Here is a 520,889-nt window from a genome sequence, read left to right as displayed (position 1 = left end):
TTTGAAATCTCTGTGAGCTTCAAGACCAGGGAGGTGGGCGAAGTTCTCATTGCTCCTAAATTGTAGCTGTAACTTCGAGTTGCTGGATAGACCAGTCACAAAACTCTTGACAGCACAATCTGGTCTATCAAGATTTATTTGGCAGAAAGTCCCATTAAGCTCAATAAAGCCTACTTCCGTGTAAATGGGTATAGGATTGCAGCTTCCAAGCTGAAGCCTCCAGAAGGGCACCATTGAGGTTCCCAGCCTGTGTGTGTATGGGTGCACAAATGTGAATAATAATAATAATTTATTTATACCCTGCTCATCTGGCTGGGTTTCCCAGCCACTCTGCACTCTGGGCAGCTCCCAACAGAAGATTAAGAACAAGATAAAACATCAGACATTAAAAACTTCCCTAAACTGGGTTGCCTTCAGATCTCTTCTAAAAGTTGAGTAGTTGTTTATTTCTTTTGAAAAGTTGAGTTGTTGTTTATTTTTTTCACCTGGGTCTTTGCCCCAGGTGAAAAAAAGGCTAGTTTCACTCCTGGGTTGGAGTAGGGGGCCCTTGAGGTCACTCCCAACGCTGCGAATTCTATGATTCTAATTTCAGTTGACCTTTTCCCTTCAAACATAGGCAACTCCTAGGGAAACTGGCCCCCTACCAGGGCTGGATTCAGGTTTGATGAGGCCCTAAGCTACTGAAGGTAATGGGGCCCTTTCTATGTCCAGCCGCCCTTCGTCAACAACAAATTGCTGCTTTTTTGTGTTGAATATATGCTATATGGTAATTTATGGACCTAATAGGTGTCTAGTATATGTGCTGCTGAAGCGAGCACAACCTAATAGGTATCTAAAGCCATTTGCACGCAACAAAATATGTATTTTATCAAAGTAGTTGTTGAACTGAAATACAATTAATAGGTTTATTTTCATTTAAATTTTTTTGGGGGCCCCAAGAGAATGGGGCCCTAAGCTATAGCTTGTTTAGGGAAAAATGTAAAGGCGGATCTAGACGAATCCTCGTGAATTCATATGATTTTTTCATTCAAATTAAATAAAACCACCATGATACTGTAGACCATGTCCTACTCTGTAGACAGCATCAAAAAAATCATGCATCCACTATTTCGTGGGGCCGCAGGGGCACAAAAACATGGTTAAAAAACACGGATCCTCATGATTTTTGCACAAGACCAGGCCAAAGTCACCATCAGATCAAACATCATGGCCAGTGGCACAGCATCCACCACAAAAATCACAGATCCACGGCTTCCTGGCCATACCGTGGCCCAAAAACGTGGTTCCGAAGCATGGATCCTCATGCTTTTTGCATTGGGCCAAACCAAACTCACTGTCAAATCACATATCATAGCCAGGGGCACAGACTACATCACAAAAAACTCGGATCCACGCCTGCCTGGCCATACCGTGGCCCAAAAACGTGGTTCCGAAGCACGGATCGTCATGGCTCCTCTTGATTTTTGCACAAGACCAGCCCAAAGCACCATCAGATCAAACATCATGTCCAGGGGCACAGCCTGCACCACAAAAATCACGGTAAATCCGGCACTGTCCCCTACCCCAATAAAATATTTGAGGGGGTCGCCCCCCCAAAAATTGAACGGTGCGAGTGCGCCGCGTCTTGCGATTGATGGACAAGGGGCTTTATGTGCCCCCCCCCATATTTTATTCAAGTTGTCTCCTTTGCCTCCAAATATGTGCGTGCCGGAGGGAAGCTTATGCAGGTCGTAGAAAAGCTTCCCCTAATGAAACACAGAGCTAAAAAGCGCCACTTCTTCGCGCTCTGCATCTCCCGCCCGCTTGACAAGCCGTGGCTGCACCGGCGCCCTCCTCTCCCGGCAGTGGAGGAGCGTTCTCCCGCGCATGCGTGTGCGATCTCCAGCGCATGCTCAGTGTCGACCAGGACCAAATTCGCCTCGGTTTCCAGCGCTGGGCGTCGGGTCAAGTTTTTTGGGCGAATCCCCCCTCCGCCGCTCCTCCCCCCCTCCGCTGGTTTCCGGTGGGGCCGCGGCGGGGCTCGGCTTGGAGATTGGCAGGTCTCCTAAGATGGCGGACGCAGGCGACGGAGCCGGAGGGATGGCTGGAGCGGGAGGCGCTGCCCCCGCGGCGAAACCCTCGGAGTTGGCCAGGGTGAGATGCCGCCGCCGCCGCCGCGTGGGCTTGGCAGCCCTGTGGGCTGGGCGCTCGGAGCCTCCCCGCCGGCTTGTGCCGTAGGAAGGGGGGGAGTCTGTTCCTCGCGGGTAACAACGCCCCACGTCGCCCGCATTCACGGGGCTGCTTCCTTGAATGCCTGGAAGGGGCTCTTCTCCAGAAGTGCTCGGGGTCTGGCTCCCAATTGCCCGCTGCTCTGCAAACGGTTAATCTCTGCCCCTCTGTCAGGTGTTGGGAGTGGGCACCTGCACGGTGTGCCACACAGCATGCATGCTCCCGTTTAAATGACCGGCAAGAATTAGGACCTTTGCTTCGCGCTCCTTATGGTGTCTAAAACAGGCGACTTGCTATGAGCCGCAGCTGTTGTCTTAAATGTGAGCGTCCCCTCCTCTCTCCCGGTCTTGAGAAGATCTTCTCTTGAGCCGCGAAAAGGCAGGGCACTACCAGTTAAAATGAGGATTTTAATCTAGGGCAGTGGATCAGGCAGAAGATTTTGTTATTGTAAAGTTGGGAGAGAGGAAAGGAAGAGGGCTGAGTCCAAAGATCTTACCTTCTTCCTCCTAATTCTGGTTGGGCTTAGTGGATTGTTTTGGTTTTTTTTCTTTTTAGGCCGCAATAACACGAAGAAAAGATTAAGCCACATCAAACTCACAGGGTCTGATATGACATAGTTCTTTTAAATGTTTATGATAGTGTGTGTTTATTTACAAATGGCTCCTGTGCGGTGACCAGCAATGCCATTCCCCCCCTCCACCAGTTCTCTAGTTAACGTTTTAGTAAAGCACCTAACCCTTTCTAAATATATTAATTTAATCTCATAAACACTTTCAAGGTGTAATAAACAAATGCAATGCTCAGACTGTTCTTTTTATATATATAGTTAATTTTGGTTTTATTCTGTCTACTGTCATTCTAAAAGTGCATCAGTTTAATACATGTTGACATGTAAACAGGCAAAATACATAGACAACCCAAGGACTTGCAGCTTAACAGTATGAAACAACAGTTCAAGGAAATAGTGGGTTTTCAGGAAGTGCATATGCTGTTCTGAGTAAAAGGAACAGCGTAGCCAGAATTTATATGTCGTGTTCCTAGGCAAGACATTCTTGGAAATAGTGTGAAACAAATTTGGCAGGATTTTTCATTAAATGATTTCTTCATGGAAAGGAGTTAATGTGTAAAAGCCAGAAATAGAAAAAGAAAGTGGACTGATAATAACCACATGTGCAGAATGATAGGCAGACCTAAATGTGCAGAAAGAGAAGTGAAATGATAGGACTGGAAGTCAGAAGTGATAAGGAATAGAGAAATGAGCAGAAGGTACCTAAAATGGATCATTATTATTTGAGTTAGTGCATATACTACTTGTTTAGCATTGACTTTTCATATTCAAAATTGGTTTCAGTTTCTATTTAAACAAAATAAACTGCATTCCAGTTCCAGCCATTTCTTTCTCTTTTGAGCTGTCTGAACTTCCAGAGGAACTAAACTTAGTGAATACTATGTTAAAATGTTTTCATCTTTGTCAACAGGAAAGGTGGCAGTATCATAACCTAATTTATTGGCATAAAGGGAGATGGGTTGCAGGCAGCCAGGGACATGTGTTGTCCAACTTACCATGTCAAATAAGAAGGGCACACACACATATATTCTGTTTATTTCTTTAAAGTGCATGTGAGCGGGAGATGATTGGACATGGATTTATGTATTTTTGAAGGGCACTGTATATCAACTATCATATGTATCAGATATGGGAAAGGAAAACATCAATAGAAAGGCACTCAAAGTGGTCTGGGGTGATATTAATTATTTGAATCTATTCCAGTCTGGGTTGAGGCCTGTGTTTAGAATAGAAACGGCCTTGGTTGCCTTGGCAGATGTCTTATGCTGGAGAATGGATATGGGAAGTGCACGTTGATTGGTTCTCTTGTTGCGTTGAGCTCAGGCAGCTCTGAGTTAGAGTAGCTCTGCTCCTTCTGGAGGACTCATCCTGGCAGATGATGCTGTAGACTTCTATACCTATGGCTCAGAAGGTACCTCAAAGTTTTCTCTTGTACCCTGTATTATTTACATACATACAAAATTTTGTTTGTATGCCACCTTTCCATAGTTCAAACCATGCTCAAGGCATGAGATTGCGAAAAGAATACTGGTTGGGCTGCAGTGTCATCAGTACACAGAAGGCATGCATGTCTAATCCACGCTTCCCTCTATCCTGATGAGGCTATGGACTTACTGAACTGGTATTTGAAGAAAGTTTTAGGGTGCATGAGAAGAACAAGCTGAAGCTTAATTCAGATAAGATGTGGGCTGCTCTGGATAAGGAAATGGATTGATCCAGATGGGGGTATGCAACCAGCTCTGAACTATCCCTGAAGGACAAAATTCACAACTAGGGACTTACTTATTATTAAAATAATTCTAAATAATTATAATTCACAACAGCTGGCCATAAATAAACATTCCCTAGGGGGCTTACAACAAAGTATCAAAAACAGAATATACAATAATAATTAAAACCCAACAATGTATAATTATTGTTCCATTTAGAGACAGCATAAAGCAGTTTATAGTCCAGATTTAAAACAGTTTTAAAACCTGGGTGAATTAAAAGGTCTTCATCTGGTCTGAAAAAACCACAAAGAAGTTTCCAGATAAGCTTGTCTAGAGAGGGTTTTTCTGGACTTGGTATTGTAGATGGAACCACATGTTGCAGTGATGGTGACAGTGGCTAGGAGTTCAGATTGCCAGTTTAGGCATATGTGCAACTATATCTAGAGAGAATGGACACAGTCCTGGCTTCTCATGTGGTAGTGATGGTCAATACTGTAATTCACTCCGGGGGGGGGGGTGCCACCTCTAAAATCCAGAAACCTTTGTAGTATTATTGGTCTGAATTTGATGCTTAAGTGAATTTGATGCTAAAGTATTTTAGCTGGTTTTGATAGTTTTCTGCTTCTCTGATATTTCTATTTCTATTCCTACAGTTATTTTATTGTTGTTGGATTTTATCATTTTGCCTATGTGTATTGTGGTTTTGGTTTTTATGGAAACTACTTTGTGAGAGGACTTAAAAAAAAGAAAGAAATCTGTTTTATTGGTTTTCCATAGTGGAACAGTAAACAGAAATAAAACAAAACTTGGGAGTACAGTTTGCCAATATTTCAGTTTCAGTTGGTAAAATTAAGGTACATATGATGATATTTTAAGGTTAGATTAAGCTTCTCCATAACAATACACGTGCCACAGGTGGTTGTAGTAGCAGTCCTGCCTTGTTAATGTAATCTGTAAACAATGACCACGTACTGAAGAACTTATCCTTCTTACATTGTCCATTTATCACTCTGCCACGCTGAGGCAAGCATTCAGAAAGTGCTGTTTTCTACACATGAGTAAACCAGGAATGTAAAGTAAGACTTCCCCATGTTTCCCACCTGACTGGTTTCCTTTCCGATACCTGCTGTCAGAATGGAAAAGCTAAGTCCAAGAAGTAATCTCAGAATTGATATCACCCTCTGATATCAGTTTATGATAATTATAATAGAAATGTTAGAAAAGACATTTTTCCAAAATTATTGTGCTGGGGTGCAGTCCTACCACATACAGATCTGGGATCCCAAAGCATCACACACCCTTCAACATTTTGGGGATTGATTATGGGTGATTTGAAAAAGTTTGGGTGGGGTCCAATTCCAATTAAGTATAGTTTTCATGTGAGAGGACCTTTGTCCTAAAAGATGGCCAACTTCCTCTAACTTTAATTAAATAATTAATCCCATGTGAAGAACAATTTTGTAATACACAGTGGCAAGAGAGATGTTGGAACCACTAATGACCCTTACAGAGCATCTTAACCGTGTCAACTTAATTAAATGGGATTTACTCCCAGGTAAGTAGGTTTAGGATTGCAGCCTTACTAATAATCTTGAAACATGGGTCTGAAGAACAGCAGATTCTGCAATTTATAGCAGCTTTATTTTTTATGTGCACAATACTAGGAATCTAGTGTTGGAAATAATAAGTTAAATATGAAATAAAAATGAAATATCTTAATAAAATGTTGCCTGTATTGATAGGATATTGAAATAAGAAGTACTAATGCCTTAAATTGCTTTAGTTTTTCAAAGAAAGGCTAGTATGGGGACAGTGGTAAGAGATCAGTTCAAACTTTATTGTCTGTACATCCTATTTGGTAAGGAGGATTTTCAGTGCATCTGCAAATAAGTAGTAGAATGTGTAGTACAATGATAAGGGCACATAGTTTACAATATGGCATAACAGATTAAGAAGGATCGTGTAGACTTGCACAATATTTAAATAAAGTGCTAGCCTGTTCATTGACTTTGTTTTGTATTTCCTCATGGGATTTAGCATGTTAAAATTGATTCTGCTGAAGGCACATTTTAAGAGTATAGTTATTTTTAAAATAAGCAAGATACTTATTGTCTTTACTGATGCAAACCTTGAGTAAAATTGAAGGGGTTCAGAGAAACTACATTGAAATTAGACTTTTTCAATGTTTCTACTTTGCATTTCCACATAATTCAATATCAGAAGCTTTTATAAGAAGCAGAGAACATGTATCTAAATGAAGAGGAGAGGACTTTGCCCTGTCTTTGCTAGTGAGCTTTTCAGTGAGCTTTTAAAATGAAAAATATTACAAGGTGAAACTCGTGTAATTTATTTTCTTGCTGATTTTAGAATTGTGTCCTCTTCCCTTTTTCAAGTACTGATTGTACTGTGCAGTGTGCCAGATAATTCAGTGAAGATGGCAGGGTGTTAATCAGAGATGGCTTTATGAGCTAGGATTGATTATAGGCTATTATTTAGCTATTAGGAAAAGGTGCTGTCTTTTCATTTTGGCCTTTGATGTTCCACACATGACTAATATGCCTGCAGGTGGCCTAGCAACTTTTGTTGACTAATTTTCAAGACTATTTTAAACCCTAAAAAACCAAGGGCAGACTATTTAACAGAATGTGTTTGTCCAATGATGAGCCCTTTTTTTGAAATCTGATGAAATCTCCCAAGTGTTCAGTATGTTAGCCTGGAATCATTATGAGATGTAAGGTAGAATTGTGCAGTGGACCTAGACTGGGAAGAGCCAGGTTTAAATCTTTGCTCAGCCACAAAGCCAACTGGGTAACTTTGGGATGGTCAGTCTCCCTCTCAACCCAACCTTACAATGTGGGTAAAATGGGAATAGGACCGCCATATGTACAGGATAAAAAATTATCAGCAAGCTGTACTTAAAATTGTAATTTGTTGGCTGTCTTAAATGATGTAATTATTATTGTTTTACTGCTGTAACATAGTACTTCAGATGTTACAGCTTTCCAATTATGTTAACCTCTTTATGAAAGAAAAGTTGTATAAAATATATAAAAACAAATACAAACACACTGGATTTCCACATTTGATCTCTGGGCTTGATGGAAGTTCCGTGGAACAGGAAACATATAGCACCTCTCCCTTGGTAGCAGGTCATGAGAACGTAAGCGTCCTCCTGGATCACATTGGGAGTTTATTTACTCTAGCCTACTCTCAGATGCCTCAGATATACTTAACAACCAAGCATGAACAAAGTATTATTTCCTTATTGTTTGCCTTCAGCACTTGGTATTCAGCGTGGCTGAGTGGGGAATTGAACCCTTGTCTCCCCTGACCCAGTCTGGCACTCTTTACCATCCTTGCTATGGTGATGTATAAACCATTACTTTATCTGTTATTCTCATCTTTTAACAACTGATATATTGGGATCAGCCGTATTCTTTTGACTGTGTTGTAACCAGCTCTGGCACCTTATGGTGAAGTGTAGGTGAGAAATGCATCATCATCGTTATTTTCATCATCATAAGCAGAAACTATTCCTTGGTGCCTTTGGGGGAAATGTTGGTTGAATGGCATATGGGAGTATGTTTGTAAATCATGTATACATGCTGGCATCTAATTTTATGACTTGTTGTAGCCACAAACCTGGCTTAAGCTAACATTTCTGCAATGGTAGAGCATGAGACTCTTAATCTCAGGGTTGTGGGTTTTGTTGGGAAACGGGGTTGGACTAGATGACCCTCATGGTCTCTTCCAACTCTGCAATTCTATGATTTACAAGTGGAGCATTTTCCCACTTGTTATATTGCATGCCAGTTGTAATCCTGTTATGAACAGTTATAGCCCGCTATTAGGAAAGTGTGGTTATGCTGATGAAGTTGATTGTAATGGGAGAAATGCTTCTAGAGTATTGTATCATGTGAGTCATCCCTCTTGTAGCTTCTCCTGATACTTCATAGCTATAAAGATCTGAGGGTGGGGGAAGAAAAGGAGGAGCTGAGGACAGCTAACTCATGCCTGTAGCTCCTGAAGGCTTTTGGAAATGGCAGCTTCAGAGCTTTTGTCCAGGACTGAAAGATGGAAGCATATATCGCCAGTTCTTAAGCATCTTCATTGATTACCGGCCTCTTTCCAAGTACAATTCAAAACAGTTATTTTTCTCTTTAAAGTCCTGTACAGCTTAGCTTGAGATCATGATACATGAAAGAATGCCTGTTCATGTGCTCCGGTTATCCAGACCCCCTCAACATGTCTAAGTATACTTTTGTGTTTCTTGCAGTGGTGGGACGAGAAGCTTGACTTTCATACTGCCTTTCTTCAGCATCTGGCAAAAGTTGTTCCGGACATTTATTTTGATGAAATGGATCCCTTGCCAGAGAAGGAGGAAGAAATAGCTCAGATGACCATATTGTACCCTCTGGAGTGGTATCTGTTCGGTGAAGATCCAGATATCTGTCTAGAGAAGCTACGGCAGAGTGGCACTCCTCAGCTCTGTGGAAAGGTGTTCAAAGGTGGAGAGACAACATATTCATGCAGGTGAATAATTACACTCTTGCTCTGCAATATTTCCTTCTGTTATGTGACACAGCAACATGCAGATTGCAAAATAGATTTGGTGCATCATGTATTTCTAATACGTTTGCACTTTCTGAGGATACTAGTATAAGGTAATAGTCATATAAGGGCAAGCGATAACAGGGATAGGAGAAGAGGGGAGTCTTGCAACTTAAAATAAAAGGGAAAACAATGGTAAAAGCAGATAAACTTCCATTTAAAAGACATGGGCACAGCAGCTGGGCCTGGGACATGGGGAGTTGAGAAAACCCCTGTTACTTACATCTAGTCCCCCAGCTCCCAATATTGCTTCTGTGTGAGGTGTAGTGCTGCAGCTGTCTGTTGCTGTTGTAATACATTTGTAGGTGGGGCTGCCCTGGAAGACAACCTGGAAACTTAAGTTACAGATAGGTAGCCGTGTTGGTCTGTCATAGTCAAAACAAAACAAAAATTCCTTCCAGTAGCACCTTAAAGACCAACTAAGTTAGTTCTTGGTATGAGCTTTCGTGTGCATGCACACTTCTTCAGATACACTGAAACAGAAGTCACCAGACCCTTCTATATAGTGAGAAGGTGGGGAGGGGTATTACTCAGAAGGGTGGTGGGAATGGGTGATTGGCAGATAGCTGTGATGAGCCTGTTGACAACTCTTAACGACTGCAATAGGTCTTACAGGAAAAAGCAAGGGGTGAGTTACCAAACTTAAAACCATGGAGAGACGTGGTCTGAACAAAGACATTGGATTCTTATCTCATTATACATGACAAAGCCATTTTTCACCTTCTCACCCCTTGCTTTTTCCTGTAAGACCTATTGCAGTCGTTAAGAGTCGTCAACAGGCTCATCACAGCTATCTGCCAATCACCCATTCCCACCACCCTTCTGAGTAATACCCCTCCCCACCTTCTCACTATATAGAAGGGTCTGGAAACTTCTGTTTCAGTGTATCTGAAGAAGTGTGCATGCACACGAAAGCTCATACCAAGAACTAACTTAGTTGGCCTTTAAGGTGCTACTGGAAGGAATTTTTTTTGTTCTGGAAACTTAAGTTAGCACAGAATGTGGCTGCCATACTTTTAACTAGTGTAACTAGGCTGAATCACATTATATTTATTTTGCAAAAAGTGCATTGATTACCTTCTTGCTTCTAAGCCCTATTCAGGATACTGGTATTTAACTTTAAGGCCGAAGGTTCAAATACCTGAAGGAGTGCCTCTCTTTATATCAACCTACTGGAGTCTTAAGATCTTCAGTTAAGGCTTTTCTTTGTGTACACTTGCTAGGGGAAGTACATTATATAGCAAAAAGGGAGAGAGTCTACTCTGTGCTGCCCTGAGTTTGAAGTACTCTCCCTATAGAGGCATGGCTAGCACTGACTTCACGATTTTTAGGCACTAGGTCAAACCTTTATGCATTTTAAGTTGCAGTTTATGTAGTTCATGTTGGTTAGTCTGCTATGTTGTTTTAACTGCTTCTAAATAGTTTTTATACCACCTGGTATCTGTGAGGATGAAGGGTCTAAATATCTTTTTCAATAATAAATATTTTTATAATAACTGTTGACCGCTATTATAACATGGTGACTCCGTTTTGATAGAGAACTGAACTGTAGTTCAGGTGCATGGAGACAAGTCTTGGTGAGTCTTAGGGTTGCACATTTCCTCTTCTTCATGAACAAGAGAGTGAAAGCTTCTGCCTTTACTTCTGAACAAACTTCAGTTCTATGTTATATAGTTGCACCTAATATTGAAGCCAAATATTAATTTGAATATTGAATTTGTAATGTTCATACTTTGACTGAAAATGAACAGAATGTCTAAAACTTTGCTACCAGCGTTGCTGGAATATGGGCGATTTGTGGTGTTTTGGAGTGGGTGGTTATACAGTGGTTTCTTACTTTCGTTGCAGAGACTGTGCAATTGATCCAACTTGTGTACTCTGCATGGATTGCTTCCAGAACAGCATTCACAAAAACCACCGTTACAAGGTAATATAATGTATGCTTCACAATAATTTGCTAGAGCATTTTCTTTTCTTTTTTAAACTTTCTTTTATTATTTTATTAATTATGTAATAAGCAAGACTAAGAGAGTATTTCAAGAATTCAACAAAACGTAAAGAGACAAAAAAAACCAACGTATTTTCCGCTTTATAAGACGCACCAGACAATAAGACGCACCTAGTTTTTGGAGGAGGAAAACAAGAAAAAATATATTCTGAATCTCAGAAGCCAGAACAGCAAGAGGGATTGCTGCGCAGCGAAAGCAGCGATCCCTCTTCCTGTTCTGGCTTCTGGGATAGCTGCGCAGCCTGCATTTGCTCCAAAGGACACACACACATTTCCCCTTACTTTTTAGGAGGGAAAAAGTGCGTCTTATAGAGCAAAAAATACGGTATTTTAAAAAAACGTGTACAAAAGAAGCAGTGTGACAGTATTCCAAGATAAGATGTAAACAGCGAATCAAAAACTCATCTAATCAAAAACAGCACCAGATGAAATCAAACCTAGATGGAATTTCTCATTTGAGTGACTGTGTTGTTAAACAAGCTAAAAAACCACCAGACAGCTGCGAAGTCCAATGAGTCCACTTCCCCTCTGAGAACCTGGAGTTGGTGGGTCAACTTCTCTGTTGTGGCTATAAGTAAAGCTTTTTATAACCGGTTTGTAATAGAGTACATAGAAGGGTCTTTCCAGCCTTGAGTCGCGACTAAAGGGGCAGCTGTTAGCAAATGAGTTATCAGTATCTTGCTATGTAAATTGGAATTATCTCCTACAAATATGGAAAATAAGCACAACCTGGACAGACCTATAGATCTTTGGCCTGGTGGTGGTGCTGAGATCAAAAACCACTGAGCCTTTCACATTGCAACTCCACCAACAAAATGGGAAGCACCCTTTTAGCATGTGGCTTACTGGGGTTAAAAACCATTTCTGTATTTAATGAATTTTCCCTACCAGAGCTGAAACTGAAATGAAAGGTTTAGAGGACCACATTCTAGACTACTGTGAGGGATCGATTTCTAAAACTACATCAGCCTCCACATGCTAATCAAAGGTTTTCAAAGGGAGAAAATTGAAAGTCTAGAAGCCAGAGCATAAAGTGTTGAAACAAGTCCTTTCTGAGAACCTTTGGATACCCTGAGGTTCAAATCTCTTCAAAGTTCTGCCTCCAGTCTGTAATTCCTCATCTTTAATAAAATGAGAGATATGGTTGATGCTCAACGAATCTATTTTTTGCTCTCGCAACTTGTTGCACAAGGCTAGTTTGTCTACTTCCTTATAATGATGAAGAAAAGGCGAGGGAGTCAGTGGAGATGGAGAGGAAACCAACTTCCTTCTCCATCTATACCGGATACTCAGCATACAACTAGTTTCCCAAGTTTTGCCATAACAGCCATAATCCTGGTTGGCAAGGTAGAGCAGCCAGCCAGGAAGTTGACTCCGGGCTCTCGATGGCAATCCAGCATTTAAAGTCATCAGTGGTTAACTGTGGAATCATCTGGCATAACTGCAGCACATCAAAATAAGTTTGTAGGCTGGGGAAGCCCCATCCTCCTGCTCTTGACTTGGCAAATGAGAGACATAGCAAGTTTTGCTTTACGGGCCTGCAAGATGAACATGTTGAGAGCTGATTGCCAGCCTTTAATAGTTTTACTTGGAATTAAAATAAGGAGCACTTGGAAAATGAACAGGAGCCTGGGCACAGCAGCCATTTTAACTTTGGCTGCCCTGCCCTGAGTCAAGAGGTTTAAATTCCTCCAGGCTCCAAGGTATTGTTTAATCTGTTTAAGCATTGGTAAAAAATAAATTTAAGAAAATCATCCAAATAATCCCTTGTGCTTTCTAATAAGGGTTATACATAGTGAAATAAGGTTATGCAAAGACGACTCGAATTCATATATTTGCTTTCAGGCTCTGTATATGTTTTTAGTTACTAGTTTATGACTTGGGGAGGACTAGTTTAATTGCTTTCCTAAATTCCAGACTTCTAATAAACTTTGACTAGGTGTCTTAGCAGTTGAATTCTTAACATATAGACTGAGCTCTAAAGAACACTGCAACTTTTTCCACTATTGAGAAGGGGTTGGGGGCTTGTTTTTCTTGAACAGCAGGTTCCATGTCACATACCCAAACCGTTTTTGTAATTAAAGACTTACCAAATCAATTTGTGAGATGGCGTGGGGATTTGTTGAAACAAAAAAGTAAAGTGATATACCCAAGCCCTTGTACACACCTGCAGTAGCGTTGTAGATCACAGCGGTTGGTGTGGAGATTGCTCAAACTGCATTGAAGGTTTGCCTAGCTGGTGACATCTCGGCCTATGTCTACCACTGCCTCTCAATTCACCTAACCTCTGAACAAAAGGAATTTTGAGACTTTGATGCAACTTTCAACTCCTATCTCCCCAGTTACTGCTGAACGAGTTCATCCTGTTTTCTTTTGGTCAAAGCATTTAGTTAGCATAAATGTGTGGTGCATCATAAAAGTATACAGTCAAACCCAAGAAGCTTTATTGCAATTAAGGAAGGAAATAGAAGGGATAGGAAAGAATACAAAAGGGAGGGGGGAATCCTTTGTATTCCTTAGATCTGCATCATCCTTGATGTTTAGTAGATGATAGTTTTTTCATAGAGAGCAATCCCCATTTTTAATGCTGTAGGATTAGGGAGTGGGTTGATGGGAGCAGGGGAATTGTTCAGTCAGGTATGGTCATACGGACTTGAATAAAATTCTAATGCAAGGGTATGGAATCTGCAGCCTCCACCTAACTTCACACTGGTGGGGAAAGCTAAAATGGAGGGAATGATGGAAGGAGCCATATGGGGCAAAGTTTCGGTGCTTGGAACATGGCATGTCCAACACATAGTCGGAAGAGCACCTGGGAAGATGGGATGCTGAGTTATGATTTTTTGCTTCTCTCAAATAAACCATAGTTTAAACTAAGCAGAGTTTCCTCGTGTTTCTAAAACAAAAGTGAAAACTTAGGGTCTCTTTGTGGCCCTGCCAGAGGAGGAGAGAGAGCACCCAAGCCTGAGACTCGTTATTGCTCACACACATAATGCTAATACATAGTTGAGCATAGTGTTCTAAAAGGGCTTTGGGTGCAAATTTTTATTTATTTATTTAATATTTATTTGTTTAATAAAATTTGTTTGTGTAACAAAACCAACACCCAAAACCTCAAAGAGGTTTACGAAAAGGATAAAACAATACAGTCATTAGTAAAAACAGCTATTTAAAACATTCAGATAATAAATAAAATCAGTGATAAGCGAAAGACTGATGAAAATACATGGAAACATTCTACGTATCTGAGTAGACTTGCCTGTTTTTAGGAGGTTTGAAATGAGTACAATGAAGAGGCCTGCCTTGCATCAGTAGGCAGGGAATTCCAAATTGTGGGAATGCCACAGAGATTCATTTCTTACAAATGTGGCACCTGGAGTATTATGTGGCACCTGTAACAGTGCCAGTTCCACAGAATGAAGTGGTTGAGTGGGAATGTATGGGGGAAGGCGACCCCTCAGGTAAACTGATTCCAAAACATGTAGGGCTTTTTGTACTAATAGTACAAAATTGTATCTGATGGCCTTAATTGTTTCAGATGCACACTTCTACTGGAGGAGGTTTTTGTGATTGTGGAGATACAGAAGCATGGAAGACTGGACCGCTGTGTACAAATCATGAGCCTGGAGCAGCAGGAAGCACGGAAGAGGTAACACACCTACTTGTAATATATTGGAAAACGGATATTGTAAGACCTCACACTTCATGATGTACTTGTTGCTGTTATGGGAGTTTATGTTAAGATGAGAGGCAGTATAAAAATATTTTTTAATAAATAAATAACCGCTCACTTATTTTCAGAGTGCTGCATTTACTATATATTTTTAAGCTTTTTATTAAATTCCCATTATTCAGATTATTGTAACAACAGTTGGAGGAAGAGTGTTCCTTATGTTCAACAGATTAATTAATATTGCACAACATTTCTTAATTCATATTAGCATTTCTCCCCCTGTAGAACGTGGAATGCCAGTTGAATGAAGAGCTAATAGCTCAAGCAAGAAAAATGTTCCCTTCAGTGATAAAATATATTGTAGATATGACTGTTTGGGAGGAAGAGAAGGAGCTGCCTCCAGAACTCATAACTAGGTAAGTGATGTGCTGGAGTTGGTGGCAAGTGTTTTACTTGCCTATAAGTGGTAAAACCTTAGAAAATAAAGCGGAGTCATTCAGTTACTTAGTAAGGAAAGCCAAAAGGACTAGTCAGATTAGTGAGAAGCATGACTGCATTTGAAAACAACAACAATGATAAGGGACAGGAAGGTAGGAAAGTGACGGTCCGCTGGCATTATCTCTGATTATCTGCTGAATTATCTCTGATACTACCAAGGACTTTCTTGAACCATAATTCAATAATGTTAACTCTACATAGGGAGGTGAGCTCACATCGTGGATGGAGATTAAACGAAGAACTATTAAACAATATAGAAATAAGAGAGAAAGGTAAAAAAATAATTAAAGAATATTTTGAAGTCAGCCTCAACTAAGGGGTAGATGAGAAAGTGGTCTGGGACGCAAGTAAGACATTCCTTACTTCAGGATCAGTAGCTATTCTAATGTAAATAAGAACATTATTTATGTAAATCAGAGCTTAAGCAATTCCTCCAATTTGATTGCTTGTCTCTTTTTTACTTAATGGCTTACATTTGTTTTGTTGCCCAATATGTATGTTGGAGTTTATTTTAGTATTCTCTTGTTAGAATGACATTTTGGTTTCCTCCCAGTAGAGACAAGCTGGACAAATACTACTGTGTCCTTTTCAATGATGAACATCATTCTTATGACCATGTTATCTATAGCCTACAAAGAACTCTTGGCTGTGAGCTTGGAGAAGCCCAGATATATACTGCTGCTATAGATAAAGAGGTTGGTAGTATGCACCATTCCTGTTACAACTGTACCATATTGTAGCCCAGTTGAGAGAAAGCCAATTGTACTGTTGTGGTCCATAATTTGCTTCCATTACATAGCAAGAAAAGCCAAAATGCTTCATAAGTGGTAGGTGAGAAAACAGTAAGAGTTGTCAGCTAATACAGTCAAACCTTGGTTTTTGAATGTAATATATTCTTGAAGACCATTCGACTTCTGAAACATTTGACAACCGAGGCGCGGCTTCCAATTGGTTGCAAGAGCTTCTTTCATTCAAGTGGAAGCTACGTTGGACGTTTGAGTTCCGAGGAACGTTCGAAAACCGGAGCATTTACTTCCGGGTTTTCACCGTTCGGGAACCGAAACGTTTGAAAACGGAGCCGTTCAACAACCAAGGTTTGATTGTACCCTGTGGTTGTGGGTTTGCCACATTCCTGCCACCGTGTTCTGTAACAATTGTGTTTTGGAGATAAGGGATTATTTCCACGGAAGAGAAGAGAGAGGAACAGAACGTCACCATTTCCCAACAGTATTGGCATTGCACTGCCTCTTGGTGGAGCATGACAGCATTTTCCTCTCTCCGAAGCAATATCACTTGGTGTGCGATATTGCTTGTGGCACTCCATATTGTGACCCTACTTTTCCAGGCAGTTATATGAAAAATATATTGAAAGGAGTTTTTTTTATCAAGGGAAATATCAGCAGGAATATGTATATGTATAGCTGTGTCATCTACCATATTTTTTGCCCCATAGGAAGCACCGCCCTATAGGACGCACCTAGGTTTTTTTTTTGGGGGGGGATAAAGAAAAAAAATTAATTTCCCACCCCCACCCCAGCCCCCAGAACAGCCTGCTATCCGCAAGCCTAGGGAGCCGCGCCGGTCTTCAGCGCGCCCGAGGCTTCGGAATGCAGGCAGCTCTGCGCAACCTTTGGGAGCTGCGCGGAGCCCGGGAGTGCAGGAAGCTCTGCGCAACCTTTTGCTTTGCGCCAGTATATCTATCTATATGTAGATTTGGGCAATGAATCATGAGGGAAGAACCCTTCCCTCATGATTCATTGGGATGAATTGGGCCATGCAGTAACACTCTTCAAGGTTAGGGCCTGTCTTGAGAGACACGAAGCTGCCTTACACTAAGCTAAGGCATCCCATTGGTCCAAGTATTGTCTGCACTGTTTGGGGACAGCTCTCCTGGGTTTAAGACAGGCGTCTTTTTCAACCCTACCTGGAAATTCCAGGAATTGAATCTGGGACCTTTGGCAAATGCTCTGACACTGAGTCCTTACTCATCCATGGAAATCAAGCTACACACCACAACATTACAACTGAGTCAGTACAAACAAAATTCTAAATGCGCCCACATCATAGGGTGCATCAGTCTAGTGAAATCTCCAAAGATAAAGAGTTGAAACCATGCAATATTATTAGCTACTTATGAAACAGTTGAACATCCTTAGTTCAGTCTTACCTTTGTTTACATAATGTTATAAGATCAAGTTCTGCCATTACCTGACCTAAATATGTCACTTCTTCTAATTATTCAGGGCCGGAAGGCTGTCAAGGCAGGATCATATGCTGTTTGCCAGGAAGCAAAAGAAGAGATTAAGGTAACTTCCTGAAATGTGTCAAATATACCCAGTTAATACTGAATAATTGTTCTGTTCCTTTACAGATGCAAAGACTTCAAATCATTCTTGACCTTTTTAGATTTTTCTTATCCTACATTTTTTGTAACATTTAATCAATTAAGCTTCAGACACTGTGCTCCAACTGTTCCAGCTGTCTTCTCTTTTCCTTAGTTGGAAGTACAAATGGCATGAAAGAGAAGATGAAAGGAAAAAAGTAGACAAGATCAAAGAATCAGTTAATATCCTCTAATTCTAATGTCTTTTTTTTTAATCTTCTAGAAACATTCAAACAACGTTTCCCAAGGCCCCCTAAATGTTAAGGTTCTTCATGCTGATATTATGGCTCACCAGAAATTTGCTCTGCGTCTTGGTTCCTGGTTAAACAAACTTATGAGCTACTCAAGTAAGCGCCTTAAATTGCTCTGTATCATAATCAAATGCCGAAACATTGACAAGAGAATTCTTTCCTTAATTGCAAGACCAGTCTTTCTCAAATGGTCAAAGCTATTATTGATACTAAAATCATTTTTCATGTGCAAGCATTTTATACTAAGGATTTGCATCTTACAAAATGTCCAGATATAAAACCCACAGTTGTGTTTGGGAAATATTCCCATTCACTTGAATTCAAGCCTCAATTTCCTTGTGTTTTTCTGAGGTAGCGAAAGTAATGCTATTCTGGTCTTCTTGTCCCTGGCTTACCCAGAAATAAATATTCCATTATATGGTGATGGCCAGCTGGGGTATGTTCTTGTAGGCCATGTTCCTAATTATCAATTCATGTGCTCCTCATGGCTGCTTTTAATTCAGAATAAAAGTGGCTAGCATAAATACCATGAGTTTGCTTAAACTTACTTTAATATATTTTAAAATTGTTGTAAACTGCCCTGGGACCTTACGATGGAGGCAGGGTTGGAAATTGAATAAGTAGTCATACGTTATTGGTATTGTTTGTTCAAAGCTGGTCCAGAATAACATCTCAAATATGCAAGGCAATAGTAGTTCTAGAAACTTTACACTCTTGTTTCAAAAGAAATAATATTGATTGAAAGATAAACATGGCAGTACAGGGTCAGTGATGAGGTGGGGTCCTTGTAAATGTAAGGAATTGATTTCAGAATAGAGATACTATTCTGTTACATCTGAAGATTTATTGGCAAAAGTTTTTTTTTAATCAAAAGAATACAACATTTAAGCAGGCCACAATCATTCCAATAACCCATCAAGATTATTTTACTCTATCTTAGGTGACTTTCGACAGATCTTTTGTCAAATATGTCTAAAAGAAGAAATTGATTCAGAGAAACCTTGTCTTATAAGCACATTGATGCTTTGGGATGCAAAACTTTACAAAGGTAAGTTGAATTGATGTTAATTGAGCTTCTTTACACGCTGTGATATATTAAACCTTCAGTGTCTGCCACTCAATTTAAGATGAGTGAAACTTTGATATTTGGAAATAGTCTGACAGCTACTTTTTAAATTTTGAAAAAAGATTGATGTCCAGGCTTTCAAACAAATATGGTTTCCCAACTGGACTATGCTTGGCAATTGTATATTTGGCAATTGTGTATATTTCAAAATGTAAGCACTTACTGTTATTACTTACTCCGCTATTGAGATAAACATTGCATTTTGTAAAATGGAACAAAATATTCTTATAATTAGATATTCATTCTCTTTTTCTTATGGGAGTAAACATGAACTGTTGAATTTTTCAGGAGCTAGGAAGATCTTGCATGAACTAATCTTCAGCAGTTTTTTCATGGAAATGGAGTACAAAAAAAGGTTTGCCATGGAATTTGTTAAGGTAATTTATCTCTCCGGTTACTTTTCACCTTTATAATAGCATGGTATGTTTTGCAAAGCCTTTAAAAAAAATTATTGACTGCAGCTTGCCCAGTGGGGCAGAGCCATAGCAATATGGCAGCAGCATCACTGCCACTCACTAGGAGGCAGAGGTGAGAGAGGGTGGGGCAAAATGGTAGACAGGCAAAAGCCTCAAACTGACTGTGCTGATACACGATGCAGACCCAGCTTTGCCACTACTTTGACCTCTGGCTATCTTGGCTGGGGTTGATGGGAGTTGGGCATCCAACTCTGTATCCAGTTCTGTAAACTGCCCTGTGATCTTCGGATGAAGGACAATATATAAATTTAATAAATGATGATAATGCTCTTAAACCACTTGTTTACTAATTATTTAAGCATTTGTAAGTTTTTTTGGCACATGTTCAAAACTGGTAACAGAATAATAAACATACAGAAGAGATTAAATTCTTCATTAAATGAGTTCATTAAAGGTCCTCCCCAAAGAGAAAATTCAGTGAGATTCAGCAATCATTGACACCACTCAAAGTTGAATTTTGGGGTGGGGGTGGGGAGACTTTTACAACAAACTTCATCAAAGTCCTGAGGTAGAAACAGTGTTCATCTAAATGGCTGCCTTTAATTACTCTGCTCAAAGCATCTACAGAGAAGATTTCCCCATTCTTTGGCCGATAAGATCACTCTGTTACCTTGTGCCAAAGATGACTTGCCTGTGCTGTACGTTGAAAGTTTGGGAGTGTCCAGCCGCCTACTGCAGTCATGGAAGACACGAGCAGAACCATGCTGCCCAGTGGTCCAAACAGAGTCCTTCTTTGTCTTAAATTTTAAAAAGGAAAGAACATTGGTCCTTCACAGTTGGGTTGTCTGGTGAAATTGTGTGTGTTCCTGCTGGAAGGCAGGGATTTCACTTACCGTATGCTCGCCTCATGATGCCTCTGGCCTTAAGTTCCTGCCAGGCAATCACCGTTTTTGCATATTCTTCTCTTCACAGCATTACAAAAAACTACAGAGTGAATACATCAGTGATGATCATGAAAGGCAAATTTCTGTGACAGCACTTTCGGTTCAGATGTTCACCGTTCCTACATTGGTACGTACAGCCAATCATCCGAGTATATAAAGAACATTTTGTATTGTGTTAGTCGCAATACTTGTAGGTAACTTGGACACTGCAAGAAATTTTCCAAAGAAAGACTTGGTTGAATTCTGCTTAAGATACAGTGGTACCTCGGGTTACATACGCTCCAGGTTACATACTCTTCAGGTGACAGACTCCGCTAACCCAGAAATAGTGCTTCAGGTTAAGAACTTTGCTTCAGGATAAGAACAGAAATCGTACTCTGGCGGCGCGGCTGCAGCAGGGAGGCCCCATTAGCTAAAGTGGTGCTTCAGGTTAAGAACAGTTTCAGGTTAAGAACGGACCTCCAGAACAAATTAAGTACTTAACCTGAGGTACCACTGTACATTGCTTATTTGTATTCCTATCTGACTTGGTCTGGCATCATACAGTGGAAACAATAAACAATATGTGAGAAGAAATCTTGCAAATAACCTTTATAGTAGTTTATGCATTCATTTTTTAAATAAGCAAACCTTTTTAATTTTTGCTTCAGTCACTATAACCAAAGGGGCAACCATATCTCTATAGTCTACTATTTTCCTTTTGTCAAGAGCCTACAACCAGCCTTCAGGACAGCATTATTATAGTTTGGATCCCATGAACCACAAGCAGTCTCCTACTTACAAAACAAGGCCTTATTGCCCTCTCTTCTGTGCTGAAAGCCACCCCCAAAGCCAAATTTTTGGTGGTGTGCTGACACTGTGTAATTCTTTATTTATATGCTGCTTGATGGTAGAAAACAAAGAAACTCAAAGCAGTTTAATTATTTAAGCCTTGCTGGCAAATTTGATTTGCAGACAGATGACAGTGATATGATAAAATATGCTCTGTAACCCATCATCCCTGTCCAAGCTGGCTGGGACTGGTGAGAGGTAGAGTCCAACAAATCCAGAGGGCCAGTGGTTCCCTGCGCCCACACTGTACTTCTGTAGTACAGTGGTACCTCAGGTTACATACGCTTCAGGTTACAGACTCCACTAACCCAGAAATAGTGCTTCAGGTTAAGAACTTTGCTTCAGGATGAGAACATAAATCATGTTCTGGCAGTGCAGCAGCAGCAGGAAGCCCAACTAGCTTAAATGGTGCTTCAGGTTAAGAACAGTTTCAGGTTAAGTACGGACCTCCAGAACAAATTAAGTACTTAACCTGAGGTACCACTGTACTGCCTACATAAAGCAGCAATACATCTGAAGGTTTTACTTTTTTTGAATAAAATAGAAAATGAAATACAAACAACAATTGTTACTGCTTCCCTCGCAGGCCCGCCATCTCATTGAAGAGCAAAATGTAATCTCTGTCATAACAGAGACACTGCTTGAAGAGCTCCCCAAATATCTGGATAAAAATGGCAAATTCAACTTCCAGGATTACAGCCAAGAGAAAATGGGTCGAGTATATGCAGTCATATACGACCTCAAGTAAGTGTTCTTGTTTGTGGAGATGAGTACGTGCTTCATTTGGCAATAATATTTGTTTTATCCTACCTAGCTCTTTACATGTTGCAAAAAAGTGTTTGTGTCTGGGATAAGCATTGCAAAACATGCCACATTAGAACTGAATCATATTGTGGATATGCAACTACAACCTTAGGCAAATGAATCAAAATGAAACATTGCCTGGTCAGATGTTGCCTACTATTCAGTGTCTCAACCGAAATTTAGAATCATGGTCAGAAATTAGATTGGCCATTTTGTCATTCTGGAACCAATTACTGGCGCAATTCACTGGCAGTGGAGAATAATAATTTATGTGTCTGTCATTACCACCATCAGGGCATATTTCCTTACTATATGTTGCAAACTGATCAATATCTATTAAAAAAAACAATCTATCTCTTGTGTTGTGTTTTATGTCACCCTTTTCTGGGTAGACCTAGTGCAGACACAGTTGTGCAAGAGGATATCAGTGATCAAGGTCAGCTTGTTCTTCCACATTTCAGCCAGGCTGTCACTATTTCCAAGAGAGAGAAATCATAGAATCATAGGCTTCTAGAGTTGGAAGGGATTCTGAGGGTCATCTAGTCCAACCCCCTGCAATGCAGGAATCTCAGCGCACAGTCCCCCATCCAGTTCGAATCCATCCTGGACCCTGCTTAGTTTTGCAAACGTGTTAGCCATTTTATTGCTGCACCAGTGGGTATTTCCTCAAAGGAGTTTCAAAATCTTTCCCAGCCACATAAGATTCCAGCCCCATACATCAATTTAAAGCCTGCTTTGTCTGGAAAAGACTTCTGAAATACAACTTTTTTTGCAACAGGTATATTTTAATCAGTAAGCCTACAGTGTGGACAGACAAACTGCGAGAGCAGTTTTTGGAAGGGTTCCGTTCTTTCCTGAAGATTCTTATTTGCATGCAGGTACAATATATAATATATACATCTCTAATTTGCTATTTGCTATATATATATGGCTACTGTATTATGAACCTGCCCATATGCCCAATACATTATTAACGTTCTGTCCTAATATGATTCATAAGCGTTCTTCTCATATGTTTTAAAGAAAATCAGTTTCTTTCAGGAGAGTATGAATTAACTTTATTCAGCAGAGCTCTGGATTTTACAAACACAATTACGTATGTATATAATTTGGGATGCTATTAAAACACACACCATAATTGCTTAGAGTTTACCTGTTGATTAATCAGTAAATAAACCTTATTAATTAATTATCCACACTGTAGAAATATAAATGGCCTTGTTTTAGTTGGCGCTTACTTCTGTTTGCTTAGAATCATGGTTTGAACATCTGTCTGATACAAGACTCGGTTTAGTCACATACTGTTTGGGGCGGGGATTTCATTCCAGGGCATGGAGGAAATAAAAAGGCAGGTTGGTCAGCACATTGAGGTGGATCCAGATTGGGAAGCAGCCATTGTCATCCAGATGCAACTGAAGATTATTCTCCTGATGTTTCAGGAGTGGTGTGCCTGCGACGTAAGCCTGTTTCAATAAAATTGCAGCATTATCTGTAGAAACAAATACTTGTTTATGGAGCAGACTCAAATCTTTGGAGGTGCCTTGTGAGCATACCACTCCCCATGACCTTGACAAGCCTGGTGCTTCAACTTTAACCCATGAATATTTTTTTACCTTGAACTCTTAAAAGTTTACATATCAAAATTTTGCTATGATAATTTCAATTGATACTTACTCGGCAGGATCTGTGGAAGTATTTGTATTTAGCAAAAAATAAAATAAAATGAAAGAAGATTTCCCTCCTAATTGAAGCTGGATGTGATACAGTTGGCCCATCCCATACACAAGGGTTTGGTTCTGGGGGGTCTGCAAAATCGCACAGAGTCAGGAACCCCTGGAACTGCCCTCCTGCAAGGTGGAGGGTTGTTTACCAGGCTCTGGAAAGGTCATAGAAGGTCCGGTATGTGAGGCGGACTTTCCATACCAGCCTCTGGGATGCTTCCAGAGCCCTCACATCTCATTTCCAGGGGCTGGCAAGGAAGGCGTCACCTGGCTTGCCGGACATTGGGAAGGTGGATCTGGGAGCATCCCAGAGGCTGGTAAGCATGGAAAACCCACTGGGTGTGCAGGGGAGGGAATAATAAATGGGGGGCAGGAAATGGCGGGTTTCCCCTGATCATTTATTTATTTACCTACCAACCACCAACCCCACCCCTTGGTGTAAGGTTGCAATTGTGGATGTAAAGTGAGCATAAGTTCTGGGCCTGCTGTATATGATAAACAACACTGAATAATGAGATGATACAGATTCTGGATTTGGCTGATGATCTGAATCTTTGCTAAGCTTGTTTTGAAATCTGTTTTGAAAGTTTCCTACTTATTTTCACAATCCTCTATATAGAAAGCTGAAAAGTGGCTTCTGGAGATGCAGATCATTCATAAAGCTATGGAGTTGAAAACATATAGTTAAGCAGCAAAGTATCTGAAAGTCATCTGGAAAAGACAGTTCTGTTTTTATATTTACTAGAATTGTGACAGAAAAAATGACTAGAAAGTTGTTCCTGAGAGATGCAACTGAACAATCCACATTCTCATGATTAGTAACCAATTTTCTTAGGAATTAGGTTTATTTTAAACATAAAGCAATGCACAATTCCATTGCCGCTGATCAAAAATAAAATGCTTGACCCGTATTAAAACATAGAAATGAGACAGTAGGATTTTTTTTTAGCACAGTTAAATTGAAGTAGAAAAAATAAGGCTGTATATTTAAATATAATTATAAAAATATTGTCCATTCTAGGAAGCACTGTTGGTGACTGCTTACAAGGAATGCCATGCAACAGTATTAAGATGTAGTGCAAGTAATTACTCATGGGACAAGACAGTGATTCATTTATGTGGCCATACTTTGGAAAGCAAGCGCTTCAGGGTGTCTGCAGATCCTGTCAGCATACATCTACCATTGTCCAGGATGCTTGCTGGTAAGTGTCCTGTGCTTGCAGCTTATGAGAATTGCAGTCAGTTCCTGCTCACATTTTGAGAAGCATTCTGAACCTGGAGGTTGTTTTTAACTATCATGGATAACAATAGCTACTGTAAGATCTCTCCTGCGTGAATTTTTCAAATCATCTTTACAATCTAAGCTCATAACACCATTTTGAATTCCTGTTCTTGTAAAGGGAAAAAAATTATTTTGCTGTTCTGAATCTACTTGCCAATCAGTTTGATTGGGTGACTGGCTTCTAATACAGCAGAGAGCAGAAAGTATCTCTTCACAGCATGTATAAATTTATTAGGGCTTGGTGCATATGGCATAGTAAGCCAAACTATGGCTTACCTGGACTGTGAAAATGTGTAGGCTCCCAGAGAGGATCTTGCAGCTGCTTAGTTCCTCCTGAGTCCATTTTCTCCCACACTTCACTGAGCTAAGCCAAAGTTGGACTTCGTATGCTCTCTGAAACTTGGCTTGTGATTAAGCTCTCTGGCCAATGTTGGTTCTTGGCTACAGATCGTAGCTAGTGAGGGGAGAGCTTAATTATAAGCCTGTATTTAGACAACAAGCATACAAATGCATCTTGTAATTTACAAATTGATACAAACATTACTGTTAATGTATTTCCTAGGTCTGCACATACAGTTGAGCAAAACAAATGTAATCTCCAGACTCCAAGAATTCATAACATCTGTAAGTATCTCCACTGGATACTCAATAGTATTTGAAAGTTCAGCCGGTAATGAGAGAAATTGTGGTGTAGTGGTTAACTTGTTGGGTCTCCCTGATCCAGTTCCAGGCTCAGTTCCCTTTCCTGTGATGAAGATCACTAAGTGAGCTTCAGCCAGCCCAGCCATTCCCTCTAAACCCAACTTTCCTCAAAAAGTTATTCTGAGGATAAAATGGGAAGGGGAAGAACCAGGTATGGCATCTTGAGTTCCATAGAAAGAAGGTGGGATATAAATGTAGCAGAGAACTAATAAAGGATGCAAATAAGCTCTTAATGGCAGGAGATCTTAAACTGCAGTACCCTGCTGTGGGTAGTTATTGGCTGCTAAATATAAATAAATATTCTGCAAAAAAGATTGATGCTGTTTACCATCAATAATTGACAACTCAGAATCATTAGTCATTTTCCTTAGGGAAGGATATAGGTCTGTAGTGGCTGAACACTGAATGAATACTGACTTGACCTGGCTGAAACTACACAGTACAGTGTTAGAGCCTAGCATAATAAAGTGCAATTTAATTCTGCCTCTAACCTTTTGTTGTATTTTTCTTTTAACGATAGCAAAGAAAACCCCGCCCCGCTTTTTTACTAACTTATCTGTAGTAATTGATTTCCTTGTGCAAATGCCGGTTGTTTTAACACAATCAATTTTTTAATAAACCTTTAGGAAGAATTCCAGGTGCAGATGTTGGTGGAATATCCTTTGCGTTGTCTAGTATTGGTTGCTCAGGTTGCTGCCGAAATGTGGAGAAGGAACGGGCTGTCTCTGATAAGCCAGGTACCAAACCAAATTTCACTACAAATATATTCTCGCATGTAGTGCTATATATCCCACAGAGGCTAAGTTGCCAGTATACCGTATTTTTCGCTCTATTGGACGCACTGGACCACAGGACGCACCTAGTTTTTAGAGGTGGAAATCAAGGAAAAAAATATTATTCCCCCCCCAACCCCAAAGAGCAACGGACAGGCTGCACGCTTCCTCTTTAGCCTTGAGCAGCATCTTTAGCCTTGCACAATGGGATGGATCGTGCCCACTGTCCACCGGTGCTGGACTAGATGACTCCTGGGGTTCCCTTCCAACCCTGCAATTCTGTGACCTCGGGTAGGAAGGTGTAGTGTTTTGTTGAATTGAATGCCTATGCCAAAGAGGACGGCTTTGTATATGAAGCTTTATATACGTTTTATTTTCTTTCAGATGTTTTATTATCAAGATGTTAAATGTCGAGAAGAAATGTATGATAAGGATATAATTTTCCTTCAGGTGAGTATGTTTGCAATTTCTCTGGTCTAATAGTAACAGTGTGTTGTTTGTTGCCTAAATTCTCTGTTCTCTAATGCTATTGAATGTGTATATTTCTGATAGATTGGGGCATCACTTATGGATCCAAACAGTTTCCTCTTGCTTGTACTCCAGCGATATGAACTGCTTGATGCCTTTAAGAGAATTGTGCCAACCAAAGACCAGGTACAGAGCTATATGCTGTTAATTTTTACCCTTGAAATCATAAGCATGTGGAAACCCACTGTTTCTATCTCCTTCAATGAAATTGCAATATTTTGCTAAAAACAGTGATTTCCACTGAAGAGACTTTCTTAAATCACATAGACTTTCTGTACCATAAATTATTGCAGCTTTACAACTTAAAAATGGAATTTATCCCTTCCCTTCTCTTTGATTCTCTTCTTTAGATTATTTCCATCCAGCGTGTAGGCTTAATTTTCTGACATGAGTGCTGGTGGGGGAACTTTTAAATACTGGGTGGAATTCAGTTGCTGCCCTTGTGGTCATGGAAGGACCTTTGACCCAACTGATGCATTCACACTAACAGGAGGGGGATTCTTGGCAGTTTGCCCTTTCTACTGCTTCCCTGCTCTGTAGGTTTCCCTAACACTCTGGAGCTGATTTTTGGGTGGCAGTTGGGGCTGCAGGGGGAAGCAGGAATTGGCAAAAATTGCCTCTCCACTTGTCCTGTTTGCAGAAACATGTGGCGCATCAAAAGCCCTTCTGTGAATTCACGGGCACCAACTAGTTTCCACCCTCTATTTTTCCAGTTATTTTTCTGTTCATAAAGCTTTGGGTCAGCTTAATATGTTTTCAAGTGCTTCAGAAAACCTCAGGCTTCAGTATTTCACATAATTATATTTTCCAAGAACTTCATTTGTGCTTTCTTGAAATATTACAGGATTTGAATAAGCAGTGTAACACATTAATAGAAGAGATGCTTCAAGTTCTTATCTACGTGGTGGGTAAGGAAAATTGCTTTTTTAGAAAAGATGGAGGTTGTTTAGAATATGTAATAGGTTCTCCAATAATGGAAACTTTAATATCTGAAACCATCACGCTTAACACAAGTGTGTTAGGTGGCATATTAATTACATATCTAATCTGGGTTAATTATGAGCCACCTTTTAATATTGTCCCTTTTCCCCCCTTCTTCCACCATCAGCTGGTTCTTTAGGCCCTTAAAAAGGTTCATTTCCTTTGCAAACATATGTAGATTTACCTTCAGCTATTGATTATGTATCTCCAAGGAATAGCCTAGCCCTAGCTGTGATGTGTGCACAGGCAGTTCATTGAATAGTCTGCACATGCCATTGTGAAAAGTGGCTGATGGAAGACAATGGCAGACAGAGCATTTGTATAGTGAATGAAAAGTATTTTCTTTCAATAAAACCTGAAAATCATGTGTACAGATACGATTGTGGTTAGGTGGGGTGCACTGTACTAAATGCCTCTTTGGGTAATACATTTTTTATAATGATCCAGTGCTGGGGTTTCAAAACTAGCTTGGACAGAAGGCAGTTATCCATCTGTAATTAGAGCAAAATCAAGAAGGAATGGAAGGAAAATTAACCGTGGGACTATTAAAAGCAACAGGAAATAGAGAGAAGACTGAAAAAATGCAAAACAAACAAAGAAACAAAAACCCAAACCAAAATAAAAGGCTCATTATCAATCTAAATGATAGGCTGTGCTTTGGAAGGGGCTTTTGAAGACTCCATATGTGAAAAAGGTGATTTGGCCCATGAGGGTTCATGGAGAAAACTATCTGTCCTACTGACTTAGATCCAGTTCCCCACCCATGGGATAGGACATAGAACAAGGGTGGGGAACCTCCAGCCCATGGACCAAATGCTTCCAGGCATCTTTGTCTTATCCTCAGGCTTCTCTCCATGCCATGATCATTGGCTCTGCTCCCAAGTGCTTTTCCTGGCTGAAATGTGTTCTTGCTGTGATGATATATTTTGCTTGCTTGGATGGAGAGAGGGTTGGTGTGTGTGCATATGTGCGTGTATGTATGTATGTGTAGGAGCCCTCAGATATTGTATGACTGTAACCTCACTTTAGTATTCTCGGCCTTCTTATCTAACCTACAATATATTCAGCCCTGCCCATGCATCCCCTTGCAGCGCTCCATGCCACTTTCAAGGAATTTTTAGTCTAGGAACCATCATCATTACAGTATGATCTCTTGCATGCATGAAAATGTATCCCACTGTATATATGTGAGATTACTTTCTTCTTCTTTTTGCTTCCAGGGGAAAGATATGTGCCAGGTGTCAGTAATGTGACAAAAGATGACGTTACTATGCGGGAAATTATTCATCTGCTTTGCATTGAACCAATGGCTCACAGTGCTATCGCAAAATCTTTGCCCAAGGATGTGAGTGATTTCTTCCTTTGATTCCTATTAATCTAGGAAGGTTCACAGATTGCTTTACCACAGAACTCTTTAGGGGTGTATATGATAAAATTATCAATGAAACACAGCTCAAGTTCCTCCTGTACTTGATGTTTCCTTTATCTTGTGTTCCTCTTTCAGCAGAAATGTTTAACATCCTTTTCTTAGACAATCCAGACTCCTTGTAGCACAAGAACACCCACACACCCCATTCTATACACAGAACTTCTTTAATATTACTGTGATTGCAAAAAAAAAACATGCACATCAGGAGCTCCATGTGTCCATGTCATTTTGGATAAATCAGCTTAAAAGTACATGATTATATTTTAACTATTTGCTAAGACACAGTGGCCTTCCTAATAACATTTCGATTTTGAAAATTTTGATTGTTTTTAATAACAATCTGCTTCACATCTCCCCATGCCCTTGCTCTCGTTTGAATTGTCGCTGCATTAATAGCATGGTGATAAATGCCTACATTCAGTCTTATCTGGGTATCTGTAGATGTTTATCGGCTACTGATTCTTAGGTAGCTTGATTTGCTTTTAATTTACTGTTTTTCACCACATATATTTTGTTCTTACTACTTTACCATATCAAATGTTTTTAACAGGAAAACAATGAGACTGGTTTGGAGAAGGTCATCCACAAAGTGGCCATATTCAAGTAAGCTCTTGTTTCTTTTAAATCAGTAGTTAAAGCATAGTGATAGCATATTAATAATTAATTAATTAAAATTGTATACCGCCGTTCATCCGAAGATCACAGGACAGTTCACAACAGAAAAATACAAAATGAGAACACAAACTGCATACAGTGGTACCTTGGTTCCCGAAAGGCTTAGTTGACGAACAAATCGGCTTCCAAACGCCGCAAACCTGGAAGTAAGTGTTCTGGTTTGCGAACATTTTTCGGAAGCCGAACATGTGTTTCGGCTGTCAGCATTGTTTCTGGGGCCATTCAGCCAATCAGAAGCCATGCCTTGGTTTGTGAACTTTTTGGAAGTCGAAAAGACTTCCAGAATGGATTGAGTTCAAGAACCAAGGTACCACTGTACTAAAACAAAAACAAACCCAATAGTCCTCTTCCCACAAACACATTTGAAAGGCATAGAATGTTAATCAGCCAAATGCCTGGCTGAAGAGGAACATTCTCATGTGTTTGCCACACATAAAGAAGCCAGACATTTGAAATATATATGCTTTCAGAGTTTTACAGAAATAATTAAAAACTGTGTTGAAGCAGTGATCCATTTACTCAGATTTCAAAAGCATTCGCTATGTTTCAGTAGTGGTTTTACATGTTTGTTTACCTTGAGAGGGAAGGGTTTTACAAATCAGCTTGTCGAAGAACTGTGTGTCTGTGGAAGGAACTTGCATGTTGCAGAGGATTCTGTGGCCTGTTCAAAGGAACACCCTAAATTAAACTGGCTAGATGCCACTGTGCTGTTCTGTGCACACTCAGTTTGTCCTTCAAAATTCCTAACATGTCCTGTGGCTTTGAATTGTGAGGATATTCAGGATAGAGGCAGCATGCCTCTGAGTAATGGTTGCAACTGCCCTCATTTCTTGCTTACTCATTTCTCTTAGGCATCTAGTTAGTCACTGTGGGAAGCAGGATGGTGGACGAGATGTAATAATAATAATAATAATAATAAATAAAAAAAATTTATACCCCACCCATCTGGCTGGGTTTCCCCAGCCACTCTGGATGGCTTCCAACAGAATATTAAAATACAATAGTCTATTAAACATTAAAAGCTTCCCTAAGCAGGGCTGCCTTCAGATGTCCTCTAAAAGTCTGGTAGTTGTTTTTCTCTTTGACATCTGGTGGGAGGGCGTTCCACAGGGCAGGTGCCACTACCAAGAAGGCCCTCTGCCTGGTTCCCTGTAACCTGGCTTCTCGTAGCGAGGGAACCGGCAGAAGGCCCTCGGCGCTGGACCTCAGTGGGCAGAACGATGGGGCTGGAACTGCTCCTTTAGGTATACTGGACCGAGGCCGTTTAGGGCTTTAAAGGTCAGCACCAACACTTTGAATAGGCCCTTGGTTGGAGTCAGCAGGATTCTTTGTATGTTGTGTGTATGAAATGACTGTGTGTTCTCCTTAATGCTTTGCTGAAAATAATTGCATTGTTTGTATGCTTTTCAAATAAAGGAAACCAGGTGTATCAGGCCATGGAGTCTATGAACTGAAGGAAGAATGCCGCAGAGAGTACAATATATTCTTTTACCATTACACCAAAACACAGCGCAGCAAGGTAAGAAAATCATGATGTGACACCAGCAACCTTCCCACCAAGTGGGGAAGTTACCATGTTGCTTGCATGCCTCTCGCAAACCTAGCTGTCTATGTCCCTTATGATCAAATCGCCTAGTACTCAGAGGCCCCTGCCCCTTGGAGTATTATCCATAGTGCTGAACCCCTAGAGGACAGGAAGACATACAAACCACTTTCCAAAATACATAGTAGATTGCAAGCCACTGTGGATAGCAGCCAATTATTAATGTGATTATATATTTTGAAGAAACAATATTAACCTAGTAACCAGGAGTTTGCATACGGGGTCTCAGACCCAGGTTTCCTGTCCTTTCCCCCTTTTTAAAAATTGTGTTTTTACTTTGGTTGTAGGGCATCTGGGTACATTACAAAGCCCTGTGCTGGTGAGATCCCAGCCACCTACCATGTCAATTTGCATAGAGGCACTTGTTTTAGTTTTAATGTACATATGCGGCATTTCTTGCTAGTAGATTGTGGATGGAGCAGAGGGCTCAAGCCACATATAGTGTACTGTGCCTAGAAAATCCTGTTGGCATCCCATAGCTTAGAGATCCCTGATACCCAGAATTTGTTTTTCCCTCTCTGAATGCCAGACTAAATTTGCAACTATACATTTTAATGCATATTTATGTCATGGGCCTGTACCCTGAGTCTTTTAAGATGAGGGTATAAGTTCTGGAGGTAAGAAAAACCCTGCTTGACTCACGGGTCTCTTTTACTCATTTTTGTTTATTTCCCCCCTATATCATTCTTGTTCAAGGAATAACTAATTGCATATATATTTCATTGCTTTAGATTAATTCATATTTATTGAGTCTAGATTGACTTTGATGTGCCACACGGATTCTCAGATTTCATGTTTTTCATATGTATTCTTTATCTAGAGTGCAGATGTCCTAATGTGTTGATTCATTACATAGTAGCATAAGGTATTTTTCCAAGTGAAAATTATACATTTACAGAACTTCCAAGTGAAAATTATACATTTACAGAACTTTGAAACAATGCTGCTAAAAACCCTTTTCTTTCTTTCTAGATAAGGGTCAGATTAAATTTAGTAAAGCATCTTTTTGGAATCCTATTGGCATCCTGTAGCTTAGCATAAAGGCTGACACTCAGAATTTCCTCACCCTTGCACTATTTCACTAATTTTGTTAGTCTAATGTGTGAGTGAGCATCTGCCTGCCTGTACTGAAAAGAAAAAGATTTAGTTTATGCTCATAGATGGATACAAAAAGGAAAGGGGAGCAATTTCTTTACTCCCAGTAGCTCTTTAACAAGTGTGTGCTTTCAGGGATGTGTGTGTGTGTGTGTGTGTGTGTGTGTGTCTTCTCTAGGTTCTCTTTTTTGTGCCTTCAGAGAATTCCTAGTTCTTGGTCGTTAATTGCTTTTGATGGAATCTAATCTAAGCTCTTTGTCTATACATTCAGTCAAAAACCTCATTGGTATCTTGAAACTAAACAAGTTGACTCTTCTTACAGGCTGAGCATATGGAAAAGAAAAGAAGAGTGCAAGAAAACAGAGATGAAGGTAAAAAGTTGGAACAGTGAATGAAATAAGTGCAAGGAAGTGATGGTGGAGTGTGTGTTTTTTTAAATAAAAACAACTTTGATCCAGAAATGATTCATCCTCATTCCTCGTAAAGATCAGAGAATGTAAACATATTACTGATTGCCAAGTCATTTATTTATTTGCAAACGTACAATATATGATGACTTCCATTGAGAGAACTCATTGCACTTTGTGCCACTTTTGTGTGCTACTATTTTGATGAAGAAACTAATTACATCTGCTTTTAGAGGTTGGGATCACCTATCCACTTTCGTCACAGTTAGGACTACCTCTTAAGATTGGCTTGGCTGTTGCTATAGATGCTGCGGTATTCGCAGTGCGCCCTAGGCTGTGAGATTGCATATAGATATTCTCCATCAGTACTAATGTCCCACTCCATCATGGGGGAGGTGGAGACCCTGCCTGCACTCTTGTCCACTGCTACAAATGTGGGTCAGAGCCAATTCTGTTTACCTTGTTTCACTTATTCATGCTTCAGCTCTTAAGCTATTGCTTGGTCCTTGTAGTTTTTCTTTACAAATATTGTAATTTGCATAGAGGAGTTGATGTGTAGTGCTACGTTAAACAATAACATACAAGTTTCCAGGAATGCCAATCAGTTACTCTAAGGTTATACTGAAATGCCCTGTGAATTACAGTAGTACAAAACATTTTAAATCCAAAAAGGGTGTTATGCAATTGTTAAACAGTATCAGTGTGCTTAGGAAAATGCTGTTACTTTCTAGTTGGCATGTTCAGATGTAAACGTTTCCAACTGAGCAATTACATTTGGAGAGCCCATTGCTCAGTGCTAGAACACATGCTCTGCATCCATTAGGTCCCAGATTCAGTCCCCAAGCATTGCCACTTAGAGTTCTCTGAGTAGTTAAGTAGGGAAATTCTGCCTCAAACATTGGAGTGAGGGGCAATACTAAACCCAAAGTATAAGTTCATATATCTGCTGCAGTTAGTTGAGAGTTCTACCAGAGCACTTTATAGGAGGACGTATATATGGCAGGACTTTATTTCATACAAGTATGATACATTAAAGTAGCATCCACTGCTTATAGCCAAATATGAACGTCTATGCTCCTTGCTTTCATAAGACTGCCGGGAAGTTAGTAATGCATGAGTATTTGTTTACTTTTTTTATAGCACTGCCACCGCCGCCTCCGCCTGAATTCAGCGCTGCTTTCAGAAATGTGGTGAACGTTCTGAATTCTGATGTCATGATGCATATTCTCAGAACTGTGTTGCAAAGAGCACTAGAGCTAGAAAGCCACTTGTGGACAGAAGCCATGATCCAGATGGTATGCTTGTCGACTGTATCTTCTGAGATTTCTGCTTTGGGGTGTAGGTTGCTTTTGGAATGCTCTTCCCTAGAGCGATGTGTTTCCCCCATGTATTTAAGGTACCTTTACCCTGTTCATCATGCCATTCCCAGGACATCTATTAGTGTCATAAAATAGTGAATATTGCAGGCTGCAGTTGCTTGGATTGAGCTGTGGGCGAATAGTCTAGCAAGTGAGTGAGGTGTAGAGTGAGAGGTTTTTTGGGTCAAGTGTGTGGGAAAGGTGGTTGGGAAAGGAGAGCAAAGAAGGGCAGCAGCCCCTAGTAAATAAATAAAAATTAGTCTCTGCAGGACAGCTCAACAGCACCTCGATGATCGACAGTTCATTTGTCTGTTGCTGCAGCACACTGCCCTTAGGTTTACTATCATGTGCTAGACATCTAGGTATCCAGATCATGGCCAGGTTACCTTGGGTACCTTGCTAAACCAGGGATGGGGAGCCTCAGGGCCAAATGTTTGCTGTCCTAGTCTCTGTGCGGACCTCAGGACCCCACAGGCAACACCCCTCTCCACCCTTTTTCACACCCTCCTTTTGGGGTTTTGCCTGCTTAGAATGTGTCTTCAAGCTCATCATGCTGCTTGCCTGCCTGGATGGAGAGAGAGATATGTGAATAAATTAACATTTGTTGTTCCACCCAATTTTGCTTCTGGCCCTGCCCACTGCTGGCAAGTGGCCCCTGGAAAGGTTGCCTAGAAGGGAATGTGGCCATTTGGGCTGAAAAATGGTCCCCAGCCCTATGCTAACCAGAGGGTGTTTCATTCTAAGCAGCCTAGGTTTAGTACTTGTTTACATTTCTCTAGGTTCTTCACCTTCTTGCTTTGGGCCTACTTGAAGAAAAGCAGCAGTTAGAGAAGGTTCCAGAGGAAGAAGTGGCCTTTGACTTCTACCACAAAGCATCAAGTAAGTATGCCATCTTGTAAAACAAGAATCTTAATTTTAAAGTTATTTCTGAAGTGCAATGTGAACTCACCAACAGGCATTTGAAGCAGAATTGCTACCTTTGATCTTATATATGAAAAGCCACCAAGAGTTTATTTCCAGCGGAAAAGTGCTTACTTAGAGAAATATTTTGAAATAAACACCATTTTAAAACAAGGAAGGAGAAAATTATTCAGCCTTAATTTGTCTACAGATACTACATTAATGCGGAGGAAATATATCTTACCAGGTTTAATCTGTAGCCACCACTTGAGATACCAGCTTGTGCTGGTTTCATTTCATTTCATTTCATTTCATTTGATGGTGAAAACTTGTTCAAAAGAACTACAATGTAAACTAATTGCTTGCAGTTATTACCTGCATGCTATAATGGAAATTATTATTTATTAAATTTATATACTGCCCTTCATCTGAAGATCCATAGTCAAACATTTGGATTATGTTACATTTGGTGAGAAACAATGAAACATAGAACCAAACACAATGCATTGATGCTGCTTTGTAGCTTGTTACCACCATCATTTTGTAAAGTAGTGAAAAGTGATAATTGACAAAGACGTCATGCATCACCTGTGATATAAGGAGGTGTTGTAACAATAAAATGTCCCATGTCTAGTCTTTTAAGTCATTGTAATGATTAGTAAAAGGGAGAAATGATTATCTTTTACGAGAGAACATGTGTGGTTGTTGTTTTTTAAAAAAATCTTCCATCTGTTTGCAAAGGAATGGGAAGCTCTGCTTTGAATGCAATGAACATACTAATGATTTTGGAAAAACTAAAAGGAATTCAACCTCTGGAATCGCAAAAAGACATGATCAACTGGGTATTACAGGTAAAAAAACACACCCCCAAATGTCCCGTGTTAAATTAAAAAAAAAAAAAAGAACTTGACACATTTACTCCACAGTGTTGCTGGTGCACAAAGTAATCTCTTTAAAAGATAGCATATACAGATAATGTTGTTACTATCATTGTTTGGGGCAGAAAACTCATAATGAATTAATGCTTGTTTATTCATGTGATAGAACTGGCTGGTGGGAGGGGGATTTTAACAAAAACTAGCTTAGTGGAATAAGACAGTATCTCTGTTCTGGTTCAAATGAGATATGCAACAGTTGCTACTGAAATGTTGCTCTTTATTGGCTTTTCCAAAGGCTATATGAAACGAACGATCTGTTCCTCGTGTAAAGGATTGTGTGACAAAACATGATCCCCTGTAAATACAGCAGATTTGAAATGACCGGGTTCCTGCTTTGCCACAACCATGGACTACTATGAATGTTTCGTTGCTGATATTTAAAGTCCTTAATGACTTATAACCAAGATACTCAGTAGACCACCTCTCCCAATCTTTAGGATCTTCCGAGAAGACTCTACTGGTTGTTCCACAACCAGCAATTGCCACTTGGTAGGAATGCAGAAATGGGCCTTCTTGGTGATAGCACACAGCCTCCAGAATGTGCTCCCTATGAGGCAGTGTTTGTAATAACTTTTAAGTGTCTCATAAGCTTACATATTTGTAAGCAGGTGACGCTGTGGTCTAAATCACTGAGCCTCTTGGGCTTGCCGATCAGTGGTTCGAATCCCCGTGACAGGGTGAGCTCCCGTTGCTCTGTCCCAGCTCCTGCCAACCTAGCAGTTTGAAAGCATACCAGTGCAAGTAGATAAATAGGTACCACTGTGGAGGGAAGGTAAATGATGTTTCCGTGCACTCTGGCTTCTGTCACGGTGTCCTGTTGTGCCAGAAGCAGTTCAGTCATGCTGGCCACATAACCTGGAAAGCTGTCTGTGGACTAACGCATGCTCCCTTGGCCTGAAGTGAGATGAGCACCGCCACCCCATAGTCGCCTTTGACTGGACTTAACCATCCAGGGGTCCTTTACCATTATCTTTACCTACATATTTACCAAAGCTTTCCTGGACTGTGACTCTTATTTTTTAAACTTTTTTTGTTTTGTGTACTGCTTAGTTTTATTTGTGACATACTGTTTTGTTTTGTTTTCAGGAAATTTTAATGCACATTGCATTTTTATTGTTTTTATGTAAATGCTTTAGTTTTTTTATTATATAATCAGTATACATTAATAATAAATACCACAGGCCATAAATACCACAGACATTTTTGAATAGCCTATACAAAAAAGTACATAATTGTTAAAGCCATTTTATAACTATGTATACTTTTTTGTACACTGAGCAGCACCATTTGTACACACCATTATCACCTGTAGTCGTTGTACAGACTGAATAGAGAAAAGTGAATAAAGGTATTTTTTTCTAAACGTAAAGATGGCAACAAATGGTATTGATTGTGTGCTGCTGCTAATGGGGTATATCTTGTCCAGCATGCTTTCTTTCATGGGGCAAACCATAATGTGGCTTGGAAATATAGAAATATCACAGTCTATTAGCATTGTAACTATTAAATCTCTGTTCCCAGATGTTTGACACAATAAAACGGCTGAGAGAGAAGTCATCTTTTCCCACAGCAGCTATTGCATCTGGGCCAGAATCTGCAAAAGCCAACGAGGTAACTATAAAATAGGAAAGAAATAATGTATTCACAAGAAGATTTGGCTGTTTCTACATTTGGAATTCTAGCCCCTGGGCTCACAGCTTCATGCATTTAAATGCAAGGTTAAATACTCCATTCTGATTAACAAAATTATATATTTTACAAGTGGGAACTGATTTGGAATGGCAGACTTCCTGGCTCCTTGATTTTTTTTCTTCCCCCGAAATTCATTGCTGGCAGACCCCTCTGTAACCAATACTCTCTGGAGGCTATTCTCTCTGGGAAGCTGTTCCTAGCGGTCCCAGCCACAACTCTGTTGTACGTGAAGTTGTAATCTCTCTTGCCCTGAGAACAATCTGTAGACACTGGAACTCTAGGTTTAAGATGAAGGGCAGCATTATGGTGCCTGTGTCTAAAACCTATTATTAGCCCTGTACAGCATTGCACTGATAAGAAATTCTCATTACCTTTTGGGGGACAGAGTCTGTTCACAGGTTAGCTGTGAGAGGCTTGGGATATGGAGGTGGAGTAGTGTCACATTATTTTTTGTTAAGCAGAGTTTCACAAGTGCTAAGCAAACGCCATTGTTATATTATTGAAAAGTGATTCTATTTTAAAGATTTATTCCAGTTCTTTTTTGTTAATGAATAGCTTGCCTGGGTGTTTTTGTTTGTTTGTTTGGTTGCTTTGCCGCTAAATAAGATGCAAAGAACTCAGGACAAGGAAAAGGCTGAGAGGAAGAGAAAGGCCGAAGCAGCCAGACTTCATCGCCAGAAGATCATGGCCCAGATGTCTGCTTTGCAGAAGAACTTCATTGAAACTCACAAGCTCTTATATGAAAATACTCAAGAAACACAGGGAAGGGATGTTATGGAAGAGGAGAGGTAGGAAAATAACAATTAGTAATAGATTTTGGAGTAGCTTTTGATAATATAAAATAATACAAAATTAGAAGTCATTGGACAGTTTTATTGGCGCTCGTGGTGTTGGGATATAATCAACATCTATTCAGCATGCGGCTAAATATTGGTTGCAGTTCTGTTTTTCTTTGGAGAGTGAGGTAAAACTACAGTATTAATGCATAAATTTTAAATCATATGTGATTTTACTTAAATGTAAATCGTAAATAATTGTTTGCTGACAGGAATATGTTAGTTTGACTTTTGTTGTGTCTTTATAACAGCCCACCAATTATAGATTATACCAGAATTGCCTTGGGACCCAAGCAAGGGCCATCTGTCGCAGAAAAGGAAGTGCTGACATGTATTCTGTGTCAGGAAGAGCAGGAAGTGAGGTTAGAGTGTGCTGCCATGGTTTTATCTGCCTGTGTCCAGAGATCCACTGCCTTAACCCAACATAGAGGGAAAATGCTTGAACTTTCTGGGGGTATGTATCCTGTCTTCAAGTCACCTGCTTGCATAAGCAGTAATATTGCTTCAGGTTTTGTTTTGTTAGCTCAAGTTACAGAACTGAAAGTCATGTTACAAAACATTGATGTGAATTGTTTTAGGAGCCATCTCAAAAGCAGTTGAGAAATCAACTGTTTTATCCCTTCTAATTGAAAGAAAAATCCCCCAAACCTGAACTATATTGAATGTATGAGCAAAGCTCAAAATCTCATTTGATGGTCCGTTTCTTACTTGGTGTTAATAAAGAAGATCAATAATTATTTCTTCAGTGAGTACTGTATAAGATGTACAAGATGCTCCTCTGGCAGAATTTTTGCTTGAATAGTCTTTGCAAAATCTTTCATTTGACACTAAATGATGTAATCATCCTTCATATCATTTTTTCTTCAATAGATAAAATAGATCCTCTTTTCATGGATCCTGACTTGTCATGTGGAACTCATACAGGAAGTTGTGGTCATGTGATGCATGCTGCCTGCTGGCAGAAGTAAGTAGATACATTTAGTAAACTTTATTATTATTATTATTATTATTATTATTATTATTTTGCTTTAGTTTTAGTCAATTTTGAAACTATCTCTTCCAGCATATCTCAAGACATATTTAATGTCCAACAGATTCAAGTATCTCAGCGAAATAAATGAAACCAGGCTAGCATAAGTGTAATCAAAAGACAAATATGGACAAAATATTCGCTGTTTTGCCTGGGGCTGATGAGAGTTGTGTTCCAAAATATCTGGAGGGCACCAGGCTGGGGATATCACATTAACCTGGAGCTCTTGAAATTCTGCTTCCAGAACTGCCTATTGGGGCTTGATCCTGAGTTCTCTCTCTGCACTCTACTTCTTGTTATCTCCCACAATATCCCATAGTTAATTTACACGGTACAAAGTTTTGTATGATGGGTAGAAAGTTTTGATCATTGTCCCTCTTTTTCGCTTATGCTCAACAACAAAGTTATAACAGTAAGCCAAGTGCGTAACAACAAAGGGTATCAAAACTCTGCTTTTCCTTGTTAACACTCAACACTAAAGACTTTCTTTTGGTTGTCTGTTTCAATATTGCAGGTACTTTGAAGCCATTCAGTTAAACTCTCGGCAGCGACATCATGTCGAACAAGTTTTTGACTTGGAGAATGGAGAGTACCTCTGCCCACTTTGCAAATCTCTGTGCAACACTGTGATACCCATTCTTCCTTTGCAAATGCACAAGATAAACAGGTAAGTTTAAACATTTAAATAGCCCATTAATTAATTTTGTATACCGCTCTATACCTGCAGATCTCAGGGCATTTCACAGGATAAAATCACAATATGAAAACACAAAATACATAATCAAAATAAAAACAAAAGGAACCTAATCACACCCACACACCCAACACATTTTTAAAGGCACTGGATGTCAATTTTAGTCTGATAGCAGTTTTCTTGTTGCATGTATGGGGAAATACATACTGATGATGAAGGTGATGACGAATTACATTTCTATACCACCCTTCAACTGAGGATCACAAAGAAGTTTACAATATAAAAACAAAAAAATGCATAGCGTAGTAACAAACAAAAACAGTACCCTTCCTTGCAGTTTAAAAGGCCATAAATTGTTTGAATAGCCAAAGGCCTGTGAGAAGAGGAATATTTTTGCCTGGCATTGTAATGAAGGCACCAGGGGAGCCTCCCTGGCAGAGCATTCCACAAGTGAGGAGCCACCACAGAAAAGGCCCATTCTGTTATTTTACTTACCCATCAATTTTGAGTGTCTAGAAGAAGTTTTATAAAATGAAGTTATTCACATATGAACCAGACAACTAAATAGCTGTTTAAATTCTCTTGTATAAGACACGAGCATCTCAGACTGGGCTCCAGGGGTTATATTTTTTGCTATACTTGTGAAAACTACAACTACCTTTTTGTATTATCAGTGAGGATGCCGAGGTGGTGGTTCAGCTTCTATCTTTGAAAAAATGGATAGAGATTGTTATGGCCAGGATATCTGGTTACAACAAGAAAAACACTGAAGGTCTGTATATGTTACACTTAACATTTTAAAAATATTTTTAGGAGGTTGCCAAATCTTTATAAAACACTTTATTTTGCTACTGGTTACAGGTACCATTTTGAGGATCATTGCAATCCTATTGTCTGCCCTAAAAAAATAAGTAATTGAAATATCTTCTAAAGTTGTGCATCTCTAACAGAGTGTGGAAAGTTATGAATGCAAATTGAAGGGCTTATAATTCCATTGTTTTGTGTTGCTGGATAGCGTTGAAGTCTGGTGCAGACTTTTATTGAATTTTTATTTAGGTATATACTAATCATGAAGTCATTTAAGATATAGGCTCCATTTTTCTTATATTAGGTTGGTTCCCCCAGCCCCACCTTAAAATGTTGTGTTCTGTTAGCTTTTTGACTGTTCTGCAAATGAAGCTCACAGACTTAGACTGAAAATTGATATTCAAAGATTAATCCATTTGCATATTAATAGAGTCAGCTGCACATAGCACTTAATGCCATCTAATAGGTTGTTATGTAAGAATTATTATGTCTTAATCCATGGGTAGGCAGACTACGGCCCGGGGGCCGGATCCGGCCCAACCACCTTCTAAATCCGGCCCGTGGATGGTCCAGGAATCAGCGTGTTTTTACATGAGTAGAATGTGTCCTTTTATTTAAAGTGCATCTCTGGGTTATTTGTGGGGCATAAGAATTTGTTCATTCCCCCCCAAAAAATAAAGTCCGGCCCCCCACAAGGTCTGAGGGATAGTGGACCAACCCCCTGCTGAAAATGTTTGCTGACCCCAATCTATCATTCATGATCTAAGAATTTTTACCATAGTAAGGACTGCTGCCCTTGCTTGCTCTGCCTGCCAACCCCTTTCCAAACCTCTCCTCCCTTTATATCTGACCAACTCCCCCTCTCTTTATATCTCACACATCTCCTTGCCCACCCCTGTGTAGCTCACCCCATTCCTTCTCCTCACAGCTCATCCCAAGCTCCACTCACTCCAGGCTTGCCCCTGGCCCCTCCCTCTCTCCTCATGGCTTGTCCCAACATCCTGCCCCTTTTAAACGAGGGGGGAGGCACTTCAGAGAGCACTTTGCCAAACCGCACTGTGAAGCATCGCCTCCCCTCTGTTAAACAGCTTGCCTCTGCTGCCTGCCGCCCTGTCAGCACACGGTAGCTACATGAACTGCACCGTGACAACAACCTTATGTTTTTAAGTATATAGGAGAAAATAAATAATTTTATTTTGTTTAGTTGAACTGCAGTCTGACATGAATTTATTTCTCTTTTTAAAAGAAGGAAAACAGATTGCTCCATCTTTACGTGACATAGAAATGGAAGAGACTTCATCTGATTTCCATTCCATTCTTAGCTTTGGAGTAGATCCTTTGTAAGTGTTAAGAATCACATTTCCACTTTAGACTATTTTTAAAAAATAAATAAATCTGGAATCTATACAGTGGGCATTATTTTCTGCTTAGGGGAAAATAATATTTTCTTTAAAGTATCTACATTCTACAACATTTATATGGGCCATTATGATTATTATCTCTGATCAAGCAAACCTCTGCCAGAGTTTTATCTAATTATTGGTCACCGTTATCTGAGAATATAACTTGAAAACTTGTTTTTTTTACCTAAGAGAAGTCTATAATAACGAGCAAAAGCTGAAAGATGATTTCCTGTTACCAGGAACTGCTGATTTAAATGCAACTGTGCAAATATTCTCATAATCAGTTCTTTGAACTTTGTCTAGCCTCACTTATTCACAATCTGACATTCTCCTGGCTTCCTCCACAGAGTTAAGTATTCTAATAGTATCAAGGAGATGGTGGTTCTATTTGCCACTGCAATTTACAGAATTGGATTAAAAGTTGCACCCAATGAAACTGATCCACGCATTCCTATGATGACTTGGAGCACATGTGCGTTTACTATCCAGTGTTTAGGTAAATCAAAAATAGAATTCCTTTCACAACTGGATTTCAGCTTTTATTATATTAGACATGAAAATAGCCAGGGTTTTAAACTTGAAAATATAAGAAAGCTACTACAAAGCAGTTTCTAAAATACTGTTATAGGGCAAATCCTATATAACATGTACAAATACTGTACAAAAATCAGACTTTTACAGTCCCCGTTATCAAGCTATCCCATTTAAAATTGACAGCAAAATGCTGGGGTCCCCAAAATGGCAAAAGGTTGGAATGCTTTGTTTGAATTTGAGGAAGTGTTTTCAAGATCTGTTTCTTGTACTTATTTGACTAGTGCTATGGACATTTGACTACTTAACAAGTCACTTCAAAATCTATTTTAGTTGGGAATGCTCAATTTCCACAGACTGCAAAATGGCACAGTAGCAAATATTTTATTTGCTCTAGAATTGATATGAACACTGTGTTCAGACTTGGAAGCAAGCATACAGATGTGTGTGTGTTCCCTGAAATAGTAAAAATTAGACACTTTCATTCAAAGACCTTGCTCCATTTTGTTACCTCTTTCCATAGATCAAAAGTTAATTAAAATGAACAGTAAGCTAAAAAGAGTTTGAAAGCCAAAACAAGCAGGTTCCTTAACTTATTGGAAAACTGAAATGCAAAACATTTTGATTGCTTGTAGAGTACATGACTCACTACCAGCTTTGTTTCTTTTTCAGAGAATCTTCTGGAAGATGAGGGCAAGCCTTTATTTGGTTCTCTGCAAAACCGTCAGGTAGGAACAATAAAGGATGTAATTGTCGTGACCGACTCTGGGGTTGCGGTGCTCATCTCGCTTTATTGGCCAAGGGAGCCGGCGTACAGCCTCCGGGTCATGTGGCCAGCATGACTAAGCTGCTTCTAGCGAACCAGAGCAGCGCACGGAAACGCCGTTTACCTTCCCGCCGGAGCGGTACCTATTTATCTACTTGCGCTTTGATGTGCTTTAGAACTGCTAGGTTGGCAGGAGCAGGGACCGAGGCAACGGGAGCTCACCCCATCACGGGGATTCGAACCACCAACCTTCTGATTGGCAAGTCCTAGGCTCTGTGGTTTAACTCACAGTGCCACCCGCGTCCCACATCAGTTATTTATTTAATGGATTTATTTATTGAATTTATTTATTGAATTTATATTCTGCCCCATACCCAGAGGTCTCAGTGTGGTTCACAGAAAAGATCACAATATATAAAATCAGAGCAATAACAATAACCCAATAACACCTCCCCCCCAAAAAAGAGCCACATTTTAAAAGGGTATAGGATGTCCATTAGGTCAACCAAAGGCTGGTTAAAAAGGAACGTTTCTGCGTGGTGCCTAAAGATGTACAATGCAGGTGCCAGGCGAACATCCCTGGGGAGAGCATTCCACAGACACAGAGCCACTGCAGAGAAGGCCCTGTTCTCGTGTTGCCTTGAGGTAAGGTCCTAATGTGCTGCTCTAGGTAGACTATTGAGCACAGCAACTACATTTATTACACTTCCTTCATAAACTAGTTATTCACATAACACTCTTCCAAATGTAGGGATGGTGCAGGGTGGACTCTTGTGTTTAATGAGTGTGTTTTATAGAAATATAGAAATACTTTATTATCACTGTACCACAAGTAGAAAGTTCAGCCAAAAAATTAAGAAATATTTTGGTTCCAGTGCTGGGGAACCTATGAGGGACATCCAGTGGTATCCTGCTGGCACAGTGGACTTTGGCTTGTACAGTAGGATTTCCCATTCCTCTCAAATGCTGCCTTAACCACATGGAGCAGTTTTTTTGGGGGGGTGCTCAGGGGGTTCAGGAAAGGGGGACTCCCTCACATTTGCTGGCTTGACATTGGATATTGCCTGATGTATTGTCTTATTCATGTGCTCACCAAGGCTTTGAACTTTGATTATCTCAAGTCAACAGTTGGCCTAGCAACCCAATTAAACAAAACAAGTAAGTTTGAAAACTCTGGGCTAAGGATTCTGTTCTAGGGGATTGGCGAGGGTGGGGTGTGGGGGGGGGGGAGATCAGGTATATGTAACCACTGGACCATTCCTTAAGTAGTTGCTCAGGCTATGTCATATATAATTTTCCAACTGATGTTTGTTTTGGCATTTGTTAATTGCTATGCAGGAGTTTGCAATCCAAATGCCATCTTCTTTACTTACCTTTTTCCTTCCTTTCTGCCTGTGAGGAGCCCAGGTCCTGGCTGCTATCTCCAGCCACTAGAACACAAATATTTTTAGAGAATAGGGATGGGGAAGCACAGCCCTCTTCTAACCAAACCTTTCTCCTTTATCTCCTCACCCTCTAGCACAGTGGTCTTAAAGCATTGCTGCAGTTTGCAGTTGCTCAGAGGATTACATTGCCACAAAGCCTGATCCAGCAACATCTTGTACGTCTTCTAGGAGGTAACATGGTGTTTTTTCCCCCCATTATAAGTTTTGGAAATAAGTAAAGTCTTCTTGGAAAGATTCGTCTCTGAAACAGTAACATAATTCAGATAAGAGACATAAGCTTTTATGGGTTTTTATTTTTTGTCTAGTAAGCTTGAAGAAACAAGAATTGACAGTGCGGGGGGGCAGGGAATCTTACATCATTGCAAACCCTTTCTTTGCAATCTGTTTTATTGAAAGCAGAAAGTCAGAATTTCCATTTAATATATATTTTGCTCTTGTAGTTCTTCTGCCCAGTTTAAAAGCGGAAGACACACCATCCCTTCTAGACGTGGATCTGTTTCATGTTTTGGTAAGTGTGTGTAGGATTCTCTTGGCGATGATGCTCTTAAAGTTTGAGATTGAGTGCAGATATTAGTTCTATGGCTTATACAGTCTGTGTGCAGATATTAGTTCTATGGCTTATACAGTCTGGAGTCATGTCTGTAACAGTTCCTGGGGGGTGGGCAGTCCTTTGTGGGAATTACCTTGAGAGTGCCATTGATTCTTTTTGGATTTGGATTTGACTTGTGTTTGTTTCCTAAGCCTTGAGTCTGTCATGTAAAAAATGCCCCTGCAAATGGGCAGTTTAATTTGTAATGAGTGCCAGGCCTATCAGTGTCTTATTTCCTTTTTAGGTTGGTGCTGTGTTATCATTTCCATCTTTGTATTGGGAGGACACTGTGGACTTACAACCTTCATCGATCAGCTCTGCCTGTAACAATCTCTACCTCTTCCACTTGGTCACTATGGCACACATAACCCAAATTATTCTCACTACAACTACAGGTGATGGTATCTTTTGTGTTTAGGTTTTTCTAGATAACATCATAAAGTACTTTTAGATGTTTCGGCAGGAGGCTTTTATGCCTTCCAGTTCTCAAAAATAGTTCCATATATTTGTACGGTAGAGTGTTCACCTGCTGACATTCTAGGACCTAAGTGGCAAGGAAAAAGATCTGCTGACAGTAGAGATTTCCTTCATGGGTCTTAAAATTATCCCTTGCCTTCATCCAGCTACGAAATCCAAGCATGGTTGCACACACCTAACCCTTTCCTACGTCTAACAACTTTGTGGGGCATATAGGTGCTATCCCTGAACTGATGATTTGTGTCTTTGCAAACAAATCAGGCCCATAAGCCAAAAACAAACCTTGGTTATAGCTCTTCTCTTGTTTGGAGAGACACAAACCATGAGCCTGGATTTTAATATAATGCTAAGCTAAACCTAGCAGCATGGCAGGAGTGATGGAGGCGCAAACCAGCCACAAGTTTTGCTCCATGCTGTAGCATGCTGAATGTTTATCTTGAAACCACAGTTTACCTTAACCATGTTATAAAGGGATGTGTGAACCAGACCATTGGCCTCTGGTTTACAACATATCTGGTTAGAGCAGTTACTGTGTTTATTGGCTAGGACAGCTGTGTAAGGGTGTCAACAACTTGCTGGAAACTCCCATACTGGTGAACTTCATGCTGAACTACAGCTTTTGATTTCCCACCTGTCATTGCACATGCTTATATTAGTGCTTTTAAAGTTCCTGTCTTTTTATACGGAACTTTTCCTCTTGTTCATTGTCTTGAGTTTAACCATTGTGATTTAGAAGACTGGGTCTTATATCTCCAAAACTCCACTTGCTTGGTTCCATAATTTTTACTGGGTATCTCTGGTAAAGTAGTGATCAAATAAAGGGCCTGAAAAGAGACATTATGAAAGCTACTCCAGCTACCTACTTTTGTGTGTTAATTGTCTGCAAGCTGAATGTGTAGTTGGTAAGCGTGTTGTTCCAACCAAATCAGCCCATGTCTACACCACTGTTTCACTCTAGTCAACAGCATCAGGACATCTGCCCCAACAATATTATCAAGGTGGTGACTACAAGTTCCAGCTTGCCTTTTGATTTGCATGGATGTCTTCTGGACTTTAAGGTTAATTTTCCCCCTGGCCTGGCATTGTGGAGTTGAGTCAAATTATAGTCCACTTCTGTGCTTGTCCTGGATTTAGAAGAGACTTGGGACATACTGTTTCTCCCATGTACATGGATGGCATTACATAAATAAGTGAACAATAATATAAAAAGAGTGGATTGTTATAAAAGAGAAAAAGTACACGAAAAATTGTAAATACTATTAAGGGAAAAGACCAAATATTTTTAAAATTATTTTTTGCACAGAGTGCCTGTCTGCACAAGTACAGCATGACAGTGAGGAAGCACGAGCAGCTGATTCTTTCTGTAAAGAAATTTGCAGGTACACAAGTGGGTAAGTAGCTTCTCTGCAATGTTTTGATGGATCAGGAGTGCATTGTGTTGAATCCCGCTCCTTTATTAGGACAAACAAAATGTCACAAAATAGTGTGCTAGCTTTAAGGTTCTCGAGAACTCTTCCCTAGGGTAGATGGTAAAGAAAGCTGAGGAAGGGAGTTTAAAATATGGCTGGTTGTGAAACAATGGAGTCTGTGTCTGGTCAGTGTCTTAAGATAGAATATGGGAGGGAAGTATCAAGTATTCCAGAGAGGTTGTGAGAGGTGCTGTGCAGGTTTGAAGTTGCACCCAAGGCTTCTGAAAGACAGAATACATTCACTACCAGCCAAGTATCCCACTCCCAAACCTTGCTTTGTTTATAATCTAGACCAGCTTTTCTCAACTTCAGGTGCCTAGATGTTGTTGGACTACAACTCCCATCAGTGCTAGCCAGCATAGCCAGTGGTCATGAGTTGTAGTTGTAGTTCTAGCCTGATGAAGTGTCATGGAGAATTCAAAAGCTTGCACACATTTTGTAACGTTTTTCATTGGCTTAATAAAAGTATTGCCCTAATACGATTTGGGTTTTCTTTCTTATGGACTAGCATTGCTACCTTACTGTACTGATGTTTCACATTCCCCAGGAAAGAAGGGAGAGAGGTTGATTATCAAATCAGGATCTGACATAGTTGTAATACTATGTGCAAAGTTCCTGTAACAGTTTTTTACTTCTACATTTTAAAAAAACTGCCTTCAAGCTCTTGGGCAGGGGTAGAAAAAGATTTCTGGCAAGAGGACCTGATCCTTACCTTCCCCACCCCTGATGAGCCAAAGTTGACAGGCAGGCTGGGCCACTCACCTGTCAATTACCTGATTTTCAAACAGCGCATTGTAAACATCATTGAGCAGGGATATTTACAAATGGCTTTCAGACTACAATCCCATTTCTTCTTCAAACCACAGAGGTGTGCTGTCACCTGCCCATCAGCTGAGATATTTTTGTAATCACTTCTCTGCAAAGCATCCATGTGTGTGTATATACATTTGTGTGTGAGGGAGATATTGGTATTTTATTAAAAAGCAGCTTAAAAAGTATCTCTCTTTCAGTGAGTGAGCTTTTTAATCTTCACCATTAAACCATTTGTATTTAATCAGTCAGGAATTTATATCATGTTTTAAAACCTGACCCATGGCAGGACCTCCTTGGTGGTGGCTCTCCATTCGTGGAATTTGTAGTTCTCCCACCCTGGTAAGGTGTGTCTGTCTCCTTCGTTAGTAACATTCAGAGGGGATTTTAAAATATTCCAGGCAATTGATAGCTGAAAGATGCTTGCCTGGCAACCTTGAAAACATTAGTTAGGAAGAATATGTGACTCTTTTTCTATGTTTTTAGATGTACTTAATGTTTTCAACTTGGTTTTTAATTGTATTGTTTTTCTGCTTAGTTGCCACCCTGCACTCCTTTGGGAGGAAGTGCGGGATAGAATTTTAATGAATAAATTAAATATTGTTGACAACCTAAAATACTAAATACACATATTCAAATCTTTATTGCAGTTGTTATAGCCAAACAGTTCCAGGCTGGTATTTGTGGGATTGCATTAAGAAGGGCATCATGCCCTACCTCCGTTGTGCTGCTTTGTTTTTCCACTATTTGCTGGGAGTGCCTCCACCAGAAGAACTTTCATCGGGTAAGTAGCAGAGCATAGGTAATCTCAGCATGCCAAGGTAACACCAGATTAAAAATGTGCTGAACAGTATTGACCACTATAAAATGGTTTTCAAAAAGTTCTTTTGATATATATTGAAAAATCCTTCTCCATAAATAATCTCTAGTTTAACATTGCTCACCAGGGCAAGACTGTTTGAGCATACAACACCAATTCTGACTGCCAGTTAGTTTCCAGGCCCAATTCAAAGTGTTGATGTTGACCTATAAAGCCTTAAATGCTCTGGACTGCAATACCTTTAACCTCAGTGGCACAAGATTGCCCTGGCCACACTCCCACTGCCTCTCGCATACGAAGTGCTTTCTTCCCAGACCTTCAGTCTAAATCTGCTCTTCCATAACGGGCACACCAGCACTAAGAAATTCACACCCGACAAAGAGTAGGGGGTACACCCAAAATAATTTGCTCCCACATCTTCCCACACAGAGGCAGCTGTAGTCTTCCTTAACATGGGGAGGTTGCAATTTGTGCATTCACAACAACAGTTCACATTGACTTACGGAGAAAAATAACTGACAGCTTTCAATGTGACTACGGACATTCCCTCCACAGCAGTAAGAGTCTTATCCGAAGTAGTTCCTGGCTGTCATTCCAAACTGGCTATTGTCTTCATCTGATACATTTTTACTTTCTAAATCTGCACTGAGTATTCACTTTTAACAGAAAAAAGGTTTTTTTATGTTAGTTGCTGCACTTGAAGGTACATCTAACATCTTTTTCCTTTTTTCAGTTTCAGAAGAAGGCCAATTCAAGGCTCTTTGTGGATACTTGTCTCTACCCACCAATCTGTTCTTGCTTTTCCAAGAATATTGGGATACTATAGAGCCCTTGCTCCAGAGGTATGACTGCTGTTGGGAGAAAAATATGCGTGTTTTTTCAGGTTCTCACATAGAGCATATGATTGTCCCAACATCCAGAAACTGTTGGCTGGGTGAGAAAGAGTGGGCTGGGAACCATAGAGTGCAGTGGAATTGAGACTGTCTAGTCTAGCCTTTGTCAACTTGGTGCCCTCTGGATGTTTTGGACTAAAATTCCCACCAGTCTTGGCCCTCACAGTTGGCTAGGGGTGGTGGGAGTTATAGTTCAGGATGTCCAGTGGGGAACCAAGTTGGCAAAGGCTGATCTAATCTAACCCCCTGCCTCAAAGTGGGATCATTTAGCCACCATCATTGCACAACTTAGGCCACTGTGTGTTGTGATCAGGTAAGCCATATGAAGGTGTCTGTTGATCCAAAAGACTTGGAACAAGTTTGCAAAGTTGCACTGGGGTAAAAGGACAGACCCAGAAATGTGATGGGGATGGGCTGTGAGGATACAGTGTGTGTTGATGTGTCTTTCAGGGTAGAACAGGCATAACCTGAATACAGGCAGCCTAACATATTTCAGTTTACTTAACTGTGTTGAATATGAGTTATTATATTATATTATATTATATTATATTATATTATCAAAACTTAGTTTTCTAAAAATTAAGTGTCTGGTTCTCATTTGCTTTCTGAGCACCTTTGTATCAAGGGAGATGGTTCTGCCTTTGTTTATGGCCTTAGGAAAAGCAAACACCTTTTGGGGGTTGCTGGCCAGTCATACCGACCCAAAATCTTTGTGGGCATCCAGTGTGTCAAACTGAAAATCAAAGCTGGAATATATAAGAAAATAAAAAAATTGTCCAGTAGCACCTTAGAGACCAACTAAGTTTGTTTTTGGTATAAGCTTTTGTGTGCATGCACACTTCTAATCTGTGACAGGATTTATTCACCACTTCAGGGCAGGAGAGGGAATGGTTCCAGTTATGAGTAAGAGTAGCAAAACACTAATTAAACTGGTAGTTTTGGGGACCAAGCTAGTGATGGACAGTACTACAATATATTATTGTCCTGATGGAGAATTTCACATGCAGGTGGTGTGCGGATCCAGCTGTACTCAGCTTTCTGAAGGGGAAAAGTATTGGAATAAGGTCAGTTTTACTTCTTTTTTCCTGAAACAGCAGTCTTGGTTGTATTTTAATATTTAGCAGTGTGTTTTCATCAGTGCCCCTTGCCCCTTTGCTTTTAGATATATTGCTCCCCCAAACATCTGCTCTTGGGTAAATACAGAAATGTCAGGAGAAATGTCAGGATAACCAAACTCCCACAATATTTCTGTTCTGATAAGAACAGTAATGCACATGGTGCCAGCTGCATTGTGTGGAGAAGGTGGGTGCTCAGGATAGCCTTTCACACCACCTTCCTTGCCCAGCTGCTGCACAACATCCCTGCAATGCTGCCAGTTGGTTCTTGTTATCTGGTAGTTGTTATCTTGTTATCTGCCATCACCCCGTTTTCAGTTATGTACAGCCCTAGAAACAAGGGGAAAACGCGGAACACCCAGTGAACTTAAAGCTTTCACCAGTATGCCTCGTGCCTCCAGCCAATTTCTTGCACTTACGCAGAGCGTAACACCTGCTTTCTAGCGTTCTGTTTCTCCTTGGGAATATGGCAAATTCCTGGCTTTACCATTCTGGCCCTAGACTTCTAATACCGTGTGACCCCAAGTGATCTCGGCACGTGGCAGTCACACACTGATCCGATCAGCCCAATTGTGAAACTTTATTAGAAATAATGGGGAAAGCAAGGAACAGGGTCAAACAGAACACACAATGAACCAGAGTGCTAATCCTGGCCTGTCCTCTGCAATATAATTTCCCTAGACTGCTTACACATAGGCTGAATTCCCTACAGCAAGGTTCTAATGTATAACTATCACTTGCAAGCTCCTACTGCAGAGATCATAGCTGTCTTTGTGTCATCAGCCTTTGCAAATTTTGGATGAAATGTGAACATTTTAAAGTTCAGCAGAAGAATATTTGGTAGCTGTTTCTTTGATGTGCTTTTGTATCCTGGAGTATTGTAATTCTTCTTACTTGAATTAACTAGGTACCCAAGAAAAAGAAATAAATTGGTAGAGCTTCCAGAAGACTACAGTTGCCTTCTCAATAAAGGCTCTCAGTTTAGGTGAGAATTAGAAGTTTCTTTTGTGACTTTTTAGGGATTTGTTCTTCATAAAACTCTGTTCTGTCTAAGCGATCAAGATATGTTGCATAATTGTGCCAAGAGAATAATTTTAAGGTAGACACGGTGCTTTTTTCTGGGTGGATGCAGGGATACGTATACCCCTAAACATTTTGTGAATCTAAGTTTGGCCTCATTGAGGGGCAGTATTTCAATATGAGTAGGAAAATGACAGTATCCCTAAACATTTTTTTAGAAAACAAGCACTGGGTAGACATATATAGCCTTTTTTAAAAAAAATTGAAAAAGCAGCACAATTTGATTGTGTAAATGGTATTGCAAAAAAAATTAAAAGTGGTAAATGGACTTGGTTCAAGTATCTGGTTCCCCACTTGCAGTTTAAGTTTATAAAAACCAATGGTTTGGAAGCACTGATTCCTTTTAGCTGTAGATCATACAATTTTCATTTTAGGATAAGGAGATATTATTACCACTGGAGTAGTAACAGGTCATACTGATTAATAAAATGGTTAAACTTGAGCAATATTGTTATTTTATCATGTTCATAATTTGCAAAGTGCATTGGAAATCTCACTTGCCATCACAACATTTCTGAAGTGAATTATTTATTTTATTTAAAATAATTTAGAAGCCCCTTAATATTTTAAAAATCTCTAGGTGGTGTACAGTGTAAAAACAATAAACAATATGATTACAACTTTCATTCCCATTGGGCTCAGACATTAGAACGATACATGGTTTTGCATTCCATCTGAACCTAAACCACACCTTCTCAGTCTGCATTCAGAACCCTGGAAATAACTTTGAAGCATAAAATTCTATTTTAATTTGAATGGCATGCTAGTTTCAGAATCATTCTGGCTAGTTTTTCTGTACATCAGCTGGTGTACACCTGGAGGCATCCCATTAGAAAAAAGGATATTTTATCATCAGGTTTCTAAAGAAGGCCTGATAAAATGAAAGTTAGCAATGCAACAGGTTTTTGTTCACAAGCCGTCTTGGCAAATAATGTCCTTCTCATATTTTTGTTTTCTAATCTCCCTCTTGGTTCCAAATGTCATTCTCCAGTTAACTTTACCTTTCCAGATGCCCTCGATCCTCTGATGATGAAACCAAGCACCCCGTGTTGTGCTTGTTCTGTGGGGCTATGCTATGCTCTGAAAATACCTGCTGTCAGGAGCTGGTGAATGGGGAGGAGCTGGGAGCCTGCACTTCACATGCTGTCTACTGTGGTGCTGGAGTGTGCATTTTTCTCAAGTAGGTAACAGAGTAGAGTGAAAAGCCCATTGGAATGAATCGGAAGGAAGGGGTGTTGATGTGCCAAATGCCATGCTGATTTTTCTTTTAGACTATTACAAGAACATTACAGTCGTACCTTGGTTGTCGAACTTAATCTGTTCGGGGGAACCGTTCCAAAACCAAGGCGCAGCTTCTGATTGGCTGCAGGAGCTTCCTGCACTCAATCGGAAGTTGTGGAAACTGTGTCATTGGCTTCCAAAGAACGTTCAAAAACACTTATGTCAAGGATTTTCAGCATTCGGGAGCCAAAACGTACAAGTACCAAGGCGTTCGACAACCAAGGTAGATTGTGCTTAGATAGGAAGAGATGAACATTGGTTTTAGCTTGTTCATTTCCCATACTACAATTTAAAATACTACAGCTTGTGATACTTGGGAATTTCTTTATCTTTAGGATCAGATCATCTTAACCTAAATCATAAAATGGGGCTGATGACAGAAGTCTCTTGTTTCTTTTTTATTCCTTACACTATAGCCCAGAGCTGTTCATTAAGGGCAGAAATGTTTTTTTTTTGTGTGTGTGTGCTATAATTACCCATACACTACCCTGATCTGGTCATAGTAACTCAGCATTCTATAGTTCACACATATGAATTCAGGGAGTTGAGTAGCTTGTTCATTTTCTCACCTTCCCAGAAAGTCTGCATACAAAAGGATATTGGAAATTGTTGTTGGCGTCTGTCTGTCTCAGGATACAGTAGAGGATACAGTGAAGGAGTGCGCCTTTGGGGGTGAAGTCAAACTTTTGGAAGGTTGCAGTGCCTGTTGTGTCTGTAGAGACCGATGCAGGAGAGACATGTTTTGTTACAGCTGGGGCAAATGAAAGTGTCTGTGCTGCTGCAGATGTACCATGGCATTTCTTCTCTTTGCTCATACCAGTGGTCATTCCTCCTCTGGTCACTGCCAAGGATCCTGCTATGTTGGAAATATTAGGCTTTAAATAGGCAACACTGTTTACTGTGTTTACATATTCTTCAAAGTAAATGGTGTACTGAGACCACAGCCATCTTGGGGTCTTTCTCGCTAACATAACTGTTTCTGCTTTAGAATCAGGGACTGCAAAGTTATCTTAATAGGAGGGAAAACCAGAGGCTCTTTCTATCCTGCACCATATCTAGATGAATATGGAGAAACAGACCCAAATCTGGCGTAAGTAGATGCTTTGCTCTGTTGCCTAGGAAATTTCACTTTGCTGCTTTTTATGTTATCATCTTATGCTTTTTTTACTACAATTATCTGATGCCAAAAATCTGGCAAATAACCTTCTCTTGGTATTTTAAAGTAACTGTTTGGATGCCTTTGACTGTTCTTACCCTTTTCAACATAAACATGCATTTACAATGCCAGTAACTTCTTGTTTGACTGCTTAACAACAGAGGCTTTTGTTGCTAGCAAAAGTTCTTTGGTGAGACTGGTGGCTAGCCATAAATGCATTTCTTTGTGAGTTAGGAGGGGAGTTAGGAGACTGTGATTATTCACTGTTAGTAGCTAGCATGTTGTACATACACCAACCTAAATATTTCAGAATAAAGCAAAGTTAAAAGTACTTGCCACTTACAGTTTTCTCAAACCCTAATGCGTATATTCTTCTTGTTTCTCTTCCAAAGGCGAGGCAATCCTCTGCATTTGTGTCATGAAAGGTACAGGAAACTCCACTTGCTCTGGCAGCAACACTGCATCATAGAAGAGATTGCTCGAAGCCAGGAAACTAATCAGATCTTCTTTGGATTCAACTGGCACCTGCTCTGAGTGTCAGACTCTTCTAGTTTACTATGACTGAGTCTCTTTAAAATTTACACATGAAATAATAAGACGCTCATTTTAAGGAGAAATCCCTAGCCCACTAAACTAAACAGTTTTTGGTGGGTCAACTTTGCTTAGAGAAATATGCATGCACACAACCTCTCAGTGTGATTATTGATTAATCAGAACCAGAAATTGCTGGGTTCTGTAGAAGCGGGTTGGTCAGTGGATGTCTTTGGGGATGTCTTTTCCGCCAGAGTCTGCTTTTCATAGGACTAATTTAGGTGCTTCAATTTTCCGCCTGTCATCTTTCGATGAAAGGATCAGATAATCTTTCCCTTCATGTATATCAGCAGCAGTTCAGAACAGAACTGCTATTACTTAAACGGCTCCAGTGCATCTGAATATGAGAACAATGTACTTAAACCTATTTAATCCTTCCTCCCACAACTCTGCACCTGGCTTTCTCCTCCAGTTTAGCAACACTCAGAGTAGCCACACCCTGTGACTGGCGTGGTCTATGACTTATTCTTAGGGGAAGTAGTGTTACCAGGTATCTAGTAATCCATAGGAACAGTGTGAGGATGGAGCACAGAGGGGAATTTTAGAAGTTACTGAAAATGCTTTGAGGCTTATGAGGACCCATTCACTCATTAAGTCACCACAAAAGCTTCCAGTTAGCTTTAATGCATCAGAAAGTCAATGTTTTGCTTTTGGCATAGCCAGATGAGCACCTTGTAACTGTAGTTGTTGTGCTCTCCAGCATTGCAGCCCAGGAGTTTGGCTACCTGCTGCCATGGGTAGCCAGATGTTCCCCATAGCAATCTTTCTTACTGTGGACCATCATAGGCCCCAGACTGCAGCAAAAGAAGCCATTTAAATGAGCACCTGCTCTCAAGCAGCTACTAACACCATCTTAGAGGTTAATAGGAACAATAAAATAAAAATGGAAATTAGTTCAGTGTATGTACAAAGGGCTTTTCATTCAGTTTTATGTTTTTGGTTCTGTGGGAGACTTCAGTGACTGCATGTTGTCTGGTTTCATCATGCTGATTCCACAAACAAGTTGTTTTCAATAGCTCTCGAGGGTGCCCCATTTATAGAAGTTGATATTGAAATGTTGTAGTCACATCTTCCTTGTATATTGATTATAGCCATAACTATGTCAGAGGGACATAGTGATGAGAGAGGAAAAACTTTCCCAATAAGCCTTTTGTAACTATCCCCTTCAAGGAATCACCCCCTTTTTTGTCTTAAAAGTTAAATTATCCTGATGGTGCATTTTATCTGTGTACTCTAGCCTTCCTACTTTGTTTTTGGAGTCTTTTGTGTATATTTAAGATTTTAAGAGTGAGGATAAGAAAATGTGTGGGTTTGTGTGCGAGAAAATAAATGTTCTGAGTATTTGGGGAAAACCCCGTCTCCATTTGGCAAAGAAAGAAGACATGACAGACAGTGAAATCCAAAGATAGGATTTCACGTTTCATATTGTATAAATCCCAATTAGTGCACTGATGAGTTATCACTGTTCATAGGATAGTGGGTGGTGGAGCCAAGGCAGCCACACTTACCTGATATCCTGGCAGTGGAGTCTCTGCTGCCTCCCCAGGAGTGGGAGGGGCAAGGCAACATGGAGGTCAGCGCTGTGCAAATGCACTGGCAGAGCCACTATGACATTTACGCAGCACTGGTTTTCCTGTTGCCTTGCCCTTCCCAATTTCCCTCCTGGTCAGCAGCAGAGACTTCACTGCCGAGTGGTAAAGTAAGCACCACTGCTCCACCCCACTGTCTGCTTCTGAACTACAGTGAGTTATACTTTTTAATTATGTTTTGGTACCTAGATAATTTCTTCAAAATCTTTGTTTGCTTATCCACTTAAGTTTCCTTGTGCATTTCAAATAGCGTTTAGAATATTGCCACGAAGATTTTGTTGTTTTCTTGGATAGTTTTCTGGGTATGAAAAACTCTGCACATAAACATCATTTTGGAAAATTCCAAACAGAGGTTTACGCTGGTTATAGAGGGGGGAAACAGTCGTTGCAAAAACATGTGTGCTGAGATTACTGCAAAATGTCCCAGAAGCACTGCATGGTAAGAAGAGATTAGATAGTGTTCATGGTGTCTTGGTCATGTTCACTCTACTTGATATGTTTTGATTATATATCCATTTGCTCATATTATTATACTTTGGATTTAAAAGGGGAACTATGCTTGGATTTGTCTTGCCACTGTAGATTTAGCATGTCCTCAGTGGTAGCTCAGTGTTAGTGCAGGTGGATCTCACCCTGATTTGGACATCCTGCTCTATTTTTCTGGGGTGAGTGGTTCTCACACATGGAAGAATCACTTCTCTTCTCCCAATCAAAAATAGTGATGTAAGAAGATTCCTCATTCAGCATGGTAACTGCAAAGAGAGACTTGTAAACAGATGCCTAATGAGGAGAATGTGAGAGCTAACTTCACTGCGATGTTCTCAAACAATGGATTGATTCTAAACAATGAGCATGATTCAGGCAGCACCTGAGTTCCATTGGTTCAGTTAGAAAGTTAGGTGCATTCTTGATTTTGAAATAGGAAATCACACTTCAAAATGCTTAACATTGGCTGGATTGTACTCAGCAAGATTAATTTTTAATTCAGTTGCATGTGAACACTGCTTTTTGCTGAATTCAACAGTGTACAACCACAGCAGCTAGAGGTTAACATCCCTAGTCCCTTAAAGGAAGCTAAACGTTCACCCATAAGCAGAGGGGAGAGGAACATAAGAGATCCAAAATGTGTGACTCGTTTTCTTGCTGATTAACCAAGTAACTAGGATTCTCGCTTTCTTGAATGGGTGGGTCCTGTGTAGTCAAGCTCTGCTGTCTGATCAGATTGAGGAATAATGCAGGCAGTTGATGTTTGTGTGCAGTTTCCTACCCAGCTAAGGATACACATATAGGAATATAGCTGAACAGTGTTTACTTCAGTGATCAGGTTTTTTGTTCAGTTTACTCTGATTTTTTTTAATAACCTGACTTGAGAAAAATCAGAGGCAAAATGAACAAACTAACTTCTGTTCTTATGTGTTTTTACTTTTCTAGCAAATGAGCTCATGCACAGATGAGAGTGAATGGTCATTTTTAGTTTCATTAATTACTATGCAGTTTATCTCACTGTGAGGATTATTTGTATTTAGTGAACACACAGTGCTAATGCCACTGACAGGAATCATAAGGAAGATGAATGGAATTTTATTTACATACATGCATATATTGTTATCCTTTAATTGCAAAAATGTAAATTTGAGCCTTGTATAATGTTCTTGTCCTTTTAAAATATCTTGTATCTGTATATTTAAAAAGGAAATAAAGTAACTTCTCATACCTTGTGGACTTCCATTTCAAAATGTTACGTTTCTAGACAACTGTAATGGATAATATCTGGTAAGGAAAATGAAGAGACAAGAGCTAAGAAATTATCAGCCAATATTTTAATGCCACTTTTGCCACAATACTGAAATATATCAACCAGGTAGAGAGATATGGCCAACATTTAAACCAGAAATTACGCCTATGTGTCTTCCTTAAAAAACAAACAAACCCTAATCTGTTATATAAACAGCTATGTCAGTAATACCTGTGACTGGTACATACTGGTTGCCTGTTATAAAAAGAATTATAAGCACTAACTCAGTGTTTCCCAAATAGCTGATATGTGAACTCCCCCCCAAAAAAGAAAAATATTGATGTAACATTTTCATTGCTTAGTGCCACAAGAAATTATGAAACTCTGTATGTGAAACTGCCATAACGTAACATAACAAAAACTACAGAGAGGCATTAGCTAATCACAGGTCACAATATTTTAAGAGGAGGCAGTGGTTCACATTTCAGCTATATATCATCAAGGGTGGGGGTATACAGTGGTACCTCGGGTTAAGAACTTAATTCGTTCTGGAGGTCCGTTCTTAACCTGAAACTATTCTTAACCTGAGGTACCACTTTAGCTAATGGGGCCTCCCGCTGCCACCACCGCACAATTTCTGTTCTCATCCTGAAGCAAAGTTCTTAACCCGAGGTAATATTTCTGGGTTAGCGGAGTCTGTAACCTGAAGCGTCTGTAACCTGAAGCATCTGTAACCCGAGGTACCACTGTACTAGAGTAAGTATATGTGATGCATATATACCTGTCAAGTGAGTGGATATTGCATTGGTTCTTATATAGGTGCCTTAAGACCAGTGTCTTAAACTGTCTGAATGCAGTGGATTTATTTCCATGTATGACAAGGTGTGTGTTTTTTTTTTTAAAAAAACCACGTTGCTCTCCTATTTCTGATTGGCTTACACATTGATGATAAATGGGAGCAGAAGTCTACAACAAATCGTATTTATTTCTGTATCTGAGCAGATGCTGCAGCTTAGAGACTTGCCTTGCTAATGCCATCTGTGTCTCCTCTAATGAGAATTCGAATAAGGACTGTGCTGCTATTTGAGCTAGTTTTCCTTGGTTGGAACACAAATATTTCTAAACTCTGGAAAATGTTGGAAGTATCATTGTACTGGTGCACTAGGAAAGGTTGGCTTGCTCATTTTACATTTTAAAAAAGAAAACGAGAGATTACTTAACAGTTAAAGCTTAATTAATCTGCGTTAAGTGATCCTGGCTATATACTCTTACTTAAGTGATATGCCTTGCTGGGTCAACCTTATTTGTGAGAATTCCAGCAAGCTCTAGGGTAATAGACCAACAGAAAACTGGCTGTGGGCTGCGCTCGTGTCTACCCTGGGGCTAGATGCTTACTTACATCCATTGTTTCCAACCTGTCATGATAATCTTGGTGGTACATGAGCACTTAGGAGATACTAAACAAAAGTGTATGAGAAAGAAGAAAGAGAAATCACCCTTAGAAGTGTCATCCTACAAGCAATGCTGAGACTATTCTGGGTTAGAATCTTTTCTGCCAAAGATTCTAAGGAATATGCCTGCCATATCTCTCCAAGTTACTAGACCGCTCAATTTTAAACAAGTGTTGCTGCTTGAGTGTCCACTTTTTCTAAACACGAAACCTTTTTGAAAGCCTTGCCACATCTCTGCCTGTCTAGTTTCATTTCTGGGTAACTATTGCTTACTTCACGTTTATAACAAGAACTGGCTGGTTGTCCTTCTTTTAAGAGCTTGAGAACATGTGAGGCTTGCATGACTTTCTATGCATGACTTGACTGGAAATGCAGAGGAATATTGACTAAGCTGGCTGGGGATGATTTGTGTTGTAGTCTAACAACATTTGGGGACCCAAGATGGAAGAGATCCTTTTGAATCGGTGTTTTGTCCCGGTTTTGGCACAGAAACTGCTTTGGTTGCCCTGTATGATTACCTCTGTTGGGAGAGAGACCGGGGAAATGTAGGTATCCCTGTTCATTCTCCTCAACCTCTCAGCAGCTTTTGTTTCCATTGGCTCTGGTCTCCTTCTGGAGCAGCTGTCAGAGTTGGGGGTGGTACCGCTTTGCCTTGGTTCCAGTCATACTTGGATGGACGTTTCCAGAGAGTGTTGCTTGGAGAGTGTTCTTCAGCCCAGTGGAACTTTCAATGTGGGGTTCCTCAGGGTTCGATTTTATCCCCTATGTTGTTTTAACATCTACATGAAACCGCTGAGTGGAGTTATCCAGAGGTTTGGAATATGTGGTCAGCAATATGTTGATGACACCCAGCTCTTCTTGAACTTTACCTCTGCAGGAGAGGTAGTGGACCGCCTCTCCCTCTGTGAACCAACCCAGACCCTCTGAGGCCCTTCTTCATGTTCCCACTCCGTGAGAGGTCCAGAGGGCAGCAACATGAGAACGGACCTTTTCTGCAGTGGCTCCCTGCTCGTGGAATGCTCACCCCAAGGAGGTTTATCTGGTGTCTTTATTACATATCTTTAGGCGCCTGGTGAAAACGTTTTTCTATAACCAGGGCTTTGTCTGATTAAACTCTGTGTGACCTTTTAAATGTGTTGTGGGAGGGGAGTTGGTGCTTTGTTTTTGCTTTATGTATTTTATGTTCTCATTGTTATGTTGTGAACTGCCCTATGCTCTTCAGATGAAGGCAGTATACAAAATAGATGGATGGATGGATGGATGGATGGATGGATGGATGGATGGATGATAAAGAGAATGGTCCTAAAGAAGGATGCTGGCCCACAAAATCTCTGTCTAGGTAACTTAACCAACCCACCCATCCACCAGAGAAAGAATAGGAAGAGGACTTGGCTGTTTCCAAATGAGTGATGCGGTCAAAGCTACAAAAAGGGTCTCTGCAAGTCTGCAACGGGGCTCATGAAAGAAAATCTGACATTCATGCTGATGACTTTGAAGGGTTGGTGCCAACCTAGCAGTTCAAAAGCATGCCAGTGCAAGTAGATAAATAGGTACCACTGTGGTGCAGAGGCAGAGCATGGGGGCTGTGGCCCCAGGCACAATTTTGAAAGGGCACAAACTGGCACCCCCACAGCAGGCTCCTTCATCAGAGCCTGGCTCCATGCCAGAAGGAGCTGCGCTTAATCACTTGATTTGTGTAATCATGTATGCAGCATTAAGCACAATTAAGTTACCATAAAAAGATTGGTTCACCATCAACTGAAATGGTGATTTCTGAGGTGACTACTAGTAATCCAAAGATGTCCAGAGAAACTGCTCTTGCCCCCAACTCTCCTCCCTAGAGCTTGTGATTTGCAAAAGGGGTTGAGCCGCAGCTGCCATTCTTCAACAAATTACAGGTAGGTCACATGTCTAGTAAGGAATAATTTTCTCCTTACTGCACAATCTGCTACTGAGAAAATTGGGAGAAAATCATAATGGCCCCTTATGCAGGAGGAAGCGGGGTGGAATTTCTCCTAGTATCCTTATAGAAGAATGAATGGATACACACACGCACACTTTCATGTAATTTAAATGGATTGATTTTATTTGGACATTTTCACCCTTTGCAAGTGCAAACCAAACATTATATTTACAAAAACTATACTAATATAGTTTTTGATAATATAGAGAGCATAATCTCTTTCTTTTTCAGTCTGTAAATTCACTTAGTCACCATTGCTAATAAATATCTATAAAGACTTGAAAGTGTTATTATTTGATACCTAGTTCTGAATTACATACTGCAAAGTTGCTATCTGCTAGTTGTTACTCACAACATGCACATATTTTAGCGTATGCTAAATTCTATATTGTAAGGTCCACTGTGGTTTCATTTCTGTTCCTAGAACCTTCTTTCTCTCTCTCTCTCTAACTTCATTATTCGTTTGGGATTTGAGGCCAACCTTTATTCACTTTAGCACCTTTATGAAGGAGCCCTATTTCAGAATGCAAATCTATAACTGCCCTGAATGATTTGCTTTCAAATTACAAGTTAATAATAAAAAAAATTATTTATACCCCGCCCTCCCCAGCCAGATAAAAAATTATTTATATCCCGCCCTCAGGGCAGCTAACAGCAGTAAAATTACAATAAAAACATAAGGGGGGGGAGCAATTTAAAATACAGGTTAAAATGCAATTTTAAATGGAGCCTCATTTTAAAAGTAGCCCATGGATCAAAACCATAAGGGGAGGGAAACATAAGGGTCAGACAGAGTCCAAACCAAAGGCCAGGCGGAAGAGCTCTGTCTTGCAGGCCCTGTGGAAAGATGTCAAGTCCCGCAGAGCCCTAGTCTCTTGTGACAGAGCGTTCCACCAAGTCGGGGCCAGAACTGAAAGGATCCTGGCCTTAGTTGAGACCAATCTAACCACCTTGCGGCTTGGGACCTCCAAAGTGTTGTCATTTGTGGACCTTAAGGTCCTTCATGGGGCATACCAGGAGAGACGGGCCCGTAGGTATGTGGGTCCTAGGCCGAGTAGGGCTTTAAAGGTCAAAACCAGCACCTTAAACTTGAACCTGTACTCCACTGGGAGCCAGTGCAGTTGGTAAAGCACTGGATGAATGTGATCCCGTGGCAAGGACCCCATAAGGAGCCTCGCCGTGGCATTCTGCACCCGCTGGAGTTTCTGGGTCAGCTTCAAAGGCAGCCCCGCGTAGAGCGAGTTACAATAATCAAGCCTGGAGGTGACCATCACATGGATCACTGTGGCCAGATCAGGGCGAGAAAGGTAAGGGACCAACTGCTTAATACGGCGGAGATGGAAAAACCTGTTAAAGAAACAGGTTTGAAGCGTTTAAGTTCTAAACTTACAGTGACAATAAATTGCATTCAGTTAAGGCAGCCTTACAGCAGTTAAGTGAATAAAGATACTTCTGTCACATTAAGATAAAATATATTCAGATGATATAACAAGCTTTTTTGTGACGAGAGTGCAGAAAGTGGACTTGGGAATTTTAGAAAGCTGTGCTTTAGGCAGGTACAGTCACTGCAAAATATAGGAACAACTTGACCTACAAAAAGACTGAGTGATAAATGATTTAAAAACCCACCACTCCTAAAACTATATGGTGTTCAGTCTGTTCCATACAGCAATGCAATTATCTTCCTGGTGTTCACATTTCATAAACACTGGGCATAACCTATTTAGAGTAAAAGAAGGGGGGAAACATTGCAAATTCCAAACCAGCATTCTATGTGCATTGTAAAAGAGAGAGAGAAGGGCTGTGTAGAACTAGGTAACACTGTAAATTCAGAAACTGGGTAAGTACATTGAAGTTCTACCCTCTGCCAGAAGTCCTCATGTTTTGTCCTGTTACCAGGATATGATTAACTGATTCCATTCTTTGAATTCTGGTTTTATTCTCACCTGTGGGGAAAAACGCACAGCAAAAATGCACAATAGTGACTGTGATGCCAAACCATATTAGAAGTCTTGAGTGCTGCATCCAGTTAAGCTGTGGGGATTGATTTTGTCGGAACATTCTCTGGACCGTGGTTTGCAGTTTTAACGTCCATGTTAGGGTCATTCCCTGAAACCGTTGATATCTGATTAGCCTTGCCAAGATTCTTAATGATGTTGATGTTGTTTTTGGCAGTTTCTACAAAGCTGTTCTCAAGCAACCAACCATCTGAGTCACACTGCGGATCACCCAGGAGGAGAACATTCCTCATTGCTGTTTGAAGGTAACGAACTCCAGTAAGCACAGACAGCTAGAGAGAGAAAAAGAACCAAATTAACATTACAAACCATTAACCAATAAAAAAAAAGAAAGAAACACTTATTAAGAATACTGTTATGACCACTGGGAACTGGAATTGCTTGGTGTTGCAATTCTGTTCTTTGTATTTAAATTATTTACTATTAATGTTTTAATGTTAGGCTTAATGGAATATTTTAGCAATGAATTTCTTGGCTTTCTCAAATTTTATTATACACTAAAAGATGAGGATTTCCAAGTGAAGCATGCTACCAGCGCAGCTAGGTGGTGTCATGCTTTATCTTACATAAAGGGTGGGATATGGCTCACTGAGGTACGCGGGTGGCACTGTGGTCTAAACCACAGAGCCTAGGCCTTGCTAACCAGAAGGTTGGCGGTTCAAATCCCAGCGACGGGGTGAGCTCCTGTTGTTCGGTCCCAGCTCCTGCCCACCTGGCAGTTCAAAAGCATGTCAAGTACAAGTAGATAAATAGGTACCACTCCGACGGGAAGGTGCTGCTCTGTTTCGCAAGAAGCAGCTTAGTCATGCTGGCCACATGACCTGGAAGCTGTCTGCGGACAAACGCAGAGCGAGGTGAGCACCGCAACCTCAGAGTCCTCCGCGGCTGGACCTAATGGTCAGGGGTACCTTTACCTTTATGGCTCATTGACAGAGCATCTACTTTGCATGCAGAAGATACCAGGTTCAATCCCCAACATGTCCAGATAGAGCCAGAAAGGAACACTTTGAAATCCTAGAGATCCACAACCAAGTCAGTGTAGACAATGCTGAGCTAGATGAAGCATATGGTATGAAGCAGCTTCTTATATTCCATTCTCTCCCAGGACCTCCACAATGGCCCTCCTATATTCCTCCTCTCTCTCTCTCTCTCTCTCTCTCTCTCTCTCTCCTTCTCCTCCCTCCCTCCCTCTCAAAAGACAAACTAGCCAATTGAGAATTAGCAAAACAAAACACAGCACTGATTTTGAGTATTTTCTGCCTCAATCCCTTTTGTACATTTTCGGCCCTTCATACCTGAAGGAGTGTCTCCACCCTCATTGCTCAGCCCAGACACAGGTCCAGCTCCATGAGCCTTCTGGTTCTGCAAGAAGTCAGGTTACAGGGAACCAGGCAGAGGGCCTTCTTGGTAGTGGCGCCTGCCCTGTGGAACACCCTCCCATCAAATGTCAAGGAAATAAACAACTATCTGACTTTTAGAAGACATCAAGCATAAAAAAAACTTCCCTATACAGGGCTGCCTTCAGATGTTTGATGTCTTACTATGTTTTAATTTGTTGGAAGGTGCCCAGAGTGGCTGGGGCAACCCAGTCAGATGGGTGATATATAAATAATAATAATTGTTGTTGTTGTTGTTGTTGTTGTTTAGTCGTTTAGTCGTGTCCGACTCTTCGTGACCCCATGGACCAGAGAACGCCAGGCACCTCTGTCCTCCACTGCCTCCCCCAGTTTGGTCAAACTCATGCTGGTAACCTCGAAAACACTATCCAACCATCTCGTCCTCTGCCGTCCCCTTCTCCTTGTGCCCTCCATCTTTCCCAACATCAGGGTCTTCTCCAGGGAGTCTTCTCTTCTCATGAGGTGGCCAAAGTACTGGAGCCTCAGCTTCACAATCTGTCCTTCTAGTGAGCACTCAGGGTTGATTTCCTTCAGTATGGAGAGGTTTGATCTTCTTGCAGTCCATGGGACTCTCAAGAGTCTCCTCCAGCACCATAATTCAAAAGCATCAATTCTTCGGCGATCAGCCTTCTTTATGGTCCAGCTCTCACTTCCATACATCACTACTGGGAAAACCATAGCTTTAACTATACGAACCTTTGTTGTCAAGGTGATGTCTCTACTTCTCAAGATGCTGTCTAGGCCTGTCATTGCCCTTCTCCCAAGAAGCAGGCGTCTTTTTATTTCGTGGCTGCTGTCACCATCTGCAGTGATCATTGAGCCCAAGAAAGTAAAATCTCTCACTACCTCCTTTTCTTCCCCTTCTATTTGCCAGGAGGTGATGGGACCAGTGGCCATGATCTTCGTTTTTTTGATGTTGAGCTTCAGACCATATTTTGCGCTCTCCTCTTTCACCCTCATTAAAAGGTTCTTTAATTCCTCCTCACTTTCTGCCATCAAGGTTGTGTCATCTGCATATCTGAGGTTGTTGATATTTCTTCCGGCAATCTTAATTCCGGCTAGTGATTCATCCAGCCCAGCCTTTCGCATGATGAATTCTGCATATAAGTTAAATAAGCAGGGAGACAAAATACAGCCTTGTCGTACTCCTTTCCCAATTTTGAATCAATCAGTTGTTCCATATCCAGTTCTAACTGTAGCTTCTTGTCCCACATAGAGATTTCTCAGGAGACAGATGAGGTGATCTGGCACTCCCAGTCAAAGGCTTTTGCATAGTCAATGAAGCAGAAGTAGATGTCTTTCTGGAACTCTCTAGCTTTCTCCATAATCCAGCGCATGTTTGCAATTTGGTCTCTGGTTCCTCTGCCTCTTCTAAATCCAGCTTGCACTTCTGGGAGTTCTCGGTCCACATACTGCTTGAGCCTTCCTTGTAGAATTTTAAGCATAACCTTGCTAGCGTGTGAAATGAGTGCAATTGTGTGGTAGTTGGAGCATTCTTTGGCACTGCCCTTCTTTGGGATTGGGATGTAGACTGATCTTCTCCAATCTTCTGGCCACTGCTGAGTTTTCCAAACTTGCTGGCATATTGAGTGTAGCACCTTAACAGCATCATCTTTTAAAATTTTAAATAGTTCAGCTGGAATACCATCACTTCCACTGGCCTTGTTATTTGCAGTGCTTTCTAAGGCCCATTTGACTTAACTTTCCAGGATGTCTGGCTCAAGGTCAGCAACCACACTACCTGGGGTATACGAGACATCCATTTCTTTCTGGTATAATTCCTCTGTGTATTCTTGCCACCTCTTCTTGATGTCTTCTGCTTCTGTTAGGTCCTTTCCACTTTTGTCCTTTATTATGGAAATCTTTGTACGAAATGTTCCTTTCATATCTCCAATTTTCTTGAACAGATCTCTGGTTCTTCCCATTCTATTGCTTTCCTCTATTTCTTTGCATTGCTCGTTTAAGAAGGTCTTCTTGTCTCTCCTTGCTATTCTTTGGAAATCTGCATTCACTTTCCTGTATCTTTCACCATCTCCCTCGCATTTTGCTTGCCTTCTCTCCCCCGCTATTTGTAAGGCCTCATTGGACAGCCACTTTGCTTTCTTGCATTTCCTTTTCATTGGGATGGTTTTCGTTGCTGCCTCCTGTATAATGTTACGAGCCTCCATCCATAGTTCTTCAGGCATTCTGTCCACCAGATCTAAATCCTTAAACCTGTTCCTCACTTCCACTGTGTATTCATAAGGGATTTGACTTAGATTGTATCTTACTGGCCCAGTGGTTTTTCCTACTTTCTTCAGTTTAAGCTTGAATTTTGCTATAAGAAGCTGATGATCTGAGCCACAGTCAGCTCCAGGTCTTGTTTTTGCTGACTGTATAGAGCTTCTCCATCTTTGGCTGCAGAGAATATAATCATCCACATCTGGTGATGTCCATGTGTAGAGTTGTCTCTTGTGTTGTTGGAAAAGCGTGTTTGTGATGACCAGCTTGTTCTCTTGACAGAACTCTATTAGCCTTTGCCCTGCTTCGTTTTGATCTCCAAGGCCAAACTTGCCAGTTGTTCCTTTTATCTCTTGACTCCCTACTTTAGCATTCCAATCCCCTATAATGAGAAGAACATCCTTCTTTGGTGTCACTTCTATAAGGTCTTGTAAGTCTTCATAGAATTGGTCAATTTCAGTTTCTTCAGCACAAGTAGTTGGTGCATAAACTTGGATTACTGTGATGTTAAAAGGTCTGCCTTGGAGTCGTATCGAGATCATTCTATCATTTTTGAGATTGCATCCCAGTACAGCTTTCGCCACTCTTTTGTTGACTATGAGGGCCACTCCATTTCTTTTACGGGTTTCTTGCCCACAGTAGTAGATATGATGGTCATCCGAACTGAATTCACCCATTCCCGTCCATTTTAGTTCACTGATGCCCAGGATGTCAATATTTATTCTTGCCATCTCATTTTTGACCACCTCCAACTTACCCAGGTTCATGGTTCTTACATTCCAGGTTCCTATGCAATATTTTTCTTTACAGCATTGGACTTTCCTTTCGCTTCCAGGCATATCCGCAACTGAGCGTCCCTTCGGCTTTGGCCCAGCCGCTTCATCAGCTCTGGATCTACTTGTACTTGCCCTCCGCTCTTCCCCAGTAGCATGTTGGACGCCTTCCGACCTGAGGGGCTCATCTTCCAGCGTTATATCTTTTATATGCCTGTTGTCTTTGTCCATGGAGTTTTCTTGGCAGGGATACTGGAGTGGCTTGCCGGTTCCTCCTCCAGGTGGATCACGTTTGGTCAAAACTCTCCACTATGACCTGTTCATCTTGGGTGCCCTGCTCGGCTTAGTTCATAGCTTCTCTGAGTTCTTCAAGCCCCTTCGCCACGGCAAGGCAGTGATCCATGAAGGGGAATAATAATAATAATAATAATAATAATAATAATAATTTATTATATCTCCTTTTGGTTCACCTTTCCGTGCATTATCTGAATGTATGAACCCCAGGTACATACATTTGAGACCCTTAATTGTTTTCAGAATGGTAAGTCTGAGGTAATTTAGACGTTGTCCCAATGCCAACTGAATTTTTTAGGAATTATCTAGTAGCCAGGGTACTGTTATTGTACTTTTAGTCTTCAGCTAGAACCTTTTCTGCCTTGATGTAGCTTTGCAACAAGCATAGTAAGGGATAAAATTGCTGGTATTTTTGGATGCCCCAGACTCAAAAGGTCACTGTTACTTGTAAGCATCATCAGACATAAGAAGCTTTTATTTGTCACAGTCTTGTTATTTGCCCTACATTAAAGGAGACCGTGAAAAGGAGAGGTGTGCTGTTGGAATGTCCTGTTCCCTCCTCCCCAAAAAGAACAAGCTGATGAATTTTAAGGAATCTTATTCTTATCTACTTTAAAGGCTGATGAATATTTTATACTGCATATTATTTCCTCCATAAACAGTGATTTTTATATATATATTTAAAAAGCCAACAATTGTATGTGTGTGTGTATATATATATATATATCCATATTAAAAACAACAACAATTCAATTTTTATATATATATTTTAAAAAACCAACAATTCAAATCTATTCATATTGATTTAGTGAAGGCAACGTAGATTGAGCAAGGATATTGTTGTGTATTTACCAAAATTCTGGATAATGCAGACATCCTCAACTATTTGTTCTCTGCAGTGCTTTTTTTCTTAAAAAAATGTTTAGGGGTACTCTCATTTTGACTCAAGAAAATCACCATTTTATAGTTCATATCAGGGAAAATAAATACAGTAAATGGACAAAAGTACAAAGATTCACAAACTGTTTAGGGGTATATGTACCCCTGCATCCCCCCCCCCCAGAATAAAGCACTTGTTCTCTGTATTGGGGATTAAACAATTATGACCTTTTGGGGGTTGTTCAACTCCCATCAGCTTCTGGAAGCACAGTCAGAGGTCAAAGATGATGAGAGTTGTAGTCCAGATTTGAGTGGGGGCACAGGTTCCTGATTCCTGCACTGTACAGTATAACACTATATAATGTATAACATGGATGGGGCACCTTTCTTCAGCCTGAGGACTACATTCCCTCAAGGGCAGTCTTCTGGGGTTGCATGAAAATGGTGGATGTAGCCAGACAGAGCAAAAAATGTATATGACTCCTATCTTGGAGGCTATATTCAAGATATGTGTGAATACCAGAGGTTTCTACACACACACACACACACACACACACACACACACACACACACACCTCTGTCCAGCCAAACAAGAGGCACCACAGCTCAAGGGCACATTCCAGTCAGCCCAAAGCATTTATGGTGCTTAAACACATCAGGTCCAGTGAGGGTCATTGCCTATGGAGAGCCTCAAGGGTCAGACAGAAAGGCCTGGAGGACTGTGCTGTAATATTTTACCTCAAACAACCAGATGAGGAGCACAGTGATACCGATGGATCTCATGATGTCAGTGTAATAATCCAGTAGGGCTTCCCGGCATCCTCTCATCCAAATATTCAGTTCTTCTGTCATAAAATCATAGTTGTAGTGAGCTGTATTGTTTGTTAGCTGATACTGGATGCAGGGCCGGGGTGAGATTGGGTTGCAACAACTGAAGGGGACTCCATCCACCAAGAACTTTCCATCGACGTTACTTTTTAGGCGGCTGCAACAAAGATGTGGAAAACAGACATTGTGAGAGTAGTAAATAGGTCAGCTTGCTAGTGTGGACACACTCCATCCTTAAAACACATTCAGGGCACATTTCCTTCCCTCAGAGAATTCTGGGCACTTTCGTTTACCCTTACAGTGCCCAGCAATCCTTAACAAACTACAGTGCCCAGAATACTTTGAGGGGGGACAATGTGTTTAAAATGCACTTAAAGGTGTCACCTTTGACTAGATTTAACCGTCCAGATGCATTCAGTCTTCTCCTGTGTTACAGGTACAGATTTCATGCATCTGGTGAAGTGGACTGTAGTCCACAAAAACCAATGCCATAATACATTTGTTAGTCTTTAACAAGTACTTGGTTGATGTTGTTGTTATTGCTATAACAAACTAGCTTAGCTATTCCTCTGGAAACTGGAAAGTTCACTTGGTGCAAAATAGAGTGGCAAGATCCATCACTAGACAACTAGTAGAACAGATCATAAGCACATCACTTTTGGAAACAGCTGAATTGGCTGCTGGTTTGTTTCCAAGCAGTTTATTTCCTTTCAATTTGCAAGCAGTGCAGACCTGGGTTTCTGAAGAACCCTCTTATTCTGCATGAAACAAACCAGCTGTTAAGCTCTTCCTCATATATCTTTCACTGAATTCCCCCACCTTCTTCTACATCCATTGCAGCAGCCTGCATGTAGAATAGTCCCCCCCAGTGAGGCTATCCTGGCGCTGACCATAATGTCTCTTTGACACAACTGAAGTCCTTTTCATTTGCCCAGGCCTTTGAGTTATCTTTTAGGTCTTTTACTCTTGAGCTGAATGTGGTTTTTCCTTGTTTGTGATGCTGCTTCTGAATATTTATTGCGTGTGTTTTGATTTATTTTTAGCACTGTTTTAAAACCGAAAGCAGCCATGTAAGTCTTTGGACTAATAGAGTGGGATAATTAAATAGTTTACAATGGTTTTGTTTATTTCTATATGTCAACAGACTAGGCACTTCTCTTTAAAATTATATTTGTCCTATTTAAATACATTTTCTTTATTAGTTTAACAGCATCACTGTGTGCCATGAGTAATTATGCCTCTACTTCACTCCTGCCTGGTTACCGTCTTGGATGCCTCCCCTCAAAAATGATATTATAGAGCTGGAAAAGGACAACCAAAATGATCAAGGGCTGGGGCACCTCCCCTATGAGGAAAGCTTATAACATTTGGGGCTTTTTTAGTTGAGAGAAAAGGTGACTAAGGAGGGCATGGCAGAGTGTTTAACAGTATGCATGGCATAGAGAGGGAGAAGTCATTATCTCTCTTATAGTACTAGATCTCAGAGCCATCCAATGTAGCTGAATGGTAGAAGATTCAGGACATACAAAAAAAAAAGAGCTTCTTCACAGGGCATATATTTAAACTATGGAATTTGCTTCCAGAAGATGGATTGATGAACACAAATTTGGATGGTTTTTTAAAGAAGATTAAGCAAAACAATGACAGAAAGGCTAGCCACTGTCAGCATGCCTCTGAATATCAGTCGCTGAGAACCATAAGTAGGAGGACTGCTGTTCCACTCAGGTCTTACTTGTGAGATTCCCATAAGCATCTGGTTGGCCACTTGAAGAACAGGATGCTGAACTAGATGAGCCTTTGGCCTGATTCAGTTGGGTTGCTCTTAAATTCATTGCTTTCTCTAGGCTACCATGGCATTCCCTAGTGTTTCCCGGTTATAGACTCAGATTCATTTGCTCAACCAAAACTGATTTTATGAGACAACATCAAAAAATATTATACATTTAATACTTACTCTTGAACATCCTTTGAAGCCATATCTAGATAGCGAACTGAGACCCACTGAATTTCGAACCAATCCCTGAAACCGTTGTTTCCACAGCATTGGAATCTGATTTGTAATATGTCAATGGTTTTCTTTAAAAAGCACCTTCCAGGAATGTCTGTGTCCTTGTAGAACTTAATAGCGTCCCTCAGCCCCAGATACAGAGATTCCTCCAGTTCATTTCTCATGGTATAACACATGACAGCACCTACCAAAATGCAGAAGGTGAAGCAGAACGTGCAAACAATATAAGGGAGCATAAACAACTTCCATCGGTTGAATTTGTTGGAGTCTGTGCAGTCATAGCAGATTTTACCTCCAAGAAAGTTGATGATGCATGCTACAACCCCTACAGATATTAGCATGTTGGGGACAGAGTTAATATCCCCTTTGCCCATCAACTCACTTCGCTTTCTGAGTTCAATCTTCAGGAAAAGTCCCAGGCTGAACAGAATTACACCAGACACCACAGAAATCCAGTTGAGGATCCACAGGATTTGAGCCAATTTGTCTCTCTTGGTTTTGGTGAATTTTACTCTCAGGACAGCCATGGTCACAGTGTTAGGAAAAGAAGTGTTGCTCAACAAAATCTCCTAATCAGATTATCACGATGCACAGGCAAAGGCCTATAGCAGACGCCTGTGAAACAGAAAGAGAGAGAGAGATTATTGCCTTTCTCTTGTGTATTAATATAACGTGCATTCTAGCATCCTGTATAGCCTCTTAAGATGTTATCCAAGACTTGCAAGAACTTGCAAGTTCTCACGCCAGTCTGACAGTGGGGCTATGTCTTTTGAGATATATATGCATTATTTCCATGGAGAATACTGGTTAGTTCAGGGATGGGGAACCAGTGGCCTTTCAGATGTTGTCACACTCCACTTCTCATCAGCCCTGTTAGCATGGCCAATGGCCGGCGTGGTTGCTGTTGTAGACTCCAATAGCACTGGGGGGGGGGGGTTGATTTGCGGCCGACCCAGTAGGGTAGAAACATATTCCTTTGGGCTCATATGGGCTTCCCAAATGAGATAAGGGGGTTAAAACCAGAAACATAAATCCCATTGGTTTTAACTCCTCACATAAATATTGAAATTACTTAGCTTTCAATGTGATTTGGGAAGTTTCTTCTGAATTGTGCTGAGTCCATGGTTTTGAAACTGATTGAAAGGTGGCAATGTTCTTTTATTTTTCTCCTCTATTCAATGTTTTGAAAAAGCACATAATCCAGGGGTAGGCAACCTAAGGCCCGTGGGCCGGATGCAGCCCAATCGCCTTCTCAATCCAGCCCACGGATGGTCCAGGAATCAGTGTGTTTTTACATGAGTAGAATGTGTGCTTTTATTTAAAATGCATCTCTGGGTTATTTATGGGGCATAGGAATTCGTTCTTTTCCCCCCTCCAAAATATAGTCCGGCCCACCACATGGTCTGAGGGACAATGGACCAGCCCATGGCTGAAAAAGGTTGCTGACCCCTGACATAATCTCTACAAAAATCCATGGAGCTCTCAGACAAGGAATGTACAGATTAAGGAATTAACACTTTATTGTCAAAAGTACACTTACAAGTTAGGGAAAGGTATGTCCAACAGTCCTACGTCCTTCAGCTACTTCTAAGTGTGCACCCAATTAGGCAGTTACAGCCACAGGGAGGCTCCGTCCCTGACCTCAGTTTACAGTATGTATCTTCCCCCACCTGAGCCTGCGCACAAGCAGGCAAAGACTCCGCCTCCAATAACCTGCTTCTGTTCCTTGTGCTTCAATCCTCTTCTCGACCTGGGAGACAGTGAGACAGGAGAGAATGGGGCAGGAGGAGGAGGAGGCATGGAAGCCTTGACTCTATACCAGCTTGACCTATCTCTCCCACCTGCACCTGTTCTTCCCTCTCCAATCCTGCAGCTTCTCCTGCCTCTAACTCTCACCTCCCAGTTGTAACAGGCTCCCCCAGATTACTGATCCCTTCTTCCAAGTCAGTCTTCAACTTCCCTTCTCCTGGTGCCCACTCATCAGTATCCAGCCACCCCTCCTCAGTGTCCAGCCAATCTCTGACACAAAACTAGAATTTCAGAACATGCACCAGATGGAAAAAGGGACGCAGCTGCAGGAGCCCAATTCTCTCATATTGACCTCCCTCAACTATTTCATATTGCTGAAGACTCTTCTTCAGGCATAGGATACTCTGTTTACTTTTCAGCAAGGCTTTGCCTTGACTGTATTTTAAAGGTAAATTAAGTCATATTTTTTGTGGAAGATGTAATAGAAAACATAATTGCTAACTGTTAAAACATGTATCAGCAGCCAGTTGTACTTTAAAATGAAAAGCTGTATACCGGTATATAGGCTATGAGGCCCTATAAGAAATATGCTATTTCAAATTGCTTAATTCCATATCTCTAACAACTCGCAATGGATTGCAATATGAGACATGATTTTGTTTCCCATGACATTAATGTACTGCCTTTGAAAACAAGTTAACCTGCTTCAACTTTTTAATGTTATTTTTTGTAAATATCCACTGCAATGTTACGAATATAAGAAGAGGCTGGATCACACCAAAGGCCTATCTAGTCCACATGCTGTTTTCACAGTGACTGACCAGATGCCTAAGGGAAGCCTGAAAGCATGACCTGAGCACAATAGCACTTTCCCCACTGGTTTACCCAGCTGCTAGGACACAGGCTACTCTCAATTTGTGTATGTACCATGCATGCACGACCGTGGGCCATGTTCGCCACTGGAAGAGGGTGGAATGGGTTTATGCATGCTCTGCGTGATGATCTGGAATGTAATCCCTACGTAAATAGGATGTTGCCTGTACTGCCTTTGTTAGTGGAGGCAGAACATAGACACCATGGCTAGTAGCAATTGATAGACCATTAATTTGTCTAATTCTCCTTTAAAACAATCCCAATTGGTGGTCCTCACTACTACATCCAGTGGAAGCAAGTTCCATAGTTTAACTCTGTACTGCGTGAAGAAGTTCTTCCTTTTGTTTGTTCTGAATCTTCCAACACTCAGCCCATAGTGTTATGAGAGAAGAGGAAAACCTATCCCACTTCACTTTCTTTACAGCATACAAAACCTTATATACCTCTATCATATTCCCTGCTAGTAGCCTTTTTACTAAACCACTTGATAATTTGGGTTGCCCTTTTCCCGCCCTCTTCCAGTATCCTTTTTAAAATAAGGCAACTAAAACTATACACAGATTCCGAGTGTTTTCACACCATTGATTTTTTGTAATGGCATTATCTTGGTGGCGTTATCTTCAGTTCCTTTCCTAATGGCCCCTCACATGGAATTCTGATTAAAGCTCTGCTTGATTTAAGCAACGTATTGGTTTCTTACTCAAGACACTGTAAAATAAGAAAAAGTAAGTCTGACAATGGCAGTTTTATTTTGAACCCTTTCCCCAATGATCCCAAACGTGGAATTTGCTTTCTTCGCAGTTGCTGCACACTGTTGTAATTAACAATAGTTCACCCTGGGTAGGAACTGTATGAGCAGGCTAATCAAGGGTAGGGTGCAATAACATGCAGCACAACAACATCCCACCAAGCAGAGCAAGATAGATTTCATAGGCATAAAATTGAAAGGGCTGATGTGTGAACAAAGGCACAAAAATGTGCACGCAGAGGAAACAGTGAGCTGCATATGCGCAAACAATGGCAAAAGCTTATATGGCAAAAGATGTGATGGGAAGAGTGCTTTTTTAGGGGCTCATACAAAACTGACAACAAAATAGATTGCTGTTATCCTTCGAGGAGTAGGGCGTGGGAGATAAGAATTCACGAGCACAAGATAATAATTTACCTTATACAGAGAAATGTGCAGGTTTTGTTGCTGTTGTTGATCGCAGAATTAAATATTTTGCAGTTGCTATAAAAAATTATATGAACTCCAAGGTTGTATTTTATCTTTCATATACAGTACTTCTGATTTATATTTCACCATCTTTTTTAAAAATAGCAAACAATTTATTAACTGTGTGTACATATATTTATATATATATGCGTCATTTAAAAACGAGTGCTCTTTATAGGCACACTAGGAATGGCATTTTTTGAGCAATCAAGCTGCAATTGTGTAACAATGCTCTCTAGTTGAAGAAATTGATTCATGTCATTTGGAATAACTATTCACAGCATTGGGTGCTTATGGAAACTCATGGCCTCCAGCGTTTGTCCTTGAGAGCTCTTCCCTGTCTTCCGTCTGCTTTATGTAATTTAGTTATCATTATTAATCCATTTGCAAAAGCTATTTTCGAAGTATGGGTGAACTGGGCACAAAAGCTAGCCCCTCTAATTTCCCCTTTAATCCCAGCTTCAAAATCATTTGTTTTTCTTTGACAAGGAAAAATGTCATCAATTTGCAACATGGGAAAATAGAGGTCTACATGCAATTATGGACTTATTAGATAAAGGTCAGCTTCTCTCAGGGGAGCAACATTTTTCTAAATGTAATAATGCACATATAAAATGGTTCTACCAGATATTTCAGGTGCACCACCTAACTACTAATTCTATCATACAAGCTACTCACATTCTTACACAATTGGATTATCTTATTTATTCCAATTTAGACTGAACAGGAGCCTTTGTCCCAGGCCAAAAAGTATGGAGTACAATTATTCTAGGCAAGGTAAGTGCAATTGTACACTATGATCCACTGGGAAAGTATGATATGTCTACCTTTATCAGTAACCAGGAACATTTTACTTTTTATTGCAACATCAGATGTAAACCAAGTAACACCGATACCCAATTGCCAAATTTATGGTAAATTAATTTATGCATTGTAAAATACTTTATCCATGTTTGTATTAATTGTGAATTAATTATATCCACTGGAAATGATTATTTATAAAATTGTTCTTAAGGAAAATACTACGATTTGTTGAGTTCATTTTGATTTGTTGCCTTGTCAGTTGAAAATCGCTTCAGAATTGCATATATAACATAAGGTACTTTTTGATTTTCCTATTTTTATTTTCTGTTATTATTTGTGTGCTGTTATATGTAATCAAAGAAAAATTAGGTATGGGCTCAAGTATTGATTCTTTGGGTCTTTCAGGAAGACCAATGAGGTATAAATATAATAAACAAACTAAAAATATATTTATTAAATGGTCTTTGAGAGAAACAGAGGGTGTATGTACAACTTGGTAGATCGTGAGACTCTTCATCTCAGAGTCATGGGTTCCAACCCCACTTTGGGCACGGCAGGGGGTTGGACTAGATGATCTAGTCCAACTACTAGACTTTTAGAAGACATCTGAAGGCAGCCCTGTTTAGAGAAGCTTTTAATGTTTGGTGCATTACTGTATTTTAATATTTTGTTGGAAGCCGCCCAGAGTGGCTGGGGAAGCCCAGCCAGATGGGCGTGGTATAAATAAATTATTATTATTATTATTATTATTATTATTATTATTATTATTATTAATGATCCTTGTGATTTCTTCCAACTCTGCACGTCTATGTCTCTGACTTGGGAGGCAGACATCTGATCAGTAGCTTGCTTCTGTTCCAAAAGCCCATTCAACAGGCCCATATTAAGGGGAGTAAAAATGGGGTAGTGCCCCAGGCGGCAGGATAGGAGGGCAGCTTGGTTTGTTCTCTGCTAGGAGAAGGGAAGGAGGGAAGCAGATAGGTAAGGAATGCATAGGAGGAGGGGTGAAGCTGGCCAGGGGCGGCAGCAGCAGAAAGAACAGCCAGCAAAGTAACACCGAGCAGAGGAACTAGTTGGAAAATCCTGCACTCTTAACCATGTCTTCTTAGAAGCACTGGCGGAGAAAGGGGGGTGCAGGGGTGTGACTCGCCCCGGGTGTCATCCCTGGGGTGGGGGTGATATTGCCGCCCCACCTCCCTGGGACACAGCTAGCTTCGCATCTGCTTAAAAGCATGCCTTATTAAATTAAGTGGGGCTTACTCCCAGGTAAATGGAGTTAGGCACACTGCCTCCTCTATTCAGTGGCGTAGCGTGGGGGGTGCAGGGGGGGCCGGCCGCACCGGGCGCAACATCTGGGGGTTAGGGTTAGGGGGCGCAAATCCACGGGTTAGGGGGCGCAAATTACTTGCCTTGCCCCGGGTGCTGACAACCCACGCTACGCCACTGCCTCTATTTGTGCTAGGGAAAGGAGTTGTAATACAATGCATTGTCCTGCCCATGTGCAGTGTGTTTAACTTTGATGCAAGGTATTATATGTCGAAGTATGCTGTTTACCCGCTTGCGTGCATGCACATATTTGACTGTTTCTCAACCAGGTACATGCCTGTAGGAGACATATTTTGCTGCTAGCCTGGTGACTTGAGAGATTTCCAGGAGTCCTAAATATTTAGAAACAGTCAGGTGTATTCCAGTGCTGGTGCTCACTTTATATACAGCTCATCTTTATATACAGACTGAAATCTACAAGGGACTTGTTTACAAAGATTCAAAATGTTATTTCACAGAATTAAAAATTGTGCCCCCCCCCCACTACATTGTAATCAATCACAGACACTATTGGATATGTTTCTTTTTTCTTTTTTAGAGATAAGTCAGTTGTAAAAGTATTGCATTTAGTATCCCTCAAAACTGAACTTCAAATGTGAAAGGATCAGATTCTTAAGTTTTATCTCTAAAACCAGGGACAAATGAGGCTGGAGATCTTATGTGGACTTTAAAAAGAAGTTAATATCACTTGAAGGAGACCTGAATCAGATCAAGACTGGAGACCTATGGGTGGAGGAGAAGATCCTTTGTCATTTTCCTATTAAAGCCACCTCATTATCTGATAAACCACAGATAATTAATGATAACCAAGCAGGTGAGGAGGGGGGGAGTTAGCCCTTTACTTCTCTGCTGCCACCCTGGAGGTGTGGTTGCACTGGGAATTTATCATTGGTGCCAATTGTGGGATTTCTTCCCAAACTCAATGCAAGTTTCAGAAGGGGTAAGCACCCTAGCTCAGTGGGAGAACAACTGGTTTGTATCTCCAAGTTCTCCTCCCAGTTTGTATTGGCAATACTGAGCTAAATGACAATGTGTTAATTATTTGCCAAACTTTATCCAGCTTTTCTTCAAAGAAAGCTTGGGTTAGGCTTCCCTGGAAGTCTCCCATCTAAGTATTAGATGCAGATTTGCTTAACTTGATTAAAAGAGTGAGAGGAAATCCACCCTGAGCATTACTGTACTTAAAAACCTGTTACGGTGCAACCAAGCCATAAACATTGTAAAAGGCTTCCTGCAGGAATATTTCAGGACCTGTGGCTTCCTACAGGAGTTCTCAGTTAGGGAGAGGTGGAGAGCAGTGCAGACTTTTGCCCCAGAGGGCAAAATCTGTAGATCCGGCACTGCCATTCAAACTGTTTTGGCCAAACTGTAAACAGGCACTGCTGAAATGCTTCCATTGCTGGGGTTTTTCCACAGACTTGTCATATACATAAATTAATATCAGCACAGTAATAGAGGGGCTGTGATGTCATAGGTACCTGTAATGGTTGCATAGTTTCTTTACATTTCCTTTTTAAAAAATGGATTTTAACGAATATTATCTATCAGTCTGGAACGATGATTGTGTTTGTCAAGTAGAGATTGCAGAGGAAAGCCTTGCTGTTCATTGTAAAGGCCTTTGGCTATACATAGGTAAAGTGATTGACGAAGATGAAGATTAAATACTTTTTATTTTGACAACTGGAGTTATCCAAATAATGGACACTTTCTATTTATTCTACAATTGCCATTGGGTACTGTCCATCACAATCCTAACCATATCTACTCAGAAGTAAGTCCTATTGAGTATTCCTCACATCATTGCCTCCTACCCATGAGAGTGAAGCTCCTCTCACTGTAGAAAATGGACTAAATAATGAGGAGCTGCAGAAGGACACCTTAAGTGTTTGAAAGCAGAAACAAGCAACGGGCTGCTAAAGATGTGGCTGTCTTGATGTAAAACAAATAGGTACTCAAGACAGCAGCAATGATTTTGTGTAAGTGGGCAAACATTTCACTTATGTTTTGACTAATGGCAGATACTGTATTATGTAATCGTTCGGATGGGAATCATTTAAGGGGACAGTTTTGTACAGCAAGAAAAACATTTATTGGTGCTAGAGTTATTGATGGTTCATCATTCCAGAGAAAGAGAAATACCTTTGTAAATAGCTGACCATTCATCACCTTGCCAGTTCATAAGGTTTTGCAGCTAGCTTGTACATCTATTTTATCTTCCAGGAAGAGCTGTGGGCTAAATAGAGAACTCTTGGTTGCAGCAACAAGGCTTCACAGGGAGATTTCAATCATGACGCCTTTACCAGTGCTTGTATATATGTAAGCAAAACAAAGACTACAAAGCCACTGTAAGCTCTCAACGTAAGTTCATTCAAAGAAATTAAACACTGTAGTGCTCTTCCTAGACTTCTTGCCACTCAGGGAAGTGGCAGGTTCATAACAATTTGGTGAAGTGGCATGGTAACATGGTAATTTGGCGGGAGTTATGGACCACCTGCTTGTAATTCTGAACTTTGCTTTGTAATTTCTGGTGCATAGAGGCTGTGTCTGTACATCAAACCAAACCATCATTTAGAGTAGTGTGCATGAACTAAAATGAACCTGAGTGAGCTGCGACCCACAATCCACACATCCTCCTGCACAAGTGGGAGGATGCCTCAGTAGTGTTTACTGTCATTTCCTCCGAATTTTGGCATGCCATGACAAAGGGACAAGGGATTGAAGTACAGTGGTACCTCTGGTTACGTACTTAATTTGTTCTGGAGGTCCGTTCTTAACCTGAAACTGTTCTTAACCTGAAGCACCACTTTAGCTAATGGGGCCTCCTGCTGCCGCCGCGCCGCCAGAGCAGGATTTCTGTTCTTATCCTGAAGCAAAGTTCTTAACCCAAGGTACTATTTCTGGGTTAGCGGAGTCTGTAACCTGAAGCGTATGTAACCTGAAGCGTATGTAACCCGAGGTACCACTGTATATTTAAAAAATCCTGGTTAGTTTCAGCCGGCCTATTGAATTGAAGTTGGGTTCTTTGGAAACTGACTAGAGTTAGTTATAACCCATTTTCCCTGGTGTGATCAACACAACAAGCCAAAATTTGGGGGAGATGAAAACAAATGCTGCTGAGGTCCTCCTCCCTGCAGGAAGAGGAGAGGGGAGAGCTTGTGCATGTCATGCCTAAACCACCAATAGGGCCATGGGTGTAGCCAGGATTTTTGTTAGGGGGCGGGCCTTTTGTTAGCGGGGCAAAACCTCAGTTAGCTATGTATTTTTATTGATTTGGGAGGGGGTAGCTGCCCCTCCCAGCCCCCTGGCTACTCCCATGAACAGGGCCCTAAAGAAGATGAATTATTTTACCCATAAGGTGTCCTAAGTGTAATGTTCCCATTGGATCTGCAGGTCTTTCAGTCATGTTGACATGTAATATATATTTGAAATATGAAGAGACCACAATAGTTTCTTAAAGATAATTGAGATTATACTTTTGGAAACCACTAAAATTGCCTTATGCCTGAGATATTGCTTAGAAACAATCGACCTACATGGAAGTATTGCCATAAATTAATCTTAAAGTTTGGGATTGTAAATCTGATACGTAAAATTGGGCTTGTAAATCTGATAATAAACAACCGGATCCCACAAATTCAGTATTCAAGGATGGCTCTCTGCAGTGCTATGATTCTGATTCCCCAGGAGGAGCAAAGGTACTCTAAATGGTTTGCAAATTTGTGCTGTATGAGAGTACATAGTTAGATAACATTAAGTTTTGCAAATCCACTTTTGTGAATAGGTCTTCAAATAAATGTATTTCTATTACTAGCCTTTTTATCATTCCAGATAAACTTTATAGATTACAAGTGCATCACAATTAAAGGCTTTTTGAAGACAATCAAAGCACAAACATTAGATTGCCTTTGCAGTCTATTGTTTGTGCTTTGCAGTAAAAACTAAACAAAAACAACATTGCAGTGTCCTATATTGTCAGCATATAATGCTATCCTTTAAGTCTGTAATCCTATACACACCTGGGAAGTTCCCTTGAATAAATGTGGCTTACTTCCAAGTAGACATGCAAAGGATTATGCTGCACGTATTAGGTTCTACCTGGAAAATAGAAATAATTGAGCTTTTATTTCTATTGACCTTTGGAGGCAGCACTTGTCTGTTTAAATTGCTAGGGAGTATTAGCAACCACATATTTTTTATTACCCCTATGTTCAATAATCACAAATCCCTTTCCTTTCTCTCTCTCTCTGGAATAGCTATATTCTGTTAATGAAGAAAAACTGAGAAATACATTTTTTCTTTTTTAAAAAAGCAAAGCTGGCGTACAACCAATATGGACCTTCTACTTTTTTTCATTGTTTATACTTTTCCTCATCCAGACTGCAATTCTATATGCACTTATCATGGAAGGAGCTTCATTGAAATGCATAGGAACTGTCCTGTTGTTAAACATGCACTTCGAAAACAGTATCTAATGCAACATGTTGCAGCATTATCGTACTTCTCCTGTTCCTATATTAAATCACACTCCAGGCAGTTTCTTTTAGACAAGAGCTACATCGGACACAAATTTACCAGCAAAACGGAAAGTAAAAAGGCTGCTTCAAAATACAGTATAGCAATGAGGCACAGATTAGATTTAGTAAGGGTAGAGAGAAAAGGCTTTTTTCACATATATGTGCTTCTTTAAAACGAACAGTTGATGGGAATAAAGCCACTAACCTGTTTTAGTGCTCTGAGCATCTTCTCAGAGTGGGCTCTTGGTGCAGTGTGGCCAGTTTTGGAGGGGAGGCTGAATCCCCCAGCCTCAGGACGCTTTGGCTCCTGTCACGTCAGTGCTGCACTTGAGAGGACAAACAGAGAAAATGGTTTCTCTGTGCCAGCCCTTGCTAATCCCCGCTGCATCCCTAATCATGCCTAAGAGATTTATTGTAGGAGACTTATGTCTTCATGTTAAACCCTGCAAAACATGCCACTTAACCAAATGTAATTTGAAACCCCTGTGACTGCTCTCAGGGCACCCACTTTCACCCGTTTCCCCACCACCACCACCACCAGTCTTCACAGATTCATTGGCTGCCCTTAGATTTCTGTATTAAAGCCCTCATAAGAAAAAATTGTTTTAGGTTAGGTTGTGTTCACTCTCCCATTTACTGTACATTCACTGTGCTGCATTCAGTGCTGCGTTTTTCATCCATGTTACATGACATTATCCAAAAAATTGTATGTTTCCTGTGCTTTGTTATAAGATACTGCCTTTGATATGAAGTGAACACCTTTGCATAGGGTAAGGAGAAATGCCTGCCCTGTCCTCTCACTTGATCTTTTCCCCCCCAAAGGGAATAATTTTTGGGCAAAACTATCACATGTGTACTGTATTAGGGAGCCAGTCCAGTTTTTACGGCTTGTGCTCTTGGTAGCCTTTGCTTGCCTCCAATAAAATAACAAAACCTGGGCATAAATAAGGATAGTGAAGTAGAGAGACTGGAGACAAAGCTGGGGCTCAAAACAACACAAAGTGTTTTCTTTCAGAAGCATGAATTTGCTGTATTTGTAGACTGGCAGGGGGGTATCAGCTTGCTTCTCCATTTGGGTTGCCTAATCTAATGGCGGACGTTTTGCAGGAAACTGCTGTAATAGAAGTGGAGCCTGCAAGTTACACCAAAAGGAATCTAGACAGATTGCTGTTCAGAATGGGACAATTCCTTCTTTTGGAAAACCATTCAGAAACCTTAACTCAGTATTTCCCCCCCCCCTATTTTTTTTTGTCCTAAAAAAGAAAAAAGAAAAAAATATATATGAAAAAAGGGAATGTGTACCAAAGGTATAAATATGGATGATTGTCAGAGACGCTGAAGGAAGTCCAAAAGAGTCATAATTTGTTGTATTCGGGATAAAATGTATAACTGGATGAAAATTAATAAAATTTATTATATAAAAAAAAGAAACCTTAACTCAGTATAGCACTTAAAACATGTGTCTACCAAAATACCCAGCTCAGGAATCAGGGCTAGGAAGGGCTTCAAATGCCTTAAGGCAAATAATGAATAATGCATGTGCTCCTGTTTTGTTGACCCCTGTCCTTGTTAGCAGTGAAAGACACAAAACAATAGATGGCAGTATTGGCATGAATATCCACTTGTGTGTTTTAATTTAAAAATTCTTCTCCAGCCAGTGTCCAAATTATCTCTGCTGGTAGCCCTGCCATTTGTCTCTACAATGGTACCTTGGGTTAAGAACTTTGCTTCAGGATGAGAACAGAAATCGTGCAGTGGCGGCGTGACGGCAGCAGGAGGCCCCATTAGCTAAAGTGGTGCTTCAGGTTAAGAACAGTTTCAGGTTAAGAACAGACCTCCAGAACGAATCGCCGTATTTTTCGCTCCATAAGACGCACTTTTTTCTTCCTAAAAAGTGAGGGGAAATGTCTGTGCGTCTTATGGAGCGAATGTGTGGTCCCTGGAGCCGAATTGCCCAGGGGCAAAAAGCAGATCATGCTTTTTTAAAAAAGAAGAAGAGGGAAGTGGGTGTGGAAACAAAGCCGCTAATCAGCAAGCGATCGGGGAGGGAGATAAGGGATGCTAGCAATAAAGGTGGCTGCCTGGGAGGGGAGAGGTAAAGACAGCAAACTTGCAAAGGGGGGAAACAGGAAGACTAAAACAATGAGGAGAGAAATTAGAAGAAAAGGAGGAGCAAAAAACTGCTCCAGCTAAGGAAAAGACACTAAGGCAAACAAGAGGGAAGGGAGTGTTGAAAGGAAGCAGCTGATCGGTGGCATCGGGAGAGTTAAGGGATGCTAGCGGAGGCTGCCTGGGAGGGGGGAGGTAAAAGCCCATGGATCCTCAGGATTTTTACATTGGGCCACCCCAAATTCACCATCAGATCACTTAGCATGTCCATGGCTACAGCCTGCACCCCAAAAATCATACATCCACTGTTTCATTCAGAATACTTTTTCTTGTTTTCCTCCTCTAAAAACTAGGTGTGTCTAATGGTCAGGTGTGTCTTATAGAGCGAAAAGTACGGTAAGTTCTTAACCCGAGGTACCACTGTACGCTCCTCCATTCTCCTTCTTCATCCTCTTTTTGGCTATGTACAAGAATGAATTTAAACGCAGGAAGGTTGTCCCCCAACACAGCGGCATTTCAAGTAACATTTGCATTTGCTGTACACACCAGAAAGGGTAGGGGAGTCTTTGCCCAATGAACATTACTGATGGGTCAGGGCAAAGGTCCATATCTAGTCCCACATCCTGTTCTCATAGTGGCAACCAGAGGATCTAACGGGGAGCCTGCAAGCAGGACCCAAATGTAACTGTACTCTGTCCACTTGGGATTCCCAGCACCTGGTATACAGAAGTGTATTGCCTCAAACATAGCCTTTATGGCTAGTAGCAACTGAAAGCTTTATTTCTTTAATAAAAGACAGCAATTTTTAATAATATTAATAAAAAATTAATAAAACAGCAAATTAATATATAAATTGTACAAATATGAGCCAAATTCTGACAGGTTCTTAAAAGACTACAGTTGTGTGTGTGTGGAGCTTACTCCCAAGTAAATGGGATAAGGATTTCAGCCTAAACTAGGAAAATAAATAATGTGCAATGCAAGGCTTGCAATGCAAATATTATCGTAAAGCAGGGTTTCCCAAACTTGGGTTTCCAGCTGTTTTGGGACTGAAATTTCATCCCTTCCCCCATTCTTTCACGGGGCAAGTTGGAGAGATTCTGCAGTCAGATAAATTGATGCTGGCTATGACAACCAGAACTTGCTGCTTTCTTGTAGGACGAGCGACTGCAATTTGATACTCTTAACTGGGAGAACATTTAGTCCTTGCTGTGATTCCTGCATCGAAGGAGTTGGGCTGGATGATGCTTGGGGTCCCTTAAAACTCTACAATGTTATGATTCTAAGTAACATCTGAATAGGCTCTGGGCACCTGCATGGATTTTTCTTTGTCTATGGTGGTTTATCCTTATAAACAACAACACATACCTGCATTTATGCATTTTTATAACTGTTGTACATACATTATATACTGTCCATCACACAATGCTTTTCTTCTAAAAAAATGTTTAGGGGTGCTCTCATTTTCCTACTCATCTTGAAATACTGCGTCTCAATGAGGCCAAACTTAGATTCACAAAATGTTTAGGGGTATGCGTACCCCCGTGTCCCCCCAGAAAAAAAGCACTGCCATCACATATCCATTTCCTAAGAACTTCCCAGTCCACCTCTCCATTTCATTCTATCAGCTGCATATCCTGATCTTCTACCCATTTTTATCTCAAATCTTCCTTTGTTTTATATTATTTCCTGCTCACATGTTTACTTCCACTTGCAGGTTGAATTGAAAATTATACTCTCTAAGATATTCTCCAAAACACTTCCACTCTTCTCTTAACTTTGTCTCATCTTATCCAGTAAGCCTTTTACTTCCGTTTGCTCCAATTTGGTGGTAAAACACAAGTTTTCCCAGGACAAAAAATACCATTACTTGGACACAGAGCTTTAAAGCCCAGACCTGCGCCTAGAAATATGGCACAAAAGGAAGTCTGGATGAGCCCTAGGACACACACATGAGAATAAATATGGTAAAATAAATGTCCTAAATTATTTACAGTATAAACTGAACTGAAAGCTATATTGTCCTTCTCTTCCACTATATTCTATTTCTTACTGCATTTTAAAAATGTATTTGTTCATATCTTCCAGGCAATCTTTCAAACGAACAATTTTGTCATTTAATGGAAGAGACTTGAAGGCTTAGCATAATTAATGGGCCACTTTCTTTGTTCCTCCCTGTGCTGTTCCCATCTGCAGCACTTATTTTCCTTCCTCTTTCAGTCTGGAGACACATGAGTCCTGTAGCACAGCATTAATACTCGACAAGGTCTGTTTTATTGGTTTACATGCCCTCTTTGGCCGCTTGAGACATTTATTAGTCTTTAGCTAATGTATATGGGACTTTCTGTCTTTTGAACATTAATTAAGAAAGCATTCCCAACTGGACATTGATGTTATTATGAAGCAGGCTATGCTATGCTGTGTTTAAGAATATGTTGCACAACTGCATGGTTAGAGTCCCTTAAGACAGACAAAAGCTTTTTAACATTTATAAAGCATTTGACTCTGTGGCTTTCTGACTTTTTGTAAAGCAAACACTACTCTGAGTAGGTATACTGATATTTTGAATGCTTGTTCCATCTTACAAATAGTCAGCTGATGATCTCATGGCCAAGCCAAGTTAGATTCAATTATGCTAAGAATTTAGCACACTTATAAAGTTGTTATCTATGTTGTCCTAGGGTTCTGTCTTAAATTTGAACCAAGCTGAGAGAATTTGTTTCCTCACTTCAATTTTTTTTAAAAAACAATTTATTACTGTATTGCTGCAGATTCTGATATTAGTGACATAAATGTACACTACAGCCAAACTTTTCCAGATGACACAAGAAAGGGGTTTGTCCTTTTACCTTGCCATGCTGAATAACGCCTGCAATAAGCTATGCTTTGATGTAATGGGTTAGGTGTCTCATATCTGTAGAATTCCACTCTTGTTTCAGTAGGTCTTATTAAAGGCTAAAGCCTATGATTAGTAAGGAGATTTATCCTACACTATATTGTGACATAAGGCAAGACACCTTTTCCCTTTCACTTGCTCTACACTTCTGCGGTTACTGTTCCCCTTCCCACAACCACTTTCTCAACTCCCATAGTCCATCAAGAAAAATCCCTTTGGAATCTCCTTGATACCTCTGTTCACATGTATCTGTACCTTTCTTACAGAGGTGGCACTCATGACCATTTATCTTATTTCTTAATATAGCCTTCTACAACTTGGTGTCCTCCAGATGTTGCTAAACTACAACTCTCCTCATCCCTGCCCATTGGCAACATGGGCTAGTGTTGATGGAATTTGGAGTCCAATGACATGGGGGTGGGCAGGCACCAAGCTGTGGGGTCAGACTGCCTTAATATACAGTTCCCATGCTCATATAGGCCCAACTCTAAGTGAGATGTTAACTTTTTGACACTTAATATGGTGTAAACCACCCTGAAGGGCAGTATAGAAATTTAATAAATAATAATGCCCACCCCTCCCTAATCACAACAGAATGAAGGCATTCAGGGGGCAGGGGAGAAGGCAGCGTACAGTTCAATCAATATTTTGTTTCAGCTTATTTATTTAAACTATTTCTTAATCATCCTTCATCAAAAGATTCCAGGGTATTGTACATAATCCACACAACATATAAAATATAATTTAAAACCAACACATAACCATAACAAAATAAATGAAAAACAAAGCTAAAAACATTAATAATAATAATAATAATAATAATAATAATAATAATAATAATAATTTATTTATACCCCTCCCAACTGGCTGGGTTTCCCCATTCACCCTGGGCGGCTTCCAACAAAATATTAAAAATACATTAAAATATCAGTCATTGAAAACTTCCCTAAACAGAGCTGGCACAACTGGTACCTTAAGTGGTTTACCATGCATGATATAAGAATATCTAGTGATCTTGTCAAGTACTTATCAATCAAGGCACTAAATCCAGGGGTCAGTGTATAATGAGAATAGTGCTATCCTGGACTATAAGAGTCTCTCCTACCCCCTCAAAAATTATTAAGGGCAGAGGTCTATACTCTTGATCAGTCTTCACCCACCTAGTGCCGTCCAGATGTTTGGGACTACAGCTCCCATCACCATGGCCCTGTTGGCTCGAAGTTGTGGTCAAACTCTGGAGGGTACCAGGTTGGTAAACATTCATCTAGATCTTTTGACGAGGGGCTATAGGATGAGGGGCTATAGTAGAAACTCTGCTACACCAGCAGAACATAAGCTACACATAAAGCCTCAGATAACACCAGCAGAACATGCTGCTGGCAGAGCTGTTCCATTATTTATTTTAAGTATTTATATACCACTGTTAATCAGGAAAGACCACAAAGTGTTTTATGTCATATACAGCTGCTCTTGGGGGGGGGGTGTATGTGAAATAACCAACACAGCTGGCTAGATTTTAGGACTCTTATTGGATGTAGTTCAAGATTTACTGCCACACTACTGGATTGCATCTCCTTTTTTCACCTTCCCTGACCTTTCCTTAAATATGGTAAAAAAAAACCTATGGTTCTAATATCTTATGACACCAGAAATTTGTGGCATCCATCACTGCACATGTGGCAGGAGGAATCAAGTACACTATATACTGTGTATATACGGACAATGACAATAAATTTATCTAATCTAATCTAATCTAGCATTTTTTTGAATCATGGGATCAAAATTCTTATTGATGCGTTAAATTGTAAAGTTCTGGAATAATTTTGTTGGCTACCAGTTTAAATATGGAAATAAACAAGAGTAACAACAAATTACATTTTGAAATTGTGTTCTGTGTAATGATAATCTATGACTTAAGGCAATCAGTCCTAAGTCTGCTTTCTGACCTCTAGAATTACTAGCAAAGCTATTTGACCTAAATACAATCTTCCAAAGCAGAGTATGCAAGATATTGTTTTACAGGAAGCGGTAAGCAATGACAAAGAATTTCCCCAAGGCTTTATTTTATTCCGAAATGAATTTGGGTATAATGCATTACAATTCTGTCTGGGAAAATGCTTAGCTCCACAGTTACATAGAGTATGCATTTACGTATGGTATCAAATGGTAAAATGATAGGGAGAAATATGATGCCTCTCTGTTATTTTATGTTGCACCCTAGTACTTTTAAACAATGGAGGCCTCCTGCATTATCATCTTGAATGAGGTATCATCCCATTTTGGGCAGATTGCAGAACAGTTTCCTACCACCCTAAAGTTCTGTAATATGAATGAACTAATTATAAAATTATAAATATAGATTCTCCCCCCCCCCATTTTAAAAATATTTCAATGTTGGTATATTGTAATGTGCTGGAATATAACTTTTAAAAAAGTATGCCAAATTAGCAAAATGTGGTGTAGGCTTCAGGTATGGCAGAGATGCTCTTCTGCTGCCAGTTCATAAGGTCACATAGAAACCCTGGTCTCCCAGGCAGCCTGGTACACCTGCTCCAGGCCTTGGAGGTCTAAGATGACTGGGGGACCCCCAGAGACCAGCTCCTTTTCCATTTCAGTTTATAACTGAACTCCCTTCCTGGAATCTCAGAAAATCTCTGCACAGGCCTGCTCCCAGGTATGGCACTCTAACCACTACACAACCCAGGGATTTGATTCATGTTCCCTTTCTACTTTAAAAAGCCCTCTATGCACATTTATGTATAAATGTGTTGTGCATATTGGCATTTTAGAAGTCACATTATTTTTGAAACATAGCTTTTCTGTTCAGAAGCCCCCTTTGCTCCCCAAATTTGTATCTCGAAACAGAGGGCTGGTGGACCATGTTGTTGTTTAGTTGTGTCTGACTCTTTGTGACACCATGGACCAGAGCACACCAGGCACTCCTGTCTTCCACTGCCTCCCGTAGTTTGGTCAAACTCAAGCTGGTAGCTTCGAGAACACTGTCCAGCCATCTCATCCTCTGTCGTCCCCTTCTCCTTGTGCCCTCCATCTTTCCCAACATCAGGGTCTTTTCCAGGGAGTCTTCTCATGAGGTGGCCAAAGTATTGGAGCCTCAGCTTCAGGATCTGTCCTTCCAGTGAGCACTCATGGTGGACCATGTTAGGACACAGAAATATCCTTCCACAAAAATTATGGAAGAATGTGGGGCAGTTATCTTTTCAGCGCCTTTCTGTGTGTGTGTCTACTGCCATCGGACACTGATGCTTGTTTTTTTTAATGAGATTGAGCCCAAGGTTTCCCCCCCGCTTACTTTGGATATACCGCATAAACAATTACATATTGCACTTTTTACTAAAGACCTCACCAAAAACATTTTATTTTTCAGTATATTTCCCAGCTTAGTGGCTTCTGCAGCCTTAATCCTGAGTGGCTCATAGCAATAAACGTTTTCTCCCTTTTTGTTACGGGAAAACAAATGGCTTTTACCAGCGCATTTCGTACTTTAATATTCCAAAAAAGAGGAAACCCCAGCGTGTAAGAGAACATCGACAGCCATCTGTCAAGCCCCCATGACGCAGCCACCAACCACCAGCTCTCTGCAAGCTACCATTAGGGAAATCCTTAAAAGACCCTTTCCGACAAAGGCCGGGCTAAACTACAATTCCCAGAATTCTCTTCAGACCAGCGCAGTACGAACAAACTCGCTGGATTCGCCTCATAAGCAAACGTGAGCACAGCGGCGTTTCTAAGAGACGGCCGCCCGCCGGGACGACTGATGGGTCCGCTGTCCAATCTGCTCCACGGGCTCCTCGCGAACGACCCAATAGCGTTTCAAGGCGTCGGAAGGGTGGGCGGGCACCCTTGAGGGAATAGCTGGCTCACTGGCCCTTGGATGGAGGGCGAGGGAAAAGGAGGGGGCTTGTTGCGAAGGTAGAGCGAGCGAGGAGCGAGGGGGACGGGCCAGTCGCGTCCTGCGGGGACTGCAGCTGAGGCGGCGGAGAGTTGGCGACGAAGCGGTTAACCCTGCAGCGACAGAGACAACGGCCGTTCGGCGACTGCCGCTGAGCCGCTGACTGGATTGCCTGCGCCTCCGTTAGCTGCCCCGCCCGCCGGTCCCTGCGCCTCGCGGCTCTCTCCCTGCGCCTAGTCCGGCCCGGCCCCGCAGTCACCATAGAGACAGCGGCGGCGGAGGCGACGACGGCGCCGCTTGCTCGCAAGCCATGGGCAGGAGCCTGCTGCTGGGCTGCGCCGGGCTGAACCGGAGGGCGCCGTGGGACAACCGGTAATATCGCCTCTCCCCCCGCCCCCCCGCCCCCACCACCTCAGCCGCGTTTCCTTCTCTCCTCGGAGGCCCTCGAGAGGAAGAGTGAACCCCGCGCCGGCCTCGCTCTGAGGGGGAAGGAGCGCCGGCCGCCGCGTTCCAGGTAGGCGCTTCCCCTCAGGGGCTGGCATGGGGTGGGGGAGCGCGGTCGTCACCCGGCCTTTGGCCTCCCCCAGCCAGCGAAAGGCCGCTTCGGCGGGGTGTGCGCAAGTGCCGCCGGCCCGCCTGGTCGGGGAGGGGGGGCGGCGGGAGGGATGCTGCTTCGGAGGCGCCGGGGGGGGGGGGGTTGGCGGGGCCTCGCGGGATGCGCCTCTGGTAGAGCTTAATAGCGGAGGGAGCAGCGCCGGGTTTTGGGGATCGGAGGAGGAGGCTAGACGGAGGGTAACCTTCAGAGCATCAGTAAATCACCCGTAATTTCGTCCCGCCGGTTATCTATCCCGGTTTTCCGTGCAGGGGCAGGAGGGGGGCGGGGATGCTGCATTATTAGGGGGGGCGGAATCATCTCCCAGCCTCGGATGGGAGAAGATCTGGCAGCGCTTGGCCACTTCTGATGTGTCTTCTCCTAAGGCCCCCTCTGTTCGCTTTGCAGGGTTGGGGAGCGGAATAGCTGCTCGTTGTGGGTGTTTGGTAACTGGGCAGCAGCGGTGAGGCGCATCGCAGAAGTTTCCTGCCTGGTACCGATGAAATGGCAAGTGATGCTCTCGCGGTTTGAGAGCGGTTCTGCTGCAAAAAGGCTCTGCGGGGTGGTGGGGAAAGAACTCTTTTGCTTATTTCGGCTAAGGTCTGGCTTTCCCTGCCTTTCTTTCATTTATTGGTGAGGAGAATGCTCCCCGAGGGGAAAACTAGGCGCTTGACTTGTAAATCTGCTAATGTTGATGCTTCTGTGTTTCCTTTAGTCATACAAATATGCTCTGGCATACAGGCAGATGGAGGCTGAGGCTAAACATTGCCGCTGCTATCAGCAGTTGCATGAAGATATGAATACAGATACATAGGCTTTCTTTTAAAAGAGAGAGGTATGGTCCTCTGCCAGAGATCTTTAAAGAGACCAACTGCCAGCAATGGGTGTAGGGGAAATCTGCTAGAGAGGGTTGGCAATGTTGTGTCTTTCTGCCATGAAACAGCAAGAGGGATGGTTAAATGATACTTAACCTTAAGTATAGCACCAAGTATTGGTGGGTTTCAAAATGTTGCTAAAATATAGATGCTTTGAGATTAGCATTTTCTGTTAGTAACAGTAATATATATCACAAATATATCCTACCATACAAGTTATTTAAGACTAATATATGTAGATGACTTCAGATTTTAAAAAATAATCAAGCAGTTTATAAATTTCCTGAAATAAATAAACTTGCTCTGATGTTGGTTAGTCGGGAAATAGCTATTTTAGGCTATAGCAGGTAATGTTTTAAATTTGCTTCTATGATTGCCAGCAATTGTTATTCTTATAAAGATTATATACATTTCACATTTTTTGCTTAGTGTGGTCTTGACCTTTTGTGTTTATTGCTGTTTTTGTTCAGAAATAAGCCCCACTGAGATAAACTGGATATACTCCCAGGTAACTGTGCATAGGGTTGCAGCCCAAGGTGTGTAAAATGAGATAAAGTAATTTTTTTCTGATGTATTTCAACCAGTCATTGAAAATGCATTTGCAGAGAAGTATCAAATGAACCACAACAAGGAAGGTGAATATTTTAAAGGACCCGTAACTTTCAAAAACCTTTGCAGTATATTTTATATATTGTGTCATCTAGAATACTTTTTTTTGCCTGACCACAATGTTGAAAACTTTCATGGTGAAAGCAGTGAAGTAAAGAATATGACAGAATAGCACTTACCCAGAGAAAGAGAGTCTGATATTAGTGCAGAATATCACGCACTATATCAAACGTTCTTGGCACTGATAATCAATATTTAAATTATAAGTGAGACGTGCCAAGGCTTGAGTTTACATAAATTTCTGTGAGTAGCTGTTTCAAAATATTTTCAGTGGGATTCTTTCTTTAAATGTTTGGAACTGATCCCTGGTCTCTGATCAAGTCTTGTGAATAGTAATCTTGCCTTCCTTTGGTTGTGTGCTCATATGGGAAGTAGAAGAAACTTATGCAGATTTGTCCCAAGACAAAAGAGAAAAATTATCATAATAATGAAAGACATTATTTGGCATCACTTGTTCTCTTGGGGTTCAAAAAAGCAAGGGAGCTTTGAAGTCCTTTAGACTGAAGAAAGCATTTGGAAAACAAGGGATGGGATACTTTACTTGTCTGGGCTTTGAGGTTTTGTGGGTGGCCAGGTAGTGGAAGGGATTATTGCAGAATCTGAATGGGTGTGATGTACTGTGTGTGTCTTCTAACACGTCCATTAAAGAAAAAATGATGCACAAAATGGGGTTGGTGTGAAGGTTAAAGGTAAAGGGACCCCTGACCATTAGGTCCAGTCGCGGACAACTCTGAGGTTGCGGCACCCCTCTCGCTTTATTGGCCAAGGGAGCCGGCGTACAACTTCTGGGTCATGTGGCCAGCATGACTAAGCCAGCAGTGCACGGAAACGGCGCCTACCTTCCCGCCGGAATGGTACCTATTTATCTACTTGCACTGGTGTGCTTTCAAACTGCTACGTTGGCAGGAGCTGGGACTGAACAGCGGGAGCTCACCCCGTCGCGGGGATTTGAACTGCTGAGCTTCTGATGAGCAAGCCCTAGGCTCTGTGGTTTAACCCACTGCCCCACCTGCTGTGAAGGTTAGGATGCAGCTTATACCTCCTTGACACTGTCTTCTTAGGGAAAACATCTCCATACTTTTAAGAACTGAGTTTGGAGTAAACAAATTGCACATTGCATCCTAATTTAGTAAGAAAAGCGTAAAACACTTCCTAGGCTGGTAAAATACAAGGAATATATTTTTGGAACTTAATAGACTTTTTTATCAGATAGAAGCTTGGTTAAATACAAACAGATTATAACTTGTTCAGAATGACTACCGTATTTCAGTTCACCAGTTTGTCTGTGACTGTATCTCTCAGCTGACGAAAATTTTAATCTGACTGATGTGATCTCTTCTAAGTGTAAGGTTCACATGACCTTACTAAAAACACAGCCCTAGAGTTTTATTTTAGGAGTGGTGGCTGTGGCAGCAGAATACAATTATTACAAGTTGCGAAACAGAAAGCTGGTGTGTTATAATGGCTTGACATAAACTATGCAGTACATTGATTTATTCCTTGTTTTTTTGTTGGATAAGCTGTGTCTAGCATCTCTTAAAGAGACAGAACATTGGGTTTTTTTAAACAGCTTTGGAAGAATTTCAGTGTTCATATATTGCTGGTTTTTAATTAGAATGAATGATTACTGTATTTGAGTAGTCTTTGATACTTGGGCCATAAAAACATGTTGCCCCCCCCCCCCGCCAGTAACATTTGAAAAATGTTACATTGCTTTAAGTTTATTGGAGACATATATTGTAAAATGATGTGCTAGTGTGTTGGGTTTCTTTTTTGGATAGTACACAGGATGGAATATGTCGATACTTTTCAGTAAAAAGATTCCTTCTGCCCCAATTCTGGTTTGAATCCTGAGATCTTATGAACAGAACTTAATTCTTAAGACACCTGCTGGTAGAACTGGAGGAGGCCTTTCTTGCTGTGGAGGAAAGGTTAAGTTGACTTCCTCCTTCTGCAAGTGGAAATCTCAGCTGGAGCGAAGGCCTTTCCATAAGCAGAAGGAGCCCTTTCTTCTATTCATAGAAGGGCAACTGCAGACCCAAGCATATTTTCCTAAATTTAAGATTAATTGTACTTCATATAGCCTTAATGATTCACCTTTGCATCTTGGTATGTAGCATTAGTTTCTTGTGGTGTGGAAGGAGTTGCATTGTGGTGAGGATTTTAGTGGCCTGATGTGGCTCTGATTTCATTGACTCATTGGGCAATGAAATGTCATTCAACATGGATGTGCTTGTTGGCAAAAGTGAGTGGGGTCTAGGCATGTCTGCACTTATTCTGTATGAATTGTGATGTAATATGGAAGGCACTACAGCTCACTGAGGAGAACCTATTTTGCTTACAAAACTAGAAATCTCTCTTCCTTCTCAAGAGTGGTGTGGGTTTTTAAAATAACATCTTCATGGAAAATTCAGTGTGGAGATAGCAATATTACTGATGCTGCAATACTGGAATTAAAAGAGCTGTTAACTGGTTCCTCATGTCCAAGGAAGCTTTTGGCTTGGATTTTCAAAAGCCATTTGTGATATAGTGTAGGAATCTTGTGTTCAAAGGGAGTGATATCAGAACTTTCATTGGGAATGAGCTAGCTCTTGGATACATCTTTGGATGATGGCTACATTCTTTAGTATTGATTACTTGAAAAATAGTGTCTGCATTAGCTGGCATATAACAAAAACAATAGGCTGGATGAAAGTCAGTAAACTAAAATGGAATTGCTATAATAAAGAGGTGTTGTGGGTAGGTAGTTCTTATATCCAGGAACTGGCTGCACACCCTGCTTTAGAGGGGCTTGCCTTCTCCTTGAGGGGTCAGGTATGTAGACTGGTGGTACTTCAAGATCCAGCTTCATAACTGGATGGCCTCAGTTGCACCACGTGTCCTTTTCCAGCTTCAATTGGTTCATTGGCTATGGCCATTCCTTCACAAGAGATGGCTTTGCCATAGTGATGCATGCCCTGGTAAGCTCCTATTTTGGTTACTATAATGTGTTTTGTGTTGGGGTGCCCAAGAAGTTGAGATGGAAGCAGCAGTTCATGCAGAACATGCTGTAAGATTGTTGACTAGTTCATCCAAATGAAATCTCATCATATTGATTCTGAGGGAGTTACACTGCCTGCCTATATGCTTCTGGGCTATATTCAAAATGCTGGTGCTGTTTATCATAAAGTGATAAACAGCTTGGGGTCCAAAGATCTCCATAGCTTATCTCCATACCATCCTGTCCATGCCCTAAGATATTCCAAGGAGCTCTTCTCTGTGTACAATGGTTGGGGGATATCTAGTGACTTTTTCCCGGGCACATCCAGAATTTTAGTATATTATTTTTTGGTGATAGGATTGCCTGTTCTATTGTTTTAGCTGCTCAAACTGTTCGCATTGGTTTTATGGTTGCCTTTTATTCTATGTGATTTTATAAATTTATATTTTGTACCCTGTTCTGGGATCTATCAAGTTGAAGGGCAGGCTATAAATATTCTTAAGCAAAATAACACAATGCTCAATAGGGGATTCTGCTGTTTTGTAAAGGTGACTGCAGTGTTTCCTTTCCTAATAGGTTAAAAGGGATTGATCCTTTTCTTAATAGCTTCCCAGATTCTTGTTTTTGGGCTTCTTGTTCTTCTATCTCTACATTTGTAAGACTGTTTATTTTTATTCACCACCTGTCATTAAATATTCAGAATGCTAAAACAATGGTCACAACATTTCTGGTAGTTGATTAGATGGTTAGTTTAAATAGTTGTCCATAAATGCAGTAGGTGCTACAGATATGTGAAATCATGGTTATAAATAGTATCTGTAGTTCTTTCACACTCCTCTATATGGAGGTCAAGCAAAGTCAGTTAAATCTGAGAGGAAAAAATTATTGTGATTCTTGCATTGGTAGTCTGCCTGTGGTTTCAATAAATATAAATCATGGATTTCTTTTGTTTCTTGTTTATGGGTGAGCAAGAATCATTAAGAATTGTCTGCTCCAAAGCAGTACGTATGGAAATATTATCTTGAACTTGTATTAGTTATTGTACAACAAGTCTCCAAAGTGCAGCAATATGTTATGGGAGAAACAAACCTATGGTGCCTTAATATTGGTGGAATGTTAGCTTAGTGAAGTCAGGATTCTACATGTGCTTAGGAGAAAAGGCAAAATGATATTGCTTTTAAAACTACAGAAAATGTAGTAACACACTGTGTACATATGCACACAGCATCTGTGGCAACATTGCTGACACATACTAATTGTAGCTTGGTGCATCATCACCGTTTCATCAATCATGCATAGAAGCAACCAATCAGTGCATGGTGATGGTAGAATGTCCCCAATCAATGCATAGTGATGGCAGAATGTCTCCAAGGCATCATTCCACTACTTAGGTGGTCACAAATCCACCAAACTGCATTCAGCAGTGTAAATCATCATGACACATCCCAGCATGACCCTGGCAACAGTCACTTTTCAGGCATATTTGCCGACAGGGTTTGAAATCCTCCTATATCTCTTCCATGCAATAAAGCACATTTTTTTGGGACAGGAACACAAACAATAGCTTGAACAAGCCACAGTTCCTCATATTCATATGAAATGGGAACTGACAGTTTGTTGCGAACAGCAAGTAGAAGCTTTTGATCTCCTCCCTTTGTGCATGGAGGAGGAGTCCATAAGCCCGATACAAGTGCCCATTCACATTCATAACAATATATATATATTTATTAACAAAATTTAAATACCACTTGATTTTAGTAAAGCCTCTAAGTTGTTCACAAGAAATAGTAAAACTATCAATAAAAACAGTTAAAACATTTATAAATAATTAAAATTAACAGCAAAAAAGAATGCATTTCAACATCAACTCATTTGGTTAGAGTGTGATGCTGATAATGCATAATTTAATTCTTATACCCCACACATCTGACTGGGTTACCGCAGCCACTCTGGGCAGCTTCCAACAAAATATAAAAGAACAAAATGTCACACATTAAAAGCTTCCCAAAACAGGGCTGTCTACGAAAAGTCATATAATTGTTTAGTTCTTTGACATCTGACAGGAAGGCGTTCCACAGGGTGGATGCAATAACTGAGAAGGCCCTCTGCCTGTTTCCCTGTAACTTCACTTCTCTCAATGAGGGAACTGCCAGAAGGCTCTTGGAGATAGCGACCTCAGTGTCCAAGCTGAACAATGGGGGTAGAGACACTCCTTCAGGTATACAGAGCTGAAGCTGTTTAGGACTTTAAAGGTCAACACCAAGACTTTGAATTGTGCTTGGATATGAAAATTATGCAGTCTATTGTTATAACTTCTTTGAAACATCCTTCACCCAATGAAACATCCTTCAGCTTCGTTGCAGTTTGTGGAGCTGCAGGCAGTTGTCAAAACAGTTGAGTCAACAGTTGGAGCTCAAGTGTTGAAAAAATTGTGATGAATATGAGAAACCATTATAGGGGTTGTTCTGTGGCTCATCATCTTTGGCCTCTTTTGGTATAATATAGGTGCAAAGCTTGTTTCACTTGCCTTGCCGTCATCAATAGCTAGGCACATTTTGCCTCAGTCTTTAAAGTGTGCCTTATAGTAGTTCAGCCTGGATACTGCTAGTGCATGGGCAACTGAGACAGGCTCCATGCTCTCCAGATAGTCTCAGTTGGTATATCAGCTTAAGCTGGTAAAAAACACTTCTGGCCGTTGTTGCTACTTGAGTTTTCCCAATTTTTCCAGCTGCATATTGCATCCTTCTATGGGAGTGCACTCCTGTGCAAACTTACCCACTCACAATATCTCTGTCAATAGCAATTGGGCTAGTGAGCTACTAAAGCTGTGGAAGATCTCTTTGTTTATCTATAAGCACCTGACCCTACTGGTGAATTGCCTCCAAGATTAAAAGTTGCTGCACATGAGCTGTAGATTTGCTATCAATGGGTATCTGACACCTACAATAATTTTTGCGTCAATAATAGTGTGAGTATTTTTCTCCATTGAATTGTATAGTGGTTTCTCCTGTAGCTGTCAACGATCCATTATTGATAGAAGGTATATTTTGTCCTATTATATAAGTTGTAATACAGCTTTCTTAAAGGAGAAAATAATCTATTTCAATGGACTTCATAGTGAGTGTGGTCTGGCGGAGGATAAGAAACTCTTACCAATCTCTGATGAAATAATTTGGTGTTGAAGGTCAGAGAGGAGTTAGAATAAAGGAAAGCTGATATGGTAAGGGTTTATGTAGAGAACACAACCTTGGCCATGACCTCATTTTTTTAGCCTTATACAAGTCAATGGTTCTCAGCTTAACCCTCCTGCATATAGTATGGGGTGTTAAAAGGATAATGGATTATCCACAGGGGTGTTACAAGAATTAGTTTGATGTGTATGAAATAATTGAGAAGAATTAATGTAATGTTCTAATGTTGCTCATTTGAGGCAGGGATAACACTCTTCAACTGGCATAAAGCTTTACAACTTTTTAAAAGGTATCTGTTGCAGATACTTTTATTTCTAAAGGAATGTACTTACACACACAGCAGAAAGCTGACTTCACTACGTAAAATATTTTAAAATATTTTTGTTTCGTTTGAAATTTTATTTCAGTTCTGAATTGTAAAATTGAAAAATAACTTTCTTACAATAGAGTTAGGAAGGTATTCATTTTGCCATTTTTTAATTATCAAGTTCTCATGAACTTGATAAGTATTGCTGTTTATCTTTATAGCCTCTGCTTAAATGGAAGCCACCTTTGGGAGCTGGATGGTCTCTGTTGACGTAGGCTTTGCATAGCAGCTGCACCACCCCAGGAGATTGCAATGAGTGGAGGAGGGGAACAGCCAGATATCCTGAGTGTAGGAGTATTGGTCAAAGAAAGATGGAAAGTGGTAAGTATATTAAATCCTTCTTATTTCCTCCCCAGGTAAAAGGAAGACATAGTCACAAACTGCATCCTGTTGGCAATATATGAAAGCATAGTAATATAGAATTGGAAAAATTTCCCCCTCTTGGGCACCTTTTTTGCAAATAAATACACAAGTTAGCAGTCTCCTTGCCTGGACTTTGGTGTGCTGGTCTTTTCTGGCACATTGATAGTGTCAAATAAAGAAACTCTTTCCTGAGAGTTTATTTGTTTGTGACATTGAACATAGTGGCTGTAGGTAAGTGATGTGGTTTTCCTCAGCTTGAAAAGCACTTTTAAAAGTGCTGCTGGCTGTTGTTCATCTTTACCTTAATGTGGCCCTGTGGAACAAAAACCTCACATAAGATGCCTGTTACCTGTATTTATTAAAATATTTATATACCGCTGTATTGTAAATATATATCATAGTGGTTTGCAACAATATAGAATAGAAATGTTTTCAGCAGGCATTTAACAGTTTGCACAAGTAGGCAGCCACTGAATCTATATTGGCAGGGTGTTCCACAGGACTGGGCAAATGACACTAAAGCAGTGGTTCTCAAACTGGTGTGGCAGTCACACTGGTGTGACAGAAGAGGATGGCAACTGTCAGCTCTGTTAAATATGAAATATCTTTGTCTTGATGAGGAAATGAGAGTTTATTTGTCTCAAATTAGGCCTAAAATAAATGAGATCACTTGGCAAAGGCAAGCTTACACTTCTTATTGAGTTTATATACATACGTAAGGTACATATGATAGAGACTTGTTTATAATTATATTTTGGGAATGATTTATGTTCTTATGTAGCTGTATTGTTTTATACTTTCTGGATGTCCTATGATCATATTATAAAGGAGTTGTGTTCCATGTTATAAATCAAGCAATGCTAGGAGTTGTTTCTTTTTGTTTTCCAATGTATTTCTTATCCGTAAAAAAATGGTGTTGTGTGAGCAATTTTTTATTCTGAAAGTGTGGGCCAGAGAAAAAAGTTTGAGAACAACTGTGCTAAAGGCTTGATTTCTTGTTACATTAACAGTAGTTAATAAATTAAGAAATAAAATTTAAAATGAGTCTTACATTAAGTAGGGAAAGAGGTAACCTAATACAGTAACAGATTTAGTGGCTAGATAATATTCATAGTCTAGGCTTGTTAATTCAAAAGTTCTGTATTTTTTAAACAATGCAGAACTAATATTTTTATTCATTACAGTTCAAAAAGATAGGAGGTGGAGGGTTTGGAGAAATTTACGATGCAATGGACTTGCTTACCCGAGACAATGTTGCATTGAAAGTCGAGTCAGCTCAGCAACCAAAGCAGGTTCTGAAAATGGAAGTAGCTGTGTTGAAAAAACTGCAAGGTAAGGAGGATAAAAGATCCTTGTTCTGAATGTATGTCTGATTCTTGGAAATCTGATAGGCTCAGTGTATCAAAGTATACTATATTGGTCAGTATAGATTCCAAATATAATAAGGAAGTATTAAGATTAAGTGTGCAATCCTGTGCATGTCTATCGAGAAAGAAGCAAGTCCCACTGATATCACTGGGGCTCACTACCAGGTAAGTGGGTATAGAATTGCAGCATTGTATTGAGGACAAGAATAGGAAAGTTTTACTGATTTTTAAAATAATAATGATTCAAGTTGATGATGTGCCTTAAATCTGAGGTAGGTGAAAAGATGGCAAGTACTGTTCTGAGAGAATGTGCGAAGCAGATTGAGATGTGAACCTATGACTGCTGTCCTTGAAAAACGTTGTGAAATATTTTGATCACCACAAAATCCCTGAGCAACTTCTGAAATTACAGGATGACCTAGCTTACTCTCCCTGGCAGTGTTCCTAAATTTAAATAGTTCTGTAGTAGAGGGAATTCCAACAGGTGTCGTTTGTTCACCTGGTCACCCCAAGAAAGCTTAAGCTGTATGAACATTTTTGATACTCAGCATGTATCACTTTTGATACTCAATATGTATCTGTTCAGGTTTTTGGTTTCACTTTAATAGAGGCATAAATTGTGGCAGAGGCATAAATTGTGGCAGAACCAAAACAAACCAGAATAAAAATAAATGTTTTTCAGACCATTAATTTTGTAAGTGTGTCAATAGTTTTGGTGATAGCTGTCAATTTACCTCATGGGATATTGGGGCCAATGGTGTGAGTTGATCCTCATCACGTGGTCACAGACCGGAGAGAATAATTGTGGGAGGCAGGCACGCTCCCCTCTGTTTTTTCCTCCTGCCTGTCGCAGCAGTACGTTTCTCCTCATTCTCCTGCTTCACCTCAGATAAAAAGCTTGTTTCTAATTTATCAACAAAAAGCATTTTTGTTGCATCTTAGTGGCCGTGTTTGCAAATCACAAATTGGGCTTATGCTCAAATACAGGCAGTGGCAAGCCCTGCTTATGTTCACCTTCATGCAACATTGTCATGGGGTGAGGTGTTTAAGAGTAACTAAAAAATGTTAGCACTGAAATATGTTTACTTCCATGAATGCTAACAACTTTTGGATAATGAGGCACTGTTTAATTATGAATTGGCGCAGAGAATTAGAGACAAAGTGGTTTTTATTTTTGACAAGTTTCTTCTACATGTCTGAGTTGTTCCTTAAGTTCTGTTTCCTTTTTTTGCCACCCAGAAATGTAAGTAATGAATTTAGGGATTTAGGGAAGCCCTTGGGGAGAGTGGGGTTAGTGAAGAGTAATCTTTCTACCACCTCCTTCCCCAGCAGCTTCCTGAAAAGTCTCTCTTAAGGACTGGGGACCCTCCTGAGTGGGGTGTGCTGGGGTGGAGGGAATTGCTGAAAATAGGGTGGAGGCATGTCCGGTGAGAGGGAGTCTCTGCCCAGTTTTTGGCTTATCTCCCCTTTCAGCCCCCGGAGCCACAGTGCGCCCCATTCAGGAAGGTCCCTTGACTTTTAGGGCAGGCTTCTCTAGAGGAGGTGTTGCCTTCCTCCAACCTCATTTCTGTAGGTGACTCTCCGGATCCAAGCTTGTGAGAAGAAAAATATGGAAACATAAAAAGTGTATATTTTATTTCTGCAGGAAAAGATCATGTCTGCAAATTCATTGGCTGTGGAAGGAATGACAGATTCAACTATGTGGTCATGCAGTTGCAGGTAAGTTTGTTACATTTATTCCTTCTCTAAAACAGGGGTAGTCTACCTTTTTATACCTACTGCCCACTAATGCACCTTTTTTGATGGTTAAAATTTCCTTCCTGCCCACCAGTGCTCGATGGAAGGATTCAGCTTGTGCTGTGGAACCCCCTACTGCCCACGTAGAATCCTGAAACGCCCACTAGTGGGCGGTAGGGACCAGGTTGACAACCCCTGCTCTAAAAGGATGTTCACAGATATAAATTAAATCTCCACAACCCCCCTAGGAAAGAATGTCCAGCTAATGTAACATTGCTTATTTGATAGGAGAAGGGTAAATAGAAACCACAGGCCGTTCTCCATGTGCCTTATCTGAAGCAATTGCAGAGGGTGGCTAAACAAGAATGGGATTTTTTAGTGGTACCTCCATGTCTTTGGAACTCTATCTCCCAGGAAAATGTACATGGCACCATCCTTGTAATTTTTTCAGCACCAGGCTAGTACAGGTTTATTTACCCAGGCTGTTGAAGATTAAGTTGACCGCTACTCTGCTGCTCGTGTTTTACAGGTGTGGAATAGATTTTTTCTTTTTGTATTGTTAGATGTGTAATTTATAAATTTTGTATTGCACATTGCTTTTAATTTGGGTTTTATTTGATTTTACTTATCTTGCTGTTACATTGCTTTGAGACTTCTTTGTGTTTAGCAACTACCAAACTCAATAATAACAACTGCTACTGCTGCTACAGCTTATCATGCCTTGTGATCTGGGCCACCTCTTGGAAAAAATTTTTGATAGCTTAATTGATACCCTATTCTCTTCTTGATCAGTTCAATGTAAAAAATAAATCTAATGTTGATTTATTTTGCCCATTATAAAATGGTTATGAAAGCTAAATGAAAAAAATAAATATGATTGAAAATGTCTGTCTTCCTCATTCTGGATGGGCAGAGGGAAATTTTCACTGAACGTACTTTATTTTCTTGCTTTTTCAGGGTCGGAACTTGGCCGATCTGCGTCGAAGTCAAACTAGAGGGACCTTCACAATCAGTACTACCTTGCGGCTTGGCAAGCAAATTCTAGAGTCTATTGAGAGTATTCATTCTGTTGGTTTTTTACACAGAGATATTAAGCCAGTGAGTTTATCCACAAATTTTGTCAGAGCCAAGAATTTAAGTTGCAACTGTTGTCACTTATTAGGGGGTGATCGTGCAGTTAGAACAATCAGAAAATTGGAGATAAAACTATTAAGATGACAGTGCATAGTTAAAAAGCTAATCCATGATTGTTTCTTTTATATATTGATTTTCAGTAACATTAGAACTCTTTAACTGTAATGGTCTTATCTAGCAAATAATAATTGCTTTTGGTTTTAAAAGTAAGTTCTTAATTTAGGAAAGCCTTAGATGATTGCATCCACTGAGAATATATTACTGTGTACTTTATTTCAAAGTATTAAGATGTTCTGTTTAACATGACTGAATAGCACAGTCCTATGCATGTCTACCCAAAAGTTTAAATAACTGTATCCAGTGGTAGTCCTATGCAGAGTAGTTTAAGTAATTGATTGCAGCCTTAATGTTGTATTCAGTGTTTGTCTTGTGTGGAGATTGGTGTTGAAGAACATGTATAGTACTATCAATCAATATGTCATCTTTTTCCTCCCCAGTCCAACTTTGCTATGGGACGTTTCCCTAGCACTTGGAGGAAGTGTTACATGCTGGATTTTGGCTTGGCGCGTCAGTTTACAAATTCATGTGGGGATGTCAGACCGGTAAGAAATTCTAATAAAACTTTTTATTAATAATTTTAAATTTGATATATTGGACTGCTTTTAAAATAACTGTCAGGCTGAACTGTTTTATCCATGCTTGATGCATTACGCCAGAGGTCTGAGACCCAAGTTCTAATCTGGCCAAACCTCCAAGGGCTAAGTGAGTGGGACCAAACTATGGTTTATACAATCTATGGTTTAATGTTAATGGGCAGCTGCTAGTATGTGCTGTTACAAAGTTTTCAGGGTAATCCTCCATCATTCTGCTGCTGCTATGCTCTGAGCAAAATAGGCAAAGTGTGGCTTGTCATGTCATACAAATAGGAACATGTGGTTTCTTTCACCCAAAACCCCCACGAGTGGTAACCAAGGTTTCTTTTTCACTTATTACTTGTTTGTTTGAGCAAAGGAAACCACAAGGCCAGGCTTGGATAACATGACAAGCCACACTCTGACTTATTTTGTCTGGCACAGTAGGAGCAGAGGGAGGGGGAGCACCATGTTAACTTTTTGTTTAAAACCATGGTTTACTATCACATGAAAGTGAGGTAATTGTGTCAGTGAGTAGGTTCATTGTCCCCTGGTGTTGTTGCTGTACATTTTTAATAACGTGTAAGGAGTGATTGGTGTTAGTGGTTTGGTGATTTAGTGCGAGATATAGGAAGGATTGGGAGGTTAGTTCGCTTGTGTGAGGTGTGGGAATAGAATGGGATGTGTGATACAGCATGAGTAGTGAATTTTGTACAATTTGTGTAATTGAAAAATAGGAGTTGGGTGAATGTTACATACTGTGAGTTAGGATATGACTTGGCAAGTTAGAGGCTGAGGAGGGAAGGGGGCCCTGACTCAATATGTTTCCAAAATTTGCTTCTGGATTTTGTTTGGTTTTTTAATTATTTGATTAATTTGTACTGCATCACTGTTTTTCAGTTTCATATACTATAGAAAAATTAGTATTTTGTTTTTGTAAAGCCCTTTGTGTTAGTATTAAGCAGTATTAAGGTAAAGGACTCATGGACAGTTAAGTCCAGTTAAAGGTGACTATGGGGTGGCGGCGCTCATATCACTTCAGGCCGAGGGAGCTAGCGTTTGTCCACCGACAGCTTTCCTGGTCATGTGGCCAGCATGACTTAATTGCTTCTGGCACAATGGGACACCGTGACAGAAACCAGAGCACACAGAAATGCCATTTACCTTCCCGCCTCAGCGGTACCTATTATCTACTTGCACTGGTGTGCTTTCGAACTGCTAGGTTGGCAGAAGTTGGGACAGAGCAATGGGAGCTCGGATTCAAACTGCTGACCTTCTGATCAGCAATCTGAAGAGGCTCAGTGGTTTGGTTTAGACCACAGCACCACCCACTCCCTATTAAGCAGTATATAAATATGTAAATAGAATAATAAATAAATAAAAAGGTGCTGGCTACTACTGACTTGTGGAACTTTTGTCTTATTCCCTGATAAGGAATAAAAAGGTGTCTGACTGGAGCTTATTGCACTTTCAATTAGCAACGAGCATTAGTACTTTGCATAAAGCAACTAGGAGTATGTTTGCAAAGAGCTGAAAAAGTGCTTTGTATGAAGGGGACAGGGTTTTTTGTTTGTCTGGGCACTTAGTATCCTAGTCGTGGAGTGAATAGGAAACTAGCAATTAAAGTAAAATGCACTGGAATTTGGGTGCTGAGAAAAAAGGGAAATAACAAAATGGCTTCTTTAAGGTTGAATAAAATGGAACTATTTGAATAAGAACAGAAGAGCCCTGCTGGACCCATCCAGTCTAGTAAACTCTTCTCGCAGTGGATAACCAGATGCCTATTGTAAAGCCTGCAAGCAGGTTCTGAGTGCAAAAGCACTTTCACCACTTTTGATCCCCAGCAGCTTATAGTTAATAAATCTGGTTAAATAGAAAAATGTTTCTGAACTACTTAAAATGTGTTCAAAATGTGTTTACTTATTTACCATACCCATGTAATTTTATTTATTATACAAACATGTTGCCCCAATAACATAGATCAAACAGACCTGTGCATTCTTAGCGGGGGAAGACTCCAGAGTAGAAGGCCTACATTATTCTTTGTAGTGTGGCTTTTATGTACTGTATATCTTTAACTAACACAGCGTAACAGAATTTCTCCCCCTCTGTTGTATTGATAGCCCAGAGCTGTTGCTGGTTTTAGAGGGACTGTGCGGTATGCGTCAGTCAATGCTCACAGGAACAGAGTGAGTATTAGTACTTGCAATAGCCTGAATGTTTAGTTACTGAAACAATTACAAATGGTGTGATTATCTTAACTTTCTGTTTCACCTGTCTTTTTCCTATAGGTGATTTATAATTGTAAGTAATACTGCCTGAAATATTTAAATTGTTGGCAAAAGAAAATGTCTGCTTATGCACCTTTAATCATATTGGATGTTCTTAGAATGGAAATACCGTATTTTTTGCACCATAGGGCGCACCTAGTTTTTAGATGGAGAAATCAATAAAAAAATCTCCCCCCCCCCAGCCCCAAAGAGTAGTGTACAGGCTGCGCACAACCTCTCCCTTGCCGGAGAGGTTGTGCACGGCTATGGCACAAGCCAAGGCAGCGAGCGGGATGGATCGCGCTGGCTGTTTTGGCTTCCTCTTCAGCCCCGCGCAATCCTTCCCTGCCAGGAGAGGCTGCGTGGAGCTAAAGAAGCCATAGCCCCGTGCAGCCTCTCCCTGCCAGAGGGGTTGCGCGTGGCTATGGAACAAGCCAAGGCAGCGAACGGGATGGATCCCGCTGGCTGCCTTGGCTTCCTCTTTAGCCCCGCGCAATTTCTTCCTGCCGAGAGAGGCTGCGCAGGGCTAAAGAAGCCATAGCCCCGTGCAGCCTCTCCCTGCTGGAGGGGTTGCGCGCGACTATGGCACAAGCCTGCATTCGCTCCATAGGACGCACACACATTTCCCCTCAGTTTTTGGAGGGGAAAAACTGCGTCCAATGGAGTGAAAAGTACGGTAATACTGTGACTGAAATTTGCTAAATAAATTGATTACCATTTTAATTACATGACATATTAAAAGAGTGCTAATTAATTTTTAGTAGGTATGGATGAAAGGGACACACATTCTCCCCTCCCCGTGAGAGGTTGATATAGACTAGGGTGGGGTTTGGCTTTGCTGGGGAAATGTTTTTCTGGTGGGATGTGAGAACTGACGGAAAGGATCACAGTCTTTTGGGCACTTTTGACCTTTTTTTTATCAAGGTGTTGCACAGCAGATGGTAACTGCTAGCTCTAGATGGTGGGTACAAAAGCACCAACAATAAAATTCTCCTTGTGATTACAGAAGACAGGTGGGATCTGTCTCCAGTTTTAAAACTTGAAGGTTAGCAGGAAGCCTGTTTCTGCTGTTGAATTAAAAGGTGATTTTCAGTGAAATACTAGATAATTATGTAGTTCAGGAGGAGTCAACTCTTCTTGCATATACTTTGAGATGCAAGCAGCTGTTCATGGGTGTTCAGTGGTCCACTAACTGAGCCAATACCTGGACCTTGTACAATCTGTAAACAGCTTTCTTTGTTGCTCTGCTGGAACTTGGTATATCATCAGCAGGGTGGATTAAGGTTCATAGGGGCAGGCCCAGAAAGACTTACAAATACACAAATCACTGCCTATCCAATAATTCAGCAAAGTACTTGAAGCCACATAAAATAATTTAAGGAAGGAGGTATACTTCTGTGAGTATATTTATAGAGTTTCTTCCCCCATCTGTATTGAATCTATAGAGAACACTTCAACTCTTTAAGCATTGTTTTCTTACAAGTGAGTCTTGCCACAAAATGTTGCAGTGTAGAGTGCTTCTTCTAGGGTTCCAACCAGCCATGTCGTTTCTCAGGCTATGCCTCATTCCATGTCTCCTCCCCTCTGGCAGTCTATTTCCATGCCCCAATCAGGCCACTGAATGTGCTGTCTGCTCTTGGGCTGTATTGTTCCCCTCACACACCAAGGTACATGTGTAAGCCCAAGAGTCTACTAATCTCCTTCCCTGTGCATGGATGGTGCTGATTTATTACGATGGACAATAAAGTGTTCTTATTGGGTTGTTCGTCTTGCACAAGACTCAGGCAGGAGCAAAGAATTATGGGAGGTAGACCGTTTCCCCTCAATTTTTTCCTCCTTGGCTCTCACTGTTTTGTTGATTGTTAGTTAGCAGAGTTCTCTTTAACTACTTTCTTTGTTATTCTTAGTTACTTAGTAATTGGCTACTTTTCCTGTTTATTGGTCCTTTTATGTGTCCTCCACGGAGGTGTAAAAAAACAAACAACCTTGTCTCCCTGCTAAACATCTTTCCCTGTTCTGCGTTCAGTGTTTTACTTCTATTTTCCATTAATTTCTTAATTTTTATCTTTATTTCTTGTTGCTGGCCATTGCCGTTTTGGCAGATGGGCTGCCTTTTTTTCCAACTTTTTTTGCGGCACAGGCTGCCTCGTGCAGTGACTGTGCGCTGCTTTCCTAACAGCTGCTCTGCGCCTTACCCTCATCGTCCTTTTGGACCCTTTATTCAGCGCACTGGCTTTCCTTCAAGAATTGCTGCTTCTACAAAGAAAGAAAGGGACAAAGAAAATAAGCTTCAACTCCTTGTTCTCCTGTCTGCTTCAGCAGCGCAAAGGGCTGTTTCAACACGTTTCGCCTGCAGTAATATTTGAATCAGCAGTCTGGTTCAGCGGCTCAATTTACTCCCAATAAATTTCAATGGCGTCCTTAGAGTCTCTGCAAGGTTTGGGTGCCTCTCCGCATAAAAAAGTGAAATAAAGGTAGAGTGTGGTCCTCTGCTTCCTGCAGTCGCTCAAATCACTCCTCCCATGCTAAGGGCCATTGGTTTCCAGTGTTGTCAGTAAAGTAAGGTCTACCCATGTAAATAAATCTCCTTCAGAGCAATCCATGGCTCAGCCACAGAGTGCTGCTCAGTTATCTAGTGAGATTTTACTGCCATCTGCTGGCAATACTAATAATGACATAGCCATATCCTCTGATCCTGAGCCTGAATTTCAGGGTTTTGCTGATGACCAATTAGGATCTACTGTAATGAGCAAAGTTCAGTGCCACCAATGGGTCAAGGTTTATCAGAGGTTTTGAATGTGAACTTGTCTGCTTCTTTAACTGATCAGTTGAAGGATGCCCTTCTTGCCTCCTTATCATCAGACATTAAGCATGACTTATGTCCCAATGCTGTCTTTCCTGTGCGTACTAAATCAAAACTTCTTGTACGCGTATGCCACATTCTGCAGGGAATTCCTCCCCTAACCCTTTTCAACTTATGCCTGAGGAATTACAGGAGGTTGATTTTACTATGCTATTATCTAATGCATCACTGGATGTGGAAGAAGAGGATGCATGGGAAGAGCCACAGTCTTCCAGGCTGTTTCAAGGTTTTCAGGCAGCAACTTTGCTGTGTAAGATTATGAGCACTTTGTTCTCTAAGCAAGCAAAGGAGACTGAGGCAGTTTCTGGAAGTTTTGTGTCTTTTCTAACAGATACGAGTCCATCAAACAACTTCATGTGGGTTCCATCTCTTCTAAAATTGATAGTAAAGGCAGAGCTAGATGCTCCTCTGCATTTGAAAAGGACTAATGGATTGGTGAATAAATTATATTCTTTAGAGCTAGAATTTATGGCTTTAAAGAAGTCACCTTCTGTTGGTCCTCCTCTGGTGCATCTTTCCTCACGTCATTTGGCCCCAAAGGATGAGGATGCTCAATTGCATGATATTACAGATAGGAGAATCGAGTTTGCCCTTCGCGAAGTACATGAGGCTGCTTCATTCTCATTGAGAGCTTCTTGTATAGCTTCCTCCTACGCACATGCCTGTGTGGTATGGTTGGAGGATTTGCTCCATAATCCTCCTCAGGATGTGGTGCCACACCATCAAATCCTTTCAAAACTCATAAAAGCACAAGCCTGCATGGCGGATGCAACTGTGGATGCTATGCAGTTTCCGCCAAGAGCCATATCTGCACAGATAACAGTGGCTTAAGAATTGGCAGGCTAACTTGTCTGTGATACATTTTGTGGGAGGCCAGCTACCTGTACTTGGAGAGTCAGCTTTGAAAGATATTTTGGTGGAATCAAAGGATAAGCGTAAGGTTTCTTTAAGTCAGAAGGCTGATAGAAAGTATGCTAGGCATTTTGTTCCATACCCCACTCAGTTTCATTCCTTTCACTATTCAGGTTCCAGAATAGGTATCGAGATTCAAGTCTCAACCCTTTAAGCAGCGTTACCAAGGTAGACAGCCATTCCAATGCTTTTCTGCCGCCCTAGCCACCAAGGGTGGTAAGCAACATACTCAATGACCCTGTGTCACAACAGGTAGGGGGGTGCCTAAAATGGCTTCTTCCTACTTGGCAGCAGACCATATGATTTATTATACGCTTGAGTTTTATTATGGAGGGTTCGTTTTCTTGACATGCAGGTTTTTTCATGTTGCTGCACACTACTTTCCTTACTCTTGTTCCTGTTCACGTGTTAGCCAGGAGGAGGTAGGTCTTGTGTTTAATTTAGTTTTAGATTTTTTGTCATGGTGCTCCTGATTGGCGAGTCCAAAAAACTGAGGAGAAACGGTCTACCACAATTCTTTGCTCCTGCCTGATTCTCATGCAAGAGGAACAGCCCAATCCAAATACTTCATCGTCCACCTAATAAATCTACTATTCAGGTAAGACTAATCATCATTTTTAGCTGTATCTTGTCTGTCTACTTACATGTTGAGATCAATCTTTTTTTGCTACATACTTCACTATTGTGGCATTAGAATTTTAGCATGTGATACATTGTGTTTGGTAGCACAAGAAAATGGGGAATTGACTATATAATAACATACTGTCTCTTTTTCTTTAGGAAATGGGACGTCATGATGACCTCTGGTCTTTGTTTTACATGTTGGTTGAATTTGTGGTTGGACAGCTGCCCTGGAGGAAAATTAAGGACAAGGTCTGTTGAGAAATGTACCATTGGATATAAACTGCGGAGGATGTAATTGAATATGTTCATGAGATTCCTTTCAATATATTAAAGTTCTTTAAAAACAATGTTTGTTTATTTCAATGCATTTGTTTTTTAATTAACATAGCCGGCATGAGTACAGAATTTCATTAATCTTAGTTAAAAATAATAAAACCCATCTTCTACACAAGGGGTTGGGAACGGGATCTGGTGATCAACCTTCCATGGTTCATTTTTGATAAGATGCACAGGGCCATCCTCCTGTCAGTTATCAGTCATACGATGTCAGATTATTAAACTTCAAAGGAATAATTGGGAACACACTCTAAAAGTACTCCTGATTCTTATTTGCAGAATCTTTGCCGAGTATGTTGGCTGTTTGCCATAATAATAAACATTGATATTGAGAATCTTTGCAGCCACAGCTTGAATTCAACCTGCAGCTGCAAAGATTCCTGTCGAATGGAAGTCCCACCTTCTGTGGGAATCCAGTCTACTTAGGAGCTCTGAGCTGAACCCAGTGTGTTTTCATTTGGTGCCAAATTAAAAAGACACCTAATTCAAACCCTGCCTGCAGAGGAACCATTGGGAGCACGTTCTAGGGGTCCTGAATGTTTCTTCTCAGCCATAACTTTACTGATCTCACATCTGACATCATACGATGGCTTGTAGGCATGGCTGGAAGAAAATTGATATTGTTGGACAGATTATGCTCTCTGGTGTGCCTAATGTGGCCTGCAGGCTGGAAGTGCTCAATGTTTGTGCTACACAATCAAGCCAGTGTCTTTTAGACATAATTTAATATATCTCTTCACTATATCTGACCAGCTGTTAGTTCCCCACTTGCTGTTTGGAGAAGAGCAACTTGGATCTTGGCAGAAATTCAGTTTAATTTCAAATGGCTCTTTATGTGTTTTTAGGCTTAAGTTAACAGGGAGGTATATCCAAGAGCATTTGTTTTATTTTAAAGATGGTTCATGTTAAAGCTTATTACAGACCTTTACCTTTAAAACCAGAGCTATTAATTTTGATCTGAATAAAGATTAGAAACTCAGATTTGATATGGTTACTGAGGACCCTAATGCGTTGAGAAAAACTCATTCATATCCTCAGAACCTATCAAATCTATGCTTCAGGTAAGACCATTTGTCCTATCTGAGGTCCTACTATGCAGATAAGAAGTTAAAATAATACAAAATATACTCTAATGGAAGAAAGAAGAAAGGAAGGAAGGAAGGTGAGGGAGACAATTTGGCACCTGCTCCAGTTGAGCTGTATTCTCACCTGGCCAGCTGTATTTTCATTTATTTGTTTAGCATTTTAAAATTCTTTACTGCTTTCAGTTCCTTGGCAGAGGGGTGGCATATAAATAAATAATGTCTATAAGGAACTGAAGGAAAGTATGGTAAATATTTCATTTCCCTACTTGTAGGAGCAAGTGGGCTCCATAAAAGAGAGGTATGACCACCGGCTGATGCTGAAACATCTCCCTCAAGAATTTAACACCTTTCTAGATCACATTTCTACTTTAGATTATTTTACTAAACCTGATTACCAGGTATGATTTTTTAATATCTTAATTTTATGTCTTATTGGAAACCCATGCCTTGTTAAACACTTCAACATGCATTCACACATCTGTTCCAATGAGTAGCAATAGCTAATTAGGTACACTATCATTATACCTTACTTTTGCCTCTTGTGTTTTGTCATATCGTACCTAGACAAATCCATACTAACTTTATTACAGAACTTCTAAAGTAAAAAAATGACAAGCAGCTGAAGAGAATGGTTTCCTTTTTACTCATTTTAAGCTGCTTGTGCATTTTTTATTGTGTCTTTATTCTGGTGTCTAAGACATATTTCGATACATTGAATATATTGATTTCCAAACACAATTCAGATGGCCCTGCATGTTTTATGCAGTGTGTATATGAAACCATTTTTCTGCAGGAATTGTACCCCTGTATCAGTTAGAGAAATTAGCTGATGAGGCAGAATTCTACAATGTTCATATTTGGGTAGTTTTGCAAAGATTTGCAGAAGAAATTGGAAAGTATTTTTTAAAATAGAATATATCAAAGTGTCTAGATCCTTATTTCTTCCATGGTATTCTTTGTGCTTGCTCATACAGTGTTCTTTTTATTGCCCACTTCCTGTTAATCCTCATGCCACAATATACACTGTACTTAACCTGTAATAGAAAACAGGTGTAAGAAAATGTTTTGCGATGACAGCCGTGTAAATATAACGGCTTCAACTTATTAATGAAACCTGTCCATCATTTGAATGCTGTGTTGCCTTTTTTAACAGATATCAATATAATGTCTGCCTTTCATAGGATATGAAACATTCCTCTTCTCCAAGGCCTTTGGCAAATTAAACAATCTATGGTCTTTTAAACTGTTGAGTGTCATTGTTTGTTATTATGTTGTGTAGTTTTGTGTTTTTATAATGTAAACTGCCCTGTGATCCTTGGCTGAAGTGTATAGAAATTCAATAAATAAATAATAGATTTTTTTTATAAAAAAAATTCATGAATGGCGTGAAAGAACAACTTTCGTGAGTTTTCTAAATGTAACCTGGGAGCATACCAACTCTTCTCTTTTGTTTATATAGCTTCTCATGTCCGTCTTTGACAACAGCATGAAGACTTCTGGGGTGACTGAGAGTGACCTATTTGACTGGGAAAAGAGTGGAGCTGATGGCTCTTTAACAACAACCACCACTTCAACTACTCCTCAACTGCACACTCGTCAGACCCCAGCTGCCATAGGGTATGTTGGAGCATTCCTTTTGATGTCATCCAGTTAATGAAGTGACATGTGACATTCTGGATAATAGGCATTCTTTCTCTGTCCTAAGACCTTGACCTAAAGGCATCTAGACTTCTGTTCCTTACGTGATAGCATTGTAATGGTGAGGGAACCAGATGTGCTTCTTCCATAACCAGGTGTTGACAGACAAACTCTGGAGAGCTTGCTTGGAAGAACCTTTCATACTTCTCTGAAAAGTCAGTGCTTCTGTTTTGAATAGTTTTAGGAATCTGTGATGGGATTATATGTGATTCTCATTCTAAATTGTGTTGCAGCATTAAGAAAAACAGATTGCTCAGTTTCCATTTGGGAGAGTACCTGGAGAGTGTACTACTACCCAGATAACTTTGTGAACAGCCTAGAGGTCTTTGTTGAATAGGTGACAAAATTTAAAACTTTGTATTAATTATGTTGGTTATAGGTGACAAACCCATTAATGTAGTTTACATATCTCCTCACCCCCCCCCCCACTTCATAGCATTGTGGCAAAATAACACAATACAGTCATACCTTGGTTCTAGAACGCCTTGGTATGCATATGTTTTGACTCCCGAATGCTGAAAACCTGGAAGTAAGTGTTCCAGCTTTCGAATGTTCTTTGGAAGCTTCCATGACTTGAGTGCAGGAAGCTCTTGCAACCAATTGAAAGCCACGCCTTGGTTTTTCAACGGTTCCAGGAGTTGAACGGACTCCCGGAACGGATTAGGTTCAACAACCAAGATACCACTGTACCAGCATTCTAATCTTGCTCCTGCATGCTGCACTATGACTAGGGAAGATGCAGAAGCATAGAGCTGCCCTTCAGTCTCGGAACTGATGGCAATGTTCTGAGTTCAGATTCCCTAAGGTTTGAGCTGAAAGGAGGTAGAGTATACAGCCAGTAGAGAGTAAAGCTCTGTTTAGAATCTCAGTGTGTGATACCAGGTCTGACCAATCCAGGTGCTTCTTACTTGCTGCCAGATGCAAAGGCTGAACCCTGAAGAGTTGTGAGGATGGCGCACACACTGTTTTACAATAGCTTATTAGATGAGGCCTGAGACCTGAAGGATCATGGTTTAAACACTTAGAGTATAGATGGGAACCTGTGGCCCTCCTGATGTTGCTGGATTGCAGCTCTCATCATCACTGACCAGTGGCTATGCTGTCTTATAGTCTTAACAACATCCAGAGGAAGAAGGGAGGGTGTAACCTGTGCTGCATCCTTGAGTCAAACTTTCATATTACAATGCTGTTTCTTTGTTGTTATTTTTCTTCTTCTTCATAGAATTGCCAATGCTACACCAATACCAGGAGATATGTTGAGAGAGAATACAGATGATGTGTTTCCAGATGAACATCTTAGTGATGGTGAGAATGGTATCCCTATGGGAATCTCTCCAGAAAAGCTACCAGAGTCTCCTGGACATCATCTTCAGGAAAAAGATGTGTGGGAGGAAATGGATGCAAACAGGAATAAGATAAAAGCAGGTGTCCATAAAGTAAGTACTATAATTGAGCAGACAATAACAGTCAATTCTTTTTTGGTTCTATATCTTAAGATTTGCTTCAATGGATCAAATAAAATCACTATATTATCAGCAAGTCAGATGTCCCGGGAAATGAAGAAGCTGAGTATGTTGGGGACAACTATGTCATTTGTCCCAGCATTTGATATATTTCTTTTAACATTAAGGTTTTGTTTTCTGCTATTTGATAAAGAGTTGTTCATTCCTGAAAGCCATACGAGACCGTGAACTATATAAGATAGTGGACATCTCTGTATTCTGTTTCAGTGGTTTTCTTAAGTTAATTATGCTTTCTTCTGTTTGTCCTGAGCCTACTGACAGCTTTCCATTTGATGACTCAAGAGTTCTAATGTGTTGAGAGAATTGTTTATTTGTTTATAATTTTATAAACCTACATTTGTTCTTCCTTATTGTGGTAGTTCTTTTCCCCATCACAGAACTCTCCATTTTTAAGCAAGTATTCGTGAGGAAGATACTGTTTCTTCCTGATAATTTGTTGTTATTTTCTATATCTACTCCAGCTCTATGCTAACTTTTGAGCATAGCCATAACTGCATTGTATTCTTTATATTACTGCACCTTAGGTTATATAGTAGTATTGTGAAAATATATTCTCTTTATAAATTCTTTCCTACTTTTTGTTAAATTGCTAAGGACGCCTAGCTTGCATTACAGTGAGCAATTTTACTGTGGCCCCAAGCACAGCATTTGGGACATATATCAGAGTATATAGTTGAAGTAGGCTATTTGTAACCCCATTTTTCATTACTTTATGTTTTCACCTTTTGACCACTGATCACAGGAATAAGCTGAAGGTTCAGCTTTGTCTTCTGTGGCTGCTTGTTTCTGTAGCATATTACAATCTGTCTCCCTGATGCTTTTTTGGTCACAGCTAAGGTGGTATTGTTGGGACGCAGGTGGCGCTGTGGGTTAAAGCCTCAGCGCCTAGGACTTGCCGATCGAAAGGTCGTCGGTTCGAATCCCTGCGCGGGGTGCGCTCCCGCTTCTCGGTCCCAGCGCCTGCCAACCTAGCAGTTCGAAAGCACCTCCGGGTGCAAGTAGATAAATAGGGACCGCTTACCAGCGGGAAGGTAAACGGCATTTCCGTGTGCGGCTCTGGCTCGCCAGATGCAGCTTTGTCACGCTGGCCACGTGACCCGGAAGTGTCTCCGGACAGCGCTGGCCCCTGGCCTCTTAAGTGAGATGGGCGCACAACCCCAGAGTCTGTCAAGACTGGCCCGTACAGGCAGGGGTACCTTTACCTTTACCTTTTTAAGGTGGTATTGCTATTTTAGACAAAACAGCCCTTTCTTAGAGCAGTCATGGGACATGTAGTTCCTTCTGTGTGGTGGTAGGGATGCTGGGTAGAGTTCAGGTGTTGTTCCACAGATGGAAGATATTTCAGTTTGGTGAGCACCTCTGCTAATGGAAGGAGCGGTACATCTCCCGGCCTCAGCTGCTCTGCTTCACAAATAATCTGCTCTGAAGAGTTTTGGGAACGGGGGACTGCAGGCGGGAGGTAGAATTAGTTAAAAACCTCATTGATTCTGTTAGCAGAGGCTTCTGCTAAATGAATTGTATAAGAGCACCTATAGAATCACAGAACTGTAGAGTTGGAAGGTAACCAAGGGTCACCTTGTCCACTTCCCTGCAATGCATGAATCTCAGCTAGAGCATCCATGACAGATGGCCATCCAACCTCTGCTTAAAAACCTCCAAGGGAAGGAGAATCCACAACCTCCTGAGGGAGACCGCTCCTCTGTCAGGAGAAAACAAGGTTGCTCCATCTTCCCTGTGATAGCTCTTTAGATATTTGTGTTTGCTAGTGGGATCAGCCGTGTGTGAGTGAAATCAGAAAACATTAAAACTTAATTTTTGAAAAGGGTTATCTGCTCAGTGATAGAGTATATTGTTTGCAACTTAGGGGCCTCTGTTTCAATCCTGGTCTTTCCATATAGGGCTAGGAAGACTCCTGCTTCTGTAGATTGCTGCTATTGAGCTTGGTCTAATTTGAAATAAGGCAGTTTTCTATGTTCATTAGTATCTAAACCCTGGATGTTAGGTAGTATATAGGGCTGCTTTTAGATATGGATACTGATTTGGAGTTTAAGTCCACAAGCAAACAATTTCAAAAGCACATTTACAGAAGACTGCATATTAGCCACATGCAAAATTGAAAGTTCATGTGGAAATTAGTTAAGTTCTGGTGGTAAATGAAGTTGAGCAGCGATCTTTTTGCTGCAGTTCTGACTACATTTAGCATTGCAAGCCTAACAAATAGAAGAACTGAAAGTGTTTTGACAGAATGAAAAGCCGGGATGCCAACAACTAAATGTTACATTTTGTGTCTTTTACCTGGTATTTTATAGTTCTCTTATGGTGTTTTTAATCACAGCATGCTACAGAAGAGGAAAACAGCCATGGACCAATTAATGGCATGCTTAATGCACCAAGCCTTGGTTCTCCAATTAGAGTCCGCTCAGAGACCACACAGCTAGATCGGGATGTTCCTCTGGTGCGCAAGCTACGATCAATTCACAGTTTTGAACTGGAGAAACGTCTGACCTTGGAGTCCAAGCCAGATACGGATAAATTTCTGGAAGTCTGGTATGCAATGGCTTTTGTTTTGCTAAGCTTTCTTAGCAGTTGCTTTGCTTATAGTGAGTCATCTTTAATTGATTAGTTATTTGGCACAGATTTCACTGTTACTCATGCCATATGCTTGACCCTACAAATGCAGGGAAAGTAAAGTCAGGTTTTGGGAATGGGGAGCCAGTAATTCATAATATAATTTAGAAATCCAGTTCTAAAAGATTAGTTAGAACAGGGGTAGCCAACATGGTGCCCTCCAGATGTTCTTGCACTATAGCTCTCATAATTCCTGGCCATTTGACATGCTGAGTGTTGATGAGAGTTGTAGTCCTAGAACATCTGGAGGATGCCACAGGAGCTACCCCAGAACATCTACTAGAAATAGAAATGTAATGATATTGATAACAAATGGCCTAATTTGTCTACATTAGATAGTATCCTCTTATTTTTCACTTAACATGGTTTACTCAATCCTAATTTGCTTTATCATGTTTCATTAATTTCTCTCAACATTCTCAAGCATGGAGAAGAAGAAAAGAGAGTTGAATCCTGGCAAAGAATCTGCTGTTGCAGCTTTTCAAAAACCACCCATGCCTCCAGTTGCTTCCAGTCAAGAGCATGTTTGGCACTATGATGAAGAATACCTACCTGAAGCTTCCAAGCCCATTTCTGGCAGCTCTCCAGAACAGGGTGATGGTGTTGTCAGCAATGGATATGTGGCAGTCAATTTGAGTTCCTGCCAGCAGGAGGTTGACTCCAAGGAATGGGTCATGGTGGATAAAGACAGAGACTTGCAGGATTTCAGGACTAATGGAGTTTTAGGGCATAAAACAACTGGAAGCCCCTCCGATGAGGAGCCTGAGGTGCTTCAAGTCCTTGAAGAGCCCCCACAAGAAGATAAGCTTAGAGCTCATACCAAGAATACAGCTATGGGACCAGCATTGGATCTAGATATTGAGTGTCATGGTACAGCCGCTTCTGAACAGTTTACAGATCAACTAGAACTCCCAGTTGGAACTGCTGGTCATCTTCTTGCAGTCACACCCACAAGCCTAATGGAGGCCCAAGCAGAAGGGGCTCTTACTCCAGTAAGTGAACTGTTAATAGCTGTAGCTCATCTCTGTTGTATTCAGACACTGTGAGAAATCTTTAACTGAAAGCATGAGATCTGAAGCTTAATCAAAATACTGCATAGAGATAATATCCTGCTTGCAGTCAATTTAAGAAGAGTATGATAGTTAATTGCACTTTGCAGAAGCATTTTTTCAGGGTTTAGCATGTATTTCAATAACGTCCAAAACTCTCAATTTTGATTTAATTAAGATACATGCTAAGAAAGCACAAGAGTGATGGTATGTTTGAGAATTATTGAAAATACAGTGGTACCTCTAGTTACGAACTTAATTCGTTCCGGAGGTCCGTTCTTAACCTGAAACTGTTCTTAACTAGAGGCGTGCGTTCGCTAATGGGGCCTCTTGCTGCTGCGCTGCCGGCACACAATTTCCATTCTCATCCTGGGGCAAAGTTCTCAACTCGAGGTAACTCTTCCAGGTTAGCGGAGTTTGTAACCTGAGGCATTTGTAACCTGAGGCGTTTGTAACTTGAGATACCACTGTACTAAGGTTTTGCAATGACGTAATATAAATAATGTTGTTCCTTTATTGCAGAAAAAAGTGGCTTGTTCATTTCCAAAAAACACTTTTGAAATATAAAAAAATGAGGAATGCACCTAGTTTGAATAATTACCTGATATAATTTAACTTTTCTTGAATTCTGTTTTTATTACCAATGGTCAGTAACTGTTGATTGTAGATACTGAAGAATTTTGAAAAATACTAACCCACCCACCCAGGTGTAAACTTGTTTTCAGTTCTCTGGTTCTTCACAGCCCACTGTCTATTCAGTTCTTCGTCACTTTTGCTTACTTTGAAACTCTTAACCTTTCTCAACAGTATAGCCTTGTCTCTGTCTGTTCTAATCAGCATCATGTGGCTGCCAGTATTTACTCTTTCTAATATTGGCTACTGGAGGAAACAAAGTTCAAAGCTACAGAGAGCAGACCGAAATAAAGTAATCTTTATATATTTGAAGCATTTTCTTTTTTCCTTGCCATGTTGTTCTCACAGCTCAACTCACTTCACATGCTGCATTTCTCCATCCCAAGAATTTCAAGTCCCATCCTCCGTACCCTGAGCCCTATAACCCACCTCACCACCCACCCGGACCCTGTGAAAGAGGCTGGCTTTCCAAGGAGTCAATCAGGAGACAGCCACTCTTCCTCTTCCTGGTCAGCTGCCCGTAGGCAACTTCCTGTCATTCCCAGTGGAAACAAGTTTCCCCCTGTCATTCGCATCTCAAAAGCACAACTTCAGCAGGTGAATGCATCTTCATCTAAGCAACTACACTGTGTCAGTCATTTGCCATGTTTTATGGGTTCCCAGCTACTTTGCATTGCTCAAATGTAGACTTATGTATAAATACTTACCTTTTGAAAACACTGGTCTTGAGAAATAAAAATAATAACTTAAGAGATGTAAATTTCAGACAAAAGCACTACTTAGAGCCAGTATGGTGTAGTGGTTAAGAGCGGTAGTCTCGTAATCTGGGGAACCGGGTTCGTGTCTCCGCTCCTCCACATGCAGCTGCTGGGTGACCTTGGGCCAGTCACACTTCTCTGAAGTCTCTCAGCCTCACTCACCTCACAGAGTGTTTGTTGTGGGGGAGGAAGGGAAAGGAGAATGTTAGCCGCTTTCAGACTCCTTTGGGTAATGATAAAGCAGGATATCAAATCCAAACTCTTCTTCTTCCAAACTCTTCTTAATATGCAGAGGCTAGAGCAGGAAAATTCCATTAAGCTGATTTACTATGCAGAAAATGAAATTTCTTAATTTTAAGAAACGATGAATGAGAACCTCTGTAGTTTTAACCTTAGGTTAAAGCACTGTCAGTAGATAACAGCCAGGAAGCATAGGTGACTTGTACGTTTTTTTAAATGAATATACTAAAGTGTGTGTGTGTGTGTGTGTGTGTGAGAGAGAGAGAGAGAGAGAGAGAGAGAGAGAGAGAAGGCATAGGGAACTTGTAGCCTGTGGTCAAATTAGGCCCAACAAGGATCCTAATTTGGTTCACAAGGCCGTTTCCTGCAAACCACACCTACCTATCCCACACCTGACAACATATATGACAATTAGGGGTAAATTAGGTAAAAATGAGGCCAAAAAGAAATAATTGGATGCTTAAAGTGCACTCTTGATTGTCCCTTGGAAAGTGGGGCTCACTATCTCTACTGACAGCGAGCCCTTTTGAAGTTTCCCATATGTCACTGTGGTTTGGGTTCTGCTTGTGTCTGCAAACAAATTATTTTCCTCTGTAGACCAGCTTTGCATAGAGCTTTGCTAGTCTGCAGAGGAAAACTGACCATTTGCAGGCATGGTTCGAATCCAAACCATGTTTCAAACAAGACAATGCAGGACTTGCTGTCAAAGTGCATTGTGGGATGTGTGGGAGGTCAGGATCTAGCCTACCGGCTGGAAAAAAGTATTGACTCTTGTGTTTGAGTCTTATTTCCCAATTGATAGGACTAACAAAATTGTTAGGTATTTCCACAACGAATAGGAAGCTAAAGTGTATTGTCCAGGGCACTAAAATGAATGGTAGGAGTATTTAGCATAGGGGAAAGTAATATAGAAAACGCTGAGAACCTAATATCCAAGCTATTTTTCTTTCCAGGCAAAAATACTAGTATTCAAAATAATAATAGCACTTAGAATTGTTAATAGCAGCTGAGGAACTTATACATGAAATGACTATTAAACAGTGTGGTTTTAACCTCTCATTTTAATCCATCCCACCAAAATACTGCCGTGCGTATAGGACATTCCAGCAGAGCTCTTCATTTTGCTTTATATACAAAATAACATTTGTTTCAATTGTCATGCTCTGTCACTGGATTAAATCATCACTGCATTCTGTGCTGCAGCATGTAGATTTACTTGTATATATTGAACTTGGATACTTTTAGTTTGTTGCTTGGTTTCTGAATTTTTAAATACTGAAACTTCAGTAGGGTTTAATATTTGCTACTGGGAAGACTATAATCAAAATCATGATCCTATCATTGTCTTAATACACATGTTGCTGCAGTCTTTCTAAAGCTGAGCAAGTCTTAGTCTGGTTAATTCCTGTATAAGAGATAGCCTTGAATTTAATGGAAGAAAGAATGGATATATATGATCTGCTTTTAGAAAGATAATGTATTTTAGAAGCTCAACTAGAATAGTACTGTGTATCATATTTTGTGTCCTGAGGCTAGAATGCAGTTTTACTTTTCTAATACAGTATATGTCTAACGAATGGCAAACATTGTATCAGATAAATTTCTGGCAAGATAAAAATAGGAAAGAACATTTAGTTTTTCACTAAATGAAAAGCTAAGGAATACACTAGACCAGTTGTTCCCAAGGGGGGGGGATGAATAATGCCACCTTATTGCCCCCAAACTTCATAGGGGAGCCTTCATTGGTTTCCAGTTTCCTCCATGAACAGCAGTCCTTCTGTTTATGTAGAGGCAATAAATTACAGTTTCCAAAAGGCTAAGGCGCTGTACACTACCAGTGATGAATATTCCCTTTTGGGCAAGGTGCTCAAAAAGGTGGTGGTGGTCCCGCATCAGACGAGTTTGGAGAAAACTGGTTGCTTGGATCCATTCCTGGCTGGCTTCAGGCCTGGTCATGGTACTGAAGCTGCCTTTGGTAGCCCTGGTAGATGACATGTCGTGGGAGAGCGATGGGGGGGGGGGGGAGTGTGACTCTGTTTGTTGTCTTTGATCTCTCAGGGGCTTTCAGAACTGTTGACTGTGGTATTCTGGAATGTCTCAGGGAAGTGTGGGGGGCACTCTGTTTCAGAGGTTTTGCTCATACTCCTAAGGTTGTTTCCCAAATGTAGCTATGAGAGGCTACTCTTCAGCACCATGGGAGTTGTTCTGTGGTGTCTCACATGGTTCCATCTTGTCCCCCTTGGTATTAAACATATATATGAAGCCTCTGGGCGCTGTCACCAGGGGATTCGGAGTGAAGTGCTATCAATACGCAAATGACACCCAGCTCTGTCTTTCTGTACCATCTAAATCAGGAGAGGCAGTTGAAGTGTTAAACCAGTGCTGGGAGGTGGTGATGGGCTAAATGTTGACCCAATAAACTGAATCTGATCTTGAAAAGGCAGAGATGTTATGTATTCTGAGTTACCACATCTGGGTTTGGGGGAGACCACCTGTCCTGGATAGGGTTACACTTCCCTAGAAGGAGCAGGTCTGCAGCTTGAGGTGCTCCTGGGTTAAGCACTGTCAGTGGAGGCTCAAATGGCTTTGGTGACAAGGAATTTTGCCTTTTCCCAGCTCTGGTTGGTTCACGAGCTACAGCCCATTTTGGACATAAATGACTTGGTCATGTTGTGGTATCTTCCAGATTAGATTATTGCAATGTGCACTATGTGCACATGACTTGGGTACTTCAATTAGTTCAAAATAGGGTAACCAGATTACTGACTAGCTTCTCATAGAGATGCATCTGGCATCTTCATTACACGGCTTTTGGTGAATGCTGAAGACACACCTCTCTACCTAGCTTTTGATATCTGGGGTGTATATTTTAATGACCCACCTTATTTCAGGGGTTGTAAATTATTTTCAACTGTTTTCAATATTGCATTTTTAATAATAATAATAATAATAATAATAATAATAATAATAATAATAATATAATATACAGCATAAAACAAAACTGACAATGAGTAAACTCCACCTGCAGGCTTACAATATAAACAGACATGTGAAAAATGGAAGGAATTAGGGAAAGAAAGCACCAAGGAAGAAGACAAAATATAAATTAAATATAAAAGATTTTAGCTGTGGAGGTGTAACTTCCATAACCTTGAAAATGATTGTACTGTAAGAATACATTTAACTCTACAACTTTCATACTTCAAATAAAAAGAAGTATGGTTGTATTTTTTTTCCTTGATGCTATTTTTTTTATCTTTTTGTAAGCCTTTTTGAGGCTTTTTACAATCAAACAGTGTATAAATTTTATGAAATAAATAAGTTCAGTACTACAATATTGGGCATTAACTTCATAGGCATTTCATTATTGCGGGGGGAGGGGCGGCACATATGCTGCCCTTCAAACTTCTTTTGAATTTGATTTGTTCCGCCTCAAAACCCAAGACCCCTTCAGTAGGTGATAATGGAATTAGGGGGATGGAAAAGAAAAGCTTTTGACTCTCTGTTACAGCAAGAAGGACCTTTGTTCTGTTACCTTGCTTAACCTGAGCATGAACAAATGGCTCCTTGAAATTGGTTGCTTAGTGCAAAGTTTTCCAGTTGCTGGAGTAGGGAGGAAGGCCCACTGATTTCTTATACTATAGCAAGGCTAACCAGCAGTTCTGGTTGCTCTAAGCTGTTTTATTACCATAATGCCCTTTAAAAAGAATCTCTAACAGTAATGAGAAGGCCTCTTTTAAGTATTGACTAGGTATCATAGTTTTGACCTAATTTTTATTCTTATGAAAAAAACCATTGTTTCAAATCATTGCTATCTTTCCTACTTTAAATAATATCACTTAGTCTTTGCCCACCAGAGAGAGACAGTGAGCTGTTTTTTCAATTAGCGTTTCTTCAGTCATGTGAGCCACTGCATGATTAAAAGTAGAAATGTCAATTTCTAAAAAATCTCTTTTCATAACAAGCCTATAACTTAAATGGGAGATGGTAAAAAGCCAGAAAATAAATTTTTGATTGTTATCATTTTCATAGTGTCAGCTAATACCCATATGATGATGGCTTCCAAATCTGTTCTCTATCACCTCTTTCTGTTTGATCCTATATCTCTGTGTTGCTGATTTCTTTTCCTGAATGCCTTGTCATTTTCAAAGACAGAAGACTTAATATTTCTACCTAACCCCCAGCCCTACCATGTGAGAAGTGTAGCTACATTTTGTTTAGCTTCATTTCCTAACTCATAAGCATGCAACCTTAGTCACCTTCAGCAGTTACAAATGTAAATATTTATTTTTGCTGTGTAGTTTAGGAAATAGCCTGATTTTCCGATTAAGAACCTATGTGATAGCAAGGAAAGAATTAAAAACCATGAGTACTGTTTAAATAAGACTTATTCAGAGTATACCCAGTGAAATTAATGAATATGTCTTAAGTTAGGTTTATTAATTTCAGTGGGTCTACTCTGAATAAAACTTAGCTGAATATCATTCTAATACTCCCCACCCACCCTGGTCAACAATGTGGATGATAATCTTAATTACTATAGAGTAATGATGAATAGGTCAGTCATTGAGATACTGAAATTTAGATGATGGTGAGACCTTTAGGTAAATATCAGAGAGGCAAGTGGAAATGCAGGATTAGCTGAGGCAAATGTTCTGGAGTAGAAAGGTATCATTGAGTACCATCGTTCTCTACATGGTAATGAGAGATACAGATTTTGATGAAGTTACTCAGAAAAAAAAACGTTCAGAGAGAGAATAGCAAGGAACCAAGAATGGAACCCTGAAGAACTCCACAAAACAGTGGGAAGGCAGAAGAGAACCATATTTCTGTGGAAATGCTGAAAGAGTGATCCAGCCAGGATAAGGACAACCATCTATGAACAGAGTCATAGGGGGCCAGCCGTATCAAACACCACATAAAGATTGAGTTAGATGAGGACAGAGCAGAGACCTATAGAGCTGGCAGTGAGGAGATTAGTGATTTTGATGAGGACTGTTAATGTTACCACACACAAACATACATTGAATTGCCATGTTAACCCTAATTTACAACCCAGCTTAAAATTTTCCTGTTGTCCTCCAGTTTTTCCCCAGTAGAGATTGTACCAGTTGGCCCAGCACAGAGATACAAAAATATAGGGCTGAGTAGTTGTGCAAGAGCAAGTTATCTATTACTTGTCTTTTTGAACTTGAAAATATGATATGGCAATATGTAATTTCAAAGCCAATAAAAATCTTTTCTGTAATATCATTTCTTTCTTCCTGTTTTCTGTATAGGTTACAATACCCAGACCATCAATGGCATCCACACAGTCTGCTTCGGAGAGTTTTCATTTTGGCCAGCAACTAGAGAAGAAGGACCGGGATCCTCGGCTTTTGGAACATACTGTTGAACTTTCCTCTCCTAAGGAGAACTTGGTTGGCTTGGCAGTGGCAAACGATGCACTAACTCTTAGTGCCAGTAGAACAGATGTAGTACACAAGTTAGACCACAACCTAGAGGCAATTGGAAAGGATGAGTGTATTGAAGAATGTGTTGGAATCCAAGATCATAGCCAAACAGACTTACTTGAACAATACACGAAGAGACAAGGAGAAAATCTCTTTGAAAAAGTGGAAGAGAATCAGCTTCCTGTGGCTTATGAAAATGATATTGAACTACAGATTGAAGGACCATGTTCAACTGCTCAAGGAAACACTGAATCTGTATTGGATGGTCCTCTGGCTGTTACAGAACCTGAAGAACTGAGGCCAATTCCTTCCTCCTCCTTGCCAAATCAGGATGCAAAACAGGAGTTACAGAAGCAGTCAGCAGCCGAAACATCAGATGTTTCTTTATCAAGAAGTACTGACCCGTTTGCTCAAAAACAGGAAAACCAAGTAGTACCAGTGCAAGAAAATGGTTTCCATGATGATGGGGATATTGATCATGCTGAAGAATTGCAATGCCAACCGGTGAACCTTGCCACCTTTTTGCACCAAGAGGGGAAAGAAGAGCAAAATGTCCAGAGAAATGGAGAATTGTTGCACTCCAGTTCAGAGAATGAGAGTTCTAATCCATCCAAGAAGGAGTTAGTTAGATCTGCATTCGTGGCTAGACAGAGTCGCATTCCAGTTTTAGCACAAGAGGTAGACTCCTCATCAGAATCATCTCCTGTTTCAGCAAAGGAGAAGCTGCTTCTAAAAAAGGCTCATCAGACAGACTTGGTTAGATTACTTGTAGAAAAGAGACAGCTCAAATCTTTCCTTGGTGACCTCTCAAGTGCCTCTGACAAGTCACTGAAAGAAAAAGTAGTTGCTGGTCCATTACCGCTTCCTGAAGATGTGTTGTCCTCCTTTTCAAAACTGACACTGGACACTCATTTGCACAGCCAAGTAGAGGAGAGTTTTTTGTCACCAAGCAATCCTCAGTCCAGAAAGAGCAAAATCCCAAGACCCGTATCTTGGACTCCCACAGATCACGTTAGCAGTTCAAATTCAGCTCAGTTTTTTCCTCGTCCACCACCAGGAAGACCACCAACAAGGCCTGGAGTAGAAGCCAGGTAAGTAAAAACAGCTACACCTTTGAAGCAGATTTGAGCAGCTTTGGGAAGGCTTTGTATGATACCATGCATATTGCACTAAGTACTCTCTGCCCCCCCCCCACAAATACCTGCAGTCAAGCTTATGTGCATACACACATACAGAATATTTTTCTCTTTCAAAATTCAGGAAAAAAAATTACCTGAATAAGAACATTAACAACATTTGTATACAATATTAATTTAAAACACTAGGTTTCTAAAACATTTTGCTTCTAGATTTAAGTGAACCTGGATTGCCTATAGAGACCTAAGAGTACACACCAAGTGAGCTGGATATGATAGTAAGAAAATCAAGCTATGACTCTTAATATAAACCACTCCTTATCATATATCTTTGGGTAATGCCATTAAGAAAACACCTTTTCTGTTACCATTCCTTGTCTGATTTACCCAAAAACCAACCAAGAACTGATCATATGCTTTTTCTTAAAGCTGGACCTTTAACTATTAAGTATTTAAAGGACACAATAGCAGAATGTAAGCAGAAACAAAATATTTTGTTATTTGTAGCTTTTCTTTCAAGCAAAAACTTTTCCTGGGTGGTGTTTACAAGGTAATGCAGACTATGGCTGAGAATCATGGCTTTTCAGAGACTTTGAAGACGGTATGAGACAGCTCTTGCTTTTTGCGCTACACTCTCTCTCTTTTTCCTCTTGTCCTGCTATGGATTCTCATTAAACAGGGTTTTGTACTGCAGGAAATTGTAACATGCTGCCTTCAAGTCACAAAAAAAAATTACCAGCGAGGAACAATAGCCAAGACCACCTGATGGTCCTGTGCAGCACTTGTACAGATTCTGAATACAGATTGCATTCTTATAGGCTTTGTAGCCACACATACTGAAGTTTAAAAGTTGCTTTTAGGATGCTAAATTGGGTGTCAAATACCAGATTTTGCATTTTACAGTGAATGCATGCAGTATACTTATACCTATGTATTATTTATTCAATTTATTTATTTACTGCTATGTCATTTAAAAAAATCAAATCAGTTTACAGCAATAAAACTTAAAAACCATGCAATAAAAACCATAAAAAGTTAAAAACTAAAAGCATACATCAGTTAACCATTGTGGAAGGATGTATTCTTAATTGCCCACATAGGCCTTGTGGAGTAGTTTCAGGAGACATTTAAAAGTTGGCGCAGAAGCTTCAGTTTCTTGTGCTTGTCAAATGAGTTCTTGCCTGGATGCAAGAAGAGAGGGAGTCTGCTGGATCACATGAGGGAAGCCTTTCCTCTTTGGTGTTATCACTAAAAAAGCTATATTCCTTATATCTACCCATCCTATCTCAATGATGGAACAGAGAGCGGGACCTCAGGTTGATTTCAGGACTTGGACAGCTTCCTGTGGGATAAGGCAGTTCTTGATTTGCCTTGGTCCTTTTACAGTAGCACATTAGGCCAGGCCTGGAAATAAGTAGTAAAGATGCCACATTGTAGTAGTGGTTATTGTAGAGTTAATGCATTCAATTCTTTCCACAAAAGTACCTCAAAGTGACCTATAAGAATAAAAAATCCATACCAATACAACATTTAAAACAGCAACAGTACATTAAAAGTGACCATCTACTAATTATAATTAATCAGATTACTCCATCCCATACACAACATAAGCACGATCACCAAGAAATACATAGCTAAAATTTCCACAGGAACCACAGTGATATTAATGCTCAAATACGTGGGAAGAGAGGATTTCACCTGGCAGCAGAAGGTTGTTAATGCCAGTCCCAGCTGAGCTTCCCTGCAAAGAACATTCTACAGATGGGGAGCTGCCACTGAAAAGAACTCCACCCCTTGGACTTTTGCTAGAGGGGCACACAGAGAAGCGCCTCTGTTCTTAGATCAAAGAGTATGAGCCTACCCAGACCTTCTCATGGCACTGGAGAAGGAGGTAATGGTACTAATCAACTTCTCTTTCTCTTGAAGGTTGCGCAGGTACAAAGTACTAGGAAGTAGCAGCTCTGATTCAGACCTGATCTCTCGCCTGGCTCAAATTCTTCAGAATGGATCTCAGAAACCACGAAGCTCTTCTCAGTGTAAGAGTCCAGGGTCTCCACATAGCCCCAAAACACCACCCAAAAGCCCAGTCGTCCCCAGACGCAGTCCCAGTGCCTCCCCTAGGAGCTCTTCTTTGCCTCGTACTACCAGCTCCTCACCATCCCGGGGTGGGCGTCCTCACCATGAGCAGAGGAGCTCATCCCCACATCTTGGAAGGAGTAAATCGCCTCCCAGTCTTTCAGGCTCTTCATCTTCCAGGAGATCCTGCCAACAAGAGCACTGCTACAACAAGTCTAACAAGAATGGGTTGAAAGGATCTAGTGGCTCCTGCCACCACTCCTCTAACGTTAAGTCTCCCACAGGGAAGAGCAAATCAGCCAGTAAACTTAGCAGATAGGAACTGAGTCTGTGTCTGGTGTCAAAGCCCCTTAATCCGATGCATGTTGTGTTTGTGTACTGTGTATTTAAACAAAAGTCTTCAAAAATCAGTGTTCATCCTGACTTTCAAAGGAAACAAAAATTAAGATGAAATATTTATAAGGTCCACTTTGCATATGAGTGGCCAGGCATTTCCTAAGAACATGCAGCAAGCAGATCAGGGAGGCTAGAGGGCAGGGATGGAGCATCTGGAAAGTCCAAGATGTGTGAAACAGAACAGTGTCTTGGAGGTGAGTGTTTTTAATAAGATTTTAGTTTACTTTTTATTTAATATAAAAGCATGACCTGTTTTAGGCTCTTTCACAGTTATCAAACCTGAAACCTGAAATTAATTTCACCTTGGCACTATTACATCTGAGGTACTACTCAGCTGTGTGTGTCAGTAGAGTTTTTAAAAAGCACATTATTTGAAACAGCAATACTCCTGTAAGTTTCTATCAGTGTTGGGCTTCACACATCTGTTTTCAAGTTGCTCACTGCCCATGTTCCTTGTTGGTTTCTACTTCCCTCCTTTTAAAGCAAAAACAGAAAAACTCAGCATCTTGTACCACTGTATATTTAATGTGGGCTACATTCTTATATGCAGTAAATGTGTACAAACCCACTGAAGCCAATGTAATTTAACATTTATGTAAATTTACCTATATTTTCAGATTGGTAACATTCTATTAACTGCTGTTCAGATCCTGATTCTTGGACAACTTGATCATTTATCTGTGTGTGAATTTCTGGAGTTATGGCAGGTTTACATCATATCATATATGAAGGATCTGGAGATGATGCTCACAGTCTGAGTTAAGAAGGAAAACCAGAAGAGTTTGGACCCTGGAGCATTCCTATAATTAAAACATTTGTTCGTGCAATAGTCTCTCAGGCTACAAAGGAGAGCCACTGTTAAAGCTGATCAGAATTTACCCATTGGGGTGAGATGTTTAGTCCATTTACCTACCTTATTTACAGTGTTCCTCTCAGTGTAACTGTACTGAGGAAGAGCAAAAATGTTTACACACTTCTTACTTGAGAATGTAATCTAAATCTGGAAGATAAATGAAGCTTTCACCACCTACTAAAAGGACACTGCAGAGCCTTCATACGTAGTAGGTTAGAAAGAAGCAGCAATTCCTTTGTTTTCTTAAGAATCTGAAAAATAATACTTGATAGTAAAAGCTACAACGCTATTTCTCACATGTCAACATCCCTAAACCTATATTGTATGTCAAGAGCACGTCTGTCCAATTTGCAGATGTTGCTACCAAAATCTGAACCAGGTAATCATACATGTTTATTGGGGGTTTGGGTGGAAGCCTGCACCTCTGTAGCTTCCTGCAATACAAATATACATAGTTCCTTACTCAGACATATTCTTGTGTTTAGGGACATTATAATTTGGAAAACAACATACTGAAAACTCATGTTTAAGGATTGTCTTCCATTCCCTCTGAATAAGATCAGTGGCTTTTAGTTTTCCCAAACTTTATATGGGTATCATTTTATGACTATTAGAGAAATGACTTGTTTTGCTAGATTTAGAAATCAATGGTGGATCACATAGGGATGTTTTAAAAGGGATACAACTAGCTCTCCAAAAAGGTACCTGTTGTAGGGGATACTGGATGTGTGGGTAAATTTGGAAATTACTGATCTGCTTGCTATAGTCATATGCCTGTAGCCAGCATAAATTATTTTTAATTTAACTTTGTTTTATTTAACTTCGTTTGCTGCCAAAATAGTATCTTTGGATGGAAAAGGGAATATTTTCTCTCTGAGCTAACACATTTCTAATGCTGCATTGAAGCTGCACTGAATTTCTCTGGTTCTGTCAGAATGTGTTGGAATTTTTTTACTCTTAAATGTGTATATTGTTTCCCATAAGTAATGTAGCACAGTGTGAAACCTTAGCCTCATTCAGGTTTCAAACACTACAGAGGAATGCAGTAGGGAGAGCATACCTGCTGTTTCTTGAGAAACTATATGATTTATAAGACCTATTATGTTGTATTATATTGTATGATAGGTGCTATACCAATAATTGCATGTTCTCATGGTAAATTATATATTATAAATATTTATAAATATAAATATAAATATATATATATATACATATGCTTCTATATCCTTAACTCCCTCATTTGCATTTGTAACATTATGGACCACAGACAATGCAGTACTCCTTCAGTTGCGTGCCTGAATTAAATACCCTTGGCCTTGCTGCTCCCATTTCCTGGCATGCACAAAGCTGAATATTCTTCATGCCTCAGTTCAGGACTGAAGGGTTGGTGGTTGCTCAGCAGCTCAGTGTTCAATATCAGCTTTGTCGCTTCACTTTTAAATTTCAGAATGAAATGGAATGAATCAGGGGAGCTATGATACATGGCCAAGTGAGATGTGTATTCATGATTTTGACTTTTCATCTTTCCCCCATATCTTTCCATCAGCAGGCTTTCGTGTTGAAATTGTTCCTTGTGACACTGGGCAGTGAGTGATGATAATAGATCAATATGATACAAGCAAAGAAAATTAATTTTCTCTTTGCCCTTGCCTTGTCAGCTCTTTTCTCTTGCCCTCTCCCATGTCTATGAAAAGCTGCTGGGACTCTCAACGCTTCCCTGAGGCTGCAATCCAAGTGTCTGTGTTCTGGTCTTCACATGTTACCAAATTTTATAGAGTTGCTTTCAGCTAACAAATTATCCTCATAGATTGTAGTTGAAACATTCTACATCAGTCTTCCCCAACCTGGTGTCCATTAGATTTCTGGACTATGGCTCCCTTCATCCATGATGGCGAGTTATGCTGCCTGGGACTGTTGGAAATTGTCCCAAACTTCTGGAGGACACCAGTTTGGGAAAACTGGGTTACATGACATGCCCCCTTTTGAGATGGTACATAAGTGCTTCCAGGGAATAATTTATCGTGAAGGTAAATAATTCTTGTTGATGCAGAGGTACATCACTTTGTGATAACTGCCTTGAAACAACAAAGTTATGAATTCTTCATGCTCATTCTTACATTTTTGTGAGGCATTTAATGTCATATAACCATTTGATTTCTAAAGTTCAGCTTAAAAAGGCATTCCTTTATTTATGACTTGTTTAAACTGCTTGCAATATTCAGTTTTTATATTTTGTGCTAAATCCACGGTCATGATGCTTCTAGAAGAGCCCTGGAGGAAAACCTTTATAAACATGCCCAGAGCATCAGTATTAGAAAAACAGTTCCCCTTGCATGTAGGGAGAGGCATATCCCAAAGATGTATTTTCATGCTTTGCTGTCAGGGACAAAATAATTCCTATCCTATGCATTAACTTAAAAAGAATGTTGTCAAAATGCTGTTATACATTCCTCTTACTTAGGGCATATGTATGCTAATGTTCAAACTATTTTGTGTTGAAATGCATTTGTATTTCTTTCCATGTTGTACAAATGCAGTCAAGATATAGAAGGTAATTGTGGAAAGCACAGGAGGTTGCCTATGTGTTTTTTTAGTGCAGTGACTGAAAAAACTATTTTCTGGAGTTGTCACTTTGCCAAACATCTGATCCAATAGTGATTAGAAATCCTTTAGTTTACTAATGAAGCTTTAAATTAGCATGTTGGCTTACTATTAACCATCTCATTTTCTTTGTCTTAATCTGTGGTTTAGTTTCTCCATGTCATGTCTTACACAGAGATCTGCATAACCGTTACCACTTCTGGAAGTGAACCAAATAGATATTGTGAATGAATTTTGATTACAACAACTCTAGCCACACAGTAATGAAGTGATTGCTGTCATGGGGTTAATTTGAATTGCTTAATCTAGTTTGTGTTGGATAATAAATTTCAAATTTGAATATGTAAATCAAGGGCAGCAAAGAATTAATAAGCATGGCTGGGATTGAATCAGAACAAATAAAACTAGTTTCCTCATTGGCTTGAGCCAGAGTAAGGAATAGTTGCACAATTTTCTGAACAGGCTGCAGACATTTACCCACAAACAGCATCATTTTGCCAGTGAAACTCCATTGGTTGTATCCAGCAGTGTCAATCAGCTGATGATAAGGAGGGTTTCCCAACTCTCTGGAGCAGGTTTAGGAAGGGCAAAGGGACTGCAGCAGCAGATTGGGGGAATCACCACAAATTGCTTCCTTTCCTGTTTAAGACAAAATACTGTCAGCTGAGCAGCACTGCTCAACTTAAGTTGAGAATACTACCCCAAAGCCGTGACAGGTATAATAGATACAGTACCTACTCTACAGATTCTCTAAACTGTTGCCACTTTGTGCTGAATACACTTTATTTCACTGCTTCCGGGAACATCACAGCATCTTTTGCACAGTTTTTTGTATTATCATTTTTAGGCTGCTATATTATGGTATGTAGATCACACTTCTAAATGGTATTGATGGGAAACATCTCAGAATTAGAGGTTTATTGCTGGCAAACTCCATTTTTACCTTGTTCAACAAACTCTTCTATAATAGTTGGAGGGACACTTGTTACATCCCTGACACATGTTGTGGCTACAATATAGCCTTGCTAGATGGGAAGGGAATGCAGTTTGAAACTTATGCGTAGCACCTTTGTAGGGTAACAATAAGCATAGCATTCCTGTATACTCATGTACTGCCTGTGGTAAGGGTCATTTAGAGGTTTTAATACCTGCCTTTGAGATTATCTATCCCTAATGCTATTCTTTAATAGTAACAAGAAAATAAGAGTTGTCCTTTTTGATTCAGGTTTCCTTTTATTTTAATTCTACAGTACAACATGTGTATTTGTGGGAAATGTTTTGGGTATAGTCTCTTGCTCTTGATAACGTTCTATCTGCTACACCTTGCTGAACATCATCTCCATCAAGTCTAATTAAAAGAAATTACCAATATTCAAAACCCTGCTCTACTTTTACCTATGGCTGCTTATTTTTATAATTTACAAATTTAATGTTCTCTAATGCCACCAAATGCAATTCCTCCCTGAAGTAAACATAAGTAATACACTGATTTGTCTACAGTAGTAAATCTATGAAATGCTTTGTATCACCTCCCGTTTCCAGAAAACGTAGGACAATAATTCTAATAACATAAGGAAGACAATGAATATATGCCAATAATGTACTTAAATTCCTTGAGTATGAAAGCGTAACTGTGCCTGCATTTTAAAATCTATTCCTTCAATTTATCTAAAATATTATTTGCACATTTTCTTTCATTTCCTCAAAACCAACCAATTAAAAATGGTAAAAATGTAATAGGCCAACTGGTTTATTGGCATAGCCGAGAGAAAACATAACCTTGCTGCTTTTATAGGCTCAATGCTACAAGATGCAGGACAGTGTTATTTTCCCAGTTAGTGCTAATAGGAAATTAAGATAGTGCGTATCTTGTTGCATTGAGCCCCCAAGTTATATGCTGTGATTCCCAAATCACTATGCTGCTATACTGTCTCCTGTAGTCTTGGTCTTCCTGCATTTTGAGTTCAGGACAGCCCAACCCGCCAGGATAGCGGACACAGATCTCCTTTGCCCAGCCTTGCACAGAGGAAGGATCCTCTGACGGCTTCCTTTTGTCCTAAGATCAGGTTTGTTATTGTAGTGACTCCTCATAAGTAACATTTATTTAAGAGGGGAAAGTGGTCAGAGAATCCACTACAATGCTTGCTCCTCTCTGTATTAGGATAAAACATACATGGTTGCGTAGAGGAAATTTCTGCAGAGCACTGATTCCTCCTATGCACCTGAAGATTCTGGGAGCTGTGACAACATATGGGGGCTCACTGAATGAATGAAGACCCCCCCCCATCCCACAGTATGTTGTCCCTGCTGCCTTTGAGGATTGGGCTGTAATGGCTGTAATAGCTGACTTACCCAACTGATCCCTATTCTGACATTTTAGGGTAGTGCCTAACCCCTTCCTTTGTCTCAAAACAAAAAGCAGGGAAATAAGAAAGGCAACTTTTTTGCTTTTGTTCTTGTGTAGTCTGCTTTTCCACCAACTAAATCTGTTAGTAAAACAGATTAGTGGAATGAGTGGGCACAGGCCTTAAACCAGATATGTAGTATGCTTATTGTTGTGCATGTCTTTTAGTGATAAACTGATTGATACCTGTACTTATGAACAGGAATTTGTATATAACATAGCTTTCTCCAAATTTTGGCCTTCCATTTCAGAGGAACTTTTTTTCTCCTCACAACCCTGCAAGAATAGTTTTCTGAAAACAAACAAATTGAGTAAGATGGAATATTAACAATTCTAGTCATAGTATCTTAGGCGAGTGTGTTGCCTATATCATCTACATTTATGTAATTATTATCACAGCAGGCTGTGTGCGTATATGTATATATATATATATATATAGAAGCGTATTGTATGTTGGTCTTGTTTTTTAACTTGGTGATAGCTCCATAATTTTATTACTTTTAAATGGCTTTGGTCTCTAGTAACAGTGTCTATTAACAGTTAATAATGGCCAAAAACCCCTAGTGCTAGAAAATCTTTAAATTGAACTTCTGCAGCTTTAGACTAGCAACTTGCTTTTATGAGCTCAACTCAGCTTGCTTGTAGGTAACTTAAAGGAATACAACTTATTTTCTTCTGCAATAAGTGGTCACAAGGACATCACACAGAGAGGGACTTCGGAGCAGTGGTGCACCCCATTATATCTAAAACTTTCATATAGTTCTATAGGCTTAGGAATTTGGGTTAAAGTTCAGAGTTCATCTGTCATTCGTACTAGAGAGCGCAGTGCAACATCTAAGTAGGCTTGAGTGTTCATTCAACGAAAGAGATTTTCTGACATCTGAGTGTCTGTAGATTTAGAAATTTAATTCCTTTGGTCTTTCACAAGATCTTTGCTTTGGTAAGCGTTGACTTTTGCTGTTCTGCATTTGGATCTTGCTATCTTAGTTTTCTGCTGGACATACTATGTTGTACTTTTGTCCATTTTTATGCAGGCATAATTCCCCATGGCATTAGCCAAATTATTGCCTTTAAAGGAACTAAAAGAATGAGCCGCAGAGGATAATTGTGTTTGCCATGATTTCCCCCGTTAGATATACAAAATATACATTTTGTGCAAAAGTGTATAGATTGTGGATTGCACCAGGAAATGTTTCAGCTGCTCTGGCTCACATATAGCAGAGTCAAATTAATACAAGGTTCTATCCAATGTTAGTCAGACCTGGAGGAGACTCAAAGAAATTGATGGTCATGAGTAACAGGTCTGTAGGTCTGTTAATTTCACTGCGTCTGAGTATGAATAATGTTAGATACAACTCACTGATACATTAAAGGCTGCCTTTTAAAAAGGCTTTTTACACAAGTCTTCAGATCCTTCAGAAGGGCAGTATAATGCATCTAGGTGGTCCTCCAACCTCTCTTGCATACTGTTCCTTGGTGGCCAGAAAGTACGTTTCTGTAACTCTCTCCCTAAACATCTGCTTTCTTACTGAACTATCCATGCCTGATCATGTTTTATATTTGGGTTTTCCCCCCTAACTACTTTACAACAGAATCCAAAATGAAGGAAATGAAGGCTTTGAAACCAGGAGTGACCTCTGAAGCACTGAACTTCTAACTAATCTGAAACTGCTTAACAATATTTTAAAAATTGATTATTATTTCAAAATTAGAAAAAAAATGCACTTGTTATTTACTAGAAAACATTTAGCATCTCAAGAATAACAGTTATGATGATGAATTTAGGTAGAAAGTTGTTCTGGAGAGGTAACTTAGTATCGTCAAGTATTCTAGTCTTTCCCCACTTCTTGTTTCCAAAATTCAAATTGGATGTCTTTTTATTTATAATTTTTGCTCAGTTGTTTAAGAACATAAGGTACTGACATAGTGTCTTTGTAATGGTCATTTGTACATAAAGGTGTAGTTATTTATTTCCCTTCCCCCATTTGTATCATATCAAGGCTTTGTAAATGTTTTAAGTTCTGTTTTTCAAATTATTTTGTATTTTATTTTTATAAACTGGTTCTAAATAAAAAAAAAATCATTCAGCATGCAAACAATTATTTTGCCTACATTTGTTCAATTTATTCTATATGGAACCTGACCAAAAATAGTTCTGGAAATGCCTTCCTTTGAAAAGCAATGAAGTTTATTTCCTATGAAATGGAAGTGTGGTGCTGATCTGTGAATTACCAGTTTTGCAATGTTGATGACATATTAAACATCTTTCCCCCCTACAGTAGTGAAATGAAAACGGACGTTTTTCTCGTTGCTTGATTTCTCACCATTGAATTCCATGAATCACTGCCAGGTGCAAATTGCAATTGGGAAATATACACCAAGTTCCTTTCAATGGGAGTAAATATGATAGTGTTTAAACATCGGTGAATGTTGAGTTTTGTCCAGAAAACAATAAATACAAAACAGGCAGGGATGTTATAGGGATAGCTTATTTACATAAAGGAGCGTGCAAAGATTAAGATCTATAGTGAAGTCTCCATCAAACAAAGTGAATTGTAAATCATAAGTATTCAAAACGAAGCATAATCACAAACACCTACAATTAGGTATTCATAGAACTGTAGAGTTGGAAGGGACCACAAGAGTTGTCTAGTCCAACCCCCTGTAATGCAATAATTTTTTGCCCAGGGTGCCCAATCTTTTGCCACAACCCTGAGATTAAGAGTTTTATAGTCTACTGACTGAGCTGTGCCAGACACATTGGCTTGTTGAGAATTACAGACTGCTTTAACAACCCATAGGAAGTTAACTGTTACATCTCTGGAACAACTTGGAAACTTCCTTTTGGTCAGCTATATTTCAAGTACTAAGTGGGTTAAAGCTGTGAACTGTTGGGAATGACCCAGTACTGTTTCATATACTGACACACAAACTCTTGGTTGGAGAGATCCCACATTAAATTAGGATTTATTTGATACACTTCTCTCCATCATGTGAAGAGTGAGTGCGAAAGGCATTTTGGTAGAATCCATGACAAAGTGTTGGTTGAATAAGCTCTATGATGTTTGGGTCTTTTAAAAAAACACAATCCCACATTTTTAAAAAACTATCAAGCAATATATAATTTTTATTAATAAAATAAATACAGTAACATTGGTTGTCTCTTCAGCTTTCTGCTTATTCCCTGTCCCTCACATCGATTGTTCAAGCAGGTAGATGTGTTTTCTAGAACCAGCTTAGACTGTGGAGTAACCAAAGAAAATGTCCACAGCTGCCTTTGTTCGACGTTAGGAACCTCTATTACCTGGGGTGAACAGTAAGGGGTGCTGGCAACCCAGCAAAGAGGGACTTCATGAAATCTGAAACTGCTTGGAGAGGAGCTGGAAGCTGGGAACTTGCGGCTCGGAACCTCGAGCGATGGGAAAGCTGTCCGTGAATCCCCACTCCTCCAAATTTAGGGAAATCTTTTTACTTCAATGACTGGATTAAGAAAAGGTAATTTCTGGATGCTGTTATAGTAAATTTGGTACCAGGTTTCATTCTGGTTCAACCTTTTTGGTGACTTTTGCGCTTCAAGCAACAACTAAGCCCAGTTCCTTTACAGGACATTAGTGCGATGGGAGGTTTGCTGCTAGTGTTCAGTTTCCACCCCACCTTTATGTGACTTGATGTAGTTCTCAACAAAACACTTCTTACAATAATACAATTCAACAAGACAGTAAGAGTAGTAAATTTATATTGGGATTAGCTGCAACTAATCTGTGTGGATTGGCTGTATAGAATCTGTGTGGATCTGTGTAGGTTGGCTCTATAGAATACAGGGCTGTGAAAAAAGAAGCTCAATTCACGGCTCTGAAAAGGATCCAGTGGTCATCTGGTTTATTATCTTGCTCAAAGACAAACGTGGGAAATTTCGGACCCCATAGATGTTGTGCATTAAACTCCTATACAATGGTACCTCGGGTTAAGTACTTAATTTGTTCTGGAGGTCTGTACTTAACCTGAAACTGTTCTTAACCTGAAGCACCACTTTAGCTAATGGGGCCTCCTGCTACTGCTGCGCCGCTGGAGCATGATTTCTGTTCTCATCCTGAAGCAAAGTTCTTAACCTGAAGCACTATTTCTGGGTTAGTGGAGTCTAACCTGAAGCGTATGTAACCCGAGGTACCACTGTATTCAATTCTATCACCCATACCCCAATAGTAGTACAGTGGTACCTCAGGTTAAGTACTTAATTCATTCTGGAGGTCCATTCTTAACCTGAAACTGTTCTTAACCTGAAGCACCACTTTAGCTAATGGGGCCTCCTGCTGCTGCTGCGCCGCCGGAGCCCGATTTCTGTTCTTACCCTGAAGCAAATTTCTTAACCTGAAGCACTATTTCTGGGTTAGCGGAGTGTGTAACCTGAAGCGTATGTAACCCGAGGTACCACTGTACTCTTAGATGGTAGGAGAAGAATGTATCTTAAAGTCATTGCAGGGGGAAAGTGATCCAAACTGCGGGAGGCAGCAAAAGGCAGGAGTGCCTGGTGCCCTCTGGTCTATGGGGTCACAAAGAGTTGGACACGACTAAACGACAACAATAGAAGTTAAGAAGTGAGTGTACTTCCAACTTGAAAGATTTGTAGTGTGCCCAAAGTGTGCAAATTCTGCAAAGCATGGAACACCCTCCAGCTATGTTATTTATGTGGTTCAATATCTTTGGGAGGCAGAAGAGAATAAAGAGTGCTGCACCGCTGTGGAAGTTGCAGTAGACCCTTTATCCATGACACAACCATGTATTTAGAATACTGTCTTTGTCTATACCAGGGCTGACCAAACACATTTTGACACCTCCTAGGGAAGAAGTGACTGAGTGCAGCGGGATCTGCTGTCCCTGTGAATCTGGTCACCTCATCTTGCCTTATGGGTTGGCTAGCCCTGGTCTGTACTACCAGTAACTCTAAAGCAAGCTGCTTAAGTTCTGTAACACAGATTTGCTTCCCGTTAGTTTAAATGTACAATTACTCATAAAGTTACAGTGGTACCTCAGGTTAAGTACTTAATTCGTTCCGGAGGTCCGTACTTAACCTGAAACTGTTCTTAACCTGAAGCACTATTTCTGGGTTAGCGGAGTGTGTAACTCGAAGCATATGTAACCTGAGGTACCACTGTATCTCTGTAGTTGTGTTAATTCAGTGTTTGGCTTTTCTCCCCTCTTCCATTCTTTTTCCAGGGGTGTTCCCAGAGTCTTGAAAGCTTTCCCCTCTGAATTCACTGCAAATTGTATGCGGAATCCTTTCTTTCCCAGCTCTATCTCTGCCAACTCAGGCAACCCTGTCAGATGGGAGGGGTACAAATAATAAAATTATTATATTAATCTCTCCATACATGGTTTTATTCCACTCCTCCAGCGTCATAGCTCCAGAATCTGCCATTCCAATGTCTCCAGCTTCACCATTCCACTTTCCTGTTCTGGCAGTCCTCCATAAATATTACTTTCTGAAGGCTCTGTCTTCTTTAGCTTCAGCTTTGTCTAGTTCACTTTTATTCACCATTTTATAAATATGAGCTTTGAGCTCTTTCAGTTGCTCATCCAGTAGTTGCTGCACAATGCCATCAGTCAGTGGGGTGTCCAACAGTATTTTTGCCATGCTGAGTGCTTTTAATATATTAGTCTTTACTTATCAACAGTATATTCCTTGCGTTCCCTTTTCACAGTGTTGTAATGTAGCTTCACTTCACAATTAGCACATTCATCAGTGAGGTGGATACAGTAATTTAAAATAAAATTTACTGGTTCCTTGGCATAGAAAGCATGCCTTTCAGAGTACTGGAAGTTAAACCCTGTTATCCCTGTTCCCCTGTATCCCCTGTTCCCCCATAGATAATGTGATAACCAAGATTTATGGCCAGGACATGTCTAGTGTGCCATGATTCCTCCCTGGAAGCCTGCAGTCTGGCATCTTTTAAGAAAATGTAAACCACTGTTGTCTTGAACTGCTGATTGCCACTATTAGGCAAATATAAATTAAACAGCTACAGAAGGTTCTAAGGATGAGTTATGGCAAAATTCAAACACCAAAAACAAGGGCAAGCAGAACCAAATAATGTCTGCACTCAACACTCTGTATTGCTATGTGTGATAGTAAAAGGAATTAACTTTTCCCCCTATTTAATTTCTTAATGCTATAATCATGTCTTTTTAAAGCCCCATTGAACTCAATGAGACTTCTTTTTGAGTACCTACTGGTATTTATGTATAGGATTGTGTTGTGAGTCTCATGAGTGGCATTACATCATGCAGAAGAGCATTTCCAGACTCATGCCTTCTGTACTTATGCCCCCTATATATCACTTTTAACATCCTGAGGTCACCTATCTTTCTCATCCATCCACTTTCGGCACCAGCAATGATGACGTGTTCCCTAACTGAACAGAATGCCATATAAATCAAAGAGAATATTGGCTCCTTCACAGCTTACTGAAATTGAAACTTACAGAAATGCTCTTGTCAGAAAGTTCTTCCTTATGTTTAGTTGGAACCTTCTTGCTTTTAATTTGAATAAATTGGCTCAAGCCCTACCCTCTGCAGCAGCAAAAAACCCCAAACAAGCTTGCTCCATCACTCGTGACAGCCCTTCCCTTATTTAAAGATGACTGTTGTATAACCTCTCCAGGCCAAACATACCCAACTCCCTCAAGCATTCCTCGTAAGGCTTGGTTTCCAGACCCTTTGTCAATATCCTTCTCAAAATGTGGTGTCCAAGTGTGGCCACAGTGCTCCAGTTGGGGCCTGATTAAGGCAGAATAGAGAGGTACTATTTGAACTAAAAAGCTTCGAAGAAAGAACCTACAGATGGAGAATGAAAGATTATCTCCTAGACGACCAGAAAATAGTGGAAAAAGCGCAAAAGGAATTATCAGAATACTTTATAGACAATTGCAACAAAGGTACAAAGAATAAAGTTGTCTGGGATGCCAGTAAGGCAGTAATGAGAGGCTTTTTTATTCAACAAAATTCAATCAAAAATAAAAATAGAGAGAAGGGGAAAAAAGAAATCTTGAAGCAAATTATGGATAATGAACAAAAATTAATTAAGAAATCAAACAACGTGGAGATAAAAGAGAAGATCAAAATTTTACAAGCACAGTTTGCCACTATTATTAATAGAGAAGTGGAGTGGAATATAAAGAAGCTGAGACAAAGAAATTTCGAATATGCAAATAAATCAGGAAAATGGCTAGCATGGCAACTAAAAAAAAGGAAAGAACAGAACATAATAAATAAGATCATAATAGATGGAGAAGAGGTTACTAATCCGAAGGCGATTAGAAAGGGATTCTTGGAGTATTACCAAAGATTATATAAAAATTCAGAAAGAAACAACTCGAGGAAAGTGGAGAGATACCTGAAGGAGAAAAAGATACAAATGATACCGAATGGGAAAAGAGAGCAGCTGAATACCCCAATTGAGGCAGCAGAGATAAAAGAGGTGATTAAAGAGCTAAAGAGGGGGAAAGCCCCAGGGCCGGATGGATTCACTGCCTGTTATTATAAGGAAATGGAACCAATTTTGATAACACCATTGAAGGAGGTGATGAATAATATTCTGAAAGAAGGAGAGATCCCGGAAACATGGAAGGAGGCGTACATTACATTTATTCCAAAACAGGACTCAGATTTAACCCAAGTCAAAAATTACAGGCCGATCTCACTTCTAAACTTAGACTACAAGATATTCGCTGCAATCCTTGCAAAGAGGTTGAAAAAGATCCTGGTAGAAATCATACATAAAGACCAGACCGGCTTTATACCCAACAGACAGATGAAAGACAATATAAGAAATATAGTTAATATGATGGAATATCTGTCTGACAGGATTGATAAAAGAGCTGTAATGATGTTCGTCGATGCCGAGAAGGCATTCGACAATATAAGATGGGACTTTATGCTGAAGAATTTGGAGCATATGGAGTTAGGCAAGGATTTTCTTAATGGAGTAAGAGCTATCTATACAGAACAGAAAGCCAAACTGATTATAAATAACACGGCCACGGAAGAAATAAGGATACAAAAGGGAACGAGACAGGGATGCCCTCTCTCGCCGTTACTTTTTATAACGGCCTTAGAGGTTCTTTTGAACTCGATTAGACAAAACAAGATTATAAAGGGAGTGACAATCGGCCAGAACGAATATAAGATCAAAGCATTCGCAGATGACTTGGTTATAATGATTGAGGAACCAATAAGTACGATAAAAGCAGTTTTGGAGGAAATGGAACAGTTTGGAAATTTGGCAGGCTTCAAACTTAATAAGAATAAAACAAAAATGATGGTTAAGAATATGGATCAAGAACAAATAGAAGCATTACAACTACAAACCCAAATAGAAGTGGTTAAGAAGGTAAAATACCTGGGTATTTGGATAACCCCCAAAAACATAGACCTATATAAAAACAATTATGAACCAGCCTGGAAGGGAATCAAAAAGGACTTAGAGATGTGGGGAAAACTGAAGTTGTCATTTTGGGGAAGAATCTCTACTATCAAAATGAATGTGCTCCCCAAGATATTATTCTTATTTCAGACTATCCCTATTATTAAGGGAAGTAAGATCTTTAGGGAGTGGAGAAGAGTGATCTCGAAATACATATGGCAGGGCAAAAAGCCGAGAATCAAATTTAAGTTGCTAACAGACTTAAAAGAAAGAGGCGGCTTTGCCCTGCCGGATCTAAAGCTATATTACGAGGCCTCTTGTCTTTGCTGGACGAAAGAGTGGATTAAATTGGAGAATAACGAGTTGCTGGATCTAGAGGGATTCAACAATAGATTTGGGTGGCACGCCTACCTATGGCACGAAAAAAAGAGAGCCCACAAGGGCTTTGAAAACCACATCTTTCGAGGCCCCTTAATTGAAGTATGGGACAGATATAAAAATCTGCTAGAACCTAGAACACCACGCTGGCTATCACCCCTAGAAGTAAAGAGCATAAAGAGACCAAATAGGGGAAATAGGTGGATAACATATGATCAACTGTTATATAAAGAAGGGGGAAAGTGGAAAATAAAATCGTATGAGCAGGTGAAAGAATATGTAGATGATTGGATGCTCTATTTCCAAATGAATGAGGTGTTTAAAAAAGACGGTAAAGAGCGAGGTTTTATGGAGAAGGAATCGATATTTCAGAAAGAGGTTATAAATAATGATATGAAAAATCTATCTAAAGTGTACAAAATGCTGCTAGACTGGAATCTGGCAGACGAAGAGGTTAAGTCGGTAATGATCAGTTGGGCAAAGGATGTGGGCCATAATATAGAATTCGAAGAATGGGAAAAACTATGGAAAGAGGGTTTAAAATTCACTGCATGTATGACGTTAAAAGAGAACACGATGAAAATGTTCTATAGATGGTATATGACACCGGTGAAATTGGCGAAGATGTATAAGACATGCAATAGGTGCTGGAAGTGTAAGGATAAGGAGGGCACGTTTTATCACATGTGGTGGGGCTGCGGGAAGGTGAAAGACTTCTGGGAAAAAATATATAATGAGTTAAAGAAGATTTTAAAATATACGTTTAGGAAGGAGCCAGAGGTCTTTTTGTTAGGAATGGTGGGAAAGGAGATTAAAAGAGAGGACTGTAAATTTTTTAGATACGCAATCACGGCTGCAAGAATGGTATTGGCCCAGAGATGGAGACAACAGGATATACCGACGGTAGAAGACTGGAGAACAAAATTGCTAGAGTATGTAGAGCTAGATAAAATGACAGGGAAGATCAGATACTTAAGAGACCAAAAGTTCATCGGGGACTGGGAGAAATTTGTAGAGTATCTGGATAGTATAAGTAAAGGACAGATGACGCTTAAGGGATTCAAAGAAGCACTGTAAAAAAGCAGCAAGTATTGTCTAAAGGGAATAGGAGGAAAAGAGATAAATAATGTCAATACAAGTTTGAGGAATGCGTAAAGAATGTGATGAACACGGATGATTTACGGGACAGCTGAGGGAAGTTCAAAAGAGAAAGAAGTTAGGAAAACAATAAGAAATTATTATATATTTTTTGTTGTTGCTGTTGTTGTTTTGTTCTGTGTTATGTTCGATGTACTATGTTTAATAATAAAAATTCATTTGAAAAAAAAAAAAAAAAGGCAGAATAGAGAGGTACTATTACTATCCTTGATCTGGGCACAATACTATGGATGCAGCCTAGAATTGTGTTAGCTATTTTCACTGCTGCATCACACTGTTGACTCATGCTAAGCTTGTGATCTACAAAGCCCTGCAAATCCTAAGTGCTTGCAGACCAACTGCTTCATTATGTGTTCTGGGACCCTTATTGGTACTGACATCCAACTGACTGGTCGGTGGTTGCCTGATCCTCCTTTTGAAGATGGGACATTTGGCTCCCTCCAGTCCACAGGGTCATTTCACTATCACACGAGAGTTAAGCTGTCTTGTCCTAAAATTCTTACTCAATCTGTAATTGCAAGAGAGGCTAAATATCCATGCTGATTTCGTTCCATCACCAGCATCTGTCTCAGAATATTTGTGTTTCATAGCAATAAGGCTGGGGACAGGTAAAAGCCACCTGAAGTCTTAAGGCAGTGTTTCTCAACCTGTCGGTCCCCAGATGTTGTTGGACTACAACTCCCATCATTCCTAGCCAGCATGACCAGTGGTCAGGGATGATGGGAGTTGTACTCCAACAGCATATGGGGACCCACAGGTTGAGAACCGCTGGCTTAAGGCTTTGGTTTAAGGAATCGTTGGTGGATCTTGGGGTCTCAAATTTGAGTGACACCCTGTGCGATGCCAAAATTCAGCACCCCTCTGCCTCTCAAGTTCTGTTGTGCCCAATCTGGTCACGCTCCTCTAAATCTGCCTCTGAAGGAATGTGTAGCCTGCTGCAATGTATAGCCCCCCTGCTGCAAATAATTGTTCCCATACAACATTGTAAGGATGTGGCTGCACAAACATTGCTTCTCCCACTCAGCTCTAAACTGACTTGTTCTTCTTTGGGGAGGGGTGTTTGCATATTTCCCAATATGTAACTTAATTATGATTTGAGACAAAGGGTGTTACATTTTTAAAAAATGAGATTAGCATATGCTATCAGAAGCCTAATTACACCAAAAACATTTATTAATATTGATACTGAGAAACAAACTGTGGTTGAATCTCTAGAGCCAGCCCAGAAGTAAAAGGAGGAAATGATTGTGTGTAATGTGTTTGAAACACTTTGGGACCACACTATTACCATTGGCAATGCACAGATGTTCTGTTCTAACAATATTTCTTCAACCAAAATTCATAAAGTATCCCTCTTAAAGTGGCTTACCCTCTGCCTCATTTTCTCCATAAATTAAGTTATGCCATATTTATTTTTATTTGTATGTTAAATTTGAAATATACATTATTTTCTAAATCTGGTGTTGATAAAGTTGCTCCTGTCTCCTTCAGTCTTCCATGGAGCAATGGCTTCAGAATGCAATACCTTTTCCTTTCCAATCAGCACCCAATTGGTAGGCTGTCCGCTATTCACCTGGGGCAAGTTATGTCTTTGATAACTAGTGACATAGCTATACATCCAAGGAAAACAGTCCCATATGTCTACAGCCCTGTTTAGGGAAGTTTTTAATATCTGAAGGACTATTGTATTTTAATATTTTGTTGGAAGCCGCCCAGAGTGGCTGGGGAAACCCAGCCAGATGGGTGGGGTATAAATAATAAATTATTATTACTACAATGGCAGATAAAATGTATTATTACAAATATTATTATTATTATTACAATAGCAGATAAATGCAGCAGCTCTGTGCATTCATGGACCTCTGCTCCTCCCAGCAACCACTATTCCAGTATCTTAAGGGAAATATTGTAAAACAAATGCACACAGGAAGCTATCTTATATTGTGTCAGATGATTGGTCCATCAAGCTTGCTGAGTGGCAGCAGCTCTCACCAAGGTTTCAGGTAGGAATCTTTCCCAGCCTACATGGAAATACCATGTACAAGCTCTTCCCCTAGCTGCCAACTTTCAGATTTGAAAATAAGGGATCAGCAGCCGCAAAAATAAGGGATCAGCAGCCTCACCTGTCCTGGGGACAGTCTACAGGATATCTAACAATCCAGGATAGCAGCAGGAAGCAACGGGAAACGGCACTGGAATAAGGGAATTTCCCGCAAAAAAAGGGAAGGTTGACAGCTGTGGTTCTTCCTCCACTTACAATTTCAAATATATCCAAAGTAAAACAGAATAAGCTGTGGGCCACAGCTCAGCACTACCTCTGGCACAGCCTGGAGGGGAAGTACAGTGATACCTCTGGTTAAGTACGTAATTCATTCCGAAGGTCCGTTCTTAACCTGAAACTGTTCTTAACCTGAAGCACCACTTTAGCTAATGGGGCCTCCCGCTGCCACTGCGCCGCCACCACACGATTTCTGTTCTCATCCTGAAGCAAAGTTCTTAACCTGAAGCACTATTTCTGGGTTAGCGGAGTCTGTTACCTGAAGCGTATGTAAACCGAGGTACCACTGTATCTGAACAGGGAGTGCTAATGTTTTCTTTACAGGCTCAAACCATGCTTTATGATCCCACGCATACATTAAACTAACCAGTAATCCCAGATCAGAACTAATAAAATAATCCAGTGGAGGGTGTGAGATGGAGGCTTGCTGCTGATCAATCAGGTACTTCTAAATCATTATTTCAAACTACATCCAAAACAGGGGTCCAATAATGTGTTTTGCAGCATCTAAGTAGCAAACATAACCTTACAGGGAGCAGTTTCACTCTACTGATGCACATTCAGCACTCGGATTCTTTCTTTCTTTTTTGGAAAATTTTCTTTAATTATGCAACATAAGGCACCCTCCCCACGACTGCATGTTGTCAGCAGGGAAGATGCATTTTGAGGAGCTGGACATGAGCAACGAAGAATGACGAGCAAGGAAAATTTAAAGCACTTTGCTTGTGGCTCAGCACCCACATTCATTCCCAATCCTACAACAGATAAACTCCATGTGCTCCTTACAGTAGTAGTAGTATTAGGCAGCTTTTCTTTGTTTTTTAACAAAGTACAATCAAGTACTAAATTCTCACTAATCTGCAGTTAGGTTGGCTAAAAAATAAAAACAGAATGTATGATCAATTCTGTCCCAGATACTAAATTTGCTGCTCCCTTTTCATACTGCTTTGTTTTTAAAGGTGAAATTAATACCAGGAAGATCTAGATGAGTCAAGATTTCCTCTTCCTCCACTGGCAAAGAAAGCAGGGGAGATGCAATGTAAGACGTATCAACCAGCTGCAGAACCTACTGGATAACTACTAATGTTGCAATCCTACGCACTGGGCACTAGTCCTGAGTAGGCCTAGATAGGACTGGGCTCTAAGAGCTGTAGTTATTTTTAAAAAATTATACCCCACCCTTCCAATGCACTCACATTGCCCAGAGTTGCCGACAACAATTAAAATACAAGCCCATAATAAATCAATGTAAAAACAGTTAGCATTATGCCTCCTACAATGTAAGGTTTCCCCAAGTGGTGGCGGTGGAGCTCTTACAGATTTAGCAGTGTAGACGGCGGCAAGGCAAGCCCGCTCTGTGATGACGACGCACTCTTGAGTGGGGTACAAAACAGCCCCTTCTCAAGTAACATCGTATTCAAGTCTTACACGTCTGCAAAACAGAAATAGTAACAGCCATTGGGATGCTCCTTCTTAATGGTTCTGTGGGGGGGCCTGGGGAATTCTGACGGGCCTGGCTCTTGCGACATGGAGCTGGAGCTGCAACTGCTGCTTCTGCTACTGCTTCCAGCCATTGGTGCTCTGACTCTGTCCTCCACCAGTGGGGACCCAGGGCTCAAGTACCCCGAGGTGGTCTGAGTAGCAACCGTAGCAAAGGTGGTTGGGCCAGCATTGTTTTTCACGTAGACATTTTTAATAGCCACTAAAGTATGTGCTGCCATGCTGAGGCTGTTGTTGAGATCTTGCATGCCTTGCTGCAGCAGCCGGAGATTATGGTTGATTGTATCAAAGCCAGACTGGATGATGTGGAGCTGGTTCTGCTGGATCTGCAGGAGATCCTCTTCTGTAATTTCACTGGGGTCTAGCTGGGGCTGAGTTTTTGTTTTGGCTTTTACTTTTCCACAGGGGCCTCCATTTGGCAACCCCAAAAAAGGGAGTGGCTCCTGGCTAGGAGGAACTACAGACATGTCCTCTGAACTTTCTTCTGGCTCCACGACTTTGACTACTATTTCTTCTTTTAGATTCATCTTCTCCACACATGGCTGGTGGGATGGGCCTGGATCATCTGTAAAACCTAAAAAGGTAATAGAGGAGGGGGAGAAAAAAGGTTAGACTTCACTCTCTTTGGGAATTCAGCTTCTGGCTACCAGCCTATCATAACCACATAAAATGTTGCCTGTAGTCTCTCTAGACTACAGAGTTTTTATTGAGTTTTTAGCTTCAACTGGTGATTAAGATATACATGAAACGTGTCTGCTAATTAGGTGACACCTGCCATTGCGATAGCTCTTGTCCATTGCACCCCCATCTGTGCTGGAGCCCCCTCCCCAATTTTCAACAGCAGTGAGGAAGAAAAGTTGCACAAGACATCCGTTCTGCTCAAGGACTTAAAAACCACTTCTAATAATTCTTTAAGAGAGAGTGATATTCAACAGTACCACCAGCTATGTTTTCCCATGTGGCACTTGATCCCATAGCCAATCCCTGCAGAAAGCAGCTTTGCCAGCTTTGTGTTTGGTACTTGCTTCTCAAGTGCTAACATAGGGCTGGCTAAGCTGTTTGTGGTGCAGTTCCCAAGAACCAGGCTGCTGGGCACTCTTGCACAAGGGATTTTTGCAGGTGGGTGGGACAACCCACCTGTCAAAGGTGGCCCACAGGGTCAAAAAGGTTCCTCATCCCTGAGCTAAATTATATATCATGCCTTGGTCAGTGATTAAGATTGCGCCCAGTTATTATTAGACAGTTTCCCACCCTTTGAAAAGAAATATATGCACAATTGTGTCAGAGAAGCAAAACTCTCAATGGGATGAAGAAGCTTTTTGAGCAGAATGCCTTGCTAGCATCGTGTAGGAAACAAAGAGTAGGACAACAATTGGTGAAATCATTTGAAATCTGACCACCCTATGTGTGCTATCCCGAGCAGTTGGGAGGAGAGGGGGGCTACAAATGTCGGTGGCGGGGATGGACAGACAAAAGATGCTCAGCACCTATCCAATACTCCTTGCTGGTCATCACATTGATTAAGTATAAATGACTGACAATCTATAATGGGGAAGGTGGCGAAAAACGCTGCGTTTTGTATACTGCTGCAGGCATTTCAAATTCTGAACTGAAGCTGCAAACTAGACATATTGCATGTAGACATGCCCATAGATTGAAGTTCTTAGTACCTAATAGCAAATAACATTTGCAAAAAAAGTGAAGAGTATTAGAAGACTGTGCTTGGAATGAAAAGTTGGAAAAACAAATAGGCAAGCACCTTAATAGGCCGAAGGTCTATTTTTCATAAGTAATATGCAGAATGCTTTTTTACTTTCCTAGCCTTTGAAACAATGCAATGTTTATTTCAGCTACAGTGGAGACTGAATTAAAATGGACTTGCTTCCACCTTCTCCTCCAGATTAACATTAAAACATAAGAAGGGTGACTGCAGAGCACATGGTATGCATGCAAAAGGTTAAAAGGGCAATATATAATATATGCCAAAAAATAGATAAGGTTCAGTCCCCAGCATCTCTGGAGTAGTACTACAATAGACTCCAGTGTGAAACTTCGGAGACAGAGCACCCCTGCCTGTAAGTGTAGAGGAGACTGAGTTTGATAACTTGTGTTCACAAGTGACTCACTAACTTTAGCATATAATTCGCTCGTCCCGTTGTGAAAGCATCCTTCACAACAGAAAGGCCCACTTGTCGTGTCGACTCTTGGACTCCAAAACCTATCCTTGGGGCAAGCTTTCTGATACTTTTTATGGCGCAATCCCAGTCAATGGGGAAAGCGGGGATGGGATATGGCGAGCGATCCTGAGCATCTGCAACTGTTCCAAAAGCTGTGAGGACAGAGAAAAGGCACAGCAGGGAAAGCTCTGTAGCGGGGAGAGGGCGGGAGCGGTCCCTCGCCCCGTTTTGAGGCTTTGTGGGGTGAGAAGGGCAGCCCATACACGAGGCACCAGCTGTGAGAGAAGGAACCCCCGATCTGCGCAGGCGGGAAAGGCAGGCGCCGGCCAAGGTGGAAGCCCCAGGATCGCAACAGAGAAAGGGGCTCCCTGCTGCCCGCCTCCCTCTTTTCCCTACTCACCGATCTCCGCCACCGAAGCGGCGGCGGCGGCAGCTCCGGGCAAGTCGAGCGTGTCGATGCCGCCGACGATGGGCAGCGCCTCGCTGGCGGCGGCGGCCATCCCCGGGGCGTAGGATCGGAGGTGGTCGGGGGGCGAGATGTCCTCGGCGGCCATGAGGAGGCCGAGCGAGGCCGGGTGCGGGACGGGCCCCTGGGTGACGCGGCAGAGCTTGCTCCGGTCGCGGCGCTTGAGGTCCCGCCAGCGCTTCTTCAGGTCCTCCACCTCGCGCGGGCAGGCGGCCACCGGGTTCACCTTGTGCCGGATCAGCTCCCACACTTTGCGCTTCTGCCCCGGGGAGGCCCGGCCGGGCCCCGCCGCGAACAGCACCTGCTCGTGCTTCAGCACCTGCTCGATCAGCACCTCTGTCTCCGCCTCGTTGAAGTTGGCCTTGCGCCGCTTCGGGGAGTCGTCCGCCATCCTGAGCCAGCGGACCGACCGATCGCTCGCCCGCCCGGAGCCGCTGCGGCCGGAGAGCTGCGCCCGATCGCGCTGCGCCCTCTGCCCGCCGCCGGCTCTAGGCCAAACCCCGGGCCCGACTCGGGAAGCAAATACCGCGCATGAGAGGAAAAGACGCGCAAACCCCCGGCGCAGGCGCCCCGCTTGTTGACACTGGAGGGGAGGGGGGGAGAGGAAACGCTGCTGGTGCCGCTGCTCCTCGGCAGCGGCTCCTCCTCTTAGCCCGCCCTGCTTACATTTGCGCCAATCCCCGCCCACTAAAGCCTTCGCGCCTCCCAATGGGAAGCCTTGCCGGGCGGCGGCCTCTGCTGCCTGAGAGTTCTAAAGCCACGCCCACTTTCCCAGAGACTGGCGGTTCTGAGGGATCCAGGGCAGGGCCGGCGTGCGCGCGCGCTTCTTGCTGCCCGGGCGCTTGCTCTAATCCCGCCTTTCCTGGGAGGGAGGGACGGCGGTGGCCGCGAGCGTCCGGGGTGGGGCGCGCGCTGGCTCTCCCTGGCGGCCCCCGCGCCTGGCGTTCTATCAGCGCGCCCGCCCGCCTCCTCTCTCTTTCCCCACCCATCCTCCACGTGCTGCGCTCTAACCCGGAGTTAGAAGGGAATTAGAACACGCCCCCCGTGTGGGGTTGGTTTTTTTTGTTGCTTCTTTTTTTTTAGGGCTTTTCGGCGGCTTTTGGGACGGCGGCGAGGGGTGGCGCCCACGCTCCTTGCGCGCCCGCCGCCCCGGAGGCTCGCCCGCGCGGTAGTGCTAGAGGAGGAGGAGGAGAGAGGTGGGCATGGCGGCTGTTTTGGAGCTGTTGCTGCAGGACGAGGTGGCAGCCAGCGCTGTCGTGCGGTGGCTGAAGGCGAGCCAGAGCCCCTGCGCCGTGGAGGTAAAACGCGCAGCGCCGCCCTTTCTTCACCCCGCCCTCGGTTCGAGCGGGAAATTTCCGGGAAAACGGAGTTGATGCCGGCCTTCAAAACTCTGCGCTCCGAAAGGGAGGCGGGAGGGGAAAACATAGGTCGACAACTTGAGGTTTCCTCCTCTGGCGGGATGCTAAGTGGGAAGCTGCAGCCTTCAGGCCTGCGCTTTGTGAGCTCCTGAAGGGCTCTTTTGGTAGCTCTTCGGGAGCCCAGGTATATGTGCCCCCCTGAGGGAGCCCTTCCCTGAACCTGCGAGCCCTGCTGTGGAGTTGGTGGGACTGAGTTGCTGTGCGCCCTTACGAGCCCTTCCCATATGCAGCTTTAATGATTCAGAAACAAGACCTACAGAATTCGTTGGAAGTTGCAAATAACCGTGCACAGGAATTCAGCCGTAGTCGAAATCACATTGACGCCTCTCTTCTGCACATGTGTGAACGATTATCATTTTCAAAGCGGTGTGGATGCACAAAAGATCGTGGAGGAGGGACTCGTACATAGGAGAGCAGCTTATACTTCATCGAAAAGTTTCAGTCCTTGGTCTGTCTGAAGCACGGTGTTGGATAGCCATCTGGGAAAGGAGCGATCAGGGTTCAGAGTGCGCACGAAGCTGTCTAAAGCAGAAGATTACACATACTATATCCTCCCTCCCTCTAGTATCTTGTATAGGGCTAGGGATTCCTAGGTGATGATTAGCAGCCCTGTTCTGTGTAGATCTATTCAGAAATAAGTTCCTTTTAGTTCATTGGGGCTTCTATCTAAGCATGCATAGGATTGAAGTCTAAATCACTTAATTTTATGTCTAATGAATGCCACAGCCTGTTAGTGTGAAATGGGTCAGTAGTGTTTGAATATATTTTTGTATTTGTTTTCATATGCTAACTTGTGCATACCTGATTCCAAAGTGGTTATTTTCTGTTTTCTGTGCTCTGCATTCATAACGATGAATTTCACATTAAAACTTTTTGTGTTACTTGTGAAAATGTTCTCACTTACAACCTTTGGTGTATGGCTGGAAGATGGAAACTAGCCACTATTTCTGACTTGGTTCAATTAAATGAAAAATACACACACACCCCCGCCAAAGCGAAGATGCTAACCAGTAGTTGATGGGGAAGATCTAGTTATTGCACCTAATGGTCACATTGTATGATCAAGATAAAAAAAATAAGCCTTGCATGAAAATTGCTAGAATCATGGTTCAGTGGTTGAGTTCAGAGGTAATGCTAAATGTTAAGGCATAATGTTAGAAAAATGAGCTACAGTGAGTATTGGTTTCATGTGTTCTCACCCCACTTCCTGTTCCATTGTGAGGAGACTGGAAGCTTATGTTTCTATTGTAGTGCTGTTGTCGTTTATTACATACAAACAAAAACAATACTCCCCAGTATAAAAGGCCGTAGGTTGCTTAATTAGCCAAAGGCCTGGGAAAAGTGAAACGTTTTTGTCTGGTGCCTATGGAATGAATGAATGAATGTATGTAATGAAGGTGCTGGGCAAGTCCTCTTGGGGAGAGCATTCCACAAGTGGATAGCCACCACAGAAAAGGCCAGTTCTCATGCTGCCACCCTCCAGACCTTTCTTAGAGAAGTCACACGATAATGAGCACAGGGTCTGGGTCAGTTCATACAGGGAGAGTGTTGTTCAAACCCTATACTGTTGCAAATCTTTACTATGGTTTGTTGAAACAAATCAGCTTTATAAATTATGCTTTGAAGTTGGCATTTTTTAAACAAACAGTAGTTGAGATGAACAACTGTTTGTTTAGATTTGCTTGATGTGACAAGATGCAGTTAGTCTAAAACAGAAATAAATGTTTCCAAGCTTATTTTTTCAGTCATGCTGGAATGGTAGGTGGATAAGTTACATGTAATGATAAATCATGATTCAACATTATGTCTAAATGAGGCCCGTATATCTTCTATCACCAGTTCAGCATGGAAGAAATATTGCTAAGGAACACTAGAGGGCAATGTACCTCCTGCTTAGTGATATTTCTCACTTTGTGCAATGTACTACAACTGTTACTCTAAAACTATTTGATGTGGACTACCAATTTCCCCCCAGTGTGCCAGGGCCCAGTACCATATTTGGTCCCTGAAGTGTAGCACCCAACATGGGCTGTGGTGGAGTCACTGGACTGGCAGCCAATATTTTGTGGATCAACATCCACTTTGAGTAGTATGGTACTGCATTAAAGTTGCATTCCTAATCCCACAGCCTAGGGAGTAATCCCATTTAATTCATTATTAGGTATTTTGGGTAAATGTGCTTAGGATCATACTAAAATTTCCAAACTTCAGGGACGAATGTCTATCTTTATATAGCTAAATGACTATATAAAGTCTCTGGCTGCAACAATGGTGAAACTTAGTAAGTACAGTAGTAAATCATGTGTGAGAAAAAAGAAGTTCCCTGCTTTAATCAATTGCGAAGAATGTTTGCTTCCTAGTTTTATATCCTTTGAATGGGGTTAGTGTTTTCAGATTGGTTCACTTTGCTTTATATGTTCATAACCACCTTATTCTTATGAAAATGGTAAAATATCAGTTACTTTATATCCGCTGTCCCTCTATTTCTTTTTAAATCAAGTTTATATTAACTTTGTTTTGTTTTGTTTGTGTGTGTAGGAGAATCAAGTCCACCCCAAGCTATCCCTCCTGAACTTGCTTCAGAAAGACTTTGTGCCTTTTTTGCTGAATTATTTAAGGGAACAGACTAGTCGGATACTGACCAATGGGCCGCCTACTCCTGCTAAAGCACCAAACTCCAAGCTCCTGGGAAGTTCTTCTAGTTACAGGAATCAAAGGCTGGGGTCCGAAAGGAGGTCTCGTAGCATCGCAGGGTCTGGCAGTAGTCGAGGGCAGCTTTTCTTTGATTCAACTCCCATCACCGGCAATTCTGCCTTGGAATCGCATGGATCTTCTGTCATTACGGGATCAAGCTTATTGGGTTCTTTCAGCGAATGCCTAAATACGGATTCTGGCACCAGCACGAGTTTTGGTTCAAGCCCCATTTTTTCTCGCAACGAGAGGCGCTCTGCTCAGAAAATAAGTTTAGGGAGTTTCCTTGTTGCTACCCCAGCGAGGAGGGGCAGAAGGAAAGGCAGCGGCTCTGCAAGTGCCTCTGGCCGGCCAGTGGCACAAGACGCGGGCAGAGGCTTGAACGAAGAAGTAAAAGGTGACAGTCCATCACTGGGTTCATTGAGGCAGAGCAAACAAGATGAAGTGAGCCCAGTCTCTACAAGTTCCCCACCCGACCAGCTTAACCTAAATGACTTGGAGGAATTTCCGCTCATGTGTGCCGCTGGAATGGCAAAGTAAGTCTCAATGCAAAGGTTTCTCAATTCCCACTGGTATCTATTGAGATAGTAGTTTTACAGCTTACTATTCTGTCAGAGATGGGACGCAGGTGGCGCTGTGAGTTAAACCACAGAGCCTAGGACTTGCCAATCAGAAGGTCGGCGGTTCAAATCCCTGCGACGGGGTGAGCTCCCGTTGATCAGTCCCTGCTCCTGCCCACCTAGCAGTTTGAAAGCATGAAGTCAAGTAGATAAATAGGTACCACTCCAGCAGGAAGGTAAACGGCGTTTCCGTGTGCTGCTCTGGTTCGCCAGAAGTGGCTTAGTCATTCTGGCCACATGACCCGGAAGCTGTACACCGGCTCCCTAGGCCAATAAAGCGAGATGAGCGCCGCAACCCCAGATTCGGCCACAACTGGACCTAATGGTCAGGGGTCCCTTTACCTTTGCTTATTCTGTATCAGTAAATGGGAGGAAGGTACTACTTCTAAAAATGCCCCCCCCCCCCAGAGCAGGAGCAGCTTGCCAGGTGGGCAGAGGGCAGAGCCACAGCAGTAAGCCTCCTGGCAGCAACATTGCTGCTGTTTGCTCTGGGGGAGGAGGTGGCAATGAGTTCAGGGCTGTGCTGGCATACTAATGGAGCCAATTCTGAGCATCCACTGGTACACAGGGATGCACAGCCCTGACCTTGCCATGGCCTCTCTCTTCCCAGTAAGCAGCCGTGACACCCTAGCTGGGAGGCTTTTGATGCTGTTCCACCCCACTAGGTGGGCAGCTCCTGTCTCAGTGGTTTGCTCTGGAGGGGAGCACTAGCCCAGTGGCCACTTGATTAGTTGGGCAAGCTCCTCCCTCCCAGTGCTGGGGCCTGGAATGCCCCTTTTCACTCCTTGGCTTCTGTTTGCCAGCCACCTTCCAAATGCCATTGTTTTAAGTCCCGTTCTCCTCCCTTGCCTTGAGATGCTCCAAATAATGCTTAAAGTTGATATATGCTTGTTTGATTACTTTTAAGCCTGAACTCTGACCAAGGTATTCTGTGATATTTTAATACCTCAGACAATATCTAGAGATATTGTGGCTGAAATATAGCAGCTTGTGGTAGCAGCTTCTCTCTTTTTAACCTGCTGTTGGACAAGGAGCAGAACTATTTCTTAGTAAAACTACATGTTTTATACTTTGATTTCTCACTTCAGACCTCCATTTGTGCTACTATCTCCAGGCACAGATCTATGCTTTAAAGCTCTGTGCCTTGAGTGCTGTTTGTTTTTTTGTCTAGGTGGTTTCCCTGCGAAAACCTGCATTTTAGAAGAAGAGGAGTTTGGATTTTATATCCCGCCTTTCACTCCCTTTAAGGAGTCTCAAAGTGGCTAACATTCTCCTTTCCCTTCCTCCCCCACAACAAACACTCTGTGAGGTGAGTGGGGCTGAGAGACTTCAAAGAAGTGTGACTGGCCCAAGGTCACCCAGCAGCTGCATGTGGAGGAGCGGAGAAGCGAACCCGGTTCCCCAATTTACGAGACTACCGCTCTTAACCACTACACCACACTGGCTCTTTTTTACCGTTGAATAGGAGCAAACGACAATCTCTGGAAAGCTCCACTGTTGTTTGCTTTGATCCAGCATTAAAATCTGGGTTTTCCTGAGGAAAGCGCTGGAACAAATAAACAAAAAACACTGCTTGGGCATGGATCTTTAAAGCCTAGACCTATGCCTGGAAGTGCAGCACAAAAGGAAGTCTGGATGAGCCCTTGGTTAGTGAATCTAGGACCATAGTAGTATGTGTCATCAGCTGGCTTCCGCACAGGTGATTGGAGCAGAAGGATAATACACTGTTGTGTTTTCATCCTCTTGATCCAGTTTTACTTCCCGTTTCAGCAAAGCCAAACCGTCGAGAAGAATCAACCCTACTCCAGTGAGTGCTGAGCGAACCTTCTCCAAGCCCAAGATGTGCTTCACTTCCACTCCTGTTGGCCACTCTCAAACGTTTCAGTCTCAGTCCGGAACAAGTCCCGAAGCCCTTGTTATCTCTCAAGAAGTGACCCTGTCTTCCTGTTCGGGTAGCCTTCAGGAGGAGAGAGAGATGCTGAAGAAGGAACGGTACGTTATGAAATCTGTGATGGGGTGCTTAGTGAAGGGAAGCATCTGTGATGTGAGAAAGGTTGATTTACATTGCCTTAGAGAAGTAGAGCTGAATGGCCCATATTGTCTTTTTGTAAACATGCCCCATTTTATTATGCTTTCTGTATTGATTTGCTTTTGCACACTGCATAGCTATGTGGTATAAAGAATGAATGAACGAACAAGTAATATTTCTAGGGGCTGTAATTTGAATACAGTGGTACCTCAGGTTAAGAACTTAATTCGTTCTGGAGGTCCGTTCTTAACCTGAAACTGTTCATAACCTGAAGCACCACTTTAGCTAATGGGGCCTCCCGCTGCCACCGTGCTGCCACCACATGATTTCTGTTCTCATCCTGAAGCAAAGTTCTTAACCCAAGGTAATATTTCTGGGTTAGCGGAGTCTGTAACCTGAAGCATCTGTAACCCGAAGTACCACTGTATTAAAAATGGTTGCTTTCTCTGTCACATTCTGCAGCAACATGGTTCACTAGCTCACAAATCCTACGCTAAAGCCAAACAATGTTCCTAGAATCACATGTCAATATGATTTAATTCTTGATATCCTTCAATCTTACAAGTGCTGTGTTAAGATTAGAATCTGATCCATAATGCTGAAGGATCTTTAACTGTTTTAACATGCCGCAAATTGCATTTGTGAAACATTTTATGTTTCAATGAAGAAATTGCTTTCTTAATGAATTGGTGAGCGTTTGAAAGAATCCCACTGGATACTACAACAGAGTAGGAGTTTTTCAGTCTTCTTTTACTGCTCTTATTTCATACCTTTGAATTGCAGGTCCAAGTTGCTGCATCCCACATCTTCACCAACAGGATTATCTCTGGATTCTGGCATACCAACGAAACCTAATGTCGGTCAGAATGCAAGCCTTCCCTCTGAAAACCAGTTGGTAACCTCTGCTGACATCAACAAGGTTTCCTGCAGGAAACAGCTGGAACAGCTGGCTCAACTTTATTCATTTTGCATAGCAGGTGAAGAAATGGCAGTGGATGCTTTTCAGTCCATATTGATTTGGGAGGATGCTAAGAATGGCGACCCACAGAAATGTCCTCAAATTAATTTTTTTAGTAGTAATGAAATTTTAAATGAGCATTGACTTCGCAAATATATCATGGCTTGGATTTTCCTATTGTATGACAAATGGCAATTTTGGACCTTTCATAGAATTTCTGACAAAATTTCCAACACTGATAAATAATTTTAATGGTTTGGAAGTTGTACAAAGGAAAGCAATGAATTCTATATCCTTTTTAAAAAAAATCCTATGTATTTAAGTACTTTTTTGCTTACATCCAGATCATGTTTTTTTAGTTGTAGATATTTTTATCTTCCTTTAAAAATGCATCTTATATAGTTCAGGTTTTAAAATTAATGTGATTAATCATATCATTCAGGGTACAAGTACAAATCAAAGGTCCTTTTGCTTGTTTTCCTCTGTTCCTTTACTTTCTTTGCAGAAAACCTTGTGCCAAATATCTTCTTGGAGATCTTTTTTGTGTTCCAGTTGCTAACATCCAGGGGAACTTCCTCTTTAGAAGATGGAGAGAATGACCTGAGTTTCAATGGAGAGTATAAAGGTTGGGACTTAGATTGGATAAAGATTCTTGGCTATTAACAGAATACAGATTGTACCACCTGCTAAACAGAATTAGAGGAGGGTATACATTAAATATATTCATTCATTTAATGAATTTTAAATGTAAAATGAATTTTAAAAATGTAATAGAAATTCCACAGAGTACCAGCGGCTCAAAATTAAGGATATAATAATTCAGTCCATCACACATGGATACAGTACTTTATGTGTATATAAATCAAATACAATTGTGAGGTTTCCATTTATATCCATTTTTTAAAAATATGATAAGGTCACATCTTATGCAGGGATTTGGTTCCAAGGGTTTCCTGTATACGCAGAAACCCGTATACTCAAATCTTTGAAACTGGCCCTTTTCGAGCATCTGGAACCAATGTTTGGAGAGGGCCTTGTCCCACTCCAGCAAAGCAGTGAGCTCTTTTTGCACTGGGTTTCCCCAGTGCTCTGCCTTGCTCCCCAGCAAGGCTGTCTCCTTGTGCCGCCTTCAGAAGTCCCAGGGTGCTTTTTCCAAGTTCCTGCGAGATCTCACAGGAGCATTCCAAACCTAATGCACAGAGAGCATAAAAACTGTTTTGGTGCTGGGTTTTCCTGGTGCAAAAAGAGCTTCAAATATCTCTGCCATGCTTGGGAAGCAAGGACCTCTCTGTGTACTGGCTCTACATTTCACTTGTGGGATTTCAACTACCATATTTACTGGAATCTAATGCTCACCTTTTTTGGCCAAATTATGTTGCGAAAATTAAGGTGTGTATTAGATTCAGTGGCACATTTACATTTGCCAGCAAATATTTTTCTTTTGGTTTCAAGGTTCTGAAAATTTAGGTGCGCATTAGATTCGAGTATATATGTATGGTTAAAATCATGCAAGCTACATGCACATAAGACATTATCATACTGTAATGTCTAGGACTACTTTACCCTTATATTTTGGTATTTATTCTTATGCTTACAGTACTGAACAAATTTGCCCCATTGTTCTAAAGTATACAGTTTTGTAACCCTCTTCCCATATCACCTTAAAATACATAGACATTTATATACAATGCTATATGGTACTCTTCCACTCATGTAATGTTCACATTTCCCTCCCCTCCCATCTTTTCAGCTGTTAACATTCACACTGCAACTAACATATAAACAATCATGATTGTGCACTTAAGTGGTACTACCCGCCCCCCCAGGTTACTCTGTAAAGCTGCAGGGTCTGTGGATAATTTACATCCAGAAATGTAGTAAAACTACAGTATTTAATCCTGCTGCCAGGAATTCTTGATGTCAATGTTTCAAAAAGGAAAGAAAGAAGCTGCTCCTCCCTTGAGATATGTGCATAGACAGTGGAAATCTATATGTGTATTCATGAAAATGTGGATTACGCATGCATACATACACCACCGGCAAAAAAACCCTCCCAAGTTAAGCTTGAACTTTGAATAAAGAATAATGTACTTTTGACACATTTTATTGTTTGGGGCAGTCTTTAATTTTATGATACTGCCTCCGAAAACAGGCTGATAAATTGACACAACCTATTTGATGTTTGACGTTCTTCTGGTATTTGAGATGAATGAGAAGTAATAAAGGTAGGGATTTTGTGATCTGTTGGTGACCAGTGGCTGATCTGCCTGTGGTTTTTTTTTTTTTTTTGGGTGGGGGGAGTTATTGCAGAGAACCAGTTCTTCCACCACAGGGATTACTTTCAGCTTTCTGTCTGATGATTTAAATTTTTGTTTTGTTTTGTTTTGTTTACAGATGCAGTAGAGAGGCAACACTTTCGAAGTGTACACAACTGTGTTTATTTTGCTGTGAAAGTCTTGGATTATCAGTTTCAGTAAGTTGAATGGCTTAGGTTGTTCTCATCAGTGTACATACACTTGCACTTTGAAGTGCTTGGTTTATTGCTATCATAAGTTGGAATATCTTGCATCACATTGCACACTGTTAGCATATCCTTAAGTTTGAAAATTTGGGTTCTGTCATCTATTAATTGACAAGATAGTTCCAGTTGAACAGCTGCCCTACTTCTGTAGAAGGGTATTTTCTGTTGTGTTTGGAGATGCTGTTTTTGCTTCTAGTGCCATCAAAACTAAAAGAAATCCGGGAACTTCCTTCTCTAATGACTTTAGTATATATGTTGGCTTTTATCAATGGATATTAGAGATTAGGAATCCAGTGGAATAGGCTTTAACTGAAAGATCAAATCTAAACAATATAGTGGAGTGTTCCTTTTCTTTTTGTTGTTTTTCTTGGCAGAATTATATCACATTTAGAGAAAGGAACACTGAAGCTCTTGGCTGAGAATGACAGGATCACATCCTTTTCCCCTGACTTGCATGAGAGGCTTATGGCAGTCTATGAAAACAGCACAGCAAAGGTAAAAACTAAGCATGTTCTAGAAGAACAGTGTGAAATCAAGGTCCTCCCAACAGTTATTGAAACTGTTTTTACTCAGTGTCCTCCCCACTATTATGGTATCTGCAGTATTCCATCCTCTTCTAGAAACAGATTAGTTCTTTTGGTATACACTATGTAGAAGCTTCCTATGCAGCTGTAACTAAATGAGGAGTGAAAATACTATATCTAGCACTGTGACCAAAACAAAAAACAGAGTGAGATAATGAGACTGACTTGCATTTGGTGGGTTAGAAAATGTTGATCTATTGCAAACCGGCAAGTTAGTACATGTTACACCATTAAGATCATGGGACTTTTAAGCTGTAGCAACGGATGGAAAGAACAAGTTGTAATTCCAACCTCCTTGTTTGTGTTTATGGTGAAAAGTATGTTAAATTAGGAGGAATGTATTACAGTTACACATTATTTTGTATATTGAACAGGTCTCCCTGCTGCTGCCTTCAAGCATACAGTCAGTTTCCTTTCAGCCAGAAACTGACAACCGGTCTAACTTTTCCAGTGATAAGGCATTTCATGTGTTTAAGAAACAAAGGTATCCTCTGTTTTTTATCATGGGATTTTGTCAAAATGTACAATTTGTCAGTTGTCTTAGTTTATTGAACATGCATCAGAAAATAGAGTAGCTGTCAAGACTCTCTATCAGTTATCCAAACCCACAGGCCTGGTTTGGACATTTCCTCCCAAGCTTCATAAATTATGTTTTATGAAACCAGGAACAAGTGTCTGGATGTTAATGTCAGCCTTTTGAATAAGCCCACAAAGCACATTCATCAGCAGAATTTCTTCCTAGCCTGCTAAGAAGCTAGTAGTGTAGAAAAACAAAGTAATAAAAAATAATAAATGCACCTTCTACCAAGTGAACAATATCTGGAGTACTCTGTCTAGCCCACTTGGTTTCCATGCTAGCTGTGGAGGAATTTGGCCAGCTTACCCAACTGTATGGGATTCCTGGGAAATTGTTAAATGCAAGGCTGATTAATGTAGTTCAGAAATGCAGAACTTAGCAAGACAGGGGTTCCCTGCAGCTGGAGCAAACTCGCTTGGCTTTCTCAGGTCAAAAGTAGTAGAAGATATGGCCTCCTCTGCTCTCCCTATGCCCACCTTCTGTTTAAAGTACTTTCCATATAATGTGTTGTTTGAATTTATTTAAATGGAGTTTTCTACTTTCTATTTGTGCCAGTGTGGTGTAGTGGTTAAGAGTGGTAGACTCGTAATCTGGTGAACTGGGTTCGTGTCTCCGCTCCTCCACATGCAGCTGCTGGGTGACCTTGGGCCAGTCACACTTCTCTGAAGTCTCTCAGCCCCACTCACCTCACAGAGTGTTTGTTGTGGGGGAAGAAGGGAAAGGAGAATGTTAGCTGCTTTGAGACTCCTTCGGGATATCAAATCCAAACAACAACTACTACTACTCCTCCTCCTCCTCCTCCTCCTCTTCTTCTTCTTCTTCTTCTTCTTCTTCTTCTTCTTCTTCTTCTTCTTTTAAGATAGCAGTTTAAGGCTGCAAGCCTAAACCCACCTGCCTGGGATTAAGCCTCAGTGAACTCAGTGAGACTTACTTCTGAGTAGACATATCTAGGGTTCAGCTGTAGGTGTGCTTGCTATGTTCTTTGGTCTTTATTCTCAAACTATTCTTTAACTAGGGGGATATTTGTCAATTGTCGACTTCGGAATGAAAATGCGTCTTGTAGGAATGGTCAAAGGGGCAGATTCAACTAATTTGTTCTGCTAGCAGAAGCCAGTCCTGGTTGCACAAAGGATCCTTTCCTGCCTATCTCTCTCTCTCTCAACCCCCCACTTTCGAGTGACCTTCCTAAGTCAGCTTGGGAGGGACCCCTAGAACAGCAGGCAGCAGGAGGAGAGGGAAGATGGTTCTGTTTGACAAGCAAAAATGCTTGTGCTGATAGAACAGTCAACTTAATGCGACATTGAATTCCACCCAAAGCTTTGTCAGAACTGTGGTGCTTGTGCATAAGCAGAATAATATGGCCCCATTTTTGTATGCTGATAGTACATCTGATGACTATGATTTTGGATTTTGAAGCTAACATGTTTGCCTTGCTCAATAGAGATATTTTCTACGAGTTGCTGCGTGAATGGGAAGACAACTGTGAAAAAACAGGCTGGGACTTTGAGAAGTGTCTGGGAGACAGGATCAGGTAGGAATCTTTGGTCCGTAAATTTAACAAGACTTGGTAAAGAGTGCTGCTCGTTGCTGATGTTTAGTTTGGTCCTCCACTGAGCAGTTGTTCACCACGTTCCATCGGGAGGATTGTTTTTAAAGCACAGTTTGCAACAGCTGGAAGTTGCCTCTGATGGTATACTTGGTTCAATATTATGGATTAGATCCAGTGGTATGCTGGGACACGTTGCAAAACAGACTTGCATTTGGTCCTAAGACCCTGACACCCCTGTTACCTAATAAACTTGTAATCATTACTTTGGACAAAAGAAAACCTCAGTTTAATTTTTTTTTTTTTTTTAGTTCTTACACTAAATAAGAAATTTATTTATTTGTTTTGATATAATGGGGTCTCAAAGACTGTAATTTAATTACCACCCTTTCTCCCCCCCCCCCCCGCCGCCAAAAGAGGGGTAAATATTCCAAGATAAGTTGAAGATACAAATGTCTGAGGTTTGCATTTAATTCTGAAAGAGTTACAAGAGAGTATTACTGGTAATGAACATTTAGCAACCCAATTTAGCAACAAAAACTAATTCTACAGAAAGCTACTTAGTTTCACAAAGGGGAGAATTCTCAGTTCACATAAAACTTTTTCAGAATAGTATTTTCATAATTACTTTTAAAACATTTAAGTCCCCCAGACATTTGCTGTCTTCTATATATCCGCATAGAGAATAATCTTTTCCTTATTTTTCTTTGTAGCACTATTAATTTGTTTCTGGTTTCACAGGGTCATGATGGCTCACCTCTCTGCTGCTTGCAACTACAGCCATTTTGCCAGGCTCTTTCAGAAGCAGCTTCTTCAGGTAAAGAAACGCTTTATATTTTGCAAGTAAAACTTTTCTTCAGTTCATATCTAATAGGTGAAAATACTTGTTCATTGAATGCATAATTAATTCATAATCTAATTTCCTCAGTTAGTCTGAGGTTCGTCCACCTAACAGTTTATGGTTTGGTTTGTAGAGACTCCTTGTATTCATAATCAGATCACAGAGTTAAAGTTAGCACACTCACAAATTTGACCTCTCTTTTCTCCCCGCTCCCTCCTCTATGCCATAGATGTGTAAAGGTCCAGTTGGTGGTGGTACAAGTTGGGGAGACACCCCAGACCAGGATGTCCTTAACATGCTGGGCTCCGATAATCTGAGTCGCTTGAAAAGGCTGCAAGAGAGATTCCTTGTCCCTCAGAGCATCCGAGGGCCTTGCCCACCTCCCTCCTTCCCTGGATGCCAGCAGTTCTTCAGGGACTTCATCCTCAGTGCAGGAAGGTTAGATACTTACTGCTATTTCTGTCTAGGATGTGTCTGGGTGAGTGACCCCGGCTGTATGGTGGTGGCTGGGATTCCTAAATGAAATAATTCAATGGCCTTGTTCAGTGTCACAGTAAACCATGGTTAGTTTATGATAAACATACTAATCTTGACTTTGTGTTCTCGGTTTCTTTGGAGCGAAGCAAACCATGTCTGGACATCATGCTAAGCCAGGGATTGTGTTTCTCCTATGTGTTAGCAAGGAGGGACAAAGCAGTTGAAATCAGCACATTCACAGTAAAGCATACATTGTTTAGTAGCTGGATCCATAACCTAAACAGATGAGCATAAGATCATTGCAGAAAGAAAACGGTTTACATGAAAAGGCTTTGGAAAAGAATAAGGTCTTTGCCTGGTGCTAGAATGACATTATGTGGGCTTCACCAAGGAGTGTTTGGCAGTGTTTGCAGCAGTGCCGACTACCAGCACGTGAGGGGTTTGGTAGGAATTAATCTGATTTTAAACTTGCGTTGTAGTAACCATTCTCAAATGCTGCTGTGGTCGCTTAAGAGATTACACTCTTTGCTGAAATTAAGTTGTTCTCCCTGAAGAGTTCATTATCTTTTTTTTGGTTAAGTTATCAATTTAATCAGCACCTTATGGACAGCCTGAGCCTGCAAATACTTGAGCTGGATGGCCTTGCCTTGGTGGAACATGAACCCAGTGATGGAGAAGCAATGGATGAGCAGGTGTGTATTGCATAGAAACAGCCATTCACAGTTGAGCTTCAGAGGTGACCATGTGGGTTATGATCTCTCCTACTGCTTGGAAAGGAGGAATTTGGCTCGTGGCTCTCTCTCTCTCCCCCCCCCCAACCTTTCGGTCTCTATTGGTTTCATGGTTAGTTTGGGGCATTCATTGGGAGTGCTACTCACTTCACACCCTGTGTGTGTCTTCCAGTTCAGGCTTGTTTGTCTTTCTTTATCTATTTGTCTTTAATAACATGTTGCTGTTCTAGTGTGGGTCTCTTTTACTCCTCTTTTTGTTGCTCCTCCCTTCTGTCCTGCATTGTCCTTTCTGAAAAGAGGTGTCTGTCCTTCACACGGTCTTTCTCTCCTGTGATGTCCCCCTGCCTCAACTCCTCCATCATTGCTCCTCCAAAACCACCGCCCTCCGTCCAAGTGGTGGAGCAACAGTAGAAAGCCTGGGTGGTAGCTGCAGTCTAAGCCCCATCCCACTCCTTTTCCAATGCAGTGCAAGTATATAGAAGACAGTAGCATTCTCTGATGAGCCCCAGTTGTCCTAGGTAGACCTGCGACTGATACCACCATGCTGATTTGTCTCTGATTTGGATAGTCCTGTCCGTGCTGCACACCCCACAAAGTAAAAAAATATAATAATAATAAACGAACCACCAAAGTGGGAACATAAGACTTAACTTATAGGTTTGTTGTGAGCATTCAAAATGTTAGGCCTTCTGCTGTTATCTGTGACTATAATATATCTGGCCTTTCTTTCCACTGCAGGATGAAAAGAAGCGTTTTGCTGCTGTCCTTATGAGTCTCCGACTCCTGGCAAAGTTTTTTGGTTTCCTTGTCTTCCTGCCTTATCACACATCGGAACCAGCAACTGGAGACTTGCTAGAATCTGCAGTGATGTTAAGAAACCAAGTTCGTAACCAGCCACATTTACCTAACAGAAGCATTTAATTTTGTTATTATCAGAGAGATGTGCAGGCATTTCATTAGAGGAGCCTCTGGGCTCCTCCTGAGGTGGTAGATACTTGCTGTTAAAACTCCTTTCCTAGTTAAGCAACCTCCAGTATGGGGGTGGATGGGGTCCTGTGGTCCTGCAGATGTTGTTGGGGAGTCACAGCTCCCATGAGGCTGAGAGGATGCTGAGAGCTGTTCGACAATATCTAGAGAGGGCTGCAGGTTCCCCCTGCTGTGCACTATTATTGTTTCAATGATGCTGCTTGTGTTGCTGCTATAAACTGAGGGAAGATTGAGTTACTCATGCGGTACAGCCATACGAATTAACGACACTCTTGATATGGAAGGAAGGGGAAGTGTTTCATTTATTGGTGAACACAGTTGCATCAGAAGCTTGCATGTTTGCAGAAAGCATCCTTTTTGATGTAGACCTCTGACCCATAATGCCAATAACTCATTCAGTACACTGTACAAACTACTCCTCTGGAATAGTCTCCATGGACCATTATTTGCAGTTATATTGGTAACTAGATTCATGCCTCCCCACCCACTCACGTCGAAGTCCAACACTCTTGTTGCTAAACTGCACTGGCTCTCTTGACATCAGATTGTGCTGTGTGGTTTGTCAGTGTGCCGGCTGAATGTGGAAAGCGTGAGGGGTGGTTATTATTATTTCAATTTCATAGAATCATAGAGTTGGAAGAGACCACAAGGGCCATCGAGTCCAACCCCCTGCCAAGCAGGAAACACCATCAGAGCACTCCTGACATATGGTTGTCAAGCCTCTGCTTAAAGACCTCCAAAGAAGGAGACTCCACCACACTCCTTGGCAGCAAATTCCACTGTCGAACAGCTCTTACTGTCAGGAAGTTCTTCCTAATGTTTAGGTGGAATCTTCTTTCTTGTAGTTTGGATCCATTGCTCCATGTCCGCTTCTCTGGAGCTGCAGAAAACAACCTTTCTCCTTCCTCTATGTGACATCCTTTTATATATTTGAACATGGCTATCATATCACCCCTTAACCTCCTCTTCTCCAGGCTAAACATGCCCAGCTCCCTTAGCCGCTCCTCATAAGGCATCGTTTCCAGGCCTTTGACCATTTTGGTTGCCCTCCTCTGGACACGTTCCAGTTTGTCAGTGTCCTTCTTGAACTGTGGTGCCCAGAACTGGACACAGTACTCCAGGTGAGGTCTGACCAGAGCAGAATACAGTGGCACTATTACTTCCCTTGATCTAAACAAAAAAAATTCCTTCCAGTAGCACCTTAAAGACCAACTAAGTTAGTTCTTGGTATGAGCTTTCGTGTGCATGCACACTTCTTCAGATACGTATCTGAAGAAGTGTGCATGCACACGAAAGCTCATACCAAGAACTAACTTAGTTGGTCTTTAAGGTGCTACTGGAAGGATTTTTTTTTGTTTTGACTATGGCAGACCAACACGGCTACCTATCTATAACTGGAACTATGGAAGGCACCACATTGAGCCGCATGAAATGGAAGTCCATCAACTGTATCTGAAGAAGTGTGCATGCACACGAAAGCTCATACCAAGAACTAACTTAGTTGGTCTTTAAGGTGCTACTGGAAGGAAATTTTTTTGTTTTGACTATGGCAGACCAACACGGCTACCTATCTGTAACTGGAACTATGGAAGGCACCACATTGAGCCGCATGAAATGGAAGTCCATCAACTGTATCTGAAGAAGTGTGCATGCACACGAAAGCTCATACCAAGAACTAACTTAGTTGGTCTTTAAGGTGCTACTGGAAGGAAATTTTTTTGTTTTGACTATGGCAGAACAACACGGCTACCTATCTGTAACTGTTCCCTTGATCTAGATGCTATACTCCTATTGATGCAGCCCAGAATTGCATTGGCTTTTTTAGCTGTCGCGTCATACTGTTGGCTCATGTCAATTTATTACCTGCCTTTCACTCCAGGGTCATAGGGCAGGGTACAACCATTTGAAATACAGTTTAGCCAGATGAGTGACCTAAGACTGCTGGATTTGAATAGGCTTCATATGCCAAAATATATTGGGTCTCTCTAAGTTACTGCTCTGATACCTTTCCTTGATATGTGAAACTGATTGCACCCTTGTGTCTTTCTGTCAACCCCTGCCCCACTTCTCCTCAAAAATTGTTTTTTGAGCTCGGAACTTAACTAGCTGCTCTGCGTGATGTTAGCTAAAAACACCCCCCCTTTCTTTGCCAAATTAAAAAGTATACAAAGGAAGATGCAACAAGACCTGAATAATAAGCCTTGGTGCTTGTGTGCTTATGGCTTACCTCCCTCTCTGCAAGAGGAGAGTGTTCTGTTCACACAAATTAGCCATGGAAAGAGTTTTCCTCTTAGTGGTGAAGGAAAGAAAACCCAATACAGGGAAATAGGGACAGAAATGAAAGAGGAGTTGGATATGTTTATTTCCCTTTCCTACTTTTTGGTGTTTCATCATCAAGCACTCTGGTGGTTGCCCATGATAGTAAGTAATGTGTGCTGACGAGGAATTAAAGTTAACATTTTCCTAATGTTTTCCTTTAAGACCCATCCTGTGCTGGATATATTGAAGCTGCTTAGGCAATCAATACAGAAACGATGCACGGTCTTGACTGTACCTTGGGTTGTAGAGTTCCTTTCCCTTATGGATCATATCGCCCCATTTCTGGACTACTATGGGAAGATATTTTCTCTCCTCTTGCAGCTGTACAGGTAAGAGGTTGGAAAGAAATATTTGCATCTTTATTGAGATCTGCATCAAGGACCTAAATTCTTGTGAGGGTAGGACATTGGCTTCTTAGTAAAGCTTTTATTGTACTCATTAACAATTTCTGGGCCTACAGAAACAACTTAAAGCTTTCTTTTACAGTATATACCAAGAAATTTATAGCACATAGTTAAATATAATTACGACAGTATAGGAACGCTCCACTGATGACTTGAAATATATAACATTCTTCCAGCTGCAAATGTTCACATCCTTCTATTACATCTCAATATTTGCAGAAACAAATGAAGAAGTTGAAAGTCATTTTTTTTCAGTAGTGCATTTCAAATGGTAGTTGTGTTGTACAGTTAACCATAAACCATAGCTTTTATAGTGAACAAGCAGCATGCTAGTGCATTCTTCTGAATTGCTCCCATTTTGTTCCTTTGTTCATGGAGCCAGGAGCAACAAACCATGAGTCATGGCTCTTACCATGGGAGAAACAAACCACACACATTGGTTCACATATCACGGTAAGCCAAGGTTTGTTGTATGTTTCCAGGCTTCATGAATAATGGAGGGAAATAGGAACAATGCTTACACTAGCACATATCTTGTTTATGGGTTTGCTGCTGGGGCCAGAGTTTTAATATGCAAGGGAAATGAGAGAGCACAGCAATAGAAACTTGAAAAAGGGGGAAATGCAGAGGTGGTATAACTGATAAAACCTAAGGTTTATTGTTCTCTATTTCTCTAACCTTTTGTTGCAGATACCTGCTGATTTCTGAAAATAAGGAGATGTGTTTTCTGAACAAGCTGCTGATCCTTGCCATTTTGGGATGGCTTTTTCATGTACGGATGAGTGATTGTAACAAACATTGTACCTTTGAAAAAACTAAACAAGCCCTGTAGAAATTGTCAAGTAAAACTTTTCTTACTGTACTTTTCTTAAGCCTTTTAAGTGTTTCACCCATGTAAGCATTCATCCACTCCTGTATGTGAAGCTGGATTTTTGCTTTGCTCTGCCCTCCTTGGAGGATTAACTATTTGGGGCTTGTCTTCCAGGTGCCTACTGTCCCAGGGAATCTGTTCTTTGCGGGTGAAGTGAGATCAGAAGAACTGGCAACAGACTCTGCAGCAACAGTTCAAGCTCTGGTAAACTTACGTCGATGAGTGTCGGCGGGTGTGTTTGAAAGAGAGCAACTGTAACGTTATTTGTTTAAGACACGTGAAGCCTAAGAGTGACCCGAAGAATAAAGAGCAGTCTCTGGGCTTCTGTGCATTTATCTAGTGCTTCTGAAAGGAATCAATCTGTTGTTTGTTCTTTTCCCCTTAGGATTCTGTGCCTGTGGTGGATCAGCAGTTACTTTATACCTGCTGCCCATATCTTGGTAAGTCATTTATCAAAGTACATTGGTACCTCGGGTTAAGTACTTAATTCATTCCGGAGGTCCATTCTTAACCTGAAACTGTTCTTAACCTGAAGCACCACTTTAGCTAATGGGGCCTCCTGCTGCTGTCGCACCGCTGGAGCATGATTTCTGTTCTCATCCTGAAGCAAAGTTCTTAACCTGAGGTACTATTTCTAGGTTAGCGGAATCTGTAACCTGAAGCGTATGTAACCCAAGGTACCACTGTATGTCCTGTGTCAGAAACAATATGCTGCTTGAGAAATCTGGAATCTCTCCTTTGCCTGGCACTGGAAAGAACGTCTAGGGATAAAACGTTGAGCTTCCTACTCCAAAATTGAGTTACAATTATCTGTTAAAAAGTTTTTTGTGTGTTTCAGTATGACACTTAAACTGGGCCCACAGATTAGGGGGTTGTGACCTGTGGAAATACTATTTGGTGATTTGTCCTTGCTTTTCCATTCACCGTGAATAGCATCCCGAACTGCTTATGATTCTGAGCTCCTACTCAAGTGTAGTTGGGATCATGGCTGCTTTTTCTTCCAGTGTTCAGTCTCATACACTTCTCTGCAATTTTCTGTCTCCAACTCTTCCTGGATTTAATTATATTTCACTCATTTCATTGTGTCTGACCTGAATAAAAGTTGGATACCACCCCTAAATTTTAAAATTGTCGATCAGATTGATTTTTAAAAACCAGTGTTCAGATATCTGTCTTGTAATCCGCGTGTCCTTCTGCTCTAGGTGAGTTGAGGAAACTGCTGTCGTCTTTTGTGTTGGGAAGCGGAGGAAAGAATGGTGGTTATGTCAGGAAAATAACTCCGACTGCTGCTGAGACCTTGGTTCCAAAGCCTCCCATCACACAGCAGAAGCTTCAGGTGAGAGGTGTTTTGGGACTGCCGCTCCCATCATCCTCGACCATTGGTCCTGTTGGCTTGGGATGATTATAGATGGAGTCCAGCAAGATCTGTAAGGCAGCAGGTAGGGGAAGGCTGGATTTTTTCAGGGAGGAATTTCTCAACTTGCACTTTGATTTTTTTTTTAAGTGGAGCTGTGCAAGAAGTAGCCATATACCCTATGCCACTAATTTTGTGTGAATTGCAAGCATGCAAGAGGCAATTGACTCCTAGCTAAATAAAGAAATGGGAAAGGGAATTAGGGAACAGAGTTAGGAAACACCTGAATTTGCTGCCAAGCTTATGAAATGCTAAAGAAACTGCTTTGGTGGGTTTGTTTGTTTTTTACAATTAAGCAGTATATACATTTCATGAAATAAATCCTATGCAAGCATTAAAAAGTCTTTATTTTGAAGGTAGGCCAGTCAATTGAAAATTCAACATGCTCCTTTTTATATTTGTCTCTGGTTCCTCCCCATTTATGGGACATTATTTGGAAGGCAGTTTTTTGATGTTTTGTTCCAAGGGTAGTGGCGTTCAACTAACTTTTACTCAGAGTTGACCCACTGAAATTGATTGATGGATTATGTCCACTCATTTCAGTGGGTATGCTCTGAATAAAATTTAGTTGGATACCACCCTTAAACTTAAAAAATGCCAATCAAATAGAATAAACCATCAAAGCATTCAGATATACTTTAGGAATGGCTTGTGTTGGGGGGGGGGCAATGCTTCATGTAGAATGCTTTGGTTTCCTTAGGATTCTTGTTCTTCCTGTTTTTAACAGGCAGAGCTGGAACAAGCCTTCTTCCACAATCAGCCCCCATCTCTGCGGAGAACTGTAGAATTCGTGGCAGAGAGAATCGGATCCAACTGTGTCAAGCACATCAAGTAAGGGCAGGAAAGGCACCTGTAACCTGCTGGACTTCATAAATGGTCTGGTGGGGAGAATTTACTTCGAAAGATCTTTCCCCCTTGTATTAATCATATAAGCCTGCAGCTTTTAAATGATGCAAGGACATGCCTGTGGGTTTTACTGATACGTCTCTTAGTCTTGTGCATCCCTTATATTGTTGTTGTAAAATTTGTCAGTAGAGCAAATGGTGATGGTGAATTGTGAAATGTGAGAAATATTGAGTGAGATCATCAACTGGTTTTATTATTAAATGTAAGTGCTAAGCCTTCTTTGTGCTCACCTCACTACAGAAGCTCGCTTGGCTCCTTTCTGCAAAGCCACTTCCAAGCTGGAGATGAGGTGGGGTTGTGGGCTTCATGCCCTCCCCCCACGTGTGCGGGGGCTGGTTTGCAGCCCCCACGAGATCGGGGAATCCTCGGACACGTCATCTCCCTTTCCAGCCAATCGGCTGGCCCGGGAGCCTGGCAAAGACCCTTTTATTTTCCTACTCTTTTAAATCTCCAGTACATTGCTTTTATGTGTTGTCTTTTTTTGTAATGCTTCCCCTTCTTAATTCACTTTTAGTGTGAGTTCTGTGGCAAATGTAACACACACAAAAAACACACACTTTAGGCTCTTTTGATCAGGTTGTGCATGTGTGATTGCTGCCTGCTTATATTGTAGCTTTATCCACATGGTCTCACTTATATTTTATATAGAGTTATGCCATGACCTACAGTAATAAACAACAGGAAAATGTTAAGATTGGCACACACACCATTATATTTCTAGGGCAACAAACCCTGTTTTTTTGGATTGGCAGTGAGAAGCTCAAGAGCGTCTCCCTCTCATGCCCCTAGATTCACAGCAGACGCATGTTAAACTATAGTTTCCCATGGTATCCAAACCATTAATAGAAGACTTTCCCGCAAACCTGATTCAGGATGTAAATTCTGAACCTGTAATTTCTCAGGATATATTTTGGTTGTTGTTTTTTAATTATTGTGCTTTTACTATTGGCGTTTGCAGGGCAACTCTGGTAGCAGAGCTGGTGAAAAGAGCCAGAGTCATGTTACAGGACAAAGTGAAGGCGGAAGTTGGCAATTACGACAAACTGCTGGATGAAGTGTGTTCTCAGCTGTATGAAGAAGGGGCACAGGCTCTTATTCAAGGCAAAGAGTAAGGAACAACAGCTGGGTGACATAATAGATCTTCCCTTGTGGTCATGCTGCTGTCCTGTGCTGTCACACTGAGACTGCGCCCAGTATGTGGTCACTTCAGTTCTCACCTTGGTATCAGCCAGGATAACTACTGACAGATTGGCTCAGCTTCCCCTCTGGCTTTCAGGTGTAGGTACCCAAATTTAGAGGGAGCTGAATAGGAAACTGATCTGCTTTCAGTTACTCCCAGCAATTTGAATCCATTTGAATTCGTATTTGAGCTGCATCCCTGGGGGGACGAAAAATACAGATTTTCTAATATCATGTCTTACATATAATGTTTCAGGCGGTGCTTTTTATAATGCCTATGTACATCTACAGATTTTGCAGGAAGAAGGCCCCTGAGGCTGTGAAAATCTTGCTGCCAGAAGAGACATCTGCAGCAGTATGTATATTTTAGGATACTTGTCCTTTTTTTTTTTTTTTTGATGCTTTCTTTTTGCTTTTTCTACATTGGAAAATTGTGCTTTTTTTTTTTTTGACACAGTGACTTAAAAACGGCCAGAAGCCAAAAACTTCTGAACCTCGTGATCATCTAAAATAGCCAGGCTTTTTTGCTAAAACGAACAAGCATTTGAAACATTAAAGCTGTTTCTAAAATCTCAACATCCTCATTCAGTCAGTCATGTTAAAAGGAGGTGTGGCAGTTTCTAGCTCTTAAGGCCCAAGTAATGCTCCTCTGCATTTTTTCCAGCTACAAAATAAAATGTTCCAATTGCCATATTGGGCCGTTGAAGGAACAGTTGCTTTATATTCCTCTTAATCAACCTTTTAGCGGCAGTTGGAGGAGCCGAAGCCAATCCCCATTTATTGTTTCAGCAGGATGGTGAGAGACCAAAATCAGTCCCTCAATTTTCATTCAAAGCTAATTTTCCATCTGATTTCTTGTGCTCGCTGCAGCTTTGTATTGATTTGTTGTGAATGTAATCAATGGAAATAACTATAAATCTCACCTGCTCTTCCACCCAAGGTTTTGAGCTGTGCAGCAAATATTGCGGTGGGACTAGCTACCGAGAAGGCCTGTACTTGGCTCACCACCAACATCACAGGTAGGCTTTTCCACTGCTTCTACGTGCTTTACCCCCTAGGTGCCCATTTGGTGGCTGTGGCGAAAAAGACCTTTCCCCAGTATAAGCAGGTGTGCCAACTGCGTCTGTTTCTGAAAGAGGCAGATCTATGATTCCCAGTTATCTTAAGTACTTTGGACCTCGTTTTTCAAAAGCCAAGCCATGGACCTCCTACTTTTGAAAATGTTTTGTTGTGTGAATGGTGCTACCATACCCTCCAACGTGTCCCAGCACAAAACTGGGATGTGCATCTTCTGGCCATTGCTCCTGCATGAGTCATGTGACCCGTGTGAACGCTCCCCCCATGGGATGTCCCACATAGCTGATGGGTACATGCCACAAACTCCCCTGGGTGGCTATCAGCATGCAACCGAAAGTCTACAGACCACCAGTTGGGAAACACTGCTTTAGATACATCGCATATGAGCTACTGCAACACACTCTACATGGGGCTGCCTCTGAAAAGCGTCTGGAAACTTGTTCAAAGTGTGGCAGCAAGAATGCTAACTGGAGCTGGGGGTGGGGAGCATGTTACTCCACTACTGAAACCACTTCATTGGCTCCATAGTTGTTTCCAGGCCGAATTCAGAACTCTTGCGAAAGGGATCCGTCTCTCGCTGGCAGCCTGCTGGCAGGGAAGTGAATGAGAAGCGGGTAATAGAAATAACTGAAACAAGTGGCCCTGTTTTGCTGCCTTCCAGCCCCTGACAGATTACCCCTGAGAGTAACCCAGAAAGGCTGCCCTCTCTTGTTCAGATTATGCTGCTTGAACTTTGCAGAGGTGAACTGCCATATGAATGCTGATATAAAAGGAGGAACCACATAAGGCTGGTGCGGAGAAGTGGCTCTATATCATGTAATGGGTGTCCGGTTTTCAGTGTCCTGTGTGTGAAAGCGAGTGTATGTTTTGGTTCCTTTTACAGCCTTGATTAAGAGAGAAGTGAAGGCCACGTTCAGCCGCATGCTGAAAACGCAGGCACTTTCTCTGCCTAGTACTAGCGAAGCTGTGCAGAAGAAGAAGGGGTGCTCCCCAGGCTGTCAGCATCAGGCTGCATTCCCCTCGCAGATCATAAACGAAATCAAGGTATGAATCCGCTGCTCTCTCCTCTTAACCTGTGTGGTTATTTTGGCTATTTATTAACAATATTTATATGCTTCCTGATGACAAAATTCTCTGGGTGGTTTACAGTAACAATAAAACCGTGAAATAAACAAAACAATACAGCTTAGAAATTAAATAAACAGATTTTAGATAAAAATAAAAAGGTTTTCACTTGGCACCAAAAAAATTGCAGAGGCAGGCAGGCTAGGAGAGCCTCTCAGGTGAGAGCATTCACCAACTGGGGTGTCACCACCCAAAAGGCCCTCTCCTCAGCAGCTGCCTGTCACACCTTTGTGGGTGCAGAGAAAGCAGGGCCTCCGAAGATCATCTGTGGGCCTGGGAGGGGATCTCTTTTAGGTCATGGTAGGGAACTTCCAGCCATTTTCCTCAGAGGCTGAAACAGGTGTGGGGGTTTCATCTGAAAGTCCTTTGCAAAAAACCTCAAAGGAGCTGCCACCCCACCTTTAAAGGAGAATGGAGGTGGCTGCCAGGGCAAAGCAGCTTTGAAGCTACAACAGGTTCCCAGCTGGCTGTTGGGCACTTGGAAACCCCACACATTTTGAGAGTTGGGTGGTTGCTGCTTGCCTGTCAATCATGTGATGTCATTGGTGATGCCACGTGACTTAACAGGTAGGTGGCACCACCCAATTTGGCTTGTAAGGCCAGTCCTGATAACGATCCAGTCTATGGAGGTTCTGCTTTAGGTAACCTTGTTTGATGGTGAAAGCTACCACTCTCCCACCCCAAGCTTTTACTATGTGACATATTTCTGAGCATCCTTGTCTACAAGGAGGCTTATTTGATGGTGAAATGGGTGGGATAGCCCAGCCCTGTGCTGCCTTCCTTGCCATTTCTCAGGCTTCACTGTGATATTTTGTCTTTTCTATATGGTTAGCAGAGCTCTCTAGGATTCCAGAACATATACGTGCATTCTGAGTCACAAATGCTGTTATATCTAGGATGTGCTGTGCCTTGCTGTCGGCCCAAGGAATGAGGATGAAGCAATCCAGTTTGTCGATTTGGAAAATTTGTTGGGAAGGTTGAGCCAGACCCTTGGATGCAGAAAGGTAGAAATGAGTGCATTACTTGCAGAATTATTTCTGACGTAGCCTTTTATTGGCAATGGAGATGGAGAGAGAGTGGGGGAGGGAGGGAAGGGTGGAGGGGCAGTGTTAATATATGTACTAGGTTCAGCAGTTGTTTTCATTTTCCTAATTAACATGGTTTATGTGTATGCAAGAGAATTTCTAAATTAAACTGCCCTCCTAAGGTTTACTTGTTAGGGAGTTTTGCTTGTAAATCATATGAAGGGCAAATACATATATTAGTTAACAGCTTTCCCCCTTTTATCCACTGGGAAAGACTCAAAGCGCCTGCTGGCCTGTATATAAAGCCATAGCTGTGCATGTCTTCGTAATTGCTTGCAATACTTGAATACTCAAAATGCAAAGTGTTTGATAAGACAGCAGCTTCAGATGCATTCTCTGTACCTGTGAAAGCATTTCTTCGTAGTCAGTTTTCAGCTTTGTGTTTTTCAGTTCATATGCGCAGCGTCAGAGCAGCAACTGGCCAAGTGCACAGTAGAGCTGGCCTCCCTTCTAGGTAAGAGCTGTAATTCTTATCCCTGTTCCTCTTCCCTTCGATCTTAATTAGACCATCTCATTTTGGAGGAGTGGCTGTCCTGAATGGTATCAAACCGTCAAGGCTTGCTTGCTTATGTATTTATTTTCTATATCCCTCTTATCCAAGAATCATCAGGTTTACAATATAAAAATACAAAAATACATACTATAGTAATCTATAGTCTGACCATAGATTTTTAATTAGCAACAAAGGCACCAGGTGAGCGTCCCTGGAGAGAGCATTCCACAAATGGGAAGCCACCAGAGAAAAGGCCTGTGTTGCCACCCTCTGGACCTCTCATGGATGAAGCACACGAAGAAGGGCGTCAGATGATGATCGCAGGGTCCAGACATGATCCCACAGTACAGTGGTACCCCGCAAGACGAATGCCTCGGAAGACGAATGCCTCGCTAGACGAAGGAGTTTTTCATTTTCTTAGCTGCTTCGCAAGACGCATTTCCCTATGGGCTTGCTTCGCAAAACGAAGCTTGCCCCGCAAGCTCTGGGGATAGCGGGGAAGCGCCGCGCGCCTTCCCCTCTCTCCCCGGACCCCTTTTGAACCAAGGGGCGGCAACGGGGAGAAGCAATCTTCTCCCCGCTGCCCCTTGCTTTAAAACAGGTCCAGGGACAGAGGGGAAGGCGCGCGGTGCTTCCCCTCTGTCCCCGGACGGTCTCCATAGGAACACATTGAATGATTTTCAATGCATTCCTATGGGAAACCGTGCTTCGCAAGACGAAAAACTCGCAAGAAGAAAAAACTTGCGGAACGAATTAATTTTGTCTTGCGAGGCACCATTGTAGTATTTGGGGAAGCTGAGTTCATTTGTTAGCTGTGAAGGCCTCCTAAACCGAGCGGGCTCACCCCATACCCTGGAGGTTCCTGAAGCCCTTCTCCTCTTGCGTGGATGGAAAGAGTTGCCTCCATCACGGTATGATGTCTCTTTTTCAGAATTAAAAATAACTCACATGAGTAAGTCCAGCATTTCTATCTCAGTTGCTTCTAGTTTCAGATCGTGTTCCTATCCATGGGCTGACCTTTCCAGCCTCAAAGAAGCAGGAGCAGCAGCAAGCAAAGAACCGCTTCATCTCTAGCCTTCTGAAGTCCCTGTTCTCCATCTGGAAAGAAGACTTTGAGGCACCTGTACCCTTGCAGCTGATCTTCAGTAGGAAAAATGCTGCCTACCTTGCGGAAAACAAACAGGACAAGGTGGGGGACTTCTGAGTGCTTTCAGAGCCACTTGCTAAACCTCCTTATGTTCCTTACATTTGACATAATCGTACCTAAGACTGGGAAGTGCTTGGCTTTCACTGTTTAGTGAAAGAGTAAAGTTGTCACATACTATTTCTGCAAGGATACCAGTGAGAGATATAGGTAAAAGTATGTGGAAATGCGGGTGGCGTTGTGGTCTAAACCACAGAACCTAGGGCTTGCCAATCAGAAGGTCGGCAGTTCGAATCCCCGTGACGGGGTGAGCTTCCGTTGTTCGGTCCCAACTCCTGCCAACCTATCAGTTCGAAAGCACGTCAAAATGCAAGTGCTCCAGCGGGAAGGTAAACTGCGTTTCCGTGCACTGCTCTGGTTCGCCAGAAGCGGCTTAGTCATGCTGGCCACATGACCCGGAAACTGTATGCCGGCTCCCTTGGCTAATAAAGCGAGATGAGCGCCACAACCCCAGAGTCATTTGCGACTGGACTTAGTGGTCGGGTTCCCTTTACCTTTACCTTATGTGGAAATAAGTATTTTGTTCAGGGATTGCCAAGCTGGCACCAGTGAAGGCTTCTTGGCCACCAGGTTGACAATCCTTGTGAGTTTTTTTACTTTCTTTTTTTTGGGGGGTGGGGTGGGGGTGGGACTGGTAGACACTTTGCCTGGGAGGGGCGTGACAGACATCCTCATTTATGATGGGTGCTGGATTAACGTGGTCACTATTTAGTGTTAATTTCTCCCTGTATTCCCACAGCAGAGGTTTTACAGCAGTAACTCTTTGTGGTGGTGTTCTTATTTACCAGCAGCAAGATGTTACAAGGATGAAGCATTTTTAAAATAAAGCAGGAATGTTATTTGGTTACACTCAAAAGCTTTGTGGTTACTGTTGCAAGGCACAATACTTGGTTTCAAATAGACAACTCTTAATAGATATGTTCAATAACTGTCTTAACACTGTAATCTTGTTACTGGTTAATGTAAGTTCTTTGTAGGACAGCTGTTGGTTTACGCTATGCCTAAAACCCATCCAGCTAGCCTTTTCTTCACTTAGGTAGATTTTAAGTCATATGGCTGTACTGTTATATCCTGCCCTGGGAGTTTACAGTGAAGGGCAGGTAAGAAATCCTGTAATAAATATAAATAAATAAATGGACAAACTGAGAAGGTTGTAGTTAGATAGGTAGCCGTGTTGGTCTGCCATAGTCAAAACAAAAAAAATTCCTTCCAGTAGCACCTTAAAGACCAACTAAGTTAGTTCTTGGTATGAGCTTTTGTGTGCATGCACACTTCTTCAGATACCAGAAGGTTGTATAAGGAATGGAGACCAGCTGTGCCGGAGAAATTAAGCTAGGTGATCCTGCCTCCATATGTATGTATGTTCTGCCTCTTCCATCTTTCTGTGCCTAGTCCCAGGGAAGTTTCAGAATCCTCAGGAGTTCATGTGGGGAGCATGATATACCTCTAGGCTTTTAGATGGATGAACTTCTTATTGGTGGAACACTTTATTCCTTCCAAAGGTCAACACACATAACCAATTAGTAGCGTTCCCATCTAGGGAAAAAGCATAGGATCTAATTTGGAACTTTTGGCTAGCGGGAGAAACAGCTGCAGGCTTCCGTGCAAGACAGCTTCATGGCATTTGTGCCTTGCCAGCTGGGTTCGTTCTTGTCCTGCCCCTTCCAAACCATCAGTTGGCACATGTGATTAGGCAGTGTGCCTTTCTGGTGTGAAATCGCCCTCACAATTTTGGGCAGGAGAGATGTGGCTTTTCTTTCTTAGCCTTGTTCCTGGTGTATGATTTCATGCAACTGTTTCCTTGATGTATCAGGCAGTATTTTCATTTAAGCAGGATTTTAATCATAAGGAAGTTCATTGACATATTACCTAGAGGCCCTGATGCTCCCTGTTTCTTTTGCAGTGGGATTTGTTCTTGTTCATGCTTCGTGGTCTTGTTGAGCATGGATTAATGGCAGATACGGAGATACAGTGCTGTTTGCATGACCTCCAGAAACTGCCTTGGCCTTCAGTAAGTATGCCCATTTCAGGTTTTGGGGGGTTCAGAGCACAGTTAACACACAAGACACTTTACTTCTCGTTTCCCTTATGCCAGCTGGGATAGCTACAGATGGAGCTCATGTAACTCCTTCCTGACTAAGTGACTATCAGTTTGTTTCTTGGGCTAAATCCAAGGTGCTAGCTTTGACTGTTTAAAACCCTAAACCAGGGGATGGGAGCCTGCAGGTCCTCCTAAGTGTTGCTGTATTTCTGCTTCAATGAGCCGCAGCCAGTATGGCCAATAGTTAGGGATGAAAGGAGTTGTAGTCCAACATCTGGAGAGCCACAGGTTCTCCACCCATGTCCCCCAACACCTGGTTTCAGCATGGTTTATAGGACCATCGCTTTGGATTCTACCACCATGTGTAGTGAGGGCATCCTCCAGAAATAGGTGCCGTCATGGAAAGATCTACCTTCTAACAATCCCTCTCAAGATCTGCCAGGTCCACTATTGCAATCTTCATGTGGATAGCGAAAGACTACTTTAGCAGACTTGGCGTTTAGTTTTTCCTGTATATATAAACCAGTCTACATCTCTCTGCTTGTCAGCTCATTGTAGTATTTTATGTTAATTATTTGTATAAACCACTTTGCAGTTGAAAGGCAGCCCATACATTTTAATTGAAAATACTGTCTCACTTCAGCCTACATAAAAGTTTCTAATTTTTTCCAGTTCCCGTGGAACTAGAAATTAAGATGAACAAACTGATGTAAAGGCACAGGGACCACACCAAAGAGTGCTGTATGATACTGCTGATCTATTTATTTAGAAAGCAATTATGCTGTAGTTCAGTGAAAGCCCTCCATGTACAGCAAGGTCAAAAAAGCAGTCAGTATAAGTGACTAAAAGAACACAGCAGCAGCAGCAAAAGCACTTATGGACAGTGTTAATAGGGCAGCTTGAAAGCATAGTGATTAACTCTGCATATTCCCCTACACTAATTCAAATTTTGTTCTGCATTTTTTCCCACAGGACTTTTCCAAGGAACTAGAAGCACTGTTACGAATATTTATTTCTGAGGAGTGCATTGCAGAACCAAAGACCCTGCCTTGTGAATTGGTGGGGCAGTCTAGAGGCCCCGTAGCAGCACAAAGCTAGCACAGAGATGCTTAAAAGCTGCTGAAATCGTTCATCACTTCCTGGCTCCGGTTGCGCTTGGGCATTACTGTGGACCTCCTTGGTCTTCTGCAAATAATGCCCAGATGTTTCAAGGGGAACACAGTGCTGCAAGAGGAGCCATTTTAAGCACCTTAATCAGAATTGCAGGAACAAGTCAATGTTTCTGCGTGTGACAGCATATAGGGGTTTAGGCCTAGAGCAGCAATGGGGACCCCGTGGCCCTCCAGATGTTGTTGGACTTCAGCTTCCATTAGGCCCAGCCAGCATGGTCAGTTGTCAGGGATGATGGGAGTCCAGCAGCAGCTGGAGACCAGAGGCTCATTTCTGTTCTGGAGTGTTGGAAGAGCCTGGAATCTGAACAGATGTATAATAGACTCCTAGGTGTCTGAGGATTCTTACTTAGGAAATTCTCAGTTCTAGTAATGTTCATGTGTGGCCTTTGGGGCAGAACTCGTAATGTAAGACTTCTATTTATCAAGAACTCAAGTTTGAAAATTTTTAAATCCTTTACTCCTTTTAAAAGGTCAAATCATGTCTTAAAATACAACAATTTCCCAAGCATTGGCTTGTGGGTTTTTTTTTATGAGTGTTTGCTCATAATGTAGATTTTAGTACAGTATATGGTTTTTTAAAAAATAATGAAGGAAGGTTTTCTTTTATTAGAGAAACAGCTTTAAGTGGCAGCATTTAATGAACTATTTTCCCTTTTTGATAGAATGCTTTGAAGAACTGCAGAGTTGGAAACTCTGGCATTCCAGCATGTTTTAAAAGACAATTCTTTCTTGGGTGTGCTGTATAACTCTGTAGACTATAAAAACGGACATTTCCTGTGAGCTGTAGCCCCTCTTCTCCCCTTCCTTTATTCTTGCACCACATACTTTTTCTTCAGGAGTCCTGCTTGTCTTTTACTTTATTAAAAAGTAATAAAATGATTGTATATACCCCACTTGTTCGTTCTTTATCCTTTGTATAACTACTTCAGCAAATTTCACGAATCCTCTAGATGAGGTTATCGCTCACTATATAACAAAATCTTCAATTTAGGCTACTTGAATGTTACTGATTTTGATCCAAGGAAGAGATTTGTGGAAAACATAAATTAAGGGTGCCTGTAGCTAAACCATTAACATGCTGATGCATTAGTTCCATAACTGCTATTTTATGTAGTGGTGGACAGACAAGACTCGCAGCTTTTATCTTCTACATTACCTCTTTTTTGCTGCTCCTAATATATTAACAAAGTCTGGAACAAGGCAAAAAGGAAAACTGATGAAAGAGAAAATTAGGGGGGTGGGGCAAGCTTAGCAACATCTCTTGATGCATAGCCTAGTCAAAATAGGCCAGGAAATAATGGAACTTTTCTGTCATTTCCATATATAGAAAATTATTTTTATTGTGAGGATATGAAAATAGCAATCTTGGTTAAAAGCAGATATGGGCTAAAGATATGGTACAGTAACTGAGTATATTTCCCCCCCACATTCAATAGAAGATTTCACAGAAAATAGTTTTGCCTCACTTTAAGATTAATCTTTTCATTCTAGGCATTCACAGGTACCATAGTGTTATAGTTGCAAAAGAAACCAGTTATTATATAAATAGTACTGTTGAAGTATCAAGTATTTCTAAAAAGCATACATTAATCGAATACCTGGAAAAATAATAATTAGCTTCAGCATATAAAACCATATATAAATAACTTAATTTGTAAACATAGAAAAACAACTGTGTGCAATTATAAAAATAAACATCTGATGCACTGTACAATAAGACATTATCCTTCAATAGGCACCATCTGTGTTGAGAGTAGAGTCCATCTTAGATGTTGTTCCTGCTAAAGCTGTTTGGTTCGTTAACAGAGTGCCATGTCCAAAAAAATTAAAAAGAAACAAACTAATGTAGCAAATACTTGGCCAGTGATTGGAAATATCTCCTAAAATATGTGATTGCTGGTACTGTGGGCAATTTACAGAATACCTCCCCCCAAAAAAAATAATAATTATAGGAAAGACTAAGCTGGTGTTCTTGAGTCTGCAAATCATTTCCAGTTTCAATTGCCTCACAGGATTTCCATAATACTGTATTTGGCATATTTCACCAAACTTTTTTTTTACCAAATAGAATTTCTGTGCTTTGATTTCTTGATAACTGTAATAGCATCATCGATGCTGACAGAAGGGTTAACGATCCTATCCCTGTTTATTTTGAAGCAAACCCTATCTGAGTCGACATAATTGTCTTGAAGTAACTGCATTGGACTACAGCTTCAGTTGTGGTGCTAAGAGCTCTTCTACACAACCAGCAGCTAAATGAGACTTGTGAAATTACTGAAATTTCAAGCAGAGTACCACCCCCATTTTTTGAAAACACATGAGTGCTAGGCTGCAGACTCCAGGCAGCACCATCCCAGAGCACAAGGCACGTCTACCAATCGGGGCAGGAAGGGGAGTCTCCCTCTTCCCCATGCTTCTGCCACAGCAGGAAGGAGTTAAAGAAACACTATGGCGCTGGAACGCAACTACTTGGGATTACTATATAGCAGTTATCAAGCTTATTAAGCTCACATACCAACAATGTATGCAAACAGCCTTAGTCTTTGCCTCGTTTCCGTTGTGGGAAACGAGGTTCACTTCATTAGCTAGAGAAGTATTGCAGCAAAGGGAAGAAAGCTCATGGTCAGGTTATCTCCTGTTACTCATATGGAATGCTGCAAACAAGTTCTGAGCAGTGAAAAGTTCTAAGAAAACTGCTCGAGAAGCAAGTTCCTAATGGACAAGAAGCAGGCTGGCAGAAAATGATGCAGTAGCTATAATACGATGCCATTGTACTACTTGCTTGCTAGGAGTCTTATTTTAAGAAACAACCTGAATCAAGTTGTCTACACCTTCACATGAAGAAAACATGCTTTTGGACACTATAGTGGGGAGTTGGGAAAGAGAATGCTAACGCTATTCCTTCACTACAAACAATTGGAGTGGAACAAATCATAACGTGATTTATTTGATATAATTGGGCTTGATGGGTTACTGCAGACGAGACGTTGAGCAGCAGAAAGTGCAGTTACGTAATAAAGAGGAAGGAGTCATGGGGAATACTGATAAGTATGGTGGAGCTGGGAGCAGAGCAAGAAAAACTCTTGCTCAGGCCTGTACAGAGGGGGCAGGCAGCTAGGTACACTTGCCCTGGTCCTTGGATGGCTAGGTCAGCCAGGGAGCCCTACCAGGGACTGCTGGTTTTTGTATGAGTTTATCACTTTATGCTTTCCCACCCCCAGGCCTCAGACATGCTCTGCATGGGCTTGCTTCCACTGACCCCTAAAATCAAATTCATCTTGGTAGGGTAAGCATCTTAGTGAATTTACCCTGCTCTGAGCTTATCTTCACAATAATTTAACCTGCTGCTGATACAGAGATCTGATGAGTTCTTAATCTAATGGCTTCACTAGAGAAGAAGCTTCTATTCAAAAGTATAGAGCAGTTGCTGCTCTACAGTAGACTAGTCCCTGTTCTTGTGTTGAGCTGTCGGTTTGGTGTGGCTCAACCCCTTAGGCTTGTGGCGCAGTGATTCTGTAGTAGAACAGTGTGTCTCTTCCTGAGTTATGGTTCTGACTGAGGGCAAACGGTGACCACAAGACCTATCACACCACCCACTCTTGTTGAACGCCTGGAACTTGGTATACCCTCACTTCCCCTGGACAGGACTGGAGAGTTATCCAGTCAGCAAGCTGACATTGTTCAATGATTAATACAATGCATTCTTCATTCACAAGTACCCTTTTGTTCAGGCACTCTGCAAAGGACATTACAGTAGTTTTGCTTCAGTGGTGAAGTGCTCCTTTAAAATAAACGTATCGCTAAGTTTCAAGTTTTTTTACATGGCTTACAGCATCAGCAGTCTTCCAATAGTCTGAATGAAGAAAGTTTTCAACTGAAAACTAGTGGTTACAAGCAGGCTTTTGCCTACCAATGTTGGTAGTTTGCAAAAGGAACACTTTTCGCTTGGCCATTGTTTCTCTTGAAGTTGCATTTCTCTAAAAGGCTGAACAGGAAAACTCAGCCGAACGACAGATGCTTCATTAAGGTTTGGTGTCCAATTGCCATGTCGAAAGCAGGTGCTCCTTAGTGGTTTTGTGTTGTGCAGTGAGCTTTCCTAGGATTTCTTTTGTCCTCCCATTTTTGAGTTGTCTAGAAAACAAATTCTGGCATTGCTGGTTTCTTACATTTTGAGTTTGTGGACAATGTATACCACGCATACCTAACCAGCCAGAAAGTGGCCAAGCCTAGCAATCACCAAAGGCTGTCGCTTGGCAATGGAGCTCAGAAGCCTTGCAGGGATGGCTGGGGCACCAAGGTCAACCTGGAGCAGCAATAAAAGAAAGCTTTGTCAGTAAGCGTTGAGAGTCCATTTCAAGCGCTTCTGTAGAAACATGCCAAATTGTATCCTCTGCAGTGAGATGGGAGAGGCTAGCTGAAGGAGGTTGCATTTGTCAGGCAGGTAGAAACTGGATCAGTAGAAGCCCCCTTCACATGTTCCAACAAATGTCTTAAATGATAAACAGCTGCTGCATGCATGAGCTTCCCGCTTCCAGAACACAATCATCCTTCATTAGGTTCCCAAGCCTGCTAGAAACTTCTAGTTTCTAGATCTGCACAGACACTTACCTGCACCATGTAGATAACTTTAGTGATATCTTTTCCGTTCACCATATCAGGCTCTAATATCCAAGCACTGGGCAAAATCTCCCCTCGTACCATATCTTTACAGGGACGAGGCATCGACTCTTCATACACAGATTGAATGGCCAGGATGCACACATTCTCCTGGATACAAAGAAATCAGAATAAAGAGCTATGCTGAGAAAAACCCAGTAGGCACAAGTGTGGAGTTTCTCTTTCTGGCTGTTTCCCCTTTCTTCTGTTAATTAGGCTGCTAGGCTTCATATAGTTCAGCTGCTTTTGTTAACAGGAAAGAACGGTTCATCACAATCAGTCTGATTCGAGTCACTGGAAATAATTAATCACCACAATCAGTCTGATTTGAGTCACTGGATTGGTGTCCAACCATCCATGTGTAGCATGGGATCCAAAATTGTAATTATTGACTAAATTTATGGAATCACCTATCAACAGATAAATCAAAACCCGTAACATAGCAAAAAATAATAAACCCCCAAACAAAAAGAGTTAATTGCAATAGCATAAAAAAGCTTGGATGTAACACACAATTAAAATGCTATGGTAAATAAAAAGCTATTCATGAAAATATCACTGCAGTGATATTGTATGAAAGGTGTCCAACTTTCATCACAAAACTAGTTTTGATTATTTTTCTTACACTGTGTGGGATGAGGATTATTGAACATTGATATAGTTACCTCTTTGGCTTCTACAGAGATGCAGCAGAAGTCTCTTGGTTGCTTCTGGTAGCACAAAGAAACGTCACTCACCACGTACACTGGAATTAAATCCATAGAGTAGAAATGAGAACCATTTCCCCATTCATTTAGGCAGACGTCAATCAGACTTCACATTAAAAAATACAGCACTCGGAGGATTAACCTAGCTGTTCTCCCAGCTGCTTGTTCCCATGATGCAGCAAAGATGTCTCAGGAAATCTGGGAGGAGGGGTTTTAGGGGGGGAAGCAGCGGGTGGAGGGAAGGGTTATGATTTCTCTCCCACCTGCTCCTTTTCATACTCACCCAGCTCAATGTTGCTGGTGATTTTCTTATGTACTTGAGCCGTGGTAATGGTTTTGTCATACAGATGTCTCTTACTAGGATCCTTCAACATGCACAATACGGTGGAAAGGGGTTTGTTGATCATGCCTGCTCCCAGGAACCCATGTTTGGTTGCTGACGATGAGAAGGCTTTATAATAAACTAATACATCCTTCTCCACACATTGGTATCTGGTTGGAAAGGCAACATGAAAGTGCATTTTCATTAAGAATATAATAAAAAGAGTCTTGAGAATACTTGAAGGAACAGTTGCTATAAACTTACTTCCAACCAGCTGTAGCCTGGCCATTGTAAAGATTCCTCAGGTCATTTGAGCATACTGCCATAACCTTTGAAAGCAATTAAAATTCCTTGTTATAGTTATGGACATTACAAATCCCTTACATTTAATTCAGCTTTGTTTCAATTCCGTGACTGAGCTCAGCTTGAGAATGGAATTCAGTAACCTCTTGTGAATGCCATATAATTATTCATTAATGAACTTATCCATTAAAATATAGAGTCTGGGAACTATGTTTTGCTATTCTTTGAAGAACTTTCATAGTAAACAAGCAGGCTAACTGGGAAGCATAAACTGCTGCTTTCCTTGGATCGTAATACATACTCCCATTTGTTGTCATTATAAAAACCTCCACTATGCTGGATAAAAAATGGAGCAGCTGGTCAAAATCATGAGTTGCTGTTTCAGATATATAAAAGCACTTTCAGTCTTTTTTCTAAACCAGACCTTGGCAAATACGTTCAGACTATGTTAAGGTCCTTTCAGATGTATAAACTGCAATCGTACAAAACATTTTCACTTCAGATTAAAAACAGCCAGTGAGATTATTATGGAACATTGTGGCTCGACATACTACCACACTTTAGGTCTTGGTTTTCTTAGCCAACAGTGGGAAAGTGGGAAAGTACACTTGGACAGATAAAAGGATATCTATTGTTCTCTCTGAGAATCTTCTGATTCCCTCTCTCATTAAAGCAATATTTTACATTCAGCAGTGTACATTGGTATTTTCTTGCAGCTTTAAAGCAGTGAATTTTGTACCATTTGTATTCCCTCAGATTACATAGGGCCATCTCATAAAGGACAGCTTGCATTCATGGACCCAACGTCCGTATAAGGAAAACAGGTGTAGACAATTGTGAAAAAAATCATGTCAGTGCTTTTTTTGTTGCCATTATGTGTGTATAGGACCTGCATTCTCAGCATCTTTCAGATTACACACAACCAAAGAAATTATACTGCTAGTGTCAGGACCCTACACATTCTTCCTTATGTAGATGTTGCCCCCATGTAAGAAAAATATCAGATGTGAGGAGGCCCTTGTAAAGGGAACATTAAACTGCAAATGTATAAAGCTTTTCCACAGCCTCCTCTAGGCCAGATAAAAAAAGAGCCACCATCACATTCACCCACTCACCTCTGCAGTAGCATTGGCCAAGACGTGTTTGGACAGATCTTCATATCCTTTCGTAGGAGAGGATGGGAAGGCGCTAGGTGAAACAACTAGGCTATGAGAATACCTATGGCTGGAAGCAAGTGGTGACGGGATACTGCTCCTTCCCATAGATGAAGAGGTCATAGGAAAAGTCTCTGAAACAGATGAGACAAATAAGGAATCGATGCCACACCAGATGCTGCAGAGAGCTGGATTTGATTTGGATGATTCTTTTGCACATGCATGATGATCTTTAGTGAATCGGTTCAACAGTCTATTTAGCAAACAGGTAGTGATACTACCTAGGTTCAAAAACAAGAGTGGAGATATTCCCAGCTGTGATGCCCAGATGTATTCTGAGGTGAGCTCCCCCACCCTGAAATTCTTCCTCATAATATAAATCAAGAGTTACAAATTCACGCATGGTCTGCACTCATCATACTAGGCACTCAGTGTGACCATTGCTGCTGGCTTTATGTCAGAAGTTGATTCCTTGAACTCCACCCTCTATTGACCAAATTTGCTAGTCTAAGGTGTAACAAGTCTAACATGGCCACCCCTATGGACCTGTGGTCAACTAGAGGTTTAAAAAATATACACAGAATATCTTCGCTCCAGAGAAATCAGTTGGGTTGGGAATTTCCAAGGTTGAAGTCTGTTGTACTTACACATTTGCAGCCCAATCCTCGTGGAGACTGTCCATTTGGATCTTAACTAAGCAAGAGCTCTACAACAGGTAAGTATTGCACCAAAGCAAAACTCCACTTGCTCCATAAGGTCAAAGTTGTGAATTTGTTTCCTGATTGGTTGGTTGGTTGCTTTTTTCACTTGTTGGGGTGGGTTGGAGTGAAGGAGTTTCATGCCTCGGAGATTTTGTGCTCAATGGATGATCTTTGCTCACAGCTGCCTTCCCTTACTCCCACACTATATTTCACAAGCAGCATGTGTGAACATATATGCAATTTGGAAAGCAATACATGCACAAATAATTATGAGCCAATAAAGAACTGAAAACGGAGGACTGGATGGGAGAGTCTCCAATGATGCTCATCATCGTCATCTCATTGCTGAGCTGAAAAGAGTTAGCCCAGGGGTCAGCAACCTTTTTCAGCTGTCCACTGTCCCTCAGACCATGTGGTGGGCCAGACTATTTTTTTTTTGGGGGGGAGAAATGAATGAATTCCTATGCCCCACAAATAACCCAGAGATGCATTTTAAATAAAAGCACACATTCTACTCATGTAAAAACACACTGATCCCCAGACCATCCATGGGTCGGATTGAGAAGGCGATTAGGCTGCATCCGGCCCCCGGGTCTTAGCTTGCCTACCCCTGATTTAGCCCATTGCTTGAGTCAGGTATTTACCAAGGAAGTGTACAATAACAAAGGTTCCATGCATTCCTATCAGCAGACATACATCCAATTGATTTAATATTGATATTCTTCTCCCCCATGAATTTTACAATGTCTCACCACCAGCTTTTCTATAATATGTAAAGGAGAATTAAGTAGATGACCCTCGTGGTCTTGTTCAACTCTATAATTCTATGAAGGCAATATATGTTTCCCATTGAAGTGTGCCATAAGATGTTGCTAACTTGCTGTGAAATTTGGGGACCTGCATTTTCTTGGAACTTGTGAAATAGCTCCTGCTCAACAACTGTATCTGCTAACTGCTACTTTCTTTATCAAACTGCTGATGCATGAAATACATGTTTATAATGCCATGGCTATTTTACTTCTCTCCTTTTTTAAAACAAATGACCCATCCCATGGAATTCATGATAAGCAGATTTATTTAACCCTCACCACTTGCAGAACCCTTTTGAAGCTGTTCAAGTACATAAAGCTGACGGTTTCTGATAGATGAGCGGCCTCTTGCATCGTCTCTTGTGTGTTCTGCATCTTTGGGAGAAGTCTGCTAGACAGAAAAAAAGGCAATTTGCATTCACAGGTGAAAACCAATAGCCACACTCAACTCTATCAGCTCAATATCAGACAGTCCCCTTTCCTAGCCTTCTGTTACCCTTAGTGGCTTCTGCAGCAAACTTCCAAAGCAATCACATGCTTGCTTTACTTTTTTATGCCCTAAATAAGGTGTGTCTAACACTTTCCGGCCAAAGACCATATTGACCCATGACCAACTTCCCAGGGTCTTGTGATAAAGTGAGTGTGGCAATTTCCCTGCAAAAGGCCACTGCGGGGGGGATTTCAAGGGCATCGGAACTTTTCGCATCACAATGTTGAAAAAGAAGAAGAGTTTGGATTTGATATCCTGCTTTATCACTACCCTAAGGAGTCTCAAAGCGGCTGACATTCTCCTTTCCCTTCCTCCCCCACAACAAACAATCTGTGAGGTGAATGGGGCTGAGAGATTTCAAAAAAGTGTGACTAGCCCAAGGTCACCCAGCAGCTGCATGTGGAGGAGCGGAGACGCGAACCTGGTTCACCAGATTACGAGTCTACCACTCTTAACCACTACACCACACTGGCTCTCAAGTTGAATTCCACCCACTGTATTTCCTTCACTGAAACACATAGTTTCCCCAGTAATGATGTATGGAAGTGAGAGCTGGACCATAAAGGCAGCTGATTGCCAAATACTTGGTGCTTTTGAATTATGGTGCTGGGGGAGACTCTTGAGAGTCCCATGGACTGCAAGAAGATCAAACCTATCCATTCTTAAGGAAATCAGCCCTGAGTGTTCACTGGAAGGACAGATCCTGAAGCTGAGGCTCCAATACTCTGGCCACCTCATAAGAAGAGAAGACTCCCTGGAAAAGACCCTGATGTTGAAAAGATGGAGGCCATAAGGAGAAGGAGACGACAGAGGACGAGATGGTTGGACAGTGTTCTCAAAGCTACGAACATGAATTTGATGAAACTGTGGGAGGCAGTGGAAGACAGCATGCTCTGGTCCATGGGGTCACGAAGAGTCAGACACGACTAAACGACTAAACAACAACAACAAGCCAAGCATCAATTTGTACTACCCTTATGCTTCTTTGACACATAAGTTTTTTGTTTTACCTGGCATTCTTGTTTGCCAAGGATGCTAGTAGGATAATTGGCTGTATTACTACTGTTGTATCCAGATGTTGGTCCTGAAGACAGACTGAGGGTGGAATCTGTGCATAAAGTGCTTGTGCTTACAAGGGTCTTCAGTTTGGTTTCTTCCTGTAATTAATAGACCAATGTTATTAATTCTAGAAAAGCAAATCGTTTTGGAGTTTGTTCACACAAGCACTTAAGATGCTTATTTTCCATCTAGTTCTTTTTTAATATCTCATTTTGATTTAGTTTTTCATTTTTTCCAGCTTGCAATTTACCTAATGATGCTAAAGTGAGTGACTGGTCCTGTCTGCACTTTAGTTTAACATACAAGTAATAGATTTCCTGAAAACATAAGCAACTGACAACTTTATGAGAAATTTAAGCTACCTATAGGAACCAGTGCATTTTCTTCTTCCCACTTTCTCTCCTCTGATATGCACACCTGACTCTGAATCTAGCACTGATTTCCACCCCTTCCGGACACTTGGCATCTTTATCCAGAGTCCTCTTTAAAAATTAAAAATTAAAATGTAGGGTTTTAAAACAAACACACACAACAACAGCCTTGAAACATTATTCCAGGCAAGGGGGGGTGTCTTCATGATCGCCACAATGGTTTGCTAATTAACAGACTGTACAGCCAGCTAGGAAGGAGGTAGCATAACTGTTACAAGGACCAATCAATTTGCACTCTGCATAGGTGGTTTCTGCAAAAAATGGGGGAAATTAGTTACTTTTCAGTTCACTTCTCTGAGGAATATTGGGCATCTGGCCAAATAAAGGTGTGAGGATCTACAGGATGTGTGTGTACACAGGCTTACTGGGGCTCTTTCTGAATCTGTAGTTGGGATTTTTTTTTCTGTTTATGGGATGCATATTTTGGGGGTATAGAATCCTGTTACATTTAGACAAATAGCTTAAATAGTTAAATTCTGAAAAATGGAAATAAGTGATTATAATTATTTTTGTTGGTTAATTTTAGTCAGTTGCTCCTGTACTACTAGAGAAATGTTTAATGTTTGATGTTACTTTTTTTAATTATTATTATTATAAACATTAATATTCTGTTGGGAGCTACCCAGTATGGCTGGGCGGCTTCCATAAAAACCAAAAATACAATAAAATTTCACACGTTAAAAACTTCCCTGAACAGGGCTGCCTTAAGATGTCTTCTGAATGTCAGGTAGTTGTTTATTGCTTTGACATCTGCTGGAAGGGCGTTCCACAGGGTGGGCGCCACTACCGAGAAGGCCCTCTGCCTGGTTCCCTATAGCTTTGCTTCTCGCAATGAGGGAACCGCCAGAAGGCCCTCGGCGCTGGACCTCAGCGTCCGGGCAGAATGATGGGGGTGGAGACACTCCTTCAGGTATACTGGACCGAGGCCGTTTAGGGCTTTAAAGGTCAGCACCAACACTTTGAATTGTGCTCGGAAACATACTGGGAGCCAATGTAGGTCTTTCAAGACCGGTGTTATATGGTCTCGGCGGCCGCTCCTAGTCACCAGTCTAGCTGCCGCATTCTGGATTTGTTGTAGTTTCCGAGTCACCTTCAAAGGTAGCCCCACGTAGAGTGCATTGCAGTAGTCCAAGCGGGAGATAACCAGAGCATGCACCACTCTGGCGAGACAGTCCGCAGGCAGATAGGGTCTCAGCCTACGTACCAGATGGAGCTGGTAAACAGCTGCCCTGGACACAGATTTGACCTGTGCCTCCATGGACAGCTGTGAGTCTAAAATGACTCCCAGGCTGCGCACCTGGTCCTTCAGGGGCACAGTTACCCCATTCAGGACCAGGGAATCCTCCACACCTGCCCGCCTCCTGTCCCCCAAAAACAGTACTTCTGTCTTGTCAGGATTCAACCTCAATCTGTTAGCCGCCATCCATCCTCCAACCGCCTCCAGACACTCACACAGGACCTTCACTGCCCTCACTGGTTCTGATTTAAAAGAGAGGTAGAGCTGGGTATCATCTGCATACTGATGAACACCCAGCCCAAACCTCCTGATGATCTCTCCCAGCGGCTGCATGTAGATGTTGAAAAGCATGGGGGAGAGGACAGAACCCTGAGGCACCCCACAAGTGAGAGCCCAGGGGTCTGAACACTCATCCCCCACCACCACTTTCTGAACACGGCCCAGGAGGAAGGAGCGGAACCACTGTAGGACAGTGCCCCCAGCTCTCAGCCCCTCAAGACGGTCCAGAAGGATGTTATGGTCGATGGTATCAAACGCCGCTGAGAGATCCAGCAGAACTAGGAAACAGCTCTCACCTTTGTCCCTAGCCCGCCGGAGATCATCAACCAGTGCGACCAAGGCAGTTTCAGTCCCATGATGAGGCCTGAATCCCGACTGGAAGGGATCCAAATGGTCCGCTTCTTCCAGGCGTGTCTGGAGTTGTTCGGCAACCGCTCGCTCTATCACCTTGCCCAAGAATGGAAGATTTGAGACTGGGCGATAGTTGGCCATTGTGGCCGCATCTAAAGATGGTTTTTTAAGAAGCGGTTTAATAACCGCCTCTTTCAGTGGGTCTGGGAAGGCTCCCTCACGGAGGGAAGCATTCACCACCCCACGAAGCCCATCGCCCAGTCCTTCCCGGCTAGCTTTTATAAGCCAGGATGGGCAAGGATCCAGGAGACAGGTGGTTGGTTTCACTCGTCCAAGCAGCCTGTCCACATCCTCGGAGGTAACAGATTGGAATTGATCCCACTCAACTTGACTAGACAGAACTCTAGCACTCTCCCGCCCCGGCCCTGCTCCCACGGTGGAATCTACTTCTTCCCGAATCTGAGCGATTTTATCTGCAAAAAACTTTGCAAAATCATTGCAGGAGAATATGTGGCCCGTACTGGGCCCCGATGTTACAGGTGGTTCCGCTAAATTGTGAACCACCTGCAAAAGTCTCCTGCTGCTGTTTTCTGCAGATGCAATAGAGGCGGTGAAGAAATTCTTCTTCGCCGTCGCTATCGCCACTTGGTAGGCTCGACGTTGAGCTCTAACCTGTGTCCGGTCAGATTCGGAATGAGTTATCCGCCACCGGCGCTCTAGCCATCTCAACGATTGTTTCATTGCCCTCATTATTATTATTATTATTATTACTACTACTACGCTGTTTAGCATTTTTAGGACAAAAATGTGGATGCAGCTCAGAACCTTCTGACACTGGGGTGGGGTGCCATTTCCATGAGTGATAAACTGTGTTTTACCCATTTAATGTGTTTATATCCCACTTTCCTTCCATGGAAATCAAGGTGGTATACATGGGGTCCCCATGCCGTCTCTCATCCAAGCCCTGATGATACTGTACTGGCTTTGCTTTAGAAAGGTTATTGCATCGCATGCCTCTAAATAGACACAATCTTCAGTGGTTTAAAACTTGCCTTCTGTAGCTGAGAGTGCATCTGCTCTCGAATGCGCCTCTTTTCTTGCTCAGCTCTTTCCCGAAGCTTGTCCCTGGCTCGTGCAATTTCCATTTTGGTCTCCTCTCGCGCCCTCTGGTAATCTCGGAGCAGTAACTCGATCTCTGAAGGATGCTGGATCTTTTTTGGTTCTTGAATTCTTCGGGGGGGGGGAGGGGAATGAAAAAATCATTACAATCATTGTCTTTTATTAATAGTGGTAAATATTAGATCAAGCACTGCTTTATGACACTAGAATGAGAATGCACTTTACAAAAAATAATAATATTGCTTTCTCCTTTAGCTTTTCCAATTCTACAATATCTTTTTTCAACCAGAAATCACGGGATGTGGTGTGGATTGTGCTTCTTCCCGACTGAAAAATCCTTTAGTGAAGGATTATGGGGAGAATTCAGTTTGACAACAACCCAGGAAATGAAGCAAGAGAGGCATCAACCTAATAAGGGGGAAAAAATACTTCTATCTACTTCCAAGACCACCCTTCTTGAGAAGTGATTTTGTTTTAATGGCTGAGAAGAGAGTTCAGATGGATCAAATAAGGCCTTCAGCTGGCTGGAACATGAACATGAGCTATCTTCTAGTCTCCTCAAATGTATCATCAGTGCTGACATACAATATGCGTGTTATGCCACCAGTAAAAGCCCTTGGCCATCTCTACCTTGTATTTTCCACAACATCCCGTCTCAGTTGTTGTAGGTATTCGCGGCGGCGGCTAGGGAGATCTAAATCCCTCTGGTTCATTTCCACTGTCTGCAAAAGGCTGAGGTGCTTTTGTGGGCTGAGGCTACGGCTCCTTCTGAAACACTGAAGCTTCTCCTCCCGCTGCTTTCTCAGTATTTCAATTGACTTCCTGTGCCTATAGTGGGGATGGGGAGGGGGGAGAGAAAGGTTGATACTTCATATAAAATTTAGCGCCATCTGAGTTTTCAGTCTCAATGGAAGAATAATTTTTAGGTACTAGTGATAAAATCCTACTTTCAGACATACAGGCTGATCCTAAGAATAATTACTCAGACCTAAGTGCCAATGGAATTTATGGGGCTTACTCCCAGGCTAGTGAGTACTGGACTGCAGCTTTATCTGCTAGAGAGTTTTATCACTGTATTTTCATCGCTACACAGGTGTATTGTGTATAGCAGCTTTGTCAGCAGATTGGAATTTTTAACACTACCTACCACTGCCTTAACTGTGTCAGAGAAGAATCTGGTTGTCTGTTAGGAGCAATGATAAGGTGCTGAATAGATGTTTATGTTGTTGAAATGATAATCATGCCCTTGAAGTGGATTCAATATAAATTTTCTATCATCTATCTATCTATCTATCTATCTATCTATCTATCTATCTATCATCTATCGAAAACCTCTACCCAATGAAACTCTTGCAATTTTGAGGGAAGAATGAGAGTTGGATTACATGAGATATAAGGCTGTTGCTGAAAACAGTAGCTCTAAGTCAGGCTTCCTCAAACTCAGCGCTCCTGATGTTTTTGGCCTACAACTCCCATGATCCATAGTTAGCATGACCAGTGGTCAGGGATTATGGGAATTGTAGTCTCAAAACATCTGGAGGGCTACATTTGAGGAAGCCTGCTCTAAGTGAAGTTCCCAACTTTCCTCTCTGTAACAGCTGTTATAACTTTTCCAGGATGGTGGTGTCGGAACAGACCTTGGCAGAAGCTCGTGATTAGTGAGGAGAGAACTTAATCACAATCCCAGGTTTGAATGGTGAATTAAGTGCAGCCGGAAAGCAAAAGGGACTGTCGAGGACCAATTCATATGGTCCTGGTTAGTCAAACCATGTCTAAGTTTCTCTTCTCCCAACCTTACCTCAATGACAGCTGCCAGGGGCGGGGAGAGAATATGCTGCATCATGAAGTTAAGACTCTGAGTAACTGAGGCTGTATTATTACAGAATGGGGGAATGTGACACATGTTGTCAGCAGCTGCTTTGTGTCTTCAGAAGACCTGGTTCTGTTGTTGTTTATTAAATTTGTACACTGCCCTATAGCCATAGATCTCAGGGTGGTTCACAACATGGAACTACATTATAAGTGACACAAAATACATAATAAAATACAAAACAAAAATAAGAACAAAAACAAATCAATAACCCCCCTCTAAACAAATACACCCAACAGATTCTGTAGTTTATTAAGAAATATTCAAGATTGAAAAGCACTACTTCTAGCCAATTTTCTATTATTTAAATATAAAGTAATTCACCTTTCATAGAGTCGCTGTTTTATGGGTACTGATGTCAAGTCCTCGACTACTCCACTCTGAAGAATCCTCAGCTGGGCATCTGTTTCTCCAATGCCATAATTCAGCTTTGCTTCCGTAAGTTCCACAGTAAGAGGATGCTGGTTCATTTCTAAGTGTATGCTAGACATAATCTGGGCACGCTCTCTTCGGAGCCCCTCAATCTCCCTAGCTCTCCTTTCACTAAGCTGGGATCTCTCTTCTGCTTCAGATGTTCTTGTGTTAACAGTCTTCCTTTCTGCCTGGCTGTGGATATCACCAGCACTTCTAGTCAGGCTAGTTAAAGAAGAACGAGAACCTCCCTGCACACCACACCAGTTGCTGAATTTATTGTGCATAGGCAGGTCACGAAGACTGTAGCTTCGAAGTCTGTGGGTCTTTACCAAGGAGGTATTCTCACTTAGTAGAATTTCAGTGTTACACTCACTTTCAGTATCAGATCCTGTATCGTCATCTTCACCATCATCTTGCACACTGCTCCTTTCAGACATTGGAAAAGGACAGTGCTTTTGGTTTCTCCATGTCTGTTGGTGTTGCGGAGAAAAAGAATCAGGCACACATTCTGGTGTCTCGCTTAATGATCTCTGAAATGACTTTTTGGTGGGTGAGCATTCTGAATTTCTAATGGGACTTTCATATTTGATTCCTCCAGAGAAGTTTCTTGCCCTCCTTGTGGCTCGTATCTGACGAAATGAACGCTCCACTGGAACAGCCTCTCTGTGATCATCAACTAAGTATTCCCCATGGCTAGAAAGTTCTAAAGTGCTACTTGAATGATAAAGTCTTTTGGTGTGAACTGCAGTATGCGTGTCAATAGTAAACCTGTGCTTTTGTTTTGAAGCACCTGAAAGTTCTCTAGCTGCATTGTTATCAAAGCCATCTTCAGGCATTTTGTACATTTCCTTGCTCTCTCTAGACGTGGTAGACTCACTGTCCACCTCCGTTTGTGAAGAAGAGTCTACACATGGCTCCCAAGATCCAAAGTCATATTGTGGATCTGAACCATTTCCCCTCAAACTTGTTTCTGAGCTTGCAGTGCATTTCCGTTGTCCAACAGATCCTTTGAAAGAACAAGCAGACTTGCCTGATTTAAGTTGCTGGCTGACTGGAGTGGCACTAAGAGTCAAAATTGGGGAAGAGGCTCGGTCAACCAGCAAGCTATTATCCCTTATTCTTGGAATGTCAGTTTTACTAACAGGCTTCCTGTCCTGAGAGCAGCCTGCTGGAGACAGAGAAATGCTAGAGGCAGGGTTACTAACCACAACATCTGAAGACTCAGGTCTAGAACCAAGTGAAGATGCAACAGGGAAAAGTACTGCTGGGGCATGTAATGGTACTATTGGCACCTTTGATGAAGAACTGGAATCTCTACTTAAGGAAGGCTGAGGCATAAAAGAATCTTCTGGAATAGCATCATGGCTTCCCTTGTCAAGCATGCCCTGCAATTTGTGTCCCATGCCTTCTAACATTCTTTCCTTAGTCAGAGCTACAGAATCTGTATGTACTAACTTCACAATAACATTTACCTCCTGAGACTTCATTGTCTCACTTTCCACATTAGTGTTGATTGTCCTTTCCTTGTCTTTGTTCTGAAGGTGTCCTAAAGTATCTGTCTGAATGCCTACGTCTTCTGTTGTTTGGGTACAGCTGTCAGTCACAGTGGTTCTTGAGCTTTCTTCACCAATTACTTTATGGTCACTTGGTTCACTATCTTTAACATTCTGTAAGGACAAATTTCCTAGCAGCTCAGAAGTGTTGTGAAGCAGCTGTGAAAGGTGAAGGGAAAGATTCTGCATGCTTGACCAAGAAGAAGGCTGTTGGAATGTATCCTTGCTTGGCTCAGGATTTCTTGCAGATATATCTGTGTTGCTTCTCCGGTGTCTCTTCTGCCTTCTATGCCTTGTTGGTGCCTCTGTCTGTGTTTCCCGGTCACAAGTGAGTAGTTCTTGTGGTTTATTGGAGGATTTCTCCGACTCAGACGGGTAGAGAAGAACAATTTCATCAACTTGCATGGAAGCATTTCTAGACTGCTGAGAACCATTTTCACATCTGGAAATGCAGTTTTCTGGTGTAGCCTCAAGTTCATCATGAGAAACGTTGGTACAAGGCTTGCCACTCTCATCTGAATGGGTAGAGTCAAAGCCTTCTCTCGCAACATCCCATCCCTGGAGATCTTCTGTGCTACTTATGGTGCTGGATAACATTCTTGCATTAGCATATGAACTGAGATGAGAACGGAAAGGGGAGATTTGAGAATTCAAACCATTATCCACACTGGAGCACCTCATAACTGCTTGATTATCCAAACTCAATGGAGGTGGGTTACTAGAGACATCACTTGCACTTCCAAAAACATATTGTTTCCAACCAATCTTGCAGCATTCATCTTGCTGCCATGGGTGAATATACGGGTTGATATCGCTTGAACTGAAGTGCATTGCATCTTTATTGTCTGTTGCCTCCATTTGATGTCTTAGATCTTCATGTGTACTCAAACTGTGTTGGTGTGCCAAAGAAACATTATTTGAGTATTTCTCTGTTTCTGTATCCACGGGATTGCCAGTTGTGTGGGCAACAGCTACTGGATAGTGAGCAGCGGAAGGATCTGAAGAGTGACTTTCCTGAGTGCTCTCTCTACGGTTTCTTTTATCACAGTAATTAGACCTCTGGGCTTGGATGGATTTCTTTTGAAATCTTGGTTTATATTTAACTGGCACAACATTGTCTGTCTTTAATTTGGATAAGCTTTCAGCTCTGTGCAGGTCATCCTCAGTTGGAGATGGTGGTTCAACACTCATATTTAACTCTTGTAATGACTTAGAGGTAGAATGTACAGAAAGGTCAACTTTAGAAGTTTCTGAAGCACACTCAAAATTAGATATAACAGCAATAGATGGTGCTGATAAGCTATGACTCTGCAAACATGGCCGTTGTCCATCTTCTTTGCTTCTGTTTGAATTCTGTGAAGTAAAAACTGCATTTTCACTTCTAATTATCTCTGGTGCAGGTTCTTCCTGCAAAGTCAAACAGCTGCTTCCTGATAAATACTTTGAGGACATTGAAATATTTAGCTGTTCCGACATTAAAGATTCTCTCTTACACTTCATCACCTTATGTGCAATTATATGATTATTTGCATTTGTATTAGGGAAGTCGTCTATATCAACCCTGCTATTTAACTGTGGTGTACTCTGATCTTCTTGCATATCAAGACTTGAATGCAATGTGTGATGTAAAGTTTTGCCAATGTTTTCCAAATAGCTCTTTTGCACTGAAGTTGTATCCCTTGGTTCTTCACAAACATCTCTTTCATAATGGAATTTTTCAGTTTTAAATTCATGTATTTCGCTGCAATCTAAAGCTGAGTTTCCTTGAGAGCTAGAGTTAGGATCAGAAAGTGGGAGACAACCACTTTCTTTCATAAGAGAAAAAGAAGTAGTTTCAGAAGCACATGGCTGTGGGTCTACTATCACAGAATTGTCACACTGGCTTTCCTGCATCAGACTGCTGGCAAGTGCAGGACAGTTTGATGCAGCAGCATTCAGAGGACCATGTGTCTCTGCATCACTATGACTAGTATTGAGGCTGGGAGATGTATCTGAAGAAAAGCAAGCAACATTTGGAAAACCCTGATGACAAAATGCTCGACTTTCTTGTACTCGAAACGAAGTTGACAAAAATGTATTCTGCAGTGAGTCAGTATATGGTGGACAGAGAGAAGATGTGAAGCCTTCCGGTGATCTTGGGGACTCTAGAATGTCCACATTTTTAAGCACAGTACTAGTGGAGATATCTTCAACTGAACATAAAGCAGGTGGCAATGCTTTGTCACTTAGAACTATTTGTTCTAAACTTTGATAAGGAAGCAAGCTTTCCACTTGCAATTTTATTTCTGTCCTATCCACATAATCCCCAGGCTGTGAAGACTTAGTATTTTCTTGTTTATGTAGACATTCAGGGAAATAATCTTGACCTTGGTTTCCCTTCTGATACATTTCGGCTGCTTGCTGAGTATTTTTAGTACTACAACTAGGATTAGTGATTTTGCTGTCTTGCTGGTGGTGTACAGAGTAAGCACCAACAGTTGAGGCAGGGACATTAAAAATGCCAGAGTCCAAATATTTGCTTTCCCCAAAATACAAAGCATCAGCTTTGTAGTTGCCCGTAGGGCATTCTAGCAAATGCGTGGGAAGCACTGTTGGGCTGTTCAAGTGACTAGCAGAGTATTCGGACAAATAAGAACTCATCCTGCACCCTGCAGCTCTGTCTTCACCAAAATGAGCATTTCCCCATAGGGCTTGGTCAGAACACCCTGAAAGTTTTGCTCCATCCTCAGATACTGCTATAGAGTCGTTTAAGCACCCCATACAAAGATCATTAGAAGTTCTGAACACGCGAATCTTAGTTTCTGGTTGGCACTCCATTTCTCCAATAGTATTTCTTCTGTATTCTGTCTTGATGCAATCAGTGCCTAGGGATTTATGAGTCTGTTCATATGGGACTAATGAATCTTTCTGACTGACAATACTGTTAAAACACTTGTGAGAAAAAAGCTCTGGTAACAATGGTGTTGCTTCTTCTACATTTTCTCTGAAACCTGAAGAGGGATAAGTAGTTGTTTTATCTGAGGTTAATGAGTCTGATGTGGCAATTTCTTTTTGCGATGTGTTTAATGAATTTAGACACTTTTCTTCTTTTGTGCTGTATTCTCCTCGAAAGCTGTCCGTATCGTCACTTGTACTTTCAGAAGGAAACAATGTCTTGAGAGGACTAGCTTTGTTTTGTGGGTCATCAGTAGTAGCTGATACTAGTGATGCAAAACACTCTGCAATATATGGTTTTGAAAATGTGTCATCCTTACTAGGATTCTGCTCAGCTGCAGTGTAATTAGACATTTTATTGGATATGAAGTCTTCCTTCCCCTGTCCATTCTGTTCTAGCTGATCAGGAGGAAATGCAATACATTTATTGTTCATGACAATGTCAGAAAGTGAGTCATTCCCCACCACTTTGTTAAAGGTACGTGACATTCTAGCTTCCAAGTCACTATCCATTTGTGTTTCATAGTACTGGAGAACTACTTCATTGTTGATACTATTACTTAATAGCATTTCAGGACTGCTTATTACGGTATGGTCACCCTTCACATTTTCTTCATCTGTACTTATTCCAGGCAGCAAAGAACTATATGCAGATTGATTACAAAGGTCTTCAGCAGTCGCAGAAGTTAACCCATAGTTGTGATTTCTGTGTTCTAGCGGATCTGTTTGGTTAATGGACATTGAATCATCAAAAATTTCATTCCTTGAAAAAATGAGAGGCAGCTTTTCCTTTTCTTCTGATAAATCACTTAACACGGTGTCATTGTTTGAAAACCAGTAACTACATTTGTTCTCCAACAGAAATTCAGCTTGATTTTGTGAAACATCCACTTCTAGGCTTTCTCTATTTTCTTCCAAATTTTCCCCAACCTTTTGTGTTTTTAAAATACACACATTTTGTATAATAGTACTTTGGTCCAGTTTCATAGCTGTTGCCAATGGCAGGGGGGCTGTTGGATATATTGTTTCTTTTTCCTTAGGTTTGCAGTTATTTGTATCACAGTGTTCTGAAACATTTCCATGAGAATTTGTAGAAAGACACTTAGATCCATTGGTATTTTCACCACTGCCAGTTTGTTTAAATTCTTCACTAATCCCACTCTGTCCAATTACAGCTTTTTTGTCACCTTCACAACCATTACTATTGTCTTCTGGTGTCTCAATTATACCTGTGTAAGTCCAAAGCCCTGATGATTTTTCATGCTGTTGTGTTTTAATAATATCAAGACACACTTCTGTTATCTGGTGCACATCCTGCTCTTCTTCCAGATTGGAAGAAGTGAAGTATATTTCTGGTATTTCAGAATTTGTTCCATTATTGGTGTTGTCACAATTAATAAAACCATGTACTGGATTTTCTTGCTGCAATACAACATTGTCATCAGTGTGTAGCCGAGTTAACTTGGAATTCACATTTTCTGTTGCATCACAATGTTCTTTGCTCCCTGTTTCAGAACAAATCACGTCCCCATTAACTTCATTTTCTTGAAGATCAGTCTTGGGGTACATTAACAAGCTTTCTATTACAGATGTCTCATTGTCAGTATATTTATTTTTATCATCTTCACTATAGGTTAAAGCATCTTCTTGCCTACACTCAAAGGTTATTTCAGTTGCTGAGGGCTCAAAACTCAGGACATTTTCTAAAATTCTGTCAACCTGAACTGGTTTTTCACATTCGTCAAGTAAGTCTGTAATATTTTGAGGAAAACTTGTTGAGCTAGAACACCCAGCCGGCACAGTGCACTTAGAGCTCGCTTCTATGTCTGCAGGACAATCACTCTGTTTTACAGTTTCATGGATTTTATTTTCATTAACACTGCTTGAATGAATAAAGCTATCGGGTTCCATTGCTGGTTTTGCTGGACATGGTTCTCCTTTGTTTTCATCAATCAGCTGGATATTTGTTTCTTCATATGTCACTGTTGCAGCCAGCTTCTTATAATGTTCCTCGCTGGTACTCTGAACCAAGTTAACATTTTCTGAGTTCATCCTACTCTCTACAGTTTCACTTTGAAATTCACCTCTATGGTAATTGTGCAACCTCTGACTATATTTAATTTCCAATATGTCACATTCCAGCTTGTTGACACTATTCATTAATTTAATAAGTTCTTCAGAGTTTATCGTCTTACTATTAAGTTCACATTTATTATCTTCAGAAGTAGTTAAAGCTCCAGTATCAACGCCATTTTTTGGATGTTCAGATTCTTTATCCCCATACAGATTCTGTTCTTGGAAAGCTGTGACTGATTCAATTCCATCATTTCCCAGCATTCCCCCACAGTCCTTTTCAGTGTTATTGCTGGCTTTATTAGAATTCACTTCCACTCCTGAGCCATCATTTTTGCTAAAGTCCACATGGAAAACTGCAGCTTCCTTCCCCATGCTTGATGCAGGTATATGCCAAGCTTTGGTTTTGCCAGACTGAACACTGGAGCCAAACAAAAAAGTATCTTCAACTTCCTGTTGCACTGTGTGTTTCTGATCAGTGGTGCCAACAGAGTTAGGATCATTTACATTATTTTCCACGGAACTAGATTTGGTCAGATGAACATCCTTAAGTGCCATGGAACCCTGACATTTCCCTGTATATTTTCCCATTCCAGCTGTGCCTTGATAATGCATATTTGAAGTAGATTGGAAAGTGGATTTATCACCATCAACTGAAAGTTTAGTTCCCCCCCAATTTTTGTCCATAGTTGAACATATTGATTTGTCAGTCACCAAATCCAGAGAAGTAGATGAAGATGTTCCCTGGCCAGAAAAAGAGAGCATGGTTTTCCCCCCTTCACTGGTCTGTTCCATCATATTTTCAGCATCAGAAGTTAACAAAACATTTTGGCTAACACTACTTCCAGAACAGTCAAGTTCTGAACCTGAATGAGAATCACTTGTTAATAATTTAGTCTGAATTTCACAGTTACTTTCTGAACACAAGCCTTTCTCTTGAGCTTCTTCTTCTACTTCTCTAAATGAAGGGACTTCTAAAGCAGATTCTGTCACCGCATCTCTCTTTTCTTGCATACTGAATCTTTCAGTCTCAGAAATTTGTATTGGTAGAGCAAACTGATCCCTGTGGCAAAAATCTGTTTTCTCACTTTGACACAATTTATTCTCTATACCAATTTCTTCTGCAGCCACTTGTTGGTATCTTGTTTTTGGCACCTGATCAAAATTACTTCCACCATGTATTAATATCTCGTCACTAGAATATTCTTCTTCCCCAACATTGTTGGTACTTTTGCTTAATGCATCACAGAGATAGAAACTTTCATCACTAAATAAATTCACTCCCTCTTTTGAAAACAAATGTTCATGACCTTGATACTTTTTCTGTGCTTTACCCAATGCAATCAAGTCAGGAGATCCACTAGGTACCGCGCAGGTGGATTTATCTATGGGGTTTAAGTCAACTACCTCCGAGTCTCTTATGTTGCTGTTAGAGTCACAGTCAAAGTCTTCTTTTTCAATTGTTCTAAAGAGGCATTCTTTGAAATTAGTATTTACATAAATGTCTTCTTTCTGTATAGTAGCAGATCCACCCTCAGATAATTCATCAGGCTGCTGGCAATTAGACTCAGGTAGAGAAGCAACTTCAGAATAACCATATTTTGTAATAGATGTAGAACCATGACCAAACTGAACATTTTTGGTTGACAGAGAAAATGGTGGCATGGCTCCTGGAGCTTCAGTTTCAAGGTGTTTCCTTGTTTCTGGAAAAGGTGCTGATGGTGAAAATAATGTTTCTATTGTGTCTGGCTCATGAGAAACCCAATACGGTTTTTTATAACAGGAGACAAATGATAATTCTGCAGCTGACTGCCTTAGGTCATCTTTCTTCATCCAGCAGTTTGACTTGTTAATAGGGTGAAGCTGAGCAACCCGGAACTCTGAGTGATCTTGGGAAGAAGGCATTGTTATGATGGGGCTGGTTTTTCCTTTTTTTGAGTCAGAAGACAACCAAGCATCTGGGAGAACAGGAAGGTTTTCACCTGCAGCATTTGATCTTTGATCAAATGAACTCTCTGGTCCTGAAACACAAATTTCCATTTCTTTTACTGATTGATCATAAATGCTACTAGAACTAGACTGTGTACTAGCATCCAGATAAAAAGAATCAGTTTTCAGATTCAGTTCACTGGGTCTTTTTACACTTTCCTTACAGATCTCATGGTTTTGCTGCTTGTTGCTGTTTCTGGATTCTGACCTTGGGTTTTGCAAATTCCAAAAAGCCTCTGCGGGAACTTCATCAAATGACTCTAATTTGGATTCCTCTGCTATATCTTCTGAAACTTCATCAACATCCCCCAGACTATCAAGAGAAAAGCTTCTTTCATTCATAGTCCAATTATTGTTTTTTGATAAAGATGTGTTTGCTAACAGCGAGGCAGACTGACAGTTATCAACAGGTTCCTGATGGACCTCAAGAAAATTAATTGTATCTTGACTTTCAGTTTTCTTTACTTTTTCTGAAAGAGAATCTTGGGACATCTGGCTGTCATCACTTTCAGAACCTTCCAGCTCAACTGTGTCCTTGATTCCAGATGACTCCGTATGACTCAGTTGACTTGTCAGGATATTTGCACTAGCAGATGAAAGAGAATCTACAGAATAGGCACTATCTGTATCAGAAAACTCAATGTCATCATCTTCTTGCCAGCTTCTCAGTGGCTTGGGGACTGCTTTTGAGATTCCATCGCTCAACATCTCAGCACTGTGCCATCTTTTTTCTTCATGGCAGAGCGGTGTGGGGGCATTTATATTGTTAAGGCTTCTTGCTGAAGTTGCTAACCTCAGGAGTTCAAGCTCTTCCTCTGATTGTTTGTCCTTTGAATGTCTTTTCACATTATTTGCTGTTTGGCTTAGATGCTTTTCTGGTGGTTCACCATATATTGCTGATTTTTTAAGTTCCTTAGAGGAATTTCCTGGAAGTGAAGTTTTGTGCTTTTTTCTTGTATCACTTCTAGTCTTTCTGCTAGCTTCCTGAGTGTCACTCTTTTCTAAGTGCTTCCCTTTATGCTGATTTGAATCTGCCGGTGCTTTTAGTTTTCCCACCTGTCTTCCTGTTTCAGATTCACTTTTTTTCTTGAAGTGGTCAGGAGAACTGGTCTTAGTAACCTGGGCTTTAGATCTAGTTTGCCTTGGTCTGCTATTTGATTTCTCCATTGTTTCGATTTCTTCGCAGATAAGAGAAATTACTTCTGTATTACTACTGTCATTGTTCACTCTTCCTTTACTTCCCAAATATAATGACTTTTGAATTTTGATCTGCTGTCTGTTGGTTGGGAAGGCAGAATCTCTGTCATCATAAATGTTATCTCTTCTGGAAAGTTCTTTAATTGCTCTTGGAAGATACTCTACAGACAGTGATTTCCTTGGTTGGTTAACTTCACAGCATCCATAGCTGTGTGCTGAGGTAGGTACTTGAGAGGGATCCCTCTTCAAGAAAAAACTGTAAAAACAAAACCAACAATATGTTAAGAAATTTGCTTTATGGTGTTTTTTTAAAGGCAGGTGCAGCATTGCTTTCATAATCATGCTTACCCCAATGAAAATCCTATCACTGTCATTTGCTTAGGAGTCAAGTGGTTGCTCTGTGGTGGACTAATAGGCAAAGTACCTAAGTTGATGCTAAGAGCCTACAGTAGGAATGGGCACCCTGTGCCCCTCCATCTGATGTTGGAATCCAATTCCCACCAGCCCCAGCCGGCATAGCCAATGCACAGAGCTAATGAGAATCAAACAACGTTTGAAGATTATAGGCTCCCCATCGATGAACCTATAGTATGATTGCTGCTTCTAACCCAAGATCATAGGGACAGTATTCAATTAAATATTTCAACCATGCTGTATTGTTTTTAACACTTGATTTGAAGCTGCCCAGAATGGCTGGGGAAACTCAGCCAGATGGGCGGGGTATAAATTATTATTATTATTATTATTATTATTATTATTATTATTATTATTATTATTACCAGTGTGACAGGATTTTCCCCTTCTCCCCACACATGCCCTATACTGTCCCCAAATCTGATCTAGAGGGTTGAGGGAACCCCAAGTAGAGAGTTGGGGGTGAGGGGGAGAACATTCAGCTGGACAGGCAGAAATCCTTGCCCTGATAGAACAGTCTCCTTAGCACTATGTTGAATATAGTCCTATGTAGACAAACACACCAAGTCAACAGAGTTATGAAGCACTAGTCCTTACCTGAATGGCCCAGCAATTGAGAGACCAATAGGAGACCTTGACAAGCTATCAAATCTTGTTGGGATGAACCTGCTGACCAGCAAATCTTAATATGACATTGTCTGGATTACATTGGATCTGAGAGGATTTTAGTGTTTGTTGAACTGATATGTTCAATCTTGAAAACTGTGTATTACAATATAGGCAACCTCTGAGCTACTGCAGGAAGTGTGGCAATTTATACAAGATTTCACCAGTTCTTAAACAGGTGATCTGTTTCCAAGTACAAGTTTATAGACCAAACTTGTACAAAGTCCGAAATGCTTTGGAACTACTGCATTTAAAGAACAGCCTTCCACTTTCCAAGGCAAGAAAGGGGACTATGCTTTCTCTTATGGCAAACAGCCTCGACAATTCCCTCATCAGAGAGGTTTGCCAAGTGTTGTCCTTTTCTTTTCCAATGTCACATCAAAACTTTTTCATTTGCCTTAACTCTCACTCCTGTCAGTTATGACGGGGCTCTAATGATTAATCAACTAAAAGTTTAGTTGACACATCTGCTGATGAGACTGAATAAGCTTGGAGCCACAACATTTAACATGCACTTTGAAGTTAATGAAAAATGTGCTTTGTCAGAACAGATTAGTGTTTTGAGAAGTATTGTGCAAATATTCACCTGCAATGTGTTGGCTGATGATTTAAAAAGCTGTTTCTTCTGCATTGCAAGGAGCATGAATCTGATTCTGGCTGTGAACACTTGAAGTCCCCAGAAGATACTGTGGTATCTTGGTCCAGAGACTGGGAATGTTTCACATTATCCTCATTAATCCAGCAATTAGCTTCTAAGTGTTCTAGGTTTTTCTTGGCCTCTAGCAATTTTTGCTTCTTCACAATCCTCTCAAGATGCACTTTAACCTTCTTCCGGCTTAAATGTCTTTCTGCTTTCTTCAAAGAGTATTTTCGTAAAAGTTCTAGCTGTACCAGTTTCTTCTTGTTCTGTTCTGTCAGGGACGGGCCAGTTTCTGACTCCAATACGTTCTGGACTCCAGCTTCTGCATATGATTTGACTTCTGTCTGCACAGCAGATTCCTGCTGCTGTTGCTGGACAGCCAGCCGTTTCTTTTCATCAATGAGCCACTGCTGGTCTAGGAAAACAAACAAACAAATGAACAAAAAGCATGAAAGGTCTTGCCAGTTCTGTTGTAATTTATCAACAGCACCGAGAATTTATGAGGAGAATAATCAACTCTATGTCAATTTTACAATTTGTTTTGAGAAATAATTTAAGCAAGATCAGCCTGACATTGTGGGTCTAGGTGCAGTGAAGTTGTGGCGGAGGGTCCAAGGCATGTTGAAGCTGCAGTAAACACAGGACAACCAACTGGGATTCAAACAGGCCACAACTTTATTGATTACAGATGTCAGCAGGTTTTGGCACAGGCATTGGGTGTGTATCCTGAATCAACCAGTCTAGTCTGCCTGCTGGTTGATTATTTGGTTAACCAAGGTTAAGGACTGTCCTATGTCTTACATCAAATCAGGGTGAACTTCTCACCCAAGATCACCATTTTGAGGGTGTTATAGCCCATCAGTCATCTTCTGGGTGTCTGGACAGAAGCACCTCACCCAGGATCCCTTTAATGGGATATTCTGATTCCTTGGAGGGGCAGGGCTCCCAACCTCCCAGTCCACCTAGACTAAGGATCCAACCTAATGCCTTATCTGCCATCAAGTTGTGACAATTGCTATGAGGTAGGCAAAACCCTCAGACAAGCCCAATTTGTCTGCAGGCAAATTCCTCCCTGTCCCCGAATATGGCAACTCAAGATGTCCATAGCAAGGTTTTAGGCAGGACCTACCGGCTCACCCTTGAACAGTCCTACACATAAAGTGTGGGGTGGGTAATTGATGAATCCAGCATTGACTGAGACCAAGGCCTAGGCACAGCTGGCTTTTATAACCAGGGAGTCCACTTCCTAAACCACGACCCCAAGCTTGCCCATGATTGGCTGCATCCACAGGTAAGCCCCAGCAGCCAGGGTGACCGATGGAGAAGAAAGTGATGTCCCCTTTTAGCAGCACCAAAGTTGGAAGATTGCACCACAGGAGATCCCTGGGTGGCTTACAATAATTAAAAATTCTGTATTAGAAACAGTATCCCTAAAAACCAGTGGTCCTAAAACCACAAATGCAAAGGGGGTTGTGGGGAGAAGGGAAACAAAAACACAACAGGTCTGTGATGGTAATCCTTGCTGTTCCAGTACCGTGGTACCTTGGTTCTCGAATGTAATCCATTCTGGGAGTCCGTTCCATGTCCAAAATATTTGAAAACTAAAGTGCAGCTTCTGATTGGCTGCAGGAGCTTCCTGCACTCAAGCAGAAGCTGCATTGGATGGCCGGCTTCCAAAAAAAGTTCGAAAACCGGAACACTTATTTCTGGGTTTTCGGCATTTGGGAGCTGATTTGTTCACCAACTAAGCCGTTCAAGGACCAAGGTTCCACTGTACTTGAAACACTGGCTATTCTTGGGTGTTTTTTGTTTTTTAAAGAAAGTGTTTTTATACAATAAAAACTAAAGTTTGGAACTGTGTGGGTAACATATTTGGATCATACTAAGATTGTAATGTTGGGGGGGGCACATACGCCCACCAAATTTCTGCTGGAAAAGTATGGGAACAGTATGGGATCAGTATGGAACAGTATGGGATCAGTGATACTATAATGCCTTAGTTGAGGCCCACACATGGGGACAACTAACAGCGCTGATCTGGACATCTTAGTGATCAAGCAGGGATATAAGGGCCCAAGTTGTTCAGGGCTTTATACATCAACACATATCAACTTGCTCCTTCTTCTGAAGTATCCTCAGTGACATCCCTAAGTAGCCAAATCTGATGGGCAATAAGCATATGTCTGCTGATTGGTTGGAATAATCACTGAGATTAAACCTAGGAAAGAGGAGGAATAATGACACTGACAGCAGCAGGAGCAAGATTATACAGTGACACCCAAAGGAGGTGAAAAAAGTTGGGCATTCGTATATCTTTTTTTGTGGGAAGGGGGATTTCTACCCCATCCATAAAGCTATTTTTGACCTGAGAAATGAGACTGGGGGATATCTTATACAGCCTTAATTCAAATTTCTGCAGCTATATCCAAATTTTAAAGTCAGAGAGCATTTCAAGCTGGTAGTTTTAAGAAGGACAAGAGTGTATTTTAAAGTATCGTAGGGAAGACTCATCCAGCCATTGAATATAAAATATAAACTGCTGCTTGAGCACTCACCTCACTTTAAGAATGATAAAATAATGGGTGAAAGAAAGAAACCAGAGTAAAATGAGCAAATTATGCATCAAGAGTGTAAGTAGGAAAAAAATGAGAATGGAAAGTGATAATGGGAAAGAAAACTCACTTTCTTTGATCCACTGATTGATTATGGCTTGATCATGCTCTAGTTCTTGCTCAGCTTTGATCTGCCCATCCAAGATCTGCTGTTGTAATTTTTCAACATACTGTTGCTGCTTTTGAATTTCCTTGCTGTGGAGAACCTCCTGGTTCTTCAGCTTTGGCTGACATTCTTCATGTACAGCATCTCTCCGTTCACTGCTGGAAAATTTAAAAATAAAATTAAACCAGGAAAGCAACATTATTGCAGGTCAAACATATATCTCTTTAAATCGGTTTAAGTTTCTGTCAGTCAAAATCAAAGTATCTAATTGTGCAATGAAAAGTTCAGGTACTAATGAAAGATCCTAATGAAGGAGGATGGGTAAAGGAAAGGATATGATGTCTATGTGTGTTGCATGTGTGTTTGCATGTGTGTGATGTCACAGTAAGGTCAGAATGTTGACGGGTAGCATGAAATTTAAAAGAAGCTTAATAGCGGGCTCCACACAGTAATACCACTAGGCACATAATAGTTATTTCAATTTAAAATATTTATAAACTGTTCGCAATATATCAGAGTGGTGTTCAGAAGATCAAAAATAGTTAAGCTGTTATTTTAAGGTAATAATTCAAATTTTATTTCAGAAATGTCTTGGGTAAATAAAAAAAAGGCATAAGAATGCATCTAAAAGGGTAGTTTATTAGAGCATGCCTTATTTCAAATGGCATTGAATTCCACATCAAGGGGGAGGGAGGTGTCTTCCGCTACAGAGCATCCATCAGGTTGACCAAGAGTGAGTCAGTCCCAAACCCAGGTCGGAACTCATATTGGTACAGGTCAAGATAAACTACTTCATTCATACTAGCAGAGCAGTAGCATCCACTCAGAAGTAGCACTCAGATTACCAAGGGAGGGAGTCCCAGTCCCCTCATTCTGGTGGCAGGAGGCCCATGATTTGTCTAAAATTGGGGAAGTGAGGGGACATAGCTTTGGGTTTCATTAAGAATTCCCTTACATTTTGCTTTATAATCTGAGCACTGGCCAGAATGATGAGAAAGTTATAAGGAATATACATAGCTGCCATTCTAATCTGTCTTTATATCATTAAGGCCATTTTACAGATGGGGATCTGAGGGAAATTTTATCAAGAATATTTGGGAGAAAGATTGTGAGAATCAGGGTAATGCACGTGGAGCAGACAAAGGAAAGGAAAAGAAAAGAAAGAAAAGATGGACCATTCTCAAAGTGGCTCCAGTTGATGCTGATGAGTCTCCAAAGACCTGCTCCCTGCCTTGCAGGCCTTTTCCCACCTCGCCTGGTAGGGAGGGGCCCTGACTGATTCCAGCTACAAAAGCTGAGGTTGCTGAACAAATTCCTGGGCTGGGGTATTGTTATGGGGAGGTGGTTGTTGTTGGGGAGGGCGGTTGTTGCTAGTTCTAATCAGTCAAGAGGGTTGGTTCAGATGGCAAGGCATCAAACACAATGCTACAAGGAGACATTAAACTCTAATAACTGAAAATGATCACATAAACATTCACTCAGATGGTGTGTTGGGCACCTCAGCAGATTCTGCAATAACAGCATCAAGAGTGTTTTGACTGGCTTCATTCTTAAACTATATTGCAAACAATTTGCAGTGGACTCTATAGCTCCACTCACAGGGATAGATAACAGCCCTCTGAACACTCTAAAGAGGTCTGCCAGATAACTTTCTTGAGGAAGCAGTGGAGGAAGAACTTCATTGCTTCCTACACTACTATGCAGGCATGATCATGCACCTCAAACTAGTGTTCAGTTGGCTTCAGAATGTGTTGTGTGCCATCTGCAGCTAGTCTTCCCAATAGTTTCATCACACAAAGTTTGCAGGGATACCAGGCAGCCATACATGCTCTACAACACTGGAAAGAGCACTCATGAGCGACTGTGCCAAAAGTCTGTTGTAGCTCCTCATTCTAGAAGGCCAGGGCTTTCAAAATCCTCATGAGCATTCAGGAATCTCCCAGAAAGTGCCCTGACACTGGGGTTATTTGGAACCCCTCTCTCAGCAGTGGGGCTGTCTTAGTTTGCCATCAGCCCTCTCTCCTATTTTGAGATTGCCCATCTCATCTGGAGCAAAGAAAAAGTGAGGTGTGGTGGTCCTGCTGATGGCAAACTAAGACAGCCCCACTGCTGCCAATGTGGCCATGAAGTCCCAAGCCGACCCCACCCCACAGTCTCGGAATGGATACTGAAATTGCTAAGACCACCATCCTGGGTTCTGTACCTTCCATACCTCAGACAGAGAGGCTGCTGGCAACAGGGTAGACAGGATGAGTATAATCCCTCATCTGTCTCTATGGTCCAGCACCAGATACAAGCCGTATAAACCCACTCCAATGTGGAGTGGTATTCTTGCGATGGAATCTGTATGTACCATGGGCAAAACCCTTCTGGCCCTCTGGCCCATGCTGGTGCTGAACTGAGTACTCAGCCCATTCCATCTACTCAGGTCCCACTATCCAAGTCATCACCCTCATCCCTATCAAACCATGGAATAATGAGGTCTTCAGTTGCAGTGTGGCACCTCGCACCATTGCCTATTAAAATTCATTCTAAGCAAAAATCACTAAGTTTTTTCCTTGTAAAGTTTTACACTTTTTATAGAAAGGGAAAACCCAATTTCCAATTCAAAGTTGTATGACTCATTATTAGAGACCAATATATTTACTGTGCTTTGTATTCAACTGTTTCAGTCCAGCAAAATAACTAGCTAAGAGGGGCATGTATCATTAGCTGTATTGAAACCACCAGCAGCAGTTAAGATACTCACTTAAAGCAATAATTTCCTTATTTGCCTTTCCTTCTCCACTGCATGTGTGTTAGTGCATTCCCATACAAGAAGATTTGTTTTGAGTTGAGTTGAAAATGTTTTGTGCTCAATTGGTACAAGAGTCTGTAAACATAGCCAGTGGAGATTCCCATATCGCTCTCATGTTAGGAGGCAGATACTGTATAATAGCTGAAACTTCTGGACAGTTATGGATGTCAGTCCTGATGAAATGAATGGAAAGTGTACCCAGCTATCAATGTAAAGTGCATCCATTCTAGTTCTAGGATTATCTGGAGGCTATGAAACACCTGGTTGCCAAGGAAACAAATAAATGACCCTATACCTGGCAAGTCATAAGCCATATTTACTCCCAAGCTTTCTAAATGCATATGTCTTCCCCTCAGCTAAAGAAGAAGAAAGGCTTATCTAAAGTCTCTTGTGGCTTTAAACCAGGGGTCAGCAACCTTTTTCAGCAGGGGGCTGGTCCACCGTCCCTCAGACCATGTAGTGGGCCGGACTATATTTTGAAGAAAAAAATGAACAAATTCCTATGCCCCACAAATAACCCAGAGACCTATTTTAAATAAAAGGACACATTCTACTCATGTAAAAACATGCTGATTCCTGGACCGTCTGCGGGCTGGATTGAGAAGGTGATTGGGCCGCATCCAGCCCCCAGGCCTTAGGTTGCCTACCCCTGCTCTAAACTGACCATAAGGCTCCCTTTGTGGACTATATGTTCTTCAAAATATAATCCGGCCCACTACATGGAACCAGAAGGCTCCTTTTACCCTTTTTCTAAAACATAAGAACTTGTCGTTTAAGCTAAACACCCCATTTAAATGGGAAGCTGTAGTTCAGTTCAAAAAGTAATTAGACCAATTCAAGGAGAACAGGTCTTTTAAAAGCTGTTAAATGAGAGGCTATTAACCTTCACGCAGACCCCCCCAGCTTTTTTTTTTTTTTTACACACAGAAGCTGCAGCTGAATGAATATCAACTGCTGTACACCAGTCCTATTCATGGTCACCAAAGCATTTGCTAATGGACACTACAAAAGACAGGATATTAGGCTTTATGAACCATTCGTTGCTCAGGTCTTGAAAAACAGGTGTTATAAAATGCAAAGTGCACACCGTATTATGATACAGTACTGCAGATCGCTACAATTTTTGCTATCTCAGTGATTAATGCCACAGAAGGAGAAAATAACTGAGGGGGTTGCATTACATAAAGTGTAGAAAGCATTGGTTTCTATGCTCCCGTATTTCCCAACAATTCTTAAAAATGTCAGCAGATTCAAGTACTCAATCCAAGAACAAACAGAAAACATCATATATGTATTCAGAGCACAGAGACAACTGCATTAAGTAGATTGGTAATAAAAATTCATCCAGCCTGATGCTTGCATCACATAGGTAATGCAGAACACATGAGGCGCCTCTATTGAAACACAAAAGAACTGGAAAATGGCAGGACCTGGGGCTTGGATGTCAGTCCCATCCACATCAATACTGTTTTTATTGTTATATATTCCAATGTTTAGGCATGGACACTTCACTGCCTTGAAGTATAATTGCTTGTTCTGTGGATAATCATTGACACGGTAATCTTAAGTGGCATGATGGCAGGTGTTCTGCCACAGCTCATCCCCAGCCCAAACGTTCCACATGGAGAATAATGTCAAAGTAAATGCATTAAAATTATTTGTTACTATAAAGCAGTCCTCTATACTCCAAAATTTGCACAGGTGGTTGTTTTACTGGTCCACAGAAGCATTGTCACCCAGATACTGATACAACTCCAGCTTCTTTCAGGAACTGCTAAATCCCAGCATTTCATGCACTAAGAAATAAACCTCTTAATCAGGTTTCCCTTCTTTCCAATTAAAACAAAAAAACACTTAATGAATCCTTACTGTGATTTAAAAACCCTCAAAAAAACATTTACTCTAGAAGATATTGTCTTTTGCTTTGCCAGACCCGACTCTCATCATGGAATGACACAGGCAAAACAAACAAACTATGGCATGGGGAAAACAGAAACAATGTTGTGGAATATAACATTGCTCACTAGATTTAACAAACATTAAAAGCATAATTACAATGATAGCATTCTTATCAATAAATAGTAATTAACACATCCAATGTTTATTTTCTAAATGTCACTGACCTTAAACCAATTGTAAGTACCAATTACCGAGAACATTTCCAGGATTATGAAAACAGCTGATTCATTTTTCATCTTCTCATCCTATGCGTTAACTTGGCAGTCAGCATACTAAATCAGCCTTTTGTAGAATCACGTTTTCTCCCGGCTGTTTTGTCATCAGCTTCCCAGGATTCTATTGTGTAACTCCCTCCCCTCTTCCCCAAAAACGCCTCTAAGGCTTATGCAGAATCTGGCGGCTTCTACAGCATAATGCAGTTTTCAGTAGCTATGGCAGCCACAGCCAAGTAATGAAGCAGAATGCTTTGCTGCAACCATATATGGAGGCTTGGATCACAGAACCCAAGCAAAAGGCAAAATACAGTCCCTGAAAACCATTGTCAGATTAAAAAAACAACAACAACTCAGCCAAATCAGATTCCCCGTGTCCCTAAATATTAGGTATAACTTAGTTTTGAGATTTTAAAAAACAGACTAGGGATGAAAAGAAAGCTATTCAGTATCCCTGCAAATCAATTAAGGCTAGCACTCAAAGCACTTAGGAGTCTGAGTTATAACACAACAAGCTCATCCATTGATTTGCATTTTTGTCCGATACCTCTCCCCCCTGGCACATCTATCCAATCAAGAGGCTGTTTTCAATACCACACCATAACCTCGGCATAACACAGCAGCAGCAGCAGCAGCAGCAGCAGCAGCAGCAGAGGACTACAGCAGCTGCGCAGGACCAGACATAAAATTTAACCCATACAGCACAGTTCAGGCTAGATACAGTTCCTTCTTAAAGCTCTTATTTCTATCATGAGACAGTGCAGCTGGGATGCAGACCCAGAATCATTAAAAGGAAAGGATAAGCTGTGTGTGAACTTCAGAATATACATTATGCAAACATTCCCAATGGTCTCCCTTAGTATTAAGAGTAGTGGGAAGGCTTCAGAACTGTGAAAACATGGCCATGCTACTATAAAAAATAAATGCATTTGTAGGCCACTGTATTGCTAAAAAGGAAGCGAAGATTATGGGTGGAATTCAACAATTTTTACAAATGGGATAGCATTTCAGTATGCCAGATGGAATGACCACCTCCTTCCCTCATCCCGTACTTTTCAGGGCGTTCTGAGGAGATTTCACCCCTCCCATATCCAAGAATCTCCTGATGAGTCTGCTGATTCTCCAGAGAGGAGGGGCGGTATTTTGCTCTCTACTTATTCTGCTCCAGCACCACATCAAAGAGTCAGTCAGTCAGTCAGTGTGTCGGAGAGAGAGAGAGAGACTGAGTGTTACAGATCGTGTGTAGAGATAAGGTTGCTGCTAAGAGCAGCTGCAGACACTCAGTGTAGTGCAGCATTCATTTATGCTTAGACCTCATTAAGCTCTGTATATAGTTGTATAATAGTTGTAGATAGAATAAAGAAGACATTCTACAGAGCTGCTCTCCGAGTCGTTTATACTCTGCTGTACTCTGCTGTGCGATGACTGTCTTCTTGTTGGAGTGAATCCGGTGCTCACAACTCTAAGCTGTGAGTCCACAGCACTTTGTCCTGTTCCTGTGCAGAAGGTGGTCTCTGGAAGTGCTACCCAGCTTGCCTAGCCCAGTCGGGGCTGAAGTGTATGAGTCCAGCTAGTGGCACTGGCTCAAGGGCGATGCTGACAGGTTCTTCAGACCCATACACCAGTAGCTGATTTCAGGGGTCAGAGGGAGGACAGCCCTACTGTGCAAGTGGAAGTTGACAGAGTTTGTTAGATGAATTCTGCCCAATATCCTTGCAACCTTAAAAAAATTGAAATCAGCAGAATTCAGATGAATGTCATTTTATTTCATTTAAATCCTTTTAAACATACCTTTCTGTTTCAGCTGGATAAAAGCTGTGAGGAAGGGAAGGGAAGTCACCATCCAAATCCAGCCATTCAAGAGATCTGCAACTCACTACAGAAGAGGACTCACTGATCTATAAAACAGAAAAGATGGGGAAGGAAGTAAATACCACAAGATGATTAAAGTAATTGCTAGAATCACTGTTGCAAGTTTTTGATGTAAGATACAGCCCCTGCTGTATGGTGACAGCAGTCATGAAATTAAAAGACGCCTGCTCCTTGGGAGAAAGGCAATGGCAAACCTAGACAGCATCTTAAAAAGCAGAGACATCACCTTGCCAACAAAGGTCCGTATAGTTAAAGCCATGGTTTTCCCAGTAGTGATGTATGGAAGTGAGAGCTGGACCATAAAGAAGGCCGAAGAATTGATGCTTTTGAATTATGGTGCTGGAGGAGACTCTTGAGAGTCCCATGGACTGCAAGAAAATCAAACGCATCCATTCTTAAGGAAATTAGCCCTGAGTGCTCACTGGAAGGACAGATCGTGAAGCTGAGGCTCCAATACTTTGGCCACCTCATGAGAAGAGAAGACTCCCTGGAAAAGACCCTGATGTTGGGAAAGATTGAGGGCACAAGGAGAAGGGGACGACAGAGGACGAGATGGTTGGACAGTGTTCTCAAAGCTGCAAACATGAGTCTGACCAAACTGCGGGAGGCAGTGGAAGACAGAAGTGCCTGGCGTGCTTTGGTCCATGGGGTCACGAAGAGTCGGACACGACTAAACGACTAAACAACAACAACAGCCCCTGCTCCATAGAGCAAAGAGTCTCAATAATGAAACCTAGATTTAAATCCTACTTTCACGTCTTAGGCTGGGCCTTATACCCAAGCCAACCATGAAACAAAGAGCTTGGGTCCTCCTGGTTGACAATGATGGCTATAAATATGTACACAGGAAGAGGACTTATGTTACATTCATGGTTTCCCCAGTGATTCTGAATGCTAATGTGCACAATCTATTGGATACAAATTCAGCACAAACTCTAAAGAAGTGAATAGGAATCCTCAAAAGATGTGTCATTTTCCCTAAACCTGAATTTAATTTCAATGAGAACAAGAAAAGGTCCTGTAAAATTGTGCCCATTCCAGCTACTGTACAGCAAACCTACCACCTCAAGATTCCTGTGCTGCAGTTCCAACTCTTATGTGTGCGCGGGGGCACAACGCATGAAAGTATGCCAGAATCAAACTATTTGCTGCCCGCTGCTGTTTATTGATTGACAGCAGTACATGTATACAGGATCTAGGGGTTTAAGTTGAGCAGAAGCTTAACATCAGTCAACAGTGTGATTCAGCAGCAAAAAAAGTATCGCTATTCTATGATTCAGTGGAGGAGGGAATGCTTAAGGACTCCAGCAGAAGAGAACCCTGAAGGACTCTGGAGGCCAAAGACCATGTGGCATGCCAGATCACCTTCTTCTGAAATTGCCCTTCTAGGAAGGACCAGAACCACTATAAAACATCTGACCCAAAGGACCATCCTGACCAAACAATGCAAAGGACACCACAGTCAATGGTATCAAGTGTGATGCAACAGCAATTCCCTAACCTTTGCTCTGGGGCATGCTGTCGTTTTAGAAGGTACATAAGTTTTCTGCTGGCAAATAAGTAACCATGGAAAGCATTAGGTGTTCTCATATTTACTACAGAGTACTGACATTAGCAGTCAATTAATCAAGGGGCGGGGGGGAGGGGAGCAACAAACAATACTCCAAACTTACGGATCGTCTTTGTCTTAAAAGGGCAGCCTCAGCTGGGTGGTTGAACCTAAATTTGTGAGCTTTGCCCAGAATAACCAGAGCTCCTAAAAACAGGAGTAAGAAAAGGCAAATTGAGAAACCAGCAGTTATTTAATCTGTTATGCAAATATTTGACTTTTCCTGTGTATTTATAGTACATTTTACTACAAATAAGGTATTTTTTAAAGCTACAATTAGATATAACATATTATCTGTTATTAACAATTTATTTTTGTTAACAGTCTAATTCTGAAAATATTCTAGTAACAAAAAGGCATTTTAGATCCCACTTTGGAATTAACTGGGCTTCTCAAATTTTTCAGAATACCTTAAACACTTTTTTATTTTTATTTTATTTTATTAATAATATTTTTATTATTAAGTTTTAGCCTTCCTTCACAAGGAAAATGCCCAATCCCCTTTGATCATTTTGGTTGCCTTTTTCCTGCTGCTTTTCCTCTCAATGTATTTTTATTTTAACTGCACACGGTATTCCAAATTCAGCTGCACCATAATGGTTTCATGATGCTGGCAGATTTATTTTCATTCTCTTTCAAAGCAGCATTATAAAATTATTAATACAGATACGCCACAGTATGTTCACCACTGCCAGCACTGCATGTAGGATGAGACTTGCACACCAATGCTGAAGGCACCTTTAGAGTGCTTCTACTTTGAAAGTTACTTGAAATGAAATGAGATGAATCCAGAACTTTAAGACTACCAATATATCTGGTGCACCACATCATTAATATATTCACAATTGAACTCAAGAGACATTCAGCTATTGACTTTCATTAAAAATATCTGAGGCACTGAGCCAAAGCTATCAGGTATATGCAGCTGAAATAAAGCTAATGTGTTTTATAGAAGGAAGTATTCATCCTGGGGCTTGTCTTTAAAATTCCAATTTAGCTAGGGTAGCCTAGAGTAAAACAAATATAGAGCAATTATTGCAGTCACAAATTTCTATAACAACAAATGATATGCAGTGTAGGCCCGTGTTCTCAGAAGTCCCACTGAAATCAGGAGTACTCACTTCTGAGAAAACATGGCTAGGATCAAGTCATGCAATGCTTCAATGTACTTTATAATCCTGTTCCATAAATCTGTTCTCAAATCATTTTACATATCTACCAGGTGTGCTTGACAGCAGCAGTACTGTAAAAGAAGAAGTACAGGATTTACCTTGTGACAAACGAACAGAACCTGTGACTTCATGACCATTCACAACGCAATGCGCTCCCTGAAGAGGCCGCAGAGTCACAATCCCATGCAGGTTGTCTACAACGCAATGGTCCCTTTCAATGCACTGACCCTGCAAAACTGCAAAACACGTGGATTTATTATTTATTTAATTATTATTGTTTTTCGCAGGCTGGTGAAGGAGAAACATCCATTATTTTCTTTGTACAAAACTCCAGTGCAAATATACAGAAACACTAGGAAGGATAATCATGCTATTTGTTATTAATTTGTACTACCCTTAAAATAATTCATGCAATGCGAGGAAAATTTATGACAAGTCTCTGCCAGATGGCTCACAATTTAAGCAGCACAGTTATATTCTTGAAGAATTAGGTTAATCTACTATACAAGATTTAAATTTATTCTTCGCAAATGATCATTCTAACTGGTTTTTGAAAATAAAACCAATTGTTCTGAAGGCATCTGTACTGCTCTGTCCATTTGTTTCCTGGTATAGTACAGCAAACATGTTATTTTGTTTCCAGTTTGTGATGCTATTTTAATAAACTTTTATTTTTTACTTGCTTTCTATGTGAGACACAGTGCAAGAAATTTGTGAAAAGAAATCAAAGTGAACATTCAATAAACAGGTCCTGGGCATTCAGTTCTTCATCAGATCACCCTCCCATTCTCCATTTGATTAATTTCTGTCATGTGTAATTTTGACCTTGCTATGGACTATTTGTTGGCCTCTGTATTTGCAGCCGGGCAGGAATTTGTTTACCAGGCCAATTGGCGCCAGTCCGGTGGTTGTGTCTACCTCACTACAATCATCACAACTTTGGTGGTTTAGGCATTAGATAAACCTTAGTCTTGGCAGGGGCGGAGGAAGGGGTGTGTGGAGGGTGTGGGCCGCCCTAGGTGTCACCACTGAGGGGGATGACAAAATGCTGGGTGGCACTTACCGCGGGGCCTGCAGCGTGCCTGAGCCACGTGTCTCTCCGCCTGCTGCCTCCCCCCCCCCAGTTGTAGAGCAGCTGAGTGGGAGGAGGCAGGCAGACTCCGGAGGCTGTGCCCCCACCCCTATGGGCTGCTTGCCCCACCCCTGGGTGCACCGCCCCAGACGCCCAAGCAGCTTCCTCCGCCGCTGAGTCTTGGATGGAGGGGAGGCTATGGTTTCTGCCTACCCCTCCAAATGTAATGGTATCTCACAAAAGGGATCCAGGAGCAGTTACTTCTGACCTTATGCCCAGGTGGGGGTTTGGGCCACAGCACACCTCAAGACAGTGATCCCTGTGGGGGTCCTTCTATCTGATGCAAGTCATAGGACTGTTGGGTGGTCCAGGGTTTCACTTCCGGCAGGTGGGCCAGAAGTCAATGGTTGTGGCCCAATGTCTATGCAAAAACTCTTGCATCTGTAACCAATAAAGTTGTGGCCTTATCTGACCCAATGAGTTGTGTCTGGTTCTTTCTAATTAGCAAGAGATGCCATGTCCGGTTCTTTCTAATTAGTAGAGAGGCCGTGGGGTTGTGGAACTTTGGCACTCAATACACAGGTCCTCTCAGAGTTGCAACACTTTTAAAACATCGGCCTCCAGTTCAGCAGAATGCCTGTATAGACCCAATAAAAGAACACCAAAAGTACCAAAAAGAGGCCAAATCATTATGGGGACCTTGGGGTAGCCATCAGCACATCACCCCCAAAACCAAATTAACTTTTCCCACAGCTCTAGCATATGCATGCTAACCTCTCCTACCAGGTTTATCCCCACTGGAGTGAGGCAACTGGACACAATTCTTGTTAGGTTCGGTGTAGGTTTTGGGGAAATCACAGGATGTTGCATTTCTCATGATTTCTCTGCAAGAGTTTGGGGTCTCCCTCATAATTCTTACCAATATCCTGTTCCTGGTTTGAATCACTTCTTCCAATTTTGGTTGTTCCTTCCTACAAAATTGGAACAATCACAGTAAGTTATTATTATTATTACTATTTTAAAGAGACTTGGATAGATTTATATATTCCTTCCACGCATGTGTGCAGATTTTTATACTTTGTTGTGTAACATTTCCACTACATTTATCAACTATCTGCTTGAGGCAAGCAATTTGGTTTTTAAAATTTCAGGTGAGCGAAATGACTCTAGACAATAAGATTCAAAAGCCTATGGACTTCACATGGTTCAGAACATTTAGATTTTCCAGCACAAACTTTCCTGATGCATTTAATTAGAAAGTATTTCTTCACACAGTGCACAGTTAAACTATGGAATTGACTTTCACAAAGGGTGGTGATTAGAGGATTAGACAAATTCATAGAGAATGAAGTTTGCAGTGGCTACAAGCCATGATAGTTATATATTCTACCTTTAGCGAAAGGCCTCAAGTTTATAAAACCATACCATGTGAATCTTGGCTTGCTCTGTGTTGCAATGCTAATTTCTGCTATGCTACATAAAATGTTTCATCCTTCTGAATTTTCTCACAAGCTATCTACCATATTTTAGCCTTCTAGGTGGTTTGGAAGCATTTAAAACACAAGATTTCAAACTTACACTCCAACTCTAAATTCTAGCAAATCTGTTACTGAGCACTACAATTTTAACACTTATCTCCTGGCATAAAAACAGCTACTCATTCAGAAGAATAAGGTATCATTTGCTATGTAAAATATTTTAACGGTCAACATGCTTGTTATTCTACACGCATCCTAAATCAGCTTTTTTTAAAGGGTAATAATAGAATGCTGGGATAAAATTGAGTAGCGTACTTAAGTGCCATTGATTTCAATAAGAGCCACGAATTATGAACTGGATTACAGCCTTAAATTAATTAAGACAGATCTTATTTCCAAATAAAACAGATGAAGAAATAACCCTTGCCTAGAAAAATTTGCAAATAACAACAAAAAATGAAAAATGAAATCTAGTCCCCACAAGAGCTGAAGTGAAGGGTGGCAAATCAACAGATAACACTGTATAATAGTAACACAGTTATTAAACATAGCAATGATGAGGGAATTATATTCATGTGTAATGTTGTATAAGACTCATATGGGAAAAATGAATAGTTGCCCTAACAAACTTCTTATGTAGGAAAGGTTACAAAGATGCAAGAAGTTCAGCCCCTGCTTCTTCAGAATATTTATCAGCAGATCAGAAAAACTTCAAACAACTGCTGCCTAAATTAAGTTCTGAGGGTCCAGAAACCTTTAGACGTATTTTCTGAACACCACATGTTCAGCAAGTTGACATGAGGAGATGGCATGCAAAAGAAAGGACACAAAATAAAAAGAAAATTGACAAGGAGACAAAAAGGTGAAAAGAAGTAGAAGAAGTTGAGGGGGAGGGGAGAGAAGGAAGCTTATAAATATTTGAGAACCTAAAGAAACAGAGATAAAAAGGTATGGGGTGAGGCCCAGAGTAGAGGAAGAATATGCTTTGGAGAAGAAAGGGAAGGGACAAGGGGTCTGTTTGTACCCTGTGTTCCCTCAGAAACATGGAGCTGGCCCCTCTCCTCGTTAGAGCTTGCCAACCTTCATTCTTAACCCTCCTCCTGCTCATACTGCCCACCTTACACAGACAATGCTGTTTCAGCCATAGCAGCAGAAGGCAAGGCGGAAGGAAGTGCCGGATTGCAGAAGCACAGCAGGATAGATGCTAGGGAGATGCCCTGGATTGTGTCAATTGTTTCCCTGCAACTTGCCTGGACCATCCAACTGCCTCAGTCTCCCTTCCTCAGCTTCCATTCTCCTCACATTCACAGTGCTGCTGCGATGACCCAGCTCTCAGAAGTATGCCATCACACTATAGTTTGCAGCACCATCTGTCTGCAGGCATGTGAACTACAGTGTGATGACAGCATTGCACAAATAAATATGTAGGATAAACTGCTTTGTGAATGTGTTTTGCTTTTAAAAGTAAGGTATATGTATATGTGGGACACAGGTGGCGCTGTGGGTTAAACCACAGAGCCTAGGACTTGCCGATCAGAAGGTTGACGGTTCGAATCCCTGCAACGGGGCGAGCTCCCTTTGCTCGGTCCCAGCTCCTGCCCACCTAGCAGTTCGAAAGTACGTGAAGGTGCAAGTATATAAATAGGTAGTGCTCCGGCGGGAAGGTAAACGGCGTTTCCGTGCACTGCTCTGGTCCGCCAGAAGCGGCTTAGTCATGCTGGCTACATGACCCGGAAGCTGTACGCCGGCTCCCTCGGCCAATAAAGCGAGATGAGCGCCGCAACCCCAGAGTCGGTCATGACTGGACCAAATGGTCAGGGGTCCCTTTACCTTTATATGTATATGTATCTAAATAAATGAAATCTGGACCTAGTTCACACAAAAAGCAAACGTTCCTAGGTATGTGAATGTCAAAAGACACATTATATATAGGGCATGCTATTTTTCAAAAGATAAGATGGCGGCGCGCAGAGACGCTGCGGCTCAGTGCTCTCCTTTTGTTTTTTATTTTTACTTGTTCTTTGTTTTTTATTTTTACTTAACACTATCCTCCCCCATAGACTGGTGTCCAAGCTAGAGGCGATTGGACTCTCCAACTCCACCTGTCTCTGGGTTTTGGACTTTTTGTCAGAACGTTCTCAGAGGGTTAGAGTAGGGTCACATATGTCCACAGCCCTTAGCCTTAACACCGGCTCACCACAGGGTTGTGTGTTGAGTCCCCTGCTCTATACTCTCTATACGTATGATTGTACAGCCATTTATTCCAGCAACAAAATCATCAAGTTTGCTGATGACACTACGGTGGTGGGGCTCATTTCAGGAGGGGATGAGTCCGCCTATCGGGACGAGGTGGAGCGGCTTTGTGCTTGGTGTGGAGAGAACAATCTGGCTCTTAATACGACTAAGACCAAGGAATTGGTGGTGGATTACAGGAAAAAAAAGGCGGACATTCAGCCCTTGTATATCAACGGGGAACGGGTGGAGAGGGTGGCGGAATTCAGGTTTTTGGGAGTGACTATCGATCAGGGCATGACGTGGAGCGCAAATACCACTGCTCTGGTGAAGAAGGCCCAGCAGAGAATTTATTTCCTCAGACTTTTAAAGAAGAACAATCTGAGTGAGAGACTGCTGGTGTCCTTCTACCGAGGCTCCATAGAGAGCATTCTCACATACTGTATTTGTGCCTGGTTCTCCAGCTGTACAGCTAGGAAGAGGAAGGTGCTCCAGAAGGTCATAACCACAGCCCAAAGGATTATTGGTCATCCCCTCCCATCTTTGGAAGAACTGTACGGTTCCCGTTGTCTTAGGAAAGCAAACAATATCCTGCAGGATGCATCTCACCCGGGACACAGTCTGTTTGTACTACTGCCTTCTGGCAGGAGATACAGAAACATCAAGTCAAGGACAAATAGACTGAAAAATAGTTTCTATCCAAGAGCTGTGGCCTTCTTAAATGCAGTAACTCGATAGTGTGACCTGGGAGTTTGATGGGTGTGGGTGTGGGTGTGGCTGGAATGTGGTTTGTTTGGTTGTTGTTGTTGTGTTGCTTTTGTTGTTTTTAAGGGATGGCATCCAATTTCGTTGCACTTGTGCAATGTTGCACTTGTGTAATGACAATAAAGAATCTATCTATCTATCTATCTATCTATCTATCTATAAAACCAAGGATTATGTGAGCCCTGTCCTGAGAGAACATTTTATTTATAATTTCTTGCCTAAATATATTCAGGCTCTTTGTCACAAGTAAATCCTATACTTTTGTTTTTACGCAAAACTGCTGCCACACTGGTAGACATTGTAAAATACAGGTAAACAAGAAGAGTGCAAGGATTAAAGCACCTCCCCTGTAGCATGATCTAAAGCAGGCTTTTTTTCCTTTGCTATTCATGCGAGATAGCAAGACAGCACTGTTCACTATGTAGAGGAAAAATATTAACATTTTACCTTCTTGCTCCTCAGATGAAGGTAACAGACACCTGAATCTAAAAAGGCAAAGCATAAAGAAAAGAAAAGGCAGCATCTAGAAGCAAAGAAAGAGGGGACAAAGTTGTTAGTGCAGCGTAAATGAAACAGACAAGAGGGTTTAATGAAAATCCCTGTTAGTGAGTATGCAAATAAGGTTTCTTTCTATATAAAGCTATATTCACTCTCTCTCAGGTATTGCAGAATTGACTCTTGTGCAAAAGCGACTATGAAAGCCATTCTTTCTACTGTGTCAGAACTGTTAACTTGGTTAGACTTCTGGTAGTCTCAGCAACTAACAAAGGGAATAAACATTTTGAAGAAGTCTCGGCTTTCTGTTTCAGTGGGACACCAAGGCAAATATGGGGAAATATTGCATCTTGCACCAGTCCCAAACAATGGCATGTATATTCAGTCATGGGGGCCTATATGATATAAACTTTAATATGAAAAAGTACCAATAGACATAAAGAATGTGCAAAAGAAAAAGCAAACACCAACACTCTTGGATCTGAAATGCTCTTTGAGAAGTAAAAGGGACAGAATAAATAAAACATCTGCAGGCAAATTATTCAAAATTTAAGATATTTTATGTCAGTTGAAGTGGGATGATACTCACGTTTTAAACAGGGGAAATTAGTTTAGGAAAAGGGAAAAAAATATGAGAATGTCAGGTGTACTGTTAATGCATATATTGCACATGCTTCCTAGACTAGGTTCCTTCATGGAGAATTTTAAATTGACACAAATACATTGTAAAGCATAAGCTCTTTCTATAATTTTGCTGCCATAATTTCTAGGAAGTTGAACTCCAGCTTTAAATGTGTGCACCAAACAAAAAGTGTCCAAACATGTATTACAGAATCGTTTTAAAGTAAGAATTACACTTTTAATAAAGGTACAAAAGTCGCTGGCTTCTTTTTCTTATGCAGTTAATCTTCCTCTTTCTGGCTTAAATGGTTCTTCAGTTACTTACTCATAATAAGTCTGCAAAAATTCTATTTATCATGTCATTAAACTAAGCTTCACACTTGAAACAAAAGAAAGAGAGCTAAATGAACGTAGTATTTAGCAAGTTGGGCCTTTCTTTCCCTTTTTAGTATAAATCTTTAAACTCAAACTGCTATACAGTGGTACCTTGCTTTACAACCATAATCCGTTGCAGAGGCTTTCGCCAATGGGGCCTCCAAAAAAAAATTCTACGTAATCCCCCCAAAAATGGGTTGTAATCCCAAAAAAGGTTGCAAACCAGGACACACACTTCTGGGTTTGACATGTTTCTAATCCAAAACATATGCAAACCAAGGTACCACTGTACTGTTAAAAATAAATTTCTTTATTTCCAAAAAGTTAGTGCCTTTTATAAGTCATCTTGCCCAGGAGTCTGGCCTCAAAAGGTTATCACTGTACACTGTACTTATAGAGAAAACATAGCATACTTAGCACTTTCAGTTAAAACAGACAAACTAATTATGGGGAAATTGAAATAAAATTACGTTTCCTATTTTCTCTTTCAGAATGATTTGCTGAAATGTTTTTTATAACAATGTTTTAAAATAGTATAAGGAAAAATACAATATTAACAACTATAATCTTTGTATCTGATACCCACTGTGCACTACAGCTTTGTACAATAACCAGAAACTATTAAATAATCCATCGTTATTTAAAAATTTGGTTAAATATCCAAATTCACTGCTTGTCCATAATGCTGCGATTTTTGCTTCCATTGCTAAATTATTATATCCACTTTCTTAAAATTTTACTCTAAAAGCATGCGTTTCTTCTGTTTCCCCATGGCAATGATGTAGTCTACATGGTATTACTAAGCCCAAATAATATAACCTTCCCTTTTGTTTGCCTGACATATGAATAGAAGTATTAAGAAAGAGGTGCAAAATTTCTATTGATGGAATAGTATAGAAGAATGCAATTATTTTATCTCATCTCACAATGATAAACTCTATACTATTTCAAACTATTTGTGTCCATATTATTACTATTAAGCAAACACAGCAGGTTAAACTTTTTTTCCATATTCAGTATAACTACAGCTATTGCTATCTGAAAGTAAAAATAACCAAACAAACCAAGTGTTGCATCTCACCCTGAGATGATACAGCATAACTCCCGTACTAAGGATATCATAATCCATGGCCATTAAATGAGGTAAACTGGAATCTATCATCACTCCAGCTTTTTCCTTGTTGATATCCACACTGTATTCTTCCATGATAGCTTTCCTGTTAATCCACTTATCTGTCCAGTCTTTGGTCAACTGCTCAATCTTTGGAAACAGTAAATGAGGGGGGAAACGTACTTATTATAAAGCGTTACATAAAACCATTTTTTCCTGCAAGAAAGTACAAATTACATAAGTTACTCTGATGGCTGCTGGGCAATTGTTCCTAACAGCATGCTTGTGAAGAGGCTTCTAATCTAGAAACTTGATCTGCACACTAAGCAACAAGTTGCCCAGAAGGAAGAGCTGAGTCAGCCACTCTATAGAGACTAACTGGGACTATTTTGGTTCCTTATGTCACATGATCTCTGCTGGGCTGGAATCCTAGCCGTCTCTAGTGGTGATAGCAATATAGTCAAGTTCAGGCCAGCAGCTTCCTCCACTTGTAATGGTAGTAAAAGGAGTAAGGTGACTGGTCCTCATTGCAAGTGTTCCCAGTATGAGACCCTGACACTTTAAGGTTGCTTTTCCCATGTACCTGCATTCATAAGGTCACTCTTTATGGGCCTTGGGGAAATATCCATGCATATTTGCTAACCTATGTATACACTCTTATAGAAATGCCACACAGATATTAGGGAAATTATTAATCATGCATACCTTAAGTTCATTCTGAAGAACTAATTCTGTAAGATTTCCTTCTCTGTCATCGCTCCATGAAGGACTAGAATTCCTCTGTTGAAACAAAATATTAGGGATGTAATGTTTCCATATTCAAAACGAAGGTGAATGATCTGAAGTCACAAGGTAAAGTAATATATCAGAATTATCCTATATTTGACCATCCATAGCTACATATGAAGTATTCCTAACCACAGCGGTGAGCACTGGAAAGAGAAGTGATATAGAAATTTTGATATTAATTCTTGACATAGATTTTGCTTTAGTTGTTTCATGCATTTACTCTGTAATATTATGTATCAATGAGTGATTTGATTCTTGGGTTCCTGGTTGGGTTCCTGCATTTTGCAAATCTCTCATGCCTCACTCCTACACTGCATTTCATACTTATCTGACCCTGAAGGGTGGGAAGTTTATTTGCATTATTAGAAGGGCACAGATGGTTAGTCAGGGTGTTTTGCTAGGATGTTTTAAGTTCACGCCAGAGTGCTGACCCAGGAAGAAATATATGGGAATGGAATGCCCATAGTTCCTTAGTGAAAGCCTGGCTGTCAAGGCAACTGGAGGTTAAGTGCAAAAGCTGAGACCAAAGTTGATATCAGTGTAGAGCCATGTCTTTTTACATCCCTTGACCTGTAACCTCTTTTGATGTATGCAGTGATGCTTTATGATGTATGGCTATGTGTGTAAAACTCTATAAAAGCTTAGTTCTAACATTCCTCTGATGCACTCTTTTCTAGCTGGCAAGGCTGCCCTATTGCGCCATCGCTTTAATAAAGCGGGTTCCTACTGGAAGTTTGCTTGCTAGTCTCTTGGTTTCGTGGTCACTTAAAAGGTATATTCCCTCACCTGAGCAAGGACTAGTGCATACCTTAAGTGGTTCAGAAGTAAATTCTTACCACAGTAAGGAGGAAATTCTGGATCTTACAGCTAAATCTCTGTTCTATCCTTATACGAGTGCATGGACCCAAGTTTGATGTCACCTTCTTTCCAGGACTTGACTGAAAGATTCCACTGGGAGGTCTCTGAAATTCCCTGAGATGACTCAGCAGTGCTTTGTCACATTGACTACAAAGCCATTGGGTGTCGGGTATCAGAAAGTAGATATCTATCTCCAACGCTGCTGCTTCTTTTTTCTTTTTTTACTAAAAAAATGTTTAGGGGTACTCTGATTTTGACTCAAGAAAATCACCATTTTATAGTTCAAATCGGGAAAAATAAATACAGTAAATAGACAAAAGTACAAAGATTCACAAAATGTTTAGGCGTATGTGTCCCCCTGCATTCCCCCAGAAAAAAGCATTGCCTACCTCTGTGGGCTGGTGATATAAACCAAGGCATGATTGACTGAAATATCATTAATGCAGTATAGAAATATCATTAATCTTCTGATTATTCCTTTGAATCTTGAGTGTTTGCTGTGACTGATTGAAGACCTTGCCTTTAAAGTCCCAAAGCCACTCTTGGAGTAATCTAATTTTAGGACAGCTAAAAATTGTTTCCACAATGTATTTAAGACTCAAACCACGACTACCCTAAACGGGTATATGTAATTTTTCAAAAATGAACAAACACACTATTTTGGTCAATATGCTTAATTAAAGTTAACAATCATATCAACTTCATAATTTTGTTATAGCAAGTGACATTTGCACATCAACTAATAACCATCCCAAGTTTGCTTTGTATTTTGCTTTAAGCTGGAGATTTCTGGGTGTGTGCTGGGAGCATGTTTAGACCAGGCATGAGGAACCTGTGTGTCTTCAGATGTTTTTGGATTCTAGCTCTCATCATCCCTGACCACTGGCCATGCTGGTTGGGGCTGATAAGAGTTAAAATCCATTAACATCTGCGGGTCAGATCGGCTCCATCCCTGACTTAGTTATTAATGATATCATTTGAGTTCTAGATTATTCAACTTTAAAGACATAACTATATTTAACTTATTTATTAAGAGCAGCTTCAGGGGTATAGCACATGCTGTGTACTCAGGAAGTCCCAGGTACAATGTCCAGCAGCTCCACCTAAATGCCACTAGTAACATCTGCATGGGAGCCTGGAAGATGCCCCCAGTCGGAGCAAGGACTACTGGGCTGGAGGAACAAATTGACTGACATGGTATAAAGCAGTTTCCTGTATTCTTAGTAACCCAACTCAGGCTAAAGTGATATTGCTAAAAATATATATTTATATACAGATCTAATGACTGGCCAATTTAGACTCCATTTAATTAAACATTTGTACAAACCAGCTCAAAGCTCATCAGCATAGCCTTCAATCTATCAATTTCTTCTCGCAATTCTCTAATCAGCTTCACATTTGCATCCTGAAATATAGCAAATATTAGAGAACAAACAAGCTTTTCAAAAAATAATAATACAGAAGTCATAGAACAGTATGGAAGCAACTGATTCCATATGGCTTGTTCTAAAAGAAATATGCTGGATGCTTAAGGGCATTGCTATGCCATATTTCTTTCTTTCTTTCTTTCTTTCTTTCTCTTTCTTTCTTTCTCTTTCTTTCTTTCTTTCTTTCTTTCTTTTAGTGGGGGAGAGAAATCATGGATCTCATGCTGAGTTCATAATTCACCTACTGCACAGCATATCTATACTGAATCTCCCCCTTATCTGTTAAAATTCAGACCGTGATTATACTTGGTGTGAACATGTGTAGTAGGTACATATATGATGAAAACACACCTTAAGTATTAATTAACAGTACCACATTGAAATAATAACATTTTTATATGCACATAAGCAGTAAGGCAAAAATGCTGTGGCCCTTCACAGATTATTTATTGGACTTTCACTTGTACTTTTGTAAGAGATAAGAACATTGATTAATAAATGATAAAATAACAACATGGTAGCTCACCTCATTTACCCGGGGTTTGTTAATAATGTTTTTGGCATTTGAGGCATACCGCAACGTACTCATGGTCTCATTGTAACAAGAGTTTGCAGGTGAGATAGCTACAGATAAAAAAAAGGAAATACTGTGTAAATAAAAAAATTGATTGCAAAAGCACACCACAGTTTTTATCCCTCCATGCAAAAACCACAAGACTATATAAACCCTATTTTCAATTTAGCCTGTCTGCATGAAGATGTCCAAGAGGGCTGAAAACAACAATGCAGCGTTTCCGCCTTTGCAGAAACGCCCCTCCAAACCAAACCCTCTTCATACTACCTACAGTTTTGCCCAAGGCCAATCGGTAAGTCCTTGACTAAGCTGGAATTTGAAGTCTCATCTTAAGACTTATTCTGCATTGTGACTATAAAGTACTAGTGAGCCTCCCACTGGTTAATGTTAATTCAAGATAAATCACAGCAGATAAATCAAATGTACATTTTTGACAAAGTATGTATTGTTGAAAACATGGGTTATGATGGCTGACCTTCCTCTGGAGTAGAGGCTCACTCAACCAAGCCTCTTAAATTTCAAGCTCCATAGAGACAGGCACACAAGCAAACAGACGACGAGCCTGCAAGCACAGGTGCGTGGTTTAAAAGGGCTTAGCAGAAGCTGCCCCTATTCTCAGGAAGGTCAGACACATGGTGACACATGTTTTAATTATGCTCAGATTAGATTACTGCAATGCACTACACATGGGCTGCCTTTGAGCAGCCTCCAGAATCTTCAGCTGATCCAGAAGGTGGCAACTAAGGGTCTTCATGGGTGTCTGACTTTGAAAACGCATGCCACTGATTTTACAATAGCTTCACTGGGAAAAAATTAATGTGCGCTGGATTTCTAAATGGCCATCCCCTCCCATACAAGCCTGCCTGCCCATGAAGATCGGCAGAGGAGGTCCTCATTGGTGGCAGGAACATGACTGGCTGGAACGCAGGAGAAAGCCTTCTCTGTGGCAGCATCTAAATTATGAAATTCCTTGTCTCTTCAGTCGTTTCTCTCTTGTCTAGCCAAGGCACCATTATTCTGGCAGGCATGTGGCCTGCTGTGTTGGTGAGCTATTGGTAGAGCGACCACTTGTTTTAGCCTGTTGCTTTTGGTTGTATGACTAAGAACAGCCCTGCTCCATCAGACTAAAGGCCTGCCTAGTCTCCCACATCCTGTCTCCCACAGTGGCTCACCAGGTGTCTATGGGAATCCACAAGCAAGACATGAGTGCATTAACCATCTCCCACTTCTGTTCCTCAGCAACCAGTATGATAGTGCATAATAACTAGTAGCTATGGATAGATTTATTCTCCATGAATCTGTCTAATTCCATTTTAAAGCTAAGATGTACTAATTTTATAGTTTTGCTTTTTTTAAAAAAAAAAATCTTAGCAACCCTGAGCATTATGGCTACATGCATAAAAATCTGCTAAAATAAGTAAATGGCATACTCAACAAGGCAATCCTTCCAGCAGGCATTTTATTTGATGTTTGATTTTATAGCTTTTGCTGATGTTGATGTTTTGTATTGTATCTTTGTAAATCCCTTGGAAGCTACTGTAGTTAAGTGGTACATAAACTGTTTAAATAAATAAAATACACCCTGCGAGGAAAATAGGATTGTTAACTTACTTGCGATCATAATGGTCTTGGAATTGCCACCCAGACTATCCTTCAGAAGCCAAGTGAGGATGGAGTCACGGTATGGAGTGTAAGCTTGACGTCTCTGGCTGCTGATACTGGCTCCAGAGTTATTGTCTGTGTGACTGCTATCCACTTCACTGGCTATGCTGTTTATACTCTGGCAGCTGCTGAACATCTGAGAATTTTGTGCTGAAAACAGGGAAAACAATTGTAAGCCTCTGACGTGTACAATTTAAATCTCTGGTGGGGATCCTACAGCCCTCCAGATGTGCTTGGACTACAACTCCCATCAGTGATGGCCAACGGTCAGGGATGATGGGAGCTGGAATCTATCAACATCTGAAGGGTCAACAGGTTTCCCATCCCTGTGATAAATATACAGTCATCACTCAATTGTTGTGGAAGATCCACATATATTTACTTAATGTAGCACTTGTGTCAAAACTAAAATCATAATGGTTTGTTGCTGGGTTAATATTATTCCACAACAGATAGTACCACCATTGCAAATTGATTGCTGGGTCAAATGTGAGTTGTATACCTAATGAATGATAGTAAATGTCACAATTCCTCCACTCGGGGCTCATCCAGACTTCTGTTTGTGCTGCAATTTGTAGGCACAGGTCCATGCCGGTTCCCGCCCCCCTGGGAATACCTGCTATTTACCACTGAATTGGAACTAATGGTAATCTGCAGAAAACTCAACTGATGTTTGTTCTGATTCAGTGGTAAACAGGTTTTTTCAGTGAGAGAAAAACAAAAAAAAACACCACTCGAACCCATGTCTGGAAAGCACAAAGCTGTGCCTACAAATCATGGCACAAATGGAAGCTTAGATGAGCCCTCACTGTATCTTCCTCCAAGCTTTTTTTATTTAAAGATGCTAGATACATGTTCCCTTGTTGTATAGCTCCCATGCAAACAGACTAACCCAGCACTATTTTTTTTAATGACACAAGGCACCTTCCTGTTAGCGGCCATTGCTATTCGGAGTCAGAAGGTAGTTTACTTGCAACTTCATTCAGCATCTTTCAGCTCTTACTTCCCTGTGTCAGAGCTTTTTCTTTTTGAAAATGCCGGAAGCAGACTGTATGTTTCCCCACATAAACAGAAACAAAATCACACAACTGCATTGTTAAAAGAAGAAGAAGAAGAAGAAGAAGAGTTTGGATTTGATATCCCGCCTTTCACTCCCCTTCAGGAGTCTCAAAGCAGCTAACAATCTCCTTTTCCCTTCCTCCCCCACAACAAACACTCTGTGAGGTGAGTGGAGCTGAGAGACTTCAAAGAAGTGTGACTGGCCCAAGGTCACCCAGCAGCTGCATGTGGAGGAGCGGAGACTCGAACCCGGTTCCCCAGATTACGAGACTACCGCTCTTAACCACTACACCACACTGGCTCTCAAAAGAGTTTGTTCTTGGATATAGCTTGTGGTGAGTGAGAAGAGAGTTTAAACAAGAGCATAGGTGCGGACGACACAGTAAACCTTGGATTAGCTCAGCACAATATGGGAATGAAAAACTGAGGATGAGAAGAGTAGCAAGTCTGTATGCTGCCGGTAAATCATAGTTTGGCTTACTGTGACATTCAAATGAGGCCAATGTTTAATTTATTGTCCTATGTTGAAGTTGTTTCCCTTGGAAGTAACTGCAATAGTTTACAAACACTTAATTGATTTACATGCCAAGTGAGAATATAATGCATCATCATTATTGTTTGCCTGGTAAATTTTAAAGTAAGATTCAATAAGCCATTTTGTATGGCAGCATTATGTCTAGCTATTGCTCCAATGAAAGATAACATTATTTATACCTAATGTGGAGATGACAATGCCAAGAGTAACCAATGATTTGTTAATATTGGCACCTTCTGTAATCCGATCTTTGCAGTAACTTGGATCAGCTCTTTCACTACAACAAATCATGGAAAGAAGGAGATAAGTAACACTGTTCTATGGAATACAATAGCATAGCATCAAATTTTGAACACAGTGAGTGGAATTCATTGTACAGTACTATTACGAACGCTTCCTCTGTATGAGCATAACAGCTTGCTAGTCAGAAAAACCCTCCCCACATGTTTGGAGGGTTCTCCTGACCTCCCAGAGCTAATTAAAGGGGCACCCAGGGAACACTGGAGGAAGCAGCGGGGGAAGCCTCATTGTGGGGCTTCCACTGACAGTGTTTGCTGGTGTGTATGTCTACTTATCGCTAACAGGAGTGCTCTTGTTCTCTGTCTTGAACAGAGATCTTGCAGTGTTGTTGGGTCTCACCAGCAGGCAATGAGGTTTCAAAGGGGAAAGGCTCAGTCGCAAGACTAGTTGCCATCCCTAAACCTGAGCATTTGATTGCTATACAGATGGGGAGGAAGAGACCAGCAAAGGAAACAAGTGTTGTTTTCTTTGTTTCCTTCTGAAACCCCCCCATATAACCCCCGAAGAGGGTGTTTGTTTGTTTGTTTGTTTGTCTGTTTCATGGCATGCATCCACTCTACACTAAACATAGTAAAAGCTTTTAGGCCAATTCTAGCCCTCTCCCCCATTTCCTCTCTTTTAAAAACAGATTCCCTCAACGTTCTATATAGTCATTGTTTTTAGGTCCTTGTCAAGCTATTCTGTGTTTTAAAATCCTTCCTTAATTTCACAATCTTATATTCTTTTGCATACCCGAGGAGTTCCCCAACTATGAAGAAACTGCTACTTTGCGGTGGTCCCATATTCTTCCACAATGATTGTCATTCGACCATCCAAGTTCACTATTAGAGTAAATGATAGTATCTCTGAACGATCCCTCTCTGCCCCTTTTGTTTTCATTTATCCTCAACAGATTACATTGCATTTGCTGCTCCAGTTTGATTCAAAACAATGCAAATATACTTGCTTCCAAAGGACCTAGATATGTTCAGTAGGAGGTAAAAACATTCCAAAGCTTTTTAACATGTATTTCTAACCTAAATTGCACTAAACAACCAGAAATGTACACATACATCTTTACTTAATCTTTTCTGGTGCTTGATACTATCAAATCCATATCTTCTTCCTACTTTGCCTCCTCTGTCCCCAGGATTTAACTTAATTTCTATACTTTCACTGTACAATTTAAAATATTATTAGAATTGAGTGCATCAAAAGAAAAATTGTAATGTGGCATCCGTTTATGACTGTGGTTTTCAGCTTTCAAACTGTGTTTGGGTAATTCTGGAGTACCCCAAAACTACAAGTTACTAATCAGTAATGGCAGACGCGAGTGGTGCTGTGGTCTAAACCACAGAGCCTAGGGCTTGTCGATCAGAAGGTTGGTGGTTCAAATGCCCGCTAAGGGGTAAGCACCCGTTGTTCAGTCCCAGCTCCTGCCCACCTGGCAATTCGAAAGCACATCAAAGTGCAAGTAGATAAATAGGTACCGCTCCGGTGGACAGGTAAACGGCGTTTCCGTGCGCTGCTCTGGTTTGCCAGAAGCAGCTTAGTCATGCTGGCCACATGACCCGGAAGCTGTCTGCAGACAAATGCCAGCTCCCTCAGCCTATAGAGCGAGATGAGCGCTGCAACCCCAGAGTCATCCGCGACCGGACCTAACGGTCAGGGGTTCCTTTAGCTTTAATGGCAGACAAGCTTCCTTGAAACACAGTTTTCCCTTCCAATGACAATGTGGGATTATGTTAAGGTGATTACATTGAAGCTAGGTGTGAACATGCCCCAGAGTCCTCCGCAATACACAGGAGCCCCATGACAAGCAAGTTGATATGAAAATCCTTCCCTAAAAAGCAGAAAGTTTAAAAACAACTGGCTTACAAAATGCTATATTAAAAAGCAAAATATTACCTGCCTGCAAGGTCCACTAAGTTGATCTTGCTTGCAATTTCAGAGGGCAGATTGTTCTCTAATATAGCCTGAAAGGAAACAAATTCAAATTTGTGTGGATTTTGCCACACAAGAACACCACAAAAGGTAAGCATATATATCATGGCCTTCACAAAACAGAATTGTACATAGGGTTTCAATAGTCTGGATCCTAATGTGTGGTAGCCTAAGGACTAAGATGGTCAAAAGAGCTCCATCACATATATAGTTTTAGGGCAAAGATGGGACTCCATGTGGTCCAATTGAAATTAACTAACTAAAAAAAGAAAGAAAATAAATAGACTTAAAAGCATTCCTGTCATTTTGATAAAATGGATTGATTGTTCAAATCAAAGCCAATAACTTTTATCTTTATGGGTTTCAAAAATTCTCCAGTGGAAAATGGGACTAACCTGAGTATACTGGATGGTGAAGATAGCATGGGATCTGCTGCTGGCATCATGAATGTGTGTGGCTGCTGTAATTCTACATAGAAGAAAAAGCAGAAAAGTTTAAAAGTAATTGTAACTAAGTCGGTATGGAAAACAGATGATAGCCAATATTAAGAAGCAGAAGAATCAAGGTGGCACCATAGTTCCAAGATTGGATTGGGAACACTATCCATATCTGTTGTCAGGTATGTTTTTCAAGCATGAAAAACATGTGCTTTTCAAGCATGAAAAACATGTGCTCTAAAGTTCTACCCTAGAAACCAGAAGTGAAAGGACTTTCCCTTAGAATATTAATCTGTTAATTATGATTGGAAGTAAAAAGGAGTAACTGGAATAAAAATCAATATAAATAAGAAGGCAACATATTTAGGAGTTTTCAAAAGCAAAATACCTGTTTGCTATTCCTTCTTCCAGAAGTCCAACTACTTGTTTGTAGTCTGTAACCACATGTTGAGACAGACCTAACAGAGATTTTAAACACAATAGGACCTATCATTAATGAAACGTGCTTTCTATTTTTAGACCTAATATAGCCAGGTGCATTCAGATAACCCCATGCAAGAGCATTTCTGCATGTGTACTGCTGAGAGGAAAGAGGATAGTAGCAAATCTTATTCCAGAGTGTCTCTGCAAGAAACAAGACATGTGTTTTTATGTCACTTACAGTCGTTGGGATCCTGAACTGTGGTTGATTGCTCAGGAAGAAAAAAAAAATCAAAACAACTGATTTGACAATAATGTAATGTGAACAACCTTTCTAAAACTAGGTAATCACTTCTGTGTTGAGTACAGATAAATAAACCAAAACAAATTAGTACAAGAAAAAAAGTGAAAACAATTTTTAACTATAAAAAACCATTCTGTAAGCTTGCAAGAAAGGAAACTACAAGACAGAGGTGCTGCACTGCAGAATTCAGAATTAGTCTCTGCAGTCCCACTAGAGAGCAGCAAACTGCAGCAATGCAACTTCAGTACTAATAATATAAAAGGCCCATCATAGGAACGCTGAGCTGCTGCTTTGGTAGTGACACACTGCTCTGTATTTACAGCTGCATGCAAGCACGTTGCTACTAAATTATGAAGCAACAAAAATAAAGAATGCATAAATACAAGCCTTTTGCAGTTCTATAATACCCCTCTGCTACAGCATCTCAAATAGGATTCAGAGAGCACAACTGCTGGAAGATCTCTCACAGCTACTGCAGTAGTTTGCACATTTTACTCCGGAAAGTCATATAAAATTAAGGTATGTCAATGGTGGTAGAGATGGAATAGCAGGAAAAGCACCATGTGGTTGTTTTAGAAAAGAGTGGCCATTTTTAAATATCACAAAGATCTGGAAGTCTTTCTTGGCTAAAAATTGGTCCTGCGTTGCATCATTTCCTGATGTTAAAAAATGCTGGTTCCTTAACAGCTGAACCATCTGGAAGAGAGAATTTTGAAACCATTCCAATAGGTAGCATTAAAAGGCTTTCAGAGTTTTAAAAGGCTAAGATCTAGAAATTATTTACTGTAAATAATGATAGCATGGAAACTACCAAAAACATCTGGTACTGTTTCTTTCTTTTTAAAAACTGAGATTTGCAACTGGGAAATGTGCTGCTTGTAAACAGTAAGGCAAAATGCAGCTGAAAACAAAGACGGGTGCCTTGTTCATACATAAGGTTACTAGGAATGCAAGAAGCATAGGACCAAAACTTGCATATTTTAATTGCACCTAAGGCCAGAACTAAACATTACTGAGGATGTGAGACTGCTGCTCAAAGTCTTCTCTCTCCCCACATAGTTTTTTCCCATCCCCAAAACATGTATTAAAACAAAATGTGTGACAGATGCATCTTGCTGCAAGTTTCCTTACAAGTAGCAGCCAATGGAGTGGAGCAGAGCAGAGGAATTAGCAATGAAATGATGTCATATTCCACATTTTATTTTACTAGACTCATGAGGGACACATGATAACAAAAAATGCTGCTTTCTGTGACAGCCAATAGCCTGCAATTATGACTATTTCTAATTAAACTTAAGTTCATTAACTGAAACCAGCAGGCACACACACTTCACAACTCTCCTGCAAACTGCTGGATTTTCGGGTTGCTTTTGCTACCTATAAACTCTTAACTGCCTGGACTTTTAAAAAGCACAATGCGTGCAAGAATAGAAAAATTAAGTTTTGCCCTTTGTTGCAGAAATTGAAACCGTGCTAATGGTATCCATATAACAAAATTCCATGATGGAAAAAACATGGACTGGTGTAATTCAGCGCATTTTGAATAGTCAGAAGCCGCTGGCCTGGTGGGGTGGAGCTGCAACATTAGATTCCTGGCAGGTGTGTAGCTGCTGCTGCTTACCAGGAGTGGGAAAGACAATGGGGGTAGGGACACTGGCATGATGCAGGCAAACCAAGAGCAGCAGCAGATTGGCTCCACTGGTGCACTCGCATTTCCAAGTACTTTAAAATCCTGTGATCTGTCTTTAAGGTAGGCAGTGGCGTAGCGTGGGTTGTCAGCACCCGGGGCAAGGCAAGTAATTTGCGGCCCCTAACTCGTGGATTTTAGCAGGGGGCAGAGAGCTGCGAGTGCGAGCGCGCGCCCCCCAGATGTTGCGCCCGGTGTGCCCGGCCCCCCTGCACCCCCACGCTACGCCACTGAAGGTAGGCAATGCCCATAATGCAGAATTGGAAGTATTTTATAGTTTCCACTTCTATGGAGGAGGCAGCTCCATCCCTTTATGTTTGCAGAAACATCCCTTCACGGGAATAATTTACAGGCAAGGGAGTTTGCTGTTCTGGAACAGGTTCCAACAAGATATCACTAGATCAGGGAGAGTTTGGCTGAACAATTTACAAAGCCATCTTGATTCTAGGGCTACACACATAATCCACCATCCTTGGCAATAAGTCCCATGAAATGCAATGGAATTTATGTCTGAGTAAACAGGCATAAGATCACGCAGTAAATTCCAAGACGCTGAGGTGAAAAACTGGGATGCGTGTCTAGGGTCATGCTTCTATGCAAGTCACATGATCTGCACGGGATTGCGGCCCTCAAAAGATGCGTTTTGAGGGGGACTGTGGTCTCATGCCCCCAAACACACATTTTGGGATGCCACACAAGATCATGGCCCCTCTTTTTTCAGGATGAGATAGCAGCACCCAAAATGGGTGCCATGCTCCCACTTGAATGTCCCGCTTTTATCAAGACAGTTGAAGGGTATGCAGTTACTAGGATATACCGGTAGCGTTCCTTTTTAAAATGTCACCACTTTCTGAAAAGCTTAGCTTGAGAATATATGCAGAAATATATGGACCACAGTTTTCTTTGCCAACTGTTCATCTAAAAGCAGCCTTTCCCAACGTCAGTCACGCCTGGGCCATTGGCCATATTGATTGAGCCTGATTGAAATTACAGTCTAAAACATCTGAAGGTCCACTTAGGTTGGGAAAGGCTCCTCTAAATAAATAATTTGAATGAAAGAGGGGAGAAGTAAAGTGAGACATTATCCTACTTTCTAAAAAGCTTTTAAATATGCATATACATGCACCAAGCTACCATCTGGCTAATAACTCAAACTGAATCACCAGTTTAAAATCAATTCAGTTTATGTGGTCTCACAACAGCATTTTAAGTCTACCACATGACACTGTTCAACAAAGGCAGTATTTCACATATTTCAGGCATCTAGCCAAATCCTTCTGAACATTTGAACTGCTAATGTTTCATCATTAGCAACAGAAGTGCACCAGAGCTTTGATGGAACTTATGGGCCTATCAAAAGACACAGACGCTAGGCAACAACCACCATATATGGAATGTTCAAGCAGGATTCCCAGAATTTGGACAGATGCCATTTCCACTACAGTGTACTTTTTATGCCGTCGCTCTGGCTGCTATTATTATCTGTATCTTTCTTCCCATATATAATTAATGAAAGCAAAGGAAAAACGAAAATGAACAAATCACGCACATAATATCAATTTGCCATGTTAAAAGTCGCTGACCTTGAACATATGGACCCATCTCAGGATGTTCACGGACACGAAGAGTGTATGGCTTCTTATGGCCTGACTGCCTTAACAAGTCTCGGACTCGCTCGTTATAGATTTCAAGGAAACTGAAAAGTAGAGGGAATGATACAGGAATTCTGGGTCAGCCTGGATGTACTTCTTCACAAGCAGAAGTTATGCATGAAGAGGAAAGAAGATCGTGCCTTCCTGCCCTGCCCACCAAACACACCTACTCCACCTCTAGGTTGTCCAGTCATAACATTGTCTAGAGCCTAACATTCAGATCTTTCCTCCACTTGTGTTCAAGCCGTCTCCTAGCTTGTTTTCTCGCCCTAAGCTCTGGAGTATATCAGGGGGTCAAACAGGCTCCATGAAGTGGGAGAGGACACTCAGGGGCGATTGTGTCAACAGCCAGAGGCATTCAGGTGTTCCAGAGGTCGGCCAGGGCTTTGATAGGTGCACCAGTCATATCAGCTGGTAAAACCCCCAGAGCAGTTGGGAATCCCACTGGATCCATCAGCCTCCAAGGGCGGACCTTCCTAAAAGGTCCCCGCCCCGCTGCCTCTGCGGAGGGGAAAAGGTGCTGACAGCCTAAATCTCAGCAGGAAGTGATCTGACCATAACAAGGGACTGATGTCAATGTCCCCCCCCCACCTTCAAATCACCCTCTTCCTGTCCAGTCGAGAAAACAAGGTCCAGAGTGTGGCCTGCCAGGTACGTTGGGCTGCTGACATATTGGGACAGCTCCATGGTTGTCATGGTGACCATGAAGTCCTGAGCCGCCCCAGAGCCAGCTGTCTCGGTATGGATGTTGAAGGGTCCCAGAACCAGCAGTAAATTTAACTACTCCAGCCACAATCATTGACGGGCTTTAGGGCTACAGCCTTAGAAGACGAATTAGAATGGTAAAGACCTACAGAATCACATGACAAAGGGAAATAGAAATACACATACCTGACTTCTACTCTGCATGATGCTGACTGTTTTGTATAGTCATCTTCTCTTGAAAACAGACCCTACAGAAATCAGACATTTTAATTTTTTGCTTTCTGGATCAGGGTGGAGCGGTAGAATCAATTAAATTTTAACAATGTAAATATTTGGTTAAATTAAATAAATACCTCACATATACGAGGTGTTAATCCAATGGATGCCTTGAAAAGTGAAGAAAGAGACAAGATTGCTGTTCATTTGTGTTTATAAAGAGTCGTTTGGTATTTAAACAATGGTAAAATTTCCTTGGTACCATGTGACTATAGCATGGAAAGCTAAAAAAAAGAGGGAATCATTATGGGAGCAAAACTGTTTTAGATAACTGGTAGAGTCAGATCATAAAACTAGAGAGTTGTTCTGCGAAAGAATTGGGGAGCGAAACAAGAACTGCATTGTGCAGAGGTCCACTTGTGCAGTTTCTGACCCACTCATCCTCACTGCTGCCCCCCCATGTCTCCACTGAGAGTGCAAAGTGTGTCTGTTCAAAATCAGTGAAGACTGTTTGAACTCACACACTTGTGGCCTCTACACACTACACACACTACACGCTGCCTCTGTCTAGTTTTTACTGATTGCCACCACCTAATGCATTCCCCACACAAATAACAAATCCCAGGCTTTTCCTGAAGGCTGCTCAATTCTCAAGAGAAACTATAGTGAAAAACAAAGGATGCTGCAATGGGGAGGAAAGGGTGAGAAAGCCCTGCTGTGACAGAGTAATTTTGGCATAATTTTGGCCACAAACCAATAATTTTGGCCACAAACCAATAATTTTGGCCACAAACCAATAATTGAAAATAATATAGTCTGGACCCCGGTGCAACAACAAACTCTTTTTAATCAAACACTCCTGTTAATTTACCTTATTTTTCGCCCTATAGGACGCATTTCCCCCCTCCAAAAATGAAGGGAAAACCTGTGTGCATCCTATGGGGCGAATGCAGGCTTTCGCTGAAGCTTGGAGAGCAAGATGGGTTGGTGCGCACCGACCCCTCTTGCTCTCCAGGCTTCAGGAAGCCATCCACAAGCCTGGGGAGCCCGTGGATAGCAGCCTGCTTTCCGAAGCGCAGGGCACGCTGAAAGCAGAGCGCCTGGCGCTTCGGGAACACATCCGCAGCCTGCTGCATGGAGTGCGGGGCGCGCTGAAGCAGAGCGCCCCGCGTTCGGGCAGACATCGGGCAGCCCCACAAGCTCGGGGGACAGCGGGGAGGCGCAGCGCCGTCATCCTGCTGTTCCTCAACCTGGTTTGGAGGCTGGTGCTGGGGAGAAGCGCCCTGGTTTGGAGGCTGGCGCTGGGGAGAAGCCAGGCCCACAAGCTCGGGGGACAGCAGGGAGGCGCAGCGCCGCCATCCCGCTGTTCCCCGACCTGGTTTGGATTCTCCGACCTGGTTTTGGGGTGGAAATAAAGGGGGAAAAATTCCTTTATTCCCCCCCCCAAAAAAAAACTAGGTGCGTCCTATGGGCAGGTGAGTCCTATGGGACAAAAAATATGGTAGATCATACAGATTCAAAGTACGTAGCAGGATTAAACTAGATTCACAACACTAGAAGTGGCCTTCTGGACTGGACAAGTGCACTCAAAAGAAGTCAGGATGGCAAAAGCAATAATGCCTTGAAGGACTGAAATGCTTCAGCTACGCTAATATCTATACTGGTGCTCATGTAATTTGCTGTCTGTATTAATGTGAACTTCTATTTTTAGCTTCAAAAATTTAACATTTGATAGTGCCTAATGTTGAACATAGGGTGAAAGAGGGAAAGAATCCCAAGAGTCAGTTTCAAAAACAAACCTTGATTACCACTTGTGGTTTGAAGAGAAACAAGCCTATGTTTAGATGTCACAACAAGCTTGACTGGCTCTCTGGTACTGCAGCAGTGGCAGGAGTGGGAGAGAAGCAGAGCAGTAACTATTCATCAGCACGCATTAGCACACTCCGTGTGCATATCACATCATTGTTTGCTTCTAACTAACTAACCATCACAATCTAATGTCACATTTGAATAATGCACTTAAAACATTCTATTTGCAACTATATAGCTGAGTCCTAAGTCACCAATGTTTAAAATCCAAAAGATTCTGCTGCATATTAAACTTGAGGCATTAGCACATTTAACGCAAAACACATAATGTATTGAAGAATATAACTCACTGGAGTGCCCATCATGGTGTATGTTTTTCCTGAACCTGTCTGCCCATATGCAAAAAGACAAATGTTGTATCCTTTAAAAGCACCAGATAATACTGAAGTACCAAGGTCTTGGAAAACCTGAAATGAAAAAAAGAGAGAAATTATATTTACAGTCGTACCTTGGAAGTCAAACGGAATCCATTCTGGAAGTCCGTTCGACTTCCAAAATGTTCAAAAACCAAATCACAGCTTCTGATTGGCTGCAGAAAGCTCCTGCAGCCAATCAGAAGCCGTGGAACCCCGTCGGATGTTCGGGTTCCAAAAAAAAGTTTGCAAACTGGAACAATCACTTCTGGGTTTGCAGCGCTTGGGAGCCAAAAAGTCTGAGTTCCAGGGTGTTTGACAACCAAGGTATGACTGTATTATGTATACTTATCCTCAGTAATGTTCAGGAAGCATGAGCAGGAAGGAGCCACTCCAGGCCTCAGCATCTTCAAAAGGGGAAGATGCATTCTGCCTATCAGCTAATTTTCCAGACCTGCCAACGTCTTTTAACTATCAGAATTATCTTCATACTCCTTGTATGGGTTTAAGGGACATGAAAGTGAAGCTCTATTTGCCACACAATTTTCTGAAAGTCACACCCAATTAACAGAGAACTCCCCCTTCCCCCCCAAAAAACCCTGTAGTGTGCCTAATGCAACAGTAGGTGTTTTATAAACTACTACTCCAAGAAAGCTGTAACATCTACAAATTGGAAGTGCTCCCCCAAAAATGCTTTCACAAAAACCTCATGAAATTGTTTCTGTATGTTTGTTGTATTTGGCATAAGGAATCTTGTTTCAAAAGATTTAGGCTTTCAGATAATATGCAAGGTTTCAGCACGTACAGAAGGTACACAGAAAGAAGGAAAGGTGCAAAGAACCTGGAAACAGCGGGCTACAGAGGTGGTGCCATGAAACAGAACCCAGATATTTTCTGATAGCTGCTCTAAATTTTGTATAAATTTTCAGATTTTGCACTTTGATGACTGTCCTGCAGATGTTCCAAATCCACACTAGCCTGAAGAACAAAGCCTTCCAAAAATGCAGCACAGTAAAAGTTCTGTCACACGACAGGAGGACACCATATGTTTACAAGGCAGTAAAACAAACACAGTATATTAAAAACAAAAATGACTTAGTTTATTGCACAAAGAAAATAAATCACTTGCTATTCAATCACAGTTAGCTCAGATGACATATTTTGCTAACATACAAAAAGACAATCTGTGAATTTGAGAGGAAAGCCTGAGAATATCTGAAAATCATTTTGTCTGGTTTGAATATATTCTGGTTAGCCTTTCTATAAGTCTAGTAGTAATAACTTCAGAAGTCCCTATTATATATTTCATACCTTTATATCTAAAAAAGTTGGGTCAGGCTTATGAAAACCTTATAGATCTGACCATGGAGAAAACTGTACACTTCCATGTCCAAGCTGTGGAGCTCAATATGGTCAAAATGTTTTGCTTTTAGGAACATCTCAAATTAACATCTGCTGCTTCTCATTTTAGACTCAAATAGTCTCAAACGCCACAACTAGAATTTTCAAGAGATTTTGCTCCACTGTAATCACATATATACACTTGTTTTATAAAATAAGATCACAGGCAACCTTTTGCCCTTGAGGCTTTTATTTCCAGCTCTGGAAAAACATTGTGGTGGAAGTCTGGTTTTGGCCTGACATAATCTTGAAGGCTGCTTTATAGCACTATTGTAACATCTGTTTTTACTTAAGTTTGTTTCTATGAAGAATTCAGTGGGTGCTATCCAACTAAGTCATAGACTAGGCCCACTAAAATCTTTGGACATGTTACTTAAATCCATTTACTTCCATAGGTTTTCTCCGAGTGTGATGGGTAAACTACTGCTCCCATGATTCTTTGTAAGAAGCTATGTGCTTTAAATATATGGTGTGTATACAGCCACACATAGAACACTATTATTTCCCCAAGAATTATGTTTATATCAGAAGTGAAGTAAGTACAGTCGTACCTTGGAAGTCGAACGTAATTCGTTCCAGAAGTCTGTTTGACTTCCAAAATGTTCAGAAACCAAAGTGCGGCTTCTGATAGGCTGCAGGAAGCTCCTGCAGCCAAATGGAAGCTGTGGAAGCCTTGTTGGACATTCGGGTTCCAAAGAACGTCCGCAAACCGAAACACTCACTTCCAGGTTTGCGGCGTTCAGGAGCCAAAATGTCCAAGTACCAAGGCATTCGAGATCCAAGGTACAACTGTACAGGTCTTCACTCCAAACAGACAATTCATAGAGTGGTGAGGGGTTGCTTAACCCCATCCTTTTAAGCTGCCATCTGCTCAACAGCCCACCACTGGCTTTCTCCTTGCAAAATCAGAGATACAGCAGTTTGAAGAGCTATTTTGAGCAGACAGGGCTAAGGAAGAAAGAGTTAAACACACACACTGTCTATCTGGTCTTTGGCATGGCCTGAAACTATCCTCAGCTGCTGATACAAACATAACAGACCAACACATAATGAATTGTTCCACTCTACGTTGACATAAAACCGTTAGCTAGCGTCAGACCTTAACCTCTTATTAAACTAGCCAAATAATCCACTCCCCTCTATCAAAATAATAAAAGCCAATGACAACAAGTCATAGGAATCTTCATAGAAAGGATGCAGAGAATGCAGCCCTTTCTTATTTTTAAAAAAAGTACTGTAATAGACTATAATGCAGGAAGGAAGGACTAATGTAATAGCTTTGTCTCAATGATACAGGGTCTTTTCTGCATGTGAACTCTCACGAGGAATACCAAATTAATCCCAGCTGAAGGCTTTCTGTGTGCAAAGAAAGCAGCCACCAGAACACAGGGAACCCCATTATATTCCTTAATGGAGCAAGAAACTTCTGCTATGACACTGGGTTTATTTAAGCAACATTACACTATTCATGGCGAAGAAGAAAGAGCGAGACTGTGGTCATTTTGAAGCATTTCTCTCTCTTGTAAATAGATGACTGGCTACACTACTAGGACGCCTAGCCAATCTTCAGATCCTCACTTCTTTGCTCAGTTAAACAGGAAATGGTGAAACGGAAGAGACGGCTGCTCTCCAACAGATAAATCTATAGGAAAAATCCTATTGGCTGTGTAGCTAGAATGGGGTTCTGAAGATTTAAAACAACATCCTGCCTCTCTTGGTTGGCCAAAGGTACATCAATGCACATCTCTGAAACTGTGCTACCATGCTGTGGGCAAGGAAGCTATTGGTCTACCTCATCTCTCTTGACAGTTTCTCAGGGAAAAACCCAGACAATTGCTACACAAGACCCAGCTGGATTCCTGACTCTTGACTGTTTTGCCCAAGGGAATGCAATTCAATGCTTTTTTCTGGGGGTACGCATACCCCTAAACATTTTGTGAATCTTTGTACTTTTGTCCATTTACTGTATTTATTTTTCCCGATTCGAACTATAAAATGGTGATTTTCTTGAGTCAAAATGAGAGTACAGTCATACCTCAGGTTACAGATGTTTCGGGTTGTGCACCGCACCAAACCCGGAAGTACCGGAACGGGTTACAGTGGTGCCCCGCAAGACGAATGCCTCGCTAAACGAAAAACCCGCAAGACGAAAGGGTTTTCCGATTTTTTAGCGGCTTCGCAAGACGAAAGCCCATAGGGAAATCTCCGGGGACAGCGGGGAAGCGCAGCGCGCCTTCTCCTCTGTTCCTGGACCTGTCCTAAGGCTTGCGGTGGGAGGTCCGGGAACAGAGGACAAGGCGCGAAGGGCTTCTCCTCTGTTCCCGGGCTTGCGGTGGGAGGAGGGTTTTTCCTCCCCACCGCCAACATTCAGAACAGCATTCTGAATGTTGGCGGTGGGGAGGAAAGCCCTCCTCCTACTGCAAGCCTTCAGGACAGGTCCGGGAACAGAGGACAAGGCGCAAAGGGCTTCTCCTCTGTTCCCGGGCTTGCGGTGGGAGGAGGGTTTTTCTTCCCCACCGCCAACATTCAGAACAGCATTCTGAATGTTGGCGGTGGGGAGGAAAGCCCTTCTCCCCCCAGCCTTCAGAAGAGTTCCCGCCTAGGCTGCGGATAGCAGCCTGCTGCCCCGCGCGAGGGGCGCTCTGCTTAAGAGCGGGGCAGACATTCGCCGCTTGGGGAGCCCTGCAGGGGAAGTCTTGCAGGGCTCCCCAAGCTGCGAATGTCTGCCCCTCGCGCGGGGCAGCAGGCTGCTATCCGCAGCTTGGAGAGCCCTCTGGACCTCTTCTGAAGGCGGGTGGGGGGCAAAAGTCTTTGTCCCCCCTGCCTGCCTTCCCGGGGGATTTTAAAATGCTGGCGGGCGGCAGCGCTGCCGCCCGCCAGCATTTTAAGATCGCCCCGGACAGCGGAGAAGTCCTCCGCTGTCCTGGGGTTTTTAAAATGCTGGCGGGCGGCAGCGAAGGCTTCGCTGCCGCCCGCCAGCATTTTAAAATCGCCCCAGGACAGCGGAGAAGTCTCTGCTGTCCCGGGAAGGGGGGGGGAAAGCAAAGACTTTCGCCCCCCCGTCGGCCTTCAGAAGAGGTTGGGGGACAGACTGTCCCCAAACCTGGTCTGAAGGCGGTTTCCATAGGAACGCATTGATTGATTTTCAATGCATTCCTATGGGAAACCGTGCTTCGCAAGACGAAAAACTCGCAAGACGAAAAGACTTGCGGAACGAATTAATTTCGTCTTGCGAGGCACCACTGTACTTCTGAGTTTTGGTGCTTGCACATACGCAGAAGCGCTAAGTTGTGCTTTGCGCAGAAGTGCTGAATCGCTACCCACACATGCGCAGACGCGGTGCTGCAGGTTGTGAACATGCTTCCCACATGGATCACGTTCGCAGCCCGAGCGTCCACTGTACCCCAAAACATTTTTTTGGGGAAAAAAAGCACTGATACAACTTAACTATGTGTTGCATTGAACAAAACTGGGGCAACTTTCCTCTCTCCATGCATCCCCTAAATCTCTTCTGGAAGTTTCCCCAAGCATCTGGGGCATATGGAGGGCATGGAGGGTGTGTGGGGAAAGGAGAGGGAGGGGAGGTTCCTTGCACAAGCAGAAATCCTTGTGCAAATGGGACAACTTCATTGGAAACAACAAAGTTGGGCAACACACAATCAGCGCCCCAGAGATTCCAGCAGCTGCCTAGAGCACAATTCTGTCAAGAGACACAAGAAAGTGTCCTACCAAGTCTCTAGGGTCCTACCAAGTCTCCCTGAAAATTTGATACTGCAGTATCTCCCTCCTTCTTCTAATACAACAAAACAAGAGACTGAGGCATTGTTATTTTGGATTATCTAAGGAAGGGGGATCAACTACAAAGGTTAAATAGGGAAAGATTCAACTTAGTATGTGTTTCTGGTAGTGGTCAGCACATGGTAACATGCACACACACCTTTTACATAGCCCCCCCAGCCTGGCACAGAGATATTGGATGCAAGATGTGGTGAGAAATAATGCAGTTGTTATTTGCACATTAGGGAGACCAACACAGGTTGAAATTTTGGATGGTAAATTCACAGCCAGAAAAACTGTACATTATAAAAGGGCTATAAGGTCACAAGTGGTTTCTTTTCACATTCTGTGCTGGTAAGAACCAACCACTAAGTTTTAGTTTTCTATTATCATGAAACAAAAGGGGGTTATTTTAAAAACACAACCTTGGTTCTCAGCCTTCAGAATGAGCTGTTAGCCACCATGTATCAAACTCTGAAAAGCTTGCTAAAGACAAATATTCCCTGTTCCTCCCTTCTAAGACCTTGAAAGGGTTTTCCAGATTGTAGGGCATTTCAGTACAGTACCTAGTAGGGGTCTAACTGTATCATCTGGTGCTCAAAGACATTAGATCAGCTAAAAGATGTGGAAATAGCACTTGGAAATCTCCTCCCTCTTTCTCACTTCAGATGATAGAAGAGAAACAAGAAAGAGTGCCTATACCAGGCATAGGCAAACTTGGCCCTCCAGATGTTTTGGGACTACAACTCCCATCATCCCTGACCACTGGTCCTGTTAGCTAGGGATGATGGGAGTTGTAGTCCCAAAACATCTGGAGGGGCGAGTTTGCCTATGTTGGCCTATACTGAGTTCTCTTACCTAAAAAAAATGGGAAGATGGGATTCTAGCAAGAAATACACTGTCATATGTATGCACTGGATTATAACCATTGGTGGTTTTGCCTTCCACTTCTTGCAGAAGCTAGGGCAGATAATTCCCCCTGCTTCTCCCTTCTGCTCTAAATACCACATCTCATACTGTTCCAGAGAGGCTCCCCAAACTCCCAAGAGCAGCTCTTTTGCAAACACAGGAGCTGCAGTTCCCGCCTTCCACATGCAGAAGAGTTCTCTGTCAGTTCAAATCATCACTGGATACAATCCATTGGGCTTGCATACTCTTTAGTCAAATAAATGAATCCCCCAAATTATTTTCTCAGGTATTTTATATCTCACAATACTGGTGCATAGTCTATCAGATAAGCATTAAAAATTGTCATAAACACACACACACACACACACTTTGTGGAAGTCTTCCTAGTTGTATTCCTAATTCCTTCAAATGATTGATACATTTTCTCAGTTCAGCTGTTCATTGTATACATTGCATAGAATATGCCCATTCAGGATCCTGTGAAAAACACTTCCAACTTGGTTCAGTGAAATATGAATCAGATGTGTTTTGGGGCAACGTTCCCCTGATTAACACCATGGTCAGATTGCTATTAAGAGACACAAATATCCAACTTATAAGGGATAGAGAAACCTACTACAATGATAATTTTTTAAAAAACCATCCTATTACAGATTAAAACTAATGCCCAGGTGGCATTATAAGGGCTCTCTCAGCCATTAGGTGGTGTGCGATAGCATCCATTTGGTGTGAGGTTTCATCCAAAATCAGTGCCAGTGGAGGCAGCACTTTTCCTCCAGCAGGACATATGGCAGGGTGTGTGGTGCAAGCAATGGTGGCAGAGTGGGTAGTGAAAGTGGCAGTAGCAAGTATGGTGGCGCTGATGGTGGTAGGAGTGGCAGCAGGGCAGGGTGGCATGTCCTGTTTCACCTCAAGGTAGGGAAATGGGATGTTGCACCCCTGGGCCACTATACACCTCTAACTGCTATGTAACTACTGCTATTCCTTTTCCTCCTTCCACTTCCAAATTAGAACAGCCACCAAGAACTACAGTGCAATTATGTAAGTTGCCATGGATGCTCAACAGCGGTCCACGTGCCATACTCTTCAATAGGCGCTATAGGTGTGTCCCTGTTCTCCTTTCTTTCCAAAATAAATGTAGCGGAACTATTTTTTTTATGTGAGCACTGATTCCACTAATTCCTTTCCTGTTAGAGATACAGATAAAAATATTTAAAGCTTCAGTTTATTTAAGTCTTTAAGACCAACCTATGTAGTTCCTAAGAAACTGAAAATATTGTTAAGTTTAGGTGCAACAGTGGCACATTCACTTCCCGCGACCATCAAGATCTCAATACTTGGCAAAAGCAGCTTTTGATACCAGCTTTCCTGTGGGATTGCAAATACTTTTTAAACTTTTATTTTCACAGTCACCCCTCCCTCTCCTATGACATTCAATTGTAGCGAACTATTCATACCAAGTTATTATTCCATCTACTGTAATCAGGGAATAAATGTATGCAAATTATACCCAGTAGGATGTGAAACAATGCGCACATTGTACTATGCAAAGCTAAGTGCAGACAGAGCCTGTGAGTCTACAGGCAGAAATGCCAAGGCTATGAAAACGGGAAATACATGAGAATCTGGGTTGCCGAGAGTCTAAAATGAATGTTGTTTAGTGACTCCAGAATTACCATTTCAAGTAACTCTTTCAAAACAACTGATGGCACCTTATTACATCTATAATCCTAACAAAAAAAAATTAAAATCTAAACTCACTTGGGGGAAAACTCGGTTCTTTTTCAACATTTCAAATCTTAAAATAAATCACTGCATATCTACAAGATAAACTGAAGAATTGTGTGACAGACATATCATATGTTCTATCATATTGTTCTTATGTGATTTTTCTTTACCTGAAATATTAAGTAAACAACAGTACTTGAGGGAATGAGAATTCATATACAATGCACAATTCTTACAAAATAGAAATATACTGGCTAGGAGCGAATGGGGAAACTATGCAAAATAGTTACAGCTAAATCACTTCCTTGGCAAGCCCAAAGGACTTACATGAAACAAAGGACAAGATGCAACCCCCAATGTCATGTACAGAAACTGACAGTAAAGCTTACTTCAACACTGGCATTGGAACAGCATTATCTAGACTCTGGTGTTCTTCCGGGCAGGAGGTTAGTTTAGGGGGTGTATGACAGGTCTGTGGCACACATAGCTCAGCTCTTCAACATTGAAGAATCACCACAGGGCTCAGGAGATACTGGGTTTTGGTTTGACACTGGTGCCTCCAACAGCTGCCACCTGAGGCAACTGCTTCACTCTGCCTAATGGTATGGTCAGCCCTGGTTTTTGGTTATTAAATTACTTTAAGCACACACCATAACAGAGTTGACCAGCAGAAAATCCATGCTGCTCTGAGGGTAGTCAGCTGTATCATGGCTGCTACTTAGGAAATAACTTTAAGTTAATCAATTAGCTTTTGAGTAAATAAAAACTGAGTGGTATCAGAAGGCAATCACAGAAGCATTACTTTCATGGATGAGATGACATCATAGTAAGCAGCATAAATACAACTCAGGAACACACTTAGAAAACATTTCCTAAATGTTACCACTGAAAGGAGCAGCTGCAAGGAAAATATATTTAAAGCTCTGTTTGGACTCAGCCAGGGAAATGCGTGACGGTATTAATGTTTATTCTTATTTTGAAGGCTTTTGGAGGTACAACCGGAAGACCAGGAGACTTTTCTTCCTGCAGCTGGAGGATGGAGAGGGCTAATACTCAAAAATGTCTGTACATGTTAATTTTTTATTGCGATCCTGTCTGAGCTTCTTCATCGCTGCATGGTACCAGCTTGATATATAGGACATATGGGGGGAAACCACCTGCTGCTCTTTTTTAAAACTACAATTCTATTGCCAGCACGTATAGCTCAGTTGTTTAGAGCATGGTGCTGATAATGACAAAGTTGCAGGTTTGATCCCCAAATGGGACAACTGCAAATTCCTGCATTACAAGGGGTTGGACTAGTTGATATTCATGGTCCCTTCCAACTCTACAATTAGGGTTGCCATATGTCCAGAATTTCCTAGACATATCCGGAATACTGCAGCTGCAAGCTAAATTCCCAAGTTGACAGTGTCGTTTTTGCCAATTTCCCTTAGAAATAGCTCAAAAAGTCCAATTTCGTTGCAATTTCTATTTCTAGGTTTGTATTACGTATTCTGTGTAGGCCTATGAACGTATAATTCAAATGATTCCAATGTATAATATATTAGTAGAGTTGTGATTCCCAAGAAAGGTAGGGCTTATTTTCAAACATATGGAATTATCAGGAACCTCAGTTAGCATTAAAAGGGCTAAAAGGTAAAGGTAAAGGTACCCCTGCCCGTACAGGCCAGTCGTGTCCGACTCTAGGGTTGTGCGCCCAACTCACTTTAGAGGCCGGGGGCCAGCGCTGTCCGCAGACACTTCCGGGTCACATGGCCAGCATGACGAAGCTGCATCTGGTGAGCCAGCACCAGCGCAGCACACGGAAACACCATTTACCTTCCCGCTATAAAGCGGTACCTATTTATCTACTTGCACTTAGGGGTGCTTTCAAACTGCTAGGTGGGCAGGGGACTTCCGGGTCGGCGCCATCGCCGAATGGCGGACTCCCTCCAAGCTCCGGAGGGAGCCTGCTGGGTAGGGGTTGGGTCCTGCCGCGCCAGCGACGCGGGGACCCTCAAAAACCATGGGCGGTGATGTCCATGGACTTGGTGACTCGGCGGGCACCGTTTGCGCCCCCCCGACCCGCGAAGGAGCCTTTTTAAAGGCTGCGGAGTGGGCGACGGGGGGGTGTGATGCTATGAGTCCACTGCTTCCCCTGCCCAGCGAAGCCGCATGCCATTTGGCGGAGAGCAACGACTTCTTCTTTGGAAAATTTTGGATTTGGATTAAAAAGAACAACCCGTGAGTAAATTTATCGGACTTAAAAGGGAAAATTTGATTTATGAATTTGGAGCGAGCGGGGGAGGTGCAAAAAGGAAGTCCGCCCCCCCCCCCCGGTTGTAGATGTTTTAACGCAAGGATTTGACAACTAAGATCGAGAGATGAACTTGTTTTTTTGGAAAAATTTAATTTCACGAAGGGAAATTACAATAATTGTGCTGGAGGAGAAGATTGGTTTGTGAGAACTAAAATGCAACCCCCCCCCGGGAACCGGGAGCGATCTGTTATGAGAGACTGGTGAAGAGAGACAGAAACTTTGACAGCTGTCAAAGTAGCTGTCAAAGCAGGAAAATAAAAGAGAACTTTGTTACGATGGCTTTGCTGGTTAGATTTGTTACAATTTGGACATAAATTATTGGAAATAAAGGCAACAAGTTATTTGACTTTTGTGTCTGATCTGGAAAGAAATTAAGTTACCATATTCCCTCTAGAGCAGTGTTTCCCAACCTTGTGCCTCCAGATGTTTTTGGCCTACAACTCCCATCATCCCTAGCTAGCAAGACCAGTGGTCAGGGATGATGGGAGTTGTAGGCCAAAAACATCTGGAGGCACAAGGTTGGGAAACACTGCTCTAGAGGGAGGTTGGGACATTGCAACAGTAGCAGCAAGTGAGCAGGATTTGTTATCTCTTGGGAAAGCTGCAAAAACGAAGCATTATTTTGTCTACAGAGGTTTCTACACTAAAGGAGACAATGGATTTATCTATTGAAGAAAGGAAGGGACTTGACGTAAGTTTATGTTCCTGAATAAATAAAGCCTCTGTGGAGAACAAGAAGTTTCTGAATTAGAAGGTTTTTGCAGCAGAACAGGAAAAGAAACCTGAGGAATAAGAGTTGGACTAAACTCGAAGTTGGAACATTTGGGACATCCAGACTTTAAAAGGATCAAGAAACAGAATTTGAGTTATACTCTTAAACATAGAGGTCTGGATGGAAGAAGAATGATCTTTTCTGAGAGTTTCTCCGAGATTGGACTTTCTGAAATCAAAAGCTATCAAAAGACGGCAAAGTAGAACTGAGACATGGATGTGGGTTCTCCAGTTTGGCAGTAGACAGATGGATGAACTTTGGGGATCGGAACCGGGAAAAGGGGGAGGGAGATTTGGAATCCAAAGGCTGTAAAATTACATATTTTTTCTTTCTTTTCTTTTTTCTTATTTCTTCTGGTTCTATGAAAATAGGGGAATTCGTGGAAGGGAATTGGGGTCGAGCTTAGGGAAGCATAAAAATCATAAGGAGAAATGGTTAAATAAGATAAATTAATTTTGAATAAATGGGTTATTTATAATTATAGTAAGGTTTTAAAATTTGGGGTAAGAATTTTGTGGAATTAATTTTATGGAATGGGAATACGAGAGGGGGAGGGGGGAAGTCCGGGAAAGATGTCAACGAAACTAAGTGTAAACTTTATTCTTTTCTTTTTTCTATCTTTCCTTTTTTATTCTGGAAACTTTAATAAATATCATTTAAAAAAAACAAACAAACTGCTAGGTGGGCAGGAGCTGGGACCGAACGACGGGAGCTCACCCCGCTGCGGGGATTCGAAGCGCCAACCATACGATCGGCAAGCCCTAGGCGCTGAGGTTTTACCCACCCGCGTCCCCTATTAAAAGGGCTAGGGAGGTGATATTATCATAATTATACCACATTCCTAAATGTGTCTAATCAGAAAGAACGCCTATTAATTTGAAGTGTCATCAGTGGTGAGAAAGCATCATACGTCCGTCCATTTCTCCTGCAACTATAGCCACTGCTGGTCTGAATAAATGTTTGCTTTCCTTTGAATTAACATCTACTTAGTCACTAGGAGACAGGGGTGTCAACTTGAATAAAATATTGTAGGGGCCCAAGTAGGCCCCACCCCACATAATCAGCCACATGACACAATGCACACACACTATTTAAATGGGAATGCCCATCAACGTTGGGCCGCCCCGGGCCCCTCAAACATTTTACTGGGGGGCCGAAGCCCTCATGGCCCCTGGGAGATGCATTAAAACTTTTCAAAGAGGCATTGGAGACAATGAGAAGGCCCTTCCCCAAAGTCATTAGTTTTATTACAGGGCAGAAATTATGCTGGTGAAGGAGACTGAAATGGCTATAACCGTAGGAAGACATCCAAGTCTATAATATGGCAGTATGGGGAGTCAGATGGAAAGAAGCTGGATTATGCTGTCCGGGAGAGTTGTAGTAGCATTTTAAGTGGGAAAGTGTAATGTGAAAATGGTTTTGGCAGTTCACCATGCTTGCCTTCTGGTTAGCCACCGTGAGAACAAGATGGTGGGATAGATCTGGTGGGATAGATTGGCTTGATCTTGCAGGCTTTTTTTTATGATGGTATAGAAAGTACTAACACACACTAAGAATCACAGTGCTAACCTGAAGGGTGAGCCCTCTGCCTACTCTTTAAGACAACAGATGTATAGAACATGCTAACACACCACATACTTTAGGAGCTGGAAGACTATCTGTGTGAAGCAGCTGTCATTCCATTATTCAAGATAAGTACAGATGCATCCAACAGCCTTTCCAGTTGTTACAAATTTCACTGTCCATTTATATATAATTTCAGCCCAAACACTACTCACAACTGTTGAAGGTCTTAAGGGACTGTATGATGGTTGAAAATGAAACCAGTGCTTTTTACTTTTAAACCATAACCATTTATTATTACTTATACAAATTGTAAGGGTAAACAGTGGCTGACCACAGAGAAGCTCAATTTAACTTATTTCAACAAATCAGAAACCCAAGAGGCCAATCTAATGGTTTGGCTGGTGAGGTCTTAGGTTATTATGAAATGGAAAAAGGAAAGAAACAGTTTTCTAGTGACTATATCCATTTACCTGGAAATATATTCCGTTTAACTTAATTGGACTTGCAACAATTTGATCAAGAGTACTTGCTTTCATCAAGCACTAACAGCACTATTTAACACTATGCATTTCTACCTAGAAGTGAGTTCTATTGAATCCCCGCAATGGGGTGAGCTCCTGCCAACAGGGTGAGCTGTGTCCCAGCTCCTGCCAACCTAGCAGTTTGAAAGAATGCCAGTGCAAGTAGATAAATAGGTACCACTGTGGCGGGAAGGTAAATGGTGTTTCCATGTGCTCTGGTTTCCATCACCGTGTTCTGTTGCGCCAGAAGCGGTTTAGTCATGCTGGCCACATGACCCGGAAAGCTGTCTGTGGACAAACGCTGGCTCCCTCAGCCTGAAAGCGACCCCATAGTTGCCTTTGATTGGACTTAACCTTCCAGGGGTCCTTTACCTTTACCTTTTTACTCTTTGTCAATATTCACAACAAAATCAATTACAAAGGAAGACTCTCAAACAAGTCAGTGGCAGCAACAACTAGCTTTAACTTAGCTAGCTTTAATTTTTCAAAAATTACTTAACCACGAAGTGTTATCAAAATGAATATGCCAGTAATGTCATCTGTGGATCACAGCCCCCAGAGAGAGACAATTCTATATGATTTTATTCTAATAGCTCTTGTTTGCAATGTATACCAAGATAATATTAAAATGGAATTTGAGGGTCTTTTTGTTCCTCACTGTATGATATCTTTTCTTAACATAGGACTAATGCAGTATGCTCACTGATTCCAACTTAGGAATTCTGGAGAGGGAATAAAACAGGCTAAAGCCAAAAAAGTGACCTTATTCGTGTAAAATCCAAACCATTCCAATGCCTATTGAATGCAGCAGCTGTGTCGCTGGCAGAAGAAATGTAACATAACTAAAACATTCATGGAGAAGATTTCCCTCCCCCTCATGGAGATCCAATTTTTGCACAAAAAAACCTTTTCTTATATCATGCTCTTTTCATTTCTCTCTCTCTCTCAAGATTGGGAAAACAATAACAGTTGACTGCTCAGCACTTTGCAAGTATTTCATGAGAAAAATTCCACTTTATACCCACATGCATGGCATATATCACTTCCTAATCAATGTATTTTAAAGCTAATTATTAAGTTGTTTTTACAATGAAAAACTCCAATCTTTCAATTATGGATACAGTTTCTGCCAAAGCCTCTAAGCCAAATGCAACTTGAATTTCACAACTGCTATCTGGAAAAGAGGGAAAAACCCCAACTCAATCTTTTTAATCATATCTAGTAAAAATAATCATTTTCTTCCATCATAATTATTTCATTGTATCTGTTAACCAATTAATACGCAATCCTTCCTTTAAAAATGTGTTTCCCATTTTAATACTCTCCCTTGTTTTTTCCTCTTTATTTTCCTCTTTTTTCATTCTTTATTCAGCTACGTCTCAAAATATACACATTTTATTAAAATGTATTTTAAGAGCAAAAACTCTTTAACTGCAAGCACTCTTTCATCAATGTTTATAAAATCCCTGTCTTTAAATCTCATGTGCATTGACTCACTATATGCCTGGCTTCAACAATATCCACTTCTGTCCCTAGGGAGCAAAAAATTCTAACAAAACCTCGTAATGGAAAACAATATGATCTGTTAAACAGATGGCTTGATGTAGGGGTGTTGCCTACCATACAGTTGTACAGGAACAAAGATAAGATTTATTATTCTATTTGGAAATTCACATTATCAACTATCAAACACTTAACCATTTTTCTTAATGCTTAATTAATGAATTTCCATTAAGTTGTTCAGAACACATAATATTGTCCCCACCAGTCCTCCATCCCAGAATTTCCAGGCTTTGGCATACAGTATGCAAACTACAGGCAGATAATCAAGATGATACAGTATACAATAAAATTATATTGATGGTATTAGAGCAGGGGTCAGCAAACTTTTTCAGCAGGGAGCCAGTCCACTGTCCCTCAGACCTTGTGGGGGGCCGGACTATATTTTGAAAAAAATAATAATGAACGAATTCCTATGCCCCACAAATAACCCAGAGATGCATTTTAAATAAAAGGACACATTGTAAAAACACGCTGATTCCTGGACTGTCCATGGGCTGGATTTAGAAGGCGATTGGGCTAGATCCGGCACCCGGGCCTTAGTTTACCTACCCATGTATTAGAGCAGTGTTTCCCAACCTTGTGCCTCCAGCTGTTTTTGAACTACAACTCCCATCATCCCTGACTAGCAAGACCAGTGGCAAGGGATGATGGGAATTGTAGTCCAAAAACAGCTGGAGGCACAAGGTTGGGAAACACTGTATTAGAGCATCCACAATCTACGTAGGAAAAAATAATGCAAGAATGCAAATGAAATTGACATCAGCTAAGCCTCATTGTAATTGATGGATATTCATTGCTCTGGCAAGTGAATGAAGCAATAATAAGCACTTCAAACATTACTATTATTTGTCACAGATTAGCATAAAGTCAAAGAATGAGGAAAATAATTATTTGAATTGATGGCAGTGATACTTCAAGCTAGCAGTTTTCACTGTAACACTCCTTGCAATGGCTGGCTTTTGTTAAATGTGTTTTACATGTTGAGCATGTGCAGTCCAAAGTGACCACCAATGGAACTTACTCCCAGGCACCTGATCAATGATTGATCAGGGATGTGAACCCAGATCATCCCACCCAAATTCCAACATACTGACCACTACATGACCCGGTGCCACTATTCTGTGACAGCTGGCTGATCCTAAAAACAGAAGAAGAATGCTGATAGATGAGACCAAAGGCCTATCCAGTCCAGTCCAATTTTCTGAAAGTTTGGGTCAATGTTAAGAACATCTGGAGTGGGTTGTAAGGGGCGTTATTGGTCTGACACAGTACAACAGTTCACACACACCTAAGACCAATGGATTATAAACTGTTAATTTCAATGTGTTACTGATTTTATAAAGAAACCAGTTTCAATTTATAGATTTCCAGGAAAGAAGAAAAAAATACTACTTATTTCCTTACCACTTCCTGAGAGGCATATGTGGGATCCTCAGGGTCAACTGACCAATAGCAGTAATCAAAGCCAAATGCCACAACTTTCTCCCTTGTGTCCCAAACACCCTCATATCTGCTGTCCACCTGAGTTGAAAGAAAATGAAAGAAAGCAGCATGCATTTAGTTGTATTTACAAGATTTATTCTAAACCACTTCTTGATTTTTACATTTCTTTCAGTTAAAAGTATTGAGTCAAACACAGTCTGCACATTCCTCTTCCTATTTTTACATTTCAAATAAAGATAATAAATACCACTTAAACAAGGGTGTCCAGAAATTCTGCAATGGAAATGATGATGGTGGTGGTGATCTCAAACTCTCTTTCTCAGATACCCAAACTATATATTATTATGCATACTGGTAAAATGGCACCGTTAGATAAGGAGTGGTCCATACAAGCATTTTCACTGCTTGATTACTGTTTAATCAGGTGTCAAACTACAGGTGTGAATGAGCCATCACAAACATAACTTGTATTTCACTTCAAATAACCAGAACACAAAGAAATCACTTCATACTTTCTGCTGCAAATTATCCAGCCTTTATGAACTGATCCTCATTTGTGCACTTTATGACTTTTGTTTTTGATAACAAAAACCTGAAAACAAGTCCAGAATTCATGAGGTAAAACTGGGAGAAAAGAATTGAGGGATCTGTTAGTACCACCATCTCTGGTTACTCAAATCTCTTGCTAAAATGCCTGAAGCAGAAACTTTCATTGCTGTCTGTTGTCACGCAAGTGGTAATCCTTTCTTTAAACAAAAACACTTAACCATAAGAACCAGAGGATGCAGCAAAAATGATGAATGCCATATTACTTTATCTAAAGTATTGCACATGTTTGCTTTAACATATTTTCTCCATCACCAATTTGATTCACACACAATTTTTGGTGACTTCTTTCACCTGCAAGAGTGATCTACCAATAGGTAAAGGTAAAGGGACCCCTGACCATTAGGTCCAGTCGTGACTGACTCTGGGGTTGTGGCACTCATCTCACTTTATTGGCCGAGGGAGCCGGCATACAGCTTCCGGGTCATGTGGCCAGCATGACTAAGCCGCTTCTGGCGAACCAGAGCAGCACACAGAAACACCGTTTACCTTCCCGCCGGAGCGGTACCTATTTATCTACTTGCACTTTGACGTGCATCCGTTGGTGTGCTAGGTTGGCAGGAGCAGGGACCAAGCAACGGGAGCTCACCCCGTTGCAGGGATTCGAACCGCCGACCTTCTGATGGCAAGTCCTAGGCTCTGTGGTTTAACCCACAGTGCCACCCGCGTCCCTGATCTACCAATATGAGCAGCAAAATTAAAGCAGAATTAAACTAATATTGTATCCTAAATGTTACAGAAGATGCCACAGCTGACTTGATTTACATTCACACAGGTGAACAGGGGAAAATTTGCATATGCTGGTTTCCAAATCCATGGTAAGCTGGTTTGTATGCATTAAGTGCTAAAGCTAGGATCCAATGGCGTATATGCACCACAAACTCACCAGAGACTGGGGAACAGTATACCAATAGGCTTTTCAAGTGTTTTCACCAAGACTATCATACTATACCTCTCCAATAGTTGTGGAAGCAGATGCTGAGGACTGCAAGCTTCAACTCACTATATACAACTCACATAAGACTTACTGTAAGCAAAGGACAATGTCCACAATCTGTGATATGGTCACATACTTGACATGCTGGCTGTTTGTAACATTATTTTTTCTTTTTCACATTAAAAAAAAAATGTTTCTTATGCTTTTACTTCTGAACTAATGGCAGCCACAAAAAGGGAGAGAGGTGAAAAATACACAAGCTATTGTTTTGACTTCTGGTATGGCGACTCTATTACTAATCTGCCTGCACCAGGAAAGCAGGCAGGGCATGTTGCCAAACAAATATATTTTTACTTTGTGCTCATCAAAAGAGGAAAGCACTGAGTCACCACACAGAGGAAAAATAGCAGTACACTAATGGCAGTAAAAACAAACAGCAATTCAACATTTTACAATGATTTCCAAATTTTATTTTATTGTGTAAATAGGTTTTCTTTTTTAAAAAAATAATCTATGCAGTATGACAAATCACCACTTGCAGTATCTTAGACAGAAAGTAAAAGCACTATTTAAAGAGCTGATTTTGAAAAATACACCCAAATCAATCAGATTTTGACACGTAGCAAAATTAACTGTGAAGCGACTGGCATTAATTAAAACCCAAGGCTAACCAGAGGTAATAGATACTTGAGGCTCCATTAGTGTCCCAAAGCAGATCAGCTGCTTAGAACAAAGCCTTCTCCATCTATTTAGATTGCCCTTTCAAAATAACTTTGATAATTTAAAACTAGCATATCTCAATGCTATCTATTAAATGTTTAATATTATGCTGTGATGCCACTAATGATCCTGTCAAACTCTTAGGGGATACATTCTGTTTTTCAGATACAGGTGCTCCTTGGCTTCCAGTAATACAAGGATATGACACTGTTATACTTTGCTAATGAAAAAACGTACAAAGACAACCTGAAGTATCAGCAACACAAATTCTACAGGATGTCCTCTGCTTTAAGTCCCTAAAACATCAGAAGCATGCTCCATAGTAAATCAGAATAGGGCTTTTGGTGTGGTTGCTCTTGTTTTGCAGAACAGCATCCTAGTTGAGGTATCTTCTATTTGTAGTTTCTGGAAACATTTGGAGGCATTTTTGTTTCAACAAGCTTTTTTCAGGTAAATGGATTAAAAAAAGTAGGTCTCTGCCTTGGGCCTCTAACTGTATTGTTTTAAACCCCATTTCTGATTCTTTTTTTTTAAATTACGTTATTGCAAGTCACCTTGAGATGTATGAAAACTAATAAATTAATAAAATTAAATAAGACTTTTGTCATGTTATTTTCACTATTGTATGCATTTCCTCTAATATATATGATGGCAATAATTTTGTGGCTTGAGGGCTACACTGTAATTTGCACTTGTCTGAAATTTTGCTGCATTTTGGCTCGCATACAGTTTCAGGAAATGCAAATGGTTACCAAATCAAATTTCTCCCCCATCTGTTATGATTCTATGATCCTTTAAGAGAGAGTTATCTGTGTGGAAGTAAAACTAACCTATAAGAATCTATTTGCCATGCTAATTAACGTGATCTGATGTTTGCTTTGCCTACTGGTACAATATAAACTGATCTTTTCAACAATTGCATCAAAAGGATTACCTTTAATAATGAAGCTTATATTGCACAATCATTCAGAGGCATGCCTCATTTAGCTCACTATGTTCTACAATGGCTATTATGTTTGACTGAGAGCTCTTGACTTGCTACAAAGATAAAATGAACACTCCCCCCCCCCCCCCAGCAGTTACTGATCATTCTGTCATACTAAGAAGAAAATAGAAAGCAAATTATTTTGCTGGTCAACTCTCCTGAAATACCAAAACCATTATTTATTAAACTTATTAATCACTTTTCTAAGCAAGAAGTAACTCAAAGTGACTTGCAACAATAAATTACACATGCATTACACCGTAAACAGATTATTATTTATTACAAATTCTGCTGATTTCTGATTAATTAGATTAATTCATTGAAGATAAGGCTTTGCATACTTGTTGGTGTGGAACAAATGAGTGAGAGTAGCCTAATGCATATGCCCTACAAAACTGTTGGCCTCTGTGGGAGACCAGATGCTGAACTGAGGGCTGGGCCACCAATGAGGCAGACTGAGGCAGATGCCTTGGGTAGTGGAATTCCATGGTGCAGTTCCTCTGCAGGTGACCCAGTCACCCCCGCCACTGCTGCAGAAGCGAGAAGTGGTGGCTACCATAGAGATCTTGCTAGAGTTCTGTGAGATCTCACCGGAAGCCGCCATGTGACCCCAGTAATTGAGTTTGAGGGAAGGGCTACAGCGGGGGTGGGTGGATGGGTGGACTTCCCATTTTGCCATGATGCCACCCCTGGCTGGACTTTATAAGCCTTTGGGGGGATTCCATTAAAACAGTTCTTATATTTAGAAGGTAAGTGCTACAAAGTTTCATTTCCTAATCAAAGAAACCACACTTCAATCCCAATAAATATTTCTGAATGTATGCATTTCTCATATTTGCCTATGGAAAAGGAAAATTCCACATGTGCATCCAATGAAAGTTAGAGTTCTTTCCTCGGGTATCCATAAGAAATAGAAGAAACATATGATTCCAAACTAGTTCAGCATGTGAGTTGGCATAAAATGGTTATCTCCCTTAATTCTCAAACTTGCCTGTGATGAGAGGAGGAAACAGACATTGCAACAGTGTTTAAAAAAGTAATTGTGTTCATCTACTTTAATTATATATTTGAAAACATGAAGTGGCATCATAATAAGCTGCAGTTCTCCTTTAGTTCTGTTAGATGTAAGCATTTCACATAGCTGCTCCATGTCTGCAAGCTTGCCACCAGCAGAGTATGTAGACATATATTTTGGTCAACACCTTGCAGTGTCTTACAAATGACAATAAAAATTATCCATTACTTATGCCCTCCATACCCCAACCACAATAAAGAACCAGCCAACTGATCTCATGAATGTCCTAAAAGACACTGAACACCATCTATCTACTGGCACCCTCCTAGAATAGGTCCAAGAATTATCCCAGCTCCGGAAAGAATATAAAAGAAGGAGGAAAACACTTATCTAGTTATTTGATTTCTGCCAACAGCCTCTTAAGGCATTTAAAATACTAATTATCTTAAGCAAGTCACCTAAAATAATCAGGCGGACATGCATATACAAATAAAGACTAAGCAAGAAATAGAAAGCATCTGTCCTGCCCAATTCCCACAGTAATCACGGTTACTCTATAATTCACTTATCTGCCTTTATTCCGAGTAGTAAGATACATTGCCAACAGAAACTGATTTTGGCCCCATTTTACTATTTGACTAAAAGAGTACAGTAGCATTCAGGAGTCCCAATGTCTGGAAAAAACCAGTTCTGTTTCCCATGCCCTATAAAAGAAGCCTCCAAGAATCTCAAAACGGAAAGGATGTACAGTCCAACTAAGTCAATTCTAAACGTAGCCAGTCACCCATCAGGATGTTAACTGTAGCCTAGTACACAGTTCTGTTACGTTTCCCAGAGATTAGTTGCAATCCTATTAGACTGCAATTAAAAGAGAGGGCAAGGGAGAGAGAAATAAGGAATAAAGTTATCCAGATGTTTGGAATTTTGTCCTTATCTTACTGTTACTAACAATTTACTGACAGCCTTGACAAAATAAAGGCATTCAACTGAAATGCAGGGAGCTGCAGCAACAGAAGCATGGCTAGAAGAAGGCTATGTTATCATCTGTTTTAAAGATCAACAGATGTTTACTTCAATTCCATAAGGAACTCAGAAGCTGTGCCAATTTAGGTTTCCCTCCCCCCCATTGCATTTCCTTCCCAGTTTATTTTTAAATTTGCTTTTGGGATACTAAATAATGATTTTCAGCAGATTTTTCTAAAGGACTGGCAACTGCTTAAAAAAACAACAACGTAGCAAAACAGTAGGTTTACTGTTTCCCAGACATAGAACGAAAGTCCTCTTAATACATAACATAAGAACATAATAAAAGCCTGCTGGATCAGGATAGTAGCCTATCTAGCCTGGCATCCTGTTCTCACAGTGGCCAGCCTGTGGGGAACCTGCAAGCAGGGCTTAAGCATAATATCATTCCCTCCTGTGGCTTTCAGCAACTGATAAAACTCTGCATTGCACTCAAAACACACTTATACCTCAGTATAATTGTGGCTTCAGATTTTGCTCTTGTGCCAAAATCAAGAGGGCCACGTTTGTATGAGCATTCCCCCCCCCCCGAAAGGTACCACAGGTATCTCAAAATGATGTTTAGACACATATGCTTTCAGAAAGCAGTATGAGAATTTGATGCAAGAGTCCATCCACCCAGGGAAAACAAAATGCAAAAACGTAACAAATGGTAAGTGAAGTCACCGCAAGTTGAAGCTAGGATTCAACCTGCACAAATGTAAGCTAGACATGCAGACCAAAGGAGAGTACTCCCACAAAACATATACAGTGGTATATGGGGTTAAGAACTTAATTCGTTCCGGAGGTTCATTCTTAACCTGAAACTGTTCTTAACCTGAAGCACCACTTTAGCTAATGGGGCCTCCCACTGCTGCCGTGCCGCTGCCGCACGATTTCTGGTCTCATCCTGAAGCAAAGTTCTTAACCCAAGGTACTATTTCTGGGTTAGCGGAGACTGTAACCTGAAGCGTATGTAACCCGAGGTACCACTGTACAGGAATGGGAGGCAAAGTACTGATCTATACAATGCCTCTGCATGTTCTGATTGGTGAGATACAGACCAGCCTTGGATTGTCAACTCAAGGTCGTCTTGCAATGGTTCTGTTTGTTTATTTATTACATTTCTATTCCATCTGTTCCCCAATAAACTCAAAGGGCAGCATATATAGGATGGCCCCATTTTCTCCTTCACAACAACCCTGTGACGCAGCTTCGATGAAGAAATTGGCCAAAGCTCACCCAGCAAACTTCATGGCTAAATAGTAATAAATCCTTGCCTCTTCTGTTCCAAGTCTAATGCTATATCCATTACACCACATTGTCTCTACAGGCAACAAGAATTGCACTAGAGATGTCAGGCTTTTCAGATGCCAAAATAAAAATTAAAGCATACCTTTAGGTTTCTGACTTTTGCCACTCTATCTTCAACCTCTACAATTATTCTTCTTCCTTCTGCGAGCTCTCTGAAAATCAGATGAAAACAAATTATATAACTATGAAGATACAAAGCTTTTCTGTATTAAAAAACAATAATGATATGTATTAAAACATTATGGGCATGTTTCAGAACTTTCAGGTCGCACTGGTTTAAACAGGAGTGAGTTTAAGAGTATTTTTCACTCTCCCAGTAAAGTGTACCTGATAATGTTTAACTTCAGTGGGCCCAGTCCCCTTATTTCTGCGTTCTGCTATGTAATAACTTGCTTATAGTCCTAATTTTGTAATGGTCAAAATTGTTTATAGATGCATTCACAAACGACTCTGAAGCAAACAATACAATCAGGAGAATTAAGTTAATGGAAAACCATTAGTTCAGTCACATACACCAACACATATTCTATACATTTAGAACTTTAAAGGTAGAAAAAGTAACAGAACAATCATAACCTTAAACAGAATAATACTTTTCATGAAGAGAGATCAATGTCTTAAATTCAAATGAATTATTTTATTTTTACTTTTGAGAAATTTTCTAAAAGTACTTAGATATGCTTTAAAAGTCAGATGATGACAGAAGCAGATGATATAAACTAACTACCCAAAGCTTGACACAAATTAGTTCCCGCAAATTAAAGGCAAGTTAACACAGATTGCCTTTTGAAGGTAAAAGCTGGGAGCTTAAATCTCTTCAAGAGTACTGGTCAAGGCAGAAAAAAATAATGCTGCTATGAGACTTCTCCATTAAAGAAAACTGCAGAAGTACTACAAGACCTGCTCAGAAACAGAGTGTGACTTAAGGATGGGTAGGCAAACTAAGGCCCAATTGCCTTCTAAATCTGCCCTGCAGATGGTCTGGGAAGCAGCATGTTTTTACATGAGTAGAATGTGTCCTTTTATTTAAAATGCATCTCTGGGCTATTTGTGGGGCATAGAAATTCATTCATATATATTTTTCAAAATATAGTCCAGCCTCCCACAAGGTCTGAGGGACAGTGGACTGGCCCCCTGCTGAAAAAGTTTGTTGACCCCTGGACTTAAGAGTTTACTCTGTGAAGAAACCTCAGAGCTATTCCCTTGTTTCATTTGCATTAATTTATTTTGGTTTTCTCCTGATTAATGGCAGAGAGTGCAAGCCAAGTAAAACATACTCAGAGTAAGCCCAGTGAAATAAATAGACAAGCAAATTGTTTTGAATGGGTCTGCTCATAGTATGATTTACATGAATATCGTACAGAGGCACCAGAATTTCACTATTACCTGATTCCTGGAAGCTGGTTATGGAAGCTGCATTACTTAGTTCCAGCATAAAAATGCAGGATTTAATGTTAAGATTTGCTTCTAACTTTCTGGATTGAGACATGGTTGCCCAAGTCATCTTAAAACGCTGCTTAATTCAAGTATACTTGAATTTGTTTAAAGGCTGAAAAATCTATACCACCTAGGACATAAATGGCTATTTATTATAAGGGTCAGTGGTCCAAAAACATGACCCAAGTTAATAAAAAAAATGAAAGTAGTAAAACAAGCAAGCGGCATATTGAAATATTCAATCTGTTTCTTTGTTGCTGTTCTCTCTTTTCTCCAGAGGAGGAGTTACGTTACAAGTCATGCAAAGTTTTGCAACCGCTCCAAAGTTTTCTCTCTCCCACCCTCCCCAAATTTCCACAGTACACATGGTTTTAATCATCCCATTAGACACAGGCACTCACTCACACAATGGTCTTTCCAGCACGTATGAGAACTGAATTTGCAATCTTGTACATCAGCTTTTAGGATGTGTGGAATTGCTAAATGTATAAACTCAGCCTGCAAAGCAGGGAGAATGAAGAGGATTGGTTAGCGGCATTGCTTGAGCCCATAGCAGCCCTGGTGGGTGGACACAAGCGCAGGGAGCAGGGGTAGAGGGAGAAGGAGCCCACTGCGGAACCCCACAGCACCCCCACACCCGGCACACCTTGTCCACAGCCCCGGCGGGGTCAGGGTTGATGGAGCCTGCTCCTCTGTGCTCCGGGTGCAGAGCAACACGTGGGGACATGGCCAATGGAGCTTGTTCGTCCCTCTGTGTGCCAGGTGTGCGGAGGGAGAAAGGAGCTCCATTTGGGCCCACAAGGCACAGTGGCCAATGAAGCTCGTCCCTCCCTCAGCTGCAGTGCCGCCACCGATGGGCGACTGCAGGGGATCACACATTGGAGAGGGGCAGTGCTGCCACCTCTTAAACACTTCTCCCCCTGGGTCAGGCCTGACCTGGGAGTGGAGCGGCTCCTGCCCACACCCCAGCCCCAAAGACCAGCCCAGGCATAGCTTCCCTTGTTGTGCCCCCTCAAAAATGTGCCCAGGGCAACAGCCCCCCACGCTATGCCACTGGTGCAGGTAGAAATATTACAGAAATTTAGAAATGACCTAGTTCTATCTATGGTAACATCAGCATTTCTATATTTAAAATGGAAAGACCGCCCATTACTGGATAGTAGGAACAAAGACCCCAAAATTTTATCCTTAGCACTTTAGCTACTGTCCATTGGCAGTAGTGCAATATTTTCTCCTCATATAATAGATGGGGAGCATGGGTGCTTCAGGAAAAGATAATGCCCTCACCAATTCATGGATGGAGGTTGACTTGACTAGCAATGAAATGTCCTTCACTGCACCTGAGAAAAGCTAGTTTTGAGGGTGCAGAACAGGCCATAGAAGTCAAGCAGCTCTGTTCTGCAACAGAATGGTACAGACAGGGGGCACCATCACTGTCCCCCAGGAACTGTTGCCTAAGGTGGTCATATCACTCAGCCAGGATATGCATTTTACACAGCCAGAGAATGTGCCCTCATCAAGAAATTAAGTAACTTAGGGTTTTCTGAACTGGCAGGGCTCTGTCAGGAGAGGAGTAGCTTGTCTTTCAAGTTTTTTGGTAATTATAAAGTAATGTTAGATGAGCACTCCATCACTGGAATAGCAAACTCCTGCGAGGGCACAGAAACCACGGACATCAAGTGATTAAAAATAACAAGTTTATAAAACAGCATGGGGAAGTTTAGTTTTGCTCATCTTTAGGCGCCGCAGGTACAGTTTCTACGACTGTCTATTATACTTTGTCTTCCATGAAGCAATCACAAAAGCAGTGAACATGGCAACTGGAAAAAAAACCAATCACATTATCAGAGTCCTAAGTGTGCAGTTGGCGTGGAAAATGCAATATTTTAGCAACAAAAGTGGAGTCTTGGGAGAAGACAACTGGATCCCATAGCAATTGCACATTTAATACACTAGTATAAACTCACTGCCTGGAAAGGCCTTTAAATAATTCAACTGTAGCCAAGTTGTTATGAACTCAAAACACGTTTTAATAATGCAGAGCATTCCTATAACAAATATATCATGTAGACAAAGCATAGCGTACTCAGCATGCTTCCTTCATGGGAATAAACAAGTCTCACTGGAGTTCTGAGTACTATATACCTAAACAGAGACTGCCCAGAAATGTGCCACACTTCTTATAGCCCCCTTTGACACAACCTGTCTCCATTTCAGGGGTGCCAACTTGAATAAAATATTGGGGGGCAGGTCAGTCCCACCCCACACAATCTATCACAAGACACGGTGTGCGCACACCATTTCAATGGTGATGCCCAACTTTTTGGGGATGCACTGCACCCTCAAATATTTTACTGGGGGGTTGAGGGAATCCCGGCCCCTAGGATTTGGCTCCTATGCTCCATTTGCACCTTTTGCACTGATGCCCAGCCCTCCCTTCTCTCTGGCCACGCATTCCTATCACTCCTCCCGTTACTGGACAATATAGTTTATAGTCCCACAACATCAGGCTGAGGGAGGCGATACTACGACCTTTCTTGCCCCATCACGTCGCAGCACCAGCTTCCCGCCTCCCCTCAGCCCAGCCCAGCCCTTCAGTTCCTGGGCTGCCCAAGTTTTCTGCAAGCGACGCAACCATTGCAACCAGCACATGTTAACACCTGGCAGCTCCTCCACATAGGAGACGCGAGCGCCGCACATAACGGTCCCACATGCGCACAAGCCGCGCTACGGTGCAAACAAGTTGGCGGCGCGTGCGTGCAAAAAGCGTCCTCTCCCACCCTTTGTGCACATAGACGTGTGTCTGCGTCTTCGAGGTCGACTCCCTCTCTTGCCACCCTCAGCCGCCCGAGCGCCACCCCCGGCCCACCTTTTGCTGAGAGGCCGGACCCGCACCGCCACTTTGACATTCGCCATGTCCCGTCTTGAGTTGCAGCAAAGGGCGCCCCCTGCTCCCCTCCACCGCGGCCGCCCAAGCCACGACACCGCATCACATCCCCGCCGTCCTCCTCCGAGCGCCTCGGCTCTCCGCAGAGCCCTGGGCAGGGGAAACGCGGCCCGACCCCGCCCAGCGCAGCGCAGCTGCTCTTGAGGGAAGGGCCTGGCCGCCTGCGGAGAGGAGAGGAAATGGGGAAGGAGGGGCTGCTGCTGCTGCTGCTGGGCCGCTCTGAGGGAAGCGGGTGTCTCCAATTTCCCTCCGTTTTCCGTGAGCCGCTGGGTCTGCGGCTAAGTGGCCGGCTGCTCTAACTTCTGGGCGGGTGTGGAATACTCCAAGTCAGGGTGAAACTTGAGAGAAGTTCATGGAGTATGGAAATACGCTTAACTTGACAACTTTCCACTCTTGGCCTAAAGAGGGCGCTGGGTAACGCCATAATAATAATAATAATAATAATAATAGAAAGTCCAGCAATATCTCACCCCAATGCGGGTGAGACATGTGCGTCAAAAAAGAAAATAAACCACACCTGGCTTCTCAAGAACAGCACCTGTGGTGAGGTGAGTTCTGGCTCGCTTAATAACATGTAGAACAAGGGTGGCGTGCTTCCTTGAAGAACAAAAACAGCAATCTTCTCGGTGCATTGTTTTATTTAGAAAGAGGTCAAGTGTGATTGGCACATAATTCTGTAGTAAGCCATCCTAAAGTTACGGAGTAAACCGCCTTTGCTGAATCAGGCCAAAGTTCTTAATCCAGCATTCTTTGCAAAAATGCCAGCAATTACGGTACTGGGCAATAGAGTCGACCAGAAACTGATCACCAATACATGGATACATCTGTAAGCCACAAGGAGCCTTCTGACCCCATGACTGATCTTACCTGACTGGCACTCTCTGCTTGCTGCTGTGACACACACCTTTGTTCACCACCTGAACACCCCATCTTGCAATTTGAGCTTTATCTGTTGTTGGCCCACTGCTCTGAGCCTCATCTAACACCCTTGATGGCATGTTTCCTGGATCCTTGGCTGCTTTGGGTCTACTCTATAGTGTATACATGAGTAGATGCTAAAATGCAGATCCTCGCATATATAAAACTTCCCTAGAAAGATACCCAAACTAATACTGCACATAGGTAGAAGAGTCAGCTTATGTAGTATTACAACAAAATAAATTTTGTATTGCAACAAAATTATTGGTAGCCACCTTTACAAGGTTCAAGATGATTTATACTAACAAAACCATTCAAAGGGCAAACCAAAAATATAAAGTGCAGCTACCCACTAAGGAAAAACTGCACACCTCTGAGGGGAAATCATTCCAAAACCTTGGAGCAACTGATGAAGGAAAGGCCCCGTTATGTTCCTGATAAGTTGTATATGGAGCAAGGTCTGACTCAGTAACTAAAAGTGTCATAGTTAATACTAGGGAGGTGGTTGCAGAAATATGGGGCCCAGTGTACGGAATGCTTTTGAGAGGGAAGCACTAGCTTTTCATCTAGTAAGTATACTGACAACCAGTGCAGGTGACACAGGATTGGGTGAATACAATCACACCTTCTATCTGTTAGGAAAGGCAGAGTGTGTTCACACTGTACAGTTATCTTCATACTGCTAAAAATACTATTTATGCAGCACTTTTTCACTTTCAGAGAGCTTTAGTGTCTTTAAGGTATTTGCCTTCACAATACCATGAGTTTAGTATTGTTTCCATTTTGCAATATAGCGATAATACTGATATCTATAATCTTGTTCAAAACCACACTGTGAGTCGATAGTTAAAAGTTAAAAATAAAGCGGGAGTGTGGTGGAAAGCATGTAAACTTTCAGACTGTTACTGGTAACAAAAGGGAACCATTCACAATTATGCCCCCTAGTGACAAATGCATCAGCACAACAAGACCATTAGAGATAACCATTCAAATTTGTGTGGTTACTAGTTATCTGTTGTCATCACCTGTCAAGAGTCAACCACTGTTGTCTTCCTTTTTCTCAGACAGCATATAACGGTATGAAGTTCCATTTGCCATCATGTCTTTGTGAAAAGATTTTGAGATTGCTCATATGTAACAATCTGTGTAACATGTTGGAATTTACCAGCTAGTTTTATTTAAACATCTAGTGCAATGCATGGATCACGGACCCACAATGTTTTGCAACTCTCAATACAAACCAAGGTTTTTGGGAAATTCTATTTGCTTTTCATTATCTTATCTGAAACCTCAGGTGCTGTGTTCATTTCTTTTAAATTAAATTGTAGCACTCTGGATTTGAGGCTTCAGTCCTAAACACACTGATGAAGTAAATTTCTTCGGATTTAATAAGACTGACTTCTGAGTTAACATGCTTAGGACTGTGCTGATAAATTATGTCCTGTTGTTGCATCATGTAAACTTTGTGAATGTACTCTAATAGAAATATCTGCTTAAATTAGTATAGTTTAAGTTGTCTGTTAATATCAGTAAGGTTAACTGCTTTAAAGAGAATTAAGCAGAAATAAATTCAGGAACCGAAATGAATGTCTTTGAAGCATATTAAACTAAAAACTGCAAGTCTCTATACACATCCCGCTGAATTCAATAAAACACAACTTCGTTCAAAGGAAATGTGTATAGGACTGGCTAACTGCATGGGCAAATTTACACATTTACCTACATGCCACTTAGGAACAAACAAATATAAGGATTACGAAAGTTAGAATTGCCACCTTCAATGTATGAGAGTGAAATAAACACTACCCATCCATTTCTATTGAGAAAGCATGTTTAGGCATTTGTGTGCCTGCTTGCCAGGTTGTATGCATACGGGCGTTTATTGTGGGATGTTCCCTGCTTGTAGTTTTTATTTTAACATGTGAAAAAGAACCCAGGTCCTGTCACTGGGAGAAAACAAGTCTTGATATCCTCAGGATGCTGTTTACATGGCAGCACATCTATCTTGTGCTTTCTCTCAGCGGCTGGAACAGAGATCAGATGGAGATGAGAGACCGATGATGAGCCATAACAAGCTATAATGAATCAAGCATAGCTGATGGAGGATTATGAAACACAGGCATTTGGTAGCACAGTGACAGGCTCATTTGTATATGGTTGCTTATCCCCCCCCCAATACAAACTAAGGAAAAAGTATTTATTTAGTTTGTTTATTACTAACGGAATACTGTTTCCCATACTCTTCCTCTGCATTATTTTCTAGTACAGTATTCAACAGTATGAAGAGTAAAGGTATCAAGCTACAGATTTTCATATATGCACATTAGGACAGGGTGGAACCCAGAACTTTCCCACCCATACAAAAGAGTCTATAGTCCAGTATTTTGATTGAAGTTTTGTACCAAGATATGAGTGGTCTCACTTTTTAAAATAGATAATGTTTATATAAAACATTTTCTATAAAATATAAAACATGTACATGAAGCTGGTCTTGTTAAGGCAACATAATAAAATTGCTTCTTTAAAATATTCCTCAAGAGGGCCATTTAACATCCATTGTCAGTTTCTAACATGACACTATTTCTACGTACAAATATATATTTCAGACAGACACAAGTGACTTTAAATGTGATAGAAGACATGCATTTTATCTACACACCAAATGGCTAAGTAGCCCAAGAATCGGGAAGAAAAAGGCATGGTGGGGAGTGTGTACAATTACAGAGTTATACTTCTGAACCAGGAATCTGATTCAGCAGTCAGCTGTGAGTTTTCAAAGATCTCCTTTACTTTCTCTCTCCACTCCAGTATTTGTTCTGCCAGTGCTTTTGTGTCTGTTACTAACAAGTCCATCTTTGTTAGTGCACTGTCCTGGAATGAAATAGGTAAACAAGTATTTTAGCGTGCTATGAACTCATCCACAGGGGCTGCTGCTCAAGGGAAGTGAAACTAGCATACCTGCCCTGGCATTTGTCAACGTACTCCAGGAAAAATTCCTTCATATAGCTTTAGGGGTAGCCATATTAGTCTGTTACAGCAGAAACCCAAGAATTGACGCGGGTGGCGCTGTGGGTTAAACCACAGAGCCTAGGACTTGCTGATCAGAAGGTTGGCGGTTCGAATCCCCACAACGGGGTGAGCTCCCGTTGCTCAGTCCCAGCTTCTGCCAACCTAGCAGTTCGAAAGCACGTCAAAGTGCAAGTAGATAAATAGGTACTGCTCCAGTGGGAAGGTAAACGGTGTTTCTGTGCTCTGCTCTGGTTCGCCAGAAGCAGCTTAGTCATGCTGGCCACATGACCCGGAAGCTGTACGCTGGCTCCCTCGGCCAATAAAGCAAGATGAGCGCTGCAACCCCAGAGTCGGCCACGACTGGACCTAATAGTCAGGGGTCCCTTTACCTTTTAAAGACTAAGAAATTTATCCTGGCACAATCTTTTGTGGAGCAGAGTCAACTTTATCAGATGCATTGTGTAATCCTCACCTGGCAGATATGTAATGCACACATGGGTATTAAGAAATGCTAAGCTTGCTATTAAGTCAAGATTAACATTTTGTTATTAACTTATAATTCCCTAGAACCGGGTTATCTGAAAGAGCAACTCCCATATAGATCTGCTCGTTCACCAAGATCTTTGGAGGAGGCCCTATTAGTTATGCCAGACTGCAGGGGCTCATCTTGTGTCCCTAGCCTTAGCAATGACCCTTCTTACTCTTGAGATATGGCAAGCACCTATTTAACAGCTTCTACCAGCTGTTAAACACGTATCTATTCACTCAAGCTTTCCCTTGCTTCTGGTATCAGTTGAATGATACCTGACTGCTGTTAACAGTGATATGCTGGCTTTTTAAAATAGTTTTTGTCGTATACTGAATTGTTTTGCTTTTAACTGCTTTATTGTTCATCACTTTGGTACTATTTTAATGAGGGGGTGTTAAATAAAGGAAAAATGTAAAAGTTGGAATTAAATGGCAATGAAAAGCAAAATAAAATACAGTCCAATGTAACTGTACAGTGCAACTGTACAGTATGCAGAAAAACTAGAGTGACCCTTCACAACAGCAATAATTAGTGATAATACAAAACAAAACAAAATTCCTTCCAGTAGCACCTTAAAGACCAACTAAGTTAGTTCTTGGTATGAGCTTTCGTGTGCATGCACACTTCTTCAGATACGCATGCACACGAAAGCTCATACCAAGAACTAACTTAGTTGGTCTTTAAGGTGCTACTGGAAGGAATTTTGTTTTGTTTTGACTATGACAAACCAACACGGCTACCTATCTGTAACTAGTGATAATACAATCATCTTAGCACTGACGGGAAATTAACATCTGTAGCAGGACAGAAAACCAGTCACTATTCAGACTCAAATAGATGGAGTTGAACTTTCTGATCAATTGATTCAGCAATTGAAGCTCCTTTCTTCAAGGACAGAGATACAGATTCACAGTTTTTCTAATTCCAGGGGAAGCTTAGTGTGAAGTGAAGCAGAAGTCCCAGTGCTTCATATACCTTATGTCAGGTACAGGCCTATTAGCTAGCATTCTGAGTGAGACAACCCATGGCCTGGTGAGATTCGAACTCGTGACTTCCAGCTAAGACTTCCATGCTCTTAGCCACTACTTTACTATCAAAGGAAACTAGGAAAAGTTATATGACAGACCACTCACCATGTTTTTCATAACTAGAGGTATTTGAGGAATGCTCCTTACTGTGGTTAGATGGGCTTCTAGTTTTTCAATGAAAGCCACTGCCGACACCAACAATTCTACTACATGCCTGCATGAAAAAGAAAAATGCAACAGAAAATGATAATATCTTTGTGAGGTGATATTTCACACTATGGAGGCTAAATATATGTATCACCTAGGAATATTTCAAGTTGTTAGCACTGTAAGAGAGTGAATATAATCTGGGGGATTTGAAGTGGAGGGGAGATTGCTCAATAATTCACATGTTACGATTGTTGTTATTTTTTATTTTATTTTATTTGTTGTTGATGTTGTTGTTGTTGTTGCTGCTGTTATGTTTTGGTTTCTAACAGGAAACCCGCCCCCCGAGAAGAGATAATAGGAAGAGAAATTTCAATTGACTCTATACTGATGGTGCTGGAAACAGATACAGACAAATGACTGAACCAATATATTACTTAGTAATGGCAGCAAATGTTTGAACAGCCCAATATTGGGAAAAAGCAGCCACCTACTATCGCTGAGTGGTTGATCTTTATTGGTCCTTAATGAAATGCATTAAATGAACATGGATGAGAATTAAGAAGAGAAAATAGAACACAAAAGCTATTTAGAAAATTTATTTTAATGTTATAGCAGAAACAATGCCTTAATATGAATTGGACTGAGCTGATAAATGATTTAGAATAATTTAGCTGTCAGACTAATGTAGATTTAGAAAACAGGCTTTGTATACCACAGGGTGATTTAAAATAGGAACTTATCAGGAAACAAAGGAAAAAGAAAAATGTAATGAATAAAGTAAGGATTGTGTGTCTTGTAAGAATGTTAGTGACTATGGTTAAAATAAAATGCATTTGTGATACACCGAATATATGTCTGAAGTGTACCTTTGATGAAAATTGAAATAAAGGATGTTATTTGGTAGCAGAAGTGAACTGATTGTGGCTGTTTAGAGTTCTGCAGTAACTTGTTTTAAAAAAAAGTTTTAGCATCATCATTTGCAGTTTTAACTGTAATTGGATTTTGTTCCCAATGTATTTTATTGATCTGGAAAAGAAATGAGGAGTACCCAACATGTAAGTAAAATAACAAAGCAGTTTGTTACCTGTGGTACATAGCTTCAATAGGCAGACTTTCTTGACGCACTGGTTTCATTAGCCTCTGCCTAAGAACCCATTTCTCTTTCAGCACTGCTTCTAGGTGTTTGTTCATCGCTTGCAGAGCCTGGCATTTCTGAGCTACAGATTTATTTTTTTAAAAAAATGGAAAACTTTCAGATTTAAACATGAATTGAAGTGAGAGCAGGTTCTTTGTAAAACGTAATGTTATGCTTTGAAACACAGGCTTCCAAAACACGGGTAGCATGCTGTGTGAATCTGTGGTTGTCCAACAAAAGTGTGTGGCTCACACAGCACCTGCAAGGTGAATCACATCAAGAGACCCCCATGGAAGCAAGCAGCAGCTGCTGAGAAATAAAGACCACAGGTTTCTAAGTATATCCTAGGGAATGTTGTGTGCCCTTGATAACAGGATAAGTAACAGCAGACAAACTGGTGAAAAGGGTCATTTGTCCACCATTCTCAATCTTTCCCTCCAGTGCAAATATATGTGTACTGTACTCTCTATTAATGCAGGGCGATTATGCCCACTGTGTTCAATGGGACCTGTCCCTATGTAAATATGTACAGGATTACAGCCTTAATGTTTCAAATGTACACCTGTGAAGAACATCTTACATTTATTTTATTTTTTTATTCTTGGTTCTGCTCATTTCAGTCAACAATGGTAGCCTTTGTGAGCCTTTTCCCAAGATCTTGGGACTTTCCGCCTTCACCCAATACATGTAGGATTGTCATAGTTATGGATGCAATGTTTAGTAGCTTGAATGGAATAAAGAGTTTTGAGTTTTGGGGGAATGGCATCCATGTATGGCAGGTATGGCAAGCCTCCAGCTTGCAGGTCTAATTAGGCCCACCTCATGTCTCTGTCTGGCCCATTAAGTCTGTTTCCCTGAAACCATACCAACCTGCTTCATACCCAACCTCTGCCCTCCAGACGTTTTGAGACTACAACTCCCATAATCCCTGACCACTGGTCCTGCTAGCTAGGGATCATGGGAGTTGTAGGCTAAAAACATCTGGAGGGCTGAGGTTGAGGATGTCATATGTGACATTGGGTGAGGGACACACAGCTGTCTATGCAGAATTGGGAACCCTAAAATGTGCTCCTGGTTGTGTATTGGCAAGGTAGCCTGATTCACACAAACAAGCTGGAATCAGCTGTGCTACAGAGCTCCTCATGGGGAACTCCGTAGCAGATGACCACCACAGAAAGCAGAGCTTGGAGTCGGTCAGCACCAATCAGCTGACTGGCAGTAACTTCAACCTCTCTTGGATTTTCCTTTCTAGAGTGCTTTGAACCAATAACCTGTCAAAATGCTACACTGCCTGCACTCAAGGTGGAAGAACCAAGGATCCACCCGACTGGCCAGATCCAGTTCCCTACCCCCTGGTGTATGGATTTTCCTCATGCAACTTGCCTAACTACTCATCACTGAAGTGGTATCAGGATGGCGTGCCACCTGCTGCCAAGCCAAATTGCTTCCCAACCTAGGGATATGTTTTTGTCTTTCCTCATAGTGTATGGCTTGGATGGTTGGCTTAAGTTGCTCACAGTTGTCTTAAATGAAACGCTCAGGATTCTGAATGAAATGCCCAGTTCAGCATATGCGCAATGCATCTATGGAATTGATGAATACAAACACCTTTAATTACTTGCTTCCTTTTTCAGGGATCATTCCTGTTCAAACATTTTCAATTTGGCTGCTAGATGCTTCGTCATCTGTTAAGTGTGTTAAGTATGCTACTTCCTCAACAGACTTCTTCTACTCTCCTGTTGCAGCCTCCCAGGCACCCAAAAACCTGTTTAGGAAGGTTGGTGGGCCAGATGTGGGGCAGCAGCAGGCTGCAAAGGGGAGGAGAGAAAGGTAGGTCCCATTGTGTCCACTGGCACAATGCTGGAACTTGTTCATAGATGGCAGCTTTGTGACTCAACCAATCTCTCTGGCACCAGTATACTTACAGCAGTATGAAGATGTGAGGCTTTGTCTAAATAACTCTTAAGATTGATCTTCTAGGAGTGCTGTTTTGGGGATTAAACAATAGCATGAAACAAAATACTTACTTAGGTAGAATGGATGAGTAATGTCTGCTGTATCTTTTTCCATCTGCAGGATTTCAGCATCTAGCTTCATCTATACACATTAAAATAGATACACTTATATCCATGCAATATGTTTAATGTATTTACAGTTGTATTCATAACTGCTTTAAAACCCCCCAACAACCCTGACCATTTTCAAGTATTTTTATAAAAGTAATTCTTCTATGCTTGCAGGAACCACAACATAATTTTATTTCCGATAAGATTTGTGGGAAGCTTATTTTTTAATGCATTTAACTAAAATCTCAATTTCTTTTTAAAAAATAGTTCAATTTATCATCCCTTAATTCCAGCTTTAGCAAGACTTCCAGTCTCCTAGTTGTCTTGTTTTCCAGCATCCAAACTCTGTAGTTGCATAGAACACAGAATCTGTTCTAGGTGCAACTATTACAAGCTAAATTCCTAGTTAATGCAATTTTCATGGCTATGTCACTAAATCACATCTCTGTAGAAGAGGATTACCGGTAGGTGTGATAATTTGACAAGCTTTTCAACCTCAGTTGAGGCACCAAAGAACAAAGAGGGAGAGGGAGTCCTGGCTAAAAAAATATATATAGGACTGATTTCAAAATATACTGTTCACATGATAAGAAGTGCTTCTTACCAAGTGAAAAATATATTTTAGAAAACATTATCTTTTGAAACCAGGCAAAACAGAAAAAGAAAGAAATGCAGAGTTATAGTAAGGGGATACCTGGTTTGGCAGTAGTACATACGATCATGAGCTAAAATGAATTAGTGGTGTAGTGGCCAAAGAAAAAGGGAGGGAAGACGCAAATGCAACTTTAAGATGCATTAATCAAGCCACAGTTCTAAGTTCCACTTTATCTTGTCCATCTGAAAACTGTTCAGTTCTGGGCACCACACTTTAAGAAGGGTATATAGACAAATTAAAAGAGGTGAAGAGGAGGAAAATGAAGATGATTAAGGGTGAGGAGAGCAAATAGTTGTTCTCTCCTGCTCCAAAGGGCAGAACTAAGTTACAGTAAGGTTGGTTTCAGCTGAATATTAGGTGAAATCTCTTAAATGTAAGAACAGTTCAACAATAGGAAAATTACATAAGGAGGCAGTGGCCTCTCCCTTATTGGAGGTCTTCAAGCAGAGGCTAGACAGTCATCTGGTGGAGATACTGTAGCTCTGGATTTCATGCATTGGCCTAGATAGCGTGCAAAGCTCCTCCAACTCTATAGTCCTATAGTACTGTTTCACCACTATGAAATCATTTATTACAATTCAGAGGAAATTGTATGTATGGCCTATTCAGTAGAGCTCCTATTCTGATGCTCAAAGATTATTTTACCTCACTGATTTCAGCTTGGAGATCAGCTATTTGTTCTGCCTCCGAGAGGCGAACAAAGCAAGGAGCTGGTTTTCCACATCTATCCAGAGTTTCCTGAAACAGAAACATGAAAATTCTCAATAAACATAAGCAATTCAAGCTTCCTTGAAATTGGGGTTCCAGTCTTAAAATACATTTAGGTTGCAATCCTAATGTCTTTGCCTGGAGAAATGAAGGACAAGCCAGTGAAAATGAATGATTGGTTGTGTGGAGGACCAGTTCACATTTCTGAAATTGTCACCCTTACATTTATGAGGGGTATTTATTAGGTTGTATTACCTCAGTAAACCGGGACGCGGGTGGCGCTGTGGGTAAAAGCCTCAGTGTCTAGGACTTGCCGATCGAAAGGTAAGCGGTTCGAATCCCCGCGGCGGGGTGCGCTCCCGTTGCTTGGTCCCAACGCCTGCCAACCTAGCAGTTCGAAAGCACCCCCGGGTGCAAGTAGATAAATAGGGACCGCTTACTGGTGGGAAGGTAAATGGCGTTTCCGTGTGCTGCGCTGGCTCGCCAGATGCAGCTTTGTCACGCTGGCCACGTGACCCGGAAGTGTCTCCGGACAGCGCTGGCTCCCGGCCTCTTAAGTGAGATGGGCGCACAACCCTAGAGTCGGACTCGCCTGGCCCGTACGGGCAGGGGTATCTTTACCTTTTTATTACCTCAGTAATGGACTGGATGAGAGCCAACAAACTGAACAAACAATCCAGCTATGACTGAGGCACTGTTTGTGGGTGGTTTCCCAGACCAGATAGGTAGAAGGTTGCCTGATCTCGATTGGGGCTACACTTCTTCTGAAGGAGCAGGTGCGCAGTTTGGAGATACTTCTGAATCCATTGGTGTTGCTTGAGGCTCAGGGTGGCCCCAGTGGCGCAGAGTGCCTTCCATACACTCCAGCTGATGGCTCAACTGCACCCCTAACTGGACAGGGATAGCCTAACTACTGTTGTCTATACTCTGGTAACCTCTAGGTTAGATTACTGCAACATGTTATATGCAACTGGTACAGAATTCAGCAGCCAGCTTACTCACTGGGGCATGGCAGTTTGAGCATATTACATCCATCCAACTTCCAGACCCTAACATGCATCAGCAAGGCCTGTGTAAAGTGTTCCACTCTGCTGTTTTAGTGATGTTTTCAGGTCATTTATGGGTTCAGCACAACACACACATGTGCAATTGCACCTCCATCAGACACATGTAAATCGGTTGTTGCCTGTATCTGCCCATACCTCCAGTCAAGCCTTTTCCCTCCACTTTGGGGAAGGGCTGTGGCTCAGTAGCGGAGCATCTCTTTTGCACGTGGACACAGAAGATGCCATGTTCAATCCCTGTCATCTCCAGACAGTGCTGGGAGGGAGCACAGACTGAAACTATGGAGACGCACTGACAGTTTTGAACTAGATGCAGAAATGATTTGACTCAGTATAAGGTAGCTTTCTATGTTTCACTCTGTGTAAGTTACTTGTGCTCTGGAACAAAAGCCACTTCTATGGAATTGAAAACGAGGGTTACACATGCGCAGACCCCCATTTCCCCCTACTGAACTCATGGGAATTCTCCATCCACAGTTATGCAGAGTGGAGTGGATCAGCCTTTTAGTATTTAAATAACCATGCAGAGTTTTCCTGAAGCTGCAAGATATAAATGAAAGGAAAATAAGATAGTTCATTTCAATTTAGGAACAGAATCCAATCCAGGTGGTCCAGAGAGCTACAAGAGCTGACAACTATAAAACTACAACTAGGGTGGAAGTTAATATTTTTTACCATCATAAACATGTTTCTTTCACAGTAAGCCCACGACCTAGATATACTTTTAAGCAAAAGTAAACACACCACAAGCACACCAGCACTGTTGCAGCCGGACTAAAGGAACGAGGACAAAAAGCTACCTTTCCAAAAGGTGTCAGGTAGCAAGGCTACAAAAAGGGCCTCCCTTGACTTCTGGGATTAATACTGCCAGCCAGAACAGAACATACTGGGCGGCCTATGAAGATATCGATATTATCAGCATCTTTAAAAAGCAGCAGGCAGCTTCAAATACGCCTTTTCCATTCCAATGCAATCGAATCTAATAAACTGAGCAGCAGCACGTTCCCAAAGCCTGGGCAGAAACGAACATACTGGAGACTATGGTTTTGCATAGCGCGTATTTACACATTTCAGATGATGGTTTTGCGTTACGTGTACTTATACAACCTGGGGAGGGAGAAAAAGAGCGGCCCGTCTCACCTGGGACACCACACTCGCGGAGAGGCAGCCAGCCAGCAGCAGCCCAGCCGCCGACGGCTGCACAGGAGCCCACGGATTCGAAGAAGCCATGGCAAGGCGAGCGTCCGCCGCCGCGCGGAAACTCTCGCGCGCGCCTCGCCTTCGAATGCGAAGCGCCTTCTCGCGCTTCCTTTCAAACTCGCGCCGCCATCTCGAGTGCGGGCAAGCGGCTCACCGGCACATTAGACGAGGGGTTGCTTATATTATATATAATTATATATATATATATTTGTGGCAGGGAATGAGGGGAACCCCGACACAGGAGGCGCAACCCCGACGCAGCCCTCCCTGGCGCCTACTTATAGCGGTACCGGGCTGCGGCGAGACCAGATACCCTGTGGAGCCCAACGGCACCCGGACGTCGTGGCCCTTCCCGCCATGTTGATTGTTGGCGGAAGTGAACCCGGCCGTGTGGGTAATGTCCACCCCCGGAGAACCTCCACCTCAAGCTTATTCCGGGCAGAGGCTTCGCCATTATTCACGTTAGGCGACGGGGTTGTGCTGTCATCCGGGGCTTGCGATTCGCCGTGGGGGATTAAAAACAGTGCGGCTGGCGTTTCTGGTGCTGCGTGTGCTTGTTGCTAGGATGCGAAGCGGCGGCGAGCGTAGTTACAGGTAAGACAAGCTCAGGTGCTTGTCCACCTCTTTAGGTCGTTCTCCCGAGAAAGCCCCTGGTTCCCGTCCTCCTTCCTCGGAGGGAAATCGGACTAGGGCAGCAGGGATGAGATCCCTCCGTTTATAGCCTGTGCATCTTTACCTAAAAGTAGCTGCACCTGGGAAGTGAAAACTCAGCTAAACTGTGTGGCAGCGCATCTGGGCAGCCCACTACAATGCGTTTCTACTTGGAAGTAAGTCCTGTTTGAATGCGATGGTTCCTGTCCCAAGCCAGTATCCTGAAGCTTGCAGCCTAGTCGCATTGAGTTCAGTGTGGCTGACTTCTCTGAGTAAACTTGGGCTCTTTCCCTCTAACGTAGGTCAACTTGGACAACGCCCATCTTAGATAAATATGCTGCTTTGTTTTCCCCTCTCCACCCATAGTCCGCCTGGGTTGTATCCAAATTAGTGTTAGTCATGTCTATTAATTTCAGTGGGCTTACTCTGAGCATCGCCTGCGATGGATACAGCCTCTTTGCTGGATAGAGATGGCATATTGTTTGATAGCCATATGTGGAAGTGAAAAGTTAGGCAGAGTGTTGTTGTTTTCAATTCCACCAGCTGAGATGAAGATGGGGCAGCTGGGTTTCATCTTGTCCTCTTTATTTAGATCAGAACTGTCTTCACCTACCCACAGCCTCTCTTCCCAGCTTCAACTGAGAGGAGTGAGGAGGCGGCATGGAGAGCAGGCAAAAGCTGGTTCAGGGGAACTGAGACGCATTGTTTAAATACTGTTATTGAGTGAATAAGGGTTTTGTTATATGCATATACCAGTATTTGGGTGGTGCAGAAAAGAAACAGTGTCGACATTGGGAAGTTAAAATTCCATAGGCCTTTGTGATTCCTATAGACGTGGAACCTAAACTTGAATCAATTATGTGAGCTCAAATCTGCAGCCTTTGTTTGCAGTACTGTATTCTGTAGAATAGTTGGGACTGAGGAAAGCAAAAAGTGGAACCATTGAGGGGTTAAATATTTTATGGTATCTTCTGCTAACATCTATGCTTTTGATCCTTTAAGAATGTGAATATATTAATCTCTGTTACTCATCAGTTGATAATCTAGAATTTTCAGGAATAAATATCAAAACTGTTTACAAAGAAATCTTTTTCTGTGCTGGCTCATTAGTTTAATAGTTTGTGAGCTTGGTTGAGGGATATGTGCTAGAACCTGTTGTGCAAGTACCTTTTCACCATCCTATGTGACTGCTGGTATTTCTTTGTGGCCCCGTTCACACGATAGGGTAAGCTAACTATGACTTACCTGGACTGTGCAAGTGCACAGGCTCTGGGAGAGGAGCTTGTAGCTACTTTGCTCCAGACGGTTTTTGCTTAGCTAAACCAAAGTTTGACTTAACATGTTGACCGAAACCAAACTTGTGGTTAAGATTTCTCCTCAATAACCTGAGCCAAGCTGTTTTTTTTTTTTTTACTGTGTACTAGTTTTTTTTAAAAAATTGTCAATTCTGTCTTGTTCTTAATGGATTTGTAAGTTGCTTTGAGACATTTTCTTGTGAAGAACAATGAATAAATCTAATACTCAAGAAGTAAGCCCCTGTGAATGTGACATATTCCCTAGTTTGCATATGCTGAGCCTAGGATAGACTATAAATAAGTTCTCATGGCTTCTAACATTATAAAGCTTGTTACTGGATGGGCCTGCCTGCCTGATTACATAACCTACTTAGTAGAGCTTTTTCTACAAGGCCGAATAAATTACAGTAAAAACCTGGGCATGTCTACTCAGAAATACGTCCCATTGAGTTCAGTGGGATTTACTCCCGGAAAGGTGCATGTAGGATTGCAGCCTTAATCTTCTTGGACTACGAGCATCAACATGCTGACCTGGAAACAAATTGTTTTCAGTACAGCTTAAAGCACATTCAGTATTGCAGTCTTTGTCTAAATCTTTGTCCTACGTACTGCATATGCCCATATTTCCATATAGTTCTTTTTCATTAACTGTCCAGCTCACCCTCTATGTCATGATGATCGCATCAACTTACGCTTGATTTCTTATCCCCTGAGAAATAGGCCCGAGTGCTTTTCTTTTCTTGTAAAAATGATTGCGCTGCTGGGAAAAAGTGACTGATAATCCTGTATCATAAGTGTTATAAATTTACCTTTTAATAGAACATAAACTTATGTTGCCTAATGTGGTGTGAATGAAAGTGGCTCAGCTGGACTTGTGCTACACACATTTGTTAGCATCTGATACAAGAGCAGGAGGATGGGAAACAGTGCCTTAAAAGCGCATTTGGAGACAGCACAGAAAACGGGAGTATTCCAGCTGACAGGAAAAGGCCTTTCTGAGGTAAAAACCTATATCATAAACATGTGTCACAAATGCTTTTATACTGCATAATGCAAGAGACAGAGATAAATATTTGTGCTTTGAAGAGTTTTTAAATTTTTTAAACCATTTTTTGATATGTTAGTGGGATAAGAAGAATAGAAATGTCAGTTGAATGGGTTCTAATGAATGTATCTTATCCTAGCTATAAAAATAAAAGCTATTGGGTTTAGTGAGGCTTATTCACCAGTAAATGTGTTTTGGATTACAACTTTAGATCATTGCTACTCAGGTGAGATAGGATGGGAGCATATAAGATTTTGCATTGCTTATGCTACCTGTCGTAGTGGACATGATATACTGTGATAAATAATTACAAAAATTTTGTGTAATATGTGGTTTAATTCTCAGTTTTGGAGGATATTCCCAAGTTAAATTGTCCCTCCAGTCTTTTCACACCATTTATAGTTTTGTAATTCTGTCTTGCAACCTTATAAACCTAAAAAGCTCCTTGCCTGCACCTTTTATTATCTTACCTACCCACATATACTTAATGCAGTTTGTGTCATTCTGGAATTTTCACATGATTTCTGAATTGCTTTTTCAGTTTCCCGAAGATCTGCAGAAGCTTGCAAGTAACCTCAGAACAATAGATTTGTCGAACAATAAGATTGAGGTCCTACCACCACTAATGGGGAAATTCTCTGTGTTGAAGAGCCTTGCTTTAAATCACAACAAGCTGAGTAAGACCTCTTAAATAACTCATCAACTTGCTGAAATAAATTCAGTGGGACTTAGTGACAGGAAAAATATATTTAGGATTGCAGCCTATATTACCACAAGTTTAATTCCATCATTTTCTTTCTCTGAGTATCTCTGTTTAATAGAGATAACTCAATACAATGGTTAAAAGCTTTGCAGCTTAGTAGACGATGCTGTAGATTTGTCACCATTGCGATTCCAGGTTGCTAAGATACTCAAAATTATCTCATCTTATTGAAATGCTCGTGACTTGTGAGCCAAGCACTTAACTTGAAAAATTGCCTTTAACCATGCCCTACCTCTCCTCCTTCATTTTTCCACAAACAGCTAGAGTTCCAAAGAGAAGGTAGAGCCTGCACACTAATTCAGGCAATTGTAGCTTATCCATTATATATCTTCATGTATTGTAAGATAAAATGTTGACTATATCCTAACACAATGGGGTGCTGTATGATTCCACAACAGTGACCTTTATACTATAATTGTTCTTTCCTCTGAACAACTTGATTTTATTTGTTTATATATATATTTTTGCTAGCTGCGCTACCTGAAGAGCTGTGCAAGCTGAAAAAATTAGAGGCTTTGCATCTGAACGGCAACCAGCTGACGCAGTTACCAGCTGCCTTTGGACAACTTTCGGCACTGAAGACCCTGAGTCTTTCTGGAAACAAGCTCCGAACTGTACCTGTCCAGCTCTGCAGCCTTCGTCACCTAGATGTGGTGGATCTCTCCAGAAATCAGATCCAGAGTGTGCCAGATACAGTTGGGGATTTGCAGGCCATTGAACTAAACTTGAATCAAAACCAGGTCTGGAAACTAGTTTTTGTAGGTGTATATCATTCAGGAGGAAAGAACTTCTCAAAGCACAAGCGTCACTTAAAATTCTACTGAAATGGGGATCTCACTTAGAGCTGCAAGCAAAATTTAACATATTCCTTTTGTTTTGTTTGCCCCTATGGGAAACCTGCTAGGTTATTCTCTATTTTGTAACACAGTTTTCCATTTGTTGAGAAGAACATTGAGAAGAACGTTTATGCTTTGAACATCATGTCTTTCTTCAACTAGTCTTAATTCCATTCCATTAAAACAATACACCAGTGAAGTTGCATTCAAACCTTGTACAAGTGGAAGACAGCTCATGCAGCTGAACCTTCTGTTTCCCCTCCTTTCCCCTGTAGCCTCCAAAAAGCCTTTTTAGAGGGTTAAAGGGGGACTGATTGAATATTGGATGCTATATTTAATGAAGCTACAGTGGGAGGGAGGAAATAATCTGAAATCTAGCCTGGGTGATTCCCCCCCTTCGCATACACACAGTGCATAGCGCACAATGTTCTGTAGAGAGTCTTTTGGGGATGGTGCAGGAAAGAGAAGGAAGAAGAACACAAAGCTGTTTGTACAACACGGTTCACCCCATTGGAGGCAGTTCTATAGGGAAAATAGATTGCTTGAAGTTATGGAGTTGTTGTTTTTTGGTTGGTATTATAGGGCTTGGATTTGCATATTGTGCAAGCTGAAACGACAGTGCTATTACCATAATTTTATGCATGCGTGTCTTAAAATGCATTGAAATTTTTGTAACACTTTTTTTTATAAACAAGATCACACCAAAGCACTGAATTGCTGCTAGCCAGGATGGACAAACATAGCCATCATGTTCAATCAGATATTTTCAGATCAAGCCCCATCCCCTCAGCATTGATAATATAAAGATACCTTATAAATGGGGAACTACAAAATTCATGGCCCTGTGATGTTCATAACTAAGTACTCAAACTCAGCGTTGGAATGTTTCATTGTAACTCTCTGTGCTAGTTCCTGCAGTGAGTCCATCTTAGCTACCCAGTCAATTCCCCAGTAGTTTTGTGTATCTGCATTTTGAGCATTCTTGCCTCTGGCTATTGAGGCTGAGCATTTAATCATGGCTAGTAGCCATTGATAGCTTTATCCTCCATGAGTTTGTCCAATCCTCTCTTAAAGTCACCCAAGTTAGTGGCCATTACTGCCTACTGTGAGAGCAAGTTCCATAGTTTTAACTATGAGCTGCATGAAGATAGGATTTCTCTTATCTGTCCTGAATGTTCCAACTTAGCAGTGGCAGAGCAATAACTTTTCCCCCCTTTCCCTGTTTGATGCACGATAGATCTCCCAGATCTCCTCACAGATATCTTACTGTCCACGCCTCAAGGTCCTGCGTCTGGAAGAAAACTGTTTAGAACTAAGCATGCTTCCTCAGAGTATTCTCAGCGATTCTCAGATCTCTCTGCTTGCTGTAGAGGGCAATCTCTTTGAAATCAAGAAACTTCGAGAATTGGATGGCTATGACAAGGTCTGTACTGTTCTCTCCCCCAGTGGCGTAGTGTGGGGGGTGCAGGGGGGGCCGGCCGCACCGGGCGCAACATCTGGGGGTTAGGGTTAGGGGGCGCAAATCCACGGGTTAGGGGGCACAAATTACTTGCCTTGCCCCGGGTGCTGACAACCCACGCTACGCCACTGCTCTCCCCTCTCTCACCCTGCTGTAAACCAATAGGCTTGGGGGAAAATAAGGCTTCCATTGGTGAATGAAATCGGGGGGAAATGTTTGACTAGTGTCTTGTCCCTCATTGAATCCTAATCTCTCCTACTTCCAAGACTTCTGTCAGATAGTAGCATTGTACAGTTACATTCAGTTAGGAATATTACAATTCTGGTCTGAATCTGAAGAGAGTTGTTTCAATCAATTACTTAATACTATTTTACTTTTAAATTTTCTAATTCATTTGTCCAGCGCAGAACAGGAGTTTGTAGCTAACCAGTTATTTTTCTGAGTAGACCCAACTGAAGAGACCAAAGTTAGTCATGTCAATTAGTATCAGTAGGCCTGCTCTGATTTTGGATGAACAATGGCTACAACCCATGATCTTGTTGGTTCAGTATAAGAAACTGCTGGATAGGAAACATTCTTGAGGATCTCTCATTTATCTTTCTTTATCTTGCATTTATTCCACCCAAACTCCTAATTTTATCTTCTTCTTTTTTAAGTACATGGAGAGATTCACAGCCACGAAGAAAAAATTTGCCTGATGGATTGCTACCGGTCTTATTTCATGAAGGAGAGACAAGAGGTGTGATGCACATAGCTTATATGCTGCTAAGTCTTTTCAGGAGAAGGAAATCCAAGGCTTTAACTGCAAGAGAACTTTGAACTGGTTGAATATGTTGTTTTTAAGGCCACAAAGTGAAACCAGGAATTGGTGAAACTTATCTTGTACGTTACGCTTTACACCTTTGCAGCTAACAAGGCACTTCTGCTTATGTGATTCTCCATCTTCAGGGATCATTATGTTGTAAGAAGAAAAATGTTGTAGAACTCACTTGGGCTGCAGAGGTTTTATTACAGATGTTGGCAGTCTTATATAAAGTATGGAGTACATGGAGATAACACTAAGGGGAACATTTGCCAAGGAGTACACTGAGGTTCTGTAACAGGATTAACTCTAGAATGCAAAGTCATCTCTTTGCATTAAATGTTTTATAGTGTAGAGGAGACTGGTATTTTTTAAAAATAAATAAAAATCATGTACATTTGAAAGCACAAGTAATTGGGCTGATAGTAGCTCAATGTGTCTAATCAAAAATAGTTGTCCTAGCTTCATCTCATGCTCACCTCCCCTTGAATGGCTTGTCTTCCATTTTATGGTGTAATGCCCTCTAGTTCACCTGAGCATGCTAAATGAATGAAATACAGGTTCATAATGTCTACACTGTATTTGAGGGAGGAGGGAGCTGACACCTTTGCACTCTGTGTTCATGGCAGGAGCAAACTCAACTGCTTAAAGGGGATGATCACCTTATTACTGCCTTATACAAAGCACCCAGGAGGACCTAAAATATGCAACTTTCTTGAATAACTTGTATATTTTTATTAAAAAGATATTGCATCCACAACTGTCTTAAGCTTTTTGGCACCTTTTGACAAACTTCAGTTAATATATAAATTCACATTATGTAATCTGAATAGTAAAGAATAAATATGCACAGCTAAAATTGTTCCTGTAAAATACATTGCTCCTTATGAACTATTTAAAATAAAATACCTAGGGAAAAAAGCAGTACAGTATAATTCATCTTTCTATATAGTGTGTGGCTGTCAAGATCAATATGCATGCCTGTCGCTACTGGTGGCTGCTTTGGGTGTGATTGAAGGAACAACATATAGTCTTTTTTTTTTTGGTAACTTGGATTTAATTGCTGGGGAAGGAGTTCATAGTTTGAGTTTAAAGGCTGTGTAAAGAATACAGCCTTTAAGTCATACCTATACCCATATACTGGGACGTGGGTGGCGCTGTGGGTAAAACCTCAGCGCCTAGGGCTTGCTGATCGCATGGTCGGCGGTTCGAATCCCCGCGGTGCAGTGAGCTGCCGTCTTTCGGTCCCAGCTCCTGCCCACCTAGCAGTTTGAAAGCACCCCTAAGTGCAAGTAGATAAATAGGTACCGCTTTATAGCGGGAAGGTAAACGGCGTTTCCGTGTGCTGCGCTGGTGCCGGCTCGCCAGAGCAGCTTCGTCACGCTGGCCACGTGACCCGGAAGTGTCTCCGGACAGCGCTGGCCCTCGGCCTCTTAAGGGAGATGGGCGCACAACCCTAGAGTTGGACACGACTGGCCCATACGGGCAGGGGTACCTTTACCTTTACTATACCCATATACAGTCATACCTTGGGTTACGTGTTTTTGGGTTGCAGACCGCACCAAACCCAGAAGTACCAGAATGGGTTACTTCCAGGTTTCGGCGCTCACGCATGAGCAGAAGCGCAAAATGACAACACGCGTGTGTGCAGACGCAGCGCTGTGGGTTGCGAACGTGCCTCCCGCACGGATCATGTTTGCAACCCGAGGTATGACTGTACTCTTGCCTCCCACCCCCAGTTCTTACATATACAGTTCCATGCAGTTCCATACACAAAAAACACATCTGTTGAGTCTAAATTCCAGGGAGATGCGTGTGACTTGGAAGTTGCCATTTGGAAACCTAAGTGGTCTTGCAAAAGTACTCTGAGAATGTGCTGTTTCACATGTTAAGCTCACTTAACTGTTTTTGTTTCCCACCTTGGGTCAGTCACTAACTCTCAGCTAACCTACTTCACATAGTTGTTGTAAAGATCTAGAAAGTGATATAAAATGACTGCAAAATCAGGCGATGAGTGCTTGTATCATATGTACCAAAATTTGAGTGCAAAGTTGGGCAGATGTATTTGTTAAAGCTCACCTTATCAGGTACCTTACCACTCACCCTTATTATGCAATGCTAAGAAAACCTGATTTGAGAACCTTTATGCACATTAAGCGTATATTCTCCCCCTTCCCCAACCATGTTTATCTTCTACTAGCTAGTGAGGAGTAGGGATCAAACAAGTATGCAGGAGAAAAGATTTTATTAGAAAAGACTATATGGATCAACTGTTCCATTTTGGGGAGAACAGCAACTTGGGAGAGTTCTGGCAAGATTAAGCCACCCCCACAAAACTAAAGAATTGTACACAGCCAGTGTGACACGAAATTCTTAGAAATTCCTCAGAAACTTGACAAACGTCAGGGGTTATGCTACGACACAAATATATGGAAAGGAGAATATCTGAGCTTGAGTTTCTCCTAATACTTGAAGGCATCTATACTTCCTCTTCTGCCACATAAAATATAGGTTGATTTAGAAACAGTTGCCGCAGCAGCAGCAAAAAGCATTCAGTGGAAGTCAGTTTTGATGAGTTCTCAGATGAGAAAATCACATGTAGCTTATTCTCTCTAAAGTAGGCAACAAGGTAGTACTAAGTTTGATTTTCAATGCTAGTTAGCATTACATGTGTTTTTGAAAGAGACAGGCAATGCAGGCAACCATAAGTTAATTTATTCAGTCCAGCAAGTAGAAACCTGAGGCATTCGCTTAATTACAGCTTAAAATGGGCAATCTAGAAAGCAGAAAATAAGGTATAGTTTGATGTAGAGCACTATGCAGTTAAAAGCTATTTAAGGATTATAACACAAGAAATTATGCTATCTACATCCAAGTACTTTTTCACACTGCTGTAGAGTTTCCACAGAGGCTAGTGGACACATGTGCATTAGACAGCCACATTTTTACTTCATCTGTGATGGTAGCCTTGTAAATCAGAAATTAACAGTAACAGTTATTATAGCACTTGAATGTTCACCATTTTATTTCCATAGACTAGTAAGGTTTAGTGTGCGAACTGCCATTTCCAGCTTTGAGGATTGTATGTTTCACTATTACTAATACAAGTAAACAAACCGACAGTGATGTGCGCAGTTTCTACCCTACACAGCTAGAATTACCACCTCACCCTTGTTGACAGGAGGTTACATGGAAGACTGAGCTTTGTCTTATTATAAAAAAATATATGGCTCAGTTGGAATTAATATGCAGAGTGGCAGAAAAATGAGGTATCCTCTTGTCATCTATGGGAAGTGACAATACAATGAGCCAATTTGTTTTAAGCTCTTGTCTGGCAAGACTTAAAAGACTACTGCAGCAACTGCCACAAGGCACAAGGGCAGTCTTTTTAGAAAGAAAAAGCACTCAGAAACCGTCTACATGAACTTTTTTCTTCTTCTATGGAAGGGTTGGGAACTACGCTCCACCCTCAAATTATGATCAGTTTATAATTTTTACATATGATAAAAAATACTCAGCTTAAACATATAGCAGCACAAAGCACTAAGTCCATATCTCTTTAGAAAACAAAATGATTCCAATGCTGTTTGGTGAACTCTTAATTAGAAGAGTGAACTAAAACTTTCTTGAGAATCCTTGGAATTGTAACATTTTTCATTGAACCAGTCCTATAAGTAAGCTAAATCAAGCACCTTCATCCTGAAACAGAAATGAACTAAGTACTCACTACAGAAGGCCTGCACAACTTGCAACCCATCAAATTAAATGTAGTCTAGAAGCCATGAATGGCAGTTCCTTATGGGCTCCAAGCTTTGCTACCCGCTTCAGGATTACACAAAAGGCTTAGTTCACAAGGGCCTAGCAAGGCACAACGCATAGTTGATGGTGTACATTCAAGCTTGAGGGATCACAATTTGTAGAGCAGGCATAACCTACAGCCAAGCCACAGCTTTAAAGTTTGTAAAATAAACACAAGTTCAGTCTCATGATAAGAAAGATAGAAGCAGCAAAGCTATATTTCAATACTGACTTCAGTCTTTCACATGCTGTATTTCAGTACAGGTTTGAAGCTTAAATAGGCATATGGTTCCAACTAAAAGACGAGACAACTATTTTGTAATGAGTTGCTGAAGAAAACCAGGTGAGCACTCAACTGTAGTCAATTCAAAACAATTTAAAGAACGGAGTTTTATCAAGCCACAGCAGATGCGGACTCACTGTAACAACCATAGCTTTGTTCTCATTGGAAACTAGACTGTGCCCTGCTTTGGAAATCCTGTAAGTGTTTTGCTCCAAATAAATATCTCAAGATGCTGGTCGCCAGATGTCGGCTTTTTGATACACAACTAGATTCATAGTTTGTGTAGGGAAGAAAACATTTAGGAAACAGCATTACAAAATAGTTTTCACTCAACCTTAAGCTCTGCATAACTTTCCAAACGTTGCTTTTTGATGGAACATTTCGCAGATCAAAATCTCTTTTCAGCAGTACCAGCAACCAAAGAATACGCAGCATTTACCAAGAAAAGGAAAAGATGTTTTCTGGCAACTCATACAATAATCTGCAACAGAGCTCTTCACCTGGAAGTGTTTTGCTTGGAATCCTGAGTTGATCATTAGGTGCTGTGTAAGCCCTTTCACCTCTCCTAGGTCCTCCAGCCACCAGAAAGTATGTCTGGGTAGAGCAATAACTAGTAGGATTGGTGACAAACACCCAGGAATAAAATGGGGGATAAACTCCTAAAAGTTTTGTGAGAGTCCCATGTCCAACTATACAGGGTTTTTTGTGTGTAGCTGGACTACACATCCCCTTGTTATCCAAATGAGAATTGCTATGGCTCAGAAAATGTACTTCTCTCCTATATAGAATGCCAACAATGATGTTTTTAAAAGCCCCATTCTCAAAAGTAGTAGTTGCTGAACCACATATTCCAATTATAAGAATATAAAATGCAACACCCCCCCATCATGTATGGTTTGACCATGAAATCTAGGTGTTTTGTAAACTAAGGTCAGCTTTAAGACAAAGTTCATGAAAATTACTCATCCACCATTTTAGTGATGACATGAAATATTGAGTGAGGTAATGACATTCACTGAATGCATCCTCTTCTGCCTTTGCTCAGTTGCCTCACACTCACACATCTTACTGCAAAAGGGGGAGAAGGTACCATGGAAATATTTGAAGCCAGAAAACGAAACCCTGAGGATATATTAAAAAGAATATGAAAGCCAAGTCTCTGTTGTGCTATTTTCCTGGATTCTCAAACCGAGTCTGTATACAAGCAACAAAAGAAGCCATATGATGCATGTCCTGCTTTGTTCCCTCTTCTGAATCCTGCCATCTTTCTTCTTTGGAAATTGAGGTTTGTAGGATAAAATGGACGTCTTCAGTTGGATAAAGAATTGGAAGCAGGCTGCTAATTTTCAATGAGTTTTTTGGCTCTTACATTGGCTTGCTCAATACGATCTTTGTTGGTTTCAGCCTGGAATACAAAATATAGCATAAGACTGCTACTAAACTAGAAAGATGAAAGCAAACTATATCATACTGTGATTCAACCATTTCTTCAGGAGCTGGCTCAGAATAAGTTTGATATTATGGCGAGTCAGTAGTTAAGTGGTGCTTGAAGCCATCTGAGCAGAAAAGCCTTTCACTCCTGCAACTCATTCAGAATTTAGAGCAAATACCACCTACCAATGAAGATGTGCTTAAAGTACTGGAAGAAATGCTTTGGACCCTGGGTGAACTGGCCACTAGCTGACTATTACACCAGCAGTTTAGGATTTAAGCTGGCTTCTAGAAGTGTTCTAGAAGAGCAAAATTCAATGCACTCATTTTCATCAATGAAGACCTAAAGGGGTTGGGCCTTACGTATCTGAGCCAACTTCCTTCTCCATGATCTGTTGTATGTTAAGAACAGTAAAACCATGATGGGAGACAATCTTGGGACCACTCTCCATATTTGGCACACCCTGCTTCAAGGAGGTCCAACCCAAACTACGCCAGAGTGTTTTCCAAAAGCAGCTAAACCTTCCTATTCAGTTAACTGTTTAGTGGCAGTAATTGTGATATAATCAAATTCTTAGGAAATATGTAGCACACATATATAATAAAGAGCAATCTTTAGCTAAGTAAAGTAGGCCAGTATTCTCACACCCATATTACTGGGAGCATGGGAGAAGCCAAGGCAGGGAAATAGTGCTGTATTCTTTTGTGTAAACCACAGTCACTTAATTGTATTCATACCTCAGGAGATCTGTATCAAGGTTTTCCAGGTCTTATATCATGTTCCTAAATAACTATGGTACCTCTGATTTGTGCATTTATATCTCATTAATGTAAAAACTGGTAAAAAAACCAAACCAAAACAATTCAAGCACAGAGTTGAACAGAGGTTCCTTTCCATGATTTCTCGAAAATGTACTTTGCTTTCAGTTGTCTTATTTTTGTTGCTGCTTAACATTGGGATTAAAAATCTAAGTCATATGGAATATTATATCTCAGCCTATCAGTATAATGTTTATCATGATTTTCTACACCGCGTGCTACAACAGAATCCAGAACAGTGGGACAAGAATTGTATCTGAGATAATCACTGTTTCTATATGTAAGAAGAAGAAGAAGAGGAGGAGTTTGGATTTGATATCCCGCCTTTCACTCCCTTTAAGGAGTCTCAAAGCGGCTAACATTCTCCTTTCCCTTCCTCCCCCACAACAAACACTCTGTGAGGTGAGTGGGGCTGAGAGACTTCAAAGAAGTGTGACTGGCCCAAGGTCACCCAGCAGCTGCATGTGGAGGAGCAGAGACGCAAACCCGGTTCCCCAGATTACGAGACTACCGCTCTTAACCACTACACCACACTGGCTCTCACACTGGTAAGGACCACAACCAGGAGAGTTTGCCATGAGATCAGGTTTAATCCTATCTAGCTGCAGGACCCATCATCTGGGTACAAGGATATTGACTTATGCATGCAAAAGGGCTATAGCCTGTTGCTAAATTGGAATGTGTTTTTGTTTAGACCACTTCTCTATCACAATATATAAAAATATATTTAAGTGGTGTATAGAAAACTAAAACAACAAATATAACAAAAATACACAGTATATCTGGCTACAGCTTAGCACTGTGGCCTTGAAGACTTATTAACTTGTCCACCTGGACACTAGATTTACCAACATTAAGACATCAATAGTTGAATTCTTCGTTTCTTACCTTAATGTTTATCTGATCTATCTGCTGGTTTTGTGTATCAATTGTGTTGCCCATCTCAACGGCCATATTTTTCAGGTTCCCCAATATGTTTCCAACTTGAGTTAGGTTTTCTTCCATTTCATCTTCTCTGTCATCATTTGTTATCCTGTTGACAGTATCAAGGGAAACCAACATTGAGAAATCCCAAGTTCCTGTCTCCCAAATGTTATCGCACCCCAAGTTTTCAGAAGTATTTTCTGCTATGGAGGTTTCTACGCAAATTTGTTTGAAAAATTGAATCAGAAAGTGATATAATCACCTAGAGACACTATAGATCTACTAGAAGTGTCTCAGAATGATCTCATGAATTACACAGATTAGCCTTGTTTGAATGATCAAATCAGAAGCTCTGTGAACCCATGGAAAGCCCCTTGGTGCAAAGTAGAAAAGATTCCAGAAATGGTAGTTAACCAGAGCTTCTAGTTATAAATTGGGTGATTAATGGCTTCCAGTCAAGCCAGGATTCATAAGTCAACTTTAAAACATGACTTCATATTCTGAATTGTTTGGAATTCATTAACCATAGTTCCTGCTTCAAAAGTAATGGGATGCTGTGGTTAACTATGGCTTCTTGGCTTGTTTCCCTCACTCACACAAAGGGAAAAGTGAATCGGGAGCACACCAGCAGTGTGCAACTGCATGGAGCTTATGTATATCCTGGCTAATGGAGCAAAGATCTGATTGTGTGGACCAGGTCAAAAGGTTTGTCCTCAAGCTTTTCAAAATGCTGTCACTACTATTGCGGAGAAAAGCATTTAGTCCTATAAATATTCAGGAGCGGGCAGGAGAAGTATCTTACCGTTTTATGTAGCCTCCAGATGTTGTTCCTCCCGAATTCTGTTGCAGATTGTTTGCAACACGCCCTGGCTGTTTAGACACTACACGATCATTCTCTATACCATCACCCCATGTTGTCTTGTAAGCTCTGCTAGTCTCAAAATTCTTTGTTCTACAAGGAAAACCAGACCACACATTATTAGATCAAAGATACAAAGTTTTAACAAACCTAGTTACAGATAGGTAGCCATGTTGGTCTTCCATAGTCAATACAAAAAAATTTCTTCCAGTAGCACCTTAAAGTAGTACCATCTCGGGACTATTTAATTGCTCATCGTCTAACATTGTGTATGCCATCAAATGCCAACAGTGTCCTTCAGCTCTCTATATTGGACAAACAGGCCAAACCTTACGCCAAAGAATAAACGGACATAAATCTGGCATCAGAAATCACAAGACAGAGAAACCAGTAGGAGAACACTTCAATCTCCCAGGACATTCTATACAAGATCTCAAAGTAGCTGTTTTACTACAAAGGAATTTCAGAAATAGACTGGAAAGAGAAGCTGCTGAATTGCAACTTATTACCAAACTTAAAACCATGGAGAGACCTGGTCTGAACAAAGACATTGGATTCTTATCTCATTATACACGACAAAGCCATTTTTCAATTTCTCACCCCTTGCTTTTTCCTGTAAGACCTATTGCAGTCGTTAAGAGTCGTCAACAGGCTCATCACAGCTATCTGCCAATCACCCATTCCCACCACCCTTCTGAGTAATACCCCTCCCCACCTTCTCACTATATAGAAGGGTCTGGTGACTTCTGTTTCAGTGTATCTGAAGAAGTGTGCATGCACACGAAAGCTCATACCAAGAACTAACTTAGTTGGTCTTTAAGGTGCTACTGGAAGGAATTTTTTTGTTTTAACAAACCTAATATGCAATATAACTAGTAATAGAAAGGACTGTTTCATACATGACAGAGTAATAGCCCCAGGTTTGCCACAGAAAATGCCATAGCGAGACCCAACCAATCCTGACTTCCTGATGTGTGTTCATGTTTTCAAATGCACATTCTTTACATTTGCACTGAGCTTTGTGTGTGCACCAAAAATGTCATATAGCAAGTGAATTTAAGAGATATAATTTCACACTGGAAGCAACAAAATAAACACAACCATTTTATTTTTCTAAAGTTTGTATGTTATATTTAAATCTCGAATTGCTTTGGTATCCGAACTGTTTTCTTACCCCTCAGCCTCATTGTTGCTACTAATGGCTGCTATGTTAAAGAAAATCAACCAAATTGCAGTCTAAGATATAGGGCTACAATGCGTGTTTAAGAAGAAATAATGTATAATCTCCCAGCATACAGATGAACAGATGAATAGAGTATCAGTAGTTCAGAATTCTAATATTGTATGACCAAATTCAAATCACCACTAGAGTTTTTAACAAGTTGTACGTAAGATAATGATTCACGGAATAGTATACATGAGGGATTGGGAATCTGTGGTCCTCCAGATGTTCTTGGACTCCCAACTCCCATGAGTCTCAGTCAGCACTCAAGCATGATAGGAACTGGAGTCCAACAATATCTGGAGATCTATAGGTTCCCCGTCCCTGGTATAGATATATGGGAAATAATTTCTAAAAACAAATGCAGTTTTGGAACTTTATGTGAGCTAACAGTGACTAGAAAACCCCCACTGTTAGCTTTTAGTGTTATTTCACAATATCCCTCCAACATTTTCCCCATTGTATACAATACCACCTTTTCCCCAAAACAAAATCCAAAATCCAATAGAATCATCCTAGAAGACTATTTCAGGTTTATGAGGCCAGAACAAACACAATCTATAAGCGACATAGCACAGATACATACACAACTACGGACCATCACAAAATAGCTTGCATGTTAAGACAGCATGCACATGCATATATGCACCCAGTTAGAACATCACCTTCAGGCAGCTGGTTAACAGTACAGGCTGCTTCATTAGATTGACCTTTTTCTAAAGTCCACTTTGACCAGTTAAGCGAATCCAACCTCTGCTGCTAAATCTTCATTTTATTAAGCAAGGAAAAGTGGGGTGGTTAGGAGAGAGAATGAGAAAAGAGTGAGCAGTAAGACCAGCAAACAGATAAATAGTTGTTAGCAAACAAACTATTTCAAAAGTACAGCTGAGATTATGTTTGTGTTTGGGGGGGGGGGGGGAAGCAGCTTAACCCTAACACAGGGAGAAGGAAAAAACGATTAAGACTGCAACCCTCGTCTACTCAGAAGAAGATCCTACTAAATTCAATGGGGGTCGCTTCCATGTAAGTGGGGTTAGTACTGAAACTTAATTCTGTGAGTGCTGTATTCACTACTTGTGTTAAGGCCAGACTATCCCAAAATTACTAGAAGAAGGTTATAGTCCCTCTTCCTCTACTTAAGCAAACTGAAATAGATTCCACACAGATCTCTCAAATGTACATACGTCAAAATAAGACTATTTAGAACTATCACAAAAAGCCCTCAAACAAGCTAAGCACTCTCCAGGAAAAAGGAGTTAGAATGTGATAGCAAAAGGAAGAAGAAAATAGGTATTTAGAATGTATATCATACTCCTGCCTGCCACCCTCTCAAAGCATTTCCAAATATCCCTTGCTTCTAGTCAACCTACTCTGTGTTTGTGTGAAATCTGTACCTTAACCATACCAACCAGGTATTATTTTAACAGTAACAAACAATACTGGCACTGAGCAATATATACGCAAAACATTCAATAGTGGTAACTAAGATCATCCAAGCGTTTATTGTTAGTTTTTCTTTTGCCCTTACACATAATCAAGTTCAAGGAATTTGTACTACTAAAAAATTTAGAACTTCCACTTAAACTTGGGGAAATAGTCTAAAGCACACCAGTTTTTAAAAAACTCCCAATCTTGATCTTCTGAGCATTTCTCGATGGCCTCAATTTTCCCCCTTGAATTTTGGAATTCATCAACCTGCCTTTAACTGACCTATTGCAAGGACAGACACAGAGACCACAACACTTGTTGAGCTCCGTCAAGTTCTTCTCAGCTTCTCTCATGTCTTTGTTTATCTGGTCCATTCCTTCTTCTATACGGGTTAACTGTTCTAAGAAAAGTATAAAGAAAAAGGAATTTTAGAGAACTTGAATGCTGCAAGATGCTTGATCTTCAGATGAGAACTTTAATGGTTTGTGTTCAAAATGCTTCTTTTTAAAAAAGGGGGGGACCAAGGAAATGCATTAAAAAGTAACTTTGGAGTTGCAAGAGAAACGTTTTTTGAATACCAATAATATGCAAGTGAATCACACTAGTATCCACACCTGGGTGGACCCAGGCCCCAAATATCTGAAAGACCGCCTTCTTCCCTACAGACACTCTCGGATGCTGAGTTCAGCAGAGGGGGCCCTCTTGGTAGTTCCTTCACCCTCAGAGGCTTGGGGTGGGGGAGCAAGAGAGGGCATTCTCTGTGGAGGCCCCTATTCTGTGGAACGTCCTCCCCAGAGGTGCATCTGGCATCTTCATTATACAGCTTCCGGAGAATGCTGAAGACACACCTATTTACCCTGGCTTTTGACACTTGAGGTGCATAGTTTTAGAACGCACCTTATTTTTATTATTGCAATTTGTTTTAAACTGTTTTTAATGTTGTGTTTCAATGTTGCAACCCATCCCGGGATCTTAAGTTGAAGGGCGGGTAAACAAAGAAACAATATTCATGTGCCTTAGGTCTCAAAACTGAAGTAAAAAAATACTGCATACTGCACACATATATTTTAGATAACCCAAGCCATAATACTACCAAACAAACTTATTCTAATCCAGCTCCTGAAGAAATGGTTGAATCACAGCATGATATAAACACCTTGTTTTCATCTTTCTAGTTTAGTAGCAGTCTTACACTATGTTTTGTATTCCAGGCTGAAACCAACAAAGATCGTATTAAGCAAGCCAATGTAAGAGCCATCACTTACTCTATCATCTATCTATCATCTATCTATCTATCTATCTATCTATCTATCTATCTATCTATTATTACACATGCACAACTCACCCCCTTGTTCATCTAGCATGGTGAGGGTTTTGATTCCTGTATCTTGGGACTGTAAGGAAGAAAAAAAATGATAGGAGATACAAAACCAGCAAAAACTAATGCTAGAATTGGACACAAGTTTGGACTACAACAGGCCATTCTACAGTGTTTCTAGTGAAGAGTACAATATTTGCATCAGTACCATGTAAACCTCAAGGAAGTCCATTTTTTGTAAAAGTATGTTCAGAATCTTGCACAAGATGAGCAATTCGGATGCAAATATCTGACAGCTAATTTATTTTGAATTTGAACCCTAAATACAGCAGCAATGCAAATATTTAAAGTTCAAAGCTGTTCCACCCATAGTCATCATCTACACATGCCTTATAATGGCACCCACATGCTTTAAAAATAGCAACAGCTGGGAACAGAACTGCAGGAATGAACTGCTCTCAAACAATTTGATTTGTTCTTCCTCATCCCTCACTCCCGCAAAAGCTTTTCCTTACCTCAATGGCCAGGCCAAGAATTCTCCTTGTGCTTTCCAAAGACTAAAACAAAAAAGAGATTTATTTTCAGCCATAAGGACTTATAAAGACATTTAGTAATCACACTATATACAGAGTTTCATGTAAGTGAGCATGAAGTTATATTCCTGAATCTAAATAGATCCTACTAGGTTATATTGTTCATTTCAAATAGCAATATTCTGAAAACAGTATTTTTGTTTTCTAAATTAAAAGCTTGACGTATTAAGAGAGGTTTTTTCTTCAGTGGTACAGAAACCATTTTGGACAACAAATCTCATTTACTATGATAGGGCTTTGTGCATCCTAAATAGCTTTCTTTAATATGAGGTCTACATTCCACTACACAAGCACAAGAGAAAGAGAATAATCTAATATAATTACCTCATCTGTAACTTGATGGGCTCTCAGTTGAATTTCATCAGGCGACAGCTCAGCCATGATTAACACTTATTTTCTGATCTCTGACTATACATAAACAATGGTATTTCCTCTGTAACAAAGAATACATTATTTACAAGCAGAATTCTAATAAATGTCAAATGATACAAGTGCTCTAAAGATGTGGTAACACAGTTCCTATTATATTTACATTCAGCTCAATTCTCAGGTCTCAGGACAAGGAACACACAATTTAAAATTTCAATATCAATCAATGACTGGAATATATAGGGAAAAGCCATAATGAAATAGCCCCTGTTGGAGATATGTTGATTGCTTAAAAGGTATAATTTAGTAAAAGCAGCGTCCATTCACCCAGGCACCTCTGTCATTAAGAAGTTTAAATGAGGTTTTGCACTTTTACTTGATTAGTCAAATGAAGGAATGAGAAAAGACCAAGCTTAGCCCAGCCCAATTTTTCGGTGACCTGATCAAAAAGATAACTATAATAGCTGGAATCAGGCAAGACACAGATAACAAGTGTAACCCTTTCACTCCACATTCTTATATCATATACCAAGTGCAGCAGCTGGGACCAAACAAAGAAAATGGCAGGCTGTAAAGCCCCCACCTCATCCACATCTTAACACTCCCTAATTCTTTGCTCCTCACTTTTAGCCTCTGCAATTCTGAGCCCTCTATATTTTTTGCTCTAGTCTAGTCCAAGACAGCACAGTTGAGGAAGGCAAATATTTACTGTTTTAAATGGTTTCATTTCTGTTGAAATGAAAGCACAGGAGGCAAAATTGCTATGTTAACCTACAAGGGTGAATCTAGGAGGGAATGGAGAATATGGAGTATGCAGAGGCAGAATGACATAATTACCCACATGCAGGAAAGATGTTTCCCAATTTCTACCACAAATAAAAATCAAGTTTGTTCTTCCACCTTGGAGTCAGAAGGTATTAATTATTGTTACTCTGCCTCAGTTGTTTACTATCTTAGGAATTTGAGGCTTGCTGGCAACAGTGATTTCAGCTCTTAAAACACCCTGTTTCCCCTTGATTTTTAGCACTGTGTTGTGGTTCGAGGACCCGAACTCCGCGCAGCGGAATGAAACACAAGGACATGTGATATAAGGTTAATGGGCAAGAAAAGGCCACAACTTTATTGATTACAGCAAGTGAAAAGGTATTGGCTTAGGCATTGGATTACGTCAGCTGACTCCACCCACTCGGAGAGGGGTGAGTCTAAAAAACAAACAAACAAACAAAGGGGGCTTATTCACCAGTAGGTGGAGCCTGCTCATGCTAATCCAACTATAGGCTCTCCCCTGATGTCACCGAGGGTCGTGCCATGGCCTCCCGCCAAGAAGGCATCGGACAGAATACACGACCGCTGGATTCCTTTAACGGAATACCCAAAAATTGAAGGCGCAGGCGATGGCCACACCTAGCCCTTCGACACCACAACACATTATTCCAAACCAAAAAGCCTAATGCCAAATGGAAAAATTCCTACCAGGCCCCCCGGACAACCAGGGCGACCAACCTAAGGTCCATAGCAAGGCCAAAAGAAAACTGGAAACCCTGCTCTAAGGGAGTGGAGGGTGGGTGACTCGCGACGGGACGATAAAAAGTGAGGGCTGGAGGCTGGCGCCGCAGCAATTTAGGCTGCTGTACACGCCCCCTTGAAGGCACCTGGTTGGATGTCTGGCCGAGGGCGTGGGCGCCAGCCAGGTGAGTGGGAGGCAGGGGGCAAACGCCCCCTGCTTGAAGCGGAGTCCGGCTCCCGGCCACAACCACTCCCCTCTCTTGCAGGGAGGAGAGTCTTTGTTAAGACTTCAACAAAAAACACCCCCACTCCCTCTTTTTTTCTTATAAATCATTATAATTACTAAACAATTTAAAGCTGAATTTTGTTGCCGTAATCCTAAAAAATGAACTGCTATTCCTTTGTGCAATGCTATCTTTTTCAGTTAGTATCTTATTCAGAAGATATAATTTTGTTGATTTAGGGTCCTCTAGTTCTTGAGAGAGAAAAATACCATCAGGGAATCAAACCAGAATATAAAAAATTACATTAGCACTTCCCATAGAGAAAGCATTATGGCCTCCCTAAAAAGTTGCCACAATCACAACTTTCAACAATAAGGTAAAAAGGTAAGGTAAAGGATCCCTGGATGGTTAAGTCCAGTCAAAGGCGACTATGGGGTTGTGGAGCTCATCTCTCCTTCAGGCAAGGGAGCTGGCGTTTGTCCACATACAACTTTCCTGGTCATGTGGCCAGCAGGACTAAACTGCTTCTGGCACAACGGAACACTGTGACAAGTGCCAGAGCACAAGGAAATGCCGTTTACCTCCCCGCCAGAGTGGTACCTATTTAGCTACTTGCACTGGTGTGCTTTTAAACTGCTAGGCTGGCAGAAGCTGGGACAGAGCAATGGGAGCTCACCCCAACATGTGGATTCAAACCCCATACCTTCCGATCGGCAAGCCCAAGAAGCTCAGTGGTTTAGACCACAGCGTAACAAGCAAAATGACCACAGTAACAATAATTCAGAAACAATGTCATATCTTCCTCAGAAGCAATACATTCCTCTGAAAATGTCCACCCATACCTAGCGTATTACTTCCAGGGTGGCAGGAAATTTTAATGAGTCAATAACATCAGTTAAAATTTGGCTAATTTTCATGTAGTGCATGGCCCACAGCATTTCCTTTAAAGTTTAAACCATTCCACTCCCATCCCCTGAACCTGACACAAAAGATTCCATTCTCCATTTTTACCTTTACATTCCTCCTCAAAATCTATCATTTCTTCCTAGCTTGTCTTAGCTCTCCTGATATGTTGTCTGGGCATTTTTAAAACCTTCCCCCAGACATGCATGTTCACTATTGAATGTTAGACATTTTTAAAATAAACTTTTTGTTCCATTATGCTCTCATGATTCAGATTTATTAAATGGGTGGCATCAAGTGATTTAACAGGTGGGCAGACCCAACAATCTGCAAAATGGCTCACAATGGTTGGAGGAGGTTCCCTACCTCTTGCTGCATGTATTTTGACATGGCCTGGGACTTGAACAATATGAATTTCACTAAGAAGAACATCAGGAATATTTAGCAGAATATCACAAGCAGAGATTTTTTTGAAGTTGCACACTTAAATCTCATCAGAAGCCTGAAGGATCCAATAATTTCCAACACATTAGCTACCAACAACATTTGTACTAGTACTATTTTGCAGCAGAGAAGTTATTTCCCTATTACTTTACACTGACTAAAAAGTAAATAAATGTGAAAACAAAGACACCACTCAACATCTCTTCCTGTCTTTTTTATCAGCTTCCTAAATATGCTACAAGGACAATAGTGTTGTTGCTGCTCTTTCAGATAGCACAGGAACAGCATGTTGATTGCTTTGCTTGTTTAACAATTGAAACAGCCTAAATACTACTTAGGAAGGCCTTCTAGAGTAAAGTAACAGCAGTATCTACTTATCTACACTACAAATCAAAACCTCCACAGCTTTCAAACTACCCTTCCCAGAATATTTTTTTGAAAAGCTACAACAGGTAAACCAGTATAAATTTGACTTCATTTTGACTTCATTTTGTAGTTTGCTTCTGCTTTGTTGTTCAAAACTTTAGTAGTTGTCACATTCAAAGATAATTTGAAAAGAAGAATGTGTGGGTATGAACATTGTCTTGGAGGTAGTTTTCATGTATTCTACAGCAAAGGAACTCCAAATACCTGCACCTACCTTAGAAAAGACCCAAAGACCCAAGTTACAGAAGCAGTTCTGGAGACTGCATTTATACAAAAGCAAGTATGTTACTTGATTTGATCACTGAATGTAAGAGTAACTTCAATGATCAAACAGGTCTCCGTAACCCAAGGTACAATCCAAAATACAGTTAGTAGTGGAACAACTAATTCCCCACAAATCGGCTTCTTCTTAGGGAGGAAACTTCTTTTATAAAGCTGTCTCAAGTGACTGCATACTTTCATGTTGATGTAAGGTGCTCTCTCTCAACTTCTTGGTCAACAAAAATGAAACAGCGCAATAGTGCTAGAAGACAGCCAATGCTGGAATTACTAAAATCCCCAGCAATGAATTCCCCTTGTGATATTAGCAAGCATTCTGTTGCTAAAGAGCTATCTTTTGTATTGATATTCATGGCGCCAGAAGTGAAACAGCTCCTCACCCGAGTATAAGTACTTCCACTTGCAGGGGAATAACTGCCAATTTTAATTTATAAATGCACCCTTTCACATCACTTTTAATCCCTTCCTGAGTTCCCCAAATTTTGTTAAGAAGTTACTCAGTAGTCATAAGCTACTGCTGTGCAGAAAGAAAAAGAGCACCAACTTTGGTAGCATGCACTGTGCAAAGGGGGATTGGAAACACGTGAACATAGTGATTTGCATCACAGCCTATATCTTTAAACAGAACACTTCCTGAGTAAATATCATTTATTGCTTTGTGACTTACTCTGAAGAAGTTACAAACACAACACTTCCTGAATAAATAGCTTTTACGACTTTGTGACTTACTCTGAAGTATATGATAGAAGCAATTGTGCGATATAAATAATGTTATTAGAAAGGTTATTTAGGTTAGTTGGAACATTGATGCAATTCTCATGGCAGACCTCATGGCTCAAGTATTTTGTATATATTAAAACTGTAAGTAGGATATGACTATCAGCGCCATGGAACATCAAGTTATTCCTGATGTTCATCTTCCCTCTCTAAACTGCGTCTTAAAGGCGGAATGCTCTGAGGCTATTCAGTTCCCCTTTTCCCCTCAGCCCATTACCTTCCCTGAAAGTCTGGAGACTCTCCAGCTTGGCACTCAATGCAATGGAAGGGTTGTGGCTGGAAAGGAAAATTGCTACATCCTCTATGCATGCATACAGTTGCCTTCAACATTCACAAGGGGCTCTTTGGATCCCAGTCCTAATCATCAAAACGAAACAGAACTGAGTATGTATGCATCTAAGTTAAAAATGTATAGTGTACTATTTGTAGTATTCTTAAGAGTATGACTACATTAAGAAACAAGAGCAGGGAATAAAACTCAGGAATGGCAAATGTTGTGGGGGTGCTAACATATGAAAGTAAGCTGATAGTGCTAGATGCATAGGCCTGCTGACTACCCTAACTTTTAAGGAGATAAATGTGCATGGTAGCAAGAGAGGCCAGTACTATTGTGAACAAGACCTCAAGTCATACAAGAAGACAAGCTTATGGCAGCCTTGTAATTTCCTGCAAGCAACTTTTGAAGGGTTCTGAAAAAGATGTGCTCTATATTTCACTAACAGCTTGGCTGCTGCATGAGATACCAAAGCTGATGGCAAATATAGTCCTCAGAAGGACTATGAACCAGATGGAGAATAGCCAACACAGCCTGGAATAGTTTATAATGTACTGAATGGGTAGAGGATGAGGGGAGACTGCTCTTTGATCAGACGCTGCTGCATAGGGCTGTGCATTCAAGGGAGGAAGGAGCATGTTTACATATAATAGTTAATAGTTATCTCTACGTACAAAAGACATGGGGTGAAGAGTAGAAAAAAGAAGTGGGAGGAGTTAGAAAAGATCAAGTAGAAGGGAAAATGGGGAACCATATGGGAGAATAGAAGAACAGGAAATAGCAAAAGAGTAGAAAGCATGGACAGAACTGAATTATTGGAAATAAGATGAACAGCTCCATATTGCACAATCTACTTCATGTACCTTACCAAAGATTCAAGTTATATCATGTTTTCAACATTATGAAGATGTAAAGGCTTTCAACCTAGTGTTGGGTCCAGATTTGGGCAATACTGTATATCCTTTGCTAGCTTTTCTTCCAGCCACTCTGACACTGCCCAGTCATTTGCCTTCTGCTTCTTGGGCTAATGTGTACCACTGCCCTGAAGTAGAGAATGAGTGGAAGTTGCTCTCCTTGCCCTTGACCATACTCCTGGACTGTGTACGTACCACAGTTCCCAGGATTCTTTGGAAGAAGTCATGTGTTTTAAACGAATAGCTTTTCTGAGAGAGGTCACAAAAAAAAGCACTAACAGCAAGGAGGAAAAAGACCAATAGACCCTGCTTTGGTCTGGGCCTTTGCAGGTGTCCTACAACACTGACTCCTGAGTGAACTTCCAATTGTGGAGCATACTGTGAAGGATAAAAGTATGCCTTAAACTCTTGTTTTCCATAAACCAGCTACAGTACTGCTATTACTCTGAAATGTCTACTCACTTGTTTTATGTACCCTCTGCTGGGAACGCCCTAAAATAAAAGTTACCTTCTCCCTTAAGTGCCTTTCCATTCTAAACCACCCTCAGGAATTAAGGGCTCAGAAAAGGATTCACATCTTATGTAGTAATGATATAGCATTAAATATAGGGCAGCTCTGGGGAGAGGAAGCCAGTTGGCCACATTCCTTCAGGAATCCCTAACTCCCCAGACCAAGCGGGGCCTGGAAGGGAGGCCAGTCCCAGGCAGGCACCCCGGAACCCGGGAAGAGGCGGCAGGGCAGCTTCGCCCGCCGAGGTCCCTCCGCTGCCGGGGATGCGAGAGCGGCGCTTCTGCCTCTCCCTCCCTGCTCGCCGCTTCCTGCACTATCCGCATCTCCCTCTCTCCTCCTTCCTTCCTCCCTTCCGCAGGGCTCCTCATCCGCCCGCATTCCTGGGCCACTCGCCGCAGATCCTCGCCCAGGTTCAGCCTCCAGCCCAGCCGACCATTATATATAGATATATATACCCTGTATATATGTGTGTATGAAGCCGAGAGACGCCCACCCGGTCCCTTCCTTTCCCGGGCACCTCGAGCGCCCCACCTCCCTCCGGCACCTCGCCCGACCTCCCCTCCGAGCAGACCCCGCACTCGCACCTTCCCTTGCACGCGCTGCACCCATTCACACGTACTCCGCGAGCCCGCTTCTCCCCATCCCCGGATTCCCCGCCGCCGCCGCCCCACGCTGCCCGCTCCTTGCTTTCTCTTTCGAGGCTCACTCACGCGGCTTCGGAGTCGACCAGCCCTCGCCCTCCTCTCCAGCCCCGCACCCGGGAGCTCGGGCCTTCCGCCACAGGCCGCTCCGCTTTGCCTCGAGTCTGCGGGGGCCCCTTCGCTCGGCCAAGCCCCACCCGGGCTACTTCCTCACAGCCTCCGCCCTCCAGTTCCTTCTTGACCGACGAGGTGTCGCTTCCTCCCTGCTTGACAACAACACCCGCCTCCTCCGCAACCCCCACTCAGGATTGCATTAGTCGCTTCCGCTTCGAGTTATTGGCGAAAGCGAGTGACTGTCAAACTCCGCGTCCTCCTTTCGCTTTCCAGAACACAAATAATCACTGTTTGGTTTTCTGCATTCGGTTTCCATCTGGCCTCGCTTTCTATAACCTCCCCTCCCAAACTTGTGCACACATACCTATAACTCTGGGTAACGCTACTTGCATCTAACGCAATTGCACAGTGGTCCGCAAACACTTATGCTATAACAAGTTTGTTGATCTCTCAGGTGTCACAAGACTCTCTATTTTGCTGCCAAACACTAAGACGGCTGCTCATCTAGAGAGTTGTTGTTTTTGCTGGCGCTCTCCTTTCCACTCCGTAAGTTGCTTATGGATTCAAAGTGCCAAAGCCGGTGGCAATCGTTGCATCAGGTCAGAAACCTGCGGTGGAGACGTCCTTGCTTTTCGATATATCGGCTAATCTAAGTTTAGGTTTTTGAGACGTGTGTCTACCTCTATGATCGACATAGCTGAATTTTCCAGATTCTTACCTGAACATAACAATATGATAATAAGCAGACTTAAGCAAGGAATAAAGAAATCTCCTTAAAGTCCCATGTACTGGCTGGAAGGGCAATAGCAAATCATTACAACTTTCTCCCACTAAAGTGTAATTAATAAAGATTTGTGCGTTGACTGAAGACATTTAGGACAGGTGGAAGAACATGTTTTAGTTTTAAGTATTTTACATGTCGTTTTTCGAAGTCTCGAAGCTGCAAACATGAGTCTGACCAAACTGCGGGAGGCAGTGGAAGACAGGAATGCCTGGCGTGCTCTGGTCCATGGGGTCACGAAGAGTCGGACACGACTAAACAACAACAATAACAAATGTAGTTTTTTATGCAATTCATGTGATACTTCCTGGGTGCTGTTTTGTAGTGAATGGGATATAAATTTAGAAAATAAATATGTATTGTGTCTGCTCAAAAAAATAAAATTGTGCGTTAGCTTTCAGGTTTGTCTGAGCAGGCAGGTTTTTTTTAATTCAGCTGCGTTTAGGTTTAATAGCTGAATTCTCGGGATGACAAGCTTCGTTTGCAGGACAGGCTTCTTAGTAGGAATCATAATGCCTAATTCCTGTATATGGCTGCATTTCAGGGAGCTTAGAAAGACGTCCCACTGTGAACTGCGTCGGCAGGGCCTCGTCCCAACGAAGGATCCATGCCTTACAACCGGCTCCCGCGCACGGCCATCTGGAAGCAACGCCAATCGAATTCAACAGAAAGTGGCCAAGTTCCGCCGCCTCCAGGAGCAAAACTACAACTCCCGAAATGCCCCGCGCCCAATGGCTGTGGCCACAATTTTCTATCGCAAGAGTAGTTTCCCGTCGGACAGAGCGCCGCCGAGTCGGGTTCTGTGAGGCGCGAGAACTACTCTTCCCAGAATGCAAAGGCGCGTACGGTTTGGGCTTCCCGATTGGCTGAATCGATGGGGGCGCTTCCTGCGTAGTGGCGCGGGTCTCTTTCGGGTCGGCAAGTGTCCGGAGTAGGAGGAGGAGGCGGCAGCAGCGGGGAAGGCGGCGGAGGAGGGAGGGAGGGGGCCGTGGCCAGCCCATCTTGCTGGGCGATGGGCCTGGGCTACGCAGCGGGGTGAGGAGGGTACGACCTGTGAGTACTGAGAGGTGGACGGGCGGTGCCTGGCTCTCCAGTGCGTGGGGAGGAGGAGAGGCTGAGATTAAGCGCAGGCACGACGGCAATGTAGATGGGGTGGCTGTAGGTCACGAGTATGCGAGACTTACAGCTACGGTTATTTGTGGGATGGGGCAATTCGGGGGAACCATCTTAAATGAAGTTGTCAGCACGTAAGGCTGGAGGGCAGCCTGCAAGCAGTCTTTGCGCGAGTTTTTGTACTTTTGAAGCACACATTGGAGGACTAACACAAAGCCCCACTTGTGGCAGTAAAAGCCTAACCTAGAAACCTTGTTGAGGGGGGGAGAGGGGAGGCGTGATATCGGAGACATCAATTTTCTTGCATTATAGCTTTCACAACTTGTACGCACCATGCAGACAGCATTGTAATTAGGAGCATCCTATAAAGTAAGGGGAGGCTAACCATTAATGTATACGTTTTTCATATCATTTAATATGCTGCTACAAATGGGTGCGTTGGCATCTGCTACTGCTTCTTAAACTGTAGTGTGGAAACTTTGGGGCACTTTCGGGAATACTTCAGAGGTGTAGTTTTTTCAATACTTCCGTAATGTTTGACACATTTTCTTGGATCATTCTAAAGAGTGTTTGTGTAGCTTGTAAGCCTTTCAAGATTGTCTGATGTAACAGATATGAATGCAGTCCACAAAGAACAAATGAGAATAGCCCTTAGTACAATTTAATATGTATATATGTAGTTTGTTTTCAAGTCTGAAACTGGTAATTGTCAATTATGACCTAAACTTAAGAGTTACTGTGATATCAAGTCTTAACATCTGAGTTGGTTCATTTGGAGAAAGGCAGACCCTGAGGCATTCGGGTCCTAAGCTGTATAAAGCTTCTTAGGTCAAATCCAGCACTTTGAATTGGGCCTGGAAGCTATCTGGTAGCCAGTGTAGTCATGTCAGTGTTGGTGTTCTGTGTGCAGACCATCTTTCCCTGGTGAGCGACCTGGCCACTGAATTCTGCATCTACAGTGTCTGAACTGTCTTCAAAAGTAGCCCCTTGTATAAAATATTGCAAAAGTTACCAGAGCATAGACAACAGAAGTTAGGTTATCCCTGTCTACATAAGAGTATAGCTGGGTCACCAACTGAAGCTGATGGAAGACACTCTGCACCACTGAGGCCATGAAAGCATTTGATGGGACACCATTTTCCTTGAAAGAGAAGAGTTTTTTTATCTGTGGCACAGCCAAACTTACTTATTTGAGAAGGAAATCTGCTATTTATTTCCAGCATGCAGTTGCAGGTGTTTGTGCTATTTGGAGCTGCTGCAGCAAGTCCCTGGAGAAGGTAGCAGTGGTGGATGGGCCTGTCTGGACCATTTTGCTGGGTGATAGCTTCTGGGTTGACACTGTCCAGTTAGGAGGGGCAGGTTGCAATTCTGTATGTAGCACAGGAGTTCTTATGTGGTATATGATTTGGTTGTGGTCTGCTGCAGAAGTGGGCATTAGGGCTGGTTTTCTCCACTAGGTGGTGTACTGGTTGGATAGGCAAACTAAGGCCCGGAGTCCGGATCCGGCCCAATCCCCTTCTCAGTCTGGCCTGCGGACGGTCCAGGAATCAGCATGTTTTTACATGAGTGGAATGTGTCCTTTTATTTAAAATGCATCTCTGGGTTATTTGTGGGGCATAGGAATTCATTTAGCCCCCCCCCCCAAAATATAGTCCGGCCTCCCACAAGGTCTGAGGGACAGTGGACCGGCCTCCTGCTGAAAAAGTTTTCTGACCCCTGGAATAGAGTCTGGGACGTCCAACTCCCAATAGTCTACGATCTCACAGTATTAAAAAACTGGCAATGATCTACCCATTGTCAGAAAAAAACTGGCAGTGATCTACTACTGAAAGTTGTTGAACACCCCGTGATCTACCTGGAATAGACAACAGAACATTTGCTTATGTAGTTTGTTTGTTACATTTATATCCTACCTTTCTGCTGAGGCACCCAAAGTGGCATACATGGTTCCACCACTCTATTTCATCCTTGTCACAACCCTGTGAGTTAGGTCAGAATGATTGGCCTGAGGTCACTCAGTGAACTTCATGGAACCGTTGTTTCCACAGTGCCGTCCAGCTGGTGCTAAACATATTTCTCTGCTTTCCTTTAGACTACATCAATGAGGCCGAGAGGGGGGTCTTGTCAACTGGGCATGCCAGGACCTCCATACACACTGCCCAAGCTTCTGCCCCGGAGAAGTCACTTCTGTGCTAACACAGCAAAAACAGTGTGGGAGGCAGCAGTTATTCATTACCGATCTTTGTAACTGGCACTGTGGTTCTTCGGCAGTTTGGCTTTGTCCCTGGAGGTGCACTCCATTGTCTCTCTAGACCAGGGGTCGGCAAACTAAGGCCCGCGGGCCGGATCAAGCCCAATTGCCTTCAGGATACAGCCTGCGAACTGTCCGTGGATCAGCGTGGGGATTCTGTTCATTTGGGCTGTGCCATTTTTTTTCTGCGCCATTCCATTCCCCCCCCCACACCGCAGCGGTGCCCCCTCCCTCCCTCCTCCTGGCTTCTCCCTGCCCTGCCTAGAGGAGGAAGGGGGCTGGCTGAGTGCCATTTAAGCAGCCCCTCTCTGGAGCCAGCCCTTTCGGGCCGCTCATCTTCCCACTGCCACCGCTGCCCTGGTGCTCCTGTGGGTGAGAGAGCGGAGCAGACAAGCTCACTCTGCCTACCCACGAGAAGCAGCGGTGGTGGCGGTGGCAGTGGTGGCAGCAGCCCCAGGGAAGGTAAGCTCAGCGGCTGGGGGGTGGGGAGGAATAATTGCCCCCATACCTCTTCTTCCAACTCCCCCCCCCCCCCGGTGCCGCTTCTCTGGCCTGCCACAAGGTCTGAGGGATAGTGGACCGGCCTGTGGCAAAAAAATTTGCTGACCCCTGCTCTAGACAGATGGATGCCAAACTGGACTGGGTCCACCACTCACTACTTCCTAAAAAGCACTGTGGGGTAGGTTTGGAGGCTCTGCCTCCATGGCAACCATAGGCTCTGGACTTGGTTTTTTTGTTCTGTACAAGAGTAGGGTGATCTGGGTATGGAGGGGCAATATGGTCCTTTTCAACTCACAAAAGCTTCTAACCTCTGAAAGGTGTGGGACATCCACCTTTGGAGAAAGGTGGAGCCAAAATGTTTCCTGACTGCCCTAGGTGAGTTTCCAACTGCTTCAGCCTGTGATCCTCTCAAAGTCCTGGTCAGTCTCTGGAATAAGCAGTGTAGTGTAATGGTTAGAGTGTTGGATTTGGGCCTAAGGGACCTGGATTCAAATCCCCACTCTGCCATGAAGTTCACTGTCTCTCAGCCTGACTTACTTCAGAGGATGGTTGGGAGGATAAAATGTGGGGAGGAAGAACTGTGTAGGCTACCTTGAGTTCCTTGGAGGAAAGGTGGGATATAAATGTTTTATTTTTTATTATATAGGAAGGGCAATGTGTTATGCATGGAACTACCTTTGAAGAGCCTTTGGAAGCTGCAGTTGATCTGGAATGCAGCAGCAAGGATTTTAGTGGCGACATAACCATTGGACCATGTTATATCTGTTCTGTATGTTCCAACTGCCAGTTTGCTCCAAGGCACAGCTCAACATATTGATGATTACCTTTAAAGCCTTAATACAAGGGTGGGGAACCTCAGGCCTAGGGGTGAAATGCAGCCCTCCAAGCCTCTCTACCTGGTCCTCAGAACTCTTTCCAGACCACACCTCTCACTGGCCTTGTTTGCAACCCCTTGAGTGTTTTTGCCCACCTGAAATGTGTCCTTCCATTCTGATGCTTCCCTCCATGGGTGATTCAAAGGGTGTCTAGGACCTCAGTTACTGTACAAAGGCAAAATTTACATTTGTTGCTCCTTCCACTTTTGCCTCTGGCTTCACCTGCCGCTGGTATGTGGCTCCTGGAAGGTTGCCCAGAAGGAATGTGGCTGTTGGTCTGAAAAAGGTTCGGCTGGCCGTCCGGCCCTAATGGCTTGGACCCAGGATTCCTGAGGGATTGCCTCCCATAGCACTTTATCTGCTCCCAGAACTCTTGCCTTCTGCTCTAGGAAACTGGTTCCCTTCTTTCACTGGAGGAAAGCCTGCGCCTTGGGGTTCTGCCACCTCTTTACATAGATTCCTTGTTCCTCTTTTGAACCAGCCTATCCTCACTCCCTGTGCTGCTCCCATTGCCCAAATGGTCCTTAGTTTCCTTGCTTTGCCTGCTGTATCCAAGCGGGTGTGGCGCAAGGAGTGTCACACCTGCCAGGTAAATGGATGCGTGAGGTCACCTGGCTCAAAGTAGAACAAGGAGGGCACTGCTGTACCCCTCTTTTCTTCAGAGGCATTTTATTCCTCCTGTGACCTTCCCTGGGTGACATGAAAGAGCCCTTGAGAACTTGATTCTAGACCAGAACCTGTTGCCTCTTTGAGTGCAGACTGAGCGGTCCCTTTGCAGAAAGAAGCTTGCCCTTGCCTCCCATAGTGACAGCCAATAGCAGCTGACCTCTGCCAGTATTTTTAGCCTTCTCTCATAAGTGGCTGCAGTTGATTGGGCAGCTGACGGGAATCCTTTTAAACTCCTCTTGTGATCACGTATAATTACTCTGATACTCTAATTCAGTGTTTCCCAACCTTGTGCCTCCAGATGTTTTTGGCCTACAACTCCCATCATCCCTAGCTAGCAAGACCAGTGGTCAGGGATGATGGGAGTTGTAGGCCAAAAACATCTGGAGGCACAAGGTTGGGAAACACTGCTCTAATTCACCAAAGCAGGTGTAATTTTAGATCCGCTTGGTAAAAGTCACTTTAACGGACTGTGCTAACTGATTCTAAAAGCCAGGCCTACTCTAGTGACCTTGCTGTGCCTATTAAGTATTTGGCTTCCCTTCTGCCCAACAAATTCCAGAAACACTGAGCCAATTTTAAGCAATATGCTAAACATACAGTGAGCATTAATTCATCAACTACAAAGCAATGCTCACATAGAATATTAGGCACAGAGAGCAGGTTATAGCCGACAAGGAAATCCACAATATTCCGTATAAGGATTAGCACCTCCTGCTTTTAAGAATACTCGCAAGTTCCTTTTCACATTAAAGTAAGCTTCAGAAGTTTAAAGGGATGTTTATAATTTTGCCGCTTGACTGTAGTGATCTTGAACAGCATTCTTTTCATCTTAGAGTCATGAAAGTTATGCCGCAGCTATTGAGGGCTGGGCTGCCCCCCCCCCCCCGAATAGATGCTTTAAAGTTTTCTGCTTGGAGTGGGAGACATTTTCCAGCGTAAGACAAACACACAAAACCTTAAATGTTTGTACCTGACAGAATTTTACCGAGTAGTTTGTTGAGGACTCTCTCTACATAAGAGCTCTTCCTCAGTTACTTACAACTGTGTTTTATACTTCAGAAACATTCCTTCCTGTGAGTTAAAACCTTCAGCAGTTCCTGCATGTAACTGGTAGTCAGTGTGTACAAATGGTACAAGAAAGATGAAAGCATGCATTCTAATAATGGCAGATTCTGCAGTCTCTTAACATAGTAGCTGTTATGCAGCAGTTTGCGTCCTGTATTAAGGGTGTTTTAAATATTGACCCTCAACCTATGTTTCTTGAAAAATACTTTTATGCAGTCATGTCCTGTAATCTATCTGCGCATGTTGTTTGGTATTCTCAATATACTATAATATTACTATAGTAGGATTGTCTGTTTCAGTTAGGAGAAGGCAACACAAGCCCCAGAGCTTTTGTTTAGCCCAGTGTGACTTCCTGTTTAATACTCGTTAAGCAGAATACTATTAAGTATTTATTGTTATCACACCCCACCTATTATCTCAGTAGTTCTTAAAATAAATTTGTATGTTAGTGCAGTGTTATTGCTGTATTAGCAGTAGCGGCTGGCAATAAACCTAAAATGCCCCAATAAGAGCCCAAAACCAACATAGAAAGTGGGGCTCATAGCTATTGCTCTTACCGTTCACCAGCTGCATCTTAGTTTGCAAAGCCCTATGCATTCACCATGTGACATCTCACCTTCAGACAGTTTATTCCAAGAAGGAGACCCCCCCCCCCCGAAAAATATTGGACTTAAATTACTGCTTCCTGAAATGCCTAATTTCATATTCTATCATCTATCCCTCTATCTATCTAATTAATAAAGCTATATACTACTCAATTGTAAAAAAATACCTACCGTTATATACTACTCAAAGCAGTTATACATATTTCTGATATATCTGTTAGTTTGAATATCTAGCATGGTTAAATAAACAGTGTAGAAGACATATTTGCATATATTTACTTTAACCTGACTGTTTAGGATGTGAACAAAAACTGATGTGCTGTGTGATGGCATTGCTATACAGCATTTGCTGTTTTATTCATCATATGCTGCTTAATCTTTAAAACTCAATCATTTTTTGTAGTGGTCAAGACATGCTCCCGGTTTTATCTTGAATTTATCAAAACTTTGATTTGATTTTTATCTTGAATTTATCAAAACTTTGATTTGGTTTTCATCTGAAATAGCAAGAAAAATGATAAATAAAAATGTAGTTCTTACAAAAGAACTATGCTTTCATGACAATAATGTCATTAAATTGCACCATTTGTGCAAGTAAAATTTGAATTTTATCCAACGTATTTCAGTTCTTCAATGTATCCTTCTTCCAGTCCAAGATTAAATGGCCACCATTGGTGCTCAGAAACATTACTGTAGTACTTGATCAAAGAGAGATAGCAGTTAGGTTGCTATGAAAAAGAACTATAGCTAAAGTGAAGATGTGAATGACAGAATGAAAATAAAATGGTGTGCTTGGTTGTTTTAATGTCACACTTGGTTTTTCATAAAAACTAGGAAACTGTTGAAGTGTTACTGAATACGGTTTATTTTTTCCCTGTTTGTAGGGGTCGGATAAGACATTTTCAAAGTGTTCACTATGGTCCGAGAAAGAAAATGTATATTGTGTCACATCATATACAGCTCAAAAAAGGTAAACTGAAATGTCAACTATCCCAATAAAATGTAGTTTTCTGAAAGAGGCTATGTTGATTTAAGATGCACATCTTAATTTTCCAGAGGTATTTCCACAGTTGTTCAGGGTGGCTTTCATTACATTAAAACCACTGCATATTAATAATGATAATAATAAATACTAAGCTCACAATGTTAAGAAACAACAGCAAGCACGATAGCTTTACTCCAGGAGAAACAAAAAGTTAAAGTGATAAAGGGCCTAAAAAGCTCTTAAGCTGAGGGCAGAGTAACAACAGAGAAGGGGTTAAGTGGCTCTTCTGTGGCTATGTGTTCTGCATCCTGTGTGGTGCTCAAAGAAAGCCCCTTTTCATGTTTCCACCGGCCATGCTTCAGAAGATGGCACTGGGATTGACAAAAGGGCCCCTCTGTGGGGAATTAAATATATGATTCCCTGTGGACCCACGTAAGTGGGTGAACAATAAAAGAATCAGCTGGGTGCCCCCCCCCAACCCCCACATTGGAAGTGGTGGCCAGGAAAATTGAATTTCTGAATTGAATTTCGGATTGAATTGTACGTGTATACACCCTTCATACCTGGTGAGGTGCACATGTAATGTGTGCTTGGGTACAAAATGTAAAGTCAGAATTGGACCTTAGAAGAAGTTAATCAGGCAGAGCTCTCAGAGCAAAAATAGAATAAGACGAAATGCATTTGTATAGGTCAGGTCAAGTCCTCAACCACCGAGGAATTTTTGAGGAGGAGAAGGGGTGGGTGGGAGAGGTCTCTTAATAACTATTTTCTCTTCTATTAGAACTGACACGTCCCCATGAGCAGAGAGTCGGATTTCTCAGAGCTCTGCTACAGAGACTAGCCTCACTTTCTGCCCAGAATACACACTAAACTATAGGATGAATTCCCAGAAACAAATTAGACTAGCACAATACACATTTTAACATTCTTGAGCTAAAATACTTAAGTGTTGCCCAGTTATCCTTAACACCGTGTGCTTTGTGATCGCTCATAAATCTTCTAATGTGGCTCTCTGGATAGTACACATTTAAGAAATGGAGGCCAAATATAATCACACTTATAACCGGGGAGGGAAGGTATATAATTGGGAGGGAAGAAGAGCATGTAAAAGACCTAGATATGATTATACAAAGAAAACTAATGAGAAAAAATGGCTGGAAATGTGCAAGCTTTTTCAGATCCATACACATGACACGAAAGAGGGTGTGCAATAGTTGCCTAATCAAATAATTGAATCCTAAGAGACACAGAGAGAATATTATATATTTGTAGAACAGAACATGTATAAAAGCAGATATTCCTTCCTCATTTCTATATTATAAAACTTTGTTTCTCCTCTGTTTAGTGCCACCTTTTCCGCAAAGGTGATTTCGCATTCTAACGCCAGTAAAAAAACAGTGGGATAAGCCATCAAACAAACTGACAAAATTTAATATGAGGAAATTGATAGATGGTTGAGGAGTACTTAATTATGCTCTGTTTTCTGGCTATTTACACTTTTAACACTTTTTCTGCTTTTAGGAGATGGATGAGCACATGAGAAGTATGCTTCACCACAGGGAACTTGAAAATCTGAAAGGGAGGTATGCGTATAACAGTATCAGCTATGTCCTACTGAAACCTGATGAAGGGCTTAGAAACACAACCCTTCTATCTTGTGTGGAATGCAGTCACTTTAACTATAATGATATTGGTACCACGCCTTGTATCTAAGCACTAGCCTGGTAGTCATAGGCGACGAGGAACTCCATGCATGCAAGTGAATGCTCTGTCCATCCTCAGCGCTCAGCACAGCAGCTGAGCTGGCTGCCAGAGAAGGAAATCACAGGAGTAGAGTGGGCTGCTGAAGAAGGAACAGGGGTTCTCTGTTCCTCCTCTGCCAGCCCTCAGCAGGCTACTAAAAACGTTTACAGGCTAGCGATTTATGCGAACATCTTTACAAGGATGATTTTAAAGTATTTTCTAGGGTTTTCAGCTTGTTAAGCTCTCAGGGCAATCTCCAGTGAAGTAGTTCTGTTATGGCAAGGATTTGTCTTTGCACAGTGGAACTTCCCTTCTCTCTGCTGTCCCCATGTGTCTCCCCCCGCTCCTCAGATGATGATGATGATGAAGAAGAGTTTGGATTTGATATCTTGCTTTATCACTACAAAGAAGTGTGACTAGCCCAAGGTCACCCAGCAGCTGCATGTGGAGGAGCGAAGACGCGAACCCGGTTCCCCAGATTACGAGTCCACCTCTCTTAACCACTACACCACACTGGCTCTCTTGAAAGAGCCCCTGGAGCAGATTTAGGGGAGCACATGGGGAGTGGAGAAGAAGGGAAAGTTCCACAACCCAAAGTCATTGCACTGACATTACAACTTCGTGGACATCTCCCCTACTCTTTAAAGTTCAAATCAACAGTGATTGAATGTGATTTGGTGACTGGGCCAAGGGTTGTTGTCAATGACGTTTATGATCAGCTTCTTAGGCAGACTTTTGTCATTACTTCAGATTCCGTCCTGAGGGCTAGGGGTGTTTGTTAACAATTACAGTGGTACCTCTGGTTACGAACTTAATTAGTTTTGGAGGTCTGTTCTTAACCTGAAACCATTCTTAACCTGAAGCACCACTTTAGCTAATGGGACCTCCCACTGCCGCCGCACAATTTCTGTTCTCATCCTGAGGTAAAGTTACTAACCCAAGGTACTACTTCCGGTTAGCAGTGTTTGTAACCCAAGGTGTTTGTAACCCGAGGTACCACTGTAAAAGAATTGGTTAAATACAATTTGTGCATCTAGTTACATGCAGCTTGAGTTCATTGACTTCAGATGAATAGATACTTTTATTTTACAGAAAGATACAGGGTCTCAAAGTAATGTGAGGTGTTAGAAGATGTCCATTAAAAAAAAAAAGGTGAAATTGATCTCAGGGCCTGTGGCGAGTGTTGGCATTCTTACTTTCAAGTGAATCGTGGGTTAGTGGATAAAAATATTGGCTTTGTTACTGAAGGTCTGGGTTTGGTTACCATCTCTGCAGTGGACTTAGCCAAAGAGCACAGTGGATGGATGCTGGTCCCATAGCACAAATGGCAGTGGATCAAAACCATCCTCTGCTATGCCTCTTTGCTTTTTCATGTTGCTAGGGATGGCTTAGAAATAGATTAGAAAAATGCCTGGCTGTTGGGTCACAACTGAAGCATGTTTAGAGGTGATACGCTTCTGGTCATCAAGCATGGCTGGCCTCCATCATGACCCACTTGTGAACTTCCTAGCTAGCCACTATGGGGAGACCAGCAATTGAACTGAGCCTTTTGGTATTTCAAAGTTCAGTCAATGTATGTGGAGGGAGGGGGGCGTTATGTGCATGTGCACATGCGTGCATAATTTTCAGAGGTGGAGCAAAGCGAGTAAAGTGTTGGAGTGGCTGTCCAAGGAAGAATTTATCTTTACTCAGCTTTTAGAAATGCTTTAGAGTAAGATGCATTTTGTTCATTCTTCGAATCAAGCCTTACAGGGGGCTGACCTTGTTCTTGGCAATGAGACCCCATCTGTTCTATTGCAGAACAGCTGAGAGATGGTTGCTCTGATACCAGAATGTCATCAGCATTAACTTGAGCAGTGTAACTCGAGCTTTGCTTATTCTAGCTAATTTTTAGAACAATAATTTTAAATTTAACTTCCTAAAATATCCCATTAGGAACCAAACTTTTTTTCTTTCTTTTTACAACTGTTAACATTTCTATAAGTTCTGATGCCAAATGTGGTTCACACTGAAGGTTTAAGCAAGGTTCTATTGATTTTTATATTTATAATTCTCCTGTGTGTGTCTTTGATTGGTTAACATTCACATTAGGGCAGATATGAATGTGTATAATTTATTTCAGTGGTGCAGTGCTCGTGCCTGTCTGTGGTGCGTTGGATTGGGTCAGCTTTTTAACATGCATACGAAAACTTCACCACAGGGACTTGCTTTTCCCTTGTTTAGAGGTATCCTAGTCTAAATTCAGAGGCAACTCATTCCACACAAAGTTATTTTTGCTATCTATGTGACATCCATGAGAGCAGGGAACACTTCTGTTGTATAGACAGTGAGAGGGCAAGTAGTGGTATCCAGGGAGCGAACTGTGCTATACTAAGATACACTGTGTGGGGCGGGGTGTGTGTGTGTTGAGGCAAATATTTTATTTATTGATTTATGTATACTGTGGTACCTCAGGTTATAGACGCTTCAGGTTACAGACTTTTCTAACCCAGAAACAGTACCTCGGGTTAAGAACTTTACCTCAGGATGAGAACAGAAATTGCCTGCCAACGGCAGCAGGAGGCCCCATTGGCTAAAGTAATGCTTCAGGTTAAGAACAGTTTCAGGTTAAGAACAGACCTCCGGAACGAATTAAGTTCTTAACCCGAGGTACCACTGTACTTAATTAACACCTCATAAACATGTTCTCTTCACATTATACAAATCAATTCAAAGCACAACCATTATCCACAATAAATCCTAAAACTCCATCTGTCTTGGAGACAACGGAGGAGTGTGCCTTTGGGTTTGCTGTCAAACTACAGTGCCGATTACAGGCGCTAAAACCAACGAATGAGCGGACATACCATAGGGACTTAAAACATGATCTTAAAATGCTAGGAAGAGCACAAAAAGGCTTGTCCTGGTGCTGAAACAATAACAATGTGGGCATTCCAAAGTGGTGGGCAGACCCACCACTAAAAAGGTCTCTCTCATTCACCTCAGCTTTGGTTTGAGGGGGCACTATAGAAATACAGCTACCATTGTTGTTGTTGTCCCACCACTAAAAAGGTCTCTCTCATTCACCTCATCTTTGGTTTGAGGGGGCGCTATAGAAAGACGGCTACCATTGTTGTTGTTGTTGTTGTTGTTGTTGTTATAATAATATTAAACCACCATCTCAAGGCAATTTACATGTAAAACAGTTGAAAACAGTTAAAAACACAAAACAGTGAACACATTTAAAACAATACTAAAACCCTATCCAGCTACAAAAACCTGCTGGACTAAAAATCATAGATTGTGGAGTTGGAAGGGTCCCTGAGGATCATCTCGTCCAACCCCCTACAATGCAGTTGTCCTATAACTGTTTCTGGAAAGTGCGGATAGCTGGTGTCTGTCATATTTCAACAGGAATGCTGTTACACAGAACAGAGGCAGCCATACTAAAAGCCCTCCTCTGAGTTACTGCAGAGTTGGCTTCTGAAATCTTTGGCTCTTGCAGGAAATACTTTCCAGTAGACCACAGCAATCTACTGGATGTATAAGGCATAAGGTGACCTGTCCAGCACCTTGAACTTGGCCTGGTAGCAAATGGGCAGCCAGTGTAAAGGCTGCAAGCAAGTTGTTATATGCTTCTGGTAGTCCCACACCCCACCCCACCCCACCCCACCCCAAGAAGCAGATTAGCCACTGCATTCTGTACCAGCTGCAACCTCTGAATCAATCCAAAGGGTAGCCTCACGTTGCAGTAATCCAACTGTGAGGTTACCAACACAGGTTCAGTCCAAAGCTCTCATGAGCCTACAATAGCTGTACAATTCTTTAGTTCCTAGCCTTTGCACTTAAATAGGAGTTGGTGGAAAGTACACAGCTCATTTATTTGAAAGCCTTTTAAAGAGGCCTAACACTTTGTTTGACAATCAGCTGGTCTCTCTTAGTATAAACTGTGTAAAAAGGCTGTTAGTCTAATATAATATCTTGTGAGTGGGTGAAATATCCTCCCTCCCCCCCCCCCGGGTTTTGTTTTTCACATTTTTAAAAAAGCTGCAGAGGTGGAAGAAAGTTCCTAGGCCTCAACTTCCTTTGGGAGGAATTCTTTACAGGATAGTGAAGATGCTTGTGATCTAGGAGGTGTGTGTGTGGCGAGGGTGTGTGGGTTCTCTCACTTCATTATGAATATTTTAGCCATGTGACTTCACAGCTAGGCAGAAACTCACATATGTAATATATACCAGCACTAAGCTTAAAAAAAAAGGCAAAATGCCTAAACTGTGTTTGCCTTTCCCTTAGTGTATAACATACATTTTTTGTTGTTGTTTTTTAAGTGTGCCTTAGTGAGGGCAATGTTTCCCAGAGTGAGATGCAGAAAATTTGAGGGGGTTGTCAGTATTTGGGACAGTGTAGGCTAAGAGAGGATATTTCTGGTCAAATCACACGGGGCTTGAACAAAGTTTCCAGAGTCTTAGAATTTCTAAAGTGGAGGTTCTAAATGCAAATTCTCCCCCCCCCATTCTCATGTGGGCTGAAGAAGAGGTCATTGAGTCTTAATAGTCTGCAAAATGTCATCAACCTCTCTATGAAGATCTATTTCCCCCTTCTATCACCTATTATGACCTATTATGTACATGTGAAAGTATAAATTTCAGCCCCTAATGAAGTCTGAAGTCCTTGGATAAGTATTGCAGATCATAGTTACAAAAAACAAAAAATAGTTCATTTGAGAAAATAGTGAAGGTGAACAGCAAAATAAATATTTTGAATGTGGCTTGCCCAAAGGACTGCAAATATGTATTTTTTTTCGCCCCTCACCCAAAACATGAAACAAAATTGTGTGTGTGTGTGTGTGTGTGATTCCCACCCCCCTTCTTGGCAGACTTAGATGAAATCAGAGTTCACACACTTGTCTGAAACAGTTGTTGGCTTCCTCCAACTGAAACAATTTTGTATCTTTACAATAATCCTTGCGGAGCAGAGAGTGGATTTAGCTTGCATCTTATGAACCAAATAAATGAACCAAATAAAGTAGAGCAAGCAGGCGACTCCCTCCCTTCATTTGCTGTGCTGTAAAGTCTTTGGATTCCAGGCCACTGTGCCAGCTGTCCCAGTTTAGGTTTCACTGTGTTAGGATTGGCTGTAGAGGTGTAATCTCCCCTCCTCTTTGCTGATGCTCATTGGGGGAGTGCTGAGACAGAGCTTAAATCTAGAATCTTATCGCCGGGCTTCCCTAGTGCAGCTGGCACCATGGAGGTGCTTCAGAGCAGCTTCTGCTAGCTCTGCAAGCCCTCCACTCTGCCACCTCCTCCGCTATGTTTCCTCTGACAAGGTTTTGAGTACAACAATCCAAGAAGAATCCCAGCTGACACTCTGATTATTCTCAAGTCCTTTACCTCTTGATTGTTGGAAAGAAATCTGAAATCCACCCAGACATCACTGAAATTAACTACAACCACAAAAGGAAGAACTTTTAAACCTGCAGGGTTTTCAGGAAGCTGCAATGCAGATTGCTAGACCTTGTGCACGTTTAATCTGAGACTTGCACATTCAGAGGAAACTGAGTTAAGATCAGCAGCGTTTGCCATGCCTGTGGGAAAAATTGAATGTCCAGCTTCTCCATCTTTCCCCAGGGACAGCAATCATGAGTGCCAGGTGTGCAGGGTGACAGTGGTGGGCTTGTCGGCGTATGCCAAGCACATCTCCAGCCAGCTGCACAAAGACAACATCGAAGCCCATGATGGAGAAGAAGGGAAAGAAGAGACTAACGAAGAATACTTTGACAAGGAACTCATCCAGTTAATTAAACAAAGAAATGAGCAGAACCGGTGAGTGTGTTCACGTTTTCTTAGCAGTTGCGATGTGGAGTTCTTCAACACTCTTTGAATATAGGGAAATGATGCCAAGAGTGTACTGTGCCTTTAGTACAGTCTGTGGCCGCGGCTGGGAAAGTTGTAAGAGCTGCATAAGTTACTATTTTTAGTATGCAAGTTTTGTAGCATTGCCCAAAGACCACTTGTAGACCAACGGAGCAGATAACTCTGGGATGGACCGTTAAACTTGGTTTCCCTGGCTTTAAATCAATATACGGGGCCTCTTCTTGCAAACTTATCTGTTGTAAGTTTTTGCTCATGCTGCGTACTGCAGAACTGGAAAACCTTTTGCTAACTGAGCCTATATCATTTGTAGCCTACTTTATTAGACCATATAAAATTAAATTGCATCTAGTGTAATGGGAATGCATTATGTTTCATAGTTAAATATGCATGCTCGTATTTATTAGAAATTATTTAATTGTGAAAACTATTATAGGGACCATAGAGCTGTGAAATGAGGCTATTTATAGGTTTGTTCCTTACTGTTCTGTCTATCAGCTGAACCTGGAACCATTTTTACTTCTCTGTTGTCTAGAAACGCATTTGGGTCTTGAATGAAATCCATTATCCAATTTATGGCTAGAATTCTGTACTCTAGGTTTTTCTGCATAACTTCAAATTGTGTTTTAATCTGCTGTGTAGTGTTCATTGCTTGTGTCATGATACATTTTGCTATGTGTGGTTTAAATAACGTGAATCTACTTTGGCTTTATTGCACATTTCTTGCCTTCCATGGGGGTCGATCTGTGGACACTTCTGATCCCATGGGGTGTAATAGTGGTTACCAATTCCTCTACCTCCTGCTGCCTTCCCCAGTATGTGTTGGAGGGTGGTCAAAACTCTGAAGCATATTTACTTTGAGGGTGGGGGTTGCTGGTGGTGGAGAAGAAAACAGTGAACTACCATCACCATCCCGTTTCAACCATTCCATTCCAGTCACACAGCAGGATCTTTGCATCCAAGTAAATCTATCTTTAGGATACACTCTTTGTGTTGTAAGTGAGCCACATTGATCAGCTTTCTTCTAATAACTTTCAACAGAGTGAACATTTCTCTAGCTGGCAGAAGTTCAATTTTTTCCCTATTCCTCTGTTTGGATTCTTTGTAGGGGATGTTTGAAACTTCCTAATGAATTGAACTTGGCAGAGGAGGAAAGTATTAAGCACACGTTCTTGATCTAGCATGAGCAGAGGTGATGGGGGTGGGGGTGGAAATCTATCAGTCCTTGTGACTTTCTTTTCTCCTTGTAAGTTGCAATGATCTACTGATTCAATAATAATTGAAGTCCATTTATGGAACTACTAGAGCATTTGAGTCTTGTCAGAGTTAAAAAGGGATCTGGAACTTGAAACCTGAAGCATACCCGTGATCAGGGGTTGTGAAGATGGATGCCATAGTGTGAAATTTTCCTATCCTTATGTCTCCAGTGGCCTAGAGGGAGAAAGGAAAAATAGCCCTCTTGCTTTTTTTACAGGATAATGTAGTTCTGGAATTCGGTCTAATGTTGCTGGGAATATTGCGCTAGCTATGAGAAAGCAAGCATTTTTCCTTGGAATGTGTGATAAGCCTTTTTATGTATTTTGCTGGCAAATTTAAATCCTGCCCTTTGGGCAACCTGCCAGCAGATTGCCAAATCACAAGCATTGTAATACGTGGTCTTAGAAAATCCCGTTATATATAATGCATATAAGCTGAATCTTTTTTCTGAAGCTGGAGAATCTTTCACTGAAGCTAGGCAAGGTAGCTGTCCACATACAGCACAGATGTTGAATTTGCATCTTCGGGAGGACTGGTTACTTTTCTTAACTTATTTTTAGACAATATTTTAAAACATTATATCCTTCCAATATACTTTTCAGTTCACTATCATGTGGTAGATGGACGGTGAAGCTGATATGGTATATGGCATCTCTCTCCCTGATGAATAATGCCAAATGAGAGAAGAAATATTTTCTTCATTCTTCAACAGCACAGAAACATCCTTTCTCCCAGAGATCCTTTCTGCCTTCCATAGCTATCCTCTGAGATTGGGGGAGTGACCAATAGGACTGCCATCGTTGTCATGTTGACAGTGTGCAATTAATCCTTGTTTCATTTAATGACTGACTGTAACATAATTATGCTGTATTTATGTGATGAAGCAGTGGAGACTGATTTGTATATGACATTTTTGCCGGTTGACTAATTGAAAGGCTATCTCAGGCTTACCTCACTCGACAGTACATATCTCCAGCCTCTGCTTGCCTTTGGTCAGCAAACCAGGGGCAAAATGCAGGTCTATTATTCAGAGATATTTTAGATCAGGCCTAATTATTTTTTTGAAAACTAACTGTTACTGCAAATGAGTGAAAATATAGGTTATTTAGCCTCCAGATTAAAATATTTCTATCTTTATAGGGCAGGTGAAGTGTGCCGTGTGAACCATGAAACAGAAAACAATGAGAGGAGATTACAAAGAAGACAAGATGAAAGAACTTATCAAGACCGAGACACTTACGATTCATCATCAAGATATCATTGTGGACCATCGCAGAGGGAGTGGAACTGGGAAGGTGATGGTTTCTTAAATCCCAGACAAGGCCAATTCACACATCCTGCAAGGAATCCTAAGAATGCAAACAGGCATCTGAGCAAGCAAAGAGGACGACCTGGGTGGCATCAAAATAATACTGGACTGTCTCCAAATCGCTATCATAACTATGGGAATAATGGAGGTGCTTGGCATCAGAATGCCAGAGGAGGAATACCAGGATGGCACCATGGTGGCAGGGGAAGAAGTTCCAAGTGGAATTCCGAAGGAGAAAATGCATTTTCTTACTGGCAAGCCAAAAATTCAGGTGGAAACTGGAAGCCTGGTCGACAAAACGGAAGGGGGTGGAATTTAGGAAGAAGCAGGGCTCCAAACAATAGTTCCCAGTTAGATAGTGTGGATGCTTCCTGGTTAAAAAGCAAAAGTGCGCAGGATAAATACAACAGAGAAAGATATGCATGGCAGTGGCAAGACAGTAGTTCTGGGGTGCCTTATATGGGCCTTGCTAATGAAAATGACAACAGGGATTGTGTTTTGGATTTCACTAGTGATCAGCTTCCTTCAGATGGGTTACTAAACTTTGGTGTTTCTGAGCAACCAGAGAGCAAGACCTCCAAAGTCAATGGAAAGAGCAACAGCCCTTCCCGAGAAAAAACAAATCGCTGGGCTCCATATCCCTCTCTAAAAATGATAGAACAGCAGCCACTGTGTGATGAGAATGTAGCTACAACTCCAGAGAAAGCAGATTCCGGTCATCTGTCATGCTCTCCATTGTCTCCAAAATGCACAGATCCTAAAACAAATAACCCCAAACTGAAAAAATGGGAAGAGACTTATTCAGCATTCCCCAATTACAAAATGGCATCCAACAAACTTGTACCAAGTAAGAAGGCAGTAGACTTAACCAGTGAGAAAAAATCAGACCAAGCTGAAGGCAAAGGTAACAGGATGCCGTCTTTGAAGTCCCCACTTCTGGCTATTCCCGATATAAAGCCATCTTCTCAAAAAAGAAGCCCAAAGAATCTCTTGAAACATGTCCAGCTTTTGTTATCCTCATCATCCGGAGAAAGCCAGAGCCAACTAAATGCACTAAATTTAGATGCTAACAATTCCTCCTCCTTTGGATCCCAGCTGAGCAATGAATGTAATGGCCATAACAGTTTAAAAGGCACCACACATGTGCGTAGCAGCACTGAAAATCTAGACGAAGCATTAAAAAATGCCAAAGAAGAACTTGAGTATAGCCAGTCTTTCCAAAACTCTTGCTTGATACCTTGTAGAGATACTCAGACTGATGGGAATGACAAATGGAGTACTGAAGATCCAGGATTGTCTCTGAAGATGCATGAGCCCCAGAAAGATGGACTAGAGGATGAGAACTCTGGAGATGGAACGGGAACCAAAAGTACTCACTCTAATGCTTTCTCAACTTGTGATCTTGCTGAACCTGACCATGCGGCAACTAAAAAAGGTGGCTATCTATTAGAGTTGAAGAATACTGATAACAAATATACCAAATTCCAAATGGGCTCTCTATCACTATCCAACTTTCAAGATGACCTAGATACAGACTTGAAAGCATCCCTGGAAGAGGATGGTGACGGAAGCACAACTAAATCAAATGATGCTCCAGAAGAGGAAAGCTATGCAGTTCATTCTAATCATGAGCTGCAGAAAGATGCAGGAGGGCAGCCTTCTGGCCCTCTTCTTCCTGAACTGAGTAAACTTGGCTTTCCAGCTTCTCTCCAAAGAGACCTAACGTGGCGCACCAACTTGAAGAGCAAAACTGGCTCACATCTACCTGAGCCCAACCTGAACAGTGCAAGGCGCATTCGCAATGTCAGTGGCCACCGGAAGAGCGAAGCTGAGAAAGAATCAGGGCTCAAGCCTACTTTGCGGCAGATTATTAGTGTGTCTCGAAGAAATGTAAACTGGGAGCAGGTAATTCAGCAGGTGACAAAGAAGAAGCAAGAACTTGGCAAAGGTTTACCCAGGTTGGTAGTCTTAATCAGATTTGAAACTGTATTGTAATCAAAGGTCTATGCATTTAGCAAATGCATAGGCCACCCTTTGGGGCAAAACTCCTAGGGTGGCCTATGCATTTACCAAATGAAAAAACCTGTACGTTTCTTGGTTGAGAAGATGCACGAGGGACTTAACAGTTTGCTTTAAAGGGGTATTATGTGGTTAGGAAAAGGGATGTAAGAATAAGAAACACTTTCACATTTTTATTTACATGTATATGCAAGATTTCCCACAGTATAGGTTCCTCTCTGCCTAGCTCACCGCTTGCCTTCAGTGAACTGCCACCAAATCTTGGTTCACAGATACAATCTTTGCCTTTAAACCAGCTGATCAAGGCACAGCTGCATCATTCTCAGCCCAGTGAGTCATATTTGCTACAGTTGTTGTAGATTTCCATCTTTTAAAGAGGAACTGCAGCTGCTGCAGATATGTTAGTTAGTTTGTATTGTAACTATGTAATTTTTTAAATTAAAATTTTCGGTGGAACAATAATCAAATCTCTTCCACTTCCACCCTTCTCAGTGAAAGGTGATCCACTGGTTTAATGTAGGCAGTCAATGTAATTTTGCCATCACAATTACGTTTGCCAGAGGTAAATTGCTTTTGCAGTATCCTCCTAGTGTTATTTTGGGTTCTGATTTCCTGAAGAGCTGTTCTCATTGGTGGATCTTCAGGAACTAAGTAGCCAGAAAGGTAAGACAACTGTGAATTTCAATATCTTTGGGTATATCTGGGTATATATTCACAATATCTGTGAATATCTTTGGGTAATAACACAGCATCATTGCTATTGCAGAGCTAGCCATACATGAAACTTAATTGTTAACAGCTGTGTGTTAGCCTTTATTTTTTGTAGAGCTTTCACTATTGAGTGTTTCACGATCACTATTGTTTTTTAAGGTTTGGCATTGAGATGGTTCCTCTCATCCAGAACGAACAAGAGGAACTTGAGTTGGATGAAGAAGGTGACCTGACCAGCCTTGAAGGTTTCCACTGGGAAGGAATATCCCTAGGCTCCCCTGGGACTGTTAGGAAACGTAGTCTCTCCGAAAGCAGTGTGGCTGTAGATAAGACCACCTCCGTTTATAGTTTTTTCAGCAGTCAAGGCCCAAGCAAAGAAAACGAACAAATGAGCTCGGTTGCCAACACTGAGGATGTAACATACGGCTCCCAGATGCTTGCAGTTGCTGTGGCTGGTGTGAAACAAGAGTCTTCTTCTCTCCCTTCCTCCCCGTACATGTCTGACAGGACTGATTCCAGGGGAAGGAGGCTCAGCCTACAGTCTCCCCCTAATGTTAACAGACTCACAGCGTTTAGTGCAGGACAAAGCCCAAGAAGCCCTGACTACAGGGCCCAAGCACTTGAAACTCAAGACATGCTGGAGAGTCCCGGGGAAAGGTTCTGTATGGCTTCGGCCCTTGCAGCATTCAGCACTCTAGATGCCGCTACAGACAGCAGCTACACATCGGGCAATGAGCAGAATGACAGCCAGGGAATTGGCAAAAAAAGAAGAGCGACCGGAGTAAGTGGTCCAGATATTCATGGAATCCATTGTGCATTTAAAACCTTGTGACAGAATCTGAAAACGGCCCTGAGTGTAAGAATACCCGGACACATCCTCTCTTATATCAAATGCCTTATTTCCACTAGCACCAAGGACTTCTGGCTGTGCAACAGAACTTCCCCTCCTTCTCCTCTTCCTTGTATGTCCCCTAAATATTTTCTAGGGTTTTCTGAACCCTCCAGAGCAGATTTGGGGATGGCATGTGAGGTTTCATTATGCAAATCGTAACCCGCAGAACTACTTTGTTAGATTCCATCAATGAGAATTGGTCATGGCAGCTTCTTTGGTCCATAGCAGAAATGAGAAACTGAGGGGCCATATGCGGCCTTCATCTGGCCCCTAGAACTCTCCCTAGGCCACAGCCCTCATTGGCTTCAACACCTTCCTTGAGCAATTATGCCAAGCTAGAATATGTCCACTTAATACCTGTTAAGTGGGTGTATGATCAAGAGGACTGTGTGCAGGAATTCGGTTACTATTCAAAAACAAAATTGACACCTCAATGGAAATGCATAGAATCATGGAATTTTACGGAGTTGAAAGGGACCCAATGGTCATCTAGTCCAACCCCTTGCAATGCAGGAATATACTGTATGTTTATTTCGCTTTAGGTTCTGCGGGGCCTAACTTAAATTGTGTCTAACTTGTCCCTTTGACAAGTCCAACATATAGGTTCAATCCAACCAATGATGTCTCCTGTGTGTTCAAACACTTCTGCCTCAAATAGGCTTGGTACACAATTTGTGTCTTGGAATAACTACAAAATTGGGTTATATGCTAGTTTAGCTAACAAAAATATATATTTAATTTGCAGGAGGGATCCTCTCCTGAAATTCCAAGTCTAGAAAGAAAGAATAAAAGAAGAAAGATTAAAGGCAAAAAAGGTGGGTCACAGTGATAAATTATTTGGCACTGCATTATTTTTTCCAGTCTAAATGTTTTAGGAGGCCAGTCAAATGTGTAATGATTAATAATAATAATAATAATAATAATAATAATAATTTATTATTTTTACCCCGCCCATCTGGCTGGGTTTCCCCAGCCACTCTGGGCAGCTTCCATAGAAACCAAAAATACACTAAAATATCACACATTAAAAACTTCCCTGAACAAGGCTGCCTTAAGATGTCTTCTGAATGTCAGATAGTTATTTATCGCTTTGACATCTGATGGGAGGGCGTTCCACAGGGCGGGCGCCACTACCGAGAAGGCCCCCTGCCTGATTCCCTGGGAGGTAACATCCAAATGTCAGAATGGGATTTTTTTTGGAAAAATGATTTGAAATTTACAGCTTCTACATTGATAAAAGAAAATTAAATGAAAATGATGTATAGGTGGTATTTAACACCAGTTAAATTAGCACAAATGTACAAATCAAGAGGGAAAAAATGCTGGAAATGTAAATAAGTAGAATGTACGTTTTATCATATGTGGTGGCAATGTAAAGTAATAAAAAACTTTTGGGAAATGATACATAATGAATTGAAAAAACTGTTTAAAATAACTTTTGTTAAAAAGCCTGAAGGCTTTTTATTAGGAATTATAGGAAAGGAGATAATAATAATAATAATAATAATAATAATAATAATAATAATAATAATAATAATAATAATAATAATATCTCATTATGCATGCGACAACAGCCGCATGAGTATTGATATCCCAATTCTAGAAATAGGAACGGATCCCCACAAAAAAAGACTGGCAAATTAAGTTAATGGAATATGTGGAACTCTGTTGCATAGGTTTCCCATGAGTGGTGCCTTCCTTGGTTTGATAAAGGAAGACTGACCATTACTTGTGGACTATGCCAGGCTCATCAATCAGAAGTACAAATTTAATACTGTGCTTGATACCTCATCTCTTCCAGTCTGCTTTCACTAGGAAGCAATGTGGCAACTTACTCTATTGAACTGCGTATCAGAAAGCTGACATTTGCCAAATACCTTCTGAATGTCCTAAAAGTAGGACTGTATCATATCTTGAAACTTATTTTCTCTTGCAGAGCGTTCGCAGGTAGACCAGTTGTTGTCTATTTCTCTGAGGGAAGAAGAATTGAGTAAGTCCTTGCACTGTGTGGATAGGAGCCTTGTGCCAGCTCGAGCTGCTCTGCAGGCAGCTTATATTGAAGTCCAGCGACTGCTTGTACTGAAACAGCAGGTACTTTGACGTTTCGAAGGCCATCAGCTGTAACTGAAGATTTCAGAAGGATGGATGTCTTCTGATGGACCTGACTGAATCTCTCTTGTCTCCTAGATATCGGTGGAAATGGGCACTTTGAGAAGCCAAAGAATTCAGATCCTGCAGGGCTTGCAAGGTACTTGAAGCAGACCTTGCATTGCTTTGGGAGTCCATATTTATTACAGTTACTCAGGTGCCTAGTAGTCATGCAGAACCATGATGATAATCTGAGACCACCTCTTGGCAGTTCAGGCAGAGAGGCTTGTGAGCAGCTGGGTCCATGGAATATAGCAGCAGAAACTGTCCCAAGTGTCTATAGTAAGAACGTATTTTCTCTTGTAGTTTGGTTCCTTGAATTATTCAAGACTCTAAAACTCCGCCATAACGAGTCTCTCCAAATAGTAGTTAAAGTAAAAACAAAGGAAAAGAGGATTTGGTGAATGTTGTAATGCAGGGGTGGCTCTGCAGATGTTGTTGGACTACACATCCCATCAGTCTCAGCCAGTGCGATCAATGGTCAGGGGTGACGAGAGTTGTAGTCAAACAACCTCTGGAGATCCTCAGGTCCCTGCTGTAGCATTTACTCAAGACACGGGTATGTAAGGTTCCTGAGTGCTTTGAATTCTCTGAGGTACTGACAGTCAAGGAAAATAAATAGTGGAATAAAAGACGGCTCACTGATCATAGAGTATCAGTTAACACGAGAGTCGGTGAAGAGGTTAGGAGAGCAGCCCCTATTTTTTCTGTCAACAGCCCACTGTATGAAGCCATTGTTTATTGTTGGATTACAAACCATGACTTGTTTCAGCTATGGTTTGGCATTATGCCTGAACTCTGCAGTCATGCTTAACCATAGTTCATTGGGCCACCTTATCCTATATGCCCACTGAGTTACAAAGACAAGAGCAGTGGGAAAACAAACCAAGCTTTGAAGAAACGAGCCACAGGTTTTTGTTTTTTTTTGTTTATCTATAGGACTACTTGTGGCTTGTTGAGCAGACCATGGTTAAAATGAAACCTGGATTACTGTTATATGTGAACTTGGATTTAGGGCAATTCAGGGCAGAGCTTGTCCCTCATAAGCCTTGTTTGCTTCAGAGATTTTAATGTGAAATGCATCCATGTTGTCTCCTTAGAAACCTATGAACCTTCCGAACAGTTGCAGCAACTTCAACCCAGTGGCTCAAATGAAAAAAGAAACAACAAACTTCAGCCAACACAGGATCTAATTGCTAATCCAGGTGGTCTTGTTCCTCTTTTGGAATCTGCTTCACCTCTCTCTGCCCAGATACCTGCAGTTCCTTTGGCAGCTCCTGTCCTTGCAAGCACCCCACCTACATTCCAAACCACTGGTGGCATTGGAGCCATCACAATCCCGGATTCATCTGTTCAAATCAAGCAAGAACCTGCATCTCCAAAGCCTAGAGAGGAGAGCATGAATATTCCTGAACAGAGGTTTCCATGTTCTTCACAGGGAGAGGCTCTGTTTCAGAATGGTATGTTGTCTTCTGCAGGTGATAATTCTGTCTATTAATATTGTTTGTTTGTTTAATTTCTATACTGCCCTCCATCCAGGGATCACAGGGCAGTTTGCAATGGAAAAACACAAAATACCTAACATAGTAACAAACAAAACCAATACCCCCTCATAGTAGTATTTATTATTATCTATGCTTGTGCCCCAGAATTTCCCAGTCAGCCCAGAGACATGCCAGTGGTGCACAAAACTCTGAGCATGTGGTCTGTCAAGAGGCCTATTGGCTTCTCATCTCCAAAGTATGCTTCTTTCTTGCATCCTTGGAACTTTCCTATAGAGTGGTTCAGGGATGGGGAACTGTGGCACTCTTACATGGCCAATGATCAGGGATGATAGTCAACAGCATCTGGGAGGCTGCAGGTTCCTCATCCCTGATGCAGGTGTAGGTTAGAGAGCAAGACCTTGCAAGTTCTCACAGAACCCAAAGTCTTTCTGGCTGCAGTCCAGTGTTTGACACTAGATTACATGAGCTATTAAGGTGTTTATATGGAGGCAACCATGTTGATTAATAGTTTGTACATCTGGGGTGCTCTGTAAGTTACCACTTAAAGCCACACATGACTAAGGCTGGGATTCACGAATGCCCAATTGGCCATGTCAAAGTGAAAAGGGCTATTTTGTCTTCTTCAGGGAATACGAGCCAACAACCTTTGCTGTACCCAGTTATCTCTGCTACCATGTCTTTGTCTGCACTTATTGATTTCCAAGAGTCTAATCAAGATATGCAGAAACCTGTTCCAGATAAGGGAAGGGCCAGGTCTTCCCCCAGCTATTCACCATCACTCTTGGCAGAGAAGGCAGAAGGAAACGAAATCCCACCAGACAACACAGTTGTAGAACAGTGCAGCAGCTCCTTTCAGAGCCCAACCTTCCCCCCTGAACTGCCTGCGGATGAAGATCCCAGACAGGCAACAGAGCAGATGGCGGTTTCTGCACTGGTCTCCGTGGAGAGCAAAATGAGCAAGAAAAAGAAGAAGTTGAAGAAGAAGAAAGCACTGCGAGCAGCCCATGTCCCTGAGAACAGCGATACAGAGCAGGATGTAAGTGACATGAAGCCTTTAAGGAAAGTCAAGGTGGTAAAGGGGACCAGAGGAGGCAAAGTTACAACATCCACCCCTCCAAAGCAAGAGGATGCAGAGGCTGCTCAGGAAGGAAAGCGGAAGAAAGACGAGAATGAGAGTGACACGTCTCTGGAATTTGTGGAAGTCCCCAAATCTCCTCTGGAAGTGGTTGCCATCAGTTCATCAGAATCGGGGGATGAAAAACCAGACAGCCCTTCTAAGAGGGATGCGCTGAGTTCCTCAGAGCAGCTTCTGAGAGAGGCGTCTCGGTCTGGCTATGATGAAGTGAGCTCTACCAGTGAGATTGGAACAAACTACAAGGATGGCATTGGTAGAAGGTAAGCTGGAAAACAGGTGTTATATCCAGGGAAGTCTTCCCATTTGTTCAAGGAAGGACTTACACTTATGCAACAGAACTTCCTCTCCCTCACCCCATGCCCCCGAATTTGTTCTGAGGGCCCTACAACCCTTTAGAGGCGGGGGGGGGGGGGAGGAGAAGACGCAATGGGAAGTTCCATGGTGCAAGCAGAATTCCTTGCACGAACATTGTGACTTTGTTGGACACAACTCTCTGTGTGTACATTGCTTGTGTATCCATGAGCTACTTTGTTTTTAAAAAATCTGTTTATGATGTACTCTTAGTGATGTTATAGTCTCTCTATTTTAAGTTTGTTTTTTGCCTCAGGAACCTTTGGACAGAGAAGTGGTTTCTAAATACCATAAAAGAGATTGCAGGAAATTTTCCATACTGAAGTACATTTAAATAATTGAAAAATAATTATTGGAGAATGGAAACTTAGTGTCACAGAGTGCTTTGTGACTGCTGCTTCATTGTCCTGGTGATCAGCTATGTTCCTTTTCCCTATACATATTTTCCCTACAAGGCCTTGTAGCCAAGCATTTTAAATTAATGTCCTTTTGTGTTAGCATTCTGTAATAGCCGTGGCATTCTCTATCTTCTGTAGTGTGGCTGAGACTCAAACGTCCATATCTTCAATAAGAGGATCAAAAAACTCATCAGGTATATATATATATATTTTCTAATGGAAAAATAAGCACATGGGTTTTGTGGGGTGGTGGGAGAGAATTGAGCAGCTCTTTGCAATATGGAGTGCTGTAGCATCATCTGTGTTCCCAAACATGACTCCAAACTCAGAAAGCTTGCTTAAAAACACACAACAACAAATACTAATACTCCGCTTCAGTCAGTATGACCAGTGGTTGTGGAAAATGGGAGCTGTAGTCAAGCAGGCACCTCCACTGTATACTTTTTGGTGCCTGCTAAAAACATGCTTGTTTAATCAATTTCTCAGAAACAGGAACTGTTCACCCACAGTGCCTCCATCTTGCCAAGAGTCGAGCTCAGTTTATTCCTAATGTGTTCTTAAGCCAAAGACTTGTTTAGATATACTTATGAGGTAGCTCATTTCATATTGTGATTTCCTCACCCACCCTAACTTACATCTTGACTCCCTTTCTTATTCCTTCAGTCAAGGAGCTTTTTACAGTTACAATATGTTGGGTTTATTGGGGTTTAGTATTATTCTATTGCTGTTTGTTTGTTTGGTTGGTTGGTTGGTTGGTTTGGTTTGGTTTGGTTTGCTATAGTGAGATACCGTTCATTGGTTCAGCACCTGGTAGTTTTGAGTGGATGTTTTCTTTCTTTCCTTTTTCAGTTTTCTTTTACCAAGGTGTTATGAGCAGTATGTTTAGTTAACGGAAGGCTTTGACAATTGCATTTGACAGAAGTCTCCTCAGAGCCAGGCGAAGAGGAAGAACCTACGGAAGGGGCCTTTGAGGGTCATTCAGCTTCGGTGAATGCGATTCAGATTTTTGGGAATTTGTTGTACACCTGCTCAGCAGACAAAACCATCCATGCATATAACTTGGTGGTAAGTAGACTGTATAAGAGGCTGGCTGTGGAGTGTCTCGCTGCCTTCTGAGTTTGCAGTCGCTTCCCACCCCCACCCCCATAAGTTCTATTGAAGCAACAGTCAGCCACTGAAACTATTGAGAAATGAGCATGGCTCAGCTCGGATAAATACAACTAAAGCAGAGCAAAAGTCTGTTTTAGCAATGAATACCTTTTAGCCAGTTTTGTGATACCTAGCTTCCTCCTTGGGAAAGGGAATTTTTGCCAGTGAGTTAAGATCCAAAACTGTTAATGTGGTGCAACAAAATATATGGACTCTTCTTCCTATAAGTAACATAGTGATAGAACATTTAGAAGGGAATGTCCTGTCTGAAATTCTGGAGAGCTGCTGCCAGTCATTGCAGACAGTATTGAGCTGGATGGACCAATGATCTGTACAGCAGATTAGCAGCTTCATGGGGTTGGTCCACTAGGTCAGTAAGTTGAGCCTGACAAAAGAGCTGAACTCTGAATTCCATTTTCCATGTTAACTTCCTTAACATGGAGATAGGGAGATGGCTGAAGCAATGACATTCATCTTTCATAAAGCACAAGACTAAAAAGCAGTCTGAGATGTATATCTCTCGGATCAGCCTCTGATAAGATATGCAATTAACAGGCTTGTGCTTGAATGGCTGCATGTTACAGATATCTGCGTTTTTGAGAATACAAGCCAGGGAAGTGCAACTTGGAGGTCTGTGTGCACAGGTGTCGTGCGCCCTTGCCACATGCTTCTTTTCACGAGTCTAAATGCATATAAGCAGGAAATAGGCGATTGGTTTGGAAGCCACAGTGGTTGGGGGGTACCCCAGTTTGCTATCTTAGGACCCCACCCCTTGCCTGCTTCCACCTGGCTTGGGGTCGGGGCTTCACAGGCTTCACACTGCGGTTGCTGCTCAGCAGAGAGGGTTCTTCTTTTAAATTGTTCTTAATTTTTATCTGTGCTGTTTTAATTGAGACTGGGCTGTGAGCCCTGGAAGACCTGCACCCTGCCTTGCTGGCCCTTTCCCATCTGGCTTGGGAAAGTGGAGTGCTGACTGACTCCAGCTACAAAAGCTGAGGCTGTTGAACAGATTCTTGGGCTGGAGTATTGTTTACAGGGAGTTGAGAGAGCTTCTTGCTGTTATTGATATTATTGTTGTATCTTTAGTTTTAGACCTTATGATTTATGTGGAAATGGTTTCCATTAGGTTGTGTACTTTTTGATGTGTTTTATTTATTGTTTATGACTTCTGTTATGTTTGTAATTATGTAATTCTTGTCATGTTGTCAGCCGCCTTGAGCATAGTTTCAACTGTGGAAAGGCGGCATACAAATAAAATGATGATAATGAGGATGATTTGAGTAATTAAACCTTGTAACACTCTGCCTCTCACAGAGCAGGAAGTGTGTTGGTGTCTTTGAAGGGCACACCTCAAAGGTGAACTGCATCCTGGTGACTCAGACAACAGGAAAAAATGCAGTGCTCTATTCGGGCTCCAGTGACCACAATATAAATTGTTACAACATCAAGGTAAGTGTTCACTCAAGCCAATTATATCTTAGGATGTGACGACAACTTAAAAGAAGACTGAAATTTGCATGTTTTAGTGAACCAGATTATATAGAATTCCACATAAAAAGGGAATCTTTGTGCAATTAAGCCCACATTTTAGGTTTTTACTTCATCCACCGATCCCCAGAGGGCCGTTTGGAGTGAGGGACCTGTAGCCTTGTGTCAGACGAGCCAAAGGCTTGTTTCCTTGCTTCCAAACTGGAAGAGCCTCTCATAACTAAAATGATTTGTAAACAAAGCTAGTTTCTCAGTTTCTTCTTTAGGTTCACTTATTGAAAGATGATGGTGAAAGTATCAGTTGTATACTAACAGTAGTTTTCCTCCTACCAGACTAGGGAACTTGTGGATCAGATTAAACTGGACGATCGTATACTCTGTCTGCACAGTAGATGGAGAATTCTTTATGCCGGACTTGCTAATGGCAGCGTGGCCACTTTCAATATAAAGGTTGGTACGAGAAGGGTATATTCCATTAGAACCTGTGCCGATGTTGAGTTATTTGCACTGCTCACACTGCTGTCCAGTCACATGAGCAGTGCTAGATTTGGGGACTTTGCAGAGATTTCAGGGGTTCCCTAAGCAGAATCTTGCAGTCGGAGAAGGAGCTGATAGTATCTTCTGTGATTCTCTACTTCATACTGTAATTGAAATATACTACACGGAAGTGGAAGATATTTCAGAATGTGTGTACCTGCTCTTGAGTGCAATTAGCTTTGGTGGTTTTCTCTCAGCACAAATGCACACGTACGTCAGGACAAACATTTACCATGTTCTTTTGTATATGCAAAACTAGAAATTTTATTTTATAGTAATATTTTGGTAATAGTAATATTTGCAGCATTTGGATACAGTGCTATTATTATTATTATTATTATTATTATTATTATTATTATTTATTTACATTTACATTTATATCCTCCTTGTCTCCCAGCTCATAGTTCTCCCTATTCTCCATTTTATCTTCACAACAACCCTGTGAAGTAGGTTAGCCTGAGAAACTGGCTGTCTCAAGTCATCCAGTGAACTTCATAGCTGAGTATGGATTTGAACCCTTGTCTCCCAGGTCATAGTCCAACACTCTAACCATTACACCACACTGGTTCACAATGCTGGACCATGATCTAGCACAGGTATAGCCATCATGATGCTCTCTGGAGGTTCCTGGACTACAGCTACCACCATCCCTGACCATTGGCCATGCTAGCTGGCACTAATGGGAGCTGGAGTCCCAACATCATTTGGAGAGCATCAAGTCCGCTATCCCTGGTCTAGTGCTACATGAATGAGCCTAGCCTCCCAGGCTCATGTGAACATCCTCCTCCTGTGGACTTTTGGAGAACTTCCAAAACCTTTTGCTTTTCCATATGCTTACCTTCAGTTTGTCATTTAATCTGAACTGGGTATTGTTCATATGCACTAACTATGGCTAATTTCATATTGGTGTTAAACTATTATCCCTGGTTTAGATAACATAGGGGAAAGATGGCTAAGGGAATGCAAAAACTTCTGAACTCCTTCTCCTTGGCCAGGGATGGGTGGAGGTGTTACAAGCCCAGGAAGTGGCTGAGCTCGTTCATTTAGCACTAAACCATGGCATTGTTTGGCTTCTAAGAAAACCAGTCCTTAAGACCTGGCCTGTGTGTAAATTTCACTGGCTTCATATATTTTCCTTGCACCATATTTCTGAAACTGATTTCTGAAAGTCATTTTACAGAGAAGCATTTTATTCTGAAACATTTTAAAATAATTATATAAGCAGCCTTAGCAACATAATTATGAAACAGTACTCGTGGTAAGCTGAATAGGGCAACTAGGGTTTTGAGTGCAACTTGTTGCAACTTGACTTCTGTGGCTGCAAAAGTAAAGCAGAAACCAAGCATACATGCAAAACAAGCTGTGGAAAGAGTCCATAGCTTCTCTGACAGTGCAGTCCTGTACCTAGAATTCAGTCCCATTAAGTTCTGTGGGACATACTCCAAGGTCAGTGGGTAGGACTGACAGCTAAGAAAATTCTGTTTCTTAGCTAAATCCACCTCATAAAAGCATACAGAGAATTCAAAGCAAATAAGGCATCAGAGACTTCAGAGCAAAACCTGTTTCCTTAATCTATTTTTTTTAATAAAGGAAATTTGAGGAGGTGTGGCATTTCCAGGGTGTTCTCTGGATAGTTCTGACTTAGTATGTAGTTGGATAAGTAAAGAAACATTGACTATGTTCCTACTGTGTGTGTGTGTGGTGTGTGCTTTCTTTTCCAGAATAACAAACCGCTTGATAACTTTGAGTGCCATGCTCCTAGGGCAATCAGTTGTCTTGCCACAGCTCAGGAAGGAGCACGGAGGTTGCTGATTGTGGGATCCTACGATTGTACAATCAGTGTGCGAGATGCCCGGAATGGTTTGTTGCTTCGAACCCTTGAAGGTCATAGCAAAACGGTGCTCTGTATGAAGGCAAGTAACTTGAAAGGAACGCTCTGTGTGGGCAGACTTCTCTTGCAAGTTCTCTGCTTCTTGACAGCAGTTCAAAGCTTGTAAAAGAACTTCCCTCCTTTCCAGATGTTTATAATTAGGAATATAGCATGTGATTTACCACTGAGATATGGGCCTCTCGTGATTGCCATCACTCATTCAACATTTCCAGAGAGCTCTTGCTTTGCTCAGCCTGCTCCATCTCAGTTGGGATCTCTCAGGAATCTCTTTTCATGCCTCCACACCTCTCTCTCTCTGTGTATCTCTCCATTGTCCTTGGGTGATTTCATCAAATTCCATGGTTTTTGGTACCACTGGTAAGGTGCTGAACCCTAGTTCTACCTCTGTACTCCATAATCCACAACGGACTATCCAATATTTCTGCATAGATGCAAGTTTGCCATCCCCCAATACCCCTCACTTTTCCTTCTAAGCCTTCCTCACCTTGTATAAGCTCAGTGTCCATTGACAACATCACCATCCACCCTTTTGCTCAGGCACAAAGCCTTGGGGTAGGCCATTTGGCCATCATAGTCTGTTGCCATGCTGTGTAGCTGTCTGGTACAGCATTGCAAAAATACAGTCCTTCCTCTTTGCCTGCTATGTGAAAATGCCACAGTTTCCTTCAGCCTTGACTTGCACCATTTACCTTGCTGGTCTTCTGTTGTTTGATTGTGCTTTATAAAGTGGTGATGATCATGACCATCTCTGAGTGTCAGAGTGAATATTATGCTCTCCCTTTTTGTGGCAGCCTTTGAAAGTTGTTGATAATTGCTTTTAGTTATAAATAATGATGCAACAAAGAGTAATATTTAGAATATACTGGACCCCATTACGTTTGTTTAAAAAAGAGCTATCTAAGGTATCTTAACTGTTGGAGTTGCAATAGGGATAATGCTTCTCTAAAACATGTTTTTTCATTATCCTATAATGAATCCTATAATGAAAGATTTTTGGCAGATGTTAACTGAAATTATCAACAGAACTGTACAGAACAACCTTACATTTACAGAGCAATATACAGAGTATATAAATCCTCCTGAATTATATACCCAGCACATGGAACCTTACAAAAGGGCAATACAAGTAGACTCTTTGTGCCCTTACCGCAGCAAAAAGACTGATACTGATGAATTGGAAAAATAAAAATGTGGCTCCCTTCTACTATTGGATTGAAGACTTCTACAAACTTGTGACATATGAACAACTTTCAAATAAATGCAGACTTGCCATGGACAAATTCAGTGATATTTGGAATCCATTCTTACAAATACTGTAATAGGTTAAGATCTGGTGAAATACAATAACAACTTTGTAAAGTAAAAAGCAAAACATAACAAAAAAACCCACAAGGTTAAATAATAAAGATAGATAGATAGATAGATAGATAGATAACCCTGATAAGGAGCTGAAACGGAAATGCAGTAATTTTTCAAAAGGCTCCCCACTGAATCCTTGGCTGATTTGGGATTTGAACCCAATTCAGCTCACCCCCAACTGGTCCTCTGTCAGCCTTTCTAATGTATTTTTCAATCTGACATATTGACTTGGATTGTCACAGTAGCCCTTAATTGTGAAAGAAAGCCATTATCTGTTGATGAAATGTTGTGGATAATCTGTCTGTCTGGTTGTCTCTTCAAAGGTTGTTAATGATCTGGTCTTCAGTGGTTCCAGTGACCAGTCTGTCCATGCCCACAATATACATGTAAGTTGCTTATATGGTTAAAATTGAGCAAATGCTACTCCATTTGAATCTTGGAGCAGGAAGCATTTCAGACTTCCTCGCTTTTGATGAAATGATTTACTTTGCAGATACAAAAATGTTGTAATGCTACTTTAATGAAACCAAATTCTTAACCACTTCTGCAGATTTCCTAAAGGGATATGTAGCTGTCTTATAGTGCAATCCTAACCATGTGTACTTAAAAGTAAAGTCACGTTGAGACTTATTTCCAGAGGATTGCAGCTTAAGTGTATCTTCTCATGCTAAATTTTGTACTGGAGTACAAGACACATGCAAAGTATGTCAGTTGAAAAGGGTGTACAAATAGCCAAGGTTCCCCCAGAGGGTTTAAGACATTGTTCTATAGGGAAGCACAGTTTTTTACAACCAGCAGCGTGTGTGCTGTGTATTTTGTACAAAGTTATATGAGAACCCACCTTAATAGGATAGTAAAATAAAGGCTTGATAATCATATCTTGTCCTCTGCTCGGGAGATGCTATAACCCCGATATTGTTTAGCAAACCCCTTCTGTATTTTAATGACTTGTTGTAGGTTTTTTTTAAAGTTTTTGATGAGTTTTAATTGTTGATTTATTTTGTTGTTTGTCTTCTTTTGTGCATCACCCTGGGCTCTGTTGAGGAAGGTGTTTTTTTGTAAAAAAAAAAAAAAAGCTGCAATTGTAAGCTTACTCACCTGGGAGCAAGCCTGTAGAATTAATTAGGAGTTACTTCTGAAAAGACATGATTTGTATTGCGCTGGAAATAATTGTATTGCAATTAAGTCTACATGCTGACCACTTGCATATCCACTTATTTGGTGTGGATTATCTTGTTGCAGACTGGAGAGCTGGTGCGGATTTATAAAGGACACAATCATGCAGTGACAGTTGTGAACATCCTGGGTAAAGTGATGTTAACAGCTTGCCTGGACAAATGTGTTCGTGTTTATGAGCTACAGGTAAAAAAAGAATATATTTATTCTCATTTCTATTGTTTGTGGTGACATATCCCTGCTGGCAGCAGGTGGGGAGTGGTGTCCTTTGCTTTTGCTGAAACCTCTTCCTCTCCTAGTGGAATCCAGCACAACAGGACTTTCCCCTCTCTCCTGCCCCCTCTGCCCTCTCCAAATCTGCTCCAGAGAGTCAGGAGAACAGCACATGGGATGAGGAGAGGGGAGATAATTCTGTTGGGTAGGCAGAAATACTGGCCCTGACGGGACACTCTCCTTAGCGTTGTGTGGAATGCAACCCAGACAGTTTTCGGCTTGGTGAGATATAATTTGGAACATCCTTGTAGTTCCAAGCTGGGCTTAACAATTAGGAAGTCCTGCAAAAGTTGTGCAGTTGCTGTGTGGCCTGTTCCTGCCCACTGCAAGTGAGATTGCAGCACAATCCTTCGCTAGATGCATCTTTATTCTTAGGTTTGTGTTACATGTTTGTCATGCACTCAAAAGGTTTGTGAGGTTTCCCAGGTGCCTTCCATTGTTTAAAGTCTTTTCTCAAGGGAATCTAATTCATTCACCCTCATTTTGCCAGAAGGCAGCAGCATTTTATAGAAAGAGTGAGGTGTGCAGTTGTGGGGCATGGGACACCCCAGGAGCTAGAACCTTATCATAATGTTCATGCAATTCTCCTTATAAGCGGCATTTTTTTTTAATGAATGCTGAACTCTCAGCTTATTCAAATATAACATTTTTCTTTCTCTTTTCTTGTCCCAAGTCCCATGATCGTTTGCAAGTCTACGGAGGACACTCGGATATGATTATGTGCATGACCATTCACAAGAGCATGGTAATGAATACCTCAATTTCCATAAAATCAGTGATTCTCTATCTGCGGTTGCGGTTATCCAGGAGTGGCTCCTGCTTCTCATTTGCTTTGTGGGTGGTACTTTGTAAACTTAACTACATACTTGGTTCTTTCTGGTGGGAGGAGCACTTCATTGTCCACAGGACTGGTGCTGCTATGAAACAATAGGGCTTTTTAGCACCCACCCCCACCAAAAGCCCTCAAATGTCAGAAGACTTCCCAAGCAGTGCCTCACGAGACACTTCCACCTGAAAGAATGCAAGCGTACACCTGTAGCTGTCTTTGGGAGCATACAAAGCTGCCTTGCTTTATTCCAGGGCAGATTGTTTGACTATGTAGCCTGTGTGGTGTAGTGGTTAAGAGTGGTAGATTCGTAATCTGGGGAACCGGGTTCGTGTCCCCGCTCCTCCACATACAGCTGCTGGGCGACCTTGGGCTAGTCACACTTCTCTGAAGTCTCTCAGCCCCACTCACCTCATAGTGTGTTTGTTGTGGGGGAGAAAATGAAAGGAGAATGTTAGCTGCTTTGAGACTCCTTCGGGTAGTGATAAAGTGGGATATCAAATCCAAACTTTTGTTTGACTTGCAGCAGCACACTCTGGATTTTTGAGCAGAGGAAGACAGACAAAGAGTCACAGGCAAAAGCTGCAGTTCCGTTCTAGCCTTTTTCTTCTGCCTGCATCTCTTTCTCTGTCTGCCTCCCCTCTGACTTTGCCTCAGCCCAGCCCACCCCTTCCCCATTGGTTGTTTCACCTGAGGAAACTGGGTTGCTGCTGCAACACCCCAGAGAAGGAGAAAATCAGTCTTTCTACACAGAAAACTACAAGCACAGAAAACTACAAGCTGGAGCTGAGCCCATACAATTGAATTTGCACAAGTTAAATGCACATGTAATGTGACTATACTGTAAAACAGCTGTTACTTTTTCATAACTATTAAAACTGAAAGTGATTTAATATTGGCCCTTTTTTATCATGTGTATGGATTCTTTGAAAGAATGACGAATCCAGAAATCCAGTTTGTAAACTCCTGCAGATCAAATCAGGAATGTTCAGCTCAGGATGACATTATAAATTTATCAGCATTGATTGTTACATTTAGCATGTTGGTTTTCCTTGTATGCTTTAATTTTGTTACCATTTAAATCAATTTCTCTTTTTCAGATCTACACTGGCTGCTACGATGGTACTATCCAAGCTGTGCGGCTCAACTTGATGCAGAATTATCGTTGTTGGGTAAAGGATTTTCTTGTTCCCTTTAGACCGTTTAGAATGGCTTACATCATGAGCCATATCCAGTCAAAGGGTTAGATGGGGCAGGGGCACACATGGAAACCCCTCCCTTGGGTTTTCCAGATGCTCTTGAGAGATTAGCACAAAAGTCTGTGCTAACAGAGTTTTTAAGTGTGTTCAACTGAGCCACATAGAAACTTCTGTGCTAGATGGAACTCTGCCTTATCAGGTTAAGAGGGAGAGTTTCCAGGTGCATTCAGTTGAATACACATCTCTCTACAGACATCTTCACTCGGCGTGCGAAGATCTCAAGAGCAGCTGACATGTCCGGGGACATGGGGGGACCCCCTCTTCCATCTCGTTAGCATTAACCACGCCGAATGTATTTGTTGGTTCCAAAATCCATATGTAGGACCAATCAATGTTACAGGATCATGAACAAGCTTTCGAGCTTTCGAGAACTCTTCATCAAGCTAGATCAGGCTTCCTCAACCTTAGCCCTCCAGATGTTTTTGAGACTACAATTCCCAGCATCCCTGATCACTGGTCCTGCTAGCTAGGGATCATGGGAGTTGTAGGCCAAAAACATCTGGAAGGCCAAGGTTGAGGAAGCCTGGGCTAGATGGTAAACAAAGCAGGGTTTGAGGTGGGAAGTTGCTGGTAGTGAGGCTAAGAGTCATGTGACAAGATTGCAGACATTCAGAGGACAAATCGCACAAAAGGAAAAGGTAGCGTAACATAGCCTCATATGAATGTCTGCTACTGCCTCTGACATTCCAGACTCTGGCTACATCACCAGCCAGTTTTTGATTCCCACTTCATATACCATCAAGCCCAATGAATAATTATAGAGAGCTTAAAAGTTGGCACACTATTTTGTGACATTTTGGTTGACCTAATAAAGCTCTTGTCTTTTGGAGCTTTTCTGCTATTGTCATTCCATCTCTCTAATGTCTGTCTTAAAACCTCTCTCGCCAGTGGCATGGGTGTTCGCTGATATTTGGAGTTGTGGACCACCTGAAACAGCATTTGTTAAATGACCATACAAATCCAAATTTTCAAACGCTGAAATGTCGCTGGAAGAATTGTGATGCCTTCTTCACTTCTCGGAAATGTTCCAAGCAGGTAACGTAGCAGAAGAAGCTGGATTAAACAATCAGTTTGAGAGGGAACAATTGAGGTGCAGTGGATACTTGCTGTTTTGTTATGATAGAGGAACAAATAGCATATTAATGTTTTAGCAAAAATACTTTGGTCGTGCTGGTTGGGGCTGATGGAAGTTGTAGGGACACCTTGTTGATGGCCCCTGATATATGGAGAAAGGACAGGGGCCTACACGAAAAGCAAGGTTGGGCCTGATTTAAGTCTAGATGCAAATAACACAGTTTTAAATATGGACGGAAAAGGAAGATGAGGTCTTGATTTACGCTAAGGTGCCCCACTTCCTACTGTGTGCAGTGCTGCCTTAAAACAAAAGTGAACAAAAAAAAAGTGCTTAAATCTTTACATGGGTGTAGAAGTATTGTTTGTACAGGTTGGTAGAAATCTGGTGAAATCTATTTCTCTCTCTCTAGGATGCTGTGGGACATATTGAAAAACATGCAGAAGAAGATAGCAAGGTTGACTCATGAAGGTGTTTTTTTTTTTTTTTTGCCTCCCACATTGGGAAGTACCTTTTATATACTGGAAGTATTCCATGCCTTGTCCACCTCTTGCCCTCTCCTTTTTCCACCTTCAGTTTATATTTGGACTGCAAAAAGGACGTGGGCCGTTTTCTTTTCTTTCTTTTTTTGCTACAGAGACAGCATTTTGCTTGCAACTCTGTAGAGAAGGGAATGATGAACAGACTCAGACCAAACAAATTGTTTTAATTTGTTAGCAGAAACAAACAAAAAAATTCCTGTTATCCTATCAAAGAAGTACATTGTGCACATCTAAGCCTTTATTAGTACTCACGTTGGTGCCTAAAAAACACTGTTGAGCCATCTATTTTTATGTTGCATGCAGGATTGCCCAGGCATTTTACACTTCTGGCTTTAAACAATTTAAATAAAGAAACAACAACTCAGACTAGAAATACCAACAAAGCATTCAGCTCTCTATTTCCTTTCGTTATAACATCTTTTGATGAAAGATATTAATGGGTAATATTAGAAGAAATGGATTCCTTTTTTATTTTGGGTTGATCTTCAGTGGGTTATCTTAAATTCCAAATGCCACATCTGCGCAGTGAGTTGCCACACTCCTTGTACCTCTCTGTATCTGTTACAAAGAGGTTTGTGATGAGGTGCAACATACTGCATTGCTTAAACAGCAAAACAGCTGTTTTCTAAACACATTGGGTGATAGTTAATGTTACTCTTACTCTGAATAGACCTGCTGAAATCAAGTAACTTCAGTCCATTGATTTCATTGGGTGTACTCTTATAACTTAGGGGGTATCACCGATTTAATGGAACTTTTTTGTTATTTTTATATTGATAAGCACGTTGATGCAAAAAGACGACTGCAGATAATGATTTCAGCTTTTAAACATTCGTTATCTGTATGTTTATATCCAGTGCTTTCTTACCACATTAATGGGATTATGCCCCTGATTCTTAAGAGCTTGTTTTGTAAATGGATGACCTTGTGGTGTTTTTAAATTGCTGAATTTTTGGAGTGTCCATTTCTTTCTGTTCAGCATCCTATATTTTCAATGCAGCTTTGAGATGGCCATCTTCTCCTACTATAATCTGGTTTTGTTTCTGATGACTACATGATTGAAAGTTACCATGCAACAGAAAATGCTGTGGGGTGTAAAATGCAAAATTGTGAAGTCCAAGGAGCCCAAGCAGAAGCTGAGAGTAGTGTGTGTGTGTGTGTTTTGCCACCGTCTAGTGCATAATGACGGAAGTAGCAACCTGAGAAACCAATGCAATTTTAAAACAGTAGTCACAATGCAAAGAAATGAAAGGTGTGCATGTGTGTTGGAAAGAAATGTGCATATGCGCAGTGGTGTTCAGGGTTTTTTGAGGCAGCAGTTCCCAGTTTGGTTCATAAAGAGTTTTGTTCCTTAAGTCTCAGCCTGTGTTTTTGTTCTCATCGGCTTCAGTCTTTTTCTGGATCGTTTCAGAGGAAAACTGGAATTCTAGAGCTGTCTGGCTGTGTAGGTCTTGACCTGTTTCAGTTTTCTTCCTTCAGATTATGCATACATATTAAAAGAGCAATGCATGTTTGAAATCAGCATTTTAAAAGTGAAAGGTAATGCTCCCATAGGGAAAGTGTTCTCAGCAGCTTGGTGTAAGACAGGCATTCCCAACCTTCAGCCCTCCAGATGTCTTGGACTACAGTTCCAATCATCCCTGACCAATGGTCCTGTTAGCTAGGGATCATGGGACTTGTAGGCCGAAACATCTGGAGGGCCGCAGGTTGGAGATGCCTGGTATAAGATATAGAACAGGCCTACAGCTAGAGATTGCGTTTCACCTCACCAGCTTGCCAAAGAACTTGGAAATATTAAGGACTTTTGGAACACTCTCCAGTATTTTTACTGCATTTTAAGCCTTAGCTTTTTGATGAGTGAAAAAGACCATCAAGGGAATATCATCCCCACCCCAATACCTACAAATCTGGCTTCCATAATCTTAAGAAATTGCGCTAGCAGAGAAGTGAAACAAGTTCTTCCTTTGAAATCACCATGTCTGTCTCAAGATACCGTGTTCTCCTTCTGCCTTTCACACATGTCCAGACTGTCTTCAAACCAGCTTGCTGCTAGGGCTCTGTTGTTGGAGAGGAGAAAACTTTCCAATGAGTGGTGGTAACCACCTGCAGTCTGTTTGCAGGAGGTTTCTAAGGCGTGTTGTCTTCTCTTGCCATTTTTGAGAGCTTTTCTCACAATGAGACCATCAGAAATAAATCATAAAGTGAGCAAATTGTTAGCGCATTCAGTCCATAGCTGGGAGCACGTAAGCGTGTGTGTGTGTGTGTGTGTGTGTGTGTGTGTGTTTTAAAAAAGGATTGTTTTTATATCTTCCTTAGTTGAATGTGATTGGAATGAAATTGCAGAGCCACGGAGAGTGTAAGAAAATTAAGTGGAGTGCAGTGTTTGTCTTGAGGATTAGTGAATGGATTTTAATTTTGCATTGTCCTCAAAGGTTCTTCTTTTTACTGGAAGAGGGTGGTAACTTTTTTGGCAAAAATGTATTCTTAAGGGTGTGTGTGTGTGTGTGTGTGTTTTACTAAATTGTTGCAAGTGATGCACAACTTGCACTATTTACTTACGTTCTCGGTTGTTTTAGTAGATAAGAGGTATGTGTGTGTTTTTAAGGTGAATGTGAAGACAGATTTTCCTTTAATCTATTTTGGGATGCTTAGATCAGCCTTCTCCAACATGGTGCCCTCCAGATGTGTTGAACGGCAACATCAGCCCCCAGCCAGATGGCCAATGATCAGGGATGATTGTAGTCTAGAACAAGTGGAAAGCACCATGTTAGGGAATACTGCCTTAGATAATTTTCAAATTGGTTTAGCAATAAGGTTGAGTCATGTCTTAACAAAAGTTGGTTTCATATGTTTGCCTTTATTTGAGATGAACTGTTCTAAACCATGTCACATCTTCATAATTTATTATAAAATGATAGAAGGTTCCAATTTCTTCAGTTCACTGCAGTAATTTTTCCCCAGAACTGCAGAGTTTCTTTATTCAGATTGTATTTTTTTTCCTTTTTAGTTCAGGAATATTTTAGTTTTTTGGTTTGAGGTTCTGTTCTCTTGAGGTTTTTCCTTCAGATTCTGCCAAAAGCATGGAGACAGAAAGGATAGTAGTAATTTGTTAATTGTAGCAATTGTGAGATGGGTTCATCAAGATGATGTATTCCGTCACATTTTTGGTTCTGGGTTTCTGGCACCGTTCCACATGTAAGTTGAAATGATCTTGAAAATTTTGAAAGAGAAACATTGTGCATTTTTTTGTGGGGGGCAGGGAACTAGTCTTGGAAAGGAAATAGATAGAAATGAAATGGCTAGGGGGGAGTTGTGGAGTGTTCTTGAATTGTGTGGAAAGTGTGTTCATGTATGTGTTACTGTTTGAGTAAGCTGTTGTGTTGCTGCATCTGAAGTGAATTTGGACTGCATTGCCAGTGCAGTTTCCAACACAGTAGATTTTTTTTTTTTAATGCCATTTATCTTGTTGATTGGATGCAAGTGTGTGTTTGGTGTGTGCTGCAGCTATGCTGCAGGGGAATGGTTTGCATATCACCTTTCAGGGAATCAGCACAGCTATTCAGCTGTTTGCATCTTTTGTGCCGTTAAATGCAACTGAATGTCATTGGCTACCCCAGCTTCTGTTTGCCCCTTGAGACAAATACTTGGGCTTGAAGGAATAGACCTCTGTAATGTTAAATCAAAACACAAAAGTGACAGTCCACATCCCACCTGAATTGAGTAGTTAAACTCCCATCTTAATGGCTCTGGATTTTATCCTAAATGTCAAGTAGACTATAAGCCTATGTTCAAGCTTTATGGTTGTCTTTAAAAATGCAAGTTCTAGATTCATAATTGTAGAGCTCTTACACCTTGAGTGGCAGTTAGTTAAAAATCAGTATGAAAGCAATGCAACCGCTAGCTAACTTGCCCTTCCTAGATCTTTAGGGTCCTAGCAGGATGGCTTTCACATAGCATTGTATGACAAAAGTACGAACTTCTCATTTTCCTTCATGTGCAGTGCTATGATCTTAACACAACTAGGATGTCTCAAATTACATAATATACCTTGTGAAGCGAGAACAGATTGGTGTGACCATGAGTAATACTAGTTGAGAAACTGCATCGGTAATACACACTACAGCAAATGTATTGGCAGCTTTCGCAACTCCTTTTGTTTCAGTTGGATGACCTGTGTGGCTCACCTGCACAAAGTGACTTGGTCTTTCCTTTCCTTTTTTTTACTACAAAGCTGTGAAGTAAAAAACAAAACAGACAATAAAAATTACTTTGTACCAAGAGAAATATGGTGTGGCCTTTATTCTTCTGATACTTGTAAAAGTGTTTTAGCTGGCTTGCTGGTATGATTTGTGTGGGTAGAAAGAGCAGAAAAGTGGTTCTTTGACGTGGGATTTGGCAGGAATCTTTCGCCAGATAAACGAAAGCACATAGTTAAACTATGGAACTCACTCCTTACAGGAGGCCGTGATGGCCACCAACTTGAATGACATTGGACAAGTTCATGAAGGCTATCAATAGGTAGTAGTCAGGATGGCCCTACTGTTATTCCATGGTTGAAGGCAGCATATTTCTGAATGCCAGCTGATGGAAACTGTGGGAAGGGAGGACTATTGTGTTCAAGTTCTATTTCTTGGCTTCCCATGAGCATCTGGATGGCTACTGGTCTGATTTGGATGCTGGACTAGATCCACCAGGGCTGTTCTTAGTCTCAAAATCCACCAAAGATGACAGCAACTCAGAACATAAGCAGAAATGTTTATTGGATGGCACTGTTAAAATATTTCCAGTTGTGGCTGTCTAGATACCTTTGTAGCCTTAGTATGCTCTGTAGCTTTTGTCAGATGTATTACATCAGGGGTCAGTAACCTTTTTCAGCCATGGGCCGGTCCACCATCCCTCAGACCATGTGGTGGGCCAGACTATATTTTGGAGAAAAAAAATGAACGAATTCCTATGGCCCACAAATAACCCAGAGATGCATTTTAAATAAAAGGACACATTCTACTCATGTAAAAACAAGCGATTTAGAAGGCGATTCGGACGCATCTGGCCCCTGGGCCTTAGGTTGCCTACCCCTGTATTACATAATCTTAATTTCAACCTAGCACATCTAGACAAGTTTTAATTTACGCATTAAGACGTTTCGTTCAGCAATGAAACCAATCTACACAAGGTATTTTTGTAATAGGGAGGCTGTGCCTGCCAAACACATGCAGTACCAGACGCTTTAAACCATTTCTCGCCACGTAAGCTGTTCCTGTGTAGGAAAAAGCTTTGTGTGGAGCAGCCTAAAATTGCTTATATAGGAGATGCAGCTGTCTGCGATAGGTTTTCCTTGCAAGAGAACCAACATTGAATTAAGTCAGTCAATTTCCCCAAGGTGTAATATTTAAGCCTGGACCTGAAAAAAGCCATAATGTGGCCAGAGCACATTTTTCTGCAGCCTTAAAAGATTTGCAAGACTACAGGCTCAGCCAGGATCCCTGTAGGAGGCATGGGAAAGCTTTTTCAGCCAGAGAGTCATAGGCTTGTGGTGGGTGGAGCCAGAGGCAAACATGTGCAGAGAAACATGTAAATGTTACCTTTGTATAGTAAGTTAGTTTCTACACATGTTCACGCACCTGTCTTTGTCCTCCAGCCACCAGCATGAGGCATCAGTGTTCAATGACATTTTATAGGCAGGCAAAAACCAGAGTGTGAAGCAGGGCTAGAGAGGGCTGTGACCAGGGGGAAATTCCAAGAGCCATATACAGAGATCTAGAAGGCCATATTTAGCCCCCAGGCTGAGGTTCCACACCTTAGATAACAGCCTGGGTTAGTGCTGTAAGCAAATGTACTCAACTGTATGCAGTCAAACATCTGGTTACTGAATGATCCTTTTGGAGTGGGAAGCTTTGGCCACAGGAATAATGTAGCTTAGATATGACTGCAGGATGCAAAGAGAAGTATGCAAACGTTTATCACACAGCTAAATATTAAGAGGCACGTTCTTTTCAAGTACATTGGGTGGGATTCAACTAATGAGTCCTGTCACCAGCAGTCCTGCACAAAGACCTCTGCTTGCCCAACAGAGATTTTCTTTCTACTGCCCTTTCCTCTGAGATTGGCTTGAGTGTGGGAAAGAAGAAAAGGAGGGAATTGTCATAGGTAGCAAGCCAAATTGCTTCCCTGATGGAACAATTGCCTTAGTGCAACACTGAATTCCATTAAAAACTAGATCCATCGCTTTTAGGTCACTTTAGAAATAGCTGTTTTAATAATGATAACTTGTCCAAGATTCCTGGCCCCTTAAGATCTCTTACTGCAAAATATTTCAAGCTTAAAACAATAGTTGTTGTTTGCAATGCCAGGAGGGAGGACCACCTTTTTGAAACAAAACAAACCCACCTGGGTCTACATGTCAGTGGTGGGCAGAGTAACAGGGGCAGCTCTTACCTTTGTACACAGCATCTACATTTCAAGAATGCGGGCCAGAGGTTTCAACACACATCCTCAAGACGCATTTCTCCATGCTGTATCCGGGCAAGCAAGCGGCATCATCACATTTCACAGGCATATTCCAGCCAGGCAAAAGCACTTGAGCACAGAGCATGGAGCAGGGCTGCTGAGGCATGTTGTGGAGGCGAGGAACCCCAAGGGTTGGATAAAGAGGCCCAGATTCAGGTTTGCAGGCCTGAGGTTCACTATCTCTGTTGTGAAGAATTGCCAGCGTGCCCTAGAACAATGCATTTCCCACCACAGTGAGGGCTGCAACTTTCTCATGCAAAATATGCCTTCGTCCTGGTGTCAGTTATCAATAACTGGAAAAGTACATTTTCAATTTACTGTCACTTGGTAAAGGGAAATAGATGCTGATTCTTTATGTTCCTCTCAAGTTGTGCTGCCCTCGCCATCTAAGCTGTTAAAGGATGGAGATTCACAGAAGTCCCTATCTTGCAAGTGAATATCGACCGGCTTCTTTCAGTTCAAAAGACAAGGTGCGATTTTGAGATGGAAGACAGAAACAGAAGTGATGTTTTTCAGGCATACATGGTTAGCTGCAGCCACTGGAAGGAAGGGAGAAATGTTAAGTGACAACAGCACTGTTTAAAGTGCAGAACAATCGTTAGGCTATCTGTGTAACCTTCCTAAGTTCATCATTCCACTTGCAAGCCCCGTTAAACACAGTGGGATTTACTTCTGAGTAAACATGGATTGGGTCAGATTTAAAATTATATTGGGGGCTGTTGACAGCAACACACTCAGGTTTTTTGAGGTGCCCAACTGAATGGTCAACTCTGCCCACACTTGGACTTGGTATGGGCTAGCAGTTGGGCTGCTAGATATCATGCCATGCCCAATTGGGTTACAGTACTATAAACAAAGGTGTGAGCTTGCTAAAGCCACAAAAGGTGTTTATTTATTGCTCCCAATACTTCTGTATGGGTGCACAATAGAAACATGCATGCATACATACATTTAGGAGGAAATGCAACATGAGAATCAGCCCCCAAACTGATCTTATCTTCAGTCTTCCTATTCTTTTTAGTATGCCCCCTCATTAAGGAGAAAAATTGGAACAGTACAGCTGTAAACTGAAGTACAACACAAATTAAAAGTGGTTACCTCTAAGACATTCAGTTTAATAATACCATCGCCATCTTTATCAAAGGCATGAAATGCACCTAAGGGTACAGGAGAAAACAAAGCATACGGTCAATCAGTGTAAAATATAGAGCATTCCGACTAGCAAACTAGACAGCAGCCCTCAGAATTGTGAGGTTTCAAGAACTTCAGTGTTTCAAATGCTAGAAACAAATACCAGTCATCTCCTGAACAGTGTGATATATGTGCTAGGAATTCATAAATATCGGCAATGATATTAGTAAGCTTGGAAGATCCTGATAGCTGCCATATTTGAAAGCTAATCTTCAAACAGAATGGCAAAAACAAAAAAATAACCAACATTTGAATAAAAAATGGCATAGCAATTTTTAATAATTATATCTTTGGATTGCCCTTCCCTCTCAAGAGATTAATAATGTTAAAAAAAATTAACAGTCAATATGGATATACTGCTTGTTTCTAGGGCCTTTTCCCCATTCTTTTCCTTGGTATGGTGTTGAGCTGAGGCAGGGCTGGATTAACCATTAAGCAAAATTAGCACGTGCTTAGGACAGGCATAGGCAAACTCCAGCCCTCCAGATGTTTGGGACTACAATTCCCATCATCCCTGACCACTGGTCCTGTTAGCTAGGGATGATAGGAATTGTAGTCCCAAACATCTGGAGGGCCGGAGTTTGCCTATGCCTGTCTTAGGACATCAAGGGAAGGGAGGGGCACAACATAAATTTCCCATTGCTAGATTTACCATGGACCATATGGTACAGCTGGGGGGAAAAGGCAATCCCCCCAATAAAAATGAAAACAACAACAACAAAAATAAATATTTATAAATTAATAATATACATTAATCTTGGGATTAATGCCACTTGGTCCACCAAAGCTCACGTGTTTATATTTTGAATATGGGTGCACCAAAACCTTTTAAGTACTTAGGGCCTCTAAAGGCTAGAGAATAAGTAAATGAACCAGCAGCTAGAACACAAACAAGGAAAGTTTGGAATGATTCTGAAGGCAAGCTTTCCAAAACCCAGAAAGGCCTCCTGGATGTAAAGAGTGTTTACGTCTAAACTGTCCGCATTACATGCATGCATTGGAATCAATCAGAACATTTCCATGTGATATGGAGTTTATTACACTCCGAGTTAACCTCCTTGGGCACTCCTTGGATAAAACCATTTTAAATACATTTTTAAAAATACTCACGGAACATCCCCTCTAGTCGCACGAAACAACAGATGAAGCTGTCAAACTGAATGTTCATATTTCTGTCAGCATATCTCATTGTAATGATGTCATACAACTGGTTATTCAGGTGAAACCCTGAGGAGAGAAACAAAATGGAACGTCCTGGGTGATAGGAATTTGCTTTTGTCTATTCTCTGACCTTTTTTTAGAGGTAATATCACTTGGAAAAGTAATGGGAAACTCCAGATTCCATCAGCCCCAGACAATCTTGGCCAATGGTAAAGGAAGGTAGGAGTTTAGAAAGTTCTGGAAGGTCCCAGGTCCCCTTTCCCTATGTTTCCTGCTAAAACAAAAGCATAGTGTTGAATCAAAGTAAGTCTTACTCAGAGTTGAGCCATTGAAATTAATGGACATATCTAACGTAGGTCTTTGTTAATGGGTCTAATCTGAGAATGACTTAGTTGGATATAACCCACTTTATCAAAGACAAAATAGGAATAAAAATGCTCTTTAAGCAATATACAGCATTGATCCCTGTGTGATACCTGCATCTTTAACTGCATTACGCATCTCGTAGCTGTTAATAGTTCCTGATTGATCAGCATCATAATGTCTGAAAATTGTCTGAAAATGAAAAAAAAAAAAAAAGAATGAAATGATGTAGAGAGGAGCCCAGTCATCTTTTGTGGTTCAGTTTTGTTGTGCTGTGTGTAGACTTTGACACCCACAAGCTAGTTTACCCTCTATCTTTCAAAATATGCAAGAAACAAAGAATACCTGCCAGCTCTTAATCTTATTCCAAAGGTGTCGAAACTCATCAAGGTTTATCTTCCCAGAACCATCTGTCTGTGATGTTGTTTAGTTAAAAATAAAAAGTAAATATAGTGAACAAAGTCTGACTTCTTTTGAGGGGGGTGTAGGAGGTGATAAATGATATCCAACTGAGAAGGATTTAATGTCCAGAGATAAAAAAGTGACTAAAATCTCCTACTTAAGCCACCTATTTGACTGACTTTCCTCAATAAGAGAAGAAACAGCTTTTCTTTACCACAACTCATACCCCCCCTTATCTATAAATCAGTAACAGTGTTATTTTAGACATAGCACAAAACTAGAGAGGTCAGATTTTTATAAGACAAGTAATATTTGTATTAATTATAATTATAAATATATGATAAAGTGAATACAGTCGTACCTTGGTTCTCAAATTTAATCTGTTCCGTTCCGTTCGACTCCCAGGACAGTTCGGAAACCAATGCGCGGCTTCCGATTGGCCGCAGGAGCTTCCTGCAGCCAGTCGGAAGTCACGGAAGCCACGTCAGACGTTTGGCTTCTAAGAAATGTTCGCAAACTGAAACACTCACTTCCGGGTTTGCGACGTTCGAGAGCTGATTTGTATGACAACTAAGGCATTCCATTACCAAGGTACCACTGTACTATATTTCAGTTGGTTACTGTTTCTTTGAGCCAAGCTTGCAGGTAGTTTTTGCTCTTGTCAGCTGCAGAATTATCCTCACTGTTCATTACCTCTATATGGTCTGACTACCCATTGATAAGGCACAGTGAAGCATTACAGGGGGTTGAACTACTAGATGGCCCCTTCAAACTCTACAATTCTATGCTTCTAGGAGCAGTATTGCTATACGAAGTGATTGTGCATAATTTGAAAAGGATACGTCCATTAAAGCAATCATGCTGCGGCAGGACTCCAGCGCAAACCCTTTTGTCTTCAGGTCCTGGTCTAAAATAATTGGGTTAAATTAGATAAACAATATATAATTGCACATGTTTTATTGGTCAGTTTATCAGGTCAATGACTAAAAGCAGGTCTGCTTGAGAAACAAACCTTGGGATTTATTATGGCACAGATCAAAAAACTCCTTACATAGCCCAAATGTACTTTGATCTATAGCAACTACTTTAAGGCTCTGGATTAAACACCAGCAACTGTTAAGTCTACGATTGTCACCGATGTCACTGGCACCATATAATAAAAACAAACTGACAACCAATGCTTCACAAGAATTAGGTGATTTAAGATTCTGGCAACAGAAGAATGTTCTAAACATTTGCAAACTGATGCCTAGCCATCGTATAATTGACTAAGAGGAATTTATTACTCTTCTGGAAGACCTTCATCCATATTTTAAAAAATATCTTCAAATAAGACTTACGATGATGATGATGATTTATTAGTTGCTCATTAACAAGGTATCCAAGTGACTTACATTTAAAAGTGTAAACATAAATACATTACATCATTAAATAATCTATGGTCTCTTAAATTGTGGGAGGTATTGTTTTTGTTTGCTAATATGTATTTTTGTGTTTTTTTCCATTGTAAACTGCCCTGCGATCCTCAGATGAAGGGCGGTATAGTATAGAAATTTAATTTTTTTAATAAATAAATAAATAAATAAATATGTAAGCAAAGAAGTGATACACATGCAAAACCCCAGGGTTTGGTAATTTTGTTGGCAGGCAGAATAGAAGGACAGAAAGGGAAACCAAGCTTACGTTTCTTCAGAACATTGTTGAGGACATTCTGGAGTTCATCAGCACTGATCTCCATGTCCTGTGAGGAAAAGAAGGGGGCAAGAAAGTGGTAAAGTTAATCAGGGAGTAAAAAGTTGCAAAAATGGCAGGTCCACTCTCTTTCCACAGCAGGAATGTGTGTATGCAGATGTGGACAAAGGAAATGTACTTAGGTGCTTAGAAGCAGATTTCTAACATGACAGAGAAGGTGGTCTAATTCAAAATTAGAGCAGACTGTGTAGGATAACCAGATGGAAAAGAGGACAGAGCTCCAATGTATTCTTGTAGTTGTATAGAAGAGGAGATTTCACTCCAATAACCCTCATGATTGTTTGTCCATTACTTGTGAACTGGATAAGTGGATATAGATATGCTATAAAGGTAAAGGGACCCCTGACCATTAGGTCCAGTCGTGACCGACTCTGGGGTTGCGGCGCTCATCTCGCTCTATAGGCCGAGGGAGCCTGCGTACAGCTTCCAGGTCATGTGGCCAGCATGACTAAGCTGCTTCTGGCGAACCAGAGCAGCGCACGGAAACGCCGTTTACCTTCCTGCCGGAGCAGTACCTATTTATCTACTTGCACTTTGACGTGCTTTCGAACTGCTAGGTTGGCAGGAGCAGATATGCTATGGCCTACCTCAAACATAAAATTCCATTTAACCAGAGATTTATGACAAGAGACAGTGGGTACATTGGAAACTAAGCTGCCCTGTTAAGGACAAATCTTTTTACAACACAAAAAATATTTTGAGAGAATTCAGACTAGCAGACCCAGCAGAATGTTAGGCTACTTCAGAGTTTATAGTTATAGTCTGAATCATTTTAATTTGAAGACTGTATCTAGATTATTCAGCTGGAGTTATGAAAATTAAACATCTTCCTTTGTAAGGGTGGAACAGGGGTAGAGGGAAGCTGTGCCACCCCTAGTTTTGCCACCTGTAAATAGGGTGGATAATTTTGGGGTACCATTTTCATTCAGCCCTAAATTTGCACTGACAGGAAGGATGTTGTTGTTGTTTAGTCGTTTAGTCATGTCCGACTCTTCGTGACCCCATGGACCAGAGCATGCCAGGCACTCCTGTCTTCCACTGCCTCCTGCAGTTTGGTCAAACTCATGCTGGTAGCTTCGAGAACACTGTCCAACCATCTCGTCCTCTGTCGTCCCCTTCACCTTGTGCCCTCAATCTTTCACAACATCAGGGTCTTTTCCAGGGAGTCTTCTCTTCTCATGAGGTGGCCAAAGTACTGGAGCCTCAGCTTCACAATCTGTCCTTCCAGTGAGCACTCAGGGCTGATTTCCTTCAGAATGGAGAGGTTTGATCTTCTTGCAGTCCATGGGACTCTCAAGAGTCTCCTCCAGCACCATAATTCAAAAGCATCAATTCTTCAGTGATCAGCCTTCTTTATGGTCCAGCTCTCACTTCCATACAGGAAGGATACAGACTTTCAAATATTCTGCAATTAGCTTTACATAGCTTAAGGCATTGGATAAACTACTTATGTATTTATTTACAAGTTGCCAGTATTGGTCTGACACAAAATAGAAGCAGTTGTGTACTCACATCTCCAGCAATTTGCCGGAAAATATTCCTGAACTGTTTCTCTTCCTCACTCTCCTTGGAATCTCTTTCTGCAGGCTGCAAAGACACAAAATGCAAAGGATTGATTAAAATGAAACTAATGATCAATGAGTTTTTGGAAGAGAAAAGATGGTTTATTGGGACGCTTGCTTGCAATTCAGCCAAATGACACTTGATTCTGAGTTTATATCTGGGTGGGTGGGTGATTTCTGCAACGTGCCATTAACTCAGTAATAGGGCCTTAGAGGTTGATTTATATTGGATCATCCATACATCATTCTGCTTTATTACTTGTTCTGCAATGCTTCTCCAGTGTTACCACATTATTGCTGGAGGGGCACTCTGTCACTATAGCGCAATAAAAGTGGGACAGGAAATAAACCAGGCCATTTGTAGCATAAAAAGTAACAGGATTTCAGCAGGAAGTTACAGGACATGCACCGATCAGAAACAAAGCAATGTGTCTACCCCAAACCTTTCGCAGGACATCTGGAGAGGTCCCAAGTCAGCCCCCCCCCAATAGGGCTCTTCCCATCCTCCTATTTTTGGTTACTTCTTTTGGAGCTACTCTGTCCATGGACCTGTCAAAGGTGCTTTGTTTGATGCCTCAGCACTTTCTAAGGCTGCAATCCTATGGACACATACTTAGGAATAACTCCCATTGATAATGTTGGGACTTACTGCTGAGTAAACATGCATAACACCAGGCTCCGTGGTTCCCAGAGTAAGGATTGTCTCTGCTTCACTGGCTGTTCTCTTGCTGGCGCTAAACCATGGTTTGACTTACTGTTATGCCTGTGCTCATGGTTTGTCTCACTCCAACAAACTATGAGTTGTACCAAAGATTTGTTCTTGGTTTGCCACTCATGGTTTGTCTGAAGGGAGTTTGGTCATAATACTAAGTCAAACGAGGACTTAGCCTCAGGTAGCATCGCAGCAGCAGAACCAGGGTGGGGGAGATGGAGCGCAGCCGTACCACCACAATCTTTTGCTCTGGAAACCTGCACATTTGGTTATTCATGCTAAACCATGGTTTGACTTAGCTTTCCATGCAAACAGAGTCATGAGCATTATGTATGTTTTCCTCTGTAAGGAATAATTCTCCCAAGGAGATGTTTTCCGAAGGAGGCAAATATTATGTCTGAAGCTGCATGCTTGCTGTGTGACCAGGTTTAGACCTTGTTCAGCCACTTGGACATGCTAGTTAGAGCACACACAGCTTTCCTCATGCTGACCGATACAGAAACCTCATCACTTTTCTTTTTCTTATCTGTGCTTGCTTTCCCCTTGTCCTTTTTAGGCCCATCATCACCTTTTGGATCCTTGTTCTTGTTTGCTCTGTCTGAGACAAATATGATTGGCTAGAGAGAGAGGTGAAGAAGAAGTGGAGAAGCAGCAGCAAATCAGAGCATGGCAGTTAGAAAGAGGGCAGTGAATTCACAAAGCACAGTCTACATATTGGCTCATCATCACACACCCTGGTGCCATCAGATTTGTCAGTTAGACACCCACTCAGTGAATAAAATAATATTAATAAGGTGAGAGCAAAGAAGGCTCAGGGGTGGATTTTTCATCACTCTGATATGTGTGTTTTAAAAGCACACGGCAAGTTTGTACATTTTTGGTGTTGCAGCCATTCTACAGCACAAACAGCAATACTGCAATTGCAATGAAGTTTATAAATAGGCAATAGAGTCTGACAGAGTGACATCAGTTATAACCTTTCGTGTCATTTCACAAATCAACCAAGGGCTCCAAGAGGGAAAACGTCAAAGACAATGTACTCACAGAAAGATGTCCTACTTCAATCTTGTTTTCAACTTCCCTGTAAAATTGAAAGGGTTGAGTAAAGGGAGAAACGATGGGAAGAGGGATAAGATATTTCTATGATGTGTATCTTTTTACTTGGCTTGGAAAGCACTGCATGATGACACATTTCAATAAAGAAGCCAGGCTTGGTTTTAAGCAGACTTTCTTTGTACACAGCACAATTCTATTCATGTTTTCTCATAAGCAAGTTCCACTGTGTTCAATGGTAAGTGTGCACCAAATGGCAGCCTTAAATTGCGATCATTCTAATCCAGGTGTATAACAAAAGAGCACAGCATGATGGACAGGGGGACAAAGAGTTTGCTGCCTTTGTGTAATGAGATGGTGCAGCAAAGTCCCTGGTTCTAGTATTACTTTACCCATGGAGTGGCCTTAGATCAGGAGTGAGGAACTTTAGGCCCCAGGGGCCAAATGTGGCCCCTCAGGTTGCTCTGTTTGGTCCTCAGGACTCTCCTTAGGCCATACCCCTCCACAGCCCTGGTCTATCACACCCTCTTCAAGTGTTCAGCCTGGCTGGAATGTGTCCTTGAAATGTGATAACATCTCTTGTTTACCTGGATAGAAGATAATGAGACGGGAGTATAGAGACCTTTGGCTTTTGACTCCAAGTGACTTTTTAGCCAACAGGACACATTCCTTTATAGGGAACCTTTCAGATGCCACATGCCATTGTCGGGTGAGGCAACAGAGGTACTGCAACTTTTTACAATATGCTACAATACCTTTGTTGCCCCACCCGGCACTGCCATGTGGCCCCTGGAAAGTTCTCTATAAGGCAAGGCGGCCCTCAGGTTAAAAAAAAAAGGTTACCTACCCCTGCCTGAGGAAAATCATTTTTGCCTCAGCCACCCCAATCTGCAAAATGTGAAGAATAACACTTGATAGGATTGGTATAAGTAGTACGGAAATCACGGGCCATCCAATTAAGTTGAATGTTGGAAGATCCAGGACAGACAAAAGGAAGCACTATTCCACACAGGACATAGTTAAAATGTGGAAGGTTCTTCTGCTAGATGTAGTGATAGCCACCAACTTGGCTGGTTTTAAGACAGAATAAGACAAATTCATGGAGGATATATTGTTCCATCTCCACTGTCTGAGGCAGTACGCCTCTGAATACCAGTTGCTGGAAATGATACATGGAGAGAGGGCTATTGTACTCGGGTCCTGCTTCTGGGGTTTCCCTTAGGTATCTGATTGGCTCCTGGGAAAACAGGATGCTGCACTAGATAGGCCTTAGATCTGATCCAGTGGGTTTCTTCTTGTGTTCTTAGCCACGAAACACTCCAAACACTCAAAAAGTATAATAATGCTATTTTTATAAATGTTTTGGAATACAAAACTCGGATCTTCTACTTACTCCGAATGACTTGGTTTTTCTGAGAAAACTCTTAGGATAAAATCTCCCTCCTGGTGAGGTTCATACGTGGATGGGATGATGACATATTCATTTGGAGGCAACCGGAAGCGTTCAGAGACTTCTCTCATGTTTATGTAGCTCTTGCACTTTACTTTGGAGGCATTGTAGAGGAAAAAGTCCTTCTGTAAATGCTTCTTGTCACCCTGCATCTGTAAACAAAAACAATAAATTGCCAAACAAAAAACTGTCTACGCCCCGGAACTTTCAAACGGCATGCTTAAAAACAGAGAGCAGAGCTCCGTTGACCACTTGGCAATGTATTGCACCTAAATACATTGCCCAAATCCAGTTATGGTTAGATGGATGTGACTAAGAGCTGAACTGGATATAGTATAAAAGATATTAGATCAGGATCTTCTCTTTCTAATTCAGTGCACGCACATAGGCTTGCTCATTTGCTTGGGAAAGTGATGTTGCAACAGATGCTGTACTTTTGCCGACCTGCTCTGGGTGGTTGAATATTCCATCCTGCCCATTTCTCACTTCCCCAAACAAATTAATAAGCCCAATGCTGATGCTTTGAAGAAAAACAAGAAACCCCAGATCAGAATTTCCTGCATCCTATCTAGTTGGCCATAACTGCTTCCGCTGGTTTCAATGGGATTTAGTCATGATGGCTACAGACGACCTGCTTAATCCTTCTTTCCATATGATGAAACTTGAAGGGTGTTTTAGGATTGTAAGCTACTCACATTATCTAGGAACGCTACCTATCAAATGATGGGTGACATTTATTTAAAAGTATGTGACAGGTTGTATCTCTACTTGAGTGATTTCTCCAGATTCTATGTAGTTACATATAAAACACATTCTCATATTTTCAATGAAACCATAGAGATATTTTTCTACATATAATACTCCACACCTTTCATTTCTGGTAACACATTCCCCTTTTAATATTCTTATGTGTGATCTTAGATATTACCTCTTGCATGTGTATCTGAGTGCATGGCTTGGGATGCCGGACACAGGAAAAATACAAATGTCTAAGATATGTGCAAATCCACCTTTCACATTTGTGGCAAGTCACTATTAAGAAACATGACTGGACACTTCCAAACAGCAGTCACAGAGAAGCATAAAAGCAGTAATATTTGAAACGTTAAACCAAGAAGATATTTGAGAACATTCCACCAGGTCTTTCTTCATTCTGTTCATACCTCTTTTGGCACCTGAGATAAAAACAACATAGAAATTCCATTAGAAATGGATGGAGGAAAGCTTATTGCATATTTATTTACATCTACCACCCACAGCCTAAGTCCACAGCTTTGACAAACATCTGCTCAGTGAAAATCTAAGTAGCAGCTTCTGTATTCCATTTACTTAGGGAGGTATATAAGACAATGCCCCTGCCTATGTGTGGTCCTGGGCTTTTTTCAAAATTAATCAATTTGATAGTTAAAAGTTAGTAAGTAAGGGACAAAATCAATAAGAAGCTGGCTCAAACATTGCCTCAAAAGCCAATCTTTGGGAAGCAACAAACTGCTAAGTAGATAGGTAAACTGGTAACTATTCTTTTAATTCCACAATTATACAAGGACTTGTGATTTCTTCTATGTTGTGGGCCAGTTTTCACCATCCGTTCCAGCCAGTGCATCACAACTGATAGGTGTTTTAGTCCAAAACATCTGGAGGGCATGAAACTAGCAAAGGCTGTTATATAGGCATTATGCAAGGGTCTACTGTCTACAAAAATAATATTTCTGAAGTATATCATGTCATGTTTTATAAGTGTGATGTTTAAAAGCAGACTACTGCAATATTGCCCTTTCACAGCTTGCTTCACATACAGTCAGCTGGCTATCAGAGGAGCATATATCACTGGGGCCAGAACTTGACCAGCTCTGTTGTTCAGTTCTAACTGAGGCGGCGGGTAACACGGCAGTGTGGCAACTATGCTACCTCATAGATGGCAAAGCCAATAGTGAGGAGCTTGGCTCCCAGCTTGCGTTCTTTCCTCCTGTTCTTCTGCATCAGCGCAACTAGGAAACTGCACGCAACTTCATCGTCTTCTGGGTCATCATCTTCTTCCAGGAGTTTCAAGCGGTACTGAGGATTGGTCCAAAAAGTATCTGTAACCCACCCCAAAACATTCAAATTTGAAGTAATATTTTAACACTCAAAACAGTTATATTGACAGTCCCTGTGATAATCATTCCCCCCTCCAGTTTTGATATATAATTCTTTCAGAAATGTATTAATGTATTTGTAGACTTTTCTCTGGGCAAAGCAAACAGACCTGCTTTATTATGAGCTTCACCATGTTTGCTCTTCACACTTCTCTGGAATAAGATGCTCAATTAAAGCAGGGGTGGCTAAACTTTTCTGGTCAGAGGGCCTCATTCTCTCCTGGCCAATCCTCCTGGGATCATGTGCCAGCAGTGGGAGTGGCCAAAAGTTGGTATGACCCCTGTTTTTCATATGCACACGTGGAAGAAACTGGGTGGGGCAGAGCCATTATGTTTTCTTCCCAGAAGATGGGCCTTGTTTCTTACCAGCAGGGAGAGGGACAGATGGCCTGGGAAGTCAATGCAGTGCAAATACACTGGCACTGAATTGGCTGCACTGATGAGTTTGCACAATGCTGACCACCCGCCAGGATGCGAGCAAAGCAGCTCTGCTCCATCCAGAGAACCACTTGTGTGTGACACACAGGCGAAGAAAAATGGCCTCCTTAAAAACTGGCCAAACACAACTGTTTGAAAAGAAAAGGCATCCTGTCCTTGATTTTAGAAAGCACATACATGTATTGCATGAGGCAGCATTTTAGAGGCATTCCCTTCTGTGTTTGAGAGATAGAGGAATACCTCTTCTAAGACAGACACTATTACGGATCTTTTTATAAATACTTCTTTCTCCTATTTTTAAAAAATATTCTGCCTGATTAATCAGAGGATTCTTTAAAACATTTTACAGTGGTACCTCTGGTTACAAGCTTAATTTGTTCCAGAGGTCCGTTCTTAACCTGAAACCGTTCTTAACCTGAGGTACCACTTTAGCTAATGGGGCCTCCCGCTGCCACCGCGTCACCAGCAGGCAATTTCTGTTCTCATCCTGAGGTAAAGTTCTTAACCTGAGGTACTACTTCCGGGTTAGCGGAATCTGTAACCCAAAGTGTTTGTAACCCAAGGTGTTTGTAACCCGAGGTACCACTGTAATGCCATTCGAATCAACCAATATTTTATTTACCTGGATAGTTTCGACAGCCCCCTGCTGTGCAGCCTCGCACCCACCGCCCTTCGGTCACTGAAACAGTCCAGGTTTGAAGCTTATCAACCACCAGGGTATCAGGTGTGAGATTACACATCTCCAGCTTTGTGAAGTACCTGAGGAAATCTTGGAATGACATCCTAGAGGTAGAAAAAAATATGGAAGAAACCTTTAATTCCCCAATACATTGATTGTAAGGTATCCAGACTGGCTGGGACAACCCAGTCAGATGGGCAGGGTACAAATAATAAAATTATTCTTCTTCATCTTCACATGATGTTGTGTACACACATCATTTGAATGCCCATCAACTTGGGGGTGGCGGCCCCCTCAAATATTTTATTGGGCGAGCCAATGGGACCTTAGCCCCAAGAGTTGGCTCCTATGAAGTGGACTAATCTGGAGAAGGGCTTGTGGTTTGCCTCTAGACCAGTGGTTCCCAACTGGGTGTCCACGGACACCAGGAGGTCCATGTAAGCCACCTAAGTTGTCTGTAGCACCGTTCACATAACAAAAACTACCATAGATATATCCACATTTTCAAAAGCATGGTTCCATGGCTTAGCTCTGGGGAAAAAACAGCTCACTGGGAACCACTAATCTAAGGCAGTAGATTCTGAGTCAGACATAGGACTGAAGGAAAAGCATATTGAGAGAGAGAGAGAGAGAGAGAGAGAGAGAGAGAGAAACATGGGATATTTACCAGAACTCCCCATCCTCTGCAACTTTATGTTGTAGGCGGGTCTTCTCTGCTTTGTCAATAACATTCCATTCATCTGAACTGCAATATAATGAAGAAGAAACATTCAGTATACAACTGATTTTTTAAAAGGTAAATGTGCTTCACTTTTCTGTGCTAGATCTAGAAATTAAAAGTTTACCCTTTGTTTGTTCAGCAAATGGTGAACTGCATTTAGTTACCTTTCAGCACAGGTGTTTAGGAAAGCAGTGAACATGTTACATAACTTGATTACTCAAAACTTGATGGCTCACACTTGAATCTACAGGCCACTGAGTGGTATGAGGCAATACAAAAGCGCCATGACTGGTACTGTATCAGTCATGGCCATTTCATAACTGAAAGACCACTTTGTACAGTAGTTCAGGCACTGAGTGATGAGCATTGCAGGTAGGAACTCACCCAATGACACTTTACCTGGGCATTATACTCTTTCAAAACAGTTAAGCACACTTTAAAACATCTTTGGAGAAATGACGTATATATCACTAACTTATGAATTTCACACCAGAACACAAAATGACATTTACCTTTCTTGGTAAACACCAAAGTGTATTAAGTGAAATTAAAATATCTTTTAAAATCAAATGGCTTGACTCACTTGTCACTCCAGGCTCCATTCCATTCTACTTGCCCCCAAGGATTTCTCAGCCGCACGAGTTTTAGCTTGTCCCCTTTAAATGTTATCTTGGAAGGGGGGAAAACATAATTAATTCAACCAGCCTGTGTAGTGTGCATCCTTTTACAGACTCCACCTTAAACGAAAACGGATGCTATCATTATTGGAGTCCCTTTAATATCCTCCCATTTTCTCTTCTAAACATGCTTTATTTGCACCTCTGATCTTGACTGACACCAGTGAATATATTTTCCTTTCTTTTCAAGGTGAGGTTGCTTAACCACTTAATTTGTGTACGTGGGCTACGTGATTTTTTTGTACTCTAGCAAAACGCATTTACTTTTTGCATCTACACTTACCTCTTCCACTGCTGTAACTGAATAGGCATGACCTGTCACCAGTCCATTCGTCATGCGTCTCTCAAACAGCATTGGAACGACAAGCTGTAAAATGCAGAGGAAGCATGTTAAGAATAAGAACGGTGTCATCTGCGGAATTTTTCAAAGGACAACATGTTCTGCCCATTTCCGTTTTGTTTTCTTTTATTCCACATTCTTGAAAAGGAGAAGGCAAATTGATATGCATGTCCCGTGATAAAGATGAGGTTTCCTAATAGGGCAATAAAACAGAAGCTTTGCCATTTATATTCTAGAAGAACATCCTGCTTCAGGGTCTATGTGCAGCTTTGCAAACTGCACAGCAATCCACAGTTTCTGCAGCAAATCCCAATGCCAAACACACAGTTAGGCTTCAATCCTATATCCGTTTACTTGGGAGTAAGCCTCACTGGAACTTTATTGAATATTAATAGGATTTTACTGAGCAGAGTAAATCGATTTGTTTGCACGCAGTAACCTAGGTTATTGGCAAGGAATACAAACCCGTTTTGTCATCTCCTCTGCCTGCTGGACTGAGTCATTTGGAAATTCATTCATATTCTTCAACATTTGGGCAATTAATAATCCAAGATTAGTTTCAGGAGCAGAGCCATAAATAAACCCTGAACTGTCCTGGAACAAAGAAAAGTGGGGAGGGAGGGAAAAATAGGAAGGCATTATGAAAAATCAAGCAGAATAGCAAGATTAGTTAATAAAAGTTGGGAAAACAAGTTTTTATACCTCTATTTCCTCATGCCCACAGGACAGAAGAATGTATGTTTTCACCAGTGGTGCTTACTAGTGATATAAGAGCACTAAAATGGTATCTCAAGTTTAGACTTAAATGTGGGGAATATTTGGTCCTCCATATGTTGGTGAACTACAACTCCCATCAACCCCAGCAAGCATGGCCAATGGTCAGGGATGATGGGAGTGGTAGTTCAGTCTTAAGCTTACTAAATATGAGTGGTATGAAATTAACCCCAGAAAAGGCCTGGGATCAATGGATGTACCTCAATAGAGCAGGCCATGAGTGACCCTCTTTCAAAGGCATGTTTCATGATTTTATAGATATCTTTAGGAACATCCTTTATCTCATAGAACTCTGTTACTCCTCCTGTAAAATCTTCCATGGCCTCGGTGGTGTTACCTCCTTTGAGAGCCTCATAAGAGCCATGGAGCCTGAGAAGGAACAAGAAAACAAAATTAACACTCCAAATAAATTCTGATGATTCATTTTCATTGGGGTATAGGTCATTTTTTAATCTGTTCTATTGTAAAATCAAAATGCATCTGAATAATATACATTTGTTATAAGAATAACACATTATTTAATTTGCCTCAGTTTAAACAGATGTACAGTTGAATAGGGGTATAATATATGCATATAGTATACAGAAATGGAATGTGTAGAAAGTATATTTACTTTGCATAAGCTTTTTCCAGTAAGGCACTCCAAAATTCATTTTGCTGGGAGGATTTTGTGAAGACCAGTTGACTGCCATACGTTGGTAAACGGTCATCAATGATAACTTCCACCCAATTTCCATAACGCCAAAACTGGAGAGAAAAAGATGATTGATAGATAGATAGATGATATAATTTGCAGTTATGTGTGTGTTAGAAAAAAAGTGATGTGTGGATTGTGATTAAGAACGGGTTTGCTCACTATAATTGGGGCTAGACTTTGTTATGTGATAGTATTGCTAGATAGACAGATGATAGATATAGATAGATAGATAGATGATAGATAGATAGATGATAGATAGATAGATGATAGATAGATAGATTTGTTAAGTGACAGTAGCAAATAAGTCATTAAAATAGGCCTTTGATATCAGTGCCTATTAATCTATTCCATGCTGCTGGTTACTGTGGCATAGCTGAACTGCAAAAGGCAGCATCTTCTTGTGTCTGATCAACAACTCATACCTGGAAGTGAAAGATTCCAGCATAATCTTTTATGAAGGTCTGCTCCCGTGGTATGACCCGGAAAAGCAATTTCTCATGCAAGGTGAGACAAGCAATGGCAGCCAGGAACCAACAGTCACCTGAGAAGAATTATACAGAACAGGGCAAATTAAGTGTCAAAATTACTAGGAGGAACAGAGAATATATGCTACTGAAGGATGAGTGCTTCTACAAATATTTTTTTTTTGGTCTTCAGAGCAATTTGCATTTAACTGGCATATATTAGTTAGGACAGGGCTGGCCCAAGACATTTTGGCACCTGGGCACGCGTACCTTTGGTGTGATAAAAAGAGGGTTCATAAAGGATTCGGAAACCACATCTTCAGGGGTTCTTTAATAGAGGTTTGGGAAAGATATAAAAATATATTGGAACCAAAAGTCCCACACTGGTTGTCCCCGCTAGAGGTAATGAGTGTTAAGAAGACTAATATGAGAGAAAAACGGGGTACATATGGTGAACTGGTAACCAAAGAAGGAGGGAAATGGAAATTGAACCCATATGAACAAGTTAAAGAGTATATATATGATTGGCTGCATTACTTCCAAGTAAATGAAATATTTAAAAAAGATCTGAAGGAAAAAGGTTATGTGGAAAAGAATCAATTTTCCAAAAAGACATAATAAATAACGAGTACAAAACTCTGTCAAAAATGTATAAGATATTGTTGGAATGGAATATGAAAGATGAAGAGGTTAAATCGGTAATGATACAGTGGGCAAAGGATTTTGGGTACAATATTCAATTTGAGGAATGGGAAAAATTGTGGAAAGAGAATATAAAATTTATGGCATGTATGTCACTGAAAGAGAATGTGATGAAAATGTTTTATAGATGGTATATGACACCTGTAAAACAGGCAAAGATGTATAAGGTTGATAACAAATGTTGGAAATGCAAAGATAAAGAAGGGACGTTCTTTCATCAGTGGTGGGAATGTAAGAAAGTGAAAAGCTTTTGGGAAATGATATATAATGAGATGAAAAAAATGTTAAGATATACTTTTGTGAAAAAACCCGAAGCTTTTCTTTTAGGTATTGTAGGAAAGGACATAAGAAGAAAGGACTGTAAGCTTTTCCAATATGCTGTAACGGCAGCCAGAATCCTGTTGGCCCCAAGGTGGAAACAAGAGGAGATACCGACGATAGAAGAATGGAGATCAAAACTGACAGACTATGCGGAATTGGACAAATTAACTGGGAAAATTAGATATACTAAAGACCAAAAGTTCATCAAGGACTGGGGAAAATTTGTGGATTATCTGAAAAACATATGTGGTGTAAATACAACGCTAGTGGGATTTCAAGAGGCACTGTAAAAAAATAAATAAGTATTGTTTGTTAGAAATAATGGGAGTAAGGAGGAACAATGGCAATACGAAAGAAGGGAATGTGTATTAAAGGTATAAACATGGATGATTGTCAGAGACGCTGAAGGAAGTCCAAAACAGTCATAATTTGTTGTATTCGGGATAAAATGTATAACTGGATGAAAATTAATAAAATTTATTTTTTTTAAAAAAGACATTTTGGCAGCTGAGGCAAATCACAAAATGGTACCCCACACCATTTTGGGTGGTGGCGTGACGATTTATATCAGGAACAAGGGGGAAATAAAGATCTACATCGGGAACAAGGGGCTGAGTTAAGAATGTTGAATGTGCAAGTGTATGTCTAGAGACAATGGATAAAACAAACACTATTAGCTGCACTACTAGATAAGTGTTTAATGGTTATTGTATTTGTATAAAAACCAATTAAAATTGTTTTGTTTTGTTTATTGAAAAAGAGGGGGTGAATGAAGATCTACATCAGAATCATGGGGGTAAATCAAATCAAACTTACCCAACATTTGAATTAGGAACCAAAGGCCATTGCAAGGGGGAAAGGGACTTATCAGACACACAAAACAGCTCTGAAGAATGGACTTGTACCTAATTCTCCTTGACAAATGTCACTCCTGTTGGCTCCACCAATGATAAAGCGTGGATTCTCACAAATTTCCTAGGGAACAGAAATAAATTGCTGAAAAAGTTCACGTTACTCTAAACTAAACACTTATGTGCCACCTGAACCAAGCAAACTGTGGTTAATAATAATAATAAGTGAAAAATGCCAAGGCTCATTCACTTTATGCCCAGATCCACACAGTGTACGCTTTGATAATTATAGACTAAAAGAAATTGTAAGCTGCACTGGCAATGGCTGCAAAACTTCTGCAGTTTTGTTTATGATCAGTTATATAAATTGATGGAATTATATAAATAATGTGATAAATTATTTAATGAAAATGAAATGCAATGTTAAGGAAATAAAAGATTGTTGCTAATAAGAGCATTCCATGTTCACTTACCTAGGAGCAAGCCTCATTGGAAATGTGGAATTTACTTCTGCGTAAACATGTACCTGTTTAAGAGACCAGGATTCAAATCCCTACTCAGCCATGAAGTTCTGTGGGTGACCTTGTCTCTCAGCCTAACCTACCTCACAGTGTTGTTGTGAAGATAAAATGGGAAGGAGGAGAACCATGTATACCACCTCGGAGGAAAGGTGGGCTATAAAGGGGTAGTAAATTAATAAATGGGACGCGGGTGGTGCTGTAGGTTAAACCACAGAGCCTAGGACTTGCCGATCAGAAGGTCGGTGGTTTGAATCCCCGCGACGGGGTGAGCTCCCGTTGCTCGGTCCCTGCTCCTGCCACCCTAGCAGTTCAAAAGCACGTCAAAGTGCAAGTAGATAAATAGGTACTGCTCCGGCAGGAAGGTAAACGGCGTTTCCATGCGCTGCTCTGGTTCGCCAGAAGCGGCTTAGTCATGCTGGCCTCATGACCCGGAAGCTGTACGCCGGCTCCCTCGGCCAATAAAGCGAGATGAGTGCCGCAACCCCAGAGTCGGCCACGACTGTACCTAATGGTCAGGGGTCCCTTTACCTTTACCTTTAAATTAATAAATAAGACTAAAATATGTCACCCATAGCATTTTACTGCCATTTAGAAACATAGCTATTTTTCTGCAACATGCAAGTATCTTCCCCATTTTTAGTGTATTTATTTACTAGAGTATAACTTGGATTCCATTAAATCATTGTAGATTCCCCCCCCCCCCCCATAGAATGCACAAATTATAAAATCTTATGCATTTCAGTCTTGAACTTCTGGTGGTTTTCAGCATGCTTCTAACTGAATGCTCTTGATTGAATTTCCAGGGTTTGTCCACAGTAGAGTTTATTGTTTATTTGCAGCTGTTTGCATTCCCATTTAGTTTGTGTAGCCCACACGGTGTTACCCAGAATCAACACAAATCATGGTGTTTCCTCCTGAAAATTTGGATATACCTGACAAAAGGGTTTTTTCAATAAATCAGGGTAAATCAGCTGGAGCATGTGAATCCTCTTAAAATATCATCATTTCCCAGATATCATTTTTTCTATCTATGCGATCTTATTTTAAAACTTGGAACGGAAAAATGTCTTTATTACATTTGCAAACATCAAACATCAACAACTTTACGTGAGAGAAGAAGCCTACTTACTAGTGGTCTCTTCCACTCAAATTTGACAGGGAGCTTTTGGCTGAAGAAGAGGGAGGAGTCATTAGCAGGGAAATCTGGATCCTCATAAAGAATCTTCTTCTCAAGGCATTTCTTGTGGAGCTCGTGAAAGGTCTTTTCCTTTACTCCAATGATGGGCTGGTTGCGGCTGAGGATAGCAGAGTAGATCCCCGCTGAACCTCCGCCTGGTTCAGTTGTTGTGCTCATATGCTGGCGGGTAACCTGCCCAGCCCCAGTCTCTTGAACCACGGTGGCACCACCAACAGCCGACGGCATGGAGATCAGGTTTAGGCAAACTTATCAACTTAACAGAAACAAGCAAGTAAGGAAGATCTGACTGCCTGGAAGGAAGTGACAGGAAAGAGGAAGTTGCTCTGCAAACGGTTTCTCAGGCACAGATCTTTCTTTCCCTCCCTTTTGTCTGCAAAAGAGCTTCAAGCAAATTTACGAAGAACCACCATGACACCAGGTTGTGCACGTTTCATCCTGAGAAAGCTGCTACAGGAAGCAAGAGAAATTGTTGGGCAACTTTCACCTCCGAATTGGTGTGTGCGAGCGTACCACTGGCATGCTTTCCAAAGGTTGCAGCTCAGAAAACTAAAAATAAACTCTCGGAGAGTGCCGATGTGGAGGCGTGGATGAAGAAAGTTCAGAGTTGCTTCTTTCAGAAGGACTGAAAGGCAATTGAAGTCACTTTTTCTCCACATGTAAAAATCAAGCAAAGCCAAAACACAACCTAAATTGACAGGATGCTTGATAAACACACCTTAATAATAAGATAAGCTGACATGTTTAAGAGTCTATCATATAAACCATGTTTCTACATACAGTGGTAAAGGTAAAGGTACCCCTGCCCGTACGGGCCAGTCTTGACAGACTCTGGGGTTGTGCGCCCATCTCACTTAAGAGGCCAGGGACCAGCGCTGTCCGGAGACACTTCCGGGTCACGTGGCCAGCGTGACATCGCTGCTTTGGCGAGCTAGAGCCGCACACGGAAACGCCGTTTACCTTCCCGCTGGTAAGCGGTCCCTATTTATCTACTTGCACCCGGAGGTGCTTTCGAACTGCTAGGTTGGCAGGCGCTGGGACCGAGCAGCGGGAGTGCACCCCGCCGCAGGGATTCGAACCGCCGACCTTTCGATCGGCAAGTCCTAGGCGCTGAGGCTTTAACCCACAGCGCCACCTGCGTCCCACATACAGTGGTACCTCGGGTTAAATACGCTTCAGGTTACATCTGCTTCAGGTTACAGACTCCGCTAACCCAGAAATAGTGCTTCAGGTTAAGAACTTTGCTTCAGGATGAGAACAGAAATCGTGCTCCGGCGGTGCAGCAGCAGCAGGAGGCCCCATTAGCTAAAGTGGTGCTTCAGGTTAAGAACAGTTTCAGGTTAAGAACGGATCTCCAGAACGAATTAAGTACTGTTTAGGGAAGCTTTTAATGTTTAATAGGTTACTGTATTTTAGTGTTTTGTTGGAAGCCGCCCAGAGTGGCTCAGGAAACCCAGCCAGATGGGCAGGGTATAAATAACAAATTATTATTATTATTATTATTATTATTATTATTATTATTATTAACCCGAGGTACCACTGTATTTAGAAGCAGTTTAGCAAAACTAGAATTCAAAGGACTATCATACAGAGGCACCAGCCAGTCCTGAGAGCTGATGTTAATGTATTGAAATTATGTTTTATTCTCTGAGGGAATATTTCCTTCAGCTGCTGGGAAAATCTGCTAAGTTTTCCATCTATTGGTGTCTTGCCTAGCATAACAACATAATTTAATCACCTTTACTAAGACAGAAAACAGGAATGAAGAGGAAGTAAATCTATCTATTGAGGAACACATGCAACCATTTGATCTCTGTGAACTAATCTGCAGGTAGAACTCAACGGGAAAGCATTCTGAAGAATGATATCCAGATTTTACAATGCCATGCCTGCTAATTTATTAATCTCAGTGCTTTTAACAGTACTAAACTGACCCTCCTCTCCTCATTCCTCTCAAAACAGATTAAGGAGAAGAATCTGAAAGAGCACCAGCTGCTCTCGAAGATCTCCTCACAGCAGCTGCCTAAAGGATGGGCTGTTCCACTCAATGCCCTGTTGCCTTAATCCTCTATTTAATTTTGGTTAGGGGACACACTGGGGTTGTCAAAGGGTAAGCCTCTTTTCACTCCTAAGGAATAAGAAATGAAAAATGGCAAGCTACTTGATCTACAATCACTTTATTTTAAACATTCTGTTGTGTTCATATTTTATATCCGGGTTCTGTTTACCTCTGATAGTGTGAGGCACATGCAAACTATCTTCTGGCAGCTGTGGCCAGGGGAAATACTAGAAGCAAATTAAGATTGGTGAGCTCACTGCTATGCAAATACTCACGTTATTCAGGTTACAGCAGCATTCTAACACCACCAGCACCAATGGCAGAATGCCGCAAACTGTGAAAAACATCTGCCTACTTTTATTCTTTTGGTTTATTTCTCTGCCAGTGCTGCCATTGGGAGAGAAAGAGAGCCTAAAGCTTTGGGCTCTCATAAGCTGGCCTCAGACTGAAAGAATCTTCTGTATCAAGATAGTCGTAAAAACTATTTTTAAACAAACCAGCTGGAGCACTGCTATGAAATCCCAGTCAACATTTTTCTGTGGAACACTTGGCACTGCCTCAATGCAATGTTCTGAACATGAGTAAGAATGATAACCAACTGTGACCACTACAGTTGGGCACAGACAACTGTTGGAGGCAGAAAACCAGTTACTGGGAACCACAGGTGGGGTGGCTGCTAAGCTCCTGATTGACAGCTTTCTATAGGCATTTGGTTGGTCACTGTGAGAACAGGATGTTGGACTAGATAGCCTTTGGCGTAATTGAGCAGTGTTGTGATGCCAGGCTCCAAAACGTTATGTGCTTTTTCTTGGGGGGTTAAGTCCCAAGTCGAACTTGCTTCCAGTTAAAAATACATAGGCTCAATTTACTACACAAAACACAAGTAAAACTAACTTTAGCTTCAACAGACTAACCTTGGTTGATGTAACAGCATGCAAGCTTTCAAGTTACATAGAATCCTTTGTTACTGGTCAAGAAACACATGGATTCTAACAAGTTTGCCCCATAAAAGTTACTACCTTAGTTATTTCACATTGGCTGCTATGACGTGTATCTGAAGGAAGCTGAACAAAGCCAAGCAACCCAATCTTTGAGATTGATTTTTACAGCAATGATTTGTGCCACCGAACTAGAGCCACATCCTCTACGACTTAGGGAAGCTTTGGTAACTGTGCCTTGGTTGTTACAAAATGACCTTGGCCTCTATCTTATGCTTATATTTATAAACTGCTATAGGTTTCTGCTGGTCTCAGCAGCTTCTATTTGACAAAAGAAAAAAAAAGTGCAGAGTTGGGCTGAAGAAGACAACAGTAATAATACTATGTGACAACATTTAAACAGCTTTAAAGTATTTCTAAGTCCAGTGACTGGCAAATTTGTACATTCAGGCTGAAGATGGGCAGTAGAGTTTAAGACAGTTGAAAATAGTTTGAGAAAGACATCACTTCTCATGCTGTATATATAGTTCCCTTCACCCCTGCCAATGTCTTCTCATTTAGTACCTTTAGGTGTCAAGCATTATTTCAAATACAGTGGTACCTCGGGTTAAGTACTTAATTCATTCCAGAAGTCCGTTCTTAACCTGAAACTGCTCTTAACCTGAAGCACCACTTCAGCTAAGGGGGCCTCCTGCTGCCACTGCACCGCCGGAGCACAATTTCTATTCTCATCTTGAAGCAAAGTTCTTAACCCGAGGTACTATTTCTGGGTTAGCAGAGTCTGTAACCTGAAGCGTGTGTAACCTGAAGTACTACTGTACTGACCAATCAGATGTCTCTGGAAGGACATGACTGCGATGGGCCATCAACACATTAGTTTTGCTTAGCTGCCATGGTTACATGGAATGGCTATCAGCTATTCTCTTTTGGGGAGTTAGCTTTCCAGATGTTGTTGAACGACTGCTGTCATCATCCCTGACTGTAGGCCATGCTGGTCTACATCTGAAGAACTGCAGGTTCTCCATCCCTGTCGTATGTCAAACAACAAACAAAGCTAAGAGTATTTGCATTTAGTATAGGCTACCATCCTACAAAAACACTTACCCAGTGGTAAACCCCACTGAATGGCTTACTGTTGAATGTATAGGATTGTAGTGTTAAACTCTGAGTCTTCAGCATGCATTCCCCGTCCATTTCTGAACATATTTTTACAACCATAAGAGCTCAAATACTAGATACAGCAAGGTTATTTCCAAGCCACAGAGAAATGCAGAAATATAAGCACATTTCTATCGAGCCTTTCTTCCACCATGAAGCTCCTGGCAGTGTACATGCTGCCCAGATTCCAACTTGCTTAGCTTCAGAAAGTGCTTGCATAAAGTTCCCTCAAGACTATGCCCTGTGACCAGAATACACACTGTCCTCAGAACAGTACTATGGAATAAGTGAGCAAGAGCCACTACATCCCTTGGAAAGCAGGCTTATGTGGATCAATTTACATTCACAGCATCTTAAAATGCAGTGATAGCAATTTGTTCAGCAAATCTTGGCTCTGCCAGACATTCTCTCTACGGAAAGGGGGAAAGTTCAGCAGCAGGTGGAACTATGTGCTAAGATACAGCAGGGAAATGTCTTTCAAATGTGTTGCTGCACATTGAAGGAGTTAGATTTTTCTATCCACACTTCAGCATCTGCTTGCTTGTGAATGCAACCAACTTATTTCTAGATAGAAAAACCTTGGACAAGACACTGCCTCCCCTTCTTTGAGAGGCATTGCATGCTCAGGAATAGAAGGCAGTGAATAAAAGGTAGCAGAAGTAAGAGAGATTCTTTATTTCCTTTTATTATGAAAAACCTACTATAACACAGAAATCTTGACTGTAACCTGCTTATGACACTGAGCAGCTTGTGAGATTAAAAACTGTTATTTTTGTTGTTGTTGAAGCCATAGAATCTGTATCTGGTCACATTCTTAAGCTGGAATGGAGGAGGAAGCAGCAGATATTAAAATGAAGCTACTATGCAGGTTATCAGGTTGAACCAAGGTCTGGTGGGAACAATAACTTAGCATAACAATGGCTGATTCCCCACCTCTGCAAATGTAAAAATTGGCTTCTAACCAGGTCTGGTCTCCACCCTTAAGTGAAACATACAAGTTCCTTGATAAGAATCAAGAGGAACTAGGTAGTCAAGTTAATTTTAGGTGGTGTGCTAGGCAGAAAGTCAATAAATGTCAAACTGGATAACTTTACCTAACAGTTGTGGGAATGTTCCCTCAAGGAATAATGCTCTGTCTGCAAGTTGTCTAGAATTTGATATCTTGCACACTATTCTGTAATATATTGGTTGGCCCAATTAAGATTTGCCTTAATCTGGATTTCTGGCATTTTTATTAATTCTCATTTTTACTTTATATGGAATCCAGTACAGTGGTACCTTGGGTTAAGAACTTAATTCGTTCCGGAGGTCCGTTCTTAACATGAAACTGTTCTTAACCTGAAGCACCACTTTAGATAATGGGGCCTCCTACTGTTGCCATGCCGCCGGAGCACAATTTCTTTTCTCATCCTGAAGCAAAGGTCTTAACCCGAGGTACTATTTCTGGGTTAGTGGAGTCTGTAACCTGAAGCGTCTGTAACCCGAGGTACCACTGTACTGTACTCTGATGTGTTCTGCAATATATATGAATCATTCTAAAATATGGGACAACACTTAAAATATGGGGCAACACAAGAAGGTTGCATTTTGTTTAGTTGTAAATAAAATGAGACCAACTGCGAAGCTTTGTGTTTTGATCTGACTGAAGTGCTCAGGAAAGGAAAGTTTGAATCAGCCAAATGCTTAAAAGATCCATTGGGGACCTCTCTGTCATATCTCAGTCACTCCAAATTCATCATAATACTTGCTTGGTTTGTTCTTGCAACGGAAGCACAGTGTCCACAATGATACAGGCTATATGAACTATGTTAACTGATGAATGTTCACCCAAGACTTCATTTTTTCCCAAGTAAGAAAACTGGACATTGTTCTATGGATAAGGAAGTCTCTGTAGGAAGTGAATATGGATTATAAAAAACAGTTGTCATTTTTCCTGTCAAATGCCATCTTGCTGAAAATATTCTATGTTTTACATTGGTGGGTTTGGTAGAGATTCTTCCAGGCTATTACCTTCTTCGAAAGATTCATTATACCAATAAGAAACTGGTATTTCATAATGCTGAAAAACAGGTCTAGAGCAGAAGTCTTTAAAAAAGCAAGAAAGCATCACTTATTCCAGATATTGTTGCATGGCTCTGAGGCACAAATCCACAATTATCCTGGACGCCAGTCGTCTTCACCTAACAGTTGTTGCAAATGGTATTGGAAAGTCATAATTCAATTAATTAAATATAACTTTGTTTTGTCCATTTCAAAAGAGTGAACTGAGTCACCCTCAACCATTATTGTTCGGCTTTACTTCCAATTCTCTGGTTCTGCTGTTTCACTTGATATGAAGCGCCCAGTCAATGCCAACATTTAGTGAAAGCTTCTGAAGGGTCAACACAGAGATCTTGGCATCATATGTGAAAGCCACTGTTTGGTCTTTCCCATCTGCATGTCAACAGAATTAGAAACACACACGTTATATTCATTTTTAAAATCTACTGAAGAAAGACATATATGAAACTCATAAGGCTGATCAAAGCACAACCCTAGGTTACCCCTGCTGCTCTGAAGCAAACTCCTGTACACCAAACAACTCTTACAATAAGAGCTTGTCCAAACCTCCATTTGCCCTGCTGCTTTCTCCTGGGAAAACACACTCTTTAACGCTGAATCGGACCAAATCGCAGCTGGGTTTTCTGCAGATTGCCATTTGTTCTGAATCAGCGATAAAGAGTGGTGAAAGCTGTGAGGCAAACACAAAACTGCTTTCTAGGCATGGGACTAGCAAGTGTGTGGATGAGCCTTTAGATCAGCGGTTCTCAACCTGTGGGTCCCCAGATGTTGTTGGACTACAACTCCCATCATCCTTGAGCTCTGACCTTGCTAGCTAGGGATGATGGGAGTTGTAGTCCAACAACATCTGGGAACCCACAGGCTGATAACCGCTGCTTTAGATCATATCACTGGGGCTGTGTCAAGATGGGACATTAGCTTGCAAATGGGTCATTCAGATCCAATTTTCTGTGTGCACCTTAGGAATGTGAGAGTCCACACATTTTTTGTTATTTCACTCACCATATTCTTTGCTATTCTGCAATTCCTTAATATTTTTGTGTGCCCTGCCCTAGTTAGCTTACAGGATTAAACTGTGGCTTATTTGATTGTAACAATTCTTATACAGCAGCATCACTCAAGTCCTGGAATAATGAAAACAAACTGGGACTGATTAGTGCTCTGAATGAAGTGTGTGCTTTCAGATAATTCCTCTTCTCCAACTGATATCCAATTTCTGCTCAAAACACCTCAGGATCTGATTGCGTGGCTGAAAGGGGGTTGGGATATCAACTCAGTTCTGAACCTCTTCAGGTGTTTTTTCCCAAACCTTCCCAAAAATATCTAGCAGCACAGGAGATGGGAGAGTGAGAGGAAGCAAGGGGACTTCCTTTTGCACAGAGATGCTCGCTGCTTCCTGCTGTCCCTGCTCCACTGAGAGGTCTCTGTGCAGCAGGAAAACCAGTGCCTTAACTGCACCAAAGGACTTTAGAGTGGAAGAATCTTAAGAAGCATCTTTAGATGGTGTAAAATATTTCTGTCTCTTACCATGAATGCTAGCCGTCACAGAAGATGGTTGTTTTTTTATTCCCAATATCAATATCTGCTCAACTACACACTTTGTATGAAATTGCCCCTTTTCATCTGCACACCTGTGAGAATCAAAAGACAGAATCAGAATCTAGAGTATATGATAAAATGGCTATGTCTCATGTGTGTACTATGTATGTTTTCTTCTTTAGCATACTGCCTTGTCAATAATAAAAATACCAGTTTATTTTTTTTAAAGTGTGTTTTGAAAATCTATGGATACGTGAGGGGTATTTGGAAAATAGCTATATTGTGAAGGTTTTGACCCCTAAAAGCAGTCTGTATTTTAAACAAATACTTTAATTAAATAAGTATACCTCTTTATATGCCTCCCCTCCCAAAAGGTTCCTTGTTGGAAATGGTGTGGCATAGTCAGAATCATAACAGGATGAACCATTCACTCTACACAGAGGTGGCTTTAGGGGAGAACAACCAGTTCGGAGTCTTGGGGTCACCTCCGCAGATGCTGCAACTATGATTTAGCATGGAGCGAGAGAGGAGAAGGGACGCTGACATTTGGCATTGTACTGAGTGCCGCTGAAATTTGGGTCCCCAAGATCCTTCCACCATCTGAACTAAAACTCCCATCAACCACTGCCAGTACTGCTAGGAGATGTAGTTTGCAACATCTGGAAGACACCAGATTGGGGAAGGCTTTTACACCCTTTATGGCTTCTGGACTGAGAAACAGACATCAGCAGAGCAAAATTCTCCTGTGTTTCTTACTATCCAATTCTGTAGGATTTGCTGCTCATTCTTTGCACTAATTTGACTGCCAGTCATTTTATTTTCCCCTAAATACTGTAAATTCCGACTATGTTCACTACACCTGGACCATGCCAGAGCAATTGTCATTCACTTTATGTAACATTTCATTACGTTGTGAACAGTGGACAAAATGTATTTCGCCCAGCTCACGGTGTAGTTATTAAAGTATTTCTCATTATTAAACTACCGGCCTAGGATTCTTAACACCGCCTTCTGCCTCTGCTTTTTCAGTGCACATTACCTAGATGAGAAGACATTCTTGTGGAAGGTGAACTTCCTGAGCAGGAACTTCTTCTCGTGGAGATACTGGAACGAATGGCCATCATCCAGATAAAGCTCACCCACTGCAGACTCCTACACAGCAAGAAAAAATGTCAAACAACTAACAAAGCTGTACAGGGTTACTCCTACTAACTGCCGCGTGTTGATTTTTGAATGGTTCAAAACACTTTTGAAGATCTTAAGGCCAATCTATACATTCAGACTAGAGACAGATAATAAATGAGTCCTGTCAGCAGAAGCCATGTGCCGTGGTTAAAGGGACTTCCTCCCCTCCGCTTGCCCTCCCTCAAAATTGGCTCTTGAAAAGAAACAAAAATATGTCACTAACAGTCAAACCTTGGTTGTCGAATGTAATCCGTTCCAGAAGCCTGTTCGGCTTCCGAAATGTTTGATAACCGAGGCACAGTTTCTGATTGGCTGCAAGAGCTTCTTGCACGCAAGCGGAAGCCGTGTCAGAAGTTCAGCTTCTGAAAAACGTTCGAAAACCAGGACACTTACTTCCAGGTTTTCGGCATTCGGGAGCCGAAACGTACGATAATGGAGGCATTCAGAAACCAAGGTTTGACTGTAGTAACCATACACAAGTAGATTTTACTGAAAACAGTTTGTCGGGTTCATGTTTAAATCTGCACAAATTTAAATTAATTTTGAGAGAATGAAATTTGACATGATCTAGTTTAATCTTGGTGTGGGTAGGAGAAAAGGCATGGCTGCTTACAGAGGGAAAACAGGAACCAAGGGCGTAGTGATGACAAAATGGAGGGTCAGAACAGATACATAGCTGGAAATTTCCAGTGGATACATGCACTTTTTAGAAATCTAGCAAAATATACAAAGTAAGTGTGTAAAATATAATTTCACAGTACCTTTGTATCTAAGGCAACACGCAGTTCATATGGAACTTCTACCATCAGTTCTGTAGATTTTCCTACAGAAGTCTTCAATGGTATAACAGTTCCCCCACGCTGCATTACAGGAATCTGCAAACAGGAAAGGACAGAGAAAAATTAAATACAGTAAGCTTCCTTGGAATGAAGGATAGAAGAACAATACACATCCCACAAGCCTGGTCCTGTGCACCTTTCTTTTCTGGAGCAGTTAACCCATCCCAATTGCATAGGTGTCTTATACTTCAGGGAGTAACTGTTTACATATGATGAAACTTAATAGGGCTTACTTCTGAGTGAACATGCATAGGATTTCAGTCTTGGTGACAGCACAACTGACTTGGGTTGCATCCGACACCCTTATATTGGAGTAAAACAATGAAGTAGACACATATAGGAGATTGCAGATATTATATATTTAATATAACAGATTTTGTAACCTCTGAAAGGAAAATAAAATTTCATATTTACTTATACCGTATATTTGAAATTTGCTAAAATCAGACTATTTGTACTGTTTTTCCATAGCCTCGTGTGAAACCGCAATACAGTACCATTTGTGAATGATTTGAAGTTTATTATTTTATTTCATAGTTTATTCTTTTATTTCATGGATGACAATGAATACACTTTAATACACACTTACTTCCGGGTTTTCGGCATTCGGGAGCTGATTTGTTTATCAGCTATGATATTTGAGAACCAAGGTACCACTGTATTGGATGTCTGTATGCTTTTATATGTATATATTTCCAGATAAATGTTGTAATTTAAGGTGGAAGTGTATTCAAAGCCTTCAACCGTCAAGCCTTCAAGCCTATTCTTGCATTAAAATCTACATTACATTCTTGCATTAAAATTATTTCCTCATAGTACCTTCTTAACCTTGTAGATTCAAACATAATTCTTATCTTTGTTGGGTGCATATACAACCCTATCCACAAGTCTTTGAAGCAAGTCCCCCCCCCCCCATTAGTCAAATCAGTGATATAAAAACACAAACGTACAGTGTTCAGTGTGACTGGAATCTTCACTGTGCCATGACCTTCCAGGCGGATAAATTTTCGAAAGTCATACCAGATCTGCAGCAGGATAAACAGGAAAAAGGAAGAACCCTGAATGAGTTCTACAAATTTAGATCCCACATAGGCGCCGACTCCATGGGGCCTGAGGGGGCCCGAGCCCCCTCAAAAATTCGTTTGGGGGACTCTGCCCCCCCAATAATTTAAGAAAATTATTAGTTATATTATGCTTTGTAAAATCACAAAATTATGTTGGTATTTTTTATTTTCCTTGTTTGACAATAGTTACCTTTTAAAATACATTCAGTAATGAGTTAAAACAAAGCCACTCCTGATCTAGAGAGGGGGTGGGGTTGCGGGCTCTCGACCCATCAACAATCTCGCGGGGCTGGTGTCAGCCCCGAGAGAAGTGGGGATTCCCCCTAGCTCATTAATATTCACCGCCCACGGCGGCAGCCAATCGGCTGCCGGAAAGGGCGGGCCCTCACAGGTTCACTTAAGGTCGGGGCAGCCCGGGGCTCGCCCCTTTCGTTCCCCCAGCAGCAGCGGTTTGGAGGTCTTGGGCCCCCCCAATATTTTTTATAAGTCGGTATGGGCCCCCGCCCCCCCAATATTTTTTATAAGTCGGCGCCCCTGAGATCCCACCTCCTTACCTTGTTTAAGGGAAGCCATGACATAAAAGCCTGACAGAATATCAAATCAACCAATAATTCATCAATATCCACACATGTAAAAGCAGTAAGAAAGTGATAATAAAACCACAGTATTAAGAACCCCCTAACCTCAATATTTCCTCCTAACCTCAATTTTTTACACCACTCCAAAAACCAAAAACCAATGGGTTGTATCCAATGCTGCCGTTCTGCTCATGCAACAGACTTCCACTGGTGCAAAGGAACTCTTCTGTCTCATCTGCAGTCCCCCGTGCACCCTCAAATTTTACTCCAGAGGGTTTGGGGACATCTTGGAGCAGATTTTGGGGGAGGCAAAGGGAGGGCAGAGGAAGCAAAAGTTCTGTTGCATGAGTGGAATGCTATTCACGCAATTGCAGTGTGTGCAGTGGCACCTCGGGTTACATATGCTTCAGGTAACATACACTTCAGGTTACAGACTCTGCTAACCCAGAAATATTACCTTGGGTTAAGAACTTTGCTTCAGGGTGAGACCAGAAATCGTGCAGTGGTGGCGCAACAGCAGCAGGAGGCCCCATTAGCTAAAGTGGTGCTTCAGGTTAAGAACAGTTTCAGGTTAAGAACAGACCTCCAGAATGAATTAAGTTCTTAACCCGAGGTACCACTGTATATACAATATACAGTTGCAATTCCAAGGCCTTCACGGGACCTGCATTTCACCCGATGCATGAAGTGTTATGCTGAGTTATGTTACACTTCATGCATCAGATTAAATGTAAGTCCAAGGCTATGAAGAGCTTGGAATTGCAATTTTTAGGAAAGCAAAGCAGCATCTTGAATTGGGACCAGAAGGCAGTGCTGTTGCCACAAGCATGTTTGAGAGCTAGTGGAGAGGGACACAAGGAGCTACCCCACTCATTGCCAAAATCCACCCAAATATCAACCAAAGTATTGAATATGCACAATGCCTGCTGCAGCACTTTCTACAACAGTTTAGAAGCCATTTGGAAACATAGGTCACTGCGGTTGCACCATGAGGGCTGCAACGGAAGGAGTATTAGCCCTTGCAATTTGAGGTCCAACTCCTGCTGACTGTAGACCTGAAGGAGCGTCTTCATCTCCATCGTTCTGCCCGGACACTGAGGTTCAGTGCCGAGGGCCTTTTGGCGGTTCCCTCGCTGCGAGAAGCCAAGTTACAGGGAACCAGGCAGAGGGCCTTCTCGGTGGTGGCGCCCGCCCTGTGGAATGCCCTCCCACCAGATGTCAAAGAGAAAAGTACGGTAACTACCAAACTTTAAGAAGACATCTAAAGGCAGCGCTGTTTAGGGAAGCTTTTAATATTTAATAGGTTATTGTATTTTAGTGTTTTGTTGGAAGCTGCCCAGATATTTTATTTAAAACATACCTGCCTTGCTCTTTGTTGCAAAAAGCAAGTTCATATTGAGTAACAATAAAATATATAAAACAACAGCATAAATATAAATCAGTATAAAAACAAGGCTGATAAACTATTTGTCTGAATGCTGTGCAGAAGCTTTCAGAGGAAGCTAGGTAACTTATTTTTAATTAGATTATTGCTTAGATTAATTTGATTATGGTGAGGGCTGTTTTGTGTAGTCCCAGATGATGTACTTATACCTATTGAAGAAATGCCTAGTAGCCTAACTTTGATTGAAAGCCCCATAGAAACACAAGCATATATAAAAAAGGGAAATAAAGGAACTGATAATAGTTTTCATTACCTCTTGAGGGCCAGGCAGAAAGACATTGACTGCAGTGACTTTTGGTTCAGTGACTGGATACACCAACATAGCATTTCCTGAATTACACAAAGAAGAAAAACGATACTACTATGGGATTATATCATTATTTAGCCATTTGCTGATATTTCTACCATGGATTCAGTATAGCATTTGGAAAAGTAATACCTTCTTTTCTATCAGAGGTGTGACTATGCCAATTTTTTTTTTTTAAAAAAACTTGTCTAGAATATGCAAGGGGTCTTGTTTGAATATGCAAATAGCAGGTTCCTAACAGTCAATCCTTTCTCACAAAACTTTCCAGTGTTCAAAGATGCTTTACAAATTCTATCTAATTTGTCCTCACAACAACCCTGTAGTTTCTGAGGTAGTGATTTGCTAAAGGCCACCCAGGGGGCTTCCTGACTGGGCTGGAATTTGAAGATGGGCTTTTTGTATCCAAACCCAGCCTGCTATCCACAGCATTATAGAGAATAGCTTTGAGCTGACAGAAGTGATTCACATTAATCTGTGAGAAAAATTATTCAACACATAATATAAAATAACTTCAATTCTTTCCTAAGATTAAGAGGCAAAGATTAATAGGAAGGTCTAATCAGAATGCACTCCATAAGGAAATGCTAGAATTACTTTTCCCTAATTATGAGAACACTCTGTAGTTATTTCCTGAAAGTATGGGGTGTGTCCCTAGGAAGGATTCCCACAAACACCTCTCCATACCCATCATGAGAGGACCAGTGACTGTTTAACTAGCTTTGCCAGCCAAAGAGACCAGAAGCAATGAGTGCAGAATGAAGCAACCTCACATCTGGTCTATGGAAGACTGGGAATTCTGAAACTATGAGCCTGATCTCCTCAGAGTTCTCTGGATGAATCCTAGGCACTAACATGAGTCATCTCCCTCATCCCTTCCAGTCTGTGTGTTGCCTTTCTGTCACAGCTGTTGCATCTTCTGATTACACCACTGCCATGTTTTATAAAAGGTTCCATCAACCTTTAAACTTACCAAGCATATACTCATCTTCGATGCCAAACGTTTCCAGTTCCTTGGGGAATTCTACCCAAACAGGCCTATGTAAAGGAAGAAAGTGGACTTTTTAGAAGACGTGCACTAGTATTTATATGAGAAACCAAGGGTCACTATTTTCTGTTTATAATTTGAATGTTATGTAAATGCTATTTTAATCATTTACGATTCACAAGGATTTATAGTAGTCCCATAACAACTTACGAAGCAGAAATTAGTCTCTTTAATTCTGAGCTTACCTCATGACTGGCTCAGCAACTGTATGTGCTCGATAAAACAAAGCATAGAGATATGGAAGAAGGGAGTAGCGCTCCTTGATAGCATTTCTGATGATCCGCGTGTTCTCCTCACCAAACAACCAGGGCTCACGGCGCTTGGTGTTCATATTGGCATGGCCTCTAAAGAAAGGCTGTAGGGCTCCAGCCTGATACCATCGAACTAGCAGCTCTGGTTCTGGATTTCCAATAAATCCACCCACGTCAGCTGGATTTCAGAAAAAGTATGAATTGGTTTCTGAGAAAGGGTTGGAAAACACAAACTTCCCAGATTCTTTCCCAGTTGGGCTGTATTTTCAGAAAAACAATTTTCCCCCAACACAGAAACTACTTCAGAGAAGAAGGAATAAGGAAACTATCAGAAAGCTGTGACCCCAAACTGGATATGCATGTATTCCAAAAATCAGGAGAAAGGATGTTAAGCTCAGTGGTAGAGCGCATGCTTTGCAGACATGGCTCAGCTGGTAGGGAGGAGCCACAACATTAGCTTCCTGCAAGTGTGTCACTGCCAGTTAGCAAGAGGGAGAGGAGATGGGGAAATCAGCACAGGTGCACTGGTGGGAGTGCCAAACTGGCTCTGCCAGTGTGCCGGCATCATGCCAACCTCTGCAGCCCTCCCTCTTCTGGTAACTGGCAGGGACTCACCTTCCAGGAAGTTAGCACTGTGACTTGACTCTACTCAAGAATCATAGAATTCTATTATTAGAAGGGACCCTGAGGATCACCTAGTTCAATGCAGAAATATGCAGCTGTCCCATACGGGGGTCAAACCTGCAATCTTGGCATTATCAGCACCACGCTCTAACCATAGAACCATAGAATTGTAGTGTTGGAAGGGACCCTGAGGATCATCTAGTCCAATCCCCTGCAATGCATGAATATGCAGCTGTCCCATACGGGGATCAAACCTGCAACCGACTGCAGGTGTGCAAACTGTTACTATAAAGTGCGTGCTCTACCACCAAGTCATGTCATGACCAGTTTGCAGCTGCAGGTGGTTCTACCCCACCTAGGAAGCTGTTTGTGATTTTTTTGTGAACAAAAGCACCTGGTTCATACCCTGGAATACACAGATCAGGCCGGGAAAGACCTCGGGGAGGCTCTGCCTGTCATCATAGACCATACTTGATTAGATGGAGCAATGATCTGACTTAGTATAAGGCTGTTTCCTATGTTCCCTGTGGATGGACACCCTCTTAAGGTCAGCTATAACTCACCATATGAAAGTTAATATATTTAGATTTTTAAGAAGAAAAAAAGTTAATCAACCGAAATCTCTAAGCAGTATACATTATGGAGTATAAAATCATTATCAATGATACCCAGACAAAAACAGCAAAAAAGGAAGAAAGAGTAAACTAAGACTAAACTCTGTGTCTGGATACTGTTGTTGAAATAATTATGATTTCAGCTGGCATCTAAAACAATACAGTGAAACTTCTTTCATTCATAGAAATAATTGAGACTTTTGAAAAGGCACAAGTGAAATGAGCTCAATTGCTTAGTAAGATGGAGACTGCAACCCAACGCATCCCTTACCTCCACAGAAAGAAATTCCTGCCATACTGATTGTCAGCAACATTGGAACAGAGATTTTCAAGTACTGCCATTGTGCTTTATTGTCTCCAGTCCATACGGCACCTAGAAATATCAAGTTCACAGTGTTTGTGGACATTGGGTGTTGAGTTCAAAAGATATCCATAGGTTTTACTTCTAAGCAGATGAGCATGAGGCTCATGCTATATGTGTGCAGATGTTCAAATCCATATGTTACCCTTATCAGCTGTTTGATAATGACTCACATGAAATGCATTGTGCGATAGGTCAGCCATACATCACATTTGATCCCTGTTCTGGTGTCTGCATGGTGACAAGATCAGTGTCAGTTGTCACACTGTTCTTGATTTAAGAAGAACAAGGATAGAGGAAATGCACCCTAAAATCAGGCCAGCAGTTTTTCCACTCAATCCTCAACCCCTGAAAAGGAAGTTGGCAAACAGACTGATTTCAGTCTGATCAGCACATGTGTCTTTTTGATGACAGCACTCAATACATGGGTCATTGAGATAATAACACGATCTCTCAAAACATCAATGAGTGAGTTACAATCTGGGTTTTCAGCGTCTTAAAAAACTACCTATTGCAAAAACCTGAAAGCTACAGCCCAATATTAAGTTGCTATTTATTACTTATTTCCAGCCCTATTAGACTCTTGAGTTGACAATGTTCCTTATTTAACTTATAACATTCCTTCTTTAACTTATTTGCAGTACAAGAAGATGCAACAGCTTAATATTATGACAACTCCACAGCATGACAGATGCTCCAAATGTCTGAAGTCTCAAATTCAATCATTGGCATTTCAAGCTAAAGGGGTTTCAGATAGCACGAGCTGGCAAAGACCTCGTTCTGAGGCCCTGGGAACCAACAGAAAAAGATACAGTGATATGTGGACAGGATTTCAAAAATCCTTGGGCAAAGATATAGAATGAATTCTGCCAATGTCCCTCAGGAGGAGGGAAGGAGAACAGTATTGTGAGGAACCCCAAGAGAATCTTGTCCTCAAAAGAATGTTATTTGCTCCCAAGACACACCTAGTAAGTTTCAATCAAGACTTAGAAGAAAGTTTCATTCATAAGAAATGCTTTTAATTGTTACAAAACATGATGACTTGTTAGCTGATTGTTATACAAAGGGTTTTCTGCATTTCCCCCCACACTCTCAGACATCTGAGAGTTTTCTGTACGTTTGGGGAACTTGTCTCTCTCACACACGCCTGATTATAAAACAAGACTATATTTGAGGTTAGCCTGCCTAACCGGGAAAGCAAAGTTTAAAGATTATTCATTCTTTCCTTACATTTTCATCCTGCTCTTTCCCCAATGAGCTCTTGGTGGCACACATGATTGTCCCTTCCACCCATTTTAGTTTCACAACAAGCCTGTGAACTGTGAGATAGGGCAGGTTGAGATGGTGACCAGCCCAAAATAAATCTGAGTTTGATGGTTGTGTGGGGATTTAATTGATGTTTGAAGAGGATGCTTGAAAAGGGGAGCTATGTGGTGTTATTCATCATTCTTCCTTATTCTATGCTTACCATACTTTTGTGAGCCAGCAAAGAACGAGCGTGTGAGAACAAAAGGCCTCTCCAGCCCCCCGCTTCGTCTGATCAGTCCTTCTGCAGTTGCCATTTGCTGAAATGCACCAGAGGAAACATGTCTGCTTTAACACAGCTGTTATAACTCTGCTACAGAGAGAAGGCCAGGAACAGTAAAAACACAACAGCATTTCTGGACTGAGAAGAGCCAGATAGAACACCTTAAAACAGCAACAGAGAAGGCTGACATGAATCAATCGCCCTGCGGCATGTACAGGAAAGAACAGGAGCTGGCAAGACTAATTTTTTAAACACACAATCTTCATACAGGAAGGGTTATTGACAGTATGAGGCATCATTTCTAAAAGTAAACAGATAAATTTAAACATGGAAGGAATACAGAAAAGAATGATCTGTTTTTGAGGGAAATGGGCTTGTACAGTCTTAGACTAGTACAAGGCAAAGTATAAGACAATTACAGATAGGTAGCCGTGTTGGTCTGCCATAGTCAAAACAAAAAAAATTCCTTCCAGTAGCACCTTAAAGACCAACTAAGTCAGTTCTTGGTATGAGCTTTCGTGTGCATGCACACTTCTTCAGATACACTGAAACAGAAGTTTCCAGACCCTTCTATATAGTGAGAAGGTGGGGAGGGGTATTACTCAGAAGGCTGCCTATCACCCATTCCCATTTTTTTTTATAAGACAATTGTGAGACATACTTCTTGTTGAAGCCACGATAAATTACTGTAACTATCATTTAATGGTATGCTTTTGTTATTCTTAATTAAGAAGAGTTAAAATGTATGTTAAAATGTAAAATATACAATAGCAATAATTAATCATCACAAATCAGTGGCATGAGGATTGGAATTGAAACTGTTCACCTGCAAAGGCCATACCTGGTAGAAACCATAGAGATTATGGACTTCTCGATGTTCCCATTTGCCATAATGGACAGCATCCTTCTGCATGGTTAGCTCTACCCCTCTGAAGACTGAGGGCTCATTCATATCATTCCAGGCAAAAAGGATTTCAGAAGAACCCTATCAACATTTTAATTGCATCAAAGTTGTTGGTTTAATCCACAATTAACAAACACACACAATCTGGGTAGGTATACACATGCTTACAAAGCTCTCAAAAATGTAAAGCAGACTACTCTAAGGAGAGGAAAGCAGTTGTCAGAGAAGCTTCTCTTGGACTCTTATGGGCTTCAAGATTAGGTGGGATCTATCTACCCATTAGGGATAGATTAGGGATACCCATAGGGACGCGGGTGGCGCTGTGGGTTAAACCACAGAGCCTAGGACTTGCTGATCAGAAGGTCGGCGGTTTGAATCCCCGCGATGGGGTGAGCTCCCGTTGCTTGGTCCCTGCTTCTGCCAACCTAGCAGTTTGAAAGCATGTCAAAGTACAAGTAGATAAATAGGTACCGCTCCAGCAGGAAGGTAAACGGTGTTTCCATGCGCTGCTCTGGTTCGCCAGAAGCGGCTTAGTCATGCTGGCCACATGACCCGGAATCTCCCTCAGCCAATAAAGTGAGATGAGCGCCACAACCCAGAATCGGCCACGACTGGACCTAATGGTCAGGGGTCCCTTTACCTTTTTATCTACCCATTAGAATTAGTGGTGGGAAAACTAATATAATATAATTAGCAATATAATTAGCTTGTTAAATTACTAATCCCATGATAAAAGCTCAGATAAAGCTTCTCTGTTATTTTTAAATAACTCTTAATGGATTCAATATGAAAACTGCATAATTATGAGTTTTGGAAGCACCACACTATACAATGAGTATATCTCAGATATTTGCTTTGTCATTTGCTTCTGACAGTGGCAACCCTATATTTTTTATCAGCTGCTGGCTTCTTTGGAGTTTTCTAAGCAGAATGCTTATAGGGTTTTTTTCTTTTTTCTTGGGGACCCTTGGGCAACTGGGACCAGAATGAATGAAGAACATGCACAACACAAGCAAGTTTCCTTCCAGGTTAGCATCCCAAATGGTAAAATTCCCATATCACGTTCAACACAAAAGGATTTGGAATTGGTTAGACGCTACAGCTCTCCAATGGAACTTGCATGAGCCAAGTTGTCCCTTTGGTGTCATATGCAGAAACGACTGCGTGGAAACCTTTCGCTTATCTTAGTATATTTTGGATCAATCCTCTTCCTCGGTCATCAAATGAAAGTCCCTGTTTCTTACTTTTTAAGAGCTTGGTTTTTCTGCCAAGGATCTTGCCACACAGGATCATGAGAAAAGAACACAAACCTTATATGCACTGAAGGCAAATTGATCTGCATACCATTCTCGGACTTCAGGATTGGTGAAATCCAGGTAAGATGAGAGACCTGCAGGTGTGAGGAAATTATGACATTTGCAGGACTTAATTCAGGATGGCGGCTTATAAATATTTAAATAAATAACATATGGCCTTCATGCTGTGGTTGACAAGTACAATGCTAAAATCTCCTACTAATATTCAAGCAAATACAATAATACAACAAAGAGGGTTTTTACATACACCCGCCACCAGCAAATACTAGCTTCCTATAAGAGATTTTTCCTCAGAACCACAGCATAAGAGGAAAGGGTTTTATTTTCCAGTCCTTGCCTGCTGCAATGCTGATAATTATCAGCCACCAACCCAGCTGATGCTATTTTTTATTTAACATCACCTGTAGTTTGTCTATTTAACTTCCAACTGTGGAGACTGGAAGAGTTCACTATATTACCCTCTTCGTGCACACTCTGCAATGTTAGTCTTGTTGTTGGACATCATGCTTACAGGCCAAATGTCTATATCTTCCTATACATATAATAAAAATGTATGGTGTCATCATGCACGTCCAGGCAAGCTGTTTTATAGTGGTGGTGGGGAGGTCCTTCACATAGCTGCCCTGTGAACTGCCTGCTCCCTCCTTTAAAAGAGAGTTGGGCTTGAGACAAAAGCGGAGAGGCCTCGGTGAGCTGTGGGTAGATAAGGGAGGGGGGCTGAGGTGTAAAGGGGACTTTGTCAGGTGAGGGGGAAGGGCAAAAGGCTGGTGAGCCGAGTGAGCAAAGGAAGCAGCTCCTAGTCTTAGAATGTTGAAGCTGTTGCCATCATTGCTTTGCCATGATCAGTAAATAGAGACATAGGGTCTCTTGGATCCAGCTGTCTGACACCTGGTAGCAATACCTGTTTAAATAAATTTAGAAGTATTGAGGAAATTAAGGATCAAGAGCTTTTTTTAAAAAAAAAATGTCAGTGAGGAGTAGAAGTCATTTTTTTATTTTCTTCAAACTTCTGACCATAAAAAACCATTTAACCCTTTTAGAAAAGGAATTATATATCACATTAAGTTTTCAACACAAATTTGAAAAAGGAGAACAGAAAGACAATATCACACACACAATTAATGTACAGAATAAAACTTATTTCTATTTATTAAGAAATTTTAACATCCATAAATGTCAGTCATCAGATTTGTAAAAGTAAAGGAGGGGCTTTATTACCTGGCCAACAAATGCCCTCGAAATCTTTGCCTTTACGGTCTTTTACAAAGTAACCTCTTTCTTTTGCTTGTGAGTATATGGTATACAGAGGATCAACTTTAATATGGGGGTCCAGAATGACGACCAGCTGCCAACATGAGAGAAGGCACAATATTATCATGTATGGATTACCATTATTTACATCCTGCCTTTCAGAATACAAATCCTTCCGAGGTGGCTTACAGGTAACGTTAAATTACATATTTTTAAAAATGCAACAGACAGTATCAAGGTATTAAAAAGTCACCAGGATCCGTCCTACAGGACAGTTGAAAGTATATCACTCTATCTGGAGAGGGGAGGAGTGGAGAATGCCCAGCTGGAACAAGCCCTGAGATGGTCTTCATCTCTCTCCCTCTCTCTCTGGAAATCCTGCCCAAATGGCAGCTGATGATAGATGGCACTGCCTCCCACTTTCTCCTGGCATTTCGGAACTGTTGATTGTTTAACGTGCTACAGCAAGTTTAGTATTAATTCAAACATGCTGCTGGAAGGCTTGAACGATCTCATGGGGCACCTAGGCTTTGCAAATGGCTAATACCATTGGAAGCACTTGATTTCAGCTTGTAGAATAACCTTAACATGGAGATGGCACAAATATTCTGAGCCATAATGGTGTGGGGTGGAGCCACATACTGCCCCCCCCTTATAGACACCGCTGCTACTTACCTGCATGGGACTGGGGCAGGTAGTGATGTCAGGGGCCCAAAGTTGCACCAATAGCACTGCCCTGCAACCCTGACCTTGAGGGCCTCTGTCCAGGTAAGCAGCAATGGCGGCAGTGTGGTGAGACTGGGTCTGCCCCACCACACATATAACTACTGTGTTGTATATCATAGCCCCCCCCTCACGTTTTTGTTAACAGAATAGCAACTTTGCATCCAAGCCGCAGGATTTGTTTTTAAATTATGGATGCGAATGGATCAGGGGCGGCCCTCCCTGTTTCACCACCTGAGGTGAAATGGGAGTTGCTGTCTCCTTTCCCACCCACTCTGGCTCTTGCCAAACTTGACAGGACCTCGGGCGCTCCTGGAAGCTTTACCGCTTGGCTTCTGTGGGGCAGACAAGCAGCAATGCCACATGCCAGAATGCCACCCTCACAGCAGCAGAAGTGGTCAGGAGGGTGGAGCACTGCCTTTTTCACTTACACCATCTGAAGCGAGCGCTTGATCCCCCCACCTCGGGGGCGGACTGGCTCTGCCTGCCGCACATGAAGGCCACAAGAGCTGCAGACCTCCAAACAAATGTTTTCTCCCTACTTTCTCTACGTTACTCACCTTGCGCTTTTTCTTCATGAGTATCTGCTTCTGCATCCTCTCGGGATTGCCAAACTTCTCCTTATTCCATGTGAAGTACCGCTTGCCATCTGTGTGCTCAATGTCAAGCCATATGACGTCATATGGGATGTCATGCATATCAAAACCTGCATCTACCCCTTCCACGTCGTCCTCGTCTTCGTAATTCCAGCGGCACTGGTGGTAGCCAAGGGAGAAGAGTGGGGGCAGGGCTTGAGTGCCTAGGGGGGGGAAGGGGGGGGAGAAAAACAATGCTTGCATCCAAATTAAAACCAAAGTCACAATTAAGTGCTAAATATTTATTTTTGCTTGAACTTTCTCAGCTGCATTAAACTTGCTTGAACTTTCTCAGCTGCACTAGAGGCATTAAAAGTGTATAAGAAGAGTCTCATTGTAATGAAAGCAGCACAGAATCCTTTTCCTTACTTTGAAACTAGAAAGTGCTTCGGGCTGCTAATGTAGTTTTGTGAGCAGTTATTTGCCCACCTGCCAGAGGCTAAATCCTGAGGGCACATGGTATGTCCTCCTTGCTGCAGCTAAGCAGATCTGGGCCTGCACAACACTGTCCTGAGTTCCACAATATTTGAAAGGTGAGACAGAAACAAAATACAGGGGTGGGGAGATGTTCCTTTTGGTGAGGGGCTTGTCAGTGTTACCAATGAAGCTGAAGCTGTGACACAGATGTGGTAGATGCAGACAGATGGGGGAATGAACTCGGTAGTGAACTACTGCTGCTTCTCTCTCTCTCTCTCTCTCTCTCTCTCTCTCTCTCTCTCTCTCTCTGCCCCCCCCCCCCGTTACAATGGTTCTATATCTTTAACTGCTTAGAAATAGATCTCTCTCTCTCTTACATACACAAGCTAGGTGTGCCACCTTAATGTTTATTCTTCCCACTTAAAGCAGTTTCAGGATGTACAGGTGAAACTCGAAAAACCATCACAATTATAACAAATAAAGGCTTGACATATCTCGCTTTGCATGTCATGAGTCCATCTCATATATTCCTTTCACCTTTTAAGTTGAATTACTGAAATAAATGAACTTTTCCACAATATTCTAATTTTTTGAGTTTCACCTGCATTTTGTATTGTAAGACAGTACCTGTCAGTTGTGCATACTGCTTAAAAACATCAAAGGGTTGGGGCCCCATTAGGATGAACGTGTCAATTATCCCACTTTCCGACATCCAGCGCACATCGGTTTGAGGAAGCACTCTCTGCTTTGAAGTTTCTGGAGTTCTGGAGGACAAAACCTGTCAAACAAAGCAATCAGAAAAAGGTAACGGTATGGCTTTTGATAGACATGGAGGTCCAACATGGTGAGTTTCGAGGCGCCCGTCATCACTCCGCCTTTCGTTCTCCAGCAGAGGTGAGAGGATGCCCACTCAGCATCCATTCTGCATTGCTCGCAGAGTTATCTAGAATGTCACACTAACCCCCATGCACTGCAGAAGCACTTCCATGCAGGAGCTAGATTCCAGCACTGGTCTCACCTCCATTGCGGCTTTGGTAGCAATCTCCACCAGAGTTTCTGAGGAATTCAGCCAGAAGATCCCAGTGGTTCTGCCAGGTTTGTGAGCCAAGAGCAAGGGCACTGCACCATAAATGCCCATTTTGCTGGGAACTTTGTATCCGAAGACATCCAGGTTATAAAGCCGGTAGACATCACCATCGCTGGAACAGACAGACAAGATGTTTGCACAGAGCACTTGGCTGATGCTGGATGTAGACACTGCTTCTGTTTTTGTCCAATGCAAGGGACTGATGGCTATAGATTTAATACTTGCTAACGGCACCAGCGGAAGCAGCTGTCCATAGAAATGATTTATTATGCTATAACTGGAGTGCATTACACTGTACTTGATGGGAAATGGGGCTCCTCCAAGGCACTGGGATGGAGAAGGTGATGCTGCTCTTCCTCATGAGCACAAGCTACACTGCTGGGGAACAACATTCCCAGAGGACACCCCTGAATGTCCATATTTACTTCCCAAGATGACCTAGTAAGGGACCTTAAAAGGGAACAAGAGCACTTTCCCCAACCCTGATTCTGAACAAGCAAATAAGGGAGAGTAAAGCAAATCACTGCAGCCCCATAAGAGAACAAGACAGCTGAGGTGCTACTAAATCATCAAATCCTATGAAGAGTGGAAGGCAAAAAGAGAGGGGTTTTTTTCGGGGGAGGGGTTGCCAGAAAAGAGAGAGATGGGATAGCAGACAGACAGCAAAGCCATGCTGAAAACTCCACCCACTTTTGGCACTAAATCGCAAGGGACTTTTCTTGTGAATCACCTTGCCTTCAATACTAATAATAAAGAAATATACAGGATTGTACCATAGTCTTCAGCTCACTGTTACTTCAGAGGTGAATACTGTATTGTTTAAACTCTGCATGTTATACAATGACAATTAGAACTGGGATTTGAATAAATACAGACTGTAATCTCTGTTGCTCTTTTTTTATAGTTGGCAGAATGCAATTCTGGCTCCCGGTGAGATCACTGCTGCTCCAGTTAAAGGCTGTCAGCCTCTTTCTAAGCATGTTTGCTCAGAGGTGAGTTCAGCGAAATCCAATTCATAACAAATATGCTTAGGACTGCAACCCACTGATCTCTCCTGGTCTAGGTATCCCTAGACACCTCTGTACCTTTTATTAGCTTATTTGCATACTATAAACCTAGCAGAGCAAAAAAACACCACAGCAACCCTGAAAGGAACAATAGAGCAAGGTGTGAAAACAGGTGCTGGATGAGGCACCAAATAAAACTGTCCCCAGAACTGTTTTTTTTTTCTTTTCTTTTCCTAAATGAGGTATTTGGCAAAAGATGTATTTGCTTAGGGTGGAGCTCTCAGGGAAGAAAAGAATTAATCAAACAAAGCAAAGGTCAAGTTCAACTTGTCCCGCTTTCACTCTGCATGCTCAGGCATCTTTGCTGAGATATGAATGCCATGTGCAAGGATCTACTGATGAGGCTTTACAGGGGAGGAGGGCTCCTCTGTTGACGTCCCTTTCCATCATTTACCTGCGCATTAGTACTCTTCCACTGCTACTGCCTGAGCTGATGCAGTAACACAGAAGTTTAGGTAAGTTCTAACTACACCACTGGGGCAACCCAGTCAGATGGGCAGCATATAAATAATAAAATTGTTAGTGTTGCTGTTGTTGTTACTGGAAAAGGTCAGTAACAAATTGCTAATACAGTCATACCTTGATTCTCGAACAGAATGTGTTCCGGGAGTCTGTTTGACTCCCAGAACCATTTGAAAACAAAGGCACAGCTTCTCATTGGCTGCAGGAGCGTTCTGCAGCCAATCAGAAGCCACACCAGATGTTCGGCTTCTCAAACTCCTTCAGAAACCGGAACACTCACTTCTAGGTTTTAATCATTCAAGAGTGTATTTGTTTGGGAGCCAAGGCATTTGAGACCCAAGGTACGACTGTACACAAAGCTGTTTCTTTAGCGGATACAGCTTTTGTGAGTAAAAAGTAGCATTTTTTACATTTATAGACTACCCAATAGCAACATCCTCTTCTCTATTTTTTGAAAAAACAAGAACCAAAACGAAACAAAAACTCCAGGATGTCTGAGAACAACCTGGTAAAGGGGAAGCTGTGTGAAGAAAAATGGAACCCATGCTGCAGAGGACTAGGAAGCTGCCTGAGATGAGGGCCTGGGAGGCAAGAAAATTAGGGTGCAGAAGAAGCGCGGCCTAAGAAAGCAGCGGGCACTGTAGCAGAGATTTGATTGGTGGAGGTGGCAGAGGGGGAAAAGCTGTCCTCAAGCATCATCTTGAGGAAAGCTTCATATAGGGCTTAAGGAGAAAAAAAGTGCTCCATGCTGTGAGTTGGAGGCAAAGGCTGCTTCCAGATGGGTGTTTATTGTGAGGTGGGTGCTCCTCATGCAGGCCAGTTTTACCTGGCACCTATGCAACATCAAAATGCCATCCTGCATGCCCTGCCCTGCTGCCACTTGCTGCCAATGACCCACTTGCAAGATCTGTATGACCCATTCACAGGATCAAGCCCCCAGCTGGAAGCACCCTGGATGGCTAAAGAAAAAGAACAGAGCAGGCAGTGGCAAGAGAATCAGAGGCCTGAAGACTGAAGGAGGCAGCAGAACTCTAAGGGAAAGAGGAGGGAGAAAACTGAGAAAAGGAGGGAGTAAGATACATTTATTTCTTTATTCAATACATTAAAGTACCACTGAATTACTCGCATTTCTAAGCAGCATACATAAAACCAATGCACAGAAAATGGAAGAAGAAAGGCTTAATCGTGTGCCTGAAGTTCAACAAGGAGGGTAATCTCAGTTTGGGAGAGAATTCCAGAGACTTGGGCAAAGCTGCCCTTTTGTCAGCGTTTTATGCGTACCCAATTAAATTACCTGGTGTTTTTAAGGAGAAGTGTCTCTGCATGCTGAGGTATTCCATAGACATGTTCAAATCCATGTAAAGAAAAATCTAAGCCTATACTGCTGGGACCTGTAAGAAGAATCGTAGAAGTGTAGAGTTGGAAGGGATGCAAAGGGTCATATAGCCCAACCCCCTGCAACTTGGGAATAACAGCTCAATAATCCCTAACAAATGGTATAAAAGAGAGTATGAAGTCAAAATATTGCTCTGGAAACACATGCCGTGTAAAAACGTCAGGGATAGTAACTGATTCACAAGTGCTCTTCGAAGAGGTTCTTTGTCACCTTACTATATATATGCACAGATAGTGGCTTATATTCTGATGGTGCTCAAAAATCACAGAGGTATACAAGACCAATGCGTATGTGCTCACCATTTCCAGCCCCTGCAGTTCAATGTACACAGTCTGAACCACAGCGTATAACAAGCAGAGGAGATGTCAGCTATGGAAAAATGGCTACAGAACCAACAGTGCCAGATTATTTTTGCAAGTGATCCAGCTGACATAGGACACACGAATACATATATTACAGATATTACAAGCAAAATTGAAAGACACTATACTTACCATTAGCTTTTATGTCTGAAAATTTGCCAAATTGTTCTTCCCAGAGACCCAAGTCATCTTGATTTTCCTGCTTGGATAAAAATTATCCAAATCTAAGCTACAGGGCAATTGTATTCATGTCAGCTCTAAGATCAATGGATTTCAGTGGGGCTTACTCCCACAAGAGAGTGTTTAGGGTTGCAGTTTTACTGACTCTGGTCAACTGCCAACTAAGGCCACAGTCTTCATTCCACCACCCTGGAAGAAGGCCTATTGAATTCATTAGCAATGCTAAACTAACTATTCCCAGTTAGAAGGACTGATTTGTCTTTTGGAGAATCCATAAGGCAAAACTCTACAAATAAAAGCTTAGTTTACCTTAGAGGAATTAGCTGATCCTTCTTTCTCTTCTTGCGATGTAGATTTCCTAATTAACGACCCCCGCCCAAAAAAAGAGTGATCAGTTTTTATATTTATATATACACTTGCCTACAAATATGTACTAGTAAGAGTTTTAGGACTGCATCCCAAGATAATTTAACTCCAGCTGGATTGTGGAGACAGTGACATATAATACCTGCTTTGCGGGGCTGGCTGGAGGTGCTCAAAATACAGCAGGCCATTTGAGTTTGTACTCCATACAATCTCACCCTTGCAAACAAACTGTATCTGAAAAGGATTTGCAGTGACGTGAAGTTGCTGGTCTTCATTGACACAAGCCAACACAAGTTTGTCTGCATCTTTCTGCAATACTGTTAGACTGGAAAATGGGAAAATGGCAGTCACAGATAAAAGCTCTGAAAGTTTGTTCCCAAATGCAAACAGCAGCAAATTAAGAAACTGATAATTCTAACTGAACAAAAAACATCAACTTCTAATTTCATTCCCAGGGCATAAATGACTTTTTCACACTTAAATGCATTTCTGGCCATATAGAGCTACACATTATATGCAAGGGTGAGTGGAGCAACAACCCACCCTTGGATTTTGAGGTAACTCAAGTTATGATGTCACTGAAAATATCATAGTACAATCTTATACATGTCTACTCAGAAATAAACCCATGGATTACAGCCCGAATCACAAACATGTGTCCTCAGATTCCACCTATTTAGCAAATTCTGCTTCATCACTTACCTGAGGCAGACAGGTTCTTTAATGAGAACATCAGGGACTTCATATCTTGGTTTGAATGGCACTTTCTCATTAATTTTAAGCCTGAAAATATTGCCCTCTATTTCAGAAATTTCTACTAAAAGAGGTTCCTGGGGATAAGCAGAAAAAGAGTAACAATTAGAATATTCATGGGGCTGCCGAATCACATTGATTCAGTTACCATAATAAGGGCGAAAGCCATGGTGGAAAGAGTTTCTCCTGGCATGTTTTGGGTCACTAGAAATAAAGGCAGTTAATCCCCTCTTGTATGCATCTGTTTGCACAGCAGCAACGATAAAGCATATAAAAATGGAAGTCCAAACCAACCACAGACTTTTGGAGAATATTTTAATGTTTATACTGTTTTTAATTCATTCTATATATGCTTTATCTTATTTGTGGGTTGTTTTGAGTATGTGATGGCAAAGCAGGGTAGAAAATAGTTATTAATAATTCTCACACTTTAGCATTATTGCTTTTGAGTAAGAAATATATGACTGATCTGAGATAACTGATTAATTGTATACTTGTCAAGAAGCTGGGAGATCATGAGCATCACTAATGTTGCTTAATCATAGTTACCGGTAGATGAAGCCGGAGTTTGCAAACTAATGTCTAACCATGGTTAGACTGCTTCAAAGCTATCCACAGTTAGCATTTACCCTGTTGCCGAGGTAGTATTAATGTGCCAGAGAGAGAGAGAGAGAGAGAGAGAGAGAAGGAGCAGTTAGACCCACGGGATGATCCCAGTCCCATAACCATGTTTAGGAAGGTTGTATCTGTACCAAGCCCTGTTCTTTAAAATAATAATAATAATAATAATAATAATAATAATAATAATAATGCTAAGAGTATTTGGACTTGATCCATTTGAAAAACACAATCTTGATGCCTTACCTCAACTGACATTTTTTACAGCACCACCACTGTGGGTTAATGTCCTGAAAAGGAAACGTTAATACAGAGGAGGCATAAAAATTGCCATCTGTGGAATCCAATTGGTGACGTTCCGATACAGTGGAAGCATCTGCTATTGGAATAGTAGGGAAAACATTTGCTGTCCCCACTGCAGCTAAGCTCCAGTGAGTTGCGGGACTCTCCAGGTCAGGGTGGTGAGTGCCATGGGAGACTGCAGAAGCGAAGGGAATCTTCAAAAATGGCCCCACCTCCTTTTCGGTAAGCAGAATTTAAAGTAGTGATAAAGAGTGCAAGCATTTCTGTTTGCCTGATGGAACCATCTTCCCTCTCCTCCTCCCATGTGTTATTCTAGGGTTTCTTCTGCCCCGCCAGCTGATCTGGGTGGTGCATGGGAGGAGGGGAAGGGGAGAGGCCCCATTGAGATAATGGGACTTGTGCAGGCCCCCGCTGGCACAACTATTTAGTTGAATCCAGCCCAAGGGTAACAACTGGGTCCCACCCTGTGTCTTTTATTTCAATTATCTGTGGCTTATAGGGGTTTTTTAATCAACGTTTTAACATTTTAAACTTTTTTAAAAACCAATTTCAGTAACAAACTTTGGAAAGCTAGGAGACAAATTGGTTTAACGAATAAACGAACCCACTTCTTCAGAGGATCTCAGAGTAAAATTAATTAGCTGTGGAAGTAAAGCTTTAACTTCTCACTTGCACAAGAGATCGGTAGTTCCCTGGTCTTGCAAGAATCTCAAAACTGAGTAAATATTACCTGAGATATCACCAGTAAATATGTGAGTAAATATTATCTAAGAAAATGAATATTATCTGGGTAAGTATTATCAGTACAATATTACATAAGCAATAATCTGTAAAGTGTTCAATTTTTTTCTTGATCAGTGACATTCAGACTATATGCCAACCTTGCATTCTTCACTGACTATTTGGAATTTGACGCGGCTGTGGGATAATTCCACCATATCCAGCAATGCTCGGTATAAGGACTTCCCAGGACATAAACATTTCTGACGCCTAAAGGATAAAGAAGAGAGCACAATCAAATTACTTATTTAATGATCCGTGGTGCAATTCTGCTCACTATTAGGCTACTTAAACTGCATTGATTCCAAAATGGCTTAAACAGCATTGCTGCCCAGATTTACATGTTTTCAGAGCTTCATGAACTAGTAACAGTGGGAATCAACTATCTACTTAGGGTTTTCCATATATATGTTAATATATATCATCCTAACCTGAAAATTGAAAATGCTATTCATTTCTCTGGTACAGCTTTCCGCAGCAAAGCACTATTTACAAAACCAACTCTATTTGTGATTTTTAAAAATACTTAGCGGTGTGACCATTGCATGCAGTATTTTCTCCATTATGATGTGCTGGAAATCTTTTAAGAAGTTTTGATGCCAACAAACAGTACTGTTTTACTGGTGTAATGTCCTGGAACTCTGGAAAGAATATAATGTTATGCACTTCTGGTACAGTGGTACCTCGGGTTACAGATGCTTCAGGTTACAGACGCTTCAGGTTACAGACTCCACTAATCCAGAAATAGTACCTTGGGTTAAGAACTCTGCTTCAGGATGAGAACAGAAATTGTGCGGTGGCAGCGGGAGGCCCCATTAGCTAAAGTGGTACCTCAGGTTAAGAACAGTTTCAGGTTAAGAATGGACCTCCAGAACGAATTAAGTTCTTAACCTGAGGTACCACTGTAGTTCTGTTGGCGCAAGCATTTCTGCTTCCCAGATGATGAAATAATCCAATTTCTTCACCCCTGTGCTAGGGGTTTTCCCAACCCTCCAGATTTGGGGGTAGTGTGAGGGAGTATGGGGGCGGGGAGGATGGGAGGGAAGGCGCTGTCAGGCTAGCTGGAGCCCTTCCCTGGCTTTCCTAGAGCACCAGGATAACTGAATCTAGCCCTCCATTTTCCTAGTGCTATGGTTTGCAATGTGGTGTTAGCACACTAGTCATGTGCCTTTAAGAGTGATAAACACTCACATTCCTTACCTGTAGAAGGCAATTTGGTTGCATGTCTTAAAATTGCTTTTGCTCACAGCCTCCTCTTCGACACTAGAAAAAAAATAATGCAGTATAATTTAAGGTGATACTGAGAAAATGAGGTGCCTTCCATAGTTCCAGTTACAGATAGGTAGCCGTGTTGGTCTGCCATAGTCAAAACAAAAAAATTCCTTCCAGTAGCACCTTAAAGACCAACTAAGTTAGTTCTTGGTATGAGCTTTCGTGTGCATGTACACTTCTTCAGATACACATCTGAAGAAGAAGAATTCTGAAGAAGTGTGCATGCACACGAAAGCTCATACCAAGAACTAACTTAGTTGGTCTTTAAGGTGCTACTGGAAGGATTTTTTTTGTTTTGACTGAGAAAATGAGTAAGCATCCCTCTCATGGTGACCATGTTAGCATAAATTCAGGGTGCTTGCAGATGGTTGCTGTTTTCTGGGTAGAATTCAATTCCATACCAGCAACTTCAGGTTGTGCAATTAAAGTGAAGTTGGCACTGCAGTGCAACAACAAGAACAACAACAAAAGACTTTTTGTGCTTAGGAAAGTGCTGGGAAAAGGCATTGGAAAGTCTGGGGTAGCAATGGCTTGATCTAACCTTTGCACAAAATATCAGAATGAATGCATACTGAACAGCTGACGATGTATAACCTTCCTGCAAACTTTGTGTGGACAAATCAGGATAAATCATAATAAACAGGTAATCTAGAAGCGACCTCAGATTGTCCATTATAAAGAGTGTGCTGTGCAAAAGTAGCCTGTAGTCATTGTTTTCTAGTTACTATGTTATATAAATGGAGCCTGCTAGCAATATTTTGGTATAAGAAACTGTTGCTTTTCTTTTCTGTAACACTGGAATCACTTGTTATCAGACAGATATTAAATATGAGCTTCTAGCTGTTTCTTTCACTTATTCTTAATTTTTCATTTACTTGTGTAAATACTCTCTTACAATTATAACCAGTGCTTTTTGTCTAAAAAAATGTTTAGGGGTACTCTCATTTTCCTACTCATATTGAGATACTGTCTCTCAATGAGACAGGGGTACGTGTTTAGGGGTACGTGTACCCTTAGAAAAAAAGCACTGATTACAGTATAACACTTCATATCTATCGTTTCATGTTACCACTCACATGTTACCAGCTGTATCTACGTCTGAAAACAAGGTAACTTAAAGGTGGGTTGTGAGCAAATTTTTCTCTTTAGAAGCATGCACTATGATTTCAACTTAGGTTTGCTAAACAACTACTGCAGAATCATATGGTATTTTACCTTACTTCTTCCTGGCTACTTGATGCCATGATATCCCACTCCCGGAGCTATTTTTAAATAATCACTACCGTTGCTGCCGGCTAGAAGTGGAGAAAAGCCTCCCCAACCAATGGAGAGTTTTGGTTTCACTCTCCCACAGCATGCTGGGAAATGGAGTTTTTGTTTCTCGTAGTCCGGCCCACCGTATATCTTCGCAGTATGGAAGGAGGATGCAAGAGGTTTGATATTTGCAGTGTCTAGACAGCTAAAATTGGCTCCCTGTCTTCTAATCAATACACTCAGCTCTTCGTGTTGCATATTAATATCTTTGTCAGTAGATACACAACTCCTTGCTGCATTTGAAGCAAGATTCTTAGAGAGTACAGGTGGGGTTTTTGGATGAGATTCTCTGCATGCTTATTGGACTGAGTGTGATACACTTCCAATAAAAATGGATAGGCTCACACTGTTGTGATTTAGTAGGCTTGTTTAGACATATTATTTCAGAATTTGATATAGCTATTGATCATATCCCCATATATTTCATTTCACCTGCTTCTTCAGGAAAGGCAAGACACAAACATGATGTACAAAGGCAGGTGAGAGAAAGTCACTCATCTAAGCAGACCCCCCCCCCCATTAATGTGTCACTTGTACCCGTAAAGAGTTTATCATGAACTCTGACTCAAATGAAACTTTGCAAGGTGTCAGGTGCGAGTGGAATTAATAACTCAGGTTAATAATCATATTGTTGCGCAGCACCCCAATCTCCAAGCAGTGTGATACCCCAAGGGTCCGTGCTTCCTTTGGAGTAAGGTATAGGCAGCAGAGACTGTGGTGTCTTTCTGATAGATGGTTTAATTACCCCTCCCTCACCCTCCCACTATGTATAAGGGTCTGGTGACTTCTCTTTCAGTGTATCTAAAGAAGTGTGCATGCACACGAAAGCTCATACCAATAACTAACTTAGTTGGTCTCTAAGGTGCTACTGGAAAGATTTTTAAAATTTTATTTACATGTGTGTGTATATATATATGTATATGTATATCTCAGCCTGAACCAACGATGGATGAGTTTGTCACATTAACATCCCAAGAAGACCATGCTTCCCGCAGCCTAGTCAAACAGAAATCAAACATTGCTCGGACTCTCTGCCTTCTCAGCTTGCTCTTTTTTCAGCTTCTACCTCACCTCACGTCCGAAGCATGACCGCGGCCATGACGTCACGCCGGTGACGTCCCCGTCCCCCGGTGACGACGAGAGGGCCGTGACGTGCGGTGCGCCGCCCGAGCCAATCCGGCGCGGCCCCATCACCCTCCCCGGCCGCTGAGCCTGGCGGGCCTGGGGGCGGAAGGGGCGGGGCGAGAGTGCCGGAGCGGGTTCTGCTCGTGACACTTCGCTGCGGAGGGTATGGCAGCGGGAGTGGCGTCGCTCTGCGGGATGCTGCAGCCTCTGTGGCGGCGCCGCCGCCGCTCAGGGCCGCCGCTGCTGCTTCTCCAGCTGCTGCTCGTGTGGCCGCCGGGCCCCGCTGCGGCCGGCCAGCTCTCCAAGTGGCGGCTGCCGGTGCCCATGGTGAGCCAGCAGGGCCCCTCTCGCCGCCTCCGTCCCGTCCGGCGGGCTGCACGGACGGGTCCCCGGGAGAAAGAGGGCTGTCGGGGTGGTGGGGACCGGCCGCCTTGGGCGGTTCTGGCCGCTCAGTTTAGGACCCCGGCGAGCGAGTCTCCTGACCCGCGTCGCCAAGCTTCACGTGTGAACAGTGCAACCCGGAGCTTCCCTCCGTTCCTGCGCGCTGCCTTGTCGCCGCTCCAGGTGCATCGAGGGCCGGGGGCCTTGCCGGCCTCTCGTTGCATCTGCAAAGGCACTGCCAGCGCAGCGTGACTGCGGGGAGTGCCGTTTGCCGATTTTACGCACCCGGGCAAGGGTTTGCTCTACTTCCTCGTTTTGAACACCACGTTTAATTCGATCTCAAACCCTGGCCTCCTAACCTGTGGTCCGTGAAGTAGTAATCAGGAAGAGTAGCTTCCTGAGCAGGTGCAGAGTGCATTTTCCTCGTAACCTCATTATTCGCTCCCCCCCCCCCCACTGGGAGATAAAGAGATGATTGTTCTTGTGGTGCTGAAACGTTGCCAGGTCGAGATCTCAGCCCCAGATCAGGGTTTTCCAACAAAAATTGCACATTGATCACAAAGAATCGCCTGATGCTAGCTGCTAGTAAGGAATGGTTTAATACAGATAATTGGGTCTGTCCAGAGTGGTGAACATGCATGGGTGCGCTGTTTGTACAAAAAGTGAGAGACGGTACAGGTGTTGTTTTTCAGAGATAATCTGTGCAAATAACTGCTCATGTGAGCAGGCAATGTAGGAGGAGCGATTCATGGAGAATCACAGTAGTTGTGTCTTGTACACAGAAGTAGCTGCTGTAATCTTATGTGTCCCTGCTCCAGGGTTACATTGCTCACAAAAGAGGATCACTGTTCATTTGTGATGGAGGTAGTAACAGAATCCAGGACCTCATCTTTTGCAACGAGAGTCCATGGCTGGAATATCATGTGGGGTTTTTGTGGGGGCTTTTTGGTAGTGATAATATACTCTTTGTAGGATTCCCATCAATTTAATACTTACTGAATTTCCTCCACACCCACCAGAGAGCTTTGGTATGTGTGCAACTCTCCTGTGAGGTAGGCTAGCTTGACACAATGGGTGATACTAGAATACTGAGTGAGCTTTGTGGTTGGGTTGGGATTTGAACATGGGTCTCCCATTTCACCATATTGGCACCATGTATCTATACATGTGTAGCCATTTTTTCCTTTATAGGCAGTCTTTAGTATCTGATGTACATTGTATGCATCATAGCCTTGAGCTGCTCAGATACTGAAAGCGTCTCTTTTAAATGACACTGCCAAGTTGTCAAATGCAATGTTTACTAACTGATCCACATTTAAGGCAGCACACATGCAAATATGTGAAAACCCACAGACATGAGAGTGTTGTCACAAGTTAAATGAACTGTGTCACCCTGTTGTCAAAACCAAACCCTTTATCCTGCAAAGTAGAGTGACTTATGCTAACACCAGATAATTTATCATGATCTGACAAACACTGAAAAGAATTGTAACACTCCTGTTTCCTGTGATTTTTGCTTCTGGTTTATATGTGTGGCCAAATTATCTTCACTGCTTGGCTGAACGTTAAAAGATGAAGGATTTGAATAGACCCACTGATTTCAAGACTAAGTCTGACTCAAATCTCAATGCTTTTATCTCCTGGTTATGAATACAGTACTCTGTGGTAACTTAGCATTGGATAAATTGTTGACTATAGCTCTGAAGAGATCAAAGGTATATGAATCATATGTGAATTAATTGACATGTCTGTGCCACTCTTCATCAGAATTGAGTGCAGGTAGTTTGCAAAAAAAATTATAATACAGTGGAATCCTACACATGTTTTCTTACAAGTTAATGCCACTGTTCAGTTGGACATATTCCCAAGTAAGTGGGTACATAGCTATTAGCACTTATGTGGTGTTTTCCCTCAGTCCTAAAAGCACTTTTCATACATCATCTTAATGATGGAGCTGTACAGCTTTCTCCACATGACTAATAGAGACTGAGGAGATATATTTGGTGTTGGCTGGGGCTGATGGGAATTGCAGTCTTAAATATCTGGAGAGCACCTGGTTGGCAAAGGCTGGCTTAAAGTATCAACTGATTTTGTGAATGAGTAAGATTTGAAATTAACACCTGATGCCTGCATGTTTCATCATCACCACCAACAAGAATCGATCAAAATGGATCACCTTCCTTACTTAGGAGTTTTTAGCACATGCATGTTCTTTGCTTGACAGCATCAAGTAATGACATGGTTGTGTGAATGAGCCTTCATAGATAAAATACCAGCATTTCCTGATGGTGACGCATGTAAATATGAAAAATAAAGTAGTGTCACTTTAAATAATGGGGCCAGATTCAACTAACCTGTTGTGCTAGTAGAAGCAAGCGCAAGGACCCCTTCTAATGAAGCCAGGCTTCGCTCTTCCCCTCCCCGCATACCCCTTGCATTTCCTCCAAATCTGCTGTGTAGGGTTGGGAGAATTCTCGGAATAGTGCACCATCTGGGAGGAGATGGGAGATAGTTCCATCTGGCAAGTATTAGCACACTGTTGAATTCTACTCTATAATTGTTTGTGGAATTCATTTAGATGTGACCCATCAATCACTGAGTAAGCAAGTAGTATACAGCAATGTATGTATCAACTTGTGATGCCTCATCTGTCTATGTTTACTCAGAAACATAGTAATTAATGAATAAGTAATTTCTCATTTCAGTAGGAATTATTCCCTGACAAATGGGCAACTTTAGCACTTCCTATACCTACCATTAATACAGCAACATGTAAGAGTACAAACGTAATGTGTATACAGGAGTACTTGAGATCAGAGGTGGGGAACTCATGGCGCTCCAGTTGTTGGCCTCCATCTCCCATCAGCCTCAACCAGAACGACCAATGGCCAGAGATGATGGGAGCTGTAGTCGGGCATCATCTGGAAAGCTACAGGTTCCCTTTTCCTGCTTTAGAACATGTTTTTACAGATACATAGGAGTTTGACATTTTGGGGGTAATATAACATGTTCTTATTTACCCAGCAGTATTGCCAAGTAAAATATATACTAACTAAAGTTTTCTCATATATATATGATGGCCTTCCATTCGAGCTTCTTCTGTTTGCTTCCTTTTTTTCCTCTATAGGAGAAGAATTTATTTCACTTTGGAAAGATTCTCTTTAGCAACACTACCATTTTCCTAAAATGTAAGTGTATTCATACTATAGCTTATTGTATAATATGGCAGGTATTTTGTAATAGTTGAACAAGGCCCTGTTGGCTTTGTTTTTAAGACATCTGAAGGCAACCCTATATCGGGAAAATTTTAATGTCTAATGTTTTACCATTTTTAAAGGGCTGTAAGCCGCCCAGAGTGGCTGGGGAAACACAGCCAAATGGGCAGGGTATAATTAAAATTATTATGATTATCTTTATGAAATTTTATCATCATACAAATCTCATAAATATTACAAAATCACATACAAATTAATACAATCACCAGAGTAATTCACCTACACAGTCACACTACACAAGAATAATTTAAATGCACAACCTACATTCAGAGTCACTCGGCATTCACTCTCCTTATACCCACCAAATCACTCTACTCAATTCTCCCTTTAATGAAACATTCAAACATTCAGCTAAGCAGTAATCATGTACCAAAAAATAAGTTTGCTAAAAACAAAATTGGCATGTAGAGCTTCCAAGCATTGCCCCAAATTTGTTTGCAAGGCTAATCAGTGTAATGTCCATGGACCATATAAAAAGGTAAAGGGACTGCTGACCATTAGGTCCAGTCGTGACCAACTCTGGGGTTGCGGCGCTCATCTTGCTTTATTGGCCGAGGGAGCTGGCGTGCAGCTTCCGGGTCATTTGGCCAGCATGACTATGCTGCTTCTGGTGAACCAGAGCAGCGCACGGAAACTCCATTTACTTTCCCGCTGGAGTGGTACCTATTTATCTACTTGCACTTTGAGGTGTTTTCGAACTGCTAGGTTGGCAGGAGCAAGGACCGAGCAACGGGAGCTCACCCCATCGCGGGGATTCGAACCGCCGACCTGCTGATTGGCAAGTCCTAGGCTTTGTGGTTTAACCCACAGCGCCACCCATGTCCCTTGGACCATATACAATTCCCCCCCCCCCCCCGGTGATTGATTTGTTAAGTTGACTACATTGGTTGTGCATTCTGGAAGTTAAGCTTTGTTCAGCATTTTACTGCCTGTCCCTGTTATATAGATTTTATTTCTATTTCAAAAGGGCAGCATGCATAAAAATGTCATATGTTTATTATAACTATTATAATTATTTAAATTTATATATCCACAAGTCTCAGGGTGGTTCACAGGATAAAATTACAATATAAAAGCACAGAATACACAATCCAAATAAAAACAGAAACAACTGAATAACGCCCCCCCAAAAAAGAAATCTTCATATTTTAAAAGGGCATTGGATGACAATCAACCAAAGGCCTAGTTAAAGATGTATAGTGTGTGATAGATTTTCTGGTCAGGCCACTTTTAAAAACACATAAAACACGTAAAAGGCACAATATAAAATGGCACGGCAGTGAACTGTAAAGCTCATTTGTTAGCCCTTTTCTTCTCTTGATACAAAGGGAGTCATTTGTTAGTGTGAGCTTGTGGCATTTCATGTTTTGTCCTGAAGGTTGCGTTCTTGGCATTAACTACCCTGTTTATCAGTGTTCACCATATGGCTAGATGTTTGGGATACAGCTCTCTCAATCTTCCTGCCTCACTGCAATGTAATAAGCTGAGGTTCCAAATTATGACAGGCTGCTGTGTCAGCAAAGCACTCCTTTGTACGGAAAGGATCTTGCCGTGCTGGATTGCTTGCGGTTAGTGCAAGTGCTGTGCTAGTCTATCATAGATGGGGGGGATGATATGGTATGTTGAGTCCAATATTTGGATTAAAAAGCATTATTGTTATAATTGTTTCCAGATTGCCTAAACAGATAAGATGTTATTCATAAAACAAAAAGAAGACTTGGGTTGTTAAGGGAAGCCCTCCTAGTGGGGTTAATGAGATGCTATCAAGAACCTTTTAGTAATACAAAGAGAATATGATGCTTCCTGTGTTTCTTAAGTACCATACTCTTATTTCTTTAGTTGAAGGTGAGGAAAGTGCATGCGATCCATCTCAAGGCTACAATGTCAGCTGGTACTTGAGGTATTGTGACTGCTACAACGAGGTCTTCAATTTTGGGGTAAGGAATTGGCATTAGGAATGACTGAAGTCATGCAATCTGTTGCTTAAATTATGCAATCTGCAAATTATGCAGTAGCAAATAACCCCAGCTGCTTTGATAGTTGAGCGTAGTTCATTAGCCACTGTTGCCCGAGTTAGAGCTGTCCTAACTTAATTGATTTATGTTCTACCACATCCTTACAGGTTCAGGATACACTATTTGGCCTCTGTCTCCAACAGGTTCACAAACTAAATGTGAGGTTGGCTGTCTTGAGGGAACAAAAAGGGGCAAACTAAAAGTAATATCCAGGCCCACGAGCAGAGTTCTAGGGTACATGGCTAGGTCATTGCAAAGTCATTGGCCCGACACTTTGCATGTCCCTCCCACTTGGCTTTTAAAGAACAAGGGAGGCAGCACATCATTCATGTGGTTCTTGTTCCATGTGAGAAGGCTGAGCTTGCAAGTGTGCACTCCTACTGGGGGCTGGGAGAGTCTGGCACAGACGACAGTGTGACCTTAGTACAGTGGCACCTCGGGTTAAGAACTTAATTCGTTCTGGAGGTCTGTTCTTAACCTGAAACTGTTCTTAACCTGACATACCATTTTAGCTAATGGGGCTTCCTGCTGACGCCGCACGATTTCTGTTCTCATCCTGAAGCAAAGTATCTGAGGTACTATTTCTGGGTTAGCGGAGTCTGTAACCTGAAGCATATGTAACCTGATTTACCACTGTAATGGGACCCAAGTTCAACCCTCCGATTCTCCCTCCACCTCGAATTTGGCCAGCCCTGCTGATTGGCCAGCCTCCACTTCACCTGCCCTAGGAACTTCTCTCAGGAGGCGGGACTGACTCAACCAACTCCTCCTCCCTTGCTGGGACATCTGACACCAACCACAAAGCGGAACCCTCTCTTGTGTTGCTGCTTGAATTCTCCCCAATAATGCCAAGGTTGCAAGTTCGAGCCCCGTATGGGACATTCCTGCATTGCAGAGGGTTCGACGAGACGATCCTCAGGATCCCTTCCAACATTATGATTCTATGATTCTATTTTCCCTGCCCGGAATTTCATGGGCGGAATTTGCTACTTAAAGCGGGGACCTTCCTGGAAATTGTAGATATAAAATCAATGGCCTTTAATAGTGTCATGAAAGGAACAAACGAAGCTGCCTTGATAGAAGACATTTTGACCGCCTAACCCAGTATTATTTCTGCTGTCTAACTCCTTAGGGTCTCAGGCCACAATGTCATTCCTTCAAAGTGTTGTAACAGCCCACAGGCATAATTTCAGTATTTCTATTTTAACATTTTGTCTAACACTCAACTGGATTTTTAAATTGCATTTTGATATGTATTGACTTTTTCCTTATGATTTTATGATTGTAATATGTGTGGCCCGCTTTGAGATTATGTTTTTTAAAAGTTATTTTATAAATGAAAAATCAACCTGTCTTTCGCATCACCTGTTACCGTATCCTTTTAATGGGGTCCCTGGCATTGATGTTTTAGGTGAGATGCAGGGTTGGATATCTTTTCAGTTTCTTAGCTGCTTGTTGAGTTAACCCCTTGTTTTCACTGACCCTTCAGCTATATAGAGTCATGCCTTGTTGTCTTGACAGGATGAGCAGGCAGAAGTTTACGTTGGAAGTACTGTAGAAAACCGGCCAGGCTGGCCAGGATACTACGCCATGTCTTCGCACTATTTCCCCAACTGTTCTGAACTCTTCAGACCGCAGGTAGGGTGGAAGGAGGCAGGGTGGGGGGGAATTGTTGGAGTTAAGGTTTTCTGGTGGCTTGAAGGTACACATATATCCATATTACTGGCCCTGAAAGAGCTTGTGGCATCATGCTGCCTATGCAAAAGGCCATGTGAATTACTAAGGGACAGAAACTCCCCGAAAGATGGGGTTACAAGGAGACTGGGCTCCTTGTGTGTTGTTTCTATTTATAGGTCCTATTTGGCCTGTATGATGTTTTGGGTGCATTTTATTTGCATTTTAATTGTTTTTCTATTCTCTTTTTTATGTAAACTGCACTTGGAGCTTTTATTGAAGGGTGGTATAAAAAAATGGCTATAACTAAGTAGGTAGAATGTTGCTGCATTGTAATATGACACAATATGGAGTTTTTTGGGGTTAAGTATATATATAGAATATAGAATATTTTCCCTTTTTCTTTTTTGAATTATATTATAAAATGTTAATATGTATTACATATTTAATTAAAAATGCTTCTTTTATTACTGTTTTATTAGAGGCTATACATTGGGACAATATACATTTTTTAAATCTAAAACTTCTGCGTCCTTGAACTCAGTCCCCACATAGTTCTGTGTCGTTGTAACACTATGTAAAGAGTATTTTTGTTTATCTGAAATTCTATCTATCCATTTTTTATATCTTCTGGAACACACACACACACACACACACACACAAAGGTATATAATGCTTTGGCTGTATGGGTTTTTTTGGGGGGGTGTGTTTGTGTCTTTCTGTATATGTGTGTATATACATGCACATAAAGAGTTTTTAATTTTTTTACTAGATTTTCTACAAAGAATTTGTTCACCCAGAACCGCTCTCAGGTGGAAAACAAGAGGATGGAGCAAACTATACCATTGTATCAGAGAATTCTGTAAGTATGAGAGAGGTGCTATATAATACAGGAGAGGATCACTTTTGTGTTTGACCATTCTTGGTTCCTCTGCCTGGTTACTGGTTGGCTTGTGTGTGCTGCTGATAATGTCTGCGCTTGGCTTTCCCCCATTAAAACCACTAGGATTTGAAAATGCCTAATGCTGATTTCATGATAGATTTGTACAAACTGTATGCTGATTTGTGGTTTAGATTAGATTGCACTCCTTTTCTTTTTTCTCCCAGGCAATGAATGCTGTGATGAGAACCTGGCAAGATGGGCCTTATATCTTTATTGTGCAGATTGGAATTGTATCCTCAAAGGATGCCAATGTGAAAACCAAAAGAGCGACAAGTGATGAATTGCCAAAAGTTACATCTTCCTCTGAGCCACAGGGAACACATTTTCACAGTGAGCCATGCGCAGTAGTTCATTGATGTTTGAAGTTTGTTCTAAATGCTTAGACACCACTCACTGTTTGATCTCCAGGATTGTATCTGCGGCAGATTTTCAAAGTGAGCCTTGAGCTTGCTGCAGGTGTAGCCGTGGATGCCAAGTGTTGTCGGACTGGATTCCAGAAGGGGAAGGAGGCAAGAGTTCATTGTTATTGTATACCAAGCCTTGGGCATTCAAGTGTAGTAATTGCTGCAGACACTTCAATTCTTGGAGTCTATTTGATACTTTCCCCCCCAGTTGGCGCTCCTTTTTCCTTAAGAGCAAGAGAGAGAAAATGGTAGCCCCATATTTAGCTACCTAGCTAGCTAGATACAATGCTTTTCTTCCTAAAAAAATGTTTAGAGGTACTCTCATTTCCCTACTCATATTGAAATACTGCCCCTCAATGAGGCTAAACTTTGATTCACAAAATGTTTAGGGGTATGCATCCCTCTGCTTCCCCCCCCCAAAAAAAAGCACTGGATAGATGTTTAAAATCCCATGTATTTCTGGAATGTTGCCAATACATGGGGACTTCTTTATAAATTTTAGTAGAGAGAAAGGAGAGGCTCAGACCACTCCTTGTTCTGCCATTAAAGGATGTGTATGCAGGCAGTAATCTGATTGTACTTCTTCCTGTATTTGAGTGAACAATCTGTTAAAGAAGCAGTTTGCCAGCTCTTGTACTACTAGGTTATGTGACCATTATAAGAGCAGAGGCTGTTACTTTCTTTCTCAGTGTACCATGATCCAATAAAATAAAATAAAATAAAATAAATACTTCCATAATTGCACTGTGGAGAGCAAAAGCATGAAGAATTCTGGAATATCCTTACATGAATTCACTGAATAGAATCTTTGTGGTCACTGGTTGTTACTGCTACTATTAGTAAATTGTTGTGAGTTGCTGCTTTATGTTTTTAGTGGTTGTGTTGTTTTATGGATTTCATATATTGCTTTTATTTTGTTTGATTTTGCTGTAAACCACGCTGTGGTCTCCTAAATAAATAAATCTTTTTTTAAAAAAATTGTAGAGCTGGAAAAGATGCAGAAAAAGTCAAGCACAATAATCTGACAGCTAAAGCAACCACCCAATGGGAAAGGTTGTGATGCTTAGGGCTTTTTAGTTTGGAAGGTGGGAAACGGTGAATAGGAAAGGACATTGTGCATTATAGGGAAAGCATGGATAGATTTTTTTTTTCTTCCTCATAATATTAGAACCAAGGGCATCCAGTGAACATTGAGAGATGAAGGACAGGCAAAAATAAGTACTTCCCCCCCAAAAAAAATTAAATAGTTGAACTTTGGAATTCACTGCCACAGCATGTGATGATAGTTATTAACTTATATTGCTTTAAAATGGCAATTAGACGAATTCATGGAGGATAAAGCTATCAGTGACTGCTAATAAGTTATGATGCTATATTCTGCCTCCCAGGATTAGATGCAGAAAGCCTCTGGATATCTTCTGGTGGGGAACCAAAGTGGGAGAGGGCCTTCCCCTCCTCCCTTGTGGGATTTCCAGAGGGATTTGGTTTGCTGCTGTGCAAAACAGGATGTGGGACTATATTGGCTCTTGGCCTGATCCAGCAGGCTCTTCTCATGGTCTTATGTATTCCTGATTCCCTACTTGTGCTTGTTTTTTGGCAGTGATCGTGGAAGTGAAGGGTCCGTATGAATACCTCTCCCTAGCAGATTATCCTCTCATGATCGTAAGTTGATGCCCGTGCTTTGTTTCAAGCACAAATAAGTTTTCACAAGTCTGGATGACAAGTGACCATTCTCAAGAAACCTGGGTGGGGGGGGGTGTAGCTCTGGGGCTTAAGCCTAGCATCAGATGTCACTGTTGCTGAACATTTTTTGAGTGTTGTTGGCACTGGACACTGTGCAGACCACGGAAGCGAAAGGGTCCCTACTTTTAACAGCTTAGCGGCTGTTTCAGATACACAGGAAAGAGGTCAGAGACTGACAGTGAGTGATGGGGACAGCATAGTGGAGAAACAGGTAAGTGTGGGTTAGGATGGGTCAGTAGTAAAAAAAATATACAACTATGGTTGAGAAAACAGACACAGCTTGAGAAATGGAAAGGGAGTGGTATTCAACTAAATTTTACTCAGAGTAGACCCCTTGAAATTAAGGGACATCACTCAGGTTCATTGATTCTTATGGTTCTGCTCTGAGTAAATGTTAGTTGAATACCACCCAGTGTTGTTCATCCCGGCGCCCATGATGGATAGTTCTTTGCAACAGTTCTTGCATGTAGTCTTTAATCGTCAATGTCCAATTCACCTTTCAAGTCAATCCTTCCCAGGACACACTTGGACCTTTTAAAATGACATGGCAGTATGCAATATCTTAAGACCCTTTTTCTGAAAGCAATTATGTAAGCATTTTCTTGCAATGTAGAAGCAGATTGGTATTGTCAGTACAGCAATTAATGCAGAAATTGAATTTCTCAGGTAAAATTTTTTTGCCTCTCACATGGTAAAATCGCTGTTGCTTGTATTGTATTTATTTCTCTTCAGTGTGTTGATGCTTTCTCTATTAATGCCAGGGTGCTTTAATGTTGCCCTCTCTAGACAACTCTGCTACCATGCAAGAGAACCATTGATCCATCTTTTTGTGTAAATAAAGTGGTATTGATCTTCTTTTTTCTGGGGAAAGGTGAAATCCTTTTGCTTCTGTCGGAGATGAGATGTTTCCTTGTAAAACCAGGAAAGTGCCTCAAAAGGATCTCATTAGGTCAGGGAAACAAAAGTTTATAGATACAGTCAAACCTCGGTTTTCAAACATCTCAGCTGCTGAACGTTTTGGAAGCTGAACGCCAAAAACCCCCGGAAGTGAATGCTTCCGTTTTCGCACATTTCTTAATTTTCCCCGTTGAACTTGCTGACAGCCCTTTGATTCTCAGTTTTCGATATTTTGGAAGTCAAACAGACTTCTGGAATGGATTGTTTGAAAACCGAGGTTCCACTGTACAAACATATGAGACAGAGTCAGGCAAAGCTAAATTCAGTGAAATCTTTATTAGCATTTGTAGCAACACTACCGGTGGAGGGAGGGGCCCAACCAGCAGTGCTTTGCGGAGGATGTATTCAAACCTTGTGCTAGCCTTGCCTTTATTCTTTTTGAATCTTAGTCCTAAAATATATTGGGGGGGGGGGTTCCCTCATGCACATTTTCACCTCCCACATACTTACTTAAACTGTGAAGATTTGTTAAATGAATAAATGCAGATAAGTAAACAGCTACAGAAATGCTGGTTGTAACTGGTTGAAATTGATACCCTTCTTTTTTTCTCTGTTTCATAGTTTTTCATGGTGATGTGCATTGTGTATGTGTTGTTTGGAGTTCTGTGGCTTGCGTGGTCAGCCTGCTACTGGCGAGATCTCCTGAGGATCCAGTTCTGGATTGGTGCAGTTATCTTACTGGGAATGTTAGAGAAAGCTGTTTTCTACGCGGAATTCCAGAATATCCGCTACAAAGGAGAATCTGGTATGTAGGAATAAAATTGTTAAATATTTCTGAGGACACAAAAGCATGGGTTATTTGAAACCGTTGATCCATTAGGAATTTTATTTTTAGTGACAGAGTAGAAACATACAAATATGCATCTCTTGTCACTATCTGTAGCTGATATCTCTCAGTTTAGCTTTTGTGGAGCAGGGTTTATTTGAGGAAGACAGCTAGTCATGGAAACATAAATCTTATTTCTGAAGTGGTTTTGCATCCCTAGCCATCCTTTATGTGTGTATTAGTTAATGGATATTATTCTAAACAGATTTACTTCAGAGTTTTGTGGGGCATGCTTCCAAATAAGTTTGCTCAGGATTTCAGCCATTTTGCAGATATCTCTCTTACCCGTGTATTGTTGTACTGTGTATTTTATCCCTTGCATTCTTTGTTCACAGTCCAAGGGGCATTGATACTGGCAGAGCTGCTCTCAGCACTGAAGCGCTCACTCGCTCGAACTCTTGTGATTATAGTGAGCCTGGGATACGGCATCGTCAAGTGAGTACTAGTGTTGAGCAAGCAGCAAAGCGCTCACCCCAAAAACCTTTATTCTCCTTGATCAAACTAGGATCAAACTCCCAAGTGTCCCTCAAGGGTGTGGGTCCTCCATTTCACTTCTAATGCTGGAAATTCCCAATGCCAGGCCTCCTCAGTCTGCTACCGCTCTCCCTCTTCTAAAGCCCAGACACCAGATCTTGGGGAAGGGGGAGTCTGTAGGAGGTGAAGGAGGGCTCCAGTGATGTTGGGGGAAGGCTCAGAAGGAAAAGATGCACTCTTTCCCCATTGAGGATGATGGGACTGAACCACAAGTGGAATTGAGGTGAATGTTCCATTCAAGGTTGGCTGTGCCCACCTCATTCTGCTTGCTGTAAGTTGTGTGTTTCTCCTTTGAATGCTCACCCCGTTTGTAGTGAATTCTAGTTTTCACATCCAAATCTGATATCAGCAGTACTAGGATAATGGAGGTGATTTGCAGCTGATATTATTGCTCTTTTATAATCCAGAGTTCCCGGTTAGACCAGTTACCTAGATGTGAAAATGACATTGGAGATGACCTAGATGATATGACTGATGTAATCTGTACATCAGATATACGTCTTCCCATTGTTTTTCATTTCTCCCTTTATTCTCATTTCAGACCTCGCCTTGGAGTTACTCTTCACAAAGTAGTTGTGGCTGGAGCTCTCTATTTATTATTTTCTGGCATGGAAGGTGTCCTTAGAGTCACAGGGGTTAGTAATCACTTGCTGCAATTTCATACCTCTCATATACAGACCTTCGCTTCCTACTAGGCAAGGCTGTATATATGCAGGTTCCACTTGCTGAACACAATGCATTCCGTGGAACCCGTTGGTTAGGCACACGTTCACATAATGAGTCCACAATTTCCACTATTTACTATGGAAATATTTCTAATGTGGGATTTGTCAGATCTCTCCCCACCCCCACTCCCATGGTTTCTTCTTGAAATGGCTGCAGTTAATCAGCAAAAGAGAGACAAAGGAAAAAACAGATTTGTCCAATTTCTCCTACTCCCTGATTTGTTTGATATCCCTCTGTCTTTTCTGCCCCAAAGTGGCTACTGCTGAACAGCAAAGCACAAACAAACTAGGAAGTAAGGAAGTTGACTGTTCGGATGTCTGAATCAGCGGAGCATATTTATTTACATGCCAATAAGTGAATTTTTGGGTAGTGAGTATGCAGTTAGCGGGACCTACGTATAATAGGTAATAAGGGATATTTGAATTTTATTGAATGAGCCTTTTTACTGTGCATCTGGTCTACACTCTTTCCACTAAAACATGTTTAAAAAGAGGCTGTTTGCCCCTTATCCTACTGTACTGTAATGTACTGTAAAGGCTTGTGCAGATTAATATTGATTTTTGTCTTTTGTGACTCAACCCTGCTTTGTTCCTATTATATCTGTTGCTTCCTGTGTGTGTGTGCGAGCGCGCACACACACACACATTCAAAAGATAAATTTCACTGACAGTTCTTCCTCACTTTCATTTGGTTTGCATTTCTTCATTGCTATATGTTGTGCAGCTGTGTAATCTTACAGCCCCGTATGCAGAAAGTTGATTATGCTTCTAATACGGGAACCTTGAAAAGACCAGCTAACCAGCTGTGAATACATTGTGTAGATAATGCAGATCTGTGTCAGGTGGAATAAAGTAGAGATAGTGTGCATTCTTAGCTGCAGTAAAATTAGAAAAGGAAGTTCCTTCTTTTTTCAGTGGATTTTAGCAGGTGATTGTGGTATTCAACTAAGTCATAGAGTGGGCCCATTGAAATCAAACTCTGGGTGTGATTTAATCAGATATCCTCCATAGGTTATATTATCTGTTTCTAAAAATGCAGCAATATGTTACTGGAAATATTTTTGGCAATCAGGAAGTATAATTTTTTGAAATGTTTTCCCTGAGTTGGGTTTTGAATAATAATAACACGAAGAGGAACATGAGTTTTACATAAATCATGCACAAGTCAGTCATAGCATATAGAGCTGTGAAGTCACATGGCTTTGACTATCCTTTGAAGAACATTTGCCCCTGGGTGACCTGTTGTCCTGTGCTTGATAGAGGTCAACTGTGTAGCAGCCATTGTTCCTCAGTTCTGTGCTCGGCCCTGTTTTGCAGGAGCTTTTCATCTTTTAATCATGCATTTATCATGTATTTCAGTAAACTGATTCTCTTTTTGGTACTTTTCCAGTCTTTCCATGGTGTTACAGCTGTGGTAGCTAACTTCGGTCTGTCTATCATTGACTCCTGTATTATTTATTGGATATCCTTTCAGAAGTGCTGTAGTACGGTTTGCATTTATGAACAATGTCAGTATAAATCCTGGATGTTTGGTGATTGAGAAAATATGTTGTACGAAGAGGTACGGGAAGAAGTGAACAGCTAGTTAAATTACCCTTGTATCATTCCTTCCTAAAGCTTTCCTAGTTTGTTTTTAGAGCTCAGCAGTGAGTAAGCCACCTTATGAATGAACGGCAACATTTGCCAGAGCTATGAGCAACAAGCAGATGGTCCAACCACAGAAATTTCAGCATCAGTGGGGTGTAAATCTCAACCGTGTACTTAAATTCCATTAATTTTGATGAGATTAATACTCCTTTTCTTCCCTTTGATTGTGTGTGCTGTAAATGTTACAGTTTATGGCTGGGTGGGTATTTTGCGCTACGTGAGTTCTTGTAAAACCAGGGCAATCTCCCCTCACTGCTGCTTGATGGAATGGTTCTTGCTGGGTGTCAGAAATATGCAGCTTTCAATAGATCAGTAGCTTTCCTGTCAGGCAGAATGGCTGGACAGTACTCTGGTCCATCAATGCAGCCTTAAACTCCCGGTGCGGTTTTGGATCTAGAAAATAACTTAATGCTGTGAATCTGAGGGGTCAGGACTTGTATCTTTCAGCTTTTCTGCAACATTTTTAAAAAATTGGCTTAATACTAACCTCTTTTTTCTTTGAACAAAGAAAATACGTATTTGGTGTTCTACATTAATATAATAACTGGCAATAATAATAATAATAATAATAATAATAATAATAATAATAATAATAATATATTTACACCCCACCCATCTGGCTGGGTTTCCCCTGCCACTCTGGGGAACTGCATGCTTGGGGTTGCAGTCCTTTACACGCTTCCCTGGGAGTAAATCCCACTGAACTCAGTTGGACTTCTGAGTAGACATGCTTAGGACTGCGCTGAAAGTCTTGAATCTTGCTTCCAGTCGGCCTTGGTCTCAATGCCTTTTTCTCTTTGTCTCTCTAGGCACAGAATGATCTTGCCTCCTTGGCTTTTATTCCACTGGCTTTCCTAGATACTGCCCTCTGTTGGTGGATATCCTTCTTCACTGGCTTATTTCAAGGACTGCTATTTCTTTGGAGTTGGGTTTTCATGGTGGGTGGTATCTATTGCAAGTGTTCTGTTGTTGCTTTATTTTCCTTCAAAAACAAAATTTCTTTAAGGTGGTCATCCTAACTACACTTCCAAGGGGAAAACCCCCATTGAATTCAATGGAATTTTCTACCGAGTCAGAATGCTTAACGCCACACTCACAGTCTGCTGACTCAAGAACATGGTGAAAGATGTACTTTCACAGCTAACATGGCAGATCTGATAGAGTAAGAAATGGTTGCCAGTTTTGGAGATGACCTTGGTGCAGTGATGTCACTGGCTTCTGACTGCTGAGGTGTTTCCTTCACATTTCTGTAGCAGGAAGAGCTATCTCTACTGAAAACATTGTGTGGAGAGGCGGAGTCCCCCAAACCCTGGGCGGCCCCGTGTGGAATAACGACTCAAGACAACGTGCTATGGGATTAAAATTGGCCACGATTTTATTGTGTTTCAGATGTGGGTAGACCTTGGCTCAGGCACTGGGCATTTATCCCTCCCAGTCCCCCACCGCGGATCTTGGGAACATTAGGGTTATCCAGTATGTGGGGGGGATGGGCTGGCTCTGGAGAACATATGTTCAAGCAGAGTGAGCCCGTCCCCATTACGCCGCCTTCGCAGGGGAGAGCAATGATGACCTCTAGGCGTACGGCCAAAGCCTCCCCTCAAACAGCCCCTTTAACGGGGAACCCTGGTATCGCTGCCGCAGAGGGGACGGAAGCGTGGGTCACCACTGCACGCCCTTCCCCATTTAGGGAAGATAGACTAAAGGATTCCACCCAAGGCCAAAGTTGTGACGTTTTGCTACGGGAAAGGCAAACCTGCCAATGCAGGAGAATTCCTTTCTGGCCCTTCAACAGTGACCCTGACGTAGCAGTCCCTGCGTACTTGTGGAGAAAAAGTTAACCTGCAAAAGAAATCTTAACTGAGGGTGGGTAGGGTGGGAGAAGCTCTGGAGCCAACTGAGATTCCCAGGTAAGATGCTCCCCCTAATGTTTGGGCAGGTGGTCCCTCCTACCTGGCCTGATCACCTTGGCAACGCCTCCCCAGGTGGGATTGGGCAACTGGCTGAGGTAGGCGGAGACCTCCGGGTATCCCACCTGGGGAAGGCAAAGCCAAGCCTGTGCTAATGGTGCCGCATAGGGTCCAGGGGGCTGCATGTGACCACACAAAGGGTGCCCCCCCATTTAATGCGGGGAGTGGTCATTATGTGCTGGCTAGCCTTCAGAAGTTGGATAAATAAAGTGGGCAGAGTTGTTCCTTATCTGCAAATACATAGCTCTTCCTGATGCAGCCTCATGTTCTTCTGCAGCCCTCGTGTGGACACCACTGAGCGTTGTGTTCACATGTGCGTGCTTAACACTGGAGATGTATTGTTTGAAAACAAGTCACTACATTGATGCCCTGGTATCATAGAGGGTGGGCTTATATTCCTTTTTAAAATGAGAAGCCTTTGAGGATCACCATTCCAAAGCATTTTTATAGCCTTATGTGAGGACCATAATATTTGAGTCGCTGCTGAGTGTAAGTGGTAATTGAAACACAGTGTCGGAATAATGGGTGTCTGATTTGTATAAGTTCATTCTTTCTTTTAATAGGCTATCATTGCTTTGGGATTTGTAAGCTTCAGGTTCAGTTTGATATGTTAGTATTTCTGTGTATACTGCATCTGAATACCTTTAGTAATTGGGATATGCCTGTTGTCCAGCTTGATTTTTCTTGACTTACCATACATATTCATCAGTTTGACTCAGACAATGAAGTTGTTAAAACTTAGGAGGAATGTTGTGAAGCTCTCGCTCTACCGACACTTCACCAACACTCTAATTTTGGCAATAGCAGGTGAGCTTTAGAAATATTTCCTTCCAAAATGTTTTACAGGACCTTTTTGAGCCAGATGTTATTTGAGATATCTACCACTCCGTTGTTCATTCTGTCATGTCTGTGTTATAGTTTGCCCTCAGTTCAGTGCCTGTACCCTAAATAGAAAGTGCAGAGAGCTATTCGACAGTGGTGCAGACTCCCTCGGAAAGTGGTGGACTCTCAGAGGTTTTAAATCAGGGGTTTAAATTCATGACCATTTGTCACGAATGCTTTAGTTGAGAGTTCTCATTGCAGGGGGTTGGACTAAGTGATCCTCGGGGTCTCTTTCTATAATTCTATGATTCTATTAAATAAAAGGGGATGCCTGAAAACAAATTAAAAAGTTCCAATTTCATGACTTGTTGGCCATGTTTGGACACAACACTGAGTCATTAGCTAAGGTTAAATAAATCACATTGTGCATGAGCATTCCTGCTTTGTTCTTCCTCTAGTGGGGAAAAAAGTGAAATTGCTGGCTTAGTGTTATGTCTGAACTAGGACTTGCGGCTTGTTTCTCTCCAGGCAAACTGTGAACTGAAATTAAAGTTTGTTTTTGGCTTCCTGGTCATGGCTTGTTTCTTAGTGTTGCCTGCAAACCAGTGTTTGTTTGTATTTTGTTTCTTCCAAGCAAACACAAGCTTTGGATACAATGCTAGGCCAGCCATTCCTCACCCCAATAGGTCTACTGAACTTACTATCAAGCTGCCAGAGCAGAATTTTCATTCCCCTGTCTTTTATTTTCATTTTTAAGGTTTTGCTCTTACTATACAAAGTCCTTAAGAACTTGGAATCAGTTAAGTAAGCCCCATATATGCTTATTTATCATTCCACGTTGGTTAGAAGTTGATCTTTCAGCAAGGCATCCCCTGTGTTTTGTGACTCCCTGCCTATTAACATCAGGCAGCTGCTCTCACTATATTGCTCTAGACACCTGCTGGAAAGGCTATCTCGATATGTAATTCTAAGTCTGCTTACAGATGTAGACTTTGCCTGGATAAATATGGCAATATTTGAAACGAGTTTATACAAAATGTAGTAGGCTGATAATATTTACATACTGTAAGTGATAGAATAATAAGATCCAATTTATAAAATAATTTATGGGTTAGAGTATTTTTTGTATATATTCATATAATATTTTTCTCCCCTTGACACATTTTTGTGCCTTTTCTTTTTCTTTGTATCTCTTTATTTCTTTATAATTTAAAATCTTTTAATAAAATATTAGTATAAAATAGATATATAATTCTGTATTGCATTTAAATTTTGCTAGCTTTATTTGTGTATTATTGATAATTATTTTATATTGTTTTACATCAAATGCTTAGAGATTAGTCTAGATTCAGTAGTTTATAATTCTTTGTAAATAAATATTTTTAGACAGATTTTAGATACAGAACAAATGCTCAAGGGGCTTTTACTGCACACAAGCCCAATAACACACATTGCTGCTTGACACAATCCCCATGGTTATAGATGATTTAAAAGCAAATAACCTAAAAGGTCTTAATCTTAAAAGAGGAGTTCTGCAGTTCATTTGCAGTTTTTAATATTTCACCAAATGTGTGTGTTTATCTCCACTCTTTAGCATCTGTTGTTTTTATCATCTGGACCACTATGAAATTCAGGCTGGTAGACTGTCAGTCGGTAAGTGTGATGTGACTTTTCCCCTAACCCCAAAATGCTATGGAGAGTATGCTTTTGTTTGATAAGCTGGTGGCTAAGGATTGTGACTGTATTTAATTCAAACTCTGTGCCTTGCTTCTCCTTGAAATGTTGGCATTTCTCTCTCTCTCTCTCTCTCTCTTTTTTTAAGTGGTCTTTCCTTCCTGGGTGTGTATCTTACCTATCTTTTAATAACAGGATTGGCGGGAGCTGTGGGTGGATGACGCCATCTGGCGACTTTTGTTTTCAATGATCCTTTTTGCCATCATGATTCTTTGGAGGCCGTCTGCCAACAATCAGAGGTATAACATTATTTTTTATTTTTTATTATTGAAAACAATAACACCATAACAGTCATGTCTTATAGATCAGTTGATCCACAGCAGTCCTCGCCAACCTGGTTCCAGGCCAACAACATCCGGAGGGCACCAGGTTGATGAAGACTGATTCAAAGCAGCCATCTTGTCCTGTCTGACTACAGTGGAACCTTGAGTTGCGGACGTAATCCGCCCTGGAAGCATTCAGAACTGCCGCGTCTTTGCGCGTCCGCAGCGTGATTTAGCGCTTCTGCGCTTGTGCGAGCGGCGAAACCTGGAAGTAACCATTCCGGTACTTCCAGGTTTCCGCAGGACGCAACTTGAAAAGATGTAACCTGAAGCGGATGTAACATGTATTTCTGGTATCCAATAACTTTCAGATGTAAAACATGTAACCATTACACATGATAATAACAAGGGTGGTGCTATAGTCTCTTGGGCTTGCTGTTCAGAAGCTTGGTGGTTCGAATCCCCACAATGGGGTGAGCTCCTGTTGCTCTGTCCCAGCTCCTGCCAACGTAGCAGTTTGAAAGCACGCCAGTGCAAGTAGATAAATAGGTACTGCTGTGGCAGGAAGGTAAACGGCGTTTCCGTGTGCTCTGGCTTCTGCCATGGTGTTCCATTGCACTAGAAGCAGTTTAGTCATGCTGGCCACATGACCTGGAAAGCTGTCTGTGGACAAACGCCGGCTCCCTCGGCCTGAAAGTGAGATGAGCACATCAACCCCATAGTCACCTTTGACTGGACTTAACCATCCAGGGGTCCTTTACCTTTACCTTAATAAAGAAAGAAGCCTGTGAAAAATGTGTGTGTGTGTGTGTGTTTGTATTTCTGTGTATGTGTGCTTTATTAATTTTTTTCTTTCCAAAAGGTTTGCTTTTTCACCATTGTCTGAGGAAGAGGAGGAGGATGAACAGAAGGAGCCAATGCTGAAAGAGAGCTTTGGTAAGAAGAAAATCTTCTGCTATATAAATGCAATTTAAGTTCCAGTGGCCACCCTGATAACATTGCCCTGCTTCCCTCTCCCGGGAATTGCTTCCCAACAAGCCTATCTCTGGTGCACTTACCTGAAGCCATTTAACTGGTTCTATATTCCTTCCCCCTCTGAGCGTGGCAAAGAAATAAGGTGTTGGGGACTTTTATTATAGATTCACATTAAAACAATAATAAGCTTGAATCATAATCCAGGTGGCACTGTTGAATGAGCTTGATTTCTTTCCGGTATCCTACACAGAGGGAATGAAAATGAGGAATTCAAAACAAGAGTCAAACGGAAACCCTAAAGCCAGCAAAGCAGTAAGTTTGATTCTCTCATAGCTAGTGTTGGAGGTGGTTGTGGTGGAACTTTCAAGAAAATTATATTAAGATGCTTGACTAGATGATAAGTTGCTCCTAGGAATCTGCCCATACTTCATATGGCACAATTGGTGCCCAGTGTTGGCTTTAGGTGTGATCCCCAGAACATAACTGTATACAGGCCTTCTGTATATGAATTATCTATTGTAGCCATATTAACTAACTATTTTAGAATTAAAGAAGGAAGGGAATGTATGTTTAAATTGAAAATGGCTCTTGAGTACTGGCAAAACAAGGCATTTTGGATATTACATGTTTCTTTAATTACCCTTTAAAAGGATTTTTTTATAGTTTTCAGCTTAGTTTTTTCAAATCTTTTTGTAAACGATAGATTTTCTTTTTATTTAAGATGTCGTAATTATTTATATCCTCCACAAAAAATAAGCGGAAGAGACAAAGGAATGTCAAATATAGTTAATCACCTTGTCCGTAGGGAAAATTTACACAACATATTTTTGGTGGTTTCATAGCAAAATGTTATGTAATGTTATTTTTAAGTAGAATAACCATTTCTGAAACACATGACCTCTTTTTTAAAAATAAAAAATCTAGCAGGAAGATGATTTGAAATGGGTGGAAGAGAATGTTCCTTCTTCGGTGACGGACGTGTAAGTACATGTAATTTGACTTATATTTATAGTAAATATACTGGAAGCAAAATGAATGAAAACAGTAATAATTTTCTCGAATATTGGTAATGTTGCCAGTTGCATCCTAGAACTGGTGTGGACTTTTTCTGGTTTCTGCTTGTGAGGTCCCAGCTAGCAGTCCCTAATACAGACTCCAAATCCAACTTGTGACCTGCTGCTACTTGTTGCTACAGCCCACGAAAGTCCCTGTTGGTCTGCATTAGGGACAAGGACTATTGCCAATTGCATTTATTGTGCTTTCTTTTATACTGTGCTGTAAGTCTTCATTTGGTAAAATGTACTTTCTGCTCTAAATCTTGGAAAACTAGCACTATTGCGATAAATTCCCAGTGATAATGTTTCTTGTCAGTACTGTGCCTGTTGTTAAAGCTCTTTCTTTCTTTTCATTCCTCTCAATCCAGTGCTCTCCCGGCGCTTCTGGATTCTGATGAGGTCAGTAAACAAACCTTCAGCAGCAATTTAAGTCTTGTGACACAACAGGGGAGTCATGAGCCCAAGAATTAAGGAAATGATTTTGGCCTCTCAAAACTGAAATGCTCTATCTGTTCCAGTCAGTGCATCAAGGAACTAATAAAAGCAAAACGGAAGCACTGTTAAATACAGACCAGAGCTTTTATATGACGCAAGTACTTTGGAACTTTTAACCATCTGATTTTTTATTTTATATGATTTGCTACATGGAGCCACTGCTTTTTTGACAGTGCACTTAAAGCATTTGAGGGCAGGGCTTTGGCGCAGTGCCGGAGCACGTGCTTTGCATGCGAAATTAGATTCAAATTAGGTAGGGCTAGCTACCTTCAGTTGCTACCAGTCAGTGTGGACATTACTGAGTTACATGAACCCAGTGGTCTGACTTTAAGGCAGGTTCCTGTGTTCTGTTTCATGTTTTTAATTAGTGGCTTGCCGTTTAATAGACATGACACAGAAGAAAAAAGGGACTTTGATGGATGAGGACAATAAACAAAATTAAGGATACCAAACCTGATTGTTTCCATCTCCGCTCATGAGAGTTGCATCAGTTTTGAATTGTTAATTTGTGGCTTCAACTTCGTTGTTAGCTGCTTTGAGTTTTTCAGGGGGGCAGGATAGCTATGTTTTAAATGAATGAATGCAGTTACTCATAGTTAAAGTTTGATTGAGAAGGAGGTCTAAAATGGAGTGGAGCTTTGTGGGCTTTTGAAGAGACTTGAAAGACTAGAGAAATGATTTCACTGAGGAATTCTGGTTGTGCTCTAGGCATATGGAGTGGAAAGGTGAAATGGAGAATATCCTTTAAGAGCAAACTACCTTTAGGCAGCTAGGTGTAGTAGGGTTTGTTGACTGAAGGTCATGGGAAGGAGTACATTGGGATATTAGGACAGATTGGGTGAAACTAGTTTAGAGAGTTGTAAGGGCAAGGACAGGGGGTTTGTGTAGGCAGTAAAAGGAACAGGAAGCCATTGCTGGGATTTGAGGAGTGATGAGAGATGAATGCTGCAAATTCAGCAGACAAATTCTGAGCATTACAATATGCATTCCAAGCCCATAGATAAGCATTCAGAGTGTGTTTCAGGAAAACACATTTTCTGTTCAGTCTCTGACCCGAGACATGTATGACTACCGTGATTTCATTTTCATTTTCAGTATGGTAAAGTTCCTTGCAGTGTGACTTCTATCCATTATTTTTTGTGCCAAATAGTTCTTCTGGGCGTGCTCCTATCGGATATTTCCCAAGCTTTCAGTCAATCTTTAGGGCATGTAACAGTTTTCACTTACAGCTCAAAAGAATGTTCATCACATGAATGACAAAAGTCACATGATGTTCACTTAACCGTGCCTAAAAGGAATTAGTTCTAAGTATAACTCCTGTTAGAGAAGAAGCATTTGCTTTGTGTTTTGAACTTTGGATAGTACACTAATGTTAACATTAAAAAAGAAAAGAAATGTGAAACCTCATTGTGACCCATATATTAATATTGCAGGAAAGAATGATTACACATTTTGAAAGATCTAAAATGGAATGAATGAGGACAGTTTGCTTGACAAGGCTTCCTGCTGTTGAAGAAAGGAAGAAACGTTTTTCTCCCATGGAATGCTGCATTCTTCTGATATGTTCTGTGACGTTCACCTTTGGACATTGTTCTCAGAGGAAAGAACATTTTGCTTGGATCGCTGTGGAAGGAATCACACACATGTTGATACACCTAGGAAAATGTTTGAATTTGCATTGCTGCTGCAAGTGTGGGTTTTAAGCCATTTAAACGTCTTGATTGCAGCACGTCTTTAATTTTTAAACATTATAGTCAAGCTAAATCTAAAACTGTTCTAACAACTGCCTGAGGAATGGTTAATTCAATATTACAGCTAAATCCCTCATGTTTTAACCACAGTGGGAAGAGGGGAAGAGTGATTGATAGTTTCCCCAAACCAGCACGGGTGTCCTAGAGACAAAGGCAAGCTCAAGCTTATAGACAGGTACCAGCGATTGCTCAGTAAGATGCTACGTAGATTTAAAAAACTCTGTATCCAGCATCTGGGACAGTGTGTGTAGGATTGAATCTCGCCAGCCCAGTAAAGGACTAGTACCCATGAGAGATGCCAGAATCAACCATCTGTAAATGAGCCTTGCCCACAGTAGTGTGCATGCAGCAAACTGCTGTGTGCAGTAATCTATGGATCAGGGTCAGTGCCTTGCATTTTTATTGGATGTAGCAGCTTCTGACTGAAGATTCTGGTACCTGGCTGGTGAAAAGGAAAAAGTTTTAGAATGAGAACTCCTAGTAATGGGAAACAGTTAACGCATCACGAGGGAAGGAGGTATTTGGGGAAATTTAGGATTCCTAATATTTTTGGCAAGATCAAGTGCAATTTTATTCACTCTACTGTGTGGGAAAGATGGTCTATTTTAAGTTTTGCATACGTAGATGCAGTGATCGCTTACGTGTTTGGTACATATCTCGTTGCTGGCAATGGGGTGTGAGCATGAGCAGTTAACTATTCAAATCAGAGCAGAGTGCAATTTAAATAATTTTTTAAAAAACAACCCTCAGCACTTATTCACTGACCTTGACCAGCCCCATGCCTTTAGCCTGTGCTTCTAATATTGTTGCATTGGAGCATATTTCATAGACTCACAAATGCACTTGTGTTGGAGTCAACCTCCCCATACATGTTGACTCTTTGAATCAGGCCTGTTCAGGCTGTGACCCACCGAGTCCATTGCAGCCCATAGCCGTGTCTGTGGCTTGTCAAATGCTTGACAACCTTCCTTCCTGTTTTTGCAGCTCTAGACAGACAGCAAAAGCAGTCGGGGTGTGTTAAGCCATAAGTTGTGCAGTCCTATCCTAAAAGTTTGTATATGTCAGACTAACCTATCCTAGATGTTGACATATTCTACACAGAACTGTGACTTCAGATAGCAGCTTGTTCCTGTTGCTCTTCTCAAATAACTCCTGAATAGACCTGGTGTCTGCACTACATATCCTTGCCAGCTTCCAGGTCCCCCAGTACCTGTCCTGGGATTATTGAGCCACAGTGTGGCATCATTCTGATGCAATGTAGGAAAGTTAAAGTGGTGGCTCATAGCCACCTGCCATTGCTTCCAAGTAAATCCATGTCCAGGGGCCCAGGGCCCACCTGAGAGCACCTCCAAACCTGGATCTGGCCCTAAATACACATTCATATACCATATCCAACACTTTGTCGATTTATAAAGTTCCTAATAGCCCAGTCCCTAGGGCCAGAAGCATCCTATTATACTTCCAGTGACTCCAAACATTCTGCTACAATTCCCATCTAGTCGCCTTTCAGTTAGTTGTTCCTTGTCATACCTTCCTTCCTACTATGATCTTTAATAAAGAGCCACCTCTGACAACATGCTTTTATAATGAAATGTATTTGAAAATTCAAGTACCTCACAGGATTTTGTAAAAAGAGATTCTCAGAAAATTAAGCCTGTCACTAAGATATTAAAAGTCCTGTAAAGGGGGCAAATTGTTTATAACAACAAACATTCTCCTGCAATAATTTAAGCAAATATGCTGTTTTGGGATGTTTCTGTTCTGGGTGTCTTGTGGGAGGGAAGGATTTTTGGGGGGTATTTTTCAAATGTTAGTGCCAAAATTTGGGCTTCATTGCTGGTTTTTGACACTTTCAGCCCTCTAGCAGCAGAACCTGGAATTCGGATTTCACATTAAATGTGGCATTGTTTGGATTTTGCTTTCCAGAGGCGTTTTAGCTGTACTTATGTATAAGTGGTTTGGTAATGGGTTTTCCTGTAACTTACAGGCACTCTTTCATTTGATTCAATCTGAGTTGCAGATTTCTGTTCTGTATAATAAAATCCTTTTTTTTCTTAAATTCAGTTTTTAAGTGTAGCTTTCTGACCTTTAAGCTTGACTTCTTATACTTGTTTGCTAAATGAGGGTCATAAAGTATGATGACTGGGCACTGTATTTTTGCAGAACCACAGTCTCCTTTATGAACATATCAGTTCATAAAGCACATATGGGCCTGCTTTCAGCTTTCTGTCTTTGGGAAGTTCAGCTTCTGGAACTTGTTATATCTTACACATCAAAACAGGTTTTTCCCCCAGGGCAGCCTCTCAGTTTTTGGCATCAGAACTGCAATATGCTCCTTGTATATGCAAATGGCTGACTTATCGTAATTGTTCCATAAGCCAGCCACTGACACAGGGGGTTGCAGGTTCATGCTCTGACATCTCCAGTTGATGAATCTAGGTATTAGGATGGGGAAGATTTGGAGATATGCTACCAGTCTTCATACGATACTCCAAGTTAATGACCAATAGTCTTGACTCCTATGCGACAGCTCCACTAGTAAGCTGCCTTATTGAAAGTCACCAAGCATTTAAATGTATACCGGTAATTGATCATTTCCCTGCAATGTAATAACTTATTGATGACTGTATAGGATTTTTAATGTACTTTTCTTCTTGTATGTTGCCCTGAGCAATGCATTTTATAGAAGGCAATTGTTAAATAAGACCTTGATTAAATATGGTTCGGCCCCAGAATTACGTATGAGGGGTTATATTTCTTTGATCTTTGGATGAAGGGAAGCATAGAAATTAAATAAATAGTAATGATGAGTGAGTGGTAGAGCAGATGCTTTGTATGCAAAAGTTCACCATTTCTAGCACTAGCTGGAAAAGGGGCTGGAAAAGGATTCCTGTTGGAAACCCTGGAGGACTGCCACCACCTAGCATAGTGCACAGTATTGAGCTGCATGGCCCATCAGCCTGACAGTATAAAACAGCTTCTTGTGAAATCATACTTCATCAGATCCAGAGTGCATCTAGCTCAGTCTTTGCCAGCCTGATGCCCTCCAGATGTTTTGGACTATGACTCCCACGATCCCTAACCAAGCTCTGCATGGCTGTTGTACAAACCACCAGGAAGGCACATGATTGGTAAAGACAGGGCCAGCTGCAGCTGGTCAATAACCACAGGCTACCCATATAAACGACCAGGATGCAAAAAATGTGACCCAAATAGTCTGGCTTACGCCCTTGTCAGATAAGATGACCACAATTGAAATGACCACTATCTTCTTGTATGATTGGCGTGCTGGACTTGAGGGTTAAGGTAAAGGTAAAGGTACCCCTGCCCGTACGGGCCAGTCTTGACAGACTCTGGGGTTGTGCGCCCATCTCACTTAAGAGGCCAGGGGCCAGCGCTGTCCGGAGACACTTCCGGGTCACGTGGCCAGCGTGACATCGCTGCTCTGGCGAGCCAGAGCCGCACACGGAAACGCCGTTTACCTTCCCACTGGTAAGCGGACCCTATTTATCTACTTGCACCCGGAGGTGCTTTCGAACTGCTAGGTTGGCAGGCGCTGGGACCGAGCAGCGGGAGCGCACCCCGCCGCAGGGATTCGAACCGCTGACCTTTCGATCGGCAAGTCCTAGGCGCTGAGGCTTTAACCCACAGCGCCACCTGCGTCCCTGGACTTGAGGGTTACCCCTTTCCAAAGAATGGCCCAATTTGTCCTTTGCTACCCTAGTCCCATAAGTAACAGCTCCATGGTTGTAGGCGGGGTGTGTGTGTGTGTGTGTGTGTGTGTGACGGGGTGAATAGCCTAAATCAATAAAAATCAATACAAATCTGAGGTTCTGCCCCCCCTAACAAAAGCCTGCTCCCCCTAACAAACATCCTGGCTACGCCCATGAACAGCCTTACACAAGCATTCCCAATAGTGGTTAATGAGTGTCCCCCGTTTAATACAAGGGGCTCTGAAAGCCCCTCTTAGTGTTGAAAAGATGGCCCTTTTCTGCACCATAAACAGCAACCGCTGAGGCTGCAACAGGGCCAGATTTTAGGTCTGATGAAGGCCTAAGCTACTGAAGGTAATGGGGCCCTTTATATGTATAGCTGTCCTTTGTAAACAACAAAAAATTGTCACTTTTTGTGTGTTGAATATATGCTATATGCTATATGGTAATTTATGGACCTAAGAGGTACCTGAAGCCATTTGCACATAACAAAATAAAAATATGTATTTTATCAAAGTAATTGTTGAACTGAAATACAATTAAGAAGTATATTAATGTTGTTGTTGTTTAGTCGTGTCTGACTCTTCATGACCCCATGGACCAGAGCATGCCAGGCACTTCTGTCTTCCACTGCCTCCCGCAGTTTGGTCAAACTCATGCCTGTAGCTTCGAGAACACTGTCCAACCATCTCGTCCTCTGTCGTCCCCTTCTCCTTGTGCCCTCCATCTTTCCCAACATCAGGGTCTTTTCCAGGGAGTCTTCTCTTCTCATGAGGTGGCCAAAGTATTGGAGTCTCAGCTTCAGGATCTGTCCTTCCAGTGAGCACTCAAGGCTGATTTCCTTAAGAATGGAGAGGTTTGATCTTCTTGCAGTCCATGGGACTCTCAAGAGTCCCTTCCAGCACCATAATTCAAAAGCATCAATTCTTCGGGGATCAGCCTTCTTTATGGTCTACTATATTAATAGTGAAATACAATTAAGAAGAAGTATATGTTGCTGTGTGTTGGTTTTATTTTTATTTTTTTATCTTATATTTTGGCAATGTACATCCACAGTTTTTTTCCCCCTTTAATTTTTTTTGGGGCCCCCAAGAGAGTGGGGCCCTAAGCTGTAGCTTGTTTAGCTTATACGTACCGTAAACCCCCCTTTTATACAAGGGGGTCCGAAAGCCCTTCTTCATGTTGAAAAGACGCCCCTTTTCCGCACCACCAACAGCGACTGCTGGGGCCGCAATGCCTGCGAGAGGCTCGGCCAGCGAAATAGAGACAAGGGGAAGAAGCAGCTGACCGGCGCTGCTGGCAAGGAGGCCGGGCTCCCGGGGGGGTTTCCCGGAGGTGGAGCCTGGCCGCGGAAGTGAAGCGGGAGCCGGAAGCGCCTGGGCCGGGCCTGGAAGGAGGCGTCTGGGGCGGCTGCTCCGGAGCCGGAGTCTCCAAGGGAGTCCTCTCGGCGGGCGTTTGCCGGGCCCCGCGTAGCCGCCGCGGCCGCCGCCATCATGCACGACGCCTTCGAGCCGGTGCCGATTCTGGAGAAGCTGCCTCTGCAGATCGACTGCTTGGCCGCGTGGGGTGAGTGGGGCGCCGAGCTGCGGCGGGGCATCTCGGCAAAGGCGTCCCTCGCCACCCCCGCCTCCCTCTCCCTGCCGCCCGCTTGGCTTGCTTTTTCCACGCCCTGCTGCCAGCTCCCGGTCCGGTTCTCCTTCCTGGCCACGGAAGGGGGTTTGGCGCCTGTTTTGCCTGTGCGCTTGAAGCGGGAGGGAGCGGCAAAGCCCTGCCCTCTTCCCGATGAGGCAACCGCTTTAATTTTTTGGGGGTGGGGGTGGGGGTGGTATCTCCGCTGGATACCTGAAGGGTCACTCGACGTTGCGGTTTTTGAAGCCTGTCAGCTGCCGCACACGTGACGGACACTGAAGTGTGGCGTGTTTTGTCAACGTATGAATCAGTGGTTGCCTGCGACTTTGCCCTCAGCCCCTTAACACGCGTCATGGTGCCGTGGACGCGTTTTTAAAAATTGAATCTGGCTCAAGAAGCGGCTCTTGCATACCCTTCCGATGAAATCGAGGTGGAAAGATGGCTAGCTGGGTTTTGTATTCTCTTGGTTTCTGAAAAGAGTCCATTATGTATAAGTGGGATTGAATTTCCCCTGTGCTTTTTTTTCTAAAAAAAATGTTTAGGGGTACTCTCATTTTGACTCAAGAAAATCACCATTTTATAGTTAAAATCGGGGGAAATAAATACTGTAAATGGACAAAAAGTAGATTCACAAAATGTTTAGGGGTGTGCGTACTCCTCAGGGGAAAAAAGCACTGAACTTACCTCATATCTGTTCTGTGGGCTGCATCTTTCCCATTATCGGGTTTTGAGAGTAGTTGCCATGTTAATGCCATTTCACACATTGCAGAAAATGATTGCAAGCCTGTTATTATTATTTTTTTTAATGCACCCTTTTTAAAACAAATGTTTATAAACAAATGTTTATAAACAAATGTTTATCATTTGTGAATAACTTTCAAGTATGGCTGACTTGCAGTGGAAATACGGAGATCTGGCTTTTGCAACATGTGAAACATTCTGATGTATAGGAGATGAAGTATGATTTGTGAATTGTGACCGCTTTCAACTATTCAACCCTAGATGTTTTTAGACTGCAACTCCCACAATCCTTTACCACTGGCAAGCTGGCCGAGGATGATGGACGTTGTAGTCCAACTACAGTGCTGCTGCAAGGTTGGAGAAGGCTAGTTTACTAACTGAGTACAGTAGTTTACTGAATGAGTGAAATATATGAACTTAATTCAGTTCTTCAGTCAGGAATATTCTCCTATTCCTAACTTAGAGTTCAATTGCAGCCTTCAAAGGCCTGTTACTTCCCCAGAGGGATACCATTAAATAGTACCATCTAAACCAGTTTGTGTCCTGTTATTTTTCTTTCAACCTGTAATCCTCCGCATTCCCTTGCAAGGTATATCTGGCGGCAGTTGTGTGTACTTTAAAACAGGATGTGTCTTCAGCAACCTGTAACTTTGTGCATCCAAATGATATCCGTCTGAATTATTAATCTCCTTACTGAGTCAGGCCTTCTCATCCGAATTGACTGCATTTCCCAGTCAGAAATCTTGCCTAGCTATCAGGAGGCTGAGATAACTGTACTTGCTTAAATGGTATATTCTTGCATTTCATCGTTGATTTACATTGCTCGTTATATTATGGAGTGGGTAGGGAGGAAAAAAATCACCGGTATTTTCGGTGAGATGCAATTGATTATATTGAGTCTGTATGCTCTGGCCCAATGTAATGTAAGCCTTTATTTATGTAGAAATATATAACTTCTGGGGAGATTGAGCAGAGGAAGGTTTGTGGCATTGGGTTCACAACAAAATATGAGAAATTGGAACACTATCAAAAGTTAAGAGTTTTCTACATGGGGAGCACTCTGGTGTAAGATAAAAAGTGTGAAAACTCTGTTTATTGTCATGTGTGGTGATTGCATGCCTTTTTCTTTTGGCTGTGTTTACGTGCATGTGAAGCTGTGGGAGACAGGGAAGTTGCCTTGTGTGTACATGTGATGTCACAAGTGATAATACAGTGGTGCCCCGCAAGACGAACGCCTCGCAAGACAAAAAACCCGCTAGACGAAAGGGTTTTCCGTTTTGGAGGCGCTTCGCAAAACGAATTTCCCTATGGGGTTGCTTCGCAAGACGAAAAAAATCTTGCATCCCCCCGCGGGTTTTTTTTTTTGCTTTTTTGCCCTTTTCTTAAGCCGCTAAGCCGCTTATCAGCTGTTCCGCTGATAAGCCGCTTAACAGCTGATCGCTGGAAGCCGCTTGACAGCTGTAGCGCTAATCCGCTAAGCTGTCAATGGGCTTGCTTCGCAAGACGAAAAAACCGCTATACGAAGAGCCTCACGGAACGGATTGATTTCGTCTTGCGAGGCACCACTGTATATGTGCTGCTTGCACTTTTTCCTACTTGACAGGCATTTTGTTTACAAAATTAATAATTCTGAAAGTGCTCTTAGAGCAAGCACCATTTTCTGGAATTATTATCATTATTATTATTGTGTGTATTTGCCAAGAGGAAAATAATTTGTCGCAATATTTTATGATACAGATGGCTATAAATTATTTGCATGACTTTAAATATAAATGTGGCCTTTTCAGTTGGCAGTACTATATGCATAGCACCTAATAAGATCATTTTGGGCCTCAACTTACACATTACTAACATTAAGCATTAGCAAGGCTTGCTTAGTACACATACTGTTAAAGGAAGAAGCTTCTTGGGCCAGATTTAGGTACGACATTTTAGTAAAAAAACATGCATGATAAAGATGAGTCTTGCTTTGTTCTTCAACATTTATTACTAGCAGTTCAATTAAAAACATGTGCATAGTAATAATGATTTATTTTAATCTCTATCTTTTTATAAAATACTGCTCAGGACAAAGACTGTTGCATCTTCAGAAAATAATTCCTGCAGCATAGCCCCCTTTCAATTATGACTTTTGAGTTTTTTAATGGTAAACAGGAGTTTATTTTCTTCACCATATTCTGAACAAGGAACTTTTAAAATGAAAGCGAGAATTTTAACAAAGGCTGTAGTTCTTACCAGGCACACTTGGTAATAATGTGTGTTTTCTGGAAAATTTTGAATTGTAAAATCTCCTAATCCCCCTCCCACCACCACACACTAAATTGATTGGTATCGGCTTTAAACAGAATTCAGAGTTGATACAGTTACTTTTTTTGTACTGTATAAATAAACAGAATTTTAAAATAACACAAATGTTATTTTTTGTACCGTATAAAGTATATATAAAATATATATATTAAAAAATTGAATGCTTGACGGCGGGGGGGGGGGGGGCGGCGGGAATCAATGAAGGGCACTTAGGCTGCCATCATGTACATGCTTTTCCTGGAAGAAAACCGGGCTGAAGTCAGAGGGACTTGTATCTGAGTAAAAATACATGGGATTGCACTGTAAATTTTGTTTAAATGTTACATTTAAACAAATTTAAAGCTTTACTTGCAAATACTTTTATTGGAATGCTTATATTAATACATCTAGAAAAAGTATGGATTTCTCTTGCATTGTTCATACTTTAAGGGGAAAATCGAAGGTTTTAAAAACCGTTGACATGTTAATTTTAGCGTTTCCAAAGAACTGTGGGGAGAAGTTTCCACTCATATGTTTATTCATTAGAACGTGCCAGTATGAGATGTAAGGGTTACATAAATTATGCATAGATGGAAGAAATGTGATCTTACTGCAATTTATAAAATGTTTGTTTTTATTGCAGAGGAATGGCTCCTCGTTGGGACAAAACAAGGCCACCTCCTTCTTTACAGAATTCGAAAGGAAACTGGTGGGTGTGGAAAAAAAATAGCGAAGTTTCTGTAAGCTCTTGGAGCATGTGCAATGAAGCATATTTGTTTAACTGTATTTTAGGGTGGGTTTACACGGTTTTCTGTGCTGTGTTTGATGGCGATGAGAGTGTGTGCAGGAGCCTGATACTCACATGAGAACCACACTGTATAAAGCTTAAATACTAGAGACTGCACTGATTGCCCCTAAATGTCATAGGGTCCCTGCAGCATTTCTAGTTTCACTTTCTGTGGGAACTTCAATAGACCCAGTCCTTAAAAACATGTGTAACTAATGGCATAACTTTGAAAGCTGAAGTAGGTCAGCAGTTGGCTTGAAGATAACATTCACTGTGCATAGGCTTGATCTGATAGCAGTGAGGGCCAAACTTGCTGTGAAGATAATCACACAACTGACAGTTCCATCACTGCTTTTTATTTAGTTAAAAACAGGCGAGGGAGATGAATGATTTCCACTCCTTCTGCCACTGAATAGATCAGGTTGCAAGTTACAGGACAATTTAATAAAGAACTACATTTAGTACATCCTAGGTCAGCTGTGTGCCTCTTGTCTTCTGGGTGGTTTATGGGGCTTTCGCTGGAGGTGGACTCTTCTTCCTGGTCATCTGCCATGTATTGAGTTGAGATTCCTACATTACTGAGGGTTAAACTAGATGATCCTCGAGGCCCATTCTAACTCTACAATTCTGTGATTCTGTTTTTCACTGTATTTCAGGACAAGGTGTAAGATTTAAGGGAGCATAAAGCTCAGATAGAGCTGTTGTGTGCAAAACCCAACCTATATAACCTATGGTACGATTTAGAATGGAAAAGCCAAAACAATACCCTACAGCACCTACATTTTGGCTCACTGGTGCATTAGCAGCGGTCCTTTTCTCAATTGTTGTCCCGTGTTGTCCTAAGTCCTGATAGACTGAATGCCAATTCTTAAAACCGCTTTTGAAGTGGAAGAATTGCTTCAGAGTAACCTTCCTTCCACAGTTTTCAGTGATGATGTGAGACCATCCCCACAATACATTTCCCAGTATTGTACTGGAAAATCACACAGTTGCACGAGCAATCTAAAATTACAGGGTTGCATCAAAGGCTGCCCCTGTGCTGGCAGAAGTGCTTCTATTAGCACAAGGCAAGGCACCCCATTTCCACCAACATGCCCTGCTATATGCAGCCTTCTGTGCCGTACCTCATATAATTCCAGAGGATCCCCGGCCTTCAGGAGTGGCATTTAAGGGACATGGAATGCTGCATTGGGTTGAAGGGACTGGTGAACATCAAGCCAGCCTCCAAGCTCAAAGCAAACATTGGATTCAAGCTCCATTCTCTGCATGTTGACAGTGGATAGGAACATAGGAATCTGCCTTGTAGAGTTAGACCATTGCTCCATCTAGCTCAGAGTATTATATACTCTGACTGGCAGCAGTTCTCCAGACCTTCAGACGGGATGAGAAGATGCAAAGAAGGGAAAAGAAGGGCAGACAACTGAGGAGATGAATGCAAGAAATGAGGATGACAGGGAATGATGGCAAGCAAAGGCAATTATGTGCACTTAGGCTTCATTTTGGTTAAAGTTGTTACTAATGAATGCAAGTAATGGCAGGGTGGCCCAATGGACATGAATTGGGAGTTGACATTTTAACCTGTTCCTCAGGAAAGCTATGAAAACAGGGGAAGTGAGCCTGAGGTGCTACTTTTTCCTGCTCTGGGCAACACCAGTACCATGTTAGGGAAGCCATTTTTCTAGCTTTGCAGAAAAAGACATGATTCTTTTAAGAAAACTGAATTTATTCTCAAACCACCTTAGCCAGTCTGTTCGAGTCAAATCATGATAGTTTTCAGTTGCTTTTGTCTCACTTGGTAAATTTCTCCCCCTTTTTGCATCAACGTCAGGAGAGGTTACGACATCAGAAAGTGGCTGTAAGTTTGTATCCATAAACCTTTAAACCCTTGTGGTGAAGTGTTTTTATTCTTTGTCCCTCTTGCTATACTCCCTAGGGATTTTATTTGCTAGCTGCTGATGTAGTGATAAAGGGTGCTGGGGGCTTGCCTTTTCCTAAACTAGATTTTTGAAGTCTTTTGTTAAATCCCTTTCGTCCATGAGATGACAATGCCCAGTTTACCGGTGGGGTAATTGGGTATGTATAATTGCTCATTTTTATTTTTATTTTGCAAACTTCAGGTGGACATGTGAGACTTGCATCTCCTCTAAACTGATAGAAGAACTTTGCCTTATATATTTTGCCTTAGCTGTTGAAATACATGTTGATGAAATAGTTAACGTGAAAAGTTATCTGTAGTCTAAAAGAATTCGTTTGCTGTCTGGTAGGTTGCAACAGATTTGAAGTGACATTAGAGAAGTCAAACAAGAACTTCTCCAAGAAGATTCAGCAGGTACATGGGATATCTCTGGACCCACCTAAAATCATAAGAGGCATTTGACTGAAGTCAACACTTCGTTTTACTGGGGTGGGGTGGGGTGAGATGGAAGTTGTTGTGCCACTGATCTTGTCTTCTCTTACAATATTGGCATTTGCTACAGCCGCCCTAATGTGTGTAGCTGCCATAAGTCTTGTAGAGTTCCACTAGCGTTGATCCCACATAAATGTGTTTGGGGTTACTGTAATAAAATTGGAGACACTACAGTGGTACCTCGGGTTACATACGCTTCAGGTTAGAGACTCCGCTAACCCAGAAATAGTACCTCAGGTTAAGAACTTTGCTTCAGGATGAGAACAGAAATCGTGCTCTGGTGGCGCAGCGGCAGCAGGAGGCCCCATTAGCTAAAGTGGTGCTTCAGGTTAAGAACAGTTTCAGGTTAAGAATGGACCTCTGGAACGAATTAAGTACTTATCCAAGGTACCGCTGTACTTCAAAGACATTTGGGAAATTGCAGTACGTGCCTCTTGGCATAACAGCACCAATGCAGAATGGAAGTTGCTGCAGCCTTGTGCTTTCAAGTGACTAGCTTTTTCTGAGTAGCTTATTATATTTATATCCTGCTGTGCAGCCAAGATAGGGTCCCAGAGCAGCTTACAAAATGCACACAAAGCTACAAATAGAATAGGGGATATGGGGAGGAATGCCCATATCTTCTGGTCTCCTGCACTTGATGACATGAGCCTGATTTGCACATATAAGACTAAGCCGTGGAGTTTTTAGCCAAATGTTGCTTGATTGAAGGTTTGAACCCAGCCCAGCAAACTATTTGTTGTTGGTTTATCAACCATGGCTTATACTAACTATATTTTGGCACTATATCCAAAACTAATAGTCTTGCTTAACTATGGTTTGTTTGGCTACACATTTCAAGTACCCAAAACAGAGGCATGAGGCTAGGGGAGCAGGGGAGGGGAATCAAGCATTTGAAAGCAAGCCATGGCTGCTTTCCTCATATGGAAGTCAATTTATGGTTTTTTTAAACAAACAAACAAACAAACAAACAAACAAACAAACAAACAAACAAACAAACACAGCTTAGTTTAAGTGCAGACGTAGCCATTATCAATATTCCTTTCAGGAAAAGGGAGCAGAAGGACTCGGGCTGGTTAATGGTAAAGATGTCAACCCAAATAAGCAGCTCCTTTGTTAAGCTACAAAGTCTGTTAATTAACATTTAATTAAAAACCTTACATAATAAACTAGAATATTTTGAGGGAGCGAAACAGCCTATTTTGAGTGACTGTTCTTATAAAAGCTTACTGTGTTGGTGCTCATTCCTTTTTCTAGCCTGCTGAATAATAAACAGCACTAGTGTGATTTTCTTTTGGGTTTTCGTTCCTATTTGCATATGCTTTGTTCCTTGTGGAACTCAATCCTTTGTTGCTGGCTGGAATCTTAAGAATTATGACTGGCTTATAATGCCTTAATAGCGGCATTTGGATATAGCACTAAACCATAGTTCTCCTCTCCAAGTAAAGGCACTGCTATTTAATATCTATACAATGGTATATGTGCTCAGCAAAATTGTTGTGCCTATTAAACTATAAATATATTTTTATATAGTTCAAGAAACCTCTTGGGAGTTCATGTTGAAATAGTATTTATTGCCTGTAACGGAAGCTGTTATTGTCACCAGAAATGTCATGACTATTGCTGCAAGGTTACTCTGCTAGAGGTTGATAGCTTGCATATAAATTTATTTTAATTTGAGCCCCATTCTGTTAAGTAAGATTCATTTCTAGCAAAGGTTTGCCTGCAACCTATTTACAACATTTTTTGTATTATTATTTTTGTAGATCCATGTTGTGTCCCAGTTCAAAATTTTGGTCAGTTTATTAGGTAAGTGAATTCACAGCATTATGTTTTGAGACAGAGGAATTGAAGCTGCAATCTTACGCATCTCTTACATCAGAGTAAGTCCCATTAAACTCAATAGGACTTATTTATGGGTATGCATAGGATACACAAGGGACGCGGGTGGCGCTGTGGGTAAAAGCCTCAGCGCCTAGGGCTTGCCGATCGAAAGGTCGGCAGTTCGAATCCCCGCAGCGGGGTGCGCTCCCGTTGCTCGGTCCCAGCGCCTGCCAACCTAGCAGTTCGAAAGCACCCTCGGGTGCAAGTAGATAAATAGGGACCGCTTTCTAGTGGGAAGGTAAACGGCGTTTCCGTGTGCAGCTCTGGCTCGCCAGAGCAGCGATGTCACGCTGGCCACGTGACCCGGAAATGTCTCCGGACAGCGCTGGCCCCTGGCCTCTTGAGTGAGATGGGCGCACAACCCCAGAGTCTGGCAAGACTGGCCCATACGGGCAGGGGTACCTTTACCTTTACCTATAGGATACACATGCATAGGATTGTGTTATTATTCATCTGAGCATGGTTATCCTTGATCACCTTCCTTTATGTTGCAAGTCTTTCTCTTAAGACCCTTGTGTCTTTTCTCCCACATACATGGAATGTTTTTCTCTGCATTCTGACATAGAGGAGATTGCATTAGCTTACTTTATATCTATTTGCCACCCACCTATTTTTAAAACAAGTTAAGTCTTGTCCCCTGCTGATAAGATTTGTTGAATTTGTAGCGCTTAATTCTGTGAATACTGCAGACATGCATCAATGAAGTCTTTGACAATGCAATGTACCTTAGAATCGGCAAGACATCTGAGAGATGTTTGCAAAATTGTGTCCAAACACTTATTAACCCATTTCTCCGTTTTCAAATTTGAAATAGTTATGAGGGTAAGTGGAATTACAGTAATGTTCCTGTCTTGTTCCAAACAGAAAACAACATTTACGTTCATGACCTGTTGACATTTCAACAGATCACAACAGTTTCCAAGGCAAAGGGTGCAACTCTCTTCACCTGTGACCTGAAGGCAAGTATAAGATGTCATGCCTTATCCAATCTTGAAAAAGGGGAATGACTATGAAACCTTGGTGTGTGAAGTCAAAAATGAACAGAATATTGTCCTCAATAAAGGCTGGTTTCATGAGAGGAAAGTTCTATAGTTTTTAAATACCAAGAGCACATAAATGTACTTGATAAAGTGCCTTCCACACTAATACATAGAGAACTATTTTTTTTCACAGCACTCTGACACAGGTGAAGAGGTCTTGAGGATGTGTGTGGCAGTGAAAAAGAAGCTCCAGCTCTATTACTGGAAGGACAGAGAGTTCTACGAACTGCAGGTTGGTTTAATACTTGTTTTTAAGATGTTTTTGTTGTTTTATTACTTGTTTGCCAGCCTTGGCTCCTTTAAGAGGAATGTAATACATTTTAGTGCTTGGGCACCTGAATGCAAGCCTTCAGTCTTTCTGGTATTAAAGGCCTCCTCACTTATGGTTAATTCAGATGTACCCCTTTTTTCTTCATGGAAAAGATGGCAGCTATCTAGTGTTTTGTTCATGGATCTTCATCTCAAAATTCATAAGGATTTTGCTTTCCCTCAAAACATATTAAAGGTGGACGGGAAGGGAGAGAGTATGTTGGCCTTGGATGAGAAGGTATAGGAAGGGATTTGAAGTTGTTTGTGTTTTCGTTTAGAGGATAGATTTCAAATGCTACCGTATTTAGTTTCTGTTAAAGCCGCTTGCTTTGCCGAGTAGATAATTGAGATGGCAATACAGACAAGAAAGGGATATTGCTATGCAGATATGTATAAAACAGTTTTAAAACTGTATAAAAACAGTTACCAGAGTAACTAGACCTTTTCTTTTCTTGATCTCCAGGGAGACTTCAGCGTACCAGATGTACCCAAGTCAATGGCGTGGTGTGAAGATTCAATTTGTGTGGGTTTCAAGAGGGACTATTATCTAATAAGGGTAAGAGAGAGTTTAGACTAAGTCAGAATAATAAAGGTTGATTTTCTTTGGATTCAGTGAAGATGGGAATAGACTGTGACTATAGTATGAACTACTTGTGTATAATTAAGGCTGCAATTCTATGCAGACTTTGGGAGCAAGTCCCATTGAACCTAATGAGAGTTAATTCCAAATGAACATGCGTAGGATTGCTATGTAAGGCCATATTTACACCATATGTTTAACGTTCTATGATACCACTAAAGCAAGCCATGGCTTCGCCAAAAGAATTATGGAAGCTGTAGTTAAGGGTACCAAAACTTGTTAGGAGACCCTTTCCCTCACAGAGCTACAATTCCCAGAGTTATCAGGGAAGAGGGATTGATGGTTAAACCTCTCTGGGAATTGTAGCTTGAGGAAGGAAACAGGGGTTGACTAACACTTCTCAGCACCGTTAACACAGACTACAGCTCCCAGGATGCTTTGGGGGAAGCTATTACTGTTTAAAGTGGTATCACTGTGTGATTGTGGTAGCCTCAATGGAAGTTATTTATGTTTGGGAGTTCTCAAAGGCATATGTTGGTACTGGATCTGCAGGGTTTTTAAGTGAAGTAATCTTGGTTGATGGGCTCCTGAAAGGAGAGACTATTTTCCTTCCTCTAATGATAAAAATCAGTCTAGTGTAGCTATTCTGTGTGGGTTGACTGGCTTTGATTATTCCTTTCGCAGGTGGATGGTAAAGGTTCCATCAAAGAACTCTTCCCCACAGGAAAGCAGCTTGAGCCACTGGTAGCCCCTTTGGCAGATGGGAAAGTTGCTGTAGGCCAGGACGATCTTACGGTTGTATTAAATGAAGAAGGAACTTGTACACAGAAATGTGCCTTGAACTGGACAGATATCCCAATAGCCATGGGTGAGAACTAGATCTTCGTTGTCTTCTTCTTCTTCTTCTTCTTCTTCTTCTTCTTCTTCTTCTTTTCTACCCCACCCATCTGGCTGGGTTTTCTCAGCCACTCTGGGCGGCTTTCAACATTAAAAACAGAATAAAACTTCAAACATTTAAAATGTCCCTAAACAGGGCTGCCTTTAGATGTCTTCTAAAAGTCTGATAGTTGTTTCTTTCCTTGACATCCGATGGGAGGGCGTTCCACAGGCGCCACTACCGAGAAGGCCATCTGCCTGGTTCCCTGTAACCTCACTTCTCACAGTGAGGGAACTGCCAGAAGGCCCTTGGTGCTGGACCTCAGTGTCTGGGATGAATGTTGGGGGTGGAGACGCTCCTTCAGGTATTTTCATGTAAATCAATATGGAAGGTTGTTAACTTGAGCAGCAAATGGCTTGTAAATGCAATTGATTCAATACTGTGGTGCCCCGCAAGACGAACGCCTCGCAAGACGAAAAACCCGCTAGACGAAAGGGTTTTTCTGTTTTGGAGGCGCTTCGCAAAACGAATTTCCCTATGGGGTTGCTTCACAAGACGAAAAAATCTTGCGTCCCCCAGCGGTTTTTTTTGCTTTTTTTGCCCTTTTCCTAAGCCGCTAAGCTGCTTATCAGCTGTTCCGCTGATAAGCCGCTTAACAGCTGATCGCTGGAAGCCGCTTGACAGCTCTAGCACTAATCCGCTAAGCTGTCAATGGGCTTGCTTCGCAAGACGAAAAAACCGCTAGACGAAGAGAATCGCGGAACGGATTAATTTCGTCTAGCGAGGCACCACTGTACTTAGAAGGAAGAGGAAGTGAAGGTTGAATTTAAGGTGAAAAGGCAGAGAACAAGGTCACTGGGAGGCTTTTCTCCTGAGGTGGAGAATTGAACCAAAAAGGATTGTTACTATTATTTATTGTTATTAATTTATGAATCTTCTTTTACATATATCTCAAGGTGATTTACAGACTTACAATAAAAACAGCTAAAATGGTTTTAACAATACAACCCCGCCCCCCCACCAGAAGATAGGTTTTAAAACAATACAAAAGGAATACCTAAGGTTATTATTATTTATTAATTTATGGTTGGATTTTCCTATGCAGGATAGCCAATCAGTGCAGGGTAGTTGATGCTAAGACTAATCAATTGCTTACAGATAAAGGGAACATTGTGGGACATGGGTGGTGCTGTGGGTTAAACCACAGAGCCTAGGACTTGCCGATCAGAAGGTCGGCAGTTCAAATCCCTGTGATGGGGTGAGCGCCCATTGTTCGGTCCCTGTTCCTGCCAACCTAGCAGTTTGAAAGCATCTCAAAGTGCAAGTAGATAAATAGGTACTGCTCCAGTGGGAAAGTAAACGGCGTTTCCGTGCGCTGCTCTGGTTTGCCAGAAGCGGCTTAGTCATGCTGGCCACATGACTCGGAAGCTGTACGTCGGCTCCCTCGGCCAATAAAGTGAGATGAGTGCGCAACCCCAGAGTCAGTCATTACTGGACCTAATGGTCAGGGGTCCCTTTACTTTTACTTAAAGGGAACATTAAGAACAGTTCCGAATACAAGCACTAGGGGGCAACATAACAAGGGACACAGTGCCCAGTTGGAGCAGAACAAGGATGCATGGGCAGAATGAAAGTGTGACTTATACTTGAAATAAAGTTTGGTCTCTTGGTTATGCCTTCTTTTCAGTTTCTTTGCCTCTCTTTCCCTGCTGTTAAAGTGGACCAATGGGAAGGGGCTTTTGAAAGCTTGAATAGCACAAAAGTATAAAGCATGCTGGGACGCAGGTGGCGCTGTGGGTTAAAGCCTCAGCGCCTAGGACTTGCCGATTGAAAGGTCGGCGGTTCGAATCCCTGCGGCGGGGTGCGCTCCCGCTGCTCGGTCCCAGCGCCTGCCAACCTAGCAGTTCGAAAGCACCTCCGGGTGCAAGTAGATAAATAGGGACCGCTTACCAGCGGGAAGGTAAACGGCGTTTCCGTGTGCAGCTCTGGCTCGCCAGATGCAGCTTTGTCACGCTGGCCACGTGACCCGGAAGTGTCTCCGGACAGCGCTGGCCCCTGGCCTCTTAAGTGAGATGGGCGCACAACCCCAGAGTCTGTCAAGACTGGCCCGTACGGGCAGGGGTACCTTTACCTTTACCTTTATAAAGCATGCTAATGCATAAAATGCAATAGATCTACTGTTTCCGAATGTAAATTTGGGGAATGCTATTGTAGAACCATATGCTGTTGCTGACTGTTCCATTTCCAAAACAGAACATCAACCCCCGTACATTGTGGCAGTATTGCCAAGATACGTAGAGATTCGCACTTTTGAGCCCCGACTCCTCGTGCAGAGTATTGAGCTTCAGAGACCACGCTTCATTACTTCTGGAGGGTATGGAAGTTTCAAGTTTTTTTCTCCCATCTAAACTTTATAGATTCTAATCTTGTGCTTATGCTTGTACTGAATTTTTTTTTTTTTTACATATTTATGAAGCAAAGGGGAGGGGGGAAAGACCTTTCATTTTATTATGATCATGTTGATAACCCAGCTTCTTTCCTTTCCCCTCTTTTTAGTACAAATATTGTGTATGTGGCCAGCAATCATTTTGTTTGGCGCCTCATTCCGGTTTCCATTGCAACCCAGATCCAGCAGCTTCTTCAAGATAAGCAGTTTGAACTGGCTCTGCAATTGGCAGTAAGTGGCAGGATGGGAGCATTTTAAATCTGTATTGATTGATAACTTCTGTAAGCTACTACCTAATACACATCTGCATCTAATACACAGCCTAAATCCCCTGTTATTTGAGTGTCTTGGCATTAAACAACTCCAGAATTTAGCATTCATCTGGGTCTGATCAGTGTCTGGGGATGGGTGAGTGTCTGGGAACCATGTGTACATGGCTTGCTACATAATGTAAGAAAAGTAATAATGAATGTGCAAGATATGTGCTTCTAGTATGTGTATTTATTTACAGTCCATGGCTCAAATTCCCTTGCAGTCCTGTTTAGTATAAGCCACTTTTGTGAAAAAGAAACCTGCACTGGGAACACGTGACTTGCCTAAGGCAACTCTGTGACCTTTAGGTTTTTCAGAAATTAGCATAAATATTTGGTAGAACAATCAGTTGATTATCTTTCTTTCAAGATGATGCGATGCATTCCCTTTTTTCCAGATTTAGTGCTATGAAGTTTTTAACATGCGGTTTGTTTAGTTTAAATATTTGTAACAGTTATACTGAGAATGAAAACCTGTCTCGCGGTGCAACAACTGCAAGATAAAGGAGTGGGGAAAGACTTCAGTTATAACTTTTACTGGGTCAGCTGCTTATGAAGATGGGAAGGTTTGGTGTTTCTGCTGAACTCTCTGAAGAATTTTGTACAGTTCAATACTTTCTTCCTAGAAGCATACTTGACCTGATAACAGGCATTTGTCTGAATTACGATGTTATCTGTCTGTCAGAAACTGACATGACAGATATATCTGTCAACACAAAATGTTATTGATTGCATATACTTGGATTAAATAGCAGTTACTAACTGGAGGTTTTTATCAACAAGCCCATGATTCCTCCATGTAGTTTATGAATAACGGTGACTCTTCGTTGTGAGTGCCAAGTGTTCTCTTTTCAACTGAAATTATATTTTTGGGTTGCAAAAATGTTGTGGGGTCAAAAATACATGATATGAGCAGTTTACATTGATGCCTGGGTGCAAGAACAAATTAAAATTCTCAGAAGCATTTGTCGGTATTTCTCACTTGTGTGCATGAGTGAAACAGGATACATGCGATTCAGACTTGAGCTGCTCTTGTTACTGTATAAACATAGATAGAAACCTTGTTTCTCCTACCGAAGCACATTCCTCTTTTTTACTAGTACTTTTTTACTATTTCTGAACAATTTGCTTAAAACTGTGTGCTCATTTCAAGAGGCTTACAGCCTTTAAACTTAAGTATTTTCTTTTAAATACTGGAACTATCTTACATTCTTTAAAGAGTAACACTTCTTAAATATTTTGCCTGTTTTTGTACTTGTTAGGATATGAAGGATGACTCTGATACTGAAAAGCGACAACAAATCCACCATATTAAGAATCTGTATGCCTTCAACCTTTTCTGCCAAAAGCGCTTTGATGAATCCATGCAAGTCTTTGCCAAGCTTGGGACAGGTAAGTTAGTTGTGTAGCCTGGACTTAATAGATAGATAGGTATGGGAGATTGCTGTGACCTCTAAAGTCTTCAAAGCAGAATGGAAGCAGAATGATATTGCACTAGGTGGAATCCTAATGTCCACTGGAGAACGACCTCTCCTAAAACAGTTCATGTTGACCTCAAGATCACAACTAAAATGACATCTACTTAATGGCAAATTCACATGGCATTGAGCTGTGGTCACTGGTCAGACTGGAGGAAAGCAGCCTATGGCTAGATATCAGGAAATGTGTCCTAAAGTACCCATGTGGAAGGCCACTTGAAATTCTTATGCATGGCAAGTGTGAGGCTTCTGTTGTATGAGACATCCCTATAGCTCTGGTCCGACCAGATTGTATACTTTCAATCCATGTAGTAATAAACTCTCAAATCTTATATCTCTACCACTCTCAATGGAGCTACCATGGAAACATTTACATGGAAACATTTACCATCGTCTGTGAAAGCTGGCCATAAGAACAGTTGGCCAAGGGACCAGTTTGTTGATGGAAGCTGTGGAAATGTGAAATTTCCTGCCTTCCAACTTCCAGTTTGAGATCCTTCATATTGTTTATGGTAACTTGTAACTGGAAACTTGGTAGTATTGAGTTTGAAAACAGAATACACTTTGAAGTATAGTTTGATTTTTTTGTGACTTAACTGCAGTCATATATTTTGTTTAGATCCTACCCATGTCATGGGTCTCTATCCCGAACTGTTGCCAAGTGATTACAAGAAACAGCTCCAGTATCCCAACCCTGTTCCAGTTCTGTCTCCAGCAGAGCTGGAAAAAGCACACTTGGCACTTATAGACTACCTAACACAGGTAAGTGTTTAGCGCCTCCTTGAGCATCTTGTTTTTGGTAGTAGATGGTCATGTGACAGTTTTGACATTGCAGGACCTTCTGAAATTATTTTTCATGTGTTTTGTGCTTAGCAGCTATGGCCTCACCTAACATGTTAAAAGGAGGGTGTGAAGCATAATCTCTTGTACATATCAGAGCAGTCTCATGAAAAGGTTTCACGCTTAAAAAAGGCACATCGCCATGGGGTGGGTGGGATTCATTATCATACGCTGCATCAGCTCTTTCTTTGCTGTTCATATAGCACTGTCAGCATACGCAGTACTGGACAGAGTAAAAAACACATGAAAGGCATCTCCCTCTCTGCCCAGTGAGCATAAGTCTAAATGTTGACCATGTGCAGAGAGAAGGGGGAGGGGCTTCAAGGTTAACAGAATATTAGAAAAAGGAGAAGAATGGGAGAAGCCAGTACAACAAGAACTAACAAGCAAATGCAGGTTGTCTGAACCCATGTGGATAAAAAGGTTGCAGTCACATGCAGTTTTTCTCTGAGGTAATGTGGATGAGGTGTGGCATGACTTCACTTCTTTTGACTCTTAATTTCTGCAGAAAAGAAGTCAATTAGTGAAAAAGCTGAATGACTCAGACCATCAGTCCAGCACTTCTCCCCTCATGGAGGGGACTCCCACCATCAAATCAAAGAAGAAGCTGCTGCAGATCATTGATACCACTCTGTTGAAATGCTACCTCCATGTGAGTTCTCTGCATTTTCTGAAATACACATGCCTTCCTCAAACCAGGCATTTAGGGTTTTGATGTTGGAAACTCAGGACTAATAGTGGCAAGGGTTTAGATTGAGTTTAAGTCCCTCTTTAAGCCTAAAATACTAAAGGTGAAAACAGACACAGCACTTTGGGGCATCTGCACTTATCTCAGATCTTTCCTGGGTGCAATCTAAGCTGTGGTCAGTATCTTCTTTGAAACTCTTCACAGCTTAAATATATCCTGCTTGCCCTTAAATTGCACCAAGATTTTTAGAGGACATGAATATTCAGAGGAGAAATTAAATATATGATGGGTTTGTTTTGGTCATGCTGAATCTTAGTAACTGTCATTTGGTCTCTGTTGTTTGCCGTTGTTTGTTCTTAATAAGGCAATCTCTTACTAAACAAGAAAAGGAGCTGGTGGAATTGGTTGTCTGGTTGTTTGAGATACAAATCTGAATATGAAGGAAAGTGCCTGCATGATTTTTTTTTAGGAGGAGAGTAAATACCCTGGAATATTATTGTTTTCCCTTGCTTAATTTTTTTAAAAAAATAAAAAAATGGAATAGAAAGACTAACAAACTAGCTCTTTGCTAGTTTAAGCACATAAGTACATAGCCCTACTACATGTGAAGACTTGTTTTTAAATAAATACTTAGATTTGTGATAAGTATCTTCCTTTCCCTGGTTATAAATGCATGCCTCTTTTGGTTCATAGTAAACTGTTTCTGATTCCCTCAAATTGCTCCTCCTTACTGACAGACCAATGTGGCCCTAGTGGCACCACTGTTGCGACTGGAGAACAATCACTGCCACATAGAGGAAAGTGAGCATGTGCTCAAGAAAGCTCACAAATACAGCGAGCTGATCATACTGTATGAGAAGAAAGGTCTGCATGAGAAAGGTAAGTTTTGTGGGGTGGGAATCAATTGGTATGTAAGATAGACCTTGTAAATCTATCTGGCTAAGATCTATCCTGGCTAAAAGGTGCCCAAAAGTATTATTTAATGACCTCTGCCATTTGGATCACTTCAAAAAATGTAGCTTCTATATTGTTTGGGGCACGTTTTCCTAATGCCCCTAAGATGTGTTTTTATTTAGGTCAGTGATACCCGTGTAGCAGGTTGGACCTATGCATCATGTTATGGTCTCTCAGTTGTGGGGAGACACAGGGAGGGGCACCAGCATTTGAATGGATGGAACTGACAAGTAGGTTGCTAACACCAAGTTTCAGGATTTGAATATATTATTATTATTATTATTATTATTATTATTATTATTATTATTTACATTTGTTTGTTGCCTTTTACCAAAAAAAGTGAGTCTCAGGGTGACTTAAGATAAAATACAACTGATAAAAACAGTGGAAGCTGGGAAGGTAAAACAACAGATAATACAAAATATCTAAAATGCCCATCTAAAATAACATAATGTAAGTCCTAGCCACCCCACTAAAAGATGAACTCCGCCATAGAAGCCATAGTTATCAAAGGCCTGGGTGGATAAAAATAGATAATGATGGCATGAGGCTTTCTAGTATAAAGATACAGAGCTGTTATTTGAAGCCGGGGAGGGGTGGGGGTGGGCAGCTGCATTGAGGGGACCCTTTAGTTTGCAATCTCAACAGACCTTTTGTATTACACTATTTTAACTTTAATTGCAACTTTACAATATCAAATGGCTTCATAGGGCAAAGACAAAGCTACATCAAAAGGATACTCCTAATGCTGTGAATTTTATCTTTTTGTGCTGTTCATGTTTCTCTTTCAATTAACTCTTACTGGATAGCCATTCTACTGCTGCTGCTACGCTCTTCTGTTAGGGAACTGGTTTTAGGGCATTTTGTTTCCCAATACTTCCATATCCAGGGCAGAACAGCATAGGGAATGGCGGACAAATAAATTCCCAGAGGCAGGGGAGAAAAGAAAGAGGAAGCATGCAAGAAGCTGTCATAGTAGCATATGTTACGTTACAGACATGTGGATGTTCATAATAGAATTCAAAGTACTGTCTTGACCTTTTGCTCAAGAGTGAGCAGACTCCTGGCCTGTTGGATCTAGTTTGTCCAGCATCCAGATTCTGGTGCAAACCACATACAGACAGGATTAAAGAATAGATTCCATTCTGAGCCTGAAAACTTGTTTTCAGTGCTGGAATTGAGGTGAACTTGCTGTCTTTTCACACAAAAGTCCAATACTACTTAGTTTTCTTCATTTCGCCAGTCTAATTTAGGTGGGGAAAGTCATTTTGTTGCTGCTGTAAACAATCGGGACTCAGAAATTCTTGCCACATGACTGCAAAGCACCCAGAGATTTACCAGTAGATCCCAATCTACCTTCATGCTCATCTCTACCAAACAATATTGTGTGTGTTTATGTAGGAGAAGACTGCTTCTGGTTTGTCAGGGCACAAAACACACAATTCTTCATATTAACTGAGGAGCCTTGGTCATGGGTAACTAAAGGAAAATCCCAATAGGTCTTTCTTCTGTTTTTCTGCAGCTTTGCAGGTGCTAGTGGATCAGTCAAAGAAAGCTAACTCCCCCTTGAAGGGCCATGAGAGGACCGTGCAGTATTTGCAACATTTGGGTGAGTGCAGATGAATATATCTTCTGTTTTCACATCTTGTCCTACCTTTCCATGGAACAAATACAGTAGATTGTGGTGGCTCACAAAAGACAAATGGGAAAAAAAACACCCCACACTCCAAAATAATTCACAGAATGAATCGGTTATGAATCAGTTTCATAAATTTGGTTGACCATACAGTAAAAGTATGAAAACCTGTGGACATCAGTCAACTTAGCCCAAAATTTTAAGTGAAGTGGGTTCTCTTGATCTCCCTGAGATGGAGCTTAAGTCTGATAGGCTTCTTTGGGAGCAGCATTAGAAATTATGGTGGCATTAACAGTCATGTCCTAATATTCAGAGAAAGGCATCCCAGCAGGGTAATTTTTCCCTAAAAGGCTCAAGGTGGCTTGTAAAAAGTGCCTTTAAAAAAAAAAATCAAAAAGTAATGGCTCTAGTTGTCATTTACGCCTTACTCTATAGCTTGCAGTCTAGTTCAATTCCATTTTGCTTTGTTTCTTATTCTAGGCACAGACAACTTGAACTTAATATTCTCCTATTCTGTTTGGGTACTTAGAGACTTTCCTGAAGATGGATTGAAAGTAAGCACACTTGGTCACATTTGAAAATAAAGGTGGAGAGAATTAGGGTGTGCCTACTGACTGCACCGATAGTAAAGCAAATAATATTAGGCAGGTCCTTCTAATATTTTGCTTGCTTAGTTCACACTCATAAGGCTATTATAATTTTAAATAAAGGGCTGCTTTAAGTGTTCTGGGTCCACACAAAGACCCTTATAAATTGCTCTAAATAGTAGCTTTTCCTGTGTGGCTATATACAGCCTCTCTCACATAGATTTGTAAACACTGACCATTCTACCTCACGAGTTCCAAAAAGAAAGCTGCTGCATATACCATATTTACTCAAGTCTAATGCACCATCAAATCTAATGTGCACCTTAATTTTCAGAACCTTGAAACTAAAAAAACCTATTTGCTGGCAAATGTAAATCTGCCACTGAATCTAATGCACACCTTAATTTTCATAATTTGGCCAAAAAAAGGTGAGCGTTAGATTAGAGTAAATATGGTAATATCTACCATAACATGTTGACAGAAGCCACACTTACAAGTTAGCAATAACTCAGATTATCTGTTTGTATGCAGCAGCTTTGCAGTACTTGAAAAATGCATTTCCTTACTTTATTGAAAGCTTATCTCGCTTATCCTTACTTACCAGTAATGTCTAGAGTTGACTAATGAAAGCAAAAAGAAGCTGTGAAATGATATCTAGGGTACATCAAACCCACAATAGCTTTTTTATCCCAGTCACCGAAAGACAGGATGAAATTGGAAGCTCTGAGTGAGGTTTCATCAATACTTGAGTTGCATCAGTTCTCGTTGTTTGGTTTTAGAAGACAAGAATTGCCTGTTGCTGTGATGAATGTGGCCTGGTTTGCACAACCTGGTAAGTCAAACTATGACTTACCAAGGCCGCAAGCAGTTCTAGAGAAGAACTTCCAGTCAAGAACAAACCTTGACTACAGCTTGTGGTTAGGGCGGGGAGAGCTTAACCAAAAGTCCCAGTTCACATGACGTGCTAAGCCAAACCCTGGGTTAGTTCAGTGTGGCACAATAGTAGGACCAGGAAGAAGCAAAGTGGCTGCAAGTTCCTTTTCAGAACCTGGTCAATAAGTGGAGGTCATGAATGCATGCGATATCTCAGTTTAATAGGGACACTGGCTATAGAATGCTACTTGCTGATACAGAGAAATAGGGCAAGAGGTTTACCCGCAGTGTTCTGTGTTTGTATATTGTGCTTTCAGCTGGAGAAGGTTGAAGCTTAATTGCTGCTGCTCCTTCAGAAAGATATTGAGTGTCATTTTGGAGCTTGTGAATTGAAGTGTTTGACTTCCCTTGGAAAAAATGAGTGTAAATGTATAAAAATTAACTTTGTGAAATTCAACCTTTTTGACTGGCAGATATTCACAGAAGATCTTCCTGAAGTGGAATCCCTTCCTCGAAACAAAGTCCTCAGTTTCTTGATAGAGAACTTTAAAAACCTGGCTGTTCCGTACTTGGTAAGAACTCATGCTGTTACCTGCATGCCCTGTTCTGACTTCTAGGTCTATCTGACACAATTTTTGAAGGTGAGCAAATTATAAACATGTAGCAGTAGCTAATCCAGGATGTATGTAGCCGTTTTTGTAGGATTCCTCATTTATATGAAGAAAGAAAAAAGTGGCTTCTCTTGAACACATATTGAAATATTGATGGGAAGAGGCAGGGTCTTCTACGGTCAGCTGTCATACATGGACTGTGGACATGTATTTACAGGAACATATAATCCAAACCTGGGAAGAGGCTGGTTCAGAATTCCACAACTGCCTGATTCAGCTCTACTGTGAAAAAGTGCAAGGATTAATGAAGGAATATCTCAGCTCTTTTCCTCCAGGTATTTTCACCCCTGGTCTACTTCAGTGTGCCAAAATAAGAAACTATGGGACAAACTATGGAGAAGAGGTAGTTGAATAAAAGAATCGGAGGCAGCATGCTTCTGAATACCAGTTGCTGGCAATTGCAGGTGGGGAGAGAACTGTTGGATTGGCCACTGTGAGGACAGGAAGGTGGATTAGATGGACCTTTGTTTTTAAACACAAGGGTGATTCTGTAGATTGTAGACTGTAAGCAGCTACTGTTAGGTAATGTATCTCAGTTGTGCACTATTAGGAACATTATTAAATTTTACTTTGCATGAGATGTTCAGAAGCATCTTTGTTTCAGTGGGTCTCCTGTCTAATGGGAGTGGGACTTCAGATAACTTCATTTTATGGCTTCACATTTGCTGATGCTAACCATCTGTTTCAGATAAACCACCGGTGGCAGCTGGAGAAGAGGAGGGGGAACTCGGAGAGTATCGGCAAAAACTTCTTTTTTTCCTTGAGACTTCCAGTTGCTACAATGCTGAGCAGCTCATCAGTGACTTCCCCTTTGATGGTAAGAGATGGTGCAGTCATATTGATCTCCTTCATTGCTGGGGGCAATTAGCTATAGTTATTGCAGTGGAATCATATTTTTCTTTAGTCCTTTTAAAAAATTTTAAAGACATTTTAAGTGCTGGAAAAGAGAATGTAGCAGTTATCCATGTCTTAGTAATGTAAAGGGATTTCCCCTTATTATTATTAAATTTTATATTGGCACCCGCTCCATCCTCCCAAAGGAGCCTAGGGCAGCATGTCTGTTTTGGCCTATGGTGGAAGAGATGCTGCATAATGGCCCATTATAAATACATCTGATACTGTTGATAGAGGACAATTGACTGTTTTATGTGAAGAACAATGTTTACAATGCTCACTGTTTGGTTGAAAAACTATGGGTAACTGAAAAGCGGTGTACAGAGGAATAAAAACAACAACAACCAACAGTGTGATGCTACTGATTTCTAGAATAAACTGAGCTCTTCCTCTCCCTTCTGTCCAGGTATTGTAACAAAAGATGATCTTCCTCTGCTACCTAGTTTGCTCTTGTCCTCTTACTCATTTTCATGACAAATTCCCATAGCCAACTTTGCAGAATTGTGTTGCTGTTGAAGGCAATAATAGCTACTTTTGTTCTACTCCTGCCTGCAGGCCTCCTAGAAGAACGTGCTCTGCTGCTGGGACGGATGGGAAATCATGAGCAAGCTCTCTTCATATATGTTCACATCCTGAAGGATACAAAAATGGCTGAAAAGTAAGTTTTTGCTTAACAGCAACACTTTGTTAGTTTTTAAAGAAGCAAACCAACTTAGTACGTTCTTACCTGTTTAAGTGGGAGGTGTATGTAGTCATTTCCCACCTTAATTTGTTCCCCTCTGCATCGGGGGTCACCAGCCTTTGTGGCACATCTGCAAACTAGAGGAACTGTTGCAGGCACCACACACACATTGCAGCCTATTGGAAAGGAAATGAGCCTAATTTGAACAAATGAATGGTGGGGAAGAGAGCCTTGAGTGTCTTAATTGTAATTAGCAAAGGGGTCCTAGTAGCCAGTTCATTAACAGTCTTAAGAACATAAGAAATTAGCAGGTGCACTTACCAAGCGACCCTGGTTTGTTTGTTTTGTTGCATAGACATATGATTCATTGTGCAAATATGTATGCATAAATATGGCATAGAAAAATGTTTTAATCCTGGAAAGTATTTTTCTTTCTTACATATGATCGGACCTTTTTAACATTTTAATTTGCAAACTGAGAAATCAGTTTAAATGCCTTTCCAGTTGATAGGCATCCATCTGCCTTGGGAGACCGTGGAAGAGTTTGCCTTTGGGGGTAAAGTCAAACTATTGGTGGAAGGTTGCAGCACAGTACTCACTGATAATTGTAGGGTAATAAGTCAAAATATGTAAATTTTAAAATAAGCTGGACTTCAAGGCCACTCTGAGTTTCCTGTGTATGCTGTTGTGTTTCAGTTACTGTCACAAACACTACGACAAAAGCAAAGATGGCAGCAAAGATGTGAGTAGCTTATTTTCTGTTATCTTGGAGTTTACAAAACACGCTTCCCTTAATTATCCTGTTTCTGTTCCATAGTTTGTAGCATCAACAAATTTCATGGCAGGTAATTGGAGTGAGTAAAAGATTTTATGCCCAAAACAAATGAGCTTGCAAGACTTGAAATTTTATAAGTATTCAAGTCATTTAAATACTCGGGTGTTTCTCGGTGTGTGTGTGCAAATCAAGTAATCTCTTATTTCCAAGCAAATTGCTTTGGAAAATATATTGTTGTATTTGAAGCAACTTTGCACCCTGCAGCGGTGAGTGGGGCTCATTGCCAAGGCCATCATTTCTCCCCTGGTGGAGGAGCTTCATCTGCCTTGGCTTCCTAGCATTATATTGCTACAAAACTTGTTTCAGGCAGTTACCGCACAGGCGTGACTGAGCTTGTGCGGTTTCAGTTGTCCAGCCTCACACAAAAGGCACCCTTTCTACCCATTAATCACAGTTGTGTGTGAGGTGGGAAAAGGAGTCGTGGCTTGGGCAGCAGGAGGCTATGTAGCTAACAGAGGATTAAATGGAGGGTGGAGCAGGGCTACTAGCCACAATGGCTGTGCTCTGGCTCCATGGTCGGAGGTACTACAGTGGAATCTCAGGTTGCGGACGTAATCCGTGACAGAGGCATGTACGCAACCCGCAGCGTTCGCATCCTGAAGTGCAGGTCTGCGCAGGTGCAGTCGCGATTTGGCGCTTCTGCACAAAGCACAATTTAGCTCTTCTGCGCATGCGTGAGAGGCGAAACCTGGAAGTAACCTATTCCGGTATTTCCGGGTTTCCCGCGGTCCGCAACCTGAAAACATGTAACCTGAAGCGTCTGTAACATGAGGTATGAATGTAATGCTTCCGAGTACCAGCTGAACAGGAGGGGAGAGCACTCTTGTGCTCAATTTCTGCTTGTGGGTCTCCCACGGATCTGGTTGGACACTGTAAGAACAGGATGCTGGACCTGATGGGCAGGCTCTTACGTTTTTACAAGGAAATAGGTGTGTTTGCACGCTCACACATTTATGTCTGCTACTTAATTTTACCTTTGTACAGTAGGATTGTTTCTACACGTATGCATTGCACTGTACCTTCCATTGCAGGCATAAATACCTAAGGGTGTTGCAATATACTAATTAGTGCATTTCTTTCGCAGATAAAGATCAGCTTTAACTTCTGAAATAAATGGGAAACACTTTTCCCAGGAGCGCTGTGGACTCTTGTTCATGCCATTTGAGCAAGAGCTTATATAAAGCTGTAAATACTTCTTGGTCAAGATAAGAGTTTTGTTATAAGATGGCACTGTCTCTGTCCTGTAGTGGCATACTTAGTCCCAGACATTTTGGAGTGGATTTTAAATACAGTGGTTTGCTTTGTGTCAAACAGGTATACTTGTCTCTTCTCTGGATGTACCTCTCACCACCTAGTGTTCACTGCTTGGGACCAATCAAGATGAAACTATTGGAGCCTCAAGCCAATCTCCAGGCTGCATTACAGGTTTTGGAACTTCATCACAGCAAGTTGGACACTACCAAAGTAAGGATTATTATTTTTTAATTAAGCACACCGCATTGTGGAATGGAGTAGATATGATGCAAGAAACCTCTATTGCATATTGCATTAAAATGAACTAGCTTTTGTGTTTGAATACCCCTTTTTCTTCCACAGGCTGCTTGAAGGGCCACTTCCTTTGCAAAGAAAATTAAGCTGTATCCAGAGAATTTGTTTTTTTTAAAGAGCTAACGTACACGTAACTTGTGAATTTATTTATACCAAATTTTGCAAGATATATTCCTCCCCCCGCCCATACAACCATGAAAAGTTGGAATACTGGAACTGTATTTTGGAAGAATCCTAACATATTAATTTCCCCTTGGTTGTATCTGTAGGCAATAAACCTCCTCCCAGCAAATACTCAAATTAGCGAGATTCGAATCTTCCTGGAAAAAGTCCTTGAAGAAAATGCCCAGAAGAAAAGATTCAGTCAAGTACTAAAAAACCTTCTCCATGCTGAATTCCTGAGAGTATGTTGTTCATGTTACTTCTCCATATTTATCAAAGGGAATGTTTAAAGCAAATGTTGGGCTGTTGTATGTGAGGGGGTTGTTTGGTAGAGTAATTGGTAAATTGTAATACCAAAAAACAGCAACAATAATTAGTTTAACTGTTATGAAGGTAATTTTCATATTTCTTCAGGGTTTGAGGGAATGTTCTATTCTATTTGTTCTTATTTTGCCATAGGTACAGGAGGAACGGATTTTACACCAGCAAGTGAAATGTATAATCACAGAGGAAAAACTTTGCAATGTGTGTAAAAAGAAGATTGGAAATAGGTATGTGGAAATTGCTACTCAGTCTGATTTTTTGCACAATTTTTGTGGAAGAGCAGCAGTGGGCTAGGATGCCTGCCAATGTATTCTTAGAGTGTACAGTTAATTCTCTGACAATGCACTCCTAAGCATGTTTATTCAGAAGAAAGAACCGCTAGATTCAATGAGAATTCTTCCCTGCTAAGTGGGTATCAGGAGGGGGGGGCATGGTGGTGGAATTCACTTGGCTTGCCTCTTAGTGTGAACTTTTCTGAATCAAATAAGTGAACTGACATAGTTCTCCTTTGGAATTCATGCTTATTCAACATTTGTGATACTGTTCTCCAAAAAGGATGCACAAAAATGCATCATGGAAACTACTACATGTCTTTGGTTTTTGGAATTTTTGAAAATATCTTTTAAGTCTTGCCAAACAATAGATAAGCCACCTACTAGCAAGAAGGGAAGGAAACATGCACACGCTGCTACAGGAACACAAAGGAAACAAAACACTAAGAACTGCAGAGAGAAAGGCTGGTTGAGATGTGACCTTTCAAAAAGTATAGATTTTTGTAAAGAGGAGCCTTTTCTGTGTCCTTCTAAAGATAACTAAACCAAGTGGCGTTTTTAATATTATTTTAAAATTATTAAGATAACCAGGTAACTTGATGCACCGATCTCTTCTCTTCCTATAGTGCCTTCGCCCGCTATCCTAATGCAATAGTCGTGCATTATTTCTGTTCCAAAGAAGTGAGTGCAGCAGACACCTGAAATGATTGTCATGTGGACTGCAGAAGCCATGGCGCTTACCTGGAAGGAAAGCGAAGAGAATTGGAGGCATTGGAGAAGTTGGAGGAATCTTCTGAGGCATGTTGCTTACAAACAACTCGAGCCCCACGCCGCTTTACCAGATGACTCGCCATGTAATCTGCCAATGCTGGCATAGTAGGGGAAACTGGCATCTAACTATTATTTTATATACTTGGCATCAGGTTAGCCTCAGAGCACTTCAGCATGAGGAAGAATGAAAGCTAAATAGCAACGAGATGCCATCACACTCCAGTTTTTGTAGCAGTTCTCGTTCCAAGGAAGACCCAAGTCAAATTGTCAAGTCAAGCAAGGCAAAAATGCATTTTGTGTTGGATTCTGTATTCTGATCATAGTTGGGGAAAATTTTATGATTGTTTCATCAGCATTACATTGAGATCCACTTTTATCAGTCATTTGGAGGCAGGCACTTCCAGAGAGGCTGTACCTAGATTTCCTTACTGCTAATGTTGTATATAAATAGGCATTGGCCATCGAACCTTATCATTTGTATTTGGGAGTGGGTATCACCACTGATATAAAAGTTCCAAGGGAACTAGTCTAATAACAATATGATCAGAACTGGAAAATGTGTATTTTTTGTTTTGTTTTTTGAGAAGCATGTAAATATGAATGAGCATAATATTTGCACTGTGTATAGTCACTTCGATTATGAGTAGAATGAAAAGTGACATTGATTTTTCTGAAGGGAGGGGGAAGTAGCATCTGCACTTGTACCAAAAAGTTAAAGGGGCAACTTCTTTAAAAATCAGATTTCAAAGTGGGTGTGTGTTTTATATTGAGCACCTGGTCTACACTTTGGAGTCACTATTGTGTTGAAGTGGTTAAGTCTTCATGAATACTCCAGCTTTTGAGTAATGCAGACACTTCCATTGCAGTATTTTTAATTCCCTATTATGTTCCCACTGGTGCTCCTCTGTAGCTTTGTTGTATCCTCATTGCTGTGATACTGAGAAATCCTGGGCCCTTGCAGGTTGTAATGTTACTGTCCTAACATTATTTTTAAAAGCCTAATCTTTTATGAAGGTGATAAAGATGAATTTGAGAGGTCAGCAGCAGATGAACAAAGGCTTGTGATAGGAGCAATTGGTTCAGAGGATCTGAATGGGGAAGTTATCTCAACATCCCATAACAGCTATTTATTATTTTTTAGTTTTTTGTGACTGTAATCATTCAGTGATTTATAGTTTTTGGCAGAAAGTCACCATAGTTGAGGAAATAAAAGTTAAGGAAAAGCCTTTCTATGCTGTTTTGATTTCACTACGTGCTTGGTAAGATCCTAAGATGAATGAAACACTAGGATAAATTTAGTGCGTAATTTGATCTGCAGCAAAACAGCTTGGCCTTTTTTAGGAGCTGCTTCCCTGGCTACCTTAAGTACACTGTCCAGTGAAGTCTATCCTCAATGTCACATCTATTTCTGTGTTATGTGCAGTGAATACCAACTGTGTCTTACTGCTGGGTTTGGGATTTGTTCTTCTGCTAAGATTAAACTGATTTTTGGTACTTTGTTCCCTTAAATCCATAGAGTGTCAGTGCATTATGTTTGTTGCTTTTGTTCAGCTTCCTAGACTAGACAGGTACTGCAGGTGAAGACTACACAAGATATTAATATGTAAAGGACAGCAAAATGAAGTGTTTACATAGAAATTATTATTTGTGCAGTCCATTCTGACACAGATTAATGATATGTCTGCTGCCAGTAAAGCCGCATGCTCCACTGAGGCACCTCAAGTGTACTTTTCTCCTTTTATGTGCCTCGATTCAGCTTCATTGCATACCTTCTGCAGAGAAGTGGCTTACGCTATAATTGCCTGCTGGTAGCCTTGCACAGTGTCTGGGATTCACTAACTGTACAACAGGTTAATTTGAAGCAATAAATTATTATAAATATTTGGGAAACCTGCATATTCTTTCCCCCCTTAAAATAAAATTTTATATTGTACTTCCTTTTCAGACTTAGCTGTGTGTAGTCTCAAACATTAATTCTTGTCATTAAAGGTTTTTTATACAGGTTGTGTGATTCAGACAAAGGATGTTGCCAATCTAGTTCCCAAAGGTGAGGTGCAGTTGCTGCACTACAGAATTGTTGCTGTTCAAACCTGAACCACAGGATCTACCTGTATTATGACATTCAGGTTTTTTAATCATGCTGTGCTATTATTTCAGAAGCTGTTCACATTTAGCCTACATTTTCAAGTATGGCCTTTAAACAATATTTTGCTGATCTGTGGAAACACAAGTTGGAAAAGTTCTTAAAATGATAACAGATTTTCATGTAGATAATGCAGGGTTAGAAGTAGTAAATAAAGCTTTCCAGAGGACAGTTATTTTAATTGATTCTTTCTCAAGCAGTTCCACTGATCATTTAATAGGTCTACCCAGGAGTAGTCAGGCAGTGGTGTGCAAAGTATTTAGGTTTCCATTGTCCTGAGCATTCAAGATGTGTTACTGTAGTGTAAGAGTCATGACCTTTCTCTGGGGTAGTTTGTCCACCTTTGGTCCCCACTTTGCACTCCGCTTTCACCTGTGGCTCCTAGGAGCTGTCAGCATGTGACACACCACACCCCAGGAACAGCTTTGACTGGTCAGCTAAACCAGGTGAGAGTAACTGATGGGTCTCCGACCCTTGGTGAGTTAAGACAGGTTCTGGCAAATTGAGTGGACGAGACCTATAGTGGGTCCCAACAGTCCAAAAGGCAGTTTCTGCATGTGCTGTAGAGGGGCAGACGGGGCTTGTCCACCTAGGAAGGTAGGCCATCTAGAAGGAAAACTCTGATCCTAAGCCTCTGCTACCTAGCACAACATCTCCAGGAGAAGAAAAGGCTAAGGAGTAAACCCTACACAAATATGGAGTGGAGTTCCCTAAGATGGTTGGATGGCACCTTGTACGCCTCCTTCCAGTAACTCCTGCAGCCAACTTGTGCCACATCAGCAAGGCTGAGAATGAGGTATTGTCATTTGAGCAGCCCAGGACCTCCATCACACTGCCCAGGTTTGCATCCCAGGGAGGTAAATTTATCCCCAGAGGCACATCCCATTATCTCTCAAGACAGACAGATGCCAACAGTGACATGGAAAGAAATTAGCTCTAATTCTTTTTAGAGATTGAGCATATGCTTAAAGAATGTAGATGTGTAAACAATCCTTACAACCCCATCAGCAAAATAACATGTGGACTGTAGTAAGGCAACTACCTCAGGCTCAGGCTCTTGGTATCCTATAAAGAGGTGAACAAACTGGAACTTGGAGGTGTGTTCTCATGACCACTATTCTAATGTAAAAATATCCAGTTTTTGCAATTATTTCAAAAATCCCTGCATTTTAAATTTATTTTTGGTTTCACATTCCACAGGACATTGGAATGCTAACTAAAGAAATTTCATAATCTCTGCCATAAATGGTTTTCCCAGAACACTGATACATGATTATTGAGCTGTACCATTTTTAAATCAAATAAGCAAAACAGATCAATCTAAACATTTATGTTCACTATCTACAAGTACTGATTTAAGAAATATAGATTGTATTCAATGTGTAATATTAAGTGGGTTGTTGTCTTAGCACAAGGTTTTCCTTGCACAACTAAACAGTCTTCCCATATATGCCCTCTAAATTTGGGAGTTCCTCTCAATCCTCCAGAATAGATTTGGGGATGGTAGGCATGAAATCCTGTTGTGCTAGCATTAATCCTTGCACTAGCGTTAACTGTTTAGTCTGCCCCATGCAACAACGTGTCAATATGACTCAATATTTGGAAACGTTATTTCCAATGAAGACACATTTGAATTGTCTCCTCTACAGTGGTTTAAAATGGATCATTAGACAAAATAAATAGCTCAGGGTCAGGATTGCCATACGTCCGGAATTTCCCAGACATATCCGGAATACTGCAGCCACAAGCAGTGTCTGGGCAAAAATCGACGAAATATCTGGACGTATAGCAGTGTTGTTTTTGCTGATTTTCCTCTGAAATAGCTCAAAAACATCCAATTTCTTTGTGAATTAATTGTAGAAGAGAAATGTTGTTGTTGTTTAGTCGTTTAGTCGTGTCCGACTCTTCATGACCCCATGGACCAGAGAACGCCAGGCACCTCTGTCCTCCACTGCCTCCCGCAGTTTGCTCAAACTCATGCTGGTAACCTTGAAAACACTATCCAACCATCTCGTCCTCTGCCGTCCCCTTCTCCTTGTGCCCTCCATCTTTCCCAACATCAGGGTCTTCTCCAGGGAGTCTTCTCATGAGGTGGCCAAAGTACTGGAGCCTCAGCTTCACAATCTGTCCTTCCAGTGAGCACTCAGGGTTGATTTCCTTCAGTATGGAGAGGTTTGATCTTCTTGCAGTCCATGGGACTCTCAAGAGTCTCCTCCAGCACCATAATTCAAAAGCATCAATTCTTCGGCGATCAGCCTTCTTTATGGTCCAGCTCTCACTTCCATACATCACTACTGGGAAAACCATAGCTTTAACTATACGAACCTTTGTTGGCAAGGTGATGTCTCTACTTCTCAAGATGCTGTCTAGGCCTGTCATTGCCCTTCTCCCAAGAAGCAGGCGTCTTTTAATTTCGTGGCTGCTGTCACCATCTGCAGTGATCATTGAGCCCAAGAAAGTAAAATCTCTCACTACCTCCATTTCTTCCCCTTCTATTTGCCAGGAGGTGATGGGACCAGTGGCCATGATCTTCGTTTTTTTGATGTTGAGCTTCAGACCATATTTTGCGCTCTCCTCTTTCACCCTCATTAAAAGGTTCTTTAATTCCTCCTCACTTTCTGCCATCAAGGTTGTGTCATCTGCATATCTGAGGTTGTTGATATTTCTTCCGGCAATCTTAATTCCGGCTAGGGATTCATCCAGCCCAGCCTTTCGCATGATGAATTCTGCATATAAGTTAAATAAGCAGGGAGACAAAATACAGCCTTGTCGTACTCCTTTCCCAATTTTGAACCAATCAGTTGTTCCATATCCAGTTCTAACTGTAGCTTCTTGTCCCACATAGAGATTTCTCAGGAGACAGATGAGGTGATCTGGCACTCCCATTTCTTTAAGAACTTGCCATAGTTTGCCGTGGTCGACACAGTCAAAAGCTTTTGCATAGTCAATGAAGCAGAAGTAGATGTCTTTCTGGAACTCTCTAGCTTTCTCCATAATCCAGCGCATGTTTGCAATTTGGTCTCTGGTTCCTCTGCCTCTTCTAAATCCAGCTTGCACTTCTGGGAGTTCTCGGTCCACATACTGCTTGAGCCTTCCTTGTAGAATTTGAAGCATAACCTTGCTAGCGTGTGAAATGAGTGCAATTGTGCGGTAGTTGGAGCATTCTTTGGCACTGCCCTTCTTTGGGATTGGGATGTAGACTGATCTTCTCCAATCCTCTGGCCACTGCTGAGTTTTCCAAACTTGCTGGCATATTGAGTGTAGCACCTTAACAGCATCATCTTTTAAAATTTTAAATAGTTCAGCTGGAATGCCATCACTTCCACTGGCCTTGTTATTTGCAGTGCTTTCTAAGGCCCATTTGACTTCACTTTCCAGGATGTCTGGCTCAAGGTCAGCAACCACACTACCTGGGGTATACGAGACATCCATTTCTTTCTGGTATAATTCCTCTGTGTATTCTTGCCACCTCTTCTTGATGTCTTCTGCTTCTGTTAGGTCCTTTCCACTTTTGTCCTTTATTGTGGAAATCTTTGTACGAAATGTTCCTTTCATATCTCCAATTTTCTTGAACAGATCTCTGGTTCTTCCCATTCTATTGCTTTCCTCTATTTCTTTGCATTGCTCGTTTAAGAAGGTCTTCTTGTCTCTCCTTGCTATTCTTTGGAAATCTGCATTCAATTTCCTGTATCTTTCACCACCTCCCTCGCATTTTGCTTGCCTTCTCTCCCCCGCTATTTGTAAGGCCTCATTGGACAGCCACTTTGCTTTCTTGCATTTCCTTTTCATTGGGATGGTTTTCGTTGCTGCCTCCTGTATAATGTTACGAGCCTCCATCCATAGTTCTTGAGGCATTCTGTCCACCAAATCTAAATCCTTAAACCTGTTCCTCACTTCCACTGTGTATTCATAAGGGATTTGATTTAGATTGTATCTTACCGGCCCAGTGGTTTTTCCTACTTTCTTCAGTTTAAGCTTGAATTTTGCTATAAGAAGCTGATGATCTGAGCCACAGTCAGCTCCAGGTCTTGTTTTTGCTGACTGTATAGAGCTTCTCCATCTTTGGCTGCAGAGAATATAATCAATCTGATTTCGATGCTGCCCATCTGGTGATGTCCATGTGTAGAGTCGTCTCTTGTGTTGTTGGAAAAGCGTGTTTGTGATGACCAGCTTGTTCTCTTGACAGAACTCTATTAGCCTTTGCCCTGCTTCGTTTTGATCTCCAAGGCCAAACTTGCCAGTTGTTCCTTTTATCTCTTGACTCCCTACTTTAGCATTCCAATCCCCTATAATGAGAAGAACATCCTTCTTTGGTGTCACTTCTATAAGGTCTTGTAAGTCTTCATAGAATTGGTCAATTTCAGTTTCTTCAGCACAAGTAGTTGGTGCATAAACTTGGATTACTGTGATGTTAAAAGGTCTGCCTTGGATTCGTATCGAGATCATTCTATCATTTTTGAGATTGCATCCCAGTATAGCTTTCACCACTCTTTTGTTGACTATGAGGGCCACTCCATTTCTTTTATGGGTTTCTTGCCCACAGTAGTAGATATGATGGTCATCCGAACTGAATTCACCCATTCCCGTCCATTTTAGTTCACTGATGCCCAGGATGTCAATATTTATTCTTGCCATCTCATTTTTGACCACCTCCAACTTACCCAGGTTCATGGTTCTTACATTCCAGGTTCCTATGCAATATTTTTCTTTTCAGCATTGGACTTTCCTTTCGCTTCCAGGCATATCCGCAACTGAGCGTCCTTTCGGCTTTGGCCCAGCCGCTTCATCAGCTCTGGATCTACTTGTACTTGCCCTCCGCTCTTCCCCAGTAGCATGTTGGACGCCTTCCGACCTGAGGGGCTCATCTTCCAGCGTCATATCTTTTATATGCCTGTTGTCTTTGTCCATGGAGTTTTCTTGGCAGGGATACTGGAGTAGCTTGCCGGTTCCTCCTCCAGGTGGATCACGTTTGGTCAAAACTCTCCACTATGACCTGTTCATCTTGGGTGCCCTGCTCGGCATAGTTCATAGCTTCTCTGAGTTCTTCAAGCCCCTTCGCCACGGCAAGGCAGTGATCCATGAAGGGGAGAAGAGAAATACATACCACAAAAACTGAAAAAGTCTGAAAAGAGCAGGAGCATATGTTTCAGATCTATATCCTGCCTGTAGTCTAAAAAGTACAGGAAAGGGTGCTACTGAAGATCTTGCTGCATCAAGTCCACATCCAATAAGGCAAGCTGTTTTGTCTTGTTGGCTGCAGAAACTACAGCCAGTGGCGACTACCAGGAAACTTAATGGTTTACTAGCTAAACTTATAAATGCTTGCCTCACCCTGTGGATGGCAGCTTCTGTTTATTAGACAAGAATAAGCAGTTGAGTTCCTAAAACCTCAGAAAACATCTTTTTTCTATGGATTCCAAAGTAGACAGTATTGTATGTGTGCACGCGCGCACACACATACGCACACAGAGCATATGTATTTGCACCATTTCTAGATTGAGCAGATTCCTGTCGACCAAAAACTTATGTATTCCACACATTCTTTTGTAGGTATTGAGTAAGTTTTGTGTTGTGAGTTTAATATTTTAAAAATTGCAGGAATTAAGGGAATACATTTTCACCCAGGCAATAGCAGAGGAAGTACAACAGAACTACCACAGTACTGGCAGACTCTAGTTATTCTATGCATCTTGTTTGGGATATATTTAAATCCATTACTTTTAACCTGTTATCATTAGTTTCTTCAACTAAATTTCCTTTCTGTCCTTAGTGTGTCTTCTAGCTTTCCAACCTAGACCCTACAACAATCATCCTAGACCCTTCCTTGTGTGCCCCCCCTATGAGAGGTCAGGAGAGTGGCAATATGAGAATAGGCCTTTTCTGTGGTAGTACTGTATAGAAATTTAATAATATCTCAACCACCACAGACTCACATACTTTTGTAATGCATTTGTGTATTTGTCCTGACCATTTTAGCCCTAAGACGCACAGTGGAAGTTTCAGAATATATCTAATGAATAATGCTGCCACTGAACAGCTGCACTGAAATCATTATTGTCTACAGGAGTTGAACTTATTAAACTGTAGGGAGCTTGCATAAGTATTGAAACACGTTTGTAATCTCCCTTTCTCACTTGGGCAATTATTGGATGTGGTTGGAGCATTGCTGTCAGGGAACTGACATTGGAGCCAGAGGTGGAGGCAAGGCTCCCAAGCGATGCCGGAGAAGGGCCCAGCAGGGAGAGAGGGAGCTCATCGGCTGGGGAAGGAAATCAGCGTAACACCAGGGATAAAGGGGGGCAGATGGGGGAATCGGCGAGGCGGCTCCAGGACTCCTCGCCGGAGACCAGCGGGGAGAGCACGGGTCCTCCGCTACCCACACCCACCCTGCGCAGAAGACTTCCGCACAGGGAAAGTGGCAGCAACTTATGCACGAGCAACCCCATATAACCATTACAATTGCCTTTTGCACTACTTTGTATATCTCAGTAGAACAGTGGCAGAGGGCCAATGGTGCACCAAGGTGAGAAAAAAAAAATAACAGGCAGCGTTAATTTGCAGCATGCACAGTTTTTGAAAGCACTGAAATGTTGGCATGATTAATGAATTTGGGGTGAAGCGTATAGATGCCTTCTGTCCTTTTTGTAAGCGAAAAACAAAACCAACCTTAGCTGTAATTTTTAGCTTTCCCATTTGCATTTGTAAATGACAGGTGTGTTCTACGTAACACCAAGGTTGTGAAAATAAATATGAAGACACGTTCAAGAACATTGAGGTATACATCTTGCAGCCAATGGACTTCTTTTGTGCAGAATATTGATCTCTGTGGTTCTAATTTCAGAAATAATATAAAACGTATTCTAATACAGTGGTACCTCAGGTTAAGTACTTAATTCATTCTGGAGGTCCATTCTTAACCTGAAACTGTTCTTAACCTGAAGCAACACTTTAGCTAATGGGGCCTCCTGCTGCGCCACCAGAGCACGATTTCTGTTCTCATCTTGAAGCAAAGTTCTTAACCCAAGGTACTATTTCTGGGTTAGCGGAGTCTGTAACCTGAAGTGTATGTAACCCGAGGTACCACTGTATTCAAAATTAGGTAATAAATACACATATGTTTTTACTTGACCAAAGAATCCACAAGTCCATTTAAAACCACAAAATAAGAAGTTATAACCTAAAAGCCAAACTACAAATACTAGGTCTGTGAGCAAGCACAAGATTTAACTTGTAGCTGGATCTGCTCTGTGGTGGCCTAATTTGTTCTGTTATTTGGATCTGAATCTGATCTGTTAAATCTGAAGCTCTGTTTCATTCCCATTGACTATAATGAGGAATCTGTAAATGGCTATTGCCTTTTTCCCCTCTTCACATAAGTGGATGAAATTTGATGAGAAAGGAACATGGATTAAGCCTTCAAATTTCAGAGAGACTTGTGCAGGGAAACTTTAAAGTTTCTAACTTTATTTTCTGTCAGAGTTCAATGCATATTGCAAAAACTGACACCCTTTCTTTTTTAAAATTGCTTTTATTTAAAGGTTTTCATGGATAACAAAAATACAAATAGTTTCTGTTTTCAGTTCATAGTCTTCTACAGGTCAGTTACATTTGATGTGAGACACTGCTATCTGCATTGTGAGCTTGGGGGAGACATATGCGGAGAGAGAGGTGTGGGGGAGAAGGTGGGTAGTGTTTTTTCCTTCTTTTGCATAGTGCATGTGGGAGGTTTTGTGTCAGCATCACGTGGATAGGTCCTTTATCCATTCATTCATTTATTTCTGTTGGCGATGCTGAAGATTGGGAGCCGGGAGTATGGTTGGTTGCATTGGGTTGATTGCAGTGAGTTTTGTTTTGGTGAGTGAGTGGGTGATAGCTGTTGGGTCAAATTAGCCGTATTGATCCTGCAACGGCAGACTTCAAACTGGGTGAAAAATAGCAATCACATCCCCCCCTTAGTTTGAAAAACATGCATGAATGCCCCTACATAAGAAACCTGTTAGTGTTTGGACAAATAGGTCCAGAGGGCACCATGCTGGCTGATTTTACTTTTGTCATGGAAAGGGTTTGCGGGTGAAGAGGTTGCCATTCCTCTTCCTGGAAGTACTCCACATGACTGCCTTTCAATGAAGAAAAAAGTGAGTGCTATTATTTTAGTTGTTGGCAAGGAAAAAGAACAATTGGGAAAGAAGTAGGCCACTCCAACAATGAACTCTACTTCTGTCCTGCATAGCCAAAATTTGAAGGAGCCTGATGACCCACATGGATAACCTGGAAGTAAAAAGGTAAAAGGGTGAATGACCCCTGGGCAGTTAAGTCCAGTCAAAGGCGACTATGGGGTGCGGCGCTCATCTCACTTCAGGCTGAGGGAGCCAGAGTTTGTCCACAGACAGCTTTCTGGGTCATGTGGCCAGTAATGACTAAACTGCTTCTGGCGCAACGGAACACCGTGATGGAAGCCAGAGCACACCTAAACGCCATTTACCTTCCCGCCACAGCAGTATCTATTTATCTACTTGCACTGGGATGCTTTTGAACTGCTAGGGAATTGCCTCTGAGTGCACAGAAGTAGATAAGTATAGGGTTGTGCTGCAGTCTTTATTTAAAGTGATGGGTTGGTAGTTCCTAGAGAACAGCACTTCCTTCCACTTCTGGCTTTCCTGCGGTGGGGAATGGCTGCCTCCCACATGAACGGACCCCAGCCGTGCCAGTAATTCAGGGCTGATATGGGGGTAATTAGCCCTAGCAGACTCCCCAGGGTGGGGAGGACTGTCTCACAGACCCGCGGATCGTCCGTGATCTGTCGGCTAGCATCAAGGTTTGCAGGGGTCTAAGAGCACGGCACAGCTGGCACTCTCCAGAGCCACTCCTACATGCAGGGATACCTGTTCCTTAAAAATTAATAAGATTTGACCAAAGAACAGGAATGTTCTGGACTGATAGAGTTAAAAGAAATAATCTGCTGAATTATACAGTGACTGGATGCCAAACTCTTGACTTCAAAGAGACTCAAATCTTGACGTTTGGATTAAAAGAGGTGAGCAGCTGCTGTTCCTTTGTTTCTTTGCAATTTGCCACCTCATGATTTGGCAAACCTCACCAAGGAAAAATTAATTACTTAAAGGATACGCAGGAGGGGTAAAAATTATTTGGAAGTACAGTTGTACAGTTATTGACGGGAGAGTCTCAATTAGAATTGATAAAATAAGATCAGACCTGGAGGCATCTGGGACGGAGGAGGGTGCAAGATGGTGGCAGTTGTTGCGTACAAAAAGAACAAATCTTGTTTTGAGGAGGCCGGAAATATCTTTAGATTACAAAAGGGTGTGTTCTACATAAAAATGTGCTTGCTTGCAGGGATTATATTTATATATGGTTTAATCTAAAAAGAATGCAGGTGGATTTCCAACTTTTAATTGTGACTTAGTGGCGTAGCCACTGGCAGAAGTTTTAATCAGACTTGGCAAAAGATGAAGGAGGCTTGGACTGAGAGAATGGCGATTGTGACACAGATGAAATAGAAATGAACTTTCCCCCTCAGGCGGGGGTCGGAAGATATCTGGTGGATTATAACATGGGATATATCACATCATACAGTACATTTCTTTGCATGGATTACAGTTATAAGAGGTGAAAAAGAAGTTGAATTTCAGGTCCTGGCTGCCCCTCTAAGGTACTGGGGGGGGGGGAGTTTTGGATTCTGAGGAAACTGAAAGATCACCAAAAGATTGCTTTGTGAAACTTTCCCTACAGCATTTTTGATTTTCTATGGAAGAACTCGATAATAGCTTCTCTAATACTCTGAGAGCTTGCTACGTCATGAATCGTTGTACAGAAGGAAAGTTGGAAAACAGCTCAAAGCCAAGAAACAAGATGAAGGAATGAGGGGAATGAAAGGAGGACTAGCGCTGGAAAATCATTGCTGGGTAACAACACAGAAACAACTCTTCTCCTGCATGCTAACAGCTAAAATGGTTATGCTTTAAATAATTTTAATAACTTATTGTTCATGGAGCACATCCCACCGAATTGCAATTATTGGACACATTTGAAATATTAGCTAATTAAGACAGATGAAAGAGGAAACCGCACCGTTAATCTTAATTTTGGACTTTCAGCCCAGGATTTTCAGCGGGAGGAGAGGTCACCGAGACAGAATGTTTTTCAAATAAGCTAATATGGAAATAAGCTAATAAGGAAATATGGAATAAAAGCCTCCTGCGTGCTAATTAGATATAAAGACCTGTTAAAACAAGATTTTGAGTCACATCCCAGAGACTGACAGATTGATAAGATGAAGATGGACAATTAGAATTTTGAAATTGGAACTGATAAGCAAGAAAGCAGAACATAAATAAAATACATTACCTCTAGAAACCAGAACATGAGGAGTCCCTGGAAATTAATTGAATTGAATTGAATTTGGAATACATAATTGGCGATAATGTATATGATTTGATATGACTGATCTGATTTGTGAATAACGAAGATTTGTATTGGAAAATGAATAAAAATTGTTTTTATATATAAAAAAAGAACAGCACTTCCCTTCTCTTTTTGTTTCAAATGCAGTACATTGGCTCCCAGTACGTTTCCGCGCACAATTCAAAGTGTTGGTGCTGACCTTTAAAGCCCTATACGGTCTCAGTCCAGTATATCTGAAGAAGCGTCTCCACCCCCATCGTTCTATCCGGACACTGAGGTCCAATGCCAAGGGCCTTCTGGCAGTTCCCTCACTGCGAGAAGCCACGTTACAGGGAACCAGGCAGAGGGCCTTCTCGGTAGTGGCACCCTCTCTGTGGAATGCCCTCCCATCAGATGTCAAAGAGAACAACAACTACCAGACTTTCAGAAGACATCTGAAGGCAGCCCTGTTTAGGGAAGCTTTTAATGTTTGATGTTTTACAGTATTTTAATATTTTTTTGGAAGCTGCCCAGAGTGGCTGGGGAAGCCCAGCCAGATGGGCGGGGTATAAATAATAAATTATTATTATTATTATTATTATTATTATTATTATTATTATTATTATCCTCAGGGTGTTCCTATATTCCAGATGTGGCAACATTCCTTGACTCATAGCCCAGTGGATGGCGAACATATTGTGCAGATGTTCCTCTTTCTTATTTTCCTATTGCACCCCCCAAAAAGTACCCCCACAGGTCTTATGCCATTCAGCTGCCTAATTGCACCTTCCTGGTGTCATTTACCAAGCTGGGCTACTATGTGCTCAGATTTAATTACTTTAATATACTATTCATCCCCACCACCGTCCTTCAAGTTCCCCATTGGTACTGCGAGATTAGAATAAGGACTTCTATCATCATGTTATTTCCCAATACTTCCTTACTGGCTTGAGTGAGCACACTGGGAAAAAAGAATTTATAGTGGTAACAAGGGTACCAACTTGAATAAAATATTGGGAGGGAGCAGGTAAGACCCACCCCACATAATTGATCACAAGATGCAGTACACACACACCATTTGAATGGCAATACCCATTAACTTTGGGCAGGCCTGGCCCCCTCAAATATTTTAGGGGGGGCTAAAGGGACCTCACCCCCTAAGAGTAAGAACTCGGCACCAAACCTGTCTTGGTGATTAAAGCTCAGGTGTATACTGTGTAACTGAATTCATTTGTTCAGTAACTTAATCCCGCCCCCCCCCCCAATATCCCCACAAAGCAGAAGAAATAAATGTATAAGCTCACAGAGCTACAATTCAGAGTTCCCCAGGGATGTGGGATTGATTGTTAAACCACTCTGAGAACTGCTGCTGTGGTGGAACGAAAAATGGGAATTTAAAGTGTACATAATATAAGTTGCTTTTTTGTTTTATTTTATTTTTTCTTACTTTTAGGAGAATTGGAAATTCGTGGAAGGGAATTTTCTTTCGACCTTAGGGACATGTTTTAAGAACAAGTACCAGTATATAGGTTTGGATGAGAGTTAAGTTTGGATAAAGTAAAAAAGTGGTTTAAAAAATATATATGGTAAAATTAAGGTTTTTGTTGATAAGATGTTTGAGAAAGGAATTGGATAAGGATTTGCTGAACCAACAATTTGAATCAGAATACAAAAAAGGGAGGTAGGAGGAGGTCTGGGAAATAAGTTAATGAAAAATAAGTAACGGAAATTTTTATGTGTTTTTAATCATTTTTATTTTTGTATGTATGTTATTTTTTTTTCTTATTTTTGTATGTATGTATGTTACTTTTTCTTTTTATTTTTATTGTATTACTATTGGAAACTTTAATAAATATTCTTTAAAAAAAGAGAGAGAACTGCTGCTGTGTAATAATAATAATTTTATCATTTATACCCCACCCATCTGGCTGGGTTTCCCCAGCTACTCTGGGCGGCTTACAGCATATATAAAATTGTAAAACATTACAATTGTGTGAGGGGAACCAAAGATTTTCTGGGAACTGAATGTTTTTCAGCTGTGAAACGTTGGAGTTCTGACCTAGCAGAGAGAAAGGGAGAGAAAGCACGCCTACGTAACTCTTTGAAAGCCTGGCCTTTTCCGTCCAGGGTGCCCTGCCTTTTCCAGAAGTGCTTCCAGACCAGTCACCCTCTTTGCCCTCCCTGCTCTTCCGTCTAAAGGCGAACCCTGCCAGGTAGGCAAGCTGCACACCTGAGGCACTCTAAGCCCCGCCCCCTCCCCGCGCGCCAGGGCCGAGCTCCGTGACCGCGGCGAGCGCCAGGACGACTCGGCCCAGCCTGCGCGGAGGATTCCCCGCTCTTCTCCCGCTCTTGGCTGGCTGTGGCCGCGCTCAGAAAAAGGCTCCTCATGTTCCGGCAGGTGCTGCGGGGCCGCTTGTCGCCCCACATGCTGCCCCTCATGGCTGCCGTGCTGCTGGAGCGGAAGGGGAGGAAAGAGACGGGCTTCTATCACTGGAGGGTAATGTGAGGCTTGGGGGGAAAGTGCCGCCTGCTTCTTCGAGGAAACCTCCGCGAGCATAAGCTGTAGCAATTTTAGTTTCTCGTGTTAGGGGGCGAAGGCGGAACAAAACAAATACAGTTTATTGGGACATCTGCGGGAGGAAGGGGCTTGATTTATCTGCCTCTGTTTTAATTTTAACGCTTTCCAGCTAAATAGGGTGAGCAGGGGCGAAGAAGGAACGGCGTCCGGTAACCTTAGTGGTTGGTAGCGCCTCTGAAATTTCAGCCCTGCAAGCTTTTCTTAACTTTGCAAAGGAAGCTTCAGCGACCCCAGCGGTTCTGTCGTTTCTCGTCTTCCTCTATTTATCTCCAGTGGAGACTTGATCCAAAGTGAGAATTTTAAGCTGCACGCTTGCTTTGGGAGAAAGCCCCCTGCAATTTAGTGGGACTTCTAAGCAGAAAATGCTTAGGGATGTGTTGTTAGGGACGCTGTTGTTAGTAGATACCGCAGGAAATAGTGCAAAGTCAAGTTTACTTCTGGGACAGAAGAGCCTAGTCAGAAGAGTGTTTGCAATATCATCTGTGTAGTAGAATGAACCAAATTGTTCAGTCTATAATCACTGAGTGCTGTATTTGTTTTTAGGAATTTAAGAAACTGCCTCAGAACATAGATTGCCGGTCCATTTGCTGGTGACTCAGCCTGGCAGGGGCTGTCCGGAGTTTCAGGCAGGGATCAAACGTGGGACCTCTTGCATACGAAGCATGTGCTTTTCTGTGCCTTCTGTCCTCTGAATTTGATGGCGGTGTGGCGGGTGGAAAGAGTGTTGCTCAGCCATCCAGTGAAACTGTTTTTTTAACAAATAAAAAAATGACTGATTAGTGACAATGTCAAACCCCAGTCAGAAATATAGGCTAATATGGGCTGTGTGCGCATGTACCTTGAAAGCACATTTGAAGCATGTTTCCCTGCTCAAAGAATTCTGGGTACTGCAGTCTCACTTTTCGTTTACAATGGATCTGTTAGTACAAGTCTAGCTGCTGGGTGGAATGTTATCTTTTTGCATGTTTGCTAGGCATAGTTAATGTTCAATGTAATTCAACTTACTATCATTGCAGCGGGAGAAGCACCCTTACTATAACCTCACAGTGAAAATCCTCCGAGCCAGAAACATTAAAGGAACAGATCTTTGTGAGTGTCTGGAGACTTTATTTTGCTTATTCTCTGAACTGATCCTCCACATGTCTTATTATTGTTAACCAGGGGTCAGCAAACATTTTCAGCAGGGGGCCGGTCCACTGTCCCTCAGACCTTGTGGGGGGGGCGGACTATATTTTTTGGGGGGAAATGAACAAATTCCTATGCCCCACAAATAACCCAGAGATGCATTTTAAATAAAAGGACACATTCTACTCATATAAAAACACACTGATTCCCGGACCGTCCGCGGGCCGGATTTAGAAGGCGATTGGGCCGCATCGAGCCCCCGGGCCTTAGTTTGCTTACCCATGGTTAAGACAGTCTCTTCAGCAGATTGATTTGCTGTGCTGTTGTGAAAATTACTGAAACATATGCAAGCAAAAAGCAACGTGTTTCTAATAATGGACATAAGAAGAGCTAAGAGTCCCTTTAATTCACAATCCTGACTCCCACAGTGATGATTTGGACACCTAGAGAGCCCATCCAACTTCTTCTTGTATACACCAGTAGTAGCCACATGTCGGACTACAACTCCTGTCAGCCATAGAAAGCGTAGCCACTATATGGAAGTTGAGAACATCTGAATGGCACCATATTGGTTACCTCTGGTCTATGCTGTCTGGGAGTGTCTCTCCAGTGTTTCATACAGGTTTTCCTTGCTGTGGGTTTGGCCATGTTTAATTTAGTTTCCCTGACTGATCTGATGGAGTGGATCTTAATCATTCATGCTGAGTCTAACTTGTCAAAAGTGGCTCATTCTTTCATGACTTCTGTGGCAGCCATGGGTTTGCCTCAAATTCTATCTGAGCCAAAATATGAGGCAGCACACATTTTGGAATTGGGGTTTGTGTGGAATAGATAGGGGAAAATGATCTGTGGGTGTGGGAAGCCCTTTTTGGTTTTGTTGCTTTATTTTGTTTATTTAAAAAATTATGCTCTGCTTCCTGCACAAAGCAGTTTATAGTCTGCAATAAAAACCAACTCCACCTGACAATAAAATATAAAATACCCTGAACAAACAAGCAAAAAGCATAAAAGGTGGAGTCCATTAATAGACTATAAAACCTAAAGCAGGTCACAAAAACCTTTGAAAAACAACAAGAATTAATGTGTGCACCGGGGGTGGGAATGAGGGTGGTTATTGTTTTGTGTGTTATTACGTTATGTATTTTTGTGGTTTTATACTTTAAACTGCCCTGGGATCCTCAGATGATGGGCAATATGTAAATTCAACCAATAATAAATGAAACGTGTAAATTAAACTAGGCTATTTTGAGAAAGCTTGAGAGAAAAGAAACGTTTTCACAAAATGTTGAAAACTTAACAATGTTGGGACACGCTTGCTTTGTTTCTAAAGAAAGAGAATTGCTTCACTTCTAGAGGAAGAGAATTCCAGAGAGCTGGTGCCACAACAGTGTTAATGTGCTCAAGTAGCAGCATGTGTCACCATCATCCACAGAACTAAGTGACTGGGTTAGGGTGTGGATGTAGGGGAAGAGATGGTTTCTTGGATAACCTGATCCTGAACTGTTAGGGATTTATACGCTAGTAGTAAAAAATTGAAGGTAGACCAATAGCAAATTCGCAGCCAGTGCAGCGATTTCAATGGCAGTGCGACATCTTATCAATAGGTTGTCCCAGATATCAGCTGTGCAGCAGTCCTCTGTGTCACAGCATTGACCTTCAGGCCACCTATAAATAACATCTGCAAAAGTAGAGAACCAAATTTGTTGTTATGACCCTGGAGGCTGATGAATCCAGATGGTTTTCTGAATCTGGGGCAGGGGATGGGACTTCCCCATATAGCTTCACGTTGATGTAGAGAAGACATCCACCTAACTTGCACTTAACTGTCCATTAATGACCGTCAGCTCTAACTCTCATTTCCCTCTATTCATCCTAACTGTCAAACCATTAAACCAAAGTCTCAAGACAATTTTGGGCTGAATAGGGATGAACAAATTGAAACTTTTTTACAGATAGGACAGAAATACTGTGGAAATTGGCTACTCCAGATGGAGATATGCAAGCCATCTTAGATGTGGTTCCACTCCCTCTGAAGTACCAAGTATATGTTTGGAAGTAGTACTGGGCTTCCAAGTATATAGACATATACCAAGTATATGTTTGGTAGTAGTAGAGCTGGACCATAAAGAAGGCTGATCGCCGAAGAATTTATGCTTTTGAATTATGGTGCTGGAGGAGACTCTTGAGAGTCTCATGTACTGCAAGAAGTTCAAACCTATCCATTCTTAAGGAAATCAGCCCTGAGTGCTCACTGGAAGAACAGATCCTGAAGCTGAGGCTCCAATACTTTGGCCACCTCATGAAAAGAGAAGACTCCCTGAAAATGACCCTGATGTTGGGAAAGATTGAGGGCACAAGGAGAAGGGGACGACAGAGGACGAGATGGTTGGATAGTGTTCTCGAAGCTACCAACATGAGTTTGATCAAACTGCGGGAGGCAGTGGAAGACAGGAATGCCTGGTGTGCTCTGGTCCATGGGGTCACGAAGAGTCAGACACGACTAAACGACTAAACAACAACAACTGGACTTCATGCTAACTAGGCAAGCTCAGGTGGCAGCAGTAACTAATAGTGCTTTTTACCTATATAGGCTGATATACTAACTGATATCCTATCTAGAGACCTTGCCTCTGTTACCCATCTTGCTTGAAACATGCAGGCAGGACTATTGCAAAAATAGTTGAGGTAATGAATGTTAAATAGGGGGGAAACCCCAATAAATGTCTCTTGCATAACTTACTTTGAGTGGAATCTGGACTGTGCAATACATGCTGAATTATTATAGAACAGCAGAGAAAGAAAGAAAGAAAGAAAGAAAGAAAGAAAGAAAGAAAGAAAGAATTTTTCTGTGACAATCAATGCCTTCAGTAATCACAGATACTTGACTTTGGTCACAATTCCAAAGGAGATTTTATTCACATTTGGTAGGGGTGCCTGAAAGTTATGGTACCATTTAACCCAACATGACTACATGGTTTAAGAGTATAACATACTATGCTAATAGTGAACTAGGAAGCTGCATTGTGTTTATCAACCATGGCTAAATTGGCATACAGGGAAGACGATTCTTAACCTTCAGAATGGTGGTTGAAGATTTGGGAAACCATGAAATTATTTTGCCAAATTATCAGTCTTTTAAGAAATCTGTGTACAGCAGGGGTGAGGAGCCTGTGTCCCACGTAGATGTTTTTATATTCCAGCTCCCACAGTCAGCTAGGCTGAATGGGGTGGAGTGAGAGGATCACATGCTCCCCATCTCTGCTTTACTGACTTAATCAAGCTTGAAAACAGATAATCCTATATATTAGAAAAGAACATATTAGCACATTATTCTCTTTAGTTACATTTGTTCTACATCTAAAACCCCCTGGTAGATTTCATGAGTTAATACCACTCCCGTTCTTTGTTTTAGTATTTATTAAGCTGCTACTTTGGACTACTTTGAAAAGCACCTTCTCATTCTCTTAGTCTGCTGTTAGTTTTTTGTTTGTTTGTCTTTTGGAGAGAGAGACCCTTTCCTGGTCACATTTCTGCCCTTTCCCCCTCTAGTGTCCGAGGCAGATTGCTATGTAGAACTGCGTATGCCGACTGCATCTCCACTCACTTACCGAACGCGAGTTATTGACAACTCCAGTGATCCAGAATGGAATGAAACTTTCCACTATAGAATTCACAACGCTGTCAAGGTAAAAAAGATCAATACTTCTTGATTCAGAACAATTGCTATATTAGGTAACATTCCTTGATTTAGGAAGGAGAGAAAATGGTTTGATTTCTCCCACAGAACCAAATACCTTAATATTGAGGGGTGGGGAGTAATCTAATTCGGTCTTAAATCTTTATCGGAACCCCAGTGCCTTGTAAATCTCTTCCACCCACCCTTGCCTTACTCCTCAAATATTATTCTTGTCACCTGTCACTGATCTTACAACTGAGATAGGCAGCCTTGAAAGCCCTGTGCTGTTTGCTGTTCTCTTAAGCCTGAGAAACGGCAGGGAGGGAAATGTTCCAGTTGGCTGCTAACTCCAGACAGGTAGCAAAATGGATGGCTGATCTAATCTCTCACAGAATGCATTGCCTTGACATCTCTCTGTGATCCATAATCCCAGATTTTATATTAGCAGAGCAATCCAGAGCTAAATAGCGGAGTGGGGGTGGGGGGTGGGGAATCACAATGTACTGTACTTTTTTTAAAAAAAACAAACTTTAAGTAAAGAATATGTTCAGTCATTGTCTAACAAAATTATAGGTTTGAATTCTTAGTGGTTTGGGACCATAGACCCAAAGAAAGCTCAACAACCTTTGTGTCCCGATTTTCACTTTTTGAAATATGGCAACCCTAGCACAATAGAACAGAATAATTAAGCAAACCTCAACTTTCTGAGGCAGGCAACCCTGACATCTGATAAGTCATGAAAAGAAAAAGCCTCTCCAATGTATGGATTACACTTTGGGGTGGGGATGGGATGGGAGACCTGTGATTTAAGGCCTAATTTCATATGGATGAGGAAAGCCTGGAGGCACAGAAAGTGGGATGAAGTGGGTTTGAAGGAGAGAGAGCTGAAGCAGATAGGAGGAGTGAGAAGGGGGTGGAAGCCCTCTAGACGAGATCAGTTAGACTTTTGGTAAGAACAATATGGCAGTCCACTGGTTAGTGTGAGAGATGGGGCTGTGGAGAGAAATAGGAAAGAGGTAGCTCCGCCCACCTTTGGCTCTTGTCCTGTCCACTGCCAGTCCCACAACAGATTATCCCTGAGGGAAAAGTTTGCCCACCCCTAATTTACAGAAATGAGAGATTTTAAATGGTGTGGTGGCTGTCTATGGGCGAATACAGATAAGTAATGCTAGGGATGGGGAAGAAGGAATCTGTCCACAGCTGAGTCCCAAGTGGACTCACCTGATTTGATCTGAATCATGACTCAGATAGGTTTAGGGGACCACTTCAGAACCCACAGTCTGGCACCAGGGGCGCCGACTTATAAAAAATATTGGGGGGGCCCATACCGGGGTCCTGCCCCGGGAAGTTTTCTAAATTTTAGATGAAAATTAGTGAGTTTTAAAGTTTTTTAAAAGTATTTTAGAGTCATATGATCAACATTAGAACCCCGAAAACTCGACTCTCTATAACTCCACACTCCGGGAAACTCGACAAGCCTGAAACACTTTTTGGCTTTGAAAAAAGAAACAAAACATAAACACGCACGGTATTTTCGTAAAAAGCTAATTTAATTTACAGTAACAATTATGCTTATAGACTATTACAGAGCAGTGAATATATAACTCTGAAAAGACTGAAATGATATTTAAATAAATCCTAAACTATCATTAAAAGAATAAAACATAAAATATTGCTGTCGCACAGTAATAGCACTTTGATTAATAAGTGAAATAGCTAATTTAAGCTTACTTTGAATAAGGCTGAGGGTTCATTAAATAAAAATAATATCTCAAAGTTAATGCTTTAATACAGTTAATAAAGTTAATACAGTATGCCTAATACTGTATGTAAATACTGTAATACTGTATGTAAATAACGGGCTTTAATTGGGTCTTACACCCTAAAAATATTTAAGTATTTGAAAATAACTAATACAGTACTATAGTAATATAGAAATACAGTACTAAACTAGTACTAATATTTCGAAACTGAAAATTTAACATTCTGTATGTATTTAATTCTCTATTTATAAAGATTTTTAATATCTGACAGTGAGTTTGGAGTAGTCCAATGCAAAAATCCTGAGGATCCATGTGGATCCGTGCTTTGTAACCACATTTTTGCACCACTGTGACCCTAGGCAACAGTGGGTGCGTGATTTTTTTGGTGCAAGATGTAGCCATGAACATGCTATGTGATCTGATGGTGAATTTGGGGTGACCCAATGCAAAAATCCTGAGGATCCATGCTTTGTAACCACGTTTTTGCACCATTGCAGCCCCAGGCAACAGTGGGTGCGTGATTTATTTGGTACAGACTGTAGCCATGGACATGTAATGTGATCTGATGGTGAATTTGGAGTGACCCAATGCAAAAATCCTGAGGATCCATGTGGATCCGTGCTTTGTCACCACGTTTTAAATGGGGAGGGAAGGAAAAACACAGAAGGGACAAGAAGCACAAGAGGGGTGTGCGGAGAAGCAGCTGGCTAAGAATGCAGGGGAGGAGTTTAACGGGATGGAGGGGAGGAAAGGAAGGCAAAAGTCCCCCCCCCCCAGCCAGCCCTCTCTCTCTCTCCCACCTGTTTTTCGGCTGCCTGCGAGTCCCTAGAGCACGGAGAGGAGGAGGTGGTGGGCTGGAGCCTGCATGCAGTGTGACTAGGAAAGAATTAGAAGGAAGGACTCGATCCTTTCCTTAACCCTCTGCTTGCCAGGAGGGCAGGGGATTCCCTGCTCTTTGTTGAGTTTGAGCAAACGCAGCAACAGAAGCGGGTGGGCAGTAAGACCCTGAGGCAGAATGCAGGAAAGCAGCAGCTTCCGCCTTCCCTCCGCCCGCCCGCCCGATCTGATTTTTGCCTGATTTTTGCCCCTGCGCTCGCTCAATAACACGCACAGACATTTCCCCTTACTTTTTAGGAGAAAATATCTGCGTGTTATAGAGCAAAATTTACGGTAATAATTTTCTTAAATTATTGGGGGGGCGGAGCCCCCCCAAATGATTTTTTGAGGGGGCTCGGGCCCCCTCAGGCCCCATGGAGTCGGCGCCTATGTCTGGCACAGTTCTTAACAAGGTTATCAAAGGGTTGTATACTGCCACCATCTCCCCCCCCCCCTCTATAAATGTGGTAAAACAATTGAAAATAGGGCATTCCGCTGCCAAAGCCTGGAGCAGGCAGCATATGGGGCTCTTAATACACATACAGTAAGCCCCCCTGGGAGCAGGATTTAATCATGTTATTTTGCTCTCAGGGGGAATTATATGGAAAAAAACATGGCTTCCCCCAATGTCATCATCAGATCTTGCTGCTCACAGTGGTGGGCAGTGGATCAGCCCTGAACTTTTTCTTTTTATCTCAGAACAGCTCAGCTTTCACCTGAAATACGATATTTAATGCACACTTTCTTTCCCTACTGTTTCAGTTCTGGACTTCTGTTGTTTCAGAACACGCTTGAGTTGACACTCTTTGATAAAGATGTTCTCTTAAGTGATGAACTTACTTCTCTCGTGTATGATGTGACAGCGATGAAGACAGGTCGTCCTCTGAAACAAACATTTAAACTAAAAGAGGTTAGTTCTTTTGTTTACTGAATGGGGGGGGGGGGGAATCAGGTTCTTAGCAATGTTCTTGAACCTAACTTTGCTCCTTGATATCTAGGTAGGTTTGGCCAGGACTTCACCAGTTACTTGTATCCTGAGCTATTTTTTAGCTTGTTCCTGCTGCCAACATATCTTAGAGTCACAAAAGTTGGAAGAGACCTCAAATGCAATACAGTCCAGCCCTGTGCTGATGTAAGAAGTCTGTATGTTAATATATTTATTTATTTGTAGGACAAAGAAGAGCTGGATGTAGAGTTTCTTCTGGAGGAAAGGTGAGAGCTGCTAAATTTTCCATTGTCATGGTGGCTCAGAGGCGTAGTGGGGAGAGGGGCGTGGGGACCATGGCCTCAGGCACAATTTTGTGAGTGGATGCAAACAGGCGTCCCAACAGCAGGCTCCTTCATTGGAGCCTTGGCTGTGGCACTCATGCCTGGCCACATCGCCGCCCCTGGGTCAGACCTGACCTGGGAGAGGAGGGCAGGAGAATGGGCAGATTGCTGTTGCCTACCGTCCTCGGCCATGGTGCAGCTTGCACCCGTCTGTAGCAGCTCTGCCACCAGGTCACACCTGACCCAGTCGCAAAGAGCAGGAGAGTGGGTGACAATGAAGCCGCCCACCTTCCTTTGCCGCGGCACACCTCACACCCAGGTGTAGCAGCTTTGCCACTGGGTCAGGTATGACCCAGTGGTGGAGAATGGGGGGAGAGATAGCTTCCCCTCTCCTCCCCTGGACTGCGGCGCCCGGGAAGGCACCCTCTGTGGCGCACCCTGCTAGAATTCCTGCTCCATGATTGCAGTCATGGGATTTTTGTCTTTCACATGACGGTATATGTTTTGACTCCACAGAGTGGGAAGTGACGGAGACAGGATGTTTGTGTTCCTGTGTTCCATGAAGTGGGACTATTGTCTTTTGTTCTTTTTCTCTTTCCTGTCTGATGCTAGAGAGAAAGGGAGCCATATTGCAGTGCTCCGTGTGTGTTTATATGTAAATAAGGTAGATTAGCCAAAATGCTGAGTTGCTGAGCTCTGTTACGCATGATGCGCAAACTCTGCGGATCCCTCCGCAGTCGTTGGCATCGGTCGCTGTGATGTTCGGGCAGAAGAAAGCTTTTGAAGTTCCCAAACGAACGACCAGGAGGGAGAGAACATGCCAGTCGGGCGTGTGTCTCTGCCAGGGTCCTACTCGAGTGTAGGCTGAACTCCTGACACACACCCCTTGAGGGCGCACCCTGCATGGCCATACACTCCGCCGCTGTAGTGGCTGCAGTTCTAAACATTCAAGCAATGAAGGAAATCATTGTATTCAGTGTGGCTTCCTTTACTCTGATCCTAGAAGGTTTCTGAGCTCTTGGGGTGGCTTTTTGACGTGTACTGCAGTGAGGAAGGGGGAAGGTCCCATTGCCCCAGTGGAATCTTGCTTGCTTCTCTTTGGTTCTAAGTCTTTGTCTCGTATCACTGGCATTGCAGCCATATGCAGTTTTATTGGTATCTTGGGCCTTGCCTTTATTGAGTTATTCTAGGGGTGACAGAAATGATTTAGGTGTATATAGGTATGATTTCCCCCCCTTTCATTTCCTTCCTGGATCATTGCACATTCATACGCACAATGGCCTTTCCCCTTGCCTTTAACATCTGAGATGTATAGTTTCGGGGCCCACCCTATTTTTGTGATTACATATTTTGTAATGGTAAGTTTTAAAAACTGTTTTTAATGTTGTATTTTAAATAGCTGTCACCCACCCTAGGAAGTAAGGGTAAAGGCTGTGTAAAATACTACTACTACTACTACTACTACTACTACTACTACTACTACTGATGATGATGATAATAATTATAATGATAATAATATACAAAGTTAATGCATTCTTTCTTTTTGTCTCCTGTGTTAATTCTCATTATTGTAGCTGACTAAGCAGATTTCTATGAAATATAAACAATGCGTAATTCCTGTCCCAACAGGCTTCTTTTTTAAAAGCAGGAAGTAGAAAGCGAAGGGTAGATGTGGTGATAAGTACTGTATGTCACAGGCTCCTTTCACAGATAGTAAATTAAATATTTGATTCATGGGAATTCTGCCTCATGAGAAAGTATTCCTAAGTCACTGCTGCATTTTAAATACGTTTTAGGACCCACCCTATTCTCCTGACTGCAATTTGTTTTAAGCTGATTTGGCTATTTTCTTTTTAAATGGCTGCAACCTAGCATGGTGAAGTTGGGAAGAAATCAATATAAAATAATATGAATCCTTGCCTCAAAGCACCTGGGGGTCTTTTTATTTCCCCTCTTTTTTAATGGCACATGTAAACATATTTTAATGTTTGTTTATGGCAGTATTTTGCCTTTACAGCACGGATGCTCCTGGTGAAGTCATCACAAATGGTGTCCTTGTGGTGAGTTTTCAGAGAGCCAGATGTTTGGGAATTGTGTTTTGCGGTGTGCACACTTAGCAGGAGAGCCCTTTCAAAATCAAAGCATTTTTCCTCTCTTGGAAATACTTAGAGCAGTTAGTTTTGCCATTGTGTGTACGGGTAGAGGATATTCAAGATGAAAAGTGAGGAAGAGACGGGAGCACAGCAGTGACAGACAACACTTCCTTTTCGCTGGTGTGATCATCTCTATCTGCTCCCCTTTGGTTGTCTGCTGGGAAACTGCAGTGTGGGGGGGGGGTGGAACCAAAACATTTTCCTGGAATTCCGTCTAAACCCTTCACTGTATGAGAAGTCATGCAAAGCACCATATTTCAAAACCAGTATTTTAAAATTTTGTTTTGTTCGATGTAGGCGTACCCTTGCCTTTGCGTGCAAGGGGTTATTAACAAAGATGAAAAGCCACCTCTGAGAGAGCAGGGTAAGTCCAATTTTGGTTTTGTTCCTCTCCCGCTCTGCACAAATTTCAAAGTAGATAAACTAGGTATGCTTTAATTTGGATGTTTCATGAGTTAGTTGAAGAAGAAGAGGAGTTTGGATTTGATATCCCGCTTTATCACTACCCTAAGGAGTCTCAAAGCGGCTAACATTCTCTTTTCCCTTCCACCCCTACAACAAACACTCTGTGAGGTGCGTGAGGCTGAAAGATTTCAAAAAAGTGTGACTAGCCCAAGGTCACCCAGCAGCTGCATGTGGAGGAGCGGAGACGTGAACCTGGTTCCCCAGATTACGAGTCCACCGCTCTTAACCACTACACCACACGGGCTCTCAAGCAAGAAAGTCTATACAAGTTCTCGGCTACAGCTCATGGTTAGGAAGGGGAGAGAGCTTAACCACAATTCTTGGATGATATGCTAAGTTAAAAGTTGGCTTAGTGTGGTGTAGCACAAAAAGGACTGGGGAGCTGCAAAGCAGCTGCAGGTTCTTCTCAGGGGGCCAGTATGTTTGCATGGTCTTGTCTCAACACGTTGAGTAAGCTGTCGCTTTGTGTCACCACTTCCTTCTTGGCTCTCTGTCTCCCAGGCCAGTATGCTTCCTTGAAAAGACTGTGTTATGAAATAGAGACTGTGTTATGAAGTAGAGAACCCCTAAAGCAGTTTGCTTAAAGTGTACATTTGTTAGGAAAGAACGTGGGTGATAGGGTGGATCTAGACACAGGTTAAAAACTCTATAAATAAGTCAGAAATTAAATCATTACAACAAAAGGGGGGGGGGGAAGCCTATGTAAAAATCCATATAAACTCCTTTTTGCTCTCTGTCCCCATCTAGTGTTAGATGTTTATAACGCATCCAAAGCGTATTATTGTGACAAATGTAGCTGAGTCCTTAGTCTTTCCACCCTGTTTTTTTGCCTTTTCGGACGAAAGTGTTAATGCCTACAAGTTTTCAAAATGATACAAAAAATCGGGTACAACAATTTGAAGTCTACTTAGTCAGCTTCTTCTTTATTTCATAACCATTAATACCTAAGTGTGGTATATACATGGAGGAGGCAGTAGGCTCCATTGCTTTCAGAATCCAGATTTTCCATTAATTTAACCAAATTTCAATCCATTAATATTAATAACAAAGAGAATTTTTAATATCTTATCCATGATGTAGGAGCTTGGCATTTTGTTATTGATACTTTGGTTGCTCTGCCATCTCTAAGAGTAGTCTCTACTTACATATTGTATAGTATTTCTCTTAGGAATGCATGTCCTAAATGTCTCACTGTCGTTTTTAGGAAGCAGACTGTTCAAGCTCTCACTTCCAGGCGCCTATGAGAAGCAGTTGTCCATTCCTTGCAAATCGGACTCCGATCAGAGTTGTGGAAACTCATTTGTCTTTCATGTAGGCCAAGGGATGTGTTCAGAACTGGATGTGGAGTTAGAGCGAACCATTACCATCCTTCAGGTGAGAAATCACCACACATCCCATTACAGAATGCTTACAAACTTGTTTTCCTTATGAAATGTCTTTATTTATTCTCAGGATGGAGTGAGCCCAGACTTTGAAGAGCATAGCACAATTCTTGGATCAGGGATTGTTCCGTTGCAGTCCCTTCCTCTGGGAAAGGAAGCTGATATGGCTGTTTCACTAGGAAAGGTAACAGGATGAATTATTTTTTAACTTCATTTTAGCAATCTTGGGTTGGGTTGTTGCCGAAACTCCTCTTGCAATGTCTTTCAGGTGTAGATTGGGGTGGCTAATCTGTAGGCAGTTAAGCACATCTGGCCCCCAAGACCCACCCTCCCCCCTGGAAATTTGTCATTTAAGGGAAGATTTATTATTATCATTAGCCTTTTTGTATTTGGTTTAGTATCTCACAAGTTATGCAGACCTGATTTAAAGTACAGTGGTACCTCCGGTTAAGTACTTAATTCGTTTCGGAGGTCTGTTCTTAACCTGAAACTGTTCTTAACCTGAAGGTCCACTTTAGCTAATGGGGCCTCCCGCTGCCACCGCGCTGCCGGAGCGCGATTTCTGTTCTCATCCTGAAGCAAAGTTCTTAACCTGAGGTACTATTTCTGGGTTAGCGGAGTCTGTAACCTGAAGTGTATGTAACCTGAAGCGTATGCAGCCTGAGGTACCACTGTATATGTATTGTGTTTTCTTTCAAGTCCCCTGCCACCAAAAAGTACCACATGTTTGTGCCCAAACACACACAGATATTCACTAGGTCAATCTGTTGGCTTGGTTTTAAGGTTTTATTCAGTTAGGCACATGAGATGGTGCTGGGATTCCCTGAAAAGATATGTTCTGTGTTTATTTGCTCTGTGGGTAAGGTCCTGCAAAACTGACCCAAAGTAAGGTCTTTGGGGTCGAGGTAGCATGGGGTTAAGGGACCAAAAGGAAGATAACATTTCACTAACTGGTTAACAAGAAGAGCATGGGTTAATTAATTGGAAAATTTCCCCCGCAACCTCTTTCAGTGTGTGCTGTCTTTCATCTTAGGATTTAAGTGTGGATCTACACGTGAAGGCTGAAAAAATGTGAGTCTTGCACCCAGGAGCTGTTTTAGGGGCATAATTTTAATTTGCTTTTCTGGATTTGTGATTGCCAGCCAAAGAAAACACAGGTGCAAATGGGTGAGGATGCTGTGCAACGAGTTGGCGTGCTCTTTGAACCTTTTCCTGCAAAAGCTTCCCAGTGCAGAAGAGGCATTGCTTAGTTTCAAAAGCTATTTGCCTTTTTGGGTGCTAGAGCTGCAGGGAAAAAGACACATGTATTTCCAATGCAGTATATGTTGGATTCTCAAGCACTTTTGACTTCCTTCTTTTTCAGCCATGACTTAGCTTAATTTTTTAGTTTTTTTTAAAGTCTGTTGTCTTGAAATTACCCAAGCCTGATTTGATTTTTGAGATGAACTTTTTCAGAATACTGAAACACTTAATACACCTTTCCATTATTTTTTAAGGTAGGGGAAAACTGTATGTTTGTGGGGGGGGGGGGGAGTATATGTATTTAAGAGGAGGTGAGAGGGATATTGGATCTTGTCCCACACATGACATGCATCTCTCACCCCACCAAAAAGGTTGCCAGGCCTTTTATACTGTATATACCCACCATATTTTCTCCTTTAACACTGTCTTCTATACTAGGACAAAGGATCTTGATGTACGTCTAGGTTTTGATCTTTGTAAAGAAGAGAAACAGTTTCTGGACCAGAGGAAGGAAATAGTATCTCAGGCGCTAAAGAAGACGCTGCAATTGAGAGAGGACCTTGATAAAGAAGAGGTATGTGACTTGTCAATATGATATACAGAGCCATTCATAATTGGCTACAGCTCATAATAAAATAGGGCATCTTGTTGTTCAGGAGTTTATTCATTTAATTTCTTTTATTGCATTTATGTCTCACCTTCCCCCCCCCCCCAAGGACCTCAAGCTGGTATACATGGATCTCTCGCCTCATTTTAATCCTCACAACAGCCCTGTGAGGTAGCTTAGGCTGAGAGGCAGTGAGTGGTCCTGGGTCACCCAGTGAGCTTCATGGCTGGGTAGGGATTCAAACCCTAGTCTCCCAGATCCTAGTCCATTACTCAAACCACTGCACCACACTGGTTATTATATATCCCATATTACATATCTCATTTAATTAGGTGCCTTGGTTTTCCTAAAATATATATATATATATTTATCAATCAATCAATCAATCAATCAATCAATCAATCTTTATTACGGTCCAGAGACCCAACAGGTCTTCAAGATGGCATTGTTAGTGGTAGCAATAACTTGAGCTCCACATCAGTTTTTATTAGTTTTATCAGTCTTTATCAACCTCAGTATTTTATCTCTATCATTTGGCAGCTTTTCCTCAACTATTATATTCACAAAGTTTGAGGTAAAAGCTTGAGTTAAAAGTAAAAAGTCTCGGAGAAAGCCTTAATTAGCTCCAGCTCAGCTCAACCTAAAAATATTTAAAAATGATTCTGTCAGACAAATAGTGGAATAATAGGAATACTCTGTAACATATACAATGCACAATTTTGTTCACCTGCTTTCTCTCTCCATCCCCCCCCCCCCCGCTTTTAAGGTACCTGTTATAGCAGTCCTAGGATCTGGTGGAGGCATCAGAGCACTGACATCATTTTATGGCAGCCTGTTTGGGCTTCAGCAACTAAATCTTCTTGACTCTGTCACATATCTCTCTGGGATCTCAGGTTCTACATGGTATGTGAGCATGAAAATTCTTATTTCTTACCTTGAACCAGAGGAGGGAATAACATTTCTTCTTGTGCTCTTTGGAGTATTGATTAAAATAGTGTTTCATTCTAGCATCTGATGAAGTAAATAATTGCCTACAAAACCTTTCAGTAAGCTTAAAAGTGAAACTGCACACTTTTCAATAAGTTTTTTTAAAAAAATAGGACAGTCAGTTGATTTCCCAGCAGCCGTCCCCCCCCCCCACACTCTGTCACACTCACATTCATACAAATACACATACAAATAGAATGGATGCATCTGTAGCCCTTAAATAAAACCATATATTTCTGTACAAAATATGCTTCTTCAACTTTGGGTTTGTTTCTTAGAGTGCTTAAAAATCATATCAGGAACTCTGTCTTGTCCTGTTCATATGTCTCCTACAGCTTATCATTCCCTTTCTAAGCTAAAAAGTCTCCCTTACAGCTTCTTTGTGCTGTAGCCACAAGGGAAGAGAACACTTTCTTCTCAAGTTTATTTAGAGCTCATCCACACTTCCATTTGGCCCACTGCTTCCCCCCAGGAAAACCAGCATGGCAAAGGCAAAACTAGTTGGATCTGTGCTTAGAAAGCATGGACAAACAGAAAACCACTCAGACCCTTTCTTTCTAGGCACGGGGCGAGTCCTTAGTCTTCTTAAGCAGACAGTAACTTCTAAAATAGTCTTACTTTAGAAAAAGTAGTGAATAGCATATAAAGATTAGATTTGATGCAGAAATTTAATATTTTATCTTTGCAGGTGCATGTCAATGCTGTATAAAGATTCTGAGTGGTCCAGTAAAGATCCCGGAGACTTTATCAGCACTGCCCGGGATAAAATGTCAAGCAGTAAAGTAGGAGCTTTTTCTTCAGAGCAGCTGAAGTATTACTTTCAAGAACTGGTTGCAATGGAGAATGCTGGACGGAAAGTGTCTTTCACAGACCTGTGGGGACTTATTGTAGAGTTTTTCCTACAGCAGAAGGTGTGTTTTTCTTTTATTATGCACTTTGTGTTTTTATTTTTATGTTGTGAGCTGCCCTGTGATCTTCGGAAATAGGGTTGTATACAACTTTAATAAATCATCACCACCTCCATAATCAAATCAGGAAATGCACATACAGTCGTACCTTGGAAGTCGAATGGAATCCATTCTGGAAGTCCGTTTGATTTCCAAAATGTTCGGAAACCAAAGCGCGGCTTCTGATTGGCTGCAGGAAGCTCCTGCAGCCAATCGGAAGCCGTGGAAGCCCCGTCGGACCTTTGGCTTCCAAAAATAGTTTACAAACTGGAACAGTCACTTCCAGGTTTGCGGCATTTGGGAGCCAAAACGTTTGACTTGCAAGGCGTTCAGGATCCAAGGTACGACTGTATATGTAATATATATGCATTGCAAGTAAATTCTCAATTTGAAACCCTTATTGCCTCTCCTCTATTCAGGAAGACCAGTCAAAGCTGTCTGACCAGCAAGAAGCTGTGAAACGGGGACAGAATCCCTACCCAATCTATGCATCCGTTAATGTGAGGCCCAATGTTAGTGGTGGTGACTTTGCAGGTATAGTAAGGCAGGTGTATTTCTTTCTCATAAAATCTGTAAGTAGTGTTTTTTCTCTCTAGCATGGGCCATTTACCTGCCATTGCACAGATGATTATTTCCCTGCCCATTAAGGAGGGTGTTATGTACTGAAGTTCTCACCCTGGGCCAGCAGGGGGATACTGTAGATAGTTCAGGTCCACATATGCAAATAAGGGATCGAAAGTGACGTTCAGTGATTGGATAGTTACAGAAAATGGTTACTGTTGCGTTCTAGTGGAGAACTATATAAGCAGGCTGGCTGAACCCTTCAGTTCAGTTCTGTTCTGGCCTGTGAATAAACAAGAGCTGTTTGAAGAATCGCTGTGTCGTCTGATATGTTCACCCACAACTTAACAGAGGGTGAAGTGAAAGGATGGGGGTGGTAGCTGTGATGGAAGAGAAATAGTAAGGATAGAAAAGTGGATGATTAATTGCGATGGGTCAGGAAATACTTTGCGTAAGCCTTAACTCCTCTCATAGTATTTTGCTCTCCCTTTTTTTCATATGTCATGATTTGACAGCACAGTTTCATTATTATAGTGAACATGTGAATGCTAAACACGTGAGCAGCATATAAACTAGCCTTATTGCTTTGACTGGGGGGGGGGGGGAATACAGCAGCCTTGTTTGCTTACCTGTTTCTGATGTGGTGCTGGTATTTTCCCTGTTAGAATGGTGTGAGTTCACGCCCTATGAGGTTGGATTTCGCAAGTATGGTGCTTTTGTCCGAACAGAAGATTTTGACAGCGAGTTCTTCATGGGGCGACTGATTAAGAAACATTCTGAGCCCAGGATCTGCTACCTGCAGGGTATGAACTTTTGTACTGATTGTAAGCCAGAGACAATTACCTCATGAAGCATAATGTGTTTGATTCCTCAGTTATGGCCTACAGGCCTTTTGTTGGGTGGGTTTTGTCATGGTCTGTTATTTCAAGTTGAGAAGGAATATATTTGTGGGTCACATTAGTAGAGATGAGGGTGAGCAGGGCTGTCTTCTCCTGAGGGCTGATCCCATTTCAGGACCCTCAATTTTTTTGGAGTAGGGGCCGCTCCCCCCCGTGATGTCCCAAAAGTGTGGAGGCAAAGCGTAGAGCCAATTGTGGCATGGCTAGTTCCTCCTCCTGCAGCGAGGAAGGAGAATCGAGCTAGCCTCCCACCAGTGGCAGTTCCAGAAGGAGCCGCCAGCCAATGGGGTCACCGTGTTTAGCTCCACCCCCAGCTCCCCCTGACATTCTGATGTTGCACCCCCCTACGCTTATAAATTGCCACATCTGTGGATGAGCATTTGCCTTCTATTGTGGTTTGGCTTTGAGTCATAACAAACCATTTCCTGACAACACTCTGCTTTACATTTACAGTACAAGCTACACTGATGGTTGTAGGTAGATCTGTTGGGGTTTCGGTGGGTTCGTAGGCCTGCTATTTTGCATCTTAGGACAGTCCTCTGGCCTCTTCCAACTATCTAATCTCAAACTATTCATGAGTCGCAGCCTTTAAAAGTACTTGCTACCATATCCTTTGGCTTATATGCCAAAATGCCTTCTGAGCAATGTACAACCATGAAATCATAATTAAAATATGCAATAACAGTTGCACCTGCGGCAACTTTGCAAAAGTTAGCAATAATGTCCCAGCATATAGCTTTAAGCTGAAAACAGTTGCAGCCTTTGTGTTGCTAATGTCCTGTGCACTCTTTTGAAATAATCTTATTTGAAACACCACTAGAGGAAGCACACACAAAGAATTCAGACCTACCTCTTCAGGTGGAGAATCTGTGGTTTAATATTAGCTAACACAAGATAAGGTTGTAGCCTGTACCTTGATCATGTGTATATTTTTGTTTGCCAAAGTGGGGAGAGCCTTTAAATTTGATTTAAAATAATTTCCTAATTACTCTACAGGAATGTGGGGCAGTGCCTTTGCTGCAAGTCTGGATGACGTATTTTTGAAGGTGGTTGGTTCAGGACTGAGCTTTCTAGAATCTCTTGGTGATGTTGTCAAAGTTATTGGTAAGGAACGAAGTTGCTCTGCATTATTTTGCACAATAATATCTTTGCTTGAGAATTTGGTTTGGCAGACTATATACCTTCTTGTTAACATAATGTTGAAACTTTCAAACAATAGCCAGTCAACAGAAGAGGCATAAATTTAAAGGGTAGTTGAACTTTTTGTTCTATGAATACCAGCAAATTTTTTCTCATCTGCTAATGGGATGATTTATTCCAACTTTGTTCCTGAGAAAAGTGGAGGAGCTGCTTAATTGATTGCAAAATTTCTTACAAGGCAGGGAAACGTTTGACAAAACTGCAATTGAAACAAAGCTGTTGAGAAGAATGTGTGACCCTGCCAGGGCCAACCAGGAGTTCCTTGGCAGCATTAGAAATCAGGCCCATATCTTAAGATTGTTTTCCTGATATGTTATTTTTAGTCATCTCTCTTCATTCTAACACATGTTACATTTCTGTAATAGAGTTTTCGACTTGAATTCAGAGCATCTTAAGTTCCGCAATGAGGGTTGTGTGACTTTGGGCCAATCATCATAACTCAACTTAACATACAGTTGTTTGTTTGAGGATAAAATGTTTGGGGCAGGAGAGAGAGGGGAAGGTAAATCCATGTACCATATTTTTTGCTCTATAAGACTCACTTTTTTCCTCCTAAAAAGTAAGGAGAAATGTGTGTGCGTCTTATGGAGAGAACGCAGGCTGCGCAGCTATCCCAGAAGCCAGAACAGCAAGAGGGGTTGCTGCTTTCACTGTGCAGCAATCCCTCTTGCTGTTCTGGCTTCTGAGATTCAGAATATTATTTTTCTTGTTTTCCTCCTCCAAAAACTAGGTGCATCTTGTGGTCTGGTGCGTCTTATAGAGCGAAAAATACGGTATATCATTCTTGGGAAAAATATGGGATTGTTGCTGGTTAATGACCAGCTTGATCCCGTCCAACTCAGTTGTAGCTCCCATGTACTGCTGAAGGGATCCCAAGACAGTATTACAGAAGCTTATTTCTGTCTACTCCTTGTGCACATCTGAGTCACTCAGTGCACCAAGCCGTTACAGTGATAGGAGGTCTGTGGATGCCTCCCATATTCACAGCCAGCCCTACCTTCTCCATTTGATCCCGGAATGTAAGTTTGAGCCGATAAGAGGGGCAAATTTGGATAGGTGTGCATTGTCTTCCTGTGGCTCATAACAGCTTGGCACATTGTTTGCCTACGCAATGTGCTGCACTCCAGATGTCATTGAACTACAACTTCCATCAGCCCCAGCCAGTGTGGTCAATGGTCAGGAATGATGGGAACTGCAGTCCAACATCATCTGGGAGACACCACATTGGCTGCCTCTGCCCAGAAAGATGCCTCTACAGATGAGTGCTGTACTTAAAGCCAACAGGTTTGAACTCATAACAGTAAGTTTCACATGGTCACAGTGTCTGTGACTTTTCTTATCAATTAGCATTGGTAATACTGTAGGAATGTTTACTGGTCAATGGTGAGAATGGTATATAAAGAGCTATCAGTTACAGATCACATGGTAGCATAGTATTTACACATATGAAAGTCAGAAATGGCTGTCTTATTCACAAGTGGTGAAACCATGAGAGGTACACTTAAATTCCAAATCTGAACTTTACCCTTAAATTATTTTACATGTGGTGGAGCAAACTTAACTCTTTTAGTCTTGGTATCGGTTTTACCTGGCCTTCTTAGTAACTGTTAACGCTGCTTCCTTTGTTAATGCTGGTTATTTAAAATAATTTTATTTATTGTGTTTTTATTTATTGAGGCAGCACAAAGGGGCATTTATATATTCATATAAATGAATATTTCAACAGCAGATATACGGCAAAGTGAAATACCCAAATCTTGTGCGCATTGTTACAAGGGATCACAAAGTGTAAAGAGTGTTCATGCTAATTGAAGTATCTGTTTTCTCAAAACCTAAAGATGACACAGGCTAGATTGGAAATAAATATATATTAAAAACACCGCATGATTCATGATTGTAGATGACTGTCGACGATCCCATCTCCGGGATCCTATGAGGCTGAAGACTCGTCTGGTTATACCTGGCGGACCCTTGATACAGATTTTCCAGGACTTCTTCAAGTCTCGTGTTACAGCTGGGGAAACTTTTAATTTCATGCAAGGATTGTACCTGCACAAGGATTACATCAGGGTCAATAAATTTGTGCTCGGGAAAGGTAAAATTTATTTTTGGAATAAAAACCGACCTTCCCTAAAGTTTATAGATTAGCAAATGAAACCTGCATAGTGGGAAAATCCTCTGTTAATAGTGTCAGATCTCCACTAAAATCCAGTCAGGTGCCAAATACAGACATGGCTTTTCCTCTCTTAGTATAAAACATTCAGTTATAAGTTGAATTTCCATTGAAGGTATTGGCGGTTCTGTTTCACCATTTTTAGCATACTGTGTTGCTTTTTTCCAGGTACTCATTTAGACGCTTTCCCCAATAAGTTGACTCCAATGGAAGAAAGTCTGTACCTTGTGGATGGTGGCTTTTCCATCAATTCTCCCTTCCCTTTGGTACTGCAACCAGAGAGAGATGTTGATGTCATCCTATCATTCAATTATTCTTGGGAAGCGCCATTTGAGGTGAGACAAATCATTGTAGCCTGCCAAGTCAACTTGAGATTGTTTTTTTTTTTTTTTTTGGCTTGTTAAGTTTTCTTGGCTTTTCTTGGCTTGGTACTAGTTCAGGTTTAGCTGAAGTTTTTTCCAGTATGGTTCCAGTTCAAGCCAATGAGCATAGGAAAAAGGTGCTAATAATTGCCTGACCGTTTTTTATCTCCCTCTCATACTTCAGGTCTTAGAATTGACTCAGAGGTACTGCAAAGAACGGGACATTCCTTTCCCAGAAATAATCTTCACCAAGGAAGATAAAGAAAATCCCAAGGAATGTTATATGTTTATGGATGCTGAGAATCCCAAGGTTCCCATAGTCCTTCACTTCCCTCTCGTTAATGACACCTTCCACAAATACAAAGCACCAGGTAAGCACGTGAGCTTAAATAGCCTGCATTTTAAAGTATCTAGCTGTTATTCCCAAGTAGAATGTTGAACTGACTGAACATTTTGAACTTGATTTTGGTGTGGTCATTAAGCTGTTCCGGAGAACAGCAAAAGGTGAGGAAATGAACTGAGTGTCCTCAGAACAGTCTATTTTAAGGAGTAGAACTTGAAAATCTAAATAGAAAATTACTAATTCCTTTATGAATAAGGCTCTACCCTACCAACCAGTTCTGTCATGTATGCTGGTGATCTGGTTTAATATTTCAGTGGTTTATAATTAGCTAGTGGGATAGCATCAATACTGACTTATTATGAAGAACTTGGATCATCATTTTTGCTTGGGACTTCCAATAAAAACACACACATCTTAAACATGAATGTTGTTGTTGTTGGTTTTTTAAAATATTTTTTATTGCTCAGTTTCCACATAACAAATTATCAAGCCATATAATCACCTACATAATCCCCCCCATTTTTTATCCCCCCCCCAGGACTTCCCTCAGCTGCTCTCCCTGATTTCGCTGCACATATTTTCTCTGCATATTATAAAACTGTATATATCCTTACATACCTGTCCATCATGTTATCAACAATAAATTTGTATGCGTTTATTCAAAACCTGCCAAGGAGTCCAGTTCATTTTGTTGTATTTTTAAATAATTTGTATAAAGTTCCCATTCCGCCTTGAAATCACAGTTGTCCTTGTTTCGCAGTTTGTATGAAACATGAATGTTGTTTTTTTATAACGCAAGACACACTTTCTTGGAAATTTGGGAGAACGGGGAGCAGTTAATTTAATTGTCATGGTTAGCCAACTATTATGCTTGTTTGTAATGTGGTACAGTGGTACCTCAGGTTAAGTACTTAATTCGTTCAGAGGTCTGTTCTTAACCTGAAACTGTTCTTAACCTGAAGTACCACTTTAGCTAATGGGGCCTCCTGCTGCCGCTGCGTCGCTGGAGCATGATTTCTGTTCTCATCCTGAAGCACTATTTCTGGGTTAGTGGAGTCTGTAACCTGAAGCATATGTAACCCGAGGTACCAGTGGCGTAGCGTGGGTTGTCAGTACCCGGGGCAAGGCAAGTAATTTGTGCCCCCTAACCCGTGGATTTGCGCCCCCTAACCCTAACCCCCAGATGTTGTGCCCGGTGCAGCCGGCCCCCCCTGCACCCCCCACGCTACGCCACTGCGAGGTACCACTGTATAGTAAAATTCAGTATATAGTAAAATGCAGTCATGTTCATACTCCAATTAGCCCAAGTCAACATGATCAGTTGTCAGGAAGAATGGGAGTTGTGGCCCTCCAGATGCTGTTTGACTACAGACCCCTCATTCCTGCCTCAGAACAAGTTTGAAGGAAGGTATTCACACAATGTATCTTTTCCTTCTCCTCTGGCTGCAGGAATAGAACGTGAATCAGAAGAGGAGAAATCCTTGGGTGATTTTGTGATTGGAGGAATAGACTCGCCATACTGGACACTAAACTTCACCTATGAACCGGAAGACTTTGACAAACTGCTAGAATTGAGTCGCTATAATGTACTGAATAACAAGGAAGCTGTTTTTAAAGCATTAAGTATGGCTTTAAGCAGACGAAAGAAGAAAAGAGGATTAGGGTTTTTTTGAAAACTAGGGAAGTGAATGGATTGCAGTGCTTTTATGAAAGATCCCAGTAGAAATAAATGAATCTTTGCCGGGTCCTTTTTATGTGAATGGATGTTGCACTGCGAAATTCTCTTCTGATTGCACTGGAAACTTAAGTTTACATACAAAGAAAGCTGTTCTTTCCTTTTTCTGTTCAGTAAGGAAAATTTGCAATGGATAAAACTTGGCAGTAGGTTTCCAGTGCTACAGGTCCAATAGTTAAGAAGTCCATTTCTGAATGTCCACTGGGGTATATATTTCATCTGATATCAGAGTGGGAAAATCTGAGAACTGTTTTATATTTATTTTTATTATAATCATATTGTAAATAGTCTTAATCAAAGATTATGAAATTAATGTTACATGTTCTGCTGGGTAAAGGGATACAATTACTACACTTTGAAAGAATACCTTTGAAGAAGAAACACTGATACCGTCAAATTTAACCCTCATCTTGAGTGACTGGCATTCTACACCAGTGCACAAAGAATGTTATTTATTTTAAGAAATCACCGTGTGTTTGAATAATGAGGACAGGAGTCTTCGTATCACTGAAATTCACAAGAAAGTGAATTTTTTTTTTTTTTACAAAACTTTTGTTAATCTTTATTTTGGTAATGAAGCACAACATAACTTTTATAAATAAAAAATATTTTTCTAGTCTCCCTGTCATTCTGAGCATTTGATACATGTGCATTGATTGACTGATTGAATTTATATACCCAAGTATATAGGGTCCACTGGGCTAACGTAATGCTGGACTTCAATTGCTTAATAATAATAATAATAATAATAATAATAATAATAATAATAATAATTTATTATTTATACCCAGCCACTATATGGCCTTGTGTCATATATTCATGAACAAAGTCCTTCTCCGTGAAAATAAGCAATGTTTCACCTTTGACATTTGATTTTTAAAAAATAATATTTATTATTTTTCATACAAAAGCATAACAAAAAAGAGAATAAACAATAATAAGAGAAAAAGAAAAAGAAACATAATAAAATACTTCAATTTTCCCATATATCACCACATAAACTAAAAATTACTTAATTAAAATCCATCTTTATAAACATATCACTTGACTTCCTCTAATCTCTTCCATCTGAATTTCCTTGTAATTAAATGTAGCAGTTTCCAATATCATTATTTCATAAAACCGTATTACAGTCTTAATCAAATTTCTTAACTTTTCTTATCGTACATTTTCTTATTTATTTATTTAATCCTAATTTAATCCTAGGCCTAAATAGTTCTTTCAAGTGGTTAAAGGTAAAGGTAAAGGTACCCCTGCCCGTACGGGCCAGTCTTGACAGACTCTGGGGTTGTGCGCCCATCTCACTTAAGAGGCCAGGGGCCAGCGCTGTCCGGAGACACTTCCGGGTCACGTGGCCAGCGTGACATTGCTGCTCTGGTGAGCCAGAGCCGCACACGGAAACGCCGTTTACCTTCCCGCTGGTAAGCGGTCCCTATTTATCTACTTGCACCCGGAGGTGCTTTCGAACTGCTAGGTTGGCAGGTGCTGGGACCGAGCAGCGGGAGCGCACCCCGCCGCAGGGATTCGAACCACTGACCTTTCGATCGGCAAGTCCTAGGCGCTGAGGCTTTAACCCACAGCGCCACCTGCGTTCAAGTGGTTACATATCTTTAATATTATCTTTGACATTTGAACTATGACAGCTAGAATACAACCTTTGGTAAAAGTTCTTGTAGAATTTACTGCCCAGTGTCTCTAGGATTCAGTTAACAAGATCTGGATCATCCCAATACCACTAGCCACTAAGAGCTGTTGTACTTTGAGGTCTAAGCCAAGGTGACTACGAAATATTTTGTTGTTGTTATTGATTTACATTATGATTGAAATATGAAATGTTAAAGTGAAAGAGAGCCAGTGTGGTGTAGTGGTTAAGAGCAGTAGTCTCGTAATCTGGGGAACCGGGTTCGCATCTCCGCTCCTCCACATGCAGCTGCTGGGCCAGTCACACTTCTTTGAAGTCTCTCAGCCCCACTCACCTCACAGAGTGTTTGTTGTGGGGGAGGAAGGGAAAGGGGAATGTTAGCCGCTTTGAGACTCCTTAAAGGGAGTGAAAGGCGGGATATCAAATCCAAACTCTTCTTCTTCTTCTTCACGACAATGGCATGTACCAAAAGACACTTTTGTGTGACTGGAAAGCACTTCTGCTCCCACAAGGCAGGGAGCTGGTTGAATACTGCAATTTACAGTGGTACCTCGGGTTAAGTACTAAATTCGTTCCGGAGGTCCGTTCTTAACCTGAAACTGTTCTTAACCTGAAGCACCACTTTAGCTAATGGGGCCTCCTGCTGCCGCCGCACTGCCGGAGCACGATTTCTGTTCTTATCCTGAAGCAAAGTTCATAACCTGAAGCATTATTTCTGGGTTAGCGGAGTCTGTAACCTGAAGCTTATGTAACCTGAAGCGTATGTAACCCGAGGTACCACGGTATTGACATTTTGGTGCCTGGATGAGAATGCTAAATCCTTAACATGTTAAACCAAAAGAGTTTCTTTTTTTAATGAAATATAGTTAGTGGTCATGACAATCCGTGAACTGAACTTGAACTGCGCAACAGAGACGTTGCTTAAGTGTCCCGTATCAAAAGCTGCTTTTGTACTTCTTAGTGGTCTAATAAGGCAAACAACTTCAAGCCTTTAAAATTGCTTATATTAAGCTTGTGGAGCGGCTTGTTTATGCATGGGAGGCAGGTTTGGCTCTTTAAGGTCCTCGTCAAAAGAAGTGTATTTTTCAATCTGTGAACCTTTCAACCAATTCCATTTCTTTTAATGCATGAAATTGAAAAGGAACATCCAATGCACAAATAATTTAAATATCACACCAAACAGGAAATTCATAACCGAGGATAGTTCTCCACCCATTTTTACACCTATAGTTAATCATTTCTGCAGCAAAATGGTGGGTGGGATAATTTGAGATAGGTGATACTGAATAAAAATAATTTGGAAAAGGAGAGTGGGGGGTTGATACTTGCTGTAGCAGAAGAGTAGATTGAAAACAAAGGCGAAGAGTTCTTAGCAGAAAGACCATGCACTGTAAATTCACTTTTATACACAGCATGAGGACCACTGAGGATATGTGGTGGGAAGTAAGCAATCCTGTTAAGGTTCTTACCGCAGTGTGGAACACAGAGAAGAGGAGGGCTATTGACAACAGTTGTGCCTGACTGGGCACTGCAGAACCTGGCCAGAGCAGAAGTGGCAAAAGGCCCAGTTCATCCTTCGCTTACTGAAGTAGCTGCCCAGAGGAGCTCTTTTGCATTGGCAAAGTTTTAATGAATCTAGAAAATTTAAATATTACATATGTTTTAATTAAAAGATGAATAATTTTGTTGTTTTATGAGTGGGGAACAAGCTTGATGGCAGAAACTGAGGAGGAATTAAAGAACTTTTATTGAGGGTGAAAGAGGAGAGCGCAAAATATGGTCTGAAGCTCAACATCAAAAAAACGAAGATCATGGCCACTGGGCCCATCACCTCCTGGCAAATAGAAGGGGAAGAAATGGAGAGATTTTACTTTCTTGGGCTCCATGATCACTGCAGATGGTGACAGCAGTCACGAAATTAAAAGACGCCTGCTCCTTGGGAGAAAGGCGATGACAAACCTAGACAGCATCTTAAAAAGCAGAGACATCACCTTGCCAACAAAGGTCCGTATAGTTAAAGCTATGGTTTTCCCAGTAGTGATGTATGGAAGTAAGAGCTGGACCATAAAGAAGGCTGATCGCCGAAGAATTGATGCTTTTGAATTATGGTGCTGGGGGAGACTCTTGAGAGTCCCATGGGCTGCAAGAAGATCAAACCTATTAATTCTTAAGGAAATCAGCCCTGAGTGCTCACTGGAAGGACAGATCCTGAAGCTGAGGTTCCAATACTTTGGCCACCTCATGAGAAGACTCGACTCCCTGGAAAAGACCCTGATGTTGGGAAAGATGGAGGGCAGAAGGAGAAGGGGACGACAGAGGATGAGATGGTTGGACAGTGTTCTCGAAGCTACCAGTATGAGTTTGACCAAACTGCGGGAGGCAGTGGAAGACAGAATTGCCTGGCGTGCTCTGGTCCACGGGGTCACGAAGAGTCGGACACGACTAAACGACTAAACAACAACATGAGTGGGGCATTGTTGCTTTTGTTTGTTCTCAGGGTATTTATTTTTGTGTTTCTATATTGTAAACTGCCCTGTGATCTTCAGATGAAGGGTGCCATAGAAATTAACAATAATAATAGTCAGACAAAACAGTCTAGATCATATGACCTGGACCCTGTTACTAAAGGTGATATATGGATTATGTTCTAGTGACTTGTTGTTAAAATTATTTGTAAAACTATTCAGGAAAACGTGTTTTTTGTACATCTGAATGTGAGTATGATGCTGTGATTGACAATGATGGAGTAGTGCAGTGATCTAATATTACAATTTTGTATTGCTAAATGAAGTGGTTACATGTATTTATATTGGCGATGCCAACGCAATGAATCAAGAGGATGAATGGTTATCCTAAGGCTTTTCTCATGTCGCTATGTTTATTTCCTGTATTAACAAGTAGACATTAAGCAAGCTTTTAGTGCACGCTGGATTTTGAAATGGACCTTGCTTCACATGCCAATTATAACTGTGAGAGAAACAACCTGAAATGTTAAGGTCAAACTGTGACACCTCCTTTGTGAGGAATTTTGCTTAGCCTACACCCAGGCACCCATGGGCTGGGAGCTCGTGACATCTCTCAGTCGCTGACAGCACCAATTCGTAGAATCAGCCACCAGTGTCAGGGACAGTAATTGGGGCACCATTTGTCCTTGCCATTCTGCAGATCGGATGTGTAATGATACCTATGTGGTTTGGTATAGTGAGGAAACAGTCTCATAGTGGGGTATTCTGTTAGGCCACCTGCAAGTAGGCAATGCCCTAATGCAGGGGTAGGCAACCTAAGGCCTGTGGGCTGGATGCGGCCCAATCACCTCAATCCAGCCTGCGGACGGTCCAGGAATCAGCATGTTTTTACATGAGTGGAATGTGGAATGTGTCCTTTTATTTTAAATGCATTTCTGGGTTATTTGTGGGGCATAGGAATTTGTTCATATTTTTCCCCTCAAAATATAGTCTGGCCTACCACATGGTCTGAGGGGCGGTGGGCTGGCCCATGGCTGAAAAAGTTTGCAGACCCCTGCCCTAATGTTTGCAACAGCAACCAGATTCGATGTTTGTATACAAATATATGCAATATTTCTAAGGCTTTTTGAGCAGAGGTGGCTTGTTCTTCAAATGAAAAGCTATTTAGTGTGAGAAAACTGTATTTGCGTCTACTTAACAGCTGTAGATGTTGGTTACTATCTTGTATTATAAGCCCTTATGTGTCTAAACCTGCACTTTCCTGCCTTCCAGAAAGGGAAGAAAACTTTGCAAGCTATTGTAGCAATTGTACATACAGCAGGTAAGAGTTTTAGGTCCCCCTTTGTGAGACACATGAACATAATGTGAGACCTTTTTTAAATAATAAGAAAATAGCATGCACTCATTTTATAGCACTAGGGAAGCTAAAATGCCTCAGATCATAGTACTATAGAGATGGAAGGTACCCCGAGACTCACCTAGCACAGTCAAACCTCAGTTTTTGAACATCTTGGCTGCCAAATGTTTTGGAAGCCAAATGCCGAAAACCCAGAAGTGAATGCTTCCATTTTTGAACACGCCTCGGAAGTCGAACGGCTTCTGAGGCGCATTTCTCAATTTCCCCCATTGAACTTGCTGATTTTCGAACATTTCGGAAGTTGAACAGGCTTCCAGAATGGATTACGTTCGAAAACCAAGGTTCCGCTGTACACAGTATTCCAAGTGTAGTTGCACCAAATATAAGGCCATTCTTATATTGGCAGTTTTATTTTTTTATTCCTTTCCTAATGATCCCTAACTTAGAATCCACCTTTTTCAAAGCTGTTGCAAACTACATCTTCACTTTCATTGAACTATTCCCCACAATCCAAATAACTCTTTCCTGGTTGGTCACCACTAGTTCAGTCCTTATCAGTTTATATGTGAAGGTGGGATTTATTTGTTTAACTAATTAGCCTCTATGTGCCCCTGACCATTAGGTCTAGCCGTGACCGACTCTGTGGTTGCGGCGCTCATCTCGCTTTATTGGCCGAGGGAGCCGGTGTACAGCTTCTGGGTCATGTGGCCAGCATGACTAAGCCGCTTCTGGCGAACCAGAGCAGTGCACGGAAACGCTGTTTACCTTCCCACTGGAGCGGTACCTATTTATCTACTTGCACTTTGACGTGCTTTCGAACGGTTAGGTTGGCAGGAGCAGGGACCAAGCAACGGGAGCTCACCCCGTTGCAGGGATTCGAACCGCCGACCTTCTGATCGGCAAGCCCTAGGCTCTGTGGTTTAACCCACAGCGCCACCCGTGTCCCATATTGCCTGTTAGTACTCTGATTAATTTTACCACCCTGAACCACAATAAACTGCTGGCAGTGCTGCAATCTTCAGTCCCCTGCAGTACAGCTAATCTGGGTACTGGCTATTTACTAGGTAAAAACTGATGGCTACATGGCATGATTTAACAATCTGGGCATGACTTGGTTTACCATCTGGAGAAGCTCTGAGGTCACATTTGGTAATGGATACCAGGAAAGGAACTCTGGAATTTTGTCAGCTAGTGATGTGCATAACTCAGCTGGCCACACCATAAAAATACAGTGCAAACTTGTTAAAAATAATAATTTTCTATTTATATGCGCACGGAGCACTCTTAAAGTATTTGTTTTTAATCACCGAGGGTGGGGTTGTGTTTCTGCTTATATTACAACGATTTCCAAGTTCTGTCACTTTAAAGGCAGACACAACCAGGACTAGTCCCCTTCAGTCAAGGAACCAGTTCCCTCAAGCACAACCTGACATTTTTCTCATCTGACTGCATGAGGCTTGAGAGTACAGGATGTCTGAGGATCCAACTACCAGTTTACCGGAGGTAAATTTAAAAGTACAGCTATTCAATAAATTGGTTTTTTGTATACAGCGTATCACCTGGAAGGGGAGGGGGCAAATGGAGGAACACATTCTGGGCTATTGTGTGTGTGTGTGTGTGTGTGTGTGTACATATGCAGTACATGCACTACAGGGTCAATACACTTGAGGGCATTTCAACAAGATTAGCATGTGAGGGGTGGAATCTGTACATATATAAAAACGCTGTGAAAATGCTTTTTTAAAAAAAAAGTTTTGAAAAATACATTGAATTTTGCATAGTTCATTGTTGCCATCTAGTGTCACATCTGTGGTGCTTTTTTCTGGGGGTACGCAGGGGTATGTATACCCCTAAACATTTTGTGAATCTTTGTACTTTTGCCCATTTACTGTATTTATTTTTCCTGATTTGAACAATAAAATGGTGATTTTCTTGAGAGTACCCCTAAACATTTTTTAAAGAAGAAAAGCACTGCACATTTGTATACTGTACTTTACAACACATTTAAAATGTTTTATTTGCAACTGTGTAACTGAGTACAAGGTCTTGTGATTAAGTAGGTAAAGCATTGTATGAGATTCTATGAGATTGTAACTCATAGAAGGGCTCTTTTAAATATCACCTCCTCATCTGTTTTGAACCTTACCTTCAAATTACTGTTCATGTTCTGGGTTAAAGTACCTCTCAGATATGCTCCTGTCTTATCATTCTACAATTCTGAGATTATCTATTCTGTTTCCTTTTGCTGGTAAGTGTGTGTAGTTAAATTCAGTTTTGTGACTTCATCAAATCATACATTTACTTTGCAGATCCAAACCTTCCCCATTTCTCAGCTCACTGTGAAAATCTTGCAAGCTAGAAATATCACTGCAGCTGACCCACGTGAGTACCATATTTCCTTCACATTTTGGTTGCCTCTCTTCCATGAAATTAAAAGGACTGGTAACCAGAAAAACAAAACATGAAACATTTTCAACAGATGGTGAGAGTGGAATTCTAAATTCAGGTTTTAACTAGGGATCAAAAATGTTTGGCAAAGCTGGAATGCTTTGGCAGGTTTTTGAAGGAACCACAGACCTACCCTTTTATATGTATAAAGACTCTTTGGCCTGAGAACAAACTTGATGGGACACATAGGTTTGCTTCTAACTAAGTCCTACCCCTCCTGAGGACTCAGTTACACAGCTGCAATTCTAACATTATAAGTGTGTTATAAGACTGTGACACCAAATGGCTCTGTAGAGCTCGATGGCAAACTGCATATATATTTTATTGCATTTTTAATAGCATTTTAATAGCGTTTTTAATATCTGTTTAGATCCAGCCTCAGAGAAGTCTCACTGAATTCAATAAGCCTGAGTCAGTCATGAGCAATGATTTTAGTAGGTCTACTCTGAGTAGGACTTATGTGGATACACCTCACAGTCATGCCATCTGATGCTTAAAAAATAATCCCTTTCCAAATATTACCCGACACAGAGTACCACCTTATCAGTTTAGGACTCAGAGGTAGCTGTTTTAGGTATAAATATCATATGTAAGTGAAGACTGGTCTACATGTAAAATTCTACACAGAAGCTGTCCTGGTCATTGATGTGAAAAGCAGGGTCACTACACATTTCAGTGGGGAGGAGCCATAACTCAGTGGGTAGAGCACATGTTTTCCGTGCAAAAGTTTCCAGGTTCAATTCCTGGAAATTTCTAGTTAAAATAAGAATCAGGTAGCACAGGCTTCCTCAGCCTCAGCCCTCCAGATGTTTTTGTCATGATCCCCAGCTAGCAGGACGAGTGGTCAGGGATGATGG

At 41.4% G+C, this 520,889-nt stretch overlaps 15 protein-coding genes and 1 long non-coding RNA gene across 44 annotated transcripts; 8 read left to right on the top strand and 8 right to left on the bottom strand.

Annotated features, from left to right (window-relative positions):
• The first annotated feature begins 1,888 nt into the window (after window positions 1-1,888).
• UBR1 (ubiquitin protein ligase E3 component n-recognin 1) lies at window positions 1,889-59,212 on the top strand. Of its 2 annotated transcripts, none has more exons than XM_083746224.1 (47): window positions 1,889-2,133; window positions 8,765-9,021; window positions 10,948-11,026; window positions 14,646-14,756; window positions 15,066-15,196; window positions 15,835-15,973; window positions 17,522-17,584; window positions 17,885-18,008; window positions 18,853-18,960; window positions 19,327-19,415; window positions 20,427-20,525; window positions 21,816-21,973; window positions 22,812-22,911; window positions 23,362-23,490; window positions 24,776-24,956; window positions 25,599-25,660; window positions 26,365-26,475; window positions 26,896-26,961; window positions 27,064-27,165; window positions 27,884-27,947; window positions 29,241-29,365; window positions 30,000-30,052; window positions 31,541-31,643; window positions 33,145-33,193; window positions 34,370-34,524; window positions 35,367-35,466; window positions 36,229-36,338; window positions 37,947-38,036; window positions 38,724-38,905; window positions 39,205-39,407; window positions 39,824-39,917; window positions 40,498-40,650; window positions 41,352-41,449; window positions 42,731-42,824; window positions 43,235-43,383; window positions 44,091-44,146; window positions 45,704-45,800; window positions 46,070-46,137; window positions 46,463-46,613; window positions 47,999-48,086; window positions 49,625-49,758; window positions 50,528-50,636; window positions 51,695-51,751; window positions 52,710-52,787; window positions 53,892-54,062; window positions 55,152-55,253; window positions 55,712-59,212. In XM_083746224.1, exons 1-47 carry the CDS (start codon window positions 2,050-2,052, stop codon window positions 55,851-55,853), a joined length of 5,268 nt encoding a protein of 1,755 aa, XP_083602350.1. In that variant the 5' UTR covers window positions 1,889-2,049; the 3' UTR covers window positions 55,854-59,212. The 2 variants fall into 2 exon arrangements, with proteins under 2 accessions (XP_083602350.1, XP_083602349.1); XM_083746223.1 differs by having other exon boundaries at window positions 15,832-15,973.
• Window positions 59,213-62,759: 3,547 nt separating this feature from the next.
• LOC310848540 (photoreceptor outer segment membrane glycoprotein 2) lies at window positions 62,760-73,762 on the bottom strand. Of its 2 annotated transcripts, XM_083747678.1 has the most exons (4): window positions 73,448-73,762; window positions 73,012-73,249; window positions 70,968-71,214; window positions 64,159-64,938 (listed from the first exon to the last, which is right to left on the bottom strand). In XM_083747678.1, the coding sequence occupies exons 1-4, from the start codon at window positions 73,590-73,592 to the stop codon at window positions 64,678-64,680; spliced, it is 891 nt and encodes a 296-aa protein (XP_083603804.1). In that variant the 5' UTR covers window positions 73,593-73,762; the 3' UTR covers window positions 64,159-64,677. The 2 variants fall into 2 exon arrangements, with proteins under 2 accessions (XP_083603803.1, XP_083603804.1); XM_083747677.1 differs by having other exon boundaries at window positions 62,760-64,938; window positions 73,012-73,762.
• Window positions 73,763-92,421: 18,659 nt separating this feature from the next.
• TTBK2 (tau tubulin kinase 2) lies at window positions 92,422-132,878 on the top strand. 4 transcript variants are annotated; one of them, XM_083728668.1, is made up of 17 exons: window positions 92,428-92,976; window positions 101,298-101,457; window positions 102,684-102,831; window positions 104,512-104,585; window positions 105,561-105,701; window positions 106,235-106,339; window positions 108,493-108,558; window positions 113,195-113,287; window positions 114,732-114,857; window positions 115,919-116,076; window positions 117,380-117,593; window positions 120,016-120,227; window positions 120,733-121,300; window positions 122,339-122,587; window positions 128,268-129,532; window positions 131,504-131,613; window positions 132,667-132,878. In XM_083728668.1, the coding sequence occupies exons 2-17, from the start codon at window positions 101,389-101,391 to the stop codon at window positions 132,672-132,674; spliced, it is 3,606 nt and encodes a 1,201-aa protein (XP_083584794.1). In that variant the 5' UTR covers window positions 92,428-92,976; window positions 101,298-101,388; the 3' UTR covers window positions 132,675-132,878. The 4 variants fall into 4 exon arrangements, with proteins under 4 accessions (XP_083584793.1, XP_083584794.1, XP_083584791.1 ...); XM_083728665.1 differs by lacking the exon at window positions 132,667-132,878 and having other exon boundaries at window positions 131,504-132,095; XM_083728666.1 differs by lacking the exons at window positions 92,428-92,976; window positions 132,667-132,878 and adding an exon at window positions 93,871-93,889 and having other exon boundaries at window positions 131,504-132,095.
• An 18,092-nt stretch (window positions 132,879-150,970) lies between these two features.
• On the bottom strand, window positions 150,971-154,674 carry LOC310848539 (uncharacterized protein; the record flags this gene model as incomplete). Its single annotated transcript, XM_083747676.1, has 2 exons — window positions 150,971-152,214; window positions 154,218-154,674. The coding sequence occupies 2 exons, from the start codon at window positions 154,672-154,674 to the stop codon at window positions 151,565-151,567; spliced, it is 1,107 nt and encodes a 368-aa protein (XP_083603802.1). The 3' UTR covers window positions 150,971-151,564.
• A 486-nt stretch (window positions 154,675-155,160) lies between these two features.
• CDAN1 (codanin 1) lies at window positions 155,161-186,446 on the top strand. Its single transcript, XM_083746399.1, has 28 exons — window positions 155,161-155,581; window positions 158,240-158,928; window positions 160,783-161,004; window positions 161,825-162,018; window positions 162,505-162,624; window positions 164,394-164,472; window positions 164,895-165,015; window positions 165,479-165,588; window positions 167,123-167,212; window positions 167,969-168,044; window positions 168,298-168,506; window positions 169,126-169,237; window positions 170,015-170,158; window positions 172,745-172,911; window positions 173,677-173,758; window positions 173,972-174,061; window positions 174,243-174,297; window positions 175,060-175,193; window positions 175,999-176,102; window positions 177,136-177,285; window positions 177,648-177,711; window positions 178,297-178,375; window positions 179,317-179,477; window positions 180,455-180,562; window positions 181,034-181,097; window positions 182,123-182,325; window positions 184,244-184,351; window positions 185,354-186,446. Exons 1-28 carry the CDS (start codon window positions 155,486-155,488, stop codon window positions 185,477-185,479), a joined length of 3,957 nt encoding a protein of 1,318 aa, XP_083602525.1. The 5' UTR covers window positions 155,161-155,485; the 3' UTR covers window positions 185,480-186,446.
• Window positions 162,480-173,670, bottom strand: LOC310848858. Its single transcript, XR_014566666.1, has 3 exons — window positions 173,111-173,670; window positions 172,818-172,903; window positions 162,480-162,599 (listed from the first exon to the last, which is right to left on the bottom strand). It is a non-coding gene; the product is annotated as an uncharacterized lncRNA (long non-coding RNA).
• Window positions 186,447-186,867: 421 nt separating the features above from the next.
• On the bottom strand, window positions 186,868-277,512 carry STARD9 (StAR related lipid transfer domain containing 9). Of its 6 annotated transcripts, none has more exons than XM_083746023.1 (33): window positions 277,047-277,512; window positions 272,823-272,892; window positions 266,123-266,239; window positions 250,117-250,233; window positions 248,095-248,127; window positions 247,928-247,989; window positions 246,968-247,080; window positions 243,362-243,431; window positions 242,932-243,004; window positions 242,501-242,568; window positions 240,493-240,590; window positions 238,669-238,869; window positions 237,010-237,107; window positions 236,384-236,461; window positions 234,115-234,189; window positions 233,380-233,559; window positions 227,252-227,303; window positions 225,359-225,496; window positions 224,153-224,235; window positions 222,399-222,505; window positions 215,604-215,797; window positions 212,868-213,336; window positions 201,366-211,457; window positions 199,802-199,999; window positions 199,105-199,282; window positions 195,706-195,852; window positions 194,485-194,596; window positions 192,657-192,829; window positions 191,503-191,567; window positions 191,200-191,408; window positions 190,875-190,954; window positions 190,162-190,320; window positions 186,868-189,856 (listed from the first exon to the last, which is right to left on the bottom strand). In XM_083746023.1, exons 1-33 carry the CDS (start codon window positions 277,091-277,093, stop codon window positions 189,755-189,757), a joined length of 14,058 nt encoding a protein of 4,685 aa, XP_083602149.1. In that variant the 5' UTR covers window positions 277,094-277,512; the 3' UTR covers window positions 186,868-189,754. The 6 variants fall into 6 exon arrangements, with proteins under 6 accessions (XP_083602149.1, XP_083602151.1, XP_083602150.1 ...); XM_083746025.1 differs by having other exon boundaries at window positions 194,485-194,593; window positions 195,706-195,848; window positions 199,101-199,282; window positions 277,047-277,511; XM_083746024.1 differs by having other exon boundaries at window positions 195,706-195,848; window positions 199,101-199,282; window positions 215,604-215,794; window positions 277,047-277,511.
• Window positions 277,513-280,238: 2,726 nt separating this feature from the next.
• On the bottom strand, window positions 280,239-289,652 carry HAUS2 (HAUS augmin like complex subunit 2). The gene is made up of 6 exons (XM_083748041.1): window positions 289,527-289,652; window positions 287,260-287,352; window positions 285,921-285,990; window positions 283,843-283,975; window positions 282,714-282,822; window positions 280,239-280,913 (listed from the first exon to the last, which is right to left on the bottom strand). Exons 1-6 carry the CDS (start codon window positions 289,614-289,616, stop codon window positions 280,761-280,763), a joined length of 648 nt encoding a protein of 215 aa, XP_083604167.1. The 5' UTR covers window positions 289,617-289,652; the 3' UTR covers window positions 280,239-280,760.
• Window positions 289,653-290,041: 389 nt separating this feature from the next.
• On the top strand, window positions 290,042-300,755 carry LRRC57 (leucine rich repeat containing 57). 2 transcript variants are annotated; one of them, XM_083747976.1, is made up of 7 exons: window positions 290,042-290,180; window positions 292,352-292,532; window positions 293,119-293,254; window positions 293,812-294,080; window positions 295,414-295,599; window positions 296,292-296,374; window positions 300,495-300,755. In XM_083747976.1, the coding sequence occupies exons 2-6, from the start codon at window positions 292,449-292,451 to the stop codon at window positions 296,331-296,333; spliced, it is 717 nt and encodes a 238-aa protein (XP_083604102.1). In that variant the 5' UTR covers window positions 290,042-290,180; window positions 292,352-292,448; the 3' UTR covers window positions 296,334-296,374; window positions 300,495-300,755. The 2 variants fall into 2 exon arrangements, with proteins under 2 accessions (XP_083604102.1, XP_083604101.1); XM_083747975.1 differs by lacking the exon at window positions 300,495-300,755 and having other exon boundaries at window positions 296,292-297,197.
• Window positions 299,131-316,891, bottom strand: SNAP23 (synaptosome associated protein 23). Its single transcript, XM_083748072.1, has 8 exons — window positions 316,450-316,891; window positions 309,437-309,545; window positions 309,035-309,076; window positions 308,547-308,595; window positions 307,484-307,601; window positions 304,495-304,644; window positions 303,657-303,801; window positions 299,131-301,923 (listed from the first exon to the last, which is right to left on the bottom strand). The coding sequence occupies exons 2-8, from the start codon at window positions 309,491-309,493 to the stop codon at window positions 301,858-301,860; spliced, it is 627 nt and encodes a 208-aa protein (XP_083604198.1). The 5' UTR covers window positions 309,494-309,545; window positions 316,450-316,891; the 3' UTR covers window positions 299,131-301,857.
• A 1,252-nt stretch (window positions 316,892-318,143) lies between these two features.
• On the top strand, window positions 318,144-360,514 carry ZNF106 (zinc finger protein 106). Of its 5 annotated transcripts, none has more exons than XR_014566074.1 (22): window positions 318,144-318,328; window positions 325,239-325,324; window positions 326,861-326,922; window positions 332,689-332,883; window positions 335,329-337,455; window positions 338,387-339,008; window positions 339,865-339,934; window positions 341,056-341,210; window positions 341,307-341,367; window positions 342,368-342,727; window positions 343,399-344,167; window positions 344,795-344,850; window positions 345,506-345,721; window positions 347,120-347,254; window positions 347,627-347,743; window positions 349,552-349,743; window positions 351,404-351,466; window positions 352,323-352,442; window positions 353,203-353,274; window positions 354,456-354,527; window positions 355,503-355,649; window positions 356,099-360,514. XR_014566074.1 is itself a non-coding variant. In XM_083746179.1 (22 exons), exons 2-22 carry the CDS (start codon window positions 325,271-325,273, stop codon window positions 356,153-356,155), a joined length of 5,652 nt encoding a protein of 1,883 aa, XP_083602305.1. In that variant the 5' UTR covers window positions 318,144-318,328; window positions 325,239-325,270; the 3' UTR covers window positions 356,156-360,514. The 5 variants fall into 5 exon arrangements, 4 of the variants coding, with proteins under 4 accessions (XP_083602305.1, XP_083602307.1, XP_083602306.1 ...); XM_083746179.1 differs by having other exon boundaries at window positions 345,576-345,721; XM_083746181.1 differs by having other exon boundaries at window positions 318,170-319,621; window positions 345,576-345,721.
• Window positions 360,515-360,971: 457 nt separating this feature from the next.
• CAPN3 (calpain 3) lies at window positions 360,972-386,236 on the bottom strand. Of its 4 annotated transcripts, XM_083746975.1 has the most exons (24): window positions 385,231-386,236; window positions 382,831-383,152; window positions 381,235-381,304; window positions 379,265-379,383; window positions 378,759-378,892; window positions 378,346-378,514; window positions 377,837-377,965; window positions 377,315-377,398; window positions 376,938-377,023; window positions 376,301-376,378; window positions 375,577-375,737; window positions 374,290-374,459; window positions 373,545-373,556; window positions 372,325-372,533; window positions 370,923-370,959; window positions 370,382-370,495; window positions 369,117-369,191; window positions 367,536-367,593; window positions 366,695-366,759; window positions 365,796-365,864; window positions 365,564-365,642; window positions 365,037-365,153; window positions 363,834-363,892; window positions 360,972-363,274 (listed from the first exon to the last, which is right to left on the bottom strand). In XM_083746975.1, exons 2-24 carry the CDS (start codon window positions 383,122-383,124, stop codon window positions 363,248-363,250), a joined length of 2,415 nt encoding a protein of 804 aa, XP_083603101.1. In that variant the 5' UTR covers window positions 383,125-383,152; window positions 385,231-386,236; the 3' UTR covers window positions 360,972-363,247. The 4 variants fall into 4 exon arrangements, with proteins under 4 accessions (XP_083603101.1, XP_083603100.1, XP_083603102.1 ...); XM_083746974.1 differs by lacking the exon at window positions 385,231-386,236 and having other exon boundaries at window positions 382,831-383,537; XM_083746976.1 differs by lacking the exons at window positions 370,382-370,495; window positions 385,231-386,236 and having other exon boundaries at window positions 382,831-383,537.
• A 1,475-nt stretch (window positions 386,237-387,711) lies between these two features.
• Window positions 387,712-416,924, bottom strand: GANC (glucosidase alpha, neutral C). 6 transcript variants are annotated; one of them, XM_083746576.1, is made up of 24 exons: window positions 416,769-416,924; window positions 414,312-414,374; window positions 413,213-413,321; window positions 411,360-411,487; window positions 410,800-410,982; window positions 410,601-410,649; window positions 410,244-410,313; window positions 409,648-409,744; window positions 406,756-406,936; window positions 406,365-406,515; window positions 405,246-405,484; window positions 403,930-404,056; window positions 402,706-402,785; window positions 401,333-401,476; window positions 400,432-400,528; window positions 398,874-398,975; window positions 397,299-397,542; window positions 397,039-397,103; window positions 396,015-396,091; window positions 393,626-393,700; window positions 392,598-392,711; window positions 391,691-391,803; window positions 390,640-390,743; window positions 387,712-389,484 (listed from the first exon to the last, which is right to left on the bottom strand). In XM_083746576.1, exons 3-24 carry the CDS (start codon window positions 413,267-413,269, stop codon window positions 389,375-389,377), a joined length of 2,607 nt encoding a protein of 868 aa, XP_083602702.1. In that variant the 5' UTR covers window positions 413,270-413,321; window positions 414,312-414,374; window positions 416,769-416,924; the 3' UTR covers window positions 387,712-389,374. The 6 variants fall into 6 exon arrangements, with proteins under 6 accessions (XP_083602702.1, XP_083602703.1, XP_083602699.1 ...); XM_083746577.1 differs by having other exon boundaries at window positions 410,244-410,310; window positions 416,769-416,922; XM_083746573.1 differs by lacking the exon at window positions 416,769-416,924 and adding an exon at window positions 415,599-415,745 and having other exon boundaries at window positions 410,244-410,310.
• Window positions 416,925-416,934: 10 nt separating this feature from the next.
• TMEM87A (transmembrane protein 87A) lies at window positions 416,935-443,067 on the top strand. Of its 4 annotated transcripts, none has more exons than XM_083747275.1 (19): window positions 416,935-417,149; window positions 420,331-420,391; window positions 422,318-422,415; window positions 424,015-424,131; window positions 424,940-425,029; window positions 425,275-425,440; window positions 427,115-427,176; window positions 428,776-428,959; window positions 429,376-429,475; window positions 430,116-430,209; window positions 432,756-432,824; window positions 434,612-434,720; window positions 436,330-436,388; window positions 436,605-436,708; window positions 437,595-437,668; window positions 437,958-438,019; window positions 438,632-438,687; window positions 439,131-439,161; window positions 440,691-443,067. In XM_083747275.1, the coding sequence occupies exons 1-19, from the start codon at window positions 416,988-416,990 to the stop codon at window positions 440,730-440,732; spliced, it is 1,740 nt and encodes a 579-aa protein (XP_083603401.1). In that variant the 5' UTR covers window positions 416,935-416,987; the 3' UTR covers window positions 440,733-443,067. The 4 variants fall into 4 exon arrangements, with proteins under 4 accessions (XP_083603401.1, XP_083603402.1, XP_083603400.1 ...); XM_083747276.1 differs by having other exon boundaries at window positions 432,756-432,828; window positions 434,616-434,720; XM_083747274.1 differs by lacking the exon at window positions 432,756-432,824 and adding an exon at window positions 431,690-431,765 and having other exon boundaries at window positions 434,616-434,720.
• A 2,984-nt stretch (window positions 443,068-446,051) lies between these two features.
• VPS39 (VPS39 subunit of HOPS complex) lies at window positions 446,052-475,171 on the top strand. Of its 2 annotated transcripts, XM_083746695.1 has the most exons (26): window positions 446,088-446,287; window positions 450,021-450,086; window positions 451,993-452,019; window positions 452,429-452,493; window positions 454,338-454,380; window positions 455,320-455,414; window positions 455,629-455,727; window positions 456,268-456,360; window positions 457,069-457,252; window positions 459,515-459,635; window positions 459,818-459,938; window positions 461,281-461,410; window positions 462,116-462,258; window positions 462,845-462,988; window positions 463,762-463,903; window positions 465,501-465,587; window positions 466,095-466,168; window positions 467,548-467,646; window positions 467,903-468,020; window positions 468,434-468,562; window positions 469,195-469,297; window positions 470,018-470,063; window positions 471,471-471,620; window positions 471,974-472,108; window positions 472,326-472,417; window positions 473,089-475,171. In XM_083746695.1, the coding sequence occupies exons 1-26, from the start codon at window positions 446,215-446,217 to the stop codon at window positions 473,162-473,164; spliced, it is 2,655 nt and encodes an 884-aa protein (XP_083602821.1). In that variant the 5' UTR covers window positions 446,088-446,214; the 3' UTR covers window positions 473,165-475,171. The 2 variants fall into 2 exon arrangements, with proteins under 2 accessions (XP_083602822.1, XP_083602821.1); XM_083746696.1 differs by lacking the exon at window positions 451,993-452,019 and having other exon boundaries at window positions 446,052-446,287.
• A 12,878-nt stretch (window positions 475,172-488,049) lies between these two features.
• PLA2G4F (phospholipase A2 group IVF) lies at window positions 488,050-512,739 on the top strand. Of its 2 annotated transcripts, XM_083746795.1 has the most exons (20): window positions 488,050-488,274; window positions 489,372-489,444; window positions 493,030-493,166; window positions 496,580-496,705; window positions 496,967-497,007; window positions 499,082-499,124; window positions 499,515-499,581; window positions 500,887-501,056; window positions 501,135-501,248; window positions 502,098-502,135; window positions 502,745-502,880; window positions 503,680-503,816; window positions 504,589-504,811; window positions 505,267-505,381; window positions 506,074-506,211; window positions 507,304-507,411; window positions 509,408-509,602; window positions 509,849-510,015; window positions 510,227-510,413; window positions 511,835-512,739. In XM_083746795.1, the coding sequence occupies exons 1-20, from the start codon at window positions 488,164-488,166 to the stop codon at window positions 512,056-512,058; spliced, it is 2,550 nt and encodes an 849-aa protein (XP_083602921.1). In that variant the 5' UTR covers window positions 488,050-488,163; the 3' UTR covers window positions 512,059-512,739. The 2 variants fall into 2 exon arrangements, with proteins under 2 accessions (XP_083602921.1, XP_083602922.1); XM_083746796.1 differs by lacking the exon at window positions 488,050-488,274 and having other exon boundaries at window positions 496,558-496,705.
• The last annotated feature ends 8,150 nt before the right edge of the window (window positions 512,740-520,889 follow it).

This window comes from Podarcis gaigeae, assembly GCF_964106915.1.
Source record: "Podarcis gaigeae genome assembly, chromosome: 1".
Classification (NCBI taxonomy): Eukaryota; Metazoa; Chordata; class Lepidosauria; order Squamata; family Lacertidae; genus Podarcis; species Podarcis gaigeae.
The sequence above is the reverse complement of the archived record's forward strand: the minus strand, read 5'-3'. Positions and strand labels throughout refer to the sequence as shown.

What these genes read in the sequence shown, in the direction of transcription:
- UBR1 (XM_083746223.1), top strand. Translation starts at nt 2,050, where the DNA reads ATGGCGGACGCAGGCGACGGAGCCGGAGGGATGGCTGGAGCGGGAGGC. An exon ending in CTTCTACCACAAAGCATCAA is followed by an intron (nt 35,467 to 36,228) that starts GTAAGTATGCCA and finishes CTGTTTGCAAAG; the next exon opens with GAATGGGAAGCTCTGCTTTG. An exon ending in CATGCTGCCTGCTGGCAGAA is followed by an intron (nt 39,918 to 40,497) that starts GTAAGTAGATAC and finishes TCAATATTGCAG; the next exon opens with GTACTTTGAAGCCATTCAGT.
- LOC310848540 (XM_083747677.1), bottom strand. Translation starts at nt 73,592, where the DNA reads ATGGCTGTCCTGAGAGTAAAATTCACCAAAACCAAGAGAGACAAATTG. An exon ending in GCTTCAAAGGATGTTCAAGA is followed by an intron (nt 71,215 to 73,011) that starts GTAAGTATTAAA and finishes TCTTTGTTGCAG; the next exon opens with CCGCCTAAAAAGTAACGTCG. An exon ending in TCCTCATCTGGTTGTTTGAG is followed by an intron (nt 64,939 to 70,967) that starts GTAAAATATTAC and finishes TTCTCTCTCTAG; the next exon opens with CTGTCTGTGCTTACTGGAGT.
- TTBK2 (XM_083728665.1), top strand. Translation starts at nt 101,389, where the DNA reads ATGAGTGGAGGAGGGGAACAGCCAGATATCCTGAGTGTAGGAGTATTG. An exon ending in TCAAAGAAAGATGGAAAGTG is followed by an intron (nt 101,458 to 102,683) that starts GTAAGTATATTA and finishes TATTCATTACAG; the next exon opens with TTCAAAAAGATAGGAGGTGG. An exon ending in CAGAAGGGGCTCTTACTCCA is followed by an intron (nt 121,301 to 122,338) that starts GTAAGTGAACTG and finishes TTGTTCTCACAG; the next exon opens with CTCAACTCACTTCACATGCT.
- CDAN1 (XM_083746399.1), top strand. Translation starts at nt 155,486, where the DNA reads ATGGCGGCTGTTTTGGAGCTGTTGCTGCAGGACGAGGTGGCAGCCAGC. An exon ending in CAGCAACAGTTCAAGCTCTG is followed by an intron (nt 174,062 to 174,242) that starts GTAAACTTACGT and finishes TTTTCCCCTTAG; the next exon opens with GATTCTGTGCCTGTGGTGGA. An exon ending in TCACACAGCAGAAGCTTCAG is followed by an intron (nt 175,194 to 175,998) that starts GTGAGAGGTGTT and finishes TGTTTTTAACAG; the next exon opens with GCAGAGCTGGAACAAGCCTT.
- STARD9 (XM_083746023.1), bottom strand. Translation starts at nt 277,093, where the DNA reads ATGGCGAATGTCAAAGTGGCGGTGCGGGTCCGGCCTCTCAGCAAAAG. An exon ending in TCACCATCCAGTATACTCAG is followed by an intron (nt 242,569 to 242,931) that starts GTTAGTCCCATT and finishes GTTTCCTTTCAG; the next exon opens with GCTATATTAGAGAACAATCT. An exon ending in TTAGTGGACCTTGCAGGCAG is followed by an intron (nt 240,591 to 242,500) that starts GTAATATTTTGC and finishes GATTTGTTGTAG; the next exon opens with TGAAAGAGCTGATCCAAGTT.
- HAUS2 (XM_083748041.1), bottom strand. Translation starts at nt 289,616, where the DNA reads ATGGCTTCTTCGAATCCGTGGGCTCCTGTGCAGCCGTCGGCGGCTGGG. An exon ending in CCGCGAGTGTGGTGTCCCAG is followed by an intron (nt 287,353 to 289,526) that starts GTGAGACGGGCC and finishes TTTCTGTTTCAG; the next exon opens with GAAACTCTGGATAGATGTGG. An exon ending in CTCTAGTTATGAAAAACATG is followed by an intron (nt 280,914 to 282,713) that starts GTGAGTGGTCTG and finishes ATTTCATTCCAG; the next exon opens with GACAGTGCACTAACAAAGAT.
- LRRC57 (XM_083747976.1), top strand. Translation starts at nt 292,449, where the DNA reads ATGGGAAACAGTGCCTTAAAAGCGCATTTGGAGACAGCACAGAAAACG. An exon ending in CAGGAAAAGGCCTTTCTGAG is followed by an intron (nt 292,533 to 293,118) that starts GTAAAAACCTAT and finishes TTGCTTTTTCAG; the next exon opens with TTTCCCGAAGATCTGCAGAA. An exon ending in TTTAAATCACAACAAGCTGA is followed by an intron (nt 293,255 to 293,811) that starts GTAAGACCTCTT and finishes TATTTTTGCTAG; the next exon opens with CTGCGCTACCTGAAGAGCTG.
- SNAP23 (XM_083748072.1), bottom strand. Translation starts at nt 309,493, where the DNA reads ATGGCTGAGCTGTCGCCTGATGAAATTCAACTGAGAGCCCATCAAGTT. An exon ending in TTCTTGGCCTGGCCATTGAG is followed by an intron (nt 308,596 to 309,034) that starts GTAAGGAAAAGC and finishes TCTTCCTTACAG; the next exon opens with TCCCAAGATACAGGAATCAA. An exon ending in TGTGTCTGTCCTTGCAATAG is followed by an intron (nt 304,645 to 307,483) that starts GTCAGTTAAAGG and finishes TTTTCCTTGTAG; the next exon opens with AACAAAGAATTTTGAGACTA.
- ZNF106 (XM_083746179.1), top strand. Translation starts at nt 325,271, where the DNA reads ATGGTCCGAGAAAGAAAATGTATATTGTGTCACATCATATACAGCTCA. An exon ending in TGCTTGTACTGAAACAGCAG is followed by an intron (nt 341,211 to 341,306) that starts GTACTTTGACGT and finishes CTTGTCTCCTAG; the next exon opens with ATATCGGTGGAAATGGGCAC. An exon ending in AAGGATGGCATTGGTAGAAG is followed by an intron (nt 344,168 to 344,794) that starts GTAAGCTGGAAA and finishes TATCTTCTGTAG; the next exon opens with TGTGGCTGAGACTCAAACGT.
- CAPN3 (XM_083746975.1), bottom strand. Translation starts at nt 383,124, where the DNA reads ATGCCGTCGGCTGTTGGTGGTGCCACCGTGGTTCAAGAGACTGGGGCT. An exon ending in TCATGGCCTGCTCTATTGAG is followed by an intron (nt 377,966 to 378,345) that starts GTACATCCATTG and finishes TCTTTGTTCCAG; the next exon opens with GACAGTTCAGGGTTTATTTA. An exon ending in ATAAGATTAAGAGCTGGCAG is followed by an intron (nt 365,643 to 365,795) that starts GTATTCTTTGTT and finishes TTTCATTTTCAG; the next exon opens with ACAATTTTCAGACATTATGA.
- GANC (XM_083746572.1), bottom strand. Translation starts at nt 415,627, where the DNA reads ATGGCATCAAGTAGCCAGGAAGAAGTAAG. An exon ending in TTGCCTTCAGTGCATATAAG is followed by an intron (nt 401,477 to 402,705) that starts GTTTGTGTTCTT and finishes AAATGTTGATAG; the next exon opens with GGTTCTTCTGAAATCCTTTT. An exon ending in GTTGCTGAGCCAGTCATGAG is followed by an intron (nt 397,104 to 397,298) that starts GTAAGCTCAGAA and finishes TCCTTTACATAG; the next exon opens with GCCTGTTTGGGTAGAATTCC.
- TMEM87A (XM_083747273.1), top strand. Translation starts at nt 416,988, where the DNA reads ATGGCAGCGGGAGTGGCGTCGCTCTGCGGGATGCTGCAGCCTCTGTGG. An exon ending in ACGAGGTCTTCAATTTTGGG is followed by an intron (nt 422,416 to 424,014) that starts GTAAGGAATTGG and finishes TTGTCTTGACAG; the next exon opens with GATGAGCAGGCAGAAGTTTA. An exon ending in GGCTGGTAGACTGTCAGTCG is followed by an intron (nt 436,389 to 436,604) that starts GTAAGTGTGATG and finishes TTTTAATAACAG; the next exon opens with GATTGGCGGGAGCTGTGGGT.
- VPS39 (XM_083746695.1), top strand. Translation starts at nt 446,215, where the DNA reads ATGCACGACGCCTTCGAGCCGGTGCCGATTCTGGAGAAGCTGCCTCTG. An exon ending in TTATAGACTACCTAACACAG is followed by an intron (nt 462,259 to 462,844) that starts GTAAGTGTTTAG and finishes TAATTTCTGCAG; the next exon opens with AAAAGAAGTCAATTAGTGAA. An exon ending in ACCTGGCTGTTCCGTACTTG is followed by an intron (nt 467,647 to 467,902) that starts GTAAGAACTCAT and finishes ATGTATTTACAG; the next exon opens with GAACATATAATCCAAACCTG.
- PLA2G4F (XM_083746795.1), top strand. Translation starts at nt 488,164, where the DNA reads ATGTTCCGGCAGGTGCTGCGGGGCCGCTTGTCGCCCCACATGCTGCCC. An exon ending in GAGTTTCTTCTGGAGGAAAG is followed by an intron (nt 497,008 to 499,081) that starts GTGAGAGCTGCT and finishes TTGCCTTTACAG; the next exon opens with CACGGATGCTCCTGGTGAAG. An exon ending in TAAATTTGTGCTCGGGAAAG is followed by an intron (nt 509,603 to 509,848) that starts GTAAAATTTATT and finishes GCTTTTTTCCAG; the next exon opens with GTACTCATTTAGACGCTTTC.